Source organism: Colius striatus, chromosome 9 (assembly GCF_028858725.1).
Source record: "Colius striatus isolate bColStr4 chromosome 9, bColStr4.1.hap1, whole genome shotgun sequence".
NCBI lineage: Eukaryota > Metazoa > Chordata > Aves > Coliiformes > Coliidae > Colius > Colius striatus.
In genome coordinates, this window is record NC_084767.1 from 15,685,074 (window position 1) to 16,261,789 (window position 576,716).

General features: G+C 39.0%; 2 protein-coding genes across 5 annotated transcripts; one reads left to right on the forward strand and one right to left on the reverse strand.

Moving 5' to 3' along the window:
* Nucleotides 1-3,727: 3,727 nt before the first annotated feature.
* On the forward strand, nt 3,728-52,585 carry KLHL3 (kelch like family member 3). 4 transcript variants are annotated; one of them, XM_062002476.1, is made up of 15 exons: nt 3,728-3,839; nt 11,375-11,491; nt 14,378-14,484; nt 19,793-19,914; nt 27,577-27,739; nt 30,661-30,770; nt 35,894-36,010; nt 36,990-37,139; nt 40,200-40,317; nt 41,040-41,237; nt 42,037-42,138; nt 44,730-44,858; nt 46,663-46,803; nt 47,025-47,168; nt 47,428-52,585. In XM_062002476.1, the coding sequence occupies exons 1-15, from the start codon at nt 3,826-3,828 to the stop codon at nt 47,454-47,456; spliced, it is 1,761 nt and encodes a 586-aa protein (XP_061858460.1). In that variant the 5' UTR covers nt 3,728-3,825; the 3' UTR covers nt 47,457-52,585. The 4 variants fall into 4 exon arrangements, with proteins under 4 accessions (XP_061858460.1, XP_061858461.1, XP_061858462.1 ...); XM_062002477.1 differs by lacking the exon at nt 42,037-42,138; XM_062002478.1 differs by lacking the exon at nt 35,894-36,010.
* Nucleotides 52,586-129,496: 76,911 nt separating this feature from the next.
* On the reverse strand, nt 129,497-445,434 carry SPOCK1 (SPARC (osteonectin), cwcv and kazal like domains proteoglycan 1). The gene is made up of 11 exons (XM_062002468.1): nt 445,353-445,434; nt 444,827-444,994; nt 337,531-337,576; nt 255,311-255,425; nt 225,048-225,180; nt 189,460-189,574; nt 143,650-143,766; nt 136,640-136,861; nt 135,992-136,054; nt 130,710-130,847; nt 129,497-129,696 (listed from the first exon to the last, which is right to left on the reverse strand). Exons 2-11 carry the CDS (start codon nt 444,992-444,994, stop codon nt 129,506-129,508), a joined length of 1,308 nt encoding a protein of 435 aa, XP_061858452.1. The 5' UTR covers nt 445,353-445,434; the 3' UTR covers nt 129,497-129,505.
* Nucleotides 445,435-576,716: the final 131,282 nt, after the last annotated feature.

Below are 576,716 nucleotides of genomic sequence, written 5' to 3' on the forward strand. Positions count from 1 at the left end.
ATGGCAGATAAGAGTATGAAAGGGGATATTTACCAGTAGAGGGCAGTGGTCCCAGAGGCCGTGAATGATCCTGAACCGTGCTATGAGTTAAGCTTCAGCAGCATCTCCACCTGGGGAGCAGGGTACTGAGGTGCATGTGCAGCCCCCTCTCCTCTACAGATCTCATGCTTCAGGGGGGATTTCTTACCTCTTGAGTCTCAGCTGCCAAAACATCACTGATTCCAGCGCTGAGAAGGTCCCTGCCTAGAAGGTCTCCTAGGGCTTCTTTTTGAGACTTGTGGTAAATTGGATCCCTGTGAGTTGCTGTAGTAGCTGAATTTTAGCAGCTGTTTGGGCTTGTATGTGAAAGCAATGTGGTGTGCTCTAAAGCTAGCAGTACTTGGGCAACAGCTACCTTCAGGACTTCTCTGCTGTCATGCCTTGTGCTCCAGGCCCATTGAGAGCCAGTGCAGTACTCAGATACTACCTCCAAGTGACTTCAGTTGGCCACTAAGATACCAAGACACCGGCTTCAATACATATCTTTCACTGGTTTTCTTTATATTAACTTCCCTCGTGGCCCTTTTCCCACAAAAGTATGGTTGAAGTACAGATCTACCCACTTAATTTGAATTGCAGAATAGGTTTAGTTGGAAGGCACTTCTGGAGGTGATCTGGTTCAAACACCCCTCAAAGCAGGACCAGCTCCAGGGTTAGATCAAGTTGGTCACTCAGACAAGGATAAATACATAGACTTAATGATACATTTAGAAAAACATATGTGTCTCTAGGACTAGGAATATTTATCTTATATATATTTTTAATGCAAAATAATTTAGGCTGAGGACATGCAGCTTTAGAACCTTCAGTGAATGCAGCATTGTATGTACACCTTTCACAGCAATTCAAAGCAGAAGCCATGTTTTTTTTTAAGGAAGTTGATAAATAATTTGGTGGAGGGGATTATAATCCCCTGAAAAGGAGAGCTGCTAAAGACAGCAAGTTGTTTATGATAGACATCTGGAATCTGCATATTGGTATATACCTGGAAACAGGTATATCCAAGGAGTGAAGGGGTCCTGAATCATTGTTTACACTGTATGTAAGCTGCATGATGCTGTGATTTCGGGCTCTTGCAGTTGTCTTTGCAGAGCCAGGAAGAGTTTCCCCCACGTCGACGCAGTTTGCTTTCTGCTGGGTTTCAGGGAGGTGGCTCTTTATGACTTCTGCTGGAGCTGTGGAGATAAACAGTGTTATCCATGTGTATTGGCGCTTTTCACAGAATTCAATTCTTCGAAGCACTTGTGCTTTACGTACAACCTTAGGGTTAAACCAGCTGCCAGACTTTGGGCCAGGAGAGAGTTTTGTATCAGTTTGGCAGGGATTGTTTTTATTCCCTCCCTTCCTGTTTTTTTTTTTATTGAAGAAATTCCTTGCTGTCCCCAGCACACTGTCACTGATCTCTTCTCTCTCTATGGCTCGTTGGAGACAGGGCATTTGGTCTTTGACTGTGGATCTGAAGCTTGTTTCAGGAATCTGGAAAGGTTTTGGTGGGCCATGGACTGGTGATTCTGTCTGGAGCAGGGGTTCCGTGGACCTTTCTGCTCTGAGCATCGCTTGTATGGTTGTGAGCGATTGAAGGCAGATTAGATGTAGGGAGGGATTTAAGACTACTCAGGACTGGGAATTTTTGAAAGAGGCTGGAAAAACTGCCCCCATCAGGTATTTCTAATTCTTTTTAACGGAATGCTTTTCAAGATACCAATCTTTGCACTTAAAAACAAGCAAGAATTTTTTGTATTGGGGCTGTTCCCCAGTCACAATTATTTTGCAAAGCTGCTATAAAGATAATCCCTGATTACTGGAATGTGGTTTTGTCCCATTTCAACAAGGACTATTCACTGGCTTGCTCTTGTCTGTTGTTGGGATTTACCTTTCCGTGGTTGCTATCGGCATTTGTAGAGTCCAGTGGTATATACTGGTGGAGCAAAGCGTATCAGAAGGGCTTGTTGGTTTGGTTCTCTCTCAGCACCTAGTTCCCAGGTTGACTGAAGCAAGATGTAGATTTTTGTGCTTAAAACCTAATATTTTGTTATTTAAAAACTATGTGTTAATAAAAATAAACAGGTACTTCAGAACAACTTCAGGACCTGCTCTTGTATCTGTACTTTTTATGATTACTGAGAGGTTTACTCAACAGAAACAAGCTCTACCCCTCATTTTCTGGGTAACTACACGATTTTCAGTGTAGTTATTTTTTCTGTGGTTTGAACTCTGTGTCTTGCAGTTTTGCACATTGTGCATCGAGAGTGTAACATGGAATGGACATTGAGGATCTGTATATCTTAAACTGATAGTTTAACAGGATTCTCAGAGGGCAAATGCAGGATTTTTGTCCGGATCCTGTGTGAGGTTTGACTTCATGGCTTTATCTGTATTTCTGCTGTTTATGGGGAAGCTACCAAATGGTGTTTAAACAGCACGATTCTTGACTTTCCACCCCCATGGGCCTTTGATGAAAAGTTCTTTAACTTCCAGGTGTGTTAAATTTTCTTATCTGAGGAATGGGAGAGATGAAGATTTCAAAAGCTTGTTGAGAAACTTAACAAGTCACGTGGAAGATGCAATTGCATCTGTTCAATGATCTTTGCTGATATGTTTTAAAAGATATGAGTCTTAGGCTGAGGACATGGTTTGAGGAGAAATGTAGAAGAATGAGGTAATTTAATTTACAAAAGAGATGAAATTGCAACTTGCAGGAGAAATCTCTTGATACTTCTACTTCTTTCGTTTGCACAAGAATAGTTTGTGAATGGAAGAGTAATGAAATAAGCAAATGTTTCTTGGCTTAAGTATAATTAACCTCTAGGGCCTCATTGTTGCAAAATCAGATTGAGAAAATCTCTTGACATGGGAAAAAAAGATAGGTTTATGTACAAGTCCCAATGTTTGTATCAATTGAAATAAAAATGATCTTGTCCAGTGCTTTAGGCTAAATAGCACCTGCAGTTTAGCACCTGCTTGACAGGCTGTAGAAGAACAAGAGTTTTATAAATTGGGCAACTAGATCCTGCTTTCTGTGGAGACAGCAGGGGACTGGGACTCTGTCCTGTGCCAGCAAGTCTGAGCATCACCTGTCCTCTCCTGCTGGTGCTCTGTGCATGAGCTTGACTGGTGGTTCAGTCTGCTACAACTTTTCTGTAGTCTATAGATTGCAGGGAATACGGGAGTTTGGGGCCATTCGGCTCATCCGCCGTCTCCCAGAGGCCAAGTGTCGAGGTGTGGAGACAACGGCACTGCTAGTAGGATTAAGATCAGCAACCGGCAGGGGGACGGCTGGATAGTGGGCAGACAAGAGCCGCTCCTCGCGGCTGCCAGCTCTCTCCCATCTCGCTGCCCGGTGCATTCCCGCTCGCCACCACCGCTAGGACGGCCCGGGGCGGGCCATTGACCTATTTTGTTCCTGGCTGCCGTGGTCGGAGGTCGTGCCCGCGGCGCGAACCGCAGCCCGGGCGGGCGGGCGCGCTGGGGGGCGGTGGCAGCGGGGGCCGGGCCGGGGCGGCTCGGCGCGGCGGGTCCTCCCCCGGCCCTCCCTCTCTCCCGCCCTTCACAGCTGCCGTTGCCCAGCGACGGTCGCAAGCTCGGTGGGGGCGGAGGCTGCGAGGAGGCGGAGGCAGCGGAGGCGGGGGGCGGCTCCGCGGGCGGCGGCGGCGGTAGTGGCTGCGGCGGGGCGCGCCGGGCCGGGGACGCAGCGCTCTGCTCCCGCAGGAAGCGGCCCGGGGCGGCCGCTCGCAGCCATGCCGGGCCCGGGCCGCTGAGCCCGCCCCGGCCCCGCCGTACCGCACCATGGAGGAAGAGAGGTGGGTACGGCCGCCGAGCCTTTGTGTCCGACCCGGCTTGGGGGGAACCGCGGTGTCTGCCCGGAGGGATGCGGAGCGGGGATGCGGTTCCCCGGCGATGAGGTCTGCGTGCCCCGGCAGCTCCCCATGGCCGTGCGCAGGCATGCGGGACGCGGCTGGAGGGACCTCCCCCCCATCCCCGTTCCTGCCCGCTTGCAGAAACACCTGCGATGGGCGCCTGCCGGGTTGTTACTGCATGTTGCAGTGTCATGGTGACAGCCTGTTTCGCCCCGTATACCGAAGCCGAAGGAACAGTGTGGGTTGGTTGGGTTTTTTTCAGTAGCATGTGTTTTAGATATGGATAACGAGGTGAGGGAGGCTGCTCCAGTGTGTGTTTTCTAAAATGGCCCGTGGGGCAGCAAAAGGAGCCTGGGGCTGCTGTGCTGCAGGGTTACTCCGTCGACAAGATGTGCCTTGCAAAACGCCGGGCTTGTATGTGCTTTGCTTACCACTTGGACCTCCGGCAGCGACTTCATCATTCGGTTGAAGACATACCTACTGATATCTGCTGCGTTTTTTGAGTCATGAATGAAAACCTGTAACGTCTGTGGCGCCTTTGGGGTCTATTTACCTGTCTGTGTATGTGGAAGCTGTACACTGCACGAGTGTTAGGGCAGGCAGCAGGGATCCCTTGTATTGCAAGCACGATGGCTGAGCTATATATACTTTATTTCCTGCAGGGCAGCTGTTTTGCTCAAAAACCTGTATACAGAAGCGGTCATGGAGTCGTCCTGAATGCATAAAAGAGGCTGTTGCTGCACAGGGACTTTTTAGATGCCAGATGATGTTCAGTGTTTCTGCTCTGCCTTCAGTCTTTCTCCCCTCTGTCAGGGTGCCTTTTGCACACCAGAAGCTTGCTCGTACAGCATCAAACTACACATTAAGATAGGTCAGGGTTTTTGTGGTTTTGTTTTTGGGTTTTTTTGTGTTTTTTTTTAACAGGATGTGCTGATCACTTCCTTTTGTGTTGGTGACCTTGCAGGGGATGGGGGGAATAGAGAGGGGGCTTGTCCTGCTGGTAGGACTAATCGTCAAGGCTTGACATAAGTTTTGTTTAAATATGGTACATTGGAAAATTAAGGTGAGATGAACCCCCAAATTCTGGAGATTTTCCCTCTGTCCAGAGAAGACACTCGAAGCAGCCTGTGGGAGTTGCTTTGCAAGCTATGAAAGGCAGCTTTCTACCCTCATGCAGCTCAATGGTTGCAGTTGTTTGGGTATTTCATGTGTATGTAAGACTTCCAGCTTGGTACATATCTTTAAACTACATTGTAAGGCTTCTCATAGAAGTATGAACGACCACCTCTGGGTATTAATCCAAAGATTAATAGTTTCAAGTGCCTCGAACTCAAGTGAAGCAGAGCTGTTTTGGTACCCTGGACTGTGATCATCCTTGGCACTGTTATTTGTTACCTTTTTTTATGGTTACCAGTGGTGGTCTCATTTTGACTGGAGGCTTTTTGCTGAGGATACAATGGGTGAAAAAGTCACTGGACTGTTTTGCCTCATTTTTTTCCAGACCATCTGTTTGTAGGGTGTAAAATGCCTGTCCCCATCAACATGTCCCCTGCCTATGTAAGTAAGGAATGATTACCCAAATTGCTGCTTGTATTTCTGGTTTTCGGGAAGAGGAAGGCGGTTCTGAACTGGTCGTGGGCAGTAATAATGTGGGGTTTGACTCTTGGCAAGGAAAGCTGGAAATATTCGCCTGCTTTCTGGTTCAAAAGGGCACGTTGTGTCGGACTGTGCTGAGCCTGCTTTGCTTGCTTTGAGCAGGTTCTGTGAGGTGTTAAAAAATGACCTTGGTGGGCAAGACTGTGGGCTGGTTCTGTTCCCATTTTTGTACCTTTGCCCTGCATTTCAACTCACATCTGTGTCATGCCTCAAATTTTACACTCTGTGACTTTCATGACAACAGAATTCCCCCTACTTCTTCACAGTGCTGCTTTTTCCATTTTTGTAGTCAGTGAGGAGCGTGTTCTTGGTGCTCACTTCACCTCTGACTCTGGTCCCAAGCCTGCCCGGACTCAAATATCCTGGTAACTTGCACATCCGAGTTGTTTGGTGGTATCATGTGCCCATGTCGTTGCATGTGGGCAGGAGCAGCCAGAGGCAAGGGGAATTTAACTGCAAACATTCACATTTGCCAATAAATCATTTTAGTGCCCTCATTTTCTGTTAGTATGCTGATAAGGACTTTAATTTTATGGAGAAGTTATATAAGGCTTCATGATTTGGCATGGTACTATGGTTCTGAATGTGCAAGATGGGTTTGAGTTTGGGTAGGAAAAAATAAAAACCCTGGAATGAGTGGTTGGTTTTTTTTTGGTTAAAGAATTAGAAGGTCTTTTATTAGAAAGTCTTTGATGTTTTGAGTGGAGTTGGTCTCTTCATAGTATTTGTTGGAGAAGTACAATATTTGCCTTTGAAAGCAAATGGTATTGTCATATTCGAGTTATTTTGTGCTGCTTCCATTACTGTCAGTAAAGACTTTTCTTCTCAGTAGTTCCTGAAGTCTGCTTTTCCCCTGAGGTCTCCTTTGATACAAATACCCTTTTGGGGATCTGTTCTATATGAATAGTGTGTTTTATTTTCTAAGCTAATGTCTCCATGTTGATGTAGGCACTGAAAAAATGCAACAAAATAGGAAAATAATACTGATATTAGGAAAAAACCCATTTCTTTCCATTGTGTCGTTGTCTGTGTGTTTAAATGATGTGTCTCTGAAATCCTCTCAAAATCCATCTTGGTATTTAGATTCCTTCAGTCACATTTTTTTTTTTAGCTGTCTTTTTATATAGCTAAAGACAAATTCAGAAATGGAATTTTTGTAAATATGCCACTACACTGACATCCTTTCCTTACTGTGTGTGCCTAACCTGAGGAATAAACCTGTTGGGCATGGTGTATTTGTGCCATGTTTTTGGCTGTTGATTCCAAACAGAAAGTTATGCCGGTTAAGTAAAATGATTTTTAATTTTGCTAAGACTAGATTAATGCTCTTGGTCTTCATGTATATTAGGAGAGGTCAAAACCTTAGTTTTGAACACTGGTAGCTGCTGTTAAGCATCTATCAAGTTTCTAGAGGAGAGCTGTGACAAATCTCTGGGAGACTGAAGATTAACATTTTACAGTGATGGTTGTAATGTATCTCCCAAAGAAGCTCCATAGACTTTGACAGAATACAGTTAGTGTGTCACTTGTAAATTTCTCTGAAGGGCTGTGGAGGTGTTGGGTTGCTGGCACTGTGGAAGGGCAGGTCACCCAGCCCTGTTGACTCTTTGGCCAAGCTTGGGGGGCTGAAGCTCAGTAGTGTTATGGGTCAAACCGAGAGAGCAGACCTCAGCCTGCAGTATGCAGAAACCCTTCCAATACTGCAGAGGGGTGAGGCTGGGCTGGACTGGACTGGCTGTGTCTGGTGTCTCATCATCTCTCCAGTGTGAGAGCTCGATGTTAAGGGACCTTTGTGGTAGCCACATGTGGGCTAAGAGCTGAGCCCAGGGGCTATTCTGCCAGAAATGTGAGCAGACATTCATTCTTCTCTGCTCCAAAGGAGAGTACATTTGAGATCTGCCTCTGCTTTAGAATAAACTCTTGGATCCAGTAAAGCCAGTGGTAGAATTGGTTTTGGCAGAGCCAAGATTTTTGTTCCTGGGGTTTACCAGCTTTCTGCACAGCAATAGTCTTGCCAGGGGACTGTTTAGCTCTAAGGAAGGCTTTATTCTTCCATGTAATCTACAAAGACATCTGTAATTACTGCTGGTAACTAAGGCAACACAACTTTATAGTTGATAGATGCATGCAACAGAGCTATGGGTTGTGGGTTTTTAACATATCTTTCTGTTGGCTGTTTTGTGGCCGTGCTCGGGCAGGAGCTGTGCTGTGAGCCCACGGGTGGCTCGAGCTGAGCCCTGCTAGTGGGAAAGGAGGAGCATGGTGTAAACAGGGTTGTGATTAGCTTCGCTGGCTTAGTTGGGGATGCTTAAATCAGGGCTCACTTGTTCTTGGGGACAGCATTGAAAGGCCATACAGGAGGTTGTGGTGGTGTTGCTGCTCTCTGAAAGTAAAAGCCTCATTGCTTATTTTAGGAGAATCCTGCTGTGTCCCTAATGAGGATGTTCATCTGGCCCAGGGAAATTAAATCGTTTGTCCATTCGCTTGGTGCATGGTCTCAGACAGCCCAGGAATAGAACAAATTGCTTCTGGCAGCCAGCTTGCGAGTGCTGCTGGTGTGGTAGGATGTCAGCTAGGCAAAAGTGGAGGTGCTGGGGGGAAAGTTTCTGTGAACATGGGATGCAGCGGTTCCAGCACATCCAGGTGGTCTTGCCCAGTGCCTTTGATCAGGGGATCCTTTTCCTTACTTGGCTCCATTAATATAGTGACGACAACACTGTAATAATTCTTAGTATTGCAGGGAAAAAAGCCCTCAGAAAATGCCTGTGCAGTTCACTGTTTTGGTGTTTTCAGGATAGCGTTTGCTTTGTGGCAGGTTGCATTTACTTGGAGCATTTAGGTTCTTGCATTTTTATTGGAAAAAAATGTTGGAAATGTGTTGCTGATCTTTGAGAGCTCGTGCCTTGGGGTGTGAAGTTTTTCTCCTAGATAAAATCATCCTCTGTCCATTACTGGAACACAGTTCTGTGGAAGCTGAGTCAGTCTCAAAGATGAGTTAAAGGCTCTTGGCCATTAATTTTTCAAATGTGTTTTTTGTATGAGTCATTTGGAAAAACTTTAGCAGATCTTGATTTTTCTGAGACGAGTTTTTTGACAAGCCAGTCTTCAGTATTCTCGTACAGTTAGCCTTTGGCAAAATATGAAATCCACCCCTGCTAGGAAAGCAGAGGATGTCTTCTAGGATGCTTTTAAAAAAGTTACCTTTTGTGCTTTTTTAAGAAGAACAAATTGACCTTTTTCAGAAATTCTGATGCAAGGTTTTTGCTTTTCAAATAGAGAGGCAGACATTGGTGGAGTTGAGGCTTTATGAAGGCTTGTTGATACGACATTTGCTTTGGTGTTCATTGAAACTTGCCACGTCCCTTGAACTGTGTCTTTCACGAGTGAAGAAGTTTGAATGTGACTGATCTTTATTCTTTGGCACTGGAGTGCTAATAAATAAATCTCAGTGTTATGCTTTCTCCTGGTAAAGCAGCCCTGTGATTTTTGTGTCCATCACTGGATATGGATCCTTAGAGGTCCATCTGTGACAATGACTGTGTCCCATGGGGGTCTGGCTGTCCTGTCCCAGTAGTCCAGCTGTCCCTGACATCACCTTTTGATTTCACTTTCTCTTTTCTTTTACTATTTTGTTTGTTTTCTTTGCTTCCTGTACGTGTTTTGGTTCTGGAGACTGAAAGCTCAGTGAGGTCACTTGTACTTGCAGAGCCTCATTTTTGACTCCTTGGCTCTGGTGTGTTGCAAGGACAGGTTTAGCTGCCTAAAAAGCAATGCTTATAAAAATGGGATGTTTAAAGCTGTGGTCAAACTGCACTTGGCCTAAGATTTCAACCAAGGCCTTTTGATATGTGCAGCACTGAGGCTTAGCTGAATTTGACCATGTCCCTGGGGCAAGTAGACTCCCTGGCTAGGGTGTGCCAACGTGGGGAGGAGCCGAGAGCCACTGCTGCCCCGTGCCCGTGAGTGCTGCTGGCAATATGTGTGGGCACAGAGTCAGGGACAGATAGACTTGTGGTGTTGTTGTCTGGTACCTGTTGCTTGAATACCAAACATTTAACAAGATATACTCTTCTTTCTGATATGTTTTTCCTTTAATCTAGCTTTTAATACTAAGCTAATTGGATAGCGACTGTAACGCACCCTGGGAAGTTGTCTCCCTCACTGGGGCACATGCTGAGAGATGTGGTGCTCAGCCTTGGAGCTTCTCTTATGACTGAAAATATTTCACTTGCTCACTAAAATGAAAGAATTGGACTTGGCTGTTCTTTGGCATTAACCTTTGTCTCGGGCACAAAGCTGGAGGCCTCTCAGTATGCAGACGTGTATTTGAGCTACACGCAGCTTGGCTGCTGTTCAGCATCTTGTTTCTAGAAGGAGGCCAATGCAACCCAGCGAGGACAGCTTGGGGCTACAGAGTGTATTGTGATCTCAGGGACATGTGCTGGTAACAGCCACTGGTCAGGAGCAGACAACAGGGAGGGTGTAAAGTTCAGCAAGGGCTTCACACTGTCAAGGGGTTGTCAATTGTGAATAACTGTGGTTTTACAGAGGACAGGTCCCTGTATGTGAGTATGCATGTATACAGAGGTGTATTTGCATGCATACACACCTCAGCAGGGGCTGGCAGGCTGTTCTGGGGAAGGATCCTTCCATGCTTCCCTGGCTTTGCACTCTTCAGACGTCATCCCCTGGACACTAGTAGAGTCAGGATGCTGGCCTGCCCGGAGTGTTGGTTTAACCCAATTCAGCCCTTTTTATTGTGCTACAAGAGCAGCTAAGAAAGGTGGCAGGGAAGAGGGGACAACAGTGAAGCTGAGGAAGACCGTCCTTAGAAGGAAAAGTCTTGAGAAGATGCCCACTTGGGTGGCCCTGATGAGGTTACCCCCTGAGGTCTGCCCTTTACCTGGGGTTCACTTTTGACTTGACAGCCTTGCCTTGTCTCATTTGCCTTTACCTGCTGGCAGATTTGAGGGATAAGCAGTGGATTGTAAGGACCTGGCTCTAGGTGCAGCTTGTTTTCATGGGTGGAAACCTTTAGCTCTGAGTGATTTCACACACTTTTGGATCAGGGAGGTGGAGATATTGACCAGATGTCAATTCTCTGTAAAGAGCCAATGCTCCCAACAAAGTAATGAGGACGTGTATGTGCCTGAGGCACCTGTTGGCCTGATTAAATGCAGCACATAACTGGGGGGATCTGGTTTGATATTACCTATACGGCTGGTGGTTCTGGTGGGAAAGTATGGTTTATAATTCTTTTTATGCATATCAGTAGCACTAAATAACCCTGTTTCTAAAATGGAAATGGGATGTGGCCTCTGTAAAGCTGGTCCTTTGGAAGCTGTGCAGAGAGTTTTAATAACTCTCTCCTCCTTTCATCTGTAGAAGAAGATACAAGTCATGTATTATATGCCTGTGTTTTTCAGATGACTCTTTCTCTGTATGGGTGTTAAAGTATCCATGGTGCTCATGTAGTTCCCAGTGCTGCACTCTATTTCTATTCAGTGAGGCAATTATGTTCTGGCTTGAGTTTCAACTTATACTGCTTTCCTGAAGCCTATAAGGCTAGGCTTTGTCCTCAAGGGCTTGGCACTTTTTCCTTTTCATCCTGCTGACTGAAATGTGGGCTGGATTGGCTTTCAACATCCATGCAGAAGTAGCTGCATTTTGTGATGCTCTTCATGTGGTGAACCTGAGCTGACTAACAAACATGCCAGTAACTGTGCATAATATCCTGTGCTGCAGTTTTACGAGGCTTTTTTTTTTCTAAGTGTCATTGAATCAAACTTTCTGCTTTCTTTTTTTTTGGTCCCTGTTTTTAGCATGAAGCAGAGTTCCCGATCCTCTGAGGCAGCTGAAGATGAAAAGGACCAGCGCACAGTGACAGTCAACCCCTCTCACATGAGAAAAGCATTCAAGGTCATGAATGAATTACGGAGGTACACTTTTGACTTTATAGGCATCCTCTCTGGTTTGGCAAAACTGTGATGATGGGAACAGAAGGGCTCCTGGGAAATTTAGGAAAAAATCTGCACTGTCTTTGCCATGGTTAATGATGGCACATAGGGAATTAATCAACAAGTACCAAGAGACAGAAGAAGTATAGCCCTTTTGAAGAGGGTTGGTCTTCCCAGTCTCAGATTTCTCTGTCTTCCCAGGAGAGGGGAGCCATCTATGTCTCAGAAACATTTCCTGAGCAATAGCCTTCATTTATAGATGATAATACACTTAGTCTTTTCCATTACTTACAGCAAATTCATCTGTAAACTACATTCTTAACTGAGCTAATGGTCTGAAAACCAATAATAGAACATTACAGATATTAAGACACCTACACATAATTACACACCAAAGATTGTTAATGTACTTTTCTTATTCTCTTTAACTACCAGGGTTGCTCCATCTGGGCTTATCACTCCAAAGTAGGGGGTGAAAAAAGGCAACAACCCCAGGAAGAATGTCAGTTTTCTACTTGCAAATTTAAAATCCTGATATTGGTTAAAAGACAACACGTTGGTCTTTACACAGTTGTGTGGGTACAGTGCAAATGGAGACTGAAAAAATAGCAGTGAACGCTGTCCTCAAGAACCACTGTCATCACATCAGCAATGCAGTGGCAGTGGTTAAACCCCAGTTGTTTCTTGGTGGTTGTTAACCCCCCCTAACCAGAGAGAAGTTCAGTAGGCATTTCTTCAGCAAGTTCACTCGAGTCCTTTACCATTCAAATAGAGATTAGAGGTTTGGTTTTTAAAAGAATTCCTCTGGAAAGTACATGTGTCATACACATGAACATATGTGTTCCCTGACTATCCAGATGGTATGATAAAAGCAGATAATACCCTTTACTCTTCCTGCCTGCTCAAAACTCTCAAGAGCTGCTGCAATAGCTACCTCTCTTTGTGAATTGTTTCCCAATATATACCCTCTCTGGTGTGGAGAACCATTAGAAATGTCCTTCCACAGATGTCTGACAGCAATTCTCAGTTGCATTGGAACAGAAAACGGAAATATCCTTTCCTTATAGCAATTACACGAAACAGAGGGTACGTTGGTCTCTTTTTTTATAAATTATTATTGGCATCTCTCAAGTCTTTTCTTTGTACTGAAAGCAAAGGATCTGAAAATAGAGGTTTGTGCAGAAATCTATTGTGCTACTATTATTCCTTTGTTAATTGAAGCATAGTGGGAGTAGCTGGAGATGGACAGTGTTTTAGTGCATGTAGTTAGCTGTATCCTGTGCAGTACTGAAGTGATAAAACATAGAAGACTGAAAGCTACCCTTAAGAACCCATTTGATATTTTCTTCTTCTGGGTGCTTTTTTGCCAGCTTCTGTTCTGGAATATATTGTTCTTATGTCTATTTTATGTGCATTTGAGCTTGTGATCCATTAAGCTGTCAACTATCAGTGTTAACAGCTGCCTTGAGTGGTGGTGCCTCCGTTCAGATACATCCAGAACTCTCATACAGAGTGTCTGGAAAAATCTTGGCTAAGCCTTTAACCTATTTGCTGTATGTTTCTCACTTGACATTTTGTAGATTAAATTAACTTCATGAGTGGTTCGTTAGGAAACTATAGTACAAAGAGGACTTGAACAGAGCACCTATTATACAAGCTGGAGGAAATGAGGAAGCCTTCATTAAGAGGCAGTTAAAGAACTCCTCTCATTGCCATCATCCCTTCCAAACTGGAGTGAACACAGAGCACAGACTACCAGTTCCTACTTTATTTCAGTTTTCCAACTATAACCCTCCATTTCGGAGATGTTTTGTTCGCTTACTCCAATATATGGAGGGGACTCACCTAGTCTATTAGAAACTTTGTGTTTCCTGAAGAGGAAGTGCAGGGTGATGATAAGCATTTCTGAAGGGGACATCTAGGTTTACAGACACGGATCCTTTTTCAGGCTTGACACTTGAAAAGAACACCCTTGTTTTGCATTTATGTACTCGAACATCTTAAACCAACTTACAGGGAGGCTGACCACTTGTAGCTGTTGGCATCTTGGAAGCCTGGTGTAAATGTTAACTATTGAACCCTCAAAGGACATACGTGAGGCTGGTAGAAGAGGTCGCTAGTTAATGAAATGACTTTTCCAAAGTTGTACAATGAATCAGTGTGAGAGCTCAGAAGCTTTTTGCTCTCTGTTTGGAAGCCTATGCTTTATCCCAGTGACTCTTAATCCCAAACTGGTTCATGTGGTAAACAAGGTCCTCAGGCCCACAGATAAACTCCAGTGATTGACATCTCCTCACTGGGAGATGGCCGTGAGGCAGCCTCTTTGCTGGTCAGTGCCAGGAGATGTTTTGCTGGTCATGTTCTTTAAAGCTAAACAGGGAAGGAAGCACAGAAGTAACTTCATTTTTCCACTCTTCCTTTTCCCTGTAGAAGACAAAAGCACTGCTGGTGTTCCCTTGCACAGAGATTTCTTGTCTTACAGATCTACTAGAGCTTGGCTCCAGGTAGTGCCCGAATTTGTGCCTTCTCCAAGACCTACTTGTTTGAGAGATGGAAGGAACCTCTTACCCATCTGTTCTTTAGGCAGCATGTATGCCTAGTCTGGCTTCCAGATTTTTGTTTTGGGGAGAAGCAGAACCATAGGCAGGGGCTGCAGCACTGGGGGGATTCAGGCTTTGCTTTGTAGGCAAACGCTGACTGGAGCTGGTAGCTGAAAGATTACAGGACCTTCCACTGGGATTTGGCAGAAGCTCAGTTGTCTTGTTGGTACTGTGGGTCTTCTGCTTACTTTTTCAGGCTATGCCATTGTAGCTTTTTGCCTGACTGGGAGTTCTGAAATGATCTTTGCCTTTTCTGGTGTTTTGGCAGCAAGAGGCTCCTCTGTGACGTGGTGATTGTGGCCGAAGCTGTGGAGATGGAAGCGCACCGCGTGGTCCTGGCAGCCTGCAGCCCATACTTTTGTGCGATGTTTACAGGTACTTCTTGACACCAGGCACTGTGCTGGGGTTGAACAGACCATTGCAAACCCAGAGGCTTCTGGCCATGCCTTTGGCAGGAGAAGCAGCATAGGCAATATGGATGGCCTGCCAGGGAAGGGTTTCCTTGAGAGACAGGTAGCAGGGTTAGGTCTGCAGTTTGCTACACTTGATGGATGACACTGGTCATTCTTGACTAATTCCTTGAGGCATGATGTATGGGTGTGAGGATGGTTATATGGGGATGAGGTGAGTGGGTAGCATATGACTCGCGGGAAGATTACTATGAGATTTGGCTCACTGCTTTTTGGGTTGTTTTTTTTCACCCCTTAACATGACCTCGGGTCATGAAAACACATCATTAAGATCAAGCACGTGTGTAGTGCCCTAAATGTCTGTGGTACATGTCAAAGAAGTTGCTGGCACAGGAGTTGTAGTTTCAAGGCTCAGCCCTGCTGATGCTGATTTGCAGTCATGGATGTTTAATCTCTCATGGCACTTCTTGCTGCTGCCCAAAATAACACCGTTGTTCTCTTGATCCCAGTGTGTTTTAGCAGCCCTGCCTTTTTGCAGGGTGCAGTTGCATTTTGGTAATAGCAGATGCAACTTCAGTGTGAAGGAGAGAGCAATATTCTTGCTCTGATTGCCTGATCTCTATAGCAGGTGCCCTTCAGAGGCTGTTTCCAGGTAGGGAAGCAAAAAAAACAGTGACAGTGTGAGATGATGTGAGGTTCACCATGGTGGCTTTACCAGTGTGGTGAGCTAAGGTGGGGAGAGCACTTGTACTCTTGGGGCACTGGTGCTGCACTGTGGAAGTGGGTATTAGCTGTGGTGGTGAGGCAGAAGAGTGAATGCTGCTCAGAGGCAACTGTTGGCAGAGGGCACCTGGAGGAGGGCTAGTGCTTCTGGTGCTTGTGCCCGATGAAAGGTTTAAAGAAAAAATGCTGGAAAAACCCTCTGATCCTTAGAGGTCATCTGAGCTGGAAGGTGGTGGTGTGGGGCTGCTCATGTTTCCATGCAGGAATTCTCCAGGCTGTGTAATCCCTCATGCTGGGAGTTAAACAGTAATCAGCTAACCGCTGTCATGTGCCCGGCTCGGCAGCTCCCCTGGGCTGGGGGAGCTCGGTGGCTGCCAATCCCCTGCCCCGACACGTCTCAGCAGCAGCGTGTCAGACAAAGAACAGTTCTCCCTTCGCTTTTGGTCTAGCTAGTCCCAAATTTTTAAGGTCTGGATCCCCCCTCTTGCAGCAACTGGGTGGATGATCTTCTTGTAGCTGTCTGGTGATTCAGTCTGGAACCACACAGCTGGAACATTGGTGGTTGTGGCTTGGTTTGAGTTGTTTTGTTGTTGCATATCAGTGATGCAACCAGATGTTTTGGGGGCAGTCGTGCTGCTGGGTGCTTGCAGGACCCGGCAGGAGCTGCTGCTGCTCACTGTCCCCATGTGGGAAGGGCTGCTCTGGGGGTGCAGGGAGGTGCGGTGTCCCTGGCAGTTCCAGCAGCCACGTGGTACTGAAGGGTCGGTGCAAAGGTATGAGCGGTGGAACCAAATTGAAACCCGCAGGTCATCTACCCTCGCTCTGCAGGCTCTGTCCACCTAGTCTGGGCCTGACTTTGGACTCGGGAATAACCTTACAATGACCTTGGGGGTCTTTGCTGAACCATCTAGTGTCCTCTGGTTCACTATTCCTCTTTGAACTAGCCTTGGGAATCCTGAAAAGAAGCAGGAATGTCTTCCATTTGTATTTTTCCACTGCTGAAGGAGAGATGGGGCCCTGCAATGGGTGTCCCTTCCTGTAATGGCTTTCTAGAGCGTTTTGGATGGTGGCTGGTCCTTGTCCACTCCATTCTGTGGCAATGATTTTGGTCAGGAATTTCTGTCTGTCAAGAAGAAAACCCAGTCATTTCAGACAGGATAACGGATACTTCAGTGATGCTGCTAGGACTGCTCTTGTGAGATACCTGGGGGAACTTCACAAGTGCTGAAGGAGGAAGCAGGAATGCAGAAGCCTCCCTTAATAGTTCTCCCTTGTGTGCTGCTTCAAAGTGCTTGTCCATGCATGAGAGACTGTGGTGGTTCTGTTCAGTGCACTCCTTCCAGTGCACTTTCCTACATCAGACTTAGGAAACCACAAAAAGTATAGCTGTGCACTGGGAAGCCTGTCTGGAGTGCCGTATGTAGGAGACAGGGCAAGCTGCTGTGCTGGGTAAACAAGGCACCGTGAACTACTGCTGTTTTCACTATGGTTTATCTTGTGACAAAGCAGAAGAGCTCTGTTCTCTCCCTGCTGTCATGAGCAGAGGGGAATGGAGAAAGCACTACTAGGTATTGAGCATGATGCATGAAGGGCTTGCTTTCACAAGGGGCTGGTGTCTACAAAGTCTGTCCTCTGAAGAGGATCTGCTTGGAGCCATTCCACCTATTTTACCTGCCTTAGCTCCCTCATCCCCTGTCCCTGGTGTCTGCCCAGCTGCAGTGATATGGGGATGGGATCTGTGCTGTGCCTCATGCAGGGCAGCCCTTGCTCAGCACAGCCCATGTGTGTGAGAGATGATGCTAGTGCTCTGAATTATTCTATAATTAAGATATCAGATAAAGCTTGAGTTTGACTTAAGACATTCTAGGGGTTGAATTTTGTGGGCTTTTAGGTGTGTGAATTTCTGAGGGAACGTGGGATGAGATGCCTTAATTGACCTGCTGTTCATTCGCCTGCTCGCAGCTGTGCTTCAGATGTGCCGCTGCCCCGGGTCTGTGCTTGAAGGGGATGCAGTTTGCTGCCTACTCCCAGTCTGCACCAACCCCTGCCTTGGTTTGCTTGTGGCATCTTCAGGTTCTTCCTTGCTCCGTGGTGTTAGAGACACGTCCAGAGCAGAACTCTCTGGGAGGTGACAGACACTCAGTCACACCAGCAGGGGTGGAGCTGCCAGGTCCCATCCGACTGTGGGCTGCAGCACACCAGGCTCTCCTTTCTCCTCGTGCGTCCTCATCTGGGCTGTTGGCAGAGCAGAGGCAGCGGAGGCTGTTAGTATGCAGGGCTGGCAGCTTGCTGGTGGGTGTGGAAGCCCACACAGCCTTTATTTTTGTTGCCTGTGTCACATGAACGCTACAAAGACAGATGATGTTATCGGATCGGTCCCTCCAAGCTATTTTTGCCTCAGTCTGTGTGTGTGTATCTGAACCTCCTCGGTGCCCCATGGCTCCCAGCAAGTACCACAGGGCTCTGGCTGCTCTGCCTGCCCCTCGCTGTGCAGGTGGGCTTTGACTAGGGACTCCTTACAGGCACCTCCAGCTCCACATAGGCTGATGGGCACTGGCCTGTTCTCAGATGCCCTCTCGCGTCTCTGGAGATGGGTTTTTTTTGGGGGTGGAGGACGTGTGAGAAGATGACATTTATTTTGTCAATTAAAATGTCCTTCTGGTCGCAAATGTAGGTCACATCCCTTTGTGCTTGTCTGTTTGTATTTATGTGCTTCTCTGAACAACTTTTTATTACTTAATTTTAAAAACTGAATTTGGGGCAAATATTATTTTGGTCTGTGCTTCCCTTGGGTGGTGGTTGGCTTTTCTAAGGCTAATAGTCTGACTGCTCTGATGTTGTTTACCTCCTTATTGGCATAACTGAGGCCCACAAAGTTCAATTTCCAGGATGCAGATTTTGCTCAAGCTTGGACCCCTTTCAGCATCTGTCTCTGTGCTGTGCAGTTAATGTGCCCGGCCACGTCGCACACTGTACAGAGGTGTAGGCTGTAATTACTTCTCTCACAGGCTGCAGGAACTATTTTTCCTCTTAATTCCACAGCAGTACTGAGTCACCAGATTTCTTAAAGTAGTGATTATTCATACCCAGGCTTTAAGGATTGACATTTATTCACACTCTCCTTTGTTTAGCTTTGCTTTTTCACTCTCTTTCTGCTTGGGAGTTTGTTCTTTCTTGTCTGTGGTTCTTCAAGCTTGGTGATTAAAAGCTGGGTGAAGTCACTGTGTGTTGATGCCCCATGGAGTCCTTTCCTTTCCCTGCAGCATACTTCTGTTGTATGACGTGATCCTGTTAGGCAGGGGGTATATGGTGTGGTACCTGTGCAGCACTGGCCACGGGAGCCATGGGAAGGTGCACATAAAGCACCAGTTCACACAGACAGGAGTTTTACTTGTATATCCATAGGGGAAACTATTGCTATAGCACACAGAACCACAGAATGGTTTGGTTTGGAAGGGACCTTAAAGACCATATTATTCCAACCCCTTTGCCATGGGCAGGGGTACCTTCCACCAGTCCAGATTGCTCCAAGCTCCACCCAACCTGCCTTTGAACACTTCCAGGATGAGGCAGCCACAGCCTCTCTGGGAAGCCTGTGGCTTCCCTCACAGGGAATTCCCTCACAGAGAATAACTTCTTCCTAATATTTCATCTAAATCTCTTATCTTTCAGTTTAGAGCCATTACCCCTTGTCCTATCACTACATGCCCTCAGTTACTCACTCTCCCTTGTAAGGTTTTCCCAGAACCTTCTCTTCTCCAGGCTGAACAACTCCAACTCTCTTACCCTGTCTGCATAGGAGAGGTTCTGCATAGATGCATAGTTCTGCATGTTTGATTTTGTTTCTAAGGCTGCCTTGTCTCTGAGGTGTGATGCTGGGAAGGGAGAGATGAGAAATGCACCTTTTTGCACAGATGTTTTGTTTAAGATATAGTTGTGTGCACAGGTTACAGGAGGGTAATTTAGGAGAGAAGCTTGTAGTGCACTGGATGTAACTGCTGGCATGTGTGCTTGTTTTGCTCATCAGGTTTCAGGCTCTTTCTAAAGCAAGAGGGTAATGCTGCCTTACTTTTATACCACAAGGCACCCTAACTTAGCTGTTTTAACTTGCTCATCTACCCACATGTGCATATATATATATATAAATTTAAAGAAATATGTACATATATCAAAGATGTGTTTTTAAACAAAGTCCCTGTTAAGACTTGGCCACAGTATCTTTGTCACTGTGCTGAGACGTGATTAAGAGTCATACTAGGGAGGTTTTTTAGCCCCTGTATGTGTTTGAATGCAGCTGAACCATGACAGGTTCTATTCTTGTTGCTTTTCTTGGCTTCTTTTGTTTTACACTAGGGTATTCAAATGTTGAGATGCTTTTTAGGTGGCATTAGAAGGCTTCTGTGACTCTCACTGGTTGCCCTTTGATGGGTAGTGCCAGGGCAGTCTTTTAGTCAGATACCAGGAGGATGCACTGGATGTATGGGGAGCAAGAGCCTACAGTGAGGCCCTGCAAAGCAAATTATTAACTGTCTTTTTGAAATTCATTTTAGGAGACATGTCTGAAAGTAAAGCCAAGAAGATTGAGATAAAAGACGTCGATGGGCAAACTCTGAGGAAGCTGATTGATTACATCTACACTGCTGAGATCGAAGTCACAGAGGAGAACGTGCAGGTAGGTCTGGTTCAGCGGCTCATGTGGAGGCCTGTGTAAAAAGCTTGAAACTCCAAGGCTCACGTCCTTTGGGGGGTGAGTTGATCTCTTCAGACTGCAGAAAGTAAAAGGTTGAGCCTGAAAAGAGCTACTTCCAGACTCTCTTTAGTCTTGAGGCACTTTGCTGCTTTCCCTGCACTTAAGTCATGTTGCATTTAGCTTTTGTGTTGAGCTTTTATAACGAGAGCAGGCATTTGCCTTCCAAGAAGCTGTGCTGACTTGTGGGTCAGTCTGTCGAAGGTCAAAATAGACTCAAACAAGCAGTGAGTAAAATGTTGTTTTAAGGTCATGGCAGAGGAATCTGCCTGTTAGTTTTTAAATTCTTCTGGGTAGTTTGAGTTGTTTGGCAGAGCTTTGAGTAGAATACATTGCTCAAATGAGGACATTCTTCCTTTTATTTGTGTGTGTGTGTGTGTTATGTGTATGTGTGTGTGCTCTGTCTTGAGTTTCTTTGAGGTAAATATTTGTCCAGAAGTGGAAAGAGTAATTGAAAGGCAGCCTACAGATAACGCAGGATGCTCAGGAGGAGAGTGTTTTGCTATGTCATATGGCTGTGGCTTCTGGCAAAGCTTTTTCTTTGACTCTATTTGTATTTGTGGTAAGAAAATGGATGTGCACTTAGCCACTAATTTCTGGAAGCGACACTGGCAGGTCGTGTGGATGTGGTTTTTTTGGTTGGTCTCTTGTTTTTGTTTGCAAATGGTAGTTTAAGTCTGTTGTCTTCCCCTCTGGGACTTGGATGTTGTTCAGGGTAGCAAGACTGTGTTTGTGATGCTGGGGAGCGAGCAGCAATGTTGCTATGTGTATTATGTTGACCTAATTAAGATGGCAAAATTAAACTGGTTTTGCTTGAAATGAGATTCATGCTGTGCATGGAACATATTCTTCTGCTTCAGTCCCTCAGGGAGGGTGCAGGTTCTTGCTGACTTGTTGTTCCTCCTGCAAGAATTTGGACAAAACCCTGAGCTATGTCACTTTGCAGTCTAAGTTCTGTGCAGTCCTTCATGAAGCTGATGCTGAAACCCAACTGTGGGTTGCTGGGACTAGTTGTCTGCTGCATAGCTCACACTTAGTTACAGTGTATAGTCAGGGTCATCAGGAGCTGACATGCAGCATTAGTTCAGTGGGAAGCTGAGGTGAAGTTCCTTGGACCTCTGGGTTTTTCCATTGCTGGAGGAAAAGTGATGTTTACATGTTCTCAGGCTGGCCCCTTTTCCTATAGGAAATGTGGAGACTATATGCACGTACTTTCTAAGATGTATGCTTTCCTGCCATGTGCTGGTTGTTAGGTGGCTCAGAAGCACCCACTCAGCATGTGAGCTGTGCTGAGCTCAGGTTACCATCTGCTGTGCTGGCCCCAGTCAGCCTGCCTTGGAGGGAGCTTGTGTGAAGTGACCTACACATGCTCTGGCTTCTTTCCCCTGGGGAAGCTGCTTTCCCATCTGAGTGCTGGAGCTACCTGGGTGTGAGCAGCATTGTGGGAGCTGGAGTGGGCTGGAGGAACAATCCTGTTCTGCCTTGGCAGTGCAGGCCTGCCCAAAAGGCCTCTGGAGAAGTCCAGATATTACCTTTTCTGAGCTGCAGAAAGCAATCTCTTCTAGTAAGTCCTAACCAAAGCTTGCCTTCTGTGGCCTAGGAGCTGCAAAGAGGTTTTTTTTCCAGAGCTAGGAAAGTGGATCCTTTTACTACAGGATTTATTTAAATAACCACTCTGAGTAACTCTTCAAGCTGGAGGTAAATTAATTTATGGGAGCTAAGAAATGAAGCTGACCTAATGCGAGCTTAACTGACTAGGTTAAATGTTACTATGTGTTAAAAATGGCCATGCTGAAAGTGTTTTATGGAATTGAATAAAGTTTTGCCATTAAACCTGTAGAAAATGTAAAGGGAAATTTCCATCCTGTCTCTGGGTGTTTTACTCTGAATAGAATGCCATAAATAGGTTAATATTCACTTGTAGCCACAGGAAGAAAAGTCTGTAGAAGAGAGTGTTCTGTGATTCATTCATAGAATCATAGAATGGTAGGGGTTGGAAGGGACCTTTAGAGATCATCTAGTCCAACACCGCTGCAGAAGCAGGTTCACCTAGATCAGGTGGCATAGGAACCTGTCCAGGCAGGTCTTGAAGACCTCCAAGGAAGGAGACTCCACAACCCCTCTGGGCAGCCTGTGCCAGGGCTCCCTCACTCTCACGGTGAAATAGTTTTTTCTTATGTTTAAGTGGAACTTTCATTGGAAAGTGGAACCTTTCATTGGAAAGGTTCATATCAGTGAAGGCAAACAACGTGAGCAACAAAATGTGAAGCTCCTCACAGTTTCGTGTTTGGATTAGCAATGTCAGTCTCGGGAAGCAGCGAGCAGGTTTGGTCCCTTGCATTGTCACACCCTCCTGCTGCACAGTTTTGTGTTGGCCATCCAGCTGGAAGGATCCTTCAGCAGTGCCTATCTGCATTTTTTCAGCAATGTTCCTTCACAATCTTGCTTGAGCATGGTGAGACTCACTTTTCCCCTGGGTATCTCCTGAGGTCTCCTATTGCAGTATCCTGGGCTCTGATTTTCTAGTAGAGCAAGGGTACATTTTTAAAGATGGGGTTTTTTGGTTTTAATTTTTTTTTTTTTTTTAGACTACTTCAGCAACTGGAAGAAGCAATTTCTGGGTATAGGTGCCAGAAACTACATAGAAACTACAAGTAAAGAGATTGTTAAATGATATTAACTGAACAGATGCAGCCAAGCTACCAAAACACATGAATAAATGAAAAGCAGTATTTTGTCAGTGAGCAAAGTAAAATTAGAGCAGAATTGAAATGAGAAGATGAGCAGTAAAGGTAACATGGAGTGCAGGAATGTTCTCAAGTGTGCTCGAATGCTGAGTAGTGCCCAGCAATTCACAATAAAAGCCTTTTTACAGTATTTTTGTTGTTTATTTCCTAACAAAAACCTGTAGTTTTTTGCTTTGATAGGCCTGGAAGTGAGGCTCTTTTTTCTGGTTTTTTTTTTCCTAAGCACATATTTTTGTAGCTGATTGTCATTTCATTACACAAAGTGTTTCTATGTAGTTGTTTGGGTTTTTTTAAGTACAGAAGAATGTGTGGTACAAAGGGCCAAGCCTCATCGTCTGTGTAGTGAATTAGTGGCGGAGCTCATGCAGTTTCTCCTTCATATATCTCCCAAGTGTGCAGGAAAGGAGATTTTCAGTCCACTCTAGCTCCATGAAGGAGAGCACTGAGCTCCTTTGGGAGCAAATACTCTCTCTTAACTCAGTTGAGGATACGTGGGCATAGAGCAGAGGAAGGATTTCTGTCTTCATTGCAATCATGTTGCAGTCTCAGGAAAATGCACCCTGGGATTTCTGTCCTCACTGCATCCTGTTGTTCTTCTGTTGCATCCCACTTCAAGGTTGGTTGTAAAGATTTATACACATGACAAAAAGACTCATTCATTCTAAGGTGGAGCTTGATAAATCTATTTGGAAGGAAGTTACTTTCTGTAAAAGAGAGGAAGACTGAAGTGAGTGATTTGGGGAAGTTCACAGATGCTTATGGACAGCCTTGGTTGGCTTCAGTGGAAACCACATGCACATGTGAGAGCACCCGACCTGCTGTTAAGCTGGCTGTTAAGACATAGCAGTTCCTTATGTTTTTCTGTTAGGTCTTGGTTTTGCAGCTGAGCTGGCTGCATTGCTCCTTTCTTTCCAGTGCTCATCAAACCTGCCCGCTCAGTGAAGAGTGGTGGGAGCAAAATCCAGCGATGGCAAAGAGGCTCAACATAATATCCTTGAGCAGGGCTGAGTGAAGAGAGGACGCTTCTCGTTCTCCTGGACAGTCCTGTGAAGACATCTGTGCCTCTGCTGTAGATAGTGAATATAGTCTCTTCAGTGTATGTCTTACTGATGACACTTTAATTACTTGTAGGAAGCCTGAGACTTACTCTCCCAATTAAGAAAGTCATTACCATTAAGATTGTCGTGATTTCCTGAGAAAAGTCCTGATTAACCTGATTTCACAATTAAATTCTTAGGAAAGGGGTACAGTGTAACCACATGTGTGGTGTGTCCTTGTGTACTGCCACAGTTTGAGACAGGGCTCATACAGAAAGAAAGAAATACGAAATCAGCTGTCTGGAGGAAATAAATAATGAAACTGTCAGCTTTGCAGACATAGTAATTGAAATAAAAAATGGCTTGAGGAAGGAGGGGAAAAAAAAAGCTTTGCTAGAAGCTGTAGCATTTCCCTTTCAGAAGTGTGCCTCTGCCACCTCAGCTCTCCCTAGGGGCACAGGACTTCACAACAAGAGTATCTGTGGCAGATGCAGCTTTGATGATAAGGGGGTGATAAGTGGGTCAGTTCATCTCCCTTCCTGCTGTTAACTCCAAAAGCTGCAACTATAGTAGGTGCAAGCTCAGGATGGGGCAGAACTCAGCTTTAGGAGGTGTAGTAAATCAAGGCTGTCTTCTTCTTAGGAGCAAAAGCTCCTTACTATGCATTGCCATCCTGGAGAACCTTGGTCAACAACAGGCCTGACTTCTCTGGAGTGTTACAGCAATTGAGTTGGGAGCCCATCCTAGGCCTGCAGAAAGTCTCTTGAGTTGGCTTAGTAGATAGAAAAGGATGTGGATGTGGCACCAAAGGACTGTGCTTTGTCTGATGGATGTGTCTCTGTATTTGTATCCCACTGTTTAATCAAGGCCTGGTATATCTGCTCTGTGTGGTGAAGCTGTAGAAGGTAGATCAAAAAGGAAGTTGCCAAGTGCTCCCCTGTTTTGTCTCTCCCCTCTATCCCTTGTCCTCATACCTGCTTCTGGAGAGGCACTGTGGCTCCCTGATCCTCTGCCTGGGCTACTTCACCCCAGGTGGAACATTTAAGTGTAAGTGCCATTGTTCACCCTCTGCACTGTCTGGTAGGAGTTGGGGAGTGATAAAGCCTAATTGCCTTCTTTGCACTGAAAAGCCTGAATATTCATTTAAAAGTGAATATTTAACCTGTCTTGCAAAGGCTGAATCTGCTTATTCCTCTGGTCATGAATTCCCCTGGGAGGGTGCTTGGGAAGCTGCCTCCCTGTTTGGGCAGGTGTGCAGTCCCAGCTGGGGCCTTGGATGTGCTGCTGAGGATTACAGCTGGTACTCTTCTTTGGCTTTCAATTTGACTAAATTGTCAAAGCTGCTTATAAGCTTTAATACATCCCCTGCCTTGGGGAAATGCTCCTCTTACAGTTTGGCAGAGGAGAAATGATGTAGGTTAACTTTTGGCCAAGGTTATCTGGGAGGCTGTGTCAGAGCAGGGAACTAACCCCAGTCTCAAGTCCAGCATTGATGCTCTGACTATCCAATGAACTTTATAGCAACAGAGAGCACTTTTGGCTGAAAGATATTTCTAGTTCAGAGGCATCAAAGGTTTATGAAAATATTTAATTGCACAAGCAGTTTTGTGTAAAGCTTGAGATTGGTACAGAGTCTGCAGAGCAGGAGAGAACATCTGGTGAACTAGATAGCTATGTCTAAAAATGTATGTGTACACAACCCATAGATGAGGTTCTGGACATGACTTTATAGAAATCAGTCATAATAACAGGTAATTTTGACATGGTTTCAAAAGATGATTGGGTTTTGGTATGGAGGCTGATCTAGTAGAGAAGCCAGTTCTTTGTCAATCCTTCACAGTGGTTGCAGTTTAAATATTAAGAGCCAAATCCAAACTTAAGTAAGTAACTTGCCTGGATGTTAATGCAGTTGCAGTTTGGTCCTGTTACATGTTTAGGCAGGGCATTTCCTCTTGTTATTTCTAAAGGAAACAGACTTTGTGCTAGCGGATATCCCTTGCTTGCTTTTCGCCTTCCCTGGTAAAAACAAGATGAGTGGTGAGACGTTAATCTGGGAAATAAGAAAGAGAAAATCCACTCATCTCTGGATAGGCTATTTATATTCTACTTCTGAGAAGCATTATGTGATGTAATTCTGTGGTTCTGTGATAGTGCCCCTTTCCTGATAACTGCAGTGGTGTAAGGCTCCTTCTATGCTGCCCTTTCAAGCTGGCATGAGGCTGTAATAACAGTACTGGGACATTCAGAAGAGTGTAGCAAGTGGATATTGGTAGTGAGTACCTTCTGTTTTAGAGGCAGTATCCCAAAAAAACTTGAGGTAAGCAGCCTATCTGCATGCACACCGTTTAGATGGGGGATGCATGGAGGAAGCTCTGGCTGGTGTATGGCCAGAGTTGGTTTGCAGGGAGTCTGACTTCTTTGCCCACAGCCCTTATGCAGATCAGGTGCTTGCCTTTCTGCTGATATATGGAGATGGTTCAGCTAGATAGAAAGTGCCAGTTCACAGCTAGGTTTCAAAAATGTAAGAGCATTGTTACCTTGATTTAATCAAGACCACAAACTAATCTTGACCTGGCATCAAGAAGCTTGAGCCAAAACTGGCTCCTGACTTAACTGATGGAATTTTTTATTGTTGCCTGTTGGGGCAGCTGCTGGGCAGCAGTCAGACACTCCACAGCTGGGCTGGAGCTGGAATGCAGCAGGGCTTAGAAAAGACAGTTTGTGAGTGTCCTGCCCTGATGCAGAACAGGACTGTGGGAGTAGGTGGGCAGGCACAGGGAAGGTGCATTTTTTTCCCCTTCTCTGCCATTGAGATCCAGGAAGGTGAATGCTGTTAACCTATTTGTTTTGTTAACAGCTCTTTGGGGGTTTTCTTGGTCGGAAATCCATGCTCAGATGGTGAGCACAGATGCCAGGTTGGAAGGATGTGTGAAGCTGCCAGAACTATGGAAGAGCTGGGATAAGACAAGTCTGCAGTTGCTGTAGGACATAAGCAAGGAAATAGCTGATGTCACAGGCTGCAACATCCCAACTCGTTTCATTTTGTACTTCCTGTCCCACTCATTGGCCTCAAAGGTGTTTTTTTTTTTTCCCCATCAAATGTCACATTCCCAATCTACTTCAGTCTTGCTTTTCTGCACTCATTTGTGTAGGTACAAAGTGGTACCTCATTTTCAGGTGCAATCGTGAACCACAAGTGTCCACAGCATTTTTGTGTGAGTGAAAATAAGGGCTGTTGATTTGAATAGTTGGCCTTGTGTTTCCTGAGAGCCTTGCTCTCACCAAAACCTTCTTGAGCCTCTATGAACACCCTCTCTTATGCAGCAGTTGGGGCACCCTTCTCACAAGCCAATATGGCTTTTGCTGGAATAAGGAAGTTGAATATATCATGAGTAGTGCTGGGCTGCTATGGGCTTTGAATGTGATGATAATGTGTTTAAATCATATAAAGCTCTCAGGGGTGATGGCAAGTAGAAATCTTTGTGCAGGACTTTCTTACAGCAAATCCAAAAATTCAGATGCATCTGTGGTGGTTTGCATTTTGTCCTCCCTTTACCTGTCTTGAGATCTTATGTGGAGAAGATATGAGGAGAATAACTCTATCAGCCCAGGTTGGGATAGTTGTTTCCATCTCTCAGAGCATGGATGGAATCGTCTGTGTATGGATGGTGTTAAAACCTCAACATTCTCACACCCCACAGGGATGTGTCCTCATCTGAAGGAGGAATTGCATCTAATTTTTGCAAGCTGTGAATCAAACTTGCTTTATTGCTATTTCCAATTCCCCTTTCTTGCTTTTGCAGGTTTTGTTGCCAGCTGCTAGTTTATTGCAATTGATGGATGTTAGAAAAAACTGCTGTGACTTCCTTCAGTCCCAGCTGCATCCCACGAACTGCCTTGGGATCCGAGCTTTTGCCGACGTGCACGCTTGTACGGAGCTGCTGCAGCAGGCAAATGCCTACGCAGGTGAGGGAAGGCCTGTCTGTCTATTGAAGTAAACTTGCCTCCAGGTACAGCAACTCATAAGTTGAGCAAGATCAGCACGTCCTGGTTGGTCTCTTCATGCTTCTAGTATTAGAGCAGGGAAGGGAATACTTGGCTGGGTTTTAGGCTTTCTGTGATGCTGCAAATTGCAAACTGAGGTTTGGTTGCAAGGGAACACCTAAGGGGGTAAAAATACCTAACCCTTTGGATCCCAGCCTGTGAAATGGTTTCTTAGTATGTTCCTGGTAAACCCTGTGGCTGCCTGTTCAACAGCAGAGAGTTGGTATGCTAGTGTCCTCTCTGTGCACGCTGCCCAGTGAAAGAAGTAGGCAATGCTGGGATTTGTACGTTCTAGCAATAAATGGCACAGAGCAAAATGAAATCTTGTGGATGGGAGAGAGAACACTCAGCTAAAGCTGTCATGCAGGTTGAGCCTCTGATCTGTAGAGCAGTGGCCACTTACCCCAAGGGTGGATAGATTCCTGTTTCCTTGAGAGTTTTGTTGTAAGCGCAAAGCTGTTCCAAGCAGTCTCCTGCTCTTCACCCCCCAGCGCTTTCTAGTCTCCTCCAGCAAAGTTGCCCTTGACCTCTGCTTGGGAGAAGTGGGTCCTTTACTCAGTTTGTTTTTCTGCTCTTCTGCCTATTTGTGTAGGGAGAAAAATACACCTGCTATCTCCCAGAGCACCTGCTCTGTCCTGCAGTGTTTTCCTTGGTATGATTTTGTCCTTAATTGGGACCATAAGCAGGCTCAGTGGAATAAAACTGTGCCCACCAAGTCCTCCCCTATTATCCTGCAAATAAAAGTAAAACCTTTTCAGCTGCTGTGGCTTGTATTATCCCCTGGAGGAAAAGGTACCCTGGAAGGAATGGTTAATTGTATAAAGGCTTGCTTGTAATATCTCATTATCCTTGCTTCCAGGCCCTGTTTAATCTTTAACCCAACAAGCAGTGCATTCACTGTATATTTATTTGGTTGTTCGGCAATTAGAAAGTCTGCTTTGTTGTTTTATTGGCCTTCGTAAGTCCCAGTTAGTACAACAGCCCATGTAATGTTAATGGAACTCCATTAATAAAGACGCCATTAAAATTCTTTTCACTATGTTGTTTATGTAACAGTGTTAAACCAAGACCGAAGTCCCCAAGCTCAAGAGTTTGTGTGCATGAGCTCAGTTACTTGAGAAATGCTTAGTTCTGGCCAATGGATAACTTTAGTAGTTGGAGAAGCCTTCTTGATGCAGGCACAAGTCACTTTATTAAAATCAGTACATGTTTTTACTTGCTTCTAAGTAATAACAAGAGATCAAATACCTTCCTGCTGCCAGATGCCAGTCCAGAATGAATAGGAGATTGTGTCCAGAAGTCAGAATGCATTCAGTTTATTGTGTGGGGAGTGTTTCCTGCCTCTCGAGTATTTAAGACCAGAGAGAGTTCATTGGATCTTGATTGTGATTTCCAGCATAACAGAGTATTAAACTTTATCCAGATACTGCTATTTTTAGTCAGAGCCTTTAGCTTAGCTGTGGTGGTTTGGTCCTTGTTTCAACCAAGTAACGCTAGTGGTTGGTAAGTGCCCTCTGCAGCACCAGCATTAGTGAAGAGTTTTTCAGGTGTGATCTCCAAGGAACTCCTCTCTGGAAATTATGCCATTTTATGTCCCTGTGGTGCTGCTTTTTGGCAGACAAAACTCTTTGCACTTGTGAAAACTAGAGGCAGATCTTGCTGTGGAGGGAGCTCTTGGGATATGTGTGGGTTTACAAGCTCTAATCTTTTAGCTTTGAGAAAGTGCTATCTCAGATAAAGTATCTGAGATTAATGTTGCTGTATTTCAACCAAAGATAAATGGGACTGGGGAACTGGTAGGTGAGATTAAAGTGGCATGTATATGTAACAAATGCATGCAAAACTGAAATTGTCTGCAACTAACTAACATGGTTTTGACCTAGAAATAATTTTTTAGCAAGTAATTCTTTCCTTGTGCTCTTTGGCTAGATGTCAAGCCTGACAGATTTGATGATCCTATTTGGATCTGTACTGCATCAGTCTCATAATTCCTTCAGTTTGGGATTATAAGCCATGATGTCTATTTTGTCTTCAGGAGGTTCCCAAAATTGCAACATGAGGGATTTGGAGGCAAAAAGGGAGACAAAATAATTTGTTCAATTGCAGACTTCAGTGGAAAGGGGCAAAGCTGCTGGGAAACATGGGTGCTGAGTGTTTGGAGCAGGGGAAAGGTTAATGTACACATTTTGGGGAAAAATGTAAAAGGTGGAAGGAGAGGAGACCTGATCCCCTGTGTGTGCATGGGATGAGGATCCCCCTTGTCCATCTGTCCATGTTCCCCCTCGTACAGATCCGGCTAGATGTTCTGAGATCCCTCACTATTTGCTGCTGAGCATATGCAACAAAATGATTGGCTGATTCATGTTAAAGATGGGCTTTCCTTTGGATGTCTACAAATACCAAGGTCTCTTTCTGGAGTCTCTCATCCAGATATGAAGCAGATCTGATTCTGTCTAGTTGTTGAAGTGGGTAAGAACTGAGTCTCGAGGTGGCCAGGCTATTTACTATTTTAGAAAGGCATTGGCACTTTTCTCAATTGCCACTTCTAATCATACTTGCCACTGGAAGGTACTTTGGGGCTTTGCAGAAAGTTAAGTTCCCATTTAGTGTCATTTCTGAAAGTGTCTAGTGGGGCTTGTTTTACTTGAAATAACACCAAATTCCCTTAGCCTGCTCCAAGACCGTTTTCTGTTTCTGTTCTGTCATGCAGCTGCAGTGTGTTGTTTGTCTTGTGTGCTCAGAGCTGTAATGAAAGCAGCTCTCTGAGTGCTGTAGTCTTTCCATTGACTTGAAGCATGGATTTCATTCTAATTTTCTGTTCCCCCTTTTTGTTTGTTGAACAGAGCAGCACTTTCCTGAGGTGATGCTAGGAGAAGAATTTCTTAGCCTTAGTCTGGACCAGGTTTGCAGTTTAATATCAAGTGACAAGCTCACAGTCTCCTCTGAAGAAAAGGTATAGTAAATTGTATAGCAACAGTGAATGTAAGAATGCTGGAATGTTTCTAGACCTTACATCAGGAACTTCTCATGTTGTGTTCTTAAAGGACCGTTCCAACAGTGATCATGTGGAAAAGAAAATGAAAAATAATGCGAATCCTGAAAACACATGAAAATGACCTTCACTTGGTTGTTCTTTGCAGGAAGTAGTGATCCTCAGATCCCTATCACTTCCAAGAGCCCTGGGGGCCAGAGCTGAATACCTTACCTCTCTGGAAAACTAGGAACCTTGTATCAGCTGTTGCATAAAACTCTTATTGCCTGCTGTAAAACCTCAAAAAAAGGTGAACTTCACTAGGCCAGGGAGGAGAATTGGCTTCTGTTGCATGTCAGACTGAACAACTAAAGGAAGCTTGCAACCAAAAGAAGGAAGAAAATGCTTCTAATGGAGGAGGAGGGAAAAAGGCACTGGTTGATGTTGTTTTGTGGTTGAAATATTCAGCACGTCTTTTGTAGTCTGTAGTCCTGGGAAGGAAAGTGACTGATAGTTACAATATTTGGTGAACACCAAGTCTGGTCTCTTTCTCTGGTGTGGGCTTCTTGGATCACCCACAACAGGTTTCTGGGGAGAGATCTGTTCCTCGAGTCCTTCAGCTCACCTGTGAATTGTCACTGTGGGGAGACAGACACTTGGGGGAGGGTAGAGGAGAGAGCTTGAGGGTGATGTGGCTCGTGACTTCAGGACCCTTTTTGAATGGCTGTGTTTTGGCAGCTCGCAGCACAATCACTTTGCAAGAGCTGAGCAGCCTGCAAAGCGAAGTGCAAGTTTAGTAAGTTAGTTTTTTTGTTCCAGTCCTATGCAGCATTGTGAAAAAGCTCTTATTGGCTTTGTGCCCAGAGAAATCAAAGTGTTCCCTCCATCCTTCTCCTGTCTCAGCTTTATTCAATCAAAACTAGTATTTCTGTAGCTGATTGTAAAACCTGAGAATGCAAGGCAGTGGAAGGAAATGTAAGCATAAGCTGCATGTTGAAAACAACAGACATGAATAAAAGGAGAAAGGCAGAGAATGGGATTGGAACATAAACACAAAATATGTGTATCTCGAGTCCAAAGAAATGCTGAAAATTAAGGACAGACTCATAGGCTGCTGTTTTATGATAGCTTTGTGACAGACAAGCAGTTTTCCTGACCTTTATTCTTTTTATCTGCTAATGTATGAGATATAAATATGCAATAGGTATGTATGTCTATATATACACACATATATCTGTGCATATGTGTGTGCACATAGAATCACAGAATGGTAGGGGTTGGAAGGGACCTTTAGAGATCATCTAGTCCAACCTCCCTGCAGAAGCAGGTTCACCTAGATCAGGTCACATAGGAATGTGTCCAGGTGGGTCTTGAAGACCTCCAAGGAAGGAGACTACACCCTCCCTGGGCAGCCTGTGCCAGGGCTCCCTCACCTGAACAGTGAAATAGTTTTATCTTATGTTTAAATGGAACCTTTTGTGTTCCAGCTTCATCCTGTTAACCCTTATTTCCATCTTGGGCTTATTGGGAAGTGTTACAGCTGAGTCCTGCCAGAGCTGGGAGATTACAAGGGCAGGAAGGGGAGTATTGTCCTTACAGTGCTTCAAGGCACGTGTGCCCAAGCACTTGTGTGTTCCCTGCTTCCTTTGCCACCACACAACTAATATCAACTGGCCTAAGAAAGTATATTCTTATCTCCACAAATTTTGGCATACTTTTATCCCAAGGCCATCAGGACTAAAACAAATTGTCTGCTACCACAAAAATCGATTTTAATTGTAAAATGATGACAGTGTTTCCCTGTTACTCCAAGATTATCCTCCTTTCTCTCCCTCTCCCTCATTCTTTTGCTGGCTGCTGCTTTTGCTCAGGCCCTTTCGGCCTAGGGCAAAGGTTTATTTTGGTCTCTGCCTGCTCTTTTTGCTATAACTGAGTACTCTAAAGGCAGTTGTACCAATGCTTTCTGTACCTGACCTAGTTATAACAGTGTATGAAAACAAGAAAGAAGTATTAAAAAATCATGTTTATTAATATTTACTAATGATGTGTGAAAGGGAGGGGTTTCCAGCCCTTGGGAAAGGGCTCTTGCCAGCTCAGAACAGTGACATTTCAAAAAAGATTAGGATTTTTGGATTGGGACTTTGCCTCAGATTCCAGAAACTAATTCATCGTCTCGTGCTGTTAACATGCAATAGAAGCTGGTGCACGGTTTGGTTCTTGCTCCTGGGAGTATCTAACAACTGAATTTTTGGCTGAAGAGACAGGGAAAGTGTCTGGGCTTGCTCTTTGCCTAGGTCGTGTGCAGAAAAGAGGATATTCCAGGCTCTTATCCTTCTGCTCCAGACTGGGAAATCTGCTTCTCCCAAGCTGGGGATTGCTCCTACAGCCATGCAGGTGCCAGCCGCTGACTCAGCCCGTGCCTCTGCTCTAAATAAAGCTGTGTGGGTAACAGCTTGGTTTCATCATGCCCCGGCAGCAGGTCGCGCGTGGCTGGAAAAACCCTTCTCCCGGGGCAGCTGCCACTCGGCTCTGCAGCGGGCACGGCAGCAGTGGAAACAGATGTGGCCTTTAAATAGAGATATTGCTGTCTTGGATTAAGGTTTTTTTCTCCTTCTCATAAAATGAGGAATTGGAGCCAACAGAAGGTGCCAGAATCTGATTGTTTTAAAAAAAAATCTGTTCTTTTTAGAGTAGGCACAGGAGGGTGGCATCAGTGTATGCCGACCTCAGGAGCATTGTCCAGCACTGAGGAAGCAGGTTATTCCTTGTGCACATTTGTTTTACCTTCCTTCGAGACTTGTTCACTGCCATCTTGATCTGTAGCTGGGTATGTCTTGGTCTTGTGACCTGCTCCGTAGCTCAGCATTTGTGCAGAAGAGGTTAATGAAAAGCATGTTTGGCTAAACATTTGCTTTATACTTCTTCCACGCTCATTTGCAATGAAAAATACCACAACCTAGTTTCTGCTTCAAAGGCTTTGTAGCCTAAGTGAAATAGTTTCATAGAAGCACAGAATGGTAGGGTGGGAAGGGACCTTTAGAGATCATCTAGTCCAACCTCCCTGCAGAAGCAGGTTCACCTAGATCAGGTTGCATAGGAACATGTCCAGGTGGGTCTTGAAGACCTCCAAGGAAGGAGACTCCACAACCCCTCTGGGCAGCCTGTGCCAGTGTGTTAGTTTTTATATTAAAATACCTCAGGGTCCTGCAGTGGTTGTTTTCCTCTGCGTTTGCTGGGGTTTGATTACATGGCTCCTTGTTGCGATGCTTAAATGCTCAACGCAGTGTCCTGAATTCCAAATGGGTCAGCAGGAGCGTTTGTTGGCAGCTGCTTTACTGCTTTTTTTTTTAAATAGAATAATTTCATTTGGAAAATACCTTTGAGATAGAGTCCAACCGCACCCCTCACGCTGCCAAGCTCACCACTAGCCCCTGTCCCTCAGCACCTCATGTATCTTTTCAATATCTCCAGGGATGGTGACTCCATCACCTCCCTGGGCCAGGGTCTTAACAACTTTCTCAATGAAAAAGTTCTTCCTAATATGCAATCTGTACCTCCCCTGGCACAACCCAAGGCCTCTTGTCCTATCATTCATTACTTGAGAGACCAACCCCCACAGTTATGCTTCAGTGTATAGTTTAACTTAAGATGAAGAAAGTACTTTCTGTTCTACCTTTGCTTTGTGGGAGGACACATCTGCCAGTCCCTGCTGCAAATGCATTTTTCATCAACAATTGGGGACTGAGGGATGGTGCCCTCTGTCCTAGTTGATTTTGTCAAATTAGTGACCTTGGACCAAACGAAATGGTTTTTTGGGGTGTGATGGAGAGAGAGAAAGACAGAGAGAGAGAGAGAGAGAGAGAGAGAGAGAGTGAGAGGGAAAGAGAGAAAGAGAGAGGGAAGGAGAGAAAGAATCTCTACTAATTGGCCTGACCATTTATTCAGCGGCCCTGGAGGGGCACTGCAACCAAGGGCACTTGCTGAGTGGGCTGGGGTCAAGGGCCTGTGATGCTTTTTGTGGGGGGAAGCACAGGATGACTGGAGTGGGTGGGAGAGGGCTATGCTCAGCCTCCCGTGAGTAACCAGGTAGCCAGAGCACCTGAGGAATTTTTCCTGTAGATGTGAGTTAAAGGTCAGCATTTAATTCCAACGCTGTTAGGAAACTTGGCTGCAAGGACCCAGATCCTGCTGTGCATCATCTGAGACTGCACCAGCCACTCTCCGTGCCTTTACCCAAGGTTTCAGGAAGCCTTTCCCTTTTCTGCTGACACATTTAGGCTTTTCTTCTGGGAGGAGTGAGGCTTGCAGTTATATAAGCACATGCATATTCATGCAGGAGCCCACATAGTAGGACGCTTCTGCCGTGTCTGTTTGTCACACAGAGCTCTGCGTGGCTCCTGCTGCATGGGGTTGTTTATGAGCAGTTTGTCACGGAGCCCAGGTTTGGATGCTTATCTGAACCGGTTGGATCTGGGAGTAAAACTAGATTTTAGTTCAGATCAGAAGTCTATTGTGCCCTTTGTTTCCTAGCTGGAGTATGTGAGTGTTTTCAGCAGGGAAATGCAGGCAGTGCAGAGGCTCTGTGCCCGCAGACAGGGCTTTTTCTGCATGTGGGGTGAACTTCCCGCGAAGATTTGTTTTTTTTTGGTGGGGGGCAGACACAGATCTGGTGCAGTGATTAAATATGATGGTGAGTGCAGTGACTTACACTATGGCCAGACTCCTTTAGGAGGGGAGATCTCTGTTATCAGGAGTAATCTTTGTGGCTCATTTCATGGATAATGATCAGTGCAAATGCCAGCAGGCTACTTAAGTTTCCTGGCTGCTTTCCAGTACTAATGGTCAATAGGTGTATGATGGTCCTGGACACACTTAGCTTTGAGACTGATACAGCACATGTAGATGTAAAGTTGTTTATTAGTATGCATGGTCAGCTCACCTCTTTGCTGCCATGGTGCTTGTGCTTTGTGCATAGTCACTTTAATTGGATTGATAGAAATCTTGCACCTCCTTTCTTCAAGGCTGTAAAAATTGTAATGATTTTGGGTAGGTGACTGTGCAAACCAGCTCTCTCTTCTCTGTTTAATTGTACTTTATCTGTGTAGGTCTTTGAAGCAGTTATTTCTTGGATAAATTATGAGAAGGAATCTCGCTTAGAGCACATGGCTAAACTGATGGAACATGTTCGCCTACCCCTTTTGCCCAGAGATTATCTTGTACAGGTTAGTCTGCATATAAATAATTCATACTTACACTTAAGCTGCTGGTGGCTCCTTAACCAATGGCTTGACTGTTTGTGTCTGAAATGTCACTGAGTCTGTAAAGAGAGAAATAAAAGATAAAACTGGGTAGATTCTGAAATCCATGTGTGTGTGCAGAAACCTTCCTGTAAATGTGACCCGGGCTCTGGGAGGATGGTGTTCCTGCCCCTCTTGACGGAAGTTTTTAGAAGTTAATGTCCTGGGGTGTGGTGTTACAAGCTTCTGCATTTTTTTCACCTAACATACATGTAAATTTAGCTTGGTGAAAACACATTGTGTGTGATAATTTTGGCTTAAGATGTGTTGTGTGCAAAGATATGGGTCTGGGTGACTGGCAGGTGAGATGCTCTCTGACATAGAAGTTGTTTTTGATGAGTTAATTCCTGGGACCTGAGCCTTAGTAACGAATGAGAATCCTCAAAGAAGGGGTTGGTGTATGGTCCCTTTGACTACTATGCTTTTATCCTGGGTCTAAAAAATATAAATACAATGGAAATGAAATTGATATTCACAAGATGAACCCATCAGGTATTTTTTCTTTCAACTATATCTTCTGATTAAGATGTTGCCTTGCCTTAAATACTGACTCAAATAAAAGAAATTACTTTTGTACCCAAACTCCTGGTGAATTTTCCTCTGCTAAGTGTCTGGCAGAGAGTGGCAAAATAAAGGGAGCACTGCTGCTTGTGAGTGGCACTGGTAAACAGTGAGGAGTTTGGATGTTGCTGCATGTGTTTGGGAAGAGCTAGAAGAAGCCTGTGCTTGTCTTCTGCTTTCTTATTTTGTTTTGTTTTTGTTTTTTGTTTGTTTTTGTTTTCTTTTAAGTGTTGTTGGTACTTTGGGAGAGAAATTCTAGGTTTCATGTTCTTTCCACAAAGCCCTTGTGACTTGTGCCACCAAGTACTTCAGTTTAAATGATCTTTCATGTGTGTATTTTCAGACAGTCGAAGAAGAAGCTTTAATCAAGAATAACAACACCTGTAAAGACTTCCTTATCGAGGCCATGAAGTATCATTTGCTTCCTCTGGACCAAAGGCAACTGATAAAGAATCCCAGAACAAAGCCGAGAACTCCTGTTAGCCTGCCAAAGGTAAGCAGAGTTCCTCACTTTGTGTCACCTCAGACTGCATTATTGGTGGCATTTTCTGTCCTTGAAAGGAGCTAGCCTACTTGCCACATTGCTTCTCACTAATTCAGTGCTCATCTTTTGAAGTGTTTTACTCCCTCTTCTGGTATTGCCTGTGCCCACCAAGGACAAACTTGGCCAAACCGTTAAGAGAAGCAACAGCTCTGCTCCCAGGGACAAGGGTCTGCTCCTGAAACAGTTTTGGTTTTTGTCAGCGCTGAGTGGTAATGCTGCTCCCGGAGCTGCTCCTTGTGTGGAACACTAGCTGCAGGCAGCTGCCTTGTCCTGCTTGGAGAAGGAGGTTGGCTGAGGCTTCCACTGGCTTGTGGCACTCCCCTGGAGCCCTGGTGAGGAGGGTGGCACTGGGTGTCTTTCATTTTCCTGTATCCATAATGAGAAATCACAAAACCAGGAAACAGTGTCACTCAGACCCATGAGCAGGAAGTCTGAAGCAGATTTCAATAGACTCAAAGCAGTTACTGAACAAATAATCCTTGTTACTCCCTGCATTTGTCCTACAGGCATGTGATGCTCTGGCCACTGCTTTATTAGTGAAGAAAAAAATGACAGCAATTATTTTCCGTGTGCCCTGGAGATAAATGCAGTTTGGCACTATGTCTCTCAACAGACTGTTACTGAAGTTATTAACAAACATTTTGCAGACTTCAAGACATCGAAACTGCAGTGTATTATTTTTCTAAGCACAAATTGTAGGGAGCTTAGCTTGTGGGATAGTGTAGGAGATCTGTGCTATGAGAGACTGTTCTGACGTTTAGACACTGAACTGTCCATTGAGAAATTGTGTGGTTCTCCAGAGTGTGTTGGTGTGTTGTGTCCTTTCTGCCTGTTGGTGCTAAGATGAAGCTGGTAGAACATAGCTTTGGGGGTATCACGAAGGGCTGATAAGACCCTTGTGTTCAAGGACTAAGGTAGTTAAGGATAAAATGAACAGCAAACCAGCATTTTCTGAGTTTCTCAGCATCATCTATAGCACGACCTATGAGAACAAACCCAAAATCTTCTTCAGGTTTCTCCTTCCTTCTTTTTAACTATTAAAAAAAAAGGACAGAAGGTGATGATCTTCCAGCAATCCTGTTACTGAGAAACTTTCATCTGGTCTGTTGTTCCCACTGATGAGGGATTACTGTCTGCTGTGAAACCTCTTAATTCCATAATCATGTGAAGCTCTACATCTCTCAATGGAAGACTGTTACACAACTAAACAGTCAGGCTGCTAATTTAGACACAATTTGCTTTCTAATGTCAGCTTCTTGTCTTTGTAGATTAAGCAGTCTGGTATTTTCATACTCTTTCAAATTCTTTAAATTTCTGTGTAGCTCTGTACTTTTAAAGTAGCTGTGACTAGAGCTGAGATCATTACCTGAGTGACCTCAAGTGATGATCTTGTCTCCTCAGCTACTCACAGCTGTCTTGCAGAGGCCGTAGGCAGATTCCCATTTACTCTTTGACTACATTTGAAGCCCTGTTATCTTGCTCTTAGCTCCTTGGCCTTGTAAAAATCAGTTTGCCTTGGGCAGCGTTTGCTCTTGCCGATTTGATGTGATGAAGGGAGCAAATTCTTCCTCTTGATAGCTGTGGAGGGTTGAAGGAAATACGTTCAGAGCAAAGTACAAGTTAAGCTGTATGTAGGTGCTGGTGGTTTGGACACTGCCTGTGCAGGTGTTGGTTTGCAGTGATGGAATCCTGAGCTGCAGGCTCCTGGGACCACTGCTCCTGGCCAAGTCTATGAGTCTGTCGGGAGTTTGTCTTCTGCTGGCAAACAGGGCAGATTTGGGAAGGACCACACCACATGCTGTCCAAGCCTTCTCACTTTTGCACCAGTGTCCACTACTTGCCATTGCTGGGATTTGTTAAGGAACTTCTGGAGAGAGTCCAGCAGAGCACGACAAGGATGATGAGGGGACTGTAACATCCCTTTGATGAGAAAAAGTTGCAAGATCTGGGGCTGTTTAGCCTGGAGAAGACAGAGGGGACATTATCAGCCCTTAGAAATACCTAAAGAGCCAATGTGGAGAGGATGGTGCAAGTATTTTTTCTGTGATGCCCAGTGACAGAACAAGGGGTAACAGACACAAGCTGGAACACAGGAAGTTCCATTGGAACACAAGGAGAAACCTCTTTGCTGTTAAGGTGAGGGAGCCCTGGCACAGGCTGCCCAGGGAGGATGTGGAGTCTTCTTCTCTAGAGATTTTGAAACCTTCCTGGATGTGTTCCTGTGCAACCTGATTGAGGTGAACCCACTTTAGCAGGGGGCTAGACTGGGTCTCTGGAGGACTCTTTCAACGCCCAACAGTCTGGGATTCTGTGGAGTATGAGCTGGATAGACCTTTAGCCTTACCCAGCAGAGCAGGTCTCACACTGCTAAGATTGCCCTTGATCACTTTCACATAGATCCTTCCCTATCTGTAAGGAACTTAGGCTTTAATTACTGGATTTGCACCAATGCATGTTGCAGCCAAAAGCCTGAATGAAGCTGACAAATCACTTCCTTTGGCAGCCCAGCACCTGGGGTCTTCATAGTCCTGGTGATTTCCCTGAGTGTTGCCTTCCCTGCAGGTGGCAAAACAGCTGTCAGGTTTTATTTGCTAAGTGGCATCAATTATTTTTAGCACCACCATGGAGATAATGACTAAACAGTGGGCTGGCTGTGGAAATTATTATGCTGGGATCATCTTCACATTAAAGTACTTCTGCAAGAAGTCTTACGTGTGCTTTGCAGCCAAGTGGTTTTGTGTTCCCTGGGGAAATAGGGCAGATTGCCCACCTTGGAAGCAGTTAACAGGAAGGGTTAACAGGGCTGCCATATCCAGTGTGCAATAAATTGGAGAAACTTTTTGCCTCATTGAACAGAGTTGACTTAAGTGTTGGTGCCAGGGCTTCTAGTGGGCCTACAGCATGTTTTTGACAGCTACTCTTGACCAGGTTGTGGTGATGGTTTCTTTGCAGAGGGCAGCTGCCTGGGCTGGTGTCTGAGGTTTTCTAGCTCTTGTCTTCCCTTCCCAGGTGATGATCGTGGTGGGTGGGCAAGCACCCAAAGCCATTCGCAGTGTGGAATGCTATGATTTTGAGGAGGAGCGGTGGGATCAGGTTGCTGAGCTTCCCTCCCGGAGATGCAGAGCAGGTAACAGGAATTTTGGCTGTAACCTTCTTTGCTTTCCTAGTGCAGCTTTTCAGCATTGGATGGATGTCCTCAGTCTTCCTTTCAGCCTTCCTCTGTGCCTTGGTCTCAAGCAGCTCTTTCTTTTTGCCATTCCTTCCTCTTCTTGCCCTACAGACTTGTATCCTTCCCATTCAGGTAGATGCCCTGCTTTCTAGAGGTGTTGCTTCTGCCTCTCTGTCCTCTATAGTCCCCGTCTGTCCTTCATGATCTCTCTCCTGATTGCTTCTCCTCCTCCTCCTGTCTCGTTGTCCTGTCAGCACAGAGGGATCCAATTTTCCTTACTGATTTCCTAGGGAAAATCAAAGGAGCTGAGTCAGTCCCTCACAGTGCTGAGGAGTGGTGGAGAGGAGATCTGTAAGTTGTGAGCATTCCTCTGAAAACATCTGCCAGGGTTGTGAATGTGGATCAACATTTGGTGTTATCTCTGGCTCAGAAATTACTCATTCAGATGTGAAATCCATCTGTGTCTTATGTTGCCATGTATTTTTGTGCATTTCATTTTGCACACACACGTATGTTCTATCATAGTTAGCTCCAGTGCTCTTAACCTGCAGAAAATGCCAAAGACTTGGCTAACATTCTGCTCTTCCCTGCTTTTTCCCACGCCCTGACGGATGTCTGGTGGTACTGTCTCCCCAAACTGTTTGTAAAACCTCCATAAGATCTCTCTTCTCTTTTATCAGGTGTGGTATTCATGGCTGGCAACGTTTATGCTGTCGGGGGCTTTAACGGGTCTCTAAGGGTACGGACGGTGGACGTGTACGACGGCGTGAAGGACCAGTGGACATCCATAGCCAGCATGCAGGAGAGACGAAGCACCTTGGGTGCTGCTGTGCTCAATGATCTCCTGTATGCGGTGGGCGGCTTTGATGGCAGCACTGGTAGGTGACTGAACAACAACCAGGCAGTGCTTGACCTGAAAAAGTCTTTTGAGAGACCCTCGCAATGACTGAAGAGCTTTAGTGAGGTTCCTGTGCCCACCCTCTATGATTTTACAGAGAAGGAGCCAGAGGTTGGACTTAGTGCATGTTGTAACTAACCACATGCCTGTTCTGACCCATGAGTAATTAAGAGAATCTAACCCTAGTATTTTTTTCTTCAGTGATACAGTTCTTTCAGTCTCATTCTCTGGACTGAAAAGGGTTTTTTTCCTTGTTTTAGCTAAATTTTCATAACAACATAAAATACCAGCAAGGCATCTTATGGGGTATGTATGTTGGGCATTTATCTTGCAATAACTGCATTTTTACATTCACACCTCTGCTGTAGAGCTTTGCCACTTGGTTAAGCCCTAAACTAACTATTTCAGCTGGTGATGAGTACAATGCAACAGGGTCTGGGGAATTTTTCAACCTTTGCAGGGACACTTTGTAATGCTTGAAAGGACAGGAGACTTTTGGGTTAGGAATCTGGACTCTGCTCTTGGTGTCCCCAGCACATTGGAGGAGCAGCAGTTCCGCGGCAGGGGCAAGGGGGTATCAGTCTTTGCAGCTGCTGAAGAAGTGGCATTGACAGGCTGGTCCCAGACTGAGAGGCAAGAGGCTAGAAAATTGGGATACAGGAGTGTGGCGGGAATTACGGGCTTGGGAGGAGGTGGAAGGCAGATGAAAGTGCAACACCAATCTTTTTTTCTTCTCTTTTTTTTTAATTAGAAAACCTGTGTATCCCCTTTTTAACTAGGTCTGGCATCAGTTGAGGCCTATAGCTATAAAACCAATGAGTGGTTTTTTGTGGCTCCCATGAACACAAGAAGAAGCAGTGTTGGAGTTGGAGTTGTGGAGGGTAAGAACATCAGCAGCCGTTTCCACAAGCAAATGTTACTGTGTCAAACACAAGCCTGAATGGTCAAATGCAGTAGGAGGGAACTGCAGGAACTGCTCTAGATTAGTTGGTGGAGATTTATTTTATATGATGTAATTGCTGCAGCTTTTTCCATTCTCCTCTTTATCTTAGTGAAAAGTCATGTGTAGCTTTCCAAGAGCCTCAGACCTGTATTGAACTAGTCCACACATCCCATGAATGCCATTATGTGTGTACAGGTTTTTTGAAGTCTTGTTCTTCCTGGGCTGCCTCTGGCCAGCGAAAGCAAACGTTTTTTTTTTGCTGGATACGCTGCTGCTGTCAGTAGACACTGTGTGGATGGAGTACCCATCCCAGGAGACCTGCTCAGTGAGAAACATGAGCATAGTTCATGCCACAGCACCGGGGTGGTGGTTTGGCAGGAATACTAAAACCTGTGTTTAATGACATGAGACACGCATGAAACGCTTTGCTCTGGTTTGTAACTGAGCAGGGAGTGGGGATGGCAAACACAAGGTGGGTGGAGAAGCTGCATGGAGGGATTGTGGCAGCTGTTGGCATCAATGTGTCAGCACCAAACTTGAGTGAGCTGGAACCGAGCAGCTTGGTTTGGATCCAGGAGAAAAAGCAGTTTAAGTAGGAGCATTTTCTTCCTTTGGCAAAATCAGTTCTGAAGCAAGTGAAGGGTTTTATTTGATCTGTCTTCAGTGTGGCATAGCTGTTTCCAATTAGTGCAGAGCAGATGCAGGGACAAGCCTCACTGTAAACTGTGCTTTGAAGGGGTTTGATTTGACCTGTGTGAATGGGAAAGATATGTAATGTGTTTATGTACATGAAATGTGTTTGTGAGAGAAGAGGAAGGGAGATAAAATTAGAAGAAATAGCGGTGGTTGTCTTAAATTTGCATATGTGCTTAAGAAGCATCTCCTTCAAAACTGGCCCACGCTTGGGAAGTGCTGGGCTGCTGATGGTTGTTGGGATTCGCTGCAGTGATTTGAATGCAGAACAAACACTAAGTATGTACCTGAGAGATGCATTTCTGTGGACAGGTTTTCCACAGGAGGTCTAGGAAATCCTTTTCATTTGCTTTGTTTGAAAGTGTGGGTAAGTTGCACATTTTGGAGTCCATAATTAAAAAAAACGAGGGAAGAAGATCTGATCAAATTGATGCAGCAATGCAGCAATAACTGCAGCCTGCAGTTCATCTACAGTGTTCACCTGAGTATGGTGAAGATTGACCCAATGTCTGTGGGTACTGAAAATATCTAACGATTGATGCAGGGGAACTTTATCTTGTCTTGCTTGGCCTGGCACTCTTGCCTGGATTCACTGACTTGGGTGGGTTGAATCAACAGCACAAACAAAAGTTTGAAAGGTGTATAGAGACAGGAAGATGCAGAAGGAGCACAGTGGTAAACCTGATCCTTGCAGACCTCTCGTAATGATCACAGCCTGAGGAGGCCATGAGTGGAACAGAGGGAGAAAGAAAAGAGCTGGCCTGTTCTTGGAGCCTTGCAAACATCAAGACAACAAAAGTGTGGCTGTAGATGATGTTGCTGATGGGAGTCTCATGTGCATGCAAAGAATTGTATAGTTCACTTGTGGCCAGGCTCAGCTGTTCAGATTTGAAAACTGGCCTTATTCATGGATTAGAATTTCCCTATGTATTTGTTGAATTTTATTAGTGATTGGTTGGTGTAGTGCCTTAAGATGCTTGGTCTTGAACCAGAATGCCTTTATGCTGGGTTGTCTAGTAAAGAACACAAAGAAACCCTCTCTGCCCAGAGAGTTTACTGCTGAAATGCAAAAGAAGCTAACAGATGATGCAGGGAGACAAAGAGAAGCTATTGGTCAGGCCTGTGAAGAGGGGACATGGTGGAGCATCATCCTTGTTCATTTATGGTGTAGTCCCATGACAGCTGATTGTCTTTTCCTTTCTCGTTAGGTGTGTGTTAATCAGTTCTTACTGAGTTGGGGTTGGGAGGGACAGGTATACCGTGCTGTCACGGGCTCCTGTAGTATATCTTGTGTTGTGATCACTTGGCACAAGTGAACAGGCCAGCTTCACCTGGGCTGCCAACATTGGTTGGTTTTGATTTTTCCCAGCTTCTTCAAAATGAGGTCTAGGTTTCCATGCAGGTCTTATGAACATAAGAGGCTATTGCCTATTTGTTGTTCATGTGCTGGTGTAATTCGTGCACTGTACTGACCTTTGACAGCACACCTTGCCTTGTGGCACCTGAGCAGAAGGAATGCTCCCTCAGCAGGACATGCTTGGATGTTATCTCCTCTCCTGGGCCAACAAGCCATTTGGGAAACCTTCTGGGCTTTTGGCTTCTCATTAAGCCATTGTGTCGTGTTGTTTCCTTAACAGCTTTAAAAACAGTCCTGCTTGACTGTGAGTCTACTGTAGATCCTTTCACCAGGATTCTCCTCAAACATCCCAGCAGGTTTAGGCATGTATCCCAGGGCCTCCCTCAGCCAGCATCTGTCCTCACCTGGGGCTGTCAGGCGTGGTGGTAACGTACATCCATGATGGCTGTTACGCTGATGGCAACGTGTGTCTCCTGCAGGGAAGCTGTACGCCGTGGGGGGTTACGACGGAGCGTCCCGTCAGTGCCTTAGTACGGTGGAGCAGTACAACCCGGCCACCAACGAATGGACCTACGTAGCTGACATGAGCACGCGGCGCAGCGGAGCAGGTACTGCCTCCTGGTCACTGCCTTCTCCTCTGCTCACGGAAGGGAAGGAAGAGGCTGTTTGGCATCGCTGGGCTGGCAAGTGCAACCTGTTATTTCCCTCCTCCTCTTCCCATGAGGGGAAAAACCATAATGGCTTGGAAGCTCTCAGCAGTTCTCCCAACTTCATTAAAATCTGGCAATTTAAAACTTAATTTCTGGATTAATGAAATAATGTTCAGTGTTTCCAAGTAGCCTTGCTAACAGATGCATCTCACTTGTCAGCAAAGAGTTACCTTTCCAAATCACCAGCTGCAGGCTCAGCTGGGGACTGGAAAGCTAAACTGCACCTCCTTCTCTCTTATCATTTGGAGGCAGTCAGATGGATTTTCCTTTTATGTCTTCTTTGCAAGCATCCAGTGGGTACTTGGCAGAACAAAGCACATGTGGACTGGGTGATGTGCAGACCAAGTAGAGGCAACAAAATTCATCTTGGACTGCTCCTGCTAAAATGTTTTTTAGTGTACAGTTTGCTAGCAAGAATGGGTCATCTTGGAGAATTAAAAGACATGTTAAAAAAGGATTATATTCTAGTCTTTATGGTTTTCAACTTAGTATATGATGTTAGGCCAGGTAGGCACTTGTCCTCTCTGTGGATGTTGTTCTCTGAAAGGATAAAAACTCTTAGCTATTGCATTTTAAATCGGGTTTAGATGAAAGAGACTATATCAATGTTGGTGCTATCTCTCAGTGTGTGCAGCAGGTCCTCCCTGGTGTCAAATTGTGCAGTTTTTGTTGTACAACAGCCAAAGTGGCCGTTACCTAGAGGCAATCAAGCCTGGAGGCTGCCCTTTGTCTGGGAGCTGAAATTACCCTGCAAGTTAAGCTGTCATGGGAATTTCCTTCTGAGCTGAGCAACTGGAAGGCTGCTCTCTACACGCTGTCTTTCTGTTCTCATTCTAATACCTTTTCTGTAACTCGAGGTGAGGTAGATATGACCACACATTGTTGGTTTGAATTCAACTGAAAAGGATCTTAGCGTCTGTTTGATGCTGAAACCTAGCCCAATACAACCTTATGGAACAGAACAAGTGTCTCATGATGTTGACAGCATGTTGAAACACAGGAAAACAGTTTGTACCTGTTATGAGATGGATTTTAGTGAATTTTCTTTGAAACACTTTCAGTGCTGCTTTGCAAGCAAGTACATCTCCACACAGCCAGTCCAGTATTAGGAATACTCTTAGGTGCCTGCCAAATACCCTTGCAATTTTCTGTTCCCAGCCTGCAACCTGAGGCCCTCAAGTTCTGGTTGTCTCCCAGATGCCCCTCCAGCAGACACTGGGGAGGGAACTGTCCAGTGCCACTCATCAGCAGCAAGGCTGCAGCACGGTCTGCCGTACAGTTCCATAAATGAAACTGTGCTCAGAGCCACAGCATCGCCATCTCCCTACTGACCTCTGACGGGTGTCCACAAGTCCCTGGGATGACCCCAGTCCAGGCTGGGGGTTGTATGGATGTGTGGGTGCTGCCCAGGTTTGCTGGACTTGCTGGGGGTTCCCTTTCCTTTCCTGGCAGGGATGTCTTGTCCATCTACCTGAGAAAGGGGCACAACCCGAAAAGAACATCTGCAGAGTGTTACTGCTCAGGCCTACTGTAGGCCACGTTGAGTGGAGAGTTGACCATCTGTCAGACAGTCTTGAGGCACATGTGGCCCGTGTTTTGGAATTGCCTTGGAGAGAGCAAGGCAATAGCCAGTAGGAGAACCAGGGACATGGAGCCCTTCCTTTGCCCTGGATGTTTAGCTGACACTGGGCTCTGTTGGCAGGTGTTGGTGTTCTCAGTGGGCTGCTGTATGCGACTGGGGGGCATGACGGTCCCTTAGTAAGGAAGAGTGTGGAAGTCTATGACCCAGGAACAAACACCTGGAAGCAAGTTGCAGACATGAATATGTGTAGAAGAAATGCAGGTAACCATAAGAAGTCTTTCTGTGATGTCTGGTTGCAGTTGTCTGTGTGTTGTTTTTTTAATGTGGCCAGCATGGTAGTGATGTGAGTGATCAGTATTGTAAGAAAGCGATAAAAGTGGACGATGAGGGAATGACTGCTTGGGAATGACTCAGACCATGACAGGGGACATGCCATGATGGATGAGGTAGCTTGTGTCTAACCATCTGTGCTCTGCTTTGAGGTGTGTGTGCGGTGAATGGCCTCCTTTACGTGGTGGGAGGAGATGATGGTTCCTGCAATTTGGCCTCAGTGGAATACTACAACCCCATCACCGACAAGTGGACATTATTACCAACCAGCATGAGCACAGGGAGAAGTTATGCAGGTAAATCGTTGGTGGGAGAGCTGGCAACAGCTGGAGCCATTCATAAACTTTGAGCTTCAGGAGGCACAGCCCTTAATTATTTTTTTTTTTTTAATGTTTCATGTTGCCTTCCAGAGAGGAAACTTTCATGAAAGCAGTAGACACCTCTCTCTGTGTTAACCCATTGCTAGTCTTTGACTTTGTAGGATGATCTTAGCCACACTGCAACCCAGGAGCTGCTTCTACAATAACTATGTCTGTTTGTCCATTTCTACAACAGGTGTGGCTGTGATTCACAAACCTTTGTGACACATGATCAAGCCAGTGTGAGGAGCAGAAGTGAAATGGATCCAGCTAGGTGGTTGTCATGGGTTAGCCCCAGCAACTGAGCACCACACAGCCACTTGCTCATTCCCTCACTGTGGGATGGAGAAATGGAAGGGCAAAAGTGAGAAAACTATGGACAGAGATAAAAACAGTTCAATGAATAAAGCAAAAGAAGGCATTCCTTTCCTACTTCCCATCTCAGACAGAGGTATTCAGCCATCTCTAGGACAGCAGGGCTCCAGCATGCCTAACGGTGACTTGGGAATACAAATGCCATCACTCTGAATGTCCCCCTTCCTCCTTCCCCAGCTTTATCTGCGGAGCATGACATCGTATGGTCTGGGATGTCCCTGAGGTCAGTTGGGGTCAGCTGTCCCAGCTATGTCCCCTCTCAACTCCTTGTGCACCCCAGCTCCCTCGCTGGTGGAGTGGGCTGAGGAGCAAAAAAGGCCTTGACTCTGTGTAAGCCCTGCTCAGCTGTAACTAAAACAACCCTGTGCTATCAACACTGTTTCCAGCACAAATCCAAAACATAGCTCCATACCAGCTACTGTGAAGAGAATTAACTCTACCCCAGCCAAACCAGCACAGCGATATTGGGAAGATGACTGACCTCCGACTTGACCCATCTCATTGCTGTTAACATCTTAGCATGACGATTGATATGTTGCAAACATCATCTGTCTGCTCTGCGGTGGATCATGTGGCAAAGTGGATATACCTCTGGGGTCATGTGCCATCCTAGATGGGAGGTATTGCTTGTTACCTGTGGTGCAATCAACCGTTCTTCTCAATGGCTAGTGTCCTGAGATAGACGCTGTGCTTGAACTGCAGGCACTGAATTTCTTGTGTGAAACAAAACTGCTATGTTTGGGCATGTGAGTAAAAACAAACACTTCTGGATTTCTTCACTACTGATGCTTTGTGCACGTTATTGGTTGAACTACTTAACTGTGCCTGGAGGGTCGACTTTACTACTGGTAGTGGAAACTTCCGAGTACCAACTGAGAAAAGCAGTCAGCAGAAATGGACTGGAACAGGGTGCTCTGGCTTGAGTGTGACGCTCTCTTAGTCATACATTTGTAAATGCCACTGGACTACTGTATGTATCCCCAAAATGCTTGTTGTATGGTGGAAATAAATACTGTGTGATTTTTTTTGTTTTCTACTTGCCATGAATGCTGTTTGCTGTATGTGGTGGGACCTGCTGGGCAGTGCCTTCCCTGGGGCTGGACTCTCAGCACCTGGACCACACAAAACTTCACAACCCTCTAAAACGTGTGCTGCTCTGATGGGTTTATGGCTCCTGTGAAGTAAATGTTGCTTGACTAGAAACTATTCCTGACCTCTGCATTTCAGCTGTGCTGAAAGCCCCAGTTCTAGCTCTGTCCAGCATCTCAATGCCATTTCATAATAGAGCATTTAGATGTTTAAAAATACCTTATGGTGCCATTAGTGTGGAGACATTACATACAGTGAGAACCCTCTGTCACCCAAGCAGGGATTAATGAGCAAAGTAAAATACTTGGAGGGTTTTAATGCTTCCAGAGCATGGAGATTAATCACTGTCACTGTAATTGCTATTTTAATCTTGCCTGTACTGAACACGTTCCTCTCTTAGTGTGACAAATTCATAAGATGATTCAAAGCAGACAAATATAGGTCCAGCGGTGTCAGGTAGCTGTCTTGCTTACATCCCAGAATCTGAACACTTTCCGTTTAAGATATATGACTTTAAAATACCTTTTTGTGTCTCCCTTTGAGCTTTGGCATGCCTCTGCTTACAAGGGTGGACTCCCAAAGGACTCCTGAGCTAAAAGGAACTACTGAAGAAAGATATTTTCCCTCTTCTTCTTGTTTGTTGTTTGTTTGTCCCAGTAGATCAGCTGCAGGACCAAATCTGCCCATGTTACTGTTGAGCTACAGCACTTAACCAGTGTTATTGTGCCATTTTTTTTAGCCCCACACATCTCCTATCAAAAGGACTTCACGTGACCTTCTACAGTAGCAAAGAAAAATACTCCAAAATTTATTTCAGAGGGATCTAAGGCCACATCACCTTGTGCAGCTTTTGTAGAGGAATGGGTTTTCTTTTGTAAATGGGTAGGTTTGTAGTGTTTGATTTGATATGGTCCTAGTAAGAGAGATGCCTGTTCACTGTGGGGGAAATAGCACCTACTTTTGCTGTGTCCCCTCCCACAAAAGGGCTGACCTTCATGGGGAATAGGAGCACCCACTCCTCTTTGAATGTTCTTCTTTTTACAAACAAAAGCAAACTGTCCAGAGCAATAGCAGTATTGTTCTTGATAGCTACCCTTCCATTCTATGTCAGCTCAGAGATGTTGAAAATAAAAAGTAGTCTTCTTCTGTAATACCATTTAAACCTTTTGCTTTTGGTTCTACAGTCTGCAGTGAAGTGTGCCAAAATAGTAGTATGACATGCTGCTCTTTTCAGAGGTGTTGCTTACACGAATAGTGATAGAGGCTGGTAGGAATGTATCCCATGACTGCAGCTGCCTTCAGGTCAGAGGCCCGAGATGCATCTTTACAGTGACTTAGGCAAGATGATGCCTTGGCTTGGACTGACTCAAATCACTGCCCCAAAAGGAAACACCAAAAGGTGTTTCCCTTTCACATAGGTTGTGAGAACAGAGGATAGAATGGGACAGGCAAAGCATTTCAGTCAGAGTTAGCATCTGTTGTTGGACTGAGATGACAGGACAAGGACAGAGGAGCTTTTGGGCACATGTGGCCCTTGTATAGATGTGGGCAAATGTTAAATAGCTACTGTATAGCCCAGTTACATACAGGTCAACAGTTTGGAACAGTTGCCAGCTAACCTCACACTGGCATCACTGGAACAAAGGTGAATATTATCCAGAGACTAAAAGTTTATGTAGGTTAGAGATTAGAAGTTAGTGCTGGAGAGATACAAGGCTGAAATTTGCTCTGTTTGTCAGATGTGAAAGGTGGATATACCTGAAGGTTGGATATTTTTTTGCCACCTGGACATCTCTTTATAAACCTTCCTACTTGTAAGGAAAAACAGTTTTTGGTGTTTTTCTGCTGTTGTAAAATGGCATTTCAGCCCACTGCTGGCCTGGACCTGCGGCTGGACAGGGCTGGGACTTGCAGCCCGTTGCAGGGGTGGGATGATGCCATTCCTGGCTGCAGCCAATTTTCCTCGATGGCAAATGACACGTTTCTTTTTCTTTCCTTCTCAAACGTTGCAGTGTTATGCAAGTCAAGTGACCTCGTTTTCCAGCTATGCAATATGACCAACCGTAACGTGTGACGAACCAGCTGTCTCCCCCCTTGAAATGCTTTCTGAATTTGTCTGTCTTTGCCGTGTGGTTTCCTGTTTGTATTTTTAATTCTGAGCACCTGAGCCAGCTCCTTTAAAGATTGCCTTTTTCTAGGACTGAAAACGTAGCATTAGTGCTAACAAATTTTACTGTAAATATTTTTCTAAGAGACGATTTTAAATGATTTTTTTGATTGCTTTTTATGGTTGTCAATGACACCTCTGTTAAATTCTGGATCTAATTCTTACACTCCAGTGCAGTTTTTGCTGGCTGTGATGTAGATGTGGATCTGTATGCTTTCTGCACAAGAAATTCCATGTTCTGACTAAGATCTGGGATAGCTCCTATGTTCATTCTAACATATTAGGAGGACAGCATTGGGCTGAACATTATGAAGAATGAAAATCCATTACCTCAGTCACCAGTACGCTCTTAGATTATTAGTTATTTTACAACAATTTCAGTGCTCTGATTTAATTTTCCTGTGCCATGGGTTTGCTTCCCAGTCATCTTGGTGGACAAGCTGTCTCTCAGCAGTTTTGTTTCTTGGCTCTCCTGCGTGAGCACAGCGCTGCTGGAAGATGAAGGATGCCATGCACAAAACAGCACAGGCATGCAAACCCCTTGGGCTGCCAAAACCAGTGAAATTATTGCAAGAGGTTTGGTAGAAGCTTTACAAACCAAACTCAAGCTGCTTCCTCACAGTGGTCCTTTGTGAATATGAAGGCTTTCCTCATCTTTCTCGTGTTGGCTCTCTCCGGGGGTCACCATGTGCTGACCCCCTGAGGATTCCGGCCTTGGGTTTCCCAAAGGTGTCTTAGCTCTTTCAGAGAGCGCATCCCTGGGGATGGGCACCCAGAAAACCCAACTGCATCACCTGTGGGTGCACATGCTGCTCAGTATGCAACAGGGAAGCCTATGTAAAGCAGGAAAGATTTGTCTCTAGTAATTTGTTGAAGTGAGTTTGAATCAAGTCCATCTTTTCCATTTGTGCCTAATAGATAAATTGGGGGTGATTAAACCCAATTTTAAGTTCATTCAGTTATCCAAATACTTTTTTTGTACAGATGTGTACAGCACTGTAATTACCATAAATATACTTGGCAGCATTTGCATGACACCACCATGAAAGCTTAATACTGTTCTCTTGCAGTGTTTGGAGACTAAAATCCTTAATATCCAGCGATGTGCGATGCCTATTCATCAAGCTAACATGACGGCTCGATAGATAAATGCAGATCATTTTTAACCTTTGGGATTCATTAGTAATAAAATGTAGTATCAAAGCTGCTGCTCCCTTGGCTTAACATCATGCCCATAAATCACATTCACGTGAGCATCATTTGTTGCTCAAAGCTGCAGTGTTTGGGCGTGTGTTTGACATTGTAGTCTGGAGTCACTTTTTTCCTCTGCCCTTATCTTTGTTTATGCTTTTATAAATTATTTTCTTCTACAGTGAACACAATAAATAAATATCGAGAATTTTAATTTGTATATTTTATGTATAACCTCCCCACCCCTCCCTAAGAGTAATGGATGATTGTGAAAATAATCTACCTGGGTGTGAAACTCTTTGTTTTTGTAAAACAGACTTTGTTGGTTCAGTAGCTGACAGCATACCATAATGAGCTGGTTGACTGTTTAAGCTCATTTTTTTAATTAAAGATTTTTTGCATGAGTGTGAAGGACCAAGGACTTTGCAAAGTAATTCTCTTGACAGCTGTCTTGTCAGGTGTGACAAATGACTCAAGAAACTTTCTTCACTGACATATTTATATTATGAAAGAAAATCATACTGTAGTTCCCTGTCCTTTAATTTGAATAAAAACTGGACTAATGAAACTCTTCCGGGTCTGTTTTGATTTTGGTGCCATCTGACAGTGAGGAATTATCTTATTGCTCTACGGGGCTTCCCTGCCCCGCCTTTAATTACAGCAAATAGCACTCCTGGGTTTACTTTGTGCCCTTTGGAGTGGGTCAGTGGCCCTCACACGTGCTGATGCTGAGATCCGCATTCTGAAGGAGGTGCCGCACTGATGCCCAGCTCTGAGGCTGTCCTGGAGTCTGTGCTTCTCCTTTTCCAAGAGAAGTTTAAAGCTGTTTGGCTGCTGGGATGCAGGAGAAGAGTGTTTCTCTTGAGGATGGGAAAGCCCTGTGTTAGGGGCACCAACGGCAGAAAGAACTTTTTAGTGAATGTGACTGGGAAGAAAGAAAATGGAGCATTTACCTTGTGGGCTCAATATTTCTTAATAACACCATAAAGTAACACATTTCCTACATCCCTGGAAAGATCAACACATTCAACAACTAGCACAACTCATTGTGTCGTCTGCTTACGCTGTCTTTCTGAGCTGTTTGCATTTCCAGAAACACTCCTCATGCCTCATCTGTTAATGTGTGATAGCAAATGTACCATGTGGGATCCTGAAACTTAATTACGTGACGATCAGTCAATGACGTATTGGGGGTTGCTCTAGGCAGCTGGGGAACTTTGCAGCTATTCTTTCATTCATTTCAAAATAACCTTTCTCCTGCACAGTTGGCCCCTTTTTATTCATGTTTAAATTGGTCAATCTATGAAGCTTTGGATGAACAAAATCCTTTGCAATACAGGAAGAAATCTCACTCCGTTGATTTTGCTGTTGGATTTTTTTTCTGTTATTACTATTGTTTCTTTTGCATAATTTCCATCTTTTGGCATGTGTTGCACCCCACATTTCACCCTTGGCAGGTCAAGGACCATGTAACAGTAGCCCCCACCTTGCCTCATCCACCTCAGAAGGGCAAATACTTTTGCAGTGAGGAAAGCAAAAGGAAATTTGGGGAAAACTCCCCCAGGGGGGGTTATACAGCAGAACAGCTTTGATTCCTGACCAAATTGGGCATTTCCCCATGCTGCTGCACTGGGCAGCATGCATGAACCCAGCAAGTGCAGGTTCTGCTTCATCTCTGGCTTGCAGCAGGGCTATTTCCAGGGAGCATCACTGATGCGAGTAGTGTTGAGACTCTTACCTGCTGAAAGACACTTTCTATGTTCCCCCCAGATGCCCTCTCTGATAAGCAAGCTGATGGCCTAAAGTTCTCTTCACAGGTGATGCTCACTCCTGTTTCTCTCCTGCAGACCCTCTTACACCCACATGTTTCTCAGGCTGGGTGGCCATTGTTATTACAATAAAAACGTCTCCCTTTTGTTGCTGTGTATCACTCAGTGAGAGATGTCTCTTCTGCAACAGCAATGCAGTGTAATTTAGTACAAGTCATCCATAAACAGAATCAAAGGTAGGGCAGAAAACAACCTTAGCTACAGAAGCTGCAAACATCTGATAAAAGATGAACCATTTAATTGTAAGCTCAAAGGAATGCATATAGCCCAAGAGGGCTTCCCTGCCTTCCCGTGCTCTGAACTGCAGTGGGAAGTTTGCACACGATTCCGAGCAATGAGGATGTGGCCTGACAATAGGACGGGGACGTGGTGGCTTCGGAAGGTAAAATTGTTTCTCTCCTGGCTGATGACTTGTTCTTTGGCCATGTTGAGGGTGCTGTGTGATGGCAAGGAATAACTGCAATTTCAAAAAGTTAAAAAAATCTATTGTCTGTTTCTGAAGAAAAGCCTGTAGGAAGCACAGGAGCACTACAGAAACAGTGTCATGGACCACACACGACTCCCTAGAACAACCTGCCGTTGCGCAGTGACTAATGGTATCACTTCATGTAATGATATTCTGCACTGTAAACAAGCTCAAAATCACTTATCTACTTACTGACACAAAATATTCTAAGAAATTTGGCAAAGTGATGAATGTTAATGTTCTTGTTCAGCAAATAGAATGAGATTTAATTAGCACAGCTGCTGAAGCTCAGTGCATTTGATTTGGCCCCGATACACAAACTGTATTATCTTGAGCCTTCTTTTCCTTTCCCTGTCAACCTCCACAGTCTCTGCTAAGCATATTGCTCAGTAAATTACAGGTCTTAACGTCAGAGTCCCTTCTTTCAATCAGTGTAACTTCCAAGTTGGTCATTAAAAGGAAGTGTGATGCCTTTCCCAAAGTTTCTCTTCTTCTCTGAAGCATAAGAGATTTAAATGTTATTTTGGAACACCCTTCTCATGCTTCTTTACGTTATACTCCTTCTAAAGCATTTTCTCACCCAATCATGTGCTCATCCCACTGGACAAGTGCTGAAGTATAATTTAAATTGTGCTTCAAGTCAGAGTTCATTTGATATCAAGTATTTTTAAGCACAAGCCATTTCTGTTGGTTAGTCCCAGCTGCCAGTCCTGTGCAGACAACATCAGAAAAACTGCATTTGTTTTTAAGACATTTTGAATTGGATTAGAGCCTGGAATATATGCTGGCTGCTGCTTCTTTCTTTTTGTGTTTTGGACTTTTTATGCCTGGTTAGAGGCATCTCCTTCCCTGCATTTGCTCCACACAGCTCAGCTTTCCTGAATCTACCTAAAGAAATTACTGGTCTCTGTTTTTCTACCAAAGGAGGAAGGGAAGTCACATGAATCTGAGCCGCATGCAGAAGGTAAGTTTTGGTTTACTTTGTGTTTTACTTAAGACCAAATTTCTTCCTGGTGCCCCATTCTACTTCCGTGAAACTTTCCTACCTGGAACCTTTTGCCTACTGCATGCATTGTAAAATGCCACACAGCTCAGGTGTGGATGACACGAAACTCCCACCTTTGCAGGACTCCCGTGCTTGCAAAGTCACCTTGTTTTTGTGTCAGGGGAGCACAGCCAGACACCCTTCCAGCTGGAACTACAAGCACCTCAGCCAAATTAGAGTCCAGATCTTAATGACCAGGAAACATTGCACACAATCCCTTCTCCTCCAAGGCTGGAACCCTTGCCAAGTTACTATGGGTTTTGGTGTTGAGGTTTTTTATTTCATGACAGAATTTTCTGCGATGGAAACTACAGTATTTATTGAGCTACAGCCTTCCAGACAGCTCTAATTTCATTCAGAACTGGATGATATTTCTTGCCTGTGTAAGGAAAGTTTAACAAGCCATCAATTTGAATGTTATCAGTGTAGTTTTAAATGCAATGTTATACATGTAGTATGCAAACCCACGTGCTTTAATGCACTGTTGTAGCTGTTGCAACCATGGGGCACATGTCGTGTGCCAGAGTGTTCAAGGTTTGACCCAGTGCCCAGAGATCCCTGAGGCAGCTGCACAGACGTGAGATGATAACAGACCTGTTAGTTAGTGGAAATATGCTGTTGATAAGTTGCAGCCAATTTGTGAACTAATGGAAAACAGCCTGGGACACTTAATTTGTGTTAGATTTTGTCTAAATTGACCTTCCAAGTTCAGACTAGGGCTGCACGTTGAAATGGCCAAGGGGGTTTACATTAAATTAGTTTCTAAGATTTTAGAACCTATCTCTCCACCCAACCTGATGTTAGGAAACCACTTGACTCACTTTGTCTTCTCCTCTGTGGTTCTTAAAACCTTGAGCTCAGGCTTTGTGAAGAGCAAAGGCTGCAGGCCGCATCTTGGCCTGTACCCGCTGTGGTACACTCTGGTCCAGCTTAACCCCATGAATGGAGCATAAGCAAAAGTAGGTTTAAAGGCCTGTGGCTTACAAGAGCTCAGGATGTGAATGGTTTTGTGGACTGCATGTCTTAATGAACTGCTATGTCTCAAAAATCAATCCAGTTGCCAGTTCCATATGTTCTCTTTAACAGCTACATCTTGAATGTAAAATGTGCTTCCTTTTTGAAAGAAGATGTTGTGAATAGTTTGGCTCATCTGAAAATAAATTAAACTGAAGCTTTTATACTCTTAGTTAAACCTCATGTTTCTTAATATAGAGATTGATACATTTTAAGAACAGAATATCAGGTTATCTCTGTGAGATAACTCATTCAGCATGATGTAAAGACTGAGGCTTGCAGCTTGAGCAATTTAACTGTTAAAATGGCTCCAGCCATAATTGATGCCCGGCATTGTTTGAGAATAAGCAGCAACTGCAGCTGCTTTGTTAGGGAGCTACCTTAAAAAAAAAGGGGAAAAAAAAGTAGGAAACCAGCTGGAAGCAAGTTATTTAAAGCAGGAACACACCTGCTTGATGATATGCACCTTAATTGTGATCAATTAATTCAAGTTGTAGGTATTGATTACTTCACTTGCATGTAATCCTTCTTTCCTTGGCTTCTCTATCCAGTGGAAGTTTAATGACTTTTCTGGATTTCTTTCTGCTTTTTCATCATGAGAAGCAACTTGTTCTACCCGGTAAGTCGGAAGAGTAGCGTCTGTGAAAGCTGCTGGGTTAGAAGTCATAGAAAGTGGTGTTAACAGAGTAGGGGGAGGAGGTTTGAGGAGATGTTGTACCCACTGGACCAGAGGCAAGCGGATGCTGAGTGAAGATGAAGCTGCAGGAGAAATGGTATGTACAAAAGTGGTGGAAAATCTTAATACTGGGTGTTGCATATTGCATGGGTGGCTTGTTACTTGGAGAGACATAGATGCAAGCCCCTCTTGCTGCAAATAAGCCTAGTCAGGCAGTTTGGTGGTGGTATTTGTGTAAGGTTACAGTGAAGATTTATGTTTTCTCTGTTATGCCTCTCTTTATGTCCCTAATAACTTGGAAGGAGAATGAGTGCCAGGATCCCTTCCTTAAGCACAGAGAGTATTTTCCTACAAGAAGGAAATTGAGGATACAGTCTCACAGATTTTTTTCTTGACTTAATCTGTCCTTGGAGCTGGCTATTTTCCTGAATAGTTTTACATGTAACTAGTTCCAGTTAATATCCTGTTTATGTCAAAATACTTCAGCCTCTGGTGCTGGACAGAGGAGTGTGGGACACTGTGCAATAACCTTGCTGGTGGTGGGATGCTTGGAGGCACTGGCTGCAGCCAAGGCTGTGCTGCTGGGGTCTGGCTCCTTTGCAGGAGGGAGGCCTGGCTCTAGCTCCCATCAGGCTGTCCCAGCATGGGTGATGTATCAGAACTATAGCAGCCTGTTTGCTGATAAAGGGTTTCTGAGTAGTTCACATTCCTGAATAATACATCAGGCAATGCTGCTCTCCTGGTTTGTTTCCAGGACAGTATTTATTATTACTTTTTTTCTTTCTTTTCTCCTGGTTCAGCACAGTGTGCACACAGTGTTGATAACAACTGGCCCTGTAGCTGGGGAGTATGTTTTGTGTCTCCAACCAGGTGTCCAGCATGATGGTGATGAAGTAGGATTTGGGGTGGTATCCTTATACACAGGATCCTTGAGCTACATCAGCAGCTGAGGAGACACATGTTGTTTGGAAAGGCGGTGCAGAAAAAGGTGGATGTTGGGAAGCACAGCCAAGAATGAAGATCTTATCTTCACAGGAGGGTATATAGCGATTATAAAAGATTTATCAGGTTGTCATTTGTGTAGGGGGAAGATAATTCCCGTCTGGGTTGTGAAAAAAAAGGCCTCTTACCTGAATACAAACTTCAATTTTCACTTTTTTTTTCCTAGGCTGAAGGTGGCATTGAGCTTTAAAAGTTAAGGTAGTATGTAGGTATATTAAACTTGCAGGGAAAATAAGCCTTACACTCTTATCCCCAAGTAGATCTAAATTTGGGTAAGGAGAACTTTATGTTCTCTTTAGTGCTATGTGGTTGGACTCTATCTCTAAGGTCTTTTCCAACCACAATGATTCTATGTGCAAGAGAAAGACACTTCAGTTAATTCCTAGATCAAAGGAGGACACATAAGGCAAGAATCTGATGCTAACAGATAGCAAAATGTCCTTCTCTTCCCCAAAGTACAGAGTCAAGACAATACTGTAAAGTTTCCAATCTGGTAGACTTTTTTTCTTCTGTTCTGTATTTGCGTGTATCCACAGTTTTCAGAAGTGCTGTGAACCAAGCCCACACCAGGAATAAATGTTTGCAGAAAATATGGATTACAGTGAAGAAACCTGCTCCCATGATGGGTTATTCTCCCAGGGTGATGTATAGGGAATGCACAGCAAATGGAGGCTGCAAGGTGTGCACCTGGTTAGTGCATGTGGGGAGCGCTAGTCCTGGCACTCAGTAGTCTGCCTTAATTTTCTAACTTTCCCAATATTAATGCTTAGTTCTCTGAATTTTCAGTAAAATGATCATGTAATTGATGTTTAAATACAGTAAGGGTTCAGCATAAAGGGCGAGAGAAGGCTCGGGGAAGTGCTAAAGCAAAGGCACTGGAGCCAAGTTTTCATGTAGCCCACCTCTTCCCATGTAATTTTATTTTGCTTCAAGAATCTTGACTGATTTGGAGATTTGTTTTCAACCATTCTCTTATCTTTTTTTTTTTTTCTTTTTATTTCCCCTACTCCCTGCCCTCCAGACTGTGAACACCACTGAGGAATGGCTCGTTTGGTTTTTAAATAAGTAGCTCACTTCGTGCTGTATCAATTTTTACTCCCTTCCCAAAGACTGTGAGACAGCATTGCTTGTTGACAGTTTTGCTGCACTCTGGAATGCCATCTACTGTTCACTGGCAATTTCTTATGATTGCATCTCCAATTCATGATAAAGCTATTAGATAAATATGGGCAGAAGGTCTTAAGATGCATTGACCTGTGCATGGAGTAGGTTGAGGCATCTTCAGCTACCGAGCAGCCTGAGTGTTGAGCAGTAACAAAATACCTCTGAGAAAAGGGAGACAGAAGTGTGAATTGTGGTGATAACTTTGCAAGGAAGTAAAGCCAAGTGGTTTTGCCCAACTTTACTCTGATAGTCTCAAGGTTTTAATGTGTATGCAATACCACAGAGGCATGGAGTTCCTGTCATAAGTAGTGTTGAAGTCCTCTGAAAAGAAGTAGCCTACAAAGGATGCTGGCAGAAGTGGGGGGTGCGTGTGTGTGTGTTTCCTGGTGAGATCTTGACACGCTTCCATTGCCCTTTCCAAATGTCAGGCCTGTCCTAGGACAGGCAAGGAGGGAGGGTGGGGGCAGTGAGTTAAAACAAAAATCCAAAGCAAAAAAGTTGATTCACAACCATACCACCAGCTGGAGTTTGCTGTATCTTTTGGTCACGTTTGCTTTTGGGGGCTTTTGAGCTTTAATGTGTATGCTTTATTGTCTTCAGTTCTGAAATTGAGAAAGATTTCAGAGGAGTCACTCTTCTTCCAGTGTCCCCCCGTGCTGGAGTTGTTTTGGCCCCGGTACAGTGTTTTTAACATAGCAATAGTGCTCTTAAAAAATTTCTCTTGCTCAGCAACCATTGAAGAATGATTAACCAGTGTAATCCAGCCCTGTTTTCTCTATGTTTAGTGATGGGTGGTTAGTATATTTGATAGCTGTTCATATGGAAAAAAAAATCAGAAGAATGGAAATGAAATCCTAAAATTGCACAATAGAAAATAGTATTAGCTTCCTCCTGCCTCAAGTAGCAGAAATAAAGGATTCCTTCTGCCATAGTTGGTGCTTACCTAGTGATAATCTGAGTTTTGCCAGGTGTGTGGAGATATTAGCTATAATCAGACAGCTTAATATATAATGAGATATCATATATAAAGTGAGATATAATCAGACAGCTTCCCCAAGAGTTCTTCTGTCTACCTCTATTGTAATGCCTGGGTTTGTCTTTTCCCCCTTATCTAGTTGATTCTGCAGTTTCTTATTCATGCAGCGATTTCAGTCGAGGTGAGGTAAATGTCTGCTTTCCCCCACGCTGTCAGGGTGCCATCAGCCCCAGTTTGTGGGAGCATTCGTTTCAGCAAAACCTCTCGGAATCAGTGGCAGTGAGTGCAAGGCTCGTCAGGGACACATGATGGGTTTTGGCGTTCGGATGTGCCGTACAGGGTGCTGGGCTCTGGGGGTCAGCACAGCCAAATAAATGAGCACAAGCTTGCCTAGCAAGAGTCGTTTGCAATGCAGGGTGTCTTCCTGAAAACAGAACTTGGGATGGGGGGAGAAAACCCTGAACATTTTCTTCTCAAACAGCGCAACTTCATAATACAGATACCTGTGCTGTATTTTGCATATAGATTGGGATCAAAAGTACTGTAATACAAATCTTTTCTGCTGTGTTTTCCAGGTTCAGTCATATCTAAGCCCTTCTCAATGGCACAAGCTACAAATAACTTGTGGACTTCTTATGATGTGGGTTTTTTATGCTATGTGGTTTTTAATCTCTCTTCTAGCATGAGGTACCCAAAGGGGCTGTTAGCTGAGCCACAGCTGATTCGGAAGGGACAGAGTGGGCTTTAAAATGATCTTAGGGGCAAACCCTGTGCACTGTGGGATTGCAGCCTTAATTAAGCTAATATTGACTACCTGTGAACTCTTAGTGGTGTCATTTACTTCACAGTTTGATTCTGTAATTGTTATCCCCCTCAGGAAACACCAAAGCAGAAGTTACCCCTCACTAATGGAAGTAATAAAGCAGAGGCTGAGGCTGTGTCTCCATCTGGGGCATGCCAAGGATTTCTGTGAGCAATCTGGCCTTTTTGCCTCTTGTACACAGGACTGAATCCTGCCAAAGCTTATGCTGCTTCTCAGGTGCAGGTGATGAGGACCTGCCCAGGGAGTGGTGGCGGTGATTCATGGCATAATGTGCTGGAACAGCATGTCTTTGTTCATGCAGCAAAATGCTAATAAACCCATCTGGAAATGAGCTTAGAAAAAAACACAAGATAAAAGCCACCACATCTCACCCCTACCCTAGCACTGGGTGAAAGCTGATGCTGGGGCAGAGAAAGGGATACCTGGGTGGGAAATAAGAACGTGGGAGTAAGGACTGGACCACTTTGTTTGGGAGCAATGCATTCTTTTAGGATGGCTTCAGTGCTGTGTGGTCCAACATCTTGGATCCATACTTTGGGGCAACCTAAACCAAACAGCTGATCTCAACCTCTTCTTGCCCTCAGCTCTTCCCATTTAACCAGAAAAATGGTTATTTTTCTGCTGAAACATGGACTCTGAAACATGTCTGAGGTGTGATGTGTGAGCAGGGAGGGAAGGAGAAGTAGAGGAGCTGGATCAGCATGGGATGCTGTGATTCACTGTTTGTGTGTATGGGTGAATAAACAAAGGAATTATTTCAATTACATTAAGGTTCTTAAGTTCTAGAGGCATGTTGGGCATGCCATAGGTGTCAGGCAGTCCCACTGGACTCCTGCTTGTGGGGAAAAAATATGGACATTGGGAAGCCTCAGCCACAGGGACCTGCAAGGAACCTGCTGGTCTGGATAGATTTTGGCAGGGCAATTTCCTCCTGTAATGTATTTTACCTGCTCAAAGCTTTACCATGCACATAACTGCTATGTGTATATATAGATAGGAGTATAAAAATATATGAAATGTATATATAATGTTGTTTATTTTTTTAGATATCACTTTGTCAAAATACGCTGGAAAAGCTGAGGAAAGGTATCATGAAGCTCAGTAGCTGGTGAAACACTAATTTACACCAGGATATGATGACTCCCAGCTAGGCCATGGTGATTTTCTAAACTCCTTTTCTGGCTGTTTATGTCCCATAGAACTGTATTAGTTCAATGTTTAACTGATTAGATCTTCATTCATGTGGGTTTTCTTGGTTGTCTGGCTGCTGTACTACTACAAGACCTTCTTGAAGTTCCCTTTTATTCCAATAGCAACTGAGATTTACCCTATCAGCACTGCCCAAAAGTCATCTTAACAGTAAGACATACTGTGCTTGAAGTCCTTCATTGCAAATTTAAACTGAAGGACTCTGTCTTTTGGAAGAAGTGAACGTTTTGATGTGCCATTGGAGGAAAAGTGAGATGGATGCTCTCCAGCTGCTGAGTTCTGGTATTCAAATCTAAGGAAAACATAACTTGAAACTTAAGTCTCATTATCTAAAAGCTGTAAATAACATTTAGAAATTTCTGGAGGTGAAAGAGAATGATTTTGTTGAGCATATACAGGCAACTGCAAGGCAAATAATTATTCTTGAAATTAGAGCCCCTTACTTGTTCCAATTCCAGTCTGTTTTGGTGGGTTTTCTTTTGAAACTGAAGAAACAAGGCCCAAGAGATAATCAGCATCTCACTGTATCATAACACAGAAGCAGGCATTGCCAAGGCAAAGGACTAGTGCTGTCACTGGCTTGTTGATGAACCAGAAAAGCTTCTGTTAGTTCATGGAGATGAGATTTAGATTTACACCATGCCATGTTGGGTTTTTTTAAAGGTACATGAGATGAGACATGCACACGTGACTGGTTCTTAATGTGACTTAAGAAGGTGGTCTTTGGTTCTGAAATCCATATCTTGTTGCAGTTACAATTTATAATTGCCATTTAAAGAAATCGGGGCATATTCCTTTACCTTTGCTCTTTTTAGAAAACACCTTTGTTCTTCAGCTGGCCTCTTGCTTACAATGAGAGACTGTCTGGATTTGATGCCCAAGTAAAAGCAATAGGTAAAATGAAGATCAGGTACTTGATCAAGTTTACTCTCACATAGTTTTAGACTTCATGGAGCCCTTTCAATATTTTTCCTTGACTTTTTTAATCTTGAAGCTACAACTGATTCCTCAAATATCATGATTAATGGATGGGATTATTAGTGGAACATGGTTTTGTTGTGGCTTCTTGAGGGAATTAGTAACTTTTTGAAGCCTCTTTTTCTTTTGTGGAAGGCAAGTAGCTTTGCAAAGGCAAGTCAATGTGAAAAAAGGTAATTGGCTCTGTCCTTAAAATATCCTCTAAACTGTTTAGGGCATTTCTGTGTCAGATTTTGACAGATTAACAGATGGCAATTTGTCTCAAATTTTGGTAAATCCAGCTTTAATTAAGTGATGTTTTAATGGTTCCTGAGTGGCTACGGGCTTCAATATAACTTAATTTAATTTGGGTCTGACTCTGCATGCATGAGGCCCATAGCCAAGTCCATGTTCTCATCCCTGCTGTAGCTGTGCCAGTCTACCATCAGTCACTCACGAGTGTCATTAAGAGATAGTCCCAAGACCAGATGAAAGCAATATAAAGATAGTAGGAGGCTTCACATGATCTCCATGCAACTGCAAGATTTATGTCTGGTATAGATGACATCTGAGAGGTGTCTTGCTGTGGAGCTGAGTGATCTCACACACATCAGTACAGCTCACTCCTCCCTAGCTCAGTCTAGTATCATGACTGACCAGCTGTGAGAAAGTACTGGTTTGTAACTCTGCTGGTCTCTGAGGTTAGCTTTCTAAAGTGAAATAGAGGAAAACCCCATAGCCCCAGTGCTGAGGCATCCTTGAATTGCTGAATCCATGCTATGTTGAGGGGATCTGTTTTCTGCCAAAATAAATATTTGAATTTTTTTTTTTTTCCTCCAAAACAGGTGTTATAAACTTAACTATAACCCTCCCTTTCATTAAATATATTTTTGGGTCTCCTTTTGGTCTTGGATCTGGGCTCCAACCCTGGAACACAGGCCAGAGAAATACTTCCACCTGCTTTTTCTAATGCAAATTGTGTTTGTCCTTTTGAATGAAGCTGTAGCTTATAAGCACACAAGAGATGTGCAGAGCATAAGCTGTACAAATGTTAGCACTTGAGTTTGAAGGCCTCTATTAAATTGGTCTACTTATATTTGCATGTGTATTTACTTAATTCCTTCTTTTTTTTTTTTTCCAAATACATTCAGTATATCAGGGGAATATTTCTCTGGTTTCCATGCTGGCCTGTCAGGTGTATAATTTCTCACCTATAAGTGGTGTTACATCAATCTCTACATGTTGCCAAAGATGCTGATTTACTAGGAAGCTAAAATACTGTGTTTATAACGTAAAGTCTAATTTGGTGTTCTAGAAAAAGTACCCCTGTACTTGTTACCTTTAGCTATCCTGGTCACTGCATCTCTTGCTGGAACATGTACAGCTATTTTTATGAGCTGTATGCTTGTTATTCTTCTATACTTCTTCTACAGAACTGGTCTCTGCTGTGAAATGGTTTGATAATGTTGTGTTCCTACAGTATCTTTTTGTTCCAATGATGCTGTGTGGAAGTTTTTACAAGCTGATACAGATGTATTTAGACTATTTATTGTTACATATCTACCTCAAATCATTTTTGAAGGGCACGTTTACCATCTGGAAGGTGTTTACCTTTGTTGTGGAGAAATCTTGGCAAAACCATGCTTTGCAAGCAAGTACTAGTCAATGATTTAAAGACAAAAGGTGTGACATCCTGTTTTACTCTGTCATAGCTCTAATGGACAATAATTTGATGAGCTTACCCTGGGAGACTTGGAAAGACTTTGCCAACCTTGATGTGTTGACTTTGCTGTGTCTGGATTCATCACCTCTGTCACCTAGAGACAGACTGTCTTGAGCTTGTAACCTTGATGCTAGTTTCCATCCTTTGCTGCTCTGCTGCGTGATCTCTCAGCCTCCTTTCAAAGGGGTTAGTTTAAAACAGTAATAATGGAATTGGATTGTGTACAACCTGGCAGAGTAAGGCACAGCCAAGAACAACTATAGAGTAAAAGAGACAAGTCTGCTTACGAAGCCTTAGCTAATAGGAGGATTAACAAACTCAGCTGATGACAGGCAGTTATCCAGCAAGTGAAACTCTTACCACAGGGACCAAATACCCACTCTGGTGGCAAATCAAGCTTCCCTGTTCCTGCAGGCAGGAGGAGGATGTCCATCCAGTCGTGCTTTGGCAAAACCCTTCAAAACCCACCTCAAGGCTATTCATTATGCTCAGTATGCACTAAAACTACAATTAAATAATTAACCACCAATATTTTTTAATTATTACCTCAATGCATCCAGGATTTAAAGGAAAAATTAACTTCTTGATCCTCTTGGTGTAATATTGCTTCTACAAACTCTTCAGTAGAGACCGAGAAACCTTGCAATAAGCCGAATATTGCTAAATGTTGCTTTTAACTATGCAATGTTTTAGCACACAGAGGATGAAATTAATGAGTCTGATGATAATGAAGGTATAACTGAATAAGATGAACGTTAGGCCTGAGGCTAATCATCAAGTAATTCAAGTGAGGCTGCAATTATAAGATTAAGATTTGTGTGATAACACTGCTTACCTTTATATAAAGCCGAAATCCAATATTTAATAAAGGAACAGCAAATTAAGTTAGAGGAAAAGAAAATATAAACAGATTCCCTCCACTCCTTATCTTTCACAAAGCAGGTATAGTTAGGTAGCTGTATTTCTTGTTCAGAAAAGTGGTGTATCTGTGACCTGAAACACAGATGAATTTGCTCGAGACTGTTGGGGAAGGTGGAGATCTCATCAAGGCAGGTGAAAGCACAATCCTCATGGGCTGTATCATCCGTTGTGCAGGGTACAACAGGCAGTCCTGGTGGAGAGCCCAGGCAGGAGCCCTCAGTCAGTAGCTACATGTGAGTTTTAGTAAAGCCTGCAAGGTTCCCACTGACGGTGACAACTCCAGGGCTCTGGCATGAAGCACTGCAATACTGTCCTGCTTTTTGTATTCTCTACTCAGGAGCTTCATTAAGAAGCAAGACTTGGAACTGAAGAACTGCTCTCTTTCTAATGGTCACTTGGCCAACATATTTGCTCAGACACATGAGAAGGTTTTTATTCCTGGTGTTACTTGGCCTTTGCTGGTTGATAGGCTCGTCTGGCCTGTACTGGGACAGTAAAATGTGTCTCATATGAGGTAAATCCAGAGGCTTTTTAAAGACTTTGAGGTCAGCAGATCTGATTATCTCAAGCTTTTCTTTGGTAACTTGCCTGTTAAAAAAGGCAAAGTTCAAGAAGTAAATCACCAGCTGTGCACTGGCTCTTGTTCCTTAGCTTTGTAGTCAGTGATATTCTGAGCTGTGCTTGGTGCCATTCTCCAGTCCCACCAGCTGAAGTGTCAGGAGTGCTCTTTCTGCCTGGAGAGAGTTAGGGTGGCCTGGGGACTCCTGGCCATGCACCTCTGGGGGAGGGGTGGTTGCCCTGTTTGTAGCTGTGTTGTAAGCATCAAAGCCCAGCTTGCTGCTGTGATGCTCAGGGTGATGCTCTTAACTTGTGCACCTGCTGCTATGTGGCCTGGAGCAGTAGAGAAAGGGGGTATTGGCAGGAGGGCTGCAAATCGCCCCTCATGGAGGCTGAGGAGAAGTAGGTCTGAGCACCCATGAATGCTTTAGGGTGGATGGTGAGCAGGGCCATGTCCCTAGGTAGAGGTCTGATATACCTAAAGAAAAGTGGTTTGCAGTGATAAGACAGCAGGAAATGGGCTCAACTTGTAACAGAGGAGGTTTAGATTGGGTATTAAGAAGAACTTTTTCACTGAGAGGATTAAATACTGGCACAGGCTGCCCAGGGAGGTGATGGAGTCCCCATTCCTGAAGATACTTAAAAGCTGTGTAGCTGAGGGATGTGGTTTAGTGGTTGGCTTGGCAGTGTAAGGTGAGAGGTTGGACTTGATGACTTAAAGCTCTCTTTCAACTGCAATGTCATTGTATATAACTAATGGCACAATAGTAATTACAATAGAGGGAAGAGTTTGAGCAAGGGAGATGGATCTGTGTGTGCCTCTCCTGGTCATTCTGTCCACTAGCATACTTTCACAGCAGATCATCCAAAATACACCAGGTGCTGTTAATGCTTCAGAGCACCAGTCACCCTGGAGAAGGGGACAGGGATGATGTGGTGAGACAGAAGGACCAGCTTGTTTTGTCTGTACTTAGGGTATGTTCACATTGGGAAGGAGGGAAGACTGGACTTCTATGAAACAGATGAGATCAGTCTACAGAAAACATAGTTGAAGGAAAAAAAGTGAGTAGAACATCTAGGAGTATGTGAAACGTCTCCAGAGGGTAGAAAAGAGCAAAGGGAGGAATGTGCAGAGTGGTGCAAGCAATATATTGGCTTTCTTTGAAAGAAAGCAAAAGTAGGACAAGAATGGAAATGTCTGGAAGTTATGCATTTGTGAGAGACTCGGCAAGAGAGGAAATTGAGTTGTTTAACATAAAAGCCGGTGGCTCTGGAAACAGCTACCACAGCGAGGACTGTCCCTGGAAGCACCATGGATGCAGGTTTAGAGCCTCAGTTATGAATAAGGAAGAAATCTGCATGTGGTTTCAACTTCTAAAAGCTCCTGCTCCAGCTAATTTCACAGTGTTAGAATAACCATTTAGAGTTTAGTGGAGATACAGTTCTGAAGGCTGAGAGACTGGAGACGAGACATAGGTTTGGAATATGGTCACTGTGCCTGTTAACACTGAGTTAGTCAAGGATTACTTTGGATAAAAAGGGAAACTGACTGACTTTTTCCACCACAAGATGGCATCAATTATGCAGTGAGGAAAGGGCAGTGACCACTGCAAAAGAACCTCAAGAACGGAAACGGTGTAATTAAAATAAAACCAGCATTTTAAAATTAATAGCAGACTGGTATGAAGCAAGTATTTGTCACACAAGCGTCTCTTAGAAAATTGTATTACCTAAGAGCTTGTTTTGGATGCATAAAATGAAATTACTACTCATCAGATTAGCCAGTGCAGCTGCTGATATGGGTACTACTGGCATGAACACAATTTTGCTTGCAAATGCTTTTCTGCTGTTTGTGCATAGCAGGTCTAAGCGGGTTTATTTTCCCTCATAGACTTCCTAAAGGCTATCAGTTGTTGGCTGTAAGCTCACAACAATATTTACCCTTGTCTAATACTCATCTAATGTGTTCTAAAGGTCTTTATTGCAGTTTGTTTTATGGAAGTCCGTATTTAGATGCTTCATGTATATTTGTGTTTTTCCAGTCTCTTTTTCAGGGCTCCCTTTTGACTCTGTGTGGCCTCAAAGTTTGTTTAAAGTAAAAATCCACCTAAATGCTCATTCTGTCTCATAAATCTCTGCCAACAACCACCAGCTGGTCTGATGAGATTTATATTAATTCAGTAATAGAATCTACTTGGTCTTTTCAGAGATGTCAGAGTTGTGGGTTTTTTATGAGTTGTGTTGTTTGTTTTTTCTCCCCCTTTCAGTTAAAGATTTTTGAAATCCTGTTTTGTATCCCATGTCTGTGGTATTTTCAAAGAAGAGAAAGAGGTTCTTTATAGCACTCTGGTATTGCTACACTCCTATACAAAGAGCTGAAAAAAATCTCATTCCCTCTTCCCTTAATGATTTAACATCCCTTTTTTCTGATTTGGTTTTAGAAGCAACTGTTATCAAAATGTCACGTTTAGAGACTGTAACTCACAGTGCCCCAAATTTACGGCAAGGCATTTGGAGATGTATCAAGGGGCAGCCATAGGTTCTCCTTTGTTGTGTTTTACAACTTAGAGTTGCCAAAGGCTTATTTCTTCCAACTGTTGTGTGTGTTGCTTCAACTGTCATAGAATTCATGCTTCATTTTCTTTTCTTTTAATAGAAAAAGTCATGGCCTTTAATGTGTTTACTATATCTTTATGGTAGAATAGGAGCAGAAGATAGTCAGTTGTCTTAGTACCCCTTACAGTCTACCCAGCCACCCTGTACAGCCCAAGTAATATCTAGAGCAATACTGAGCCTTCAGTCAGTTGCACAATTATGTGCATGCTCTTTTGTTCCTCCTGCAGCTACTGATTATTTCTGAAGCATAAAATGCTTTTGTAAGGGATATTGTAACAATGGTGGTTGTGCTTGGTCTGACATCTAGCTCACACATGGAAACTCCACCAAAGTCAATGGGTATTTGAGCCAGCAGGCTTCCAAGCCTGGCCTGCAATTGCTACTTGTGGCAATATTCAGTCCCTTAAAAAGCAAACCAAAAAGATGCTGCTTGACTTGATATATCCTTTTCAGCATGGTTGATACTGGAGAGTTAAACACAATTAGACTGACATAGAGATGAGGAAGATTTTTTTTTTGAGACATAGCCACTCTCTGTAACAGTTACATCCTGACTCCTCAATTAACTTTATCTAGATGGTCTCTGACAAAGTTGCCAGATTAGCACTTCAAGTAACCAGGAGGTGTTTGCCTCCACAAAGCATCCCCAATGGCCTGCTAATGGAGGAGGTAATTGAATCTGCACTGTGAGAAGCACTCCAGGGCTGAGGGGACATTTCATAGTATTCTCACAATATTTTAACTCTTCTTCCCTATTTTGTACTGAAATCATCAAAGCAGCAATTATGTCTGCACCTTGAAAATTGCCTGCAGTAACCCTCACCAGTTCCCCACCAGGATTTGCTTAGTGGTCCCACAACAGACATCACGGAGCAAAGGTGTCATCAGCATTTCCCTGCCATGAACTATAAAGACTATGAATTATGAAAACAACTTACTCCTGGTTATACTGGGTTGTTCCCAAATAGCATTGGCTTTGCCTCTGAAAATGGCAGGATGGGATTGTGCCATGCTAAAGAAAACCAATTTTATTCTAATCCAGGCTTGCCTCTGTCAGTACAATGTGGTTGGGGTGTTACTGTCTGTTTTTTCCTTCTGTGCAGAATTTGAAGGGGGAATTCAGCTGTGTTGGCTTTCTGTTAATCTGCAGTTGTGAATCCCCCATGGTCTCTTCTGGATTTAAATATGCTGGCCAGTAGTATTTTCCTGAGAGAAGAAAATGTTAATTTGTAGTGTCTGTTACCCTCCCTTCTGCAAGCAGAAATGTTTCATGTTTCTCTCTTTTTTTTTTTTAAATGCCCCAGGAGGGAGATTTTTGTGTTTTGGTCTCAGAAATGTTTGACAGCTCATGTTACTAGAATATGTGTGAAAGGTGCTGGAAACAGGCCTGTTATTTTGCCTTCACTACTACATTTGTTTCATAGTCCATTTTAACTTCTTAATCGTGTAGATGTCATGTCATTGTATAGTTTTCCCTCTCCATGTCCACTTAATGGCTTTTTACTGTTCTTAGTTGAAGACGTTTTTTAAATCAGTTTTTCAACTTATTTTAAACATTTCTCTTCTCTATTTTTTTAGGAAAAGGAATAAGAAAATAAAAAGGCAAGTGATATAATTGCAAACTTGGGGTTTTTTTTGGCATCAAAGCTCGATTGTCTTTGACAGAGAACCTGCAAGGATTCCAAAGCCTATTGCATGACACACAAAGCTACTGAAGGAATTACTATGTTTTAGACCCAGTTTGGGTGAGATTTTTGCTTTATTTTTATGGGAGCACTGTCCTGCCCCTTAGACAGCTATTGCACAACCTTGTGTTTCATGGCATGACAACTCACTTTGGTTTTAGTGTAGTTCTTTACTAGTAGCTGTAGTGAAGACATAGTGCAAAGGCTCCTGACTCTGTGTGTGGCTGTACATGTCCCTCATAGTTAAAAAGCACCCGATAGAGAATGTATTTCAAAATGTACCACTTGTTTTCTGACAGTATAGAACATATATTGCCACCTGCCAATCCCCTATGCCATGAAATACACATTCATGTTAATGTTGTTAAATTCCTCTATTGAGACTGAGCCTAGTGTGAAGCAGGGCAAGTAGTTTGGTTCTTCCCTCTTTTGACATTCAGATTTCTTCCTTTAGCTCCACTTGTATAGATATATCTTCATATATAACATATTCCTAAAAGTGTATTCAGGTTGAAGCTGCCTGAAGGTGGTCTCCTGAGTTAGAATCAATGCTATTTATAACCTAATAATCTAATGGGTTAGTCTCCCTGTGTAGGGGTATGAGAATGAATCTCTTCCAGTCTTGAGGGAAGTGAATCAGTACTTCCAAAGTAGTGGGAGGATCTTTCAAGTGTTTGTGGCCTTCAGAGAAGGAAGAGTGTTGTCAAGCTTGAACAATGCACTCTTTTCAGCACTGTTATGTGCAGAAAAAAGGCAGAAGCTTCTGGATGATGAGGGAGAGGATCCAGGTACACAGTCCAAACAGGGTAGAAATTCAGGTTTGAAACAGAAACTGCTTTGAGTTGCTTATCTAGAAATGAAAGTAATACTAAATTACCTGCAATTCCAAGGATCTGAAGTCAAATGTATTTAGAAGTTCAGCTGGTTTCGGGTAGAAGTTTCTGAGCTGTTTGTGTTAAAATCAGTGACTATCATCTGCAGTCATTATAATATGTGCAGTTCTTAGCTATTTGTTAATGAAAAAAAGCCATAGCTCTCCTTTAAATCCTCTGCAGGCAGAGGTTTTGCAACATGTGATTTTGTACTCTGCTGCTGCTCTTGAGAGAGCAATGTGCTGGGTGTGATGAGGATGGCACGGATGGTACTGGCACCAAGAAGCTCACCCAGAGTCACCTCCAGAAACTGTAGAAGGTCTGTCAGATTCCCCTTTGCTGATCCTTCCAGAGAACAGTGTTGCTCTGGTAGAATTGCTGTGATGTTTTTCTCTGCTGGAATTGGGAAAGGAAAGGTTTTTCGTTTAACAAGAGGATGTTTCCTTGCTAGTCAGCAAGGGGCTTGGGCAGCTTCAAAATTCTTGGAACTGACTTGAAAGTGAGAGATAGGCATATGTTTGTGATTAGTTTATGCCAGTGTTATTTTATAATGGGATTGTTGGCAGTAGCTCTTATTGGGAATTTTCTCTATTAATTTAAACTGAGAGTCATCAAATTAAATTCAGCTAAAGGATGAGGCACTCTGAGTTCAATACTCTTCCTCTCCTCCTTCCTCTGCCTCTGCTCTCAGTCCCACATATAACACGAGTCTCTGAGGCCTTTGGCCAGCAGCCCTGCTCCAGGCTTGGCAAAGTTTTCTCTATTTGTGAGAACAAAAGCTGTAGTGAGCCTGGAGCAGTCCCTTCAGACTCGCAGTGTGCACAGAACAGGCAACAGATGCTGGTATTTTTTGTAAACCCAAAACCTAATTATACTTGGAGCAGTCCCTCAGGTCTGAAAAAAGCCCCAACCTGATTTACAGATTCCAGTCATCACTGCTGGGTTTTAAAACAGCAGAAAATGTTTTTCAGTGATGCTCTCCCTCCTTGACCTCAGGAAAGCAGGCAGGAGTCTTACCTGAGTGTGGAGAGTGATACATTTTGTGCCTTCCCAATGCAGGGTTGCATATGAGGGCTTTCCACTTCACCAGTGGGAAGCTGAATCTTCACTGGGGCATGAAGCAGAAGCTGATGTTCAGTAGACATGCAAGTTTGGACCCAATAGGTTCATTTATTAAGTGTTTTTGTCTGAAATACCTGCTTCTGAAGTGCTTTTAAGGGTGTCATATTACAAAGTAAAAATCCAGTGTCAATCTGCACTAGTTATTATTTTTTCTGTTTCTTAATGAATGTGTCTTGTTTTGATTTATCTTGAACAGATACTTTTTTTTTATCACAGTATCTTGCTCTGTAAGCTTGGATGGCTGGAGAGCCTTGATCCCTTTCTAATACAGGCTTCCAGAGTCTCAGAGCCAAAAATATGAAAACTGCCTTTTGATAAAAAATAAATTACAAAGTGAATAACAGTTTTTCCCCATCAGGATATACTTTATGTACGCCTGAAGCAGGTGAAAAGCTACACAGAGGAGAGCAAGGCATTTCCCAGTGCCTTGAGAGGGCTTACTGGCTCTCAGAAGCTTCCAGTTCAGCTGGACTAATAGCCCATGGCAACTCTTGGACATCTCTTTTGTCTCTGAGGATCTTGCTTTATGTGCAAAAGACTACTAATAGATTTTGTTTTGCACATAGAGGCTAAAGGACTCAACATTCTGTGTTCTCTACTTGTGGATGACAGAGAGACTTTACAGACGGTAGAAAAGTTCATTTGACTTGTAGTTGCAAAACACAGTAGCAATATGTAGACAGTAAAATAGTCCCCTTTGAGTGGAGGTGAGGTACAGGAGTGTGGAAATAGGGACCCCTGGGATAGCTAGGAGGTGTCCCTGTGTGCTGGGGAGGTGTGCAAGCCACCCAAATGACATGAGCAACTCCTCCAGCACAGAGTGGACCTAGAGACCTGAAAGCAGCTTTTGACAAAAAGTGTTTTGCAGAAGCATCCTCTCCTCTCCTTTTGGAAGGGCTCACTAGAAGATGTAACTGAGGCAGGGCTTGTATTTCAGAGGGCAACAGCAGTTTGTAGAGGGGTTTGGCTGGAGTTAACAGGCATTCTATGCTGATTGTGAATCTGCTTGTTAGGTGCATGATTGCCCCAGACAGCTGTGTGCATGTTGCTATGTCCGTGTTAGTGCTGTGGTTGTGATGAAGTGAAGTGAAACCCCCGAATGTCTCCCCTTCCTGTGCCACAGTTTGCTTTGGAGAGATATCTCTGAGTGCACAGAGCAGATTCCCTTCCAGTGAACCCAACTGATGCACATTGCTGGACTGTGCTCCAGTGCTAATGTGTACTTGGGCAAGAGCTGGTCTGAAGCAGCCCTCTATAACACCTGCAGTTTGGCCACTGGCCTCCAGCAGCAGCTGTCCCATGCAGCACATCCCCTCCCAGAGCCCTGTGTTAGGTATAGTCTTGACATGGCTGTGGGAGAACTGATCCTGAGACAACACTTGGACAAAAGCAGTCTGTTTAGTACCCTGGCATGACTTGTTACAACTGATTCCTTCCAGCAAATCCTTAAGATTTTCATCAGCTATAAGCTTTTTATAGCAAATCAGATTTTTGCACCCATCTGATTGACTGGTTATAAACACACACCTCTCAAGTTGGCTTGTTAGGTTTTGTTGATATTAAAAAGAAAACCTGTAATGTGCAGTGGTGTATTCACTTGTATCTGCTTTTTGATGACTTTATGCTTCTTGCAAATGAACACAAATAACTGAGAAAATTGGTTTGTACGTGAAACCTCAAAGGGAAAAGATTCAAGCATGACAAAGTAACAGGTTGGCATGTTGAAAAAAAGCAGGCTGACCATGATTGCTGCTCTGAGTCAAGCATTAGGGTGTGATAAGGGCCTATGAGATTGGTGGTGAGCTGTCTGTTTTTTAGGGGTGCCAGCCATCCACTGGTCTTGTCAGGGTAATGTACCTGACTTTCAGGGTCTGTATTCCAAAGTGTCCACCTGGGCCTTCAAGTGTGATCCTTTACTGAGGGATAAGCAATGCTAATTAATCTTCCTCCTTTCCTCTGAATCTAGCTAATTTAAGAAATGTCTTATTGGTTGTGATTTTTGGCAAGCTGAATTTGTGGTTTGTGTTCTGTGAACATAAGGAGAGTGCTTTGCCATTAAAGGCTGCAGTCAGAGGTAGTGTGTTGCAACTTGCTCGGCATGAGGAAAGAGGAATGCTCTACTTACTGCTCCCTCTTGCTCAGATACTGAGACTTTTATTGCTTTAGTGCCTCGTTGTAGGCACTTTGGATAAATTCAACGATGATAACCACAAAAGTTCTGAAGCTTTTTAGTTAGTCTGGCAGCATAGTTGCAGTACAGTCACAGCAGGTTTAGGAGATCTCAGCACTCGTCAAAGATATAGCCCAGATGTAGACATTTGGTGTAGATGTATCCTAGAACAGATTTGCAGTCAAGTGCTACCATGTTCCATAAAGCTACAATTTTTTCCAGTTTAAGGTACAGGCAGGATGCATTTGCCTTTGTAACTGGTGCAGTGCAACAGGGAAGAGCTTGGGTTCAATTTGCTGTGACTTGGTTAGTCTACAAGGCCTAATCTTATGTGATTAGCTGATATTAACCTCTCCTCTGGCATGTGTATGATTTTAGAGCATGTGAAGTAGAGAATCTGTGATGCTCCAATACTGTTTATTATAAGAACATAATTTTGATGATTTAATGAAATCAAGTGAATGAGCCACTGCTGTTAAACTCTCTGTTCTCCCACTCCAGCCCCTTCCATGTAAGAGGGAAATCTGGAGGAATTCAAGACAAATGTGGTCTGGAAGTGTATGGCTTCTGGCTGGCTGCCAGTAGCTTTGCTTTAAGGCTCATCACCTGTAGGAAGTAAAATGCCAAAGAGAGAGACAGCCACATGTGAATAATGTGAAATCTTTGAAGGGGGAATACTCTTTGCAGTATAGATGAGACTTTCCATGGAGCCTTTCAGACTGCTTGGCAGTTATGAGCTTTTTATAGCAAGTCAAATTTCTTCACCCATCTGCTTGTCTGCTTATGAAAATGTATCCCTCTGGTGCACTTGTTACATTCCATTACTGTTAAATAAAATAAAAAGTCAACATACCTTGCCCACTGGTTTAGTCATCTGTATTTGCTTTTGATGAACTGCATCTCCTATAATATGAACACAGATGCGCTGGACGAAAATATCACCCCCTGTTACAGCTTCCAGGACTCTAATAACAAAATCAACTTCATTAATGATGAGTATAAAGGTAGTATACACCAAACAGAAGAGCTGCACTGGGAAACTTTCCAAGTGGAAATATGATGGATACATGATGCAGATGTTATCTTTCATGAACAATTACATTTCCCTCGATTATATGTTCTTGAGAAGGAAAAACAGAAAAGGAAGCAATATCATTAATATTCAGCTTCATTTCTGAATGCTTAAATGCCTTTACTAAGACAAGATTAAAAGAAAAATCAGTTAAAACATTTGAACAGAAATGTTAGAAATTTACTTAGGCCTCAGACATTCCGTATACAAAATCATCCATAGCAATCATCTGTACTCTCTCTGCAGTATTGTTATGTAGGTCCTCTTCTTCCAGGGGAACAAGGAGCACAAAGACACTGATCTCTAGGGACAGCCTCAATAGGTTGCTCTAATTTTGTGGGATTGTTTTCAAGGTCTTAAAAATTAGGAATGTATTTTATTGTGCTGTGTATGAACAGTAAACCCTCAGTGGGAAAGTTAATTAAAATGGCCAATGCATCATCTTCCCAATCATCAGAGTAATGCTCAGGGCTCTCTGATCTACAGGCTCTTGAACGTAATCCAGGTAGTACAGATGCAGGCGCATACAGACAGTGAGACTTGTAAAATGTTTGTAGTCATAGGTTTATCATGTGTTAAAATACAAATATTATTTGTTGTAAAGGCAAAAATTTCAGCTAATGAAACTGTGTTTTAGATTAAATACAAATCCCTCTCCTCTACTTTTTCCTCTCTTTCCTTCTAATTATTTTCAAGTTTCCAGGCCTACTTGCTTGAGGTTAAAAGGGCTCAATTTCATTCTGCTTTTCTTTCTGTACCTTTCCATCATCTTAATGTTTTTTCTCTTTTTTTTTTTCTTTTTTTTTCCTTTTTTTTTTTTTGACACTTCTGTAGCTGGTTGGTGACTGAAGTGGATTTTTAAGAGGAGATTTTACAGGCACTAATACTCACTTGCACTGGCTTCAAATCCCACTTTAGGCGAATGTGTTCTGCCTCCCTACACCACTTCTTATTTAGGAGCAGTGTCCTCTTCACCCTGAGATGGTCTGCAGCTTATCAGCTGCCACATATCTGTGGCTGGTAAAGTGATTCCTATGGGTATTTAATTTGAAAAGCATAGTGATTTCCCTTCAGTATGACATGTAAGTGGAGTGGATACCGTATGAATGCAAGATGATACAGTATATTCTCCATCTCCTAAGGAAGAGTCTCTGAACATGATCACTTAGGTGCTGCTCACGGGATGCCAAGTTTTATTTAGCTAGTTTTGTAATAAAGTTCTTACCCAAGGCTGCAGGCAGCTACTCGTAACTTAAAACCAGATAGTACTAAAAGTCAGTACTACAGAACATAAACTCACCCACTCTCCCCTCCAAAAACCCCATTTTTCCTTTAAATAACCCTCCCATTATAAAGTAATAATCAAAGCCGTGGTCTCTTCAAAAGCAGCCACTGCTGCAGTCCTGCTCTGTGATGTATTCTGGTACAGCAACTCTCTGCAGGGGGTATCTTAGAGGGCTGTGACTGTGCTCTGCCTGTTTATTTATAGGATCAAGATTAATGTAGTGTGGATGAAAAACTTGTTTATTTATAGGATTGTGACTAATGTAGTGTGTGCATTCTACATCAGTAAACACTAATGAAGATTCCTCTGCGTGAGGCTGAATAAGCGACTTGAATGTTGCATTGTTCCCGCATGAGGAAGCTGGTGATTCTGGCTTCATCTCAGGACCTCATGTTCCATACCCATTACAGAGGCCAGAAGCCACGGTTTCCATCTTGAATAATGACTCGGGGTACTGAAATGTTTCTTGAGATTAGCCAAGGGTGATATTAAACCTGTGGGACAGCACTGATAGTACAGAATCAATTTTTTTTCCATGTAGCACACTTTAGGTTTAAGGTATTTTTAAATGTTTGACAAAGAATTGCAATCACGAGTGTTTGGGGATTATGATAGCAATTATCTCAGTGAAATGGAAAGCAGTGTAAGAAACCTCATAACAATGATGACACAGCACCACCACCACCAAGATGTAATCCAGTCACTCTGCCTCAACCCAGCCCTTGCTGTATTTGCCTGAATGCAGAAGATGATGGGGATCCTTGGTGGTCTGTGTGCAATGCCCAAAGGGATAGCTGAGACCAAGAATTTACCATGCTCTTTAGGCACAAAAAAGGGGCTACTTACCTCTGAGGACATGGAAGCATTTGCCCAAGAGTGACTGTAACTCTTTGGCAGAGTAAGTTGAACTATGAACTGAAAGACTAAAGTCAGGATCATGGGGTTCTTGTTTAATGACTTGCTCCTTTCATTGTGATCTTCCTGCCTCTACCTTGGGAAATGCTTGGGAGGAATCAAGAGACTAGTCACCTCCTTCAGAGACTTACGTATTTATCTTTCTCCTCTTCAAGAAGTAGTGAGTTACCTCTCTGGATCTGAATCTGGCCTGGAAAAGTTATATTTGTTAGTGCAATAACTCAAAATGAGAGAAAGCAGTAATGTTTGTTTTAAAGGTCTTTATGATACACTGAACTTCTTAGTCTTTCCTGAGGAGAGTGAATGGAACCACCAGCTTTTGGGGGGGGGGGGCGGGGTGTATTTTTATTTCAGTGCAAATGAGCAAGGCATGACTTGCCACAGCCTTATGTAATGTCACCGTTAGCTGAGCTAGGTCCTGCCTGTGGGGCTGCTTGTGTCAAGCATTTCAGAGTCCTCATTTTATACAAAAATCTGGCAATGCAGAAAAAAGAAATTACAGAAGGTCCAGAGAGCTGCATGGAGACTTGAATAAAATACACAGTTGTATTCTTTAACTTGCATCAGAGCTAGACAGCCACGATAAGGCTTCAGAAAAGTTATCTGAAGCTATGTCCCCCTACAGCTCAGCACCTACTGTCCTGATTTCAACTAGGATAGGGTTAATTTTCTTCTTTCTAGCTGGTACAGTGCTGTGCCTTGGATTTAATGTGGGCATAATATTGACAACACATTGATGCGTTAGCTGTTGCTAAGAAGCGCTTATCTTAAGTAGAGGACTTTTTCAGTTTCTCATGCTCTGCCAGTGAGGAGGGACACAGGAAGCTGGGAGGGATCATAGCTAGAACACCTGATTTCAACTAGTAAAGATGTATTCCCTACCATAGGGCACCATGGCCAGTACAGAAACTGGGGAGCATTGTGGGGAGGGGTGAGTCCCTGCTTGGCATTAGTCAGTAGGTGGTGAGCAATTGCATTGGGCATCACTTGTTTTTTCTTGGGTTTTGTTTCTATCTCTTTTTATTATATTCATTTTCAACACAAATATTATAATTATTATGTTTTATTTTAGTTATCACACTGCTTTTCTCTAAATCCACAAGTTTTGGGGTTTTCTTATTCTCCTCCCCATCCCACTGTTTGGGGAGAGGAGTGAGTAAGCAGGTGCATTGGTGCTTAGTTGCTGGTCGAGGTTAAACTATGGCATCCTCTCTTGCACTGTGCAATGCAAATCCCTGTGCAGAACTGGCACCTGAGAGCTTCCAGCCTCTGAACAAGAACTGCTGTTGGAACTCTTCTGCAGCTTTCTTTTACCCTGACAACTTCCCTTACAGCTTTCCAGCCACCCTGCATGTTTAAATTCCTCAAGCAGTTTTGTGAGCAGCTCCTGCCAATTCATCTAAATGCAGGAGCACCCCTGCACACCTTCTCTGTCTGCTTCAGGCTGTCATGCACAGACTCCGTGCCACTACAAAGTGCAGTAATAGCACAAAATATGCTGACAGTCCTTCTTCCCAACCACATCAGGCAGGTGATTAACAGTCCTTCCCAGTTACACTTTACAGTGCTTGCTGGTCTGTCTGCACAGGCACAGGGGGGAAAAAGAGGGAGCAACAGGGGCTGATGCTGACAATATGGAGCAGGGTCACATGCTGTGCTTGACACATACTAAGCTGACATATTTGTGCACCAAATATTGGTTGAGGGAACTCTGTCAGGACCTTTCTGGCTGAGAGGGAGAAGTGTCTTTGGCTCTAGCTTGTGTGTGACCTTGGAGTGTTGTTATATGTTAAAGTGTCTGGCTGGCAGATGCATCCTTTGGGATGTTGAATGCATCCTTTGGATTGCCATTTGAGGAGGCTTTAAGGCATGCCCTGTTCCTGCCTCTTCCTTTCTCCCTCCCAACTTGTTGCATCGTTGCTAACCCCTCCCTCTCCATCCTGGGATGAAATGGCATAAGGAGCTCACTCTGCAGCTGGTTCTCCTGGCACAATCTTGCTTGGGAGCTTTGGGGCTATAAAATAAGAGACTGTTCTGGGAAAGTAGTTTTGGTCCTTGGCCACGATTTTGGAAATAAGAGCGCTTCCTGCAGGCAACTTGATTAGATAACGTGGCAAGAGCTACCAGCCAGGGAGTGTGCTGCTTTGGGGCCCTAAAAGATCTTCTTCCTGGGGTTCTGTGGAATGTCACAACACTTCGTTATTCCTCATTAATATTTTATCATGCAGAAGAAGAAAGTATCCCTTTGAAGTTATACACGAGTAAATCATCTTCTTATTATACCATTAAAATAGTGACAGTTTTGCTTGGGGGAAAGGGAGACAGGCAACCCAGCTATAAATACTGTCTTGGAGCTGTTGATAACTTCAGGAATAAGCAAGTACTACAAACTAGAAATTTACTTTCTGTGGCCCCTAAAGCTGAACCTGCAACAGCTCTGATCTTGTTAGTTCATTCTTTCATCCTCTCTGAGCCTAATGCAAGCCCTTGAGGGAACACTTCAGGGCTAGATGGTACCAAGTACTAAGGTACTGTAAAAAAGAACATTTTCAGGATGATGTGCTGGCCTAGCTGGGAACAGAGACAGAAACATCCTGGGCTTAGATGTAACTTTTTCAATCAATTACTGCAATATGGGAAAATGTGTATACATCTTTATTGTATAGTTACAGCTGGCTGGGCTAAAAGCTTGTCTGGGAAAAACATCTCTTTCCTAGTGGATGCTAAGGAAAGCACTTTGTCTGGTAAGTATAATAAAAACTGACCAGTGCAGAGTGTTGTAAAGATGAAAAGTGCTGTAAAGGTGTCACTACCTGTTATATGGTTTATATGAGAGATTTGTAGCCATTGAGACAAGCTGCCCATAGAGAGTACATTGGGAATTTGGGAAAGGGGATTGTATTTACAAGAGGATTGGTCATACAGACCCTGGTCTAATCCTTCCCATGAAGCACTTTCTTGAGATCTTTGTTATCAATGTCAAAACACTACGATCTAAATACAGACCTTTTTGATCTACAGGGTGATCTCTACTTCCAGGATAAATATAGGTCTCAGCAGGATGGTTCATCTGTAATCTCAGCGAGGGAGTCGGGGAAATCCCATTGCTCTGCAGATTAGTGCAAACACTGTTACTGACTGAGCACAAGTTTTACTTATTTGCTTGAGTACGCAGGAAAAAAACCTTAGAAACTTTTTATTAAAATTAGTTGTCCAAGCAGTGTTTTGCAATGAAATCTCTTTTGATGGGTTTTGCTGAAAAGTAAACTTCATACCAATCATCTGATGGCAAGTTCAATTTAATCTCATTTTCCCTCAGGAGGTTTTGTCTGACCCATTTCATTATCTCTTTGCAATTTGTTCACTTGAGAAGGACTTTGTTGTTGTTTTTTAACTCCATGTTGTGCATAGCAACTGACATAACCTCAAGTGGATCTGTCAATAATGTCTGTCTCAAACTGCTAACGAAGATGTGTCCTGTGCAAGCATGGGAAAGTGCTTGGGTGTTTCAGACCCGATGCTGTTCCCTGCCAAAGCTCCTGCCTCTTTCCTCAGACTGGGTGAGACCTCTGCTCTTAGCTGGTTGTCCCCAGCATCATTCTGGGGAGTAAAAACAATGTCATTATGCAGACTTCACGTGTATCTTGAAAAGCCTCTGATGTTTACAGCTAAAAGCTTGGCTTGTCTTATCCTACATTACATTTAGCTAATGTTTTATCCTTAATATAAATGAACAATGTAATTATTAAGCTAATAAGGAATCAAAAATTACAGATGCCATGACTGGCTTTCTGCTTTCAAATTTGGTTTAGCAAACTTATACCTTCAGCTCCTCTGCTAGGAAATGGCCAGAAGATCCCCTTTGAAGTGATGGGCTCTTTATGGCTTTTTATCTGTTAATAGTATTTATAATCTAATGCAGAACAACTTTCAAAATCTGTTTGAAATATTTCCAAACTGCTTATCATGATGTAGCATTATAATCCAGCACTAATTCCCATTAGCTAAGGGCTGGATTTCAATTAATGGCGACAATACTTCAGTTTATTTAGCTAAACCATTGCATTGATGTGGTGTTCATAAAATCAACATGCAGTTGTATAGCTTTCTTTTTTTCCCTTTCCTCTTGTAACTTGAGACCAACTTTGTAAATTATGTATAAAAATGACAGAATTTCTTTCTTTATTTTCTTTATTTTTTCTTAGTTTTTATATCTAGGGTGCTCTCAAGAAAAACAAGCCACATTTTTCTTTGGTACCAAATCTTCCTCTACTGCCTTTTCAAACCCTGACAGAAAGAAATAGCATGAAATCCAAGTCCCAGCACTGCCTTGCGTGTGGTAGTGGTTTTATCTGGGCCAGGTTTTGGTAGCAGGGGAGCTACCGGGGTGGCTTCTCTAAACAAAGATCTGTCAGAAACTTAATCTGTAGCTGATAGGGCCAATGCCAGTCAATTCTAAGACAGACTTTGCAGCTGACCCAGGCCTGGCCAATTAGTGACTGAGGTAACGTCTCAGTGAATAACATATTTGAGAAGGGGAAAAAGTTGCTGCATAGTTCCTAAACTGCAGCAGCAACAGGGAGTGAGAGTGTAACAACTCCACAGACACCAAGATCAGTGGAGTAGGAGGGGGAGGAGGTTCTTAGGCATTGGAAGAGAAATTCCTCTGTGATCTGTGATGCAGCCCATGGTGAGGCAAGTTGTCCCCTCGCAGTCTGTGGAGGCCATGAGATCCACTCACAGCCCGTGGAGGAGCCCACGTCGGAGCTGGTGGATGCCTGAAGGAGTCTTTGACTCCTTGGGAAGCCCATGTTGGAGCAAGTTCCTGGCAGGACCTGGGAGCCGGTGGGGAGAGAGGAGCCCACGGCAGAGCAGATTTGCTGTCAGGACTTGTGATCCTGTGAGGGACTCAGGCTGGAGCAGTCAGTACCTGAAGGACTGTTCTAGTGGATGACTCACCTTGGGGCAGGGTGTGAGGAGCTGCCCCCATGGCAGGCCCCATGCTGGAGCAGTTTCTGAGGAACTATAGCCCATGGGAAGGACCCACACTGGAGAAGTTTGTGATGGACTGTCTCCTGTGGGAGGGACCCCACAGTGTAGCAGTGGGAAGTGTGAGGAGGCCTCTCCCCGAGATGATGCAGCAGCAAAGTCCCTCTGGAATGAACTGACCACAACCCCCATCCCCTGCACCACTGTGGGGGGGAAAGAAGGGGAGTCCCAGGGAGATGGAGGGGTGGGGGCAGATTTGGTTTTACTTCTCATTTCCCTCCTCTGTTCTGATCATTAATAAATCAAACCATTTCTCTTCAAGTAGAGTCTGTTTTGCCCATGACGCTAATTGCTGAGTGATCTCCCTGTCCTTATCTCGACTCACAAACTGGCTGTTATTTCTCTCTATCCTGCCCAGTTTAGGAGGGGAAGCGACCAAATGTCTTGTGGTGAGTATCTGCCACCCAGCCAGGGCTAAACCACCACACGTGTTTATGGCCAGGCTTGTCTGGGTGGTAACAATCCCAAGCTAGGAAAAAAGTGACAATGTGAAGATCAGAAAGTGCATTTCACAACATACCAGCGGGCTGAGTTCAAAGCGGTTCCTTTTACCATGTCATCCTTTAAATTGCTTGAACAGGATTCACTCATTCTCCTGGCATTTCTGTGCATATTACACAAGTGCCCTGCAGTACAAAACACAAATAAACATCAAAGCAGGGAAAATAATTTGACTTCCTCATCTTTTTGGATATGTCTTTTGTGTGTGTGTGTGTGTATATATGATTCCTGAAGTATCCTGTGGCTTATATTAAATTGCAATCATTTGAAATAAAGTGACAGAGGTTTATCTTCCTGGAGGAAAAAAAAAAAAAGGAAACTTCTAAAGTGATGTGATCTGTTCCTGAAGTTTTGAAATAATAAAAGAGAGTGGAGGCCTCCCTTCAAGGGAACAAGTCTGGGTTAAAAGTGAAAATTTTCCTAGTGTTGCTATTTTTCTTCAGCTCTCTGCAATGGAGCAGGACTTTAACAGTTTTGCTGGAGAGTAGATGAATGAGAGGGAGCAGAAGTGCCTGTAGCTCTTCTCCATTTCTTGACCTTTTCATACCTCTGTCCTTTCCCTGTCTCTCTCGCTCTACTCTTGGGTGGTATCTGTCCCACCAGTAGCTGCTGCAGGACCTGGGTAGTGTTGATTATTTCAGGGTGTTCATGGTTTGGCAACTGGCAGCAATGGAGTAAGAGGAAGTGTTTCATTGGCAAGCAGTATTTTTATAGAAACAGCTTCACCTAGACTCAGATTTATTTGGTGCTTTTAAAACAAATCATAAAGGGAAACAAAAAAAGAAAGTCCTCCTGTGCTGAGAGGATGTGACGGTTGGGACTAGGGGTGAGCAGGGTGGGGGTTGTTCGTTCCCTCTCCCTATGTTTGTTACCGATTAACCTGTCTGCTCTTGCTCCTGGTATTATTACCTAGAGGGGCTGAAATGCATAGGGGTGATTATTGTGCATTTCCACACTGCAGGAGAAATGGAGGGCATTAGGCACTGTGCTGCACTCCAGGGTGCCTAAACCAGCTACAGGGGAATTACTGAAAAGAACATACTTCTAAAACTTTCTCCTGGGTGGAGGAGCTTGCAGAGCTGCTTTTTGTACCTCTATGAAGCTGCCAATCAGTCAGCTGCTGAGGTTGTTTCTCACATTTGGGCACATTTGGTCTGTGTTTGCAATTCTCATTACAATTCAATTTCATATATTTCATGGTGTTTTCTTTGTTGTGAGCTTGCAAGAAATCCCAAGTGTCTGGGAAACCTTTGTGTCCCTTTGCCTGGTGCCCGTCAAGCAATGTGCACCCTTCTCACTGGCACCGTGCACCTCTTGATTCTCACTACTTCTTGTGAGTTCCTGCAGCCCATTTTTAACCTTGCAGAATGCAGAAAAAAAAGAGCTTGGAACTGAGCCTGAGGCAGTCTGGATGTGTCACCGTGTCTGTTCCTCACCTGCCCTGGGGTGATCCAGGCTGGCTGCAGCAGGGTGCTGAGGCAATGGTTTAGTGGCACTGCTGCTGCCTCAGCGTGGGCATAGATCCCCTCTCTGAAGAGCTGTCACATTTGCTGCTCCAGGGGCATGTGTTTCCTTGCCTATCACTTTTGATCATGAGCAAAATGACACGTTGAAAGCATGCAGCCCTCCCACAAGGGCACCTTCAGAAGCTGAGAGCCTTTGGGCACTCAGTTGGCCATTGTGCTCCTCACAATCTCGTTTTTACTTGCTTACCTCCTGCAGCAGTTTGGGCTGTGTCCTTTTGTAGCTGGGCACAGACCTGGCCCTAGGCTTTACATCTCTGCTGGCTCACACAAATTGTCCCCTTCAATTCATGCACAGTTCCCAAGTAGCAGCAGCTTTGATATTTTTTGGCTAGAGTAGCACAGAGTTATCTAAGTCTAGGTGTTTCATTACTTGAATTGCACTGGGGAAATACAATGCTTAATGACTTTGCATCACTTGATCTAACAGCTTCCTCTTGGGCCACGTAACATGACCTATAGAAATGGTGTGAATTTGCTGCCTACTAAAATTTTCTGCTATCCTGTTGGGATGTGCACTCTCCTGTTACCCACCAGTTTTCAGGAAGCAGAATGTTGCTGCTCTGGTGAGGAGTTTGGAGCCATTCTGGAAATACAAGTTACTAGCTCTGTCCTCCTCCTTCCTTCTGACTGTCTTATAAGACAGAGGAGAAAATTACACGTCTGCTCTCCACAAACAACTGCAAGTCATTGAAATGGAACAACTCCAGTAAAGAACAGCTTGTGACACTCTTCAGCTCGGCATATTTGCATGTCTACTCGGTAATTTTTTTTTAGCTTCAGCAACTTCCAATGAAATCTCGGTTATTAGCAGGAATTAGCGGGATTTGAATACTTGACTCTCTAGAATTAGCTTGTTTGTTTTTGTATGGGCCATATGCAAATAGATACAGAATCTTGAACTCAACCAAAAGTTCACAACAAATATGGGCAGCATAATATATGCTGTATTGTCAGTCTAAAATCTGCATATATTTTCCTGCAAACTCAACAAGATCAGTCTCTGATTTGAGCAGAGGGTTGACCTCCAGAGGTTACTTCTAGCCTAGCTTGTTAGATTATAAGGATGAGGGATCTCTTCCTGTCAGCATTTCCCCTCTGTTCCTCTCCAATGAACAGAGGGTTAATCTTTCTCCTCTAGTATTCCCATGAACCCTAATGTATTTTTTTTTAATCTGTTACTTCATTTCCCACTCCTGAAAGTCTTTTTTTTGGGTTTTTTTAATGTTTTCTAGAGTCCCATGAGGCCTATTTTCATTGTTCTTTCCCTTACACCATCAGGTACTCCAGAACCACTTCTCATTCCAAATATCTGGGATTAATTTACTGTTCTTGCTCTAGAGGTTATTTGCTCCCTGTAGTTAGTAGATCTTTCAGTCCCTAATGTTTGCAGGGAAATTGTCAGAATGTGCTGACTGACACGTCCTAAATACCCAGTTCATTCTCAGTGTCCTTTATACCTGTAAAAGGCACTAATTACAACTTGAGACCAACACCTGTAGGCATGAGCAGAGCTGAGAAGGATGATTCATCTGGAGTAAGTAAGGATGAAGAACTTCATACTCATCTTTACCTGGGTGCTAACAAAAGCTGATGACTAACGTCTGTGACAGAGGTTAGTGCCTACCTGGGGAAGGTTCTTGCGCAGAATGGTGCTGGGGCTTGGCCCTTAGTCCTGTAGCATCCTCCTTTTCCCTACATAAATGTGTCCTATTGTGTACCCTTTGAATATGATGTGTGGGATTACTCTAGTTTGACAATACAGGATTATGGATTCTGCTTCCATCTTCACCTCGCTTATAGCACAGTCACCTTGCCATACTCTCTAATTTCCATTTTATACTAGTGGGAACACGCTTTTCTGGTCAATTTATTTTTCCAGATATACTCCAGAAACAATGGTTCCTGAGAATCCAGAAAACTTCATGGATATGCTAATCCTCACACAGTGCAGAATGCTGGTGGGTTTCAATTAGGAAGATTAGGAAAACTGCAAAGAATGGCTCAGGTAAAATAAAGGAGTTCTCTTGGTAGTGTTAGGTTCTTCTTAGCTTTGTATGCTGTTACAGGAATATATTTGGCAATGCAAATTGAACACATTGTCCTTGCAAGATTCAGATTTGGAGATAGAAAAACCAGGGTATCTGAGTGTCTGTGTGCAGCTGCACATTAAATGCTGCGATTGCGTTTGTGTGTGGGTTTCTCAATTTCTTTCTTTCTTATTTTTTTTTTTTTTAGGGAAAATTTTCTTGTTGACTTTGTGTATTTCAAAATTCTCATTGGTTTCTGACCTTGCAGTTTGACAAGAGAGGCTTTCATCTCTTATTTGATTGCTTCTATGGTGGCTTTGGGACCCCCTTTTGTTCTTTCTTCAGCTTCACTTGCCTGCTGGGCATGGCAGCCCCTCTCCCAGAGGTGTTTTTAGCTGAACCGTGGGCAAGCAAAGGCAGTTTGCTGCTGACTGAGGCTAATGTTGCTCTGGGAGTGACTTTCTTTGCATTCAGTGTTGCTATGATATTTTCCGAAGGCTACAGCCACACTCCTTCTGCTGCCTCTAGTCCTAATGGATATCCAGGGGGATGGAGATAGGGATGGGGGCCTGAGTTGTAAATTAGTGGGGCATCCTGTGGGCTATCATCTTGGGCTTACAGTGTGTGTGAGGAGCAGTGGGCATGTTCTTTACCCAGACTCACTGTTGGGGTTTATTTTACTCTGGTTTGATTTAGCCTGAAAATGTTGCAAAGGGATTCATGGGCTTAAAGGGTGGGAGGATGATGTTAGATCATGGTGCTGTTTTGTGCTGAGCTGGGTATTTTTAATAGCCAGAACCAAAATGCCTATCTCAATGGACTTTATGAGAAGCAAAGATTAAAGATTTCGTAACTACCCAGGAGCACAGTTGCCATCAAAAGCCAAAGGGAGTCATGGTCCTGAGTAATTTAGAAGTGTAGAAAAATTCCACCCTGAATATAGATGTTTTTTTTTTTAAGCCTGTGAGCAAGCCATAAATAAAAATGAAAACCTATGGGAGATCAAAATGGAAAGAGACTGTGCCAGCATCTGCCAAACAGATCTATGTGAAAGACAAGACAGTGTCTTTTGTCTATCTTGCATCTCTTACATAAAATTCCTACAGAATTTCTGCTTTAGTAATAATAAACCATTTACCCAAGAGATTTCTTAAGTCTCTAATCTAGTTACCAGCTTCAGACTTTCATGAGGTTCCAACCTGGTACTGGGCTTCTCATCGTAAACCATCAGTCTGTTGTCAGCCATCACTCAAACCTCTGATTTCTCCCTTGACTCAAAAAAAGGTTTCCCCCTCCACATTTCTTTTAGCATGCTCTGCACTTTTTCTCTCATTTTCTGTCTCTCTTGAGCATTGAGAGTATTCTGGGAAATAATAAGAGAAAAGATAAAGAGTTGATTTAGTGCTTAGCAAATATTGGAAGGAGATTTGTGCATGTGATTAGAATTTGTTTGTTCTTATGTAGCAGAGGAGAGTTTGATGTAATAGCTAGGAACATATGTGGCAGAAGTTGCTGAAGAAGGCTTTTCAGTGTTGACAGACTATGAATTTAAAATTAGAAACTGCAAGTCATAGGTAAAGAATCTTTTATGGGATGAAGAAGGATTTCTTACCAGTGTAGATATGGCTACAGTCAGTAGGCTCAAATCCATGGCTTGCAATTGCAAGGAATTTGAGGTGTGCCAGGAACATCCCAAGAAATACAATGGGAAGAGGTTTTTGGAAAAAGAGGGGATTTTCCAGAAATTTAAAGTTTCCTTCCTGTCCTGTTTGGCATTAAACCCTTATTCAAGTCCTGTTTGGCTTGGGCTGGGGAGCTACAGCCCCATAAAGCTGAATTCTAGCATGGAAACATCTTTAGATTGCTGTATGAGAGAGGGAGGCTGGAAAAGGTGAGATACTTTGATGCCCAAACTGCAATGTGTGGATGTTGTTAGTATCTTGTGAACGAAGGACCTCGTTAGCCTATGATGAATGAAATGTGAAGGCCCGGAAGAAAGGAAAGGAGTCAAGGGTGATGGGAATTAAAAAGAATAAGAAGCCTGGGTGTTTAGACAAGGAGAGATCCCTGTTTGATCAGAAAGTCTTGTAAGAAAGTAATATAAAAATAAACTTAATTTGCTTCCTAACATGACATTGCAGCAACATACAGTTGAAATACATCTCAAAGTGGCTTTTTGGAGAGAATATGGAGTAAAGCTTGATCAAATTGTTTGTGTATAAGGAATGAAAGAATATGGAGGAAAATGGAGTTGTATTGAAGAAAAAATATGTTACAGAAGGAAAACAGACGTGTGGTTCCAGTTCAGCAAAACCTGTAAATGATGCTTTCATCTCTTTCACCGCAGAACATGATGGGACTTTGTAATAAGCTAGCAGGAAAGGCGGTGCAGAGTCAGACCTCAGGCCAGCTGGAAACCGAGGAACTGGATTAATCAAAGGGACTGGGGATGCCCAAGGGACACTGCCATTTCTCACTGTCCTCAGTGGTAACAAAGCAGTTGTGGCTCACGTGCCAATTCCAGGCACATGAGCCACAATCTTCTAGGATTTGCTCCTGAGTAAGCACTTAGTGATGCTGAAAGAGAGATGAGAGCAAGTAATACGTCACTGGTCTACAGGTTAAAATATTGAAAACGTACCTAAACTGACTATCAAATTAGAACCTTGAAAGCATTTTAAAATGTTTTGCTGATTCTTGTTTCTGATGGTAATGAGAGCAACAGAATCTGAGAAATTAATGAATCACATTTGAAGACAGATATTGTTAACAAGGTATAGTGGTTTTTGTCAAGATTTATGTATGGTAGGGAAAAAGCAAAGAGAGTATAGCAAGCCAGATGAAGTGTCAGACCTCTAAAGTGTCGTCATTCTGGAGGCAGCTGAAAAATGTCAATATAATACAATTGACTTTAGATAAATGGTCAAAAAAATGTCAGCACTTGAGGTTCAGAGAAAGGTCTCTTGACAACGGAAACCTCTGGTTTTCCTTGATAAAAGTCTGTTAAGATTATTAGTAATACACTGATAGAAAGTTTGTGGAGCAGCTTTGAAAACAAATGATGAAAGGAAAATGACAAAGAGCAGCTCTGCCAGAGTAGGAGAGATACTGTTCTGTAGCAAAATGACCCGTGATAGGAAGGTAAAAATAGAAAGCAAGTAAATGAAATACTTTCTCTTTACTTCTACATTTTTATGATCACAAAATGATATGATATGGAATGCAAAAGAAATGAATATAAATATGTAATTCCTAAACCAGAGGAACCACTATGAAAGTCGATGTATACAAATGACTAGTCTGGTAACAATAGTACTTGTACGTCCAAAGACTCATTTTATGATCTTTGCTTACAATGGAGGTTTTTTATTCATGTGACTTATCCATTTGCTATTTTCCATGTTCTATAAAAGGAGTGTGAAGACAGAGTTTTAAATATTTTCATTCAGTAAACCTGGGATGCTGAAGTACACTACTGAAATCCAGTAGCAGCATACAGAAATCCCAGGAAGCCCAAGTTTGTGAGTGAGGTTGTGAGGGGTGACCCGTGCCAAATCAGAGCTCTCTTTAACCATTCAGAAACTGATGTTGGGGAAATGTCCTGCCTGGCCCAGCAGTGCTGAAAGCAAGGCATTAAAGTTTTTAAAATGGTCTGGATGTTTTTGCACATTCTGTGAATATGTTGGGCTGGGGGAGGAAGGATTTAAACAATTGTTGTTCTTTAAAATGAAAGTCAAGAGTAATGGAAGTGGTATAAATACTCTTACCCCAGATCCTGAGATTTAACAGCAGTGGGAAAGCTCCTGACAGACAGAATCATAGAATCATATAATGGTAGGGGTTGCAAGGGACCTTTAGAGATCATCTAGTCCAACCCCACTGCAGAAGCAGGTTCATGTGCCTTCCTCTGAAACAGTAATACTCACAGAGAAGGGATGCTAACCTGAGTGGACTGCCTGTGTCCATCAACGTGCTGATTCCTGGGATCCACATTTTCATGGGTTCAAGCTCCTTGAAGCTAATAAAGTGGGATATGGATCCATTTGAAAATGATCTGCATGCAGAGCAAATGTGATGCTTGAAGGACTCTATCTTTACATGATTTATTGGAGTCATGAAATATGTAAGAAGATTGAATTATACTGGCACCATAGATCATACTGCTGGGTGAAAAATTAAGATATATAAGTGGAATTTAAGTGACTAGTTTCTCACTGGATTTGCATTATGATTAGCCCAACTGTCTCTGCAATGTGCTCTGCCCTGAGCATGACCAAGAAAACAGCAGACAGTTTGTCTAAGAGCTTTAGGAACTCCAGACTAAAATAAAACATGTAAAGGTGTGTGGTGGTTGGTGAGTCACATCTTGTCTGCATTTTGCTGAAATCCAACTTGATATAGCAGCAGGAAAAAATTAAGAGGGAGGAGAGCATACGTGAAATTTAAAGCGTTTTGCTCTAGTCTCAGGAAAAAAGGTGAGGCAAATCACAGGACAAAAGGAAATGTATGTTCTCTGAAATATTGTAATTTGTCAGTAACAGCAGAAGCGGAGAGAAAATTCCAGTAATCAGCAAAAGAAGAAGAATTATAGAGAAAACATTGAGTCCTATTCATGCAAAGGTTTTTTTGCTCATTGATAAAAATCAGAGAAGAAAACTAAAGCAGTTAATAAACATTGTATTTAGGGTTATTTTCTAATCTTAATTACATACTTTTTCTCTTTTTCTAGATACTTCCATGTCCATCTTCTAAAGGACAATAATCTTGAATAAAACTAATTTGAGTTTATAGCAATCTCATTCCAGGATTTTTCAACCAATTTTTCTCGATTTTTCGTGAAACCTGTTTTAATTCTCAATCCCAGTCTTCAAAACCAAACCAAATTTGTAATTTAATAGCTTTGTTCACTAGCCTTAAAATACCTACCTTTGAGTCACACCCCTTGTGCCACATTTTCCTTGGTGGTTGCAATTTCAGGTTTCTATGCGTGGTGACATCGTGTCTGAACGAGGTAATTCTGAGAAAGCACGGCTGGATGGTCCTGTGCTTGCTTTCCCTGGATTTTTCTCCCCTGATGCTCACTCACCGCATGCTCACACTGTGCAGCATCAAGGCCAGTTTTTAAAGGACTTCTTGAAAATGTCATGTGAGACACAGCTGCACAAATTGCCAATTCAAAGGTTATAGATAGAAAAAGGCTGTCCAAGGCAAAACTACATCATGTTTGAAATCTAGACTAAGTGGCTTAAGAGGGCAAAATTTAATTAAACGCCTGGAGCCAACCTGAACTGTCAGGAATAAATCTAAATTAAATATGATTACAAAATGATCTAATAGAATGAGATAAGTTATACATAAATTCGACATTGCTTGTACGACAGAAACAAATCAACAGAAAGACCTTGGGTGTATATCAGTCCTGGTACATTTTTATGACACAGATCAAAATAGGATGAGAATTCCTGACTGTGTGGCAGAAAGAAGCCTATAAATATGATTGACAAATCTGCCAACAAAAGTTGAGTCTGTGCAGGGCGGAGATAGATCGTGCACCAGTTTCTGTATAACATGCTCTGAGTTGCTGAGAGGTTATAAATTTTTACAAAAAGACTGGGATGCTACTCTGGTCCTTTTAGCGGTAGAAATGGGGGTAGAATTAGATGGAGAGCACTTGATACAGAAATTAGATGTCATTCCCAAAGCACACTTTGTGGTTTAACCTTACTCTTTGCCAGGGAAATATGGCTTGCATCTGCAAAGCTGGAGAAATTGTCTGCTAAATTGCAATATTCTTCATGATTAAGCCAGGTCACAATTAACAGAGTAATCCAAGGATTTGATCACTGATAAAAACATTTTACAGCATGTTTTTGTGTTGCAAAAAGCAAACTGTAATTAATGTGTAGCCATTGCTTGAGTAGAGACAATAAATAAATTAAGATGAGGTTGACCGCTTAGCAAATTTTATCAGTAGAAAGATAAACCAAATCAAAAGACAACTCTTCACTGATGAACATCAGTGTTATTACAGCTTTAAAGAGAAATTGGGTACTTCTATTATGAGGCTAATAACCTTAAGAAAAGGGCACATGTAAATACACAGCAATTCTTGATTTTCAGCCTATTGCCCTTTGAATATTTGTGCATTAATTGTTATTTCTCTTAGCACAGTGACACACTCTACGACTGGGGGAGAGGAGCATGTAAAGAGCAGACATGAGAGTAAAAGGGTTGGTAAAATCAAATGTTTGAAATTTAACTTTATAAATGCATTTTTTTAAGAAGGAAAACTTGGCCAGAGGAAATGGCAGGAGCGTCAAAAGGCAGGTGAAGCTCCCTGCAGAAATATAGCCCTGTGGGCAACAGTGTATGACTGACTGATTCTGGATGGCAAAAAAGAAGGGTTTCGTAGTATCATACCACTTATTCCTGAACAGATGTCAGCCTTAAAATTTTGCAGTGTTTTTGCTAAAATCCTCTTGGTAGTCTTTGAAGGAAGCCCAGAGGCAAGGTAGCCTGGAGTACTGTGTGCTTCAAAATGATCCTTTGATGTCAGGAACTGGGGGTGTTACGGGTCTGCAACTTTCCCTTTGGTGATACCACATGTGCTGTGCAATGGGAGAGAGGATGTTCTCCATTTGCAAAACGAAGCAGTCTAAGAGAAAGATGGCATCTGTTTCAAAGCTAGAAGAAATAAAAAATCCCATTTTTCTGGTCTGGAAGTATCACATTGCTCATAGAAATCTGTATTGTGGTCCTTGGGGCAGTGTAGAGGTGCCTGTCATATTCTCAACACCTCTGATATCCACATTTGGGTGGTTTTCTCAGCCTGAGCAGTATAGCACAGATATTCAGCAATTCACTGTGATGAACTGGGATGGTGATGAGGAAAACTAGACCCCATGTTTATCTCTCAATTTCAATGTGAGAGAAGTCAGATTTCTTATGAAATCATGGTTCTTACAGACTGCATTTCATTAATTGGTTGCAGAGCCCATTGCAGAGACTGATGATCAGAAAAATAAGACTGTTAAGTTCCCTTAAGCTGTCTCTTTCTTTTGGATAGAAGCATAATGTTGCCTTTTATTTACTAGTCCTTATCTTGCTTTTTTAGTACCATGTGAAATGAGGCTGGCATGGAAAAACATGACAGTTCCCTGAATCAGCAATCAGAGGTTTAAGAATGAGTAGAGCTTCTGTGGGAAAATTTATTAGGCTTAGAAATAGAATTACTGTGTTGGTGGGTAAATTATAGAGGAATATAACCTTGTGCAGGGAAAACGAAGCAGTCATCTTCCAGTCCTCTGCCTACTTTTCAAAGTTGACTCTGCAGAATCTCAAACTACTGTCTCCCAGACACCCTTATAATTATTATTATTTAAGATCTTTCTCTATATTGCTCTGCCCCTGCCTCTCTCATGTCCTCAGGAAGTGGGTGTGCTTGTGGCAATGTTCCGGGAATAACTGACTTTAGTGATAGAGGTGAGAATGAGCATTTTAAGTGAGGATTGTAGCTTTGTGTCCTCTCCAGGAGGAGCAGAGGGGAGGAGATCCAGGCCAGCCGGAATATAGTTTCCCTTTCTTGGGCAGTATGAGACTAGCTGATGCTTTGATCTGAGCAGGGAAAAATGTCTCTTGGGAAAAGGCTTCACAAATCATATCCCTATAACATTAAGTGGGTTGTAGCCTTAGGACTTGAATTTGTCTGGTAAGTGTGACTTCATTTGTTCTTTCCTTGCACAGCCTCTCTTATTCTCATGTACTGCCAGGCTCAGTTCTGAGTAGGTCATTACCACTTAGTTGGGGTTTATCCTCAAGCCATGTGGCTGAGCACAACGGGTGAAGCGTCCTGCAGGAGATGTGGGTGAAAGTGCCTCTGCGCAGTGGGACCTGGGAGGCTATGTGATATCTGCTTCACAGGTGCAGTTGCTTATTCAGATGCAAATTAGAGAGCTGAGCTCAGCAAATACTTTCTAATTGCTCATTTATTTGACAAGTGTAGCCTTTATCTCTGTATGAGTGTCCCTAAGTCAGCTGCAATTTGAATTTACACTGTTGCTGGCTGTTTGATGGGTAAAATTTGAAATTGGAGCTGTGGTTTGGTGATTGCTGGCAGAAGGACAGCCTCTGCTGCTCAGCTGCGACAGTTCACTTGCTACCATGGGGCTGCTGATTTAGAGCTTGCTTTAGGAGCTGGGTGAGTGCATTTTCAGGAATATTTGATTAAATCTCAGTTACATGAACACCTGAGGACAGAAAGTACAGAACTGACACAAATGCAGCCAATATGAGCTCATTCAAACAAACGTTTGCCAAGCTACTACAGGGACCTTTTTTATTGCTGTTGTATTGGAATCCCTTTCCTGAGACAGCCTTATTTGTTAAGGATATCCATACATGAAAAAAACCAGCACAAATACTCTGGGTTAGATTTACAGCTGACGTTGATGCCCTGCTTCATCTGGGGATTTGTCCTTCTGTACTAAGGTAGAGGGGAACTGTTCATGGTCAAAATGCAGCAAAACACTTCCATAGATTAGATATAAAATGAATTTACTTGCAGGGCATTAGTCATTCTCACCATTTCTAGTAACTAATGTCACTGGTGAAGTTAACTATCTGTAATTCACACCCAGAGAAAAGCCAGGATAAGTAATTGTTTCTTGTTGGCATCTTAATTTTGGAACTCGGCTCAATCCATTTGGTTGCTTGTCTCATGGATCTAATTACTTTATTTGATATCCCTATCCAAGTCTGTAATCATTCTGTAGTTTCATTAAAGAGAACAGGATATCAAGATAAATCAGTCAGCCTTTTCTCTTCATCGTGGGGCAAGCTCTTCATCACTTACTACACTTTGGCATCCTTTAGTTGCTGGTTTCATTACATCTTAGGTTTTTGCTGAACTATTAACACATGAATTCTCTCAGAGGGAGAAGCTGGTGGGCATGGCAGTGTTAGGTTTATGTTTGGACTTGATGATCTTAAAGGTCTTTTCCAATCTAAATGACTCTATGATTCTAAGAAGCTGCTGCACATGTTTTCAGAAGAAGCTGTACCTGCTACCTCCCCTAAAAACAATGACATTGTGTGCTGGTGGTGCATCTGACCCTTCAGAAATGCAAGTGGACAGGTAAAGACTTGCATGCCCTGCTCTTACCAGCACTGGAAGGGAGAATACTCACTACTGCTGTTGTCCATCTGTGACAGGCAGGTTTAGGGCTTAGGCAGCAATGGGCACCCTGCCAACATCAGCTGTGGCTGCTGGCACCACTTGGCGCTGGCCAAGTCTTGGCAACAACTCTAGTTTTAGACTCAATTTCCATTTTTATTACTGGTGCACTTAAAAAAAATGAAAGAGTTAGTTATATCTGTGTTCACATTCGCGTCTCCATTGTTAGCCATGACCTAACATGCCACATTTTGCTGTTGCAGCACCCAAGTGAAATTACATTTCTTAATAAGGAAAGTCGGCTGCGCAGAGTTTGGAAGGTGCTCTACAGAAATGAAATAACTGCTTGTTCACCTGTCAAAGTGGAAAGGAAGTTTGGTTGTTGCTTCGAGCACAATTTTTGCTGCTTCTGTGCCATATTAGACTCGGATTTAATATTAAATAAATCAGAATTCATGAAAAAGGCTGCTTCTTTTTATAGCATTAAATGGATTTTGAATACTGCACTGAACTGACAAAAATGGCACTGAAGGCAATGATTGCACACACTGCAGACCTTTAGACTGTGTTTGAAAAGGATTTAAATACATTCTAAAGTTGGCTTTCAAATATTTGTATATTTTTTTACCTTTTCTTGCCCCACTCTCCCACTCCCCCCAAAATCACAAATATAATTTCAAATATCTCAGGAAAGTTTTGACATAAAGAGATGTAAATTTTAAAACTGTTTAAAGTTCTATTGTCAAATACTTTTAACTAGCTTCCAGCATTCTTTTTTTTTTAACTTCTCATACTTGTATAGTTTGCACAATCTTCCTTGACCCATTAAAGCATTTTCCAGTTTATCAAACATTGTTTTTTGCATGTTTGTAATAGAGCTTGAAATTAAAAGAACTGTGCTGATATATAAAAATCATAGCAGTAGCCTTCTCATATGTAGAACACTTCATATAAACATCTAGATAGCTATCTGTAGCTGTTACATATCATTTGTATTTACACATAAAAATGGAAGGAAACTCGCTTAATCCAATTAAATGTTTCTTTATTGCTTAAAGGAAAAAACCCAATCTATAAAAAAATGTATTCATCAGTGAGACAAAGTACATGAGTGTTTTTTTGCCGTTGGAGTTATTGGTCTGTTGCTGGTGACCCTCTTGGTAGCGGGTTTGGCTTCTTCGGTGAGGTGAGGATAGGTAGCACATCTCTCCTGCTGCCAGTATTGGGTCAGGCAGAAATATGGAGAGCTGGTTGTTTCCAATGGCACGGGCTGTCAGCAGCTCAGATACTCCATGGAAAGGCTTCATGGCATTGGGGTGGTGGAGAACAGAAGCAAAATCAAAAAACTCTCCTGGCAAGTGATGCAGAGAACCAGGGGAACTGTACACTTTGTGAGCACAGGTCCACTGTCAGAAATGGAGGAATAAAACACATCCTTTCCTTCCCTGCAAGCAATTGCACTGGCACTAGAAGTGTGGAGATGTATTGCTAATTCACTGATAAGTGGTGTTGGCAGGCTGAGAAATGAGGGATGGAAGAGCTGACAGGATGGCAGCTGTGCGGGGCAGGGCAGAATTTGTCCCATTGTTCCCATCTATGACGCAGATGAGGCACAGGAGCTGTGACTAGATCTAGGTGTTTGCTTTGTGAAAACCCACATCTTGTCTGCCCAGAGAGAGACAAAGTTCCTCCTGGGATGGCTGGACTGTGATTGTCAGCAGTTTGATGCTGTATCTCCTGAACTCTGTTGGTGCTGTCACTTCATGGCCTTTCTGCTTTGTGTAGAACAGGAAAACATTTATTTTTCCAATGTGAACATTCATACCTGCCTTGCTGCCCTCCTGCTCTCTGTCAGCAGGAGAGACTGCCCTGGCCAGGCAAGAAAACTTCTGCTGGTTTCTAAGGCAACCATCACTGGCACATCCATTCAGACACACTTTGAGAGGCAGAAAGAGATTAAACCCACACCCCAACTCCTCCTGCTTTTCCCGATCTGGGCAGTAGAAAATCATGCAACAGTGTGCACACACACACACATCTCAGTCACCTGTGACAGAGGTGAAAGTCAGTATACTGAAAATAGACATTATCCATTAAAAAGCAAACCAAAATAAGTTCTCAGGCATATGAACAGACAGATTGTCACAATCTACTGAGTCACTCCTAAGGTGTCAGTATGAACAGAGAGCGTCACCCTTTCTGTAATGAGGAAAACTCCTTGGTAGGTGTGAGGGTAGAAAGCTGAAGTTTGCTGTTTTTTGACAGGAAACTCCATATCATATCATATCATATCATATCATATAATATAATATCATATCATATCATATCATATCATATCATATCAATCATATCATATCATATCATATCATATCATATCATATTGCAGTATATTACTACTAACTGCTGCTAGTATCTTGCATTGGCCCAGTCTACATGTGGAGATATGCACTTGCATGCAGTCGGTGTGGGGTGTCTGCATTGTGTCTGGGTTACAGCACTGAAGGTCATATGAGATTATAAATTGTGAGATTGCACACTTTGAGATTAGTAGATTGAAACGTTGAGAGTAAAGGTTAAACAACAATTGTTCTTATGCTTGGACAGTAGACAGTTTTGGATGAATTTAGGCTGCAGAGGTGTGCTTCCTTGATCAGTTACTTGAAACCTGACATTAAAGGAGCAAATAATTTCTTGGTACGTGTGCCAAGACGATCCAGATATGCAGCAGACGCATGAATCACAAAAAGGTGCAGATGGCATTGCTTTGTAGGATTCCTGCCAGAGATTTTAGATCTGAGTCAGGTTGAGGATGATGTTCACTCTGCTTTGCCAGTTGACTGCAATGAGAAGCATTTAATTTTTATGCATAAAAGCTGAAAAGACTCAATGACTCCATTAAACACAAAAGGAAAAGAATTCAGTTTAACAAAATAATCTTTATTCAGAATAAGTGAGCTAAGGTGACCTTCTGTCCTGTTATTTTACTTCATTACTTTAGGAATAAAATACTTGTCTGTTTTTTACAGTGGGAGGTGATAATGCCTAAAACTTCCCAAAGACTATCTTAGAACAACAAATTTTTGGGGGGAAAAAGAAAAAACCCTATTGGACTGTGAGTGCCCTGTTGCTTTCTTAGGCAAGCAGTGAGTTTCTTGGGTGGCTGTAAAGGATCAGCTTTTATGCTTTTTCATGGTCACCTTGTTCTGCGTTTTTTGGCCTGATGACAAGAGGAACACTTGCAGGATGGATGTGTGAGAACCCGGCGGCTCAGGCACAGTTGCCTCCCAGAGTCACTGGCCAAGGGGTGAGTGTGGGCATGCTGCTTGTCTGGAGAGAGAAGTGGGGACTCTGGCAGGGTTGGCTTTGATGAGGGGCTGGATCTGCAGAGTGCTGGTGGGGCTTGCTGCTCACTGCGTCTCTGCGTGCCGCGGGGGAAGGTCGTCGGGACTGACACCTGGGATTGATTGTGCTCTTGTACCTTGAATAAAGGTTAAAGAAAAAGTTTTGTACCCTATGAAGAGAATATTGATTTACTGAAGCGACTGGGAATTGCACTATGGCTACACTTTCTTCTACTAAGATAGTGTCACTTTATTTTCCTTTTTGTTTGTTTTTTAAAGGGCCATGTTGTTTCTTTAGGCAATCACTTTGCAGTCTTTAGTAGTTAAGTGGTTAGCTTTCCCGTTTTATGAGTGACTGAATTGAGAATATGATTTTAGCATTCCCTGTTGCACCACCCACCAGTTCTGTGTCTGTGAGATTTCATTAACTTTAATGATACAATAAAAAAACCCCTCTAAGTGTAATAATGCAGTGATCATAGAAAAGGGAGTAACTCAAAGCAACTTGGAGTGCTCCTGTTGTTAATGCACTCTATATGAGATCTTGTCTTTAAATAATTCAGCAAGCAAAGTTGCAAGATTAATTTGATTCATTTTGTAACCTCAAAGGCCAGTGTTCCAGGATTGTGCATGCAAACTTCTGTATGGGGATAATTTTGTCTTTCACTTGCTACACTCATATGTACCGACATAATAGATACATATGCCAATAAGCAGATACATGACTGTGATTGAGCTCTTGCAGAAAATTCTAGGATAAATAGCATGGCTATATATCTTGATAAAGACAGGAGAAGATCAGAGGTATAGGCAGTGGTAAAAATGAATAGCTGTAGAGCCATGGCTTAACCCCAAACTTTTAACCAGCAGTGATGCTTCTGATTCATAACATCAACTTAGCAGGGCACAAATGCTGACTTCTTCTTTTTCAATATATGGTTTATTCAGCAGTTCAAGGTGACTATGAAGTTATTGCATGTTCTCAAATATTTCTTGTAGGCAAGATTTTGTCATTACTGAAATTTAACACTTAATATAGCCTTGCCTTGAAATTGTCAAGCCCTGTCAGAAAACCATCATAGCTGTCCTTTTATTGTGACCGTTCTGTAAAGAAGATGATGATTTGTAATTTATTTTTGCAGCAGAATTACTCACTGGCTGTGAGTGGGGAGCACAATTTTGCAAGGCTGATTTAACTTGTTTTCTTGTTTCAAGGACAGATATAATCCTATATTTACAAAGTAATTACATGGTCCTTCATGTATAATACTTAGTCTGTTTGTGGAAGCTATTCATCATATAATTAAATGAATGGTTGCCCTTTATAACATCTTGTAACAGGTAAAGAGTCCTCTAGAATTGTGCAGTACTAAATAGAGCTTTACCCAAACTGCAAATGCTGGTTAAAGTGACCAACAGTTTTACTACATTATAATTATGTATTCTTTCCGTTGTTTTTCTCTGAAATTAATTCAGTTGCATGGGTATTTAACTAGACTTTGGGCTTTTTTTTCATTAACTGCTCTGCTGAGGAGGGTTGTGTCTGAAACCAAGGAGGAGAAAATTATAATTTTGCAGCCTCCTGAAGTGCCCACGTCACTCAGTCTGTCCTATAATGCCCAAAGCCAACTGTTAACAGCATTCAAAATAATGATAACGATTTTTTATTCATTTCCTAAAAGAGAAGGAGAAAATGGAGGAGAGAAACTGAAGTGACCTTTTGTGGTAAGCAGAAATGTGCCAATATTGAAACACAATTATCTGAAGTGCCTGTGGGTACCAGCTTCCTGTTGATAACCTGTGGTGCTAATTACCTGCAAGAATTCAGGGCAGATATTTGTGACTTGAATTAATTGGCTCTGGGGAAAGACAGCACTTGCAGAGGCTATCAAGAGAAAGCAATACAGAGTAGCAAGATGCAAAAGATGCCTGTGATGATGGTGAGGCCTTTTGATTCTGGTTTCCACTGTTCTTCTCTACCTGTGTGGATGTGTCACAACCCAAGTGCCTCAGCCCATCTGTAAGATACTGAGTTTTATCACACTCTTTCAACCATCCCAGTGATTAGAAATGTGATTTGGTAGCTTTTGCACCTCTTTATCCCTCTATAGCCTTGCAGACCTGTGGGGCAGAAGCAAGGTGGCCAGCTAATCAAAATACAATGTACTGAAAAGGTCAAAATGGTAGAGCAGACTCAATATATTTTTCCAGAATGGGAGACATTAATATTCTGTGTCTTCATAGACCGTGGCGTAATGTCAAGGACTGCAACATCCGAGCAGAAAATAGAAAAAAGGCAATAGGTTCCCTTGACAAAGATTTTAATTACAGTGAATAATGGTACAAAGCTAACTAGTGGAGATTTTGCGTGTCTTGTTTTGGAAGATACATGGAGTTCTCCGGAGTGGTGTGGAGGATACTTTGTTTTGCAAAGACCTGAGTAATTTGCACAGTGCATAAAATCAGGGACTCTTTTTTTTTTTTTTTGAGAAAAAAGTGCCCAAATACCCCTAGATTTTAGTAGACGTAGGACTGCACTGCTTCAGTGGCGTGAGATGCCCATGGCAACTCTGTGCCTAAGTCTTCCTTGCTTGTTTTCGATAGCTGAGCCAATTTGCACATATGCCAGTGAAGACGCAAGCTGCCGTTACACTTTAAAAGAGATTAGATGGGATCAGGTTTTTCAAAGGGCTTGGTGCCTACCGGGGTGTATTTTGCAAAGCTAATCTTTAACTGTCATGCCGAAAAAGCAACTTGGTTTGCTTCCACATAGCTGCTGAGCCAGTGTAGGTATGCTTTAAGCTTCAGAAATGCTCTGCTACCTACAGCTCAGCCCCTGTGAGGACAGCTAATAGCCGTACACAGTGAAAGCAGAATGAGGGCACCTAATTAGGTGCTTCCGTCTGTTTAGTTAGTGCAACCTGACCATGTCCAAAGCGGTATTTCCAAGGTCACTCAACTGGCCAAAGCCAGGACCAGGTGGAAGGTGTGATGATACAGTCTTTCTGACCCCTTGACTCTTCTAACAACATGTATTTTGGCTGGTGCTTCTCTGGTGAGACTCCTCTCCCCTCACAGGGATGCAGCTAGGTGAGCCGTGCTCAGGCAGACAGACTGACCTTTCCTTCTGCCCTGGTGACAGATGTTCCTCGCAGACATGTCAAAATGTGTTCTTTCTACTCCTTCACTTCTTTTCAGGGTGTCTTTTTATTGATTAGTCCGGGCAGGTAAATCTGAGCCTAAAGTAATTACCTTGTCTTTGTTTCATAAGGTCCCCCGGCCCAATATATTTTAATGACTTTCCTCCCCTTTAATGGATATCAAATGACTCCTCATGATGTCCATCATTTCTCCTCAGTGACACTGGTGGCTGGTTACAGCTGGTTCAGACAATTCTGGGCAAATAGGCCCTTTAAAGATAATTAACATTCAGAAAAGGTCAGTTATCCATGCAGGTCTGCATGCTGATGTTCAACTGCGAGTAGGAGAGTTTAGCTACCCTTTATTATAAACACCGAATTGAAAACCCTAGGCACAGCCAAATCCATTTGTAATAGTCCCACATAGGTATGGCTTTCGCTGAACAGAGTATGAATATTGAGCTTTTATTTTTTTCCCTGCTACCAGCAAGCTGCTCAGCTATTTCAATTCCTGTAATAAATTTACAAATACTGTCTTCTCCTGCTGCCTCCTGCCTGCCTGCCCGCCCAAGCGCTTGCCTCCTCAGTGTAATATTTGCATTTCTTTGTCCCCCAACAGCGTTGATGAACATTTAATTAGGACTTTTGGAGCCCTAACATATGAATCTACTCCCTTGTTCATCCTGGCTTACCTCCACGCTCCATTCTCTATGAAGAGTGCCCGTTCCCGTGCTGCACATTTATCAGTCCTGGTTTAGCTCCTTCCAGCTGTGATTTATGGGAAACCTGTGCCCAAAGGAAATGTCTTTGAAGGTCAGATGGGAAGAGCTGTTGCAGCTTGTCAGGTTAAGCAATAGTTAATGCAATACTTTTACATGCTTTCATGTATGTGCATATATGTATATACACACAGATACATATGGATATATAGACATGAGAACATGCATTACTCCAGCAAGATGTGTAAGATGCATGGCTGCTTTTCTGAACTTGAGCTGTTGCGAGGAGAGTCTTGTGATATAGTTTCTTAAGCAGAATGCATGTAAGGAATTGCAACGCCTGAAGATGGTGATTAGATGGTGTGGTAGTTTTGCAGATACTGTATTTCTATTTTGGCTGAAGAAAATGGCTTGTTCTTTTTTTTTTATTGCATTTTTAAATGAGATTGAGACAGATAAAGATTTAAACCAAATTGCTGAGGTGAAAGAGTCCCAGGGCTGATTGTATGGACAAAGCAGCTTTCACAGAGAATGACTGCTTATACAGTTATGCATCTGACCCAAATAAAAGTGCCCATTAGAAACCGCAGATGGAAGCACTTTCTGAATGCATGTCCTCCTACAAACTGAACCTGAATTGGAATTTTTCTTACTTGAGGGAGCTGTGTCTGAAAACAAATGTGGTTAGTTTTTTGTCCCTCTTGCTGCAAGGGTAGTTCATAAACATTGAGCTTCTGTGCTTTATTATTCCAGTGTTTACCTGCTAGGTATTTGTCAAAGTAGGCTTCTCCATGGACAAGAAAACCAAAAGGGAAATCTAATTGTCAGCAAGGGTCATGGGTTCTGGCCAGCAATTAAGCATCGCCATGTCTGCGATATCTGATTTCTCTTACTTTTTACCCTGTGCTTTGCACAAAACTTCTTGGTTCTCATGTTTTTGCATGCATAAATTACATGTTGTGCAGACAACTGCAGTGGCTTCCATAGAGGCATCTTAGGAACAAGGAAACCTTGTAGAGGTAATATGGGTATATAAGGCCTGAGCAATTTGGTAATAGTCAAATGGCAATTATCAGGATGGTTCATACATAAGTTTCTGAGTTCAGTGGTTAACGTGAGAGCTTACAGATACACAAATGATAAAATGAGAGATAAGGTGGCTTCTCACTCAAACATACCATTTATTTCTCCTATTTCTATCCCTTCTGAGAAGACAAAGTCCAGGTCCTGGGCCCTGACACCCACAGCCCTGAGGTCAGTTCCTAGCCTACTGCTCAGTATGGCTTTGGCAACTTTTCTAGTGGGGCTATAAAGAAAGGCAGCCTTTGCAGGAGCTATATGTCCTGCCAGATCACAGCAGAGTACCCAAGGGGATTTGATTTTGGGGCATCCAGATGGTTCTAACTATTGTGAGCAGCACAGTGAGGGATGGTCATTTGAGAAACAGATGTGGAATTTGTTTTCTTTCACAAGACTAAACAAATCCATGAAAACATGCAGTCTCAGCCCATTTATACATGCTGTCTTTATTTAAACTACTGCTAGAGGTAATCATTCAAAGCTGCTCAAATTACACTGGGGGCTTTGGGAAAGTCACTGCTGGCACCAGCCTGGACTCTGTTGAACAATATGTAACAGCAGGAGTAGGTGTCAGTTCTCCAGTTTCATTACTGCTGATGGCTATTACTGTCTTCTGGATACCTCCCTCCCACTGATGGCTAATCAATGAGCTTGGCATCGCTCTGAACATAGTTGTAGGTCAGTAGTAAAACTGCAACAATTAGCAAGTTTGCCTTTTGCGCCAAATATTGCAGCATATTTGCCCACCTCCTCTCCAAATAGTCTGCTTATTGAATTGTTACTTTTTTGACACTAACAGATGGTTCCTAGTGGCTGGCATCTGCAAAATTTGGGAACAGATTGATGAAATTGATAATGACCGGTTTCTGCAACAGATGGCTTATAGACAGATTTCTGTGTAAACTGACAATGTTGCATTTAAAGAGAAGTTTCCAATGAACCCACACATTACAGCTATGATTACAACATTATTTAGACCCTGAAAAATGGGTCTAAGCTTAGCAGAAGCGCTGTGTAGTGTGTAAGACAAAGGTTAAGAAAGATTGATTAGATAATTAGCATCACTTTATTAGCCTTTCATCACATCTGCACCATGTTCTTACATAAACATTCCCTGCCTAAAATTGCAGTGATGATGTTTTAATATTTATTATGCAGACAGGAGAGAACTCTATTTATTTTATAAATTATATTTGTCTCAGATTTGTAACTTTATCTAACAGAAAATTATACACAGCAAAATCATAAAAGAGTAAGAGTGAGCCCCATGCCGTGGTGGGATGGAAGCATGTGGGCAGCAGCTCTGGCTTTTAGAGCCTGCTCTCACTTACCTGAGTGGAACACTATCTCATTTTGCACTCTAGACAGGTCTAGAGTATTGCTGTGGCTGCATAATTGCTCTTGTGTGTTAGTCCACAGCTCCCCAGCAACGTTCTCCACAGCTTTTCAAAACAGGTGTGCCCTCCTTCTTTTTTTGGATAGCAAATATAAGAACATCCTTGTGATGTCGTTGGTGTTGTCGCTTTCACAAGGGATTTTGTGGCTTTGATGGCATGAGAGGAGTCCAGGTTTGCAGCACCTTGGCAGCTACAGGCATCTAAGATGTGGCCACTGGTCCTTGTTGAGCCCTCTGATATCTCCATGTGGTGCAATGCCAGACTGGGGTTGCTCCAGTGTTTGATGGCATCTTTGCATGTCTTGTGTCAGAGCGAATGCTCTTTTGCATTGATCACCCATGCCTTGGGTGAAAATGGAAAATTTATTCCAACTGTGCCTGTGTCTTGCTGGTCTAGTCTATCACTCATGTTTTAGCTGGTCACAGAAAACGGCGTTGGGCAATCTGTTGGCTAAGGTAAGTGCCAAAGTCCCAAAGCAGGGTCACTGGGCCAGAGGGAGTGCTGCTGTGGGGCTGAGAAGTGTTCCATGGCTGTGGTGCTCAGACTCCTGTCTTGCCACTTAATAAGAGTGAATTTGTAAGGGCAGCACCTACAATGCTTCAGGTGTGACATGCAGGAGATCAGTAATGCCCAGGACACCTTTACTTGTGTTGGATATATTATTCACTTCTGACACATGGCTTTATTCTCCCCAAAACTGCCTAGGCTGTTGCTATCTTCCCCATGCCTTGTCAACAGCCACTGCAACAGCTCATGTGCACACCTCTGCCAGCATGCACCACGTCCTTGAGATGTTTTCTAGCAGAGAGACAGATGCCTCTCTTGCCTTTCTTCAGGAGCTAAGGCTGAAGCACTTTGTGCTGTAATCAAAGCACTAATAGGCTACAGTCCCTTCCTGGTAAGACACAGGGCAGGGATCCAGTGCACTGGGGACCTTTGAGTTAGCAGAGTATCTCTTGACTAAAGGCTGAAAACTCTGCCATTGATAAAGCAGCGAATACAGCTTTATCCATCACAGGCTCTCAACCCAACAGAAACCCCCGCAGTGCAAAGGAGGTTAAGTAAGTGTTGTGTGAGGACTTGGCCTTGCTTGGCACTGTTTTTTTGCTGCCTCAATGAAGGACTCTTAATGCTGTGAAACAAATTATTCAAAACTTGCCTGGAGACCTTAATTTGTACTAAAGCTCTCAGAGGTCAACAGTGCAGGAGCTGGGAGGCCAGTCAATGAAGATGTATACAATGTGCAGTCCTCATAAATTCACTTGCCTAAAAACATCTCATCAGAGTTGCCTTGAGTAGGTGGGGATAGAGACTGTACAGGAGTGTATTTGCCTCTTTATTGGTAAAGCTGTTGATTGCTACCTTGGCATTATTTTTTCTAGCAATGAGAGAAGTGAGATAACATAGAGGGTTCCGCCGTACAAGGGATTCAGCTTCTTGTTGGTACAATTGGTATCGTGGGATAGTTTTGTTTGTTTCCTGCAACTGTATTTTTAAATCCAGTGGACAAAATTGAAATAGTTTCACATAAATGAATGTAAACCCAAATATAACTGGTGAAAAATCCCTTAGGGAATGGCAGTTTATCTACACTCAGTTCCTCTGGCTGAATTGGACAAACACTTTAAAACTGGTCTGCATTAATTTAACAAAGTATTCCTGGAAATACACATTTTGTTGGTGTCTTAGAATGCAGAAGTGCAGCTAGTTAAAAACCTCTGAACTCTCTGCCCTGCAGAGATGCACATCTATACTGTGTCTCCCAAGAGGCTTTGTAGAAAATATGTTCCTTCTTCTTTTGCTTACTTTTTAAATGAAAAAATGTTGTAATTTTTTTTTAAGCAGCTGCACAGGTATGGGTGGCTAGGGATGGTGTTAGGGTCTCACCGGAGTATCAGCTTCAAAAGTACCTTTTTTCTGAGTTGCAATTTCTCAGAGCTTTTTCTAAAGTATTCTCAGCTCTCATTCTGTTACAGATATTGTGATTGATGTGCAATTTTCATCGGGTTTGAGTAAATCTGATGATTTGATATCAACTTGACATTGCATTGATAAATACAGAATTGAATTTGGCTGCAAGTATTTGCATTTAGGATCAGATTGTGGAAAACAGTTGTCCACCAAAGAAAGTAAAATATTAAAATTCATCAAGCCCTTTAATCCTTTTTGGTCTTATTTTCTTTCTCTCTTATATGAGGTTCCTCCAGTGTAGAAAAACAAAACTCTCGTGCAATACAATTGTGTCAAAAAAAGCTAAGATTAGTTTATTTACATAAATGCTGCTTTCACCGTCTTCCGTAGATTATGTTCACTGCAAATCACTGTTGCTTGAATGTGCAATGCTTATCATGATTCAAAAGTGATTATGGCTTCTGCTCTGAGGGATCATCTACTTCTGTAGCAATGCCTAGAGAAACGTTCTGCTTTCTAATTGTTGCTCAAAGGCAACTAACTTCCATTTTTTTCCTGGTGTAAGGAAAAATGAGGCATGCTTGCTTTATTTTTTTTTTATATATCTGGATTATGTGGGCTGGGCGAAGTGAGGGAAGTAGGAGTGGTTGGTATGAGTTCAGCAGTGTTCTCCTGGCACCTCTGCATGGCCAGTGGGGACATTTGGGGGTCTCCTCCAGAGAAAGAAAGGCTAGGAGCATTTGTGTCCTTGCAAGACAGCTCAGGTGCCAGCCTGGCTTGGAGCTTGGATGCATGTTCAGGTCTAGGTTCATCCTCCCCAGCATGAGAAGGCTCCATCCTGGGACTGTTTGAGTTTCTTTTTCTTATTTTGCTTTCTCTTGAGTTCTGCCTTCCCAGGAGCTCAGGAAGGCATTTTCAGTGCTTGTCTAGCCCCAGAGGCAATGGGAAACTTGGATTGGTATTCAGGAAGAATAAGGGAGCTTCTGACAGTAATCACCTCCTGCTGTACAAATAAAGCAAACAAAGGTCTGCCATGGAGCATCCGTGATGGCTGTGATGATGTTGCACACTTGGGCTTTTAAAGGAAAACATAGAGAGCAAAAAAAGCCACAGGTAGAACCATTTCAGGAAATTTTCACAACTAAGATGTTGGCTGCAAGCTGTGTCTTATGCACAGGGTTGCTGGATACTTCATGGGCTGTTTGATGACTACAGAGCTACAAGCAGCAACACATGCTATCCCTCACCCATGCATTTAGGTGAAGTTTTGTGTGGGTGCTCCCTCTCTTGCATGCTCACACTCATGTGCATGCTCACACAATCTCTACTACAAAAAGGGGGTTTGAATCACAGTAAAATACCAAGAAGAAAGCCCATAAACTCTACAGCATAAGAAATCTGGGCTTCAATAAAAACCTTGAGGCATGCTGCTGTAATGAATATTGAACTGCATTCTGGGATCCTAATAGACACCTTAAAAGGGGGCATATTAAAAGGGCAGCCAGTTCCTATTACTTTTAGCAGATTTCAGGGACTGCTTTCTGGCTATTGCAATGAGTAACAAAAATAAAATATTCATTCTCTTTTCCTATTTGCTTTTTCTAACCTACTGAGTCCCTAGAGCACTGTGGAATTGAAGTGCATCTCTGATTGATAGCAGCAAGAAAGCGACTGAAAGTAATTTTTAAATTGCTCTAAGTAAGTGTAAGATTTATAATTGAAAAAAATAAACCAAGTAAGGAGCATTGTTTCTTGTTAGTAAAGGAATTTATGGTTTTAATATGTAAATGGTAAGTAGCAGTCCAGCAAAACAGAGCAGGTCTCAATCGGAGGCTTGCCTAGATTTGGCTGCAGGCTGAGGTCCCAGGCAGATTTTGTTCAGGCTGAGTGATGCCACCTTGGAAGAACTCACATGACCAAGGGTTTTAAGGACAGATCTCTTTTTGGGAAAAGGCAGCATTGTACACTACCTTTCAATGGAACGGCTGTTCCAGGAAAAGTTCAAGAGCCACTGAATGGGAGCCAGCTTTTCAGTGTTGGTTAGCATCACACTGGTTTCTTTGCTCCTCTGTCATGGACTGGGTAGATACCAGACATCTCCTGGGATGTTTATTCCAATAGAAAACATGTTTACATCTGGAGTCAAAAGGCTTTAGGTAATAACAAATTATTCTAGTAATTCTGATTTCTGTTTTTCAGATAATGCTGGCATACAGCTTCTGAAGGGTCAGGAAAAAAGGCTCCTTTTCCTCTCTGGTGCCTGTGACATGCATAATCAATAAATGCTATTGGCTGCACTTCTAGTGTCTCGAAAAGAGATTTGCTTTACATCTATTAGGGCAGTGGTACTTAATTAACAATTGATTATTAAGTGAGTTTACTGATGCATTACTTCATATATATATAAAATGTGATTCACAAGCATTGAAATCTCTTTTTAAAGCCCTCACTGGAGTATGACACATTTTGTTTCAAGCAGCAGACGCAGGGTCACGCCAAGGCACACAGCAGGTGTCACTGGATGCTGTTTGCCACTGGCTATTGGAAGATCTCCCACGAGGGTGAGAGGGATCTTTCAAGGACAAATCCTGGCTACAAGCACCATAGCAGGGCTCTGAACCTGTGTGGTGGAACTTGCACGTGGGCCTCTGGGGGAGTTAGCAAGCTGTCATATAAAAACTGCCTTTCAGATTTCAAAAAATGCAGCTGCTGATTTTGGGACATGTAAGGCTTCTCTGGATGCAGCTTGGCAATGACTGCAGTCTGATGTTGCTCCACAAACCTTAGTAACTCCCACTACTCCTCCCTCCTTGAAAACAAGGGCAAGTACCTCAGAAACAACACCCTGGTGCTCAGCCCCAACCCTTCGTGATCACTTTAGCTTTTTTTCCCTTCACCCTCTTCTGCTCCCCATGTCCTATTTGTTCCTCAGGCAGAGCTGCTCTGCCCACCCGTCTCATTCTATGTGTGTCATGGGTTTATTTGCTTTATGTATATATCTATATCTTTTACTATTTTGGCTCTATCATTTTGTCTCTCAGGACTGCATTTAGTACCATCTTGCTTCTTTCCTTTTATGTTCCCTACATCTTGAATTGCTCAATATATCAGTGAACATCGTCCTGTCAGTCTTTACCCTACCCATTTACTGCTGAAGCAGCGGCTCCACCTAAACAAGAAGGTGGGTAAATTACCTGGAGGGTCGGCATCACTTCTCTGCGATCCACGGGTTGTGCAGCAAGGTACGTTCTCCCCGGACATGAAATGAGCTTTTTCCACTGTGGACTGTGGGATAATAAAGCTAGTGTTTACAATAGGGTGGACTTAAGGTGACAGAAAACCAGGAGTGATTTACCCAGTCTACCTACTTTTATTTATAACTTGTGACTTCTCTTATGGGAGGAAGGGGGGAAAAAAAGCTGTTTTGACTTTCTATTTTTGTGCTACGAAGTGGAGGGTCAAAACTGAGTTTTGACTTGATGATGCCATGACCTGAAATAACGTGACAAGAGGAAAATGACAAATTACCCTTTAAAATATGTGCAGATGTCACTGAGAGCAAATTGGGCACACAAATTGATTTCATGGTATTTTCCTCCTATGTCAAGATAACAGCCTAAGCAACTTACTCAGATTGTCAATAATTTGGGGCACCTATGTCTCTCTCCAGACTTTCAGAATTCCAAGTGTATTTTTGTATGCAACAGCCCTACCATCCTCAGTTCTTGGGAACTAATGTACAGTTGCTGTCCACAACCAGCAGCATTATTAAACTAGGACAAAAATGAGTACCATTCATTCAATTTGTATCACTGTGCCCATTTTCAAAGGAACTGAAAATTTGTGAAAAAACCCTAATTTTTCACAAAAAATTTCACAAATTGTCAGGTGGAAGCAGTAATTTTTATACTGTTACATTCAAGAGTTCAGAACTGACATCCAGGTGGTGGGCTGCATCTCCCCAGCCCCAGGGTAGCTTTCATAACTCTCGCATGTGCTTGGGAGAGCCCCCAGCAAGGGGTTATGCTGGGGCAGAGTAGATTAATTTGTTTCTGCTTGCCACTGGGCTGAAGGCATTGCTTAATTGTCAGTGTAACTCCTTGCTTTGAGTTCAATGGAAATGTTTAGAAAATGAATCTTTAGAAAATGAATGGGAATCTCATTAACATTTATAAATATCTAAAGGGTGGGTGTCAGGAGGTTGGGACATCCCTTTTTTCTATTGTATCTAGAAACAGGACAAGGGGTAATGGGATGAAGCTGGAACACAAAAAGTTCCACTTAAATATAAGAAAAAACTATTTTACTGTGAGGGTGAGGGAGCCCTGGCACAGGCTGCCCAGAGGGGTTGTGGAGTGTCCTTCCTTGGAGGTCTTCAAGATCCACCTGGACATGTTCCTATGCAACCTGATCTAGGTGGACCTGCTTCTGCAGGGGGGTTGGACTAAATGATCTCTAAAGGTCCTTTCCAACCCCTACCATTCTATGATTCTATGAATATGTTTGATCAACACTTTGAACTTTTGTACTGACAGGAGAGAAGTCAGGTTTTTCAGCTCTGGAAAGTTATCTCCCATATTTTATTCCAATTTGGACTGTCTTTATTAGCAAGTTTTTTCCCTATATGGATACTATTTACCATATTACCATACTAAATAATGCACCAAAGCCTTCTAAAGGAATTAGTAGCAAAATAAGGCATATAGTATCAGTGAGCTCCCTGTTATGGGATGATGGAGTTGTACCTTCCTGAATGATGTCTCTTTTTCACGGTTCAGGGCATGCTCTGCTCACTAAAACCTCTTGGATTGGTTATAGATGTGCCTGCAGTCAGAGCAGAGTTCCTGGGTATGGGCTGCTGGTTGCTGTTCCTTGATTTCCTTGAGAGAGATTTTGCATTTCCATGTCCTTGTGGGCAGAGCCAAATGGCTTTCCCAATGAGGCTGTGTTGAAAAGTTAACTGTGTTTCTATATCCAAAATAGTTGCGTGTGTAGGATAGGAAATAGCCTGGACTTGTGTCCCAGCGTGGACTTATGTGGTGGGGAGCAGGATGAGGAGGGAGTGGAGACAAAAAAAACAGCTGCATTACCACAGGGGCTGCTAATCTCTATGAGTCTTAAATATGCACCTCCTAATACCTTAATTTCCAAAACTGGGTATTTTCATGTCTTGATCTCAAAAACATAAATAATTTAATTGACTCTGAGATTCTGGAAAACAGAAGTAATCATCATCAGTCATACACTTTAATTGTCAGGCTATCTATGAAATGCAGCACAACTCCCTTTGCAGAATTCGATACCTTAGCAGATTGTCTAGTGAATAGATTTTCTTAAGTAGATAAAATAGGTCATATATTTTTAAATGGTTAAGGGTGTTTTCATTTGTTAAATGATGTTACCTCTTTTAAGTAATTTAAGAGGATTTTCATCATAGTAACTGGATTCTGTCCCCGCTCCTTCTGTATGAATTTATCTCTGAAACCGTCATAAACTTGAGCAAAAATGAAGATTTTAACACAGCAGGTTTAAATAGCTCTTTATCATGACAAGGATAAATCCGTGTCTGGTATTCACAAAATAGGTCAAATGTATTAAACCCCCCCCTGCTTTCATGTCACTTAATCATCAAGTACTAACTTTGCTATACTAAATACCCAGGGAGAACAGCTTAGAAGTGAAAAGTTTTACAAAAGTGCTGCCTCACCTGTGATACCCAGAGTGGTTAGTATAGTTGACTGCAGGCACTTGCATATTTGTCCTTCCTACAGGACCCACAGAAGCTCTCTTATCTTCTACAATAAAATACAGATGTGATATCATTTGAGGTTTAAACCTGTGGCTCTTGCCATATGTAGAGATTTCCTCATTGCAATGATGCAGCCAAGAGCTGTCGTTGCCAGGGTGTTGCACCACTGTCCTATGGCCACATCCAGGGATGTGCTTTAGGCAGGTCTTGAATTCAAATCATGCAAAACATCTCTGACTCCATATAGAGCTGAAAAGCATTAATGCAATAAAGTACATCATGCTGTTGGCTCAAACACCAAGAGCTCATGGCTGACTCTGAGAGGCATGGAAGTCACAAGCAGCTGAACTAGTTGTACCACAACAGTTTCATCTGAATGTTTATGATATTGCTATTTTAAAAGTAACTTTAGTTGTAGTATGCTAATTTTGGAAATAAACTGTGTGTACTGGGAGTCTTCCTAAAATTGTACCTTTGTCTGAAATGCAGTGAAGGACTGTCACTGTTCGCTGAATAGTTTAAAGAACTTCTACCTAGACTTGAATTTTGTGGATGTGGTGATTTCCCCTGCACCCACAGCACAGCCTCACTGTCCCATACCTCAGCCATAGTAACTTACTGCAGCTATTAGTACTTGTTACCCAGGGAATTTGGATTGCTCTGATGTCTGACCAAGGATGTGAGTAGAAGGTTTAGGCTCATCTGGGAAGAGAGGACCATAACCAACCATAGTGCCAAGAGCACAGGGAATGGGAGGTACAATGTCCTTTCCTGATGGCTCCTACTACTTACCTCAGGACAGGTGGACTCCTCAGCAGTCCTCCCTGCTCCAGCATGGGGTACCTCACAGCAGGTAGTCCTGTGCAGAACACTCAGATGTGCATTCATCCCAAAGGCTGCAGTTCCTCTCTGCTTCCTCTGGGTCAGGGTCTGCAACCCTCACCTCCTCAGGCATGGGTTCCTCCTTGAGCTGCTGGCAGCTATCAGTCCAGCCATTGCCCTCCATGGGTCACTGGGAGACAGATGCACTCTCACTGTGGGCTGCAGATGGGGTGTCTGATCTGGTGCTCCTCCTCCTCCTTTCTTCTTTCTCTGACTGCAGGGTCTGCATGGTCACCTCCATCTTGCTCTACCCTTCCACCTCCTCCTATGCACTACAAATTTCTGTTCTTAAATAGTGATGGCAGAGGCAACAGATTGGCCCAGTAGGGATGGAGGTGGATCCAAACTCAGAGCTGGGGGAAGTTTTCAGGAACGATTTGAGGGGACAGTACTGCAGCTCACTTTCCCTGATACCAAGTGAAAGTGGCTCCACACAACAGGTCTTCATTCCTCAACATGAGAGCAGCTTGCAAGACAACATACAGCAAAACCAAACAAAGCTCGTGCAAAGAGAAAGTGGCATTTCTTCTGGAGCAAAATCCCATGCCATAGTGTCTGGGGCAGCCATGGATTTCCTCCATCCCATCCCTCTGCCCACAGGTGTGCTTGAGCCTGCTTCAACATGATGGAATTAATATTAGAGAAAATTTCTTCACTGAAAGGGTTGTCCCCAGGAAGGTGGTAGAGTCATCATCCTTGGAGATATTGAAAAGCCATGTAGCTGAGGTGCTGAGGGACATGGGATAGTGGTGGTCTTGTCAGGGTGAGGTGAGTGGTTCGACTTGATGATCTTAAATGTCTTTTCCAACCAAAATGTTTCTGTAGTTATAACCAACAGCTGTCCCTCTAATGTATTATTACATCATTATTACCCTGCAATGCAGTGACCAAAATGGCACAGACCAGTTTGGCACTTCTTGTCTGTGGGTTGTGCTTAGGATAAGGTGCTGTGAAGTCACAGGGGTGTGCTGAGATAAATGGGTGTGAATTTGGCAGTTAAATTTGCAGCTGCCTTCAGAGTTGTGGACATGCACAAATGGAACTGATGGAGTTTCCTTTGCCTGCTAAGGAAAGCATGAAACAAATTATTTTGTGTCCAAAGTTTGTAGTAGAGCCACAAGGGACTTCTAATTAGGGAGCTAATGAGCACTTTCCCAGTGATTAGGTAAACAAAATTTTTTGTTATTTTTAATAGTTTCCATCACATGGATTCAACTAATTACAAAAACGTCCCTTGTAGAAACCATTTACAATTTTAATTCCAATTATTTTTTGATAATACAGAAACATTTTTCCTACTATTCATCAGACAGCAGAAAGTTAATCCATTCATTACCACACTGAATGGCTGATTTGCAGCCAACCATGGATTACAAAGTCGGGCTGAAGGTGAAGAACAGGATTTTGCTGTGTGGAAAGTTGGTGGCGGGAGGAGGGAGTAACTATAAATTCCCCCCAATAACACGTTGCTGAAAAGAATGAATCATTTGCAGAGATGAAGAAATGTAGTGATACATTTGCAGCATGAATGCTCCCATGCCAAATGAGAATTTTTGTAATGGCAGTAGCAGAAAGTCAGGGACAGAAATTTGCCTAAAATATCGTTTCTGAAATTTCTGCGGCTTAAGGAAATCTGTTCAGTGGGCATGAATCAGCTCCTGGTAATGTCAGGACCCCGTTGACTCATGTAGGGGGTAAATGAACCTGGATACAAAGAAAAGCTATGGCTTGTATTTGAAAACACTGGGTACAGTTGAAGTAGAAGCTTTTGCCTACTGGTCTGTTTTGCTCTTTCCGTACTCAGCCACGTGCCAAGGCTGCTGTTTCACAGCCTGTGGCTGTCTGGGTGCCTTGAGCTCCTGTGAAGTGCCAGCTCGGGACATGCAGGACAGGAGATAGCTCTGTCTGTTTCCCTGCCAGAACAGAAATGCTTTTGATTGAGCTAGTTTTGTAGAAATCTGAAGGAAAGCAGCCATGGTGGGAGAGAGCCCTAAGGATGCTGAAGGATGAGGCTTGTTGCCATTGCATCCCAGAGACATACTCCAACTACCATGTCACAGTTGAAAGTTGTAGGTATGTGTCATGTGATCGCTTTGGCTTTAAAAATATTGTAACTCAAAGCATAGTAGGACCAAAAGTTCAAAGTACCTTCAAAAGTGCTGCAGGGTGACAGTGAACCTCCTCTGATTCCTTCTGATCCAAAAATTACAGGTCAGGTCCTCCCTGACCTGAGCAAATATTTATTTATTTTAAAAATACTTAAAAAATGTATATAATCTAAGAGTAAAACATCCCAGCTGATGTCCCATTTGTAATTTTACTATAAAAAGCTGTAAGACATACATAGCTTTTTTCTCTGAAAAGTGATTATGCTTTGTGTTAGTCATATAAAATTCTACAAAATTTGCTTCTGACTTCCAATTTTGTGTACCAAACTCCAGATTTACAGCCCTATAAGGTTAGTTTATTGAATTGTGTGAAAAGCTTTGTTTTGTTATATAAATACTTTAAGAAATATGTTCTTACTATCTCTTACCTGCAAATATTTATTTAAATGCTTTTTTGAAAGACAATTTCAACCTTCAGAAATGAATTACTGCCTAAAATGGATTTGACAAGCCATGAATGCAGCATTTAGGTCAGAAAATACAAAATGTCATAGTTTTGAAATACATCTTGCAAGGCAGCTACATAACTTTAGAAGGTCCATCTCAGCCTGAATTTTTAGCTGGACAAAGCTGACAAATGATGTTTGGGAACCATCTGTCCTGACACCACGAGACTGAGACACCTTGGAAAACGCTTTGCATGGAGAAAGGCAGAGGCAGAGAGGAAGAGGAGGGATGTGAAGGATGTCACATTTGAATACTGTGAGGTGGATTTGGCCCTTCTATCCTTAAACTCGACTGTGCTTTTAATCACAACCACTGTTACCAACACTACTGATGTGCTCCAAAGATATGTGCAGAAAAGAAAAATGAGACGACACCAAAGTGTGAGGTCTCAGTCCTTTTTCTGAGGGCACCAAACTCATCCAGCAGACTTCACCTTTCCTGGACATAAAAACTGGTCTAATGGACATCTGTTGTCCACCCTCTCTGAACACTTTTAAATACCCTCACTCTTCTAGATGGCTTTTGCCCAATTAACTGGGGCTTTTGCTGAGGCAGAGCCTGATTTCTTTCAACAACTAACAGTCAGGCACAATTGCTTCAGGCCTTGTTAACATGAATCCTCCCTTGCAGCTTTGCTGGACAGAATAAATCGGGTCATGGGAGCGAAATGCTTTAAGGCTGTAGTGGTTTGATGACAGAAACCATGGAGGAAAATGGGTCTAGAGACTGTAGCTGAATATTCTACTGAATATTTAATGTCAGAACCCAAGGGTGAAAAGGTGTCCTCTAGAATCTAGCCACTTCTGAGTGGACATGTACAGAGTGTTCCATGTCCCAGCAGACTGCTTGTTTCCTTCTAATGTGCCATGTCTCTGAAAATGAGCCTCTGACCCAAAGCAATCCTTGCTTCTTCCTGGTGGTGGGATGAGACTAAAACTGGGAGAATGGTTAGCTGTGTCACAGCTTGGAGCTGCAGACTGCTAAATTTAGGTAGAAGTACTTCTTGGGGGATGCTGGATGCAAGAGACTTCATGCTAGAGAAATAGAATTCAAACTGACTCATTCTTGGCAGCTAACAAGCATTGAGAGGAGGCAAAATGATGGGTCAACACAGCTGAAGTGTTTTCCAGCGTGCATTCTGCATTCAGCTGTTTAATGGAGATATATAAAGCAGTGGATGTGTTGAAGTATTGCAATGGCTTATAAAGGCATGGGTGGCAGCCTGTCTGCACTTGCCAAGCTCTGGACCTGGGATAGAGATCACTAAGAGAGCAAATACCACCACCTGTGTTTGTCCTCTCTTCAGGTTTTTGGAGAGCCACCATCTGTAGGAAAGGCCAGATGCTTCAGCAAATGAATGAACACAGGTAACGAGTCCTAGAGCAAAGCACGTTGGATGATTTCCTTGCAGGATGGTGGGAGGATTTGTGCTTTTTGGCACTCCTCTCTAAAGAGCTGTTCCTCCTGCCTTGCCAGCCTGAGCATGGCAGGCTGTAAAGCTCCAAAAGCAAAAGCCAGGAAGCAGGAAAACAAAACCCTTGCTGATGTTAATAAGCAAAAGGACCAATGAGGCCCAGGATTAGGGAGTGCACTGAACAGCCTCTCCTGAACAGGGAGTCTTTTTGTGACAGCACTTTGCTAGAAAGGATTCATTTGCTTCACAACCAAGCCCAGCAATGGGCAGGCAGGGCTCTTTCATCCTTGTCTTGAAAGATGATTACTGCAAAGACAATGCCAGGTCTGAGGTCTGCCAGAGCCAGCAATACTCAGTGACCCTGTCAGCCCACTGAAGTTGCTTCATGAGCCTCCAAAGTGACCCAGCAATACTGTCAGGTAAGACAATAGCATGGAGTCAGCACATATCATTTCTAAGAGTTTCTAACACTCCCTTGGGAAGAGAGAAACCACACCAAGTGCGGAACCAATGTGGACTTGATAAAAAGGTCAGCAAATGCTGACAATGCAATGTGCATATTGCATATGCCAAGAGTACGAGTCTCCATAGGAAGAAGCTTCACAACTTTTAATTCTCTGTTGTAGAGTCACTGTCATCTTAAAATTCTCTCCAAACATGAAAACAAATCATGCTGTCAAAAAATCATGCATTAGAAACAAATTATGCTCTCTAAATGCATCTTGGCAATATAATTGATAAACTGTGAGTATGCGAAATAATTGAAAAAGTAGGGGGGGACATGCAGGATAAATGACTAAAATAGGAAAGTAATGAACACATGTAAATAAGAGCCACAAACAATAAATATAAATTACAGTGTGACAAACTGTAAATAATCAGAGCGTTTCAGGGCTGAAATGTGATCCCTCTTCAGGGAAAACTTGTGCTAGTAAATCTGCAAAAGCCTTAGAGAAGAAAACAAGAAGAGACGAGGTTATCAGGGCTCTTTGAAATGGCAGGCACGATGGATTAGCCTCTAGATTCATTACTCAAAAATTTCACCAGGAGTGTGGAAGAAAGACACGTTTCCAGCCCACTTCCTACCTCCACACCAGGGTACAAACGATCCTGGTAAGAGTGATGCCTCCAGCCTTTCTCACACCACTACAGATAGAGTAAAAATTTTAAAAAAGAATGGCATTTATCTTCCTTAATTTAGCTGTTTAGAAGGGACTTCTGATGGTTAATTCTTGTCTCTTGATTCACTCCACTTTTCTCCTCCCTTCTCACAGTCTCAGGAATCCGTGTGATACTCAGAAATAAACGGCCACTGTCCCTAGCTGCTTCTGCAGCTGCACATATCATATCCATTGTGTAGGATTTTAACTCATGTCTTCATTTCCAGGTCCTAAATCTTTCCCTGATCCTCGGGATTAAATTGTCATCAACACCAAGATGTGCCAAGACCCTTCAGCACGAGTGGGACTGCAGCCTGAATGAAGGATGAGGCTCAGCCACGGCTGCAGAGGTTATAGAGCAGCCGGAGCTCTGTACTGAGGATGGACCAAGTGGTATGGGATGGTAATTGGGATGGATGAGGTCTGGAAGATTTCTATCCTGGTCTCTTGGGTGACCCTTGACTTATGAAAATGAAGGTGAGGGATGACACTTAGATCTTCATTTGCTTTTTCAGGACATGATTGCTTTGTCTTAAGATTTCTTCAACTCATTGCCCAGAGCACAGCAGGACAATCCTTACTCACCTGCCCTCCGTGGGTGGACTAAACCCTGAGAATTTGATGAAATACTGTAGGTTTATGTCTAGGTAGATGCAAGTGGGTTAGGGCTGAGGAAACATTTTCTTACTGGACAGATTTGAAGGAAAATATTTGCTGCTCACTGACTGAAGCTCATTTGGAAAGCACCCTTAGGAGCAATGCTTAAGGCAAAGATTGTACCCCTCCACTTTGCAGCTGGCTTGTAGACGATATCACATGGTAGAAATACATTGTGCTCCATGTCTAGGGGTAGTAAGAAGAAAATAAATTACATTAAAATGCAAACTGTTGTCGGTGGTTATTTGCAGGGATAGTCCTCTCCCATTTATAGCACAGAATCCATCATGTTATGCCTTATTTCAGCTGAGATTGCTCCCGAGAAAAGATGTAGGTCACATCATGTCGAATGCAGTGCCTTTGAGAAGAGCTCACAGTGCAGTTTTCAGGCAGCACAGGGGGAAGAGTTGCTTTGCAACTTTATTTTCTAGCCGTGCCAGCACTCACACTTGGCCAAAAGTGGTAGAAAATGTCACTAATTGTAATTGGCCATAGGGCTGTACCATTGTAGGATGCAAGCAGTGGCTGGTGGTGTAAAGCTTGAGATAGGTAGCCCTGGAGTCTGCAAATGCAAGGAGCTGCTGTTAGGTGTGCAGGATGAAAAAAGGATGAGAAGTTTTGAAGTTTTTGGGTACGGTTGAAAACCAGGCTCGTCTACTGAATCAGGCATCTCTACAGCAGCCCAGGAGCCCCATTAAGTTGATGTAGTGCCATGACTTGCACCATAGAGCCTGGGGGAGATGGAGCAGCCACAATGTCCTGATTGTAATGTAACCCTGTGAGCAATGGTTTGGAGCAATGGCCTTCCTCCAGTTTAACAGAGGATTTCATGAGACTCAATTAGCAAGGTTATTAATTAATCAATTATGTAAAACAGATGAGCAATCAGATACCCTATTCTACAGCGATACAGCTCATTGTTAAAACTTAATTAACTTGTAGGCTTGGGGACAAAATAAAAAAAAACAACATCAAAAGCCCTACAGAAGAATTAGTTAGGAGAGAATTATCTCAACTGAGGATGGAAACTGGGCTTGAGACCAGCCAGGACAACAGCCCTGTCTGGTCTGAGAGGATATCAGAGTTATTTTGGGTCATTTAACAACCAGCCTGATGTTTGTGTGTACCACTACAGCCAGCTGAGCCAAATTGTGCTCTCCTGCTTGCCAAAAAAGAGAAAAAAAATCTATAGTAATTGCTTCTGTGTAACTGAATAGTGACCACCTTTCATAGCTGGCTGCTGTGGTTCATGGCAAGGGAGGAGTTTAGCAGATGGATTTATTTGCGCTCTGTCTCTTTTCACTGTAGCAGCAGCAGCTATTGTAGCAGGAGGGGAAGTGAGATGCAGCATTAGTGTCACTAACAGCCACCAAAGCTCATTGTAGGTGTTGGGTTCTTACGTGACTTGTACCAAAAGCAATGGGAATATTGATCTTCTGTAATAGCCCTTTGTAACCCAAAGTATTTCAATAGCCTACATTAATCTGTGAAAACCTACATCTTGTTATAGTCTCAGTTTTATATAATTTTTCTCTAGGCTAGTAGTGGTTTAGGTCAATTCCTTGGCAGCTGTGATAAATTGATAATGCCAGCTGTGATGGGGCAAAGCTGTGTCTGTATGCTTCTGCTTGTACAGACCAGAATAGATGTACATTGACTGGGTTTGTGATATTCAACACAGAAAAATCAGTCAAAACCTGCAAGATTCTCAAAACCTGCAAAGAATTTCAGAGGTAATATGTTTTCATAGCATAAACCAACGTGCTTCTGGACCTTTCCTCTAACAATATGCTCTAGGGTCAATTTTCCCTTGTTTAAAAGGCCAGATTGCAAATGTATTGGCTGGGAATGGAAGCAGAGCCATGCTCCAGCAATGATTTTTATTGAGTAACTAGAGATGAGAAAAGGCAGTTATCACCTGGCAAAGACCCTGCATTTTAAGTTTTCTTTATAAACTCTCTCTGTCCAAGACTTTAGTGTGGAATTGCAGGAACTTACAGTGATATGTGAGAGAAGCTGATACTCAAGATCAGTAGCTGCCAGACACAGTATTTCTTTCTAAATCTGTTGTCATCAGAGAGGTTTCTTGCACAGCTACAGCTGGGAGGGTGGCTTCAATAGCCATTAAATGCACACATTAGAGTGTTTTACCTACCTCTGCCTCATCACTGGGCTGATAAAGTGCTACAAAAATCTGAATTTGCTTCTGCCCTTGCTCTTCCTTCCCTCTCAGACTGCCCCTGTGTCGTTTGTGGGTTTTCTTAATCCTAGTTTTCAGGAATTCATTTCAAGCAGTTACTAGATATAACACACAACAGACAGGCCTAACCCTGTAGCAGGAACCTGCCTCTGCAATTTGTGGGTTGTGATAGGCTGGTCCTGAAGTCCTCCAGTCAGTGGGAACTTTACACTGAAGTATCATAGAATCATAAGAATGGTAGGCTCTCTCCTGAAAGCAGTGGGTAGGACCTCTGTGTGGGTCTGTCCCTTGCATTCACAGCTTACGTGTTTCAACATTTTTTTCCTTTTCTAAGACAGCATAAAAGCCAGTCTGCTTTCTGAGATGGGAGTGCTCAGAAAGTCAAAAACTTATTAATAGCTCCCTGCCTCTTTTTAATCTATTAGGAAAGCTGTACAGTGTGCAAAGCTGTTGTGACGTGATTTTTTCTTTTTAATATCTCACCCTTTGACTGTCAGTATTTAAGGAAAAATGAAGTTAATCATCAGTGAGGGCTGTAATGCTGCTGTTTTATAGCTGGTGTGGATCTCAATAGAAAGTTTTGCAAGAGAGAAACCAAAAGACTTTGTGTGTGTGTATAAGGTTCACTGAACAAACGAAGAACAGCATAGTCATTATCAAAGTACTATCATCAAGACAAGGAAAATATTTATGTATTGGAAGATTGGGGAAAAGATGGCTATATCTTTGTAAATAGTTAACACTGTATCTTTTTTCATGTGTGCACAGGTACCAGCCACTCCCCAGTGCAGTACTGCCCAGTCTGGTAGATTTTACTGAGGATGCAAAGTACAACGTTTGGTTGTGGATGGACTCCACCGTCCTCCAGGTAAGAGCCATCCATGCTCATCATTTTACTTTAAGCCCAAACTGTCCTTTTGCCATTGCTGGAGCAACGTATCAGCTGCAGACACTTCAGTAGCACTAGGGAGGCAAAGGCTGCATCCTCTGGCAGGCAGCTTACGGAAATTAGGCCAAGATCCTTGTCCAAAGAGGAAGACAGAATCATGGAAAAGCCAAATATAAGTCATCATAGCTTATCAGGACAAGACAGGTGGGACGTAATAATTTACTATAAACATTTCAATGTATGAAACCAAAGTACAAATTCATAGCATTTATCCCAGCACGAGTTCTTACAGAAGATCAGCAAAGTGTGTGTGATAAAACACCAACTCAACCTTATAAATCACAAAAATCTAAAGTCAGCAGTGGCCAAAGCAGGAAGGTGGTAACGGGAGAGACCTGTCTGCTTTCTGCACAGCAGCTCCTTGGAAATGGCAGCCATGTGGCTCGCTGGCTGGGGATTCAGTCCCCATGTACACTGTGAGCTCTCCCTTACTTCCCTAAAATATTCTGGTGCTTTTCAGCCTTGACCAACAGTTCTCAGGGCATGTGATCATGTGCATACATATGGATACACACACATATAGTGCATACATTTGTATGCACATATCTTGTGATCATATATATATATATATTTACACATCTGTATACAGAAGGGGAGGGAGTGTGTGTGCCTGTGTAAATACAAAACAAAGCTTGCAAGACACCCGCAATTTTGAAGCTAGAAGAGATATTTAAAAACCCTGGACTCCAATCATTAACTCTTCCTGCCAACTAAAATCTCACTTCCAACTCTCACACTTGTAAGCTTTGTTTGCCTTCCAGCCCTTAGTGCCATGGTCTCTGACATCTGCTGCAGCTGGATCACTTAAATATGAAAGATCAAAGAGCCTCAGAGTAGTCTGGAAAGGGAAAACTCATTTGTTCTCACAGTCAGGTAAGGCAACGTACTGGAAGTAATGTATGGTATCCACAGTAAGAACAAAGTAATGATTGCAGTGAATTTAAGAAGATATGTAAGGCAGGTTCTGACCCTGGATGACACATCTCAGCCAGAGGTGTATGGACAAAGTTGTAAATGTATTACTGGATGATATGATAATTGCTCAAATGTTTAAAAATACGTTTAATGCTTTCGTGTGGTACTTCAATATTGCACGTACAGAGGAAAGTTGATGGAATAACATTTTAAACTCTGTAATTAGCACTGTAATAATGTTGGCTGATTAAATGAGTTTATAATGTTAAAGAGGAGCTCTGATTTAATAACAGAGACATAAACCCAGGTCTGTGTAAGTGAAGGTGGCTTCCTCCCAGTTGTATTCAGTATAATGTTGTTGTCATTTATACTATAGATGATGGCCACTGTAGAATGTAGCTATGTTTTTGGAATCGCCCTGGATATCTTCAGAAGAGATGGAAAAAATCCTTTGCCAATTGGGGAAGAAATAAAATGAAAAACTCTCTCCTGCCCCTTCTTCCTTAAAAAGCAATTTTAATGTAACTTGAAAAGTTTTGATTTTGGTACAGTTATTACTTTCGGCTTGGTTTAATTTCTGCTTTTAAAATATAGCTTTCTAGAGACCTTACATTGACTTCAGAGATTAGAGCTGGCATTGAGCAGAGATATAAGATATAACCTAAATATGAAAGACCATCCATTTCCATGCATGATTAAATGCTGACTCACGGTACTGCAGTACTTTTGATCCCCAAAGTTTAATAAAATTCAGGAGAGACCATAAGGAGTCGCAGACAAATTAAAATTTATTGAGACAGACAAAAATGCAACTATATCAGACTACAGTTAAGCATTTACAGTTAACCAAAGATAGCAAAATGCTCACATTCCACTTAAGTCCTTATGGAAAAAGCATTCAGAATTTACTATGCAATTCTACTTACTATGATACTCTACATCCATCTACAGTAGGGACATCAAACTGAAACACGTAATAATTGGATCTCTCCTTACAGATCTACACGTTTAACAGTAACAGACATCAACAGCATTGAGAAAAGTATAAAAAGACCAAAACCCACCTACTGTAGAAAGGGCTTTTTGATGTATAGTAACTGTACAAAGCAGTCTATGTATTAAAGGAACCTGAATGGCATACAGAAGGGACTGCAATAAAAGCCAACAAACGTAGGAAGCGAAGCTTGAGCGAGCTGGTGGTCTGTACCAAGTGGTGACCTTAGATCTATGTCAGTTGCTGCTTCAGGGGAAAAATGCTACAAAATTCCTAATATCAAAATATTCCCATGCCAGAAATGTACACTGAGACTAACAGACTAGGCTGGAGAGGCAAAGATAAGCATTCACTAACAAACAGTGTTGTTTTAAATATAAACTTTACATTTTCAATATAAACTGTAGAATAAATATTAAATAAACGCTTCAAATGGTTTAAAATAATAGCTTAAAAGAATAGCTTAAAAACAAGGCAAAGAAAAGGAAAAAAGATTCTTTGTGTTCACAGCAAAGGCCAGTAATGACCCAAAAAACCCAACTGTGCTGAAATCTGAACTCAAGGAGATTTTGATTTAACCACAGTAGTTAAAAGGACACCTTGAAACATAAAGCAATGCCTAACAGTATTTCATAGTCTCTAATATGAAAAGAAAAATGAGATTAAAAATTAGTTTGTGTCTCTAAAAGAATGGGGCAACTCTGATTCAATTTTTTGCAATGAGAAAATATTTGGAAGGTCAATGGCATGATGCAGATGGAAAGAAAGAAAAGAAAAAGGAAGGAATTAAAATAAGCTGGAAGGAAATGAAATGCTTTACAAAGCATGCAGAATGGATGGGGTTTGATCTGGAATAGAATTGTGGGGGGTTTTTTGGTAGAATCGCTGGTTTCATTTAAAGATAACAAACATGTTCTCAGTGCATCTTCCCAAATCAGACACACACACAAATGTATACACATGTATATGTACAGACACACAGTGGCTGCAGATCCCCCAGCCACTGGAGGATGCCAGTGGATCACAAAAAGGTGTTGCTAAATAGCTTTGTAACATTTGGGAACTTGCTGTGGAAGCAATCCATAGCCTGAGCTGCCCTTCCAAGTACACCAGCCTGTCTGCTGCTCCTGACCAGGCTGTGATGCCTGGGATTCAACACTGCACTCTTAAAACTCTTGCAGTTGTACTCAACTGAACTATTCAATAAAATAGCATTTTCCAATGCTGGCCCTGATTCTGAAGAGCAATTTGAACTGCTGAAGCAGGTGACTGAAGGATCACCTGGCTAAGGGTGGCTTCCCGAGTCCAAGTGAGTGGACTTAAAACAGGGATGTGGGGGGTTGTATGTGAGTCGGTGCATCTGGGAGACAGTAAATGTTTTACAGTTTAACAGAAAGATCTAAAACCGGCCAGCTCTGATTTGGAATAATTGCATGTGAGAGAATACAGCTAGGAAAGTATCAATGGTGTTGAGAAATGGATGGTGGTGGCACATCTGCTCATGTAAGCTGAAGGATGTTCACATCCACTTTTAAAGGCTTGTTTAACAATTATGGTTTCATGTGACTGCAACAGGGCTACAACCTTGGACTTGAGCTGCCTGCCAGGGCTTGGTTAGACAGGCTTTACCCTGCTGAGGTGCTGGGCAAGAGAAGGAATTTACTGTGTGGCCTCTGAAGTAAGGCCTTAGTTCTAGGATAAGCTGTTTTAAAGGGATACGGGACTGCAGAAAAAAACTAGTTTTGTGTGGAGTATGACTTCAGTCAGGAGCGTAAGCATAACTCCACTGATTGTGGACCTCAGGTTTAAGTCAGTGAAATGTCATCTCTGTGCCTTAGGCAGGTCCTGTACAGGACAGCAGAGCTAGACCCAGAGAGTATGGGTTTAATTAATAAAATATCAGAAGGAAACCAGCCACAATGTTTGAGAAGCAAGTTACTGATGGTGTTGTGTTGCTCCTTACAAAATCATACTGTTTAGGGAAACAGAAATGCTGATTGTACCTGCTCCTCTTGCAAATCAGCAATATTTTCTATGAAAGGCAAGTAGAAAAAGCACATGTGTGGGCTGTGCAGCTCATGGACAATGACTTTTAAATATATTTTCAAAAGCTGTAGGAAAAGGAAATGTAGGAAAGGTATGAGACATGGTGGATTGCAGGCCTTTTTCAAATGACTGTGACAGCAGATTTTGGGAGGATGTGGAGGCGTGAAACAACACATAACAAATTCCTTATGATTTTACACATCCTGCTGCATTAATAACAATTATGCAGGCTTGCTCTTTGTTCTCAGGTCATTGATCTAGATAAATAGGAAATCAAAGAGGAGGAAAAAACTGAGCCACTGCAACACGTGGTGTTTGAAAGAAGCTCCTCTACTGTATTGCTCTTTGGATCATGTTTGAAAGCAGACGACTTATACAGTGGGTGAGAGGGGCTACAGGGCACTGGCAGTGTCCCTAAAAAATTTGACTTCTGCCAACCAGCATGGTGTTCTCCTGCTTTTGAGTGAATATGTAACCAGTTCTGTTTTTAGTTCATACCGTTTCTACCTCTCACTAACTTAGAAGAAAAAAAAAAAATCAATCTAATTAGTTTTCTGTGTAATAAGCACATTTTTCATTCTGCAAAATAATTTACAGGCAGTGCTAAAATACCTCTACCTGCATCCTAATGCAAGAATGGGGTTAAGGTAGCTTCTGCTATTCTTGAAAACAGCAAAAATAATAAAAGGTCAAAGAAGTACATAGCCATGTCAGAGAACTGCAGTGGGAAATGACAAGGCAATTAACTTAATGTCAATATGCTGTGGTACAACTAAAGACCTCTGAGTATATGAGAAATGATGAGGGAATCACAGATTGTATTTTAATACTATTCTCTTGTACTTGTGTGGATTATGAGTGTGCAGCTTGTCACACTGAGCAAAGGGGTGACGTTTTTAAAACAGTCACCTAAAGTTGCTTTTTCAAACAGGCCAAATAAATATTGAACTATATAAAGAAAATTACAACTCATTACTTGTGCCTTTGACAGTTTTGTAACTTCAGAATGAGGGGTTGCTAAGAGTGAATGAAGAACAGGCAGATCCAAAGGGCACAAGCATGAAGCAGAGGCTGCCTTTGCGATGTTAGTGCAATGCTTAGTGCAAGCAAGTTCAGAGGGAAGCTGAGGAACAGCTATGGAGGTGGTTATGATATTACAAATTCACAAAACACTCTCTCCTTAAACATTTTGAAAGGCAGATTGAATTCTGTTCCCTGCCTGTAGGGCTTGGTCTGTGATAGCTGCAGGTTCTCAGCATCCACTAAGATTGAGATTCCTTAAGTGAATTCACTCTCATGGGAGCTTTGCATTCAGTGTGTATGGACTAAGCCTGTTGGACTCAGAGAATGTGAGGAACAGAAAATTGCACTCGTAGGTTTCTTTCTGAATTAAACTCTGATGCTGGGCAGCCAGAAGTCACTACCCAAAGAGACTTATTCTTTACTGGAACATAACAAATACAGACTAGAAAATGCGGCGTCTACTTTTCCTTCTTCATGACAGAGAAGGATCAGTTTCTGATATGATCAAGGTGACAATGTATGACAAAATTCTCTAACATAAGGGCTTCTAAGCCTTGTATTGGTTTGTTGAGCCCCTTCTGCAATTCTTCTTTCACAGGATATATTTCATAATCTGTGCAAGTGAGGATTAAGACATGAAATGTTTTTGGAACAAAACTCATTGCCCCTGTGGATAGAACAAAAATCCCCCAAACCAACTGAACAAGAGTTGTATTTTAAACAGTCCTTGCTGAAAGAAAGTGTTGTCTTCCAAATTATATAGACTATACAAAATTAAACTCAGTAGAGAGGGAATATTTGTGCCAGATACTCTCAGATACAATTGCAGAGATATGATGTGACTTGCAATATTGTGCAAAACGTGAGTCCTCATAATGATGGGCACTACCATATATAACCAATTTCATCATCCTTGTCATCATCTTCATCTTCATCATCTTCATTAGCTGCTCTTACGTGAATCTTCAGTTTCCCTTCTTTGTCTTTTTTTGCTGCTTCAGGTTCGTCTTCCAAATCATCCAACAATACAACAGATCCACCACTGCCAAAATCCCCTGATGTTTCTTGCTCTTCTTCTGAAACAGGTGAGAGGGAAAGGTCATTCCCTCATGTGACACCAAACCCCTTGTTCAGCACTACCCTTGTCATTCAAGTCACCGTTATTTGCAATGTTACTTTTAAAATTCATTGGTTCAGCTATTCATGAAATGACCTCTAAATTCCAATTTTCATTCTGAACTGGGAAAAATATATATACATTTACTCTGCAAAATTTCCTTGCATAAAAAAAACCCCCCTATCTATCACCCTCCTCCTAGGGACTAGACTGAAGAGTCTCAGTTCACGTGCATGCAGGCCAGAAAATCATTAATCGTTTGTAAATACTTTCATCTCATCACAACCCTGTAAATCAGGCTAAAAATACTCCACAAATTGATTTTGAGTACATAAACCAAACCACGCTCTGCAAATGCAGATATCGAGCCTAACATCTGTGATGTGATTCTGGGCATCACAAGGTATCTTGTTTTTTTCTGTTCTTTCTTGAAGAAGAAAGCAGTATCCACAACCATTGCTGAAGCTCTCTGAAGAAATACAGCTGAAATCTTTGCCTAGATGTAACAGCTAATCAGTGACTTTACAGATCTACACAATATTGTCCTATCAGGAATTTTATTTAGCTTGGTTACTAAGCTGATAGAATTTTACACATTTATGCCTGCTTTCATCTGGAAAGACATTGTTCATGAAGTCCCAGCAAATGTGCATTCCAGAGCATCCAGAACAATATATTCATTAACCATGCATAGCAATCCCACAGCCTTAATTTTAATATCAAATACTACATTTCCCAGGCTGGTGGCAAAAATATCTTATCAGTGGCTACTGCTTCTTAACTTCTACCATGCTCCTGCAGTACAAAGGACCAGAATGTATTATATGGGCCCACTTTGTAGTCTGAATAGGAAAATACAGGAGCACTTTGAACATGTCTTACTTTTGTTATCGTACTCCATCGTACAGCAATGGCAGGGCTTACAACAGTGTTAATTCTTTTGTTGTCTGAGGAAAGCACATCATTACTCACCACAACTAACTGTCCCTTGCTTTCTTGAGCCGGCTATCTCATTCCCGTACTTATCAACACACCAGCACTGCCCTGTGCTGCCATGGCACTGAGTGGCTTTGTAATAACCTTCTTCGTTGCACCGTGGGACGAAAGCACCTGAATAAAAGATAATGTATAATCAGTAATGCAAGGCTCTGTAGCAGCAAGCAGGCATAAAGAGTATTGTGAGCTTATCACATAGCTACGTGAAGATCTTTACGACGTTAGCAAGAAAACACATGTGATTATCTGGTGCCTATAAGGGAGCAGAAATTATATATGATTAACTATATTCAGCCAGCCTGGTCATTGTGCAGTGCATAAATGTTTGTGTATACCTAGTACATGGAGAGTGATGGCATATGGTACTAGAGATAGGTTCAGCCTGTCCCTGAATGATTAATATTCCCACAGAGCCCCTTTCCAGTTTAACTCCCTGTTTTAAACTTTGCTTCCCAACTGGATTATTACCCCGAGTTCATTAATTCTGTATTTCCCTTCCACTTGCACTCCTTCAGTGTTTATCATGTAAGTCTTTCCACAACACTATAATTATCCCTGGAAGGTATCTGCCATCTGCTTGCTATTCATACTTATCTCAAGCACAACTTCTGACTTACTGAGAGTCTCCATGTACGAAAGGAGAAGCAATGCATAATCTCGACAAAGAGGGACAACAGGATTTGAAGTCAGTAAGTCTTTGTATTTGAAGTCCAAGATTTTTCTCACAACAAAACCAATATAGTTCAGCCTTGTAGAGTGTGGTTCATTCTGGCTTCTGCAGACAGGGAAGATCTCACAAGAAACCCATTTTATTGTTCCCACCATTTTCAGCAAATATGGCAAATGTACCTCAATATGATAAGCGCTCTTGTCCTTCTAGATGAGTTACCTTTATTCTCAAGAGAGGTCAGTACAGTAATTTTCCCTTCTTTGCTGTTTGCTTCAATTTGAACCATGGCAGAAACCCACCCTTGCCCCCAAATGTCTTATCTCAAATGATTCTGAGAAAGTATTTTTCTTCTTTGTCAAAGATACCAGTGATTTACTGGTCATGCAGCAAGTTTTTTAACTATTTCCATGTGTATAGCATCCCTTCAGGCAGTTTGTGTCAAAGGGGCTATTTCCAGTACATTTCTCTCAGAAAAAAAGACCGAGAAAGCACTGCTCAAATGTCATGAAATTTCCTATAGAAAAGACATAAAAGTGGAATTCATTCAGTCTCACACTCACACACACACACTCCCCTATATAAAGTGAATCCTCAAATTTCCAAACTCATCACACTGCAGACCTTGTCTAACGTCTGAGTGACACTAACGCAGGTCTGGAAGATGAGAACAGAAACCTTTGAACATCTGCAGAAATCTAGGTATATTGGATCAGTTCTGGAGACTTCTTCACATCCACTAGTGAGAGTATTTTAAGTAACTTCAAAGCACGATCTTATAGCAGGTTTTCTTATATGTACCACCATTATGTTCATGTACAAATGTAAGCATGCTGACGACTACTAAAGACTCATTTTCACTATTTATATATAAAAAAAAGGGTTCTAATAACCCTGTGCATATATTTGCCTTTGCCAGTTTTTCTAAGTTTATGCTTCAATCCTTTACTTCAATATTGACTAAGACAGGGTTGGTTTTTTTAAAATATTTATGCTCATATCCTCTCTCTGTGAAGCACTCCAGGTGTTTATCTGACTATACATAACCTTGGGAAAAGCAGGCAGGTGCTGATTTTGAGCAGGTGCAAATCATCGTAGCTGTACCTGTGTCACTAGAGCTCCACTGTGATAGTTTAAAACGCAGAGGCCATTCTCTGCTGTCTCATACTTTCTCTTTTCCTTGGGAAATGCAACCTTTCCCTTCTTTGAAAGATAGTTTCCCTTTTTCTTTTTGCATAGCTTCACTGTGTTGCTTGGAAAGTATTAAAATGTTCCACACTGCCTCTCAAAGCCACAGATTTAAAAATAAATTATGGCCCAGGCTCACTGCCAACATAACTATGTATGGAGAGGATTCACACTTTGGGTCACAGTGAAGAGTAGAAGGTACTTTTCCTTCTGCATGGGAAATTGGTGACAATTTATATGTAACACTGGAGCTTTAAATATTTAGCGACGCATACTAATGTCACAGTGTTTGCCAATGGGAGAGAAGATCACAGCATGTCCTCTCCAAAGTGTCAGGTGTGGGTGATAATCCAGTGAGGACAGAGAGTCACTGCGAGCAAGTGGTGTACAGTGGGATGATTCATCCTGAAAATCCTACATAAACTGGGCTCTCTGTTCATTAGAAGTAAGGTCTGGCTACAAGCTGAGCATGGCATTCATGGCAATATTTCACCCTGCAATTCCGTTTGGCATCAGAGAACATCTGCAGACCTTGGAAAGTGAAAGAAGTTTTCCTTTCCAGAGGTTCTTGCACAGATAGTGCTTCCCCACAAATGTGGAGAGGATGTCTGGTAGACCAGTTTTATTATTAAGCACTAGAAAATATTCATCACTTCCACTGAACTGCCTCAGGCTAGTGAATCCTTCTTCCCTCATCTCTCTTTGTCCCATGGAGTATTTAATTATTCCACGCAAACTTGAACAGCAGTGTTGCATCTATATCCTCTTTATGGATCCAGACTTACGTAATTTTTTTTGCATCATTTCCTTATCTATATAATACTTATCTATATAATACGGAGAAAATAATTATAAGCTAAAGATAGTGAAGCACACAGGTAAAAGCTTGGCAGAATTAAGTGCTAGTCGGCACACAGCTCCTTGTATTAGCTATTATATTAGCTGAATTCACAGGGCTGATACAGAAGAAAATAATGACAGGAGCAGAAATTTATTACCTTAGTGATGTGGGAGAAGCATTATCAGTCTGTGCAGTTGTATGCTCTAAAAGTACACTCTCTGCAGTTAATTGTACTCTAGATAAATCTGGTAGGGAAAGATGAATAGTGCTGTTTACTTTTTAATTCATTCCCCTGGGATGCTAGGCTCTATTTGAAAACCTCCAAATTCAACATATCTAATGGCAATGGCTTTGAAGTACTTTACTTTGTTGCAACTGTCATGTGTTTTGAAAAATATAGAGAGAACAAAAATATCAAAAGTTATCACTTTTTATCAATGGATGCAAGTTAACAGAAATCCTCGTGTCTGCTGCCCAAACTGTAAATGCTGTGCTCTACATGTCAAGAAAGGGAATAATTAAAGGCTAGTTTCTCTGAAAATATTCATCTCTCTTTTCAATCTTTATTGTTGCTACAAGCATGCTTTTTGTCATGCGTATACTTTGGTTTCCATGTGCATGATTTTTCACTCAGTGAAGAGAAAAGACAAAGTTTTCTGCCTTATAAAGAGCTATGAGATCAGATTAAAATCTCACAGACAGATGCCATTATGCAGGCTGACATTCAAGGTAGGTGAAGCAAAGAGTTTCTCTCTATATTATAATTTTCTAGCTTGTGGAACAACCCGTGTCTGACACTTCTTGATTTGTTGAGCTTAACCACTTTAATCCTTTTTTTTTCTTTCTTTTTAAATACAGTTGACTAGAAGTTATTTTTGGTAAGGGACCCTTCTTACTGCTTTTATTTTGTCATTTTACTCCTGCTATTGCAATGAGATCCCAGTGACATGTGTGACTACTGCCTGCATGTTGTACCACCTGCACTACAGTCGTCATTTTTCCCCATACACCGGAACAAACCACTTATGTTTCAACCTAGATAACATTTCTTGCATACAGCAAGTAACAGTAAAGCATAAAATAAGTACAGCCAGTGCTATCTATTAGGAACTGGGCTTCTTATTCTTTTAGATGGCTTTGAAAGTCATGACACCAGTGAGACAGAGTGCTGTGACTTCCTCTCCCACAACACGCATTCAAACACAAACACAAAACATTCACTGAATGAAGCACACATACAACTGAACAATCAATACTCCCTTCACTCCCACAGCTATGAACAGCAGGACCTGTAACTCTGAAACATATTAGTCTTCATGTGAACTTGCTATGAAAGGAATGATGGAACTAAACTGTAGTCCCTGTGGCCTTTGGGGATGTTTATTCTTATTTTAAACCAATGAATCTAGGTTGTGATTGTTCATAGGGTACCCGAACCTGGAGTCCAAAAAGCAATGGCACCTGGGAATGGCAAGGTTTGACAAAGATGAGCTTTGCAGAAGCTCTGTTTGCAGGGTCTGCTAATGAGTATCTTTAAACATCAACTAAAATCTGAGAACAACTTGAGCAGCCGACTGCAGTCTGAGAAGCACTGTGGTGGACCACTGACATGCTCTGTGCTGCAGCTAGCGACGCCGTACGAACCTGACATAGGTTCTTGATGATAGGCCTGACAACCTGGGTCTGACGTAAGCCAGACTCTTTGAAGATGAAATGCAGTGCTTTCTGTAAGCAGAGACTTTAATGTGTACAGGTATGCTTTTTGTGACTGGAGTCTATGTACACAAACACACTAGGACAGCAGTTTCAGTAAGACACTACCACATAAATGCAAGGTTACTAACACTGTGAATTCAGAGTGTGGAATTAGTTACCTTAAATTTACTCAGTTCAACAGTCTCATTTTTTAGCAGTTAAATGAGAAAATGTCATATGAGGATTTATTTAATCTAATTTTAGATATCCATCAGAGCAGTGTAAGTCATGAATCAATTCAGGCTCCCAACAGTCCCTAGAGAGAGGGGGGCAGGCATTATCACATCTTACAGCATGGGGCATCCTGCAGGGCTGCCTAAAATGAGATTATATCAATACCTGTTTTTATATACATGGAATATACTGAAATTTTTTTAAGAATGATTAGGCAAAACTGAACCCCAAGGAATGCATGCATTACACCATAAGTGGAAGATGACGTTAACCCATTGGCTATGCACTGTGGCACCTTCAGTCACCCTTCAAAAATGGAAGGCTTGAGTTTCAAGCAGCCTCTGTACTTACCCTGACCTCTGAGGTGATGAAGGCAGTAATAAGCACTGTGCAGGCAAGGCTTTGCATTTCTGGAGAGCTCTAAATTAGTTCTGAACCCGTTGCCATGCTGACACCTGTTCTGTATGTTACTATCTCATTATTTGTTTAATTTCATAGTGTCAGGCCTACACTGACATATTCCTGACTCAAAACATTAGTCTCTAATTGAAAAACCATTACTGCATATAAAGTTACAATAATCACAGAAGCTTTAATTAGTTGAGTAAATGAATAGCAAGTAATCAAACTTACCCAACAGACTCTTCCCTCTGCTTAGCTTTTGAATTCTATTCATTTCATTCTGGCAAGGAAGACCTAAAATATAATGTTTGAGAATCAGTTTCCAGATGGTCCGGGACACACACTGTAATGACTGGCTTCACTACTGACATGAAATGTAGACTGCTGTACACCTGGGAACCAAAGAAGCCCATATGCTGGTACTGTACTGAAAAACAAATTTATGTCATTAGCTACACTAATTAAAAAAAGAAAAAAAAGCAACACAATGTGGTTGAGAATGGTGTTTAGGGGCCATTTTCATTGTTAAACCACTTTTCCTCTTTCCACCAAACTGACATAATGCCATCTCTACAATTTATGATTTGCTAATTGACTAATTAATACATTAATAAAAAAGTAGGTTCTTGAGCCTTCTATAAGCAATAGAGTTTACTTCGATACTATATGCACTGGCCCTTTCTACTTCTTCATTTTAATGATCATGGGATGTTAATACAGTTTCTCTGTGACATTAAACTTTGTTACATGATGCCCTTTCACACTAGTGCTGAAGCAAAGAACTTTTAACTGCAGCTGACTGCTGATTACCAGGTCAAACAAACCTGAAACAGGGAGACTCAAACAACTTTTCTTTGTACTGCAAATCACCCAACTCACCACCTGGCTTCTGGAAGCAGTAGCACCACTCGTTATTTGAAAGCTTTCCATCCTTGAAGGAGTCACAAGAGTTGAAGAGAGGCTTGACACATGGCTCATACTTATCCAGATAAATGGCACTGATCTCCGAGGGATCCAGCAGCAGGTCATAGTTCATGTCAAGTTTGTTGAACATCCAGCCTAAGGAATCCTTACAGATTGGTAGTATGCTGGTGTCAAATCCTGTAAAAAAAAGACAGGCACATATCCCCAGCTGAACCCCAGCATGCTCACTGCACAGGAATCATTGCTAAGCTGCAGCCTTGCTAATTTTTTTGGTGGGATTCTCAACCTTAACCTGCCTTGCCTAAAGCAGAACAAAATTCCAAGACCAAACTGATCATGTAAAGCTTGAAACCCAAGCACTGCTACAGACTACAGCACTACTCACACTCTTCAAGAGATGTGGCCTGAGGAGGGTTGAGATTCATAGATGATCACTGTAATTCAAAGTTACTTCTCCTCACAAAAATATCACTTTCTTCCTGTTCTCCAAGCAAGTGGGTTGGCCATGTTCCAAGAAACTGAAATATCATGAGAAAAGGCTGTATCCCCCATATTTTCAAACTAGACTGTCTGAATACAACTTAAATTCTGTTTTCTAGACCTGTTTCTATGTCCCTGAACAAATTCTTTCCTACTGTGCTCCCACCTTCCACCTCTCATCCTAGCTTTTCACTTTTCAAAATCCTGCCTCCTGTGGTGGACAACAAGATGCTTTGATCTGGACTGCAAGTTGCCTGTGGGAAGAAGGGGAAGAGAAGAGGGATCTCTTTTGCTTACACCACTCTGAAGAACAGCGCTGCTTCAGTTGGGAGCTCCAGAGAGCTGCAAAACTCCTGTATGCCACATCAGCACTATTCCTTTTTGTGGCCTCCAGGATTGTGCAGCAATACAGGATTCCGCTCTTCCAGCACTTTGGAAATCATCATCATCGTTCATTTTAACAGCTTAGATCCTTAAAAGACTGCAGCAGTGGTTACCACAGAAAGACCGAGTCATTCATGTATATGAAAGACATGTTCCAGTATTCCAGAGTCTCCACAAAAACAGTGGCATTGCTGCCCTTTACAAACATTACTGGACATTATAAATCTAAACTGTCACTGTATTTTTCAGTGCTTAGTACAAACATAGACTTCCAAGTTATCTATGGTGTAAGGAAGTATATTTCTTATACAGACCTAATAAATCTGATTAAGATATCAGTTTCAACAAGGCTCAGAAACATGCATGTCCAGGGATGTATAGGCACAGAGAGCTCCTGAACCATGCACCCTGAGCATCTTGTGCTCATCCATTTCAGCTGTGAGTGATGATCTGCCTGTGCATCACTCATTCTGCTGTGGGACACATGGAAAAGCCTGATGGGTTTTTTGCTTTTGCTGCATCTTTCATTGCAACAGGTCAAGCTTAGCCTTATTTTCTGTACGTGTCAAGTCTCGTTTTAGGATGCTGTTTTGTTAAAGTGAAACTGAAGATATTGCTGAAATCACACTGACACTTTGCGAAGCTCTGCAGCCTACCTGCTATTTTAAGCATTAATCCAAAAGAAGGCAGGGCTTTATGCTAGAGGCTGTGCTTTTTGTAAGCAGCCACAGGTGAAGGTTGTCAGGGACATGGAGGAGCAATCAGAAGGGTTAAATAATGGAAAGGTTTATGTAATTCATAATACATGCTTCTTGGAGGAAGAAGGTAACACCATTTCTTCAGCCTCTTCCAGGGCTAGAGGCAGCTCAGGCAGAGAAGAGAGAAATCATGCTGAACATTTAATCACATTTTTTGTGCTGTTATCTGTTCTAGCATTATCTAATTGAGTTTGAGCACAGTGAAAAATAAAAAGGCCATGTGAATAGAAGTAGGGAGGAAGCCTGCTTGGCTTGCTAAAGCAATTAGGACTATTGACTTCAATTATTTTATTCATCTGAAGAAGACAAGCAGAGTTTGGTCACTGTGCAATCTCTTGTTGAGTGAAAACATTTAAGAATCCTTGACTTTGTCTTTACAAAGCCCTGAGGACCAAGGCACACAGTCCTGCCTTATGCCTCCTGCCTGCATGCCATACCTGATTCCCTAATGTGGGGCAGGTTAAAAGTGATCAAATGGGTAGGGGTGGATCATTCAGTTGCACAGTGAAACTGGGATCAGTACATGCTTCAGCTATCCCTATTTAACAGCTTCCTGGGGGAAAACAGCTGGGTTCTGTTGGCTGCTCATTTCTTGCACACACTGGGGTTAGACTGGATGATCTCCAGAGGTCCCATCCAACCTCCACCATTCTATGATTCTATCACCTCTCTGGTGATAGTCTTTATGCCTTGTCATGGCACTTAATGCTGCTAAGGTGGATAACAAGGTCTGTTGTACAACCAGTTGAATACAGGATGTGTTGCTCAGCCCTGTGGGTCTCTAAAGCCCACCTGCTAACAGGCAAGGATCAACATAGCACGGAGGGGATCATGGCATGAACTTGCCCATGGCAGTGCCCGTGGATTATTTCTGAGTCTTGTTTTCCTCCCTGCTGGGAAGTCTTTATCAGTGTGTACAACATGCACTCAGGGACACAACAGCAGTGTGTCCTTAGTACTGATCTGTCTGAGCAGATCACAAGATAATGTCTGACATGAATACTGAAGCTGCTCTGTGACATACCATCGAGGGCTTGCATGCAAGATACAGTCATGAAAGACCACTTACCAAGACAGTTAATTACATTAGTTGAAGAGGTTTTGATTGTAATTTCTTATAAACAAGGGAGTTCTCACTGTTGTGCCCAGAGTTCCAGATTAGGTTTATTAAGAGGCTGTATTATTTAGCAGTGCTGAATTATTACATAGCGTAGTCTGCAAGTCTTTAAATATTACAGTGGTAAGTATGATGGAAAGCCCTTGGTTATTACCACTGAAAAGGTTAATTCTTTCATTGTCCCTCAATATGTGGTTGAAGATGAATAGTAGTATCTACTTCCATTTCCTGTTTTCTCCTGGTCAAAGATACTGCCTGTAAATCATATTTTGCTACGTTGCATCTGCAGTCCAAAAGCAGCAATCTTGGATGCTCTCAGCACCTAGCAAAGTGTGTCCTGAGCGTACAAGGCAGGCTCTGACTTACTATGTAATTAGGGCAGCTGATGGAAAATGGTTCTTGGAAGTCACTTACCTTCACTGGGACATCACTATGCTCTCATCAACCCAGTGAGGCCAAGTGATGTTGAATGAATTATCTCCTTTTTGGAGTCTTTAGATATACTTGTTTATACATATGATGCAATGTGCTAGATGAAATAAACCACATTTTGTAGTTCTGTAATGAGTTAAGTGCTTGGTTAACAGTCTGAGCTTTTAGCACAACAGACCCAATGTAACAATAACCTCAGCGAGAACATATCTGCATCTTTCTGCACATCAGCTCAGCGCCGCAGTGCTCATAGTGAGAAGCAAGAGAATGCTACAGGCTCCATATCCCTCCTGCTCTTGGCTCCTTGGCAGAGGCTGCCCAAGCAGATGCCAATTAATGTCAGTTGTGGTGGTACTTGCTTTCATTTGGACACCTGCTCACAAGGACCTGGATTGAGACCATCTTCTTTCTCATTCTGACTGACAGGTGTTCAGCATCCTAACAATTTCATTCACTACAGATCCAGAAGGAAATCAAACTGGTGACCTACATGTAAAAATCTCATATCCCATTAATAAGTAGAATAGTCCACCCTCCTCTGAATTAAAATGGAATTAAATTTTAAAAAGTCTTTAAGTGCAAATCCTAATTAAAAATAAACACATCTTCTGGCACATAAAATTATTTTACCCCTTCAAAGGTTGACTTATATGAGCCAGTTTTATTTTACAATTAAATTAACTGGGGAATAATTAACCTAATTTCCCCTATCACTTAAAATAAAGGAAGGAGGAGAGGAAATGTTCCCCAGAAAAATTCCGCTATATTGCATAGATCTCTAGTAAAAGAAATGCAACTCCCACTCCAACCAAAGAGACTATCTAGGTACAATATGGGAATGTTATGAATTATCAACAGGCTCAGGAGCAATTTGAATTTCATCTTCTTGCCTAATTAGTTTCATTATTTCCTTATGTCAAAGCACGTCCCTGAGTTGCTTATGTTATTTATCAAGGAGTTTAAGATTGTACAGAGCCTGAAGAAGACAAAGTTTCTGGCCTATGGTGCTTTGCTGGGATCTGAGAGACAGCTCGTTGAGTAAAGGTCTGAGGTCTCAAACACAATGACTTGTCCTCATCCTTTTCTGTTCAAGAGAATTAAACAAAATGAAAAGAGTATACTTTTTTTTTTCCCTTCACCTGGGGGTGAATTTAATACACTCAAAAAGCTTATTTACACTCACAGTAACATCTTGAAAATTTAATGTAGCAGAGAGAAATCTCTGCTGGAACACCTTCTCTAGACAGCTGATATGTCCGAGGCATTGTAGTCATTGCATCCCACCATCTGTTCCTTTTACTGCTACTGGGGCGTACCCAAAATGGATTACTTTGAGGATGTGCAGACCTTTTAAGACTCTATGGGCATAACCAAACCAGTTCAGGTTAATGAACTGATCATCCTGGTGAGGAGGACAACACATGCACAGCAATAGAAAAACAGGGCAATGTGTACATCAGAGCTTACTGCCAGAGCTGCAGGTGTCCCATTTGCCAGTATTCACACAAATTCTCTTTTTTTCCAGCTCAGGTAGGTGAACTTCGCTTTGAATTCTGAGCTCTGCTTAAGATGTCTTTCATTTTCACAAATGTTTGAAGATGAAGTCAGAGGAAGACAAATACTGCTGTCCTTACTCTGTGTGTATTTTCAGTGCTACGAGAGCTGCAGAATTTGGCACATGCAGATTAATTCATGAATACTGTTGGGAACTTTTGAAAAGAAAAGCAAGATGAAATTTTGTGGCATTCAAAACTGATTTAGGCACCTTAACTCATAGTTTCCTTTTACTTAAAACATTTTTTTTTTAAATGACATGTAAGAAAATAAAATGTGCCAGACTAAGTCAACAATCTAAAAATGAACATTGTTGAGATCAAGTGTTTAAGATCATCAAGGCAGCCTTTCACATAAAAGTTTCCAGGAATCAAACTAAACTAAAAAGAGATAACAGCTCCTCTGTGAATCAGAGCAAACATTGCAGAATTACCAAGAATGTTTTTCTTACTGAAATTGCTTCAGAAAAAAAACCCCAAACAAACCAAAAGACCCAACACCTTTAGGAACTAATTTGGTGTCTGGCCTTTCCTAAGGTCCTCATGAGCAGCTCATAGGTCATTTGCTTGAAACTCATCATTTGGACAATCTGATAAAAAGATTTCATGTGTTTCTGAGTATAAGGAACTTTAAACTTTGAAGTCTCTGGTGTTTTCTGTCACAGGGCCTGAAATGAATTCATATCATGAAGCCATGATCAGCTGTACACCCAGTTGTCTTTTTGCACGATGGTTCAGTTTCCACTGCATGATAATATCCTCTTCTGGAGTGCAGTTTAAGAAATAAGACATATGGTTTAATAGATACTGGCTTTGTTGTAAATACTATGGAAAATAAGTGTCATGTGAAAAAGATAATTTATGCAGAACATGGCTTGTTTCACCATATAGATTTAAGACACAATTACTTGGTGTTAATGAGGTTTGACTATAGTTTTGACCGATACAGCCTGTGGTATATTCTGTCCCTTTAGGAAGAGGCAATCTATCGGTACTCAAGCTCAGCAGTAGCACAAAAGGAAAGTAGCTGTGAAGACATGAACCAACAGTAAATGCCCATCCTGATGTGATGGGTCTGCTCTACTGCACTTTTAGCCTCTCCAGTCTCACACAACAGAGGAACTAGGCACTAGGCTCAAAGGAACCGTAAAAGGGAGCAGTTGACTGAGCTCTTTAAATTCTCTGTGTGTGTGGACACCTGGCTTTAGACAGCTTGTACCAGAGAATCAGGGCAGAGAAGTGAAGGTGAGTCATACACCTAGATAAAACTTCTGCATCCTACTTTGCAACCCAAGGGTCTATGTGTTTTGGGACGTACTATTTAAAAGGATTAATGAGTCCTTGCAGAAAATAAATTCACAACTGCTCTCTGATGAACATGACCTCTTTTGATGCTGTTACTTGAATCTTTCCCTTCCCTGGTGGGTAAATGACATCAAAATCAGTCATGTTGGCTTAACCCACAAGAGAGTAAATGTCCTCCAAGCTGTTCATTTTCTTCCTTTCTTTAAAAAACAAAAGCATCAAAGGAAGCAAAGATGGTGTTATTAAATACCTGGGCCACAATAGATTCCAGCGTTCCACATCATTTAACTATTCCAGCTCCTTGGCTGCAATGTACATGCTTTTATTAGTCTTTCTCTTATATAGGGCCTTAGCAGGATTTGCGACATAAAATCAAAGTGAGTCTTTTCCAATGTTAGCATCATTTTCCCTATGCTTTTATGCTATGTTTTTGGCTCCTGACACTGACACTAGATCAGAAAATGTTTGGCCAGAAACTGGGGGATAAGCATATGCCACAGTCCATTCCTAAGAAGTGATTTGGATGCAGTCATGCTGATTTAGAGGGTCATAGAGTTTAACTGTACAGACATGAACTATGTCATGCTAATTAACCTCAAGCTTGAGAAAAGTCTCTGAGCAGTTTCATTTACTAGTAGAAATGTGACCTCCATAGCCTTTGGACACAGTTATTTGCCCGATTAACTTGTAGAGGTACCTATGTCTCTGCCAGTTTTAGATCAGTTTGGGCCAGGAAGAGTACAGAACAACTGCGGCTCCTTTAGAAAACAGTGCAGCTATTTATTTGCAGGATCAGATCTCCTGTGTACCTGCTTGCTTGCTGACACCTGCTTGACATGACATGGCAGCACTAACAGCTGTGCTCAGCTGAATGCTCTCTCAGGCTGGGAAATTGTCTACAACACTCAACATTCAAGAGGAAAGGTGTTTTCTTACTGCCTTGTGCTGTCTCCGAGCTCGTTGGTTTGATGACACGATTTGCATCCTCATGAAGAGCACCAAACCAGTCTTTTAGTCGTGAAGCAAGGTTCCTCAGCTCTTTGTCTGTGCAAGCTAGAAAAAGAACAAAGCACCAGGCTGAGTCAAGAGCATCATCAAAAAACCTTTCTTCGAGTAGTTTATTAGCAAAATACTGTTTATGGCTGTAAAGTCCTTCTCATTAGGAGCTCTGAAGTAAAAGAGAAGGTTAAGGAAAAGGATGCAAGTGAAAAAGAAAATGTAAGTCATTATGAATGATAAGTTGTGCTCAAGTGCTTCGATAGCTGACATGATTTGTGATGGAACAAGTGACACAGAGCTGCCTGCAGCTTCTCAATCAGAGCTAGGTGACTATTGAACTTAAATATTTTTCACCTTTTAAGATTTACAGAGAAAAATATCAGTCAAACAGATGGGGAGGAGGGACTTATTGCCTAGACACACTACTCGAACGAGACGCTAGGAATAATTTATAACCACATTTGGCTTCGTATAGGCTATTATCACAGTAATAGGAAATATATATACTTATTTCTGTACATAAAAAGGAAAATTGTTATGTTGTTCTACTGCAAATGAGACTTTGTCATCTCTGAAGGTTGTCAATTCCATTTTGTTAGCTAGGTAAACATTTCTTTTTTTATACATTTTTACTGAGAAATGTCTATTTTTTTACAGAAATTTCTGCCAAGAGAATAGTGTCCACCTGAAGCAAATACTTTTAAGGAAGAAAGCTGCATTAGTCACTAGCTTCTGTCAGAAAAAATTATTCCTGTTTCGGTATCATATCTGGTGCTTAAAATCCACATGCTTAGACAATTTTATTATTCCTGCTGTGTACTCATTCTATGTTTTAAATTAAATTTCTTGGAATACAGAGAAAGATTTTACGCCACAGAGGCAGACATCCTTCACAGAGCAAGCCACAATATGACTTCTCCAACTCACTGCACTTTATAATATTCCTCCTTCCACCTTATTGAAGAACAATTGTGTCCCACAGCTTGTCTTCCCAAATCAAAGTCACTACTCCAATGACTACAATGAACTCGCTGATATCTCATGGCTGTGGTATTTGTTTGCTCTCATAGGGTTTTTTTTGTGGTAACAGAAATAACTCTGAAGTTAAAAATAGGACATTATACCTTTTTCTAAATGGAAAGATTTCTAGCATGGGGGGGTGTAGGAGGAAAGATTTTCCTATTTTCCTGTAATGCTGAAAGATTTTGAAAGATTTTCCTATTAAAGACAAAAATATGAAGCTCACTATCCTACTAAGGCTGAGTCCATGTAAGAAAAAAATAGGCATTAAAGAAAAAAAAAAACCCAACAATTAATGCAGAATAAATGGAAGACAATGCAGTATGAACTGTAAAGTGGCTTACATTCCTGAAAGAGGTTATTACTTTATTTTCTCACTTAAATTAACAGCATTATATTTTACCCATTGTAAACTATCTTATCTTTGCAAGTTAAGACAACAATCATAGACTGATAGGATTTTTGAGTCCAATATGCAATCTTTTCTATAGGGAACACCTCATGCTGCTGTTGTTCCTTGGCTGTTATTCACAAACAAAGCCTTTTATCAGAATAAAATCACAACAGAAGCAACAGCAGAACAAATTCCATCATCCTGCCTGTAACAAGCCCCCATCAGGAGACGTTGCCTGAAGGAGTGAAGGGGAAAGAAGAAAACTAATTTTATAGGTAATAAATATTCAGCAATGAACTAGCTGTAGACAGGCATGAATGGTTTCTTATTTTGTGAATTTGCATCCATAAAGATAAAGGAATTTCCATCATGCACTAATTTCAACAGGACCTGGGCACCTAAATGGATCATTGAAGTAACAGAGAAACTTCTTTTACATGGGATGGGAGATACATCCCCTACTGAATTGTCATCAGCTGATTTACATCAGTCATAATTTTTACTGCAACGTAGCAACCTCCTTTCCAATAGCCTGTCGTCACAAATGGTTTTCTGAGAAGGAATGTATTGGCAATCATGTAATCTTTAAGGATTAAAAGTATCTTTTCTTCCCTTCTGCCAAGTAGCTGTGTTATCCTTTGAAAGTCAGTTTTAAAAAGGAAAAAGGAAGAAAATATAGTGCATAACAAATGTTGTTTAGCCAATACTTCATACATGACAGGTTATCCATATGGTCAGAGTATTTCACAAATGTATCTCCAGTCAAAACTACACATATAAAGACCATTTTGACTACTGATTATACCAAGTGGGTGGAAAAAAGAGAATTCAGATGTCCAAGAAATGAGTTTTATTGTCCAAACCTGATACTTATTGTGTCACAGAACATCTCTAGGAAGCCATTTATGCACCATCCTGACACATTTCATGATGCCTCCTGTATAGATACACCGAGCTTTTACAGACTTTTAAGTCAACAAGTCACAGGGAAAACATAATAAATTAAATATATTACTTCTAGGGCTGTTTTCCTTTTCAGAGTTGCATCTTTCTAAATACAAAGACAACTCTAGACATCACAGGAACCTAAGTTAACACAAATGCTCTGAGGCTTATTGTATTCGCCCTGAAATTTGCAATGCCATCCTGCCAGTGCAAAGTCCAGGGCAGGAGCTAGGAGCATGCTTACTTCCTCTTCAGCACCATGCATAACAGCATTCCCAGTGAAAAACTATCATCTTTAAAACAGGCTTTGCAAAGTGGTCATTTGGTTTAGACTGAATTGATTGAAGTAATTTGAGTCCATGCTTCTAAATTGCAACCGAAAACAGAATTGAATGCATAGTGTAGGTGGAACAGAATTAGATTAATTAATGGTAATTCAGACTTGAAATGATGTCTGTATAGTCCAACCTGTCAGATATGTCAGGATCTGTGAAATGCCATTCATATTGAAGTCATCATATTTTTTTTTTGCCTGTCTCTAATGCTAAATGAGTTGAGAAACAGTTTTTATCACACACATGTACATTCCTAATTACACCAGGTCTCTGCCACTACCCAAGTGCTGCAATCCCTGACCTATGTCAGCTCAGTTATACCCTATAGCTGTTCAGACAAACATAGGACCCTTGTATCCTCCTGAAATTCCTGAACGACATTTCTCTTGATTTTCAAGGAGCAGAAATGGGCTTTAAGCCTCTTCTATGCTGTAGCTTCCTCAAAGATTGCCTCAATCACTCACTCTGGGGGCAGTCTTTAAAGCTGCACCCTGGGTGATGCTTTCTCTTTTCACCAACAGGTCTGCAGAATGCCACAAACCCTATAGACTTCCTCTGGAATCTTGTCTGTGCATGACTTGACAGTAAGCCCAGAACTGGAGTTCTTGGCATTCTGGTGATTTTTTGGGGGGAATAACTGAGATATTCCTTAAGTATGTTGCTTAACGATGATTCAAAGGTGGATGTTATGTTGAGGGTCTCTAGCACTGCAGTGTTATTCACAAGAATAACTACTGTTTAATGAGTAAAGCAGGAACCAACCATGCTGTTAATATATAGTGACTAATACATTCTTTCACGAGGCTTCAAATATGTAATGCCAAGTTCAGTTAAACTTCTATTCAAGTATTTCATGCCCCCAATCTTACTTTCTCTTGCACATTAAAATAGAGGAAGGATTATTTTACATTTTTTTAATTAAATTTTATTTTAATGCTACTATGCATGCTTAAAAAGATTCTGACTCTCTACCTAATGTAACTGCATTCTATTTTATTTATCTTGAACATTTTCAGAAGTCTCTAATCCTTTTGAATTTGTCTTAGGACATGTTATTGTAGACACTGTGAAGCTGGTTGACTTTCAGAGGGTATGAGTTCAGTACACACAAAATAAGGGCCAGCTTCCACCTGGGTATCCATGAACCAGAGCACTTAATAATTCTTTTCTGGTACTAGAGCCTATTATTTACATACCAAACAATTAGGGAGCATAGCTCTGAGGAACCTCAGATGTAAGATCCTCATATATAAATTTGCATTTGTGTAAGTTATAAAGCATTTTTAAGAACCCTCTTCATGAAAAATACAGTGCAAACGTGCTCTTTTACTATTAATAGAAGTTTCAAGTTACATTTCTCAGAAGAGAAGAATAGGGCTGTAGGAGGAATAGATGTGATAATAGGTCTCTTGCTATTTGAAGATCTATAAGGAGAGAAAACCTATGCTGCAAACAATATGGATATTGACAGGACTTGAAGCACTGATTAAAAAATCTGTGATGAAGAGAAACACCGAAGGAGGAAATTCTCCATAGCCCCTCTTTAGCAACTGAAATTTGTCCAAGTCAACTGTCAACAATCATTTAAATCACTAGCTCTGTGAAAAAGACAAAAGAGCAAACATAGGTAAATAGACATCTTCACTTCTGTCTGTATTTTCTTCAAGATAAGATCATCTGATTTCCATTAATTTCCTATACCTTGTAAAAGATGAAAAAAAAAAGACTTTATCCTTGTTATTTTATCGATGTCACTGACACTTCTGCCTTAGCAGCCCCCTGATGGTCCCCACATGACATCACTTCCTGGATCCCTTACTGCTGACGTGTTTCAATGATGTCTGTTCATTGCCCATGAATTCCCTGTGTGCAGCAGGTTGGTATTGCTGCTGTACACGTGGGAATGGCGATGCAGGCTGGTAAACAGCCAGCTCATCAGCTTGATCAGAGTGCGCAGTGCCCCGTGTCCAAAGTGGCAGCGGGATCACGAGCAGTGGCAGAATCTGTCACTTCTCTGAATCATGGCAACACCAATGTAAGAGGAGAATCCATTTGCTGCTGGATTCAACTGACGTCCTGAGATCTGAATCTGTAGATGTTAAGAATCATCCTAGAGAACTGATTTAATAGCAAGCACTCACAGTGCAGATTTATTCCCAAGGGTGAAGCAATTGGTCCAGCAGTTATTTATTCCTAACAAACTGAAAGCACTGTTGCTAAATACCTATTTTCACCAAGCAGAAAACATTAATCTGACCTGACGGAAAGCCATTAGCATGCTGTAACGGCTCAGGTTTTTATAGGCATGCTTCCATTACAGACTTTTTCAGATCAACAGATAATAGCCTATATGCATTGGTGCTGAAAATTATATGTATATGTTCTGGTTTTGGTTGAGATGGGGTAAATTTTCTTCCTAGTAGCTAGTATAAGGCTATGTTTTGGATTTGTACTGAAAACAAGTGTTGATAGCACAGGGACATTTTCACTACTATGAGCAGGGCTTACAGAGAAACAAGGCCTTTTCTGCTCCTCATCCCACCAGCAAATGGGCTGGGAATGCACAAGGAGCTGAGAGGAGACACAGTCAGGACAGCTGGCCCCAACCGACTCCAGTGACCACATGGTGTCATGCTCAGCAGATAAAGCTAGGGAAGGAGAAAGAGGAGATGTTCAGAGTGATGGCATTTGTCTTTCCGAGTCCCCATTACGTGTGCGGGAGCCCTGCTGTCCTGGGGATGGCTAAACATCTGCCTGAGGTGGGAAGTGGGGAATGAACGCCTTCTTTTGCTGTGCTTGTGTGTGTGGCTTTTGCTTTACCCATTAAGCTGTCTTTATCTCAACCCACAAATTTTCTAACTTTTGCTCTTCTGATTCTCTTCCCCATCCCACTGGGGGTGGTGAGTGAACACATTTAGTTACTGAAAGTAGCATCCTTTCCATGAGAAGTAAATCTGCCATTACAGAATTCAGCTTAGGAACACGTCACTAATTTTGGTTCATCTGCTTAAAAAGATGCAAATGTCCTGCCATCAAGCGGAACCGATGTGTTGTGATCAAGGTGATCACCCATATAATGTAACTAAGAAATGGAAAACACTGCAAGAGAGTCCATCGCAATCCGTAGTCTGAAATGTCACACTTGGAGTTCCCTAAGCAGTAAGAGGGAGTGGATGCATTAATAGAAACCAGCCCTGCTTGCTGCTTGGCTCACAAGCAGAAAACCAGCAGTATTTATAAGACATATTAGTTGTAACCAGCAGTTCAGTCATTTGTCCTGTGAGCCCAGAGGACAAGTCTATTTAGTTTTGATTAAAATGTGATATAACACAAACCTACATGACATTGCCCAGTAGTGAGATTACATTCATCCAGTTAGAAATAGGACAGGCTTAGTTTCAGCAATTCTGAAGGAAAAGTCATTCTGAAGTGTCATTTTTGTATTTGGAAGACTAACACAACAAAGTTATATGGTAAAACACATATTTAAAAATGCTGTAATAACACTATTTAAAAACATTTGATGTAAATGTATTATAGCATGGAAGTTAGCAGGAGATAATATTAATATTTTGTACTCTCTTTTTCATTATTCTTTGTATTAAAAAAGTGGCAATTTTAACCACACTTTCTCTGACAAATGTTACTACATTTTCTCTATTATAGGCAAGTCAACAACTTATTTCACTCTGGTATTATTGTTTCCATATGTGTGTGGATTACCACAATAGGCTTTAAAACTAAAGTAAAAAAAAAAATGGTATTAGCTTTCAGGTTTCAAGGAGCAGTTCTGTTCCTAGTCACGCAAAATACAAAGTGTGTTCTAAAAACTGCTGCTGTAGGAGTTGATTTAGAAGTAAATATCAACATAAATTTGGTGCTGTGCTAACCCTCAACTTCATATGCAACCACACACATGCATATAAACATACACACGTGTGACTTGTAGATGACTCCAGTATTTTGTCTGTGCTATTCTGGTGATGCAATTGTGGCAATAATTGCCTTGACAAATATTTCACCATTCTTGGTTGGAAGAGGCAATGCTCTAACTTGTTCTTTTCGTTGAGGCCTCAGGCAACTTCTTACAAAAATGTAAAACGAAGCACTATGCCAATAACTTTATAAAGTAGAAGGGAAAGGATAGTTTACATTTACTATTACTATAAGGAAAAGTATTGCATTCCAAATGTGCCTTTGTGGTTTGATAAATGATTGTCTTTCATTTAAAACAAATGCCACAGTTACCAACATTTCACAGCACAGTTCTACGTGGGTATATTTGTCGTACTGCCTTTTTCGCATTCACTGGCTATTCTTTCACAAGGTTGGCACCTATGCTGATAACCACCTCTGACCCTTCTGTCACTTGTTTTGCCTTGTCTTACAAATACTGCAGCAGATGCCAAGATCCTGCAGTTCAGACTATGAGACATTACAGGAACAGCTGAGTTCTCAGGAAGACAGAATCAGCTTTGATCTGAAGCTTCCTGAAAATTGTACATTTAAAACACAAAGCTGAGCTGGACACTGCAAATAAGTTCATTTTTGCCAGGTGCTTAAGAAGCCTAGAGGTTTATTTTAAATACATCCAAACTATAACAGTGCTGGGGGTCTGTCAGAACTGGGCAGGATAGCTTGTGGGAGTAACATTCCTCGTGACATTTTGGCCATGTCAGGTACTAATTAACACTACCTCCTGCACAGTTCTTAGCCTCTCAAGATTCATTTGCCACCTCACCCTACCGTTCTTATTCAAATTCTGTCATATCTCCTGAAAGGAGGAACAAACAGAGTTATATTAACTGAAAACTAAAACAGAGCAAATAAAAATGTCTAACTGAATGGCAGCAGCCAAGAAGATAATGAAAGATTATACAGAGAGAAAAGAGTGAAAAAATGATTTCACAGAATGACTATGTTAGAGCATGAGCACATGCAATGCTTCTAAAAGTATAGGTTGAAGATACGGGTATATATGAGATGAAATGTAAGAGACTTCTAATTTTTACAGGTCCTAGTGCAATCACAGACTGATCTAAACTGAATTAGGAAAAAAATCCCCAATGGCAGTAGATAATTTTTTTCCAAATGTCAGAGTAAACAGTGATATTCATTATTATTTGATACAATTGTTTTAAAATGCATGAATTTCTGAGCAGTTCATAGCATAAAGTTGCTTCTTTTACACAGTACTCTTCTGACACTACTTCATTTCTGGAAGTTTATTAAAATTCATGAGGTCCCAGATGGTTATTGGGGTTTTTGTTTGTCTTAAGAAGAATAGATATTATATTTATGACTAGCAAGATAAATGCCAGTAGGTGCTGGACTCATAGATGCCTATATTGACAGTAAAGTTTGGGCTACACATCCTTGCAGTAATGATCATTGATGCTATCTGAAGAAACTAAGTGTAATATATATTGTACAGAAATGCAAAAGCAGCATTCTTACCATCCAGCCTATGCATTTCCAGAAGGCCAGTGAGCACAATGACTGATCTCCTTTCCCATAGGAAAAAAAATCCTTCTCAAAGTCCCTGCTGTGACTGAGGATAGTGCCTAGAGGGATCCAGGAATTTATTAGAACAACTCATTTTTTTTTTTTTGGTCAGAAAGTGGTACTCTATCATACAAAAAAAGGGGGAAGGAATCGAGTAGATTCACTTCATTTTTATCAGTCCACCATCTTTATTCGCTTCCTCAGGGACTCTTGAAAAGAGACAGATAAATCCAATTTGCCCATGCTTGAGCACGATGGAGAGAGAGAGAGAGAGATACTTGTGAGTCAGCATATGCTAGCAGAAACTATTTTTCCCCCTCATTAACTTTTTTGCACATCAGCTGATTTTCGGTTTATACTGTGTATATCCCTACACTTATTTTCTGTGTTCCCTACTGAGTGTTGTCACATCTGATACCACCAGGGCTTCATTAATGTAAAACGTTGTCATGTGGTGAATTATTCTTAAATGAGAAAACACAGACAACTCTAGAAGAGAAAATGAGGAGCTGTTGGACAGCATGGGGCTAGGAGCATTTGAAGATGTCCTGTGGGAATTCCTTCAGTAAAGTGTTAGAAAAACTGATTGAAATTCAATAACAAAGCACAAATGAGTCAACATAGCTCCACAGTGGATTGCAAAGATCCCCTGGAAGGAAATCAGAACTACCTCTGCACTACTGCACCTTCTGAAATCGAGAAATGACAAATACCACCAGGAAATACAGTACAGTAACGCTGTGTTCAGGGCAATATGAAACAATCAAGTGAAGGAATAATTTCAGTAAGGAAATACAGCATTTTGAGAACCAAATTTGAATGGATTTAAGATCTGAATAGGACTTCTTCAGAACCAGTTTTACACCAGTGCAGTGCCTTTAAATTCATAGGAGAGAACAGCAATCTGTACACCAGAAAACGCACTGGTCTGGGTTGGTTCATAAATGCTCAATGCCTCATATTAACAAAGGCCTTTAGAAATATACTTCTCACTGGGGAAGAGATTTAAAATGAAGGAGGTGCATCACAAGCAGGGGTTTGGCTTCTGCTTATACAACTATCTCCTGTGATGTGAGCAACAGAGACTGCGTAAACGCCCCAGATGATCGGACCTCAGCTGCATGTGAAAGAGAAAGAACCTTCTGCCTCACAGAACTGGTACTCAGGATCTTGCTTGGATTTATAGTATCAAAGTGGTAGATCAGCTTAGTTTTTAACAAGCTTTGGTGCTTTTGGATGAGGTAGTCACTGATGCTTCAGCTGTTATGGGCTGTGCTTCTGGATAGAAGAGCTGGGGTGCTGCTAAAGCACAAAGGAAACTTCTCTGTGATTAAAAAGAGGATAGCTAAGCTGAGCTGAGTGTCATGGAAGACTGTAGATTAAAAAAAGCCTAAAAAAAACCCACTGTCTGTTTACCTACTGTGACATGAACCTCTGATTGCTACAAAACTTCATTTTACAGTACAAAGAAAAGCATGAAATGAATATACTTATGAGCACCTGGCCACTTAGATGCTGTGGGGATCAAAAACTTCAAAAAGTATGGAACAGAGTTGCAGAAATCTCCTACTAATACATACTTTGAAGAATCACTTAAAGAAATGTCAATTCTCTTCTCAGACCTTTGGGCATATTTGTGTATTTTTAAAATCTTTTAGAGGGAGGATTAAGTTTTGTGTATTCAAGGATACGATTTATTGAAAATGTTCTGATTCTTTAAAGAATATTTGCACTATCAAAATATTTAACATCAAAAAAAAAAGGCAGCAAGTGAGGTCAAATCTGTCCTGTGGCATTATGAAAACCATAAGCTGAGCGTTTCTGAAAAGAACAAAAATGACTTGTGTGAAAGGAATTTGTTGTGTTTTTTTTTTTTTTTTTTTAAATAAAATGACACATTTAGAGCTGTGGCTGAAAGAGCTTTGAAAGTGGTTAGGCTGACAGGGTGTATTGTAGGGTAGTTGTAAGTCTTTGTAGAAGCAATTATTATCATCTCCCCAAAGCGCAGACGAGTCTGTGAGCGAAAAAGCAAAGAAAAGGAGAAAAGGTTGGCTGGGAAGGCCAGCTTTCCAAGGCCTAGATACTTATTTGCTGATGACTTAAGCCAAAAGCAAAACAATCTGAATCTAATTTAAACTTTAGTCATTCTGCAGAAAATGAAATAGCTGGACCTGTACCTGCTGAAATACTGAATGAGGAAAGAACCAAGCCATGCTCTGGGAGGGGGCCAGTGGCACTCATCTGAATGTAGATCTACTGCGGTTCTTTCAGACCCATTGCCTGTCAGCCTTCATAAGTGTTCTTCAGAATAATTTCTTAATCAGAAAAACCATGGAGCAATGCTCTCAAAGTGTTCACAATTAACAATTTGGTAAAAGGTCCAGCAAGGCATCTTGTAGAACTGAGGATTCAGAGCTCCAGATAAAGAATTATGTTGTGCGAACATTACCAGCTTTCCAGTGGCAGGTTTTTTATTGGGAATGCTGGAGCCATGCTTCTGACAGGTTTCTCTTACAGAGGTATCTACATTCTTGAGTTAAAGCAATATTTTGCCAAGTATTTTTCATTTATCAGGCTGTGCAGTTCACACCCCACAGGTCAGTACATTTAGACCACACTACTAAAATTTGACTTTGGGTCTGATTCTGCTTTTTCAAGGTTCTGAATGTACTTGGATAAAACTGAAAGTTAAGATTGATTTCACCAGGTGCAGTACACTGGAAGATTTTTTCAAGACATTATTATTTTAATTATTACATTAATTAATATATCCCTCTAAAAGTAGCCTTGTGCAATTTAGATTTCATTGTTCCTTTGATGATGCTTAAAGATGCAAGGATATCTTTTCACATTCTGGCCTTTTAATTTTTATTATTGTTTTTAATTCACCTCAGAGCTGGAACATACTTTTCTAATTTCACCACAAGTTCTTGGACATTAAAATACTTGTAGACTCAGAGGCCTTTAGTACAGTATTTGCTATCCCTCTCATTTTCAGAAAAAGCAGTCATTACATTAAAGAAAAAAGGTCCCATTTTTTTGCTATAAGCAGGCTGGTTTGCATGTGTCTCATTGCAAAGGACTAAAAATAATTTCCTACTACATGTGCTATGGCTGATCGTAGCTGGTATCCACAAATCTACACACTAAGTATAATTCTGCTTTTCTAATGGAAAGAGTCAGACACTACACCCATAATTATCCTTCCAGACAATAATTTCCCAAATTTCAATCCTCTGCAAGCCAGTGTAGTCACAGGATAGCCGATGGCAGAATTGAGTGGTTTGAATTTTGTATGGGTAATAGAGGATTGCAGTTTGGTTGATACATTCAGTCCCAAAAGGATTCAGTAAATTCGATAATCAACTCTTGCTCAAAAAGTAATCTGTGGAATTGCTTAAAGTATTGATGTTAAATTTGGATGAGAACATCCAATGTATGAGTAATACTAATTGAAGATAAAATCTATATGTGAAGCTGGATAAATTTACCTATTAGGCTAATTAAGATTATTCTGAGTAATTTGATTTGAGGAAGCTTTAATGTTTCCCTTGATTCTAGTGATAGTCTTTCCTGAGGAAAAGAAACACTTGAGCAGGTACACAGCACCTGGAATGAGCATTAATGGAATAGCATTTTGCAGAGCAATCTGAAGGGCTGAAGCCACTAACTGGCATAAACATTTTTACAGTGATGCCAAACTATCCATTTTGTTTCTGAAAACTGCCTAAGCAAAACATGACAGTTATGTCCTGTTGTGAATAACAAAGACTGCTTTCTTCATCTTGTGTCATTTCCTTCTGCCTAACAAAAGGCAGGGCTTCAGCACTCATGAAATCAAGTTCTTGTTTTCAAGTGTGTGCTTACAAATGGCTTGGGCACAAGGGATGCTATTTATCTAGGGAGGAAAAAGTATTTTTATTTCTGGTTTCTAGTAAAACAATGGTGAGCAATAATGAGCATGCAGAAGATTTGAACAAATATGTTTAGAAGGGTTAATGGAAACATTTACAGTAATGGAGTTTGAGAGAGTGCTTTTTGCAGTTTAGAAAAGCAGTCATATTGAAAGACTAATGTACCAAATTTAATTTTCCTCCCCAAGAAATAGGTGTGGAAGTGCTTTGAAGGAGTTTAGGGGTAATCTGTTGACTTGTCAATAACAATGGAAATTGGCTCACTTCGGTGGGGAGGGAGGAAAGCAGAGAAAACCAAGGTACTAAGTTGCAGACTTGTGAAGGAGGTTTCAGGGTGTCTCTCCTGTCCCAGGTCTGTAAACTACAGCCCAATCCATCAGATTAAAAACTACCTACAGTCATATAGACCTGTATTAGATATTCCCTTTTGACACAAATACTGATGTAAATTTCAAACACCAAACGCAACACAAGCCAACCAAGGATTTGAGAAAAAAAAATCTGCTGATATGCTTCAATGGTTCAAACACAACTATTTAAATATCAACATTGTTTCCAAGTGTAAGCTTTTGCTTTAAACTTGTCTAAACTCTGTGGAAGAAAGCAGACATGAATGCTCTGCTGGCACTTCACACAGATAGTTTGATGACTGCTTTATCAGGACTGTTCTGTAAAACACAGCATTTCTTTTATTCCATGGTGAAATTGAAATGTATAGAAAGAATTACATGATATATAGACCAATTGGACTAGTTGAGGTTTACACTCACATAAATTGGAATGGAATAGAATTCAGCTCACTGCATAGTATTTTCTTAGCTAATTGGTTGTAAAATGGATTTGGAAGTCAACTCGACATTTTCAAACTGAGCTACTGCAGTCAAGGCAGTGGGGTTGTTCTCTTGCAATGGACATTCTCTACCCTCTTCCCACATAAGGACAGTACAAAGCCTTTTAGTGTGAGAAATGAAAAGGTACACTTTTTTCAAGGGTAAAGTTGTCAAATATTTCTACAATCATCCATTTTTGAAAATGTTTTGTTCATCTGCTGTAGCTCTAAGTAACTAAATACAAGAGAAATGCACTTGTGATGTTAAGAAAATCTTAGAGAAGTCACTGGGAAATTTTTTCTTTTTAATTCTTTCTGAAACCTTCACTGACAGCAACAGGAGGTTGGATTTAAGTATTTATGTAACAATAGATGAAGCGCACACACACATTCACTCTTTTGCACAGCAAGCAGAATCACAGAGCTACCCCCATACAAAATAATACACAAGAAGCCTCCTTCAGTTGTGAAGGCAGGCAGTACAGAGGAAAAAAAAAATCACCTTTAGATTCCTAATCACTTTTCTGTAAAGAGCACAGCTGAAAGCCCAACTATTTTGATGGATACCAAGGCAAGACAAAAAGTGACTTATGTAAATTACAATGAAAGAACTCAATGTATTTGTAAAAGTATCTCAGGAATTTACTGTAAACAATGCCTTCAAAGGAAATGGTAATCATTATGTATTGAAAGCTTCTGATTATACCATCTTTACTTCAGATCATATTAGTACTGTGCATCATTACAAGACTGTGTTCTTTGAAGCATGTGTACTCTATCTTCCTTCTATTCATCATATATACCCTCTCTGTGAAAGTACGCTTCACCACTATGCACACATTATTCCTTCTAAAATTTAATTCATTTCCTAAATAAACATCAGGCAGAAATCAAGCCTGCTAGTGAAAGTTCACAAGGCCTGATTCATTGACAAGCGTGAGACAGAAAATAATGGAATGTTGTTATTGACAGCAATGTTACAGATTTCTAACAGTGTATATAGAGAGGGTATATACAGAGGATGTTAATATTCTTTCATGAAGAAATGATGTATGGTGAAAAGAGCTTGCCATGGTTAATGTCTGGCTTCCAGTTTCTATTCCAGCTCCCTCTTTCTACTCACAGCTAATGTTATTGCATAAATCTTGACCTGAATCTTGACCTTTGCTGTTGTTGGTTTCATTGAAGAACAATAGTTTGTAGAAAAAGAGACAGGAAAACAAATAATCAGTACTTTAGAGAAAACATGAAAGTTCAACCAAAACTGCATATGTAGCAAAAGACCACAAGTGAGCGTAGTTAGTTATTGGTTTGAGAGCTAATTTATCTAAGTATTTATCTATGAAGTATTTATCTAAGTGGTGTCACACATGGGGACTAAATACTCCTCCTCTCTTCCCTTCCTGTCCTTTTTTCACCCATTGCCAAAGAAAGCAGTGTTGGCAGCTCTCCAGGCTGAATACACATTGGATTTCTTTCATATGGTGTAGATATAGATCCTTTTATTGTCTACTAAACAAGACATGGAGAAAAGAACCAATTCCCTGTACTACACATTTATCTATACATTCCACAAATATGGTGGGATCTTAGAGTGTCTCATAAAAATAAAGATTTCCCTCGAGATACCTTCTCTCAAATCCATCACGACTAGAGCAATTGAATGTAGCCTTCAGTGTGATAAGTACTTTGGAGTTCCTAAGTCAGATGTTGAACCATCCAAATTTCAGTTCAAGCCCTCATGTCATATGCACACATTCCACAAAGTACCTTCACACACCATGGGCAGAGTGCACCTCATCCTAGCCAAAGGCAAAGAAATCTAGTTTTGAAATGTAGCTTGCCCCTGAGGACTGAGGAGCTGGGGCTGAGCTGGCAAGGAAATGGTCTGTGTGCTCCGGACCCAAAGCCAGACCTGAACCCCTCCATTGCTCCGAGAAAGCAGCAATGAAACATCATCACGTTGAATTAGAAAACAAGCAGTCCTGAGTGCAGTCTGTCCCACCAGACTGGTCCTCCAGAGATTCTGACCCTTTGCGAGATTTCTAAGTCCCAACATTGCATAGCTGAGAAGTCGTTACTTCTGGTTAACCCATCGTGTTAGAACACAGGTTCCTATATAAACATAGGAAAAACCAGCTCATGCATGAAAGATTCATGCTCAGATTTTCTTTTGGAAAAGTAAAACAAGTCCACAGTCCTCCTTTGTATTCCTGAAGAAATGATCAAATAAAGAGCAGGGAGGTATATTTGACTTGCTGCATTAAACATGAATGAAAATATAAAACATTTTGAAACGTTGTTGAACAGAATATACGACTTCCACAGGGCTACAAACAAACACACACACAAAAAAGGAAAGATTACAATCAGTTTCCAGAAATATAATTTTAATTCAAGTAATAAATTCCTTCCCTAGTAATCAGTCTGCAAGTAGCATGACTTAACTGAGACCCTCAGAATCTCCAAAGCAGAAAAGCAGGAAAATCTGATGAATTCAACTGTACTATTTTGCACTGTTGAAAGCATAAAATGAAAATGTTAACTCAACGTATAAGGCCTTCTTACTGACTAACAGAATTTCAGAGGTAATTAAAAAAATAGCCTCAAGTACCTGTATTTCATGAAAACAAGTCTATATATTCCCCTATGTCAGAGGTATGCTGAATGGGAAACCCAGGAGATGTGATCTCAGGCACTGGTGTATTTACAGCAACCAGTCACAAGATAGCAGCACAAAGCATTACTCTAAAGAATTTCTTGAAGGTACTACAGAGGTGGAGGTGATGTGTCATCAGTCACCAGGACACAGCTCTTAAGTATGGAGGACACGTAACTTACTGCAATTAAGTATTTATCAGGAACTAAGTTCAATACCGGGGTAGCCTGTGCTAACCTTTGTGAGTCAACGAGCAAAAGCCTGATGACTTTAGTATTTTTATTTACTGCAGACATGAGAGATGTGTTATATGAGCCAACATCAGGGCACAATAAGACCAGGGAACAGAGAGCATCTGGTAGGGTCACAGAGGGGAACCTTACCTCTGGCAGTGTCTCACAGCTTACAAATTGGTTGCTCAGTTCCTGAGCTGACCTGCTTTTGAACAAGAAATGATTGTTTTCCCCTTTCAGTAACCTCTATATGTGCTCTTTAAGAGAAGCAAAAGGAAAAATGATATGTATCAATTCTCTACACGTTACATCATATGTACAGTATGATAGGATATGTACACATGTACAGTAACTTGGAATTCTCCAAAATAAGTAAATCTATATTCGAGGAAAAAAAGTAAAGGTCAAGAAAGACTAATAAAGTCATTCTTGAGCTCCTATGAGGGGAAGAAGCCCTCACAGAAACTGAAATCTGCAGAATAGTTGCAGCTGAACATTCACAGATCTTTCAAGAGCTGCTGGATTTTTTGCTATTGATCTGCCAATCACTTTTTCCGTGAAAGGAAATTCAGTTATTCACATTTCAGTGAGCCTTTTTTGCCTAGTTGCTTTTGTGGGAGTTGTGTTTGTTGTATGTCGACATCTTTTATGGTGTCTCAGAATAACAAATTCAATAGCTGCTGTGTTGAATTCTAAAGATCATTATTCTACTTGTTTAGAAAATGAAAATGATATCCACTTTTCTCTCCCCTTGCTCTCACCATCAGTTCACTTTCAAATAGTTTGGTATGTTTTATTCAATTTAAAAAATGTATCTTTTGTTAACTTGTGTTACCTGGGCAAATGCTACAGATGTTCCCGATTATGTCATCACCCCTGTCACCACAATAAATTTGTAAAACTCTGTTGAATAAAAGCTCCCTAGTACAAGAATCATTATAACTTCTCTAATCTAAAATGTGAAATAATTTTTCTTTACTTACTACAGGTCTACTATAAACCCCAGTGACTTCTACATTGTCTGGAAACTTACTGAACTCCTTTGTTTGGTGCCTTGGGTCCAATCCAAAGCACCATCAGGATTTCCTGTCCAACTCAGCATCCACTTTCTGCACATCAGTAAAGCCAGGTTCATTAATTTCAAATGGCCCATGTCTCACTAATGATGCCAACTACTCTTTCTTCAACTCTCAGCTACCTTCAGTGCAGTTTTCTTGAGAACCTTATTCTCCCATGGCTCTGCCTCCCATGTTTTCCTGCCTGCCCCACTGCATGTGCCATTTATGCTCTCTGCACCAATCTTGGAGAGGTCCTCTGTCTCCACCTTCCTTTTATCCTCCATAAACACAGACTCAGTCTGGTTTCCAACACATGCACGTGAAAGATTGATAGATTGATTTTTTCCCTTAAAACTGAAATTTTTGTCCATGTTTCATACATCTCACAAAAGCCAACTTGCCAGCTTAAATATTCCCACCGGCAGAACTGATTACTCTCAAGTGTTCAAACCCTTTCCTTCGTCATGTCCTCCCACCCTCTTTCTGTTAACTTTAAGTGGGGCTGTAGCCTCTTCTGGGACTTACCTCAAACTTCAGCTCTGCTTACATTTTTTGCAAATTATGGTTTTGTAAATTGTGGTTTAAAACATAACTTTTCCAACCCATTCTCACATGTATGCAGCTTTGATCAGCTTTCCTTCTGACTATTTTCATGTACTTTCCTCTGACTTGACTCCAAGCATCTCCTCTTCATAATGTTTCAAAAAGCTTCTGCAAAGGTAATTTTGTAAGATAACACAGCCCAGCTTCTCATGCTGACCATGCCATCCTCTGCTGCCTACATTTTTCCACCAGCTTCCTAGTCTCCACTATATCACACATAAGCTGTAAGTCCATGTTTCAGGACCCTTTACAGTTCCTATTTTACTTCTGTTCATACTTATACAAATTCATCATTGACTTCTGTTAACAATGACAGCCTTTATTATCCAGTTACTAAATTTTGAAACAAATATCTTCAGCTTTTTTTTGTCATACCTGTCAGAAACTCTGTAAACACCTGCAAAGTCATGTTCAGAATACTTTTTAAGTCACAGCTTTAATATAACACCTACACAAATCCAGATAAATGCATGATAATTAGGCTCCGAGGCACTGACTGTATGATTGCCCATACTGCTGACCTGCATTATCACATTTTTAACTAGCATTCCCAGTATTGTTTCTTCTCTTTGCTAGGTTGTAAACTTTTTGCTTAGAAACCATCTTTTTATTCCACTTACGTGAAATAAGCATAGCAAAATATGTGGCTCTGTTTTTGTTCTAAGCAAATAATTGTTAAAAGAAAGCTATCTTAAAATAGAAAACCATGTAACTCCTTCCAGATGTACAAAAGATATTTTACAAAGGATAATAAAATGAATATAAGAACTTGGCACAATGTCAGAAAGTAAACCTATTAATTGGGATGGATGATGAGAAAATCAAAAATTCACAGCATGATTTACTTTGCTGCAAATATGGAAAAGACCTAGCAGTACCAGTGAAATTATTCCATATTTGTTTAACTGAGAGGCTCTACAGGATGCAATTCAGCCATCTGTGCTTGGCCTATCTGTACTTAGAGAAGTACTGTACTACTGTTCTGTGCTGCTTCTGCTTTCAAATTTTGGAGATGTTAGAAGATATGCCAAGGAATGCAGAATGGTAGATGGCAGCACATTGATTAAGATCTCTGTCTCAGATTGTCTTCTCTCCAGTCAGTTACAGATGCACCTTAAATCAAAATCACTAGCCAAATCTTCGTAAGAAGTCCTTGAAATTACCTCCTTATTCCTATATTGTAAATGCTTTTCTACTTTTCTAAGGAAAAGAAAAACTACTAACATCAGTCAAAAGTTATATAGAAAGATAAGGAAATAAATATTGCTCTAAGTAACAGAGCTAACAAAGCCTGATTTGCTTCAGATTTGCTTCCTATGTCCCAACAGCTTAAGCCCATATAACTCTCCAATTGCCATACATTCCAAAGCCATTCCCGATTTCCCTTTGAAATATTTCCATTCCCACAAAACTAAATCTTGAAGAAGCAGCTGTGGGGACTTCGCTGCTGTGTGACTAGTAACAGGTCAAGGATCCTAGCGAACAGCTGAGACTTTCCCTTGGGTCTCCCCTTTCAGTCATTTACCATTTTTTTCCCAAACCAGGTAGGAGTTATGACCTCTACTACTCAAATGAGTTGACTCATAGGCTCAAAAGGTAGAAAAGGGAGTTGTATAGCTTTTGTTAAAAGCACCTCAAATATACCTCAATGCAATAAAGGAAAACACCTCTTGATACAGACAATTCCGCTCTCTAGGTTGGTTTATTTTGGGAAAAACTGTGTTGAAGCCATTATAGATGTTGAAGCCTTTCCCTCTTCTCTGTGACTGCTGTGAAGAAACAGGACTTCTGTATTTAACATGGCACAGAGACATCACATGCAGAAGCACTTGCAGGCCTTTGTCATTGGATGTGACCTCATTTCACTTGTTTCCTCACCTCTTAGATACATTAATAAAGGCAGCTGCAGTAAATTTATTTCTCCATATTCAGAAAATGCTTCATTTAAGTATGAGTGGGTCCATACAAAGCCTTACTACCAGAGAACTAGATCTGCACTGCAAAGAAAGTAGTAAAACCCACTTAGCCATGAATTACTACCTAATGAACAACTGACAATAATGATTTCAATAGTGTTCCTGACCTGCTTCAACACTTCCTTCCTTTTTCTCTAAGCATACTTTTTAGAAGGTTTTGCACATGATTTCTTAACCACAGAGGCACTTAGCAGTTTGTCTTTTACATTCACTCTCTACATAATAGTAAGTATCACTTTCCTCTGAGACAGAAGTGTAAATGATTTGCTCTTTTATTTTTAATGATAGGAATGCAAACCTTGTGACTTAAGGCTCAGTAGAGCTCAACAGATCTCATGGACCTTTACTCTGATAAGATTTTGTAACAGAATGAGAGAATTTAGTGAAGTGTGGTAGGTGTAATTAAAATTGTGCTGTGCTGCTGATCCACAGGCAGATAAATTCTATAAGCATTAAATTGCATTGGTTTGTTAAAAAATTCTGTTCATTTCCTTGTAAAAAAAACCCCAACATCCATTTAAAGACAGTGAAACTATAAATCTGAAATGTATTACAGTAGTTCACAAGTGTCTCAGAATAAGCAGAGGTCTATGTATTCCCCTATCAAGAGACTTAACACTTTATGCAGAGTGCAGTGAACTAGTTTAATAACAATTACAAGTCAAAGGGATCTCCATGCACAGATTGTTGACTGGTGGCATATTAATCCATTTTCTTCCATCCAGAGCATAAACTTAATGGAAATTACAGAGATTTTCTGGGAACAAAGGTCACTGGTTTAAATCAAAATGTTACATTGATATTTTTTAATTTGTCATTCATTGAAACAAATTTGCTTAAATGAAAATAAGCCTGGCATCAAATGTCATGATGTGGGCAGATCTTCTGTTTACTCTGATTGGAAATAAAAATTTCTGGCTATTTTCCCTGAATATCAATGACAATATTTCATATATATCTTTTTTAGGAGCCTAATCACAATATGTTCCACATGGAATATTATAAATCGAGAACCCTATTTACTTGCCACATAACCCTATTTACTTGCCACATGGACTTGCATGTTTAAAGGGACTGGTCTTTTTGGAAAAGTTACCCTTTATCACATTTATCACAGTGTAAAAAGTCATCTGTTACAATCTTGTCTACCAAAATATTAATATATATTCTTTCACAAACAGTAGCAATTATTCACAGGGCTGTTGGGAAAAAAAAAATAATTGAAATGACTTAACACAGGAAAGCAAATTCTTGAATTAAAATCAGATTAAAGTAAGATGAAGTTACACCAGGTTTTAAGTTAAAGCCTTACCGTAAGTTTTTACTTAATGGACATATCTTCCTTCTGAAAAGAACAATAGCTCATACTGCAGAGTATTCTTTGCAAAGGTAAATACCTATCAAATGATCTTTTCCTCAAGTAATTTATGTAGCTGATGAACAATATAAAATGAAGATTATATAAACAGGATGAAAGATCAGGGCTGAAGAGCTAGAGTAACTCATATATAGAAGAGAAGTAGATGGATGTTTCTAGAGAGAATCTGTTTGTTAAGTCTTGTGCCCATGAGAAAAGAGTTACGATCAAACAAATGGGTGTGGGGAGAGGAAAGAGACAATCTGTATGTGCTCAGGTAGTTTGCTGGTTATATTGATGTTTTTGGTGGCACATGACAGACTCTGAGTTTTGGAGACTAGGTGGCTCTACAGCTGAGATAACAGAGTATGAGCTGGGTAGATAGGACAGAGCAACATGCTGTGTGTCAACCAGGTGAGGTGTGACAGAGAGGGCTGAAGAAGAGGAGCACAACTTAGGAAGGAGAATATAATAAGAGGGATGAAGAGACACAGACTTTCCTTCTGTTTCTGTTTCATTCCCACGACACACGTTGCTTTCAGTCTTCTCATTATCATCGATTTTCCAACTAAAACAATCGGCTACATATTTATGTATGATGCCAAAAGTTCCTGAAAGACTCAACCAAAGTCCCCTTTAATTCACACTACCAAAGTTCCAGTAGGTAACAGTAAGGCAAAAAATAGACATGGGACTTTCAATTTAGTAATATCAATCAATTTCACTCTTCACTTCCAAAGTTATAATTCTGGCAACTTCTTATTCCTTTCACAAAAATGAGAACATAAATTGGTACTTAATATAAAAACCTGAATGTCTATTTGACCTTTTTTTTTTACCGTGAGTTTTTCCTCATATAAGTTGCAAATCTTAGAGGAAGCTTCAATTCACTGTTATCTGTTGTTCCCATTTATTTGTCTTCTGGCAGATATCTGTCAGTTCCTTAAGTATGTCATTTATTACTTGGCTTTTAAAAACCTTTTCTGCAAATCTCTGTTGTTATTTCACTATGTCTTCCCAGAACTCTTTTACAGTATCAGTAAGAATTTCTTTACATATCAAGTTTTTTATGGACAGGAAAAATCACATCTGCTTCCTCAAGAATGATTCCACGTGTAGATAAACCCAAGGCTATACTACATTCTCAAGAAATTCACAGAAAGTTTGTAGAATAAGTGATTATAAAGCGCTTTGGGGAAAAGTATATTGATATCTTGTTTAGAATTAGGCTACAGTGATATTAATCTTTTCCTTCTTATCTATGTACCTATGAGACATCTGAAACACTAGTGAGCAAAATATCTTTCCGTATCCTTCTGAGGTGAATATAAAAGGGCAAAATCCAGATCACAGGCAGTTTTAAGAGAATAACTAGTTGCTTTGAACTCCACCCTACTGTTTTTCACTACAAAAATATCACAGGGCTACTCATGAAAGTGTTTTTTGTGGTTATTCCACTGAAGTTCACACCTTCTAGAGACGGAGGAAAGTTGTCACTGCAATAGTTGCCTGACTTGAAAGTCAGTTCTACTGGGTCAATTAAGTCCTTTTGGATCATCCACACTACTGTGTACATTTTATTCTCATCCTCAGAATAATGTAAGGAGAATCATAGAATCGTAATGGCTGGAAAAGATCTTTAAGATCATTGAATCCAATCACTTACCTCACACTGCCAAGCCATCAGAATTCTAAATAAGCAAAGCAGATAGTAAGATAATGTGAGTAATGTAGGGCTGAACACAGATTACATACATTTACATTTTATTCCAAAGCATGTTCCAAGCTAGACTCAAAGGTGTTATGTTTTGTTTAACTAGAAGACTGCGGGGATACCAACATACAGAATCCCTCAACAGAGGAAGTGGTAATTGATATTAAAATCACCCAGGGAAGCCCACCAGGGAGGGAAATTTGGTTTGCTTTGCATGCACTTAACCTCCAAGTCCAATTAGGAGAAGCTGTGCTGGTGATACTGGTCAGGCTCAAAGTGATGAAGAGAGCTTCCTTAAGTGTACACACCTGTAATTGCAGGTGTGCCAGGTAAGATGAGTGCCAGTTCCTTCATGGTGAGGGTTCAGTCTCCACCCTGAGTGCAAATATGCCATGAATGCTGAAAATATGAAGCAGCACAACACCGCAATGTCGCAACAGTAGCTTTGGTGGAAAAAGTAATATTTGAATCTTTCCCACTCCTCTACAATCATTAACATAAAATCAATTTATGTTGTGACATTTTCAGTTCTCGTTATGATCTCTATCACAAGAGGGAGGTGTTTAATCCCCCATAAAATCTTTAAGAGACAGCAGAATAATATACACTAAATGCATTATACGTTTTCTAATATGACCTTTTCACAATTCTTCAGTTTGACTGTCTGGTCACTCCCGTTCTTTGGCTGCCTTGGCAATCTGAGAGGAACAGGTGGAATGGTAAATAATCAAAATACTGAATCTTTAAAAGGTTAAGTTCATACTGCAAGTGACTCTTTCACAGGTTATATATACTGTGTGTTCATATTCTGTAGTGAGGAAGAAAAGTAAATGGCAGACTATGACTGTTCTCATGACAGTGATAACAATTATTCAGGAAAGGAGTAAGATGGCTGTGTGATAGGTACTAATTTTATTCTGCAAATAGTTCAGCTGTATTTATGCCATGTGAAAAAATCTACTATTCATGGAGGAGATATAGAGAGCTTTTGTCATCCTTAAAAGGTCTGAAAGCCTCAAACAGAGAATGATTTCAAAATGGAAGGTATATTATGACCCAATGCTAATCCTCTTGCTGCTGTTGTGGTTTTGAGTATTTTCTTTTTTTTGAATAAAACTTAAAAGGTAATCAAAAGTGAACCTAGTATTGAGTACTTTGTAAAATAAGTGGCAGGTAATTCTCGTCTCATGTTATTGTTTTACACTGTGCCATTTACTGCAAGGAGACTCAAGGTCAGGTAGGAGAGGAGGGAATTACAAGTGCTGAGCAAAACAGGGAGAAGCCAATATATCCGCTCAAGGAGGGCACAGAGTGCATCACATTAAAACTAGAGAATCTCCTTTTGGCTCTTTGGTGCTGCCCTGCCATAACTTTCCGACAGATAAGCACAAGAATTCTCACAGGAAAAAGAATAGGGAGACAGGCCAAGAAAGGAAGTCAGTTCCTGAAACATCTTCTGTATCAGTAGCAGAAAGTTATTTTTCCAAGAGCTGGACAGGGAGTATAAAATGTCATGGAGTAATAATGCACTCCCAGGTACACAGAAATACAGGAATGGCACTACAGGTGTTAAATGAATTAAAAAATATGAAGATCTCTATATCACAAAGATGTAAAACTTTACTACACCGTGCCTTCCTTACCGGAAAAATCTTAGCAATGAACAAGAACAACAACAACAACAAAATAAATCAAAAAGGAGAATGAGAATCTCCTTAATGGGATTTTAGAAACGATCCCGTTATAGAGACGTGCAGCTCTGGCTGAAGGGGGTCTTTTTAGAAACCAAGATCTTATTCCCCAGTTTAAAGGCATTTAGGCCCTTATACAGGTATCTGCAGACCATTCAGTGGAGACAGCCGGGCTCCTTTTTTCATTCATTACTTTTCCTACCTTTGTCATAAAACTTTTGAGACTTTAATAATGTATGGTCCAAGTACAAATATTTTGGATGTGCAGTATAACAGGTTCATATGTGATGATTTTATTCTTTGTGTGGGCTGGAAAGAAGTAAACTAATGAGGCACTGTTGACTTTGTCAGAGAATTTGGCTTCAGGGTTTCTATCAAGCTCTAATCCTATATCCTAGTTATTCACACTAAAACAGGGGGAACAGGGTTTTCAGTTAGTTGAAACTCATAAGCAAGTTAACTTTCTGCTCCTGTGTGTAGGAAGACTTTTAGAATGGGTTAAAAACCACAGCCAATACTCAGAGAAGCTCTTGCTATTCCCTATTAAAATGGCAATAATCTCTATTTCTTTGTAGCCTACAAAGCAATAAAGAGCTGCTAAGATTAATTAAACTCTGAAGGAACGCTGAAGCATTTAATCAATCACCAATGCTGATTGTTGCCACTGCACCATTCATGGAGATTATTATACAGCAATTCAAATAACAAAGTAAGGCATTTGTAATATAAGAAGGGCAGTGCTAGTCAATTTTTGGTTATCTACTTCCAGGTATTGAGGATCTGCTTTTTCAAAGTATCTGAATGCTGTTAAGTTTACTTCACACTGACCATTCACTTGAGTTGTGGGTACTCAGCACTTCTACAAATAAGTCCGCAGAGTTTCAAACCAAAAACCTGGAAAATTAGAAGACACAGCTAGCTACCCCTCATGAAAAACGTGGCTTAGTGAGATGGGCAGCATTACAAGGGGAATCGGTGCCAGGAGCTGCACAAGAATTAATTTCTCCAGGGCAGCACACATCAATTGCTTTGCCTATGTGACTTCCTCCACTCCCCCTATTTATTTTCGTCACCCTTTGCAATTTGCTACCTCTTGTGCTCTGCAGCTTTGGAGAAATACAACGTAACTGTTGTTTCTTCTACTATGCAACCTGACATAAGGCCAAACCAGGAACATTCTGTACTGAATGAGAAAATGATGCTACAGACTAAATGGTAGACAAACATGTAATTGAAAACCGACCATCTCACCCACAGAAAACGGTTGAATTAATCCTGCCTGAAAGACGGATTCAGCTACCTCACTGAGATCCAAGTGTACTTTGAAAACCAAATAATAATCTGAGAATGATTTCAATTATCAAAGTTTTTAAGCCCACATTCAGGAAGCTTCAAAATATACTCTTCTAGAAAAAAATGAAATCATGATCTTGCATAATTCCCAGGTTGGTGACATTCAGGTGTGAAATGAGAAGAGAAACACAGTCATAAACCTTTGAATTCATGCATGGAATCCTGCATCCTAATAGCTTGTTTACTCTTGCCTTCCATCCTAAAGTATCTTTAGGGCAGCTAAGGGAACATACCACCAAATTATACATAATTCTAATTTTCTATGAAGGCCACTTACAGAATCTTAAATATATATAACAGCAATGTGAAAGGTCACACTTTCTGTGAATTGGTGTGAGCTGAAGTGCGTTAAACTCCTGTTCTTTCAGAATTGGCTTAATTTCTGTCAAAACAAGGCAGCCATCAAGCTCGGATTACTCCAAGACAGGTCCTCCACTGATATAAATCAGTACCGACTTTAATGGAGATATGTGGATTTACAGCAGGCAGAAATATTGGCTGGCTGATTTTTCAGGGTGTTGAAGCATCTGACAACTCTACCATTTGGAGAACTCCACTGAGAATAGTTGTATTCCCTACAACTTTTGATTTTTGGTATCCGTCTGACCTATGTGTACAGTACGAGTAACTCATACTAAAAGATTTAAAGTCTACTTGAAATAGATCAATCATGACAAGAAAAGATGGAAAAAAGCTTTGAATAATGAAAATACTACTTTTTGTATGCTAAGTACTCAATACACTTTAACAACAAATTGTGAATTTCATAATATGGTCATGTGTGATATCTAACAAACAGAATCATCACTGCAGTTTTTTGGAACAGATGATCATGTACTTCATCAAAAGCAGTTAATGCTATTTCAGGAGCAATTTGAATTACCGGTGTGGTCTATGCAGAAGTTGGTTACACCTCCTTGATATGGAAGGATAATCTGTCACACACTGACAATGTGCAGAGCAACTATAAAGTATTCTTAGATCACCCCAGTGCAGAAGAGGAGAAATGGAGGTTTGCTTTCATGTCCTTTTGCTGGAGATGGCTCTATTTCAGCCTAGTGTCAAGGATATTTGAAGTTGCATTCAAAGGGCAGGTATGGAAAGGAATAATCTCCATCTTCTGAGACCTAGGGAGACACAGACTTGCTTAAGGGACAGGAAGCTAAAGAATAAAAGGGATGGTCATATCAGGCTCATTTAACCTAATGCTCTGTAATGATGGCCAATGCCCCTTGTTATTTAGGAGAATGTACACTTGTAACTCTCCTGAATGTTCTTCCAAATTCCCATGATTTTTTTGCTCTTTGGAGCAGAGACAGATTAAAAATGTGAACAGAAGGCTAAAATACAGATGCAATGATAAAGTGTCTCTGAAGTATGACAAAATCCTTCACAAACAAGTAGAGTTACATACAAGAAAAATCATTGCTAACAGAAAATAACTAATATTGTGGGAAGTTATTGCACTCCTGGGGAGAGAAGGATGACTACTATAATTATTGTTATTATTATCATTTGGCATACAGTTTCTGTGCTGGCAAATGGAGCTTTGAGACAATCAAAATAATTTACAAATTGAGATTGACAAGCTGAAGCATCGAAATGCTGAAATTAAGCACATTCATTTCAAAGTGATATCTCTGCTACAAAAACTGTCAGATTTCATTTTTAAAGATTTTTTTTTAAAGGTCTTCCACTTTACCATGAAGAATTGCCTCCTCGCATCCCGACTTTCCAGTCCAGTCAGTAAACTGAAAAATCAATTATTTGCACAATACTGGTTTTAGGTGAAAAAGGCCAGAAGAGAAGACAAGCATATATGAAAGTCAGTAGGGAATCAAATAGAGAGTGAGAGAGGATAAGCACAAAATGTATCCATAGGACTGACAGAGCCTTACAAAAACCTGACTGCTGTTTGTAATTTATATTTAGACATGTATGGGAAAAAAGAGAAAAAACTTTACTGGAAGTGGAAAAGCTGCCAAGTGTCACAGTCATGTACAGAACCCAAGTACTCCAACTTGGCAAGAGGGCAGATGGTCTCTGCAAGTGATATTAACACCTCTCAGTAGAAGACATTCATTTTAAAAAGTGAGGGAGAAGCTGGTCTCCAAAATCTGAAAAGAAATTAAAAGCATGTGCATGACACAAGGGTCCCTGAAGCAAGGTAAGCATCTACACAAGAAAGGCCTGAACAGAAATTGGCAAAGAGCCTTCTGGCAGTTCAACTGAAACATCTTTCTGTGGAGGACAGTAATTACTGGTTTGGAAGGAAGCTGAGTCCAGCAATTAAAACAAGGGCTTTAAACCTCTGCTAGCAGTTTCCTGGAGTATGTTATATGAATCATAGAAACTGTGTGTGCATTTGTTTACCTAGGTACAAAAATGGATCCCTTAGGCAATGCAAGGTTGAATCCATTAACATTAGCAAAGTGCTTAAAGAACTCAAATAAAGGGTTTGGATGGCACAAAGTGTTAAAATGCCAACAACAGGCATATTGGTTAGTATTTAATGTCAGCAAGAGGAGATAGATTAAGAACATATTCCAACACCTAGACACTTCTTACTTACATTAGGATTATACAGGTTATCTGAGAAGAGTAATGTGAGGGAACAGGCACTGCACAATAAATGTAAACTGTAAAGAACCTTCTGTAGCTAGGACACATGGCATCCTTCCAACCCAATTTCTTTGTGTAAAACAAATTATTTTGAATAGATTTGCATGTTGCTAACATGAGAAGAGACTTATTAACAACACAAATTACATCTCACTTAGATTTCACTTATTATCCTGAATTAGTGGGTGAGTGACTATCCTCATGCCTAACCTCTCCGAGTAGGCATTCACAGGGCACTTTTCATTTTGGCATCAATGTCCCTCTTCATCCTTGCTATAATGCCTAGAATATGTATTCAAAACAGTCATCTATGAAATAAAGCAAGTTAAGGAAGAGAAGTCATTTGCAGAAGCCTAGAACATTCTGTTCTATTAGAACAAATTTCCTGCAAGTATCTAATACTGCTTTGCCCTACAGCATTAGGACTAGTATTTTCAGTAGAATGTGTACACCTAGCTCCTTTGTAAGTGCCAGTCTAAATTTGAAACTAGTCCTTTACAGCTAGTCTAACAACCTACCCATAAAACTAGCTGACTGGCTGGATCTCTTTTGGCTACTTCCTTCTCCTGTTATTCATTGCGACCTACAGCAAAGGACATTTTTCACACTGAAGAACCACGGAAAAGACTCTCATAATCTTGTTAAAGGCTGGCATACTTCACTTGCAATACAGAATCCTGCATTTGTCTCCTTAGGGAAATAAACACTGTTAAAGACTATTTGGACTTCTAAAATGACTTAAACAAATACAATGGTCACACTAGCAATAAGTGAATCCATTTTATCCTTCTCACAAAAACGTCTACAGCGAGGACTTTGGATTTTATGTGCCCTTACACAAACTCATCTACAGCTTTACTTTTTTATTGCTCACATGTTCTCAAGGGAAGCCAATTTCTCTTTCAAACAGCAGTGACTTTAGTAAGTCAAAGCATCCAATTGCTGGAGGAGGATTTACTTTACCTCTCATCACTGAAACCCTGCTGTGGAACACAATCTGTTTTCAGAAGAGCAAAGAGGTGAAGGACAAAAACAAACGCCAATTACTCAAAGACTGTGAAGAGGTTGGAGACTGGTATTCTCTTGCATCTGAATTAGGGTAAGAAAATATACTGGTCAAAATACTTCCAAGGAAAATGCTCTATCACTGAGCATGCTGAAATCTGTCTTACTGTCATCTACAATATGAAGCTGTAGTATAATAGTATATAATATCTACATTTATGGCTGCTTTTTAGAAGGATTGCACCGATTTGTTAACTCATCTTTAGGATAGACAATGGACAAGTGCTTAATAATATATTCACAATTTGCACCAATAATTACAACTCCATTATTTCATGACTAAAAAACTTTCTTGCTACTCTTAATCCCTTGCATACCAGTCAAATAAGCTACTGAACTTCCCCCTTGACTACCTACTTGAAAGACAACAGCTTTTTGATCTAAATTAATGCAACACCTTTCCACTGATGGCAGTCCAAAATAAAACACATTTAATCCATATTCATGTATTTGAAGCATCAAGAGAAATAAAACAGTATTTTTCACTGTCGTTGCCAGAGAAACACTGTCTTTAGCATTAGCAAGAGTTGGTCATACAATACTTTCATAATACACAGCAACTCTACCACAAAGAAACGGTCATTTACCGAGACACTTTTCAGGTTTTCCAGTAAGTATGTCATAACACTTTCTAAGGTTACTCAATAATCAGAGCAGGCCCTAAAATAAACATTTAGATCATGTGTAGCAAAATCTTGTGAAAACTACAAAGAAAGGAAAAACCACACGAACCCTCATGTCACACTGTAAACATACAGTGAGCAACGTCACATTCTTCGTTTTTTGTGGGTTTTTTCAGATTTCCAGTTACAGAAATTGGAAATTCAATAATAATTGAAACATTATGGGGGATTATTTTCCAACCTAAGGTGTAAATATTTACAACTATGATCACTTCTTGAGACATATGTGGATAAAAATTATCCCCCATCAACCAATCAACTATAAATGTGTTTGGAACCTAGCAGCTTTTTGCTGTAAAATAAGACAATAATCTCACTTTATACTAAGCTAAATACAGGAACTACTCTGTGGCCTTCACTAGTTCTTAGAGCATGACACACAAGTCCAGGCTTACTTACAACAGAATGTGCTTTAATGTAATTCAGTTTCCCAAGGTCAGGAAAAGGAGTTTATTTCTGAACCCTTGCTCTTAACAGCAGTGTTGAGCAACATGAAATAGCACCACTACATATCATCATGTTCTGAATTTCTTTTGAAATGCAAAGACTTGCCAATGAATTGGCTTCTCAGAAACATAATATATGGTTTTCACTTGCATCTTCTTTATTGTCACTCTTTTATATCGGTCCTTCAATTGCACACAGCATATTTCCTTTATTGAGGGCTGTAGTTAATCAGCTGGTTCTATAAAGCACCACATAAATTTTGTTTTATGAATTCTTTGTCACAAGAATGTAGCCAGATGCTTTGTGCCCCAAGACTCAGCAGTAACACATCACCTTTGTACAGCCTTGCAAAACTGTGATGGAAATTATGGCAGTCCAAGAACAGAAGCTCCTCAATCACCTTTACTACAGTAGTACTAGTAATGAAAAAAGCAGAACTTAGTGATGTTTAACAGACAAGTCTTAAAAAAGACTGAGAAAAAGAGAATCAGCCTGGTACATGAGTGGATAGATGTTTGCAAAGTTGCCTTTGCAACAGAAGAACCTTGACAGTGTGAAAGGCTGCCATGAGTTTTCATTTTCCAAACCTCTTACAACTAGCAGAAGTCTTTCCCCTTCCTCATATTCCTAGTTCATTTTATACCCGAAACTATATAACAAAAAAACCCCAAATCTATAAAATTATGTGTGAAAATATACTTTAAAAAAATCAATGCATACTGAAAAAATTGCCTTAAAGCTATATTTATACTATAGTTTAAATACCTATACCAGGTTAATGTCTTCACTAAAGTCACTGTAATATACCTTTTCAGTAGGGCTGTAGCATTATATTTTAGAAGATGGGACTTTTCACTTTGTTTTTCTACCAAGTACAAAGAAGTCAGGGACTGGAGTGGCTCAGTCCTAGACTGAGATAAAGAAAAACTCACACTCTCTCTTACTTTGTCTTGAAATCATCTGTGATAAACAAAGATGATCCAAACTTACAAAAGACTCCAGACAAGATTTTACCAATGTCCTGCAACATATTACCAGTATTTCTGGGAAATGTCTCTCCTGACATACCTGAGAATTATTTAAGCCTTTTTCACAGCTCCTAGTTGCTCAGTTATTCTGTGACCAGCCAGCACACTAAGGTCATTTTCTCCTTTAGACGTTTCTAAGCGAAGAGCTCTTAGATTAAAGCAGATGTTCATATTATTAGACCCCAAGTGTATAATTAGACACTTTGTGCTAATGAACTCCTTCCCATTTCTATTGCTCCAGTTCTCAAGGACATTCAATTGAAAATACAAAAGGAAGTTTAAGAATTGTGAAATGCTGTCCAGTATTTTTGCAACCATCTTGACTATTTTTTCATAAAAATGTAAACAGCACAGATAACACTTCCTCCCACCTGCTTCTTTATTGAAAAATCTATTTTAATTATTCACTGCCGTCTGGGTAACAGCGTTCTCAAGCACAGTTACTGTATATGCTACACAATAGTCACCATATGTCTTTCCTCTTCATGCACTCAGAAAAATCAAAACAGTTAAAAATTATATTCACTAATAAAAACAAATGATGCTTTAAAATTTTTGATCTGTTTTTTTGGTTGAGAATGTTTGCTTATGGGATTTTACTAAACTAAGGGAAATTATTAATAGTTAAGCTTCATTTAATATTCTTAAATGTACAAGCTAAAAATTGGTATGAAAGATTTTTTTTATTTAAAATGTTCAGAATGATGGCATTAATGTATAAAATGGAAAGGAAGCATGACGTGTACTTCATACCACTGGTTAGTTTTTTTGGTTTTGGCAACTTCCCTAAAACTAATTCTGCATTAGCCACCATCAACATAATTTATATATAAGGTGCTTCACCTATGAGACACTTCTTCCAATGCTGCTCCAGCTCATCAGGCTCAAAAGAAAGGACTGCAAACAAGGGAAGGCTTTCTAACACTACACAGGCCAATCACACTTCACTTTGAAACTGTAGGTTCTCACTTTTTCTGAATGGGATCAGTTAGAAATAAACATAGGGTTTCATGCCAGGAAAACTCAAGGTCTGCAAAGCTTCCCGGTGACTTCAGTGCTTTTCAGACCCCTAAGCTCTTATTAGGAAAAGCATTATACTGGTACTTCAGTACTGGGATATCTGGAGACAAAACATTTTTTGTTTTTTCCTGGGTTTCATTTCAACTTAACACACCTCAAGCAGAAGCTAATTAGTCCCTTTGTGAAAACCACAAAAAAGAATACAGAACTGTCTATGGATAACTGTTTTCTTAACCACACCTTGATATTATACCAAAAGATGTCTTATACCTAAGAAATGTTTAGACATTCATTTTTCACAGAGAGGTATTACAGAGACCAACAACCATGCACCATGACTGTATGGAAAAACACGTTGCAGACATAGAGAAATATTTTTTTTTCTCCCTTTACAGTCCCAAATGAAACCTAATTTTGGTTGTCTCCACAAAATATCCAGGGAACTGTGTTTTTCAAAAGATCATATCCCTTTACTTTTTTTTTTGCATCTTAGGCTCTCCAAGAATACTTGCAATGTTTTCAAGAACAGAAAGCCTAAACCTGCATTTCAATCCTGAAGGATCAATGAAGCATTTGTAACATGTAACTCGCTGCCTGAAATGACTATGACATGATTTTATTTTACCCAGTTTTCATTTTTCCTGTTCACAGGGATTGCCTGATAAGTAAGTACTTGCTAGTATAGACCATACTTACAACTTAGTAAGACGATTTTCCTGTTTTCTGTACCTGATAACTCCTAGACTCTGACTATCACTGTAAAGAAATTGAGAAACAGGACATGATGATATATAAAATTACCTTCAGACAAGCAAGATGGAGCCAAGACCATCATTTCTTAAATCCAAGGATATAGTGATATCATAGTGCAAAGCATATTCTTATAAAGGAAACTAAACTGTTTGTCCATAAATATACCCTTCTAAACAATTAGTTATGAAATTCTGTCTCAGTGGGACACACTATTAGAAAATTGCAATTAAAACTAAGTTGGAAAATCATCATCTAGTAAACAGATTGCTTGAACACAATCTTAGTCACTTTCTATGTTACTATTAGTTAGAAATATTATAAAGACATATCTGAATGTTAGTAGGGGACTAAGGCTTTGTAATTCAGCTCCAAGTACAAATCCGGCTGTCCAAGCTAGTCCCGAGGAAATCTCCAGAGAGGCTGGACACCTGCTGAGAAGGTTAAACTGTAATTTTGAGTGACCCAAACCAGTCTTTAGAGTTTGAGCCCTGTATCTGAAACAAATCACTAAATAAATATATGTTTGGTTCAACATTTAGGACATAAAAATCCTATGCTAGTTGCCTAGAAACTTCTCTAACATTGACATTTACTTTTTGTGTTTCAGGCTAATTTAGAGTTTTCTCTGTGGATGATGGAGTCTTGTCTGACAGAGATGGACTTAAGCCAAATTGTTCAGATTTTAATAACACACAAATGCACATGCTCGTTCTCATTCTAGTCCATCTCTAAGAGGAGACATCTGCATTACAAGAAGCATATACATGTTCTATTTATTTATTTATTTATAGAGTCCGTTAAACTGAATTATAAAATTGCAGCTCTTCAGAGCAAAATAAATGCAGAAATATCCCTGCCGGGACAGTGAACGCTCTAAAACATGTAAGCACAAATATTCGTAATAAGGTGGTGATATCTGAAACACTATCTCCCTTCTGCAATAATAAATAGGGAATGAGAAACAGGAAAAATCAGAAAATTTTTGACACAATGCTGCACAAAAAGTAAAACCTCTCTGGAATGATCAGTCTCTAGTCTATATTCATTTATACTATTACAAGTCTCAGAATAACTTTACCAAAGGTAACTAGCTCAACATTTTTGATGGAACTATTCCAGATTTATATTGGAGCAACCAAAGATGGAATTTAGTCCTTAAGATACCAGAGTTAAAAAAGAAGAAAAAACCCAAAAGAATAATTTGAAATTTCAAAAGTCATTTTTTCTCCTGTATATTATTGAAAAGGTTTGAGTTTGACTTTCCTTACACTAGAGATGTTTCAGCTTAACACTGTAGTGGCGAGCACTATCATTTATTTCACTGTCAGGCTTCTAGAGATTTTTACAAACTTTTTCTTGTATTAAATGTTAGGAAATATACACCAAAAATGGAGAAATCAATATCCATGAGAAAAAAAAAAAAGTACTATATGAAACCAGTCTAATTTATTTGGCTTTGTTTATGATGAGAGAGATTTTAGTGCTCTAATTATCATTATCAGCACACAAACATCTGCTGTTATTAGACAGTGTTTCTATTAACTCAGTGAGCCACTTCAATAGTTTTCTATTGGCAATCCAAAAATCAAATTGCTTCTTGTCTGAAAATTGTTGTTACTTGCTGGTGCTAAGTATTTACTATGTCTGTCATTTTCTAACCTTTTCTTTATGGTTAAAAAAAAAAATCGATAACCATTTTAACATTTTGTTTAATAACTGTGTATATGAAACTCCAATTACCCTCAAGCTGTCTAAGAATGGCTCTTACTGTGTTTTGTGGGTTTGTACATCCCAGTGACATTTGTATCCATTGCATATCAAAGTGGGAAGCTATCTGCAGGGTCAATGACACTGGTTACATCCACACTGCTCTTGGGACTCATGCCAAGTCCCAGTTTGGGTTTGCTGAGTCAGGTCTCAACTGGGTTGTGCATGCTAGAAATATCACCTCCTCCTAGCTCACAGAAGTCACTGTGTGACTTCTGGGCTTTAAGCTCACCAGCCAGCCCATGCTGCTCAGCAAGGACCCTTTGTATTGAGTTCAAAGTAATCCACAGCTACTAGTTACATAGATGAGATCCACCAAATCAATTTGTTTACAATGCTCCCATTTTAGGTGGTGACCACTCCTAGGCAAGGGGTGAAACCCATATCCACTGATCAGCCTGGGGTAACAACACAGCTATGAATGCCTGAAAACATAAGGACTTGCCTCGGCCACAGAGAGCTGCCAGAGAAGTAGCACAGCCTTAAAAGTTTTCTTCAATAAGATTTCAAAAGGATTTAAAAAAATAATTCTACTGTTTTTAATATAATGACACCACGATGCAGTTATTTTTATGCACTTCCTGTCTTCCGCTGCCGTCTGGGATTAATCTTACTTTAGCAATGATGAAGAGTTATGCTTTGTGTCCTGGTTTAACCTCAAGAAATTATGACAGGAATTCTGGCTCAATGTTATTCCATAAGCATGTTACCTTGTTGAAGAGATGCATTTACTAAAAGTGCAAATCCTGACAACAGTGATATTGCTACGACAGTTAATGTCATTTCAGTAAGTACCTGAAAGTACTGTGCACAGTATGCTGCTTCTAGTGCTGCCTTTTCCTTCCTTCTGTCACTTTTACCTCTAAAGCAGAAGTTGTCTGTTATATTTTGGAGCCTGTTGGAATCTGATCAAATACAAGGAAGATCATGCCGAAGAAGTGACAGGTTGTCAATGGATGGTATCATCCCTAACTTGTTATCTGTCGGGTCTGCTATGATCAGTGCTATCTTCTGTGCTGAGTACCAAAACCTTAGAGCCAGACCAAACTGCAAAACAAATTCTACAGGGGACAATACTTTCTTCTTTTCAAGTTCATGCTGAAGCAGGCTTCAAATACATACCTGAGTGCTTTCAGTGTCTAATTTTTGAAAATATAGAAAATATTTTAATTTTTACTTTTTAGCAAAAACAGCATTTGGGTATTGGAGGTTCAAACTTAAATTTATTCTTCAAGCCTAACAAAGTCTTTTAGCCAGGCAATTCTTCTGTACAGCACAGCTATGATGGAAAACGCGGCAGTCTGAAAATATGCATTTCATTTCTGTTGCATAAATACTTTGCACACATAATTCAAAACCTGAGTATGTGCAGAATGAATAGTGGGGAGAAATCCAATAGTACTTGCTCAAACTGGAAAGTGCTTTTTGATACATGTTTGCAATCTCTTTACATTAATTCTTTGCGAAGGCTTGAGCCCTTCAACTACACCACATTATGGCTGTTGACACCTATATCCTAATACACGATGCTCATGCCTTTGTGAGAAAGAAATGCAGAATTGTTTTATATTAAATTACAAAGTTTAAAATTTACATTATGTGTTGGCTAATGATACAGTCACGGTTAGTTGTATTTAGGAACAGGAAAAATACCACAGAAATTCTACATATAGCTGAAGGTCTTGTACATCCTTAAATGTAATCAAATTTCCTAATTCACCAAAGACAATGAACCTACTTAGGCAGCAACTGCTGAGTACAAGTGTTTGCACTGACAAGACTCAGCTCACGGCACAAGTTGTTTTTTCAATTGATAATCAAGTCCATAACTTTTGTTTTTTAATTTTTAATTTGGCCTGTGGCCAGTGGAGTTCCAAAGGGATCGATTCTGAGGCCAATCTTGCTCAATATCTTCATCAATGACCCAGATGAGGGGACAGAGTGTACCTCAGCAAATTGGCTGATGACACCAAACTGGGAGGACTGGCTGATTCCCCAGAAGGCTGTGCTGCCATTCAGCTGGATCTCAACCGGCTTGACAGTTGGGCAGAGAGGAATCTCCTGAGGTTCAACAAGGACAAGTGCAGAGACAAGTGCAACAATCCTCTGCACCAGTACAGGCTGGGAGTCGAACTGCTGGGGAGCAGCTCTGCAGAGAGAGACCTGGGAGCCCTGATTGATAATAAACTAAACACGAGCCAGCAATGTGCCCTTGTGGCCAAGAAGGCCAATGGCATCCTGGGATGCATCAAGAAGAGTGTGGCCAGCAGGTCAAGGGAGGTTCTTCTCCCCCTCTACTCTGCCCTGGTGAGGCCTCATCTGGAGTCCTGTGTCCAGTTCGGGGCTCCTCAGCTCAAGAGGGACAGGGAAGTGCTGGAGAGAGTCCAGCGCAGGGCGACCAAGATGATCAGGGGTATGGAACATCTTTCATATGAGGAAAGGCTGCAGGAACTGGGGCTGTTTAGTCTGGAGGAGACTGAGGGGGGATCTTATTAACATTATTAAATATCTAAAGAGTGGGTGTCAGGAGGTTGTAACATCCCTTTTTTCTATGGTAGCTAGTAACAGGACAAGGGGTAATGGGATGAAGCTGGAACACAAAAAGTTCCACTTAAACATAAGAAAAATCTATTTCACTGTGAGGGTGATGGAGCAGTGGCACAGGCTGCCCAGAGGGGTTGTGGAGTCTCCTTCCTTGGAGGTCTTCAAGACCCATCTGGACATGTTCCTATGAGACCTGATCTAGGTGGACCTGCTTCTGCAGGGGGGTTGGACTAGATGATCTCTAAAGGTATCTTTCAACCCCTACCATAAAAAAAAAACAAACAAAAAACCATGAAAACATCCAAGAAATGCATAATTTCAGCTATAATATAGGAAAAAGTACAGGTTCTCAAAACAAAATTATTGGCAATTATTTGCTAGGACTTAAAAAATTCATAGGTTCAAAAGAATAGTTTTATGTTTACTTTAAATCCAGCTATATGTAGTACCTTTCTCTTATTTCTCTTCCTGCTATAACTACTATTTTTTGATTATTGATGGTCACATTCTTTACTTTCTTTTTTCCCATTGTTTTTTTTTTTTTGCTAACTTTGGAAGGTAGATACCAAACCTTTCCTCAAGAAAAAAAGAATATTAAAAGCTGCATAATCTGAGAGGGAAGAGCATTGCCTGAGGTCTTCACAGTGAATCCTAATGCATGCAAACCTTATAGAAGCTGGTGATTCTTTCCACTTCAAAGTAGATATGTCAGTAAATGGGATAATACTTTGCATACAAGGTTATACTATACCTTTTCCTTCTGCATTCTTGTTGCTTTCATGAAAATGTTTAAAAGGAAGCCTTACAAAATTACCTGGTTTCTGAGTTGATCTACATGATTCAAGATACCTCCTTGCCTAATTCAGGGAAGTACCATACTTTGAAGATGTGATAGCTACTTATCATAAGGTCTGCCCTAATTTGCTAACAAAAACCTAGAAGATTCTGTCAGTGATTTACCTGCAAAGGTTTTGCAGTATCTGAAGCTGTTTTGCATGATGACTTCTTAATTATATACCACGAAAATTCCTTCCACTTCCCATCTGCTACACAGCAAAGTCATTAAGAAAATTTTGGATGTTTTTGAGGTTAAATTACATTGATTAATGATGTTACACTGCATTTGAAGGGGAGCAGTAACTACTATTGATCACCTCATTATACGAAGGTAGTCCAGAAATCAATGCAAAGAAGATGATTTGATGGGAATGTAAGTGATATAATTTCAGAGTGGTATAAATAGTAGTAGTTTCAACATTTCCAATTCAGCAACATCTATTGCTCTGCTTTGAGATGTTCAGATTGTCAAAATGGATCAGAAAAAGCCTTACATGTACTGAGTGCACATGTACTATCCAGGTAGTGAGTTACAAACACAAAGTTTTGCTAAGGAATCCTCTGCAGTTTGTGGACGTGGTTAAGTATCGATCACACAATCACACCAACGTTTCCTTCAGCATGGTGTTGGGCCCAAGGTCCTCTCAATCAAATTTCCTGTAAGGGCATCACCATCCTTTTGAGCTACAGTAAAAGGACTTGCATTTAATGGTCCATCCAGAGCTATTCCAAGGCCAGCTCTGCATGAGTTATGACAAAACACATCTCCTTTGTAGACACAGAAGAAGGTATCAGAATGATGTGATGTAGGAATATAAAAGACATCAGGAAAAACTAGCATTTGTATACGAATCAGTTAACATGTTCTCAATTCAGATTACTAACTTTCTTGCTCTATTCCTTTTCAGCATGTGAATATTTTATTTATTTGTCTCCCAGATTACATATTCTATTTAATATAACATTCCTATGAAAAAAATGCAAGTTTTCCTATGAAATATGCATATTCAGAATGTGTAGCCTTTCCCTCATAAGCTCTTAGTTTTGTCTGGTGCACAAGATGCTTGTGAGAGGAAGCAGCAGAACAAAACTTCCCCAGACACCGTTACTGTGTTCTTTCTTCTCACCCTGTCAGGAACTTGATTTTCCTGCTTCAGTCTTGAAGCTATTTGCTTTTGCTTCTCTTAGAAGTGGGCAATGATAATAGCCACCCATGAAGAGCAAATGAATTTGTTCTTGCCCACTTCTCACTTTCTTTTAATCAAATATTAACTGGGTGCAGCCACTCTACTACTCACAGACGATATCTAACAGAAATGAAGAAAGTTAATCTTTCAGGAAGGGAACAATAAAGACTGATGCACCCGTGTGAAAGCTTGCAAGCAAAATAATAGTAGTAATCATTATTTACATTACTGCATAACTCAGATTTAGTTAGGTAAGGTCATTTCACAGTGTAACAAATTAAAAATAATGAACCGCAGCATTCATACAGAAAATTATGGAGAAAATACGTCAATTCCTGCATAGTTTAAAGATAATAATGCTACATTTTAAGAAGTCTACAGAAGGATCATGTCAGTGTTTGTGACACATCACTGTGTTACATTTCCTTCTGCCATGTGCTTCAAGTTATTCTGGTTTGAATAAACATAATTTCTCTTCTTTAAAAAAGTGAAAAAAACCCCCAAACCCTCCTAGTTTTAATGTCATACACTGAAGCTTTGAAGCTCTCGATGCTAACTTTAGAATGTTGGGTTTTGTAACAATTCCCAGAGTATGAGACTCAAGCAGGTCATTTAAAAGTCTACCTAGAAATTCACCGTCTGAAGAAGTCTTTTTTCAAAGCTAAAGCCAAAAAAGGAAAAAAAATCCTGGCAAATCAAGTCCAGGAACCAATTTCAGCTCACCATGTTTGTGACTCATACTTCATAAACTTTAAAATGATGTACTCTGCAGTCATGAAAACTCGTGAATAGCAATTTGAAACTGAAATATTTGCTGAAAGTGGATTTCAAAGAAAGACTTAGTTCTAAGACTTTAAATTCTTTTAGTTGTCAGTCATTCAGGCACAAGGAATGATACAACTCATTTGGGAAACAAGACTGTGATTTCTTCAAATCAACTTCATGCACTGAGTGCTCTTTTTATAAAGGAATGGAACATTAAATCACCTCATCCATCACATGGAATAGGGCTGGTAGTTAAATGTTACAATTCATATCCTAAACTATACCCTAAGCAAGGTAGATTCTTGATCAAGCTTGCCAAGACCTATTCCTGTAACTTAAAAATGTTCTCTTTAGAAATTTAAACAACACTCAATATAACAATCTATTTGCTTCTGCCTATTGACCTTACATTTCCCTTATCAAAATAACAGCATTTTCTTAGAAGTTGCCTCGAGTGTTTCTGCAAGGTCAAAAAGACACAATACATAGATTGGGATAAATCTACTTTGCATTACTGCATCCATTCATGCTCCAGTGGCTCTGCAAGCCTGACAGCAACAAATGAAGAGTATAGCACTTGACCTCTTACAAAACAAGAGGTCAGAAAGAGCCTCAACATGCTGTTAAACATTTACCACCCTGCCCAAGCTACTGCATCTCTGATGCATGTAAAAAATAAGAGTTACACAGGTATGGGGGATCCAGACAGAACCATATTATCACAATTACAAACTCATATTTGCCAAGAGATGTCCCAATCATTGCACAATGTTGCCTTTTTGATAGAATGAACTGCACATTCAAGTGTAGGACAGGGGCAGGAATGAGCTCTTCCTTTGCCAGTAGGTTCTGAAGAACTAAACCTGCTTATTTTTTGTCTGAAGCCCTTTATTTATGGAGAATTTTAGAAGCTTCAGCTTGTGTCAAAACAAGTTAAACTTGAGAACTCCAGTTAATATTGCAGAGCAATATTCTGGAAAGAATTTTGGAAAGAATATTCTTGGAAAGAATATTCTGGAAAGAATATTCTGGAAAGAATTACCTGAAAACCACCAACAGGCAGCACTTTGTCTGAAATAACTTCTGCCACTTGGGTATCACTAAGAGTCGATCAGTCCTTTTCCTCTGTTGAAATCATAGCTGTATTAATTTTATGGTATCAGATAAAAGGGTGCATACACTCAGAAAGGGCAACTAACCTTGGGACAAACTACAGATTAACCTTTGTCTCAGGGTATCCAAGTGGCTATCATGGAAGCATATTGTAAAGATGGGACAAGGCTGTGAGTAATGAAGCATATCAAGTACTTTCATAAACCAAAAGAATCTAAATGGGCTTCAAAAAGAAAAGAGAAAAAGCATTAAGGTTTGTCTTCTTTTCAAAAATATTCCATTAGTGCCCTCAGAGAGTCCTGTTTTCTACCTCTTAGTCTCTGACTCAAAATTCCATTTAAGAAACTGGAGAACATGATCTTGCCATCTCTTAAAAGATTTAACAATATGCTACAAAGATTCTATTGTTGTTATTTGCCATTCAAGGTAATAATTCTGGTGTAGTTTTCTTTTGCTAGCATTTGGGCTATTTTATTAATGTCTCCATAGTACCAGTTAGCACATTAAAAGGAATTCGAATTTTTAACACGATTATTAGCCTTGATTTTCATCCTCAAAGCAGAAATGTTTTTGAAGGTGCCCAGGGAGGAGGAAGGAATACGATGCAGACAATGCAGTCAATTGTTACCTCCAAGCACATACACTTAGATTGCTTTTCTTTGATGCTGCTGCCAATTTTATTCACAAGCGTATAAAAAAAGGTCATGACATTTAGAATTACAGTACTCTGGAAATTAAATGTTCCTTTACATTTTTAATTTCTGAAAGTAATTTATTATGGAATAATATTTGAATATGATTGAACGAATGTGTAAAGATTAATGCAAGCTGTCTTCAAATTGGAAGTTCACAACCACATACATTTAACCTTGTTGTAGAAAAGGCATAAAAAAGTTTATGCAGTAGCTCTCAGAGCTGCATTTCCATTTTGCTGGAAGCATTTGCACTGTAATTCTCCTTAGTAATTTTTCTACTGACATGTCTGTACAAGGCATGACGGTTAGCTCTCTATCATTTTCTATTTAAGATTACACTGTATATAAATGGATTTCACAAACCTGGGAACTAAATGAAGACCAGAAACCAAATCCTAACTATCTACACAATTATTTTACACAAATTTTAATGAGAAATCAAACTACTGATTTTTGTACCAATTCAGTAATATGAATGATACTATCATAGCATACAAGGAAAATAAAATAATTTGAAGACTAGAGAAAACACCATGGTACCAAGTAACCAAAATGTTAGTCAGAAGCTCCAGACTGAGCATTCTGGGAATATGACGAACAGGAGGTCAGTCAAACACAGCTGTTATCCGGCTTCAGGTGACTGCCATGCTCTACCTTTTGATTGCCATGTATGTACCACACATGTCACCTGAGATTCTGTCAAGGCTTGTTTCTCCAAAGCCAGGTGACACTACTTGTTGAGCAAATAAAGGAATCTTACAAAAGGCAGTGCAATGGAAATTTTTTGTGATCATCAATAAGAATTCATAATTCTCCCATGAATCTAAGGAAAACTGTCTGGCTTCCAGGTTGTAAAGGGCAAATACACACCAAAATCCTCTTCAGATGCAGCTAAAATTTAATCTGGGTAAAATTCATACTAGTATATAGAATTTACTCATGTTTTCCCATGAAACTCCTAGGAGCTCTTTGTTAAAACACTCTGACAGACTCGGAAATATTCAGTCAGAGAATCCATTACATTCAGTGGGCCAACTGAAGATACAGTCTAAAGAGAGTAGACTGAGGAAGTAGGTTAAAGGAAGCCCTTAACTGGCACATTACTGGCATATTAAAAGGAGAAAATTTAAGACTAAGCAAGTTAGAAACCTCCTTTACTACTGTTTATTTGATTCTCAGTACCAAACCCTTTTGTGGGCATTTCAGCACCTAGCACTAGAAAGACAAAGTCTGTGATAAAGCAATGTATTATATTGCTATTATTTTTTTCAATATACATATACAGGCACACACATGTGATCACTACCATACCTGTGCAAGTATTTTGCTTGTAACACTACAAATAGGTTCATGAACATCTTCTTTGCAAACACTCAGTGCAGGAGATGACTAGTATTTTCAGTGTTCTGAATGTTTCTGTACACATGTGGCAATGATTTCCCCTATATCTCAAGTCACTGTGCTCCTCCAAGAGTGCAGAGGGCTCTTCATGCTACACTGAAGACTGCAGAATTGAGGCATTTCATATTCTTGTCACCAAGACAATGGCAGAACTACTGTTAGCTCAAGTTTGCCCTCTTGAAAAAGTGCTCAAGGAAAGTTGCTCTGCAGATCACCCAATCTATTAAATTAATGCCTTCTAGGCTGGAGTTAAAGCTTGAAGTCATGCAAAACAAAAACCTGGGTTTCAGAATACATATACCTTGGCAAATTGCTTTTGTCAAGATAAAGGTTATGTGCTGGTTTAGGCTGGAGTGGAGTTAATTTTATTCACAGTAGCTGATATGGGGCTAAGCTCTGGATTTGTCTTGAAAACAATGTTCATAACACAGGGATGTTTTCATCGCTGCTGAGCAGGACTTGCACAGAGTCAAGGCCTTTTCTGCTTCTCACCTCACCCCACCAGTGAGTAGGCTGGGAGTGCACAAGGAGTTGGGAGGGGACACAGCTGGGACAGTTGACTCCAACTGACCCCAGGGATATCGCAGACCACATGGTCTCATGCTCAGCAGATAAATGCGGAAGAAGGAAGAAGGGGGATGTTTAGAGTGATGGTGTTTGTCTTCCCAAGTCACTATTACATGTGCTAGAGCCCTGCTGTCCTGGGGATGGCTGAACACCTGCCAGAGATGAGAAGGAGAAAATAAATGCCTTCTTTTGCTGTGCTTGTGTGTGTAGCTTTTACTTTACCTACTAAACTGTCTTTATTTCAACCCATGAGTTTTGAGTTTTCTCAGTTTTACTTTTCTGATTCTCTTCCCCATCCCACCAGGGGTGGTGAGGGACCAGCTGGGTGATGTTCAGTTCCCATCTGGAGTTAAACCACAATAGTTATTGGAATCTTTTTTCTTTTATATGAATGAAACTGTAAGTTTAAAATGTCACTGAAGATTTATTAATATGATACTCTTTCTGATAAGGGCAAAGAAAAGAAATATTTCCTGTAGGCTGATAAGGGCTACAAGAAATAGAAAATATGAATAAGCCAATTTATCAGTGGGTATACTGTAACCAAAAGATTCATGCCACAGTTACAGTTATACATTGATTTCAGAACCTTGTCATCTAAAATACTTCATCTAAATTTGATAGCTATGCAGAAAAACATCAGTGATTTGCAAAAAATGGGATAAACCTGAACTTTCAAAATTTAGTCTGGAGAATCACGTCTTGTTCTAGAAAGTGGACGGAGGCTTAATGGGAGGACTGGTGCTGTGCTTTCAGCTGGAGTGACAGGGCCTGAATTAACCAGATTAACTGTTGTTTAAACTTTATTTTTCTGTTTTTGTGCCTACTACTGTTGGAACATCTTTTTTATCCTCCATGTGGTGCACAAGGTAAACACACATATTTCACTGCTTAGCATGATAGAGCAAACCCTTAGAGTGGAAACCCTTAGACAGAACCTGGCTGTGGCACTTGTATCACCGGTGCATTTCTGCTTTTGGGCAGTCTCTTTTGCAAGAACTAATTCCCTTTGGATGAGGTCACTCCCACACAGATTGTATTTACTTCCTTGGGAAAGACCTAGAAGAGTGAATTAGCTCACCAGGCTTTCAAATCTAACTAGAGAAACTCACTGGAGAGCTGGCAGGGAAAAAAAGCCATTTGTGCTGAGACTCACATGACCTTCAGTTTTATATAACATCATTTGCAATGAGTTTGTTGCTTAAACAATTTCATATATGAATACAGATAAGTATATCTATTTATTATATATTTGATTTCTAATAACAACAATAACAATAATGCTTAAAATGATAATTCAGATCCCATGTAGTATGTATATGTGACTTTAAATGTCTTTTTGGTTAACACAAGGGATGATTTTGTAAAAAACTTATACAGTAATGAACCATCAAGCAGTGGGGTTTTTTTTCTAGCTTCTTTTACAATGTTTCAATATTTTGACTCAAAATATTTTCATTCACAGATGAGAGTCATTAGCCAAAACTCAGTTTTCCTGTGAGACTCTATTAAGTGGGTGTTAGTTTTGCAGCAGTTAAGGTGTTCCAAAGCACTTAAAGTTCAGGGAAGTTGTACCTTAGCTTTTTCTCAGAAAGTGTTACCTATAAAAACTACTAGTTAAGAAATGTCTTACATTTTTTAAAGAATAGAGCAGAAACCAAACTCACCACTCTTCTCCATCTTGTGTTTAGAACTTTCAGGCCCTGGAAGGCAGGGGCAAGGCCCTTCACATCGAGCTGTGATGGTTTTGCCAGAAGTACATGCATGAAACTCCAACTTGCACTAGGATCATAAAAAAACCAGAAAGAATATGTTTTGAATTAGGACAAGATACAAAAGCAGCAGCTGTGGATTAAATGAGAAATTGAGTTTAGCAGTAATAGCATTAGACAGATTGCAAAACTTCACTCTCTACTGAAAACACCATTGCTTTTATTATTACAGATAACAACAATAGTAGCTACTTCCTATGCAGAGTTTTGCATGCCAGTTCTAAATGTACCTTGTAAAATGTTATTATTGTTCCTGCTTAAACACATGGAATCTGCAGCATAGAAAGAGGAAACAATGTCTTTCAGGTCACTTAAAAGATCAGTGGCAAAACTGGGAAGAAAATACAAACCTCCTATGTGGAAAGAAATGAAAAAACCCATGTTCTTCCTATGCTGCATTACCATGTTTTGGGTGTGAAATGACACCATCTCTTACATGTTACCACTACTGACTTAATCGTTTGGTCTTCTGAGGAGGTTGGAGCTCTCACCTTACAATGCAAACAATAGGCTTGGTCTGAATAACATCCTCACAATTAGTGAGAAATCAGTTCATGAGCTGATGCATTTGGTCCTTCAACACATCAGTTTCTCTGAACAAGGAAGAAATTCTAAATTGCTTCTACCAATATTTATAAATTTTCTTAATGGTTAATAGCATCATCCCTAAAATTAGCCATCCATAATACAATCAACTCCAGAAAGACAACAGAACTGTAAAACTGAAGAGTGAAGTTTAAACAATAAGTAATACAGCATTGTTCCCTACAGCTGTATATATTGTTACTTGTTCCTTTCTCTTCCCTAAAACCTCAGCAGATGAGATTTACAACACCTCTTGACAGCCACCACATTAAAACCATTTAGGATTGCAAGATGTGCAGTATTGGAAGAAGGAGACAAGTCAGGAGAATTAATATTGCAAAAGGGTGCTGGTTAAAAAGCCTTGATTTATAACATATTGACTACTCATAGCCTTTGTTGTTTGCATTACATACTGGCCCATAGTTACTGGCCCAAGGATATTTCCCCAGACTGTGCCCAACAACACGGTTGCTGCAGACTAATGTACTAATAAAACTAGTGAAAGAAAAGAACACACAGAAACAGAAACAAGAACATGCAAGGTGTTCTCTTTGGCTCAATCCCCAATGAATAGAACACAATTTGGGGGTTTTTTTTGCTTCCTTCAAGCCCTGAAGATCAGAATCTGAGGGCTTCTAATGCAAAGGGCAGTTTTGCCTACAGCACTGAGACTGGTGACATTCCCTGCAGACTGGCTCCTGTCAGGCGATACTGGACTTCTTATGCTGTAAAAAACCTTTGATAAGCCTGAGTTTTAGAACAGATAAATTCTTCTTCATTTAAAAGTAGGTCAGCATGCTTATGAAGCATGATATAATGTGTTTTGAAACATGCAGCTTTTTTGAAGGCTGAAGGACACAGTCTAAGACCATGGCATTATCAATGAGGATGCTGTAGGCAACTGGAGCTCATCTAGCAAAGGCTACTGACGAAAATCACAGCATTGTCTTCTGTTATGTTGGTACAGCGGAAGCCAAGAGAATGAACAGGATGTTGTTACAAGATAAATGCCTCTTGCTTTGAAAGTACTGCAAACACCTTGGCTTTGCCTTTGCTTGTTTTTGTTAAAAGTGCTCATCTTTGCCCAGGCTTTAATCTAGCAGCAGGAGTCCATTATCCTGTGCCTACATCTCTTTCTGCTGCCATTATCTCCCTGCCCTTCTGAACTTCCGTATGCCCTGGTGGTTGCCTGCTCTGTGTGATGTTTTACGTTTTTGATTGAGAACATGTATGGCCAAACACAAACTTGTACTTTACACTAATTTCTTTCAAGAATGAAGGGAATATAAGTTCTTATTTTTTGATTGCTTCTCTGTAAATTCACTTGCATAATCCATGATGTTTGGACAGAACAGAAACACAAGAGAAAGCACATCAAAAAAGAGAAGACAATAAAGGAGAATGCACCACACAGTCCTGAAGGCTATGACTCTTTCTGTAGCATATTCTTATAGTCCATATGTTATTGAGAATGCAGGCATAAATCTTTCTGCAGCTGGAGCTGATCATTTAATCCCTTACAGAACATCAGTTAGTTACATATTTTATTATGCATAATAAATGTAAATTATGTATCTAAGTATTAGCAATTATATTTCAAATACCACCTTTAAGATGGTAAGGCCTATTTCAAGCCTGTTATTACATGTAGTTAAGAGAAAGGGTGCTTTATGCTGGGAAACAGCAAGGCAAGTTTTTCCTCAGCTTTTTTTAATGATTCATAAAAATGGCAACCAAAAAGCTCAAAGTAAACCAAAAAAAGAAACTGCCTAAAAGACTACCCTCTATCATCTGAGTGTGCAGGGCAAGGAAGAGAGCTCAGCTGGAAGACTACAGTTCACATGTGATTAAATTTATACCCATGATTAAGTACTTGTTGGGAATGTTCGTTTGTACTCATATAGAACTGGGGTGGCAGCTTGGGGTTGGAGAAGGAAGTTTTTTGACTATTCTGCCACTGGATTTACAGTCTGGAAGGAGTCTGTTGATTTTCCCCAAACTATTGTATTTCTATTTTTGTAGAGAAAAAAACCCCCTCAAATATACTCTTTCCTTTTGCCATTTTAATCTCCTTCTCATATGAAAATAAAAAGATAAGTGCTACAGGACAAAACATTAAATGACAGAACAATGTGTTCTACCAGTCTTTAAGATCAAAAGGACATTACGATTTTTACAGACACGAGCCATAAATCTCCTTGCAATGATTCTAGGCAGGTGGGATCAGTCATCTGATTTCAGGAAACATATCTCACTGGTGGTATGACTGAATACACCTTGACTCTATGCTGAGCTCTTCTCGTATAGCTCCTTGGGTTCTGTCAAGCTTCACATTTCTCTGCTACCTCCCTGGTGTTTGAACTGCATCTGTTTCCTACTAACCCCAAGGCCCACATAAACATCTCTAAACTATTTTCTTGCAAATGGAAAAGCAGCTCTGTTATTTGTTGCTAAATGTATATTGAGATCAATAAAATATATGAGGGGAGAAATGGTTGAATGTATTCATGGAAAATTCAGAAATTAATTTATTCAACAAAGAATGTGGGAAAGTATTGCAGAGTGTGTTTTGGCTAAAATGTTCCCCTGAGAATCCACTACTCATATAATGATTCCCTCTTTATTGTCAGTGAGTCTACAGCAATGTGTTTTGCATAAGCATTCACATTTGAGGGAGAAAGAAAATAGCTGCATAAAATTTATTCCCAGCTATTTTCTTCTTGTCTGTCAGTCTCCAGCCTGTAGTCCCTGCTAGAGTAGAATCTAGATTTTTTAATGATGTAATAAAACAGCATACCTCTGTCTTTATAGTCGCGTTCAACTTTTGACAGTCAGATTTTGACCTAACCTGCACATAAGTAACATTGTCAGATAAGTTACTGCGATCTTTTAAACAAGGCTGTAGGTTTAACAAATGAATGTCTCTGTGGACAGCTTAGTACAGCCTCCAGGTCACATTAAGGACTTGAAGAGCTTTGCATCCTGACACAGGGAACATGTATTGGCTTGAAATGCAGCTCAGGCAGGCAGAAGTGATCCTAGCACAGACAGCACCTTTCCATGGGAATGCAGATGTCATTGAGAATCTGCTGCAGGTGCCCCAGGTGGCCTGGGACATGCTATATGCCTAACACTGCTCCTGTTTGTAGGGTCACAGAAGGACGGACAATCAGAGCACTTGGCACAGGCTCAGCATCCTGGATGATCTCACAGCCTCAACAACAAACACCAGGGAAGGCGAAATGAGGAGAGAGGATGCTTTATCCAGGGCTCAGCAGAGGGGAGGCTCTCTGAGATCCTCATGTGGTCTTAATACATGAAATTCATAATATTAAATCCATAATGTACAATTTATTGTAGTTATGCTAATAAAGGAGAAAATGTTAGCTTCCAAAATTATACTACTTTTTTCATTGAAATGTGAGCTAAAAAGGAAAGGAGCATTTTTTTTTTGTTGGTGGAAGTATGCAGGAAATAGCAGACAATATACATGATGAACTACCATGAAGTCACTTTCCCAAAAGACTGAATATTCAAATAGGAGGTTAAATTTTATAGTATACTAATTAAAATGTATGTTGAAAACCTGAAATATTACGTCTTTCTAACAGCAGTAGCTCTAAAACTCTGTTGTTGAACCGCACTCTTGCCTGGAAGACACTGCATCTTCCTCAGTGCCCTGCAGCTTTTTACATTTCCACTAAGAATTATTTTCAGTGCAGTGTTTGTCTTATGGTGCATCTTTTGTTCACCCACAATATATCCCTTCTAAACTCCTGATACAAATAACCAAGGCTCATTATTTTCTGTCTTATCTTTTACTCAGTTCCTACCACTGGTAGAAGCTTAAAACTTCCTGAAATTACAGCATATATGTTTTTTTAGTCCAGAGTTTCTTTATATCAGCAGGTTTTTGTACCTATCTGTCTTACCAGATAATTAGAATCCATTGGAATTCAGACACTCATTTGAGAAGGGTTGTTTGTTTACAAGCTTTAGTGCAGTATTTGCCATTGCTTCCTTAGCTAGGATTGTTATCAGTATTTTCTTTATAGGTCTCTTTCCAGTTTTCAACAAATGGAAAAAAAAAATACTGTATTTGGAACAGTCAGAAAAAGAGACTTTTTTTTCCAAAACTTGGCACAGTAAAAAAAACCAAAACGAAAACCACACCAAAAAATGTTCAGTATCTTGTCTTCAAATCCCCAAAGAAATGTCATACAAATGCAGTGCATTCCCATTGCAACCTGCTGAACGTGCATATTAAAAAGTTTCATCGGGAATCCTGCAAACTTTTTATGCTCTGTAAGACCTGAAAACAACTGCCCACTTGGGCAGCTGAGAGACAGCAGTCAACCACATGAATTCGTGTTTGTAAAAAGTCAGACAATAATGCAAAGTCCTGACACAAATCTCAAATTTGGGGCTATGTGACAGGGTTCTGCAGTCTCTTAGCACTTTTCCTTCCTGCGGTGCAGTCTTGCTGCCTCTTTGCTGCTCTGCAAACCAGAGCCTTGCCTCAGCCTCCCTGCCTGGGGTCTGGGGAATGGCTGCACTGGGACAGGGCAACATTGCTCCATGCCTCAGAGTAGGCACTGAAAAGACAGACCAAGCTTTATCCCCTAGGACTGACCACTGGAAAGGCTTTCTGCTGCTAAAAGGGGCTATTCTGTGTTCAGACTAGCATTTTTCCTAGCTAATATAGTCGTTTCTCTGGACACACATTTGCTGTTCCTTCCTGCTTGGAGGGTAAGCTTTTTGCAGCAAGGCTTTCTGCCCTGTGCATGATCTACTCCTAAGTGGGACTGGGTCACGTTATTGCAATTAAAATGAAGGAGAGTCTGGGAAGAAGAAAAAAAGGAAAATTAATTGTTTTCTATCAGATTAGCTACCAGGAGAACATACAGCACTTTATCTTTGCAATAAAAGCTGTACAAAGATATCTTAAAAACTTGGAGCTCTAATTAGGAGCTCTTTCCTCCTTATGAGGATACAGAGCTGCTGATGATATTAATGGGAGCATACCAGTGGTGGAATAAACTCTAATTAGCACAAACAATCTATTATATAAATACATATTGAGCCATTTGTAAAATATGTGCTAGCTATAGCTTTGAAGCAGATGTTAGAGCTGATTGGCTCAGAAATTCTCCCTTTTGCAAGAGAAAACATGAAGGACCCTCTCTCTGTGGCAAACAACAAATATTTGAGAAAGTCTCTCATCGCACACTTAGCTGACTTAGCTGACAGGCTAGAGGTTCATAATCTGCTAGAAAAAGAGAACACATTCCAGGTGTGGGGTCAAGAAGAAAGAGACTCAGGTTCCAAGGCACCAATATGAAATGAATCCAACAGAATTATGCAGCTGAATGCAGTAATGCCAACAGGTCTCAGGCAGCAAAGCTCTGAGGACCACAAATTGCTCGGTACTCCATAGTCCTGACCTCTGCAATCTTGCAGCTCTAATGAAGGAGAGCTGCAGGTCTTTGCCCTCAAGGTAAAATTAACCATGAAGCAGAGGGAAAGTATGAAACCTCGGTAATCTTTAAATGACACTCTTTAAGTCATGAGGTCACATCATTAATATTGCCAACCACAGGTGCTTCAAGCACATGGCACAGGTCCTTAAAATTAAGTTTGTCAATTTTGAGAATTTAAAATGCACCACTTTTTTTACTCTATATTTTTTTTTCAGCTACTTCATTTTTGTTAGGTTCTAGCCATAGTTAATCTCTAAGAGTCAAAAATATGCAAGTTTAAACAACTGACTACCAACTCCAGAACAATTGGAAAGAGAGAAGATTCATCTTCCAGGAAGAGACAATCAGTTCATGGCCTGAGCTTCAGAAAAAAAGCAAGCTGAGTTACAAGAGGCAGCTATCATGCAATTCAGGATGGCATTAATTGCATATTTGGTGGCTCCACAGTATAATTAGAAATGTGTACGCCTCTCTAAAAATCCATTTCAACTTCACCGGAGGAGAAAAGTAGAAGCAGCTCACTGTTCACCAGTTAAAGTCAGAAAGTTGTTTTGGCAAACAAAGAACCTTACTGCTCAAGAGAGGGTCAACTCTGTTCCTAAAAATTCATGCCTCTTCCTTACCTTCAAAGTGGTGCATGAGATACCTTTAAAAGAGCATTAGTGACCTTGGGGTACAAGTCCCACACCCCATTGGCAGAAGAGGGAGGAAAGGCTAAAGCAAAGACTCTGGAGCAAAGTATCTGACCACGCTGGAATCGGAATACGTATTGCTAAGAATTCTGCCTTTCATTTGTTTCTAAAGGATGACTTTGTTTTTCTTTCATATATGTGATTGCAGTCAAAGTAGCCAAAAGCTTTGCAGTTTTAAATGTTACTCTGTTAGTTAAAGTTATCTGAAGAAGAACTACACACTTAAAACGAAAGGTAAAAAAGAGACATTTCCCAAACTGACTGAGAGCTGAAGGGTAACTGCTTATAGGCACATTGAACCATTTCAGTGTTTGAATGGCAGGATTGCAAACCAAAGAAATTATCGTGTACTTACACTACTGCAAACTGCCCTTACGGACAGAGCAACATCAGCTAATCTGGGGACTTCTGGACAGACCATTAAAGGACAAAAATCCTTTAAAAAAATCCTTTGTATTCAAACAAACTAAATTGCCCTAAGAAATAACTGTCAATCAGCTCAATGTGAATCAGGATTTTCCTAAAAATGCAGTTAATTGCACCAGCTAGATGAGATGATAAATAAGGTCACAGCCTATAAAGTTCCTTGGGCACAAATGCATAAGTTGAGGTGTTGAGGAGATGATGCAAAGTTCCCCATTCCCAAGTGGCAGCTCCCCACCTGAGCCTCTTCCCACACACAGGCACTGGCTGCTGCAGGTTGGCACTAACTAGGGGATTTCTGCAGGATGCTTCATTGTGTGGCATAATCACGAGCTATGCCTCATAATTACTGTTAGGTACTGTCTTTGGAGATGCTAATTCTCTAGTTAGGAATATTTACAAGATTGAAATCCAAATGCAAATATAGACAGCATTAAAAAAAGTATCTTACAGCCTACATTCTATATTCACATCCCAAAGCATTTCCTGTTGCTAAATGTCTATTCCTTTTTCTTCCTGCAGGATTTGCATTATATGTCACTAATGATGACCATTTTCTAGCTGCACACAGGAGTTTTTGCTTTCCAGTACACTGGTCTGCCACATTCCAAGATGTGAACTTTAAAAGTCACTTTCCTACTGCATTTGTTTCTTTCATTTTTTAAAATATATATATTATAATGCTTTTGTTGCTATGAAATCAATCTCTATTCTAAGTGTTCATGATTATGAGCTGGGATTTCACAGCTAATAGTGTAATTCAAAATGGAAAGGATGTACTAAACTTCTTTTTTTTTCCCCTTTAAATAGACCAAAGCCATCTTAGTTTAAAAGTAAAGAAAATCACAGGAAAAACAATTGGAGATTTGGAATGATCAATGCTGCTTGAAATGCACTTGCCTTGTAATTGAGATGCATTCTCGTTCTGTAGCCATTAACTGATCACATGAGAATGATGATTTGTCATTTTTACTTGCTTCAAATTACTAAAGGCAATTTAATTTCTCTCATGGAGACAACACATCCGATAACGTGAACGTAATCAAGAGGTAACGATCTGTGGCTCTATACATACAGATACTCCAGTTATCCGCTAAACAACCGCCTACATATGGCAGAGGGAAGGCAATGCAAGTCATTCAGATCCCTCAAGCACAGGGTTTCCACCCTGACAATGACATTTTAAATGTAGCAATTCAGCTACGCCATGCAACTGTAGCAATCTAGATATCAGATGAGGCAATGCTCAACCTACTCAGTCATTCTCATATGCATCTGTCCATACCTGGGCAAAAAGCAGCATCTGGTGACCACAATAAAGGGCAGGTATGTTCCCTTCAGGTTTTTATGCAATTGGTGTGATGGCAATATTTTAGCATCTCAAAAACCTCTCAAAAAACTCTCCCCATCAATCAGTAGTAGCAGAGTCACATGCTGTCTGTAGGAGAACTACAATACATAAAGTGTCTAAAGCAAGGAACTGGGTATTGGCACTAGGTGAGGATCCTGTATTTAGTACTGAATTTGCAGTTTCTTCAAGGTACCTGATGTATCTAATAATATATTATTAGGGACAAGATTCTGACTGCTGTGGCTGCACAGGATGAGGCCAGTTCAGAAGCAGTTTCACCCTCTCCCTAAAGCACGTATTTTTACAAATGAAAATAAAATCGTGTTGACTGATCCTAATGACTCTCTTGTCCTTTATATGCCTGGAGAAAGCACGCAGGATAAGTTATTCCATCACATTTCCAGGGATGGACATGAGGCTGACCAGTCTGTAGTTACCTGGCTCCTCTCTCTTACTCTTTTTGAAGACTGGAGTGACATTTGCTTTCTTCCCATCCTCAGGCACCTCTCCTGTTCTCCACAACTTACTGAAGATGATGAAGAGTGGTTTAGCAATGACTTCCAGCAGCTCCCTTAGCATCCACCAGGTACATCCAATTGGGGCCCATGGATTTATGTACATCCAGACTGCTCAACTAATCCCAACCCAATCCTTATCAACCAAACAAAACTCCTCTTTTAACTTGACTTCCTCTGGACTCTGGGGCTCCTTAGGGACAATCTACAGCAGAATAGACAAAGGCAAAGAAGGCATTCGGTAACTTTGCCTTCTCTGTATCCTCTGTCACCAGGGCAGCTGCCTCATTCAACACTGGCCTTACATTGCCTCTAGTGTTAGTTTTGTCTGCAATGTATTTGATGAAGCCCTTCTTGTCCTTGACCTCCCTTGCAAGGCACAACTCCAACAAGGCTTTAGTTTTCATAGTTGCCTCCCTACACCCTCTGACAAGAGTCTCATATTCATCCTAAGCGGCCATCCCATCTTTCCATGATCTATACACTCTCTTCTTCCACTTTGCCCAACAGTTCCCTGTTTAACCATGTGGGTTTCGTGGCCTTTCTCGACTCTTACCTGTTGGGATGCTCTGATCCTGAGCCTAAAAAAAATGATCTTTGAATGGAGACCAACTATCTTGGGTCCCTTTATCTTTTAATACCCTGTCCCATGAGATGTCCCCTTAGTAATTGCTTTTTTCAGGCCCTGCTACAGTCCAGGATTGTGATCCTGCTTGGTATTCTGTTGCTATCTCACAAGATCCTGAGCTCCACCATCTCATGGCTGCTGCAGCCAAGGCTGTCCTCAGCCTTCACCACTTCAACCAGATCCTGCTTGTTCATGAGTACAAGATCCTGTAGAGCTCCTCTCCTAGTTGGCACATCCACCATTTGCATCAAGAAGTTATCATTGATGCACTGAAGGAACCTCCTGGACTGTGACTAGTCATGTAGGCCTTCCAGTCAATGTCTGGGTAATTGAAATGCCCCATGAGAATCAGGGCCTCTGTTTTTGAGGCTGTTGCTTGGAGAAGGCCTCATCAACTTCCCCAGCCTGATTAGGTGGTCTGTAATAGACATCCACAACAGTGTCACACATGCTAGCCTGCCCTTTCATTCTAATCCACAAACTCTCAATTCTAATCCTCATCCTCAATTGGACAGAATTCAGTACGTTCCAGTTGCTCTCTCACATAAAGAGCAACTTCACCACCTCTCCTTGCTGGTCTATCTTTCTTAAAGAGAATGTAGCCATCCGTGACCACATTCCAGTGGCACTGCTTTGTGAAAACCCACTGCATTTTTGTTTCTATAATCAGTAAAGAATCATAGGAGGAAAAGTATATAGATACACTAAAAGACCACTCTGGCATGTTTGACAGCTTATCAATGAAGTGAGCAGCTAAAGTGTATTCCTCCTTATTACCCATCTCAGTAGTTTACTTGTGTTACCAGTCATATGCCAAATATATGACTAAGTCCTGAAGTGCATCTGTAAAAGTGGAAATGGGAGCTTCCTTTCCATGTGAAAGGAAGGTTAGTCTGAGTTTTTCTTTTCCCAAACGAGATCACTTTGATAGTAAATGATAATAAACTTCAGGAGGCCAATCCTCTTCTCCAGAATAGTTATCTCCTTCTTTCTCACCAAACCTATTAGATTACCTATTTCACAATAGGTTTGTCCCTGTTTCACTGACCATGATGTGGCCCTAGCAGAGTTCTTTCCTTGTTACCGATGTATGAAATGTACAGAATCAAGTAAACTTTTAGATTTCAGGGAGAGTTTTCATCTGCTGTGTATGGCGAGACCAAATGTGAAGACTAAATACTAATAAACAGCATTCCACAGCACCACTGCTCTGATTGTTAAGAATGCCAACCTGATTTTTAATTGACTTTGCAGAATTTTTATGTTGTGCAGAATAACCCCTCCCCCCCCCCCAAAAAAAAAAAAGCCAACTGAAAGCCCCAATGATAAGAAGCACTGAAACAAAACATTTGGCAGCTCCTAGCAAAGAAGCTTCAGGAATGTATTTTGAAGCATAGCAACCAAGGAAGAGTAAGCTGGCTTAGACTTTGAAGTTAAAGCTTTCAGCAATCCTTCTCATTTCTAAAGATGACAATAGAAACAACAAAAATTAAAAAAGGAAAAAACCAAACCCCAGGCCTAGTTCAATGCTCAGTGAATGGACTTGCTGTAAAAGACGCCCATACAAAGAAAGCACAATTAGTCTGTTTGCTCAGAAATCAAGTAACCACAGCTAATCCTTTTGCAGTATTATCTTGCTTTGGCCTTTAATAAATCTGCTTTAAATTAAAGATGTACCCAAGCCAAGAAACACCTCCTTTGATGTTTTAAGTGGCTCTAATAAGCTTTTTGCTGGTAAAAGCTCAAAATACAAATTCTGAAAATAAAAATTTTAAAAAGTAATTTTTCTATGCTATGAGGCTGGCAGCTTTCAGGAAGCTCAGCATTTAGAGTCACAACTTCAAGCACCTCGAGCATTGGTGCATCCTCTGGCCACGCAGAAAGGGAAAAGTTCCTGGAATAAATCTCTTACAAGCCAGTTACCCAAACCCAGACAATCCTCTTATTTTACAGTCTGGATACTGAAAAAAGGAATTTTACACTTTAACTTCATGCAGACATGGAGCCTGGGACAAGGTAACTAAATTAGTGCATATTACATCTTTTGTTATGCTTGTGTAATTAGCTATAAGTTGGCATAATAAACTCTAAGACTTTATTGTTTCCTCTTCTTGTCAAGAGCACAACTCTCAGTGAACTTTGTCAGATGATTCATAATGTAAATAGTAGTTTTGTCCCATTTTGTCTCTGGCTGCAGAAAAGATTTTAAAAATAATGTTGTAGATTTTATGTGTAAAGCCAACAGGCAAGCTAAACCAACAATAGAAGTAATGGTTGTCCTTAGTGCAAAGGTACCTGTAGACAGAGGAGTGTATGTAATTGATGGATTTTTAAGTTCTGGCTGTTACATGCCAATTCGTGTGATTTGGCAGTCACAATTGTGACTGTAATCAGGTTAGAAAAAGAGCCCTGTAACTACCATCATTAAGGTTGGTAGCTTTCCCAAAAAGAACAAATACTGTATTTGCAATCCTTACTTATTGCTGACTTCTCTTCAAAGGGTGTTTTTTTTTCCTCAATGCAACAAGCATAGGGCAAATCATCAACCAGCCACAGAAAGCACAAGAACAGAAAGCTACTCAAACTTAGTTGCTTCATGCTTTGATCATTCCCTTCAATAGAAATTATTGCAGCTTTAAAGGGAGGCCTGAGAGCCTCTTGGAATTTTCCACAAACATGCAGAAGTTCACAGGTGTTACAGTTAAGCACAAGGAAGTCACATGCCTCACTGTCCCTATGGACCCTTCTCAGTCCTTTGGAGTGGATCAACAAGGCTAACAACAGGAGAAAGCAGCGTAGCCATAGAACACAGCACCCAATCTCATCAGGATGTGACCATGACATTTGTGTTCATTTCCACTTTTCCTTCTGCACTTCTAAGCCTTGATCCTAAGAAGTCTGAACCAGCCAGAGGCACAAATCCTTTCCCCTTCAAAGTATGCAGGGCAGAAGACTCATCTCAAACATAATTTTGGCAAAAATAATTCATCCCAGTGGGCACTCACCTTCTATGTCCTACAGCAGTAGGAACTGACAGTAGTGAATATTACTGAAGGAGGGAATTGCTTAAAACATTTTAAATTACATTCACTGTAGAACAAATAAATCCTTCTTTTTAAGAGAAACTGAATTACAACTTATTCAGGTTCCTTGTAGTTTTCACCTGGAGCAGTACATATTATTTCCCTCCTTTATGCCTCCTGAATTCTCATTAACCTTTCTGTCAAGATTATATTAAACATGTCTTGTTAATTCACCATGTTCTTTCAGAAATTTGACATAGAGATGACAAATGCTTATCTAAAAAAGCTCCTCTGGTTTAATGAAGTGCCTAACAAGAAACAGAAAAAATTCCAGTTTATATCACAGGTTTGATTTCAGCTTTGCTACTTCAGCAAGTTCAAAAGCAAGACTATCTGAATAGCTTCAGTATCTGTCCTTAAGGGAGTAGAAGAAAAGGTCATGGACTCTGAAGAAATCTAAAGGCTTCAAGAACCTCCCCCAAAGCTGAAGCAGTTTTAGTATTCTAATATCATATTCCACAGCATGCATGCCTCCTAAATAAAAAACCTTTACAATGAATATACACTGCTCTTACTCTCACACCATAGGTCAAGGCACTAAATTTCTCAATAATGTTTATAACCTTGTGGGCATTTGTAGTGAGAAGTCATTGCAAACTTCATGTAACACAAGGAAAGACACGAACATTTATATGCAGGTAGTTTTTGTGAGAGAAATATTGTATACTCTATAAACACTAGGCAGCTAACAGAGCGTTTGTTAACCCTCAAAAGAGATCTCAAAGCAGTTAAATTGACTAGGATTGATGTAGTACATCTACTAAATATTTAAAAAAAATATTCAGTAAGACAATTGTACAATAGAATTACCATTTATATGGCTCCTTTTGTCTACAAAGGAGTCAAAGTCTTAAGTATTTATAAGGGTATAAATACATTCGACTGCTCAAATGCGGCCAATTCTGCAGCAGGAAATATCAAATGCTCTGTACCAGCACACAATGTAACAGGTTGCATGAAGGGAGAGAGAACATTTAAATCCAAAGAGGACAACACCCAATTAAACAGGTTAAAGTACTAAACATACACTCTAATACATGAAGCTTGCAGACTTTTGCATATTTGCATGCTTCAAAAGTCCATGAAAAAAATTTGGAGAATACATTTATACTTTTGAAGTGGATTCAGTCCACTAGGCTAAAATTTTTTTCCCCCAAAATATACATAGCTCAAGATTGGCTAGTTAATGAGTATTTTTTACACAGTATGAAATAGCCAGGTACATACCACTGATATTTAAACTGTTTTAATCAGCAAGATTTATTTTTGTATTTTTTGCAACTCCCTTTGAAAAAGCTAATTCCTAGAATAACACAGGAAAGCTTTTATGTCTAATACTTTACATTTTGTTGATCAGTTAGCTATCCATCTATTGCTATGTGCACTTATTCCCCATTTACACAAATGTCATACTTGTTCCAAACTGCTGAGCTTGAGGCCAGTCGCAGCAGTTCATGCTGCTGTGAATCTCCAGACAAAATCTCCCTTTTCCCCCCTCATAGGTTGGAGACATTCCTGCATGTCCTCAAAAGAACTCAGACATTACCCTTCCAAATGGCAATACATCACCCTTCCTGCACACTAGAATAATAATTTTATAAATTACTGTTGAAACTTCACTGAATTAGAAGTCAAACTTGACTGCTTTTTTGGAATCAGTTTTGGGAATGCTTCAGTATTAAGCCTTGAAACCATTTCATGCACTTGAAAAAGATCTGCACGTGGTTTCTGCCACAGTACCTGAATTGTCCAGAGGATGTCACCTTTGAAATGCAAGGAAATGTGGCATTTTTGGCAAAGTTCTGCTTTTGCAAATGAAAGCCTAAGCAGAGTTAACCCCTGCTTTGGAGGGGAGGCTGGAATTGAGTCCTAGAGGCAGTATTGGTTGAACATAACATGCCTTGGACAGATACTACAACTTTGGTTTTTCTCATCTGGGTTTGAAAACAGGTCTAACTCTTTGCAGAACCAATGAGAGTGAGGTTAATCCAACTGATAACTATAGTTTGCCACATAATTAATGCCTACCCTGACTGATAACAGGCATTCATAGAGCTGTCATTCAAGTGAGATTTGATCTGCTCAATCTGCAGAAATGTAATGCCCTAGTGAGTTGTCAGGCTGGTAACTAGATGTTTGCCACACACTTCACAGACTTGTCCTCTTGGTCTTGCAGCACTGCTATCTATCCTTTGATCTGGTACTGGAAGGACTATCTTTAGCATTTGAAGGTTAAAATGTTGTTTTAGCTGCAGTATTTTTCTCTTGCACATTATGGAGACTGAATATTTTGATATGCGAACATTGTTGAAGATAGAAGAATGAAGTGACTTATTTTAGTTGTTCATTATCTTACAAAATCAATGGCATGTGTACATAGACATTGAAAAGTTATTACAATGCTAAAAATAATGCAAATATTTTAATTGATGCTATTTGGTATGCTGTTTGAAGGTACTATCAAAAGACACTGAAATAAATAGTTGTTGCATTGATTTAAAAAGCAAAAAAGTTAAGAGCCTTTAGAGTTCATAGAATCATAGAATGGTAGGAGTTGGAAGGGACCTTTAGAGATTACCTAGTCCAACCCCCCTGCAGAAGCAGGTCCACCTAGATCAGGTCACACAGAAACATGTCCAGGCAAGTCTTGAAGACCTGCAAGGAAGGAGACGCTACAACTCCTCTGGGCAGCCTGTGCCAGGGCTCCCTCACCTGAACACTGAAATAGTTTTTTCTTATATTTAAGTGGAACTTTTTGTGTTCCAGCTTCATCCCATTACCCCTTGTCCTGTTGCTAGCTCCTTCGCCCTGGATAGCATGGTTAGAGTGCCTGAGCTCTCAGTTCCATGGGAGACATTTAGTAACTCAGGAAGTCCTCCATTCCTCAGGAAAGGCTTGAGTCCCTTCTCATTCTAACCGCGGCCTGACCAGTCTGATAAATAAAATTTTGCTGCCCCTAAGCATTCTCCTGTGTTTTGTTTCATTAGTCTTATCTCAGCAGGGAAAGTTCTCCTCATCATGGTGCTGAGGAGGGGACATGATCTGCATAATTTGGTTTAAAAGTGAAAACAGAATATGTGAACTGTGCTGTCCAAGTGATGCTGAAGGACGACAACAGTGTGCAGAAGTCAACTGCAGCCCTGTGCATGTGATTCCCTAAGCAGCGCATAGGCTGACAGTTGGAAACTGAGAGAACATGACTGATTTACACAACTCCCTGAATAGAAAAACATTTAATTTAAGGAAGATTACATTGTCACAATTGCCCCTGAGAAGAGTGCCTGTCTAGTGAGGCCTTGAGCGTGCATTTTGGGTTAGCACTGTGCTTTAGCCAAGACCTTAAAAATCTTTGCAATACAAGCTGTCACCAGTGCTACATTTCCTTGTCACTCTCTAAGTGTGACTGATGTTCCAAGATCAAGACTAAATTCATGATCAGCAGCAAGGGCACCTAACATGAATTATACAACTGGCTTTCCTTCCTAGTCTCCTGGATATACTAAAGAAAATACTTTCTCTGCATACATTGTTCCTTTTTACATCCACACCATATTTTCTGTGTAACAATGCATGACTGTTCAGTTCATCTCACTGTCTTCCTTCTTGCCCTCAAAACAAAGATGACATTGAATAACAAGGAGGCATTTGGCTACTAAACATGTATTGGAAAATGTATTGATATCATGGCAGAGTGTCTTCCATTTCTCTTTACTTTTCCAAATGAGTCTCCTTCTCTGGAGACGTTCAAAACCCACCTGGACCAGCTCCTGTGTGACCTACTCTAGGTGGTCCTGCTCTGGCAGGGAGGTTGGACTAGATCTTTCGAGGTCGTTTCCAGCCCTTGAGATTCTGTGTGTGATACAGAGATGAAACTAAAGTCCTTAAACAGACAAACTGTGCATCCAGGAAGAGCCTGTGAAGTCGAAAGGTCAATCGACACTTAAAATTTCTAACAGTGGTATCTCAGAGCTGACAAGAAGCAGGGAAATGACTGTTGATAGAGAGGAAGCACAAAGCTTAGAGAATATCAGATTGTGGGAGGTGAAAAATGATTCTCTTCCCAAACTCAGGATACAGCCCAAAGCCAAAAGGTGTAAAGTGAGAGAGTCAGAGATGAATAATGAACAGAAAAATCCAGACAGTGCTCTCAGCTCTTGCAGTAGTGAAAGATGATGTCTTGAGCATATTAACAAAGCAATAAATCCCACAGAGTAATCTGCCACCCTTAAAGCACAGTGTATGCTTAGGCTTGAGAGTTTTTGCCCAAGGGAAGAAGATACTGGAGTTTTGGTGTCAGCTCACAGCTCAGATTCTCTTCTAAAGGTATATTTAAGTGGGTCACTCAATTTTCTGGTTAACTGCAAGATTGGATACTGAAGTTGCGCTGTGTCTTCTCTTCAGAAGAATTAGACGATAAAGTTTTAAACACCAATGGATTGGGTTTCACCCATCATATCAACATACAGATAATCAGTGATAATGAAGAAAGCTTTTTTCTAAGCCATTTCTACAGGATTTTATAAGCTTCACTGCAGACAGTTATTTGGAAATGACCAGGCTTACTCAAAGCTTTCACATACTGTGCTGTGTGGAGTCTCATTCTTGCACTGCCGACATTGAAAAGTTTATGATAGTGCATCAAAAGACAAATATTCATTAAGAAGGCTTCTGATTAATGAAAATGGAGATAATGACAAAAAATACACTGGAGTGAGCTCTGGCCAGGGAGGGTTTGGAGTCTCCTTCATTGGAGGTTTTCAAAACCCACCTGGATGTGTTCCTGTGTGATTTGATCCAGATGGACCTATTTTTAGCAGGGGAGTTGGACTAGATGATCTCTAAAGGTCCCTTCCATTCTATGATTCTATGAAATAGATTTTAAACAATTTTTTAAGTTAGATACAAGAAGAAAAAAAGCAACTTTCCAGTAACTGTCTACTTGTGGAAAAGAAATGCTGTAAATTAAATAGAATACCACAAGAAATAAGATGATTTAAGGTTGAAATACCAGGAAGCTATTGCTAGCTATCATTCAAACACTCTGTTGTATCAATCTGTGGGGCTGTTTCATGTGGCAGTAAGTGAATATTTCTTCTCATTTGATTTTTCCAACTGATACAATTACTGTTCCTTAGTCACAGATTAACCAGGTTGCTGCTGAAAATGACCTCCTACTACTTTACAGTTCCGATTTAGGTCCAAAAACTACTCTAATAAAAGTATATGGAATCAACAAAGAGGAAAAAGGAACTGAAATTCAGATAACAATAATGCCAAATTTATCACCACAGTAGAACTATGATTCACTCTCACCTGTAAATCAACAGGAGTTTTTCACCCTTCATTCGTGAATTACAGCTATCACAACATCTAAACCCATGTATTATTCATACTTTTCTATTATTGTAGTAATCTGAGAAAGCTGGCTGAAAAATCTTAACAAACTTCTTATCAAGAATTAGGGTATATTTCAACTTCAGAGAAATCCAAGGCAAATAACTCTGGGATCACAGCATACTCCTCAGAATATTAGAGAATTCTGGAGCCTTAGTTTTTGGCCTCAACCACTGTGGTCCAGAAATCTTGACCGCCTTTCCTGCTAATTCCATGAGGATAATTAAAAACCAGCAAGGAACATGATCTGTTGTGGTTTTTTTATCCTATGAGTCTTTAGCACAGATGAAAGCTGTTTGCTGCAGATTGAATTCAGATATGTCTTCTGATTAATACTAACTTGTATTCACAGTCATCAATTTATATATTATTCATCTAATATTTATCTAATATTTTACTGTATTTGACAGCAAAAGCAATCTTTGTGTATGACCATGAGCTCATAACATTTTTGCTTCATAAATGCATTCTGAATTAATCTTTACATGCCCTATTTCCCATTTCCATTTCCCAAGGAACAGCTTCTTTTTATAGACTCTATATGGTCTTAAGAAATAGATAAGTGAACACAATAACAGTTAACTGCCCTCAACCTGCAGCCCATATCTTTTGGCATCACTAGGAACACTTAGAGCTGCAAGACTGGATTTAGTATCTCCTATAAGTAAAATTCCTGCTGAAAAGAAAGTAGACACACATCTTAGGAGACTGAAGTGTCCCCAAATAACCCCCGTGTTAAGCACCAGCATCTACAGAACAGTTTTATCAAAAGCACTGACATCCCATCAAAGCTGAACAAAATTTGCATAGGAAAACCCCAAAGACTGATGGAGTCTTTCCCTCATGGACAGGTGCAGAGTCTCATCCCACCTCTGGTGCGCAGCTGAAACGGCAATCTCCTTGTCTGGCAAGAGGAACTGGTTAAAGCTTGTTGCATTGGTAATACTGGCAGCTTATGGCAGGTAAAATTAACTTCCCGTTGAAAGTACACTGCCTGCAGACACTCCCATGGAGACATCTGCACACAGTGGTGCATCCTATAGGAGTAAAAGCCTCCAATCCATTTTCTGTTTAGCCCGTATTCATGAGGCTGACCTCATTCTTTGCCCCCCATTGCCCTCCCCTAGACAAGAAGCCTCATGATAGGCAAAAGGTAAGTCAGAGTGACCCACAGTTTGGAAATAAAGGAACAGGCATATCAGATAAGCCTTCAAACTAAATACAACAAGATTTAGAACATGTTTTTAAGAGTTAAGGAAAAATGTAGTCTTTAAACTACTGCTCTAAAATTTACTGGCTTGAAATGAAAGACCTTATGGCATCCAATCAAAGAGTTATATAACTCAAAAGGGTGTTCTTTGCTCATTGTAGCCTGTACAAGATATATTTAAGTAATAAAACACACTTCCAATACTAACCCTCCTATGGGCTCAATGATGACAATTTCAGTTTTGAAAATACAGAGAAGTCTCTGTACAAGCTAGCATTCCTCTTTCATTTTCTTTAGAAGCTTTTGCTGATTATTTTCTACTGTTTTTTTGTTTGAACTGAAAGGCTTTTGATACCAACCTCAGCAGAATTTGCTCACGGTGTACATCCTACAGTTTCAGGTTTGGCATTCAGCACAAACCAGACCCTACTCCAGACATTCAAGCTTCACACTATATCTTACAGCATTTAGCCCCCTTTTGGTGGCAGGTGCCTCTATGACATTCATGTCTTGAAAACTTTAAGTACAGACTTTAAAATTGTAATTTCTAGCAAGTAGCTTTCATTTGTGTGAACAGTAAGATACTCTTGTAATAACTTGAAAATCTGAAGTTAAGGTGGAAAAAGACCATTAACAAGTTGAAGCCTTGATCTACAGGAGGCTTTTAGCACTTTACCTAATCTAATTTGTATTTAATAAGACAGGTTTTTTCAAACAGTGCATTCACAATCCCCAGTAAGAACACCTGTGAATGAAATTAATTATTTTGTACTTTCTGCAGAGTTCAATTTTCTATCTTTAGATATTCTACTTAAAATATATAGATAGTCCTGGTGTTGCTTTTGCCTTGTAATGATGTAATTTCCACAGATAATCAACCCCATTGATTAATTCTATTTGTTACTCTAAGGAGGCACCTAAGAGAAGTAATAACAATTTATGCAGCTTTTATTTGTGAACTGCCATTTGCAGCTCTACTATATTTAGGTCAAAATAAAAAAGTTGCCCACAAAAGCAAGACCAGGCTGTTGATTAGGACCTGAGTCAAGAAGACTTGCAAGTTGCTATTTATACACTAAATCTTAAACAAAGAATGGAAGTAAAGTATGCTTTAAGTCATATCCAGACATGACTAAAGGTTTGAGGATCCCATTGGTTTGACAGGCAAAATAAGTGATTATACATTTATTTTAGGTTTAAAATATCCGGGGACACAGATAGAGTCTACAAAAAAGCGTGAAAACTAATTATTTTACTGGAGGTTCACCTCCCATGTCTTACTGCTGGCTATAAATATGCAAAGATCACCTCTATCCTCAGATTTACCCTCACCTTTTATCACAACTACACTCTGAATAACATAAAAAGACAAAACGTCACACATGTGACACCAGATGGTAAGAGTCTCTTTCTAAACATCAGAGGAGCATGTAGAAACTATATGACGGGTCATACTGATCCTCCTCTTTACCTATTATGTACTGGTGAAAGTAATGGAGCAAAAATAATGGAAATAGGAATTACAGGAGCCAGTATCCATAGGGGAGTTAACTCTACCATCACCTATAGCATTGTCTTTTTTAAAACAAAACACACCACACATTGATAAGTAGCACTGTGCATATCTAGATATATAGCCTTGCCAGTGCCTCCATTCAAGAGCAGTTTTCCTTTCCATTGTCTGTCTGAAAACATCATCAGTTTTACTTTTAGCTTAGGTTAATATTAAAACTCAAGCGTTGCAGTAAGTTTCTGTTTGGCAGGGTTAACAGTGTTGATCCATGCAGATATAAATCTTAGAGGTTAAGGTATTGTCTTTTTGTTGATAACTTGAATTATAAGTTTAGGAGCAGGACTAGTTCCAGCCTCAAGACATGTTAGAAAAAGGGAGAATAGTCTCACCCCTGTGAAACAATACTGGAAACATTCCCTGCCTTTGTCTATTTTTCACCTGTGCCCAACATTCCTTCGAGTTGACATTTTAAAATGAAAATCTTCTATTCACTGTTTAGTCTTGTGAGCAACAGTGAAACCACGAAATTTACAAACAAACCACATTATATATGTTATAATAACACTGAACTAACTGTAAGACTAAGTGTCCACAGATTCTTTATTTGTCATGGGCCTGGCCTGTGTGCCAAGTGAGTGAGAGCAAGCTCAGATGCAAAGACACTGCTCACACATGCATTACTTGTGTAGTATGTAATCACAGATGTTACACAAACTTGGTCTTCATTTGAGGCAATACTCCAGTACTTTCTGCAAGTCTTCAGTTCACCCAGCAGTGTACTTCATGGCAAAGCACTTGGGATCTGCTTCTGCTCAAGTTTAAGATGCTAAGCATTCCCCTCAATCTCTACAGGAAGCTGTACTGCCAAGTGAGTGCATCCTACACTCCATCAGAGTGCTGCTTCAAAGAGGTAACTTTTTTTAAGAGCTGGTATTGGAAATACTGCTATGGACTTCAAATCTGTTCTGTACTTCAAGCACAACGGAAGAAGAGAGCTGATTCAAAGCATTTACAGCCATAACAGAAACAGGTTTTTACAGACTGTGTCATCCTAATGCCAAGGAGGTGTAAGAAAGCTGTGCAAAAGATGCACCTTATCACATGAGATGAAGACACAGCTACTGATCAACTTAAAGTCATATTTCATCTCTCCAGTTAGCTGGACCAATCTAATGCCTCAGTTAGCCCTTAACTGAAACTAGAAACAGCCCAAATGTAATACAGAAAATAAACCCCAAAGATTCACCTAAAGCCGAAACAGACAAAATACATTACATTACGTGATTACATGTCTGTAAGAAAAGAATTCTATGCCTCAACACAAAATATGAAGACTGTAGGCCAATTTTCAAGAGCCACATGGTGCATGGCTACAGCCAGACATGCAAGAATAGGACAAAAATATTCCCCTGTTGATAGTCCCACCGGCAGTTCCAGTTCACCAACCCAGAGCTTATGTGGGAGTGAGGTAACCTACAGAAGACAGTCAAATAGGAAGGATTTGCATGATGCTGACATGTATTGCTCCAGGACACAAAGTCTATTTGCAGAGGTCCTGCAGGCTGAACTCTGCAAAGCTGGGCAGAACCCCAGATTAGTACTGCATCCTACAAGATTTTCCTATCTTTTCTATCCTACATAGGAATTGGAAGAGACAGCTTGAATAACAGTGGCATTTCCCCTCTGAAGGCCTCTGCTTTTCTATTAATAATTCCTTGCATTTTTGAACTCACTCTCATAATGAAATGTCATATAGTGCTAAGTCTACACCCCTGACTGAAGAAAGTCATCACCATCCTCATTCAACTGCTGAAGTTTTTCAAGGCTCTTTACTGTGTCCATGCTACCTGAGGAAACTTTTCTTTAAAAGCCATTTTGTCGCTCTCTCCCCAGTCACATCACTCCTTGAAAAAGTCTTTTTTGACCTGACAATGCAGGTTACTAAAAATCCTTTGAAATGTCTGCTCTGTCAATCTGCAGAAATTAATACCAAGATGACACAACAAGTATTACTGAAAGTTAAACTAGGAAACTTAGCTTTCTCCCTTAAGTCCCTACCTATTCAGGATCTCCTGCAAGAAAAAGGAGGTACAGCTGGATAGACCTAAAGTGACCCACTTCACATTCTCTTCTCAACTTGAACAGGTAACAACAATGGAAGACAAAACTTGCATTAACAAGAAAATATCCTTCACTGTCATAGACGTGGATCAAAATACAATTCATTTTCTTCTGTATGCAAATGTGTATATGCAGCAGAAACATTTTTTACTAGGATTACACTACAGCTACCTAGAAGAATGTTGTATTTTTGATCATGATCCTTTCTCCCTACGTGTTTATTTCTAGATGTAACACATTAAAATGCACAACAGTATACACCACTGGAGGACAATCCAAAGCATATGGAAACAAAAATTAATGGATATAACTACATAGATTTAAATGTTTTTAAACTCTCTTTGCCTTCCTCTATTAATGATGACAATATCCCAAATGAGAGTAAAGCAATTAATTGAGCTCTCCACTTGTGTTGTGTGCAGCATTACCTCTGGAGAAAAAAAATAAATCTTTATGGAATGAAAGAATTTCACTTGTGCCATTTAATTGCCTGTGACTGGAGCACAGGCCCAGTTTGTTCTGCAAACAGTGAAATTAAGTCCTATTTTTCTATTAATTCACATTCCCTACACCTTCCCACCCCACTATAATATTATCAGCATTCTTCTTTCTTCTTCCCATAGACTCTATCCCAAGACCATCAGTTCCAAACCATCTTCTACACCCTCTGCAGTTGATCATTCCAGTACTCCCAGGTTCTTTCCACAACCCAAATGCTCTCCTGTAATTTCCTTTGGTTGGATGGAGCAAAGCCCTTTATACAAAGTATGTAAAGGTATAGGTAGTGGGGGATGGAGAAGAATATATCAATATCATATGAAGGTGAAAGATAAAGTCATCTAGAAATAGCCTAATCGTTACACTACCAGCAAAAACTAATCTGGGTAACTCCACAGAAAACTCTGTCTCACCTCTGCCACTTCACATTTAATTTTTTTTTAATTTAAAAAACCCCAAACAATAAAGGACATGACACTCTCTATGTCCTCAGAAGGAACTCTCAACCTCCAAGTTCTCATTGAGCAGGTTCTCGGCTGATTTCCAGCCCCAAGTATGGGAATTTTGAGGGCCCAAATAAATTCCTCACTGAGCTTTGCCTTGGATTCAATGAAAGTTCAGTGCAGTGATTTTGATGAAAACTTCTTGAGTTCAGACTGATATTTCTATGAAATGCTTTCACTGGAAAATATTTGTATACTTCTACCTGCAACAGAAATCTCAATATCTTCTAAATATGAAATGTATGTCACCAATGTGATTTCTTCATAAACACATTTAATATGATGCAATCCTTTTAAGCATGACTATTTGAAACCTAATCTAGTTGTGCATTTATATATTTTTTTTTCCAAATATGAGAAAATGTGTTCACCTACGTACTTCGTGACACAGACAACTCATTGGGTAATGTCAACCTCAAGATGCATTTTCTAGTCCAGTGATACTAGAAGGTCACATTTGAGCATGATGCATAGTATCAAGAAGATAAAAATAATGAGATTTATGTATGTAATGGAAACTATGTGCACATCCCACACAGTTTAAAAACTATGCCCAACAGAATCACTTGAAATAACAGGTTCATATTGTATAGAATTGGGGTTATCTAAAAACTATTCCTTTGCCTGCTCTATTATAAAGGGACAAGAAACACTTTACAAAGAACAAGCCTTAAGGCTTCAGTCCCTTTGAATTTCTAGCCTTTTCTTTTGAATGCTAAATATGTAAAGTGGTCTGTATCATTCAAATAATCTAATTTTCCAATCCACCTTCATTAACATTGCTGGCTGAAGCCAATTACAAATGCCTTAAGGCTTATAGCCTCACAAGCATAGTATGACAGGTCAAATTTTATTGTTTGCTCCATCCATCATTACTGACACAGTAATTCAAAGTACACAAGGCACAGTCTACTCACTGTGGCTTCTTTCTCCCCATGCACCTGCTGTAATTTTAATGTAGAAGCTTATTAAATAAAGTATATCATCTTCTGTCATTCAATGCTGGCTTCTTCCACACATGTGAAAGAAAAAGCCTCAAATTACATTTTTCTTCCAGAAGTATCTAGCATTCTTTCTTTTGGGGTAACATGTCCAAGCAAGTCACTGCTGGTGATGCATTTCATCAACAAATACTTTTTATAAAATCTAATGCAATGCAGTAATGATAATTATGATAGTAATAATAATAATGCAGTAACTAAAAAAAACAGCCAAAGAATAACCTACAACAGAAAAATTTCTAAAAAACTTCTGGAGTGGTTTAGAAAACTAACAAAGATATTAATTTACTGTGTAAAACATAGCTGATAGGCCAACATCTTTCACTCTAAAAGGTGGCACAGAACTTCGTATTTCAAGTTGCTAATCAGACATAGCCTCATTTAATTCAGTAAGACTTCACCACATTTATTTAAACATACTTCGTAGAAACAGGTTGTTTTTCTGAGTTTTTTTGAATACTGAGCTGTTAACAATGGGAATGTTACATATTCAGTTTTCTAATTATTGGCAGTAGTTACCTGGGTGTCTAAATGAAAACATTGCCTTCAACACTGCAGAAGCTTGTACACGGGAAGGAGATAAATCAGTGACAGTCTAAACAGTAATTCAGTCCTCCAAAAAAGGGCCTATCTGGGCACATCAAAAAGGCATAGGGGGAATTTTTTTCCTGCAATGAGCTGCCCTTCTTCAGCATCAGTCTTTGCTATGTACTAAATATCGACCTCTTGCCCTCCTGACCCTGCTTTAAAAACACCCAAAACACCCACAGAAAATCAAAACCAGAGTGAACATGAAGCTGGATTAAAATTATTTTAGCATGCTACAAATTGCCTTAACAAAATACCCATGTATTCTTTGCTAAGGTATTGACAAAAACAATGAATATTTTAGATATATATGACTCACCTGCACCCATCATACTCCATCCCTGCTTCATAGGGATTTATTGAGTAATCTGGTTACAACTGACATGTAAACATGAGGAGCTGCATGATCACACAGCAGGTCTAGTTATTAAGGGTTCTAGAGACTTAATGGGTAAATATGAAATGAATATATACTATAAAGGAAGATATATTTAAACAAACTCTATCAGTTGAATTTGAGTCAATTTAAATAAATGCATTTAAAAAAATCCCATAAAAAACTCACAACAAACAATGTGCTTCTTTTGTTTGACTTTAAGTTTCACCAGTGCTCTCATGGGGTAATAAAGACACCCCCACAAAAATCTGCACTTCTGCAGTACCAAAAAGATGAGCTCCTCTAGTTGCTTTACAGAGCTGTTAGGAGTATTAGCAGAGCCATTTGAGAAAACTGGTTTGTAAAGAATTTAAGCAAGTTGGATGCGAGAGAAGCAACCTTACACTGCCTGAAACTTCACGTCTTCCTGTCACTCAGTGATGGTGCATGTTTGTTGCAAATCTGAAGGTTATTTTATTCTGCACAGATTCTTCTACTGCAGTATTGTATTACACACCACTACTGGAGCTATATAGTGAGAAGGGTTTTTCTGGTAGCTTAAATCAGTACTTTCTCTACAGTCAAGTTACCAAAATAATATAAAGAATTAATTACTACTTGCAGCAACATAACTAATATAGACATTTTATTGCAGTTTCCCCCAGATTCTGTGGGCTCAAATTCATAATTAAAGCATTCAACTCTGACAAGCCTTAACTAGGGTAAAATAACAGATTCAGGAATAAATTTAAAAAATTAGATTCAGAAACTGATGAAATGTTAAATCTCAAAGAACTCAGTCTGTGCAAAACCACATTGTTTTGGACTGAGAAATGTTAGAATATGGAGAAACAAGCTAAAAATATCTTTTCTCTGCTAGGCAAGGTTAGAGAAAGGAGATAAACATTCCCCAATTAGACCAACTTGCTTGACCCATAGTTCTTAAAACTTAAGAGGTAAAACTGTGGGTTAATTTTGCTTTCTGTCAGGGGCTTTTGTTCACTGGCCCCAGTAGCAATGAAAGCAGTAAGAATTTTAACTATTCTCTCAAAAGAAATTATATCAAGGCAAGAACAAAACCAGGTTGTGATCCATCTAACTCTTTCCTGAGAACACTTCCAATATTTCTCTGTCCTACTTCTACGCAAGATACAAGAGATCATCAGTCTGTGTCGGAATCAAAGCAAGCCTCTTTTTTTCCAACACTGACCAGTGAATTCCTCAGAGTTTTAAGTAGCCAGTTTCCCACCAAAACCATCAGTAGTCTCTGTATAAGAGGGCTTTTCACAGGATTAAAGAGATTGGTCTTTTGGTTTTTTTTTTTTTTTTGACAAGCTGTGTTTATAGATTTGTGTTAATGAAGACTCATTCTCCAAAGACTAAAGGGATAGCAACAAGCAGTCTCCAAAAGAACATCATGTCTTGGGCCACAGTAATTTCTTGTTAATTTATAGCATCTCAAGCCTGGCAAAATGACAAAGCAGCCCTTACTCTGCAAAAATTTCCCAGAGCTCTTCAGTTTTATCTCTACCTGTTGATTCTCTGCAGAAGCCCATTTCAACTGCTCTCATAATTCATACCATGCCAGGTGAAAAATCATGTAAACATATATATATATATATATATATATATATGTATATTCATGGAGTGTAGCTGGGAAGCTGTCACTGATGTAAATGCAATGCACAGATCAGTTACACAAGTCTAGGTTTTCACAGCTAGGATATAAAATTGGTAGAAGATTGTTTGGGATTTTCAATTTATTGTCTGACGCTACTGTAAAGACAAGGCTTCTCCACTTCAACATAAAACTAAGCAGGACTTGAAAGGAAGCTCAGGAATTTGCTGAATTGCATAGTTATTTGAGCCAAACTCCTACATTGTGTTTCCAAGCTTCCTAAGAGTTTAATCAAGGTTGTACTAAACAGGGGAAAGCACAGATCTTGGTCCTCAGTTGTTTATCTGTAGCCCAAACATCCCTAAGAGGTAGCACAAGAAAGAACATAGGAAACAAAGACATTTTTTGAGTACATTAGTTGCAAAAAAGATAAATTTCATTCTTTGAGCATATGCAAAAATATTGCTTAGACACACATATTTTCAGAGGTTGGCATGGATTACAAGGTACGTAAGAATTGAGATCTACCTTATTCCTGATTCTCTTCTCATTCCTTGAGACCATGCAGAGAAATAAAAATCATATAAACAACAGGATGTCTTTAGGATAAACAGCACTTCATCAAATAAAATTGCTCACCTCATGCTTCAAGCCAAATAAACTGTGCAACTGCAGTAGGCACAGTACGGAGTCTTATGTGTTTTGCCTTCTGAGAGACAGTTTATTATTTAGGTATTTTATTATGCAATAACTGCTTCACACAGCATGTGGACTATATGACTCAAGTCTCACTGGTCCAGACTACAGGCTGGGAGAACAGCTATCTTGTTGGGAATACAGTAGCCACATGTCAAAGGAACAATCTACAAATGTACTCTGTATTAGGCAAATTCTGGCCCTCCCACAGTCCTCTGGAGATTCTCTGTTGTTATTTGTGAGAATAAAGTCAGTAATGCTGAAAGTCTCATGCCACGTGTACTGCTACGGTTAGGAAACCCCTGCCATGAAATGAATCAAATAATGAAACAGGAATTAGTATTGAAAACCTTATACTGGAATAAGGAAGTAGTAACGATGCCATAAAACATATTTTTCCTAAAGAAAACTCAATCACAACAGTCACATCCCATGAAACCTAGAGATTTCCACAAAAGGATAGTTGAATACTCAATTAAAAATCCTTATCAGCTTGATCTGAAGACTCCAGGAAATTCAAATTACCCAACTTCAAAATATAAGTCAGTAGAAGAACTGGGTAATGTATCAGAACTACCATGTAGAAGTTCAAGCCACAACAGATTATGTAAGGCCTAGACTCTGAACCAGAGCTGAGTTCATAGATTAAAAATAAGAAGATGAAGCAAAAGAGGAGGGGAAGAGGCAAGCATAATTTATTTTGCACTTCTCACCAACAATCCTTAAACTTTGTATAGAGAGCAGATGCATAAGGTTGACTTAATTTTTGTCTCCATGGACTTCTTTAACCATACTTTACCTTGTCTTATACTCTCTGTCTTGTCTCCATGTCCTGTTTTGCCCACTTCCCCCCCATCTCTATTTCCTTAATTTTACTTTAACAAACCAAAGCTAAAATTAACACAGTATTTAATCAAACTCCTCACACAACTATGGGCAGGACAGGTCTTAATGCTTGCTAAGCCTATGCCAAGTACCTTGTTTTCCATCAGGAAAGGCCAAGTCATCCCTTAGACAAAGCATAGTCGGGGACAGCTGTGCACAATCACACACAGGTAACAGCACCCCACATCTAGTGCACAGGTAATCCAATAGCTGGATTATGAAAAACCAAACCACATTGCACTGAGTACTCAACACTTGGACACTTTAATAAATATTTGTTTATTGTGCTTCTGAGTAAAGACTCCTCAATTAAAGTTGGCAGCTGTCACATTGCACATATTTAACTAACAGTGTCTTGCCATTTTGGTCATTATTTTTCCCCCTTTTCAAGATTGTTGGAAAATTATTTCTTTTGCATATCCCTTCATATCAAATTTGTTACCTAATGTTACGACAACAGGAGGTAATTTTTACATTTTCAAACAAAGAGACATGATCATGGACTTAATTAGTTTGCAATGATTTAATTAAAGTTTGCAGAACAACAATGTACCTAATTAGAAGCATAATAATTATATCAATGCACCTTTTCATCTTTGAAGGGACCATTAGTCATTGAGGTGGTATGTTTTGTGATTTAAGATGATCCTTATTTTCATTTTCTGATTAGTTAAGTGCAGTCATTGTGATGTTCACGTAATTGCTTTATTAACTAGCTTAATTAAACTTCCTGCAAAACTGACAGCTACAGAGTTGTTATTCTTAATGTGTTTCTGACAAAAACATTAACTAATTACATAGTGCTCTTTACAGGGCTTACTTACCTCATAAGCTTAATTCACTAGTACTTTAAAGAGCTTTGAAAAGTCTGGCTGCAATATACTTGGGAAGTGCTTTGTATTGTCAGAGTTTTAAACAGAGCTGTTATATTCAGGAAACAGCAATTTCTCTTTACAAAGTTTGATGATGTGATAGAGAGCGTGCACATTTTAAAACATTTGCATTTCAAGCAGTAACTAGAGACTTGCATACTTTTATCAGAGAGTCACACTGCCTCAGTGCTCATCTGTCCATCCACTGGCAATTTTGTTGTTTTGAGGCAGATACTCAGTGGCAGTTCATCATCAAGTGGAGTATCCGTTATGATGAAAGGCTGAGGGAGCTGGGGCTCTTTAGCATGGAGGAGACTGAGGGGTGACCTCATTAATGTTTACAAATATATAAAAGGTGGGTGTCAGGAGAATGATGTCCAATGATAGGACAAGGGGAAAATGGGTACAAGCTGGAACATAAGAAGTTCCAAAGAAACACAAGGAAGAGGTTTTTCACTGTGAGGGTGAGGAAGCTCTGGCACAGGCTGCCCAGATGGGTTGTGGAGTCTCCTTCTCTGGAGACATTCAAAGTCCCCCGGATGAGTTCCTGTGTGACCCATTCTAGGTGGTCCTGCTCTGGCAGGTGAGTTGGACTAGATAATCTTTCGAGGTGCCTTCCAACCACTTAGATTCTGTGATTCAGTGACTCAGTGAAATTTTTGACAAACCTAAGGCCCATGGAGTTAAAAGTTAACAGGAAAGGGTGGCAGGAGTTTCTAGAGCTTCCAGAAATAAAACATGCAAGTCCAAAAAAATGCTAGAAACAGTTGCTGGAAAGAAGGCATGAGAACTAAATAGATATAGGCCACATTTATGTTCAAATTTTGTCACACACAAGCACTGAATTATTGTTGCAACTACACAAACCCACTGCTCAGAATTAGTTTGTTGTTTGGAAAACTAAACAGGAACTAGAAACTCACTACCGCATACAACAACCAAACATCTTCATCCCTATGAAACAGGTGAGATAACCCAGAACAACAATGGAGACAAATTTTGAAGACATTTCAGAAAAACAGACAGAAAGGTTTAATGCCTAAAGGGAATACGAGTTACTGAGCATGTCTAGAGACATCCAGGCACGACACCACCACATTGCAATAATGGTCTTCAAGAATATGTCACCACAGTCCCGTATTTCTGCTGGGCCAGTAACATTTCCTCTGCTGCTCTGCAAATGGCTGTGTTCAGAGAATCCTAATCCCTTATAATCAAGGTGAATGGGCACAGTCAGTTCCCAAAATCCCCAGTGCTATAATTAACATAAGCAAAATGCTTCCTTTCAAAATGCTGTCTCCTCAAAAAGCATTAAAACAAACAGCATATCACTGAGGATTATCACACAGTGGAAATTGGCAAGATGATAATGCTTTTGCTATTTTGTCATATAGGCTTTATGAATGGAAGATTTTATTATCCAGTCAAGGATGACTAAGACATCGTTTAAAAGAACAACAAAAAAGTACATTTTATGTTACTTTCCTGGAATTGAATCCTTAAAGATTTCTTGAAGTTTTCATAAAAAGAGAACAAATCAAAGTCCTCCACATTCCTCAAGCTCTGTTGAGCATCGTTCCAGGTAAAATTCTGCAATCCTAATTTTGCTTTAAGGTCTGAAACTAAACTTTGAAGGAGTAGAACTAAAAATGTCAAGCAATGATTTAAGGAAGATTCAGGATCTGTTTAAAAAGAAATTTCAACTGAAGTCAAAGTTGAAATAGAAAAAGAACATGCTCTCTCAAAAAGTAGTATTTTGATGAAGAGGAGTATGTCAGCTCCATTAGCAGATTGCCTTATCTAAAAATATGCAGTTTTGCATAGAAATTCAAGAATCAGATCAATTCAGCCCTTCAATGCCTCTGCTCAAGTAGCAGGCCCTTAAAAGCAAGAAAACAACAAAGGTGTAAATGAAATAGTAGATTAGAAACAGAACAAATCTGTCCAACTGAACTACACCAATTATCACAGCTTCCGATCATCACTGGCTCAGAGACTCTGTGTGCTAGAGGTTTATCAGCCTGCAGTGGATTCATCCTCTGTGGATTTACAGAAGTCCTATTTATATCTCTGGCCTGCACAATACTGTGCCATAGTAAATTTCTCCATTTGATTTTGAGCTGAAAAAACAAAAATATTTTCTACATGAGTGTTTTCAAAACAAAATTTCATTGGCTATTGTATTATAAAGTACAACAATCCTTTTTAAAATATTACTTATGATTTAATGCAAAAATCATGCTGAAATAATGCAGATAATTCTGTGCTTCCTTTCAAGTTCCTTGCCTCTGACAGCCATTACTGCCCTTTGCGGAGCATTTCCTAGTTCTACCACGTCACTGTTGAGATGAAGTAGTGATAACGAAAGGTAATAAGAAGTCCAGGAATTTACAGAGAAACATACTAACGTTTTGTGTTTGTTCTCAATTCCCTCTTTAATACTTTATTTGCATTTTTGCTTGGCAGTGATCATTATGATATCTTCCGAGAAACAGTCAGAATCATTCCGAGATCATGTGGCTAAATGAGAGCCTGTGATATGTATATTTGGTTATTTTCTCTTAATGTAAGTTACTGCGCATTATTGACACCCAAGTTTCATCTGCATTTTATCAGTCAGTCATACTTGTGTTCTTTCCTTTTCATTCATTTTTACCTCAGCTAACAGTTCTAAGTATGGAAAGAGCAATCCCCAGAACAAATGCTACTGGTAAGTTAAAATAGTAGCTTGCAGTCATTAGTGAAATGCTTTGATGCTACTCTGCAAGGCCATGAACTATAAGCCCAAATCTCATCTCCTGCCTAACTCCCCATTGTGCTAGGAGGAAAAGGCAAAACTGAAACCTAGCCAAGATGGATCAAAATGCTGGTATGTACACACACATATACTGCCTATATGGTTAAATACCTAATACCCAGTTTCAGAAGACTTTTTCCCCCACCTTAAATGCAGTAGCTACTCTCCATCTTTTGTTTACAAGCTTAGCAAGAATAATTTCATTTTCCCAGCATATCATTACATGTTCACCGAACAGCTAATGTAGAGCCAGATACAAATACATACACACAAATGCAATGCAGTATTTGCCCACGCTAAAATGTCCACCTTTTTGTGGACACGGTCAATACTAGGACAAGTCAGAGCTGGCGCCAGAAATATTACTTGCCAAGAGCACTACACGTGAAAGAAAATTACCAAAGAGAAGCTTTGCTTTTAGCAACTTAAAGACAAGAAAGAAGGATTGCATTATCTGGTGAAAACTACTGGTGAATTCAAGGGGAAGCAGTTGTATTCTCTTCATAAACGATACCAGAAATCCATGATCATTACTGACCATAAAAGTGTTATATGTTAGGCTATTAAAATATACCATTTAGTTTTAATGCTCTGCCTAAAGTATTTTCAGCTCATTTACCAAAAATTCGACTTTTGAAAATAAATAAATAAAGCAGAGCTTTTAGAAGAATTTGTAGAGAGACAATGATATTCTACAAGTTGCTCTAATAACACATTCACAAATTTACAATGTGCCATATACAGCAAAGAAGAACAGCATTGTCATAAGCAGCTCCTTGATATTGCATAAAGGCTGCTCAGATGTGTATCCTCTCACCAGGACTGGATGTTACAGAAAGATTACCAGTCAGCATGACATTGAAGAACCCTTCAATAAAACACAAAAGAAAAAAAGCAACTACAAATATGCAGCATGACAAACAATCACTCCTGTGGAACAGTACTCAAAAAGCAATGAAACCCTACTTTCCCCAGGCAGAGGTGGAGAACGTGGCCAAAATTTATGGAAAAGAAGTAGCTGCATTTGAAAGACCAACAGGATGTCAGAACTTTCAGTTGCTAAGACAGGAGCAACTGATAGCTAAACACAGAAGAAATGAAGCTAAGACACAGTTTCTTCAGAATAAATCTTTAAAAATCTCTTAAAAAAATTACACAGTCAGTTACTGGGAGGTGTGTCTTTGATAGCCAAGTATGTCAGCAACAGGAATTGTTTCATGTCTTCATTCTAGCTGCCAGGCTTATATCATTGTCACAACAGTTTGTTAAGTTTATGACACTAGTAGAATTTCTGATGAAAATCATTTCGATCTTACAGTAAGAAATAGTTAAAAAAGGAGCCAGAGCTAACGGAGATGCAGCTAAAATGCACAGAATTGAGTCTGATAGGATGACAGAATATGCAATGAGAGCTATTTACTACAGATTCTCTTACATGCTCCCAAGAGTTCAGATAGAAAAAAGTTGTTTTCAAAATGAGCCCAGTTTTTATCCTGAACACCAATGCTACCTTACTGCATTATGTACCCATAGATAGTGTTAAAGTGCAGCTTAACAGATAACTTGGCATGCTTTTTCTGTGCTCTGTGTGTGCAAGGATGAGAGAGTTTCTGCTGATTTGCTCGTTTGGCCACATAAATCCTTTATCCAGAGTAGAAGAGAGGTTTAAATGAATTAGCCATGGTAGCATTTTAATATTTGTGCCCATTAACGGATGAAGAATTCAAGCTGCCGAGCCAAGAAGAAAATGTACCTGCAATGTCATCACTGTTACATCCCAGCAGAGAATTTCTGCCCCCCTGCCCTCAAACCACTTTGTTGTCCTGCACTCCAGCTCCTACCATTCTATCACTCTATGAACTTCAGCAAGGGCTATTTTTTTTAATTTTATTTTAAAGGGTAGTTTTACTGGCGGTCAAACAGCATATAAGAAAACTTTAGGGATAATCCCCAAACACAACTTTTAGTGCCTGAAGTGCTGTTTATGGAACACACATTTGAGATGTGGAAGACTTTATTTAATCATGAGAGATCTGGACTGCTGAATGGCTGTAAGGCCAGTTCCTTTTACTGAGTCAAGCCCTAAGGTGGCCATATTTTCAATATAACAATGAGACAGTTTATCCCCAGTGGGTTATAGGAATTTATTTTTTTCTTAATGATACCACATATGCTGCATTTGTCACACAAGCCTATTAAAATAGTGGTTTAAATGAAATGTAATGTGTCACCCATGTTGCCTGGGAAAAAAAAATGAAAAGAACTTAAAAAACCCCCCCACCTCTCACAGAAGAACGACATTGCCAAGTTTTTATCATTTGAAGATCAAATCTTAAAAGCAAGAGCTACCTCAAAATTCTCTTCTCTGAACAAGCTGATCTGATCAAATGACTCTTTTGTTGCATCATCAATATTGAAAGTATTCTACTTCATTAGCAAGAATGAGCTATTTAGAGAAACATGAATCACAAAAGTCATAAGATTCTGATTTGCTGTTTGTCAAATATGTAAAAAACTACATTTATCAGCACTTTTTACATAAAATATTCCAAACCTAAAGTAGACTGTAAATAAATACTGCCTATCAATGTCAGCTATTTATTCTTCATACTGCAGCTGGGATGTCAGGATTTGAAGTCGCAAGCAGACTTTACCTTGGTAGTATATGTATGTCCATCAGATCCACAGACAGCATTGGCATGTGTCACAGGGCAAGGCTTGCATTTTACTATGTTAGCTGGTCCAGTCCAGTGCTTCTGGGCCAAGTTTCCTTTCTTCTGTCGAAGGCTGTAGAATAAGAGACGACAGGATTTTTTGAGCATGCTTGTTTAACAGAAGAATGGAGGCTTTTGTGAATAAGGCAAGGCTGGATTTACAACACAGTATTAACTTAAAGCAAGTAAATTAAATATAGCTCCTAACAACAGTTCTATAATATGGCACGTTACAGCACATGATCTAAAAAGTCATGAACTAGTAGACAGTTCTAGATTTACAATACTTGGAAGCTTCATTTTGATTTATAACTACATGATGTGTTTGCTATGCTGTTCCTCATCATTTTTGAACAATCATGGAGGACAGGCGATGTGCCTGAGGACTGAAGAAAGGCCAATGTTACGCCAGTCTTCAAAAACGGCAAGAAGGAAGACCCAGGAAACTCCAGGCTGGTCAGCTTCACCTCCATCCCTGGAAAGGGGATGGAACAACTCATCCTGAACGTTGTCACTAAACATATGAAGGAAAAGATGGTTATCAGGGGGAGTCAACATGGGTTCACCAAGGGGAAATCCTGATAATCTTCTATAACTGGCTGGAGAGAATAGCAGATGTCATCTACCTTGACTTCAGCAAGGCTTTTGACACTGTCTCCCAAAACATCCTCATCATAAAGCTCAGACAGTGTGGATTGGATGAGTGGACAGTGAGGTGGATCAAGCGCTGGCTGAATGACAGAGCCCAGAGGATGGTGATCAATGGCATAGAATTGAGTTGGAGGCCTGTGGCCAGTGGAGTTCCACAGGGATCAGTTCTGAGGCCAGTCTTGTTCAACATCTTCATCAATGACCTGGATGAGGGGACAGAGTGTACCCTCAGCAAGTTCCCTGATGACACCAAGCTGGGAGGACTGGCTGATTCCCCAGAAGGCTGTGCTGCCTTTCAGCGGGATCTCAACTGGCAGAGAGAAACCTCACGAGGTTCAACAAGGACAAGTGCAGAGTCCTGCATCTTGGAAGGAACAACCCCCTGCACCAGTACAGGCTGGGGATTGACCTGCTGGGGAGCAGCTCTGTGACGAGACACCTGGGAGTCCTGGTTGATAATAAACTAACCATGAGCCATCAATGTGCCTTTCCAATTCCTACTGTTTTATGATTCTGTGACTTCTCTTAAGAATATGCTATTTTGTTGAACTTCACAGCATTTCTGGTGAAGCAGGCAAGTAACAGAGACACCTTCATCAGGCCTTCTCTGAGTGGCGAAGTTAATGTAGCAACACTTTTAAAACAAAATCCTTTAAAAAACATTGCAGTTTATATTGTGCGTATAAAAACTTATAAAACCACCAGACAACTTTGTCATTGTAGGTGCACTCTCTACATGCCAACTACCAAACAGCTGCCATTCTCAGATCAATCATAGTTTCCCCAGGAATGCTATAAAGGGCCACAGCATCTCAAAATCTAGAAACACATTTGTGCCGTGGGAGTGACTGCAGTTGTCCTCAAGTCACGGACTACTCAATTATTGCATTAAAAACGTCTACAAAAAGACATCTGCTCCAATAACAACTTTTTTTTTTTTAAAAAACATGAACAATAGATTTTGATTAATAGCTATTTTTTCTGTCATAATTAACTCCTTGACTGATATAACATTAACTGATTATCACTGTTGTAAGCTAATTAAAAGTTTGCTTTAGAAACCACAAGCCAATACTACAATGCAGATTCATTTTGGCCATGAGTACTTGTCTTTCACTTGAAAGCATTTACAAGGGAAGGCAAGGCATCATGTCAATATTGCTGGAGCCTGTTAAGAAAAATAACTGCCATCTGTTCTCACACCACAGTAAAAAAAAGGATACGATAAACCAGTTCATCTAGAAATACATTTCAATGTGCTGCTGAATGACTTTATCGCAGTTTTAGAAAAATATATACAGATTTTTTTTAAAGCAATTTCACCACAGCTTGCAATTTGCTACACAATACTGACTCTGACGTAATAACACATTCAACTGCTGAAATACCAAAAATTCTATTCTTTCATCTCAGTTCTAGTTTTCCTCAAGTCTAACCTTTGTCACAGTGGTGAATAGTACTATTAAGAAGCCTGTGTTCACAGAAGGAATCCAACCACGATATCACAAACTATGAAAATAGAAGCCTAGTATTTAAGACTAAATTCCCTTGTTATTTTGAAGAACTTTTCTTAATGTACAGAGCAGCTTTCCCTCTTTCAGGTGAATTCTGCCTTGCAGAATTACTATTTTATCAGATGCTAAATGCTGCAGACATGTAGTTGCTTGTCTCTGAACTCCCAAATACAACTGCAGACATGCTCTCTTATGCTGGGGCTGTACAAACCATTTATTTAAGTTTTGCAGAGTAACTGACTTTTCTGCAGCCTCTTTGCCCCCAACAATGCTTTGTTACCAAAATGTAATGATTATCTCATTTTCTCAAATTGCGTCTATTACAGGCATTTCTTCTGTCTTTTCAGTTTGACAGAAAAAAGTCTTCATTCATTTTACTTACAGCCCTGCACTTCCAGAAATGCACAAACTCAGAGTCAAATATGTTTAGATGAAGTAGTGCAAGTACTGAAAACAGACTGGTGCTGTGCTTCTTCTTTGGAGGCTGCGGAAGGATGGATCATGGCACAAAGCAGACTTTTTAACCTTTGATTTTTACCTTTGACTTTGATTTCCACAATCTCAAAAGACAGACCCTTGTCCATACATAAAAAAATTGTTAAGAAGAATGTTTCCGGATTAGTTATAGAAAAACAGCTCAGAAATGCTAAACACAAAGTGTATGATTTAGTGCCATCATCATCAAAGCTGTTAGCCACAAATCATGCAGGATGGAGATGGAGTGACTGAACTAATGAGCATCCCATCAAAACTAAATGTAGATGGAAGTTCTTAGCTAGACTGATGCTTAGCAAAACACAAGTTCTTGAGGTTTTGAGTGGCGAGTATAAAATACATTACACATCATTTGTGGACCAAACTACATTCAAGCATTTCACATTATAACCTTAAAAGTCCATTTCAGAAAATGGCTGCTTCTCCCTCTCTGTATAGCCTTACACTCCCTAGCTCTCAATTTCTTTAATCCTATCTTGGTCCCTTCAAGAGTCATTTTGCAAACCCAGTTTGTATTGGAGGATTCTTCTAGAGCTAATTAAGTTTTCCACTCTCTTATACTTGCTAGAAAAAAAGCAAAACAAAAAAAATTTGCTCTTTTGAAGTTATTTCAACAGCTCATGTGCTATTGGAAGATAGCAGATTGAAGATTCTTCTGGAGCTAATTACGTTTCTATTGGAAGATTCAATTTCTGTTAGAAGATTGTTCTGGAGCTAATTATATTTTCCACTCTCCTATCCTAACTTGGAAAAAAAAAAAAAGTAATTTGTCCATTTCAAGTTATTTCAGCAGCTCATCAAGCTTGTTGGCCTTTCCATCACTTTACTGAGAGTAAAAGGAACATGTACAGCCTTAGGCCTAAGCTCAGTTCTCACTGCAGCTGCCTGGAAGCCAGCAGCAAGCTACATGCGTAAAAGCCGAGCTGCCTCTTTAACAAGGTGCTATAATGGTTTCACTTGAGCTTGATTTGCAGTATTTCACTTACAGATGCTGAAGGAAACTTTATTCTCTTTCTCTTCCCCAAACTAGTCTTCAGGATCTTCTTTTGACAATAAAAGGAAATTTATTCTCTTAAAAGAGCGCTAGTTAATAGCAAGAAGGATTCACGGTGGAATACATCTCAAAGCATTTTATTCTTTTAAAAGATAAAAGGTTAGTAATTTTAGCAGTACTTCATATAATATGCATAAAAAGGCAAGGGATTGCTGCAAAAAATTCACAGCAGTCCCAAGTTCTACATGTGCGATGTGATTAGCAACATGACACAGCAGCCATTTTGGTTGCAAGAAACAATTTGTGTTTCCAAAACAAATATGTTATTTTCAAGCTATGGTTTTGTCAGAAACAATAGCACAAAATGTCACTGCATTTGAAGCAAGTAAAATATAATTTGTCAGCTTGGCCAAGTGAGCAATAGCTCAAAGTTTTAACTGGATACCCAGATTCCACACCCCTACCAAAAATATGGATACTGCCTATTTCCTAAAGGGAGCATCTGTTTTCCAAAAGTAAACACATATTTTTCTGGAGTGATATTTTTGAGAAGCTAGACAAGATTCATTGGAAGCTTTTCAATCCTATAACCCCTAACAACACATCAAACATCCAAACAAACAAATTAAAACCTAGACAAGAATATTGGCTGCCACAAGCAGCCAGCCAGCAAATCCCTTCTCAATGGAAGTGCACATTCACATACTCTGGGAACATGTTTTGCTATGCTAATCATCTGGTTTTAGAATAAATATGTCAGGAGCAAGCCAGGCCAAAGCAAATGAGGCTTTTTATTTTTTTCTCCTCTCTGACAACTTGACTTCAATCCTGCTTTAAGACTCAAAAGTTGAAGGGATCTCTTACAAATCATTAGAAAATAACAACTGTGCAGAAAGAACAAACCAGTAACTCCTCACTGGGGTAAAAGTCTGCCACATTTATAAGGACAAGAGAGCTAAGTATTTTCAATATTCTAGAAGCAAACAGACATTAATGTCTTGCTCATGTATTGAGACCGACAGGCAAGTACTGTAAGTTTTTGCCTGTTTTTGCTTTTCAGACTGGTGATGCAATGCACTGAAAGCCACAGGATTTAAGAAACAGTTAAGCTTTATAGAATATAGCTCCTTAACATTTTAATGCATAAAGAAATTTTAGTGGTTTAAAATATTTACACTTCACCACAGCGAGAATGTACTCAACTTCATTACTTATTACATGGACATACTACTTACCACATACTGTGAAAATACAAGGAGACTACATCTGTTTTGCTTGCACCAGGATAACACAACAGCGTTTCCAGATGCCATCAGCCAGATGCCAAGACCACACATGACAGCTCAGGCCAGTCATATAGCCTGCCCCAAATCCCTGCACCTCAACACAGGTCTTCCAAGCTGGGAAAGTTTCCTCCATGCAAGAATTTAAGGCTTCCAGGTATGCCCTGAGGAGCCAGAAGCTTAGCTCCAGTGAGAGCTGATGGGTGCAGCTGCCAGCATTGCCCCAACTGGCAGCCCCAGGTATTTGAATCATGAGCCTATTCCCACCTGGCTGGTAACTCAGGGATGCTCCTGGCTGGGAGCACTAGTGCTTGGCACTCATGCAGCCTGCTAGGGTGGTTTGGACTTTGATTCAGTAAAAGTTTATCAAATCAAATATCTCACACTGTCATATTTTTTTCCAAAAAATCCTCAGCCTTATTTCTTCACCAACATTCTGAGTGGGTGATGTTGTTTACAGATCGCTTAGAACAATTCTCTCCAGCATGGTAGTATGCACAGAAATAACCTCTGGCAAAGCTGGAAGCCAGAATAAAGTCACTTTCACAAAATTTATGTGCTGTTTATTTAAAATATCTTTTAGTTATATTTGTTTTTAAATTTTACACAGATCTTATGAATAATTTCATTTTTATATGCCTCTAAATACTCTTGGAAAAGTTGATTTAAAGAAATATTTTAAAGCAGCATTTTTAAAAAGGAATAATTTATCTTTTAGAGTGAAACCTGGAGGGCATCTCCAAAGAGCATCACAACCACAACATTGGAAGTCAGAGTGGATATGAAATGGTTAAACTTAACCTGACTCATTACTTAATTCCAAATTATTGCATAAAGTTCATTTTTTTTTACCATTTAATGAATCAATAGATCAAATTTAGTTAATTTAATTATTGAGAAGACAACAATCTCTTAGTCTCTGCTCTGCCGCTGATTTCTGTTGTTGATGGAGTCTCTAGGTGAAGCTCCGGTGAATATTGCGTGATATGTTTAGGTGGTTTATAAAGACATGAAATTAAAAGTAAGATCTTGTAAATTCAATGCAGAATGTATCAGTGTTCAGTTTTGAGACATCAACTTCTCAGAAAACATGGGCATATTTAATAAGCTGTATAATATTTTTATGAATAATGACTGCAACTCAGAAAAACAATTGAGGAATTAGAATAGAATTTAAACTGGCAAATTATATTAACAGGTTTTTGTTTCAATTAATATTTACCTTATCATTGGCAGCTAGAAACAGCCAAAATATGAAGTTTTTATAAGCAAAAGCAATTCTGTGCTTTTATGCAGTTATATTTGATTGTCCAACAGCAAATTCAATTGAAGCTGGAAATTAACTTTAGTATTAATAAAGCTATAAAATGCACTAGAATTCAGACTTTTCTTTCAGAAAACATTAAGAATACCCTACTCCCTTTCAAGACTAGTTATTCCCAAATCCACAGACAGTAACTTAGCAGAGTAGGCATTGATGGTTTCAGAGCTATTAGAAATCAGGCTTCCTTGAATACAAGTTGACAGGTTATTATTTTGAAAGTCTTGTAAAATTTTTGAGAGGAAGGAGACAGCAAATAGAAGTTCCTCCTTAGGAGTTTAGAACCTATTTAGTACTTTTATTAGGCAAGAAAAAGACAGTTCTTTACCCAAATAAGCATTTGTTAGATGCCAGTCTATCTAAGTTTGCAAGTGACCTTGACATCCCAAAGCTGGTGCTTTGCAGATGCCTTGACAAGTCTGTGTTACAGGAACAGAAACTCTTGTTTCTATTTCCTCTGCTCTAAAGTCAGAAGTCTGAAAGCCCTCAGAGCTCTGGTCCTAGTTGGGCCGATGATACGGAAGACCTTTTCTTCCATCTAGCAAAAGCAACCTCACAATCCTCAAGGTTTGCAGGTTTTTTGGAAGACAGGTGGAAGTTAGACATACAGATGGGCCCACTGACTGCAAGGATTCTCCATACAACCTTGTCTTCAGGTGACTGTGAGTTGTGTGCATTAGTTTCCAATTACAGCTCACGTGGAGACATTCCTCAAGATTTGAATTAACTTCTTTCTTTCTAGATCTTGTATCAAATCCTGTTGAAATAAAAAGTTTAGTGTACCAAAGCAGGTACTAAGTATTTGTGCTTCCTGAGAAGCTGTGACAGAGCAAACTTACATGGTTTCCTGAAACTGTAATAATTGACTATGGAAGGAGTTCAAAATGTACTGCCTGTACCTTTTCTATGCCTTGTGCATAGTTTGTTCTCATCTCCCTGAAGGAAGCTTATCACAATACAGATAAACCCAGCAATGCCTGGCTGTTTCTATCTTTTCTCTGCATAAACTGTTTCTCTTATTCTTGAGGAAAAGAGTGACAGAGCTGAAATTTGCCAATATAAATGGCAATGCTCTTTGTATCATCTTTGTATTCTGTTTATTAGAGCTGAGTTTTGACATATTTTTACAACGTTTCCTATTTTTCACAAGAGCTGTATATACTTTGAGCTACTACCAGTCAAGCTATGTGAACAGTCTACACATATTACCTTGAAAAGAAAAAAAAAGAATACCGTTTTTGAATTAGAATCAGGCTCTTCTTTAATATAAACACTGTAAAATGAGGGCAGACATATGATAATTTTTTTTAGCTGAAATTTACATGTTCACATAGAAAGAATAATAACATACAGAGCTGCCTTGCATTTCAGCATCATCCCATTGGGCTTCTATGCTACCACTTTCTTTGATTTCATTATTCAAAAAAATAATTTCAACTATCTGATTGTAATAAAGCTGTTGATTTCTTTCTCTTCCTGCCTTCCTCTCTGCTTTCCAACAGATCTGTCTTAAAAGAGTCATAAGAAATAAAAAGCCTCTACCCACTGTACTTTGGTAGATGTGCAAAGATTCTTAATGCAGTATGGTGATGACGAGGGACCTTTCTGGCAGAATGAGGCTTGTTCAAGACTTTCTCCAACAGTAAATGGATACTCTTGGATACTCTGCTTGCTTTCTGTTTTTTCAAACAAATGGCACCGATGAGATCACATGGGGAACTAAATCTGTCCATTGCTGGAGAACACCAGTAGCCACAGGACTATTCTCAGAAAGCAGGCTACACTCAGAAGATAGAGTTAGACACAAAAAATTTAGGGAGGAATGAAAACATAAATCTTGACTGTTGAGGTGAAAGTCTATCATTTGTCATTTCAGTGAAAGAGGTATTTCCAAGGGAAGAGTCAAGCCTCTATTTCATACCAACAGTAATAAGGCAGTATAAAAATAAGCAGGGAGGAAGTAATGTATGAGGAAAAACTTGTCAGCCAGATATAGGGAAGGCAGAAGGTTTTGGTTTTGCAAGAAAATATCCTGACACTTATCACTCGGAAAATGCCTTGAAGATTTTTCCATGGATCCTTTTAGTTCCACCTAGCAACCATCTCTTGAAAGACAATAAAAGGTCTTGCATCCCAGGGTGCTCAAGGCTATTGATTCTGCAAGATGAAGGAATCTTTTCACTTTTTATTTTCTTATGGGTTTTAAAGGTAAAGTGGATTCAGAAAAGTTGACAGAGATTCCAAGGACTTAGAGGGTCAGAAATACTGTAATCAGTTAGACTGACTTATTTGATACAACTGCTGCAGATTATTTCTGAGATGCACCAACACTGCTTATGAGTCGGAGAGAATGACCCAAAAGCATCTTCTTGAGTGAGGCTTCTGAAACAACAGCAAGATCTATGTCTAAAGAGCTATAATATAGCAGTCATAGAAACTGTTAAACTGCCAAGACAACTCATTCTGCACAATATCAGGATCTCTCAGTACAAGCGTGCTTCTGAGATGTTAGTACCTGGCCTTGCTTATTCCAGGACTAAAAATGATATTGTTTATTAAAGTCATTAGAGAAGTACATAGATTTGTGTCTTTGGTCACTTTAACACATAGAAATGGAGTTTGAAAGATCCTCCTACATTCTTAGCTTACAGATTATTGTGCTTATAGGCAATTTCTTTTTGAATCATAATTTTTATTGATTTGCAATTTTTCACCTAATACACTGCTGCTCCACAGCAGCACAGATATGAAAACTGGCAAGGTACATAAAGGAAAAGAACCAAAACAAAAAATCCACATCGACATACAATCCTGGTGTTTTTATGCTCTCTTGAATAAATAACACAGCTTCTAAACTCTGTCTGTTCTCATGAATTTTCATAAGAGAATTATTTTCCTTTTCATCGTTATTTTTATACCAACATAAAAAGGAATCTTAGACACCAAACTATGTGAAAATAAAATGAAGCGCCTTGAATTTCAAAGGAGAAGGAGAGATAGCAGGAAGTTCATAATTAAAGCTCAAATCCTCTCTTCCACTCCTCAGTTTGGAGTAATCTTCAGCAGCCACGTCTGAACCCTGGATTTTTCAGGCTATGTGAGATGCTGTAACTTGGCACAAAGTGTTTAAAGGTGAAGTGTGAAGCAAATTTAATACTTTTGTTGGCACTGGTTTTCTTTCCTTCTTTCTAAGACAGCCTATGTGGATTTTTTTTTTTTCTGTTACCAGAGAAGAATACATTTTAAAAGGATGAAGTTGGCCAGGATCTGATTATTTTGATATTAAAATATTGGATTGATCAGGTCTGCCTCCTCCTGCTGGCAGAGCTTGCAAAGATCTCTGAATAAGATGAATTGCTGATGGTATGTGTGATTAATATGGGTTGTCACATTTGTTTGGGAAGGAAAGCTGCAACTCACTCACTATGCCCTGTTTCATGCAATTAGAGAGCTTCAAAACTGTTTTCACTAAATCTGGCAGAGCAGTCATTTCCCACCATTTTCCTGCTGCAGCCCTTATACCTGGTACAGCGTTGAACTCTGTGTAGCTGAGTAGCTGTGAAAACAGAATGGTGCAAGTTACTTAGGCTAAAAATCATGGCAGGTTTCTTGGCAGGTTTTAAGAACACCAGAAAGTGCCAACCTGACCAATGAATCTCCTGGAAGCTAGGGATATATAAGCTTTAAAATAGTCCTCATTGTCGGCCCGATGCAGGGGTCTGGCAGCTTTAACACCATCAAAATCCCAATGTCTCATGTCTTTGCAGACGCTCAGTCGCTTGGCAGAGTGAAACTGTTGGGACAGACTCATAGGCTGAAATAGGTGGCAGACCCATGCTGGGATCTTCACCATTTCTGTGTCCTTCAGTATAGATTATAGTCTGTCTTTATTTATTTCAGCAATGGCGATAGTTCAGTCACACGCAATACATTTCTTATTCTACACTCCAAAAAACCCTAGTGCTCAAAAAGTGTAAGTCTGTTGTTTTTTTTTTTTTCTGAAGCAAGAAGGTTCAGAAATCTTATTGTCACTTTGCAACTGCAGGGGAAAAATCAACAACCCCCACAAACCAAGCATCCTTAGACAGCTCAGCTACATTCTGCTTCATTAAGTTGATTTGGCTTTTCCTAAGGCAAACAACATGCAACCCTCACAAAAATTGACATACTGCTGGTAGGGATGAGAAAGTAAATGCATTTTTGAAAAAATATAGTAATAATTCTTGCCCTTAAGGCACTAAACCAAATGTTTCTTTTAAAAATGACTGCACAGTACTTCTGTTGTGTGAATGCTTGCTACCGTGGTACAAACAATCAGTTACAAGCTGTGCTAGCAAAATATTTGCCCCTTCCGACACATTTTATTATGAGAGAGGCTTATTAAATTATCAAGAAGGCTACAGCAGATTAAGCTGTTGAGAATTTTTACAATTAGCATCCATTGCCTAAGAATTCATATATGGTTTCTAAATAGAATTGGCTTGTCAAACAACAGATAATTAAAAAAAAAATCGATCCCAAAACTCCCTCCAGAGTGTAGTCAAAATCCACTATTTCAGGTTGGTTCGAAAAAAATAATCAGAATGCAGTTTCCTATGTCAGAATAAAATGAATGCTAGTGAAATGCATGCTAACCAAACCAGTTATAAATATTATAAGGAGCTGGGTAATTTTAAAATCCCATCCTTTTTAGCATCTAAATAGGCTAATGCTCCTGTTGCTTATTCAGCACTGCTGATTTACAGAGCTCAATATTATGAATGTCTAAACATTCTGCTCAATTTCTCAACATATTCAATGCTGTCTCTGTAGTTACTTGATGCTAGAGATGGAGCTCATAGTGTCTGTACTGTTCCCAGCTTCTCAAATGAGGGCATCAGGAGCATTACACATCTTATATCAGGCTATCTCTTAATGAAAGGTGACTAGAGCTTCAGGAAGGTCCCAAAACAATAGACATAATTTACATAATCACATTAATTTATGATACTAACTGAATGCACGTGATTCAGTCTAGAGACAGCACATGGTGAAACACACCTTTAGGTAAAATTTGAAGATGAATGCAATCGACATACTTGCAGAAACTGCAAGATACACATTTCATGAGTTACTTCCACTCAGTTGTTAAAATTTCACTTTGCTATGACCTTGAATCATGAAGCCTAGAAATGATACATTATAAGCCATCCATTCTTCCCATATTCTTCAAATACGAAGCTCCATAGACTTCCCTATCTTGGAAGCCCAAGTTGCCATTAAAATGCAATGTAGCTAGGCATTTACACTATTCGAAATTTCAGCATTTTATAGCAGCTTTCTCAAATGCATATTTTACTATGTGAAGAAGTGAGATTCAACCACTGACATATTTAGATATATAGCAGAACATTACCCGTGACTTTTACAGTTTTTGTAGCAAAATAGATTTAAATACTCTGCTGCTAAGTTATTTAATGGGAATCAGTTTAGTGTAGATAATGCTGTTGACTTAATATGCGTCACCTTACTTGAAACTTACTCCTTCCCACCTGAATTTCACTTCAGCATATATTTCCCTTTGTTTCTCTTCCTGCAATCAACCACACCACCTCGTCCTCACCACCCTGATTTTGTCCCCATTCATCCTTTGTGACTAACAGACTGAACAAGGATCAACATTTCATCATCTCTATCAACTCATTTGGACTACCCCTGAATTAGCCACCTCACTCAAAAGGGATGGCGACTCTTTTGACTATGGTTTTCTTGTGTATGGAGCTCTATTCCTGTGAGCTACCAGGTGGCATTTTCAACAGTTTGTCTTTTAATTTCCTTCTTTCCACTGTCCTCCATCTACTCACTATTGATTCCTTGTACCCTACTCCTTTCTTTCTACCATTTCACTGCTGCTGCGGTGAAAATCGAGGGACTAAGCTTTTTTTTTTTCCCCCATTGCAAATTAATCCTATTATTTTCTCCCCAATGTTGTTGCATTTCTTCATAAATTACTTTTCTTCTCCCAAAACCTACAGTCTGTAGTGTGCCTTCTGCCTGACTGGCATCTCTGACTCTCCTCCAGCCCTGCTTTCTCCAGATCTCATCAGCTTGTTTAAGGACAATTTTATAAAATTCAGAAAAAAAAAAAATAAAAAAAAATTGCAGGACCCATTCCTACTTATTGTTCTATTTGATTCCAATCTTTCAGTCTGATCGCTCTGCTCTGACTTTCTCTCAGATAAACTACTTTTCCTCTCGCTTTTCCCCACCTGCCCCTGAAACTTTCTCCTGCTTCATCCAGCCTCAAAAATGAGGTCTGTCAAGAAGCAGGTATTTCTTCGTCTATTCTTCTTTTCATTTCTGCTAGGAAGTATCGTATTAAGTACTATATTGTCTCCAGATGCTCTCACAAATTCATTTTATCTGTAATAGTCTAGACTTACCTTTCTACACTTGAATCCTTGGACATCTGAGAAACTTTAGAGGTGTACCCTCTAGTTTATGATTCAATCTCTTTCTACTATTATTTTGATATCTTCCCAGGAACATCTTGTCCACATTAGAAGCCCTCTACATCAATATCAAGCAAACAGTATTTAACACATCGTTTTCTCTATTTTTCAGTCACTGTTTCCCTAACATGACATTTATCATCTGGACATCTTTCTTAACTTTATCTTTCCTTTCACAGATGCAAGCCATAGCACACTATCTTTCTGTTTTTCACTATGTCCAAGAGGAAAATATCATTAATGTAGCTATGTCCTATGTCTTTTCCCTAAATTCTTTCAGATCACTTGAACAATTATTCTTACATTTAGCTTGTTTGCCAGGTATTCTTCTCTTATTTTCAGTCTATATACTGTTTAGGATACAAAATATACTTGTACCTTTGCACCTATCAGAATTCTGGGTCAATAGTAACTAATACTTTTGGTGAGAGAGGAGGAATTTGCAAAGGTAAAACAAAACATATGAGTTTGTTTCTACTCAGAGTTGGAAAGTCATTTACATGCATGAGCCACATAGAAAGGAAGCCAAAGGCTGATTAAGTCTTACTCTGAAGGCTGCAGTATAGAAGCTGTAAGTGTGCTTTATCTATTGACAACTGTGTTTGGATTCACACTCTAATGATCCTCATTTCTTTCCTACCTTTTAGAATTTAGCAGAGACCTATAAAAAGGTGAATGGAAGTAACGACTAATAGGCACATTGCAAATTTAGCTTGTGTTTTCTGAATACCAATCTACAGACAATTTCTGTTATCTTGATCATGATCCTAAGGTGTCAGTGGTGGAGCTCTTCTCTACTTAGATGTGAAGAGGGCAGGGCTTCCATTTCAGCATTCAACATATTGCTGGTGTGCTGCCAAGGGCTGTGTGAAACTCGTTATCAAATGAATAGCTCTCGCTGTGTTTCACCAAAAAAAATGGAACAAGAGTTTCTGAAAGGACTATGAACCTCAGTTATACAGGCAGCTGATTCAAATTGAAGCAAAAATTTCTGAACTAACAAAGGAACTAATTAAAAAATGCCTCAGACTTCTGAGCTCTTCCTTTGCTAAGCTAAAATATTGTTGCAAATGAAAAATTTATACATGGATAAAACAGAGGAGCTCAAGAAATTAACTATGGATGAGGCACTAAGCAGGAATGACCGCAGTGTAATTCAATTTGGCAGTCTTAGGCTTCAGGTAAACTGGATTAGCTAAGACTAGAAAAATCTGTCAAAGGACTTGAAAGAGATTTAAAGCTAGATCACTGACTAGAATAATGGCACACAGCATTACAATGTATGGCAATGAAGAATGGACAGACTAATTTATACATTGAAACTACTAAATGTCCTTTCTGTTCAACATGGACCATCAATTTAAATGCCAATAAGGTACAAAGAAAGAATTGCTAAAGAAGAGGAAAGAAATAGCAGAGGACATGTAAGTTTCCCATATTTCTATCTGTTGAATCATCTTCTGAGCAAGGCAAGACACTGGATGCTAGACTAGAGGAGCATGTTTGGTTCTTTATAAATGTTTTCTACTCTTTTAAACTAACCTTATTCTCTTGACTTCTTAAATCACCAAACAAATGAACAAAAAACCCCCCTATGCTTGACTACTGATGTTAATTAGTCTACTGTTGATGATCACTGATTGTAACAACCAACTAATTAGAATGGTTTGTTTTCTTTCATAAAAGAAGATGAGTTGCATGGTGATCAAAGCTAGAGAACAGCTAAATCACAGACACAAAATTCCCAACTGTCTCTCCCCATACATATTAAATAACAATTTTCTAGATATTGTTGTAATAAAGCTATGATGGAGTTACATTAACAAAACTAGCACATCCCAGACCATATTGGCACCTATTAAACTTTATATAGTATGAATGTGGATTATATAAAGACAATTGTCTTTAGTAGCTGCATAAATACAGATAAATATAAGAAATGCAGTATAGCTATAAGCCACAACAAAGCGTGCACTAACAGCACACTGGAGTAGACCAGGTGGATTGGGAGACATATGGCATACAGCCATCCAAGAATCTCAGCAACAGAGATCTCGGCAACAGCCTTCTAGCAGAGTATGGATAGCCCGGTTTGCTCCTATCAAGCAATCACTTGTTTGAAAGAGCTGTTTCCCCACTTCTTTTTTTCTTTTTAGCAAATTCCATCAAACTTCTGCAATTAAAAGGATATAGTCTTATAAATACCTCTCATTCAGCTCTTTCGACCTCATTTTCTACAATCATTTCCAATCTACTACTTCATCTCCTGTGTGTCAGGATAAGTAGGTGGTGCCTCAGTGGCCTTTGTCTTGAAATTGAGAATATGGAAAGTTTAGAAACAAACTTAACATTTCTTTCTCAGAGAAGCAAATGATGACTAGTTGAAACCAAAATCATCCACGAGAAAACAGATTTTTGTATCTGTAAAAATGCTTAAGGAGAAAAGAGCAAACCTTGTCAAAATGTTTTACCTACCCAAATTCAGACTTATAGGATAGTTTACATTAAATGCCTTTTTCTGTTAAAACTTAAACTGGAAGTTGATAAAAAAGAAACATCAAAATAAAACTGAAATATTTCAAGATTAGAAAAAGAAATGCTAGGAGTAATTTGACTGAACCTTATTGGTATCTGAACATGATTTATTTTTAAGATATTGTTTTGTTGAGATGGAAGAAAACTAAAACTCTGAATTTGTAAAGAGACAAGAAAACTGTTTCTCACCAATTCCAACAAAGAATACTAATAAACTGGTACTGGAGGGACAGTTTGATGCTGCATGAGCAGATCTTTGTTTAAAGAAGCCACCCCTGTAGCTCTCCCCAAAAACCTGGCTCAGGCAAAACCATTACAAGTGGTTTAATGAGAGTGAATACATCACATTTGTCCTCTGTGTTTTATGAAGACTCTTGAGTTTAGTACAACTGGAAGGCTCAAAATAATTACTGTTATTGAAAGGAGAAAGAAAAAGGAGAAACAGAAGAAAAGTTGACAAAATTACAACATAATCTGAAGTCTTAAGGCTGCATTCTCCATCAGTGGTAGTTTAAATATAGCATCAGAACAAAACTTCAATTTTGTATCTTTAAGGTAAATTGTAAACATCTTAAATTTGAACCACGTTGTAAATAAAAAGTTTGCAAAGATTTATTTGCAAAAAATGAAATAACTTAGTTAAAATATCTTCTGAAAAACTTTCACAAAACTATTCCTTTCTAGTACAATGGGCTACATGAAAAATTAACAAGTGATTGACTCAGCCTGGGTCAAAACTGGGGCTGTGGTAGAAAGCTCCTCTAATCCCAATCACAACTGTTGGGAGAGGCCTATTCCTCCAAAGTACAGTGCTTAAACAAAGATGAGAAAAATCTGAAGATGAGGCCAGAGGACAAATAAAAATACATTAAAATAAACAGGAGATAAAAGAGATCAGTGAAAATAATTGGGATTCAAATGAAGTGCACAACATGCTTTAGCCCTTGGATATATTTTCCTTTTTTTGAGAAGTAACATAATTTTGAAATTTAACAGGGTTGTAAAAGAGCCTGAAGGTACAATAAATTGTTCTTTATTTTAAAACTGTTATGTTGTATAGCAGCATGCTTATTCAGATGTGTGAGATTACATAAGCCCTCCTTAAAGGACAAAGTAATTTCTTTTTAAAGTGTAGATCTTCTAGGCAGGAGACATCTACAGAGACTGTCAGAGAATATTTATTTCATGACAAGCATTGCTGCTAGAGTTAAAAAGTAATATAAGCAAAATACTGCTGTAGTTAGAGTGATCATATCACTAAGAGTTCATGAGATTTGTGAGATTTTTTTCCCTGAATCCTGCAGGTCTAGCAGCAAGTCCTCAGAAAACTCTGAAGCATTTGCTTTTCCTGGAAAAGTATGAAGAGAGATAATGATATAAATTGCCTATTCTTCAGTATGCAAAGAGAATTTTATGAAGAAAGGCTAGTTGAGGGCTATTGGGAAAGTCTACTGTGCAATATCCACTTATCGAAGATATTGTCTAAGAAAATGGAAAGTAAAGGAGACTAGGACTTTTTTTTTTTTAATAGATGGCATTCATCAGAAACCAGTAAAGATCCAGACAAAGGATTTTGTCTTTCAGAAATTGTAATATGTTTCACCTCTACCACTGTAGAAATAAAATATGAACACAGCAATTGTAGATCACTTCCAAATATGAAAAGAGGACATTAAACATTCCTGGACAATTTTCCAGGAGCAAAGCCATACTCTGTCACTTGACATAATAAAGGAATAAAATAATGTGTTTTTTTTTTCTAGGTACAAATGATATACGCATATAATTTGGGGATAACTATACACTGTAGACTCTCTTCACAACCTTAATATAAAATAAATTTGTTGTACCATCAAGACAGGAGGTGGTGATTACATCAGTCTGACTTTATTGACTTTTCAAAGGTGGTGAACTGGCCAGTCATGGGACTGGATTTTATTTACTCTTCTGCTAACAACAGTACTACAGGCTCTGTAGAGTTTGCGCCCCAGTTGAGTGCCATAACCATCAGGCTAGGTAAATTTTGCATAATTGATGAAATATTCATTGAGTCAGACACGGATAGATACCAATTTGACATCCCAGTGACTATGTTGCTCACCTAGGCTGATGAGACCAAATTCCTTCTGCAATTAACATGAGAAAGAAATGAAAACTACAGACTTTTAAGGAAAGCCAATAGAAAAAGAAAAACCAATAACCACTTATCAGAAGATCCACCTGAGTGACAAGGCTTGAACCTCTCTTTTTCACATTCTACATTCCAGGTCTCTTTACCATCCTACTTACATTTCTGAGATGAGAGATTTTTTTGTAAAGAACTATTCTTCACAATCCTGGAAAATGTTTTCTTGAATTGTCAGGAAAACCATTTTGTCAGAAGACCTCATAACATGTCTACTCAATACTTAAAGTTGAAACCTTGTTTTCATTCTGAGGTCATTTCTTATTTTCACTTTCTCAAAATGTTCTAGTGTGAAAAAAATATCAGCAGGGAACTGAGTGCAAACTGGTACTGCAGATAATACATAGATAACTCTACAAAGAGATAATCCAACAATATTAACACATTCCTCCTCTCCCCTCCCCCTCCCAGTTTTAAATATTTTATCTAATTGCTGTATTTGATTTCATAGAGGTGGCAGTTTTACACTGGCTGCAATACAAGTTTTCTTGGTTTCCCCTTTTTTTTTTAAATATACTAATTAGAGTAGGAAAGAACTTTGTGGAATCTGTTACAAATTTTGACTTTTTAATATGCAACCACTGAACATTCTGTATTTACTTGCAATAGTTCTTTTAGGATTTCATTGTTAAAGTAGAGAACATATAGAAAATAACTGATAGCAAATAAAGGTTCGACAATTCTCTAATTAATTTGAAAATGTGTTAATCTTCCTGCCCTCGCTATTCCACAAAGATTTAATAGCACAGCTCTGTAGAAATGTTTTCTGGTAATTACGCTTCATTAATGAAATAGAAATGATTGTGATATCTTTGGCATTTATTTATTTATTTATTTATTTATTTATTTTGGAAAGCTCTATGTTGTAGCCAGTTAAGTGGCTTAGAATGAACATACGGTCCTTGATAAAAGATACACCATGGAAAATGCAGATGAGAAAGATGAATATGGATCCTCCAAACATAAAATTATTCCATAGGCTTCCAAATCTATAGGAATGTAAGTATGATATTGGCTTTAATGTACCAATAGTTTCCTGTTTGGGAAAGTGAATGCTGAAGTTCAACATCACTTCATGGACTACCTGAGCACAGCCTCCAGACCATCATATCTACTAGGCCAAACACTGGGAGCTAGGGGACTCTGAAAAAATGACTCTCTACAGTTTTAAGGAGCCATGAAGTGGCTTGGTATGAGATAAAAGTTGATCTTTTGACTACTGGCACTGATAATTTAGTGTTGACTTTCACAGCAGATTCAAGGCATAAAGATTGAGGTGAAGAGCTCAAATCACAAAAAAGAATTTTCTTCTTTTCTTTATTAGTTTTTGAAGTTCAAACATCTCATCACCACTTTCAATTATTAAAGAGATCACATAAGGCTTTGTATTGGTGATACAGACTGTAATTACAATACACGTTGACATGGTGTTTCCTCCCTGACTCCTTTAAAAAGACGGCTGCACAATAAGAAGTGTAAAGTGTTACACAGAAATATCAAGATTTTTCGCTCCCTACTTTTTAAGATACAGAATATGCTCATGGGAATGATTTTATCATATATCATAAGATTGGTTCAAATCTAGAGATACAAGCAGTATGTCTTTCAAAAGCGTGCTAAGCTATTAGCCTTTTTTGCCTAAAAAGTAAATGACACAGCATTGTTTTCCTACAGTTAATTTTTAAGTGGGACAATGATACCTAAACAGACATATTTAAGGAAGCAAAACATTTTGAGTTGATTTCTAATCACCATTAGTACTCCCTATGTACAGACCTTTAAACAGACTGTACTTTGGTGGCTCAAGTCCATAAATAATATCATTTCTGGTTCATTGGTTGAATTAATATGACATAAAATCACTAAATTGAAAATCCGTAGGTTGAGTTCTTGATGAGTTCTGGCAGAGCACTAAGCAGGCAATCATAACCTTATTAATGAGAAGAGAATGATAGAAAATGAAATATTAAAGAAGCAGAAAGTAACAGATTAAAAGTTAATTTTGATAACATAATTTGCACCAAATAATGAAATGATTGATGCAAGAAGCTCCTTTTTATTGTTTTCATAAGCTATTTCTTTTGAAAGAGTACCATTAGATGGAATCACATGGCTGTGAAAGGGGTAAAGCACCTAAGTACTTTTTCAACTTCTTATATTAGCTGTCATTCACATCTCTGTTGTTAATCAAGTTTGGAGCTGTCAAACCTCTGTGGAAAAAGTTTTCGCACTGCAAGATTTTTGCAACCTTCAACTTAAAAATGAAAGTCAAGATATTTGCTCTCAAATTACTCAGAGTGGTCTTAGATATGACTTTACTATTTTTCTAAGTGAAGTTTTGTGCCTGAATCAATGAAGGATGTTGAATGAAATATGACATTCAGCAGAAATCTGCAGAAAACCACTTCCACCTTTAGAGGAGCCAAAGTTTCCTACCCAAGAAAGCCATACACACAGAGTAGAAAGCTAGGAACTATGCAAGGCAAGAGGTGTGAAAAAAGAGGCTGGCCCAACTCATTAGAATTTTAGTCTGTTAGAAACAATAACTGGAAAATCTCAACAGTATAATGGTAAAATATAGAACCATTTAATGAATGAAAAAGACCCATCTTTGGTAGGTTTAAAAGTTATATACTTGAGGCTGCATCGTATTGAAGACACAAAACTGTAATGAGCAGCAAAGTGACCAGGATCAAACGAAATGCAATATTTTTAAGGACTTATTTTCAAATTTCATGCAAAATATATTGTTTGTAATATTCACTGCAATTGGAATGTAAAATACTATTCATCAAGAGGCAGATTTTTAAATGGTGCACATTTAATACTTTTTCCAATATAATGGGATGTTGGAAATTGAAGAAAAGCTTTAATAAAATTCCTTCACTGTAAACATCCGTCCCAATCTTACAAAGGCATGCCTTTTATTAACACTAAAAAGACTTTTCCACTGAACACATTCATGTCCTGGGGCTTCTACAGCAAAAACCAGCAATAAATTTAGAATCTCCAGTAAACAGATTATTGTATAAATACAGCATAATTTTCAGAGCATTGGAGGTCATTTGTAAACATTAAATAATAATGTGTTGCTGACTGGATTACTCAACAGATTTAAGATAGGGATAAACAGCAAAAATACTATTACAAATTTCCCTCCAGGAATTCCATGGTTAAGATTGTTAGCAGATAGAAAGCATAAAGAGGTTATATTGGGAAATACACTTTTAATCTACCGGTCTGTGGTAAACCCAGAAAGACTGCAGATTCCAAGTCATGTGAGGATTAACACAGTCATCCAAGAAAGTCATCCAAGTGCTCAAGACAAAAACACATGCATGTGACCTACAAGGTCAATCGTCAAATGTAGCACTGCTGACACGTATATATAGAGCCTGTAGAACTGCCCTCTTGGATTCCACATCTTAATATACCTACCTGTTTGTATTTTACCTACTTGTTTGTATTTCAATAATACTGACAATGGTGATGTCTTAAAGTTGTTTGGAAAAGCATTGAAAATCCAAGAATTACCAAGCTACTCCATATGCAAAGCCTAACATCTTCTTACAAGATGAGGACACAAAGAGAGACTCTCATCCAACTTTATTCATTTGTTCATTATTCATTTGTTGGCAAATCTATTGACATTTCCCAGGAGATGACATTTATACCAATTACTGTGTTCATTTCTCGCTCACTTTAGAGTGAGCAACAGGAGCTTTACAAACAACAAAAAGTCAACATTCCTTATGCTATAAACAGCTCAAAACTGAGGTCAGGAATAGATAAATGCCATGGGGGAGGTGATGAAACTTTTAACTTAGTCATCTTCCAAATACCTCAAGGGAAACAAGAGCTTCTGGATGCCAACTTAGCTTTAGGTACTAGTTCTTGACAAGTTGATAAGAGGGATATGAAGAGGTTTGTATATGACCAATTCTGCAGTCAACAAAGGAAATCACTGACATAGTATAACACCAAAGAACAAAGACTGTTGCCCTTATTCTGCCTTTCATGTATTTAAGTTTTCTTGATGGCTTATGTTCCCTATCAATTTGCTGTACAAAGTTATTTTCACACATCAACTTCCAGACATGCATTTTCCACCATCATACATCGAAATTTCACATTAGAGCTCAGAGCTCTAAACATTGGATTTTATATAGAGTTTATATGTAATGCTCAATTAAGTGTGAGTTGTATTTATTTCAAACTACCTCCTCTTCTTCCATTTGTTATCATTTTAGTAAAAAATGTTTTGTTCAGAGAAGAGTAATTTTGGCAATTGTGTGTTTCTAGTGAGAATGAAACAAATGCAGAATGCGACATAGAAATCTATGACAGAGCAAACTGCACATATATCCACCATATAGATTAATCCAGGTAGGCAGAACATCAAAGCCTGAACTGCTCTCTAGAAAGTTCAGTTGAAAGCCCACCTAGAATATGGAACTCTGAATTGCAGATATTCTACTGGTGCACACAGGACCATGGGTTTAAAGCAGGTGTGGATTGGACAGACTTTTAAAAGAGGGGATAAATTTAAGAAATAGATTAAAATCTTAATACACAATGATGCTGAAGGAATAGAATATATAAAGACATGTAAAGCGTTTAAATAACAAGAAGACAAAGTGATGATTTTGAGTTTCATTTCCTTACTGATCTCAGTGTCTGATCCCAGTAAGTTCTGCTACAAAAGAAAACAGAAATAGTCAAGAGGAATGCCTTTTAAAAAGAGCTTTTTCATAAGAAAAGAGTAAGAGCATTTGCTAAGACTAGCAAAACCATAGAAAGTCACAATTTCCAACAAATGCTGAGGAACCATTTAGCAAAATTCCAGAAGTTTTAGCTGGATTTGGATGAACTTGTGCTACACGTTAGCGGGTTTCTAACCAGAAAGGTTGAGATGCTAAGGATTCTTCCAAGCTGAGTAGAGGGGCAATAATCCTTATTATCTTTAAGACAGAACTTGGTAGGCTAGTGAAAAAGCTTATGTGATACTGTTGCAGAGGTATTGGACATAATAAAACAAGAAGTCACTTCCAGTGCATTTTTATATCGTGCTAAAAGCATACAACTAGAGGTGTTAAGAGCAGGAACATTACAAAGCATTTTCAACTTACCTAATAATACTATCTTTAAATGCATGAACTATTTATAAATGTTAATTAAAGTGTTGAAGATAATATTTTCTTATTGTTATTTTCTTATTGTATTCAACATAATAACTTTCTGATGATAACAAAGATATCAAGAGGTATTGAGGTGGTTTTCATTGAGTGTTCTGACACTGGCCTGAAAGGAGTTATGCAGCAGGAGAATGGCTCAATAACCATTGTACTTCATTTTGTGCTTGTAGCATCCTCCTGGTAAAGTAGAGCGCAGTAAGACAGGAGCTGCAGAGTAAAAGACAGTCACCTTAGCAGTAAGATGTTCACCGCAGCAGCCAGGTGCTTGATGACTGTGAATAAAATACAGTAAATCCCCTGTTGATGGCAAGAACAAGTTCATCTATTGCTATTGCCAAAGCAGACAGACATGAGAACTACACACTCTAAAAAGCATTACAAAAGGGGTATGCACTATACTATATCTCAGAAATTACTCATGTCCAATCAGAGACAGTCACCTTGCAATACTCTAATGAGCTTTAAAGCTGATGAAGCATGACTAGTAATGAGTTTCCAGTCTGGGGAGAGAAGTGCAGAGTGGCTGATTGGCCTTGGATTGCAGAAAGTTTCACATCTAGGCTCTTGGTGACAATCTTATGCAATTTCCATAAGAGACATCTGTGCTCTGCCTGACCACTCTTCAGCATGTCTACATTTTTCTGTGGAAGTCTGAAAACAAATTGAAACAACAAAATGCATGGTGCAAAACTTGGGCACTTTTTGCTTTGAGTCAGGAACCATATTTGAATTCAGCTTTAAAGATGACCATGGTAGATAAAGCCGAGGAAAATGGATCTTTCCTTCTATATGTTTGCTGATGTTCTGTTACCTCCGAGTTGTGAAATACACCAGTCAACAGCTTATCTATAGCTTAGAAAAGCCAGAAAATGGCCTAAAAGGTACATTGAAGCCTTGTCTCTTAAGGGGAAACAGCATACCCAGCTTCCTCCAGAAAATAATAAACTGGAGGATTTTAGTACAGAAACTCCTGACAGCAAGTAGGTCATTCTCCTGACTCATACCAGAACTAGCTCTTATCATCTTGACTGATGAAAGCTGCTTCCTCCACAGACTCTCTGACTTTCCCTATGGTCTCTTTAATTAAAAGTAATTTACCTTAGGCAGAGCTGAAACTGAGAAATGGACCACTTGGAGAATGAGATCTACAGTTTCCAGATTACCCTGTTCAGTGGAGTAATATCTATTTTTAAAACCAGTGAGTGCTGTTTCAGTATTTAAGCATCCCTGGACTGAATCCCAGGCTGTTAAAGATGGACACCGTCTTGGAGGAAAAGCTATTGACCTTTAGGAGTCCACGTGTGGATCGTAATTCTCATAATCAAAATTTTTAAAATAACTGTAAAGGGGAATAAAGGACAGTGCCATACTCTTCTAATCTTCTCAATATTCATTGGTTCCCCTGAGCACTCGTAGATTGATGGCACATCATACAGTGTGCTCTCTGTTCCAGTAAAAGGAAACTTAGCACACATAAGGAAAACAAACATTCCTGATTTTTACATGTCTGTTACTTGTCTGCTGCAAAATGTGAAGCTTTTGCACTGTAGCAGAGGCATGCTTTTGTTGTCAGGCAGTCCAGAGATGAAATGTTTTTAAAAGCTTTCAAGTTTTCTCTAGGGACTTGCACACATAACTTGCACACCACTTGCATATCATATTATGTGCTATACTTGGCTGTGACCTCAAAGGACCTTTTCTCTTTGATTTTCCTGGATTCTCATTTATTTTTCTGGACAAACAGCATGAGCTACAGTTGAAGTGTGCAATGTACCATGAGTGATTAGATATTAGAAAGAATAATAGATTTTACAGAGCAATGCATTATAGCTTAGAAATTACAAGAAAAAAAAAGTCATTTACTCCTTCCTGTTCATGTCTAGAACTTTAATTCATAGAGAATTAAAATAACAATCCAAGATCCTGTCAGAGGTACCCTTGGGAATAATAAGCCTAAATTTTGGCAATTTCCCCAGTATAGTATATTAGTTTGAAAAAACCTTAATGCAATCTGTTGTTTTTGTCAGTGTGTGTTTAATCAAATATTTCAGTGCTCTTTCTTCTGAAGCAAAAATCTATGCAAGTAGATGAGAGAAATCAATGCTCACCATTAGAGGTGGATAAAATGTTTTGCATGAAAACACTATTTTTTTTAATGGAAAATCAGATTTTGTGACTCCAGAACAGTTTGCAAAGAGATGCAAATATCATTGCATTGTTATTTGGCAAAAAAAAACCCCACCAAACCCTAACAAATTTGAAATTACTTTATTTTTTTCTAAAGCAACATTTGAAAGATTTTGTGCTGAACTAGGTAGTTTCTTCCCTTAATTCTGAAAATGTTCATCAGCAAAAGAATTCACTGGATTCATATGAACATATTAGTAGTAAAAATTAATTCATAACTGTGAATTCATCCCAGAACTCAAAAAAAAAAACTCTGGAGCTGTGAAAAAATAATTTTGATATTTATCTTTTCTGCATCCAGAAACTTTTTATTGGAGAGCTACATTATCCTAAATTATTGAGTGGAGTCTCATATTTCAACGTTAAAGTTATGGAGGTCTGTCACTCTACAATGGCCTCAGTGTCCCAGAACACATTTTTTAGCATGTTGCCTACCCAAGATGGATGAATTAATGAATTGTGTTCCACCATTGAAAATAACTGCACTTTGCCCCAGTTAAAATTAAATAATAGTTGAAGGAACAGTATTTTTATGGCAGATTTTCCACATTTACTGCATAATTTTGCCTGTCTTGTATCTGCCACCTTACAAAAAAGCATCACGTCTTTCCTCTTCACTTTAGCAGAAACTGAAAGAAAAGTAGGGATTTGCAGAGAAGTTGGAAATACTGACACTGTGCTTTGGAAACATTTTGAAGTATGAAAATCTTACTAGAAAAACTAGTTGGATAGTCTCTGTGGAGAAAGACAAAAAACCCTATAAACTACATAGATGTCTTGACCTATTATTGTCTGGGTTCTCCCATCTCAGTGCTTTTGGTAGCTCTTCCAAGAAAAGACATACAAGCAAACCACATACAATTAACGCTGATAAATACACCATCAGGAAGCTAAACACTGTTATTTTGTAAAGTTCCTTTTGGGATATGATTTTTTTTCCTCTTAATACACAAATGAACAACAATTATTTTCTGTATCAATATGAAAATGAACAACAGAATAGAAATACAGTTATGAACACAGCAAGGCTTATTGAGAAACAAACTGATATTATTAGTGGGTACAGAGATAATGAATCATCTCTCAGACTTATTTCTGTTACAACACCTCATATAGATTGCTCACGTATTCAGGCTTTGATAAACATTACCAACATAAATCATGTAGAATTAAACATCACGAGCTTAGGAACAAGCCCTCCCTCACATTGGTCAGGGCACTGGGAATGTGGGAGTAAGGTTTTTATCACTGGAAGATATCACCCCCAAAGGAGCCCTTGGTGGTGTGCGTTGGCACATTAGCATTTAGCAGCAAAGCAAACATGAGAAAACAGAGATATGAACAAGTCAGAGCAAAACAACAGAGAAAGGTTTTATAGGCTCTATATTTAGTGTATTTAAAAGGTAAATGCTGATCTAATACACAGACCTTGAAAAATACCACTGTTGAAAATCCTTGCTAGTGTTCAAAACTTTTCAATAAATCCCTAAAGTGCATTTTCTGTGGTCAAAAATTTTCTGCAGTGTTCCTAAACAGTTCTCGAAAGCAGATGGGTCACTGTCATTCTTGCAATTAGTAATTTTCTTCATTTGTACATTCTCTTTTGGATACAATTTCAAGCACATAAGTTGCACACAGAATAGCAGCGGTACTGAAATGCTCAGTTTCACATACGGGGATTGTTTTACTGGACTTATTTTCAACAATGTCTTTCCTAAACAGAAATGGTGTTATCTGCTGTAGGATTGTCAAGAAAAAGAGATTTGTCTGCCTATTGTAGATCAGTGTAGCTGCCAACAGTGCCCACATTGGTCAGACCAAGCTTTTGATGAGTAATTTAGAACAACAGATGTTTTCTCTGGGAACTTGTCCAAATCTTAAAAAAAAAAAAAAAATCATGAGGAACTCAGTAGTGGCCTCTTTTGTCATCAGCAGTAGCCTCAAAAGTACTGAAGACATACTGCATAAATAGCTAGATTTCTTAGTCAGAGCAGAGAAGGCAGACATTGCATGATTACCTTTGTGAGTGACATACACTGCAGTGATGAACTAATTGGTGATTGCCAGTGAAATGGACTGAACAAAGCTGTAAAACCTGGACATGTTAATATGCCCATTATTTTTTCATCAATCCCCCTTTCTCATTCTGTTCTTTTCAAAAAAGCCCAAGAGTGACATCTTTCCTTCCCATCAACTGCACTAGCAACACCAGCAGAGACAAATGGCATGAAACTTTACAGGACTGCAAATGTATGAGAAATATTTGAGGGATATTAACTAGTGCATTTCATGCAAAACTGAACTAATAAAGACTCTTCCTCATATATCATGTCCAAATTGAAAGCAGTTTTAATCCACACAAAAGATTTCATACAGCTCTATCATTAGCCCAAGGACTATTAAGCATATAAGAAGGTACCTTCAAATACATCTTTTACACATCTTCAATCACTACCCAGTCTTGCCTTTCCTGTTAATGCTCAGTCCAATTTGTACTGTAAACGCCTTAGAGGATGTGCTGACAAAACACTATTATCTGTTGGAAACACCTCTCAGACATCTTCTCCCTTATCTTCAAGAGCCCCAGGGCTGCTCACCAGGTGACTGTGGAGGGGATGAAGAGGCTGCACAGGAGGGGCCAGGCTGTCCCTGGGGCATGGGACTTCTAGCAGACTCCTTTTGCATTCCTGGAGTATCACCTAACCAAACCTACTGGCATCGTGAGCTGCTGTCCCACAGACCTGCCCCAGGTACCTTGCCAGCTGGGCCAGGGGATCCCACATGCAACAGGGCCACTTTGGGCAGATCAAACTCACACCACTGTGAAATATATGACAGCCATACTGTTACGCAGGAGAATCTTACTCTAAAGGCATGAGACAGAAAGCTTTACAGGGTGAGTCAGACGTCAGAGTGCCAAGGTCTGAGTAAATGTAAAATAGTGTTTCCATTTAACTCAATTTTATACACTGTTATTGTACTCCTGCAGTGATTTGAAAAGTGTGCATTCCAGCACAAAGAAACTGAAACAGCTATGGTATCATGTTGTCACTGTTGATTTCAAAGTTAGCTACACTATGCCTGGAAAAATACAGCTTCCTCGTGCTGCAACTCTTCATAGGGCCAGTTGATCAGGTGATGCAAATCCATGCAGCTCTGTCTGGAAGGCTCAGCAATAACACAAGATGTTGCTCTCCTGATTACTTTTTGCTGAGCTTACATGCTTTGTAAAGCAACTGCAGCAAGTTGATAATGGTGCATGAAATGGAAAATCCTTCTGAGCTCATCCAAAAGCACTGTGGATGTGCAAAATAATCACAACATCGCTGTGTTATTTGATGGATCTTACTACACACATGCCCACACTAATATATTCAGACTTTCATTGGTTTTAAATAGCTGCAATTCCACTTCTTGTAAATACATTTACTCCTGATTAACACAGCCTTAAATACAAGTGGAGTCAGACATACAGCAGTATTCAGGTCAGGAACAGAAAAAAGAACAGAATATTGTGAGACTAAAGATGAAAATGCTTAGTGGTGTTACTCCATTGGTTCAAATCAGCAGAAACTTTGGTCTAGTTATTTTCCTCGTTGATATGTCTACCCTCTGAGGCAAGGGTAGCTGGATATTTTGAGAATAAAAACACTTTGGGGACATATGTGCCACTATCACACATCAGCAGTAGTTCTTTCAGCATTATAAAACTTGCTGAAAATTGTTTGGGAGAATTTTCAAAGTAAGTTTTCGATACTTTCAGTTTCTATTTATCTCCAGAGGAATAGTTTCATCTCCATAGTCACAGTGCTACTCAAAGGTTAGCTGAAATAGCTTCTGGCAGTGTGAGAATCAGAGAGATCTCACATGAAACACAGCCTGGTTTCTGGAAAAAAAATGATACTCGGCTCCTCCTCTATACCATTATTCTCTACCATTCTGACCACTTCTGGGACATTAAATACTGGAAATAGCTCAGAAAGCATTTGGCTCAACAACTATGTCTATATATCATAAGGACTACTATATAATGTAAGCACTTTAAATCTTTCCTAACCAGAAAATGTGAGATACATAATGCCAAGAATTTCATTAGAATGTGGTCATTGCACATCGCCATACTCCTAAGATCCTTCCAGGGATCATTCCATATTTAAAACCAAAGATTAAGCATACTGCCTCATGGACATGACACCATTAACTTTGTGTTATAAATCAAAGATTTTTAAATGATTTTTTTTAACTGTGTTACGTTAGCTTCCTCATCCAGGTAGCAGTGACATAACATTGAGACGTAGTACTAGGACTTGGGAATTAGATCATACTGAATTTAGTTTGGCTTAAACAATTGTGGAACTGCCATCTCAGCTGACAATGTCATTTAAGGAACTGAGTTGTTACAGGCAAATTTTTGCTTCCCTACTAAATAGAGCAACTGGAGACCAGTCCCCAGATTTATCACTCAAATGTAATGAAAGGCACAGACAAACCATTCAGAGTTGCCCAATACAGCCACACAGGTTTTATTCAGACACGTTGGCAAGGGGAGGGGCTTATTTCTTCAGTTTTATTCTGGTTCTTGACTCAGAGAGACTCTGGAGGTACTCAAGTCCAGCTGCCTTACTTATTCTACTTGTTCTGCTTCCAATATAGGGCAATGAAAGTTTGTTTTCTCTAAAATTATTTATGAATTTTTCCATTTTTGATTGTCCATAGTGTATTTCAAACTATGCTCAGTCGGCTTTTCTTTAGTTATTTATAGAGTCTCTCAGTGAAGTTCCGTGGTCTAATTTGAACATCACAGACAAAGCTTTTCACATATTAGCTTTTTCATTTGCTCTTACCTCAGTCATTCAACAATCAGATGTGGAGCTTTCTGTAATCATGTGACTCCCCAGGGAGATGGTCTACAAAGTTCCACCAACATTTCTCAGTTCTTTATGAAATTTAAACAGAGGTTTGACATTTGTTTGGGTTTTTTTAAAAATTCTTTATTAATCTCTTTTTTATTCGTTTCTAATTATGTTACTGGAACTGTAGATGTCTCTGACACAATGTGTTCGTATTCCAGGTTGTTAGATTTTAAAATATCAATCGTTACTGCTCTCTGGGAGAAAACCACTCCCACAACTGGGAGAGTATTCTGCACTCCACACTACATGGTGCATCATGTTGGAGATAGCCTTAGATATAAAGAATAAGACTTCTGTTCGCTTTTGGGTAAAAAAATAAAAGGAATGCTTTAAAATTATGGTTTTTAATGTTCATTTTAGGCTTCTCTCATTTTACTTCTTCTCATCACGCTGGATCTATGAGGACACAAAAACCTCAAACAACATGAAGTTCCCTTACCTGTGTACCAGCTGCTTGCGGCTCACACAAATAGCAGTTTCATAATCATGAGTGACACACACTTTATGTGGGCTGCACTTCACCTTCAAACACGGATCTTTGGATGGATCAAGTGCTATAAAAAAACCAGACATATTAAAAAAGAAAGTGAGAAACACATAATTATCTCTTGCTTGACAGATGACAACTATTTAGAATGAACATTCCCACATCCGAGTGAATAAATATTTTGCCTTTTTATAGCATGTGCTGTTGTTTTCAGACTGCATGTTATAAAGAGATGCTTAAATAGAAAGATAGATGCAGAGCTTAAAGACTCTGATTATTGAATGGTAACCTAACTCAGTATCCCATTATTATTAGGGAAGATCCTTTGGGATGAGGTTCTGGTGCAAAAATCTATATGCTGCTCTATTTCATAGAAGTTATGATGGAATAGAATACACTTGCATGTAACAAAATTACTTCTCTTTTAGAAGCTTTATAATAACTGATATTTTGTGGATACTGTATAACAGGCATATTATTTTGTAGCAATTATTTTAAATTTTTACAGATAAGAATCTCCTGTGCTTAGAATGCTTGAGTAGAAGAGCAGTAATAACAATTATATAATCCTGGGCTTATATACAGCTTGCATCACCTGCAGTACTATTGGAAGTAGGATTAGAGAGCATGATCAGTTGCTGTCTCAGAGCAAATATTCCAAGCTGTTGTCCCTGCTGATGCTCCCCAGGGAAAGTTCTTCCCCTAAAGTCAGTCCTTACACTCTTTATTCTCCTTCTGACACTATTCCATGTTCCCCCTCTTGGCATTAGCATCTCTGCTTTGGTCTGAGGCTATGGTTTCCCAGAAGTGATCACTGCTGCTTTGTCCTTCTCTTCAGTAGTCTAACAGAATCTGGAGACAAACAGGGACACAGAGCCCAGAAATGTATCTTCAGTACTTCAGCCAGTCCCAAGCTTCAATATAGCCAATCTTTCTCTCAACAGTTCTAAAGTTGCTGGAGAACCTTCTCTCCCTCTGATGGATGGATTTGAGGAACCGCAGCTAGTCAGGAATCTGCAAAATGTGCAAAAGCAACCTGCAATCCTGCATTGGAAAGTGTGGGGTACTAAGGTTTACCCTCTGGTGCCCTCTTTACAGTTTTGATTAGGAAAGAACCTACAAAACTTGCTACTGAACATACCCCTTTACCAATCCTCTCATTAAAATCTCCCTCTCTGTGACTGTACTGCAAGGCAGTACAACAGTGGATTGGAAGGGGTGACTAATACTGCATCCTAATGATGATCCAAATGGACCTAAAGGCCTGTAGATAGCAAGTACGCACCAAAATTGGTATTTAGCCAGGATACAAGGATTAACACACATGTGCAGATGCACACACACACATGCCCTGCTTATCTGAAATGGATACTTGAAGGCTGAAATGGCCCAGTGATACACTGACAATATTCTGACAGGAGACTCCTGCAAAGATACTAATTTAGCTTGTGACAAATTGTTTTCCCCAGATGCAACAAACACCCTCAGAAATGAAGCAGTGAGAGTCTGAAGAGCCTCTGCTTTCTTTCTTTTTTTTCTTTTGTATATACAAAAATGTCTCCTAACACTAAACAAAGAAATTGGCACATGGCATATTACACTAGGTTTTAATAGAACTGCCTGTACCTTTCGCTTCTCCTCAAAAAAAACCTGAAGATATTAAGTATGTATCAGAAGCATAATGTGTTAGTTTTCAGATTTGTTTTGGACCATCCTATTTAGCACTGAAAGTGAATGAGAGGATCTGATTTCAGTGGAGGGAGGAGCTGCTCATTCACAGAGACAAGAAGATGCTGGTGCATTAGGCACTGGAGCAGCCTCCTGGTCCCTACAGCAGCTCAACAGAGGCAGCCAATATCTGCTGTCCTGCCCATGTGCAAGTCTGTCTGTCTGTGCCTGAAAAACTTCTACAGACTATTTCCTTAAATGAGTGGTGATTTCATAATATTTGAAAAGAATAAAGACAAGCAATACAGTGCTGTACTGGATACCACTCCAATTACGAGCCCTGATCCCACCTGGGAAAATCTTTTACAAATACTTTTCTGCAATCAAGTCCCATTTGAAAGGCTATCTATCTAAATTCATTCTCTCATAAAAGGATGCTTTTAAAGATCAGCAATAAGATGTACCTGCCAGGATGAATTTCAAATACTCAAAAACTGGTTATGTGAATACTGCAGACAAAAGGAAGTCACAGCCGTATGAAGAAATTTGTTTAAGAAGTGATTTTTTGATAAGCTGGTGGTTTTGGGTTTTTGGTGGTTTTTTTTTGACATTATTTGGCCATAGATTTGACTTTTTGTTCCTCTTCAATGCGCCCTCAAATCCCATTTACCTCTCCCCTCTCTTTTCACTTAATGGGCCTCTTTTAGAAATGGTCAACTTTTAGATCCATTTTTGGGATTGTATAAAGCTCTTATTGCACATTATGGTAACTGAGTTTCCCACTTTGACTGAACAATCAAAGAAACTTTTAAAGGATACTATTTGAAGTGTGATAAGTTTCAGTTTGCTATGTTCCAAATTTCTCTATATGACAGCAAATGTACTTCCAACAAGCAGAAGATTCTTCTGTTTCCCTGCAGTGTTGAAGTGCTGCAGCTGTTCTGTGTTGGTTTAAGTAGCCATAGCTACAAGCTCTTACCACATTAACAGCCATTACACATTCGTGATGGGCAATTGAGCTTCACTAATGCTCATGTATTTAGTGGAATGCCTTTGGTGCAAGGCACTTGGAAAGAGTGAAAACAGACCAAAAGTGTTAAAAGCTTTTTCTTTTAGAGCCATTCAAATTGATAGGAAAGGTGAAGGGAACAAGGAAGGAGACAAGACCATCTGTTTCCTACTAGAAACAACAAGGCATCAGCATCCAAGGAGATGCCATTAAGAAATACATAGGAAGAGTTTGAGGGATCAGGGTCAGTCCCACTGAAAAGACCAAAGGTGTTATGCTGTTACTTTTTCGTGTCTTTTCTAAGTCAGACTAATAAGACACGTGAGAAGTAGCCCATCCCCTGCTCTTTACATTCCTAGAACACAGTGGGTGAGATATACATCCTTAATCCTCTTACTTCGCTCTCACTGAAGACTGAGTTAAAGATATTTGACAGGAATTGAAATGGCAAGCCACCATTTCCTTACCTAGCTGTCTACCTCGATATTCTTAAGCTGCAAACCACAATGAGATATCTTCCTTCTGCAAAGCCTTTAATAAGTAAGCGCCACTTGGAGCGTGAAAGGTCACTAGATCATAGGTTCAGTGGGCTGATGTAATTCAAAGGTCACATTCATACAAAAAAAAATAATGACCAGAACTTTTGCTTGCTTGCAGCTGGCCTTGCTCTTTTACTAGAGCACATGTACATTGTCTTCTTTTGCTAGTGACACATCTTTGATGCAAAATGCTGCATCATCAGAAACCATTGTGCAAATTGGCTGGGAGCCTATGGCTAATAGCTGCCAACATTGCTGGGCTGCTGCAAAGCACTGGCTGGTCATGCGTTCAGAGTTTTCCATCAGCCAGAACCTGCGTAAGTGGGGAAGTGGGTTTAGCCTTGAAAGTCAATACTAGTTTGGCATGAATAAGAGAAACAAAATATAAGCCAGTGTGATCTATGTGACACCATGCACAGTTTCAATACTTAGCACTTTTCATAACAAAATTTACTCTAATTGAAGGATTATATCTATTTCAGGAAATCCTTGAGTCTTCTAAGACAATAAAAATGCATGCACTTCTGAAGTACCTATGTTCTGAAATGGCATCACACCGTACATTATTGCTAAAAGCAATACAAATGTCTAATTAATTAATTAATTAGGCATTTAAAAATTGTCAGTTGAAAAAGAAAATTCTTGCTGAATAGTCACTAGTTTGAAACAGAGGAATGAGAAGAAATGGTGTGAGAAACCCTGGACTCTATTTTCTTTTAAATCAGGCCTCAACTTCTCTTTACCTCATTGTAGCGTTTCACAAAATCTGAAAAGAATAATAACCCTGGCAATAATAATAAATAAAGCTTTTCCCAACCTGTGTGCTGGATGAATTATTTCATTCACGGTGCAAAAAGCTCAAGAAGATCCATGAATGGAACACACTATAGAAGCATCATTTATTATTCATTACAAACAACCCTTACATACAGTTCAAAACATTAGAAGAAAGTTTATGAAATACAAGCACAACTGTGGGCTGTATCAGAAGACAGCAAAAAACACTGCAATGTGGATTATTATTTCCTGACATGTTTTTCCACTTATGCAGAATGCATGATCCATATGAACTTAAAAGGCCAAAACAGGGATTTTTATGCCTGCAAAGTTTCTCAACATATTAAATAAGTTTGGAAGGTTGTTCTACAGCTAAGCGACACAAGCCCTAAGGAGAGCTTATAATAAGAAACAATTTCTGAAATATGCTAATCAAAGATCATGCTTTGTTAATCAGATTTCTAGATGACTAGGAGCAGATGCTCATCATCTGCAGAAGAAAAGACCCTCGGGAATAAGATGAAACATAACAACCATATTTGTCACCACAGTTCTTTTTGTCCTAAAGCAAGGGGTATGAAATCTTTGAAAATGAAGAGCCAAAAGTACAAATATATAAATGAAAGTGGGAAGACTGAGAAAAGAAAAATTAAGTTCTTTATCATAAAGATGATATTTTATCAGCTTGAAAAGAAAACCACAGCCATTCCTTTTCTGTGTCAAAGAGCCTGCACAGAGTTACTCAGGTCTGTCTGCACAGTAATAGCAAAAGTACCGTAAGCCTGGCTTTCATATATGGACATTTTCCCACTTTTTCTTTAGGCTGAGACTGAAGGAGAAATTGATACAGATAGTTAATCTGACCGGAGAGTGGTTGAGAGTTGGTTTAAAATTTTTGGAGGAGATACGTTTCCAGCCAGAATTGGAAATAAAGGTTTCACATGAACATAAATTCTTTGATGAAAAACTACATGAGACACCTTGACTATTATTTTACGTGTTCAGGCTTCACAGTTCCCTGTCCTCAGCTTTTTCCATATTATGAAAATCCTTGCGGATTTGTCTTCAAGGGAAATATCCATCGCAGGAGGCAGCTGTCTTGATCTACAAGGAAATACGGTACTGCACATCTCTCAGTACAACAATTTCCAGAAGAGTTTTATCCTGGGAAGATTTATAATTTCTGGCTTTTTTTCTTGGCTCATTACTCTTCCCCACTTAACACCTAGATGTTTCTGTCACTGACATTTGTTTTCTGGCCAGCTGTCCTGGTACCCTGAGCTGTAGTCTCTTCCTGTCTGGCAGATCACAAGTGAAGAAGATTTTACATGGGCTACAGTTTCTGCTCATTGGCCACAACAGTTTTGTAGGAAAAATGTAGGTCTGCTGCTTGCACTAGGAAGCAGAAAGGCTTTCATATGTAAGCAATAACCCAAAACCTGTGCTAGGTCCATTTTTATAAAATAGAGTGGCAGAATCAGAATTCCTGTCATTAAGAGACAAAAGACTTGCATTCCTTTTTTTGGTCAAGTTCTTACTGTGTATAGCAACCTCTTAAAACTCCAAATGTTGCCTGGTTATCTCATAGAGATACTAGAATAATTGGTAAACAAAAAATATCCAAGGATTGTATCAGACCATTAACAACCTCCTAATGGCATGCTGACTTCTCTTTCCAACACCAAAATGATTATAAACACTGGATCTCATCCCATATCTCTTTCCCTCCCAGCTCCACAAAGCAGATCAGAGGAGGTTAGCTTATGACCTTTCCTCTCTCCTCCCTGTATCATCCACCAGAGACTGTGAGTTTGCAACATAAATCAGTATTGGACAAATATCTAACAACAGTGTTTGAGGTACTTTTCTATTACATTTCATGTTCTTATATATTGCCACTATAAAAGAGGACTTATGACCTGCAGGAAACTCCTTAGTTCAGACAACGACAGTACAGGGAGAAGTTGCTCTGTAAGATTGTAGCTGTATGGGCTGCAGGTGTAGGTCATTGTGTTAATCATGAGAAAAAAAAATATTTTTACCACATATGACTCTAAAAGGGTGATAACAAATAAATACTTTCTATGTCTTGCAGCAATGGATGTGTAATCCTGCAGAAACCATACGACTAATTCACCGCAAGATTTATGAGCTTGATTCTTTTTTTATGACCATTCGTTTGGGAGAAGAGAGTAATTTCAACCTCATAGGTGTTTAGTGGAGCTGAAACAAACTACACAATCAAAAAGAAATGGCATTATGTAAATATTGGGGTTTTTTGTTTTCAAAATTGCCTGACAATAAGCACTATGATCACTCAAAGACAAAAATACTTCTGTATAATGAAATGTCAAGAGCAGTTGCCTTTATGCAGTCCCCTTGGAACTGTTCTGACTATATGAGAAAAGATGAACATCTGTTGAGAAAGGTATGATGAACTGGAAAATGGGACCTGCTGTCTTCACTGCAGAGATCCTAATGCATATTTTAAGACAAAAGAGATTGATAATAAAACAGTCTCTCAATTAAATGATGCGTGACATTATAGGTGTGCATTTCAATATTACTATGTATTGTGTGATTCCAGCAATACTCTACAAGCAAGCGCAAAAAGCACAGCCCCGGGCGTGGGACTGGAAACACTGATAAGGCAAGCTGGTCTGGGCAGGCAATGTGAAGGTTGACTCCTGTCTGGCTTCCTCCTCACCCAGCAAGAAGCTCAAATGGCAGCTCATGTCTAACCTTAGATCTAAGAGGCAACGTTTCAAACCAGCGTCTTGTCTATCTCACAGCATGGTGACAGCTAAAGAGAAAGTGGGATCAAAGCAGCCAAGTTGTGGCTTGGAGGCGTTTTACTGTATACTTCCATGGATACTATCATGTAGCAAATGTGTAAGGAGCCATGCAGCCAGCTTAAACGTATTACAGAAAATCTGTACAAACTTTGCCCTTGATTTTCTCTCGGAGAAGGCATTTTCAACATATGATGGCAAAAAACAGTTTTGGTTTTAAAATGTCAGTTGTTTGAAGTAAATCATAGACTTCCATCTGATTTAGAGCTTCTACTCAGCTTTAAAGTAGATGATGAATTTATGTGTTTTTTTTTCTTAAGGTGATTGTGGCCAAATAGATGAACTTAAAGAGCACTCAGGTGAATGTTGCTCTGTTTCTCTGGGAAAACATGAGTTTTCAATGCTCCAGTGGCACACATCAGCCAATCCATGTGATGAGATTACACGTATGAACAAGACACTCCAGGAAGCCTGTGATGGACTTCCAGGAATTTATAACCATTCAGAAGGTTTCTGCCCTTAACCCTTCCCCAGATTTTCTTCTTTTACAGGTTGGGAAGTTGTCATTTTGAGTGTCTAAGATGATGTTGCTTTTGGAGTTTCTTGCAATGTTTCTTCTCAGAGCTAGTATTGTTAACAATTCTAGTTTTAAAACATATTATTTAATAATAGTTTAACACTTACACATCAATTGCAAATAATTACCAATGGTTTTTATTTTGCTTCTGCAAATCTTGGCATAAATCATTCTGCTTCATTAGGAAGAAAATTGGTGTTAGCCCTCCCCCAAGTCTAGAGGAGAACATGTCTTCGATTAACAAGCTCAGATATTTAAATCTCTCTCTTGCATGCTCCCTCTCTGCATAATTACTCAGAGCAATTTGCATACAGAATAAAATTCAGCTGAAAATTAATTACCATAGGCCTGAATGTTTCAAACATATATGTGAATTATTTTCAGTAAATGGAATTTCCCACAGTAGCTAAACAGTAACATCTCAAACTGTCAGCGTTTATTCCATCGCCACATAGGATTTTTGCATAGTTGTTTTTTTTTGTAGCACTCTAACATTTGAGTGGCTGAAGACGTTGGTATAGTGCACAGAGACATCTATTTTAATTTTTACAAGTACTTTCATAACTCACTTCTCATAACTGACATATAATTGCTTTTGATGTTGCTGAGGGCCATCCAAGGCAAAAGTTGCTTCAAAGGATTCTGCAGATTTCCTCTCCAAAGCAAAGAACCAAAGTATGTGAATTAATTTCTTTGACAAATGGACAAAGATACTATGCAGTGAAAATAAGTGAAGAAAAGAAAAGGAAAAAAAAGACAGGACTCTAGGTCAGGAAATGTGCTTCCACTGCCAGATGTGATATTCAATCACAACCATCCATGTAGGTGTTTGTCTAGCAACTAGTAAAGGGCCATATAGAAGAACAAAGTTGATTCACTGAAGAGTAATAAAACATATGCTCCTGATTTGATTTGCAACAATGAATTGTTATGATTTATATATCAATATACTGCAAATGTATCTCAAATACTTCCCTATGCTGGGACAGGTTTTAAATATTTTATATGCTTCATATGTTTAGGTAATACAGTAATCTTTTTAACACTTTCTTTTGAATCTGAAGAAAACAAAAATCCATTGGAAAAAAGCAACTGTCAAATACAGCTGGGTATCTGCTTTATTTTTCAGCACAAACAACTCTCCTGCCTACAAAGGCAAAGCTTCAGTGCTTGTAGGGAGCACATGCAGCAGCTCCCTGAAGTGTGATCTGGCACTAATGCCATAACACTTCATTAAATTCCACACTCTTCCACTGTGTGATAATTTGTACTTAGATGTGTCATATCTGAAGGTGAGTTTCTGCATATCCTGGTCAGCTGAAGGGAAAACAGTCTAAAAAACCCACAGACAGAAGGACATTGGTGAGATGTTCCACTTAACGATATAATCCCAGGAACTACTGAGGTTACGAACTCTGTTCTCTGAGACTCACAGGGCTTTGGCTTATGTTTAGTGACATCAGCTCTAGAGTTTCTGGTTTAGGGTCCCAAAAATCTCTGGGATAATCTAGCTTCCAGGAATGGAAGTGGAAACCTTCAAATGACTGCTCTAATCTTTAGTTGGTGGAACATGTTATGGATTTACAGGCATTTATAACCATTCAGAAGGTTTCTGCCTTGAACCTTTCCTCAGATTTTCTTATTTTACAGGTTGGAAAGAGTGCCTAAGATTCATAGTCTTAGACATCCTCATAGTTGCTCCAAACAACCTCCACTCTCTCAGCTCTTCACTCACCTGCCCAAGGTGGGGTGGCCTTTTCTGCAGGAGAGTCATTACTGAGCTCCCTGCCTCGAGTGCTTCCAAACCTGGCCCAATCTCTTCCAGAATGAAATAGGCACCCTGAGATATTCAGGCTCAATTTTCTAGCTAATGAGCACGAGGAAAAGAGAGAAAAAGTACCTGGATCTTCACACTGGTAGCACTAGCTAACTGATAACGTCTTGTAAAATAACTGTGAGTTTTGCTTTTGTAAGAAGCTGAGGTTGTGTTTTCCATTTCTGTGATTGAACTTGAGTCCTGTGATGCAGGCTGATTCTCTTAAATCTCCAGATCCTAGTGCCAGAACAGAGCTTTGTTTTGACTTTATTCTCATTGCTTCTGGAGAAGTGCTGAAAATATTAACTACAAAGTTTTTTAAACAGTAAAGCCATACAGAAGACTCCCAATCATTATTTTGAAAAATTAAAAAGAGAAAGATAACTTTGAGATTTCTGAATGCTTGGACTTGCAAATCTTATTGTAATTTTGAAATGCTGGATATAATTTTTCCTGCGAACTGACCTAGACTGTTTCTGCTTTCTGTTACACGGGAGTGAATTATCATTTATTTAGTAGGATTTGATTCAGTACTAATTATTTTATTCCAAGGCTGAAGAAAATAAAGCAGGTTATATCTTCTTCAGAAAATAATATTTTTAATTATTAATGCATAATTAAAGATACATCTTGGCCATTTCAGATGAATACAAACATACATTTGGATTTGCTTTGAGAGAAGTTGCCTCATAAGTCATGAAAGACTTCTGTAATACTTCTGAAGCTGCTGTAAGTTATATTTTAACCGAAGCAATAATATAATAGGGAAAAAAAGAATGACCACAATTTAATCTTGAGAGCTAGTTCTTGAGATGCTGAACCCTTTTCTAACTTTGAATAAAAACTATAATGAAGTCTAATACTGTGGAACATGAGTAGAAAAAAAAATGAAATAGTATAGAACTCCTCTGTTTTTTTAATAGGTAAAAATATCTTACCAATCAAATTTTGCTGTCTTCAATAGATATTTTATGTCATTGTATCTCATTTGAAACCATGAATAACAAACATATCTTTTAATGTCTATTTGTCTATTTTTAGAGGTAATACAGAAGCAAAAGTACATCAGTGTTATTACTTATTCCATCAGCACATAGTAAAAAAATAAGGACCAACCGACTGCTTTTACAAATCAGTATTTCAGCATAATTACAATTCTTCTGTAACACAGGATTGTAGAGAGCAAGGCAAGCAATAAAAATTCGGGATATGAATTTTCTGAAAGGCTGACAAGTTTTCTCTATTTGTCGACAGACTAAATGTCAACTTTGTTACAATTCCAGCAATTCCCAGCCAGGCACCCTGCATATCTCTACATACTTGTATTTAAATGTTAAACTAGATAAGAGTTTCAGCCTTGGAAATGAGAAAACCTCTACCTTTTTCCATTAAGTTCCTTTGCTTATCTGCTAGGATAAATGAAACAGAATTTGGCTCCAAATACTATCAGCTATTCAGTATAAAATATAAGAGCTTGTTTTATGCTTAATTAGTAAGGTACAATATGGGTAGCATTCTTTGAAACAGTACGCCATGGAAGAATTACCAACTTCACACTTGTCCTTAGCATTCTTAGCATATGGGCTGCGGCTGTCCTAGTCAATGGGGCACTCTTTTTTGTGACATGTTATGAATTAGTTAGTGACTCTATGCCCCCCTCTCTCACAGCACTTAAAATTGATCTAGTAATACTTACTGCCTAGAAATCACACTGAGACTCTTGGAAGGCATCATAGAACACAAGTAAAAGGCGCTTATGAGTGACTTGTAATGATTTCAAAACAGATAAATTCTGGAGAGCTCAGAGACTCTTCATGTTCATTTATGGCAGTCTGATTGTCTCCATGGAAACATGGGCAAAACACTTCATTTTCTACATCAACAGTGAAAGATTTGTTTCCGTATTACATTAGTTTTAGTGTGCACTGAGCAAAATAAACACAAAAACAAAGAATTTTCCATGACTGATTTCATGATCAGTCCTATCACATGAAAGCAGTTACTGTCAAACTGATACCCCTGGGAAACCTGGCAAGATAGGTAGCATTCTGTAGAACACTGCTGGACTGGGGTTAAATAGAAAAACCCACAGATCTGTAAATTTACAAGTAAAGCATTTATTGCCAGAAGAATGCGCTAGAATTACCTTACAGAGATTTTAGCTATGAGACATGATCAAAAAACTCCCTAGCAGAATGAGTACTGCTGCTACCACACATGGCTTGTACATGTAGAAATCTGCATAAACAGTGGAAATAGCCTGGGGGCTGGCTAGCTTAATAGATTGTTTCTTAATGCAATTTTTATTGCTTTTGAAAGGAATTATCTAAGCAGGAAAAGACGAAGCTCCTCTATGGATAATCAATTAGTCATATAATTGATATCTGGAAGAGACTTAAATGGGAAATAAATGAGAGGGCAAACACTTGTCATGCCTGGTTCCAAAGTATAGTAAACATAAATACAGCAAAGAGAATTCCTTCTTCTAGTGTGAGTTTAACAGAAACGAGTGATGTGAAAATCTGAGAGTATCAAGTACCATTTCTCATTCCACAGGGCAAGAGAGAATCAAAGTGAAACAAATATAGATGAAAATTCATAAACTACAAAATAATTTTGTTAAAAATTAGCTCTTCTCTGCTGGAATTGACTAGCAATTGCTGAAATTGTGCCAAAGTCAGAAATTATGAAACACGAAGCTTCTAAACAGTAGGAGACTAGTGACCTTTCTGCACAGAATGAAATGAAAGAGTAAAAGAAGTCGCTAACCTCAGAAGAGGAAAAAGCAGATAGTCAAATAGGCTGGAAGACAGAAAGTGGTTACAAGGAAGAGTATTGGTATTTCAATTTGGAAATGTCTAGTGGTATGATGGCAAGGAAAATATGAAGTCACAGGACTTGTACAGCCCTGCAGAACAACATATATAGAAAGAAAAACCCCAAACATTGTCTTCTTTCTACACATTTTTTCTTGTTACACTGTAGTTGCTACAGAAGTGTAGAAACCGATGATTAACTTTTAATTCACAGAGCCTACAATTCCGCTCTTGCTTTGAGACCTAAGAATTATTTTATGACAGAAAAAGGCCACCTCTACAGAGACAATGCTAAATCAATACACTATGAAGTTGTCTTTTAATAGTTCCCTGACAAATGCTAAAATTCTAGTCTCATGAATGCATTCAAGGGCATCTCAATATGTCTTTTGATAAGTGATTGATAGTAATTTTTAAACACACAAAAACAACCTTTAGAAGGCTTTAAGTGGATTCATGCTTTAATTAAAATGCTGTACATTTTTCTATAAAATCGTACATTGATGAAGATGTCATCTGACAGGAGATAAATGCTATTTCTCTTGCCAATACTTAGCTAAAATAATTCTGAAGGAAGATCCTTTTTAAAGAGCTGAAGTTTGAACGGTACCTTGTGGATAGCTGGTAACTGTCTGGAATAACTAAAATGTTGTTTTGTCCTTTTCCCAAAGAGAAAGAGCTGAGGTCGCCTCAGGCAATACAACAGCAAATTCTGTAACTTTACACTCAGCATGGTAGCTGAAATCCGCTTCTACAACAGAGGAACAACTGTTCATAAGAGAATTGCTTGATTTCTAGAACACCTAGGCAAGAAATGCCTTGGAAAAGAGTAAGCTTCCTGAGTTATGAAGTAATGCTGAATTATTCAGGGTTCCTGATGTACATGTTACTTTTTATCAGGAAAAAAAAAAGATAAACCAGAGAGTTCTAATAAAAAAGAACCATGTGCATCACTAATGCTGAGTAACTCAAACATAAAGTAACAGTGGAATTGGAAACTTGGCTTTACACTCTTTCAGGGAATATATATTATATTTCCAGAGTAAACTTGTCTGATCTATCTCTAGACATTTCTGGAGGCACTGTCCCAAATTTGAGACAAGAATAATGCGAAGAGCAAGGAAGAGTGTTACAGTGGTTTTGAGACAGGAGATGGAAAAAAGGGAGGACACTAGCAGAAAGTACTACTATAATTTTAAAGGAATTAACTCGATTCAGTTTTGTTCTGAAAAGCTGTAAATGTTACATGTAAGTGCTATTCCCTTCTGGACTCCACCATTTCCTGTAAATATAGAAAACTCAGGAGGATAAGTAGTGGATGTCAGACTGGAGAAAATACCAAATAACACCACATGCTTCTCCAATTTCAAACAAGATCCTTGTTGAGAAATGACAGTCAGAAGACAGAAACAGTACAACTATGACCTTAACATTAAGGAGAAAAAGCATTTCCATTTATACAAATGTGCTGTGATGTTAAGGGAACAGAAATGATATTTCAGCATGATTTATCCATCTCATTGCTTCTCCTGCAGAATATATTTCTATTTGCTTTTAATCAATACACTGACATTTTAATAAGGGCGCATCACTTCAAAGAGGTCTTCTCAACTGCCTAAGAGGGCAGAGCAAGCTGTACACTAAGATGGACTGACAATGAGGGAGTTTCTGCTCCTTTCTGATTCCTCTTCCCTCCCCTGTGGGGTTTGCAATACTCCCCTGTGTTACTTGAGCTGACACTGAACTGGAAAATGAGTTTAGCTTGATTTTACCATAGTCAAACATTAAAACTGTTCAGAGAAAATGTGTTTGTCTGACATGATGACTGAATTTGCATTTATAATTTGAAAGATAATTTTTCCAGCTGATTTCATGGCACTTGCTGGGATAGAGTCACTGCCAGAAAACCGTAGTCAAAAAAAGGAGAAAAATTATCCACTCACGAGAGAGCAAAGACTGTAGACAACCTCAATGTGGTAGGTGTGCAAGAGAGAAAAATCTAACCAAGAGCTTCATGTTCTGTGTGCTGACATTTTTTTACCACTTGGATATTAAAGTAACTTTCTTTACTAAGATATAGAGGTGAGGAACAGCTGTACAAACTAGTAAACCTTTGTAGCAGTTAAGTTACAGTCCAATCAACTATATCACAAGCTTTGCAGAGAAACATTTTCAAATTAGCTTCTACTGTTGTCACTAAGGCAGTTCAGTACCATTAAGTTCATCAACAACAGAGTTAAAATGTAATTCTGCACATAATGCTTGAGAACTATTATGTTATACATCACAATTTGGAGGCAGGGAATCAGCATTTCAGTTCAGGGTACTTAATTTAGCTACTTATCTAGTTGTCCTTTGCTCTTTCATACACAATACATATGCATACAAAAAAAGGGAAGACATAAAAAAATGTAATTATAACAAATAACAATATTTTAATATATTATTCCATCTGCATGTCTGGTATAAATGAGCTATGAGGATATATCACAAGAACTCATATTACACTACAGCAACAGCCTTTGTACTAATGTGCAAGATCTAATGAGGGAATTTCACTGTCTCTTTCTCACATAGTATCAATTTCATGCCCTATAGGTTTTAAATGGCCCACAAATCTTCATGATTTGTTTTTTTCTCTAAAGGAAGACTACCATGTCAGGTCTTTTAATGTGAGCTGAATATTCAGTAACAGTCAAGATATTTATTAGGCATAATAGGCTCTCTAAACATGGAAGAATCTATATGGGATGTGACCATTAGTTTGCGTGTAGCCTTTACTACTAGCTCTCAGTATTTGCTGAAGGTGGATGGTGGTACACACCAATGTCAATACACAGATAGGTTTTTTTAAGGGCTTGGCAAACACTTCAGAATAGTGAGTGTCCAAATGCCAATGTCATTTGTTTCTGAAGAAAGATTCATCTTTCCTCCTTTCAGCAGATTGTCTCAGTAGCTCCTCCTTGAAGTTTTCTATCAAGCTAATTAATTCAGCAGTCTCTCAGGCTGCAGGATTATTTGAAACTCAGCATGTTCTGCTACTGAAAATTTGTTAGTGTATTTAAATTTCACACCACTTAACTACATTTTCAGATGGATTTCTGGATCATTTGGTTTTACAAAGCCAAAAGGCCAAGGCCAGAGGGCTTTTTCTGGCCCTTGTTATTTACTTGCAGCCTAATAAAGCAAACAGATGAGGAGGGAGCTCGGCAGGCTCATGATTACAAATATTTGGGCCTCTTCTAGTGATGTGTATGTTTGTTGGCAATGGACTGTCATGTTTTTGTAGTGAAATAATCATATAGTCTCTCTTTTTGGTGAATAACCTCAAATAAGTTTTCCATCATGCTTAAAATCCCAGAGTGGTATAGTTGGAGTGCTGATTCTGTAAAATGCTGCTCATCCACAGCTTCCTCTGATTCTCTTAACTGATAGCCTTAAAAACCGCCATAGAAACATCTACATCCATGAAGAACCACTACCTATATGGGAACCACTAAGTGCCTACAAAAGAGAAGATGTAAATTTAAAAATGGCCATATTTTTACAGATACTTTTTTTTTTTTTAACGATGAGTATTATCATAGACCAGTGGAAACTTTGGTTTCTTTGTGAAAAGGATTCCACTTTATGCTTTTAACCAAGGTGTGTTAAATGGTTCATAGATACAACAAATAGGAAGGCAGTGAAATTCAAGGCTTATCTAAACAATAGCTTTGGTCACTTGGAGGATTAAAATACTTCTACTGCAATGTTGACATATTTGAGAAAAAAATGCACAAACTAAAAGGAAACAAATGGAAATACAACAATAACAGTCAGAAACATATTGCTTACTAATACATATTACTGCTCATATTATGTTCTAAAAGAGAAAACGGACTACAAAGACTAGGGACAGCTTGGGTTAATGACCTTATCTCTGCATGCAGTTTCAGTTCCTTTACCTTTGTTGCTCATACTTGATAGAGCTATCAGAAAGAGGAGACTGGAATGGCTAGAAACTTTCATTCTTACCCATTGTCATGTAATGAATAATTCATATCTATGTTATTTACTTGAACTGCTGAACACTGGGACTCACAATCAGATAATTAGCTAATAAAGAACAGTGGATTTGTTGCATGTTTCACTTACTAGTTTCTCCAAATTAACGTAAAGAAGTCAATGTGTTTCCATACAGAACATATACACAAGCAATGTGGAAAGAAGTCTTAAAAGTATCACATAAATGTTAACATGTAGATAATGCACATAGCTTTAAAATGATGTTAAAATTTATCCAACACTACTACTGTACATGTGGATTAGCCACATAACACATACCATTATGTCAATCTGAAATTATCTCATATCTTCCTGAAACTGAAATCAGAGATTGAGCAATCCACATGGATCATGCTGTCTTTCAGAATGGAAGCTTTTGGCCCTCCCCAAGAAAAAAATCAACTAGAAGTTACTTTATTAATTACACATTTGATTAGAGTTATATTATCCATCGACATTTAAAAGCTTCTAGCCTCCTTTTATTATTTACTTGAAATTAAGTGTGCCTGTTATCACCCTCTTAGGTCATACCTTCAGAATATGCAACAGCACACCAGTACAGGGTCAGACTTAGTGGGAACAGAGAGAAACTCCTTAGGTGACTGTTGCTGCTCATTAATGACATCTCAACCTGTGCCTATAGCCCCAAGTCTAGTTGCTTCCTCTCCAGGACAATGAGTTTTCCAAATCTGGTTTAAAAGAAAATGGTAACATTTGTCACTTTATTAGAAAGAGAGGAGTGCAGTCAGTATTTGGTGGTAACATTTGAAAGAAGTATTTAAGACATGCTTTGTACATCACAGAAAGGGAGAGAATAAGGCCTGAGGCCATATGTCTCCTGACTGAAACTGATAAAGGCTTTAATGGTGTTACGCTGGGGATCTGTCTTAAGCGGGTTGGCAAGGAAAAGAAATGCGGAACAGTTAATGAAGCAGAATGTGAGTGAACATCAACCAGAGCGATGATAGCCTATGATGACTCTGAAATAAAGGTAAGTGTTCTTCATGAAGGAATTGCAGACTCCTGAGGCAAATCTTTAGCAGATAACATCTACTTGAACAGCTCCAAAGGAATACTTAATGTTATGTGGAGCACAGAAGGCTCCATGTACTGGTAAATGTACACCTTTCAGTGAAAAAATGCAAACTTAAAGTATACCAATCCACTAATGACCTTGGAAATACACAAGAGAGGAACGAGAGAGAAGTACTAAGAGACAGAAGTACCAGAGATTCTTCTGAAGTGTTGCATCTGATGGCCCACTGACCCCATCTTACCTCTAGCAAATACATTACTTGAGAGCTTGCAAATGTACCTGAAGTACTACAGAAATGCTGTATTTCAGCATGCCAGTATTTTTTTAGTACTTTAATCACAGCTTGTCTACTTGTTGACATAAAATAATCCTAATCTGCCTCGCTGAAGTTTTGCCGAGCTCTCATTTGCCAATGCAGCTTGCAGACAGTGTTTCATTTGTCTCGGGTCTACATCCTCATCCCTGAGGAAAGACTTGCTCATCTCACTGGAAATGACTCAGAGGATTCAATATCCAATTAACTTTGTGAAAATCTAGTTGTTCCATAATTTTGCCAGTTAGAATGAGTATGTGTTCAATCTACTTACCAACACGATCTTCTTTTATTAGAACCTGACATCTTATCTCATCAGCACTGCCTTGAAATATCGAGGAACATAACTGTTGTTTAACTGGGGAGGGTATTGTGTGAGTGAGGGGTGGAATTTTGTTATTTAGCCACCTACCAAATTACCCTGCCAAGAGGGAACAAGTGTAACTGATATTACATTTCCTAGATGAGTCTTTTAACAGCACAAAGCCAAGAAATAGCATCTATAGCCCAATATGATGTTAAGTCTCAGGCTGTAGGAAAAGAATTAAATTCTGGTAAAACTAGACAATTAAATCTGAAACCTTCAGTACCTCTTACTAGTCACTTAGGAATCAAAAGCCTCATCTGCCTGGTACCCAGATGAAGTGTAAGTTGTCCTTGCTGCTCCTTGTGAGATCAATGAATCCTTTTGCACTATACAAGACTACAAGCAGCACACTATCCTTTATGCTGTTTCAGCTCAGATCTGGTAAATTTAGCTACAAATAGTAACTTTAAATGGATTAATCAGCTATCTGAAGACATGTGAACATATCCAGAGATTTCTACGTAGCTCAAGTGATGGGATTTTGACTCTACAGACAAATCATATTCTTATTTTGGTACCATATGTATAAAACAGCACTGACAATGCCTTGCTTAGTCTTGAACTTATTATTCTGAAAATTGATCAAATGTATCAAAATCAATTGGTCAACTGAATAGACCACTGAAAATCCAAGTGATCCAGATCAAAAGGTTGCCTAGAAAATCAGGAGGAAATGAAAGGAATAAGCTGCATTTACTGATGGGATATCCATTACAGTATGCCTAGAAGAGTCACTGATGAAGTGGAGGGGAGTCATCCAGCAGGCAGAACTCCAATTAGAGGATATGGTCACACCAACTCTTGGGAAAGGAGCATGGGCTTGGTGAGGCATTACAAAACTGGATTTTAGCTGTGGCAGGCAAAGCCAGATTGCTATTTTGAGAGCATTCATTATGGCCTACCTGTAGTCTACTCAATGAATACACATTTTATCATCTTGATGTACAGCATAAAGAATGATTTCCCTCATTAATACAAATTGAACTTTCAGTTTCAAGTAACTCAGATTATAAGAGGCTCTAAGAATGTGTTACTAGCCCTGTCCAATTACTCAGGATATGGCCCTAATTAACATTCTTGTGGTTAGTTTTCTAATTTTATGTGTTTCAGAGTTTTGCATTTCAAATGCAACAGGACGTTTCAAATGTTTAGAACATTCATTAGCTAAAAAAATAGAAAAATGTATTGATCAGATGTTCTTATTTTAAGTACTAGCTTGTAAGCAATATGCTATTGCTGTAATGCCTGTGTATAATTAAAGCTTAGATTTTAAGAATAAAAAAACACAAGCTTGGATTCTATGACACTGCACTTGCGTGTGACAGTGACACAAAAGGAAGTTTCATCTCAGCAGCTTCTGTTATGTATGGTCTCCTCTTTTTAGCTCCCCGTGATTGATGAGCTCTACACATTAAAATATGGTCTTGGGCAGCAACTGCAAGATTCCAGAATTTGGCATTCAAGGTTCTAAACTATGATAGTGATGATACATGTTATTAAAAGGCAGTAATAGCAAGGACAGTATTTTAAGTGATGATGAACACATACTGAATTTACTGCAAAACTGGGACTAGTTAACTATAGATCCAATTTAAACTCTCATCCAAGGTGGCTGGCTGAACACCTACTTCAAGAAATCAGTTGTATAAAAAGGTATTACACACAGCTTTTCTGTGCAGGGGCTGCTAATGGTGATGGGAACTGCCATTTCAAGAATACACTCAAACAAAACCATTTTTTTCTAAAAGCTGAGGCAATTTGAAGCACTTTACGTTTATTTCATGGAAGAGAGTGCAATCCTTTAATACATTCTGTTCCACATTTCCGTGCAGCCCATGTAATTCAAATGGACAAAAGTATAAGATTTTCCATTTAAATGAGAAATGAAAACATTTGTATTACTTAAATCAGATTCACTCACACTTCCTTTTAAATGTTAAAAAATCTAAAATTCTCTAGTGTTTGACAACTACCAGTTGGGAAATTATGTTGATGTAAAAATGTCAAGACACAAACTTACCAGGTGGAAAACCATCTCATTTAACATTAGATTCTGACACTGTAGGCATCTAAAACCTAATCACTCGTTTTTTTGACAGCTGTCTGATGAATTGCACCCCAGAGTATTTATTTGCTTGTACCAATGTAAAACAGAACCCAGACAATTAGATCCATAGTAACACATACCTAAATGTAGTTAGATGAATCCCTGTTGCTCTGATGATGCACCCTACTGATTATTGCAATAATCCGTAGAGGGAAAATACAAGACAGCTGTGGCTGGCTCCTCTATTACTGAAGAAATGCTATTAAAAATATTTAATGACTATCAATGCTACCAACTAGAGACAGTCTCACACAAGTCACATGTGAAGAATTCTCAAATTCCGTCCTTCAGCCATTTCATTTGGACAATTTTTAAAGTGGTTTCCTTAGACAGGGTGAAATAGAGGGATGTGTTATTTTCAATTATTCATCTATGATTTCAATTACCATTCTATGATTCTATGATCTAGATAGGCTGGATCAATGGGCCAAGTCCAGTTCCATGAGTTTCAATAAAGCCAAGTGGTGGGTCCTGCACTTGGGCCACAGCAACCCCCAGCAGTGCTACAGGCCTAGGGAGGAGTGGCTGGAAAGCTGTCAGGCAGAGAGGGACCTGGGAGTGTTGCTTGACAGCGGCTGAACATGAGCCAGCAGTGTGCCCAGGTGGCCAAGAAGGCCAAAGGCATCCTGACCTGTATCATTAACAGTGTTGTCGGCAGGAGGAGAGAGGATATCGTTCCCCTGTACTTGGCTTTGGTGAGGCCACACCTCAAATACTGTGTCCAGTTTTGGGCCCCTCTCTACAAGAAGAACATTGAGGTGCTGGAGAGGATCCAGAGGCGGGCTACCAAGGTTGTAAAGGATTTGGAACACCTGTCATATGAGAAACAGCTGAGGGATTAGGAGCTGTTTAGCCAGGAGAAAAGAAGGCTCAGGGGAGACCTTATCACTGTCTACAACTACCTGAAAAGAAGTTGTAGCAAGGTGGGGGTTGGTCTGCTGCCCCTAGTAACAAGCAATAGAATAAGAGGAAATGGCCTCAAGTTGCACCAGGGGAGGTTCAGGCTGGATACGAGGAGGAATTTCTTTACTGAAAGGGTTGTCATTGGAATGGGCTGCCCAGGGAGCTGGTGGAGTCACCGTACATGGAGGTGTTTAAGAGACAGTTGGATGTTGCATTTAGGGAAATGGTCTAGTGGTTGATAGGTCTGGGACAAAGGCTGGATTTGATGATCTTAAAGGTCTCTTCCAGCCGAAATGACTCTATCATTCTGTGACCTGTCTCTGTATATCTTTTGAGCGGGAAGCCTGGTATCCAGCACTATGGATTCCCTGTTTAGACTAACTCTATCTAAGTTAGAGTTACTCAACCTGAGCTTTTTTTACTTCAGTTATCTATCAGAGCTAGTAGCTTGTTGTGATAGATAAAGCTTAATGTTATGTACTGGTTTTGGTTAGGGTTAATTCTCTTCATAGTAGCTAGTATGGGGCTATGCTTTGGATTTGTGCTGGAAACGGCATTTGTTGATAGCACAGAGATGTTTTTGTCACTTCTGAGCAAGGCTTACAAAGAGTCAAGGCCTTTTCTGCTCCTCACTCTAGCAGTGAATGGGCTGGGGATGCACAAGGAATTGGTAGGGTACACAGCCAGTACAGCTGACCTGACCTTGTCTGACTCCAGGGATATACCAAACCATAAGATGTCAAACTCAGCAGATAAACCTGGGGAAGCAGGAGGAAGGAGGATGTTTGTAGTGATAGTATTTATCTTTCCAAGTCACTTTTAGGCATGCTGGAGCCCTGCTGTCCTGGGGATGGCTGAACACCCACCTGCAATGGGAAGTGCATTCCTTGTTTTGCTTTCCTGGTGTGTGCAGCTTTTGCTTTAACCATTAGACTCTCTTTATCTCAGCCTACAAGTTTTTTCACCTTTACCCTTCTGATTCTCTTTCCCATCCCAGCACCAGGAGTGAGTGAGTGCCTGGGAGGGCTTAGCTGCTGGCTGAGGTTAAACCATGACACATTATTATCACCTTACTAAGATTTTAGATTTCTTTAGTAATCCTTCAAGCACCTTCTAAAAGCTGCACTTTAGCCTCTGGGAAAATGAAAGCAAGAGGTTCATCAGTCTTAGGCAAGGAAATACAGAGAATGAAAGGCAAGGCAGAGCTAGACAGAGAATTCTAGTTTCTTTGGCTGCTAGCTCTGCACCAGTTCACTGAAAAGGGCTTCTCTGTCATCATGAACTAGCCGAATGGTATGCTACACCCTATATTTGCAGAATTTGTAAACTTCTGGATGCAATTGCCCATGAGAAAGCCTTCAGTTACTAAGTGAGTGGTCTGTGCTGGCTACTTGAAGGACTGGTATTGACAGGATTAAAGAGAGGATTATTTTATTTGTGCTGTAGACAAGAAAAATCCCTGTATATTCACAGAAATGTGAATAGAGCCCTGAATACGACACGGTAAATCTTAGAGGAGATGCAGGCTACACTCCTCATCTCAGAGCTCCCTGCTGATCTATTGCAGAGATGTACTGTGAAGCAATTTCAGAGCGTACTATGTCTTGCGCTGCCAGCCAAGCGATGAGTAGTAAGGTGCCTGCCAGACTGCACTGGGGCTTGGGAGTTAAAAAAAACAGGGCATGAAAATTCTCTGCAACTGCAAAGTTTGGTGGATTTGGGAGAATTCAAAAAAAAGGAGGGAGATAACGCACATCCATTCTACATTCCCTACGAGATACAAGTGAAAGAATCAGTACCAAGAGGTGAAAGAAATAGAATTAATAGGCAAACTAGGATTCACATGGCATTAAGAAATCATAGCCAGGTTGAATATAATTAGTTTAACAGCCAAGAGCTACAGCAAGCAATAGAAAGTGAGTTGTGTTGCTGAAGCCATAAAAAGGCTATTTATATTCTTAGAAGTACTGTGATGGCACGTGTATTTTGTATTTGGAGTGTTCAATTACTTTGCAAATAGAAGTTGCAAACTTTGGCAAATGATTTTTTCCAGATCTCAATCCCAAATCAAATCCCAAACTTCCTTCTCCCTATGTCGTGAAATGCTGGGTTTTTTATGTAATGATCCCTTCCAAGTATGCTAAACAGAGAAATATGCCTTCTGACAATGACTCTTGAAGTCTGAATTGGATCAGAAGATTTTAAGAGTGGCAGGAGCATCCCGATATCCGCAAGCCTAGTGGCAGACTATATCCCTAAGAATGCCTCCTCAATACCAAAGTTCATTTTTCGTTGTTTATTTCAATTTTACACAGGAAAAAAAGAACAAAAAGGTCCCATAATGCTCTGAATGCAGACAGTATCGATATCACTCTTTCTCCTGTTCTCCTTTAATTCATGTACTTCACATACAAAGTTTTTAATGGCATAAAAAGTCTCCTTTGGGAAAGCAAATGGTCTAAGGAAAATGCAAAATTATTTTTAGTTTGTTATACTAATAGCATCAAAATTGTCACTGATGGTGACTTGTGTCTCTCCAAATCCTTTTGATACTTATGCAGATACTCAAAAAGGCTGTGTTTTTCCCCTCTGTGGAGGAAAACTGTCATACCACAGTATAAATGCAGAGTCTATTTTCCTACTGAGCAGGCTAAAGAGCTTGTCAAGTATAGTGTTAAAGCAGGGCATCTCAAGGAACACAACATACACAAAAGGCCGATGTAAGCAATCTGAAGGCCACTTGAACATCCCAAAAGCAGCAAGGGGCACATGTGTATTTATTTCCCTAGGCACAGGCTAGAAGAGAACTGTAACAGGGCTACCTGGTGTGCTTAATAGTTCCAGAGCTACATGATGTGCCCATAGAAAATATCAATTAGCAGGATGAACACTAGGATTTTTCTGGAGTGATTGATGGCTGCCCCATGGATTCTGGGAGGCACTCAGTGCTTCTAAATCCTCAACTCCTCTGCCAAACTTTCCTACAGACTTACAGAAAAAGACGTATATGACTTGCCATAAAACAGTTTCACACTCTGTGTAAAGTTCCCTGCTGTTTTATTTGCCTTACCAGGCACTGTTCTCCCTCCTCCTTCCTTGCACTGCTGTATAGTTCCATTACATCTGCACAGTAATCTGTAACAATTGAGTCTGCAGTGAGGCTATTAAGAAAAGACAAAAGCATCTTGCTTCAGAACTCTATAAATGAAAAACATATTCCTAATTTTGTATTGGTATTTCATTTATTTTAGGTTTATGAAAGGCTCTTATTCTCTAATCATACAAATGGGTAATATATTTCCGATTCCATTAAGCTTCTGATGTCAAATTTTTCTTTGGTATTGGAGTAATGGAATTTCTTATTATTTTCTCATGCATTCCACTGAGGATATTTCATCTTTATTTGTAAATAAATAGAACAATAAGTGAGGAGCTAATAAAAGTTTGTACAGAGAAAAAGTCTGCCTAACTGTAAGGTTGTCTCTTTAAGTATTCTGGATTCTACCAAAGTAAACTTTGAAAGGTTGTAATTGAAAGCCACTACAACCTGACAGACTTTAAACTGATAAAAAGGGCACGATAATTAATCACTTGCCTTATTAGAAAGATATGATTCTTCACAATGATTAAAAATGACTACAAGAGCTGATAACCTGTTAACTTCTCAGGAAGGTTGCTTTGACAATGTAAGACACAATAACTGCACGTTATGGCAGCAACAGAATACAGATGAATTGCAAGGGAAATGGTAAGGACAGTGTTAGCATCAGGGAAGAGATTATTCAAATACAATGTACTCTAAAACCATCTTCTGCTGAATTAAAGGAAGACATTAATAGCATATGCAAGTAGCTGGAAAGAAAACAGAAAGCTGAGGCCAAACCCTTTCCTAATTTTGTCTTTCCAATATCATCACATTTTTGTTCTTTAACAGTGGACCTACAAGGCTTACTTCTAGACTATTATCTGCTTAATTCATGTATCTTTGGTTTCATGATACACCACAGTTTCCTCATAATCACCTCTGCTTTATCTCTATGAACGAAGTTATGCACAGGATCTAAGCAAAATACAAGACAACTGAAAATGACTGTCTGCCTTGAAACTCTATATAAAGCAAAAAAATCTTCAGCAACATTTAGGGGAAAAAAAACCCAACACCAAAACCAACAGAGAGCATTTTTTTACCTTAAATAAAAGCAACAGAATTTTGCTGTAACCTGGTGATACCTGTCCTGGTGGGTCATGACTGGTGTGGAAATACTGGGTTGTTAAACAATAAATACTTTTAAGCAATTCTTGCCTTCTCTTGATGAAGCAATAGATAACAGGAAAGGGGCTGAAGAGACCAAAGTGCAGAATTCATTTGGAGGATGCAGAGGCATTATATATGTTTAAACTTATGACGAAGCTCAGTACCATCCCCAGCACAAACATGAAGTCTGACAGAAGTCTGAAAATAGACTCAGATCAGCATTGTAATGAAGCTCAGCATCTAAACATTGACTGTACTACCCTTAAACAAGAAACTCTTTTGAGTCTGTTTAAACCATTGCTTATTTTGGAATCAATCTGAATTTTATGACGAGATTTTCAGAAATCAAGGCAATGAGATTCAGCAATTATACTGATAACTGTCTGACAGACCAGTGACTAGAATCCACTTCTGTTTCTCAGTGTCTCCCTCTCATATCTGGGGAAGAAATGCAATAGGAATATGCTTGGGATATTTATTAATGACAGCAAACTACTTCAGTTCACAGTTTCTGCTGAATGTGAGTCATTAGCCTTGTTGGCCCACCCATGCTTTATCACCTCATAATTTCTTACTAATTATCTTCTACATCAAAGCTTTTGGGTGGCTATAATACTATAAATTCTTCTAATGAAGTACCATACTTCAAATTACATTTTATGTAATAGCAAGTTCTCAGATGGATAAAATATAGCAGGAATAATGCCCAAGTGTTAAACCACTGGAACTTGCTGTGATGCTCAGGGCCCTGGCAATAATGACTCTGAAATATTTAAGAACCCAAATGTCGGCATTTCCTATGAGGGAATGCAAAGTATGCAAGTGTGAAGGGTTCCTAGCACAAGTTAGAGTGTTAAGACTCAATTCAAGGCAGTGTGTGAGCAGGTAACACCACTGCAAAGCTGTCTCTTAGATTCTCTTTTCAATTCTGTACCCAAAAGCTTTGGTGTCTTTGTCAAGACAGTGTCAAAACAAATGTGAAGAAATCATGAAAGCAATGGTTTATCAAAGCTGCTCATTCTCTGTAGCCTTTAATATCAGGCTTAGTAACCTCAAACAGACCTGAAACAGGTGGGCATGTTGCCACCTCTCCTGTTATTGAAGCTATTCTTCTGTCAGCAGCAAACCACCTGCCCAAACACGGGATCCTACTGTCTGACAGCATGGCTGGCTCTGTGGAGCCAGTCAGGCACAGGAAAAGACTGAGATGACATTAAAGCAGCATCTCTGTTGCCACTGAAAAAAACCACCACATTTGCTGTTTCATCTCTTGAGGAAGGTGGTAAACAAACACCACAGAGAGCTTTCTCAGCATGACAGGGCACTGTCAATGCAACAGATTTTTGCATGACTCTATATTGGCTTTCATAAGAAAGGTTTAGGATTAGGGCTGGCATCAAGATTTCCTGCTTTCCAGGCAAAATCATAGGTAAGTCTTATTGGTACAGAAAGTGGAATTTCCTCCTGGGATGTTTGAATAAGCTTTCCAGGAGTGAAGAAATATCAGACTACTTAATAGCTCTGTGTGCAAGATGCTCTTCTTCAAACTTGACATTTGTGAACATAAACACAAGCTTCAATATCAGGAAAACAGTATTTCTTAGCTCAGTTTCTCAAAATTTGAAACTTTGGCTGCTGTATGGAAATCAACAGGCAAAAGTACAAACTGAGTACTTTAATTCCATGCTGATCCTATCCTGAACAGAACTGCAGAATCACTGCCAAAGGAAAGTGATCAAGCTAATAACTTAATGAGGTCTCCAAAGAACTGGACATTTATGTAGATAGCAAAAATACCGAGAGCTATCATAATCAACCATGCAAAGGATTTTAAAGCTTAAATATTTCAAGACCTAAGCCTATATTTATGAAAGATCAGAAGACCTAATGGGAAGATCCACGGAGCTGTGATGGATGACTGTGACGGTAGCTGTGCATGGCTTGCTTTCTGTTCCTCTTGCTTTCTAGATGTGCTGCCTACTGGTATCCCAAAGCACTTACTGACATATTAAGAATCCAGGTGTGCTCTGGCTACAAAAGGTCCTCTTTTCTTTGTAGCATTCCTCTGGTCCTGCTGCCTGCAGCTGTAGGGAATTGCTCTGCTTTTGAAGGTGGGTCTGAGGTGTCCTTCAAAGGACAACATGGTGTATGTCACAAATTCCTGCCTATTTGATTACTGCACAACTTTAACGTATTTTTTTTCCTGATGCATCTGCCTTAAGCCACTGTGAGAAATGGGACATTGGACCGTGTCATTTAGAAAAGAAATTCCTAATTTCCTGTGTTGTTTTTATCCAGCCAGACATGTGATAGGCCTCTGCTGTCTTAAAGAACAAGTAAGTTGTGCCAGATGGCTGCCTTAGTCAAAGGATGAAGGTAGACCTTGCAGAGACAGTAAAACAACAAAAATCCCCCAGTAAGAGGTCAACAGTCCACTCAGGTGTTAAACATAAATAAAAATGGAAAAAGAATCCTTCTCTTGCAATGTTCAGACCAGACCAGTAACTATTGCCTCCTGTCTGGACCTAAGACTAAGTCAATACTACAGATAGACTGGTGCACCAGGATCTCTTTAGGTTTGTACGCCACAACTGTAGGTCAGTCCATTCCCATAAACCAGTCACCCAACAAGTCAAAACCCAAGACATGTGCATCGGTTATTTGCAGCCGTATGCGTGCTGCAGTCAATCCATCTGTAGCCTGTTCTGGTGTTCTGCCAGTTATTTTTGAAAGTCTGGGCTGGAAGTGAAGCCCATTAGATATCCAAAGTTAATTAATAACATTCTCTTTGCCTTTTATCTTCTCTGCCTTTCATCTGTGGATGTTATACTACAACTGACGCTGAGGTACCTTTAGACATAAGTAGTGTTACAATGGCTTAAATATAATCCCCAAATAGTTTTAAAACATACTGGCATGTGGGAGGTTTTTGCCTATTCACTGAAGTTAATATTGGTAGACAGAGTATTTAAACAAAATAGCTTCTTTTGATGTGCAGATTGGCAGATCAAGGAAACATAATCACTGAACTAATCTCTCTGAAAAGCACTACAGCATACATATGCTCATTAGTGTACAATATTGCTACTTATCTAGCCTCTGAGTAATATTTACAGAAGGAATAAATACAGTTAATGTGAACAGTTCAATGACTCGAATGCCTGAGTAATGCATTTGATGTATTTTAAACGTGAATAAGATAAACCTTAACTTTAATTCATCTCAATATAACTGAAACCTGACAACCTGAGCAACTACTACAGATCATGGTCAAAACCAGGCTATTGGATTACTTGTTTGCCCTTAGTAGTTTATGTGATATATTCAATATTTCCCAAGTGAAAAAAAAAAGTAAAAAAAAAGTAATTGAATCTGTGTGAAGACCAACTACAGCTCAATAATGTAAATTAGCATAGAGTTTGCTAACCAGTAAATCATGCCAAGAAACAAACCTCAAATATATTACTCCCTCCTCTTAGGCTGCTGGGATCTTTAATATAAGATACTGCTATAATACTTTTTTGTTGTTTTACACTGCTGCTTCTGATTCACTTGTTCATGACATGAGAAAAAACTATTTCCTTCCCAGTAATTTATCCATGTTATTCCCAAACCTTTAAAGAATATCTAAATAGAAAACCAACCAAACAAAACAACACCCCCCAAAGCCCCTCAAAACCCAAATCAAGACAGTGATAAATGGCAAAGAAAACATGATTTTAACACCTGGCAGAAAGGGAGTAGACAAATACAGGCAGCACTATTGTAACCTTGCAAAGCATCTGCTAAACAAAGCCACCATTTACTCAACAAAAAGTGAAGAAGAAACTTGGGAGCTTTAAACATAATCTCCCAATACTCAGCAAAACTCACATGCAAATACAGACTCTGTAGTCTCCTGGCAATCGAATGAGTTCTCACAGCTACAAATAATGTATGATAATATAAACCTGTTAAGGCTGGGTAGCTGCCTGCTTCACTCCTTGGAGATGAAGGAGAGAGCTCAAAAGTTTTTTGCAAGTGATGTGTCTAGCCGGAAGACCATTTCTCCAATCTTGACTGCAACAGGAGCACAAAAGGGATATATTTCTTGCATTTCTGAGACACTGGGAAGAATGAGAAATGAGTTGATGCTGCAGCGTTCTTAAAATGCCAGTTGCTGTCTCCCACAAGCTGCTTACGTGTTTGTGCACAGATTATACTAGAGGCTCAGGGTGAAGGCTTTGTTTTGGTAAATCCACAGTACACCTGAAAGGCTGGTACCTGATGTCAATTTCATATAAATGAGGAAAGGAACCTACTACTAATATAATGAAATTAAGTAATGTTCTCATGGCCCTAAGACTATTTCATTTCTGTCATCACCACTTGACCTCTTGTTTCCCTATACTGTAGGTGCATAGTTATGACTCTTCATCCACCACACATGGCAAGTACCATCAATTTACTGGACGCATGATTAACCCTCTTCCCAAATTGGTTTCTTGGGAAGAGAAGCAATGACAGTAATTTTGCAGTTTTAAAGCATTATAAGGGCCCAAAGCTGCCAACCACCATGTAGATATAAAGAAAGGTTAAATTTCTTGACAAACAGCTAGCACAGCTTCATAAAGTACTACTGAGAAATTCAGCAATAATTGGTGCCCAAGATGACATTTCTTTCTTCATTTATGAAACTAAGGAAGTGTAAAGATTAAAAGCACTGAGAGATTTCAAAGAAAAATAACTGTAAATACATATTTCTAGATACTAACACATGCCCATGATAACCTCTTCTTCTGGTGACTTACACCACCTTTTGCTCCTCATGCCTTTCTGTAGTAGAATAAATTACACAGTTCCACTCCAAAGCTGTGTTAAATGTTCTTGCTCCACATTGCTGGAGAATGGTCTCTCTCCTCTGTGACGTGACAAACCAGCTCTAGAAAGATGTAATGTTTGACAGTACAATATTATTCAAGTACCTACAGCAAAGGACACAGACTTTACCCTATTGAAAGCTCATGAAATGATGGTCTCAATTACTTTAATTGACTGAATCTCCCTTTTTAATTCATGAAATTGAAGTAGGTGGATAAATGCCATTTCAGGAACAAGAAGAAAAGATATCTACAACAAACGAATATTACAGTAATTGACACTTGCAAAAACAGAGGCAGTGCTTGAGACCCATTCTGTAAAGCCAGCAGACACCTGGGTTTAATCACACTGGTGAATATAAAAATGCCTCAACTAGATGGCTTGACTGAGAGTAGCAACAAAGGAATTCTAAAGGCTCTTGTGAAGGGAGAAGAGGGGTAAACAAGACTCAACACTCTACTAGCATCAGTGGCAAATAAGGGCATTTCACATGCCCAAGGACATACATAGCACATTTGCAGAATCAGAGCCTATAACAATGTATTCATTACCGTAACTTACAAATTGGCCTAGCTGCTACTACTGCAGCTATGGCCCTTTCACCTTTGCATGCTACTGCAAATGACAATGTCTAAAAGCCTGGAAATTACATTGACAATTTACAGAGTGGAGCTCAAGGACCTGTCCCAACAGATCATTCCCAAGCTCTTCTGTCTCCACATGTAGTGCAGCACTGTGCTATGTTATTGGCACGACTACTCATCATATCAAACTCGCTTAGCTACAATATGTTTCACAAATAACCAAGGGTTGTGGCTCACGTTTGTTGTCATTTTTTAAAAAGCTCACTGAATTTCATTAAATGTCGTAGTAGAAGCTATTTCTGAGTGTAGTTGTAAAAGGAGATGTCTGGAGAGTAGCATATTACAAACCTTGAGTGAATCACAAATCAATCTTTTTTACAGAGATTTCTGGGGATATAGAAAACATGACCCCATGCCAGGAAAGCAGTGATGGCTGCCCAATCAGGACTGAAAAAGGATACAGCAGATCATTCCTACTATATGCATAGAGAACCATCCCTGCCCTTGTCCTTCACTCACACAGAGGACCCCATGTCAGGTGAGCAGGTGTAGTTCTTCTGCAAGGACAGGACAATATAGGAGAGTTCTGCCTGGAACTGTACTGCCTGCATGGTACTCAGATCAGCTTCAAAACAGTGCACATGCACAATCCAAGTTGAAGCACAGTGGGAGCCATTGCATTAATAAAACATGTGAAGAGGAAGATCCTAAAACTGTTTTCCAACCCCTGCTGCTGTTGATGCTGAAACACAGTGATAACATAACATTATCCAGGAAATGGTGGTGTTCAACACCATACATGTACTGTTCAGATGAAAAGGAGAAAGGGAGAGAAGGTGGGAGGGAAGGAGAAGGAAAAAGGGACTGTGAAAGGTAGAATATGGTAAAAGACTTTAAGGAAAGTTTTTACTAAGAGAAGTTATCATAACTAACAATGCAGTAAAGGATGTAATTGGTTTTTGGCTTACAGAATCCCATTCCTTCACAAATGTTTACAAATTTGTGTAAACATTAAGTAAAAATTTGCCTTCAGAGATTACCCACATATGTAACAGCTACTTGTGGAATATTCCTAATAAACATAACACTCTTCAAAGCAGACGAATCTTGTCCTAATTCGTAGACCTTAGTCCTGCCAAGAATTTCTGTATACAATATATGTAAACTCTTGCAACTGAAACAATTACCAAATATACTGGTATTTAAATCAGAGCAGGTTTGGGTATTTTTGGTTTTTTTTTGTTTTAAATATTGTTTGAAATATGCCCAGTCTTGCATTTTTAATTCATGAACAGCTTCTACTAAACTCAAAATGTCACGTAAGGCCCACTGTGAACTATACACTTATACTACAGATGCGTGTGGTCTGGAGACTACACTCATGAAAATACTGCAAAATTGACCCCAAAAGGATCTTGCCAACACAGCTGTTTAAGCAGTAAATGTAAAATCTGCTCATATTCAGCAGAGAATGAAAAAAACCCCAAATGGTAACTAGGAAACAAAGACACTTCAATAAGACGAGGTACAACAAGTAAAATCACAAGGTCTTTCATCCACCTCCCAAACTTATGCATATTTTCTTGATTGATTATTGACGGTGCACATAGTATAGAACAGTAAGGTAACTCAAGTGTCACTAACAGAATAAAATTGCAATGGAGAGTAGCTCAAACACCCTGTAGAAATGAAATAATATTCAATAAAAATAACATGTTTTCAATTTCTACAGGTGATGTTTTGTTTTGTTTTTCTTCTTCAAAACAGCAATAAACTGTTGTGCAAAAGCTAGTAAGGGAAGGATGGTGGGCACTGGACTATATCTCATGAAATCTGGGTTCTGTCCTGAGGAAGCTTCAGTCCTATAGATATGGTAATGAAACCTCACTTCTGCACAGGTAACATTGCCATTCTTGTCAACTTCAAAAATATTTAATGAAAAAGTACGATAGACTGTAAAGTATTCATATTAAAGTGACAGACACCCTACAATGATCATACTTTGATAAGCTGCAAGAGTTAGGAGCCAAAATTTGAGTTGTTACAGGTTTCTCTGTTAGGAGAAGAGGATAGTAAGGTGTGGCTTTGAAAAAAAATTCAAACAGACTTATTTTCTTGAAAACCAAAAGAAATCGAACAACAGATGATAGCTTCCTTGACAAAAATTGTCAAAACTTCTTTCTCAGTCAACTCTCTATTCTAAAAGCTGTCTTCTACTTCTAGACACCACTGTATTTCTTCTTGTTGATCATCTTCTGCTGTGCTTCACGTTGTATGTACATCTCAGACATTTTTGACTCCACATGTGCATTCTTCCATCAAAACAAATAACTGAAGCCTCTGCATTTGGACCCATCTGGTTGTACAGGTAAGTTCCTGAACAGGTTTGCACATAGGCTGCAATTTCAGGCAATGGTTTCCAAACTCAATCCCAAATAAGTACGTTTCTCATTTTAGGCAAAATGAGAGGCAGATGCTAAATCTATTAATTTCTCTTACATTTGACCCTTGGTTTCTCATTAAAACTGATGTGTCTGTCTGTTTCAGTCATGGATGGAAACACAATTTCTCTGAGAGCTACAAAAAACCCACACTAAGAAGGCTTTGTAATTAAAACTAATTAAAAAGTATCAATGAGGAGTTTAATTTCTTTCAAATAGGAACATTCTGCAGAAACAAGATCTCAGCGGTACTCAACACAAATGTGTTTCAATGTATAACAAAGAAAATTAATTTACAAATAAATTGATTACAAACATAATATTTAATATAATTGCATTTTACACTATTCTATAACATATTCTTTACATTAAAATAAAAACAAATGAAAAGCTATCAAAACAATGAATTTTTCCTAAGTACACATATTATACAATGTCTTGACTTTTTCTGACTCATGTTGTTTTGTTTTGGTTTTTTTTACAAATACTTCTAATTTCCACAGTAACTCACTTATATGTCCTCCAAAATCCAACTTACACTTCCAGTTATGACCACATAGCAGAATCACAAAATGTCTGTAAAAGACAGGCATTGATTTGTATCTGATAGGACAAATTAATTCTGTTCTACGGGAATAAGGAAATCATTACACAGGTCTTGAGAAGTCTGCTGCCTTGCAAATGATCACACATTTTCCTCTCCATCAGCATTCTAATTCCCTGAAGATAGCTTCATTTTATCAGTAACACATTGGAAGTCCACAATTGAAATCTGCCTCTGAGATTTCTGCTTTACTTTCAGTTGTTTTTATTGTTATTTTTTTCATACTAATTAACTGTTAGATGAATCATGGTCTGGATGAACTGATATCTCTGAAATCATCAACACTAATGTGCAGTCAACACTGGGCTGGTAGGCTGTGCTGAAATCCTGTATGAACCCATTTCCGTTCAGCCTCTAGTGATGGCATTCTGCTTTGCAAATGCCTAGTGAAGCAAATGAACTTCCTTGTAGAAATTAATGGTATGTTCTGTATCCAACAGAATAGCACAAAATACACGTAAAACAAAATTGATTTGTATGAGCTGCTTGAGAAGTTCTGTTCTTATACAGTTATGCCTGGCCAACACTGAATGGGTGGATAAATATGTAAACTGAAACTATACTGGGTCATCAATGAATGCACATATTTTTAAAATGTATATTCACTTGCCTGAGCACCTTAATATCATTTGAATACAACTCTGGAACAAGCACAGATATTGCTTTCTTCTTGTCATGACCACAGAACAACGTCAAATGCACAAAGCACAAGCCCCCAGGGATTCTTCTGCATTATATTGATCTTATGGGGCTCTTCTTTATTCCAGTTTCCTAGCTCCTGCAACACCTGCTCTCCTCTCTCTGGGCTCTGCTCAATGGGCCCAACTGGTTTAATTTTCCATCTCTGGAGAGAGCAAACGAACTGTGATACTGCTTGCACTTGGCATTATGACTCATATTCTTCCCTAAACCAAATCTCTGCTTTTGATTAGATGCTACGATAACTTAAAATACCATAAGAGGCTAAACAGGAGGCAGCAGAATGCCAACCCTGATGGAGGAATTATTTCTAATTCAAAGATTAAAGGAAGTTGAACACCAGAATGTCTCTGAACTTTCTGTTTTGAGCTTCCCTGCTTTGTAGGTCTTTTTGACTAAGTGCCTGTGTTCAGAGATAAATATCTGAGCTCCACATATGTATGAATTTTGTAGCTGAAACAAATGCCATGAATCACAGTTACATGACAGTGCACTAGGAAAAAAAAGGTTCAATTCAGTCTGTGTGACATTTGGAATAAATATTTATCATTTAAACATTATTTTTTTAAATATAAAATTTATTAAATTGCCACTTTATAATGTTTATTCACCTAGTTGTACCAAAATTTGCCCCAAATCTTTTTTCTTTTAGCAAGCAAAACTAACACAACTTATTTCTTTCCTCGGGTATACATTCAAATTAATTAATTTTAATAGTTAATCAGACACTGTTACTACCCAGTCAATAGGTTAGAGAAAAACTCTGATTCCAAATTAGTCTGACACAATTCAGTAAAAACAACAAAACTTTTTCACTAAATTATCTAATCTCTTGTATGTATGCTTTTGTTATTGTGATGGTTTAGCCCTGGCTGGGTGCCAGGTGCCCCCCAAGTTCTAATATCACTCCCTCTCCTAAACTGGACAGGAGAGAGAGAAAACGAGAGGTTTGTGAGTTGAGATAAGGACAGAGAGATTGCTCAGCAATTAGCGTCATGGGCAAAACAGACTCTACTTGGGGAGAAAAAGGTTTGATTTATTAAAGAATAATCAGAACAGGGCAGAGAGTTAAGAAATAAAACTGAATCTTAAATCATCTACTCCTACCCCTCCCTCTTCCCAGGACTCTCCTTCCTTCCCCCCCAGTGGAATAGGGGATGGGGGTTGTGGTCAGTTCATTATAGATGGACTTTGCCACTGCTTCTTCTCAGGGGGAGGCCTCCTCACACTTCCCACTGCTACACTGTGGGGTCCACGAGAGACAGTCCCTCATGAACTTCTCCAGCATGGGGCCTGTCATGGGGGCAGCTCCTAACACCCTGCCCCAACGTGGGTCATCCACCGGGAGCAACAGTCCTTCAAGTACCGACTGCTCCAGCCTGAGTCCTCACAGGATCACAAATCCTGACGGCAAACCTGCTCTGGCATGGGCTCCTCTCACCCCACAGGCTCCCAAGTCCTGCCAGGAACTTGCTCCAGGGTGAGCTTCCCATGGAGTCCCCTCCTTCACGACTCATCTTGGTGTCTGCAGAGATGTTTTCACTGCACAGTAACCTTTTTTCCCCTTCTAAAATACATTAATCACAGAGGTGTTACCTCAGTCACTAACTGGTCAGGCCTTGGTCAGCTGCGGGGTCCATCTTATAATGGACTAGCATTGGCCCTATGAGCTACAGGGGAAGCTTCTGGCAGATCTTTGTTTAAAGAAGCCACTCCTGTAGCACCCTTGCTACCAAAAAACCTGGCCCAGGCTAAACCACTACAGTTATGCTGGGCACTTTCACAGCAAATTCAAATTCTACTTATCAAAATTTCCCTTTTAATGTTCCGTTGTTTCAAATGCCCTGCCACATGCTCCTTTTACCCTCATGTGGCAAAGTTAAACTCCCTATTGAATTTTACAGATGTCTTTCTCCCTGTGGCTACTCTTTTCTTTCTGTAATGTAGTTCGTGTTGATGTCCCCTCTAGCAGAAAAAAAAAAAAGAAGAAGAAAAAAAGAAGTTTTCCCAGGTTCTGTTTTGCTTGCTATAAATGTCAGAAAAACATTTTGTAAAATGTGTATGGAACCAACTGCCTGTAAGATCTTATATTGCAGTCACTGCCTACTATAAAATAAAAGAAGTAATCTATATAATACATGCACTTGCTGTTTTTTCAACCTACAAATAAAAACCAATTCAGAAAAGAATTGAATCTACTGTAAAGCAAATTACAGAGATGGTGTTACACCTTATTAGTCCGTTCAAGGATGGGTCCCCCGATTTTCTCATGAGGTTGCAGAAGACATTCAGTGCTGTTTGACATGACAGCCTTTTCTGGTAAGGGGGAAGGGGTTGTAAAGATGGCTCCTGTAAGAAGTTGCTCACAACTCTCACCAGCTCTGAGTCAGACCCACTTCTAGGGCTGAGTCAATTAGACACCTCCACAATCACTTTTAAAGAAGCTTGAAGAGGAGGAGGAGGCTGCCTGTTTCTTCTTTCTTCTGTCTGTTCTTCTTTTCTGGCTAGTGGTGGTGCAAGGAGCGGGAAAAGAGAGACAGAGAAGTAACCAGGTCAGTGAGGAAAGAGAAGAGGAGGTGTGCTGGAGCAGAGACTCCCCTGCATTCTATGGAGAAGACTGGTGAAGTTGAGAGTTGTTTGCATTTTGCTAAAGACCCCGCATTAAGAGTATATACTCATTTTGCTAAAGGAGATCCTGTGCCAGGGGCAGTGACTCACTGTTACAGACCCCGAGCTGTGCGCAGTGATTCTCTTCATTAAAGACCCCGTGCTACGGGCAGTGACTATGGCTGGAGCAGGCCGTGTCTGGAGGGAGGGACCCAATATTCACAGAAGCTGTAACTGTGGGGAAGAATCCACACCAAAGCAGCTCATTAAAATTATGCCCAGAAGAGGCCATGTCCCTAGGGAGGGAACCTGTATCTGCAGAAGCTGCAACCGTGGAGAAGAATCCACACCAGAGATATTCACTAAGGACTGTGTCCCATGTGAGGGACCCTGTATTGGCAGAAGCTGCAGCTGCTGGGCACAACCCACACCAGAGAAGTTTCTTAAGGACTGTGTCCCAGGGGAGGGACCTCGTGTTGGAGCAGGGGAAGAATGCCAGGAGTCATCCTCATCTGAGAAGACAGAAGTGGCAAAGCCCATCTGTGAGAGACTGACCACATCCCCCATTCCCTGCCTCCCCTGAGATTTTTGTGGGGGGAGGAGGTAGAGATATCAGGAGCAGTGAGCTGGGCCCAGGAAGAAAGGAGGGATGGGGGAGGGAAATCTTAAAGTGTTGGTTGTAATTTTCTCAATCATCTACTCCCGTTTTGCTTTTATTCCATTCTGTTTCTTGTAGGTAGTAGAATAAACTTCCCTACTTTCCTCTCCAAGTCGAGTACTGGAGTCTGTAATTGGCAGTGAGTCCTCCCTGCCCTTGTCTTAATCCACAACAACCTTGCTTATCTTTTTACTCCCATTTTGCTGGGGCCTCTGCCATCCTAACCAGGGTGGGGGTGAATGGGGGGCACCGAGCGAGACACTGTCATGGTGCTTCTGTGCTAGCTGGGCCAAACCACAAGAGGAGTTTATCGACAGAGACTCTACTGCAAGTCATCAAAGCTCTCCTCAAAGCATGAGAAAAGAATCTAAGGAATGATGACAAACATCATTTATTCCTCAAACATTAAAGAGGGCATAGATACGTGACTTCAGTTGGAAACTTCTAAGTATTTTTTACAAGGAAAAGCAAGATGTACAGGACTACATAGTGGTATTATCTTCATGAGTCTTTTGTTCACCCTTAACTAATTCAGTAAACTGAGAATTTGGTAATCAAAACTGCTACTGTAATGAGCCATGTAGACCGTAATACTGTTCTTTTTCAAAAGCAGCTCATTAATCCACCAATCCTGTGAGTAGCTATCACTAACTAAATTATTTCAGAATAAATTGAAAAATACAACATAACCAGAGATTTTGTTTGTTCCCAAATGTTACTGTTCTTTCAGGATGCAGTTTTTGTTGGTTGTTATTGTTTATTATGTCACTATTGCTTTTATATATATATATATATATTTAAAAACCCCATTTATTATTACATAATAGGGTTGGTACAGAGTGGAAAACAATGTTTCAAATAAACAAATGGAACACTTAATTTTTTAAAATGTCCTAATAAAACATTCTGTCTTTATGAAGTATCTCCTGCATATAAAATGACAAAACCCAACAACTTTAAGACACAACTGTCAATTTGCCTCTCTTTTCAATGAAAAATGTATTTCCTCCTTGACAAATCTTGCTGTCAAATGAGGCTCTTGTCAAATTGGCTTCTTTGGTAAATCTCAAAATCTTTGCAATCTCACTGGCCTTGTATCTATTACAATTTCTGTTTGGGACTGTTTTTTTTTTTTTACACTCCTCTGAGGTTTTTTTGCATTGCAGTCAGGACTTAAATCATCATGTAACGCTTTTGTTAGCTTGTCACTTACGTGTACAAAGGGCAGTTCTGCTTGACAAGTGTGTTATAGGTGTTTAAAATTCAATGAACAAGACAATAAAATAGGAACCAATAGAATACTAAGAATTGCATGGAAGCTAATAATGGTAATGAATATTTGCAGCTAAAAATTGAAACATCGCTAACAGTCTCATAAATGCACCCAAAAGAAAAGAAGTTTGCTGTTAAGTCAGACATACTTATCTGCATTATATAACATTAATGAGGTCCCCTGCTGTTTCTGAATTAACTTCAAGTACTCTCATTCTAATATTTGTTTAGAAAAATGTAATGTTATAGTATTTCAGTTTCCTTCTATAGGGATTTTAATATTTCCCTTGTTAATATACTTATCTTTATTGAAAAAAATCTCCCAGACAGCTGTATCAGTCTTATCCAAAACCTGCTGCCAGTTTCAGATTTTATTATTTGAAATTAATCTTTGTTAAAATTTGACGCTGATAGCTACACAATGTTATACATTGTTATCCCTCAAAACCCCAACGTATTGATTGTAGTACTATAAAGTCTCAGCTAGATTAGATGACTGAAGGGAGGACTAGAAGGTTTAATTCATTCAGATACAGTTAGAATCCGTATGATGGATGCAGAAGCAAGGGCTTACCATGACATAGTGACAGAGCTTGAACTTAAGGAGTAATTTATGTTTCTGAAGTGCAGTAGAACACATTAAAACTTTTCTAACTTTGCTATATGGAAGATATAATTAATCTTATTTTATAGATGAAGAAAGTGCACCACAAAGAAGTGCCTTGGTAAGTACTAGACAGCTCTTCCATTCAATATCAGACAAATAATCCTCAAGGTCAACTATTTCAAAAGGCTGTCACAATTAGGCTTCTTAGAGTTTAGACTGGATTGCAACACATTTCCTGATGTTGGGAGATTTCAGAAGAGTTAGCTGCTTTTGTTGTGAGGGCAAACATTTTGGGTGAGAGAGTAGCAGGGAAAAGGAGAAGAGGGAAAGGTAAACGACTGGGCAACATCCCAACTCCCATTGCTTGCTGTGCGTTTTCACACACCACAGCTGTGCCACTTCACACTCATGCACGGCAGAACTGAATGTGGTTAGAACCAATTATTTGAATGTTCTAGCTGTTTTCAGCCAAAAAACACAGAGCTGGGTTGATACTCTTCCCTTAACCTACATTTTGAGGAAGAGTTCTGACACCACCAAGCTGTCACTGAACTATACAAATCATGCAGAAGGCATAAACCATGACATAAATTTCTGCATTCCACATATCCAAGGCTGTTTTGCTTTTAAAGAAAAATGTAAGTACCCATGAAGACACTATCTTGGATAACGTTCAAGATCTTTTCCTCAATCTGAGTTCCTGTTTAGGTACAGCTCTAATTAAAAAGAGATTGTAAAAACCTCACAGATTAAAATGATTGTAGTGGAACCTGTTAGAGATAAGAAAGGGAAACAAAAACTCCAACTAAATCACACACTGTTATCACAGACTGACTGGCTAGTTGCAACCTCCTACTTAAGGACCAAGGAACAGAACTGGTGATTTTTTTTACAAATACATGCATAAAATGAATATTCATTAATTGTAAAACCATTCAAACTTGCTGGACAAGTGATTTCAGGAAGAAATTCATCTACTGATCTGAGGATGTTGATTGAGAAATCTCATACATATTCACTCCCTAGATGTTTCTTAATCAAAACACTTGACTAAATGAAAGGTGATTGCTTTCTGAAGTAAGGTGAATGTCAGCTCTTCCAGTCCTGCTTGGTGTTATTCCCAGAACTGCTTATAGCTCGTTGTTATAGCTGACTTCTTCTTAATTCCATTATCTCTAATGAAAATTCATTCTATTCTACTTATTACCTAAGTTGGAAGAGAGTTTGACTGTTGCTATCAGATTTCCTTCTAGTTGTCTTAGGAATGTTTGATAGACTTCACACAAGTTTATGTACCTTTAAAAGTCACCAGACAGATTACTATGTGGGCTCTAGTCAGAACATTTTGCCGAAAGCCTTGATATATCACCATCAGGTGATCCATTGGGACCTGATAATGCAATTCATTTTCAGGAAAAACTGCTGCTGATGCCAGGCTAAGCTTTCTGTTGAAATTGTATTCAAAACCAAGAGAAAAAATCCAGGCCCTATTCTGTGTCATACTCTTGCAACATGAGGGCTTTTCTTAACTCAAGGATTTTTTCTTCATAGCTTTCCCAAACATTACTTTGAATGCTATTGATTTCCTGTTATAGTAGAAATAATTTTTAAACAGTGTTTGAAAAGGAAATTACTTTTTTTAATTTCCGTGCATAATATATATGAAAACATTTGAATTAACATTAATGTTTTTTATAAAGCTTTAATGTCAACAGTGAAATTGAAGGGAAAGATTCAATTTCAACAAATACATTAAAAAAGAGAATCCATTTCATATGGTTCCAAGGAATCATTTTTATTGCTATATTCTTCCTAAATTATATAATCAAAGCGACAGGTTGAGGGAAGAACACTGGAGAGAAATATATGAAAATGCCTAAAGATATGGACTAATGATAGGTTTAAAAATTCAAATAAAGTTATTGAAGTATTCTTCAGGTAATACTGAAAGTGAGGGGTGAAATGGGAGGCTGTTACTTGTTGCTTTCCAATTCCATTTCCCTAGGAGTATTGCTGTTAGATTCTAGAAAGGAATTAAAGGCTACTGTCACTTGGCAGCAAATGAGCTTCCTCATGGAACTTGCTTTTACTGTTTTAGTGAGATTTAAGATCCATAAAAATGATCAATTGGTCCTCATAGCCCTGAAAACTGAGATGATTTGAGGATGCAGACAACTGAACTTACAAATTTAAAGCAAAGAAACTTAATATGTCTTGACATTACTATCATTCAGCCTCCCTAACTTAAAGGGCAATATGGGCATCTATAGCCATTTAAACACAAGTCGAGAGATTTCCAAAAGTCATAAGCACAGAAGAAAAATTTTCTAATGGAAATATTCATCCACTGAAACCAGAATGTTGTGGGGTGTTTTTTGATATATGGCTTATGTTTTCAAAGGGGGTACATATGAAAAAAGCAACATTAATCATTGCACAAGACAGTTAATATTTGCTCAAGTCAAATACCAAAATCTTCTGTCATACATATATACCAAAATCTTGCAAGAAAACTGTTCCCCTACAGAGAATCTAGACACATTTGAAGATAAATGCTACCTTTCAAAGTTTCAAAACTAAAATAAAACAACAACAAAAAAATCTATTTTAAAAGTAGTGCATTTGCCTATAAAGAACTGGAGAATCATGCAGTCATTTTGACAGTGCAATAAATGTACTAAATACAGAAAATGGGAGTTCACAAGAAATCAGCCTGAAGCAAAAAAGGAAAATATTAATTTCTTCAAGAAGTTGCTTACAATTTGGAGAGAACGTTCTTCTAAGTAAGTCCTTTACAATGTGAGAATCTAGCCACACACTCTTTTCTGTGGCTAACCCTGCAGAGCTGGCAGCATAACTTGCTACTACTCTTGGATTGTAGCCTTACTATTATATAAGATTTTAAGGCCAGCTTTTTTATTTCTCCTTTACTTTTACTGTAAGAGCCAGAACTCTTTCTCATTCTCAGTTATTTCAGTGTAGATTGAAAGCAAAGCTGTGAAACTCTGTAGCATTACTGTGGATTTACAGTTTTATAACTGAAAGTGAAAAAGTGCCCCTAAATATTCTAGGTTATTGTGGAATGGTTTGGTAGGGGAGAAAGATATTACTTTAAGGATAAAATAGGGAAATTAATCAAAAAGGATTAAAGTCAGAAAGATCTGACATTTCCAATCACTTAAACAGCACGAGAATTAAATCAACTTGTATTACCACAGCTATGTTACACTAATCCATTTATTTTTTTTCCAGGAGAAAAAAGGTGTAAAGTAATTGCAGAACTAGCTAGATCCCAAGAGTACATTGCTGCATAAGAAAAAATAATCCACTGAGAATTTTTCCAAGGCTAATTTTTCAAAAAAAACCCAAACCCTTACTACTAGACAAAACTTGCTCTTTTGCAACAACTTGACATCTGCTTTCTGTATGGGACATGCATTTAGTAAAGCGTAGTGAGACTGGTGAGCATGTGCTTGTTCCCGAGCCTTTCTGCAAAGACGGTCAACAGTAACCTCAACAGCTTTGTGTGATAATGGGAAGAAGCTTGCAGCAGAATGAAGAATACTCTGGTACCACAAAGATCAGAGGAAGAGCACAGCCTGAGTTGAATACAGTGAGGTAACTGGCCATCATCATTGTTGCTAGTGGGAGTAGGTAAGGAAAAGTTATCAAGACTCACAATTTTTCTCACTTCTGCAAACAGAAAACCAACACAGCAGCAAGTCAAACACTGAACAAAGCAGTGCCAGGAAAGAAACAAAGGCCAAACACTGCGATTAAAGCAAACTTTCCAAATTTTTCAAAGACATTTTTATCATGCCAGCAAAACCCAAGAACACAGTCAGAAACTAGTCATGTATTTCATGACGATTTATATAATGTTCACAACAACCAACAGTTGAACCACTGACCTCAGTATTTATGGGTTTTAGGTCTGGAAGGAAAAAAACAAAAGGCTGAAAGAACCTAGTTTTTAAAAAGAGGGCAAGAACACAAATATTCAGTATTTCAAAATAACTTTGTAGGTATTTCCAGATTAATGGACTTTATTGCTGACAGACATAGCCCCCGAAATCGGTGTATTGACACCTTAACTCTAGGAAAGTATGTCGGAGAAGTAACTATTATCAGAGCATACTAACAAAGAAAACATGCTTCACAATACTAAAATACTTCTTTTTTCAAATGTAGATTTGTTCTACATTTCATTTTTTTAAGCCAATGCCGCCAAATCATCAAAGAAAAAAATCTAAGTAGTGTAAGATGAGAGAGAGTAGTTTGAGATGTAAGAAAATTTCTTCTCTTTTGCATTTACTCAAACTGATAGAGGCATTCTAAATTTACTTAATAGAAGTAGCAAAAGAAGAACATTACCACAGGCAGGTGATACAGAATGATTTTCCTAAAAATTTGTTTAGCCAAGTATCAGGAGACTCTTTATTCCTACCTAGTAAAAAAGACTACAAAATGCTGGGTTTAACTGAACCTGACTAAATGTATATTACTTTATATAGAATGTCTTTTAAAAAAATTAATGTTGAAGTCAGTTAAAGGAGGTGCAAAAATAAGTATTTCCAGAGATCAGCATAATTATGGAAGTGACAAAATATAAATAGACAATGAATTTTCACTGATTTTCAATTTTCTTGACTTTTCAGACTAATACAAAAGTTTAGCAGGGGAGGAAAGCAAATTTAACTCTTTTAGCAGCAGGTTAACTCTCTATGGTTCTCCTTTCCAAGCTCCTTAAAGCAGTCCATAAAGTCCTGAGGGGGTTTGTGGGCTATCTAGCTGAAAGCTACTGTATTACAGAAGGCAGATCAAGATAGGAAAAAAAAAAAACATTCTGAAGGAGTAAAAATACAAAAATACTAATGGCAGAATTAAAACATGTTATACCCTTGATTTAGTGCTTACGTATTATGATTCCTGATTTCTCATTACTGAAATGTTTGACTTTCATCTATTCCCCCCTGTAATTTGCCTGCAAAATTTCCATGGGAAAATTGATTTGACACATATTTTTCATTTTAGAACTTGTATCTGTAATATCATCAGTCTAAACGTATTATTATCTATAGTGACACAATTTTCATGTTTCATTTTTCCTCTTTTGTGATGTACTTAGGGAAGAACTACTTTATATAAATGTGTAATAGGGCAAGGAGAAAGGTTTAATTATCCTTTCCCTCAGAGTGGGACAAGAAAAAACTGGTTGACCACAAATATGTCACACATTAATTTTTACTAGTAGACTCTGTAAAACCAATAACAAACAAATCCAAGGACCTGTAAGAACTGTTAAAATTATTTGAAGCTAGGTATTTTGATGGTGCTTACATACAAAAAGACATGTAATTCTGTCTTCTTTCTGCTCCATGCCCAGTAAACACTTTACTCAATTTTGCATGCCCCATATTCCTACTTATTATTTGTTACATAAGGACATTAACATATAATACATTACTGGGAAGCTATCACAAAAACAAAACACTTTCTGTCATTTTATCTACAAAAGCAATATTAAGCATGATTTTCATACCTGGTTTACTGGCATTTTATCATGCTCTCCTAAAATCTTACTTCCATAAAACAAGTCAAAGTGTAGATTATGATAAAGAAGTTTGTCACTCATTTTAGATTTAAGTCTCTTTCTACTGGGTTTTTTTGGGTCCTATTCTCAAGCCATCACATTACACAAAATCTTGTGTATAATTTGCAGGTAATTTAATGCAATAATCTGGGAAAATCTTCTTTCTGAGGATAAGAGAATGTGTTATATTTGTCACACAGTTGTTATAATTTGGTGGTGGTGTTTGGAGAGTCTGATATCTTTACCGTGGCTTGCCTTTGTATCATGATTAAATCTCACTAGAGTGCCTGATTCAGCAGTTAATTTTGTTTTCTATTTGTAGTCACTGAATCTATTAATGGTTTTATGAAAAATGTATCTGCTTGTAGATATGTTATATAAAAAAAGATTTATTTGCTCATGTGGCTTGTAGTTGCTTCCAAGTAACTGATATGTCCAGTGGAAATGCTTTGATCTTGATTTCTGTGTTGTAGTTTGTGGGAGACTCTGACCTTGCTGACTGGCTTGTGTGCTGCCTACTGCCTCCATGCCTCCTGCTGCTTGCAGGGATACTTCAGGCAGAGATATACCCTAGATGTATAGCTTGACAAGAAGCGCTGTCACTAGATAGCAACTGAGGCCATCTATGGAATTCTTATGCATGCAGTAATTGAATGCCAAGAGATTTGTTTGATTCTTACAGCTTTTTCTAAATGAAATTATTTGGCATCTTCAAGTGCCTGGCCACTATACACTTAAGCTCTGCAAGAAAATTTGGAATCCACTATTTTTCCACATCTCTACAAAGTTATATAATCAGTTCTACATAGACTCTGGCATCCTATTAGTATTTTTTGCTTGTGACATTGATATTTGTCCACCTGCTAGACTGATCCCAAATGACATTCTCCAGCATCTGTATCTGTTGGATGATGTCCAGTATGTGGTAAACCAAATTGCAAAAAGGCAAGAAGAAAGACCTGGGTAACTACAGACTGGTCAGCCTCAACTCCATCCCTGGAAAAGTGATGGAAAAAACTCATTCCAGGTGCTGGCTCCAGGCATATAAAGGACAAGGAGCAGTCAACACGGTTTTCCCAAAGGGAAGCAATGTTTAACCAACCTGATAGTCTTTTCTGAAGATGTAATCAGGTGGATAGACAGTGGTAGTGCAGTGGATGCGGTTTATCTTGATTTCACTAAAGCATTTGACACTGTCTCCCATAGCATCCTCATGGTAAAACTGAGAAAACATGAGCTGGATGATCGGGTTGTGAGGGAAGAAGGCAGAGAGTTGTAATCAATGGGGCAGGGTCCAGTTGGAGGCCTGTGTCTAGTGGAGTCCCTCAGAGGCACAATATATTCATTAATGACCTTGATGAGAGAACAGAGGCACTGTCAGCAAGTTTGCTGATGATACTAAACTGGGGGAGTGCCTGACACCAGAAGGCTGTGCTGCCATTCAATGAGATCTGGACAGGCTGGAGGGTTGGGCAGAGAGAAATCTAATGAAATTCAACAAGGGCAAGTGTAGAGTCTTGCATCTGGGAAAGAATAACCCCATGTACCAGTACAGGCTGGTGAATGAACTCTTAGAGAGTAGTACAGGGGAAAGAGACATGGAGGTCTTGGTGGAGAGCACAATGACCACGAGCCAGCAATGTGCCCTCATGGCCAAGAAGGCCAATGGCATCCTGGGGTATATTAGAAGGGGTATGGGCAGTAGGTTGAGAGAGGTTCTCCTCCCCCTCTACTCTGCCCTGTGAGGTTGCATCTGGAGTATTGTGTTCAGTTCTAGGCCCCCCAGTTCAAGAAGGACAGGTAGTTGCTGGAGAGAGTTCAATACAGGGCCACAAAGATGATGGAGTGGAGCATCTCCATTCTGATGAAAGGCTGAGGGAGCTGGGGCTCATTAGTGTCGAGAAGACTGAAGGGTGATCTCATTAATGTTTACAAGTATGTAAAGGGTGGGTGTCAGGAGGATGGAGCCAGGCTGTTCTCAGTGATGTCCAAAAACAGGACAAAGGATGATGGGTGTAAGCTGGAACATAAGAGGATCCAAAGAAGCATAAGGAAAAGCTTCTTCACTGTGAGGGTGAGGGAGCACTGGTACAGGCTGCCCAGATGGGTTGTGGAGTCTCCTTCTCTGGAGACATTCAAAATCCACCTGGATGAGTTCCTGCATGACCTACTCTAGGTGGTTCTGCTCTGGCAGGAGGGTTGGACTAGATGATCTTTCAAGGTCCCTTCCAGCCCTTGAGATTCTGTGATTTTCCTTTCCATTTTCCCTTTGTGAGTTTGATTTCTTTTGCTGCCATTACAGCTAGAGTTCCTATGCTGGTTATTTTCCATTATCATGTTATTTTCCACGCTACCCACAGGCATTCTATTGTGTTTTATCTACTAATTGCATGCTTCTATTTTTACATTAGTTTTGTTTCAATTCTTCTGCCTGTTTTCATGAATTCTCTAACTTAATGAATTACTCCTTTTTGCTCCTTTTATTCTCTGTTTTCAGTATGAGTCTGCTCACTGTAGTTTTTAAAGTGTCTGGAGATTTTGATAGACTTTGGATAGCTGCTCTGAATGCTCATTTGATCTCCTTTTTTGTTCTTATTACTAATCTATCAGGAATTACCTCATCTTTTAAGATTTGATAATTGCACAAGCAAACCATTTAGTACAGCTTAGCTAAATAGTTCTTTAATGTTTACTCAGGTTCTTGATTGAACAGGTTGAGTGTCTTTCTTGTGACATTTCTCTGGTTTGCAAATATTCCCAGGGTGCTCTTAGTGCTTTGTGCGGATCCATTTGTCTACAGCTAACTAATTACTGGTGGTCTGTGTAATAGTACTTCTGCTCATGTTTTGTTTGCCTTTTCATACAGCACCCACTGTGATCTGAAGAATTTTCAACAGTAAACACTTTCCATTTTAGTCCATCTGCTCAAAGACCAGAGTTGGACCAAAGCAATTTTTCCATTGATAGTGTTTAATCTTTCTGTGCTTATATGTACCTGTTGGACTAGCCTCACTTTTAACATCATATTCTCAGTATGAGTAGAAGGGAACAAAATTGTGCAACATTTAGGCTTTGTCTTTTACCCACATTGAGATTTTTTCCTATCAACTTTAGCAGGCACGTTATCATACTCCCTATTGATTACATCTAATATAATTCTCCCTGTTGAAAGAAGTAAATTGCTGCTAGAGGAAACCTTTTTTCCAACCTCCAGCAAGCTTCCTGTGGTCCACAGAGCCCAGATATTATGCCATGTTTTTAACCACCATCTGCTGGTTCTTTATCTGTTAATTAACTATTTACTCCTTACAGCTCTCCCATAATGCTTTGAATGAATGAGTATTTCTCTGAATGTAGGGTTAGCTGAAAATGACAGAAAATATACATTGTGAAAAAAGTCCATACGCTTCGTGTGTCATTGTCATTGTCACAAAAGCAGTCAATTGAAAATGATCTGTCAAGGTAACTTTAGCCTAAGCACTTTTTTTTTTCTTGTCATCAATTTGTTAGATCAAAACCATACAGCTATAGAAAAGAGTTCACTTCCAAAGTGAAATCAGGAAAAAGAAGTAGCTAATAAAACTTTCAAAAAATCCTTGGAAGCTACTAATGCATATTTATACCTTTGTCTCTCAAAATGTTGCAGCCTGATGTGAGACTGACAGATTTCACGGGATTTGCTGATTGCTTATTTCTCAGTATATAACAAAAGAAAATCTTGACTTCAGGGTATAAAGCCTGTCAGGCAACTTGACTGCATTAACTGGCGATCAATGCTAGAAATATGGATATTATTACAAAGGCATATGGAACTGTCCAGAGAGAACCAGAGCTACCCATTCCCAGTCCTAAACTCAGAAACAATCTAGATTGGCTAACATATAACTTGCATTGGATTGGGACTGGATTTGGTACAATTTGCAACAAGCACTGCCAGGTGGCATTGATTCAGTGCATGTAGATAAACTGAGCAGATCATTAGAAGTGCAGACAATGTTTCAGATTGTACCAAAACAGACATTCAGCATTGCACCAGTGGCAGAATAGTCCAGTTAAAAGAGGAAATTGCAGCTAACTCTGAAGTTAAAATTTTGGTTGGTTTGCATTAACAAACTTTAGGAAAATTTTCTTCCTCTGCTCCTACTTGCTCCTTAGGCTCCTGTCTGTCCACCTGCACACAGGGCTCTGCAGGATTCTCAAGTTCACACAGTCATTGCCAGGGTCTAGACTGTTGGCAGGGGTTTTCACTTTGCTTGAGATTTGTCCTGCAAGACCCCCATAATCCTCCCTCCATGCTCAACTATATCTGAGGGCTGTTTGCTACAGTCTGACTACAAATGCTTCATGTTAACTGGCCACAATCTTTTGCCTTTCCCCATTAAAATTCTGTGCAATATTCTTCAAACATTCATTAATTCATTCATTGAAAATTGAATCTTGCAGTGACAATGACTTAGCCCTGACAAAATAAAGGAGTCAAAGTTGGCTAATAATTCTCTTAATAACTCTGGACTATGGGTACATTTTCACAACTGTGATTGCTCATTTCCAAAATTCATCTTGAGGACCATGGAAGTCAGAAGGCAGAGGTATATATATACATTAAGATCCATATGTAGTATGTACAAGAATCATCATAATAATATATTTAAACTCATATTTAAAACCAGTTTGCTTCCCAGTGCAATTCTAGAGATGCTATCACTTGAGAGGCTATCTTCTAGATATGATAATTCCTAGAGATGACATTACTAGATCTGTCCTTAAGAGCCTAAGTACCACTGGTTTCAAAACTATCAAGTGGCAGATCACATCTGAAAATTGGACACAGTCTCCTAAGTCACTTTAACAAAATTTTATAGGGAAATCTTTCAGCTTAGGTCATGCATTCACTGGAATGTAATTCCTACAACCTGCTCTGTATTCCTGGGGCAATCATTAGACATAAACTCAAAGAGCTGAGCCTGTTTGTTGCAAAGCTTTCTATTGCCTTATACTACTAAATCCTAAAAAAAATTAAGATAAGCAACAAACATGCCTACAGGAAAAACTTTCATCATCTAAACAGTTTGTCCAACAAACTGCTTACATAAAATATGGGGTTTTTTAATAGGACCAAGACTAGTAATGTTCAAGCTGGAAAATCATTCATTCCAAATGACGTGCACAGTGGTAGGTATTAAGATCTTTTGCAATACAAATCTGCAAAGCATGTTTCATGAATATTAACAGAAATCTGTAAGAGCAGATTCAATGATGTATGATGTTGGAATAGAAGATATCTCCAAAATCCCACTGATAGTTGCAAGGGGAGACTGGGGCTGATCTCATTGGTCCAGATGGTTACACAGATGTTCGATGGTTCCTTTTCAGTGTTTGGCTCTTGATAGCAATTATTTCACTACTTGAATATAGTAGTCATCTGATTCTAATCACTTGATCTCTCAATAAATTCTGCTTTTAGCCAAAGAACAACAATAAACAAATTTTACATATTATTGAAACTGAAAGTCTTCCTCTAAAAATATTAAGTTATTGGCACTTGTAGATGGTCAAAGTAGGTATAAAAACACTGTTGCTAACAAAGCCAAATCTCCTATATCCGTTTTGTACAGACAGAGAGAACAGACATTTCCAAGGAAGTGGAAATAAGACCTATTGCTTGTTCGTTTATCTCCACCACAATGACAGAAGGAGCTATCCAGAAACAGTAAAATCTTCATCATCCTAAGTCAAGTTTCATTTAGGAGAGCAAAAAAATCCAGTATAGAATATTTTGTCTCCTCCTATTGACATTTCTGTTGATTTCGGTGAGAATAGTTATCATTACAGACTACAGATCACAGTATCTGTTGAAATCAAGCACCTAAGTAACAATTTCCCCCCAAGAATTCATTTATGCTCTCAGGGCTGTACTGAGAAGATATAAAGAGTGAAGGCCCCACTGTTTTGAGCTTAGCTAATATATGTGCATATGTTGAAATCTTTTATTGCACATCAAATACACTTATTACTTTCTATAAGACTTAAAAGAATAGTTTGAGGATTTGCCAGCAATAGCTTTTAAAGAAAGGTTTAGAAGAAAACCAGAAGAAATCACAGGTCTTCCGAACTACTTAGTACATAAGACTAAAAAGTGCTAGCTGAGAACAGCTGCTGTGCTGCAGTAACAACTTCCATGAAAAATTTTACTTAAGAAATGAGAAAAATTGTGTAGCTTACCTTACAATTAAAAATTAATACAGAGTATCCTTATTCTGGGTGGACTTCTGGGGAAAACCTTCTAACTTCTCTTGAAAATGAGTAGGGTCCTACATGCACCTAAACCTACATGTATGAGCTTGCTAATGAACAAGGTAAAGAAAAATCTAAACAGCATTTGAAACAGCTAATCTTTCACCTGTCCAAATAGCTGACCTTGTGATTCTCTAACCTCTGTTGGGCAAAATTTTGCTCCTAGGTAAAAAGTACACACTGGTCCTAGTTCCAGTAAATATTACCGTAACTTCCATCTTGAGGAGCTCAATCTCTACTGTAGTATGACCTCTGTGACCAATCCAGTCTTTAGTCATTCTCAAATTCTTCTCCAATGTAAGAGTTAACTTGTGCAAGTATGCTGAGGGATACCAAAACAAAGCACTGACCCCAGGTAATGGCAATATATGGAGTGTTCACACAGTAGACTACTACTGATAGCAAAAGTGATATCAGTTAAACAAAATAATTTCTATTCTACTCATCTGAGTGTCCTCAAGTAATTTTAAATTCACTAACTGCAAATGAATAAAATGGAATTAAAAAATATATTGATTTGCAATGTATTACATCTTCACCTCTAATGAAATTTTACATCTCTGTCATCATGATTTTACAACTCATTAACAACTACTTCAATGTTGCTCATGCTTCCACTACTTTTTCCGAGTGCCAAAAAACAACCACTATAATTTTGCTCCATGAAACAGTTTTGGACTGAGCAGCCAAAATGCAGATGCCAGATAACTCATATAATCTTTTTTTTCCCCAAAGTTATTATCGTGGCTTCACAATGTTACTGCCTCCCTGCTTAAATATTTGGTGTGCACTTCTTTTTTTTCATGCACCTGAAAGAACAGTTCCAGCAACACAGAAGGTAATAGAATGTTGAACAGATATCTTACTCCTGTTTTGATAACTTGCTTATGCAGTCATCTTAGGTCATTCCTTATCTATTTACAAACAACTTGAAGTTATCCATAAATCTTTTCCTTCTCAATATTGATTGCATTTATTTTTTTCCCTGTTTTTAATTAATTTAATCAGATCTGAGGAGACTGAAATGATCAGGAACTTGATTAACTTTGTCACTTAAGCAATGTTTTTCTGGTAGTTTTGGAACTCATCTTCCATCATGCAAAATGTATTATGGGCATTACGGCTTTCATTCAATAATCAGCTGCTGCCAGAGCTCAAATACAAATAAAACTTTAAAAAAATCAACGGCGCTATTATATCACTCATTTCACTGGCTGCTCTCCAGGCCAACAGCCATTTTTTATGAATAATAAAAAATTCTTTTCACTGTATCACACAGTTTTGAAGACGGAGCTTGTTAACGTCTATGGAATAAGCAACAAAGAAAGCAAAACTCTTTCATTTCAGTGGAAAGGTTTGGATTTTGAAAGAATTGTAAAATAATGATGTGCCTATCTTGCAGTAAATTTCAGTTAGAACATCAGCAGCTCTTTTCCATAAGATACCCTTAAAAATTTCCAGACTAAATCATTGGCAACAGATGATTTTCCTGCTATGTGAACATAATCCATCTAATTATTACCACAGTAAATTTGGAACTGTTTTCTTTCCAGTCCTCAAGACTATACCTCTCAGATCTTCCAATGACAGATTAGTATATCCTCATTCTACAAATCAAGGAAACATTTTTTACATACTCAGAACTAGATAACTTTCAATATAAAGTGAATTTCTATATTTAAGACAACTACAGAGCCATTGTTACCCTTGTTGTTCATGCTATTCAATCATTTAAACGGATTGCAATTGAATTTTAAGAGATCATCACATCAGCTACCAACCACCAGTTTTTACCCTAGGTCATTCCCTATCTGAAAATTCCTGAAATGAAGAAGCAAGGAAATTTATTCTAGAACAGTTTTTCTAGTGTAGTGGAAACCTACAAGTGAATCTCGCACAGACAACTGCAGCCTACAGAAATGCTACCAAAAAGTTGCTATCTGCTCCATTCACCCAGTCGTGGGACAGGTTACACGCTGCAGAGGAAGGAGATGAAATAGGGAGAGAAGCAACTCAAGATAATTCTACTGAATTCCATAATAAGTAAGTTCCAAGACCCTCACTTTCAACAGTACCAAGTGCCTGATATTCACATCTGTTCATTTGAAGTTCTGAATGTACATTAGTTCTTGAATTTCCAAGCACTGAAAAAACAATTCACAATGAAAAATATTTTTTTTTCTTGTTCTTTCCATTTCACTCATCTCCAGGAAGTTCAGGGACATGACTTTATCTTCCTTATGATGAAAGGCTGCAGGAACTGGGGCTGTTTAGTCTAGAGAACAGGAGACTGAGGGAGGATCTCATTAATATTTACAAATTTATAAATAGTGGGTGTCAGGAGGTTGGGACATCCCTTTTTTTTAATGGTATCTAGCAACAGGACAAGGGGTAATGGGATGAAGCTGGAACAAAGTTCCATGTAAACGTAAGAAAAAACTATTTCACTGTTCAGGTGACGGAGCCCTGGCACAGGCTGCCCAGAGGGGTTGTGGAGTCTCCTTCCTTGGAGGTCTTCAAGACTCACCTGGACACACTCCTATGAAACCTGATCTAGGGGGACTTGCTTCTGCAGGTGAGTTGGACAAGATGATCTCTAAAGGTCCCTTCCAAGCCCTCCCATTCTATGATTCTAAGATTCTATGACATCCTGTACAAAACATTTACAAGTGAAGAATCATGGAAGCCTGTGGTTTGAGGTGTTTAAGCACAATCCAAAACACAAATTGTATTTGTGCAAAATGCAGAAGAGGAGCAAGCGTCACAAGTGTTTTGCACTGATTACAATGATGAATTTTCAGTAAATTTTCACCTGTTACAAAGGCAAAACAAAAAAGAGTATCTTTTATGGGCTTAGTAGATACATCCAAACCCAACACCCTATCATACCTCAATTGGGCTTTTTTCTGAAGTCTCATCCAAGAAATTTCTCTCTAATTTTGTCCTGAGTCCATTCTAAAGCATTTGAATTTGATAATTGGTCCCCAAGTTAGAAGAAAAGCAAATACTGTTTCCCTGAGTGCCTTTTATTTATTTATTTTACCTGAAATTTTAAGAGCAATAAAATATTTTCAAACTCCAAATTTTGCCATACTTTGGCTGCCCTTTTTATACAGCAAGAAAATGATCTGACACTAAAGAATTAAAAGGTTATCTTCCTACAGCTCATTGCTGAAGCTTTGGTTGCTAGAGGACACCAGGAAATATCCTTTGAGATGCCAACTTTTCTGGCACACATCTGTTTAGACTTAGGTTTTTATTGTGTGGTATCTTAACAATGGGTCCAACATATACCAATGAACTAGCCTTCCTGAGAATCACTAGAAAAAAATCCTGAATTCCTCAGTTTCTATTATGAAAAAAAAAACAAAGTCAGATCTATACTTATTCAACACAGATATGTAAAAAGTAAGCCATCTTTACAGCAAAGCAATATGACTTGAGCTATGAATGAATTATATGCCATTTCAGGTGAGAGAAATCACCAAAAGTTATATTTGGAAGGATTAAAAGGTATTTCAGTTCACAAAACAAAGTTGTCTATAATTCAAATCCACAGTTTACCGCAGGAGTGGTTTATTTAAAAATTGAGAATAAGTCCAACTTATAGAAAAAATGCTGTTTATCGAAATTAAAACTATAATTTTTAACTAAAGAAAGACAGAAAGAACACAACTTATATACAAGAACATGGAGAATGTCCATGGAGAATTAGAGCTACGTGACTAGGAATTATTTCTTCTAATGTAATTTCATAATAAATGAGCCACATATCTCATACAAATACCTTGTAATGCCTTTGCATATCACTCACTACATAGCCCCAAATGTTACAATGCATATGAAGCTCCTCAGTTTGAGCCAGAAAAAGTATTATGCAGTTGTTCCTGCAAAATCCTCTATAAAAATATGCATGTCTCAATACTGCACCTATTTAATTGATGTCACCAAACTTTCATTAATTCTAATGAAATCTTTCTGTCTTCTCTCCAGTTTCTTTTTTTTTCCCATTCCTTGCTGTTTGTTGAATTTAATTCTGGGCTCATGCTGAACATATCTGAGGGGGAAACAGTTTTCTACTGTTACTTATCACACTCAGTAGTAGCTTGTGTGAGTAACCTCTGCTGGACTTTTGAGTGGAAAACAAAATAGACAGAAGAGAAGGAAAACATGAATCAAGATATGATGGATATCGTCCAAGTGAGCTGAAGGAATGCACAGCTAGGGCTGGGAAAGAGAACAGGGTTACATAAATCAGAAATTACAAAGGCTTAAACTGCTGCATGTCCAAAGTCTGAGTTACATGATGAATTTTGGCAACCTGACTTAGAAGGACTAGAGCAAAGTCACATGAGCTGCAACAAATGAAAAGATGGCTTTTTGCTTTTATCAAGCTTAGAAGACAGCAATGATGGATTAAGAAGCCCATAACGAGGATTTAGAAAGAAAACATCAAGACACACAAACATCCTTGATGAACACTGAAGCATTTACCTGGCTTAAAAATCTTGGTACACTGGGATCAAGCAAACAAAAAATAGGCTTTCTTGTCTGTAATAACAATGTAAAATTTGATTCTTAAATTAAATTAAGAGAAGAGAGAAGGATGTCTCTTTAATAATCCAGAGAACTCTCCTGTGAGGGATCAGAGACTCTAGATATCTGGATGGTTACTTGCGCATATCATCAAACTGAAGCATTTCACAAAAGCAATTAGCAATCTCTTCACTATATTCCCTGTTGGAATATAGTAAAGAGATACAGAACTGAGGTGGTCAGAGCATTGCTTTATTTAGGGTCCTGAACCCAATAACAAAGAATTCTACAAAGTGCCATATAAAGCTGATGGAGTGAGCTGATGCAACAGACAACTGAGTATTACTAACGTTATATGTCTCTGGGGTATCTCAACTAAAGAGCCAGAAGAAAAAAAACACTCTGGATTTAACAATCAACAGTTTCAAGTGCTGCATTTCTAATGATATGATAGCAAAAAAAATTAATGGCCTTTTGTCCATTTTTCCTCTTTCATAGCTCAGTGGCTTCTGAAGAAATCAACTGCAAGTTACTGTAGTCCAGCACAAAGATATTGAAAACCTGTTGAGTTTAAATATCATTAGGACACTTCTCAACCAGTGTAGATTTTTTTCTGCAGAGGACGCAGTTGCAGCAAATCATGCTTAGGTAGTAATGTATAAATTTTAACACAGCTCCTTCATTTTGTAGTTAAAGATGCTTTCTCCGTTTTTTTCAGAGGAAGGGAAAGACTTCCAGAGACTGAGGCCACTTATTCTTTTGGACTATATGAAGGACTGGACAGATTTTAAAGTAAATTAAGAATGTTAAACTCCCGAAAAACTCTGTCTTGAAATCACTGATCTGCTCCAGCAACTCATTCCAACTTCAATGTTGTGGATTTCAGCTAAAGAGCTACAGGCCTGCAGAACTTGTGAGAGATTGCAAGGAGGTAAAAATTGAATGGCTGTTAGCTAACACTAGCTAATAGCAATTTGGCTGCAGATACAGAATTGGTAAAAACATTTTGACTCAAAAGTGGAGAACCTATAGGAAAGCCTGTAAAATGACATCTTAGAAGCAACAGAAAAAATTTAATTCTTATTTCATGTCAGTTGTAATTAATGACTGAAAAGTCACCAAACTTGTGTATTTCACTCTGAGTGAAGAAACCTAAGAAGATCATTTCTTTCTCACTCACCTTTCTAAGGCTGACTCCACTGTGTCTCCATTCATGAAACTCCTATTGCAGGCAATAGGAGCGCTGCATGGAAAGGAACAATGATACTGATGCATGAGGCATTCCTGAATCTAACTAACAGCTTTAAATGTCAAGCAACTGAGTGAAGGTAAGTTAATTTTTTAAGAACTTGAATGTGTCTCAATGTGACTTTTATGATCACACACATATAGAATCTGAACTCAAGACCACAGAAATCAATGGGAATCTCTTTTATTTCTATGCTTGTCTGATTAGACTCACAGCAGTTCATTTAATACAACATATGAAAGCATCTACAAGGTTAATTTATGTCCATTTTATTCCAAAGTGTACATGCTGTGCACTATATAATGCTATAAAATAGAATGTGTTCATAATAGTCAGGCCAATTTATAACAGATTCTCAGAATCTTTTTGCAGAGGTAATATCAATTCCAGTGATACTCTTCACATCTAAAATGTTGCATATTTCAGCTACTAGTAAGGCTTCAAAAATTGGAATGAACTTTTAAAGTGCATCTACTGTAACATTTATCTTCTGCTATCAATATAGGATGCTGTGAACTATTTTGCTAGACAGTGCTAGTAACAGCCAGCTGAACAAGAAGTGACTTTGCAGCATATAGGTGATAGAATGTACCTTCCTATGTGCACTTTATCTGATTTCAGGTCAGTCAGTTGGTTTTGATGGGTAGGAAACACAGTTTATTCTGCAAAGCTTCTCAAAATAAAATATTTGGTATTGTCCACAGGCCGAGGCATGATAACAAAAAAATGGCAAGCTAGAATTACTATTGTGCTCGAAAACTAGCAAAGCTAAGGATTTCCCAAAATAAACCTATCAGTTGCTGCACACATTTCTGTTCAATTATACTGCTTTTACTTCAGAGTTAATAAAATTCTACTACATAATCCTTCCTTATGGAGATTGATGGACATGTTTCATGCTAATTCCTTCTGGAGTTAGTAAGCCTTTATTTGCCATGTCAAGGCAAAAATGATGGCAGGCAGCCTAGCAGAAATGCCAGTACATACTTTAAAATGTCATTAAGTTGCAGACCAAATTAAACTATTGACCAAATTAAACTGTTTACCACACATACCATCTACGCCTTGCTATCATTAAAGGCTAAAGTGATACCACATGGGTATCGAAATGCATTTTACATAAGTGATGCTCAGACTTCCCAGCAGAGACCTTATGATAATGTGCTTGTGTGAGGAGCATTGACATGGTCTCCCCATGCACCAAAGCAGCGAAAAGAAAACTGTGAAATGCAAAGAAAAGCATGAAACATTACTGTAAATGAGATTCACTTCAGGATATTTGCATTCAATTTTATTTGCCTTACTATCCTGATTTGGAAATCTGCTGACATGGAAAAGCCCTAAAGCTGGACAGATTGGCCACAGAGAATATTCTGGTTCCTGATGGTATAGAAACTGCAGGATCCAGTGTGCAGTTGCCTACCACAGCAAAACCATAGGATGGTACTTACTCCAAGGTTCACATACTACTTGCTTGTAGCTCCAGCCACAACATTTGTCCCCCAGGCAGAACAGACACAGAGACAGTGCACAAAGGATGGACACACTCAAATTTCTTTTAGGGTCTGAAATATGTGACTTCAATTTCTTGTTCTATACTTGTTGCAGCTATCAGCCTCCAGCATGAAATATCTCTGTTCTTATTAGAAGTTTAACACTTTGGTGTCTGATTCAGAAAAAAAGAACTTGCAAAACCACCTTGACCCACTGTCACTTTGCCAGTACTTAGGAACTACTGTTTTTCTTCTTATGGCCTTCATATATGTTCAGGAGCTATCAGCAGGAAAGATGTTCAGTTCTAAACACTGAGAACCAGGCTCCTGGGTTGTGATCAGTTTGATAATCACCTTGCCAAATCGAACAGACAATATGCTAGATCAGTACCCTGTTCCCAGGAATCCATGAAGCTGGTATATTTGTACTTTTCCTATGGACCAGGAGGCAGGCTCATAGCTTCTGGAAGCTCAATCCTCTGAGGATGCAGATAACACCAGAATAACTCAGAGTAATTGCTAAATAGACAGTGTCTCTCCCTAGCCCTCAAATGCCAGCAAGCAAAACCATCCAGACAGCATAAAATCTATACATAAGTAAAATATAGATAGCTAAAATGAACACAGGGATCTGAGGAGTTTTATTTCATTTTTTACATTAGTCTGCCTTCACATGAGGGACTTCCTGAAAATTGGCATGATTCAGTTAAATGAGGAGGCATTTTGAGATTAAAAAAACATGTATCAACTGTTTGGATAATGGAATAGGAAGCAGGCTTATAAACCACAGAAATGAGGAAAGGAGCTGTCATGCTTTGGAGAGTGCTGTGAAAAAAGATCTTAGGAAATTGAAGGAACTAATAAGGCAACACTCAGTATACACAAACACAAAGCAGCATCATTACAAAGCAGAAATCAAAGGAATAAACACAAAATGGGGATTGACTAGGCAGAAATAATACAAAATAGGATCCCAGAGTGTCAACGGACTGCAGGCTGACTAGGAATCAAAACTGCCGAGCTGCTGCAAAACAGCAAACTCTTTTTACTGGAACATGTTAGTAGGAAAGTCTTAACTAAAACATGTGAGATAATTATTCTGCTCTGTTAAGCATTGTTGATACTCTCAGTTGGAATATGGCTCTGTCTGGGTAAAAGTATAATCAAGATATACAGGATAAGAGGAGGATGAGAGTTCAAGGGGGAACAGTAAAATTGATAAAATTTTGAATACAACTTGTAAGGAAATGAAAAAAGGAAATAGACTGAACTAGTCGAGAAAGGAAAGACTCGACAAGGGAGCCATGATATGTCTTGAAATGAGCAAATGCTTGTCATAAAGCAAGCAGTTATCCTTGAAGATTGTTATCCATATGAATGAGGACAGAACAAGGAACAACAAATTACAGCACAGGGGTTTTGGTGACGTATTGCAGAAATCTTTATGAGGAATCAGACTACCTTCTTCAGAAGATTATGATTGGTCTGGGTAAAAAAATGTTAGCGATATATGACCTGTGAGACCTCTATTGGGGTTAAATCCAGCAGAGGGATAGGAAGAGAAGATGAAAGCATTCCTTGCTGCCTTCTGGCCCTGAAAGATCAGAGGTTCTGCTACTGAACAGCAGAACCTGTTTCTCTTTGGGAAAGCAATGAGAAAGACCATTCCCCAACACACTGGGAAAGAACATGAAAAGCAGGAAGCCAAGTAAAGGCTTTGCGTCTGGTGAGCTGGTTTCATCGGGTAGGAGACTTTATAATTGGAAATAATGAGTTTCTGGGAGCCTGAGTCCTCAAGAGACATCTGGGTTATAAATTTTCAATATAAAAGCACAATGAGGAATGCAATGATTATCTTTGAGGAATGTGATCCTACCCAATTTCAATATCAACATGACACATCCCCATGTTTCTGGTCATCTCTACATATTTTAACTCTAAATGTGAGCTATAGAAGCTCTGAGGAATACATGAGGGCTATTTATGTGTATTTACATGCAATCAGTGCATGATAGTCATATTAGAAGGAATTTTTCTATGACTGACTCCATCTACAAAAAACTCAAACCTTTCTAGAAATATTTTACTTCTCTAATTATCTAGTTTTATTGAAATTGGTTATAATGCCATTGCAGAGGCACATTAAAGGAAAAACACTAACATATCCTAATATGATGAATTAATGAGAATATAGCCAATGTCACTATATCCACCTACAGAAAGTAGTACACTGTTAAGTCTAGTTAAAAGCAAATAAAGACAGACAATCTTCATTTTGAATTATGTTTGGAGTGACAGCTATGGTGTGGAAGAAAGGAAAAAAAATTGAGAGAAACCGTAAATGCTATATCTTGCAACAGAAGAACATATAAAAATAGCTTCTTTCGGACACTTTTCTCTTTCTCTATGAGTAAATCAGGCAGATTGGAAAAATGATCATTCCCATCAGGAGGTTCTGAAAAGACATAAAATAGATTAAACTGCTCTTGTCTTTGTGCTTGAATACAGAAACAACAAAAAGTAATTTCAGTTAAGAGAAGCTGAAGGTAAACAACAGTAATCTTCAGTTTCATTTGCATTCTGGCAGGTCTCCTCGCTGATGGTTTCACCTTAATTGCTTTTCTAGTTACCTAGTTGAGCATAACTGTGTGAGATCACATTTAAACAAATTCACTTTGTTTTCTTAACTCCTGCAGGACCAACGTTATTTTTTGGCCTTGGAATGTGCAGTTCTGACTTCTGGAATTAAAAGGCCCACTTTTAGCTCTTTTACCTCTCCTCAGTCTTACCTTTCCCTTTTCTTCTGATGACTTTAAATTTTAGAGAAAATACTGACTGTTATGCCTACAACATGAGGGCTGATCTGTTCTGCCTGATGACATACCTGCTTCTACAACAAGATACTGGCAAAACATAAAGGGAGTAATCAGCCCCGCTAACGTGGTACATTTGAGACTAAAAGGTTTTGCATAAAGAAGAAGAAAGAAAAGAGGAACACACAAGCAAACTAATCAGAAAGAAAATTGAGACACTTTTATGGGAAACATTTGTCACAGAAGTAAATGGAATACATTCAACAAACAAGAGTTATTATTTTTAAAATAGTAATAAAAAATAAACTAAACAGGAGTTTGCTATGCATTGGGGATTTGTGCTATGTATTAGTGACCCTGTCCCACAAAACTAACAGTTTTGGGGTACCTGAAGGCAGTGGTTAACTGGATCAGGTATTCTACCACTCTTCTACCAGCACCCTTTCCATTCAGCTTATGCTCACAGGTTGCAGTTACTGGAGTGAGGATATTGTTAGGCAGTCTCTGGCTGAATTCAGACTAATACAACAATGGGCAATGTATCCATCTGTTTACTTGCCCCTTGCACGTGGAAGGCCTCCATCAAGATGACCATTGACCAAACTTGACTTACTTTCCCATCCAGCTTTGTGAATTTACGTTTTATGCTGGAAAAACTGAAACTGTGCTTACCTTATGTAGTTTATAGAAAGCTTTTGGCACTGAGAATGTCTGATGGGTGTGAAATTATACCTTTGTGCAAATTGTTAAGAGGAAATGCTATAAGGGATGTACAGAAAAGTGTGGCATTACATGCACAGTCAGTCTTCTACTGAAGTGCACTATCCCTGACAGTCAGTATCTGAACTGGACTCTTCAGACAAGAGTGGCTTGGCATAGCAATCTCCATCACAGTCTTGTTAATCAGAGTCAGGTTTAAGTAACAGTTATTCTTTGTCACATCAACGATTCATTTGTTTCTAGTGCAAAAAAAGTCTGCCCTCCATATAGCAAAGAATTTTTGTCGTCTTTTATTTTATTTGATCCAGGACACCATTCTATCTCAAACTGTGCAAATCAAAGCATATAAGCTAAATCATCACCAGCATCTAGTGATTCAGAGAGAGAGGCGTGCATGCAGAACACACATAAACCATGTAGGAGTGATACACTGCAGACAAAAAGAATGATTTTGGGCATGCATGACACTTAAATTCTAAAATGGAATTTAAAGATGCTAAACCTTTCCTGGTAATCCTTATGGTTTGTTTTCCTTTTTTTTTTTTCCCCTTCTATCTATATCTACTATTATATTCTAAAGGAAGGCTTCTCTAATAAAATGCTAACATTTAATACACTGATAGTAATTCTGATTCAATTTTCTGCCTGCATAAATATCTCCTAAATCCATATTATTTAAAAAAAAAATCACTGGCCCTAGGTGTAAAAATCTGTACTTCTAATCATCTATGTAGTCAGAATTAATGGTCTGGTAATAACTGTCATTTGATAAACAGATCAATCATGCTTTATCTGCACCGCCATAGCATATTACAGCAATCCACTAGGAAAAAACATTAAAAAACAAAAGACCTGTTGGTTCTGCTCATGGATTAAAGGATTATTTAACCAGATGAAAGCAAGAAGGGTGAAATTATTTCAAGCAATGTGGAAACATCAAGCGTTTCAAACTGAAAAATGGAGATTCTGGTGAATAACACAAGGAATACAATCATGGAGTTGCATTATTTATGAAGAAATTCAAAGTACAGGAAAGAAATGCCCAAGTTCTCTTTGATTCTACATGCAGAAAAGTTTATATTGAAGAAAGATGTATTTTGTTCAAATGCATGTCTGGGACAATCATATGAATGGAAATCACTACAAGCAATCAAATAAAACACCAACAGTCATATACAACAATAGGAATGTACCACTGGTCTCTTCATTCCATTAGATTGATATTCTTTATTTGTCTGAGTAATTAGTCCACTTTAGGAAAACCTTCTCAGATTTCATGTCTGGAGCTTTACAGCAGAATACATGTATGAAATCATCTCTCAGCTCTCTGCATATTAAAGCAGCTAAAACAAAGTGGAACTATTGAAGGGAAATAGCAAATGAACAGTACATGTCCATGCTTGCAGCCAGAAGAGTAAGGTTTGGCATCACAGACCTTTGGAGAGGTGCTTATACAATTAGGTGCATGCCAACTCTTGGTTCTGTCAAGGCTGCCAACTGCATATGCCAGCAGTCAATAATCCAAGGGACTGCAAGAGTTTACAACCCTCTTTAGATCCATAACACCTTGAGTAACACACGAAGTGAAAAAGTTGGACAAGAGGAATGTTACATATGTAGTTTATCTGCCCAGATACTTATTACAGTCTCAGTTACATGTCTAAGTTTTATCACTAGACTGCATAATTAAGAACTTGACGACACACACATAGAGACACACACATACATGCTCCAATGTCCAGATGCCCTAGCACTAAGGAACTGGGATGACGAAGAATCTGTCATGGTCTCTGGAAAACATATCAGTAACTCTTCCTGATAAAAACTGTGTTATCACTTTTATACCTTGGGAGGGTGTGATAAAAATCTCTAACTATCTAGCTTAACTGGAAAGAACAGAATGTGAAAGTGCCACTTCAAATCCTACTGCACATTGTTCTTGCAACTCTAATCCTGCCTGTTTGCAAGACCAGCACCAAATGTATTCACCTCTGTGGCCACATATGCATAGATTGTTCTACCCAAACATAGAAACTCCCATGCATATTCACAGGAATTCCCATGCATCACACACAGAAGATAACCTTCTAGTTGCTAAACACTTGGTTTCTTGGTATCTGCTGTCACAAGTTTGAAATGCCTCATTGTAATCAGCTTGAGAGAGGCTAATAAGGCTATTACAAGATCTGTGAAGTAGAACTAACAGATCTGTGGTTAAGATGACAGCATTGAATGGAAATGTAACAGTAAGCTTTCATACAAAGAAAAGGTCAGTAAATTTAAGATGGCACCCAATTGTTTGACACATCAATAGCACATAGCTCAGAAGTTTTCAATTCAAAGGTCTGAACTGCAAAAAGGGAAGCTCAGGCTACAAATTTCTAATGGTTAAGAGTTACCAGAATAAATTGCTGGGGAGACTATGGAGTGTCCTGCACTGAAGGTCTTTAAGAACATGGTGATTGTCAGGAAAGACTGAGATACAGTTGATGCTGCCTTGGGGGACGGTTGGATTAGCTAACTCCTTGAGAGTCTCTTGAAATAACATGACCCATGTCAAAACTTTCAAGTTCAGCAGATCGAGGAAGGGATGAACTAATTATTTATGTGAAGATATTCTGATAGGATGATATATCTACTAAACTAGGATTTTGTTGGATTTATAGTTTGTTCTTTACCATTTTCATCCCTAGCAGATGAGGTGTGAAATTGCTTTAGTAGAGGGACGCAGCACATAACAGCATTAGACAGCATTTAGAAGAACAGAACTAAGACTGTCAAACTTTGGGATCATGCTGAGCTTGTCACTACTTCTGGATATACAGGCTGCTTTTTACAACATATTTGTATAAGAAATTATGGAAGTCAGAGAACTGGTCATGTGCTCATTTTTTAATGGTTGGACTACTGATATTTTTTCAGTCTCTCCTAGGAAGTCATCCCCTAGAAGACAGCACTGAATAGTGAAACCACAAAATAGAATACATGTATAATCCTTCTGCTTTGTGAGCCCTATTCACTTTGAAACTTATGTCAAATCCATGGCCTTGTAACTCATAAGCAATTGAAGAATGAGGCAAGATACCTCTGACATCATATTATTTTCCCCAGCTTAGTCTAATTATGCTAAAATAAATATGGACATGCACATACATGAGAGACAACAAGGACGCCATGGTACTGGTCACTACTCAGAAGAACATCTCCAGCAGAACTGAGGAAGAGATTTGGGGCACTGTTGCGTTAAGGGAAGGCAAAAGATAAGAAGGTGGCTTCTTAACCCTCCAAATGTTTTACACGTTTCTACCAACATAATCAACACTTGTTTTGCACCTTTGTACTTTTATCCACCAGAGGAGAAATGGAGTAAATCTACAACTCAAGAGAAGCAATTCATCTAGCTCTAAAAAGAGAAGCTAATTTGGCCCAGTTTTACTCAATTGTTCTCATAATACATGATGGCTAAATGGACAAGAAAATATATGTAATACAAATGCCCAATAGTCAGGTTTATATTAGAATGACTGAAAAAGAGAAATAACCAATGAGTATATATTTTCCGTCCCAACTAATGCAAGTCTAAGCTAAACTTAAATCACCGTAACTTCACCAAGGAGCCTGCACATAACTGAGAGCAGAATTTGACACTGATTTAATTCTGCCTTTGTGTTCTACCTCTTAGTAATCCGTTTTAAATCTATTTGTCATACTTGTCTTCCAGCTTTACAAGCTTAAAGGAATTTTTAGTACTATCCTGCTCTTCCCAAAGGAAAAAAAAAAGGATGCAAAGTAATTAATGAATTAAGATTTAATGTCCAACTTTAATTGCCAAGACAGGGCAATTATATTATAATTCATTAAAATAAAATCCTTTCACCACACATATTCACACCCTAGGCTCTTCATGCGTCAGACATGTCACGTAAATTCACACCACTCAATGGAAAATAAATGCTGCTACTAATTTTTATTAAAGTACTAGTTAATTCACATCTACCATAATTGAAATACAAGAAAAAACATTGTTATTAGCTTCCTACTGTAGACCATACAAATATTTTAATGAATTTTTTTATTCAGTCAGCATGGTGAAAATTAATTTCTCAAACTAAGAGGTCTTATTGTTGAGGAAATTGCCTACATATAAGAATGCTACAATTATTCAGTACTTTAAAAATAAGCATGCTTGTATACCAAAATAGAATTTAAAGCAGATATCCCAAAAATTAATAAAATTCTTCTCATTAAAAAACTCCATTGCTCCATACATATCCTTAAATCTTCCCTTTTGGTCTCTCCATCTCAAAGCAAGCAGTATTTCCACCTTGTACTACCTTGCTCCAGCAATCTCCTGAAACTTCATCCCTTCTTTCCCTGAATACTAAGTAGAAGTGAGATAAAAACTACATATCTTAAGGTCTGGAGAGTCTGGTTTCAGCAGTTTAATTCAAAACAATAATTTTTAATTTAAAAGCTGCATAGAGATCACATAATTCCAACTCTTTTAGAAAAGCAAGCAAGAGACTCTTTCTGCTTTGCTAGATTGACAAAACAGACAGCATACTAATGGACAGGTAGAAATCAGGTATGCCAAAGGACTGTCACACAGAAAATCCATTATTAAACTACCCAATTCTTTTTCAAAGTGTTAAACATGATCTACTGCATACTTCATTTCCACTTCTCTCAGCTTTCTCTTTCTTCCTTATCTCTTCACATTCAAACAGTAGAAGTGACACTATCATAAATTTCCAGCTCCTGTAGCCTTCACCTCAACACACTTCCCACTGACTGTTGGGTGCTTTGCCATACTCTTATCTGAGGAATCTTCAAATACTGAGGCCTTCACAAAGATGATAAAAATGCTTAGAAGGCGTGTTCTGGGACAATCCTGCTGGTAAGGGACATCTGTCATTGTTATTTAATGTCATACATTTCCTCCGAGTTCCTTGCTTCATTTGAAAACCTGGCAGAATTGGTGTAACTGTGTGAATCTTAGCTGACTCTATTTTAGCATAAGGTATGACCCATCTCTTTTCCCAGACAACAGAATGAATTTTGAACAGTATTTTGTGCACTGGGAAACTATGCAAATGATCTGTTGATCATCAAGCCATGTAAACATGTTCAGAAGTGTCCTGATTGAGCACACGGTGGGCACTAACAATGGCAGCAGCAAATCACAAAGTAGACCAGTCACTAAGGCGGTATTGTCTATCCCATCCTACAACTAAGGGAGCTAAAGAATTTTTGGAGAGATTCAGAGGGAAGAGAGTCTTGAAAGAAGACAAATAGTGTAGTGGTTTTGGCCTGGGCCAGGTTTTTTGGTAGTGGGGGGGCTACAGGGGCGGCTTCTTTAAACAAAAAGTTGCCAGAAGCTTCCCCTGTAGCTCATAGGGTTAGGGCCAGTCAATTCTAAGCTTGACCCTGTACCTGACCCAGGCCTGGTCAATTAGTGATGGAGGTAATGCCTCTGTGAATAACATATTTGAGGAGAAGAAGTTGTTGGGCAGTTGCTAAACTGCAGCAGCAACAGGGAGTGAGAATGTGAAAATATCTCTAAAGACACCAAGGTCTGCAAGACCCACTTGCAGCCCATGGAGGACCCCACGATGGAGCAGGTGGATGCCTGAAGGAGTCTGTGACTCCATGGGAAGTCCACTCTGGAGCAAGTTCCTGGCAGGACTTGGGAGCCTGTGGGGTGAGAGGAGCCCACACCAGAGCAAGTTTGCTGTCAGGACTTTTGACCCAGTGAGGGACTCAGGCTGGAGCAGTCTGTCCCTGAAGGACTGTTCTCCTGGTGGATGATCCACATTGGGGCAGGGTGTGAGGAGCTGCCTCTGTGGGTGGCCCCATGCTGGAGCAGTTCGTGAGGAACTGTAGCCCATGGAAGGACCCATGCTGGAGAAATTCATGAGGGACTGTCTCCCGTGGGGAGGGATCTCACAATGCAGCAGTGGGAAGTGTGAGGAGGCGTCCCCCTGAGATGAAGCAGCAGCAAAGTCCATCTGTAATGAACTGACCACAACCTCCATCCCCTGCACTGCTAGGGCAGAAGGAAGGGGAGTCCCAGGAAGAGGTGTTTTTAAGATGGTTTTATTTCTCATCTCCCTGATTTTATTGTTCCTTTAATATATCAAACCTTTTTCTCCCTAAGTTGAGTCTGTTTTGCACGTGATGCTAATTGCTGAGTGATCTCTCCGTCCTTATCAACTCACAAGTTGTTTGTTATATTTCTCTCTCTCTCCTGTCCAGTTTGGGAGGAGGAGTGATTTTATGACTTGGTGGGCATTGGGCTAAACCACCACAAAGAGGAATGCCAGAAACTGAAAGGACTTGAACTTTGCACCAAGACGATTGCACCACACAGTTGATAACACTACATTAATCCACCTGACTCTTCTAGACAGCAGCATCCCTCTTGGAAAACAGGGAGGTCATGTAATGAACTACAACAACAATCTGCACAACTTCTCTCCTGGATTGTACCATCTCTTCCACAAAACATAGAAGTTAATTCCAAGCATAAGAATTACTCAGTTTGAGATTTAAAACCTCATAAAAGTAACAACCATTGTGCTTTTGACCTCTTCTCTAGGGAAGTTGAGATCACAGGGTCTAGAAGAGGTCCCCATACCCATCTTGCTTTCCTGGACAGGATCAATGCAATGCCTAATTCCACCTAACTTTTCTTTCTGGAAGTTAATTTGTGTTAGCTAGACCTAAAAGTGACTTCCTAATCTGAAACAGTTCAGTGACAATTACCTCAGGCTAGGCATCTGGCTTTTGGATGACTGTGCAGATGAGATGAAATTAAGCAACTATGCTCTGTTTAAAAGTGCAGTGTAAAAAGGAATTTATTTGTTACACCTTTACAAAACCAACAGATATAGCTCTCGAATGCACTCTTCCTTTAGACTCAATCTCCCTGTTCCCACTAGATGGGTGGCTCCTCTTAAACTTTTTCTTTTTTTCCCCATTTTGAAAAATACACTACGTGACTGACTGATACAAACAAGCCCATTTCCAAATCACATCAACGGCTCCATCTGTCAAAAAGTTCATCTTTGATGCCATTTCAAAAGCAGAGCTATCCACCCTAGGTGTTTGCAGCAGTTTCATACATCAAGCATGCTTTCCACAAAGACACTACATGACACTTAGAGGGAATGCAACTTCCTATACAAAGTCAAGGGAGAGCAGAGTAACAGAAACTGAAAGAAGATAAATGTTTTGTAGGTAGGTGGAACACCAGTGGATAGCAATTTCTCTTTCAAGGCACAGTATACCTAATTTATTTATAGGCATTGGGAAAATGCTATTGACACAGTCCTGTGTAGGAAAATACACTAGAAGTGCCACTTTATGAAAAAGCAGCTCAGAAGGAGAAACAAAAGTAACTGAAAAATGTTTGCCTGTATATCAAGTCACATTTCTTGCAACAGAATAATGATCAAGCTGGGAGCAAAGTTAGGAAATTAGAAGTGAGAACAAACAATATCCAGTACATAGCAATGGCATACTCAGGAGTTCTAATGATTAAGTATCTAAAGATGACAAGTAATAACTCATGAACTTCAGGCTCTAAACTATCAAGACCAATATATTTATGTTTCTGATAGTGGGATGTATCATCTACATTAAGGTCATGCTGGTATTTTTCAAACAGACTTTTGCTTTTCATGTCTGGAATGCAACATGGCTTTTTAGAGTTTTCCTTGGATATTTAAAATAGTTTGACCTGTGTAAAAGTTCTCAACCCAAGGAGACATTCAGATAAATCAGATGTTTCCCTCCCACGCTAGTAAGAAAACAAAAAAAAGAAAGAAAAAAGAAAAACAAACAAACAAACCAAAAGATAGGTGTGATTGCTGAAAAGTTTTCAGGCTCTATCGTGAATGTTTTAGCAGACACTCATGCTAATTTGAAGGGTTAGAAGAAGTAATTTTCCCCTTGATGTATGGTGCACGCAGAAGGACTAAGCAGTCTATGGATTTTTAGAGATATTAATATTTTTCCTTGCCTTTTTATGACAGCAACCTGAGAATTTCTCAAGAGTTAAGAAAATTCTCACATAATTAAGCACAGGTTTTGAAACACATAAGGCTATCTAAGTAACTAAAACTTACTGAGGTAAGCAATTGTGGAAGAGAAATAGCTAACGAAGACCTGATCTAGGTGAACCTGCTTCTGCAGGGGAGTTGGACTAGATGATCTCTAAAAGTCCCTTCCAACCCCTATCATTTTATGATTCTATGAACAGGAGCCTTTGGCTTTTGATTGTATAAATGGCTATCAGTTGGATATTCATTGTGAAAGGGTGCTGAGAAGCTTTAATATAAAAAGAGCACTGCTTCTTGATAAAGATAAAGACATAATGATAAAGACATAATGCCTTTCTAAGGGCATAGTAGTCCTTAGAGAGGGAGAGAAACAAATGCACTGTCAGTTGAAGAAGAATGGACATTTTGCAGTTCTGCAAATATCAAGGATGCAAGGGGGTGATGACTGATATAATCAAAGATCGGAATGTTGCTTACACAAGTAGTACACAATTATTGCACCATGATCTCCTTTGAGATAGCTAAAAATAATCTGAATTTTGAGGTCAAATAGGTCCTGAGGGTTAGAATGAATTTACCACAACTGCAAAAACCATTAGTGCTAGAGTTCAGAACAGTTAACAAATCATGGCTTCTTTCAGCTAACACATGCCTTAGGTAGCGTTATGGTCCACTGAGAGAAGTGGGCACATTTTTTTCATAGATGTCTGTATTTAACACTGTGAAAAGCAGGAGTTCTTCCCTTTCTTAGTTTTGAAAACTTCTGCAGTCTACGTCAGCAACTTCTGATTGCTTGGTTTTGAATATGAAAGGTCACTACAAAGGTCCCCACTGAACAGAAAAAAAGGTTACATGCCGGAGCCTTCACAGCAAAGATACATTTGCTCTTTGAGACTGTTAAGTGCATTTTTCTCATTTTTTTTTTTAACCCTCATCAATTGAAAGAAAGGAGAAACTCCATGAACACACTGATGTATCACACTAAAATAATTACAATAATGCTCACTTACATTGCATTACAGATTGCTATAATGTGCAATGATCCCTGTTCATCTGTTGTTAAAGATAACATGGCAAGTGAGGGACTAAGTGATTCAGTTGCTCAGCTTACAAATTAAAGCTATCCCAGGAATACAAACTATTTATATTATAGATTTGACCCTACTGTCTTGCCTTGTGGTTAAACCAAAGATGGTTCCATATTTTGGGGCAGAACTTCATCTATACGCATCCCTCTCACATGGATAAAGAGGCACCGTAAGAATGCGCATGTAAGAGACAATAACACTGCTTTTACTAATCTCTCCTAGATAAAATAGATCGAATCCTCAAACAGAGGCTTCAGGAAGGACAGTGGAAGTCAAATTCCTACCACTACACTTTAAAGACAACGTAAAGTTGACAATGTAAAGACAATAAAGTCAACAAGATCTTGAAAGAAAGCTGCTGGGCAATAACTGAAAACACAGACACACACCAATGTATGGCAAAGTCCATTCATATATTGCACTCAAAGGATACAGAGAGAAAAGACAAAACACAATTAAATGACTAAACAATGCTTACCAAACTGATACTAAATTTTAACATGCAATGATTCAGGGACTTTTTGATGCAGAAAACCACCAGAATATATCTGAAAACTTTTGTTACTCATCTTACTGTTAACTGCTTAGCGTCATTTTTAGCTTAAAGTAGCTGTCCAAATGACCAAGGATTGTAAAGATTCCATGCAAGCAATCAGATTAGAGTAGAAATAGCATTAGTTTATGCAAATATCTTTAATGTAGCAGTGGGAAGAAAAATAACTGTGATTCAATCAATGTTTTGATGACACTGGCATTTAAGTTTATAGCAGAAGATTTAGTTCCTAAATATATATGTATTGTCATGTTTTATCTAATGAATTGAAAGAGAATAGTTAACTGATTTTCATCCAAATCTTTATCATTGGGGCTAGACCTTTATCCCTGCCTGGACAAAAATCCAGAATCATCCATAGGAAGGTCTCCCGATTCTACGTTAGAAAGCAAGGGAGAAGCAGTTAGTAAAACAGGCTGCCTTTTGCCAATCCCTTTTTACAGCCATGGAGGTTTGCAAGTCTATGACTACCATGGTTATCTACCTTGAAATTTTTACACATTACTCCCATCTAATGAGAATCTGTATTTTTTCAGGTGCCAAAATCTCTGTCAATTATACCGATTCATTTATTTTCCCTTTGTCACTTTGACTGGAAATCTATTTTAAGAAATACTTTCTTCATCATTTCCTCTGTGCTTTCAATGAAATTAGCTGGTTCCATTAATCAAAATACACTCACAGAATCAGAGTGCTAGAATGGCAATTCTGGGAATGATGCTGATTCCATTTCCCTTCACTGCAGCTCAATCAACTATCAATGTGTCATTAGCTGCAAGGCATTTGACTAACATAGAATCATTCAGAACACCTTCAAAGGCAGTCTCTACGTCCTCTTCAAAATATTTCTCCCAATGCTTAAGTATTATTGTCATTACAATGGCTTAAATTAATCTTTGCAGCAATGTAAACATATTGCTCCTTCTTGTATCCACAAAGGACAGAGAATAATTCCTCTACTTTGCAATTAATTTTACATATTTGAAAATAGGATTTGTGGGTTGTTTTGCTTTGCTTGTTTGTTTTCTCTCTGGTGCACCTCTCTTTCACTCTTTGTAGAGTATATTTTCTACAACTCTGGTTACATCTGTTACTTCTCTCTGGGTACTTTTCCAGTTGATTCATACTACTCTAGAAGCCTGGTACTCAAATCTGGATAAGGTATTCCAGCCAAGGTCTTACTGGCACTGACTAAAGCCATAGGATTACTCATAGTTACACATGCCAGTGCAACATTTGCCTTTTTTTTGCAATAGAATGACATTGTTGACTCATATTCTATTTGTAATCCATTATAATCCCTACCCTTTTCCTCTGAATTTATTACTATCCAACTGGTTTTCACTCTGTTTGGTGCAGATGATTATTCATAGCTAATAACTTTGCACTTGCCCAGACTGAGCTTTATCATTTGTTTTCAGACCATTTCTTTAATTTCTTAAAGTGACTGTGAATTTTATTGACATGTTACACTTAATAAGCACACTAATGTCAAGACCTACAATTTAATGAAAATGGTGAATAATGCTAAACCCAAATGGAGGAATCTTACTCAATTTACCTTTCCAAGCCTGATATTGACAGCTACTATCAGAACATTGTTTTCCAATTGATTTTGTATCCACTTCATAATTATTTCTTTTAGACAGTATTTCTTTAACTTGCTTATAAGACAGTCAAGTAAGCCAATGTCAAAATCCATATTAAAGTCAAGATATGTGATACTGCAAGCTTATCCTTGAGTGTCCAGTCCTGTAAATGTCATAGAAAATTAGAGTAGTTTGACATCCATACTCTTATCTTCTTCATGCTAACAAATATTTGCTTTATATTTATTCCAGTACTTTTTCTTTTTTTTTCAGGATTTCAGGTTCAACTCACAAGATATAATTTTCTATCTTCTTCCTTTCTCTAACTTTGAAAACACACACGGTGCTTGTCCTTTCCCAGTCTTCTACAATTTCATAAATTTTTAAAGACAATTTTCAGTATCTTTAGATTTTTTTCAGTCAATTCACTTAATTCCAGCTGATTTGCAAATATCTAATTTACTTGAGCCTGTCCCTGTCCTAATCCAGAATCTTACACTTTGACACAAGTCAAAGCAAAGATAAGTAACCTTGCTTTGCCCTTCTCAGCACTGCTGTTATCTAAGCCTCTCTCTCCACTTAGCAGTGAGCCCTCTAGATTTTCCTCTTCCAATACACTTGTAAAAAATTGTTATTCTTAAATCTCTGCCCAAACATCTTATTTTCTACATGGCTTTCTAAGTTTAGGGCTACTGTTTTGCGCTCCCTTAAGAGTTCAATCTAGTTGCACTTTCTTCATGTAACTCCTTGCCACTGCAGTCACAAAGAGCCTTGTCATTAACTAAGCTCTTAGCTTTTGGATAATTTGTGTTTGTGCTCTCCATGTTGAGGAAATGCCAATTATTCTAAAGTTTCTTCCTCTAATTTCTGCCTTAACAACTCTCAGTTTAATGAAAATCTGATTTTCAAACAATTTATCTTTATTTGGATATGCTTCTCTTCATAAAAGTTCTACATTCTACCATTTTTGTTTATGGCCATTGTCACTCTGCCTTCTACTTTTAGTCTCTACAGGAGTTCCTGTTTTTTAATTAGAATCAAATGACAGTAATCATCTATTAACTCATAAACACATAAACATGTTTAAATATTGTGCAAATTACTCTGACTGGCTAGTGATTTAAAACTCACTCTGACATGCAGTATAAGTCTACTGCTGTACCATCTAATATTTAAGTCAAATACTATTTCAGAGCTGGAGACTTTCCCCTGATTGGTTTGGAGCTGTTAAATCAGGATAGAAACTGAAGCAGATAGTTTGAAGAATACACTGGAGTCTCTCTTACAGCAAATAAGGAAGCAAGCTTTGCAGGTATAGATTTTCCAAACTCACTTAAGTTTTAAATGAAGGTTTCCAAAAATGAACTCCTGTATACTGAACTGAAGCAAAGAGCAGGAGACTCCTGCTTGCTACGTGATGTAAATGAGTGCAGGGCTAGGCCTTGTGATATTCTCAAAAATGTATGTACTTCAATGAGTGTCAGATGAGCATGGGGAGGCATGAATTTTCCATTAAAAAAAAAATCATGGCTGCTTCATAGTCAATAAAGTAAGAGATACTAAACAAAGATAGGACCTTTATTGACAAAACTAACAAGTGCTCCCCAAGTGTGAATAAAATTCTAGACAAGCAACCTATCGATCACTCTCTCAGTTCAAAGCACATCAGCAATAATGCAATCACAGACAGGGACCCCATCTCTGTCACTTCTGATGCCATATTTAATGACAAAATTGGTCCCTTACAAGCTTATAAGGAATGGGATACTATGCTTCTAGTACACAGAGAACCAAGTACACTTTCCATATTTACTCAAACTACACTTTATGGGAGACATGTATTTCATGTGCTGCATCTCAGCTATTGTTTTCTGTTGATTCAGTTAGCATGTTTTAAAGTTGTACTGATTTACTGAAGATTTACAAACATAATTCATGTGCAGTCGTCCTATGAATAAGACTCTAAAACTAATTCAGCCACAGTCAAAAAATAAATTGCAAAATAAGTTATTCAATTGAAATCTGCCATCTGAGGCACAGTAATAGAAAACATTTATTATGAAACTAACATATATTTGTAGCTAGAGATGTGTACAGTACTAAACAACTCTCTAAAAGGAATTTATTCAGGCTTTTCTGAAAGAACATCTTAACTGGGGTAACCGAAAATTACATGTAAAAAAATAATTGCAGGTTCTATGATTTTCATGCTGCATCAGAGACTTCCCATTATCATTCTTTTTGTTTTGGATGGCTTGTGAATTTTAGGTAAACTTTATTCTGCACAGCTGCAGCAGGCCATTTCTGGAGTCTGTATTTGTCAGGTAGACACTGGAAAGGCACAGGTACGAGTCAATGCAGAGGAAGGACACATGAATACCAGTATATCCATCTCCAGATAGAAAGCTCTCAAGTTGACAAATTCACTTCCATGGTGTTGCTGGACTGTGAAAGTCACAGGCTATACTACACTGGCAGCCGTGATGCACTCAAAAGCAGTGTTTCCTTTTCAAAAATGAGAGTATGTTGCCAGTTCAGACATTTAGTAGTGCTCAAGGGGAATTCTTTGAAATAATAGACAGTTCACATCTGTAATTAACAATGGTAGTTGACTTTACGTGTGTCTGATATTAGAGTTAGTATTTGATAGGTCTGATTTGGGCAGATGAAGATTTTCACAAAGTACAGTGAAAGAATGATTTTGGAATTTTTTTATCTTCCCCCCTGCCCAGGGCAGATAATAAAAGCCTTGAGAAGTAACGTCCCTGTCCAGATTTCTTAGTTACTGGGGAAGAGGACTGAGAATAAAAACAGCGAAAATAAAAACTGAGGCTGGAAGATGACAAGGGAAGTTCAGACCATTTCTAATAAGAGCTTCTTTTCCTGAGAAGTCCAGTAGCTTGGAACACTTGGGATTTCTATTAGCAGTGATGGATAACATTATACTATGTCTCTAATCGGTGGTGTAGGAGGCAAGGTTGATGTAGGAGGCTCAGGCCAGATCAGTCCACTGCAATCATCTGAAAGTGGCACAGCCACACTAGAAAGGATGAGACTTGTACCTATTTGAACAGACAGTTCCTCAGTTCAGTGAATAGTTTTAGTCATAGACATGGGAAAAAGCTCAAGACTACAAAAGAATCAAGTTTTTCCACCCTCTTAAAGTATCTTTCTACACTCTTACTGTTAATAATAATGGCAGATCAATGGTCTAAGCAGTTTTGGATTCAGAGCTTATGTGTCTGCAATATAAAGTTCACCCCATTACTTCCACAGTTCCTACGTTCTGGGTAATGATGCTTTTAAAAAAGTCATATGGCAAGCAAATTGGACATCATTCCAAACTGTTTCCAGCAACTTTAAACCTAACAAAATGTACTCTTATTTGTGCATTTTATCAGAATATTAGAATATCACATCTATATGTTTTTAGAAGAATTTACTACACCTATTGAGAGGTGGCTTTTAGCAGGAATCTTCAATAACTCAATTACTTTTTTATTTAACATTTTTCACTTAAAATCCTACATTAAGTTGTAATGAGTTAATTTTCGCAAGTCTGAATAGGTGCAGAACATCAGATACATTTAATTACCATACCAAAATCTCTGACTTGAGAATGTTAATGCTAAACTTTTTCCCTGATCAGCTCTTCTCTTTCTCCAACGTAAACGGAGAAGACTAGGAAAGTCTGTCAAGTTAGCTGTCAAGCTCCTTAAGAACTCTCAAATGACCTTGTCAGAAAAAAACCCCAACCCTTTGATTCATATTTTAAATTCCTGACTAACCTGTTCCTTCCAGCCTTACGCAACTCTGACAGAACCGAGTTCAATATTAATGACTAGCAATCATTTTCAGGCTGTACGCTCTCCTGCCTTCTGCAGTCCAGATGCCCTGTTAGCTTGGCTGAGTTGGTAAGATGTTCATCTTCGTATTGGTTTCTCCTGGGTTCAAGATGAATAAAGAGCTGAGCTGGAAGTTAGGCTAAAAATAAAGTCTGACCACTCAAGTACCCTCTGAGACACAGCTGAATCATTCAAGTTGACTTCCCTTGAACAGGCATGTTATGCAAAGATACCTTGTGTGACTCTCTAGGGATTGTTTCAGTGAAAATCACGTATGTTTTTTCAAAAAACAAGGTATTGCTTTTCTTGAAACATATATGCAGTGATTTCTCTCAGCATTGTAAGTAGAAAGCAGATAGCCTGATTGAATTATTTAATTAGGCATTTAAAAACAGTAGCAACACAATCTGCTGAATAAAGCTAGATTCTTCTACAAAAGAATATAGAGTTGGTTGGAGCCAGCAGACTATTCTTTAAAAGATGCAAATGAAGAATAAACCTGGAAGCAGAACTCTGCTGATTTTCAAAACTTCTGACTACTGCTGGTTTTTTAAACTGTTAAACATACTGAATCCTCCAGTGGCCTTGCAATATCACTCCTGGCAGCTACCAGCCACCTTCAGTTACTTCTAAATCCTTCCCTCCCATGGTGCTTCTACAGTCTGGCTTCCGTACAAAGATTTCACAATTATAATATCTTAGGTTTAGAATGTAGAAATAGATTTCAAACAAAGAAAAAAAGTAGACTTGTCCCAAAGAGGGGATATTCACACAAGTTCACTTTAGCTTAGTGATGGTAGACTTAGGTTTCCCCACATAACCCAGGTAGAGAGGCAGCTGGCTGTTTTTGCTGTCCCACTGGAGAAGTTTCTGCTCTTCAGTCACTATAGGAAGAAACTTGGTGTTGTGAAGTTAAACTGCCTTCAAGACATCTCTCAAAATAACAATTGTGTGGTGAGAACATAAAGCTCCTACTGACTTCTCTGGAGCAAAGTAGGGCTCCATACTGCAGGATCTGAACCTGCTCTCTAGATAAAAGAACCCCAAAGAACACAAAATAAAACCTTTTTTAATCTCCAAAATAAGACAAAAGCATAGGAACAACATGGAAAAAAAATGTCAGAGCAGAGAGGATGGAGAAATAAAGTCTAAAGATAGATTAAACTATTTCCTTTCTGCTTGCACCATGTGAAAGATCTAGAACTGTTTTTCTTCAAACTATTCATTTTTCTCTGCATGGAAAATGACAAAAACTCAATCTCAGAAAGAAAGAAGCATTCCTTCCTTCTCTTGTCTTAGCACTTCCTATTTAAATGGTACACATACATCCAGTATATATACAGTTATATACATATGTATACCTATATGTATGTAAGTGAAGATTAGTTTGTCAGTATCTGATTCATAGGGCTCAAATCAGCAACATGATATAATTTCTCTTAAGTTTTTGGGTGACAACAATATAAGGGTTGGCATCTAAAGAGTCATATGTTCCATGTGTATGTAACTAAACTAAGCAACAGTTTTCTATTTTCCAAGGTAATTTCTTTTTTGTGTGTGTAAGAAATCTCTTTAGAATAGTATGGGTGGCTATTTTAATGTTCTAGTCAGGGTGAATTTTGCTATGGCCAAGTGTAGTGACCTCTTTGTCAAAAGAATTACGTATTGGCCAAATAAAATCCATTTGTAAGATTTAAATGAGACAAAAGCAGTGCACAGCTTTCTGCACAAAGCAGAGTATCACACTCAGACTGCATCATCTTGTCCGCATTCTGTCTTCTGAAGACAAGCTATCCAGAGTCTAGGAGAAAATTTACACTAAAAGAGAAATGATCTTTCTCTTTGCAAAGAGACAGGAATCTTTAACAGATGTACATCTGTTTGTATTGCTTCAAGATGTCCACGTGTGATTTTAGATTCTCTAAAATTTGTAGTTTTGCCCAGAGTCAGACATCTCAGTAACACAATGAACAAGATAGTTTTAAAGCACGTCAGTTCAAAATCTTCTAACAGTATTTTGCCAGGATTTACCTTTTTGCTTTTCCTTCTGGGAAGGCAGAGGGTCACAAGGCCTTTGAAAGTGGTAGGAGTAAAAGTTCCATTTCAAGTAAATAGGATTTGTAAACCTAAATCCCTCAAATGCCTTCGAAACAAAATGTCTTGACAAAAACATCACCTTTCCTTTTCCTTTGACACTGAAGTTCCATTTCCATAAACACAGTGAAAACATGCTCTTCAGGTCTAACATGTATAAGCCCCCAATAATATTCCTAGGAGCTACCTACAGACAGTACCTGGAACATGTTTGGCAATGAAATACAGAAACAGGTGTAAAGTGATATTTTTAAAAGCACTCTCAGAGACTTCCAGTAGGTATTTTCCTCCAAAATACTTCAGTAATTTAGAGGGTTCCATGGTGGTTTAACCCCAACCAGCAACTAAGCATCATGCAGGTGCTTGCTCACTCTGCTCCATCCCTCAGCCATCAGCAAAGCTGTCCTCTTTTATAACTCCCATTTGTATAACAAATGACTGTCACAGCTCAAATGGAAAGCAAATAAAGCAAGCATTGTGCTTTCATCTCCTCAACTGGCCTTCATTTATTTGGCTACCCCTTCATTCATTTGTTCAAGCCTTTCCTTCTCCTTCTTAACTGGTTCACTCTTTCTTCTTATTTATGGTATGATTCACAAGTACAATTGCATACTATTTGATTTCCAAGGACATAAAAATGTTTTTTTCTGTAACATGACTTGCCTTTTCTTTTATTTTTTTTTAACTAAACCATTGGCCACCTCCTGCAATTCTGCAGCAAAATATCTAGTACTCTTTAACAGTTACCCACCGGTTAAATCCCAGTGGCACCAGACCCTAGTTGTGCTTGGAGACAGCCATGTATGCTTTGATTTGTTGTTTCCTTCTGGTATCACACTGTGATTGTTTCATTATGAACTCTTTTTTATAATTAAAAGAAATCCCACAATAAAATGCTACCGACATGCTCAGTAATTTGCCCAAGCTAAGCACTTGCAGGAATATCTTTTCTGAAAGTATAATCACAACAACTATACATCCAGGTAGCCACTTCACATTTTGAAGGGCAAAGGAAGTCTCACACTCTACTTGAATGACACTTAACTTTGAACACAGGATCCAAAAGATAGGACTGTTCACTGATGTTCAACATCATCAGGCATGATGTTGAATGAACTAAAGCCAGTCAAAGAAATCCAGGATTCTAAAAATGTGTCAAGCAATGTAATATGTCTACCATCCACCTGTGATTTTACAGCTGCAATATTCTCACCTCATATGCAGGAGTTATATGAGCTTCACTGAACATTACAAACAGGAAAAATGAACAACTGTCAAAAGGCAAACAGAGAAGCCAACTGACTTATGCTTTATAGCGTGCGTTGTTATCCTCCACAAATCAAACAACTGGTAAGTGGCTCTACCAAATGAAACAAGGCTGTGCAAAAATGTAATTTTTAACATTTGACCTGAAAAAAAAAAATCTAGAAAGTTTTAAGAAATAATGAAATATAAGACCTAAGTGGTACGATACTACATTTTTGGAGGATGGACTGTTACAGTACCTTAGTGTCAGTGACAAATATAAACAATAGCAAAGTTAAAGATCAATGTTCTGATTGTAAGGACAAAATTGTGGCACACTATCAGCTTACATCATTTTTGTATCTCTTAGAGGATAAACTGCTGAGGTTTCTTTGCATACAGTGTTTTCTACTAATGTGAGATTCAATTTCCAGTGATGTTCATCTATATTTTTTAGAGTGAATGTTTCTTACCATCCCCTTTGCACAGTTTTTTTTGCTAGCTATGAACACCAAGCAGAGAATGCTAGATGTGGAATTGCTACCTCAAATCTCTTCTACGTTGTCAGTTTGAAGTTCTTTTTCCTGGCATGCTATCCTGGATACAATTAGAATGTTTTTTCCTAACCTTTGATGGCTGATCCAGAAGTTATTGAAGTACAGTTTTGGGGTCCCCAGTTCAAGAATGCTAGAAAACTTCTGGACAGTCCAGCAGAGGGCTACAAAGATAAGGAAAGGACTGGAAGATCTCGACAAAATGTTTCAGGAACTGGAGAAGACTGAGAGGAAACCTTATCAACCCTTAGAAATACCTGAAGGGTGGGTGTTAATAGGATGGAGACAGTCTGTGATGGCCAGTGATGGGACAAGGGGTAAGAACACAAGGGGCACAAGCCAGAACACAGGAAGTTCCACTTGAACACAAGGGAAAATCTCTTTGCTCTGAGGGAAAACAGGCCCTGGCACTGGCTGGCCAGAGAGGGTGTGGAGTCTCCTTCTCTGGAGGTTTCCAAACTCACCTGGATGCATTCCTATGCACCTTAATTGAGGTGAATCTGCTTTAGCAGGGGCTTGGACTGGATCATCTCTAGATGTCCCTTCCAACCCCCACCATTCTGGGATTCTGTGATACTGCCATAACTTACAAAGTGCAAAATGCCATTTACAGAATCTGTATGTGAATCATCAGCATATACACCAAACTCTTTTCTTTCGAAAAACAGCACTGAAATTTACATATCACAACTAGCTTCAAAGAACTGGTCCCTTGAAAGTTAGGAAATGTAATTACATTTATGACATCACTTAGTAAAGTTTTTAACATGAAAGAAAATTAAGTGAACATACCTGTTCTAAATTTTATGTTATACTGACATTTATGCTTATCAAGAATCTAAGCATATATATCATCACTGAATATAAACTGGAATAGATGGGGACAGCAAAACATGGCTGAAAAATACAGAGATGAGTCAAACCATTATACATAAACCACCTCAAGCTGTGACTAAATTGGGAATGAGATTTATGTATGAATATAGCTCTTCACTGATGCATAGGACAGAAGGAGGAGGAAAGGCATAAAATATATAAAGTATATCACAAAATAGCAGATGACAACCACAAAACATGTACTAACTTTACCTTGATCAAAAGGCTTGTTTGGATTCCAGTTTCTGAAATAATCATCCTAAATGGGGAGAAAAAACAAAAGGCAACTCAGGAAAAATATGGAAAATTGTACTGAAAAGACTGATTATAACTAAACCACAAATAAATCCACTTATCCTTTCAACCTAACATATTTAGCCAAAATCAGATAAAACTATCAACAGGCTGTGTCTAGTAAATGGAGGTTAGAAATGAAAGAATAAAAAATTCATTGAATTCAGCACCTTGAATTTTTCTTCTGAATTGTTTTTCAAACACTGCCCATTATTAAATGCTTTCTGATAATTCTATATTATTTCATATCTAGTCTACAACTCTTGATACCAAAGATAAGAGTATATATTTAAGATAATGTAACATGATCCACACCACTCTGGTGTGGCAAAAGGTCAGCAAAGTAAAACCAAAACCACTTTTACTAACTTGGACAGATATAAATCACACCATCGTGAATGTAGAGAAATACAGCAATAATGTCATAGGCATGATATTTAAAGTATAATAACATCCAAGAGCATTTTCAGAGAATACTTTGGTCAGTGTTTCCATTATTAACTTTTAAAAATTTTCTTAAGTCTATGGAAAGACTTGATTTTCCTGTGTCTTGTGGTTCTGTTTTACATAATTCTGACTGGACTTTAACACGGAGATAGTAGGAATCAAAGGATTACTCTGTTGCAAATGGATGTCTCTGCAGAAAGAATGGGAAACTCCTCTGTGTGTTGGATCAGTTTGTATTCTATATACTTAGGACGTATGTACCTGAAGGTGAAGCTTCCACCACTTCAGAGGGCCACCAGCCCTAGTCCTGAAAAACTGTTGTATTTAGTTTCATCATGTTCTGTTTATCTCACTCGTGTCCTCTTTGAGAGAATGTGATAACAACAGAATAATGTATTTGAAGCGAGGAAGCATAGAAGATTTCTGTATCACTGTGATGTTTTTCTGCATATTAATCTTTATTTCCTTTTAACTATATCCAGTATTCTATATTAATTTCTTGAAGGCTGTCAATCTAATAAGTTGTCCAAAATGATACTAGGTTTCCTTTTCCTGACAAGAAGGGTAACTGAAAATCCATCAAGGTGACTAAGACACCTAAATTGTTTCTTCCATTGGGCTTTGTTTACCATTTAGTTTCAGTACACCGAATTTCACGTGCTCTCATGCTATCCAGTCATCCTAACTTGGAATATTTTTGAGACTTGGAAGCCAGCATGTCTTACTTTCTGGGTTCAGAACAGCACACAGGGCCGTTCCCGGAATGGGGACTTCCCATGTCCCCACTGAACACCAGGAGATGCACTTCATGGCAGCACATGCCTTTCTGAATCCCATGGCCCACACCAGAAGCAGAAAGCACTAATGTTCACAGCATGGAGAGCTGCAGACTGCTATCCTGCTCTTCCCTGCCTGCTCAAGGGACAGTCAAGGATGGGCAAATGCTCCCTGTAATGAAAGAGGGAGAATGTAATTCTGCATGACTATCATAAGGAAATGTAGTTTCTTTCTCCAAGTATATTCGTGCTGGGTGTCTATACTGACTTCATGGACAGCGACACTGTTACACAATTATAATGAAGATTATTATTCATTATTTATTTCAGATACATCAAAAGTATCTATATTTTTCCTTCAGAAGTATAGGGCTTTGCACTAGAAATAGAATCACAAACTTGCCTTTGAATTCCACAGCTTTGTTAATTCAAAACACTCCTCATGGTTATACAATGCTTTGTAATTGATTATGATGTACTGCTAAATTCACCAAGCATTAATCACTTTTCAGAATGTGTTGTATTTTAAGCTTTTTGAGCAGAATAATTTTTTTCCCAGAAAAAAAACCAACCCACAACTATTCTCTTTTTGCCTCCTTACATTTTTTCTTAGCCTTTGGTTTGCTGCTGGGTTTTCAGCATGAGAAACTGCTAAATAATTCATATCCCAAGAAAGATTTCTTACATCCTTGGCATATGGAACCAGTTTTGAAATAAGGATTGGAAAGGGAGTTTATCTCAATTTCAGTGTCAAAGGAATATTTTACAGAAAATGCACCTTCCTCACCAAAAAAAAAAAAACCCAAACCCTAGAAAACACTCATCTCTTCAGTAAACTCATTCTTTCTCCTTTTTGCAGACTTTTTTAGTATTCCTTTTCAAAAACTTAAACTATATTTATTTTAGAAGATGCCTAAACCTACAGTATGGAAACATACTGAAAACACAAAAGATATGGAAAAAACCCTAAATGGTAAAATGGAGAGAACCTTTGAGATTTTCAATATATAAATTTATTACTTACATGAGTAAATAATGACTACACACATCAGAGCAATATGGTCAATAGCAGTTCAAATTTACTAATGCCAGTTGGACAACAGGAAATCCAGCACTAGAGGCTCAGCATTGAAATCGGCAATAGCCGTAACTGAATGGTTATGGCACAGTAAAGGAGAAATTCACCCTGTAGATGTGGTTAAGCAGAAAATCTATCTGTTGTTTAAACATTACCTAAAGTTTGGACTCGAACAATGGATAGGGCTTTGTGCTAGTACTCCGCAAAGAGCTGAGATTTGCACATTAACCTGAAATAGCTCTTGTAAGGAGGAGGATCTCTTAGCATCTCTGAATATATACCATAATTTCACTGTAACTTCCTACAACAGAAAGCTCAAATGTTGATATAGTCATATAAAGTGCCTAAATATGACACCAATTTTCATTCTCTCGTTATATATAAAATACGATCAACTTGATTATGGAGATTTAACATTCCCATTCAACAAAACACCTTCAGGACAAAAATGGCTTTACAGCAATCTATGTGTTTCTGAGCTTTCTACTAGTACAGATACTAATGTGCTTAAAATACCTTATGCCTGGTGTAACATAAGAAACTATTATGTAATTTTAATACTGACATGTTAATAAATTAATTTAACATGGCTTGATACATTTCATTCATAACAGTTGATCACCAGAGTTTAAAGTATAATATGAATTATGATATATTGTAAATACTTATATTCACTGTACAGATATTTACAAGTTAAAAGTGAAAAACCTACCTCAACTTCCTGAATACGCAAGCATTACAAATGAGAAAAGAAAAAAGAATGAAATAAAACAATATAGAAACATGTTAACATTTATCAGTTTTCTCCTTAGTGGTCTTTTAAATGTGAAATGACTTATTTCAGGTGACCTCCACCTCCAAACAAAATAATTTTCTCTTTCTTTTCTGACCTTTCCACCTTTTCTGTCATGGTCCAGTTTTCATCTGCTGCACTGTTACCCAAATGCCGTTCTATTACCATGTCTCTCTCTCTTAGAACACCAAAAAAGGGCAGTCTCATTTCCTTTTGGCTGACAAAAACACCAGAAAGTGTTTTCCCCCGTACTCATCTGTTACATACTTGATATGAGAGAATTATTTTTCCCCCTAGCTGACTTTGAAGTCCATCAAATAAACAATCTTTAAAAGGAAGGCAAAACCAGGCATGGATCCACTCCAATATAACAGGTGACAGAAAATGAGAAATATTTCTGATGAACAAATATTTAAAAATACCTTTCTCCTTACACAGAATTATCACTTTGAAGGTTTTGTCTATGGTTCAGTAGCTGCATATGACTAAGTCAATCTTTTAATTAACTGAAGGGACACTGCACACCTAAAATCATGCATGAAAACAGATTTGATACTGCAAACCAAAAATGGATCTGACTCAACCCAGTGCAATATAAATGTGACATATTGGTTTGGCCTCTGCACAGAGCCAGGAATAAATGTTAACTCAGACTGTGGGAAGTTGCCTGTCCTTCTCACAGAGCACAAACACAATGAAGGGAACGGTACCGCGCTTTACTGTAAGTCCTGTGACTCCAGGTTCCTGACGGAATCGGAGTTATCACATCATAGATAAATACTCCGCTTACAGGAAAAGTAGTAAGTCTGACTCCTGTCAAACTGCTCCACCTGGGACGGCAAGGCAGATAACTTAAGCAGGTTCCTCCCATGGAGAACAGTTCACTTCTGACACCTGACCTAATTCAATTGAAAGACTTGGGACAGGAACTGTCTTTTCAGTTCTGTATCTGTTCATCACTTGGCACCATGGAATCCTCAGGAAATGTAACTGAGAAGTAATTCATAACAAACAATAACATTTTAGAAAAGCAAATATACATTGCTAGACTTGGGCCTGAGTTTATTATTGTATTTTTATTATTTTGATTTGAGCAATCAAGAGATGAGACAAAAACCATTTTGAAGTGATTTAAATCCATTTTGCTAGATCATGCATAATAAATTGTTTCTTAACAAGAGTAAAATATGATTTTACCATTCAGTACACAGGTGTCAAATGTAGCCAACTTAAACTTATGTGCCATGAACAAAGTCAATCAAGATAACAATCATATGTAAAACCAAATATGCAAAGAGACTATGAAAAAATGCTGGTTTAAAAACTCAGAAAAGCTTTCTTACAGGCAGAACTGTGAAAAAAAATCTGATTCATCAGAACTCATAGATTCATCAGAATTCCTAGTCTGATTCCAATTTGCAAAAAATCAAACCTTGAATTAGACCTAGATCTGACACAATTTCCTGTTAGTTGTATCAGAAAAGTCATCTAACAGAAATCAGCCTTGAGACCAGTACAGTAATGCATGACTGCTCTTCTCTCCTACTACCCTTCATATCACTAAAATAACAATAGAGTTAAACCCCTGAAACTAATGGTTAAAGACACCAAACAGATTTCTCCTCTTTTTCTCCACCAACTAAGAAAGTAAACAACAGCTTCTTGCTCTCCTGAAGTTTAAATATATGATGTAAGTATTTATTTATTTATTTGTTATTCCCACCAAATGTACTCAATTGCCATTTTTTGGTTTAGTTATTACCTAAGACTCAAAATTTTGGAAAGGTTAATGAAGCATAGTTAAGTTAGCACATAAGCACTTTCTATATTTCATTTGCTTGTCAAAAAGAAGCTCTTTCAAGATTCTCTTGCTTATAAACAGAGCTCAACATAAATATTTATATTTTGTTGCATTAATTGAGCTTATAAGTTATTTGCATGAGTCAAGCAGAAATGAGATACTGACTGAAAAATTCCACAGAAAAACCTCCTTATTTCATACCTGTCAGAAGCTCAGTTCAGCTTCCTTCCTCAAGGCCTGGGGTTCACACTGACCACAGGGTACCAAGCCATCATAAACCCCTCATCACAGATCCTTCTGGAGGAAACTCATATACAGAGGCCACAACCCCAAGGACTGGTGGGTAATCTTTGGACTAACTTCTTCATTCCCAGCTCCTCCCAGCCAACAAGAGCTTAAATTTCTAAGTATCTCCAGGAGGGAGGTTTATTAACACTGTTTTGCAGCCTGCTTAGTATTTTCCTCTCCCACCCTTGATCTATGATTAAACCTTTACCCTCATAAAGACCAGCTGGGAAAAGTAGTAATTCCCAGCTCATTGCTTTTTCAAAATTAGCTCCAGAAAGATGCAGCTGCATTTTCTGCCTCTCTACCTTGCAGTACAGAAGATCATCCTGATGCCGAGCAGTGTTAAAACGCCAGCTGCTGCTTGCTAAAGTCAACCTAGCCTGTATCATAAATATCTCCCCAAGGCCTGTTGCTTGTTTTAAGCAAATAGTTTGTGTCAGCAAATTAGATATTATTTATTTATTTAAGAGGAAGAGAAAATATTTTACCCACAAAGTACTCCACTGAATAAAGACTTCCCAATGGTAGCTAGTGCCTAGTCTGCATTAGTTTTAAGAACTAAGTTCAAACTTCTAGGCACATTAAGACATCTCTAACCACCTCTGAGCTTGCTATCCTAGGAATCAGAGAATATGCATCCAAACAGGACCCTTTTGCTTAGTCAATCAGTAGTGCTTGTGCTATGGACATTTTTTTTTAAATTTGCTAGGGAAAACCTTTGAAAAGTTTAACGGTAAATTTCTTAGAAAGGCCAAGAATGTGGAGTTTAAAGAGCTAGAAACACTAAGTGGTGAAATTGAAAGAAACTGCTCCAGACTGCAGTAGTAGCATATGTAATGAAAGGTCCGAGGACATTAGGAAGAGTCTGGAATACTGTAGCTAAATCATTAAAGAAAAAATAATGAAATGGCATAAAGTATTCACATTGGACTTACATATAACACCAAATACATTAATATCTGTTTTTTAATAACAGTCCAAAAATACACAAATCTTAACCAAAAAAGTCCTTAGATACGTATGGCATAGAATACATCCTTGCCCATGTATTACAATCTCAGATGCCACCTAAGACTCAAATTCTCAGCACAAATACTTTTTGTTCAGCTACCACTAACTTGCAAAAAAAAATTGTTCTGCTTAATACAGCACAGAATGATACTTTCCCCCCTTATTTTCATAAACTAAAAGGGTTTTTTTGTGCTAAAGCGGGAAACAAGATTTGCCACTCCTGTTTCACGGGAAGACTTCCAGAAGTTTCCATAGGGAATACTAAGACATTGGTAAGCAGGACTTTTAGCATAGACTTTCTTTACCTATAGTCACAATGATATAAGTTGGCAAAAATGTTAGAAATTAAGTTTTTAAAATTGAAAGAGAAATGAAAAATAAGTTACCACTGAGCCCATGTCAGCCAGAAAGAACTCCCAACCTTTAGAACTCATCATATGGCTTTTTACACAGAAATCCTCCAGCTGCTCTATTGGGTTTTTTGTGTTTTGGTTTTTGGGTTTTTTTCCCAAGAAGACAAATATAGTAAGAATTAAAAATATTTCCTAAAAAACCCCAAGCCACTCTTTGTTTATCCATAAGAATGAAGCCAGAGGGTATGTCTACCGTGTCAAGGGCAAACAGATGCTCATTTACTCTGCTTGTGCTTCAAGCAGGATGAATGAGGGCCAGCTGGGAGCCAGAAGCTGTACAACTGCTTTAGCAGAGCACTGTGCCAGCATACACAGCTGATGTATTTGGGTGCCTGGAACAATTACACAGCCATCTATGCTAGCTTGTGCTGAAACACCTAAAACTGAAAAAAAAAATCCACTTTGGTTTGATGATTCTTTGCTGGCCCTTTTAGTAGACTAACTTTAGGAAGACATTAACACTTCTGCCTGAACTCTGCCTCTCATTAGCTTGTGCTAAAAAGCCTGTCATCCTTGCCTGGAGTAAAATAATTCTTTCTAACTTTACTTTCATCAAATTCTTCACACTTCAGCATGTCCCATCAGCCACACCAGATTATGCTGCAAGCTGTAAATCTATCACATGGGCAGAAAGGTAAACCTCAGGAGAGGAGTTTCATCCTTCCTATGAGGCATGTGCAGTACCATCACAGATGCTACAACTCCAAGACCAGACTGAAAACCAAAACCATTATGTGGTTGCTTACATTGCTGTAAATTAACAACACATTCTCACTAGCTAGAGTCCCTCACCCACTCTGGCTTGTCTTAGAGACACTGCAGTCACAGTTGATTCAAGTCTTTTCTCCAGTCCAGTTCACCTTCCCTGACCTTTGCAAAGAGCCTCCACTGTGGCTATCAGAGAGGCAGCAAAGGGAGGAGGAATTAGGATGGAGAGAAGACTGTCAGTGGAATACTCCTAACAAGGCCTGAGGATGAGAGGCTGTGCAGTGTAGTGATGAATCTCAGCTGAAACGATTTCTTCAGGCAATGAGATCCTGGGGCAATCTGCAGGGAAGCTCAATAGTCCCTGACCCCTAAACAACTTGTAAGGCCTACTGTCTCCAGAATTTAGTCCCAACAATTTACAGTTTCTGATTTCTTTGGTTATCGCCATTTATACACTGATGCTTATAGCATGTTTATTCACATCTCTACTTAACCAGAAATCCCCATTCATCCCCACAACAAACACAGTTGATTCAGCTTCTGAACTTCAGTCACAGCTCCCAGTGACAGAGAGCAAATTAAATTTAAAATCACTTATTCTGAAAGAGGACTGTTTTTGGAGGGAAGGTGCAGCTGGTAAACTGGTGACAAACAAAGGAATGATAATGGCAGCAGAATTCTGGGAGAAGGAGGACTCAGTTCAAGAGGCCCAGATTGCAGCAGCCGCTTGTGGGTTAAATATTAAGGAGTTCCTAGCCCAGGAGCCAAGCCCAAGCAGGGCAGTACAGTATAGCAAAGCTGAGTGCCGACATTGGAGGCTAAAGAGCAAATACATTTCAGTAAAATGAGCTTCAGAGATCTTGGCACTTGTACTCTCTGCCTTTTATATATTTATATAAATGTATCTATATAAATTTATATAGATATAAAAATATACATATTTATATAACCCAGTTGGAAAACACAAGTCTGCCACGGAACATCCTCAAATCCATGGAATGTTTTCAGATGACTGGGATAATACAGTCAAAACCAATGGATTTTTTACTTCTAGCAAGAAAACACACATGCCCTCTTCCCTGTGAGTTTTTTGATGGTCCTCAGTTTGACCTGTGAAGATCTACTTAAAATGTGCAACAGCTTCAGCACAGAGCATAGATAGAAAAAGCCCTGGGAGTTGCTAACTCTCACTATCACAAACTGAGTAGCCCCTAGTCGAACAGAAGGCAAGAAGCAGAGACAGAGATTGTAGAAATACATTCCCCCTCCTTCCAGGTGGAATTTCTTAAAGCAGCATTATTTCTGACCTCTGAACTAACGCTATGTGTGAATCAGTAACTGGACAGATAGGCTGACTGAATCTAGGAATAAATGTAAGGTCCAAACTAACACACAAAAATAACATGAGTGCCTGCTCTGCAAATTGGAGATTCACAAGTTGAGAATGTGGCCCAGTATTGTTTTCTCACATGATCATTTGCTTGTTTTGCTCTTATCTAAACCATTGTGCCTAATTACTGTGAATACTGGTGAAGAACAGCCCTTTGCAGGTTGTCTCTATATAGAGAATAGTACTGTTAATAAATCATATTCTGATTAGGTCTAACCTTTAAAACATACCTTGAGAGATAAACTAAACTCTTTCCACATTTAGTTTTTCATTCAAAGACTGAAATTACATATTTAGAATGCAATTGTTTTTAGGCAGCTTGAAAGACAAACACATTAAGCTTGAAGGTTATAAAGCCATTGGCAATGTTACTTCTCTGTCAGTATCCCTGTTGCTTTGAGAGTACATTTGCAGTAGCTGTTTTTGACAGATTCACTGGCCCTTTTCAGCTGAACATTTGGGGTTTGTATCTGGAGAACAACATCCACATAAAAGAATCTAACCTTATCACTGCTTTCACATGAGATCTGCTTTACAGTGAATAACAATTTGCATAATGATAAAATATATAGAGGGGTTTATTTTTTATGAGAAATCTTTCGTAATCTGTTGTGAGCATGAGATATTTCTTTTAAATTTACCACTGTAGGAATAATCTCATTATGAGATAAAGCAATAGTTATCTTAATATAAAAGTTATCAAATAAAAACCATGAATAAAATTGTACTGATATTCCACTTAGATATACAAATCACAGTGATTCAAATATACAAGAGAACGAAAAGCAGTTGAATAAAATCAACTTATCTAACTCTCATATTTAATGACACAATTTCCTGAGATCTATAGAGACAAATAAAGTAGTTGCTATGTCCTAAGTCTTTCAAATTACTTCTTTAAATGAATAACTAATGACTGAAAATAGATTGTATGAATTATATTGAATCACGAGTAAGGAACTGTCCCCAGGAGCACACATGCGTTTGTTTGTATTTAATTTGTAGTGTCAAAGAAAACCTAGCTCCAAGCATTGTTGAGAAAAACCTTTGCAAAAGGTGAAATCAAACTAGCCATGCTGCTGTTGAAAAACTTCAGCCAGTTTTAACCAGTATCTGATATGTCTTGGAACTGCATCAGGAAAAAGCAGCCATGTTCATCTAGTCTATAAAATAACCAGTTGCTTCTGTGTGAGACAGTTGTACACATTTTCAGATCAGAAACCCTGTAAGCCATTATAAATGTGTGGTTTCCATTCCTATGTATAATACAATTTTGTTAATTGTCTCTGGTGCTTTAACCATTGAAAAAAAAAAAAAACCAGAAGACAACATCCAAGATCATTACACAGAACTGACAGCAAGCTTAATGGAAACAAATCGGCTGAATAATTGCAGAAGTTGTTGCAAACAGAAATCCTGTGCACCTTCAAGAAAGGGTTCCTTACTCTATCACCAACAAGTTGAACATATAATAGGTTATTTTAAATACTCCAATCAATTTATAAAAGTTATCTCATGATGAGGTTTTCCATAACAGTTGAGGCTTGTTGATTCATGTGAAGTCCCTCACGACTCTGTCTCATTACTGACAGACTTGTGTTTACTAATTTCATGAAAAAATATAGGAGGTGCAAGAACAGAACATTTTACTGATGATACCTCATTTATCTATTAAACTTATGGAACTTCATTTATCTCTTAAGCTGATGAAACGAAACACATTATTCTAGAAAGCTTATTTCTTGTGTCAGCTGTAAAATAACAATAACAAAAAGTTACCTTTCATAAATGATTGCTACTTGCTATCTGGTTGAAGTATCAGTATTTTGGAGAAGAAACAGTTTTTGTTGCAAGAATATTTCAAAAGTAGCTTAAATAATCAATAAAAAGAAGAAAAAAATGGAAGATAAAAAGGCCAAAGAAACAAAATATTCTGGTTCAGGCAAAGGATAGCTAAACTTCAGTAATGGCTCCAGTGGGATTTAAATGCTAAGGCTGTTAGCGTCCACAGTACAAAGATTTCCATATGCATTGATCCTATTTTACTTTAGCAGAAGACAGCACCTGACTGCCCAATTTGTGCATAATTTGTTCTCAAGTAGTCATGGAACATTGTCCAAAGGCAACTTCAGATATCCATGCTGAACATTTTAAGTCACAAAGGTCAATCTAGAGTTCCACTTGCCTTTGCATCTTGGAAAAGACGATCTAATAGTTTAATTTGCACACCTCTATTTGCTAACAAAAATCCTAGCTAGCAGAGGCAACATCATTTTTTCTGGATAAAGACTACTCCATTTGACCACTGCAACCAGCTTAGTATTTTCCCCTCAAGGAAGGGGACAATGACTTCCTCATACATCAGGCCCAGAACTACTCACCTCAGAACTACTCTCTCAGATACGTCACATTATGTTACAAGTCAATATACGATCATCATTATGCCAGCTATACTGAGACAACATTTCCATTTTGCTTCAAAATCACGACACATGAGTAAGCAGAAAAATTCAAACATGATACACTGGTGTTGTATGTTTTCAGAAACTTTGAACATTTTATTTATGGTTTCATTGGCTCTTGAGCCATCATTTAAAACTCTTCATTATGTACATAGTGAATTTCACAGAGTACACACTCCAGAAACAATGTTCGGTTTGAACACTGTCAATTACTGGCACATGTTTGGAGCTGATCAAAAAAGGATAAATTAAAAATATGAAATTATATTGTATGAAGTTTCTGTAGCTGTGATTATGGTGCAGAAGCAATATTCAACCGAAGTTCTTCTGACCAAATTGAGATAACTAAGTGACCTTTCATTTTTCACAGTAACATGCTTCTTGGATCAAGGACAGACATCTGAAAGAGTCTCCTGTAGAGAAATATAATGCACTCTTGAACTCGCCAGAACATGCACCTACGCGTCAGTGATAAAAGGTCAGCATGTAGTGTGGCACAGCATGGAATGAGCAATGACACGAGAAAGTAAGATGTAGCAAAACTTTATCTTACAGTCTCAAGAATCTTCTAACCAAGTGCCAATGGCTCAAGAGAGTATATAGCTTCCAGATCTCAAAAAGGCATTTTTGAACTTTTACGCTGTAAATAGAAGTATGTTCCTCATCTCTAGATTCACTCTTAAAAGGATTAAATCATGAACTGTGTCTAAAGCAAATCAAAACGGCATTTTAAAAAAGAACAGAACCTAAAAAAACAGCACTGAGAGACATCTGAAGAATACTGAAGGTCATAAAGACATCTTTAGGCACAAGAGAACATATGAATTTTGATCAGCTGTAATTTTACACCTGAGGTCTAGTACAACTGGCGATTTAATTTTAACAATTGAGAAAATAGTTTAAACATGCAGTGTAACTAATCCCCAAACCTTTGAGATGTAAAATCAGATAAAATATATATCTTAGACAGTAGCTGCATCTGCAGAATATAGAATTAAGTAAGTGTGCTGAGGATCTCCAGTAACTTCCTCTGATTGAACCCTTTTTCCAACACAGACACACATACACACATTCACTATGAATTCCACATATGTTTTAAGATTACAGTGAGTAAAGCTCAACATTAATCTCTCATCCCTAAGATACTCTTCTGTTTTCTGTTTAATACAATACACATTTTAAACTAACGTCTTTCTTGATTCTGTGGACTGTAGTTTGAAAAGTTTGAGGCAGATGCTTTACAACTAATCTATCCAGGTGTGGGGGAAAAACAAAAAAAAATTGTTTTTCTGTCTTTAGTGACCTAATTAATGAACAAACACCTTAAGTGCTCTTCATAAACAATTTTTTATGCTGCTAAACCAAAGCCTCAACTTTATTCATCAGTGACCTAAGCAGTGAAAAGCTCTGAGAATCTCCAGCAAAATATCTTACTTGCAAAATAATAATGCAGATTTCTTTAACCAAAACTGGTATTGACCCAAGCTAAGAGCTGAGATTTAGAGTCACACTTCTATTGTTTTCAATATATACAAGAACTGGCTTAGAGAGTTCATCCTAAGAGACTTTAGCAAGATGGGACTTTACTCACTGAACCATTTCAGAACACTTTTCTCAATCTCATCGTTATTAAGTATTTGATGCGGAGACAAACACAGATTTGATATTATCTTCATATCACCTAAGCATCATCTTTTCCTCAACTTTTAGCTCCCTTCTACTGCAGGCAACATTCCCTGCTGCAGTGTCCTAGGAAGGCAATTTCCTCAAGCGCAGAATTAATTGTGAAAGCAGGTGGTGTTTTTTTCTCTTGGTTACATTAAGCAGAATGACAATGGGATTTGGATGATGTTGAGGGACTTACAGAAACATTCTGAAACATCCCCATAAGTAAGAACACCTTAAAAATATACCCACAAAAATATGAGTATAGACAGTGCAAATGCTACAAGATTTAAAATACTAAATTGCCTGTCAATATAGTGACATGACAATTGTGCATGGAATTAAAACATGGGTTTTAGTAAGGCAGAGGATTTTTTTAAATATTAAAATTATTATGCCTATTTGTAGGTCCTCTAAAATAGATTTAATTCCTAAGAAAGCTCGAATTGGAAAATATACTTAAAACCCAGTAATATTACAAAATCCACAAGATACACCTCCATCTCCACAAACAATAAGAAATTGCTAATCCATATATTTTTGAGATTTCTGAAGAACTAAGTAACAGCAGCTCTTGTTCATTTTTTAGGAGATCCAATGGAGTTTGAACAGTTAATTAAAACAAAGCATTTCCTGCACTGAAGCTACTTCTTAGTAGTTGTACATTAGGGTCATTCCCATTGTTCATCCTATTATTTAAGGAACAATTTGAAATGTCTTAAATTTGTTATCAGCTAACCATGAAGCATGAATTATAATCAAGTATTAATAATGAAACATAAACCGGGAACATTTACAATTACTAAGAAACAAACAACTGGGGACTTGCTTGGTTCTAATTGAATTAAAGGCAGGCAGGAATGTGAATGCTTAGCTGCAGCAGCATTCATTTAGATTATTAACTTGCTTGGCATTGTCATTTCTGAACCTGTCAAGCCATTTGTCATCTCAGTCAAACATAATATGAGCTGGTAGAATATTTCAACAGAGTGAACTCATGTTCACAAAAGTATACTGAGAAGTGTTTGAGAGGGAAGCTGCAACCTGAAATCAAGAGATGAATATCCAGCCAAATGGAAAATATCCCACAGAATTTTAATATTAGCTCGAGGACTGGAAATAAACCTGCCCTATACGAGACTCTCCCAAACCTCTCAATTTGTCTGCTCCTCAGAAAATTGCAGTTTAACCACACTGACACATGAAGGTTGTCACACACTGACACACAAAGGTTGTCACAGCTTTACAGTGGATACTTAAAAGGAAACTGAGTCCTTGGCACCAGTCTGGAGGCTGCACGCACTTGTTTTCATGTTAGAACCCTGTAATCAGTTAATACAATTCAAATAACAGTTTATTGTTTCTGAGCAGTGGGTTGAGAAGATCTGATAGCTGAAAAGCACTTTGTTGTGTGACAGGGGAAGGACTAGACCTTTCACTAGGTCCAAGCTGCATGAGCAGGTTTGCAGACATATGCTATGGAAGGAAAGAAGATGCAGAATAAGCCTCTTCCAGCAGAGATTCCAACATCTACATCAACAAGCTGCATGGTGTCTGAGATGTGGGTTTGCAGAATGGAGTAATTTGTGCTGAGGATCCAACACCTGCTTTGTATATGAAGACTATGCTTGGCTTTAGACTAACTTGATCCCAGTTCACTGAAGTGATCCCTTGGTTATTAGATGCACAAATCTCCAAGCATGCCTGTTTTTTCCTTTTATCAATAAAGAATCCATTTCACATGCAAACAACCTTACGTTAACTGGAGACAACTGGAAGAGTTGCTTCCAAGGCATACTGTGGTGTAAACTAAAATGTTAATGAAGAAATGCCCTGTGCCCACTGCACACAACTTTTAAGATCTTCAAAGACAAAAATAGATTCTGATTAAATACTGGGGGATTAAGAGATCTAGATCACGTGACCTAGATTGTTGTGGGCTGAGCAATAGAATAGAAAGTGATGGGAAAGCCCTACTGTGAGATTAGCCCAAAAAGTGAAGTATAACATACTAGCAAGAGGGCAAGCTGGGACCTCAAGAACCATCAGACAATCAACCATGTTGTGTATTTTTATATGATTCTTTTCCTTATAGCAGCCCCTCCTTATTTCTATAGTTCACCTCTGAGAAAAACTGGTAGATCCTGAAATTTGCTGGAAGGCATCGTTCTACATCTGTAACTACAAAAAATCAAGTGCTGTTAATCATGACAAGAGTTGGGAGTCTCACATCTGCTCAGAAGGATGAATAAACCTACACCCCACATCAACATTGCTGCAAGATCCAGTACTGCAGTATTTGGCTGTTATACTCAGTACTATCCCCTTTTTTCCTATAACTACAAATAGGGTACAAAAATGGAGCCTTTCGGTTTTGAAAAACCCATGCTAAGACAATATCTATCTCAAATAATAACATTCAATATACTGTGTGATTCTCTGACACTCTAAGATACGACCTTGTAGCATCCTTACCATAACTGTACAATTACATTAACTGCAGCCTCTTGCCTTCATTCAAAACTCTCTCCACTTAATGGTTTACAGCTTATTGTATCTAATTCTGCATGGATAATAGAAAAATCCTGCCTCAAAAACTCATCAAAATCTCAAAATAAGGTGTGGAGGCAAAGAGTCATTAATCATAAATCTTCATAATGACAGATTTTGAAACTTTCAGAATCTTCTGAGTGCCTCCATTTTCACAGCTTTTTTTTTTTTCCTCCTGAAGGTTTGTATTAACAATAAAGAGAACTGCACAATTACCTGTATGTCTTTTCTTTCTTTCTGCAAGGTTCAGTGGTTCTACATTTTACAAACAGTGTAAAGATTTCTCTGTGATTACTGACAACTCCAGCAGCAGAATGAGTGTGTACTGAATATTGTTAGCAGCTGGTTTTGTTCTGTGTCTATTGCTTCCACTTTAGTATGCAGCTCCCTAAAAGACTTCTCATTACCTATGTTTCTTCAACTCAGCTCCAATTTTCTTGGTTTTGCATGCAATCAGGCTGAAAAAACCTTTGCTCTCACTGATCTGTTACATTTCTCTCAGCTTCACAGGAGTTTTCAGATACTCACATTATTTTTTTTTATTAGAATCATAGAATTATAGAATGGTAGGGGTTGGAAGGGACCTTTAAAGATCATCTAGTCCAACCTCCTTGCACAAGCAGGTTCACCTAGATCAGGTGGCATAAGAACATATCGAGGGGGTCTTGAAGACCTCTAAGGAAGGAGACTGCACAACCCCTCTGGGCAGCCTGTGCCAGGGCTCCCTCACCTGAACAGTGAAATAGTTTTTTCTTATGTTTAAGTGGAACTTTTTGCGTTCCAGCTTCATCCCATTACCCCTTGTCCTGTTGCTAGCTACAATAGAAAAAAGGGATGTCCCAACCTCCTGACACCCACCCTTTAGATATTTATAAATGTTAATAAGATTCCCCCTTGGTCTCCTCTTCTCCAGACTAAACAGCCCCAGTTCCCACATCCTTTCCTCGTATGAAAGATGTTCCAGTCCCCTGATCATCTTGGTGGCCCTGTGCTGGACTCTCTCCAGAAGTTCTCTGTCCCTCTTGAGCCGAGGAGCCCAGAACTGGACACAGGACTCCAGATGGGGCCTCACCAGGGCAGAGTAGAGGGAGAGAAGAACCTCCCTTGACCCGCTGGCCACACTCTTCTTGATGCATTCCAGGATGCCATTGGCCTTCTTGGCCACGAGGGCACATTGCTGGCTCATATTTAGTTTACTATCAATCAGGACTCCCAGGTCTCTCTCTGCAGAGCTGCTCTTAAGCTGTTCTGAAGGTCCCTTCCAACCCCTACCATTCTATGATTCTATTAAAATGTTGTAGAAAAAAAACTTCTAGTCTGCTTTCTCTTCACTTCTGGCTTTCATCTAGATACCATGATTTTTTACAGTCTGTCCTGACACATACGATGGATTCTCATTAGAGTTTCTGTCTCCTGTATGTCCTTGAGATCTTTAATTACCTATTTCTCTTTGTTTGCTTTGCATTCACCGGGACAGATTATATTCTCAGCTTGGTCAGTATAAATCAGGAGTACGTGAACTGAAGTTAGCAGATTTGTGTGGACATAAAAGTGACAGAAATGAGAGCAGAATATGGACTAAAGAATTAATGCCTAATTTATTTCTATACAAATAACAGAAAATCATGGCTGTGAATTTACAAAGTTTCCTCGCAAGCTTAACAGGTTCCTTTCTGAATACATTGGTTATCTGTAGCAACAATATTGGCCAAAACACTGGTTCATGATTTGCTGATGCTATAGGGAAAAAACCATAGAATGTTACATGGCCATTATGTGTCTGTTAATAGGAAAAAATTGAAGGAATTTCCTGAAAATTCAATTTATTATTTAGGGGTTACTTACAGAAACTTCCAATTTCTTAATATATTTTTTGCCATTTTGATAGATATTTATTATTTAGACCTGTGTACCCACAATCTAGACAATAGATTGCTTCCTACTTTCTTTTTTTTTTTTTAAATCAGAATTTGTTTGCTTTTAGGGAAATCTAACCCAGACTGAAATTTATTTATCTGAAGATTTAATCATCCAGCAGTTCTATAAAAACTGAGACAAAGAATTTATCTTTAGAAAGTTGCACAGGTGCTCCAATGCAGTGCTATGGACATACCTCAACAACTTAACTGCCAGTAAGCTCAAAACACATTAATGGTCTCAGTTTACGGCAATTCCCATATTCCCATACTGGATATATCAGAATCTAGTTTCAGTTCATTTTAGACAGGCAATAACATATTTTTTCATTCAATAGATTAAAATTTCCAGTTCACTAGGATGAAATCCTCCAAGTGCTTCTAATCCATGATTACTTCTCAAGTGTTATTTAAACTGTCAGATCTCCTTTTATGCTGAAGGTTTGCAAAACACCTTTGCTCCATTGCTGCTTTTTCAGGGTTTATTTTACCACTAGTTCATAAACAGAGAGACATACTGCTGGTCAACCTGTGATTTACCAGCATGAAGCAGCAGCCGCCTGCATGCAGACACATTTCTCCTTTTTGCAACAAGACAAACCATCTAAGGAGAGAAGCAAGCAGAGCACAGACTGTGCAGCTGTGCCAATACTGTAAGACATCTTCGACACCAGTGGATGGCAAAGGAGTTCTGGCAGGAAGTTGAGCATCAGTTTGTCAGTGAACTGCATGAGGTTGGGAATACGGTGTGAGGCAGGAGCAGATGAGTAGAGGCCTTGGGTGTAAAAAGCTACAGATAAAACTTGCAATGTTGGGGGTTAAGGGCTGTAGAGATGTGAAATTTATCAGGGGATATCTTAGGGCTTCCAAAGCAAGAATCGCTCAATACTGGATGCCTTATATATAAATATCATCAGTCAAAATTAGGTGATTTCAGAAAGAATCTGGGGGATGGTCTGGAAACTTCTCATCTTCTGGGTCCAAGTCATATAAACCCACAAAATAACCAGTTCTACTTAAATCAATTTTCTCCTTTTTAAAGTGTGATGACCTGTACTCCTGTATAGTAAGGAAGCTTCTATCTCCTTGGCAATTGGAGTAATGTACCCACCACAGTGGAGTGGCATGATGACTGATTCTACAATTGAAAGTGATTTGGAGATGAAAAAGCATGTTGTTATATATTCAGTTGCAGTCATGTAAAGAAAGTCTGATTACATTAAGTACAGTCTGCAAATTTTTTAATGTCTACCTAATTTTTGCCATGAGCAATTTTTGCCCTTAAATTCACAAGAAAAAACCAAAAACTAGGAAAGTACATTTAGTTTCATTATTAAACCTCCAAGGGTTTTAATATGCCTGTTTGGTGAGGATAGTTGCTCATGTAATGGGGATGGTTGCTCTGACTGCTCAAGTTCCAAAGAGCCTTCTTGCTGCAGCAGCAAAATGCTGCAGAGTGGCTGATGGATACACACAGGCTGAGAATGAAGACAACCTCTGCAGCCGTCCATAAACTAAACTCATCTAAATTGCTAGCTGTCTACTACCTCAAAGGAGCACTGGGAAAAAGGAGAGAAAAAGGCTCTATGTTTTAATTTTTTCAAAGATATTCATTCGGCTTTATCATCTGGTATGGTAAAGTGAATGACCAGATCCTAATGCAATCCTGAATATCACATCTAGATGATCTCTAAAAGTCCCTTCCAACCCTGTCAGTCTATGATTCTATGATATATTTCCCAAAAAACCAAAAATAATGTGACAGCATCAAGTTGCCTTTCTTCTGGAGCACATGGTCTTGATCAGCAAACATCAGAGCTAATTTTCTCACGGTGATTAACCTGCCATGAGTATTTGTTTAAAATAAATAATTCAGAACAGTGCATATATTGCACTACAGTGTGCAAAAGGAAGCTAAATGTTACTGCAGAAGAGAATTGCTGAAATTCAGAGAGCCAGATGAGGCATGGACCAAACCTTGAAAGCATGTGAATTGGGGCTGCTTCTACAAACAAAAAGTATGACTCTGAGGTGTCCAAGTTCACCGTGAAGTGGTACAACAATATGTCTCAGGGACACATCTTTTCCTTTAGTAGAAAAAAGAAAAAGACAAAAAAAAAAAGAGATTAAAAAAATCCAGACCCAAACCCTCCTTCCCCAAATATTTCACCTAGCTCTTCCTTCCTTTTTTAAAAAAAAATTATGCATCAAAACCAGAGGAATTCTTTCAATAAATTTACTATTTTCTCACACAGAGCTACACACACTCTAAGAAAACAGGGCTTCGTTGAATATTTTACTATGATTGTAAGAAATGCCAGCGAACAGACTGCAGCACTGCTTACCTCTCTTAGACACTCACACAGACAAGATAGAAATGATATACTGTGATACACAGGTTAGTCACCGACTAAGGCACCCCTAATTAAAAAAACAAAGCAGAAAGGTAAAATATGCCACAATCTGCCAATGGAACATTGTGGAAAAATAGACATATAGCTTTGTGCACTTCTGTGAAAGACTATGAAGACAGTTGCACTTGATTACTTTATTATTAACAGTAGATACAAAAATTATTTATCTTTCAGATTTCGGAAGTTAATGAAACAAAGGCAATGAATGGAGAAAAGAATAACTTCTATTCTGAAAGAAAAATAAAAGAAAAAAAGCAGGAGTAGCACTATATTTCTAAAAATACAGGAAAATGAAGCAAGCCACAAAGTCATAAACTTCAAACAGAGTTAAAGGTAGACTTCAGCTACTGTGATGACTGGAAGTAACAGTCAAATGACAAGCAATGAAAAATCAGGGTCATTTCAATCAGATTTTGACTATCCTACTTTAAAAGAATGGAGGCAATTTGAAATAAACTAACTCAAACTCAAAAGCAAACACACTTTGAACTACAAGGAGATATCTTGAAAACCAGAGTATGATATCGGGAAACAAAAAAATAACAGCAGTTGTGTGAGCCATGATAAAAAGCCATAGGGTTGAAATCAAAACACTGACTGATCATTCAACAGAAAAAAGTAATTATCATACTAGAAAGAGGGACTTATATGAAGTCTTGTGGATTCTGGCTGTTCCCCCTCCCCCCCCCCCAGCATGGAGAGACTCCACTTCTGACTGAAGATCTCTCATAAAGTTGCGATATAAATAAACAGCAAAATAATGACAGCAGGAAAAATGTTGAAGAATTCAGCTCCTCCTGTCAAAGGGTAATGAGGGAAATCAGACTCAAGTATTATAACAGACCACTATGACTGTGAACTCTATGAATCTGTGAGTACTGAAAAAGCTGGCACATTTCCCACACACAAAAATGGAAAAATGACCTTTAAAAAATATTTTTAAAACGATTGTCTGCCTCATTATGCAGGAACTCCACAGTCTGTGACTTCTAAATAACGATTACATTATCGTTATGAGGTTCTGTTATGACACTGATATCTTGCATGTGTAAAAAGTAGAGGTAATAGTTGCCTTGCTAGTAGAATCTTGACTTATAGATGACGTTAAATTTCAGTATTATCAGTGTTAAACTCAGAATCTGTATACCTACTGCAGCCTAAAGTTTTACAAAGATATTCAAGTCCAATTTGAATATCTCACAGAAACCAGAGATCCCAGGCTAAAAATGCAGACTCAACCTTTTCTACATGAAACTTGGCTGCTTGGTATAATCATGCATACATAAAGAATATGATAGCAAATCTCATTCTTTGTGAGGAAATAGTTAAGCTTTGATGTTGTACCGTGTATTATTGGCATTTATTTATACTGCATAGGTGCTAATTTTCAGGTTTATATTAACAAAATGCCAACAGATTACATCTCCCAGAGATTTACCTCTGATGATTTTGCATTTGTCTTAACTTTCTTCCTTGAAACACTATATTTAATTGTTTGAATAAAAGTAGGCATGTAAAACAAAACATAAAAAAATTGAAGGGGAGGGAGAGGTGCTGGGGTTGGGTTTTTTAAAAAATGCAACAAAAAGGACATCTTTGGTTAAAATGAAAAATTCCATGGTTTTCATCCAACATACAAATGATCCCTGAAAATGAAATTCCTTCCCGTCACCCCCTAAAATATATTGGTCAAGGAAAGTGTCTTTGTTTTGTAGAAAATATTTGAGAGACACAAACAATCCTCCCTCACAATCTTTCCACTGAGCTCTGGCACTTGCACTGTATTCAATATTAGCTGATTCAACTGGCACAAAACTGTGACATACAGTGTATTTTGGAATGGACAGCACAATCAATATTGATGTTGGCAGCCTCTCTTGAGCACAGACACGAATACACAGCACAGAAGCTCTAGAGGTTCTCTGCTTTGCTGTAGCCTGGCTGCTAACTGGGCTTGAATGTGTGAGGAAGCGAGCTGTTTGCAAATAGCTCTTCCAAATGGGTTCTCTAATCTCTTTGCAATGGTTTTCAAGTTGAGCCCACTCCAGTTCTCCTTGTACTTCAGTTCTATTATGCTTCATACACAACTTTATTTTATTTTAGGCTTTTGCTCATCCCCGATTCAAGCTGGGTACAGGGTGTGGGATCATTACTAACAGAGGGAAAATCATCCTCAAGAGGTAGTGACTGACTGTGATGGGTTTGTGAGGAGCTGCTTGTACTTGGTAACATGGGAAGGGGCTGCAGTGCCACCCCCATACAGTTCCCAAAACTTCCCCTGGCTCCGAGTTTGGACCCATCCATTGGCTGCACCAATCTGGTGCCTCAGCCATCATTATATAAGAAGGGGAATTTGTAGTGTGTAGGAGGAGGTGGAAGAATAGGGCAAGATGGAGGTGACCACATGGACCCCACAGTCAGAGAATGAGGAAGGGAGGAGCAGCACCAGACCAGAGAGCCGCCTGCATCCCATGGTGAGGGAGTTGCTGTTTACTTGTGACTCACAGAGGACAATGGCAGGACTAACAGTTGCCAGCAGCTCCAGGATGACCCTGTGCCTGAGGGGGTGAGTGTTGGACACCCTGTGCAAGAGGAAGCAAGTGTTTTGGACCCTGTCCCAGACGAGGCAGTGAGGAGCTGCAGCCCTTGGGATGAATGGACATTGTAATGGCCTGTACAGGGATGTCTGGCCTGTGAGGGACCCTGCACTGGAGCAGGGAAGGATTGGCAAGGAGTCCTCCTCCTCAGAGGTGAGACAAGTGTCAGGAGCCATTGGGAAAGGACTGACTACACCCCTCTATTCCCTGCCTCCCTGAACCGCTTAGGTGGAGGAGGTAAGGACACCGGGATCAGGTGCCTGAGTCCAGAAGGAGGGGAGAGGTGGAGGAAAGGGGATCTTAAAGAGGCTGGTCATGCTTTTTGTCATTCACCCTACTCTGTATTGCTTCCAGTTGGGTATTTCTGATTGTTACATTTTTGGTTGTTATGTTTTTGGATGGATTAAATTAATATTTTGTTTTCTTCTCCAAGCTGAGTAGTCTTAGCTGTTTTGCCCGGGACTGCAAGTGGCAATTGAGCCCTCCCAGTTCTTAGGAGTTTCCAAAGGCCCTTGGCACTTGTCATGGTCCCTTGTCCTCAGATGAGTCTAAACCACAACACTGACCTATGCTCTAAACCATTCCAAGAAACCCATGCAACTAATGACCATCTAGGCAGCCTAATGAATCTTGGCTTGAGAAAAAAAACTTGGGTGTCTTCTAATATTTCCAAAGATACATTAAAGTTTTGACTGTCAAATGAATTGAAGTCGTGTCTACATACAATGCAACTAATTCCTGAGGAAAACCTATCTAGCTCTTCTTACCAGAATAATTTACCTTATAAGTTTTGTGAGAACAAAGAGTATATTCCCAGAATAACCTGTTAGTCATTCTCATGCAACCTTACAGTACATTAAATTCCACTGTAAACAACTACTTGTTAGAAGAAAAAAACAAAGGAACACAACAAGAAAATGAAGTCTCTGCTGTAGAAGGACTGCCACACAGGTGCTAAAACATTTCCAATTCTCCCAGTCCAGGTATATCCTGAAGGGAAACATGTTGATTTAGAAGTAAAAAGCTATTTCTTCTTCAAAGTACAGGCTATCTAAACAATTTCTTATGGAAAATGATGCCACAATACACCCAAGACAGCTAGAGAGAGAGATCGTGAATTGAAGTGTGGAAAAAAAACAGAAAACAGTCTCTTTGTCCCAATTACAACCTGTTTAATTCTCATAATTTCCTCTTAATAACGTTGTGTTCTATACACCCAATGAAACAGATACTGAGAAAGGTTACTCAGTTGCACTCACGGTGCCTACCTAACACTAGAGTGATATCACCAAAGTAGAATTTGATCCATTTTTCTTAGATAATAGTTGGGTTTAGATCAAATACAAATTGCAGAGGTTTAGCCTTTCCATTATGTAATTTAATTATCATCCTCTCCCTCCTTTACACAGAATAAAGATAAATGTCTTTTTGGCTTCTTATTCTATATCCTTCAGACAGACAAAGCATGGATGAACATACTAAACACTAGAGCTGTTGTGTCCTGGTGAGAGTGAGTGGATCATTTTCTTTGCTTCTTCTGACCTGCTATAGAAATCTATAGAACATTAATCATTTCTGAGCTCAGTCCCAGTGTGAGGTGGGAGCAGAGTAATTTGCTGTGTCTGCATTAGGTTTTTCTCTCATCAGACTTTTATACAGCTCAGTGGAAGAAAAGAATACCTATAAATATAACAGGAATATATTTCTGTTGAGGCTACGTTACTCTTACCCAAATGTAGAAATGTGTAATTAAGTCTCTCTTAAATAAGCATCCATCGTAAAATAAATCCTAAACTCATTCATGCCATAAATTGAACTAATTAAATCAGAGATGTTTATTCCCTAATATACAGCAGACATGTAAGCACTGAGACAGCACGGTGATGTTCATAATACAAATGCCTATGGAGATTAGCCAAACCAGACAAACAGATTCATGGATATCATCAGTGGTGAAATGGATTAGCCACGTGTTGTAACTTTTACAATAAATCCTCCATTTTCTTTATTTACTTCTCAAAGCTGTATTTGTAGAACAACCATGACTGTAATATAGTAAGAGCATTTACTTGCTTCAGAGTTGGTGGTTCATTCTCACATCCAAGGAACACGTTTGAAAACACTGCAAGACAGCATTGCATTGGGGAGTGAATGGCAACACATGCTTTCTTACTGGCAAGGCTGGGCCACATTGCCATAGCTGCTTCAACCTGTCATAGGCTGAGAAAAAGTCAGCCCCCTCTTCTTTGACAGTTTTTTTTCCCTTATTATCTCTTCACTGCCTCAGCACAAGCACTCAATGCAGCCAGCTATTTGGAAACCTGGATCAGGGACTGTACTCATTAAAATTTTGGGTGGGATCTCTCTCTGCTCTCCACTTCCTATTCCTATTCATCTTTCCCTCCCCATCTGGGTCATTTGACAGTGGCAGAAGAGCAGTAGCTACCCACTGTAGGTACTTCTCAGGACACAGAGGCATTCCTGGAATTTCTGTAAAGCAGACCCAATAGGTGATCTCAGAGCCTTCTGAAAAACCACTGAGGAGGGGAAGAGGAGCCAAGAGAGGAATTCAGCTCCTTCTCCATCTAGGCAGAATGAAATCACACCGCCTGCTTCTTAGGAAAATGTGTCCACTTTTGCCTGAAGGGAAGAGTGGCAGGAAGAGGTTTCCACCGCTCTTGGGTTTTGTAACAGAAGATTCCTAAACTCAGAGTAGGCATTCATACTCTTAGTCATTATGGATAAAGTATTTTCTTTGCTTAAAACTATGTCTTGACTTAAAATGAATCATAATTCATTAGCACATAGGAAAATGTGTCTGCCTCTTCAAGTCTCACAAAGTATATGCAAACAGCAGACACTGGTCTATGAACATAAGTAAACAGCAGTGCTCTTTTTATTGGGAACTGGACAAAATATGCAAAAGACACCAGAGAAACTGCTCCTCTCTATTTCTTTGTAATTCCCCTTAATGCATCATGAATTCACACACTGCCTAAGACCATACATATGTATTACTCTTCTGCACATTCAGTTTTACTCATGTCTTGGTGCTGTAGAGAACTTACTGAACTGAACATCCAGACTCTGGAAGGTGTTACTGAGCAGGAACCTTTGGTTCTCATTTTGCTGCATTTTGTGGGTAGGAAACTCTGATAGTGCTTGCTAGGTAAGAAATAAAGATGGCAACCTTTCTAAGCAATACCTTCAAATGCCTCAGCCTGGTTTCAGGTCAGTTCTGGCTTTGATATCTTCTTTTTCACAGAAGTTTCAAGGCTGTTTCCTTCAGATTTTAGAAAAGGGGAAAAAATTCACAAAACCAACAAATCCTTCAGTTAAAGAACCACGCTCAAGAATTTCAAGTGGAAAGGAGGTCAACAGCAGCCAACTTTTATTGCCCTGTAAATCAGACATTAAAAGGTTTTGTAACACGCTGGGCCAAGGTATATTATATCCTGTACCTCTCTAAGAACAGTGGAAATGGTGTGCTTGATACCCACAGCACTGCATTATCCATGCAACAGGTCTGGCTAAAAATGTAGCTAGGTCTGAAAACTGATCAGAATGATAGTAGCAGATGGACCAACTAATATTAGGAAAAACTCAAGTTTTGCTTTTGCAAACAAAGGTTAGATTCATGTGTACTAAGATGAGATTTGGATCTTTGCCCTTACCCATACAGCATCTTTGTTTCTTTTTGAGGCATATACTGACTGTTGCAGTTTACGATATCTATGGGGTCATTGGTGTTGAGCAATTTGTCCTTACAAATGTTCACCGGATCATAAGCAAATCCTCCAGTATATATTGCTTCGATTTTCCAATTCTGTGAATTCCCTGAACCCTTCTCATCTTAACCACACTTTCCTACCAACAGGTGGCAGTAAGTTCTCTCTCAGTTTGGTTATTAGCAGGTACCTAGCGGCATATATTGGAATATCAATATATTCACAACAGAGAGACAGAATATCAATGTTTTACCCGAACCTGCAAGGTTAATGTCGTGTGCATAAAATTCTATGGAATGTGGCATTCCTTGAGCCCCTGCCACTTTCCCTACTCACAGTATTTTATTTTTCTCTGTGCTCATGCATGGTTTGTTCAGTACTTGCTGAGAGAAAGCATGTAATAATGCTGTAAAGGGTCAAGTCCTCATTAAACTCTTCTAAAATTATTTAAGATTCCAACCAGTAACACTGGAAAGGGATGTCACAAGTGTCTACTGGTACCTTCTCTTCTCCCAAGCCATGCAGACAATTTTAACTCAGTAATGTTCTGGTCAAATAAATGCTTAGAGTATTTCCAGAGGAGAAACTCTGAATATTTTACCTTATCCTACAAATCAGAACCAGATATCCTGGGGAGAGGGGGAAGTTGGGCAGAGACCAAGCATAAAAATAGTTCAGTATAATTTAACATATAAAACTATGAAGGTAGAGAAGTGGGCTGAACTGGAAACAGATCACAACTTTAACTACAGTCACTCTCTTTGATACACATTTATTTCTTGTAGTTCAAGCTTTCATAAACAAGCAGGACAATTATTTACATACTTATATGAATGTTGTCTCACTCACTGTTACCTTTTCAAATCAGAAAGCACCAGTGATTTCAGCATTAGTACGTCAATATTCCATCATTGACGCTGGTACAGAAAAAGAACAGCATGCAGCTTCTGGAACACCATGGAAATAATTGAGCTTTCTTATGGTAGCCATACTTATTGCACATAACTTAGAGTGTAACAGACTCATGTGACAATCACCAGCTCTGAACATATTTTTTAACTGCTGCTTCCCTCCTTGCTTTAGCAGTTTTGTTATTTAAAATGCTGAACGCAAGTGAGAAAAAAATTCATGCATGAGAGAAAACAAACAATGCCACTTCCAGACATCAATACACACTGGCAAATACAAAACTGTAATAATGGGCACATTATATATTCCTAATGTTTCTTATTAATCAAGTCTTGTTTGTATTAGGAGGAGGAAATAACTGCATAGAAATTAACTTGCCAATATGATAGTCATTAATAATAATGTAGAGTGAAGACTCATGGAATGCAATTATGTTACCAAAGTAATAGTAGTGCAAAAATAAAACATGAGGTAGTTGATACAAAGAGTGAAACAATGTGCACTCTCATCTGAATATATAAAGGTTTCTTTTCAGGTGCCTGACCGTCCAGCCAGTTTTTTACCCAGCAAAGAGTACACTCGTCCAGGCCACGTGCAGCCAGTTTCTCCAGGAGGAGAACTATCGTTCAGGAAAGCAAAATCCACAGCCTTTCTCTTGTCCACTAAGTGGGTCACCTTGTAATAGAAAGAGATCAGGTGAGTCAAACAGGACCTGCCTTTCATTACCTGATGCTGACATGGCCTGGTTTTCCTCTATATGTCTCATGATAACACTCAAGAAGATCTACTCCATAACCTTCCTGGCATTGTGGTCAGGCTGACAGGCCTGTAGTTCCTTCCTCCCTCCAGCCCTTCAGGACTACCTCCCAGAGGGCTCTGTCAACTAGACTCCTAAACATGCTCTCCAGAAGTCTTCCCTCCAAAAGTCCAAGTGCATAGTTCTGCTGACATCCCTCCTTCTCCAAAAATCAAAACCTTCATCACTTCGTGGTCACTCTGCCTAAGACATCCTTCAACCATCACATCACCTAAAAGTCCTTCCCTGTTTGCCAACAGGTCCAGTGGGGTACCTTTTCCCATTGGCTCCCTTACCTTCTGTGTCAGAAAGTTACCTTCCACACACTCCAGGAACCTCTTGGACTATTTTCTCTCTGCTGTTATGTATTTCCAGCAGACATACAATAAACTGAAGTCACCGAGGTGAACAAAGACTAGCGATTGTGGGACTTCTCCCAGCTGCACATAAAATACTTCATCTGCTTCTTCATCCTGCTTGAGTGATATGTAATAGACTCCTATCATGATATCCACCTTGCTGGTCTTTCCCCCGATCCTTACTCATAAACACCATTAAGATCTAGATAATCAAAACACTCCTTAACACACAGGACTACCCCACCACCTCTCTTTCCTTGCCTATCCCTTCTGAAGAGTTTATAGTCATCCATGGCAGCACCCCAGTTGTGTTAGTCACCATATTTCCACGATTGGAACAACTATCCTAGTTTCTCTGCTGCACAATGGCTTCCAGCTCCTCCTGTTTGTTGCTCATGCTTTGGTGTAGATGCACTTCAGTTGGGCTATTGATTCCACCACCTTTTTGGGGGAAGAAGCCCTAATTCCTGCATGATCATTCTCAGATGCTTCTGTAGTTTCTAATACATCAACAACCCTTGTGTAGGAGACAATTTTCATAGCAAATCCTTCCAACACAGGATACATAGTAGCAGATAAACCAGACATTTACCTTCTGTAATTGAATTAAGAGCAGAAATAGACCCATCAGGTATAAAAGCAATAATCATTTTTTATAGCTACACTAAATTTTTAGTCTAGTTTCCTTAGGATACACTGCTATACATTCTTTCTGTCTTGTGTACAAGACTATAAAATCCCTCTTGCTACCAAATTCTGAATACATTGACTGATATTAAATCAGTGTGCTAGAAGGGTAAGTGGTCTCAAAGATAACTACATCCCAATATGAGAGATGGATGAGAAGACAGCATTTCTAACTGCCTCTAATAGAATACTAAGGGAGCGGCTGTGGTATGAACACATATATTATTCATGTGCCTGAGGCTCCATGAAAGCTGGGAAAGCTTTCACATGGCACAAATCCGTAGGAAAACAAGCCTCATTAGTCTGCTTCTCAAAGAATATTTGCTCATTGCAACTTATCAGTAGAGACACTGCAGACTTATCTATATTTTCCAATTCCACATGTGAGATTCTAAGATTTTGGCATTTGGTCTACAGTTGACAGGGGATGCAAGCAACACATGAACAAGCCTGATACAGTTATAGGACTGTTCACTCTGTGACCAATTAGCCCACATGCTATGATTGTTAAAAGCAAACAAACAAAGAGTGGTTAGCTTCTAGCAAGCTTCATTTTCTTTGAAAATACTTAGAATTTTATGAAGCACTTTAGAACTTCAATCACACGACTCACATGGCACTCATTGTGGGTAACACAGCATTTTCATAACACTTTAGAAACAGAAGACAATTAACACTGTAGATAATCTCTGAAGAAAACATGATTAACTCAGCCGGCAAAAAGTAAACAGAAGTCTCCTGTGCTACCTTGACACATGGTAATAAATGACTCGTACTCATATGAAAAAGCATACCAAAAGTCAATACTCAAAATGCATTGTCAGTGAAGAACCTCGAACAACTCAAGCTATGATTTCACAGGAGGCATAGGTATCACTTGATAGACCTAAGATTGATTGTCCATTTTTCATTCATACTGCCATTGTAGCAAGTGAGGAACAACTGTGACGGTACACAAATACAGTATCAGTTCTAGACGCTACCCATGGGCTGCTGCAGGTAGCTGATGACATCAAAGACAAGTAATATCAAAACAGGTCAGAAAAATAATTTCTTTACAGGAATCAAAGATGTGATTCAAAAACTGTCTTACTTTGGGTACATGAGCTCAATTCTTGTTATCGATCCATCAAGAAGCCATGTTGCTTAGGAATTCTTTAAGGTGGAAGAAATTATAAACATGCTTTGGTTTCTTGGTTTTGTTTTGGGATTTTTTTGGTGGGGTTTTGGTTGTTTGTTTGTGTTGTTTTAAAAACACAAAATTTGAGGAAGAGACAACATTTCAAAATAGTCACTAAAGGATGGATTTTGCCACCTTTCCAGATCCCAGAACTATTCACAAACACGATTCATTAATAAGACAAAGAAAGAAACTAGCAGAGAAAAAATGAAGTAAAAAATAAGTACTACATTATGATGTTTATGCCTGTAACTAAGACTGCAGGAGGCTTTTCTAGTTTGTTGTCTCAGTAGCTAAAGCAAAGATGTCAGAAGTACTCAGTGTCAGCATACAATAGCAGGTTTATTCCCACTTGTGGTTAAAATCATTCTCTTACAGGCTGCAGACTCCTACTTTTCCTTGGAACTAAAAGTTTATTTCCCTGTTGAAAATTTTCCAATTTGCATAAGATACTTAAATATTAATTAATCTAAAAGGCCAGACAGAAATTTTTTCTGTTGCCAGCTGGATAGAAAGGCTGGAAGACAGGCTCTCATTAATATTTAGGCATTTTTTTAAGGACATGTAACAATATTAACCAAGAAGTCAGAGAACATGAAGCAGAAAATGCTGCAAGACATCCCCTCGCTGTCTAGGGATATGAAGGTTAAACTTCTATAGCTAGGAGAAAGATTTTAGCAGGACATGCCAAGTCTTTGCTTAGATGTATTCTTAGTTTGTAAAGACTAGCTCAGAAAATATTTCATTTCCTTCTGAAATAGTTCAGTTTTTACTAAAAGCAATGAAAACATATCCTCCCCAAACAAAACACTTGCCCAAAACATAGCGCAGAAACATGCAGGTCTGCAATCACCAGAGCTGAGAAATATCATAGTTTGCTATTCAGCTGTATAGCTTGCAGAGAACAGGAATAAGAACTGGATGTAAGATGGGAGTCCAGGTTATGTCTGGACACATACACCTCCATTAAACCTCCAGGACAGAGTATATGTTAAGTACCTAACATGCCTATCTGTCCAATGGAGATATATCTGTTAGATGGAAACTGCTCTCAGACCTGGCACAGATCAGTTAACTAATAATGATGCCAGGGAAGACAACTAACCTAAGCCCAAGTCCTGAACTTGTATGATGGATGCCTGCTGGGGACTCAGAGTATTACTTAGTATACGGCATCAAACAATACTCCAACGTATTTAAGCAAGGGCAATTTCTGTCTTTAAAATTTACTTCCTTCACACATATCTGCATGTACAGACTCCCATGGAGGACATCTGATGAAAATTAATAGGGTCATCCAGTAATGAGAAATATGAAGAATTGCTGCAAGTTATTGTTATCCCAGTTAATGTATTTTAATATATTAAATAATGTATTAAATACATTAATAACACATTTAATATATAAATAATGCATTAATGTATGTGCTAAAGTTAATATTTTATTATGTTAGATCATTGACATTTACAAAGTAGTCTTCATCTTTCAATATATAAGCATACCCTACACTGCTGTAACTCATGGGTACAATGTATAATGCAAATTACTGCATGACTCTGGAGTAGCTTTTCAGTTAGCAGTGGAAATGTTAAATCAAAGGGTCAAACATTGTTGAAAGTCCCAAGAATTTCTTTTTTTTTTTAAATACTGACACTATTCCTGCCAAGAGACTAACAGAGGGCTGGTTGTAAACATCAAAGTTTCAGTGGTAACCTGAGTTTTATTTCAATTGGCCATTACATCATTATGGTCTATTTATGAGTAGCAAATGGTTTGTTTGCTCTGAAAAGAATTCATCTATCTTGCTCAGCTGCTGTGCTTCTGGGACCAAAATGTGAGACTGGAGTAGAAAAAAGTTTTCTCATATTTTTAGTCACGTAAATAAAAACTGCTTAGAAATCATAGAATCATAGGATTTTGATAGTAAAGTGGAATCATTTAGATATTTGTTGTTACAGAGACCTCATCTCCAGTAACAGCAAGACTGCTCAGGTCATTTCAAGTTGTACACCATTATTTTAATGTGGAGGATCTTCTGGTCAAAGCTCAGTGCATACCCTTGAACCCTAGATATAATATGAACAAGTTAATAGCAATGTTGTCTGAAAATCCTGAAATGAAGACTGCCTATAAATGTCACTTGGTGTTGTGCATTTATACAAAATAACCAGAAACTGTACTGGGCCATGTAAGGATGTTTACTACTATGCTCTTGTTTGGTCAGGAACCTGGTGGCTGAAGATCTTCAGAACTTTGCTTCAGGATATGTAATTTCACCTGTTAACACTTCTAAATCACAACCTTTTCCCAAAACACCGAGCACGTGGACAGGGGCTCCACACATCAAGTCACATAACAACCGACCCAAACAGCATATCTGCCATCCTATATTCTGCACAGGGTTATGTGTGTAGGAGTACTCCTCCACCAACAGTGGCACGTCAGGCCACACTCTCTACATTTTCTTGACCTTCTTTCTGAAAAAATACGGTTGTGTTTTTCAACAGAGAGTTGAGATTTATGGCCTCTCCTGGCCTCTATTTTTGCTTCGATCAATTTTGAGTTATAGAGTAAGAAAGTTTGAAGAGAAGAACAACTTACAACAAAAGAGTCAGACAGTAACTGCAGTCAAGAAGGGTTTGAGGCCCTTCTATAGCTAAGCACAGAACATTTCATCATCTTCCTGGCTGACTCTAGAATTCAAACACTGTTAAAGAGGCCCTTACTCATCTTTGCTGCTAAGGTTTCTTTTGAAGAGCTTTAAAATTAAATGTAAATTTAAATGATTCAAAATAATGACCTTTAATTCCGTGAAACAGGATTAAACTGTAGAACAGATTTTCCCCATCAGGAGTTACACCTGGGGACCTCAGGCCTTCTCTACTGCTCTGATTGCAGCAGGATTTGCCTCGTGTTCTTCCTGAGTGCTTGCCTTTCAGCTGTCTCTTGGTAGCTGTAGGCTGAAATTATCTACACAGTATATTTGTTGCCTACTTTGGATTGCCTCTTGGACTAAATCTGAAGATCAGCTCCAACACAGCACCATTTGAGGGAGCAGCCTTTTAGATTTTATGTTAAATTTAGATTTTATGTTTAGATTTTATGCCCTTTATCTGGAATCCCACAAGACCAAAACCTAATACATTTATTTAAGTGAGGTTTTTTTTGTTTTGTTTTTTAAATAAAAGGCGTTTCTAGTAGGAAAAGTGCAAACCAAAAAGTCTCACTACCTTGCACTGCTTTCCAAAAGTATGTTCTATTATGTGTTTGGTATATTCCCTGGGGTATAGCCATCCTGCAGAGGATACAAATATTAGACAGAAGTAATACCTCACCAGAACCTTCCTCAGAATTTCATCCTGTGTTTTTCCTTCTCTAAGATTTTACTGTGAAAAGTTATTTTGCAGCTCAAAGACCAATGCTTCTGGTTTTAAATCCAGTTCTGTTGATTAACCTCTTTTCTCCCAGAAAACAAAACTCAGTCCTACACATGACTTCATGTAAATTAACTTAGATTTCCACTGAATGATTTATTATCCTTGAACAGAAGGCAATACCAATCTTATCAGCACAGTTTGGGTGCCAAGAGTTCAATTAGAATAGTTTATAGCAGGTTGCCTTGTTGAAACTAGGTGACCCAAGGTCAGTATTGACTATATATTTATTGAGGTGAATCTTTTCTTGACAGTTGTTTAGAGAAGCATAAAAAAACCCCAAACAAACAGATAAAGCTAGATATACAAAACACAGCTTCAGAGAAAAACCCAAAATAGTGTTGCAAAATGAGCATTTGTGTGTTATATCTCATCCCCGCTAATGAATGACTTTGCTATTGGGTGTTAGAATATTGCCCACAAACAGTGTCTGATGACCAGATTTTACATATAGCCCAGATTAGGCTGTACTAACAAATTTTAATCAGTAGATTCCAGTAGTGGAGGAATTGCTTTAACATTGCAGTAACATAACAGTAACAACACTGCAAAACTAACCTTGAGAAACTTCATTCAACAGTTTTCTTGAATCTGTCTGATGTGTTTCTTATATATAAGAGCCAAAAATATGCTTACAGTTCTTCTGAATTTCAGGATCAGCCATCTATTCAGAAATCTAAGCATGACAATACAACACAGATTACAAATGTGCTTCTAAAGCAATTCTAAATTTAAGGAAAAATGCAAAATCTTATTCGTGGAAAAAAAAAAAGTCCTATGAAAAGGAAACAATTTTTTTTGGTCTAAAAGAATCGTTTAGTAAAAGGCAATATTTTTACCCAGATATCTCTTGAAATAAAGGGAACAACTATATAGAGTAAAGCTACAGATTTATTTTAAGACATCCTATCTGAAATTTTGGGTTCATCTTTGACCTAAATGAGGTCAAATCACATTCACAACCCCAGTGTCTGAGTTCTTCTGGTGGATTTTTTTCTTCATTTTAATGGATACTTGGAAACTATAACATCTTTAGCTTTAAATGATTTGGGTGAACAATTAATTGTCTGTTGCTCCCACAATATGAGAATGCAACAGCAGATAATATCAATGTTTTGTGAAGGACAATAGGGAAGATAATGTTTAAATTGTTCTTAAGAGCAAGTAATTCTGACTTGGTTAATTCTTAAGACCAGTGATTTCAATATAATTGAACGGAAATACAGCTGTCCAGCATTTAAGACTTCAATAACCTTCCTAAAAATCAATGTTTCTTTTAAACTACCCACTCAGCCAGACCCCAGGTTTCACAGCTTTAAAGAAAAAAAATCATGACACTGCATATTTGTTCCCTCCACATAGGATCCATATAAAATACCTGTGGGTTGAAATATTGTTTAAAAAAGATCATATTTGGAAAACTCTCGAAAGAAAGTTAAAAAAATAAAATCAATACCTTGTTGGAGAACAGAGTGCATGATATGATTACTGCTTGCATGCATGGCTGTCAAAGAATGACTGATTGTTTGGATGTCTGATGGTAAAGATCAATAGCTTCTTTAAAAGCAGATAGATTCATGGAAGCTATTGGATCCAAATAGTTTATTGGTTTGTGCTCATCCTTTTGTTTAATGGCAGCTCCCTGAGTCACCTAGGCAATTACTTTTAAGTTGACTTTCAACTGACTTACTTGTTGATCAGATGGCCTTTTAAAAATATTGTTCAAAAGCACTATCTCCCTCTCCCAAAGTGTTTAAAATATGGGTGATGTTACATACTTCAGTATCAGAAGATGGCACTTAATAAGAATTACGCTATAAGGAAACATCACAATTTGCTCTCAGCCTCTGGAGCAATCCTTTATCCCTGGACTTAAATACTTGTTGGAAATGTGTTAGATTTTTGACATTCAAAAGTTAGCAACACAAATGTTAGTAACCCATTGCAGTTCAGATAAACATTCAAATGTCTGTGAGCACACCTCATGGTAACTGACCTACACAGACCTGAGTTTACTATAGAGGTCTGGAAATCCATATTCTACTATTATTATTTGATCAAAATTCAAATTGTCATCAGTAGGGAGTTTAATTTCTCCATATTTTGTGTGGTATCAAAATATAGATTTGCTTATTTTATAACTACACCATAGCCACATTGTCTACCTCTTGGCCAATTCACTTATTCACTTCACAACATTTTCAGTGTCTGTCCATGTCCCCACCCCTCTCTAGTTTTGTAGGGAAAAAAAAATTGAATAAAACATTAAATTCTGAGAAATATCCAGAAAAGAAACAAAGAAAACCACAACAAATCAACAAAACCAAAGCCAACAGTGCCTCTCAAAACCCCAAAACAATCACACAACCTTTCATCCAAAAATGTAGGAAAAAGAATCTGGTCACTCAGGTTACTGAAAGCCAGCTTGTTTTCTTCCCTCACTATCTGATGCTGTAACAAGATGACAGGCTATACCTATGTCAGCTGGTTTCGCTATACTAGACTGGACTGAATTCTGGTCTCAGTTACTCTGGTGTCACAGAGTACAGCCCCTTGGGCCTATCAAATGAACACACACACATAAGGGAAGACGTCAGCTCTTATTTGAGGGTCTCTTGCAGTGGCAACACCGGTATGGGACTCAGCTGATGATGCCAGAGCACTCCGTGAACTTACATACAGAACGTTGTGCTCCTCACTGCAAAGGTTTGTGGTTTTTTGTGTATTGGTTGCCAAAAGCTGTGAAGCCTCGAAGTGACTACTTGACAAGCTTACTACACATTTATAGTCATGTCTCAGAAATACAGAATCCATAGTCATGATTAAAACAAAGCCAGGATTAAATATAGCGTCAGAGGCTTGTCAAGGATTTTTAGCTGTGAGAATTCAGGAACATAACTTGAAACCATGGTGACTGAATGATAGACAAGCTTGTATTCTCTTGGTGGGAGAGAAATGGGTAAGGCAGATCCAAGACACACAGTACCTTACTTCAGTTTATGTTTATTCATTAGTTGTGCAAACAGTCACAAGAAAAGTAGAGAATATCTTGCAACTAAAAAAAAAAAACAACCTTGAGAAAAAGCAGCAGCAATTCACAGACAGACTTTCCTTCTTCTTAAGTGCTTAGGAACCATGCATACATCCTGTTGGCACCATGTTACATTCTTTGCATCAATCACTGCTCTGAAACTGTCACCTTCTCCACCCAGTTATTTGTTTTACACATCACTAAAAGCTGGTGAGGACTTATCACTAGGTCAGAAAAGTGAAATGCCCACTTTTCTGATCACTGTTTTACAAGCCAAGAAGCAAATACCATTATGGGAAGCTGCAGTGAGCAGACAAGCTATATGCACTGCTCTAGGGAAGGGAGACAGATAACAGATCAAATTTGCTGCCAGCTATTTAGATAATACCTGCGGCTTTTCTACACTGTCTGCAGAGAAATACAGAGTATACATACCATACAGTACTTGAAATGGTAATATCAAAGTCCCAACTTTCTGCAAAAATCCCCTCTTACCCAGTATATCCCAATGTGATCATTCCCCAGTATCTCTGTATCTCTGCTTTTTCACTGACCTATTCCAGTCCTGCTCTCTTCAGCATTTGACCACTTAAGTTATTTTTCTCAACTCTTCTTAACCATGGGTCTCCAGGTTCTCCAGAACAAGCTTAGCTCTGTAGATGCTGGATATTGTGACAGTGTCTATTTGCACTTCTTCAAAAGATTTAGAATCTGACTCTACACTAAACCCCAAGTAAAGTCATCAAATGTAACGCTATGTGTTATTACATGGGTATAACAGAGATCAGAATGCTGGCTTTGACCTGCTTATGTCATCAGGATATCAGCTATTTTCTTATGCCAAGTAAATACCACAGATTAGACTAAAGTCCTTGCTTAAGCTATGTTTACTTAGTAACTTTAATTTGACATGAATCTCTGTTCCTACAGAAATAGAAAACAGGGACTTTTATATCTGTATCAGACTGAAAACTCTCTCTTTCAGTCATGTTGGTTCTCAGACAAAGCAGTTCTTGGATCTGACTTCCTACATCGCAACACAAAAGCTGGAGCAGCACAGGGTTGAAACGAATATTTTCAGTGCCAAGGAGAGAGGGCTTTTTTTTCTTTTTTAGAATAAAATAACCAGGTAACCATGGCCGCAGTTCCACTGCTGTGAATTATCAATCTGTTAACATCCAAGTGGAAATATCATTTCCACTGTGGGCACACTCTAACAATCAGAAGCAAATGAGTTAGCACTTCTTAAGGTAGGTATCACCTCCAGATGAATAATGGATAACTAGACTACTTGTGGATTCCTACTGTATACCCAGAAGCAATGTAGGATTCCTTCATCTGGCTTCTGTTGCTGAGCTGGGCACTGGTGGGGCTAGGGCACAGTATCTGCATAAAAAATAAACAGACATATCTTATTTTGCCATAGCTTGTGTTTCTATAACCTCGGCATATTATTGACACTAGTAGCAAAAGTCAAATAAATTACCATTCATGCAAATACTTAGCAAAAGCATTTTCCTTGTGTGAATTTCAAAGAGTTTTGTTGATATAGAAGCATATGGATCTATGTAAATTAATTAGGGCACATAGTAACACACAAAATAAAGGACATGTGACTTCTGGGAGGGTAGATTTAAAGATGAGAACTTGACTCAGTGTTATTCGCCTTCTTTTATTCACATTCTCCTTGGCAAGAAAGCCATGATAATTTATGTAGTTTTCTTTTGTATCTTCCTTTTCAAAATCCTGAGAGAAATTTAACAAAAAAGTTGGTATACTAATTTCTTCACTTTTTTTTTTGCTTTGCTATTTTGTTCATACTTCATCAATATGAATAAACAGCCAGTCCTTGGAGAAATAAGTGCTTTAGCTTCTTCAAAGTGAGTCAGACTAGCTTAGCAGTCCATCATTATGTTACTCTAAGTGGCATATTGGCACCACTGTCAGGTGCCCTTCCTGTGTCTGGAACAAATCTCTCTCTCATCAGATAAAAGCAGTCCACTTCAACACAGGGGAAATATGCAATGTTTATTAAAATAGTGTCAAGTATGCTCAATCAACTGCCAGTGAACAGCTTTATCATCAGAGTGACAAATATTGCTAACAGCTGCAAGGGAAAACTATTCAGATATTCCCTAAGGAATGCACGTTCTATCCGTCTGTTCACTCTTGTTATAAAAATTGTCCCAGATATTTATATACAGGACCTGGATTCTTCCAAAGGAAAAGGCAAAGAAAAGAGTAGGCAAATAGTGGAAAGGAAGACAAAGGGTTCTGCAATCCATCTACTATCTACTTCTTCGATGGTTTTGAAGTACAATTTTTCAGAAACACGTTAAATATGTATTTTTATACCATTTCTTTTTGTACTTTTTTGTGGCCTCAGATGCTTTGTTGTCTGTTCTGTCCCCTCAATTTCTTGCCCCTAATTTCCTTCCTACTTTGCCCCACTCTCCCCCAAAAGGGTAAGTGTGGGTGGGAGAAATTAAAGCTATCTTTACTCCTACCCTTATTTATTGAAGAGTAGGATTTTGTGATAATTATACTCTTAGTGAATTTCTACCACGAGAAGAATCAAGAGAAGTGCAAAAGATCAAACATCATAGATGTTGAGGATATATCTAAGGAGCATATTTCCTGAACATGCAACTTAGTCCCTCTGAATTAGGAACATGGTCTAGAGACATTCATTACTAGAACTAGAATCAGCCCAAACTATGAGTGAGGCATTTGCTTCTACTAGGAAAACTGCATGTAAGAAGAAACCAGATTAAAAACCTGTTTTTAACTCCTATTCCACATCTTTCAGTATTTAAGAAATGTAAATCACAAGAACGGCAATTAGACAGGAGGAAAACTTATGGCAAGAGGAAGAAGACATCTCTCTCGGGGCACAGAAATATGTTGTTTCATGTGTACCTACGCAGACCAAAGTTCTCTGTGGCTTTTCTGCACCTGGATCTTTGCTTCTTATCCAGACATGCAGGTAAGTGTATGGGATAGCCCTGCATCCTTCTGCTTGGTCTTTAAATAAGTAAAAATCTCTCATAACTACAGGTAAGAGGAGGTTTAATCCCAACAGGTTTTCTCAAAAAGACTGGAGGAAATAATGGCTTTCAATAAGAACAAGACTTAAAAATCTTCCCCCAAGTAATTAAGATTGATGAATTCTAAAACAGATAAAGAGCTAAGTAATCTGATATCATAATATCTATCAGTTCTAGCTCCTTTCAATTTAATCTCATTTCAATACAGCAACAAGTAACAGCTGAAATCAGTGCAGGCAATCAATAATAATTTCATGTCTGAATTACATCCTGTAACAGCAAAAAGTCTTCCTATTTCATATTTAATTGAAGCAGATATGTTGACTGATTATTTTGTTTGTCAAATGTTTTTTTTCAAACTCCTAAAGCACTTGGATATACACAACTATTGCATCAGAAACCTGTTTTCACTGGACCAGATTTTTAAGATGAATTTTTGGTGTTAAGAGATGCATACATTTAATATAGTAGTTCAAAACCAGAACATCATTCCTAAATTTGCATCAAGTTTTTAAATAAAGTTGAATTCAAGAACTTGAGTTAATAAATGGGAAGGGAACTGGACACAGATCGAGAAAGCTTCTGGGATAATTTTGAAATATAAGGTGTTGTATCAGGAGTTTTGAAATCCTGGTAGGTGATTGTGTACTTTGGCACTTAAGTGTCAGACCCAGAACTTTCCTAAAAATAAGCAGTGACTGTCCCCTTGCAAATTTGGACACATCTAGCATGATTTGTGTTTATAAATAGATACCTGATTTCCAGATATCTTTTCCTCATCAGCAACTGCTTGACATAGAAAATGCTAACAGAAGACAGCATATCAAGAACCAGCAAAACTCAGATGATTGTAGCTGCAGCAGTACCATGTATTCCAACCCTATATAGAAACTGAAGACCAAATGCTGTGGTTACAGCTAGACAGATAAGGAAACTGATGTACCAAGTTGGGAATGTATTTCACACGGTCATCCAGCCAGCCAAGTACACAGCTGAGGAAACCACCCACATACCCTAGTCCTGTGTTCCCATTAGGCTGTCTACGCAGAATATGCATCTCACATGAAAGCATTCTCCTACACATCCTTCCTCCTATAATTTTATTTAACAGCCTGCAGAAGTTACAGCATATGCAATTCTCTCTAATATTTACAGCCTCTGGTTAAAACAATTGCAGCCTATTAAACTGTGCTATATTGTCACAAAAAATTAACCTTGTACAAAAATCCTCCACAGCTTAGTATCTCTAAAGCTAAACAAGGTAATTGTAATCACTAGTTTTCCATCTCTTCAAAGCATAAAAGAGCCAAACATCAGACAACTATATTTCATAATGTAGCCAGACCAAGATAGGGTAGCATTCATGTACACAACTGCACCATGAATAAGATAAGGGTCAGGGACCCCAGACATGGTTTTGTAGCAGAAATATAAATTCCAGAAGCCAGCAGCAGAACAGAGACAAAGAATCAGACAAAGGTGGCAATTGGAAGGAAACCCTAGAAATCATACAGACCAACCCATGCTACAGCAAGTTCACCTCCATCAGGGTGTACAGGAACAGGTTCAGGCAGGTTTGGAAACCTCCAGAGAACAAGACTCCACACCCTCCCTGGGCAGCCTGTGCCAGGGCTCTCTTACTTGAACAGTAAAGTTTTTGCTTGTGTTCAAGTGGAACTTCCTGTGTTCCAATTTGTGCTCATTACCCCTAGTTCTGTCACTGGGTACTACAAAAAAAGACTGGCCCAATCCTCTAGACACCTGCCCTTTAGGTATTTGTAAGTGTTGATAAGGTCCCCTCTTAGTCTTCTCTTTTTCAGGTTAAACAGCTCCAGGGCTCACAGCCTTTCCTTGCCAGAGAGACGTTCCAGTCCTCAAACCATCTTGGTAGCCTTCACACATAGTACCTAATGAGATGCATCAGCCTAGCAAGCATTCAATTAATGTAAGTAGTAGTCTTACTACATAGCACAAATTCAGTGTGAAACTAAACATTGTGAACATACTTTTTGTTCATAACCGTGAGAAAAAGCTAAAATATCAAGGACCTTAAAAGTTAACAATTCAATCTTCTTGCAAATTAATATATGTAAGAACTGCAGAAATAATGCAAAAAGTGTGACAGTAACACTCACTTTTTGTTTTAAGTGAACAAGGTTGTTTATACTAGCCTCTTTTCAGACTACAGCAGCACAGACAAAGCAAGACAGTTATTTGAAGAGTTACGTTCCAAGACAGCTAGGTCTTTACAAGTTAAAAACACACCATTCTTGACCACTGTGAACAACTAGTGCAGAGATGCTGAGAACTGTTCTGACATGTTGACTGGCCAATCCATCATTGCAGAAGTGGGCAGATACATTAAAAGTCTGCAGCATTTCAAAGGATGGCATCAGGTCATATGTACTATGAGAGTTTAGGAATGGCCAGAACACTCTATCTTGAGGAAAAAATAAAACCTGCAGTTTGCTGGGAATACAGTACATGCACAAGAAAGGGTAAGATCTATCTCCAGGAGAAAAAAAGAATTTCTCTTGTCTTCACAAAGTCATGTGGTTAACACCCCAGCAGCATCTGCTTTTTTACTCCTTCAGAAACTTGTCATCATTAGTTTTTAGCCATAAAGATTTGATTCCGATTACTTTGAAAATCCTGAAGGACAATGCACTGCGTGGTTCAGTGCACACAATTCAAAGAAGGACCATTTAACATGCCCTTAGATGTGAAAATGTTTAAGCAGCAGAACTTAATTCACTGCAGAAGACAGGTAAACCAGAAACCATGTTAGTTAGAGCAGCCCCACTTACACTGCAATTATGGAGATATAACTAACCTTGAAATTCTAAATCTGTTATTCTGCATTTTTTCTACTTCACTTGCTTCCCACAACCACTACTGTGTTTTATCTAAAAATCTGACTATATTTTTTGACTGCTGTGGTAGTTTGAGCCTGGCTGGATGCCAGGTGCCCACCACACCGCTTTACCCCCCACCTCCTCAGCAAGCCAGGGAAGGGGAGAAAATAAGATGGGAATCTCGTGGGTTGAGATAAAAGCAGTTTAATAAATAAGCAGCAAAGCCGCGCGCGCGGGAAGCAAAGCAGAAGCAGATAAGCTGTTACTCTCTACTTCCCATCAGCAGCGATGTCCGGCCACCTCCCGAGAAGCAGGGCTTCAGTACGCGTAGCGGTTGCTTTGGGAAGGCCAGAAATGAATCTCGCCTCCCCTTCCTGCTCCTTTCCCCCAGTTTATATTCCTGAGCTGACGTCATATGGTATGGAATATCTCCTTGGTCAGCCTGGGTCAGCTGTCCTGGCCATAGTCCCTCCCAAGATCATGCCCACTCACAGCTATTGGTGAAGGTGGGGGAAGGAATGCTGGAGGGACAGCCCCGATGTTGTGCAAGCGGTAGTCATAATATTGATATCAACAGTAAGCACAGCACTGCAGGAGCTGCTGTGGAAAATCACTACCGTCCCAGACCCACTACAACTGCTTTTTCTTATACGTTGGTTGGATGTATTACAGATGGCTCTCCATTTTGTTATTTTCTCTAAGGTTTTTACCTCCTCAGTCCCTGCTCGTTAAGTTCACAGCTTTAGCTGCTCATGCAGTTTCTCATGCTCAGTGTTGTCTGTACAATTCATTAATTTGCTCTTTACTCATTTGCTGGCCTTTTACTAATCTGGGTAATTTAGTCCCATTGTCTGAAGCTCCCCACATTACCTTCTCAATTTCACCTTCAGGAAACCTGTGTCCTGATTTAATAGATTTTTCCAATGAGAGATGACAAATTATTTGTCTGCCAAATGATGACTTCCCAATGTATTTATCATGTACTTTTTGGGTTCCTATGACAAGGATGAGAAAAAACAACTTCACTGTCCTTTCAGGGCTCTGTCCTGGTTACAAGTTGCATGTACATAAGCCTAGTCAGAAATTTGATTACACCTGGAAAGAAACTTCACTTTGCTATTTTATAACCTCTCTTCTTGCAGGAAGGTCAGTGTATGAAGATGAGCCTCCCACTGTGCTCTTAACTTAATTACAGAGAGTGAAGAATAAGTTGATGAATGACCTTCTCATGAGATCACTCATCCCTTGGCCTCCATAAGCTTCATAAAGGGTCTGGAAAAATTGTAGCAAGTCAGAAGCAGAGGGAGGTAAGACTTTTGTGAAAACAAATACCAGTTATAAACTGCAAAACCTTGTGACAACACTTGAGAACTTTCAAAGCTGTTTTTACCCTTAAAAGTCCAAAGTTGATGTATTTTTTAATCACTTTGTGATTTTCTTCCTTCTATATTTCTAGTTAACAACTAACTTTTTTCCCCCCTCCAATGGCCCACTTAAAATAGCACTTTGACAAAAAGGTTAAAAAAAAAAAAAGCTCTGAAACACGTTTACAGAAAAGATTTCTACATTCACATTAAAATTCACATTGATAGGAAAAGAATATATTTTTACACTGATGAAAATCCATCAATTCATCTCCGATAGCCACTATTGCTTGAGAAACTCAGAAACAAGGGGGACCAAGATTATGAAGTTATTTGTTACTGCACAGGACAACAGTGTTGGATTCTGTTCCTTACAAGAAGAAATGTGTTTGGATCTTAAGGTCCAACTTCACAAAGATCTCTTTATCAGGCAATGTAGCCCTGCTTCTCTAGCCCTCCCTGTTCTTCCCCACAAACTAAATACAACCATTTGTGGGGCAAATACAACAATTTTGAATGGACCGTCACACCGTTGTGAGATGCAGGGAGGCACGTGTACATATGCAAAGAAGTCTGCATCTGCCTGGACTAGTACTTCTACTGAAAAGCTACTTGTAAAACTGCACACATCCTTCACCCCAACATGTCAGAGCAAGGACTTCGCGTAGACATACTATATCTAGGCTGATACCTTAATTGCTGACCTGCTCTTGCCTGTCTCAATACAGTTTAGATATGAAATCCCATTCTGTTCTGATAATAGTTCTATGAAAACAGACACCTTCCTGCAAAAAGATTTTGGTTTGAATTAACTGGTTTTCAAAAGGAAAATGTAAAAAACTACTCAGGTAAGGGTTAGAAATGCTGTTACTCATAAAAGGAGCTAACTCCTGTTTTTTTCTCCTTACTTAGCCCTTAGCTTATTCCATTATTAGAAAAAAGCAACACATTTTTTCATTTAATCACTTAGAGTCATTCTTCCATATAAGCTTTTTCTATTTATATATGCAGTAAACTTTGAGGGCAAAAATTTTACAATATGAGGAGTTAGCAAAACAAGAAATAATTCTGTATGTTGACTTAAATTAAAAGTTGTCCTTTTTCTTTCTATCCAACAGTAAAAATTGACTATAAAATGTTTCACTTAATACACCCATACATAATATACAGATAAAAGAAATTAAATATGTAACCTAATGGGTGAAACCTTTGGAAAACTGTCTTTCCCATGTACAAACGTTGTTCTTTAGTTTAGAATGACTCTTTTTTTCCCCTTAATAGTCTTTCAGCTTCTCAATATATATTCTCTTTTTTCCCTTTGCAGTATATTTTCATGTTGCAGCTAAATTTATCTGCAAGTGATGAAAAGAGTTTCCTTCCATTTGTTTTCTACATACGCCCACCAATCAGAACGGGATACGCTTCTGCACATCCATTTCAAGACACTCTGCTAGGGTAGATGAAGCACTTAAATCAGATTTTTCCTGCATCTCCTGCCTCATATCCAGCTACCTTGAACTCTAATTTGACAGGCACTCAGTGATACCACAGAAAGAACTAAATGACCACAAAGCCCATAGTACAGGAAAATACAGGACTGTGTTTTCAGATATTGTTTCTGGAATGGAAGTCTGAAAAAAATTCTCTGGCAAGCCAGTTTGTCTCAAAGGAAGGTTACTGAAACTCAACTCACTAGGGAGCTTTCAGAGTCTTGTTGGGGAAATTGTGTTGAAAATTAATACTTTTATTCATTAGGTGCATAATTCTATAGTAAAATGGCACATGAGGTCAGAAAGATGTACTTTCCATTTTCTTTTTTTCAGCCACATGAGGACTTGAGTAGCAAAGGAGTACATATGAGATTACATGCCCTGTAGCTCTTAAAAAATGTTGGAGGAGTAGGAGAAAAGTAAGAATTAAAAAGACCAAAATAAGTGCACGTAGGTGGGTTACATTAACACTTTTTGACATATCAATAGCATCTATTTTTGGTGGTGGTGGCTGCATTTTTTTAGATTCTATAAAAACACTGAAGAGCACGACTTTTGTAGGCCTAAAGGTTTAAACAGCTGGAACAGGATGTGAAAAGCAAGTAGGGTATTCACAATTGCCAGAGGGAACTATTTTGTAGAAAATGCTGGGCCTCTCCCTCCCTCCTCACTTTTATTTTTCAGAGGACATTTCCACAAGAACTGATATTCTCAAGAGCAATATCACACCCAAACTTGCATTGAAATGTTAATGGAAAACAAAAAAAACCCAAACCACCACACAAACACCTGTTTACTCTTTAGTAAATTTAAATTATATGTAACAGTAAGCAGTAACCCACTACACAGGATAGCACAAGATGCACTCGATCTTCACAGTCCCTTCTTCGCTGTCTGCAATTCTTTATAACGTTCGTTACTTTGAAAATGCAACTTCTCCTCCCTACCCTCCAAGGAAAAAAGATAAAGAAAATAGCATCTGCCAGTTTATCATTGATTCTCTTTAAGAAACTCTGCACTTTATTAATCTCTGTCAAGCATTTGGAAGCAGACATTCATACATCCCAACAATTGAATCCAACTCCACAGGCAGGGCCAATTCTTCTCCAACGCAAGGGTGACATGCTATACTGCTCATGGGTCATCTAATCAGCAGTGAAATAAAGAACTGCCAGACCTAATAAAATTTAAGCTATCCACCTGAATGAAGTGCACTGCACATACTACTGGGAATTAGTGTATTAAACATGTACTGCAACATTTAGAAGCTTGTGTTGAAATGTTCCAACTTAAAGGTTTCCACTTTAATGTACTTGTTTCTGTTTACACAGAAGCATTTTACACACCACGGCATGGAAAACAACAGCAGGCTAAGCAAAGAAAGATTTGTAATCATGTGATTCAATGGAGTAATATAGAAAATAATATACAGAGCTCTAATTTGCCCTTAGATGTATGCACGTAACTTTTAGTGGATTTTTTTGTTTGGTTTATTTTCTCGGGTTTTTTAAGTCAATGGATTTTTTGAACTCAGCAAAGGGCAGAAAATGGGTCAGTCATAACTGGATAAACATAAACATCCAGGAGTGAACTTGGATCTCCTCATTCTTTACACAGCATGCAGGGCAGACACAGCTGTGCTAAGAGAGAGCAGAAGAGGCCTTTAGCAAGAGAACCCAGGACCTGAAGAACAGCTGACACCATCTGAAACATATGTAGATCATAAAGATCCCAAGAGTAATCTGCATGGCTCTGAGAAACCTGTTAGCAGCTATGGCCTGCAGTGATGAAGGAAAGAGGCCTAAAAATGAAGGCAAACTAATTTCCAATTTGCATTTTTCTTTGCAGCCATCTTCCTCAGCACAGCTAAAGGTCAATCCCTTCAGCAGGCAATGATTAAAAGCAGAAGCTTCTGTCTTTTCAATAGCCCTAGTGAATGATTTTGTTTGAGAGCAATCTATGATGTAAAGAAAGGATGTCACTGCAACTGTGCTAGCAGCTACTGACTCTCTCTTTAACTCGATTTTTTTTATTACTAGTTCTTCTTTATGTGTTTATTGGCCCAGAGAGTAGATGGTTGGATTGAATAAGAAACCCAAGGGAATTTCAGTATCAGTCAATGAAATCTTCATCTCTTTAGAGGCTAAGCACAGAGCCAATTGCTCTCCAGAGTTCCTTAAGTTCTCATCCAACTATGAAACCACATTCATCATCTTCATCCCTACATTCTTCTCAGCTAACACATTAGTTCTTCAGGTCCTTTCCACTAAAACTTAATGAAACTTGAGAAATTTCATCACTTTTTAAAATGCAGCAAAACATGCAGAAAGAGCTTTTACATACATGAATGTCACATTTAATGTGCATATCAAAAGGATTTAGGGAATACAATTAACAGGCAATTAAGCAGTTATAAGTGGAAGGAAATTTAAGTGAACCAGAAACCATATTAACTTGTTCATGGGCACTGAATTCTTCAACAAGCCTTTGGTATTGTTCCAGAACTGAAAGCTGAGGAGTGTAAAAGGATCATGGAAACAGTAAATTAACAGCAGTAAAGGTAACTCATACTGACTTTGGAAAAGGAGAAAAATTGGTACATGCCCTCTCAAGCAACCCATATCACATGCAGTCTGTAGATAAGAAACAATCTCCAAAAGATTTGTTCAGAGAGAAGTATCTAATCTTTACATTCATGTAAGCAGGAGAAGAAACAATGTGCAAGTTGTGGAGCAACATACAGTCGGAATATTCAGTGTGGGAACAGGCTTGATAAATATTTGTCAGGAAAAGCACAGGTACTGGAGCAAAAGGATGAGCCAAATAAATTGGAGTCCCTGACAGCCCTATTTTACTAAGACTTAGAATAGTTACCATATGTTGGTTGTCCAACGATCTAATAAGCCTGAAGTTCCTGGGTCAGAATAAAGCAAAGCATGTAACTGCAGGTGCATCTTCAAGAAGATATGCTCACATTTAAATTGTTTCAAGAAAAAAACTCAAAAGGGTTCTCATTGATACAGACAAAAAAATAACACAAAAATAATTGATATAGACAAAAGAAATAATAGAATTCTCATTAGTATAATGGACAGACAGGTGCTTGCACAATTGCAACTGGTAGAAACAGGACAAGAATCAGTAGATAGTTTTACAACCATTGGCTTTGCAGGATTCCTCACAACAGTTAATGTTGCTTGCTTACACATTTCACAGGATCACAGAATGTTAAGGGTTGGAAGGGACCTTGAAAGATCATCTAATCCAACCCCCCTACCAGAGCAGGACCACCTAAAGTAGGTCACACAGGAACTCATCCAGGTGGGTTTTGAATGTCCTCAGAGGAGATCCCACACCACATCTGGCCAGCCTGTATCTGACTTTTTTTTTTTTAAAGCAACTACAAAAATTCTCATGATTCCCATGAACCTCTTCTTATTTCAGGTATGCAGATCTACCTTGAGTCATAGATAAGTAAAGCAGTTGGGTTTTTGCTAGAACTAATGCTTATTTTCCAGCACATGACATTTCCACTCACTTCTCATAGGTTCTCTGATTCCAGCTCTCCATGTTTCTGTTTTCACCTGACATTTAGCTGACCCGATGCCTGAAATAAAGAATTCTTCACATGTGCTCTTATCTTCACTGATACTGCAAAGAGCAAAGAATAAGGGATGAGCACATTGCCTAGAATCACCTTGCTGTGGAAGACACCTCTTAATAATATCCTTTATTTAAGTACCACCTATACTTTAGTTTCACAAACCCCATGCATCCTAGTCTGTGTTGTCATCTCAGGTTAGTATTTCCATGTCTCAGCTGATTGAGTTCAAACAAACTGCAGGGTAATCAATGGACATATTCTAAACAAGCTCTAGGCATTTGCTAGGACAAGCATACTATGTTTTAACTACTCTAAGCAAAAATGAAGCCTCTAAAATCACTTTGATATTTGAGCCAGATTACAGGTAGTACCATTGGCTCTTCTGATAAATGGCAGCTTTTAGTTGGCCATTTTTTTCCCACCACATTTTGACTTCAGATGTAATTATGGATGTAGCTTTATATCATTCCCAAATTTGTCAGGTCGCCAAGCCTGCTCCTGCAGAGATATAGTGTGATTGCCTAGAACATATGCGGCGATGCAAACAACATAGGATTTGGTTCTGTGACATTCGTAACCACCTTTTCTTCAGCAACTGAGTATTCCTTCCTCACTCTTCAAATGCCTACTTAATCAGAACACTCAGTCAAAATATATAAGATTTTAAGTTTATTAATGTAAAAAAGTCTCTAGAGCTCAATTTATATCACATTATAATTTACTGCATTTTAAATATGTGCAGCAACTATTATTCATGCAATCAGAAATGTTTTCCTGATTGCATTTATGCAGTTTTCAAACATGTATTATAACTGACCTTATTAAATATGCTGAAGCACCACTTACACAAAATCACACAAAAGCACAGTTCCTCTACTGAACCTTCAAGTAGCACTTGCAAGCATGAATCAGGGCTAATTGCTTCACATTTATCATCTCTGAAATCACAGTATGGGCAAGAGTTCTCAAATAGCCAGCTGTGTAGGTCACACCTAGTCAACAAATTGCTAAGTAAGTTATTTGATTTCCACAGCAACTCTATTTTTAAAAAGAAAAAAAAAAATCTTCAGCCAAATAATGAAGTTGCAGAGAACATGTGTTTTTTCATCTTTCTCATCATCTGCATGCCCACTCTGAATTTATAAATACCCTGTCAAAATACAGTAAAATAAAATCATCACTTCAGGATCTAGAACCCTGAATTTCAGGTTCTAAACATTGCCATGTACTTCATACACAGACATTTTGAGACTGCATAGAGTCTTGTTGAGTCACTTTGAGCCAAATGGTCTGATGTAGTGCTTTTATGCATGTTCATTCCAAAACAAAACAATTTAAAGTTAATATGTTAAATAAAAAACCGAAAGGAGTTAAAATCAACAAATTATTTAGAAATGTAAGCCCTTTGTCTTCAGTAGGCAGCAATAAATTACAGAATTTGATTGCTTACAAATTTCACCCTTGTACTGTCAGTGACCCTTTCAAAAGAGTTACCACAAACATATTCAAATTGTCTTGGGGAGTGTTTTAAAACTGTTTTTACAAAAGTGTAAAGGGGTTCCATGTAATTGTGTCTTCCAACATCTAGCTATTTAAGGTCACATACGCAGAAACAGTCTGAATTATTTGTTTTCTGAGTGACATCAGTTTACACCAGGAAAGGATCTGGGCCACATTTGTAGTTTGTTTTGTTGAGTTTTTTAAAAAATACATCAGCATTCATATAGCACTTGAATATTACTTACAAAGTATATGCCTGAGAACTACATCTGGGGACATTTACTTGAGAATATAATCAACAGTTGGGCTTTGGGAATCAAGATATGCAGAAACACTTCAGTGTTAACAGCTGGAAAGAACACAGAAATAAAAAAAAAAAAAACAAACATCCTAGAAATAACCTTTCAGAACAGACAGGACAGTAGAGACATGCTATTTTTGCCTGGAGGCTGTACCCAAGCCTGAAGAGCCCAATATGTGGATGTCAGTCTGATGTACAAAGACCTTGAATTGAGAGAGATGGAGCATCTGCTGCTCCCTTTCTCATTAAATGGCACACAGGAGCCTAAGCAGTTCTAGTAATCATATCCCCACAGGGCAACTGTCCTCCTCATTTTCCTTACCAAGCAGGACAATCATGAAGACAACCTATTAAGTTTGGACAAAGGTGAAGGACTTCTATAAGAACAGTGCTTGGCCAGTGTAGAGGTGATATGTCTAAGGTACTGCCCTTTGTTTTGTCAAGGGGCTATGAAAAAAAACATTAAAAGCTACACCTCAAATGGCTATTGTGGTGGCTGAGTACAGCCACTCTCCATATAAATCTTTCCAGGTTTTATAGAGCACAATGTATAGAGAGAAAGACAGATTGGGAGCATGTTTATGCAATGAATTTTAACTGTCTCCCTTGTACCAATCACATACACTGGCGCTGAACTTAGCACCAAAATCATTATAGACAAGTGAAGACAGTGCTAGAGGCAGGATTAAGTAGCCTGTGTTGCTGCATTTGGTGGTACTGAGCCAGACTGCTTCCTGCTTCTAAGCAGCTTAGTTCCTCTTTATGCTGCAGTGTTGACTGAAACTTTCATCTGTTTGAGGGCTGAAACTACAGGGTGGTGATTAGCATAGCATGTCTATCTGGGATACTTAACCCAGTTATTAGTCCCTATAAAAATCCATCCCAGCCTCAGCTGTTCCTAAAAGAGGTATTATTTACTTTCACCTGAAAAAAAAATAACTCCCTTCTTTTGTTTGCTGCCAAACCCAGTAGAGCTAGTACATGTCACAGCTGCCATCAGCATCCCTGCAAGCTCCTGTGAAGATGTTAAAAGTCTTCCTTACTTTCACAGAGCACCTTTAAGATACCATCTTTCTTCCCAAAAACTTTGACAATTTAGGAGCAAGGCCAGAAAGGCTTCTGAAATTACTTCAGACTAAAGTTGCTTTAAGAGTTGAATAAGACCCTTTGTATATATTTAGGAGTTCTCTGACTCATTTATGATAGTCAAGAAAAAAGCAACTTATCTTCTCTGCTGTCAAAAAGGACAGAATGAGAAAAGATGACTGTGATTGTGGTGTGAGTCCAAGAGAAGATGACTATCTTAATTAATACACTTTAAATAAAGAGCTATAATCACAAGTATAATGGTGGCAAGGGGCAAGCTGAATGATGATCAGAAAGCTAATTTTACTTTTGCTTCCCATTTTGCTTCAGTGCTTCCTGATTTATAAAATGAGAATAATATAGCGAAAGGCACTTTGGAATGAACTGGTGAGCAGTAATGTTTTAAAACTGGGGATTACTATTCTGCTTTAAGATTAGAAGTAAAATGTGGTTTAAAATGAAGAAACATTAAGTTGATTGACAGTTATTAATGTTCTCACTCTTATTTGACATATAATGTGATATGTAGCCCTTCTTGCAAATTAGGAGAATGATGCACATCTGAGTGATCTTCATAAATAATTTTATATTTTAAAGCAAACTATCTAAGTGGAAGAAAACCAAGCCCCAATTCTCACATCTGAGACAATCTGATAATAAGATGCAAGTCTTAATGTTTTCCCAGAGTTGTTTAAATGGCAATGAACATCACTTAACTAATGCTAAAAAAGCTATAAAAGGAATGAGAAAACAAAAAGTGAGAAGTAGGAAGACCAAATTCAAAGCAGGAAGGAGTTGAAAAGGAATGAACCAAACAGCAAGAAAATGTCAAAAAAAAGAAAGAGAGAGAATAATTCTAGTCTGAAATGTTGGCTGTGCTCAGTGGCACTTAAAAAAGAATATGCCAGGACAATACGCTGCAGAAATAAAGATACCAGGGTTCATAATATGCATCTTTTTTGTCATTTTGCTCAAATGGTGAAGTCACTGGTGCATTAAGAGAGGCTTTGAATGAGTGATACCATCTTTCTCCATCATATACAAACTCATTATATTCTTTTCAGCACTAATGAAATTCCGCTTATAATGATTTTTCCTGAAGAAGCAAAGCCAAAACAAAGCTCTGCTTTAGTTACCTTTGTCAGTTCAGAACCATAAACAGTTGTGAAATGTATTCAGTTTTCAGAAAATATGGAGAGAATACAATAAACTGCTTCAAAGATTGGGGATGCTTTTTCCCCTTCAAATTCAAACTACAGTCAGTAATATGCTTGAAGTGATGCACAGTTAGATGGGTTGAAAACCTGCTATAAAAACCACACTTTGATTGAAAAGTAACATTTTTTATAATATGCCATCTCTTAAAGACGACATCTGCTGTCCTTAAAAAATGTGAATGTTTTGATTTGACAGAACATTTGGAAAAAAACTTTCTATTCACAGTTAGAGAAGACTTCATTAAGAAAAAACTTTTAGTCTTTCCACAACAAAAATGTTCCATTTGGTTCTATAAATTAATGAAAAAAAAAAAGATTTAATGGTTGGAAAATAATAAGGTGACAACTCTACTGAGAATTTACTGAAATCAGATGTCCTTATAAGGAAAACATGTCCAAGTATATCACTTCTTACAGGTTAAAGAAGAGATTCTACTGCTACGGTGAATCAACAAGGAATGTTTCCAGAATGTCTAAGAAACATTTTAGGAAATCTTCTGACCTATTTTGTTCCAGTTCTTAAGTAAGGCTAAAGGCAGAAAAAATGATTCATTGACAAATATTTTTTAAGGTCAATGATGCTATGAAGATTGGGTATACTTAGACTAAGTTCTTTTGAGTTGAATCTCTCTACTATTCCATATTTATGAAGTTTCTTCCACAGCAGAGACCTACTTACTGCCTGTTAGCCCTAACCCCTTCTGTAATACATGCACACACAGGTAACACAGGGGTAAACTAATTCAAAGTGTTTTAAAAGAGTGTTTTTGTAAGTATGCCTACAAAGTTTTTATAGAAGATTTGTTTTCAGAGGCTCTTCTCTATAAGCTTTCTTCTGAATTGTGTTGGCCCCTACCCTGGATTCTACAGAGTGAAAAAATTTGCCCACCTTTTTGTCTGAGGTACTTGAGGATTTTGCATAAAGTTAGTCACAAAAAGTATCAGAATGCCTTCAATACTAAAAATACATTTAAAATGAGGGGCAAGGGCTGATTTAGACATATGGCATCATCTCACAAGCATTCTGCAAGGCACTAAAAATGGACACAAAACAGCTGCCTATTTACTTTATTAAAATAGAAGTTGGCTTGCTGAGCTAAAATTCAGCTGTGGACTAGGCATATAAACAAATGCTTTTGATGACAGAGATGAAGTAATAGTGAATGAAGACAAGTCTTATAACCATGGCCCAATTTGAAATGCAGCCTGATGAGCGTGGCACAAGGAGGTCATGTTGCTTTCTGCTAAGTATCATAGTTAAGAATTTTAAAAAGGTGAAGTCCCGCTTCTTCCTCCTGCCTTTAAGTTCTGTAATTGCCTGTAAGAAAATGTTCCATACATATATTAATGAATTATGTAGGTTTACACATTTACCCAAAATTTAATAGATCTAATTTTCAGCTCTATTAAGTAGTGCCACTATTGTTCAAAAATCAAGGTATTTTATGAGTCTGCATTTTCCAAATTTCATTAAAATATACTGTTAGAGCTCTTGAGAGAGTAAGCATGCTCTGGAAGGTAAGCTTTAGTTGTGAAAAGTCTACAGGCCCTGATCTGTCAACAAACTTTATAATTGTATATCTAAATTGTAGGTAACAGTTATAATTGCTATATTTCTATAATTTCTATTTCAATTGTAACAACACACCAATATGGTGGTTGTACATCAGTGATTCACAATATGTCTATAATGAAAAAATTGTGACAATTTTAATTAAAAACCTTCAGCACATCCACAGCAGTTGAGTCTGACAGCTTTGTTGATTTCAAGGTTTTAAGTGAACATCTGAGCAGAGTAAACCACAGAGGAGGGTTGATAATTAATTTGTTATCCTACCAATAATCAAATGAGAAAAGAAAGAGGTAGGATGAAACTCCAAGAATTTGATTGTTCCTTCAACGCAATTTATGCCACTGACTCTGGTTTTCAATCTTCTGACTGTCTTGATGGTCTTCCTCAAAACACACCTTACCAGTGGCCAAATCAGTTCACCAGTTCCCTTGGCCAATCAAAGTTCTACACTGCCTTGGCACAACTGGTTCCCAGAGTGATGTGCAGTGAGAAAAGGCTGGCGTCTCAAACTGTCTAGGGAGGAGTGTCAGAGCAGAGGGTACACTCAAGCCAAGCCACCACTGCCTGCAACACAGCATGCTGGAAACCCCAAATGATTTATGTCCTTCCTAAGGCAGCTTAAGACAATTACCTTAAGACAATCCCCCCCACAATTTCAGAGACTCACAGTAACTAAATGAGCTACTTCAATTCCTTTTTTTAACTTTTTTTTTTTATGAACTTGACAACTGGCAAAACATTTAATAATTCTAGCATGAAAGTCCTGTATATTCACACTAATACCTTCAGTGTTTTCCTGATCACTTCCTATAAACATTAAGCTATGCACTGTCACACAGGAATGAGACTCACAAGCATCCCATGAAGCTTTTCCTTCCTGGAAGCTGGTATCATGAAAAGGAGATTCATGTAGAAAAAGAGTCATGAACACCTGAAAAAAAAAAACCCTAACAATTCTTAAGTTAGACACACAGATACTCTACAGGAACATTTTAAAGAATTTTTTAAAAACAACAAAAAAAGACAATTCCTCCCTGTTCCATTTTCCCTCATGTGAATACATGAGGATCTGAAGGCAGATATCTGAAGCCAGAACTAAGAACTGCAACTTGTCTGTAATTTAAGATATATTCAGAGATCTGAATACAAAACTCTTTAAGTAACTGTACAGGAGAAGGAGAAAGAAAAACAAAAACTCCAGCAGCTCTGCCAGTGCTTGAATATGTCTTGAAAACAAATAACCATTAAGAGGATGGCACAGGACCTTGACCTTGCAGCTTTACAATCTCTATCACAAAATTTAACCTTTGAGTCCCTGTATAGCAGGAAAAAAAAATGGAGGAATTATACCTAAGTAAAAAACAAACATAAAATCAACCCCAAATCCAACAAAACCCAACACTTCTCCTCCACTCCAAAAATCAAACAAACCAAAAAACAACAAAAATGCTGCAATGCAACATGGCAAGGAAGAGACTTCTTAACGCACAATGGTAGTCCAGAAGTATGTCTCTGAGCTCTGTTGAATCCAAGAACTCTGGTTTTGCAGATCTCAGCAGGAAGCTAATATCAGCCTTTCATCACAAAAAAGATGCACTGTGCATTTGAAATGGTTTTCATTATCCGGAATATTTGTTAATATTAATATAAAATTGATCAAACACACAGAGATTCATCCTCACATCTCAAACACAGAAAATTCCCAGACTATAAGGGAAAGAGTTTTTGCGGCTTTAATGTACGAGAAGAGAGACTAAATGTTCAAAAGATGCTGCTAAAACGGCAATGTCTTTTTATGCTTACTTTTCATGAAGCTGTTTGCAGGGCAAAAAGCTTTCTTTGCAATGATTTCTAACAGCTGTAGGATGTCTCAGAATTTTTCAACTCTGTAATAACACAAGGGAAGGAAATTATTTTGTGATTTTTTTTTCAGCTCCTCATTTTCCTCATTCTATTAATCATCTCTTACGTATGACACTGCTGCAAAAACCTCATTTAGAAAGTCCAATGAAGCCAAATAATTTTGGCAGACAGACATATCAGTCATTTGTACTTGACACATTTCAAATGGCATGGTTCCTTTCAAGTTTTTCTCCCTCTTAGGATTCGGCAAATGAGTATGTTTTCAAAAACTATTCAGATCTTATTAACAACACTTTAATAAGCAGAAATAATGATGTTAATAAAGAGGACAATTCCTTCCTTTTTTTTGTAAAATGAGCCAAAACAAATCCTCTCACCTTACCACTTAGTGTTGAGTATCATTTTAGTTTGTTTTTTTCATAAATTGTATACATCTTTGATATTGATACCAGGTTTGAAGTCATGTCAAATCACTTTTAATAGACATGAATTATTACTGCTAAAAACACACATTATCATCATATGGTTGAGTCAATTGTGCTTCCAAGACTCCCACACAAATCCAGGAAGATTTTGCAATGATCAGCACCTAGCACCTATGTAAATACTGAATTTATTTTTGGTTTTGCCAAAAGGAAATTTAAAAGTTTCACAGCTGCCCCGAAGAGACTGAGGCAGTGTCCAACTTCTCCTGCATGAGGTTATGGTTCAGAAAAACAGTCTGTTGTCCAAGTACGAAAACATAAATGCTATGCTTTCTTCATTAGGAAAAAAAAAATTCTTGCTGACTGAGGGAGATTCTTTCTTGAAGGCTGATGAAACCATAGATTAAAAATGTGTCTCCACAGGAGTACAGGTAGCAAATTTAGGTAGGAAAGCATCTTAAATTCATTGAGAGCTATGGTAGTAAGCTTAACAGCAAAGTACCCTGAAATGGCATATGGAGGACATGGAGACTGCTTTCCTTTGTTGATCAATTTGTGTATGTGCACATAAAAGAGAAATCAGTTTTATTGGTTGTCTGGCAGTTTTCTGAGTGAAATAGTATACAGCAAAGAAAGTTTTCAACATTGAAAGAAAGAAATTTCAAAAGCCTTTACGAGTGTTAAGAGTAGAAACACTAACTTCTGATGACAAAAGGTGGTAGCCTGCTCTGTATTTCTGCAGTGTCCTCAGATTTCCTTTTCTGCCCTATTATGGGAATACTGTACATCCTGTGGTGCTTACAGAAATATGCTTCTACTCAGCTAGCAGTTTTCTAAATTGCCCACTGAAAACACACAGCAAGGTTCTTTTATACTTTTCATGTAGCTCAAGATGCAACTACATCAACATTTCAAGTTTAATTACAAGCAAGATAAATATGGTTTTAGAAACACTGTATAGAAGTTACCTGACATATTCTACAGAAAAAACATGCAAATTAATTGATCTTTCTTGCTGGGCTCTAACAAGATTCTATTTTTAAAAAGTTAGTATGTGTAGGTATACAAACACACACACACACACAGAGCTCACTTAAGTATTTTTACAAGAATTTCATCATTCAGCTGCACCTTCTAGTCTCAGTTCCATCACAGGAAGATTTAAGAGGGGCTGTAATGATGACCTGTAGGAATGAGACTGGTAAGTCAGTTTTCAATAGCTGGCACTGAATTCTGGAAATTAGTTGAGAACAGATCTCTGAATTGCCTCCATAGAAATATATACAATGAGATTGAAGCTTGTCCATTTTACTGCATCAGCTAAATTCTGTGCTCAATATACTCATTGAAGGAAAAACAAAATCAAATTTGACTTATAAATGGCAGCAGGCCACTTACAAACATAGTAAAAATGCAGTTAATTATATTACTTTATAATTCTATGTTAATATTCTTCATCTTTATCAATGATGTTTTTATTTAGACAAATGATCTAACATTGTTTTTTATTCACATACCGTTCTAACAGACTGTCTAGGTACAGAAACATTAATCTTCAGTCTGCAGCCAGGTTATCAAGAATATTATGCACTGAATTTGCTATCTATCTCTTGTGTTTTCCTAACATTAATTTTGTAAGTTACTTTAATACACTTTGCCTCATACAGCTTTAACATCAGATAAACCAGTCCTATTTCATACCATTTTAAAGAAATCACAAACACACAAAAAAATTTCATCCAAGCTTTATGCTCTTAGTAAGATAATATTCCAGTTGTTTCAGGCAGAATTTCTGTTCAGATATGATTAATTTTTTAAAAGTACAACCCAAAGAAAGGTGTTGCACTTATTGTGATATGATCAGCATGCAATAAGGAATAAATAAAAATAAAGTTGTTGTCTTATTTTATATCCTACTAGGCAAATGCAGGCTAGAAGCATCGAATGCAGAAAAAAAAATAGAAAAGAAAAGGAGAGATTAAATTGGAATAGTCCAAGGTTTATTATTTCTCAATTTCAGAGGCAGCAATTCTTCTAAGGAGACCATTTAGCAGCCTAGTTGTAAATGTAAGAATCGCCATACCAACTGGTTTTGCCTTTACCAAAATTCAACCACTGGAAAACACAAAGTCTCCATTCTAAGGGTCTTTAGAGAATACATTTCTGTGATGCTGATCTGAAACTGCAGAAGATCAAAGTCCTCACAGTCATTACTTTTAATGGAATACAGTAGAAAATTTGTATCCCTGGCATTTAATTCTCTCCTTCCTTCTCACATGCTGTAAAACTTAGCAGAACATAACTTGTAACAGACATAACACTATGTTCATCAACTAGATTGTGATGGACACAACACTAAACAATCCTTCTGTTCCTAGAGCAACCACTACATCACTGGAAAAAGTGCAAAAGTTTAGATAAAAGGCTAAAGCAAAACATCAAAAATAAATTTAAACATCTTTCCATAGAACAAAATTTTATGAATACAAACATTTAACCAGACATTTACATAAAATTATTTTGCAATTCTGCCAGTATAGGTTTTTCATATATGGTATGTATAGACTATTTAAAAAATAAAACAATGCTTCCTATCCAAGTTTTGGTTTCACTGAAGCTGATTTCTTTTCTACCCTCTTAAATTGAACAAAAAAAAAAAATCACCTCTGCTGCTTAAGCTGACTCTGAGAAATACTCAGCTTCCTTGACTGCAAAATTTAACAAGATTTACAATAATTCTGCTTTTCTAGATTAAATTTATTGAAACCTAGTGCAACAGCAAATGATCCATGGAGAAGTCATTATGGAAACTCTAAGGACAATAAACCAAAGAAACTGAAGAAAGCAGACCGAAGTTACTGGCTAAATCTACTGTTCTGAACAATACTTGAATAAATCTATAGGCTGTCTAGTGTCTGTAACCTCAAGTTATGAATGAGGTTTAATGATTCCACAACAGAAAAAAAATCTTGCAACACTGAAATCCATTACTTATAGTTGCTCATGAGATACAACTAAAGAAGTCTTCTAAAATCTTCACTCCAGTGCTATCAACCACTAGAAAACAGATCATTCCTTTCTTATTTTCATTATGTCCAAATCTGATGACTAACCTATTCATTCTGTTCAGCTCTCCAGTAAATCTGGGATTTCTGGCTGTAATATGCTCAAAACTATAAGGTTTCAAAACCTTGTTCTAAAACTGTCCTTTCAAAGACATCACTCTCGTCCTGCTGAACCTTATATTATTATCACATTACCATGGCAAGCAGTAGCGTTGCTAAGAGCTGACTAAGCACAGAGCACAACATATCTGCTCTTTTATAAAGCTTCTCTTTGATCTCCACATTGCTTTAAAGTAAACTACTTAAACTATTGATTTTATTTCCCACAATCAAATGTTACTTAAACTGAGAATTTAAGAGAGCCAAATAACTCTTCCTATTGAGCATCTAAAGGTTTGCTGGAAAAAAGGCTGGGTGACAGTGGGCAACCCTCAATGTTAATAATTCACTTGTCAATATACATAGCATTTTTTAAAAAATTAAGCTGATATAATTGCAATAGGCAAGAAACTAGGAAACTGAACACAGCTTTTAGACATGTTCAAAGGCTATTCAAGATGTTGAAGATTATCACAGAAACATTTTGAATGACTAAGTACTTTCTGTTTTTTTCATTCATTACATTCAAAAGTAAGTAGCTATCAGCTTTTGTAAGACTGCTCACAGAAGTTGGGATGCTACTTTTGTGACTTAAAAGTGTTTATACAGGCACATCTCTTGAATGTAGACAGGAGAAAATAATCCAAAGGAATACTTCAGTGTATAATGATGCAGGAAAAATACAAGTCAAAATGCAGAATAAATGCTGTGATTAAGTTATTGTTTCTAACATACTTTAAAAACAGTGCTTTAAAAATAAATCTTTACCAAAAATCAAAATTCTGAGAACAAGATCCACATATATCTTCTGTTTGATTTACGCTAACTATCATATATTAGTCCAAGTGTTGGAACACATATAGAATAGTCATCGCAAGCAAAGACAACTCAAAGTAGCACAAGGAGCTTCACACTCAACCAGATGGCTCCCTAAGAAGGAAAGCCTCCCTCTCAGTTTTTTCTCCAGGTTATTCTGTCTGTTAAGAATGAGGTTTCCCTGTCAAAATAACAAAGTTTGAAAAGAGGTATGATGAGATCAATAAAAAACTGGAGATACAACAAGAAGTCCACTATCTTCAGGGAATTCAGAAACATTTCTTTCAGATTATGTGACTCAGCTCTTCTTCAAAGGTTGTGGGTTGGTGTTGGGTGATTCTGAATTGTTCAATGTTTTATGACATTACTTTGCATCTATATTCTTCTATATTTGGAAAAGGAAAAAATATGACACTTCTTCACAGTAGTCTTGCCCCAAAAAAGTTGCTTCTATTATCATTACAAGGACCACCAACTAAAACTATTGCAAGACGTACAAAATCTTAACCCCTTTGCTTCCAGATACTATAAGCACTATAACAGATACAGCAATCTCACCACCTCATAAAAATGTTGTATCAGCAGACAGTACTTTCAGTGTTATTAACTTCAAACATAAAGAGTTGAAAAACATAAAAGGTAAGATTCAGGTATAACCAAATGACTCTAGGAACAGAACATTAAAAAGAAATTACCTTCTGCAGGAATCTGGTGTTGTTACATACCATAGTGTGTTTTCAGGCACTCAAATTGGCTCTGTGCAACTGATTTATCTCTAGAAGCACTGAAAACACTTTTAGGTAGTTACACTACCTCTGAGCTATAGCATAAATTTGAAAGGCAAACCAGATGACCTATACACCCACTGTTTTGGTATGATTTAAACTTGGAATCTCTGAATTGTCCTTGGTTGGATGATGGAAACCGTTCAATTGTGCATTTTCATTTCAGTGAACTCTTTTCTGGCTTTCTCTGTAAGAAAAACTTCAGAATAGCTGTTTCTGATTGATTGTTTAATGTAATTTACATTGGAACACTATCAAATCAATTTTGCATTTAAAATTAATTTCATGAATTCAAACATATAACCAGACATTTACATAAACTTTGGAATACACTAGAATAAAGATCTTTGATAAAAATACTCCAAACTTGTTACTGCTAAAATGTGTTGATCTTCCCAGGGGCAATTTGAAAGACTAAAATAATTTGTTAAAGCGCACGTGCTGTCCTAATAAGAAGTAAACTGCTCTTTCAACATAATTCTCCATATTAGAAAATCTAATATCTGAAATTCTCTGCAGCAATGGCATATACTGGATTACGGAACTCTACTTATTAGACAAAAAAAGGGACTCGGTCTGTAAAAACTTACCTTCAAGATCATTATGTCAGAAAATTGGCATTCCTGAACCATTTAAAGGAAACTTCTGACACATTAATGAAAATAAGGAAAAAAAAATTGCTTTGAAATATTTCTACACCAACTGGGAGTAAGTATGGAACATAACCATCAAATTACATGTTTAAAAAGCACATGAACGGGGAGATTGTAACATTAATAAATTATACTTTTCACTATCATATCTTTTTTTTTTTAAATGTATTTTTCTAACCCAGTTTCTCATTTCTGACCCATTCTTTTAATTCTTCAAAAATCCACTACAATGCTGAAATTTGTCTGTTTGGGTTTTTTTTCCAAATGGCATTACCATATAAATGAGGAAAAGCCAGCAGGTATAGTCTTTGATTTTAGAGCCACTTTGCTTTTAGAATGTAATGAAGCATTATCTGAACAAAGTTGCTACCTAACACATTCCGTAAGTAACCTGATCACAGATAAAACCTTCAAATTAACAGTGTCTCAAATAACAAAATAGCAAAGGATGAAAACTGACAGTGAAAAAATGGTGTAGTCCAGATGTTTCATACTTCGATCCCAATTGAATAATCTTCACCCTTTAGGCTAAGTCTGTGTCTTGCCCTCCAAACCTGTATTCTCCTTAAAGTTGCTCTGTCCCTTTGCCCTGCCATGTCAAGTCTGTAATTCAATATGCATAGAGCCTTACAGAGAACTTAATATTGTCTTTGCCTTCTCTGCATCTGCAGCCTTTTAAAACTCAGTATTTCTGGGCACGCTCATGTTCCAGTCTAGATATGGAAATGGTGAATCCAGCATCTCTGAGCTATGGATAAGGTTATCAGATGGCAATACTCTCCTTAGCTCATTAGTATCTGAACCCCACGCCTGGTATAATGACATTTCCCTCTGTGCTGCAGAGTGGAAAAAATTAAGTACATTTTTACATATCAAGTTCCTGTATAGATTTCCTATCAGAAAACTCAAGGGTCACCAGAGCATGTCAGGGAAGAGAATAATCTACTCCTACCCTTCTCCCAAAATATTTCCTTCTGTGGCCTGCTTCTTAAGGATATCTCACTACCAGAGAGGGGAGGCCACATTCTCTCACATTTCCCAGTGAGGATCATAAGGTTAAAACATCTCGTTTCTAAAGGTACAGAAAAGAAGCAACTCTAATCAAGTCAGCAGAGTTTTATGGTGGTAGGGGGAAATGATAATCCTCTCCTCTCATGTCCAAAGTGCCATAGAAGCCACCTGCTTCATTAAAAAAAACAATCACTTCTCAAATCAATTCAGGACAGTGAGACAACTATGGTGTAGAAATTATTCAGTTACAGCTTGGTTTCAGTTGGCTTTGTGCATCTTAAGAATCTTTATTCAACTGTATACCAAAAAAAAAAAACCCAAGCAAAAATTCAATCACAAATTTGAAATGTTACTTTTTTAGCAATAAACACTTTGACAAGTATGAGGTTAACTTTATACTATTCTTTGGAGTTCAGCATTGTCATTCGTCACTGCAAGTTTTTCTGCGATTACCATAAAACGATCCTGTAATCTTTATCCACTGAATGGAAATGAAATGCTATGAGTGTTACAGCAGGAACCCTAAGGGTTACTGAATTGCTTTTAGAAACAGCCTATTAGTATCATTGCTACAATAAATACCGAAGAACTTTTCATTAAAATGAAAAGAAAAAAAAAAAATCTAGGACACCTCTAAATCCTGTAATGTATTGATTTTTATCACTCTACAAATGTATTTTTCTGTATCACATTGTCATGGTTTAAACCCAGCTGGCAACAAAGCAGCACAGAGCTAATGGCTCGCTCCTCGCCATGGTGGGATGGGGAAGAAAAAATCTAACAAATGGGGTAGTGGGTTGAGACAAGGACAGGGAGGTCTTGCTCACCAGCTGTGGTCACAGGCAAAACAGACTTGGGGAAAAAAACCTCAAATCAATTTAATCCACTACCAATCAAAACCAGAGTAAGATGATAAACACAACCAGATCTTAAAAACATCTTCTCTCACTCTTCCCCTCTTCTCAGACTCAGACTCATGCTCCAGATTTCTCTGCCTCCCCTCCATCAGCAGTGCAGTGGGGCAGGGAATGGGGGTTGCAGTCAGTTTCTAACACATTGTTCTCTGTTGCTTCTTCCTCCCCAGGGGAGGAAGGACCCCTCACATTCTTCTCTCCTCCCTCCCACAAGAAACGGTCCTCCATTAACCTCTCCGACATGAATCCTTTGCATGGGCTGCAGCTCCTCATGAACTGCTGCAGCGTGGGTTCCTTCCATGGGCTGCAGTCCTTCAGGAACAGACTGCTCCACTGCAGTCTTCCCACAGAGTCATGGCCTTCTTTAGGCACAGCCACCTGCTCCATTGTGGGGTCCTCCATGTGCTGGAGGCAGATCTCAGCCCTACCATTAACCGTAATATTGCAGTATTTAAAGAACTGTAGTCTGCCATAGAAAAGTTACAACTCTGCAACCCAAAGACACTGACTTGGTAACATTTGGTGCCATTTTAATAAGAAAACTCTTGTTCCATTCAGGACTATATGTTGCTTGAACTTCAAGTATAGAAAGATCATGTATCAGAAGATATCTGAAAATTGACATGAATGACAGGATTCATCTAAGTTAGTTGTCTAGGTTTCCTTCAGTCAGTAGGCAGAAGCAGGCATCATTCATCTCATTCTAACCGAGCTATCCAAATTAGGTTAGATGAACCGCATCTTAGAGTTAATTGCCTGCTTCACTCCAGTGCTGCAAAACAAGTCTAACTAGTTGGCTCAAATACAACTATAGTGTAGCTAGCTCAAATTAGATGAGATGAATCACATTTAAAGTGTATCTTTTGCTCCGTTAAAGCCTGAAAGATCACCAGCCTGGCAGAATTCTGTAATGGAAAATCAACACTGAAATATCACTGCACTGCTTACCTAGCCAGTTCACTTGGAGATGGATTTTCACTACCTCTTCGCACAAGTTCCTCCCTGAACGTAATATCTGTACTCCCCTTCAAAAAATTGTAATAGTTTATAGGTGACTTTGCCCTACTGAGCCAACATATGGTACTTCAGTTTAATCACTGCAGGTGTTCCTGCTGGAACCTTGATTATTTCAGCTATCTATGGAATGATGAACAGGGAACAGAAGAATAATGAGGAACAAGTATGGAAAGGAAAGGTCAGGGAAAAGTTCTAGCACTTTGAGCACATGAGATTTTAGTTTAGCTTATGGAAAATCTGTGTTGTCTAGAGAATTAGAGTCATTCACAACATGAGGAAAACATTTCCTACAGTTCATTTAAGGTACTTGTGGAGCAACAGCATGGTGATCTTTGCAAGCCTCACAAGTGCCAGTATATTATCTGTACAGTCCCTATGGGCATGGTAGGTAACATTGTTCCCCATTCAAAAGTATTTGGGCAGTAAGCTGGGGTATACAGTAATTTAAGGGTGCTGGCCATACAAGAAACCTGAAGAGATGTGAAGCAAAAGGCAGCTTTGTAAATCTCAGACTTGCACCTTCTTGATGGAACCACACTTCCTCTGTGATATGGTCACAGTCAGCGTCACAATTGAAATGCCTGCACATTTGTCTTCTTTGTGAAATGGCCCCCATAATAGCTCCAAAAAGGCCAAGACGGTGAGATAAAGGCTTGTATCTATGCAGATGTGATGGATGGCTCTAACACAGTACAAGTGACACTTAAAACCTGCAGTTGCTACTCCAGCCCTTGGATGAAAACTAAGCCACTGTCATGTGCTCTGTCATATTCTTCAGTCCAGTCATGGGTAAGGATGGTAGATTTTAGTTACAGGCTGGTTTCAATTTTGTGCACAGACCGATTAATCAGGCTGTACGTGGGAGAAATTGATTTCACTTCGATTGAAAACTTAGTAACACAGTAGCAGCTGTGTTGTACATAAAACAGCATGACTAGGCATGCATCTGTGGGTACATAAGAGCCAAATAACACCCTTTAGCTTGCACTATATAAATCAAACTAAGTCACCAGATGATATGACTAATATTATAATGAGGTATTTGTATTTATTTGTTATTTCAAATGCTACAATAAGGTATTCTGAACTAAAAGCAGAGCACTGTAACATGAGACAGAAAACAATTGAAAATCCAGAATTATTTTTTCTCATTTAAATTAAAACCCTTACTGTTTATTTTTAACACATTTCCCGTCATCAGATGTGTTGTAAGTGATACAAAAACAGTCTAGAGAACCTACCTGTTGAGATAGTGTGCAGTTTCAAGTTCAGTACTTAAATATGAAAGCAGATGAGGCCTCATGTCTCCATACATATGAGAGAAGCAGTATCACAGTAATGGGGCAACTTATTCCTCCGTCTTTTTCTAGTCTCTGTCTTGCCTATCTGAAATTTTAAAGCTGCTTCATCTTCCTGATTTGCAGCAACATTTAGCAATTCTCACACTCCTAATCTGGGATTTGAGAAAGACATCCTTAATTGGACCACTTATTTAACTGTAACTACATATAAGAGAATCTGTGCTCCTTTAAGGAGCCCGTGATCAGTTTAAAGTGACAGGTATTTTCTTAAACAGTTGCATTTACCATGAAATAGAACAAAACACTATAGAACATTATTTAAAAATAACCCAACTCAGCTCTTCTAATCATGCTTCTCTGCTACCCAGCAAAGCTATAAGAACAGGTTTAATTTATAGCCTTTTAGGAAATCCAGTGCTCTCGTGACTATGACTTGTCTCAGAAGGCAAATCTCTCACCATGCCTGGCAGTGTTCACATCATTACCTTTGCGCAATGAAGCATGCTGTAAAGCACTCATTTTGCCGTACTCTCCTTCAACCCCATCAGTCACTCAAATAGCCACATGTCTCTTCCATGAAAGTGCCACCATTTGGCATCATTGTTTCCTCAACATTTGAACAGTTTCACACTTGTTCCCTTAGTTTCCAGTGGAATAAAATTCCTAAATATTTGAAAACTTTTGTAAAAGTAGAAGTTTACCATACTGTCTGTTTTCCATCTGGAAAAAAAAAAAACAAACAAAAAGACTGAACATTTTCAGTGCTCCTCTCTCACTTACCGGTGCCAAGAGTTCCAGAGCTTGGAAAACATTCACACTTGAAAATGGGACATTTAAAATGTACCCATGAAACATTTTGTGGTTCAAAAGAAATGCTGATTTTGACCAAATACTCCAAACATTTCTTTTCATGACAGAGAGGAATCTATGAAAATGATGTTGGGAGGAGAATAGGGTCTATTGTGTGTTTGCCACTTAGCAATGTTTTTGTGTTCAGGCAAGTTTTTAATTGCTAAAGAAATAACTTAAATTAAGCCATTAAAAAAAAATACAGAAAAGAGACTTGGAAACCTAGGGAAAAGCATATTAAAGGTGTTGAAGAAAGAAGGGAGCTGCTTCCTGCTTGAAAGCACTAGGCAGTTGATTGTGGAGCACAGATCCAAAAATATATTGGAATCTGAGAAAATAAAGCAAGTATTTGCGGCTTTTTGAATCCACATTGAGAATTCATTAGTTATTCAATACAAATGATTATGGCAGGTTTCCCCTCTTCCCTTCACTGTGGCCCAATTCTCATTTATACTACTTGCATCCCAATATCACTCTGCATTGCTATGGCAGCCAAAAAGGGCTTTCAAGTAGGTGACAATCAGGCAATATGGCTATGTAATTTTCAGTTCCTTGTTTTACTTCAGTTGTCTTCAAGTCTCGATTTTGAAAACCTTACTGCCTACATAGGTCTTCAACTTTTTATCCCCTTATTGTCATGCTCAGAATGTTCTGACTGTCTGACAGACAGTCAGAATGACTATAGTTTAAAATAACCACCAATCAGTTGTTACATGCTTTTTGAGATTGCAGAGTGCAACAACCACTTCTTCTGATATTTGCAGCTCTCTTCTACACATATCCTACTTCCTTTCTGAGAGCATGCCGTTTTAAAGGATGAACTCTGGGATGCCAGAGCAAGTTTTCAAAAGATTTCAAATGCCAGTTGCCCTTGAAATAAAATCTTTTTCTAGCAGTTCTGAGCAACCAGTGGAAAACGAGGGCAATGGGAAAATACGAATTCCAGACTCAATTGCATGTAGACTTTTTTGGCATTGCCTTCTGTTTCTGTAATGTTTGCTTTATTCAACATGGCTGCTATGAAAGCAGACACATAGAGAAAGTGATCCTGTTCATAAATACTACTGCTGAAACTCCCCTTTAGAAGAGGATTGCCAAAACTGTCCCAATATCCAGTTAAGAATATTAGAATCTATTAAAACATAGAAATTTATAAAAGTGAAAGAATAAGATCAGTAAGCAGGATATATTTATTTCCCCCCTCTTTGGCTATTAATATCAAAAGAATAATGAAATAAAAACAACTGACCAAATGGCATTTGAGGAGAGCTCCTCCAAAAGAAGCTTTCTTCTCTTTTTATTTTTGACACACTATTTATTGAGATCAGCTCTAAGAATATAGAGTAGGCATATTATTTTCAAAGTCTACTTATAATCCTTTGAATAGTTCCCCCAAAAGAATAACTAGAAATAAAACCTCAAGGCTTAGAGGTTGAAGAGAATCTTTTCTTCTTTGCTTCGTTTGTTGAACCAGGTTGAAATGGTTACATAAAGATGATGCACCATAAATCTGGAAAAAAATGCACTACTATCCATAAAGAGAAAAAAAAAACAAACAAAAAACCCCACTGTAGTGCTTAAAAGCCATATTTTACATAAGCATCAAGCTTAGAAAATGACAGCCACATCTACTGAAAAAGAACACTGTGTCTCGACTCCCACAGAGCACAGCTCAGCAGGAGTCACATGCATCACAACTGCTCCTGCTATGACTCAGTAAGAGCAACAAATTTCATCTATAAGGGACTATCAATAGTTTAGGAAGCTTCTGTTGCTTCTCTTTCCCTCATCCCACCAGAAATGGGAAGAAATGCTGCTTATGGGTCCTCTAGGTCTCTGTGTTTTCTAGAGGCATCTTCTGCCACAGAAAACAGGTTTTCATCGGTCATGACTATCTGTACTTAAACACTGAAGTAGTCAATGTCACCTGATTTTGATTCAGCAGTTATAAACATAGTACAAAGAGAAAAAGCAAACCACTCCATTTTGGTTGAACATATCTGTATCAGGACATGAATCACAGAATCACATCATTCGAGTGGGAAAGGACCTCAAGAGGTCTCTCATCCAACCTCCCGGTCAGAGCACTAACACACAACTATTTTCATATATGTGTAACTGAACACCCAATATGTACAGAAAGAGACAATTTTTTAGATGAGCCTGATGTGCAACAGAATTTTGAGACTGCCCTCATAGTCCGTTACTTTCAAGAATATGCCTTGCAGCCATTTGGTCTAAAGTTGGTTACGGACATCTGCGCTCAATCATCTCGGTACCTGTTCCTTATAGGAGTCAGGAACTGCCACTTATTTCTCTGAGAGGTGTTTGTCCCCATTCCAACAAACAGATCTTCTCAATCCTTCTACCCACAAAGATATTCTTTCTGAACCACATATAAACTAGTACATTCTGAAGTACATAGTAAAATGGCTCTGACTGGTCTGAAGACAGGACTGTGTTTATACAATGCTTTTGAGAATTTCCATATCACAAGCTTCTCTTCTACATAAATCAGTTCATGGAATTGACTTTGATGTATTTCACAAAACAAAATTTTCTGCTGCAGAAGACAGGATATTTGGGCCAACTCTATCAACTGGCCCATCATGCTTTCTCATGAACAACATTGCAACTATATGTTTTGTTCATGTGCAACAAAATATATTACTTCACCCAAGAGAATAACATTTCTAATGATTTTATTGATCTTAATTTTTCTTATTTGCCTGAATGCTGCTAAAACTCCGTTCTAAGCAAACCAGTCTACTGCTTAAAACCATGCCAAAAGTCTTAATATATTACATTACATCAACCACACTGATCAATATATTCCTTTTAGTCGCTGCTGGAAAAACATGCAGTTACCTTTCAGAAACTTCTGTAACAACTCATTAGGATTAAAGGATATAGTCAAGCCTATTATGGATGTTCTTTTCATGCCAGTGAACATCAGCTTTTTCCATGCTTTCAAAAGCTTTCAAATTATCACTCGAGTGATGCCACTTGCCAGCTGACATACATATGAATTTTGATGATGCTCTTTTTCTATGCAAACAGAGAATCCATATTAATCACAAAAAATCTATATAATCACAGAAAAACCACAAAGATGCAACAATAATAAAGCACACTACAATTTTAGGAAGCTATAGTCTCTGGGGTTTTTGAATCCCTGAAAAACATCTAGTTTACTTAATTTTGCAGATGCAGAATTTGTGGAGTTACATCAGCAGATTTTTGGCGAACAGCCAAACCTGAGTAATTTTAACAGTATTCCAGTATGATGCTTCGTGATTCTATTAATTTCATAATTTCAGCAAAACACACTGGCTTAAAAACAATGATAGTCACACTGAGATTATTTTAATTCCTTCTGTAGACTGGCTTATATAGATTTGTGTGGGATAGAAAAAGAGAAGGCTAGAATTTGATTTATTTATATGAAGAACAAAATGCAATACTAAAAAAATTAAAAAGTAAATCTGTAAATCATTAAGAAAATGAAACAAGAAGAAAAAATTGCACTTCTTGAGAACTACCCTAAAACATAATAGTTTATTTCCAACAGAAGCTACTACTCAATAGATATGCAAACACACTCATAAAATCATGGAATCGTTTCAGCTGGAAGAGACTTTTTAAGATCATCGAGTCCAGCCTTTGTCCCAGCCCTATCAACCACTAGACCATTTCCCTAATTGCAACATCCAGCCGTCTCTTAAACACCTGCAGATGGTGGGCAGCCCATTCCAATGCCTGACAACCCTTTCAGTACAGAAATTCCTCCTTATATCCAGCCTGAACCTCCCCTGGCACAACTTAAGGCCATTTCCTCTTGTTCTATTGTTCGTTACTAGGGAGAATAGACTGACTCCTGCCTCACTACAACTTCCTTTCAGGTAGTTGTAGAGAGTGATATCATCTCCCCCAAGCCTTCTTTTCTCCAGGCTAAACAGCCCCAGATCCCTCAGCTGTTCCTCATGAGAGACGTGCTCTTTTCTGGCTTGGTAGCCCACCCCTCTATTCTCTCTAGCACCTTGTTATCCTTGTAGAGAAGGGCCCAAAACTGGACAGCGTATTTGAGCCAAGTACAGGGCAATGATCACCTCCCTACTCCTGCTGACAACACTATTCCTGATATAGGCCAGGATGCCTTTGGCCTTCTTGGCCACCTGGGCACACTGCTGGCTCATGTTCAGCTGCCGTCAACCAACACTCCCAGGTCCCTCTCTGCCTGACAGCTTTCCAGCCACTCCTCCCTAGGCCTGTAGCACTGCTGGGGGTTGCTGTGGCCCAAGTGCAGGACCCACCACTTGGCCTTATTGAAACTCATGGAACTGACCTTGGCCCAGCCATCCAACCTAACTAGATCTCTCTGTAAAGCTTCTGTACCCTCAAGCAGATCGACACTTCCACCCAGCTTGGTGTCATCTGTACACTTAGTAAGGGTGCACTCTATCCCCTCATCCAGATCATTAATAAAGATGTTAAACAGGAGTGGCCCCAGCACTGAGCCCTGGGGACACCACTCATGATCGGCCACCAACTGGATTTGACTCCATTGACCGCTACTCGTTGTACCTGACCATCTAACCAGTTTTTCACCCAGGAAAGTATATGCCCATACAGGCCAAGAACAGCCAATTTCCCTAAGAGAACACAGTGGGAAACAGTGTCAAATGCCTTACTAAAGTCAAGGTAGACAACATCCACTCACTGTACTCCCAATGATCCAGTCTATGTCAGGTCCATAAATCACATGCAACATATTTAAAATGAAACCCCAAAGAATTAAACGACCCTTTGAAAGACAAATAATCACTAGTTTAGAAATGGTTTGGAAACTGGTAACTTGTATAAATGTACATTTTTTAATTATACTTGTTTTCACTGAATTCCTGGTGGTAATACCAAATTAATGCTTAATTAATTAATCACTAAAAAAGACAGTAGTGTCACAAAAGAAATGTGTTGGGGCTGCTGCATTAATGTTTGCCATGGTGTGAGATTAATGTGTGGTCAACACAATAAGCGCCTAGCCAGTGACATTGCCATTTATAAAAATGAACCTTCTTTCTGTCTTAACCTTTTTACTCAACAGCCTGCCCTGGAAATCAAAGCCAAAGAGCGTGCTGCTTTTTCTGATCCCACAGCATCTTTGGTTTGCTCACAAGTCACAAAGCCACAGAGTCACGATGCTAACTTTCTGTTTTAAGCAGTATCTTGCCAAGGTACCAGTGTAATGTTAGCTTTGATAAGTCAGACATTCAGTCAGTCTCCCTAAAAGACACTTGAACTGCCTCTGAGTGTTTCAGCGGCAATTCTCAAGAGGAGGTCAGCATCACTATTTCCATATCTACAGCATTTCTTAACTTGTTCCAATTCCTTCTTTAATACCTATTCTACATGCTCCTCATGCTGCTTAATTTTCCATTAAAGAAAGTGTAATAAACACTCAATAAATGCAACATTTCCCACAGGCATCACTGCAAATCCTCCATTGCTTGACAGAATTACCAGATAAATGGTAAGATGCAAGTGCAGTGACTTTCAACAACTGAAAGAAAAGTCATTAATTGCAGTTGAATGAAGAATGTATACAATTAACATAAAATTTATCTGTTCCCAAATTTGCTTGCAGCTAGGTCAGCAAAGCCTCTAGTTGCATCAGGCTGAAAGAACTAGGCAGGTCAGCTAGAACAGGATCACACTGCAGAGACCCGAATTCTATTCTTGGCTCTGTCCTTCACCTAGCAGAGTGTCAAAACCACTAGTTACATCATCTCTCTGCTTCAGTTTCTGGAGTTGAAACAACTTTGTGACTGCAGAAAAAGTAGGTGTAAGGGTAATGGTTTCCCATTACTCCAAACTCATTAAGACTGTTGAGAATATTTTCACTTTTGTGGACAGGTTAAAACACCTTCACATCAAGAAAAATGAGAAGACAGCTTTGATGTCTGATTGAAGTGTCTGATTTCCACAGGCTTGGATTCATTTGGATAATGGCAAGGGAGTGCAACACCTGGTCCTAGTTCTTACATTTTATGTGGTATCTTCACTGAAAAGATCAGTCTTGATTTTAAATAATCCATAGTCTCAAACATCATTGTTTGACCAGATAATTTACATCATCAACTGATGTTTTCCACAGATTTCTGGGCTTTAATCTTGATGCTTTCAATGATAAAAATTTAAACATCATAAGCCTAGAAGTCATAGAAATCTGAGGATAAATTTGTCAGACAAGGGATATAAAGAAGATAAGTAGATTTTATGTTGAAGGGGTTTGTTTGCCTTTCAGCTTTACAATGTTTATAGTACATCTCACTTACATTTTTAATTTTTCTCTAAATTTTGACGGTAGAAACAAAAATCTAGGTGAGCTCATCTGACCCCAAGAGCTAGTTTACAATCAAACCCAAATATCTTCACATATTTGCTAAAACATACAAGACTGATTTTAAGGTATATTTCTCTTTCATGTTCAGGTGCCAAGGGTCAGTTAAGGTCTGCTTCATTCAGCATCCAAATTCTAAGTCATCATGCTGTGTAACAGGACCCTCCATTCAATTAAATGACCCCAAGACTTCTGCAAGGAACTGTCTTCCTTTCTACCTCACATAACAGCAGCGATTAACCTTATCATCATACAGAAATTTGAAAATATAATGAACAGTCTTCTAATTAACTGTGGTAAATCGGTCTCTGAAGCCCCCTTGCCCTGTGAGGTAGTGCTGCGCTCCCCGAGGCAGTGATACCAGCACTGTTGGGCTGTTAGCCTTGGCTGGACACAAACTGCTTGCCCCACGCAGACAGGAGCTGACAAGGAATCAGGCAACTGTATTAGCACAATGACAGAAGCAAGCTGATAAAGCTAACCTCTCAGAGCAGAGTTAACCTACATCTCGTGGCTTAGAGCTGATTTGAAATAACAGCTAAACAGACATAGTATTGGACCCGAATATACCATATGAGAGTTCTTTCTTCCAGGCACCAGAGCTGAGATGTCTTAGGCAGCAACTACGATACAGTGAAGCCTCCATGTCACATTTGAATCTCTACACAAAAGACATCATAACTACTCAAAAATATTGAAAACTATAGAAACAACCCTTGAACTGAAATGCAAGTATCACCCTTCCAGGTATTATCTGTGTTGATGCTTGGATTTCTTTCTTTCTTTCTTATTTAAAGGAAACAGAGACTGTCATCTAGTGACATGCATTTAGAAACCTGAGTTTTGGCACAAGCATGTAATGCTTTTGGATGAATCCAACGCAGCTTACATCTGGGTCACAGTCGTTCTATTCTCCCTCTGACAGACCACAGTTCTTTCAGCTCCTTTGATAAAGGAATAATAAGAGTTTTTAGGGAAAACAAAAAAAAAATAACTGAAGAGAAAAATAAGAGACATCAGAAAAAGATATGCCAAATGTGAACCTATAGCAAAAAGTAATTAAAACTGAATCCAATTATATAAAATTATTTTCAAAGTTCTAATAGCCATAAATGAGGAAACAATCCATGACAGAAATTCCAATTACAAAAAGGAATTATCTGCTCTGCAGCAACTAGTTTTGTGACATTTATAAGACAAAAGAAATTTACCAGTGAAACAGATACTGCACTAAAATCTAATTAAATAGATCCAGTAAGACTTACAGACAGTAGACTACAAATGGGGAATTTGCTGATCCATGTATTGTTTTAGAAGGAATTTATAATGACCTCTAAATAAAAAGGGAATCAAACCTTTATTTTAATGTATTACATTGTGAAATAACATTACAAATTAAGATAATATTTTCACCTTGATTTAATGTCCTTAAATCTATCAGGATAAAAAAAGGAGTATTTTCCTTGGTCTCAGAATATCTTTGTAGATTCACAGAATCATTTAGGTTGCAAAAAGGTCTTTAAGATCATGGAGCTCAACTGTTAACCCAGGACTGTCATGTGCACCACTAAACCATGTCCCTCAGCACCACAGCTACGTATCCCACAAGTGAGGTTCATTACCTGCTGTGCAATGAGCCAATCTAACACACAGAACTGATATATTTATTCATATTTGCACAAAGATGGGTGCTAGGTGGTAATTTCACAAAGCTAACACACCAACACTATCTCTAGTGCTATATTTATATACAAAACATTTGCATAATCCATATTCTAATACATATGTGGTGTTGTTCTGTATAGTGATTGCTTAGTAGTTCTTTGCCTAGCATGTAAATGAGTACATATGCTTAGTTCACTTCCTCTAACCTCTTCTTTTGGGTTTCGAATATGAATTGGGTAGGTAGTATCCGCTGGTGGTCCCATCTCCCCCTGCCACTCTTACTCACCCAGTTACTGCTTCTTGTGCAATCATTTGGCCTCTCTCACCTTGTGAGGCAGGAGGTTCCATCCTTATAAGTATCTAGTTCTTCAAGAACACACTAGGATTAGCAAGGCATGTATTACCCATACAAAATAATCTGTCTCACTCCACCTGCTGTTTATCAATGACCATCCTAACCTAAACAGTATCACTATAGCCTAGGCATTAACCCCTTCTTCTATCTGCCATAGGCTGTTTCCCAAGACCCTCATCTCCTTGTCCATGCTTAAAGGAAAATTCCATTTGATAATGTCTTCATCATACGTGTCTTTTGAATATCTCTAGGGACAGTGAGTCCACTAATCCCCCAGGCAGCTGGTGCCAGGGCTCGTCAATCCTTTTGGTGAAAAATGTTTTTAGGAACACTATCTCTTCTGTGTTGCATTTTTAAAAAACTTAGCTACAAAGGCATATCTCTTGCACAGATTTTTTCCCAGAAATAAAACAGGGAAGGTCCTCTTTATAACGAACTTCCCTCTTCCCTTTCCACTCTGCTCTTCCCACTATGTTCTCAAATAATCCAGTACATGTGATGCCACAGGTTCTAGAGAAATTCATAGGTTCCTCTGTGGCTTCCTCTGCCTTTTGAGCTTCTCAAATACATTTTTTTCCCCACTGTTGTTCTGAATTAACACAAATTCACAGTGACTTTGCAAAGTCATTACTGTGATGAAAGAACCCTTTACACAGAAGTGAAAAGGTATAGTTGCTGCATTCTTGGTAGACTTCTAAAATTGGCATGGTTTCTCTGAAAAACATGGCAGGAGGGGAAAAAAAAACCCCAAACCAAACAAAAACCATCTTACTCTGTTTCCCAGAATCACATTCTATTAAATTCACAGTCCATCAGAATTTTTGGAGAGGTTCTTATATGTATGGACAGATTGAATTAATAGAGCCCCTATAATCTTCCAAATACTTGCACTCAGTATGCTCTATAGTAGGTGCAAATGAACTTCCCATCTTCCATTAGTGACATCCAACATTAATGAATGTCACTTAAGACAACAGTTCCATGTGATGTTATTTTTGTCACTCTCTCAACAAAATTGCATTAAAAACGGAGGCCTCAAAACAGAACAAACCTCAAAAAAATGCAAAACTCAAATCAACAAAAGATCCCCCACCAATAAAAAAACCCAAACCTAACAAAAAAGCCACAATGCAAAACAAAAATAACAAAGCCAAAAACAAGAGAGAGGAAAAAAAAAAAGGCTGGCACTGATGGCTCAAAGATTTTAGCCCTTGAATAACAGGGGTCATTGCCTGAACAATTCCAAACACCATTAGAGCACTCAGGGTTGAATGCAAACTGAATATTCATTCTCTCCTGAATACATTTAAAATGCTGACACTTACCCCAAATCCTTTTAAAATGAAAGGAACTTTGTGGGTAGTTTCATTTATTGAGCCCTTGGGCTCAGAGTTGTGTCTTGCCAATCTGTGTCCAATGAAAAAAAAATTAATATATGGTGTCACAAACAGTCTCTTAGTAGCAGTTTATATCTGTCTAGTGATACCTAGACAGTATTTTCATTTAGATTAACTAACTACATTTATGCTATATTTATATTAACTGATCTACTAATTTATTCCTTTGGTGCCTCTAATATGAACACACTTGCCTTTAGTATGGCAAGATTTTTATCTAGACAAAAATTTGTTGCTCAGAACCAAATCTCTTGAATAAATTCTTTTGCCATCCCAGATGCTTCAGACAGACAAATACTCAAAAGAATAAATACAATTAGATTATCCTTACATAGTACATATGATGCAATACTCTGCAGGACTAGAACTGTCCATGATAGGGTACAGCAATCATGTCCTTGCTGACCCTTCACAGAATAGCCTCAGAATCAAGATCTTGTAAAAGACATTTTTGGGCCTTTATCCTCTACCTTACACTAAGAAACACTTGGATCTTGCTTCTGCTCCATTTATTGCTGTTCCTTTCATTATCTTCATTAAATGATAGCTCTAATTAAGTGGCCAGTATATCTTCCTAGCTGAATGGTAAAGGCTAAATATGATTCTAGATCAATTATTTGGGACATGATACTGTGTACTGCAAAACTAGAAAATATATAGCATATGAATGGCTCCAACTGAAAGAGGAGACATATTAGACAAGACATTAGGAACGTTCTTCCCTATGAAGGTGGTGAGGCCCTGGCACAGGTTGCTCAGATGCCCAGGCTGTAGAAATGTCGTAGGCTAGGCTCGATGGGCCTTGGAAAAAGTTGGTCTACTGGAAAGTGTCTCTGCCCATGGCTGGGGGGCTGGAATGACATGAGCTTTAAGTTCCATTCAAATGGAAACTACTCTATGACAGTAAAAAGCATTAAGATTCCTATGCATTAGAAAACGTTAGGGAAATGGGTCTGAATGCTTTGACACAAAGTACCTCTAGTGTTTCCTGTGAGTCAAAGTTAAAATTCATTATGCTATAGACAGTAAGAGTTGAATTTTACTGCATGTCTCATTTTCTGTTGCAGGATGCTCAGTGACTACCACAAGGACAGACATGAAAGGGCATCTCTTCTGAGCCTTGACAATGACACAATCAACAAGCAAAGGTAGCATCATCCACACATCATGTCACAGATCAGGCTCAAAGCAGAAGCAAAGCGAAGATGAAAAATGCCTCCCAGGGAAGTTTTTTCACTAGGAACCTCTGTAAAATAAAGAATGCTGCTGTTTCCTCTGAAGGTCAGCAAGTACTGCATCTGTCAGACTACAAGCAACAAACTTTCCAATGAACTCTCACCGACTAGTCAGCTAGATATCCCATCTCCTTTTCCACTGAGAACCCTTTCCATGCCAAGTCCAGCAGCATTTAGTTTCTCAGGTAACCAGTCTTGCAGTAATTTAAGTCAGAAGTACTTAAGTCAGACAGCAACTTCCACTCTGGCTTCCTAGTCACATACCACAAAATGCTACCTCCAGCAGCAATAACTACAACAGGGAAACTTGCTGGGAGAGTTATTGTACCCTGGAAGTACCCAGCAAACACTGATGACTTTTGAAAGACAGTGGTTTAGCTCCAGTTCTTCTGGACTCTCCACAGATGGATGCTATTTCCTGTCTGCCTGTACTTGCTCTTCAAGAGACTGGGAGAAAGATGGTATCCTTCTGAAAAATAAAGGGATTCTTCCTGAGGTCTGGGGAAAAAAAACAGTTCTGATCAGAGTTCAACTTTTGCATCACCCTATTCTCGAACTGTCTGCTATACCTGTCAATTCACATCAAGAGCATTTTCATCTGAAGTGGATGTCCCCTTTGAGTGCGAACTTTGCATCACTCATGACATGTTTCTAGATAGTGTGAGAACACATTCACCAACCCACTCTTACTGCTGGATTTAGTTGCAGAATTCTGGACTGACCTAGTTATTGGCTTATGAGGTTCTTCAAGTGTGCAGTATCTGAAGAGGCTGCCACAGCAAACAGATCTTTATACTGCATCACACTAGAGAAACACTACAAGTCAGCTCAAGCAAATAACATATGCTAGAGAAAAATAAGTATTATAGGTGACAATACCTGTAATATTCTTGTTAACTTCTCGAAATGCATAGAAGTTCTTTAGCATCACTTAAAGGCACCATATGTAAACATAAAGCTAGTTAAAAATCCCTTTGTAATAAACTACCTGACTTTAAGCTGTACTCAAACCATGTACAGTTAAGCAGCTACGTTTATAGAAAGGCTATTGTTGGCACATAATAATTTTGGACAAAAAGTTATTTTGAGTATCATCCAGAATATATCAACGAATACCACAAAATAGTCTCCATGACTAGTCTCCTTTCAAATGCAAGAAATGTTTCCTGGTAACTGACAGCACTACACTGTATAAAAGGAAGTGTCATTCGTTCCCTCTTATCTGATACTTAGCGGTTATCTATTTATGTCAAGAAACCACACAGCACAATGACCAAGGGCAAATGTATAACAAATCAATAGCAATCTTAAATCAAAGAGTAATTACATGAAGAGTAAGGGGAAAAGCTGTGTCTGGGGGAGTGTAAGGTAGGGTGTTTCAAAATACCATAGCATCATTCATTAATGTCAATGCATAAGACAAATGGAAAATAAAAATCTCCTTTTGTAACACACTAAGTAGCAATACTACTTTGGAACAGGAAAACAAACTGGAGCAAGTATAGTATAACCTATGGAGGGAAGATCTAATGAAGAGCAATAAGTGAGAACAGCCGTTTCTGTCCATTCTCTCAACACAATCCTTTTCTTTCCCTAGGGCTGCCAGTTTCTCGATAAAATCCATGTGTGGCCACTTTGGAGGCTTTTTCCAGATTGTGTTACACAGCCTAAAACTTGAAGTTCATTGAATAAACAGAAGCTAGTTTACCACCTTGGGACAGAATAAAATGTGTTTATTTCTTTTTTTACCATCCTCCCTTGCTCATTTACTCGTATTATTTACTTTACTTGTCCAGTAAAGTATGAGTGAATTAATGTTGTCTGGTCATAAATATCTCATCACATCATTTTACTCCAATGTTGAAGTTAAATATAGCAACATTGGTCAAATGGAGCCATTTCAGTCCCACTGGCAAGCTCCTGTTGGTGCCAACATCTTGTTACTGTGGATAAGAGCACATTAAAAAGAAAAGCTGGGCAAGGGATTTTGTTTTAAGCCCTTACACACGAACTAAACACATTACAGGCTTTTCCAGAAGATACAAGAATAATGAAAACGTAGGAGGGTTGCTCAGCATTTTGTCTTTTAGCTATTTTTCTATGTTATTTTTCTGTCATAAGTCTAACAAGATAAAAACATAACAGTATGTTTGTACATTTTTCACAAGAAAAGTTAATAAGAGTTATTATTTACATGACTCACTGTCATTATAAAATTATTGTTTAGGAACATATGCAGTTTTATTTTTAAGAAGAATATCAGGATACATGTCTACTGTATATATCTGAGTATAATGCAACTTAAGGAAAAGCTTCAAATTTGCCATACAAACGTCCTCCAAGGAAAACTTGGGAGCTCACTGTGAATACCAATAGATCAATCAAACTCTGGCTTTAATATTCTCATCCAGTTGGTATGCAAACTGAAGCAGTACAAAGTACTATATATGAGGCACTTTAGGTAGGTTGTTATATGAAATGCTAACAGTAAAAATTGCCATATCAAATGCAATATCACGGGGAAAAAAAAATCAATAGAAAACACTGCCTGTACCTGAAATTACTCTGAACTACAGTATCACAAAAGACACACAGATTGCTTGAGTAGAAATACAAAAAATCCTTTAGATTAGAGCTGCATATTTCAACTGATAATTGATCAATCATAATCCTGCCACCACCTTATGCAGTTAGCACACATTATAAACAAATCAAGACCTCAATGTAATTCATTATTTGAGGGAGGGTTTTTTCCTCTCTTTTTCCCCCTCCCCTTGTATTTAGAAAGTGTTACTATTTCTGTGAAGTTTTAGTTCATTCTGTAAGAGTATTGGACGTGACAGATATGAGTACATGCATTGGGACTTTTCTATTAAGGTGCAGAAAAGAATCCAAGAACTAAGTAGTGTCCAGGATGCCTTCTTGCATGGGTAGATGGTTCATGCAACTACCTTGCCATAATGCCACAGACATTCATGCCGACACTGCTATAAAACACGGTAAATATTTTTTCTTGTTAAATCATCTAAAAAACAATTCTGTCATCTGCACCTAACACAAGAGTTGGAGTAAAAATTTTAAGAAACCAGATGCAACATTGTCAGTATCAATAGCATGGATAAAAAGACTTATATGGAGTTCTTTTTATGAAGGTTAATGTAATCTTCAAAGGCAGTAGATGCTGTTTCCTGCAAGTGATTAATTCCTGCATTTTTACTTATTCACTGGAGAAGGACAAGAAAACAAGCTCAATGCTACTCATTTCAATGACACATCGCAGTAAGCCAATCAACAGCTCTTCCACTGAGGCACTGTGACCAGTAACAAAGCTAGGAGTCTGGAAACATGTATATTGTTCTTCTATCTTTTGTGCATCATCTGTATTCTAACAAAGATATTTCACATGCAAGTCATAATGCAGAATAATTTAGATTTTGCCCAACACGCTGAGTTGAAAAAAAACCACCCCTCTAACAGTGAAGATTGGGTTTAAACAAAAAAGTAAATTAGCCCTTTGATAAATTTGTTTCAATAATTTCTTGAAGGCTGACCACAGCTCAATTGCCAAGAAAATAATTTAGATTCTAGTTGGTGTTTCACTCTGACCTGCTGTAGGTCCTTCGTAAAAGGAAATGCTCTGAAGTGCTATATATTGAAAGTGTTTTAGAATGGCACTTCCAATGAGATCATGTGAAAATTGACCATTGCACCTAACAATGTTTTGAATAATTTCATCTGGTGTGGGAACTAACAGAAGAGATTAAAGAATAAAGAAAAACAAAACAGGAAATCAAAAGAGAAAGGTATTGAAAGTTGAGTATACAGAAAAACACACACAAACAGTTAAAAGGAGGGACAAAGTAAGGTCAATGAAGAAACATATTTAAAGAAGACTTACATACATATAGACAATGATAATTCAGAACGAACCACTTTATACATCTGAAGAAAAGAACTGAAAGACATAAGGCTGACACTGTGAGAGGAAGGAAGTGAAGCTACAAGAAGAGAGAAATTGAAGCTTATTATTATGTGAGAAGCTCAATTTGTTATTATGAAATTAAATCTGTTGCATTCTTGGTCAAGCTTCATATTAAGAAAACCAAGACAATACTGTTATGGGATTTATTTTAAAAAAGACAAAAGAAAGGTAAAAGTAAAAAATTAACAACATAATTCTTGGGATAGCAGTGCAAAATAAATATTTGAACATCCCAGAACCAGAGAAAATGTTACATGTCAGTTGCCCTTACCCAGAACTGCTATCCAGCTCCATAAGGTAGGCAAATGAACATTCATAAGAATGTGCATTTTTGATTCATGCAGGCACCTACATAGAGAGCTTTCTGCAGTAACAGCATATCTAACAGGAAAAAGATATTGATGGTTGAATATAATCTGGGTGTGATTAAATGACAAATGCTCATTTTGCTATACTTGTTCAAGACTGAAAAAACAAATATTGACATAGTACTAAACTGCTCATCTTCTCTGAAAGGTACCAATATTCATAGAATGGTAGGGGTTGAAAAGGACCTTTAGAGATCATGTAGTCCAACCCCTTCATTCTCCCTCTGTCCCCTGAAGCAAAGAAATTCATGCTCCTACACTGCTGCCTGAGAAGGTCCCTGTCCTCAGTTCTGGCTGCTTTGTAACACTTCTGAGGAATGGTTCCGAGCCCTACAGTGACAACTGCCATTAACAGAAGAAACAGCAACTCTGGATGAAAAAATAACCTGAGTTTATCTGATACGTTATAATTGAAGGGAAGGGGAGTATTGATCTTCACATCTATTTAGAGTCATGACATTAAAAACAGTAAAAACCAAAAAATAAAGCAGCTTATTCTATCAAGTGACAGCTTCAAATCGACCTTTTGCTAAAATCCAATTTTAAAACTTTTGTTCCAAAAGGAAGAAAGAAAGAAAGAAAAAAATCACCAATATCCAAAACTGAGAAACATCTGCCTCTTGATAACATTTTGACCATGGAAGACAACTAAAAATTACCAGTAATAGCTCAAGGGGAAGACAACAGTCACAAGGCACGTGATGAATATGAATTCTGGTACTGATCAACTTTTAAAGGCCACTTGCAATAGTTTTCCCGTGCTCTAACTTGAAATTATATTTTTGTACCTACATCTCTAAGTTTTTACTTAAGGCTATTGACATATAGCAAAATTCAGACATCTTTAAGAAAATCAGGCTTATTTTGATAGGATTATTTTCTTGTCTTTGGACGGGAAGAAGCTTTAAATTGATTTATGAGGCTTAACATTTTCATGGGGAAAATACAAGTTAATGGTAAATTTGACTGACTTCAGTAGGACCACAATTTTATCCTTAAACACCAGGCCATTGAAAATTGTAAATAACTAATGTCTATAAGTGGTTAAAAATTGGAAAACACTGGCAGAGGTTCAAGTCCAGGAATAAGCATTTAATTTTATTTTTATCAGTAACAGAGGGAAGAGAGCTGCACATCAGATATAGAAGCATTCAACCACAAAACAAAAGCTAATACAACCATTAAGGTTGGTTTAGTTTTGTTTAAAGTGTAATCTTCAAAGCACCAATATTTCACCAGACTTCAAAAAAATAATGGCAATTCCTTCTCAATGACTAACCTTTCAGCTCTGTCAGCAATCAAAATTTAACAACACTGAAATGGGGAAAAAAACTACCATCACATTGACATTCTGAACTGGACCTATAATCAAAACTATGGAAGTGGGTTCATAGAGAAGCATTGACCTCACTAAAACAGAAAGCAAGCTCAACTTCAAAAAGGAGTTAAGCTTCAAAATACATCTGATCTGAAAAAAAAAAAAATACATCTCATACATTTTGTGATCTCACAAAGTAAAACACAACATGGCACATTCCATATCTCCTACGACACTTTGTCATTTATTTGGAATTGTCAGTAGTTCATACTGCTTATTTCCATGTCTGCCTGCAGCCTTACAGCCTCCCACTGTGACTCTGTCAGATACCAAGCCTTGCACAGTCAGGTGAAGTTAACTCTTGTGGGTAAGACCAGCTGCTACATTTTACCCTCAATATAGCTCCAGTTCAAAGCCAGATAAAGCACTTCACAATTGTATGAAATCTTAGGAATAAGTCATTCCCTAGAAGATTTTCCTAAATACTGTTTGCATTCAGTAACGTATTTCTGACTTTATGGCATCAGCATATGGTCACCACAAAATTTATCATTGTTTATAATTAAAGTCTATAAAGTTTGACTGATTAAATTACTTTTGTAAAATAAAGAGCTTTCCAGTGAAAGCAGAGATTTTGAAACTTGCAACCATGCAAATACATATTGGTGCTCAAACTTCAAGCACTAACTAATCAAATGCATCACTGAACATAAAACCTGCAAAGGACTATGGAAGACCTTAATTGGGAGCATTTGAGCAAGCCCACTGAGGTCTTGATCATTACTCTTCCAAAGCTGAATACATACTTAAACATTTGCAAATTTGCAAACTCTAAGCGTTCTGTCTACATGTTCTACAACTCATTTGGAGTACTGTGTCCAACTCTGGGCTCCAAGCTCAAGAGGGACAAGGAACTTCTAGAGAGAGTCCAGCACAAAGCCACCAAGATGATCAGATCATCTTTATTATGAGGAAAAGGTACGGGAACTGAGATTGTTCAGCCTCGAGAAGACTGAAGGAGGACCTCATTAATACAACTATTTAAAAGGTGTATGTCGAGAGGATGGGCTAGCACTTTTTTCTGTTGTCTCAAGTGACGGGACAAGGAGTAATGGATAAAAGCAGGAATACAAAAAAGTTCAACTTTAAAATAAGCAAAGACTTCTTTATTGTGAGGTTGATGGAGCACTGGAACAAGCTGCCCAGGGAGGTTGTGGAGTCTCCTTCTCTGGAGGTTTTCAAAACCCATTTGGATGTGTTCCTGTGTGACCTGATCTAGGTGGACCTGCTTTAGCAGGGGGGTTGCACTAGATGATCTCTAAAGGTCCATTTCAACTCCTGCCATTCTGTGATTCTTTAATTGTTAACACATTTGTTACAGTTACCAAAATTCACAATGAATTTATGAACTACAAAATTTATTTGGTTTAATTTTTTGTTTTAGATTTCCCATTTACTCACATGAGAAACAGCACTGTGCAGAAGCAAATGTGGAGAAGTAGAGACAGATTTGAAGAATCTCCTGCAAGCTGGTTATAAATCTTCCGTTAATGTTACAGATTGCTTTACCTTATTGTATCATACACAAGACACGAATCATAAGAAAAATTATCAGAAGGCAACTGAATAGAAAGATAACTTGTACGCAGTTGGCTGATAAATCTAGTAGAAAAAGAGAAAGGTTACCTTTTTTTTTTGTCTTTTACTTTGCTTGAACAGATTACTGGGATCTACAAAAAGTCTCCTGGCTGTACTGGGGTTAAACACAAATGTAGAAATAAGGACACATTAAAACATGGACAATCAGAACTCCCTTGGGGAAAATGGAAGTCTGACCAACTTCTGTCCCTGTGATTATACAGTGTGTATACAGATGAAGTGGAATGATACCAACAACTCAGCAGATTTTCTTTCATAAAAATAAAGTGAGACTTAAAGAGGCAGTGATACACTTCATACAATTTTCTCAAGCTCTCATGGAAACTGTTTTGACAGGTAAGTGACTGGGTAAGTAGAAACTATGGTTTTCCATGAAAAAGATAAGAGAACCTGGGGGGGCTATTGTGAATTTCTGAAATATGCTGAAACAGTATCTGCAATCTAAACATGATAAAGCTTTATCAGAATGAGCACTTCACAACTTCATTACAAACAGCAATTTGTCTGAAGCTTCAGGCATGATATTGAAAACATAACATACCCATGCTGTCTGCTTAGTACTTCCGGCTACAGAAATTAGTTAACATAATATTGATTTAATCAAAAGAATGCATTTTAATTCAATGGTATTTTGCATAATAATGGTATGGCTACTGTTTTCCAGAAATAGAGTATGACATTTACAAATTAAATTACTTTTTGTAGCACCTATAAAATGCTGAATACTTAGTACAAAGCGTTAACCTCAGGTTTCAAATGGATGTTTTACATGATGCAACTTGCTTTATACAATACCTTTATTTCCTGCTCTAAATTAGCATAGCTCCTTTATGCTAGTGTCTATCCTTTGTGCAGTGTTCCAGGAGGCTCTGTTCAATTTCTTCTTAGGGCAGACAAAATTACACTTGTTAACGATCTACTGTCTAAGAGAAAAATTAATGTCCTTAGCGAGGCTTTAAACTTGCTGCAAAGACTTTACTGATGTGGTGTCTATATCTCACTCCCATAGAATGGTAGGGTCAGAAGGGACCTTTAGAGATAATCTAGTCCAATGTCCCTCCAGTAGCAGGTCAACCTATCTCTCGTAGGAGTTCAAATTCTTATGGACAAATGTTATGCCAAAACATTTATTTAGCACTACAAATTCATAGACTTACCCAATCCTAACAAACCAGAAGATTTCACTCATAAAAAGGATACAATGCTAGGAATTAATAATTACAGCATACAGAAGGGAAACAAAACTCCACAAACCAACAACAAGAAAAAAAAAAACGAAACACAAGAACACCAAAAACCAATCACAGAAATGAGTTTAGGGTTAGTGACTGTTCATACAGGAAGAGGAGGAAGAGAAGTAAGGAACAAAAGCAGTAGTTCAGGCAATTAACCAGAAGCGACACAGGCATGAGACAGCAGAGGTGGTGCTGCACTAGACCACACTGAACCTGCAGCTCTGCCAGATTCCACAGCTTGGTTTGCAGAAAGCAGGAAATGCTTGATATCATTCATAGGATCTAGGTGAACCTGCTTCTGCAGGGGAGTTGGACTAGATGATCTCTAAAAGTCCCTTCCAACCCCTACCATTCTATGATTCTATGATGACTAGGAGCTAGAAGGAGTAGTCATCGTCTATCCAGCAATTGCATCTTTTGCTTGCTGAGTTGTCTCCAGGTATTTAGAAAGAAAAGAATACAAACAATTCCTAAACAAGGAAAGCATTCAAAAACACACCAACAAAATTTAGCATGATACATCTTAGAAAAGAACCTTGCCCTGTTGATTATGGATAAATGAGGAAAAAATGACAGTGCCACTGTGGACAGACAGTGTGGTGCTTCGGCTTAGCCTCAAAGCTATCTTACAAGGCAAAAATTCCATCTTCTAGATTACAAATGAATGTTCCGGTAGGATTATAGAACAGGAATATAATTCTTCCCTTCTTTTAATATTTTGAGATCAACTATAATAGATTTCAAAATTACTACCCTTAAAAGAGAGTATGGCACTTGGCTTCGATGTAGCTCCTAGAAATAAATTTTAAATGCTCAAGAACTGGACTGATCAGCCTTTCAATTCATGATGAGATTTGTATTATTAGATTTCTTAAGTCAGAACAGTATTTAAAATGTGACTTGTTTCAGAGATATAGCACTAACAGTCAATTAAGACAGTGATTTTAAGCTTTATTATAGACATAGCAATAAAGAGTAGTTGCATCTTCTTCCCACTCGAGCAGGAAGTAGAGAATTTCTTTTATGTTACAAGATAGACAGTTTTTCAAAACTACTACTCTTTTTATTTCTTTTGTGAAGATGTGGTTAGGGAGTTTAAACAAAGACTCAAAATTATAAATTGGACGTATTACTAGAGAAATTAGGACTTTACAGAGTTTCTCGACTTCTGTCTTTTACTAAATTCGTGCCATTTTGCAGCTCTGGCTCACTCTTCAAGTGCTGCTAACCTGTGGTGCAGAGTGTAGGAATATACACCAGCTTTCAGTGAGGCAGGTTTAAGATCAAAACCTGAGTGATCACATCATCATGAGTTTGGACAAAATAGGTCCATGATGCTGCAACTTACTGGCTAGCAACATTTGGTAGCAAACTCTCAGGACTTGGCTAATGGGGGAAGACATGAAAGATATCTATCAAAAAGGAGGGGAGAAAGATGAACACTTGAAAAATTCAGGAAAGAAAGAGGACAGACAACAGAGATAACATGGAAAGGGAAAGAAAAAGAGAAGTGCAAAGTAAAGAAGGCACTGCAGTCAGCTACAAGAAATACAGAAATGTAAGCCAAGAGACAATAAGAAAAGAGATGGAGAAGGGCAAGGAAAAAAAACCCCTGAATCTCAGGCGTAAGTGTTAGATATCAGGGTGAGAGTGTGGTCTATATTTACAGTCCAGATGCAGGAGTTAATTATTTCAGGTAGCACACAGTTGGAGAGGAGGAGGTATTTGCACAGTCCCAGGCATTTTGAGAGAAGGGCTGCCTGGAAGTCTGCACAAGGCCTCATAGAGCTTGTGCACAAGTGCCAAAAAAACCTAAAAAAAGAGGAAAAACATTTTCAGGATGATAGATGCTCTGAGGTGGAAGATTGCTGTAAAGCTTTTTCAGTAGTAGAGTTTATAGCTATTACCACACCACAAGGTTTCATTGTATTTTTCCATGCAAAAAGATCCAAAAACAAACAAAAAAAAACCCCCCAAAAAAACACCCACCAAAACAAACCCTCTGCTCTTCACTGGGCAAGTGAGTAAAGTATAAAAATACTCCAAAGCAAATGACAGCTTTTTAGTTCATCTTTATATCTAACAATGACAGCTGTTTGCATGACTCAAATGGATGATTCAACTGGTGTTGTGCTCTCAGCTCTAGGAAGGAGGCAAGGAGAGGAGCAGTTTATTTTTAAGTATGTCTTGCTAACAACATTTTGATCAGAAATCCTTTAAAATGCTATATTTCCTTGAGAGCTGAGGTCTTGCTTCATGTCAGCTTCAGAGATAAAAGTAGATAGCTTCCAGGGAACCTGGAGACAAAGGAAACCTTCAACAGACAGAACATGAGAACACTGTGTGACATGGTAGGTGCTCAGTCAAGCCTTAAGTGAAGACCAAGAGTCAAGTCACTGTTTGGAAAGGGCTGTAGAGACTATAATTTTGATAGTCATAAAACAGCATTAACTAGTAACTTGGAGAATCTAGACTTTCAGCGGATTCTCTGTTATTCCTTCACAGTAGCCAGTGCAGCTTCAAAGGCTGTTTGAATTAGTCAAGAGACTAGATGGACAGGCACAGAATTCAAGAAGACACTTTCTCACATCAAGAGCTTTCAGAGATATTTTGTCTATTCCCCTGTCATTTAAAATAGATCCCGAGTTAGATGCTGTAATCCAAGATGGTTTAATTCTACTAATATCTCCAAATCTAGGGCACAAACCGAATTATTTTATGAATTAAATTTCTCTCAAGAAGCACATCACCTATCCCTGTATTGCTGATGTCTATTTCAAAGAAAGAATTTTAAATGTACAGTTTAAATGTACAGTAATTTTAAATGTACAGTACAGTTTACAAAGACAGAGAATATTTGCCTGAAGGATGATCTATACTAATAACAGTCATTTCAGAAATACTAACTTAACCTTGCATGGAACATGAAGATACTCTGTTTTTCAGAGACACTTAGCTTGAGTATATAATGGTCACCAACTGGGAAAAAGTCAGAGAACTGATCAACAGAAAGTAAAATAAAGGGTAGTTAATTGTTTTTACTTTGTCTACGACTCACTGCAAGATAGAGATAGAAAACATCCATTTTCCATTCTCAAAGACTCTTTTCAGCTTTAGTATCACATTAAAAACCCTAGCTCCAGAAATCATGAAAGTCTGGCCTCTGTTATCACACTCCATTATTCCCATAGAAGAGTTCAACATGCTACAAGGGATTTCCTCACAGCCTAGCACACAACAAAGGAACACATGGAATCCTACTTATTTCTGAGATGAAACTAAAACAGTATCATTGAATTATAGAATACACCTACTTTAGTTGATAGCAAGGACAACAGTAACAAAATCAGCTTGTTGTGCTGCCGAATGTATCTTTGATGACAAAGAAGCTCTTAGAGAAGGTGAATTCATTCTACAGATGACATCTTTATAAAATGTGCATGCAGACTCCTGAAAGATTGTTGATGAAAAATACTACGTTTTTTTAATGAGAATAAGGAGTAAAACCTCCCCAACCAGGTTTATAACTCTGCATCTTAGACAGTGGTTTGAATTAATTGCCTCTGAGTGTGAATAATTTTCATGTAAACAATTTGCCAGAGCCAGTTCTAAACTGGGTCGGTTGGTTGTTTTAACTTCGGGGTTTTTTTACCCTCAGAATCTCAGTAATACAGACACCAGTGTTTCAAAGTGACAGAAGTTCTAAAATACTCAAAAATGCCACTTGATCATTTCTAATCAGGTCTCAAGCACATTAGGATTCCTCTCTCAGCGCAGCCATACTACTCAATGGAGAGAAGCAGATATCCCAGGAGAGCGCTGGGATAAAAATGTCAGAAGCACCAAACAATTTTGTGGTCTAGTCCACTTATGCAGTCACACCAGACCAGGTACCGACGCTCTCTCAGGCACTGCTCTAGTAGCCTTCACAACTGTACAGGGATAAAAGAAGCATCAGCTGGATATACTTTTGGATGCTTGCTAGTAGTTTGCCAATTCATTTGTTAAGTGAGGATGGCCTTGACTTTTAGTCTGGCATTTTCTTACTGTTTTTATCATCCAAATTACAGCAATTCTCTCACTGCATGACTGCTGGGAATTTACTATGGATTTTTGAAGCATGATCTAAGGTCTATCTCTGGAAAACAGCCTTCTTTTTCTTATATTCAGTAGGACACAAACAAGTCTCTAGAGATGAAAAATCCATATATTTTGCTTTGTTTTTGAGAAAGCGAAAGGTGAAAATAAAAATAAACCCATTTAAGTAACACAAATGATGAGGCTAAAATGGAGGAGCTATTCCTGTAGTGCTTTAGCTTTTCTTATTTGTATACATGTGAAAGCAAAAGATAATAGCAGTGCCCTGACTAAGCACAGAGTGGAAGTCAGTGTTAGATTCACAAGAAGTGATGAACTGGAAGATATGGATGAAAAGCTGTATAGGAATATAAAGGAAGTCATTATCCATCTGTATAGGAATACAAAGGAGGTCATTATCCATTCCCATAACTGTGGTCTCTGTGTATAGGTCCAGTAAAAAGGATTTGTGGTGCTCAGAGATGGTAAGCAGGCAAAGGCCTAGTATTGCTGCTGGGACATGTAAAGGAGCTGGAAGGAGAAAGAGTTGTGTGATCACAGCAGGGTGAAAATGTTTACATGGTTAAAGTTAACATTGCATTTGCCTTGCTAGAAAGCTCAGGAAGGTAGGTATTCCTCAAAATCAGGAATTCACTCAATGAAGAGTGTTTTGGAACAAAAGTAAGCAGCAACATGAAAGTTTCCTTTACAAAATTCCTTTTTATTTTTCCTCCTGTCATTCCTCAAAATTGTTAACAATCTGTTTACTCCCTATCTGTAGTACCATACACATATTTTTTTATGCCCTACTGCTGAGTAGAGTAACTTAATGATCCCTTAAAAAAGAACAAGTCAAGTATCCAACTCTATACCTTCCTGTTGTACGTCTCCTAAGCTTTCTCAGAATACCCGCAGACAGCCAATAAGCAGACCTAAGCACTACTCTGCCTGTACAATTGCGAGAATAATTTAGGTGGTCTTCATTTCTTCCTCAATTTTTTTGCACAGTCACATTAGTGCAAGTTATGATCTAACTTGAAAGGAACAATTCCGCAGCTCAGCAGGCAGTGGTAAGTCCTATCGTTATAGGGACTGCTATGTAATTCTTCAGCCTTTCAAGGCAGTTAAAGTTGCAAGGAGCACAGCAGCAATAACTTCAGATTGTGGCTGATAAGTCATTTTGTCTTGCAATTCCACACTTTCAACAATTAAGAAATATCATCTTCTGATGCCATAAACATCCAACTAAGAGCCACTGATGTGCTGTTAAGGAATCACTATGAGAAAAGACATCTTAAAAATTGTCAGACTTAGCTTTAAATACAAGGGAGAGACTGGAACTCTTCTGTGCATAGTTCCATGACTCATGAACCTGTTGGTTCAAGTGGCTGTAATAAGCTAAATAACTTCTGAACACTCTTGCTCAAGGAAGTGTTTCTAACTAAAGTTTGAAACATCCCAGGCTTAGTTCAGTTATGGGGCAACTGAAATTATATCTATATATCTATCTATCTTTTCTAGCTCTTGCAGATGAATACTAAGATGACTAGAATGTTCCTACCTAAGAACATGATGGTTGTGACTGTCTTGATAATCTCCAAATTGAAAATACTTTGTTCAATACTTTAAAAATACTTAATCTAACTTTGAAACCTGAACTGGTGTTATGAGGCCCACAAGAGGAAAGGGAAAGCTCACAGGGCCCAGGAGAAGTCAAACTTTGTGCAAGTGCTTGTCTTTCAATAAACTTAGCTGAAGTTTGTTTCTAGTATGACCAAACACTCTTATCAAGAGTAGCATCCTGAGAAAGCACTGATATTGTCAACAAAAAAGACCCCACAGATGTTTTTAGTTCTACTACTGACCATATCAGTTGGTGACAAAGATTAATTATTTGTATTCTAAAGTTTGTATTGGTCAGTAACCCTCGCAAAGATGATAGTCCCCAATGAGCTGCCTTCTGCATGATTAAACATATAGAAGTGTTTGATAGAATCATAGAATGGTAGGGGTTGGAAGGGACCTTTACAGATCATCTAGTCCAACCCCCCTGCAGAAGCAGGTTCACCTAGATCAGGTCACATTACTATCTAAATACATTCAAGAGGATAAAATCCCTTGTCAATTGAACTGGATAAGCACAAACAACTCAATCTTAATGAAAAAACTGGCACAGTTGGAAACTCTTAATTTTCATACTGAAAAAAAAAATTGAGTCGGTTTTACAGGACAATTGGTGATTAGAAAGATGTCTAATAAAACATAAAACTACATGTTTATTCGTGAATTACATATTGTGAGGAACACAGGGAGTTACATGATGGAAAAAGAAAACACAACTCACAATGTATTTAAATTTATAGCGGCACATGGAGAAAAATAGGAGCTATCAAAGATTATTTCATTGGCTATTACAGACACTGCCCAAAATATTCCATACACAGAAGGAATAGCATCAGTGTTTTCATAGAAATATTTTATATCTGTATTCATAGAGTCTGCAGAGAGAGAGAGAGAGAGAGAGAGGGAGAGAGAGAGAGAGATATAAAATACTTTCACAGACTAAGAGAATATCCAATTCACTGTGACTTGAAGGTAAATACAGGTCATCGCACAGAGATAAACATCCCAATGTGGGTTCATTTATCTTTTAAGAAAAAAGAAATAAGAAAATGTGATCTTGACTAGGTTGGATGGTTGCTATAATCCATACAGCTCCTTTGGGATAGAAAATACCATAGTTTTACTTTATTGATGAAAAACATAGAGTATTTTTCTCTTCAGCAACCTTCTGTTCTTCTTGCTCCTGCCTCTCCTTAAAGTCAAGCATTTTTAAGCTTTTAATTTGGAGAACAGAATCATGTAACTAATCAATCAACCTTTACATCTGAGATATCATCATTCTGAACATTACTTCATATGAATCTTGGTGATTGCGCCTGTAGGGCTACCACCGCTTTCTAAAAAGATTACATGGACCAAAAGAAACCACTTTGTTTTGCCCTCTGGCTTTCTATGTGAAACAAGTGTCATAGTGAAATGCTGACAAAATCCTCTCATGTTTTCTAGCTTTGAAAAATTGCAGCACAATGCTCATGCTGGAAGCACACAAGCAAAATATATATAGGGGTTTTTTTGATCTGTTTTGTTGAGGTTTTTAAAGGAAGCTACAGTACAATACCTGCCAAGATTTCAGTCGATAACAGAATTGTTTCTTCTGTGCAGAAATAAGAACAGATCAAAGGAGAAATCTTACAGACATTTTGTTATATTTACCCTACATATCAATGCACATATAACGTGTCTCAGCTATACGGGACAATAAAGGTTGAAATTCATCCTCATGCAGCATGAGACACTAGCACCCAGGATATATTTTCAAAGTTTAGATGTTCTCCATGCTTTACATGTGTCCTGTACACCAAATTACACCAACTGTTACAAATTCCTTTCCTGTGTTACTCCTGCACTACTGTATTACAGCACCAGAGAACAGACAAAACTGCTTCCCAAAGAAGCTTGCAGCAGCACAAGATCACTCAGTGGATGCTCCATTTTAAACCAAGCTTTTGCCATCTGTTCCTTTGCTACTTATGAATGCTACAGATATCCAGAACCGCATTGCAAGGAAGAAAGTTATTAAAGCACATGTGCTTTTTCTACAGCACATCTTTGTTGTTTATCTCAAATTAAAAGCAATACCACCCACCATAACACACAAGCGACACAGTAGGAAGACTCTGTAAGGGCAGATGTTTATAGCTTCTCATCTGGCAGTAAGCCCACAGTGATTGCATGAAGTCCAAAATGTATTGTGTATACTCAGCAAGACAATCTTTGCAGCTGTGTCCAGAATTAGACACATTTTCTGTGGGGTTTACCAGAAGCTTTTCTCACAGGAACACTTGCTGCCCAGATCAGCATCATGGAGGATACTGACAACCAACTAACTCTCAGTGGTACACTCTTTATATCCCTTCCTGCTTTCCTCTTCCTCTGATCCTAATGTCATTACCACCCTACCATGTTTTTTTCTTGTCAATCTCCTTCCGATTCTGCCTATATTTATAAATTCATTACCTAGGTACACACATAGGCACATGTCATGTTCTTAATCTCCTCCTTCTGCTAGGTATTTTCCATGAGAAGAGATCTCTGGGCTTTAGAAAAGACCATTCTAACTGTGATTTCTCACCTAACAGACCATGCCTCCACATCAGCTTTGACTCTTTTGGCTGATCCACTAAATTATCCAGCGTTCATTTTTCTATGGCACAGACTGTATGTTTTGGGGAGGTCTGAGGTTTGGGTTTTTTTCCATTTGCTTGCACGTGTAGTTTCTCTTTTTAAGGAATGACTGAGAAAAACCACACATATCCTATCCTAATTTCAAGAAGCTTTGGCTTTAAAATCAGTCATGCCCTAAGGCTTCAGCTTAGTATCTTATATCTACATATCTCCTTATTGAATTTAAATTTTATAGACAATCTTCCATCATTCTGTATGGAACACATCAACAGCATCATCCCTGATATATTAGTAATGGTTTTGCAATGATAGAGGTAGATTTCAAAGTTGTCTTCTGTTTGCAGCTTCTTTCATAGCTAGTGAAAGCTACAGCTATACTGAGCACATGCCCCTTCTATCTTTATTGTACTTTGACTTGCTTAACAGAATATTGCTCATTCTGGCTTACACAAGGCCATACTCTGCTGTTAAACCATGAAGTTCCTCAACAGAAACAAATACTAGGTTTTGTGGTTACTTTAAAAAATACTGATAACAGAATATAGCCAATAAGAAGTTGTTTAGACTTTTTTTCCTTTACATATAGAGATAGGGCTATTTATAATGGCAGATGTTGCTTTATAAGTAGAAGTTTCAATATAATTCTAAATGGTCCTAAAATTCTTTATATCATTTTTTTATGAATGCTCAAAAAATTGCTCACTTATATCCATTAAAGTTTCTTCTACTGGTGTTCAGTCTTCTTTTCCTTTTGCAAGGCATTGCACCTGGATACAAAATGCTTACTCACAATCTCCAATAGCACTGTCTCTGAGGGATAAAGCTTACCTTTCATCTGAATTTACAAGTTCATAACAAAACACAAAATCTTTGCTCTGTCAATCATTTTAATATTTATCAAGATAAGACACATGAATAAGACACAAAGCCCCTCTTCATGAGAGAAGCCAAAGAATAGATATAAAAATAGACATGTCACATAATGATCATTTCAGTCCATCTTGCCTCATATTCCAATGAAAATAAACCATTAATGGTCTGGTTATACCCTACTGAACATTTTTATATAAGCTTGAAGAGACTAATAAATCTGTGGCCAGTAATCTGAATTACTATGTACTTCCTTATGAGCAAATATATCTTGTCAACCAGTTTCCATCCTGAAGAACTGCAGTTATATGCCTAAATGACAGCTGTGTGATATTTTTTGAGTTTACATTTATTCTTACTAGATGTGACATGCTTTATTTTTGGATGCTGTTGTTCTGAGCGAACTATAATGTGGAGATTCATAATTGTGTATGAAGAATATGGCAGGTAATTCTGTATTTAAATCACTAATTATCCTGTGCCTATAGATACCATTACTGAATGCAGCACTCTGATGCTCTTTCATGTGATGCGGTCTCTTTTTTAGCCATATAAAACAAGTTTTAGAAAGATCAGTAGATTTTTAGATGCTAGGACTCATCAGTTTCACCAGATGTATTTTAACATTAAAATAAATCCAGATTTGTAAAATCTACTTTGCATAATATTTCTGCTTCAGAAGTAAATACCTACTCCCCCTTTCATATGATCTCAAACCAGAGGCATTAAATAAATAAATAAAGCCGAGCTAGTATTACCCTGGCTTCACTTAGAAAAAAAAGTGAAAAAAATTTATCCCTTTTATACCTTGAGAGGAGCTTATGTTATCAAACAAGAAATGAATTTGACCCAATAAACACTGCTGTCAAGATACTGGCACATATATCCAAGGGAAGAATAGAGACCTGTTAAGCTTTGTCTTTCTGTATTCCAGCACAGTATATAGCTCAGTAGAAAAGCACTGTTCTGAGACTTAGACGACATAAATTTTGTGGTTAGATCTGGCATTAGCTTGACGGATAACTCTGAACTGGTTTCATCCTCTGCTTCTTCATCTGTCTAATCTAGACATCCATCTCCGTACGCCTAACGACATCGGAAAAGCGCTTCGAGACGTAGCCAAGGACGTCACGAAGGGCTCACGGTCCCCCCACCGAGGTGGAGGCGCCTCCTCCCGCCCCGCGCGTCCCGGGGGCCGGTTCAGCACTGGACAGCTCCACTAGGCGGAGGCGGACACGGCCGCGAAGGGGTGCTACGAAAGGCCGCCGCGCACACACGCGGCAACGCTGCGGCTGGGCAAGGGGCCGGGCAACAGAGCCGTCCTGGGACCAGCGTCCGCCGCACAACAGACCCACCTGCCTTAGCACACAGGAGACGTCAGGAATTTCTCAGCTCCCGAACATGGATTTTTATTACTATTTACCAATTGCAAACAAATTCTGCCAAGAACCTCAACATCTCAGGTGGCTTGTGGAGTCTCTTTCTCTGGGGACACTCAAAACGCACCTGGACAAGTTCCTGTGTGGCCTGCTCCAGTAGATCCTGCACTGTCAGAGGGAGTTGGACTAGATGATATCTAGAGGCCCCTTCCAGTGCTTAAGATTTTGTGATTCTGTGATCATAGAATCATAAAACCGTTTTGGTTGGAAAAGACCTTTAAGATCAAGTCCAACCCCTCACCCTCACACTGCCAATCCCACCACTAACCCATGTCCCTCAGCACCTCAGCTACATGGCTCTGCAATATCTCCAGGGATGGGGACTTCGCCACCTCCCTGGGCAGCCCATTCTAATACTTAACAAAGCTGTCAGTAAAAAAATTCTTCCAAATATCCAATCTAAACCTTCCCTGGCACAACTTGAGGCCATTTCAGACCTAGTAAATACAGCACATCCCTAGTACACAGGAAAACACTACTCTAGAAACAATGTTTTCCACTCAACAAGCAACTTGTCCTCATTTCTTCTAAATCTTGCAATTATAATTTTTGCCTCCCTCCCGTTCCATTCTCTAACATTTAGGCATCATCCCCCTACCCTCTCAATCCCCAGTGATCACAGTTGCCTCTACCTCAATCTTTTATTTGGGTTCAAGTTTCTCACTGCTACAACTTCAAGAGAAAGGCAGAGAGGACAAGATACAAACACTAGAAGACAATGCTGAAATAAAACATCTGAACAGCCAACAGAACCCAAGGAAGGCCGGGCAAAGACAGATCTCCAAGCTAAAAAGCACATAAAGAGTATTCACAGAATATACTGTGAAATGTCAAATAAAATAGTACACATAGCTGAATTTCCTGATGAGGCAGTGTCAAAATAACCTGTTTAGGCAGACAAGTATCACTACCTCAATGAATCCCGGTGTTAGTCAGACTGCAAGTCATGATAGATTGAAACCTCTTTCAAAAACCAATCTGAATATAGCTATTCTAACAGTTTTTAATAAAAATATTTTCTGTCTGCCTGGGAGAAAGCAATCAGTGAAGTGGATTTATGACAGTAAGTTCATTAAGAGGACAGCTAAGACCACAGAATTAATTGATGCCCCCTTGCACCTATTTAATGAGAATGATTTTCTGTTGCCCTGGATTACAAACCAAGCTGTAGAAGTGACAGATAAAGACCAATATACTCCCTGCCAAACCCTGTATTCAGTAGCTTAGCAATTTATCTGTAAAATTAATTTTTAATCATATCCTAGCCTTGAAACTCATTAGGTAATAGATGTTCAGTCCAAATGTGTAATTTTATTTTAGCTGTCAATGTGCAACAGCAAATCCAACAATGCTAACTGACAACCTACCCAATGATAGACTACTAACGTGGAGTTCAGACTTGGTAATGTCACAGCAGTAAGGCCCTGTGCACAGCTGAAACAGAGTTAAGTGTTGAAAGTACAGAAAATCATACTGGAGGCAGAGTATTGCCTTAACTTTGCTCTATTTCAACTCCACTTTCTTGTTGTGGTTGGAATCTATAAAAATTGTACTTTGTAGACTGTGGATGTTTGATTTTCAGATAGCTTGATTCCTCCTGGGACTTCGAGAGAACTTCTTCTATTTATGCTGGCCAGACACATGATCTTTCAGCCTTTTTCAATTTCTCAGTGTTCTGAAAAAGTCAAAAAGAACTGTTTGATCTTATCTGGTCTTTCATGTACAGTTTTTCTTTGTCTAAGGGAACAGGAAGATGAGGATATGAGAATCAAACTTGGGCCTCACTAGTCTCAGGGAATTTGGTCATCAGCTTCAACATAAACAAGACTTCACTACAGCTCTTTCGGACGAATCTCATTTTTGGTTACACAAGGAAAGAAATAATAAAGTGGCCCTTGAATAAACAGATGTTATCTAAAAGAAAAAGAGTTTTCATACTCTAGACATAGTATTTGAACTCCATTTCCCTCATGAAGTCCTGCCTCTTATAAAAGCAGCTCAGCTGCCTCACCCCAAACTCAGACAGTTTCATATTCATCAAAAAATGCACACGTCGTTAAAGACGCATTGACTGAAATCACATATTTCTAGCCTCCAGGTTAAAACCATAAATATAGAGCAAACAGTTAAAATATTTGAGACATAAAAAGGTAATAATCTCCCTGATGTTCAAAACATAGTATCACAACTAAGCTTCAACTTTTGGCAATGGAGAATAATGAGTCTTATTTTCTTAACCCTAATCCTGGACAATTTACCGAAATAAAACTAGTATTATTTAGCCATGGATACTTGAACTTGATAACAGTTGTTACACTAACAGACATCAGAACTCAGCTTCATATGATCGTTTTTAGTCTACCCATTTTATATTAAGCTGACATAGTTTGATACGACACATGGCTCATTTGTGTGAGGTTTTTTTCCCCCTCTCATTTTTCCTTTTACAAGAGTGAGTTTTGTCATATATATAGATAAAACCTATCCCACAGTTGTGTACGGGGTTTTGATTTGCTGTTCTTCTGGGTTCCCCCACAAGGTGCTAACATTGCGATACATCAGAACCGGCTCTTCCACTTCATACTTCCTTTTAACCTCATGCTCACCAAGAAACAAGATTTCTCGTTTGTCCTTAACAAAGGTGCAGTATGCTCTTCATATGATTATATTTTCTATAGCTCCCATTGCAGCTCTTAAAACATACAATCTACATCCAGAAATGTAACAGAAGGCTCACCTCCCAGGAATCTGACAAAATTAAGCCTGGACTTGTAATAAAACGAGACTCTATGGACAAGAAATCCTGAGGGTTTTAAGTAGCAGACCTTAAAAAAAAAAGTGTAAAATGGCAAATCTACAGAATTCCACAGCAGGGATATGATTTGACACCGAGGTCTACAGAACATTTCTGTAAGTGAGGAAACTATTCAAGTTCGAATTTGAAACCTAACACAGAAACTAACACTCTAGTTTTCTACTGACCTATTTAGCTTTGGAGTCTTAGGTAATTCCTAGGGAAACTGGATAAGTGTCAGTTAATTACAAAAAGATGGTTCTTTGTACATTCCAACTTAATTATTCTCACACAAATGCCATTATTTTTCCCCTTGTCCATTGTAGAAGGAAAGTGGCAGGCTTGAGAAAGGCATATCTCATCTGTTTGTAAGAAGCTAATTGAATTACATTTGCACAGATCGAGTCTCATGTTTTGCTTTTCTTCTGATCTTGATGCAGTTTTGGAAAGTACATTTCAGAGGCACTTTTCCATCATATATACATTGCAGCCTTGTCCCTCTGCTGAGTAAGAACTGTCCTAAAGAGACAACCTATGCTAAGAGTGTCTGGGTAGATACATTTCAACTCTATTGCACTTCAGTCCAGATTCACTGGAGTCCATACACACAATCTTCAACTTTGGTTAAACCTCATGGTGGGCTTGGGATGATAATCTCTGAGGAAGCAAGCCTGAAGTGCTATGTCCCATCACATAACTTAGTGACTTTACTGCCTCTGTGCATCTATTACCTAGCAAGCATGTATTCTTCAAGTGCACTGTACCTTCCTTATGACTATCTTCACTATGATGTAATTAGCAGAGCCTGAATAGGTTCCCTGGGAATATCTGTATTGAATAGATCAATCACTGAAAATGTGCTTATATTTGGCGTGAAAAAAAAAATAGTAAATGGGCAGAAAAATACTTCATTCTGCCTCTAGACCTAAACACAACATAGAAAAACAAAATGCAATCTCACACCAATTAGCTTCCCCTTTGTATCTAGTGTATCAAAAGCAGTAGCTTGAAATTATTTGAGTCCTTGGTAGTGAGATCACATTGAAGACAAATATATGCAAGGGAAGAGATGGCAAAAAGAACCCAGTCCCCACAAATGAACTGTAAGCTCAAAAATCCCAAAGTATGAGGTGGTACTTAAGTATTGCAGATCAGGTTCCACCACATGAGAAGCTGTATGGATAGGAAGCAAGACAACCACCTACAAGGGGCTTTAAACCTAATCAACAGTCATATGTGACATAAAACTCCAAAGCCTCTAAAATCCCCAAACCCAGATTTATTTATTATGTTTTATTACATCCTCTTTTTTTTTTGTTAACATACAAGCTACATATTGAAATTGCTCATTAAGATAACTCTTTAAAACATAATGAAGTATTAACCTTATTCATAAATTCAGGAATAAGGGTATTTTTATCACCAATTATTTTTTTACCACAATTTCACGCAAGGCAGTTTTTGCTGTTTCCGTCTCAAGAAATGTTCTGAAGCAAAGCTACCCCTCTACAATTGGTTTTGTGTAACTTATATATACATACTAGTTTTAAACAGACTGTTTTCTTCTATGATGCTAGAAGGCCTTTGGCTCACCAACTCCATAAAAATTTTTCTGTCTTGAATTTCAGAAGTGCTCACAATATTCATCATTAAGTATTCTCTCCTATACATTGTACAGTTGTATTTCTTCAACAGAACCAGAAATCTTTCATTTTATGCATTCCTACAATATATTTGCTCTCCTCAGAGTAGCATTACTTTCATTACTTAGAAAATTCAACAAATCAATAAAAGTACACAGGTTTTCCCTATCATCTACTTCAAGCTGAGCTGCCAGGACCCAGAATAAATTCGTGTTAGCTCTCAACTCCATGACCTTCTACTTTGTACTTTTAAATTTCATTTCATTTCTATTAGTTGAGTTCCCAAGGTCTTCGAATTCTACCTGTTTGGTATTCCAATCCTCAGTATTGGTTGTGTTTTCCAACTCTCTGCTCTCGAGCTTCACTGCCACACTTCTAATTTTAGACTAAACAAGTCAGAGAAAGAAAGTGTCACAAGAGAAAAAGCACTGAAGAAATGTAAAGAGCCAGCCCAAATCCAACAATCCACCAGTGACAAAGCTGGATTGATACAGGCTCCCCAGTTCCTAGTCCTGTATTTTCTTTATCACCTAACACTATGTTTCTGATCAGGTGTGAGGAGGAACTCATAGGCTCAGAAAGGTGATGTACATGAGTTACTGACAAACGAGTCTCCTCAGTGGATTGTACCAGGGGATGATAGTCCATGACCAACCTGGGAAATCTGATAGCTAATCTACTTTTATATAACTATTTGTACTGATGATCATTATATGTAACTATTTATCCACAGTAAGTGTGAGAAATATATACACACAGATGATGACATTTCATGCCCTGGTTCTTAGGCATGCACAGTCTCAAAGCGTCTCCGGGCATATAATGCATAGAGGTTTTAACATGATAGCTTGAACTGAAACTCTGTAAGCAATAAAATTTAGAGAAACAGCTTAGTTAATGCTCAGAACGTGGTCTGGCAGTCTGCCATGCATAAACATGCACTGAAACCAGAGTTCATGCCAAGATTCTTAGCTTTCAACTTCATAGAAATTCCTTGTATGGTTTATACTAGATCCTCCAAGTTTTAACTTTTCTTCTTCCTTTTTGTAGTTTAATCCATAGCTAGTTGAACTTATTACCTTTTTATATATAAGCATTAATAATGTAATAGACAACTCCAATAAGAAACTAACAGAATTAGTCTATTCATATTATTTTTATTAAAGACAAGCCTAACACTAAGAGGACACTTTTTCTATCCCTTCTGTGCCAAGTCTCTCTGACCACAATGAGATGATACAGTGTGACCTATCACAGTAATATGTATGGCAATTCACATAATAAATGCTTCCTATGACTCATAAGAATTCACTTGGCATTCAAGTGTCAAATTTGCACTGAAATTCCTCTTAAACCAAAGTATCTCTCCCAACAGATTTTATTGAAAGATCGAGGCCTTAATATTTGTGCTCATAACATCAAAAGGTCTAAGTTGACCCTTGTATCCCTGGTGTCTGCTTTTCCAAGCCTCAGATCTGTACAAAGCAAATAGCTGCAGGTCCTTCCTACAGACTTGACTTTGCTTAGGTTTTTTTCTTTTTCTAGTAATGATTACATTGATTTAGTTTTTATTTTTTAAATACTTAAGTAACTGACTAGGTCTAGTTTGAAAGTACATATCAAGATAGATTCAATATATGGATTAGTTGAACAATACATTTCATATTACCAGAGATCCTGAGGTCCATCCTTTGTTTTTCACAGCTTCGACATATAGTTATGATGAAGAGAAATACTATTAAGTCCTATTTTATAGCTGTAGATAAGACAGGGCTAAGATTTTGTCACTGGTCACATAGAAAGCCCATGGCAGACAAAGAAAAATGGATGGAAGACAGACAGGAATATCAAGTTCAGATCATGCCGAAAGATTAATACATCAGATATTGCACCATTATTGATACTGGACAATATGCAAGATTTTCAACAGTATGTGCTTCACAACAGATCAGTCATATTGGCCTTACTAGTCATTTACAGGTTCTGCCTATTTTTAAAAGTGGAGCACTTGAATATTCTACAAATTGTGTTCAAATCATAAAAATGTATTGTAAAGTATTGTTCTAAACAGATCCCGTGAGTCCTTTTGAAAATGTTGACAGGTCATCATTTCACACTATTAACTTCAGACTTAAAAATTTAGCTTGATTGTGTGGATGTATTGCAGACTTCAGATGAAGTGTGCTTCTGGGCTCTCTTTTCACAGAAGAAAATTAACGACCGCTGGGCCATTAAGTGCAACTACTGTGCTGTCTTTGCCCAAAAGAAATATGGGTCATACTAAAAAAAAGATCAATAGCTGTCTTCGCAAATCAGGCCATATTAGACTGTAGCTCAATAAGGCTTACTGACCAATTGATTTTTAAAAGAATAACTGAAAAAGTTGAGAGAAGCCCAATTTAAATCTTTACATTCAATTATATATCATCTGTAAAAAAAAACCCCACCCAGTACTGCAGCACTATGACAGATTCACACATACATGTGTGAGCACAGATGTTTGTGCTGCAAGCATGTGCAGAGTTTTGAAGTGGCTACACCCCAAACAATCAAATCTTGGCTCCATACATGCAGAGTTCCTCCTACTCTACATAAATATTTGTGTGATTTTATTTATATAGCATGACATAAAATTCTGAAAGCTACTAAAAGTAATTATGATATTTGCTGCAACCCTGCTTCCACAGATTTACAAGGCATGAACTAGGTTTTCTTCTCCGTAGCAGCTGTAGAACAGACCAAAGGTTTTAAGTGAAACACCATTATCCTGTGCAAAGCCCACATCAAGAACTGCATCTAATAATGTTGTATATACAGTTACAGTTTAAGAACAAAGGGAGATGAGAAGACAGTTTCCATACATATCAACAATTATGAATTAAATGCTAGTCTACTCCATATATAACAGCTAATACTGCTATGCTGCTTTTCACCAAGTTTGTTTTAACACAGATGTTTTAACACTATCCCCAACAACACAGCCACGAAGCAAGGACCAGATTTCTCCTAATGACATCTCTGTATGCAAGCACGCCATGTCTACCATACCTACTGTGTTGGCAGCAACTCTACCTATGCACATATTCATATGTGGACACAGAATATCTCACAGAAGATGATGCAGTAAAACACTTTGGCTGAAGACAAGTTAGTTGCAACCATAAGCTTTTAATATTTTCTTTTTGGAGAAAGCTTGGCAGGAAATTATTAGTAATCTCTGTTAATTTGCCACATAAAAGGTTTCATGGGTCATCATATGCATTTGTAACATGCTAGTTTTGATGAAATTAACTAGAAACATTAACACATCTGGGTAGAAAGATACTTCGAATTAACTTTATACAATTTGCTTTTGCTCGGCAGAGGACTGGTTAAGAGGTCTGGAGTTTTCTTCCATAAAATTATGCTTCCTACAGAAAAGAGTTTTGAGCTTTATGGTTCTGTTAGTAATTTTGGGAAGTCTAAAAAACCATTTTCAGTTGTGATGCCTTAAAATGTGAAAGAGGTAATCTTCCCAAACACCTTCTGTAGGAAGAGGAAAAATTTCTCTTACAGTTGCAGTTATGAGATAAGGGAAAGGAGACGAGAAGTGTCAAGGAGTCCAGGCTCCAACCCCAACCACCACCTCAAAAAAAACCCAAACCCCTCAAACAATAAAACCCCACATCACAAAAATCTGCATAAAATGAAATAAAAACTTTAAGCTCAAGGAGTGTGATTAATATAAGACCTTAATTTGGTTGAAAGATGTACCTTACTATAAACTTGTGCCCTGCTATAATCCTATCCCTAGTTAAAAGTGATTTTGGATTACTGTATCAGTCCTTTATTCAATGTACCATGTTCAAATGCTGCTAAGCTCTTGACATCAAGTTGGATGTAGAAATTAGCAAGTGAAATCCTTAACCTACATTCCCCAGGAGACTAACCAGATATTAACAAAGATTCCCTTAGAGCCTGGTAATCTATGAATCCTTATTAACTGTAGAATCTCCTTAATAAAACAGTAGTTACTGTACACCTATTACAGAACTTCAACAGTCCCAGTAGGTGGATGTCATCACACAAATATACATTTCAATGCATCTTAAGGCCATACTTTGTTACACTGAGATTTAGAGCAGCATGATCTCTCAGACATAGATACAACCACAACCACAATTACAAAAAAAAAACCCAAAAAGGCAGAGAGAATAAGCTAGGCAGAGCTAGGCAGGAACAGGTCACATTTCAGGGTAATATTTTAGCTTCCTCTTTGCCAAGAAAGATACAATGTTAAGACCAGAGGCAAACACAAGTTTAACTTGTCTGTATATTACAAAGCACCAGAGCTTCCTAAACAAATAAACAAACAAAATTCTGACAGATTACTACTAGCAGAACTGTTGGCCAGCTCTACCCTTCCCTTTCCTAGAGGGGCTGTGCACCCAGAGTGCGCAAATCCCAGGCAATAAGGAACGCTCAACCTCAATGTGCTGGTGATCAACACTAACAGTCATGTTTCCCTTAACCAGTCTTGGGCAGACTGAAGCAGGGTTTCTTCTGCGTGCTCCAGGAAAGCTTCTTCAGCACATAGACAATAGAAGCAAAAGGAGCTGTTTGCTATGAATATTTAATTTCCCTTTCTCTAGTCATTGACTCAATACATGCAATTGTATTCAAACTAAGGGAATTCACGAATTAAACTTAAGAAAGTGATTTGTTCTGTACAGACATAGGTCATAACACATCTTGAAATTACCCCTCTTTTGTAGGCTAAAAAAAACTGAGTCAAAACACTGCTTCCTCTAACCCTATACCAGCATCAAAGATCTCCATGAGCAGAATTGACAATACAATGTTTTCCACCAAATCTGCAAGCAAAACAACCCTTCACCGTTTACCACCTTGTAGCTTGAACTGGTAAATATTCCCTTCTTACACACACCCTGTTTCATCTTTTTACAGTTAACTAGCCTCTTAAGCAGCAGGCACAGAAACTTCATTCAAACTTCCTCCCCAAAGGAAAATTGAAGACCATATGTTTTCTGTGAGACTGACACCTAGCTCAAGCTGCCTTGATCGATGGGGTAATCAAGAACGCCAGCACTGTCTGTCCAGCTTCCAAACAGCTCTGAACATCCTTCATGCAAGCAGCAACCAGTTGCCCAAGCTGCATCTCTCTTATGCCCACGGCTTCTACAAGCCAGCACCACCCACTGAGAAGATGCTATGGTCAAATGGAAGAAACAAGAAGTATACTGTAAACATGGAAGTACTTACATCCCTGAATTTGTTCCAGTACTTGTCTTTATCATACTGCGAAACAGTGCTCAGCCATTTATCGTTGTCCAGGAAATTGCCATGATTGCTATTACTCGTGATGATTTCAGGATGCCGGCTCTCCACTTGCAGGAAGCACCAGGCTGCAATTACCAGCACCCCCGACATCTGCAAGGAGAGGAGAGTAGCGGAAAAGAGCGGGGCTGCCGCGGAGGGCTGCGGGGGTGGCTTTCTCGGGCGGGGAAGTTTGAGAGGACCCAAGTTCGGGCTCGTCTCCCCTCACGCCCCTCGCCAACTTCTGGCTGCCGAGCTGCCAGGTCCGCCGAGACCCACCCCACTCGCCCTGCCTGAAGAGGCGTGGAAAAACAGCAATGAGAATAAGAAAAATCAAACAGGTCACCTGGGGCCAGGCAGAGAGCAGCCGGGGGAAAACGCGGCGTTATGATACCCCCATAAAGCCTCCCACTGGGGCAGCCAGCGCCGTCCCCACGAAGTTTGGCTTCCAGAGCGCAGAGGAAGCCCCTACCTCCAGGCAGTGCAGCTGGCCAGGGTTCCGAGCACCGTGCGCGCCGCCGCGTCCTCCGCCGCGTCCTCTCCTTTGTGCGCTGCCGCTGCTCGCGCGGCGGGTCGGGGCGGCGCGGGCCCCGCGTGGGCGCCGTCAGCGGCTCCGGGCGTGTGTGTGCGCGGCGGCGGGCGCGCGGCCGGCAGCGGCCGGGCTCTGGCGCCATCTACCCGCCGGGCCGCGGCGGCGCGGGGCGGGGCGGCGAGCGGCGGACGGGAAAGGCGCGGCCGGGCTCTCGGGCACCTGCTGGAAAATAGACTGTCGAGCCAACGGCGGGCACAGGGCACAACAGGCGGCTGGGGACGGCGCCGGCGGGGAACAAGTCCGTGGGGAGAACTAGGGAGGATGTCCCTGAGGAAGGCTGGGGAGGATGTCCATGGGGAAAGCTGAGGAGGATATCCATGGGGAAAGCTGGGGAAGATGTCCATGGGGAAAGCTGAAGAGAATGTCTGTGAGGAAAGCTGGGGAAGATGTCCGTGGGGAAAGCTGAGGAAGATGCCTGTGGGGAAGACGGGAAAGGATGTCCATGGGGAAGGCTGGGGAGGATATCCCCGAGGAAAGCTGGGGAGGATGTCCATGGGGGAAGCTGGGGAAGATGTCTGTGGGGAAAGCTGGGGAACCTCTTTAGAGAGGTTGACAACAAAGTTTTCACAACTGCTGCACTATGAAGAGTTACAGAGACATAAAACTGGCCTTACACTCATAGAAACCCCAACAAACATGAGCTTTTATGAGCCACAGGTGGGATATGACTGTCCTCAGTCAATGATTTTACAATTTACCATGCAAGTCATCCCAGATTTCTTAATTTATTTTGACAAGAAGCTCCACTCCCTTGGTCACACATCCCACACCATGTACAGCTTTCTGCTCCCACACTGGATAATGAAGTAGGGGACTGCCCTGGCCATCAGAAGAGTGTAGAGGAAAATCATCTTCCATTTTTAAGAAGGAAACAGATGAGGGGAGCTACACAGTGGTCTGGAAACTAGGGTGAAGGGAGGAGACCTCCTCCATGAAGAAAGGAGAAAGATCTCCACTGTCAACTGAGGAGGTTGTAAAGAGGGATGTTGGAATTTGGGTGATTGCTGCTGTATCCATCCCCAAAGTCAATGAGGAAGGAGGTCGTCCTCCTCTTCTGAGCATTTAAAGATATAGAAAAGAAGGAATTTTCACATCCATGATTATTTTTTAAACTATTGAGGGGAGGCTCTCAGTGATGGTGTCATTCTCTGCACCTGAGTGGAAGAGAGAACTCATCCCCTGCTAATTAATACAATGCCAAAAAATGAGGACATATATTTTAGCTATCATTTTAAATACAACTCTGAGTAGTATTCCATATGATATTTTTCCAATATGGTTCATTAAACTGTGTTGTAAATACTGCTTTTTCTCTCCAAGCAAACTATCAACAGGGTTAATTCAATTTTTTCTAGACAGACACATAGTTTCTTTAGTAGCATAGAAAAAGGTAGCATTTATTTGTTTTTTTACTGCTATACCTGAGCACTGAACTCAGTGTACACTCTATTCCTAGATCTGATTTTAAATACAGTTCTGTAACACCATGTAACCACAATAAAAGCCTCTGGGATTGAAGAAAAGGAAAAAAAAAAAAAAAAAGGAGGTTTTATTAATTTTAACAGCAAAGACCAAGCACATAGACACATAAGTACCCCACACTGCATTCTCCTCTTGGTGCACAGACTCTAATGAAAGCTATGTGCCCATGGGAGGGCAAAATATAACCCAATAAAAGCAACAAATAGAAGAAATCCAAAACAAAGCCCTTCAGATTTGGATGTAAATCCATATCCAAACACCTTGTTTCTCCTTCCTATATTGAACTACACCATTCTTCTGACTGTGGTCAAGGGTAAGTATTCCTCTCAAATGTGTCTCTGTTGTGCACAGACTTTCCTATAAAATGGTTAATTTCAGTCAACAGTTAAGGGTTATATAACTTCTACCTGACAGGGTGAACAGAAGCTTTCTCTTTTCTTACTTAGATTAAGAGAGTATGGTGCAGTTTATTCTGTATGGGCCTTTTCTGTAAGGCTTTTAAAAACAGATAATTTGTCTTCTCTGCACAGACATTAGAGATCTTGAGCCATCTTAAATCTCACTGGTAAGAGATTTCCCAAGTGAGCTTACAAAAGTCTGTTGTCATTCAGCTACATACAGTTCCATTTGACTCAGGTGTTTCACCCCATTGTTGCATTTCAGCACCATGGTACACAAACCACATTTACTACTATGTATTTGAGGATTTTTATGCACAAGTAGATACATTGTTGCTTACCAGTTTTGCATAGTTACTACTTTCTTCATGCCACTGGAGGTCAGACCAATTGAATATTCCAATGGCCGTTTCTTCAACTCATAAATTAATTGCCAGGCCAGGCTGGTTGAAAGCAGAACAACATTGTTTGCCCTAAAACTTGTAGGTGTTCTACTCGTTATGTATTTGTAGCAGCTGCTAGTTCATCCCTGTAAAACACACTTATTAGCACAGTAAACCAGGCTCTTTTGTGGCTTCAGTATGGTTGACTTCACTTAGCATGAAGCAGGCTGATATGCTTGCCAGTCAAAGACCTGAATGATAAATTACAGAAACATTGTCTAAAAGGTAATTACATTTGTACTGTAGCATTTGTGTCAGAAATGTGTCTTCATTTATTTAATTACTTCATAATCCCATATTCAAAACATGACTAATCTTTCTTGATCCAGTAAAACACAGGCTTCCTGTTTAATCCTGATATCAATCTCTACCACTCTGCAGCTGCAGCATTTCACCTCCTCACTGCTCATCATCCATGACTAGAATTGAAACACCCTTGTCTGCTGGTTTTTATCTCTAGACAGTGCTATTACTGCCTCTAATTCTGATCCAACTATATAATATTACATGTCTCTCTACAGTGGATGGTTCAGCTCTTTGGTATCCAGGATGTAAAAAATCTATTTTGTTCCAGATTACAAGAACTACTGAAAATTTACAAAACATTTTTACCATTCTTGCAGCTGTATGAAGTGTCACAGTATTGATTTTGTGTATTACTTGATAATTCACTTGAGCCGTGTAAATAATTTGATCAGAAATTGTAATTACTACCACGCTCTGCCAGCTTCTCCATCCTTGTCTGGGTCATCCTTGAAGCAGAAACCTTCTGGTGCAGAAAGTCTTTCACATGCACAAGAATCAAGGGCTAGACTTCAGCTCCAGCTAAGTCTCCCATGCAGAGGAATGTTATAACTGCCTTAATAGGGCACTTTGGGGCTTTTGGATAAGAGAAAAATCCTCCAGCACTACTCTTTTAGGCAACATATCTGGAGCACATTTACATCCCCCAGACAAAAACAAGGATGTCTGGAGAACCGAGTCAGCCACTCCTGGTTTCTCTAAAGCTACACTGAACTTGTCCCACATCACAGCCAGTGGTCAGCAGCTGTGTACCCAGAGGGGTAAAGTCGGCAGCAATAGCACATAAGTATTGTCATGTGACACATTTTACTTCCTCCAGTTATGCTTGGCAGCAAGACTCACTTTTTCACTTTCTTGCTTGCTCCCATAGTTCTTGTGGCTGCAGCCTTTGTTGTAGAGCCTTGAAAATCTTCTGTGGACTTTTATTGATGTCTTTTCCTCTCCTCTTGTGAGGCACAGTTCCACTAACTTCATTTTTTAAAAACATTCATTTAGGAAAGAAAATCCTTACAGTAACAAACATTTAAAGTGCTTTTCTGTATTTTGCTCTGTACCAGAGTCCTTCACTACTGGATTAGGAAAACTCAATTCCTCAGATTTAACTAGATTTAAGAATATGATGCTAAGAAGAGATATGTGGTGGGCCAGACCTTTATTTAACATCCCTTTGTATTTGCCATATACTGTTGTATCCTTTTATTAGATGGGGCTTTTATTTCCTCCAGTGATTCTCAGAACTGCAGATTCAGCTTTGTTAGCTCTGCTGGGCAACTGCAGAAAAAAATAGTTTAACCTGTGCAATAAGTGACTGCTGGCTTATACAAAGTTCCTGAGGCATTTGTCCATTTTACAACAGACTATAATTCTTCTTGTTTAAAAATATCACAAATACAGGTTCTGATTTGACCTCTTTATTCACCTCTGCTCCTGGCCTCTGTATAAGACAGCCATGTTTTATTGCCACTGTGCCTGGAATTTTGCAAGGATTTGCTAAATGCCTGCAACCAGAAATCCTGCAAGTATGTCACACAGCAGGAAATATATGGATTTCTTGCAGGCAAAGTGGCACCAGCTACATTGGAGATATTGCAGTTGGTACAGTCCCCTGTGTTCTCACCCTTCTGGAGCTTTTGACCCTTATGTCAGTGATATCAATGTAAGAGGAAACATTCATTGACCTGTAAAGATCCTACAACATGTTCTGCAATTTATTTGCTAACATGTATTAGTTGTACTATCCCAGATTAAAGTGCGTAGAAATACTGTCAAGTCTCAAGCAAAGTAAAAGCTGAACACAGTTTATGGTATAGAGGTATAAGAAACAAAACAATTCAAGCAAAAGAACAGTAAAAATAATGAATAAATAAAGTGACTTATCACCTACAGAAGTTGGAGGTGGATTTCAGGACGAAGTTTTTAACACCTCGTAAATCTGTCTTGCCCACAGGTGTCTAGAAGAGAAAAGAGAAAAACACATTTAAAATTGAAGAGCCTTGTGTTCACATAAAATATATAATCAAGTACAAGATTACATTTAAACAGAAAGGTGAGATTGAAGCAGGTATTCACAATGTTTAACTTTTCCCATCTGAGGCCAATCCTCACTTTCCTTGGTCACAAGGAAAAAGAAACAAGTCCTTTCTGAATGATGCCTCAAAACAGAAGTCTGTCCTAGCCACTGTGTTTTCTGAAAGATGTTATTGACTCCAGAAAGAGCCTAAAAAACCAGAGGCACAGTCGGTAAAACCTAAGCCTTGTGATTACTGTCCTAAGGACCTGCAGACTAACATAACATTCCTTTACCCACTGAATATATGAGGGTCATATCAGAACATTTATCAATTTAAAGACTATATGTTTAATAGGAAGATAATCCCTGAATATTTGACAAATGGTTTCACTTTCCTATCTGTCTAGTGGGTATGCAGATCATGACAAAAGTAATTTTATGGTATTTCATGAAGAATCTTGTAAAATGGCAACCTTGCTTTATAGTGGCTTTTATTACTACTGGAATTTTTACTAGGAATTGCATGACAAAAATTGGTTAACATAAATATTGCAGTGAAGAGCTCTCACCATTTAATGCCAGAGTTAAGTCTGCCAATGCAGCCTTCATTTTCAGATGGAAAAGGTCATTAGAAATAAATTTGTCTTCAGACTTCATACTTAGCTGGGATGAAGCACTGGTATGAAGTTTTGTAGCTCTGTTCAGCCTGGAAAGTGTCATCCCCAGATTTGCCACTGTCAAGCACTCTTAAAGCTGCCTTAAGTGCTCTCTATGCTATATGAACAGAAACAGAGATTTGGAGATTAACTTGTGGAATACCAAATGGATTTGCTCAATACTTACTGCAGTAAGATCCTGTTTTGAAGATCCATGAGACACCACAGCACCAAACAATAATAAATAACACCATTTGCATTAATAGTCAGAAATTTCAGAAATTAATGTTGTGTGGGAGATGGAGCATCATTAATGGCTGAACTCCAAAAATTAAATTTGCATTCATATAAATGTATGCTCATTCTTTCCCTGTGTTACCCTCTTGAAACTTTTTCAATTTTCCCCATTTTTGCTACTTTTTCTCATTTCCTTTCTAATGCAATCTTACATAACTTTTGCATTTTGAGCTCTTTATGGTTCTTTACGATCACTTCTTCCTTTCTTCTGTTTCTCCTTTCATTTCCTTCACTCCTCCCATCTCCTTTTCTATTGGTCATCTACACAGATAGTAATATTTTTATGAAGCAGCAGCTTTCTTGGAAGTTATGAAGCCAATCTGGAATCAGTGCTGTCTCACAGACAGAGTCCCAAAACACCATGTAGCTTCAAAGGCTGGACTTGGCATCAGCCCCACTACATATGGTTAACATCAGATTGGAATTTGCTGAGTAGCATTAAAACAATAAGAACTGAGGATTTATTGTACCAAAGAATCTTCTGGCTCTCTCTAAACCCTCTTTTCATTAAAGAAAATAAAACAAAAGTGTTGATGGCTATAGATGAGGACAATAAAGATGAGCCACAGAGGAGCTGTAATGGTTTGCATACTCATAAACCCTTCTCAGTCTTTGCAGCTTCAGTGTTTTCCTATGGGGAATAATGTTAAGAATGTACTAGAAAGCAACTGTGCCTCAGATAATGCAGAGAAAGAGTTTTCTTTATCCCTGCTGCAATATCTTAGGCAAGAAACTCTCTAGGGAAGATGATTCTCTTTGCCAAATATTTGAACCCTTATGGAAAACCAAATGCTATTTTACACAATCACCAAATCCCTGGAAGTCAGTGTGTTTAAGATGAAGAGTTGAGTAGGGAGGGAAGAGAGGCATTAGGTGTGTGAAAGAGAGAAAAAAAGTGCAAGATAAGGTCAGAATCAGTGTCTGCTAGCATCCAGGCTGGTTATGATAAATTTGAGGAATATGGACCATGTACTCCAGATGTGGCACAAGGGTTTTGAAAACCTGATTCTCAGAGTCAACTTCAGACCCTGGAATACTGAAGGTGATTGACAAAAATGTGGCCACTGGCTCAGATCTTCTACATGTCTACATCACTGTATCTACCCCAGCACAGTCATTGCTCAAGCATGGCAGGGACAGATCTTGATCCAGCTGAACAGTCCTGTTTCTATGAACAATTGGTTCATTAATATGTACTTTAAGTAGGTGCTTGCATCAGGGTCAGCAGTCTGCAAAGGACCATGTGGTGGTCAGAAAATGGACAAAAGTTTAAAAAGAATTCCAAACAAGTTCCTCTGCTTTAAGCAATTACAGAACTGTCTATGATGACAAGATTATACAAAGAAAAGTAACCCCCAAGTTCTGACAGTACTCCTAGAAGAAGGAATTCTAAAGGAGGAAAATGCCTTATCCACAGTAACAGTCTCTAGAAATATGGAGGATGCAAATCTTCACCTTGTGTCAGCAAGCCCAGAGACTGGCAGAAAGGGAGACAGACAGCAGCCTTATTTCTCACAGTAAGCGATTCTGAAGTGCTTGATGTGTTTTGAGTTAACTGGCTAGATTTGAAACTGTATTACAGAGGAGTCTAAGTAGTACTTTGTTCTGCATAGAAATTAAAGTGACAAATTTTTAAATGCAGAATACCAAAAGAATAGAAGAATTTGCCTACATTCTAATGCAGCTCAAGGTCTTGCATTTCCAAGGTGTGTGGAAGGAAATAAATCTACCAAGAGAGGGGGAGACCACCTCACAAATGGGAACAAAGATCTGGCAGAGAAACTGCAGAAGACCCCGAATTCACCCTAGACAGAGTAGTCAGGATCTGCCAAGCAAAAATTCATGCTACAGTGATATTTATGGAAGGTGGGCAGTGCTTTAATTCCATAGAGAGTAGAAATAATCTGCTAATATTTCCAGAAAATATACTTGGGGCTAGGAACATATACAGAACTCCATGTCAAAGGCCACACAATATATAGTACATGGGGTGGCACTCTGTGCCATATGTTTGAGCCAAATATCTACCAATGCCTGGAAAGAAATGCAATACTGGCAAAGGCTTACATAATTTCACATGCCCCAGAAGAGCAAGTGCTGCATCAAAAACTGTGACAGTGTCATTAGCAGCTCTGAAACATTCTTCATAGGAGCAGTGCATAACACTGCGGTAGAAGATGAACTATCTGTCTGACAGAAACTGAGATGTATTAATTTTAGATTGTTTTTTGGTGCACGAACAAGTGAAATGCCCAAAATAGTACTCTTAGGAGAAAAAGGAAAAGAAAAACAAATGTAATAAGCTAAGTGACTGTAGCTCAAGGCATTTTAGTGGGGAGCTCACACATTGTCCTAAGAGGGTTAATCACATCTGCAGGGACATGAATTTGAGAAAAGCTGCAGATTACATTTCCCTCGAGAAAATCAGCCTATTGTTTGATTCCTGCTCTTGGTGATGCCTGGTCACTGGAAAAGCAAGGAATCCAGAACAACTGAGAAGCATATGTGAGTGTCTTCCAAGGGATAGAGGAGCTATTTCAAAACAGAGAAAAAAAGCCAAGGAAAGTTCCTCTCATTTTAAGGTAGAGATTTAAAAAAAAAAAAGATGATAAGATGAAAATCAACAAGATGCAGTGCTCATTGCTTTATCCCAAAGGAAGTGTTCCCTTGAGATGAGAAAAAGTAGAACCTTTTCCTTACAATTAGATTCAAAGGAACTAACTGCATAAACTGGAGATGTTCTTCACCAAGGGACAGAACTCCTTGAAACAGTACACCTTTCTTCTTTGTGCATCATCAGGCTCTAAAAAGGGTCTGTAGGAAGGGAAATAAAATGTAAGCAGACTTAACTTCTGAGCCTCTCTGCAAATTGATTAGATGGCTTCTTGAAGTCTTCCTGGCCCTACACTTTTGATTCCTCATTCTTGTACATTCTTGTACATCTCTTCTAGGAAAGATACCTCTTTTTCCATCCTTCTTGAGGTTTTTTTTGTTTGTTTGTTTGGGTTTTTTTTGTAGAAAAAGTAACTGGGGTTTTTTTTGCTAACATAAAAGATATTAATATTCTCATCCAGAGCAAAACCCCAGTATCTATATACAATTTCCAGCTTTGGAAGTGGCAAGAGTTACTGAACTAAGGGATCCTGCAAATACTATTAAGTAAATTCCATCCCTTATAAACAATAAATGAGACAATGAGAGAAGCTAATACAGGCAGGAAGATCATCCACTGGCACCATAAATGTATTCCTCCAACACACAAAAAAAGGTATGAGGAGTTCTTGAATTAATTAACTGCAAAAGGATATTTTTGTTTAATATAACTTCTGAAACCTGAAAGTTGTGGCAGAGATGGAATTTGACTTTTCAAGTTTCACAGTCTAACCTGGCCAGTTCTGGTTTCAGGTAAGAGAGCTGTATTACACAGAAGTACAAATTAGCGTAGTTGAAAACCAGATAGTCTGTCTCACATCATACAGGCTCTCCACACCAACATCTATGGGGTTAATGAAATAGGAATAGCATTGCTCTCTCTGGACTCGGTTTTGCAAATCTATCCTGACTTGCCAATCATGTCACATGGTAACCAATTTTAAAGTCTGTGAAATTGTGATAGAGTAAAAAAAGTGGGTTTTTAAAAATTTTAAAGATTTTTTTTTTTTATGTAGTCAGTTCATTTACTCTGGAGACCATTATGTCTGCAAAACCCTAACAGCAATATGCTCAGATAGAAAAGCAATTTTTCACCTCAGTCAAAGGTTTAACATTTTTCTTAAGTAATTTGGAATCCTAAAGTTAGCTTAAACTGAGTACAGACAAGTTATTGCTGTAGGTTCTGGCAAATAACCTGTTGAGAAGATAATTTTTCCTCATCTACAAGCACAAGATTGTTGGTAGCATGCACATGCTCTGGAACATTTGACAGAAGTGCAACTGAGCAAAATGCAGAGCTTGATTATATACATGTTTTTTATAAATTCAGCTCACAAAACCAGCCCATCTGACCTCAGATTAAGTAAAAACTGCAAGTTCCAAAGCTACAGCTGAAATCCCTGGAAGAAAGAAATTAATACTATTAGTGTAAGACAAATGTGCATATTTCTGGCCAATAAGATTTAAAAATGAGATTATTACATTGTTAAAGAAGCAAAGATAGTGATCCTCCAAGGCTTCATAGGAAAATGTGTGAAGATATACACAAAGGTGACTTTAGACATTGAAAAGGCTAAGAAAAGGTCTGAAGCCTGGCCTCAAATGAAGCATGAGCTATTAAATACTGTCACCTAGGCCAGCAATAGAGACTACATTGAGTGAAACAGCATATTAGGAGACAATCACCATCACATTGATGCTACATAAAAAGAATTGCCTGTCCTTTGCTGTCCTCTCCAATAGAAGGATTTAACAATAATGACTAGAAACAACTGTATAATAGTTACATTATTCTCTGTCCCCCACAGAAGCTTTCTTGCCAGATGCAACAATTAAATAGACAATCCTATGTCTCAGTTAATTTTTCTAGATACATAAATACTGCCAAGCTCAATAAGCTGCTTAGTATGTGTACTTTCAAGCCATTGATTTGAAATGTGGCTTCAGACTCCTGACCAATATTTCTGATCATTCATAGTCCAAAGGATTTCTGGAAGAAATTGTCAAAAGAACAAAGAACTTACTCAGACCAACTGGAGTTGTTTCCAGACTTCATACTGAAATTAAAAAAAACAGTTATAGGAAATCAACGTCTTTCCCTTGCTGACATTTTATTCAACAGAGAATTGAAAACCTGTTGTTAAAAAATTAAAGCTGAACTCATTAGAGACACACAGCTAAAAAAGTAATAAGTAGAAAGTGTAAAACCAGACTGGTTCTCAGATTTATCCCATAGCTCTCACTTGAGGCTTCTCTGTCTCTAAATCCTAGGTATAAGGAAGTAAGGGCACAAAAACCTGACTCTTTCTGATTTACTAAGATAATTCTGTTTTCCTGTATTAGGGATGAATGCAAACTGTTATGTTCCCTGCAAAATATAAAGAGTGTGTAATTAAGACCAAATGTTTACATCTTGGTTTATGCCTCATAGATACACAGCAACAGGAAAGCACAGGAAGTAGAATTCAGTAAAAGCAAAATATTATTCAAGGTCATATGGGAAAGTACTGAGTACTGGATTTTTCTCAACTGGATAGGAAAAAAATACAGCTCCTCCCCTCTTCAAATTGTGAGATATTTGCAACAGAGATACACTGCCATCATGGCATTGGACCATTGTTCTCACAGAAAAATCGTAACTTTCAGCCTTTATAAATAAGGACAAGGAATAAAATGAGGTAAAAATATAAGGAATGAACAAAATATCTGGTGAGATAAAGGTGTTAAGACTCAGATTCCTTTAAAAAATCAAGTTCAGTTTTATCATGGGCCCAAATGTCTCCTCACTGAACATTTAAAGTTTACGATCATGGTTTTAATTTCAATATGCATTTTTATTAGTAAAGATTGCATATTTTCTTTCTCTCACAGAAACTGTATAGGAATTTCAGAGAAATTGATGACAATGTGATGAAAAAAGGCTTTGGAAATTTATGCTGAGTTAAACAGTAAGATTCTTTTGGCAGTTTTGCATTCATTGGCCTGAACAAGTCTGGTTTTACTTATCTCTCTTCTGATAAGATTCAAGATAATTATTCAAAAACACTGAGAACTTTATTTTAACACAGAATGTCTAGAAGGGCAACTAGACCAAGGCCAAAGGTTGGCCTTGGAAAGGTTGACCTATCTGGAAAGGGTATTCTTAATGTATCCCTGTCAGGCAAAAATAGAAAGTATTTGTTAAATTGGGACTGAATGCAGTGGCAGTGCCAGGTGAGAAGCAGGCATCTTTGCAGAGCAGCGCTATAGGGGACACTAATACGTGACTGGATGTTCTTCCTGCTCTGTTTGGCATGAGACATAGATGGGTTATGTCTGTAGTAGACTTACCAGACTTGCCAGATGGAAGTGAATGGTTGAAGAAAGACCAGTAAATATGTTAGTCAAGTGTTTGAGACACTGGCTGGTGTGAAATAAGTAGTAAGTAAGCAAGTAAAGTATGAATGGTAGGACTGTCTTATTTAACACAGTCATCAATTACCTGGTAAAAGGAATATGCACCTCAGTACTGAAATTTGCATAGGACATTAAACATGGAAAGGTCAGGATAATGAAATAGAGAAGTCACAACGTGAAGTTTTACACCGATGAAAACAAATAGGACAAAAACCCAACCCTCAAGACAAGAATGTGGTGTATTTTGGTTAATTAAAAAAAAAAAAAAGTCCCATGGGAAAATGATACATAGCTTAAAATCTACACTCATTTAAACAATTCATACACTTCCTAAATGCAAAGTACACATTCTTGGGAGAGCCTTTGATTAAAGTTCCTCACATCAGCCATAGGTGCTACAGCATGGATACTAGATTCTTTGATGGAGACTAACAGAGCATAAGGAAAAATAATTAATTCAAGATGTCAACAAATTAACGCCTTGTCTGGATCCTGTTAGGAATTTTGAATTAAAATTGTATTTCAGATTTAGTGTAGAAAACTGTCTTATGGAATGAAGTGTGAGATAATGAAAATGGATCAATTCACATTCTCTAGGGCCCAATTTTTAGAGTTTTAAGACATCTAATGATTCCATGGAACTGAAAAAGGGCTTGACACTGGTAGCATACATAATTATCCCAAGACCTAGACCTTCAGTAGTCACAGGGAAACCACCTTCTGCATTCTCTCTTGCAGTGGTGTAGCAGGGGCTGGGAAAGGATACAGACAGGAAGGACTCTGACTTAAGAAATATAGTATGAATATAAATAGGTATTGTCTAGCACTAAGATCTAATAGACTGTGCAGTGAACTCCCAATGGAGACATTGCTTGAGACTCTTAAGAAGAGGATGATTAAGGCATTGGTGAATATGCTCAGGGGAGCTATCCTGCAGTGGCAGAGAAACAGGCTACAAGGCAAACCAGGTAATTTCTAGCAGCTTCAAGGCATGGAATTCCATCCCCAGCAGCCATTCAGAAAACTCCAGAGGGGCAAGGTTATTTCCTATGTACATAAAATTCGTGTTTGGGAATCAGAAACTTCTGTATTCAGCATATAAATGCACACAGTTGTGTGATCTTAATACAGAATATAAATAAATAGTGATAGAGATGCTTAAGATATATACAGAGTAGCTGACAAGGTATTGCCCTCAATGTATCTGAATACAAAATGGTGTATGGTTGCTCTGTATTACATGTCTTTCAGTTTTAAAGTTTTCCCACATTCTTCAAGGGTTGAACAATTTTTGCAATTTGTTTACTCTTGGCATTAAACAGTAGCAAGGGTGAATTTACATCTGATCCTTAATCCAAATGGACTTTCTCAGCAATTAAAATCTGTGTTTAAAATAAAAAGTTTTAATACTGTGACATTCAAAAGGCAACCAAAGGTTTTCACTGATTATAAGTAGAAAGAGGAAATAATGTATTATTCAAGCTCCAGAGCTTGCTTAATGCAAGATCAATTTTGTTAAGTGTTGCTTAGCAATGGATTATAAGTGCAGATCCTGAATATTAATGCAGGATGGGTATGGCAGCAATTCCTGTGAAAGTATACTTTAAAAATGAAAGGATTTTCCTGGTGAACCACAGACAAATAAATACTTTCAGAGTTCCATAAACAAAGAGAACTCTCATCTTCATCTCTTGCATCACTTGTAGTTTACCAAGCCACATTGCAGGAACTTGTAGATTATCTTGTTTTCCAGATGTGTACACACAATGCCAAAAGTCTGCTCCCAACTCTGAGGCAAGCAGAAAACATTACAGTGGCACAATATTAAGTCAAAGCAACAGGATCAAGTTTTGGCAATAGGTTTCTGAAGGATGTGAAATTCTCATGTGATATTTTGTATCTGCAATCCAATATATATAATTGTTTATATTCATTACTTATCTAAGAATTTTCTTAGTTTTCCCTTATAATGAGAGCAAAGATCTTTCTGCTTGCCAGTTAGCTGTTTTTGTTGTTGCTATAAAGTAGCTGATCACCTCATGCAGAAAAATCCTATATCCTAGTTAATCCTGTGTTTTATTTTCATTCATTCCGTAGAAGGGAAGACAAATGGGACAGGCTATGCACTGAGAATGATCACAGAATCACAGAATCACGGAATAGCAGGGGTTGGAAGGGACCTCTACAGATCATCTAGTCCAACTCCACTGCTAAATGGTGGACTACTGGAGAGAAACAGAAGTGCAGGAGCCACAGAACCATGGAAGATTTGCATCTGAAATGAAAGTTCCAAGGCGGGTTTGCTTTGATTGAGATTCTTTCCACAATCTGAATCTGCCTTATGCATCTGGAAACAGTCTGCTCTGACAACACTTTAACAAAGCACTAACAATGCTGCTTTGTTCTAAATATAGATCTCTCTATATTTAAGGTTGCAATACAGTTTGTAATGTAGACTGCAATTTTTAACTACAGCTTTGACAAACTCTAAATATGGTAGAATGTCAGCTTGACCTTTTACAAGAGACATGTTTTTGTAGTACTTCATTACTTACATTTCTTGGAGTTTTTGTACGAAATGAACAATATAAAGGTTTTTGTGTTATATCATCATTAAAAACTCCTGGATATTTATTCTAAACCCTGATTTTATTAACTAACATTTTTCTGTCTCTTCACAGGCTTGATTATATAGGATGAAGTGCACTATGATCATTGTTCTGGATGCCATCAAATGTACATGACTCTTTCAGGACTCTAGTGTTATTTTTCTAAGTCTGTCTTTGCTAAAGATGTAAATTGATAAGAAAGTACTTAATGGAATCTCATTGATTGTTGTTCAACTTGTATGAAGAGGTTCTGCCTAATAAAATAATAGTTTTTCAAGTATATTTCTTCCTAATCCTCTACTTTCCATGCAACTTGGGAAATCCTACTGGCATGATTTTCTCCCCTCAGACCCAGCTTTATTTATGACATCTCATTTTCTTTAAATGTGGCTTTAAATGAAGTACAGATATGGTTTTGTGTGTCTCTTTGAGGAACAGAGGAGAAAAAGATATGTATATGTATATATGTGACTGTTGTTCCTCAGGCAGCTTTTGGTTAATAATGTGACTGTAAACTTTTTAGGACAAAGACAGTTTCATAGTCTGCATTTGTTAGAGCAATGAGATCCAGTAGCTGACTGCTGTCTTCAACCATTAACAATAAAAAAATATTAATGTTTATACTATAATATCAACCAGAGACTTGAGAGTTGATATATAAAATAGGAGACAGTTCTTGCCAGAAACCTAATAGCAGAAGTTACTCCAGCAAAGTGCTTAAACATAGATACGACCTTGTAAGTAAACTTAGAGACAACTTCTTTTTCTACTATGTCTTTTTATTTCTTTTTGCCTGTTTGGTTTCTTGGAGTTTTGTTTGGGTTTTTTTTGTTTTTTTTTTTTTTTCTTAGACTTGGCAGGGTGCTGAAGAACCCAAAAGAGAAGCACAGCAGTAAAAGAAACTAAGAAAGCATAATCATCTGTGTAGTTCCTTTGTTCCTTGCTTTTTTTTGCAGAATTTTTACTAAGGTTGAATATCAGAGAAGTGTTAGTGACTTCCTTCTTCCAATTTCTGCTGCACAGGTAAAATGTTAAGTAACTTATACTAGGAAATTCAATAAAAAAACTTCAGACAAAACTTCAGAGAAAACTTATTCCTTGAGATCAGGATGGTCTGATAACTCAGGTTTCAGATAAGCAGCAAAAAACCTGCCAACCCTGTTTTTTCATGAACTTTTCTTGATCGGTAAATCCTAGATAGCATTATTTTCTCTTCCACTCTCATGAGTTTTCATATAGGCTTTGTTTGTTTGTTTTCTGTTACTTTAGACATTTGTCTTCCATTGGAGTTCTTCCTTAGATTACATTTTCCTTTTGTCTCCTATCACGGGAAGAAAGTGGAATGCTGTGACAGTTCGTAATATAATGGTATGTAATATAAGGGATTATGTTTGAAGCCTCCTATTAAATGAATTATCTATGTCCAAGCCTTGCAAAGGTAGGCACTTAATTCTGTTATGAAAGGTTCTTCTGGCTCAGGACACATGGTCTGCATAACCACTGCTGCCTGCAATAACAAACGTGAGCCCAGATGTCACAATTTTGTATTCTCTCTACCACGTTTAAGGAACAGGAGTTTTCACAACTCAAAGTGTCCCTTGACTTTTTTCACCATATTTCGTGGTTTAGGCCTGGCCAGAAACAAAGAACACGGGTAGCAGCATTGGGAAGAGAAAATAACTCATGGCCTTTGGAACTCCCTCAGGAGAGAGAGAGCTTACTCACCCCTTACAGTAATGGGCAAAACAAACCAGACTACTCAACTTAGGGGAAGAAAACAAACCTTAATTTGATCTGGCATCAACCAAAAACATACCCAACCAAAAGCAATTCAGGGTAAGACCATGATGAGGGGTATGACCAGCCCCTTAAGATGCCCCTCCCTTCATCTCTCCTCTCTTCCTGGGCTCAGAGCCTGGATCTTTATCTCCTCCCGCCATGAACAGCTCCGGTGGGCAGGGAATGGGGGTTCCAGTCAGTTCTTTCCCAATGGCTCCTGCCACTTGGCTCACCTCCATGCATGTGGATTCCTTGTCAGTCCTCCCTGCTCCAGTGCGGGGTCCCTCACACACTGGGCAGCCCTGCACAGGCCGCTCAGATAGGCATTCAACCGGAGGGCAGCAGCTCCTCTCTGCCTCCTGTGGTATAGAATACTCAGCAATTACCCCCTCTGGCACAGAGTCTTCCTGGAGCTGCTGGCCTTCTGTGTCTTGCAGGGGGACAGCTGCTCTGTCACCATGGGCTGCAGGGGGGCTCTGATTCAGTGATCCTCTTCTCTTCCTCCCTTGCTGGCTGTAGGGTTGATGTGGTTGCCTCCATCTTGTCCCACTCTTCCACCTCCTCCTATGCACTTCAAATTTCTGTTCTTAAATATGGATCACAGAGGCACCAGATTGGCCCAGCCAGGGTGGAGGTGAGTCCACCTCAGAGCTGGGAGGGGGTTGCCACTGCAGCCCCCTCCCCATTACCAGGCAAAAGCAGCTCGACACAAACACATCATACCATAGCATCCCTGCATTCATTCAGCACACAACTATATGTTCATTCAGCATTGGCATGCATCTTCCATATCCACTCGGCCTCACGTGCACTCCCTACTTGTACACTAACTCACAGCATGACAAATCTTTTCTGTGAAAGAAACATCTACCTAAAACACAGTTTCTATCTTCAAAATTCAATCTTACTTATGAAAACAGCCTCCCTGAAGCCACTGCCTATACTCTTTTTAGGGAATATGGCTCACTAAATTTTAATCTGAAAAGTAGTTTTAAAAATGACACTGTATCTAAGTAGCTGAGAAAGGATGAATATAATCCGTCTCTGAAACTACGAAATGCTGCCATGACCTTTAATTATATGTGTCAAATTAAAACTGTGTCACATTGAATTTGCACATAATCACACTAGACTGCAGAATCTAGTCCCTTATTCAGTCTATAGTCTATAACGATTATGTTTAGAATATGATCCCACTATATGTGATACATACATTTCTTGGCATGCATTGACTAGAGAGAACAGGAACACAACTTTCACTTCATTATAGAGAGAAGAAAATCTAAGTATTATAGAATCATAGAATGATGGAGGTTTTAAAGGACCTCTAGAGATCATCTAGTCCATACCCCATGCTAAAGCAGGTTCACTTCGATCAAGTCACACAAGAAAACATCCAGGTAGGTTTAGAAAACCTCCAGAGAAAGAGACTCCACAACCTGCTTGGGCAGCCCTAAGTATTCCTTCATTGCACAAAATCTTTTGATCACTTTTCAGTCACTGCTGTAACCCAGCGTGTATAAACAGTTTTAGGAACTGACTTAAGGCATTGACAATTCAACTGTTATTTACTTGCATGGGAAGGAGAGAAAATTATCTTTACTGCATTCTTTCTATAAACTGTCTTTGAAGAAAAAAGCTTTATTTACATTTGTATATACTTATTTTTAAAATTAAGACTGCAAGTTGTTTGTAATCCTTAAACCCATCTTCTAATTTAGCTGATGGATTTTATTGTCACCTATGTTACTGTATCAGATATCATTCCTCTACCATGTAAGGCCTATACCTAAATTTCTTGTCATGCTTTTCTCTTCTATGTCTTCTCAGATGGATGTGGTAATCAATTGTTTTAAAATTTCTGCAGTTCATATGCTTTTGAGAGTCAGTTTCCATATGTATACGTGTGGTTTAGCAGCTAAAACAGGTGCATTTTGCACAGAAATTGAGGGCTTTTGTCTCTTTTCTGGAGAAGACAGTTTCAGTCTCAGACTGGCTAATGAGAAAATGTGTCTAATTAGCACACAAGTCACTGAAAAGACTGGCACACTTACTTTATGTCAGAGCAGGGATTCAGAACCAACTTTGCATCCAATCATGACCAAATGGTTCTTTAACACTAAGAAGTAAGTATGAAATAATTCTTCATCAAGTCATCATGTCTTCATCAAGGCTTGAAGAGAAGGGACCAAGCTAAATCCCAGTGACACTGGTTAGTGAACAGGCTCTGAACTAAATCAGAGCCACTGCCATGTGAATACAGGTTTTATGGTTTACAACTGTATCTTGAAGTAGCAAAGGCTGATTCAGGAAGAAACTCTCCTGTACCATAAGAACACTTCTCTGTTAAAGGATAAGCTATCAGAGAATCTTATTACCCCTGTCCAATGCTGTTGCATCAAGAAGGCTGGTTGTTTCCAGTGAGAAAAAAGTGCTTTCTTTCCTGAAACGCACAGGTCATCTATTACACTATTCTTCCAGGCTAGATCATCAGCTAGTATAAGAAGACACCATACATAATTAAAATCAATAGTGATATGTTGATTTACATCTGCTCAGGATGTAGTTCTCTACTTCAAAAACCCAAACCCCAGGTGGAACTGGGAAGCAATTTAGATAAGAAACACCAGCTTCACTAAGAGCTGACATAACTGATTTCTGAGAAAAGATATGCAGGGCTTTCCTAAAGGATGCCTCCCAGCATATCAAGGTATGAGATGATAGGAAGGCTCTATTGCATATAAGAATTTCTTTCCTTAGAAAGGGAGTCAAGAGGCAAAAATGGAAGAAACTTAGCAATAGGCAAAATTCAGAAGGGTAAAATTGAAAGGAGTAAGTATTTTCTGTGGCTATAGTAAATGAACATAGAACATTTTTGTGAAGGATAATGACAGAGATATGCAGCTATGATACCATGAAACTGGATGCAGATGAGTCTGAAAATATTCCATATACACTCAATGTTAATGAGATTTTTCTGTATTCCTTTTATCATATGGGAGTTTTATGTGATACATAATTTTACTTATATTGTGTTATCTTAACCAGTAAGAGTAGATAATCATCTGTTGGAAGGGCATTTATCTGTTTTCAATTTGATTCTTTTGTAGACCCACTCTGTGGTTAACTTATGTGGACCCAGAACCGACACAGGGACAAATATAACCTGATACCCATTAATCTCTCTTTGTATAGATACTTCATTGCTATTGTTAAACAAAAATGTATTATCAGAAGGTGAGCAGGGCACATTGTACTGCACAAAATGAAAGAATGTAAGCCCACTAACAGGATTCCCTCAGCATTCATCCAAGATGCTGAATTGCATTTGTTAGAAAGCTTGAGCAAAAAACCAATAGTCTGATTTTTGCTGGAGGGTGCAGATGCTGAGGAAAGAGAAGGAAAAGTCAAAACATTTGTGCACTTCCAACAGTGCCTTACCTTTAAAAGCCAGAAGAGAGGAAGTGTGAAATCTCACCGCAAGTCTGTGCTTCCCTGCTGATACTTCTCCTCAGAATGAAATCTGGTTTAGAGTGATAAAGAGTAAGATATAAAGTTGGAGAAGAATTGTACTTAAACAGTTGAAATGAAAAAATCTGAACAGCTGTGGCAACTGCATTTTTGTGATTTCAACATGGAGTTAAACAGAAAAGACCAATTATAAAGAGAGATGGGCAAAAGTCAGAGGGAAAAAAAAAAACCCATAAATTAAGACTATACTAGAGGGGGTGAGATAAAAGCCAGATGAGCACCTGGCTATATAAATGTAGTAGCTATTTGAAACAGAATGCCTCAAAGTGTTTTATTAAAATTAGGCTTTTATTATAAAAGCGGGAGCTTATTAATAAGTATTCTTCCTAAAGACTTAAAGTGTCCTCTGTCCATGCAGCCCACATTCCAAGGTTATCAGAAGAACTGTTGCTATGGGCTGAACTCAATTTAGCACATGCTTTTTGTGTGATGAGTGGATGTGAAAAGGATTCAGCAACACAAATCTGTCTGTGTTCTGAATGTGAAATGAACTTTTGTTAAAGATGTTGCAAACCTCAACTACAGCTGCACAATACTGATACAGCCAGGCAAGAGAGAATGACCTATTTGCGTCTATCTGAACTTTGTATTCATCTTTTGATCACAAGCAATGAAACCTGCAGCAATACACCAAGCAGGAAGATGTAAAAAAAAGTGAGACCCTCTATATTTAATTATCTTTATATGCTGTTTAACTTAAGATTTTATGTTAAGATTTTTCTCTTATAAAATCTTTTAAGGAAATACTGTATGCTCGGGAGATTTTTAATCATTAAGATGATCAAGGCAAGTTTGAACACTGGAGGCAGAAGGTTAGAAAGGCCATACATTGTAATGCAAATTTCATTGTTAGGATCCACAGAAATAGACATCATTTCTCTAAAGAGGAAAAAAAATCAAATCCCATCATTATCTGGATACATGGCACAACACAGGATCATGAATAAGACAGTTTACAAAAAGACCTATCATCTGCCTGCCCTGAGTATTTGTGCCCTACAGTGTTTCTGCATGATTTTTTGACAAGAGATAAAACTGTTCTCTTGGTTTATGCGCAGATTGTTCAAGAATCAGAGGTCTAAAGAGAAAGTTGACTGAAATGCTACAATATGGTCACCATAATCTAAGAGTCCAATGATATTCTTGCTCCAGTTCAAATCTCTTCCCCATGGAGAAGATCTGAGACCCATCATAAATGGCACCGTTTCAACCAACTGAGAAATCACAGCAGAAGAGAATGAGCAGAATCTTTTGTATGGACCCAATGTGCAAGACACATTTTAACAGGCGCTCTGGGGTTTAAAAGATGCTCCTATCTTCATGCAATCTGTCATTAGCAAAGCAAAGACCAGATTTGATATTGCCTAGAAATCCTTGTTAAAAAAAAAAGAAAAGTGAAAACTGAGTTATGTAAATGGTTTTGCCAATCACTCAGATTTAACATTTATACATCCAGGCATTGTCATCGCTGTTTGCCTCTCTCCTCCCCTACAGGAACTCTCAGAACATATATCATATCTTTCTTTATGTAAAAAGTACATAAAAAAAGGTAAGTACATAAAAAAAAGAAAGTACAAGGTAAAAGATGGTAACAGTTCACCTAAAAAAACCAACAAAACCGTCTGAGGCTTTTAGCTCATCTCATAGTTCTGGTCATTATTTACTTAGTTCAGGAGCATCTAGAGCTTATTGAAATTGCAGTCTCTTGCTCACCTCAAGCACACATTCTAATCAACTCTCGTCATGGTCAAATAAGTGGCTGGAGGCAGTTACCCCACAAATTCACTGGTTTTAGATCAATTTCTATATAATCAGAGTTCCTGCATCAGCACTCACAGGAAGATTGTTTCAACAGCTAAGTTGTTACAGAACTGTTATATGATTCCTGATCAAGTGTCACAAACTCAGAATTACCCCAGCAGGCAAGAGTGTCCAGGTAGGAAAATGAGAACACAGCAGAGCTTGCTTAGCTTCCTTCTTCTTTGCCACCCTTGAACTGATGCTAGCACACTTGCACTGATGCTAGCAGGTAATTTTCTCTAGCCTTTACCTTGAACAAATGGTCCTGTCTAATTAGACACACCATTTATGAGATGTCCCATATGAAACGAGCCCTTAAGAGTACAATGTAACACGCTACCTAGAGTCAACAAGGATCAACATAAACAAGCTAAAACATGTATATGTTGCATCAACTGTGGAAAGAATCAGTTATTTTCCTTTCTCCCCAGAGGGGTGTAGAGGTCCTTTCCCCTGTGGGTTTTCTAGCTTGGTCTTTTAATACCTTTCCTGTGCCAAGTCCTACAAAATACAATCCAGATTCACATGCAGAGCGTGAGGCAAATTGTGTACATAAGTCACCTGTCAGCTCATAAGAATTTTTGTTAGCTATGTAGAGAGTGTCATGTAATTCCAAGGTAGTCACATTCATGAACATTAAAACAGAGTTCTATGCAATAGGCAGATTATGTTGTGATAATCATTTACACTTCTGAGCATGCACTCATCTCAGAGTTAGCATGCCTGAAGACATTTTCTGTAAGGCAGGTACATCTCAATGTTTAGATCAATAAAAAGACTCTTAAATTTGGTACTTGTGTCTTTTTATGCATGAAATTGCACTGAGTTTCTCATATACACTTAACAGAGAGAGGACTCATTCACTGGAATTTTAAGTACTGCATTCACTAAAGTTAAGTTATGGAAATCAAAACTACACAGCAATGGGGGGAAAAAAATCAAATTCTGAGAATTTAAAATCAAAAGACTGTCCTTGTATTAGGATTCTGCTGGAGAATTCAGTTGTGACAACAGAACAAAGAAGCTCCTGCCTGAGAAAAAAAAGTGGCACAAAATAATAGGAGTATTTAGTAAGATAATTCTTTCACCCAGGACAGGCTGTTACCAGAATCAGGAGGGTTCACTGCATATATTAAGGCACAGCCTAGATGCCAACACACAAACATCCACATTAAGTTGAATTAAAGGGCATGAAATAACGAAGTGAAGGTGAACAAGCTGAATCCCTAAGAAGCAGGCAGGAGATGGCAATGAATTACCACAAAAGTAAATGGAACAGCAGAGTGAGATGAGTGGAGAAGTCTGACTTGGACCCTCCCAACAATAGGGAGAACATAAAAGAGAGGAAATAAACCTTCTAAGTGTCATGCAGGGAAAGCATTGATTCAAAGCATCATTTGCTTTTCACATAAATCAATGCACAAGTAAGCAAGATTATTTGAATGAGAAGGTGGTGTGGTTAGCGGGTATGACCATCAGGGAAAAAGTAGACAGTTTTTACATCAGCTTTGTATTTATATTCACAATAATGATTTGGCTTTCATAGCTCTCCTGACTCACCTTTCTTGAGTTCAACAATTTCAGACAGCCAGCTGTAGATTTTAGGCTTGCCTCCCAACTAAGATTGGTGTAACACTGTAGAACTGTTCTTGTCTTTGAGCTCAGAGCAAACCCAGGAACCTTAAATCACCCTTTATTTAAGCAGCCCTTTCTAACTTCAGATTATTAGCAGCCATACAGACAGTCTTGAGTGAGAAGTAGCAGAAAGAGACAGTTTACAGGACTGCTATACAGACACCAGTCCACCACTCAAACACTCTGGCCTCCACTGACTCTAGAAGCCACAAACTGAAAAGATACAATAAGACATCCTTTCCCACAGCATCCTCCTGGAGACACTGGCTGCTCATGGCTTGGACTGACATACTCTTCCTTGAGTGGAACACTGGCTGGCTGGCTGGGCCCAGAGAGCAGTGGGGAACTGAGTTACATCCAGTTGGGGGCTAGTCACCAACGTTGTTCTCCAGGGCTCAGTGCTGGAGCCTGTTCTGTTTGATATCTTTATTAATGATCTGGATGAGGGAATCAAGTGCACCCTCAGTAAGTTTGTGGATACTACAAAGCTGACCAGGTGTGTAGACCTGCTTGAGAGCAGAAAGGCTCTTCAGAGGGACCTGGACAGGCTGGAGTGATGGGCCAAGGCCAATTGTGTGAGGTTTAACAAGCCCAAGTGCCAGGTCTTGCACTTGGGACACAACAACTCCACGCCACAATACAGGCTTGGCAGTGTTAGGGTAGTGATTGGAGTTCATGATCTTAAAAGTCTTTTCTAGTAAAAACAATTCTATATGGACTACATAAATCTAAACTAAAATTTACATGAAAGCTGTATCTTTTAATCTCTCAGCTTTGTTTTGTCTGTGAGTAGCATGAAAATAATCACGTCAATGACAGATAAAACTGGTGACAGATAATGCTGCACATTCTGTTCCATGGCAACTTTCAAGATTAGACAGTTTTATTTCACACAAAGCAAGAACAGGACCAAAGCCCTGTGAAAGCTATAATGAACAGTGCAATCTCAGTGCATTCAGATACTGATCAAAACATGAACATCTCATTCCTGGACAGTATATAAATGCAGTCTTGCAGTAGGGTTTGTCTTTCCTGAAGGAGACTGAGTATGAAGTTCATGGCCTCTTCCTGCACCCTCCCCCAGCCCCCACTCTGTGAGTACACAATAATCTGTCAGAAGAGGAACCCAAATCTTTTTTTTTTTGACATGCCATCGTGACCTAACCAGTTCTTCTTAGAGCTGTTTTCTAATCCCATAGCACATTTCTCCCTCCCTCTGTACTATTCAGGGTTTCTGTCATGTTTAGATGTTGCTGTTTGCATAGGGTGTCTTAACAGACAAAGGATTGCCACACCAGGACAAAGTTACAGCCTAGAGAACCGGTACATTTACCTACCGATTCTGTACATGTCTGCGTGGTTTGGCACGGTAGGTGGTCTATTCCTATCCTTGGAGGAGCAAAGATGTTTTGAAAGAGGAGCTGCACCTACAGGATCACAATGTGAATTGACCTGTTACCTGATGGAAAACTTGAAGTCTTTTCTGTGTCTGCTTTGGAGCAAAGCAAAGAATTGCAAAGTCTCAGTAGTGTGAGCAACCCAGCTATTTTCTCAGAAATGTTCAAATCTTGATAAAGAAATGAAAAAGTTCAGACAATGCACCCACAGTTAATAGGCCTGGGCTATTTGGAAAGTTATAAATATTCTTGGAGAGTCGTCAGCATTTTTCAAAAGCACAAAAAGTTTTGCTTTGTTAGGATTACTCTTCCACATATATTGCAAAGGCATCAAAAAGACAAAAAGAAAGTTGCCTGGCGTGGGTTCTTAGAGCTGAGTTATTTACATGAAAGACTTGTGAAATTAGATCCTTACTCCATAATCAAAAGACCCTTTACAATGGCACGAAACAAAATGCTTTCACGGAGTGTGTAAGTCATTCCTGTATTTTATCTTTATACCCCGTTTCCTTTAATCTCATAGCATGATGTAGACATCAGTTGAATCTACAAGCCTTTTAGCTCTGCAGAGGTACTGCATGGAAAAAAAATATATCTGTGATGACGTGCATATCTGAAGAAGAAAGAACTACACTGATGTAGAACTCCTCACTCCCTTTGACCTTTTCTTTCTTTCACAACTATTTTGGCTCCATTTCTAAGCAGTGGTGGAACGTGGAACAGAAATCCAAAATGAATCTTTGTTAGTCGAATTAACAAGATTAATTCATTAACTAGTATTCCATGGCATACTTCTCGAAAGTATAGCACACACTAGATGTACAGTTGAAGGCTGCTGGTCGTCATTAGAGCAGCATTGTTTTAATCATCATTTGACATAGACCAAATCTCTCACAGATAGGTGGCAAACATTCCTATTTGCAATCTAGAGTGTTTGGCTTTTGACTAATATGATCAAGAATCAGAGAAATGTTCAGACCGCAAATTTTCTTGTAAGATGTGACCCAAATCTGTAGGACTTTAGATCATCTTGGTTTTAATTTTACAGTATTTTACTACTCCTCAATCGACTTTGTAAGCTTTCCTCTTATTTTGTAATATACACAGTATGGCATAGCTCACAGGCAAACTGAATGGGAGCAAATTCAAATAATAAACTACAAGAAGGAATTGTTCAAAGCCATCAAAACACTTGACCTCCTGAAATGAAATCTCTTCAGCTGGAGTATTGGAAGTCCCGTTTTCAAGGCACAGCTTATAGTGTCTCTACATAGAGTCTATATGCAGATGTAGGGATTCAGTCTTCAGGCAGAAACGTTCCTGAACTCTCATGTGATACACTGTATTTTAGAAAACCTTCCCTGTTGTGCAGTGTCTGAAAGTTTATTGTATGGCTAGTCAGAATCTGTTAGTAAAATCCTTCATACTTGGTCAAACTAAACATTTTAGGCACAATAGCTAAGATCTGTAGTGGGATTACTCAGAAGTTTTTCTTGTATTTTAGTATTTAGTCAGAAGATCTGGCAATTTACTATAGAACACTTACCTGAGAATTTAACAGATACATTTGTTGTGATCGACGGTTTATGAAAGCTTTTTGCTACACTGGGACATCCCTATGTTGGAGTGTTGTGTTTTGGGAGATTTTAAAGCTTTCTGAATAGCATGAAAGTCTGCTTTGTTCATCTTCTGCATTCATCACAGCTGCATATCTAGTTTGCACATTTGTCATCTTAAATATACCAGCTTTAAACATTTTTTTTTTTAACATTTAATGAATCATATAGTGAGTGATGGCTCTGGTAAGTTACCAGGAAGGCATATCTCTGAATATATAATGAAACAGGATGGAATGTTTTCTGTCTTATATGTTTCCAAGGGCAATTGCTCATTATCTGTTTTCAGGTTTTTGTCTGTAGGTATTTACATTTTAAGAAAGTGAGTGGTCTTTTCAATGGACCCTCGTCAGTCATCATGTCAGCTATAGCAAGCAATATTTTCATGCATTGTTTCATGGTGATAACTAAAGGAAACATTAGGGTTTACATTTATTTAGAATTATATTGTTTCTGAAAGAATGATGACAACTGGCTTGGAAGCAGCCTGCCTAACTTTATAGTGCTCAGAATGCTATAAATTTCACTCACTTTGCAATAATGGATACTGCTCTCTATAACAGAAGGAAGGTGTTATATTCTCTGTCAGCAAAGGTGAAGGCACTAAGAAAATTTCCTTAGTCTACAAGACAGTTAGGGGTGTTCAGCCTAAGACAATTAAAAACTTTCCCTCAAAAGTAGCGCTTCTGATGTTGAGATGGTTTTGCCTCCTCTTTTTACAGTGGATGAAATGGCTGCTTTCTATGTAGCAGAACTGTTGACTGGCTACTAACCAGGGAAAGTAGTTTTCACATCCTAGCCCTTTCACAGGTATAAGAAGTAGTTTCTTAACATTTCTATTCATCTTACATTTAATTTTCTCCTGTCAGAAGCTCAACATGGCTTGAAATTTTAATGTTTAATTCAACCTGTTTTGAAAAGCTGTTATCACCAGTTTAGTGGGTTTTGCTATAAAAGGTCTCTAAAACGGGCAAAGAGACACTATTAAGACTGGGCATAAAGACTGTTTTTCATTCCCCCAATAGTAAGATTCATTTCAACCTCATGTTTGTGACTCCCTGATACAGCATTTCGTAAGTTGATTTATCTTCTAGGAATAAAAACTACTTAATTGTTAAAAAGCTGCCCTTCAACGAGAATAAAAGAATTAATTGGGACTGAGCTAAAATATAAAGACATTTGGATTTTTAAAGTCCAATTTAGTCTTAAATTCTTAAGATCCAGTAGTGACTAATAAATCCCCAGTTAGAGCCAATTGTTAACAATGATTTTTTTCCTACATTATCCAAAAAAATGAAAACTTTCCCTTCATTATTTAGATAAGGATAAAGAACTCTTCTGCTCCAAAATCATGAGATTTTGCAAAACTCCATGAAATTTTGCTTCCGGTTCTCAGAAAATTCTAGGGTTACTGCAGAAGGAGAAGCATGATCAGAGAGTGGTAGTTTGGATACTGAGTGATGAGAGTCTTAGGACCAGGGTCTAGGGGAAGGGGCTTTAAGTCAGTAACTAAGGCCTGAGGTTAAATGTCTTCAGAGAATAATCCAAGTGCCATTAACTCCCTGTTAAATGCAGTGAAAGATCTGGGCCCCAGGGCAGCAAACAAGTAAGCAACAGAAACAATAATATCTGCATCAACACATAATCTGTAGTATCAGTGGGGGAATCAATGTTAAGTGTGAAGAGGAAAGGATGCCATCATCATCTTCAGTAACCCAATGTGCTGAGAGAGAAGAGTTGAACAGCTGAGGACTTATTCTTGCAGAATCTCAGCCTCTCTCCACATTTGAAAACTACCTTTTCCTTGAAATAAGTGCAGCCTCTGCCTTGTCTCATCTGAACCCTAGACAGTGTCTTTGCATTTACAAAACAAGATGAGCTTATGGGAGACTTTGTGGATTTAAGGTAGGCTTCTTGTAGTGGTCAGCTGGAATCAGGTAGCAGTTGCCTACTTGAGGAGTTGTCCCTTACACAGGTTTGAGTTCAGTGTTTACTTTCCTCAATGCATATGATGTCATAACAGTAATGGAAAGAGAGGGCTATAGATTTGATTTTCTAGAAATTCCTTTTCATACTCTTTGTAAATCTGATCTCCAAAAGCAGAGTAATTCCAAACACTACAGCATGGACAGCAGGTGGACATCTTATACAGATCAAAAGCTTGCAACTGTGATGCCTGTGGAAGTCAGGCACATTCTTGACAGAAATGCTAGCTCTTCATTCTTTTCTCTATTACAATAAAGATATTATAACCTCAGCAATTTATACATATCAAGAGATGAAACTCAGATTCCCATGTTTGCTTGAGATATCTCACTGAATTACTCATCTCACTCAGTTAGCTATGCTTAGCTCCATTAAATAACTATGTTGTTTCTGTCCATCCATGGAATGAAGGCTATTTGCTACTCATTTGAGTACAAAGAATCATGCAATGACTCCTCAGAGGTATTTTATGAGAGGGACTGGGGAAGAGCTTAATCTCATCAAGGTGAACTGTATTGGACTCTTTACCATTGTTAATTTCAGTGTCAATAAAACAAAGTAAAGAATTGTGAGTTTGGACTCAGATTGGGAAAGCAAAGAACTGAATCTGCTTTTTACCTTGAAGCATTTGTTGCCTTTAAATAGGCAAAAAGTTTGAGCCCAGCTTAGTGAGACTCAGATGCTATTGGTGAACTCTTTTGTCTCAGCAACATTTGCAAAAACTAAGTAGTGAAATATTGCCCTTCCTTCCCTGTCCAGTTCCTTCTTACAAACAGATATAATTCATCACATATCAGCCTTTTTTTTCACACAGAACCCATTATCATCCTTAGGAGTAATTGCTCCTCTAGAAGTGATTTTGCAAACAGTAAAACATGTCACTTGGCAAAGAGAAGCCCTGTTTCAGAAAATTTATTCCAAGAAACAGTGACCCAAGAAAGCACTGTAGGTATCAATTAGTCAGCCAAGAAGGACAAGTGAAAAATACGTAAATGACAAATATTAACTACAGCATGTGTTAATACACCGTCATTGCTTAATCTGAAAGCCTGCTAAATTTCATGTAGAATATTTGAATTTCAAAATACAGTAAGAAGTTTGTATTAGGTACTAGGTGTCTTATCAGGTAAGAATCAAACAAGTATAGCTGTTTCCTTTTTAAGTACACAGACTTAGACAAAGTAAGTGCTCAAGTCCACACGCTTTGAAGGAGCTTTCCAGAGAGCATATTTGGGTGCAAGCTGAGGAAGATTCATCATTTTACATCTTCAGCAGGTCAGAGATTGGAATACCAGGAGAAGTCGGGTTTCATAATGTAAATTTCTGCAAGCTGTTGTAGTATCTCTGTCCCTCTAAAAATGAGAAAACAACCCCTGCTGTTAATTGTAAGACTTATTATTCTCAAAGACAACATTGATCACAGCATCAATAGGAATGAGCAGAATCCTGATTAAGTCTGGAATTTGATGGCATCTTTCTCTTTGAGAAGAAGCCATGGGATTTCAATACAAATATTATTTTGCACCTTTCCACCCTTTCAAGGTAGGCCTCACTGCTGTTGAATATCTGTGTCGAAGATTTCCGAGTTTAGGTTTTGTTCCATTTCATGTGGCTCGAAAGACTCTTAGCTAATTATTTTTGAAAGAAGCTTTTCTGCTTCAACTCTTTTAAATAGACTTTTTAGCAAAAAAAGGCATGTAAAAATAAAGAGAGCAAATAGTAGGGATACAATCTAGTTCCTATTTCTCTGCAATCTGTCTCATTTGTATAAGAGGTCAGAAAAGACAATAATACTGAAATCTATACCCATTCCTCCCCTGCAAAAGCACCTGGAAACCACTACAAAAGAAGGAAGAAAAAAACAAACTACCAAATGATTGGTGGGAAATCCATTAATCTATTTTAAGAGAGGAAGAGACTGGGTAACATTGAATAGTCAACAAAACAAAAGTCAAATTGAAAGGATTCTCTTAAAGTTCTATTGAAAAGTTTGCTCCGTATAATCCTCCTGCAAAGACTCATTTCATTCTGTAAATACAAGAACATTTAATCTCTTCCTGTGTCGGTGGGATGCATGTCTTAGCTGTCATGGCTGTGGCTGCGATATAACTTATTTAGTCCCACAGTGGGTTAATGCCAACTAGCTCAGGTGCTTGTAGTAATCCAGCACCTGAGAGAAGAGGGCTAGATACTCAGTTCCTGACTTGTATTACAGCTGTTAGAGACTCTCACAATGCTGTACTAAAGCTACAGTTAAAGTCAATTTGTCTACACTGTGGCACAGACTTCACACATTTGGTAAATCTATAGGGGAGAGGGACATACACAAGAATCCAGTCTAGCTGTGGTATGTGAGGACACCATGTTTGTGTGGCTTGTAGAGTTGTGGTTGTCTGTTAGTCTCCCTTATGCCAGTTATTTTAGCTTTGATACAGTTCTTACTGAAAAATTGGAGGGCTTATTGCCAATTGTAATCAGAAAAAGTAAAAAAAAAAAAAAAAAGTTATACAAGGTCCAATATTTTAAAGAAATATTTTACTTAACAATCTGTTTACCGTGTTCACAGTGTAGGGGCACTAGTACAGTTGTCTCTGTGGCCCTCAGGTGGGATCGTTTATGAAGCTGATGGGACATGAAAGCCTATTCGGACAACTCTTCATGGGGAAGAGGTATCACTCCTCTCCAAAGTTGAAAAGACGTGTGAAAGTCCAGGCTCAATGACATATTAATTAATATCCTTCTATTAATAACAGTCTGCAAAAAAAAGATTCAGGCAAAGCAAAGACAGGAAGTCTGAATATTTTGTACCATCCAGAACAGGAGATATTAAAGCTTTATGTAACACAACTTTACATTTCTATACTGAGGTGACAACAAGGTTTCAATAAACTAGGAGACTTGTTAGCACCATGATACTTACCTTGCATGTCAGGAGACAAGCTTAAAGTAAGGATTATTTGGCACTAGTTGTAATTGAGCTGAAATAGTGTCTTTTTTATTACCTCTACAACGGGACTTCCTGTTCTGAACAGACAGCTTTGTCAGTCCCAGTCAGCAGAGCTCTTCTTCCAACTCTGCAGCAACCCATCTGCCAGGATTATTATTCTTTTGTCACTAAGGAAATAATGTTTCTTTCCCAGGCAGAGCAATAGATAACTGTTTTTTAAAGCTCATTTTTAATTACAATATATTTCCTAACCTAACACCCTAGAAAGGCTGCAAGAGTAATGAAAGATAATGCAGCTTTATAAGCGTGAATGTAAATACACATTATTCATTCAGTCTTAAGAAGCAAACAAAAGTCCAAAACATTACCTTGAAAAGAAAACAATAGCTCTTTTTAAAAAAATATATGTCTTCTTCAGCAAGGAATATTACATATATTAGAAAATCACAGTTCTCAAGTAAAAAAGGACATCTCCAGCAATCCTTTTCATTCCACAATTTGCCTGTATTATAGCTTCATAAGGAAACAGTTGAATAATTTAATGGGATTTTTTTTTTTTTGCATTATGTACTTAGTTTTCAAAAAGAGCATAAAACAGTATAATGGTAAAGTCAAAATAACATCATACACCACCACCTCGAATATCAAATTACAATATTTGAAAGCTTTGAGTAAAACTATTTACTACCTGCTGCAATCTGTAGAAAACACCACAAAAAATGATTCAGTTGCAAAGGTCAACACACAGGCCTCACTCCAGGATGAGCCCACTGCAGTTTAGAAAGGCACATCTCTGTTTCTTCCTGAAAAAAGGTATCCCATTGAGAATCTAGAGAAAGATAAAACAGCAACAGCCATTTGTTTGAACAAGCTTGAATTGGCAAGCTATATAAAGCATATATTTGCTCAACCACCATATAGTGTGCAAGGGAAACCACATCAAGTCCTTTCCCCCTCTGGTTGTTTGTTCATATGCAACCTGCCCTGCAAGGGTGCCTTAGAGGTTCAAAGCTACCTTTTGCAAAGAACAGTATTGAACTGTCTGCAGCAATGCCTTCATGACAAGGCAAACTTTGAGTCCTTCACAAATACTTATCTTGTACATTTAAGGCTTTGTCCTGATTAAAATCATGGTCATGCACTAGAGTTTGTAGAGCTGTATAGTCCCAAATCTTATCTTTTGTTCCTTTTACTTCCAGGACATTATTTTCCTTTTCTGCCAGCAATAAGAAATAGTGTCACATTCCAGTGGGATCCAGCCTGGGGATGCAAAAGTCTCCCTTCATTGCTTTCCAACAGCCACAACTTCAAATTCTTTCAACAAATGATTGTATGGCCTTACTGCCAGCTTTTCCACCTCTTCCTGGATAGCTATTTTAGACACTGCTTCTAATTGTCTCCTTGAACATTAATAAAAAGTGTAATGAGATGTTTGTCCCCAAGCTGTAGCAGTGCAAGCTGTGTGCATTGCAGCATATATCCTGGCAGGAATGGTCTCTCCCAAATGTTCTCCATTATTAGCCAAATTATGAGTCCTTGCTATCTCCTGGTTACTACAGAGGCTATGTAATGTATAGAGAATATGATCCAAACATCTACATTGATTAACTCCCTAAAGCAAGAACGCAAAGAAAAAAAAAACCCTCATAATACACTTGGAAGAAAGAAAACCCCAGGCTACACAAAACATGTATCTTTAAGTTTAGTACTCCAATAAGTAAATACGACATTCCAACTACATTTCCAGTTGTTTGAATTTGCCATAAAAAACCTTTTAAGTCACAGCAACAAATTAATAAACTTTCTAACTTCAAAAATCTCAGCTGAGACACTTTGTTTGGGCAGGATGAGAGAATCACTGTGATCTAATATTTTCTGCGGAAAGTAATTCTGCCTGGTGTTATGTGCTGCTCAAGCACTGTCCTCATTAGAGAAGTGGAAATACAAGTTCTTATTCCAGCTGTACACCGATGACCCGAGAGGGAAGATTTTTCAGTTTGATGAAAAATGACTAGTGACCTCAAAACCTATCTTCCACTGATTGTCCTCTGTAACAACAGCCTCAAAGCAGAGAGTCATATAGGTACTCCAGTGCTGGCAAAGAAAGTTAGAACATATATTTCACTTGAAAATGAAAGCATTGTCAGTCATCTTTAGCAGGCAGTTTACAAACTAGCTTGACGTAACAGATAAAATATTGATCTCAAATGTCTTACATTTTCAGTGTACCTGGATCAACCAGGATAAGTCTTGATGAGAGAAAAAATAGAGGCCATCCTTACTGAAACTAGTATTTCTATTTCATCCCTCATACCATGGTGGTCAAGAATGGCACAACTGATTCACCTTCAGTTGGTTCAGTTCATTTGATCTGTCTTCCTAGAAACAACTACATGCACTTAAATATCCCTGTTTACGTGAGCAAGTACACTGTTTGGAGCCTTGTGTAATGTTAGGATATCTACTGTATGTGAAAGCTGTATGACTTCATATACTGCTCCTGAATATTATATTGCAATTCAGAATTCTATTTGAAACGGAGCTTAATTAGGCTATAATATTTGTTTGTGTATGCTTTCCCTTATTAACTCCTGTGCTGCAATCCTTGGTTTATTACTTTGTCTGAGCTAATTTTTTAATATACTTAAGACAGGACTTTTTGACTTTAAAGGCAAACTTAGACTGAGAGAGTGAGACACTAGGAATTAGATTGCTAAAATGTTTACATTTGCAAAGAGAAGACCCTAGTGGGGATTTTCACAAGTACTTAAGAAACTTTTCAAATTCCTGGTGGACTTAAATCCATTTCTCTGAGGACATCTCTGCAGGGACTGATCTGAGCTCTTTCTTCCCTCAGGACAGTAAGATGTGAGGCTGCTGGAGGTCAGAAGCCAGGCAGCTACTTTAAGCACTGTACTTTTCACTAGCTGAGAGACAGGATTTATCTACTCAGTCTCAGCTTCAAGTAGAGCTCTGCCGAACAGCTCATTCTGTCAGCTTGGAGCATAGTGAGTATTTGGGTCTATCTGAACCCTTTGGGTAAATACACTTTAAATCCTTGTCACTGAGATGTCCTCGTATACCAAACTCTGCAAGGGAATCTGCCACTGCCAACAACTCAGAGAAATTTCTCTAGATTGCAACGTGTGGAGAATAACTTGGTCCTTTGGTCTTCCACCTCTAACTAGTTGCAAGACCTTAATGTACCACAGGGTTTTAATGTAAGGTTTTAGTAATCTATTAAATAAACAGAGATGCATTCTGTAAAATTGAAATTAGCATTCAGGTACAATGACTCCTGACTTGGGTGAAGACCTCTCCTGCTAACCAAGTCATTGATTCAGCACAGATGACTGCAGGAAACGAGCACAGCCTAATGTCTTTCTTTAGCTCTGAGTAATTGAGAGTAAGACTTGTTTTGTTTTGGTTTTAAATCTGCACAGTTTTTGCTGCTGAAGTCTTCCCATGGACAATGTGATCTCTGTTCTCTGACATTATGATACAACCTAATGAACTTGCTTGCTCAGCCCTTTCTTTTCTCACATTGGAAATATCTACAGATAAACGACCGAGAACCCTTAAGAACTGGGTTACCCTTCAATTGGCTGGTGGCACTGCAGATTCCAAATGCAGAGATCCTTTCTCCTTGGGGAGTTTATTATGTGAAAGAAAGGTTATGCCTGGTAAACTCGACAGAAAAGAGCCCCACGCACACACAAAAAAGGGCCGTCTTTGACAATGTATTGCTCCATTTAAAAATAATATTTTAAAAGCTTTTATAGATATTGAGCACTCTGTGTGTAGAGATAAAGGTATTAACTTTCTGGACCATTTTTTGACAAAGGAGGACTTTTGCTTTTGTCTTTGCAGAGGCACTCTATCCCTCAGACTGTCATGTAGAAAATACACGACAAGCAGTGGAACTTTTTTTTTTGTGCTGATGAAGTCTTCAGGGATTCAAAATGCAGAATCAAATTAAAAGTGCTGAGAGCTTTCTGTGAGATGAACAAAGAGAAAACAGTGAGGCTTCTCAGCATTTTGCTGCTTCCCAGGAACTTTTCTCTCTACAGTTCACCACATTGCTTTGCTAAAAGGCCATACTATTAAGTGGAGGGGTTGTACACGCACACATATTCTGCCCTGGTGAGGCCTCATCTGGAGTCCTGTGTCCAGTTCTGGGCTCCTCAGTTCAAGAGGGAGAGAACTTCTGGAGAGAGTCCAGCACAGGGCCACCAAGATGATCAGGGGACTGGAACACCTTTCACATGAGGAAAGGCTGCGGGAACTGGGGCTGTTTAGTCTGGAGGAGACTGAGGGGGAATCTTATTAATATTTACAAATATCCAAATGGTGGGTGTCAGGAGGTTGGGACATCCCTTTTTACTATTGTAGCTAGCAACAGGACAAGGGGTAATGGGATGAAGCTGGAACACAAAAAGTTCCATTTAAACACAAGGAATAACTATTTTACTGTTCAGGTGAGGGAGCCCTGGCACAGGCTGCCCAGGGAAGGTGTGGAGTCTCCTTCCTTGGAGGTCTTCAAGACCCACCTGGACATGTTCTTATGCCACCTGATCTAGGTTGACCTACTTCTGAAGGGGGGGTGGACTAGATGATCTCTAAAGGTCTCTTCCAACCCTACCATTCTTTGATTCTATGCTATGTGTTCAGATCCTTCTGCATTGAGTGGGGAGGCTGAGGAATTTTCTTGAATTTGAAAGAACTGCACAAAGCCAAATTAACATCCATAACTGGTGGTATGCCACTCTTGTTTATGTTACATCCTAAAGAATAATGTGGTCTTTGAGCCTTCACAGTGACCCAGTTTTCAAGAAAAGGAAATAAATTTAAAGCCATCATCAACCACCCTTGGCAAATCTGGGACTCTGATGCCTCATCAAAACCACTGATGCCATCCACCAAAGATGGATATGAAACTACAGAAACCTTTCTGTATTTACTATTTACCTATGGGCTGACTGAAGCCACAAAGCTATATTTTAGTATTTAATTTATCTGGAGCTGTTAAAGTCCTTTTTTTGTTTGCATGATACTCATCTTTTCTCCCTCTTTCCTGGCACATATGAATACTTACGACACTTTACTTACTTGTTGCTACTTACAGATGAAACCCAACTCAATTTTAAACAGAACAATGTGTGAAGTTATTTTGTCTCAACATGGGACAGCTTCTGTAGCTGTCTATTCAGCACTGATATTTTTCAATTCCTTACTGTTATTGAAAAGAAGAGACCACATCCAAATGATCACAGGTTGGTCCCTTTTCAAGGAATTTGATGTTTTCATGTCTTGAAAACAGATTGATGTTGACTCTGGGCTTCCACAGTCATATATGTGCCTATGAAAGGGATGTCACAGAGAGAGATGAGTCAATACGGCTCACTGCTGACCTGCAGTTGATTTCTATGAGATCAAGGCCTTTCTAAAACTTTTGGCTAACGACTTCAGAGTTCTATAAAGCCCACCTGGAAAACAAAGCAGAATAAAAGCCCAGCAGACTTCTCAGTGGGAAGGGAGCTTTGGGAGTGTGAGAAACCTTTAGTGGAAATTATCAGTTTAAGCAGTCACTGGTTGCTAAGGCTGCAGTTTGGCCTTAGGCTGATTTAAACATTTATCTGCTGCTGAACAGGGTGGCCTTGAGCTAAATGACTCACCTCCAACCTCACAAGTGATGGTGGTGGTGGATGGAAAACATGGAGGAGGTAGAAAAGGACTTCCCATTTGTAACTAGCTGTTTAGGAAGACTCGGTGTGCTAAGGCACACTTTTAGTCCCTGAGAGGAAGAGCACAATGAAGACACAAAAAAGTCTTCAGAAAAGAAATAGAAAGCTTGCAGTGTCTTGGAAAAACAGTGTAGTTTTTGAACTGTTAGTTCTTGCAACATTTCTTAGGCTTCTAAAAATGTCATACTTTCCTTCAAATTCTGGATTCTCTAACCCTCCTCAGAATCTTAGCTGTCATTATTTTTAAATGCAAATTTCTATCTTGTACATTGTTTATGTTCCCTGAAATCCATGCCGGCAAATTCTAATAGCTCAGAAAACTGAAAGGCAATTCGATTGAATCTGAGTGGTTTTTTAATCTTGAAACATCTTGCATTTCTGTGGAGCTTGATGCTGAAATTTAGAAATTATTCTTTGTATGACTAAACTTATAACAAGGACAAGGAGAGAGAGCAAAATTCAGAATAAAAGAAGCAGATACTGGACCGAAAGAAGGAGTATCCCCAGGCAGTCTGGATGAGGAAGCAGGGACGGTGAACTGAAATGGCCTTTCTATCATGCAAGAGACTGATGTGAACCTTGTTAATAGAATTCCTAATTCTAGTGCCCTTTCTCATCATCCATGCTGCCTCCTCTAGAGTACACGGTACAGAAAAATATTCCAATAGCACTCAAGGTCTTGCAGGATAAAAATCTTTTCTCTTGAACTCTGCTACTCAGTATTAATCTTCAGTGGAAAACAAGTGATTAGAATAACTTCATGATAACTCTGTTATTACAAATCAAAGGGTAGTGGTAGAGAGATAACCCACATATTTATTTTCTTCTCACATCAGTTTCCAATTCATGCAGGTGTATTAACACTAATAGAGCTACTCCTTGTATGCTCGAATACAGCTGAGCAGGAACTAGCTCTGTATCTTTTTTTTATACCTGTAATACCATTTTTTTGGATCTTAGCTGTAGAGCCTCTGGATGGAAAGAGCCTTTGGTCATTATAACGTCATGAGATAAAACTTGAGGCAGCCTAGTGATGCCATCAGCCGACCACTCTTCAGATTCTGTTTAGTTTAAAGCTGTTGAGGAGTTTGTATTGTCAAAAATCAACAATAAAAAAACTTTTAAAAAAACTTCTAAAAAAAACTTCTGGGGGAGGTGATGGATGTATTTTCATTTCATTTCACAGCAACTTTCTCTGGGATCTGTATTTTATTCGAGACAAATAGATTTGAAATTTTTCAGCTTTCAAGGAAGACCTGGCTGCAGGACAGCTTTCCACATAGGGGATCTATCTCAACAGAACTTGTTTCGGAAAAGGATTTGGGGGATTAAGGCTAGGAATCCCAAGGCTTACTTATACATTTGAAATAAATAACCAGTTTTCTTACTAGCATGCTGAATCAGAAGACTGCTGCATGTCTGGTTTCTGTGAGCAGGCACATTGGCATTACAGTACATAATAAATAGGAATTGGTTATTAGAAGCAGTCAGAAACAGAGCTTGTCAGTGAAATTTTCTATTTCTTTTCACACAAAATTATAAAAGGCAGTGTTTCAGTGGTTAGAATTAGCTTCTTTAGAAAAAGTTATTATATAAATCCTACCTAATGGAAGAGTTGTGTTGAGCAAGTATCCTACAACTTTTGAAATCCCTTTTGGACACAGACTAAAATGTCAGGCATCATTCATAAAGAGCTTTGGTGAGATGCCTGCTTACAGAAAAGACAGCACATAACTGCAGAGCCTCAACATACACAAGCTGACTAATTTTTAGCATCCATGACTTTTGCTAAAGAAATAATTAGTTTTCAGGCTAAGAGAGTATAACTCAGCAAGACATTATAAGTCTGCACAATAACAGCAGCAACCTTTAAATCACTAAATATTTGCAGAACTTCTGGCAAATATACTCTTCTGGCTATAGTGATTACCTGCCTACTGAATTGTTTGCATACTTGCCTGTTTTTAGTATCACTCTTTGTCTTCTCAGTGTAATACAATGTTAAATCATTTTTCAGTGTAATCTCAAAAGGACAATTGCTGTTTGAGCTACAGTGGCTAAAACCAAGCTTAGTTACAGAGAGGAGAAAAAATGGAAGGGCAGCCCAAGGCTGAAGAAGAAATAACTTCATGTGAATGTTTGCCATTATAGTGACTGTCACATTGGTAACTTAGAAGGGCTTCAAGGTTGGCTTCAAGGTGAGATCCTCAACGCTTCTCAAGGAGAAAATGTGTGAGGTGAGTCCTGCTTGTAGCTGGACTGTGCCCTGTGAATTATTGTGTTGTCTGCACCATCACACAAGTGAAATGGCAGACACGGGTGGAAGCAAAGAATATCTGCATGCATGGCTTCTCTACAAGGCTTCTTTCCTGAGCAATTCAAGTGTTGATTTGTATTTATTTTCCCAAATCTAGCTTCAACTTAATGCTTATTCTCCTCCACACACATTACACCAAGTAGCAGAACCCCTTGCATCCTTCAACAACAGACAGGGCTGTTGCAAAAACGGAGAGGACCTCTATGATGCTTTCTTCAATATATTTTCTGTGATATCAGCTGTATGTATGCTTTGAAATGTGGATTAAATGACAAAGTCTCACTTCTCAAAACTTATTTACTTGACAGGCATTGATTAAAAAAATTTGGATTTTTCCTTTCTGAATACAGTTCTGATTATGCCTTTTGGGATAGTGGCAAAGAGATTGATTTTGACATTCCTGGAGCATGGTTTGCTGTGAAAATTACTGCACTATAACGTATTAGGCCAGATAAAATAAATAGACCATACTTCCCTTTTTATTTTGGGACTTGTACAGTTGTTAATACTTATGCAAAGTGGATTTTAACTGCTACTTTGTTTTGGCACCCAGATCACTTCATAAAGTTGAAATGCAGAGATTTCTGCCTTCAGAATGGATGCATTAGGAGTTTTCATGCACATTTATTCTGCTGAAACATTTTTGCATGCTTCTTACATGTTCAAGATCCTTTCACTCTTCAGTCTACCTCTCTCATTACCGCTGCTGACACGCATTTTTCTTTAGCTTGTCAATTGCTATCTCTGAACATACGATTCTTTATCTGTTATACCATGCAGATAGGAAACTGGAGATTAATAATGATATACCAGTTGGAGGTTTTTTGATTCATAATTCAGCATAGCTTTTGGCTCACAACCACATGCATGTTCTAAAACATTACACATTTATAAAATGCTTGGGAGCTAATGTTAATGTAAAGGGTTGGAGCTGTGAAATAAACGTGGGCTGAATTCCCATCAAGTGATCCTATTGCATTGTAGAAGTAACACCAATAAACGTGGGCTGAATTCCCATCAAGTGATCCTATTGCATTGTAGAAGTAACACCATTTTACCTTCCTTTAAAAACATGTCTTTATCTAAAACCTGCACATAGAGGACTTAAGTGTTATTACACTTAGAGAACCTCTCCTTGATGCTGCTTTTCTGTCCATGATTTATAGCAGCCTACATCATAGATGTCTTATTCAGGAGAAAGATATGACAGAAAAACAGGAGCAAACAAGTTTCGAAGCAGGGATGAAATATACTCTCTGATGATGCGTAATCTACATAAAAATAAACAACTTAATAAGTAACAAAACAGCCCTGAATTCTGAATATTTTAAAGAAATTGAATATATGGCTTGGCAGAAAGGCAGCAAAGGGACATTTTTATCAGTGAGAACAGATATAGGGTACATTACAGAGAAATTACATAGTTAATATTTAATTATTGTAATTTCCCCTTATATGTTACTTTCAAATCAAATGTTTACCAAAACAGAGACTTAGCTAAAGTACCACAGCAGAGATATCATCAGTTGCTTTCTCACTCTTCCCTTTTGTTTCCCTGTATCACAGCGTAGTGTCTTTCTGTGCAGTGAAACATCTTGTCACATAAGGGAGTCTTAGAGGAACAACACAACCTTTCCACGGTGCCTTCAAACATACACACTGAGTGGTGTGCTGATTGTTCTCAGGGTTTGCAATGATGCTGATAATGTACTCAGTCCTCTCATGTTACCTTTGTTCTGAGAATACTTCAAACCCAAATTTGTTCTGAGAATTAAATTGGCCTTGAGATGAAACAGCTGTCTGAGTTTTCTTGGAAGGAGGCCAACTGACTGTTAAGGAAGGCACTGGATATCCTTAGCAATGTTCCTGATCTTGTCCTTTCATCTAGTGTCCCATGACACAAAATGGTCTCTTTCTGGAAGCTATCTTGCAGTTTGTGAATGTATTAGGCATGCTGCTTCCACAGCTTCTCCTCTTTCCCCAAGCTCAATAGCTTTTATTCCTATTTTTAAGGGAGTTTAAAAAGCCACTCAATAACATCAACCTTAAATAAAAGCTTTAACTTCTGACTTTTAACTTTTGATTGTGCAAATATCACATTCTTAGAGTACTCCAAATGAGCTCAACACTACTGTTACACAAATAAATGGGCAAAAAGCCTGAGGTAATTTAGAACCAGGTATATGACAGTAGCTCTTTGCTGTCAGAATCAGCTGGTAAAGTGAGCTTTGATACTTCCATGGCACGCGATGACAGATGACAGCATCATTTCCCACACGCACCACTCAGAACTCCCACCACAAATGGGCCATTTACAGAGTCACAGAATGGTAGGCGTTGGAAGAGACCTCTACAGATCATCCAATCCACCCCTGCCTGCTCAAGCAAGTTGGCCTAGATCAGGTCACATAGGAACGTGTCCAGGCAGGTTTGAAAACCTCCAGAGGAGGAGACTCCACACCCTCCCTGGGCAGCCTGTGCCAGGGCTCCCTCACATAAAAAGTTCCACTTAAGAAAAAACTTCTTACTGTAAGAATAAGAAGTTTTTCCTTAAGTTTAAGTGGAACTTTTTGTGTTCCAGCTTTTGTCCATTACCTCTAGTCCCATCACTGGACAGAAAAGTGTTGCCCCATCCCCTTGACATACACCTTTCAAATACTTGTAAGTATTAATGATGGCCCCCCCTTAGTCTCCTCCAAGCTGAACACTCCCAGTTCCTGCAGCCTTTTCTAATAAGGAAGATGCTCCAGCCCCTTGATCATATTGGTGACCCTGCACTGGACTCTCTCCAGCAGTTCCTCGTCCCTCTTGAGGTGTGGAGCCCAAAACTGGACACAGTACTCCACACAAGGCCTCACCAGGGCAGAGTAGAGAGGGGGCGGAATCTCCCACAACCTGCTGGCCACACTCTTGATGCATCCCAGGATGCCACTGGCCTTCTTGGCCATGAGAGCACATTGCTGGCTCATGTTTAGTTTATTACCAACCAGAACTCCCTGGTATCTCTGATTTAGTCTGGATATTTTTAATATTAAAATCCAGAATTAGAAAACAAAGTCATAAATTCAAACATTTCCTCTTTGATGGGGCAAAATGTCCAAATACATGAGTCTTTGTACAGAAATTTTGACCTTTTCTACTTTTTTTCAGGTTCAGAGTAAAATCCCATTTCAAATGATTGAGATGTATAATGAGACAGAACTACTGTCCTCTTCACAGCTCCTCACAGCTGATTCAACAAGTCATTATGCACGATGGCAACATTTATGCAAAAGTGAGGTTGAAACACTGTGATGCTTCTCTCATCATGTTACAATCATTCATGATTAGAAAACATTCTTCCTGCAAGCTCAGGAATTTAGTGTTCATTAAAATCTAGAGATCAATGATTTTCCTTAATACGTAATGCCTCTGTGTATCATATACCATCATAAAATAGAAGAATTCCTATAAGCTGTGTACTTGACAGAGATGAAAATTTTAACCTTTCTGAAGAAAAAAACTATCCCAGTTCCCTGCTCCCCCAGCTTCCCTCAAGAATCCACATAATCGTATTTTGAAATCTGCTAGGTTTTAGGAACTTTAATAGTACTCTAGGTTGCAGCAACAGAAAGAAATAGATTATTCTAACCTTTAACAAGAGTGAATATGAAGGGTGATTAATTTGTGAAGTTTTCTGAGGTTGGAGATGAAATCCTAGCTCCCTTGAAGTCGATAGTTTCAGATTCTATTGAGGTTGAACAGCAAGAATTGCACTCCAGCTCCTGTTTCACTTCTTACAATAAGCAGCTTGGATTACAGTATCACCAAATAATTGGTTCCCAGACAGGGAAAATAATTTAATACTTGCATGATACATCGTGAATAAGAGGAAAGAGTTTTACACAGAAACAGGGTAAGGTTTCTGTCCTGAGTTTTGCAACAGATCAGAGAAGATTATCACCATGGTTCTTCTGGTTTTAGACGTAACTCAGGAACAGAGGTATCTACTCATATAAGAGACCCTGGAGGATTAGAATTCGAGTGCTATTGACCTCCTGTGACAGCAGAACAAATAATATGCAAATCGAAAACTTTGTTCCAATACGTATTTTCATTCCCACCAAAGCACACTTCTTAATAGAGGCTTTGATGACGCAAGCTGTGGCGATAACTTGGATTATTCTTTTTCTTGGTAAATTGATCTGTTCTTGGCAGTAACCTGAAATTGCCTGCATTCACCTGGCTGTAAAGTTTGCATCAGTTCAGGGTAAGCATTACAGAACATCTATAATGGGACGTGGGAAGAAAGATAGGGAAAGACTAGTGAGGATCTAGTGTGGAGCAGAGGGATGGCTTGACATTGTGTTGCTTTTTTCTGGGCTTGGGAGTCAGAGACAGAGGAAGGTGCTGAGTCACAGAGAAGTCACTTGTACGCTATTCACTATGTCCAACAACAGATTTATTTTTCATCTTAAGAAGTGGTTTGTTTCTTCTTCTTTACGTAGCACAATTATACAATAAGGTTAATATATTTTTCTTATTCAAGTCACTAGAAATTTATGACTGACTTAAAAAGCAATAAGACTAAGCCCTTGATTATATATATACACAAATCTTTCACCTACTGTACCTACTGAGATAGCTCCCGGAATAACTCTGTCTCCCTCTGTTTCAGATATATCTTTAACCTTCACGTCTCATTTTTATCTCTCTATGATGTCTGGGTTGAAGCACTGCTGCACCTACTTGGAATGCAATTCTTTACAACCCAGAATTGTCAGAATTTTTGAGTTGAGAAGACAGGAAGAAGATATAGCAAATTGATTTAAAAAGCCTGGAAACATTTTCAAAAATGTCTAATGCAAGGGAAGGTAGCCTGCAAGAAAACGCTGTGATGCATATGGCAGAAATGCAAGTGATAGACAGTATTAAATCAACATAGATAAATCTGCTCATTAAAGCACACACGTGACATCATAATCACTTTGTACACATTTTACTAGCAACCAAGGCATCAGAGCAACCTGTCCATCAGTTGTACCCATGTAAACAAGCCTACGTTCATTGCTTTTGGAGATGCAAAATTATTTTAAATTATATTAAACTTTTTGATGATATGAAAAATTTCAATATAAAATGTCAGAACAGATTGAAATGGCTTCATGACTTCCTTTTTCCTTTGCAAACAGTAATAACCATCAGAGAGCCACAGGATAAGAGGATGCAAATACGCCAAATACCCATCTTGCTTGATATCACCCATTTATCTGGATTTTTGCTTGAATTGACTCAGCTCAAGGTCTCATCTGGGAAGCATCAGACATCAGGACTGTGAAATTTGTCTTCCAAGCATCCACTGTAGGAATGACCTAACACATTACCCATGAAGTACTCTCTCTCATGGTTTTAATGTAGATTTTCAAAATGATTCTGCATCAGGAGGAGATGAGGTGTGGTGAGGGGGAGAGCACTAGAGGCAATCCACACACATTATGCATTGCTGATGCAGACTGAGGAAAGCACTGTTGGCTCATTAATTCTTAGCTGTGTTGTTAATCTTAGCTATTCACTTGTTCTGTGATCCTGCTAGGTTTCCATTTAACACCACCCACTCTAGCATTCTTTCTTTGCATCTGGCTTTTGCTGGAACACTGCTGCTCTCTAGCTTTCTTGTATCCTCCACCTTTCTCTCATCAGTGCTTTCTTTTAACACTTCACTGATTTTCCATCTAAATTAAAATGGAAATGTACTATCCATGTCCAAACCAAAGATGCCACATTTCTGTTGCATGCTTTTAAAATGCAGCAGCAGAAATTATCTACCTCTGAAAGATGATCAAAAGCAATCTATCTCCCAGGCGCAAAGAGCACATATTTTACAGAAGATAGGAATCACATAACATTTATGGACAATGTGGTCTGCACTGAGAAGTCAAAACTAGGAAGTGTATATTCAGGCAAAATTTATAGATCAAGTCACAGAATTGAAGTAGGAGTTTGAAGGGAACTCTAGAGATCATCTAGTCTACTGTTCTGCAAAAGCAAGTCTCAGTGCATGAAGTCTCACAGGAATGTGTCCAGGCAGGTTTTGAAAACCTCCAGAGAAGGAGACTCCATGCCCTCCCTGGGCAGCCTGTGCCAGGGCTCCCTCACCCTTACAGTAAAGAAGTTTTTCCTTAAGTGGAACTTTTTGTGTTCCAGCTTTTGTCCATTACCCCTAGTCCTATCACTGAACACTACAGAAATAAGTGTTGCCGCATTCCCCTTGACATACATCTTTCAAATACTTATAACTATTAATGTAAGTATTAGTCTCCTCTTCTCCAAGTGGAACTTTCACTGTTTTTCGTGCTCACTGGAATCATAATAAATATAATCTGAACTGAAAACGGCTCCCTGCACACCTCAGTGACTCATTTGCCCACCAGCAGTGTGAAATCTGTTTGCAAATTGCTTCACGAGTATCTGTAAGGCTTCAAACTTCAGATGTCCTCGAAAGTGTGCCCTCGCCTGGCTACACAGACGCTTTGCAACTTTCATCAGTAGCATGATCGATCCGTTCTGCACAGCTTCTGTTGCCGCTGAACAACAGATCTGAAAACAGACGTTCCTGTATCGCTTTGGCATTTCAGAGGATATAAAGGTCCTTTACCAGTCAAATATTCACACAGTATTGTCAGTGGGCAACAGAAGGGCTGATCAGAGTTGTGAGTGGCGACTTGTTCTTACAGTTCATCTGCTCTCTATGTAGACAGAAAAGAAAGAAGAAACAGAAGGGAAAAAAAGAGCTAAGGGCATTTATGCTGGTTATGAAGATGCTGCCATACAGAACTGCTCTGATGTATCTGGATGGCCTTGGGAGGGAGTATGCAACTGCATATGGGAGGCATCAGGTACTGCAGGGGGACCCCAAAGAGCCCTGAGACTGCAGTAGCCCTGTGGCAGTCTGCACACAGATGTTTCCTGGTCTGTTGAGGATGTTTGTGTCCTTCACACCAAGAGCTGATGGTGAAAAATACACTAGCATAAGGAAAGTCAGTGATTTCAGAACAAGTGAGGTTTGTAGGAGAAAATTGCCATAGTGAAAACGTCTCCAGAGCAGGGATTGGAGTTTTAACCTCAAGATAAAGGTACAACGTCTGATAAATCACCTTTTTAATATAACATTTGTGTAAGAAAGGTCTGAGGCTTGGCCAGGTCATAAAAGGAATATTTAAAAATTGAGTGCAGGGCTCTGGTCATGACACTTACTGCGTTACCAGAAAGGATGCACTTCTCTTCCCTTTACAATACTTCCCCTTGCAACCTCAAGTGCTCAAAGTTATGGTGCTGACTTGGAAGCCAGTGGGATCTAAAGGCATTTGATCAATGAACTGACTTTCATTTCACAGATCTAAAGACAACTTCAGAAGTCTGAACTTTGGCGAGAGGAGTTGTCCTTTATGCAATCAGATTTGTCAGCAAGGGAGAGCTCTTTGATCTAGATCACTTTGCAAAGGCTTCTACTGACCTTTCCTCCCACACACGGGCATCCCCTGAGACATGGATCCAGCATAGGCTTTGAGTTCAGTTCATATTTTTGGACCTCTCTTGTGAGTTCATCCTCTGTTTAAATGATTAACCAGAGAGCAAAATTCAGCTTTGCTTATAAATGTCTTGTGAGAAAAGAGCAGTTTTGTAGTTGGTGTCTGACTGTTGATTCCTTTAGACTGAGAGAAATTTTTAATTAGAGTTTGCAAGTGCAGAAACTGCAGCTCTCAATTTACCCGTGTTTGACAGCATCCACCTGTACAATCCAGGGCAGCTCTGGATAACTCCTTGATAAGGAGGGAGAAAGGTCCTGGGTGAGCTCTCTCTCAGTAAACAGGAGACTATCAACATCCATCCTTGGCTGACTTTTGGAGCACAAAACATGTTAGGAAAAGGCACATGAATCTGTTACCAAGTGCTTACACAGATGGGGAACCCCTGCATTATTAATTTGAGATAGCCAGAGCATTAGCTCTTCTTATAGGCAACAGATTTGGGCAAAGACAAATAGAAAAATCTGTCATCAACTTGAAGTCTTAAGCCAGTCAGCAGTGCCCTCTTCTGGGTTCCTGCTGAATGTCTTCCAGCAAAATGCACTTAAAACCCGGTGGCTGGAAGCTCTGTATGTTTTGTTATTACTTTATCACTCTCCATATGCTTAAAAAGAATGATGTGTACAACACCAAACAGTAGTTGGGCAAGAAAACCATTCTAAAATTGCTTTTCCAAATGTTACTTTCAATATTAGGTACTGGAAATGAGGTACACTACCTGGATTTCTAGACCATAGTCCAGTACATTTATACTTATTTGTAGCATATCATACAACAGAGGAAAATTCCTAAAGAAAATAAGTTACATGGTGAACTATCTAGATGTTGATTTAGATGCTAAAATACTTAGGACTTGAATCCAGATTCAGTATCAAAAACCAGAAATTTTCCAGACTTGTTTAAAAGCCTGAATGTTTCACTCTGCATCCTATTTAGCCAAGCAACATCACTGACACAAGACTCACTGTATGCAATGACTTCACCCCACTGGAACCCACCTCTGAGAAGCTCCCACTCCACCATCACCTAGAAAAGTATCTCAGAAGCCCTTCTTGAATTTGCACCTTTGCCACTTGAGTTTCTCCTGCCCCTGTTACTTTTTGCATTGGGAAATCATGAGAATTTTTCTATATCTTCCAGAGCAACTCTACAAAAGTAAAAGGCTGAACTCCAGCTATATTAAAACCACTATTAATGCTCAAACATTAATACATTTAACACCTTCAGGGTTAAACTTCAGCTATATTAAAACCACTATTAAAGCTCAAGCTTGTAAATCAGACCTCAGCTCAGTTTTCAAATCTTAATTAATCACAACAGCAATAGATAGCCTTTTCACAAATTGTTAAGAAACTGCATCTATCTTACCTGTGTACTGTATATAATTGAAAGACCAGCAAAACAACTTGTGGACAGTAACAGAACAGCTGCTAACACCAGTTAATAATCAGAAACAAACAAGTAATGCACAGTTATGAAATATAAAGTTCCATGGGTACAACTGAAATTTAGGGAGAAATAATCACAAATCCTGGCACCTGTTTCAAATACATCCTCCTTGTAGCAATAACATTAGTTCTAGTCCATGACTATAGACAACCTTGCAAAAAACAATCTGAGGAAGGACAGAAGGCTCATAAGAGGAAAGGGAAAAAATTAGAAAACATCTGAGTCGGTAAAATTGCTCAAGTTAAAAGGATTTGGGGCATGATTTTTCAAACTGGAACAGAAACTCAGGATTTCTGCCTTTGTAGAAAGAAAAAAAAAATCAACTCAGAAGCACTGCAGCATCAAGGCTTACTGACTGGTCTGCAATAAAGCATTTTAGTGATGATGCTTAGCTGTTCTAAAAGTCACAGAAATATTGTGAAACACAGGTGGAGTATTTGACCTATGCAGAATAAGAATAAAGGCATTTTTATTTTAAATACTCTGATGCTGTAGCTCAAATAAGTTGGATACAAGAGCATTAGCACAGCTGGCTGTAGTAGCTTCAGCACTTACAGACACAAGGTCACCATCTAAGTGTCAGAGAAGGTGTAATAAATACCTTTGGGACACCTGCTGCTCTGCATTAGCTGTTCAGTTGTGCTCTGACTTGTCTTTTCTTCAGCATTACAAAGATCTCCCTGAATGTCCTGCTTCAAGCAGGAGAGTTAATTGCCTCTTTCTTTCCCTCAAGGCTGCCTGTGCAGATACACCATGACTGGGAGCTGGGGTATAACTGCCGAGGCTACCAAGGAGGTTGACAGGCAATTAGCTGGAGGCTCGTCTGCTGGCAGAGGCAGTGATCTGTGCTAGTAACGTGTTCAGATTCTTTTTTCCTGTAGCTTTGTGAAAAAACACAAGTTACTGTTCTCACAGAACAGTTGTTCATTGTCGAGTGCAAATAAAGCATGCTTTTGGCAAAACTGCATCATCTGTTTGCACTCTCACAATAAAAGCAAGGGCTACAGCCAGATCAAATTACAGATTATAGAGATTTCTTGAAGCTGCCTTTGATTTTGAAAAGCAAATCCAATCCCTCTTTAAAGAACGAGAGGTCAGCCAGATCCATGGTGCACATTCAACTCCCTTGAAGCCCACTCTTTCTCCCAAACAACACTTAGACTCCAATATGGCCTCAGAAAGAAAACAAAGTTCAGTAATAAGGAAGTTTTATAACCACACATGCTTCTGGAATTTTCAGTAATGTGTAAATCTTTTTCAGCTTCATCACGGAGTGAGAAATCTGTCCAACTGCAAATATATCCAAAGTACTCCTAGCACTGACCAGATAGAAGGAAAAAAAACCCCAGTTTAACTTAAGTCTGACCAAAAGTATTTCCTGCACTAACACTTTAACATGACACAGCTCATCCTTTGTTTTTCTACTGTTTTTAATATAATTGTTACCTTCCAAAAGAATTACACTACATCTAAGCACTGTTTTCCTCCATATAAACTCCCGGTCTATAATAGAGGTTAGATAACAAAGTCATTTAAAAAGTCTCTCTATATATATTTTCATAAGTTTTGAACTGTTGTAGAGAACTAAAAGGCTGAAACATCCATCAAAGTCAGCAGTGCCTACAGTGGACAACATAGTGAGTCTCCTGATCACCACTGGGGAGTAGCTTGTGGCACGGAATCCTAGTGACAGACCTGACATTCAACATTACATCTAGTGGTTATAAAACTTAGAACGTGCTGATGCTTCTGCACTAAGCGGCTTTCACGCTGCAAGTAAGATGAGAGGGTATTTTTAGATCCAGGTTTTATACAGAGACATTAAATGCTGATGTTAGAAGGGACAGCACATGATTAGCTGAAAGCCAGACACGGGTGTTCTTGTAATGACAGCTATCGTACTATGTGTCACTTCCAAATGGAAGTGTGGCTAAAAATACACAGCAATAGGTTAAAAATATACTGTGCAAAAATTACAGAGCTAATGGAAACACTAAAAAAAATATGGCGAGACACTGTCGTGCTTCTACATCAGCACAGAATTACCCTAATCAGACAATACAGAATCATTCCCTTTAACAGAGTTCTCAGAGGCGGCTTTCGGCCTTTGCAACAAGCACTGTCTACCACGTATAGTAAGGCTGCAGAGTGGCTTCACAGGTCCAGGACATTTCTTAGGAACCAGGTGGTTGTAACTTGCCTGCATCTTACAGTTTTCCTTGTGATCCATTGCAATGAGCATAACCAGGACAGAGCTTGAAACAACCAAATGGAGACTCACTTGCACGCTGATCCTGTGAGACAGCAGAGCTATTGAGGCAGACATACTTTGATATATAGAGTCATAGAATGGTTTTAGTTGGAAAAGACCCTTAAGATCATAGAGTCCAACCAGTAACCTCTCACTGCCAAGCCCACCACTAAACCATGTCACTCAGCATCTCATCTACAGAACTCTTAAGAATCTCCAGGTATGCGGACTCCACCACCTCCCTGGGCAGCCTGTGCCAGTGTTTAACCTTCTCGGTGAAACAGTTCTTCCTAAAATTCAATCTAAACCTTCCTTGGTGCAACTTGAAGCCATTTCCTCTTGTGCTATCACTCATTACTTGGGAGAAGGGACCAATCCTCGCCTCGCTACAAATTTGTTTCAGGTAGCTGTAGAGAGTGACCGTCTCCCCTCAGCCTCCTCTTCTCCAGACTGATGTAGTGGTTTTATCAGTACATTAGCGACCATAGGAACCTGGCCAGGTAGTTATCCCATGTATCTGGGTACATCAGACAGTAACACAATAGTATTTTATTTAATGGGGATTCTTTTTTTCCCCCCAAAGAGAAACTCAGAAATGTTATATTTTCTTCAACCCCCTGCCCGCCCAGTGACTAAGGACATATTCTTTGCCAGGATAGTGTGTATCTATCCCGGGGAATTTAGGCAGAGAGCTGCCTCCTGACAGACCTGCCTTCAGGCTCGGTGATGGTGGGCAGAGCAGCAGAGGGCACCAGCACCTCACGATCGGCAGCAGCCTTCCCTACCTCCCAAGGTGGCTTCAGGAGGCAGAGGGAAGAATATGGCAAAGAGAACAGTAATATGAAAAACAAAACATAACACCAAAACAAAATCAAAGTCCAGTTTATCTGGCACGAAAACCTCTTGTTTTTCACGTGCCTGGTGTATAGTGGTCAGAATTCTGAAAAGCCTTTATAATAAACACATAACACAGTTAGAACAGGAACAGGTACAGCAATGTATGTTTAACAATCAAACTAGTCTTTTAGCACCTGAAGTATGAAATTGCAGGGGCTTTGTCACTACTTGTTTCCATTCATTACTTGATGTAGCAAGCATTGGGAAATGCTGTGCTTGTCTTCCAGGGTGATTTTTTGTTCATGACGCAAACCCCCTGTTTTGCCATATCCTAAGGTTCCTGCATGCAAAAAAAATCCCAAATCCTTCAAAGGATCTGACCATGTCCTGTAACAGAGATGAGCTAACAAGCATAGCAGTTGTGCTGTTGAGTACTTTGCACTTCCATGCTTGGACCCATTTGCTCTCTGCCTCTGGTTGTACAGCTCTTGGTAAAATGACTGTCCCCTTGTTGTGTGCTCATGTCACACCTGAGGAGGCTTTCAAGTATTTTTGTGTACCAGAGAAAGCAATGACTCTCTTACACTGAATCAAGTAACATGCAGGAGAAAACTGGGCAAATCCTGTGAGAGCAGAGTCATGCACTGGGCTACTAACCATGTCACAGTGGGAGTGACCTTATTAGCTAGCGACCTTTTGGAGCAGAGCATTATCTGGAGATGCAAAACAATCGGTCTCTGCCCTTTGCTCCTCTAATAAGGCCCTGTTGTGCCTTGGGAGGACACTGCATTGCTGGTCAGCTGTGGCAGTTGCTGAGTGATCCTCCCCAGGGCTCACATCCACCTCTTTGAAGCCCTTGCTCCGGGGACCAGTGACTAGTCATAAATTTTGGAGCATGGCAGATTTCAGAGCAGAATGTTGTAATGGTATTTCTGCTGCTTTCGAAATATTCAGTTCACTCAGTGAGCTTTTATAGTCTAAAGTGCAGTAATTGTCTCAGGTGAAGATGTTGCACAGTTAATCATTACTGAGCCATGCACCTTTTGTATCATCTTTCTATAGGCAAGAGCTTCCTAAATCCTCCTTTTCTGCCAGTGAGACCAAGAATATGTTCCTTAAGCAGGAGACAATGCAGAAGTGCTTGGCATATTACATTTTAAATGATTATGCCACATTATGGAGAAAAAAAATAGGTGTATTAATTACATCTGGAAACATACATAGGTAGATAAGTCACACACTGATTTCAGCTATTTGATTAGGAATCAAATAAATCAATGAATTCCCATTAATATACTTTGAACACGTTTAATTCAACAACTTGGTGGCTTACACAGAAACTGCTGAAACCAGATGATGCTGCTACCTGGAAGATAGGGCAGAGAGAGTGACCTTTACCTAATTATTTGAATTACTTTGAAATATATGAAAGTAAATGGTAAGAAATTCCATTATAATCAAGTGTTCTGGTTCCTTCCACTCAATTCCACTTTCAGCACCAAAAACAATTAATATTCTCCTTTTGAATTAGAGGATTTTTAATACCACATTAAATTATTCCTTGGGTTCAATAAAAACTTGTAGCACGTACAATGGTTTTCTTCAATGCACATTTACACAAAACAGCATGTTGGTTGCCCAGGCAGTGTCTGACCAACACTTTACAGCTTTACAAATGATAATCTTTCAATTAATAGTCAACAGGTACCTTGTGATCTTAATTGCAGTGGTTAATAGCAGTTTGGAGCCTCTTCATTCAATTAAATGAAGACGGATATGTGTTTGGAAAATTAATTCCTTATTGCAAATAATATATCCATCTAACATGCTCTCGCTTTCCTTTTACACAGGAACTAGAAGATTGGTGATGCAATCTCATGTAGGCACTAAGCACCCCTGGATTACACTGTTACCTTGTTGTCTGACCTAAACTTCACGGAGAAGAATTTCTCTTCATGACATACAAAAACTATTGTTGAAGAACAAAAAAACCTCTTCAAGTCCCTATGACTGTACTGCAGCTAAGAAAAAACCCCTGTGAATATATATAAAACATTGATAATTTTATTTTCCCCAGTTATGCTTCAGGCTAAAGTTTTAAAAGCTTCTGAACCTGGGATAAGTGTGTTCTTGGCAGAATATTCCTGAATCAGTTTTGCTGTATCTCAGCATTTTTGACACACACTAATGCTGCTAGCAAGTGAATCTTTCAATTTCTGGACATGATTGTTATTCCTGTCTCAGGCCTCGTAGTGGCAGTAACAAAATGGTGTGAGATACTTTAGCTAATTCTTTCCTCTTGCCAGTGAATATGGAAATGGTGGTCCCACAGTTATTAAGGGATATTATTGAGTCAAGACAACACATGTCTGCTTGGCTTTTATTCCCCTCTCTTGTCCTGTTTTCAGGTGGAAACTCGACTCTAGTGGGTTTTGGATTTCTGCCTCTTCTAGATCACACAGTAACAGAATGTCCTCTCTCATATTCTGTATAGGACCTTCTATTCAGGAAATTAAGCCTTTTTGGTTTTGGATCCAGAGCAGATCAATAGTACTTGGGTTCTTGAATTCTGCTGTATGAAGTCAGAATTGATTTGAGACCTTTTTATTCATGTTAGAGGCAAATTTATTACAGCAGCATGCTGCAATCAGCAGAGCTCAGGGCTAAAAGACTTCGAAGGTTAAACTGCAACAGTTTGGGAACAGCAATTTCTGCAGCACAGATGAACTCTGGAGCTCCCTTTGGTTCAGGTCCTTGAGACAGGGACAAGGATCAACTATAAAGGTTTATCACTTGCCAGGGGCTCTTCCAAGCTTTCTAGGACAGAGCTACTTAAGAGATAGGGACTGTGAGGTAAGGGAACTTCCTATTAAGTAAAGGAGCAATATTGCCTTGAGAGACGCAGGTCTGGCATCCTACAAGTCTCTGAGTGCTGCCCTTGGATGTGTATGTGAGTCTTAGGATCTAAAATCCATGCCAGCCTGGAAGTCTACAATTCTACTTTATTTCTGCAATATTTTAGCTGGAAGTGTTACATAGAAATATTGCCATCTTCACAGATGTGCTAGAGCTGGCAATAAGCGAAAGCTATAGCTGTACCTTTCCTTGGATTTCTTGAAAGGCACACAGCAAAGCTATTTATATCCCAGCTTTAAGCCTGCCTATATACCTTTTCAAAATCTCTCAAATTTCATTCCAGCTTTGAGCTACCTTTTAGTTCCTTTTCTTTCATCCCTATGTGATTTCTCAGATTTACTGAACTGTCATGGCTATTTGCTTTTGCTCAGTCGCAATTACTGCCTTTTCTAGGTTTTTAGCATAAATGAGTCTCTATTGAATGACAGCTACACTGAAAAGAAGCAAGCACATTGTTTGTAACTCACACTGTTGGGATGTGACAAAGGTGAATTTTAGGTTTAACAGCAGTGCTAGATATTAACCTTGTAACAAAATATTGGTTGTACCAGCTTGCACTGGAGATCTGGCAAAGAAGAGCAATTCTTCCAAAGGGATAATCTCTATTAAAGTGAGAACGTACAGCCACTTGCATAGGCAAGATTAAGATTTTAAATGCATAACCTTCAACCAGCCTTTTCTTGGGTTCTAGGAAGTTACACATGATTCTAGACAGACATTACCATACTCTTTATATTATCATGCTTTATAGTATGGGTATTAAATCAGAAACCTCTCAATTTTTATATTTGTTGTTTACTTCTTGATGAGCTTTTGCTTCTCCAGGAGTCCCAAGGCTCATGCAAGCTTTGAATACGAAAATCTTTTCAGAAACATCATGCAACATTTCACTTTTCTCGGTAACTTTTGAGGACAGTGCTTCCTTTTGTGAAATAAGAAGGTTAAAGCTGCCTAGGTTTTGAGGAACAGGCTATTTAAGGGAGAGGAGAACCAAGAAAAAGGTGAAAAATTGAGCTACTTATTTTTTCTTATTCTCCTCTAAGAATGAGACCTAGAGACTACAATTAATCTTTAAGTCTATCCCGATTTCTCTGCCTATCATTTATTGAAAAGAGAGCCTTTCCTTCTATTAATAAAGGTGAAGGTCTATATTCTTAGAAAACTAATCTATAATTTCTGTCATTGTGATGCTTGGACCAATTTTTGTTGTTGCTGGCATTAATTAGCCAGGTATATATAAGCATTTGTTTAAAAAACAAAAAAAAAACCCAAATACTTGTCGTGTCACAAAATGAAATCATGCTTGCAGTTCAGTTTTTATGCCTTGTAGCCTTTATGCTTTGCTTTCTTCTCCCTCAGATGAATCATGTGTGACAAAGATGTTGCTATCCCAGAGATAACAAGTTTCTGCAAGTTTTGTGAAAATGGACAGCCAAGAAGAGAAGAGACTTGTTAACGCCTCCATGAGTGAAAGAGCGCAGCAGCAACACGTCTTGGGGATCAGAAAGCCCAAATGAGAGGCTTTCAAACACCCAAATGGTGAGACAAACAGCAATCACTGTTGGAGTTTATATTAGAGAACTCACTCCTCAGACATGGGTGGTTTTATTTTTTTTCTGGATAATGTCTTTGATGTCTAAAGAGGGGTTAAAATCATACTGGAGCTTTGGTTAAATTCTGGTAAGAAGAAAAGACTTGCTCTGCCCAGGTCAGGCTGCCAGGGGGCTGGAACATTCACTACACAGCAATCAATAGCTCACGTTATGAAAAGTTCCTTAACACTGGCTTTCTTTAGACTCCTGTTATCCAGGATTGTCCTGTTGGCATGACTATAACATCTACTATAATTAGAGAAAGGAAGTGTCCTCTTCTGAGCTTCAGAAAAGACATTACAGTTTTTCAAATTGGAGCAATCCATTCAGGGCTCCCCTCTGCTCCTCCCTCTTTGCTGAGAATGCTGCTCAAAACTCTGCCCATCTGCACAAGTGAGATCCCAACTGACACATTTTCTGAACGTACCTGGACAGAGCTGAGAAGCAATTAAAAATCTTCCCTTTTATGAGGTGCTTCAAGGCAAGCAGTCATGGGAGGTTATTCCACACATCTCAGGTTTAAATTCTATAGGCAGTCATCTGGCCTGCAGAGACAAAGAACTAGTTTTGGAGGAGCTCAGTCTCTAACTGATTTGCAGAGGGATAGGATGGTCTAGGAGTCCCATTCTCATCTGTAGTGGTGGTAGCTCTCCTTTAAGAAGAGTTCTGCAATGCTGATCATTTCTGCGTTTCACTACCTGAAATGACTTACAAGTGCAGCCCCTTCCTTGAAAGAAGTGTGGAACAGCACACTTTCACTTCTCTGGAAACCCTGAGTTATACCTCAAACTTGTATCTGTCAGGGAACATTGTCTGAGGTAAGGTGTCAGAAAGAGAGGATCAGAGGCCAAAAAGTGAAGGAATTTGATACACATGCCCTAGGGAACAAATACACTTGGCTTATTCATGTCTGCCTTATATCAACCTTAGTGCAAAAAGAGCTTCCAAACCAGTCTTGTCTTTTATTAGGTTTGACAGCATTAAGCAGTCAATTTTCATAGCTGATTTCAGATCCCAAGGGATATTTTAATTCCTGAGAAAAAAAATCATGTCACCTATCACAAGGAGCAGAGGACATATCAAATAGCTCGATTTACCTAGGTACGAGAAAGTCATAATGATATCCAAGGCTTTTCTCCTGTGGCAGGCTCAAAGGTGTCTGTAGACATGCTCACTGCTCTTTGTTCAGTAGATACCTTTCCACTCTGAATCTTTGAACAGCATCTACATTTTTTCTGATAGGATGCCAGACACTCATTAACCAATCCAGAGACACAGTTGTACACTGCTTACGTGAGTGTGAGCAAGCAGAGAACAAGGAAGCAAAGATGAGAAACCTTGCCAATGCTTGTAACTACTCTTTCATCAAATTTCTGGTCTGGAGAACTGCCAGAAACTTTCCTGTTTTGAAAGAAAAACAGGAGAGACATGCAAAGAGTGAGGGGGAAAAAGGAAATTAACACAAAGCTAACTGTATTGTACTTTCACAAGAAGAAGCCCTGCCTGCTTTAGTAGACACACTGGCAAAATTTGCACCAAGAGAAACTGCTGACTTGACCTCACATTTCACCCGCACCCCAGGACAGTGTGACTGTTTCTAGCAGAATGAAGTAGCTGCTTTTCCTTTGAAAAGCCAAGTTCTTCATAAAATCACAGAAAATAAGGAGTAAAAGTGTCTTTGGAAACATCTTATCCAATCCTCCACTGCAAGGCAGGATTATGTCTCCTGCATTGCTACTGGGATAGGCTTGGGTGATAGAGGGTAGTCTACAGCCCCTCAAGGTAGGGGATCTCAGCACTTAGCCCTGCTTGGCCATGAAATACTTTCTATGACCAGAATTGCACTTGCCATAGCTCAAACATCTTCTTTCCATACCTGGAAAATTCATGCCTCAGCAGAAGTCCCTATAAGATGGATTTTGACTTGTGGCTATAACTGCTTAAAATCAGACATCTGCTGAAGTACCATGCTGAGTCTGGGTTCAAATTAATTCCTGCCTCTCCAGTCTTCAGTCTCTACTTGCTACTTCCCTTCTCAGTACACACTGTAGTGTATGACATTTTGAGGAAATATAAAGCCTGCTGGTCAAGTAGTACAAATTAAATTAATTTCATTCATGGATTTTAATTTACTTCCTACAGAGTGATTTTTTGCATCCCAGCAAGTTAATGCCAAAGTCAATAATGATTGTCATCATCATTTCAACCTTTCAATTCAGTTTCCTGAGTCACATCTGTAAATCAAATAGATTATTGTGGTAAAATGAATGTGCTGGGTTTTTTATTATTTGCCTGTAAAGGCATTGTCAATCCCTGCTGCAAAAGTAATTGCAACTGTAGCTTGATAAACCAAAACTTGACTTTATGAGCCCCTAATGCTAGAGGCTGCACTGCTTTCTGCTGCATTCCTACCCATCCTGTGGCTCAGCTGGTCATTTTAGCACTCCTCACAAAGTACTTACGGGTGCCTAAGGACAGCATCTCCCATAGTTATTTCTATTTAAGACCACTCCTAGCTGGTTTATGAGCTACTGTAACTGGTAAAATACACATTTCTATTAGAAAGCAGATCCTCAGGCACCAGGTTCTGAGTGCTGAACATGCTGCTCAGAGAGTCTGTGCCAGAAAGGGAAATGAGGTGTTCTAGCAGCATCTTTGTGCTTTTTGTTGGGCTTTCTTTGCCTCTCCATGGTGAATGCCATCTAGCTAGGCCCCAAATGCAAGGCTGCAACATGTGCTGTTTATCCTAGCATATGCTCAAGGTAAGGGGCAATGTTCTCAACAAAAATGATGACGTAGAAAAAAAATGAAGACATAGAAAAAAAATGAAGCACTTTCAAAGGAATCGTCTTTTTCAAATGATAATTAAAGTTAATAAAGATGTTGCTGATGATTTTCCTGCAGATTACATGTACAGCTGTCAGTCAGTGAAACAAAATCCAATTTTATCACTTCTAGAAGTGTTCAGAATATCTTTTCCCACTTGATATACTCTGGCAAAAGAAGCACAGTTGGAATCCTTCAATTTGAATCGTCCTGACTAACTTCAGTCTTCTGACATCTCTAGGTCTCGTGGTAAATATAAATTATATTCAAGGTCTGTACATTTTGTTCTCTGGTACAGTCAAAGACACATTTGCTGGCATGGAAACCTCTCCTCTCTTCCTCTGCATTCTTTACCGTTCTTTACACACCATTACTGTGTATCAATTCACAAAATGTTTCAGCACTTAAAATTGATTTCTGTTCAAGTTTCCTTAAAACCCAAGAAAGTACATTGCCAGGTTGTAATGGACACATTTCAGATTCCCAGCTCTGGCTGCCAGTTGGTTTGCAAGCCTTTGGAGTAGTTTAAATAGGACAGTAGCAAATAAAATTGTCCTTTGCACCAAACCAGGATAATTTTCACAAGAGAGCGTGTATTAAAGGTTAATCAGGGCATGACTAGAGGGATTTAATTTGTAGTTTAGTGATAACATCTGATGCTTTGTAAAATGTAACCTGCATTTTCATATGGTAGACCTTTGTCTTGATACACTAACATAAACAAGCAATGTAACTGTCCATTTTTTCCTATATCATAAAAAGCAGAAAAAACAGCCAGAAAACACTGGAGCACATTCATGCTGCAAGGTAGGATCCCAGCTGCCTTGCCTTTTAATATCAGAACAGAAAATAATACAATCTTGAATTGCAAATAGGTAATATGTTATTAGTTAAGGGGTATTGCACCTTTTCTACTTTCCTGTGTAATATAAAGTACACAGTACATGTAAAAACTCTACAATTGGGATAAAAAAATCCTCCAAACCATGACAAATACCTACTGTCCATGATTTTTTTTCTTAATCTTAGAAGGAATGCCTACAAATTGCAGCTGTTACAACACTGCTTCTTTGAGCATGCATTCACCTTAGTGAACCTTACAGCTATATCTACAAAGAAGACAAACAGAAAGAACATCATGGGTTTTTACTTTTCTTTTTGGCAGGTACAATGTTCTGCTTTGGGGGAGATTCTTAAATAAATTCATTACATTGCTCATTTCCAGAGCTCGATGCCTAAGAACACAAATCACAAAACTCAGCTGCATTTAGCTGAAACATTTTCTAAGGCTCTTGAACTTTTCGAGTAATCCAGGCCTGATTTACAGTTTCCTATAAAAGTCAAGCAGCATTTCAAGGTTTCATGTGCATGTGTCATGGGCGAAATGATTCCATTTTGACTGCAGTTTGCTTCCTTGTTGTCGCCTTTGAACTCAGATCATAAAAATATCCATTTGTGTTAACTAGTCTTATGTGATGAGAATTAAATGAAACCTTCACCCAAATCTCTCTGCATCATTCACTTTCGGGTACCTTTTAATATTCTTTAACTTACAGCACGTGTATCACAGAGCCCTTCTCCTGTGACCCCTTAATGTAAGACAGACACAAGACACCCACTCTACCAATGAAAATCCTGAGCTCCTCACCCTCTCCCCAGGGCCAGATCTCCTTGGCATTTATGCAAACCAGGTTAACACTGCTGACTCCACTAGAGCTGCTTGCAGATTACACTGATATTGTTTCTGATTCTGGTCTTTGCAACGTTTATTTGTAGACTTATGGACTAAGGTTTAAAGGAATAAGAAAATAACATTTTGCCAAAACACTAATGACAATCACATAACTCAAAAAGTGAGATTAATAATTTTTTGGTATCTCCTCATTTGTTTCTCCCAAATACTTCCTGGATTTTATATCCCTTTCACAAAATATTTAGCACCCTTCAAAACTGATAAGTGAAGGCTTTTATGTCCTTTCACTTTGGTCTCAGTCGATGGCTAACTTGCAAAATATTATCCTATTGTAATATAATGAAAATCTGGATCAAGCTCATGGTCTAGTAAAGAACTGAAATGGTGTGGGAAAAAAAACCTTCCCAAAAATATTTCCCCCCAAGAACTTCTGTTGAATTTGGTTATAGTTTTGCAATTTTATTTTTTTAAATGAAAAGTATTTTTTGCAACAAAACATCTCTAACAAACTCAAGATGTGAGCTGTTATGCATCAGAAATTATGTCCTCTGCATTTGAATTCCAATATCAAATAGTTCCAGGTACAGTAGTAAATTGAAAAAATAAATCATACTAATAAAACTCTCTGTTCGACTGGTTTTTTTTCCAGCTTTACTATCTTCTAATTGAGTATTCTATAGGAAAATATCTCCTGAAAGAAACTAAAACATGTAATATACAGAAAATGCAATCTGCCTTATCACACATTTCTTAATATAGAAGAAAATCATGACTGTGTGACATATGCAAGAGGTTAAGGAACAGAAATCAAGCAAAGTGGCACTTAGGATAGGAAGCAAATGATAAACACTGCGGGCTACTCCTTTTCTACTTTCATTTGAGTAGACCAATAATTTTTAAGTAATACTTATTTACTTGTGTTAGATTTTTTTTTTTTTTAAATTTGATAACTGGATGCTGAATAAATGGAGTGAGTGTTTAGGTCTGTGATTATTTTGCTTAGCTAATTCCATGATGTGGAAATAACTATATACGTGTCCTCTTGAGACTTCACTGGCTGAAATAATCGTTTTACACATTTATCCTTAAACAGTCCCAATACCATATTCAAAGTAGTATTTTAGAATGCCAGCATAGGAATAGGGAATATTTCACCTGATGCCACTCCTGAAGGAAGAGCTGGATGGAGAAGATACACTGCTTGCTGTGCTCACTGATACCTAACCTGAGCTCAGGTGCTGATAGAGTCTTTTGATCAATTCATATTGCTCATGGCCACCTGATGACCTCATTTAAAACACATTTGTATTGTAAACTAGTATATTTACCAGCAACAAGTAACTTGAGTTTTCACTAAAGCACAAATTTCAGAAAGAATTCTAAACTTGATGACAAGACCCCAATTAAAAAGAAATTAAAATTATTATCCTCAGCACATCGTTCCAATAATGAATCATGCACACTGATAAAAGCATCTATCACATTTCTAAACTGGATTTGTTTGGTTTCAGGTTCCAGTCACTAGCTCTTCTCATCTCTTACTCTTATATTAAAGAGTACTGGTGAGAGGATATGGTGACCATATCCTCTCTCATCTTACTGTGTTAAATGGGAAAAATCTTTGTAGAGGTTTTCGTCCAACATCAAAATGATCTTGCAGCTCTCTCCTGCAATCACTTCAGGTTTTGAACATCTTGTTTACAACATGTACTACAGGTTTTAATATGCAGCAGTCAAAATCTGCCTTTATTAATACAGTTTTTACACTATGAGTCTTAATTTTCATTTATATCTAAACGTTTTGTCCTAATCAAAGGCATCTATGATTTTCCACAGTGCCTTAGAAACCAATACCTGTGAAATTTTGAAAATGCTTTCAATTATTAAGATTTGTGTTAATTTTTCCCTCTTGATTATAAACATACATTTCTATGTTTTCATCATTACCACCAGTTTCTTTTCCTGTGGACTGTTCATCTTCACTTATCACAACAAGGAAGTCTAAGCTCTATTTCTTTATCACAATAGAAAATGTTCAGATTTTACCTTTAGAATAGCAATGTCATGAATCATATTTTACTAGTGAATGCAGGTGATTTCCACTATATTTCATGGGAACCAAAATCCCTTACAGTAACTGTGTATTTCCACATTGAAAACAGAAAACCAATATTCTTCTCTGACTGTTACAGAGGGACTGCCTGCAGTGTGGTTGGAAGTGCTGAGCAACCATTAACGTCCAATTGTTTTATGAGATTTAAATTGAGAAGCAGCAATAATAAACCCTTTAGAAAATTTGCAATGAAAATTAACATTTGGAGACTTCTTACAGAGATTATCAGCAGTTGTATGGTTTAATTAGTGAAGAGTCTGGCAGAGAGATACAGATGTCCTGTTGCCCAGTAGTTTGATTCCTCAATTCTGGTTTGGTTAAATACTGTACTACACTTGCAAGAGTTATAAGATTCCACTTGGCAATAGCATCTGATAAAAAGCTGACACCTTTTCAGTACCAAAATCAGGGAGAGAAGAGGAGCAAATACAGGCAAAGCAATCACTGGAGTAAGCCTGGCTCTGCAGTGGATTTTCCTCAGAGGTCCAGAAATGCAAACACAGAGCAGGGAACAATGAGACCCACTTTGTTATCTGGAAATACAATGGGCCAAATTCTGTGGAAGGTCAGAGAGACCTTCGAATTATCCTCCAGAGTGTAGTTACAATTATTCTCTGATTTTACCCCAATACATCTAATGCTCGGGACCCAAACTTCAAAACAAACTATCCAAATTATGATGATACACTCTTAATAAATACATTACTAAGTGCACATAGTAGTTAGGTTATAGGGTAGATTTCAATGCAACAGAGGCAAAAATTTCTACGTGTTGCTTTGGTAAGGTCTTTTAAATCTTTCTTTTCCAAAAAGTCCTTTCAGAGAGGCAGAAAATTGATTCTTGACACTAACTGGAAGCTGTCCTGGCATGTTACAGGGATTGTACAAATAACTGCTGTGTAAATATTCAGCATATGCTTAAGAACAAGTAAGACTGCCAAACGTATTAACAGATCTTGAGTGCAATAGTACACTGTGGTGAGATTAATGGTCTGTAACATAATAATATCTTCCTGAGGAAGTGAAGAAGCACTGAAGTATGAATGCAAAAGAAACACAGCATTTGCATAAGCCCTACTCAGGCTCTAAATCATCTTGGGTCAAGGTTTCAGTAGTTTGCAAGCACCTACAGATGCAAATCCTCTATTCCTCCTCCTTTCATCTTGGCAAGGTCAGACCTCAGTCAGCCTTTCATTTAACGTGTGCTGAACCATTCTTTAAATGACTGCAACATATATACAAACAAGCTCAACAGAATTGTTGTAACTACTGTTTAAAACCTGATTCTGGCCCCCATAATATAATCCTTACATTCATGTTTTCCAGCTCAGAACATTAAAAAGACAAGTACCCACACTTAATTTAGCTATAAATGGCTTTTAGTAAAGTTATTATAACATTTATGCTAGGAGATGGCAACTCAGCAACCATCTGTGAATGCCTGGAGGTAATTGAATGTCCAAATACTTATGGCTCACACTAAATTTAATAATAATACTCACGAACCCTTTTCTCATCATATATTATGGCAAGGCAGCTGCCTTTAGCAGCAAAACTCAAATTGATGCAGCCAAAAGCAAAGCAAGAGATGGGAACATGGTCCTTTTCAGTCCCAGCAGGTTGCTCTGTGAAATGTGCCATATGAAATCCAAATGATGCATAGGAACCACATGCATCACAAACTGAGGGCAATTTGGTGTTGCTTATGACATATGGATTGTTAATTCCTCTATAATATAACTTGGAGTGATCACAGTTTAATACTGGAAAGCATTAACAACCAACATCGGGGAGATCCTGTTGTAAACACAGCCTGTCCATGCCAGCTACTCAGGTAGAATACTGCTGCCAGTAGAACACTAATTGATTTTTTCAGCTAAGACAAATCAAAAAGTTACGAAATCCCAAGAAACAGTGGTGCATATAACAAGATGTAGTATATTTCTATATTTTTTCTGATACAAGGGAACCAGAAAGAATATAAATCCTTTCCCAAAATTGCCCAGAGGTCAGGATGAATGAGAGAGTTTTTTCATGTGCTTTATCCTACAGCTATTTCTGTTCACCATCTTCAGCTGAAGCTGCTCTGCATCTCAACTCCTTGGCCTTTCAACTTTGTGGAAAGGCTTGAGCATATAAATAGCTACAGCCAAGTTAATATTGTGCTTTTTGCAGTGACAGAAGGATCCTTGGAAGGGCTGGTCCTGAAAACTTTCTGGTTCTAAGTAGTATCTCAATGAAGCCACACAACTAGGGACAGATGAAATTAGAACACTGATTCTTCCCTAGACGCTTCAGTCCAGAGAAAAACTAAATTTACTTCTCACTAGCTGGCTCAGCACTGACTAGTGAGCCGGTCAGTTGAAGACACATGCAGTTTCAAGATAACTGGTATAACAGGAAGGGTCATACCTGGTATTTTTATTGGTGCAGATTTAAGTAGACAGCAGATAGCCCTTGAGTACCAAGCCCTGCCTATGCTGGCAGAGCTGCTACCCTGAGCAGCTCTGCATTTCCAGCCTGACATCTCCACGCATACCTCTAGGCTCTACTGTATGTGGGATGCCCTGAGCATGTACATTTGTGGGAAGAGGAAGGTGGATTGAACAGGTATGGCACACTTAGAATGCATCAGAGTAGCAATCCTAGACTTTCTCAACTGTCTATTCTAGTTATCTGCTGTGCTTATGGCTGAGAGACAGTTCCCTAAAGGGATCAAGGTCTGACTCTAAATATGCAGCACCCATACTACAGGGACTACAAGGAAGAATTTCCCCTTTATTTTCTAGCATATTCTCAAGCTTTTCCTGACTGTCTTTTTCTTTGGATTGAGATTTCTGGTTTTGTTCCACCACTGTAGTGGGAACAGATGTGGGATAAAAACAGTAACCCAAATATTTCCCCAAATATCAAGAAAATTCAAGACTGGATTGAATTTTGCTATCTCGGGCACTTTATTAAATGCAAATTATTCTTATTAAAAGTAGTATACTGAGAACTGATCCCCAGACATACTACTGACTTGATCAAGCCTCCTGCTGAACAAAGCTATAAATATTACTATAAATATTCATGAAGTTCATGTAAATAACATCTCCCACAGTGCTGCTGCAGCTACACAGGTAGAGCATGTAATAAATTTATTTATTTATTTATTTTGTAGGGAAGTGGTCCACTTCACTATAATGGGAAAAGAGTCATGAAATAGAAAGAGTACCCTAGAGAAAAGGAGGAGTCACCAGCAAGGCCAAAACACTGGTGTGGTTCTGTACACACAACTTGGTTCTGTACAGCATATATGGGCTAGTTTCCAGAAGCAAAAGATTGCCACCTTACCCACAGCAGGTCTGGTTTGAAGGCTGCTTCATGTGATTAATTTAGTACCAGAAACCCCCTTTCAAGCAATGAATTATTTATTTTGCAGTGGTACCTGTGCAGCTGTACAAATCAGGATTTCTACCCGTGAAGGATGGTGCTGTCTCAGCAGAGGATGTCTGTAGCTGAGCCAGATGGGACTGGCAGACTGCAGCATTAAATGAGCTGGTACTCAGGCCACATAGTGCCATGATGCTATGGGACGAGGACAAGGTGGCTTTTAGCTACCGACTCAGCTCTGCCTAAAAATAAGTGAGACACTCTTGTCTCTTTTCTTCTGTACCAAAACCACATTTACTCACTCCCCTGCCCACCTCTCCATGCCTCTCAAAAATAATTTATGACACAAACTACTACAAAGCTGGGTAGATGGTAAAGAGTATTCTCCCCTTCCAATCCAGCCAGTCCTTTCTGTTGCCCCATGATGATACAAAAGTCAGAGAGGGCAACAAGTTTCTGCCCCAAGGTTTGTTACTGTAGCTGTTCCATGACAGGACAGCGTTAGCAGGCAGCTGGCAGAGTCCCAGGGTCATCTCATGAAATCGTAGTGGGGCTGCAGATCAAGGAAGTCATATAACTCAGTGACAAGAAACTTAATGCAGAGTGAAAGGTGCCTAGAGGTTTTCCAGAACACTGAATTCAGCACAATTAAGACCTCTAAAAGGGAAGATACAGGCTAGAGAGCTCTTACTCTATCTCTTGTTCTTTAAGCAGATGATTGCTGCTGGGAAGCTTTTCATATCATCTTTCTGATCTGCTCCACAATGAAGGAGCAACCACCCACGTGCCTCCAACCCAGATACTGCTCAAGAGGTCACTGAAGTCACACTGCAACTGCCTGTAAGAGTTTTGCCACATGACTGAAGCAGTTCCTGGGTTATTAAAGCTGTAATTTTTATCTTTTATTAGAAATTTTATTTTGTCTCATTTTATAGGGTTTGGGGTAAGAGAATAAGGTCTTCCCAGGAAAGGAGAAAGAGGGAATTCGAAGAGACACTCATTAATAGCTCATACTGTTAAAGCTGCTCTGAACCACTATCCCAAAGGGAAAATAGTGCCTACAGAAGCTTCACCCTTCCCTCTTTTATTCTCCAATCAGAAAAGTTTGAAACTAAAAAGAAATCTCAGCAGTAGGAGGAAGAATGTTAGGGGTCTTTTTTGTATATAAAAGATTTTGCCTTCTTTGCTGCTAAGAAATAAACAAAGATGATTAAAATTACCTTTCTTATTTACATTCCAGTTTTGTTCTTTGTTCTTATTTACATTCCAGTTTTGTTCTGCAGGGTGGTAGATATTTACATCTATAGTTCTTCTGATCTTCTCTGCACGTGACAAATTTTCTTAGTGGTCAACCGACAGAATATATATCCATGAGTGACTTGCAAATATTGGGCTATAACTCATTAGTGAGCTACTTTTTTTTTCTTTAAATTATTTTCTCAGTATTCAGGCACCTGATGAAGAATAGAACTTAACTACATGCTTCCTATTCACATCACTGAGCTATCTTATTTGTGAACTTTAGAAATGTGTATCTACACAGGAAAGAAATAATTAGCATGATGATTACCAAGAAATCAGAAGCTAGGCTCATGAATGTTAGCAGAGGTACACAAAGACCTGAAGTATCATCACAAATCATAGACAAGTAACAACAATCACAATTCATTCACATGAGCTCAGCTTTCCACAGCCTCTTGGTCAGGATACCCCTGCTAGAAGAGACTGAGAAAAGAGAGTCTGTCCAACTGGAATATCTTTGGGTTCCATTTTTCTCACTCAAGATGCCTTGACCCAGAATTTAATTGTTACTCCTTGCAAGATGCAGCTTGCAAGAGGACTGCTCAGGTACTGTCCCATTTGGCATGAGCTCTTCATCCCTGTGTCACCTACAGATTCCTCCATGTTCCAGTCTTTGCCCATCTGTCTCAGCAAAAAGACAAACCTCTCCAACCCACATCCTTTGTACACAGTGGACCAGCACAGAATCAGAAGAGTTTGCCTTCAGTATGACATTTCTTCCACATTTTTATATTAGTTGAGATGCAGCTTTTTTTTCCTTCTCCTTGCTATGAACAGGGTGTGGTTTCTGTTGTCCTGTGTGCCATGGTATGGTGTCATAACATAGACTCTACTGTTGGTGTCTATTAGTAGAGTTTGAATTTATTTCCTGGAATTTTGAGAGAGCAAATATAGGTGGCAGACAGGATTGATTTTTGAAACATCCTTTTCTTCCTCTTAATCAGAACTGCAAATGTGACTATGCTTGATTATCTCCAGCTCAGACACCTGGAGCAGCAGCCAGCCTGATGAATGTGACTGCTCCACTCACCTCTTTGGCTCAGCTCTATCTCCCTACAACCCTGTCAGATGAATCTGTCTTCATATTTTTGCAATAGCATGGGGGTACTTTGCTGGATGCTCTTGAGACCACTTGCCATAAACTGCCAAACCTATTTTCTATCTCCCTAGATGGATTCTTTGAGTGAAAAGCGGGCATTTCTTTCAGGGAGAGAGGTCCTGTGCTGTGTGAAAGACTGATGCTGTACCAGTATAAAAATAAAGTGTTTCAAAGGAGAAGTAAAGAGATTTGCAAAATCTAGAGTGAATCTTACTGATAAATTGGAACTAGCTGAACTATTTAAAGTGTTTGAATTCCGAAAGTAAATCAAAGAAAATAAAATGTAGAAAGAGCTATAAAAACTATTGCAGGAGAGTTACCAAAAAAGTACTGATGACATTCATCGCAAGTTAAAAGAATTTTAATAACTATGAACAGGAATAAAAATAAATCAGACTCTTTCAGATACATTGTTCTGGTACAACTCTGAAAGAAATGTGTCTGGACAGAAATACAGCAGTGGCAGAAAGCTGCAGTGGTGTTAGTTCTGCACAGATCTGCAGTTGGTGATTTATTCTAGTATGATATATGTAAAATGGACTATATAAAAGCTAAAAATATCAGTTATAGGCATAATGTGCCTATAACAAATGACAAGCAAATAATCACATGAACTGAAGTGTGAATGATTGCAGACGTAGATGGCAATACAAGACTATACTAAACATGTATTCTGACAATGTCATGACATAACACATCTGTAAGCACCTTGCATATGTCCTCAGCTGCAGATTTATGACACAAACTCAAAAATATTTTAACCCAGCTCATCTTCTTCCCGTATTCTTCACATATTGAAGACTATGCCAGATTTGGCAAATGTTACTGAAGTGGAATTGAGTATTTTTTAGCACAAAACCACCAGCAACTGAGTGACTTGCAGGAGGCTTTCTTGGTTTTAGAGTTTGGGATTTTTTTTGGTAACAAATATCTGTTACGAAAAATAATTACTCCATGTCTGTCTCTCATTGGAAATATCTAAACAGATAGGAGTCATCTTGGCATTCAGTGACATTTCACAGCTTAACACTTATTCTTGCAAGGGAAGACAGTGAATTCAATCCATTTTCTACTGACTCCTGAAAAGCCTTGCTAGAAATACAGTTTTTTTCTGAAATTAATGGAATTGTGACAGATGGGGAAAGAAAGGACTTTGAAAAGATGTCTCGTCTATTCCTCTATCCCAAGACAGAGTCAAATCTACAATGCCATTCCTTGAAAGTCTTTTAACATTCAGGTTAAGCAAGAAAGAGGGCACTGAGAAAATTTCCCAGGGAAAAATTAGAGACAAGATTACAATAGTGAACAGACAGGCTGTTAAAGAAAGAAGGGGAGACATATAGGTAAATAAATAATCCAAGGTCAGCTCTCACCAGTAGCAAATCAACCTTGCCTCTACAAGCCTGTGGTATCAAAATCATGCAGTATCTCTCATGGCTGACACGTTTCTTGTCACCACAAATACTAAGTGTACCAAAACTAAGTTGCTTTTGTCAAGATATTTATGGTATGGCCAATATGCCAGGCATGAGAGTGCCTATCACCAGTACCATGTTAACAAGGGTGATCAAGTTTTTGAGGCATAAGAGTTTTTCCTTAAAAATCTTAAGTGGTGTAACATCATAGAATGATTTGAGCCGGAAGGGACCTTTCAAAGATCATCTTGTCATAGAATCATAGAATGGTAGGGCTTGGAAGGGACTTTTAGAGATCATCTAGTTCAACCCCCCTGCAGAAGCAGGTCCACCTAGATCGAGTCACACAAGAACGTGTCCAGGCAGGTCTTGAAGACTTCCAAGGAAGGAGACTCCACACTCTCCCTGGGTAGCCTGGGCCAGGGCTCTGAACTGTGAAATAGTTCTTATGTTTAGAGGGAACTTTTTGTGTTCCAGCTTCATCCCATTACCCCTGTCATTGTCCTGTCATTAGATACAATAGAAAAAAAGAGATGTACCAGCCTCCTGACATCCACCATTTAGATATTAGTAAATATTAATGAGATCCCCTCTGAGTCTCCTCTCATCTAGCCTAAAGCCTCCTATGATGTGCAGGGACATCTTTCACTAGATCAGGTTACTCAAAGTTCTGTTCAGCTCAGCTTTAAGCAATTTCAGTGATGGGATACTGAGTTGAGTTGAGGTATTGGCAAGGTTGTTTGTAGGGAGAAATGTCCAGTGGCAGAAAAAATGGAAAAAAAGAGCAGATGTGAACAAAATCCAGGTTGAAGTTGAACAGACAAGATTGTATTGCTCTATTAGCATCTAGCCAGTTGTGTGGACCTGCTGGTTCTTTTGTCCCTCAGTGCAAGAGTTAAATCTCAATGCGGCTCAGCATTTAAATATCCAATTAGCTTGAAACATCTAATACTTCAAATGTATTCACCAAAATCACACCCAATTCCTGAACAAATCAATCAAATGTACTACTCCTTTTAAATTTTCTATGTACAAAGAAATTGCAGCTATTAGCCCAGAGGGAATAATCCCAGTAAATCCATCAATCAGAAGGGAAGATAGAGGGATAAAACACCTTATATGAAAGGCACATCAGCAATATCACTGCTGAGTAGGACTGAAGAGCTTTCTCACTAGTGTCAGTTGAAGATAATACTTCACAACGATAGTCAGAGCCAGCATCCTTTTAAGGCATTACTCATTAAAAAAGAGCACAAAATAGCTAGGTATAATGATGACACTTTTACATGGGGGAAGATATGGAGGCCTTTTCTTCTGAATGGCTAGTGTCCCTGAAGTGAAAACTAAGGCATAAAGAAGAAAGTGAATTGCATTTTATTTAAGGACAGTTACTCAGGATGCATATTGAAGGATGCAGATGCAGTCTTCCCAGAGAACAGGCTAACATGAAATGGAAAGTGAGTGATCAAACTTAGCTATGACCTACTAAATCACCTCTTTATTTGCTGAGCTGTGGGGATAAGGCCAAAAATTGCATTATTGTTAGGAGATTTTTGATTTTTTATTGTTGTTGATGATTTGGTTTGTTTTTCTAGGGTTTTTTTTTGGGGTAGAGTGGAGTGGGAATTGGTTGATTATTTTTTAACTGCTCAAGATGGCATACACTTGTCTTTCAGTACCCAGGCAGAGAGAAATTTCTTTCCCTGGCTCTACTGCACAGTTCTTCCAAAGGCAATTCCTTCCAACTTCTTAAAGCATTGGACTCATTTATTTCCTCCGCTGTCTGATGCAGGAAAATTTGTATTGGACAACATGTTCTTCTACCCAGGGAAATCAGCCTGGATGTATCACTCTGCTGGCACTAGTTTTTTTAGGCCAACAGAAGACTGGGAAGACTCAGACAAATACCCAGTGTTACTCTTTGCTGTGTGCCCTGGTCCTCAGGTGGGAAATGGGATCTCTTGTGTGTTGGCAGGCAGGTTGTGTCAACATATTTCAGTAAGTCCTGGGGCTGGAACATGTATGGTATTTGCATCAAGGTGTGCTTATCTCAAGGCTGATAACCACCTGAGCAACCAGCTGCCAAAGCTCACACACCTCTTACTGAGGACATAATCACTGCAAAGTGCAGACCCTTCTTTCACATTGATCAGTATTGGTAATATGCAGGATTCCATTAGTATCAGCAAGTGGTTGGCAGCATACCAAAGCAGAGTAGACAGTCTGCTGAGCCTTTAGGTGTCTTGCTTTTATCTCATTCCACCAAGAAAATCCAAACCAATCATTCTTACCACCAGCAAGAGACTACAGATTTGCACTCTGTGATGCTTTGTATCTTCAGAGCTAAAAATCTCATGTTAGAGGGAAAGAAATACGTAATAGGATTTGAATGGTTTAATCTGTTTCAGAGAAGCTTTTATCTTTTATGACTGTGGACATTGTCAGCAGGAGAAAACCAAGCTAGTCAGGGATTCTACAAGCTCATGCAAGGAAGGGGGAACTACGCTGAAATGAAATAATAGCAGATATTTCCTAATTTTCCATCACACCTCAAAAGGGGTGCAAATGCAAAGTGATCTGCTTCATAACACCCAGCTCCTCAGGGCACTGTAGGTATTGCTGGTTACAGCTTGCTCTGTGAAAGAGAAGCTACTGAAGTCTTCAAACACAGGATTGACTTAGCAGAATTGCAAAGGTGTCCCTCACTAAGATGAAGACTTGCATCATTCCTCCAGTCTCTGCTTTCCTGAAAATGTGAACATGTTATTTCAGGGGAATAACAGAGTCCCATAGCCATGAAGGAGAAAGAATAAAGCCAAAGGAGCATTGCTGAGCATTTTGTGAAAACCGGAACAGAACATCTCATACAATGTTTATGCAGCCAATATAACTGTTTCATAACTGATTTCTGACCAAAGTAGATGACAAACCTTTACAATAAGATGCCTGAAAGCTTTATGATACCTCCTCTTCTCACCTCATTTATCCTATTCTCTGCATCTTATCACGGGCAGAGTAAGAAAGGAGAGTTTTTCTGGCTCAGCTAGTTTCTTATTTTGTAAGGTTGGCACGGGTAATAAATACACAGCAATTCACTTGTCCAAAAGTGTTTTCACAAGATCTGATAAAGATATTTTTGGTATTGGAAGTCCAGATCTCCAATCTGTACATTAACAATTGTCTTCTGAAAGCATAGAGGGCTCTTCAGCTTTTACAAGAGGCTGATGGAGTTCAACGTATCACATTCACAACCTTATCTTTAGAATTGGGGCTAAGATGATGTTACAACACAATCCTATTTAAATTAATTATTAGATCCACTTTATAATGATAGTGTTATTCTTTGAGCAACTATCAAGATCATTTAGTCTGATGTGGGCCATCTTAGACTGTCTTCATTCCTTAGTGTCATATATACCAACAAATGAGACTTTTGCAAGGAAAGTATACACCAGTGTAGGTGTGGCAGAGTCTATATGAACATTCTGTTACAAGTAGTATTCTATAACGTAGTTCAAGGCAGGGTTTATAGTTTGAACTTTATGTCTTGTTTTCCCCATGTACATATTAAAACATTTTCTTTTGTTAACTTTTTTGAGTCATAGATGAAAGAAATATTATATAGTAAATAATATTTCTGAATATAAGACGTCTGCAACAGTACTTCCCTCCTCTTCCTGACGCCTCTATTGTCTCACCCCCATGTGTTTTTTCACAGTCTTTAGTTCTAGAATCATGTTACATTGTTTCAGTGGCTCATTTGTTGTTAACACTAAAATTTATATGCCGCTAAGATAAAATTGTTAGTGTTAATACTGCACAGAAAAGTTTTCATATCTTTGGATGTCTGTACTAATTGTTTGCACACTGTAGTTCAAAGTACTAAGTCCTTTGACTCTATATTTAGCTGAAGGATGTTGAAGCACTTATTTTACTTATCCTCTCTTTTACCTGCTTTTCCCAGTAGAAATCACTAGGGGTAATGGCTCATTAGCATCATTAGTTAAAACTTGATCACCAGAATGTGTCGCTTTCTACAGAAACATGCAGAGCTCAGCCTTTTACAAGACCAGAAAGAACATTAATTTCAACACTGCAGAAAGAAGTGGCAAATATATTATTTTTGCAATAGCTTTTTTTTAAAACTTTGTATCAATTTCCATACGTAAAATACTACACAGGACTGAAAGACACTCATCTTGCAGAAAAATTCTTCTTAGTTGACAGGTGGATTAGGAATTCGGATTGCCAACAGCATTTGGTACTCAAAGAGATTTTATTCCTTTCAGAGTTGGAGTTTATAACAGACAGACACACATAAAAAATCATTTTGCAAGTGAAAAGCTTTGTTTCCAAGGAAGGTCATCTCGTTGCAGCAGCCAGGATTTGGGGATGGACACTGAAGTAAGGATATATGGGAACTATCCTTCCTTGTGTATAGCAGAAGTGCATTACTGTTCCAGTATGGATTCTGTAACCTCATAGCTCTGGAGTTATCTCTTTTGGGTGGATTAAAGGGTTCTGTTCCTTTCCTAATCCATCAATGCTCTCTTATTTTCCTGCTTAAAAAGCACTAAACTACAGGAAAGAATCCAATCCAAAATTCATCTGTTCTGTTGTTTCAAGCTACTTTAGATCTCTGAGTTCAAGCATGAGCTCTACTACTTGGCTATACAACAAAGATTTGCTCATACCAGTGATCACCAGGCAATACTTCTCTCTTTCCTAGTATCCAATTCTCAGTCCTGGCCCTGTACTTGAAGCGCAAATGCAGCCCATTAACCTTTGTGTACCCTAGAAGAAAATACTAGGGAAGAGGGTACTTCTGAGCTGACCCAGATTGTCATCTCTCAGGCCATGGAATGTCTTGACATTAGCCAGTTCTCCAGAATGCCAGATTAAAAGAAAAAACAAATTAAAAATATTTAAATAAAATGCCTAAGAGTTTGTAGAGGCACAGAGGACAAGTGAAACCAAACCACGTCAGTCTTCTGTCCTAAAGTGTTTCATTTCCCTCTCTGTAACTTGTTAATAAGCTTTACCAGTGTAGTGAGAAATATCATGTCACAGGTAGCTCACTCTCCTTTCATACTCTTTATTTAGTGTTGACAGAGGCTCATGCTCCACTTCTGTAGAGACCCACTGTTCGTCATGTCAAGCAGGAAGAGGAGGCTCTTCCCTCCTCCTTTGAAGACATTAGTGCCTCCTAAACTCAGTCCACACTGATACCATTGCAATGACAAGTGTACTGCCTGTCTGCCTTCCAAAGATACTAAGTCCTTGTGAAGCATAACCACCCTTCCAACCAAGCTGGCAATGTAGCCAAGCAATTTTTAAGTGACAAACACATAAGCAGTTCATGCATCCATACATCTGTGGAAACAGCACTAGGGAAAACAATGAGGTGAGTAGCTGCTAACACCAGTCTAAACACCACTCACATGAAGCCTCCTTGCATATCAAACCTCATACTTCTTCCAGACAAAATGTTATCAAATGCACTTTGCATGCATATAGAAACGTGATTAATGCATGCAGCTGACTGCAGAATTTTGATTAAGTTCAAGCAAAACAGCAATCAATTTGGATCAGAATGAGTGAACTAGCATTCCAATCTGGTTTTGAAGGGATACCTTGACACTAGTTTAATAGGACATTAATGAATTTCTTGCAGTCTTTAGAGAACAAACTTCCCAATGGTGTCTGTAGGAGCTAAAGTGCTTGCTAGAGTAACTTCTTTCTCTTAAATGAACTGCAAAGTCCATTACTATGAGAAAGTAAATAGCACAAAATCACCAGTCCAGTTGATTAGCTTTTCAATTTATGCTAAATAAATTTCTTAACCATGATGTGCAAAATATCCTGCAAGGTGCTCAGAGGGCATTGCTAAATTTCAAACTTGAATTCACCCATCTGAGATAAGCAGATTGTCTCATTTGACACCGATTAACGTGTAAAAGAATCCACAATGCTGAAAATCAGACTTGGAAATGAAAATGGAGAAAAATGTAGTTTTGAGTTTTATGGACATCTGAGCTTATTGTACATTTGTGTGCATTTTTCTTCAAGTTCAATCCTGAATCATCCTCTACAGATAACTTTTCCTGCTTTGATCCACAGGTCATGAGTCTAGGGGGAATCTGCAAGGTTGGAGTGGTTGGCTGAGGCATAGCAGCAAGGGCAATTCAAACCATGAAGCCTTTTGTCAGCAAAATTCACAAGAACGTTAGAGCAATGGATGTTCACAGTAAATTCTCAAGCCAGTGGCAGACACATAGGAATAAATCCAACTTCATTATTATTATTACCTTTAACAAGAAAGAACTTGGGGTCCTATACTGTACTTAGGAACACACAATCCACAGCAAGAAAACTAGTTCCCTAAAGATCTTTAAAAATAAGGAAGGAGAGAGGAGGACACAAGCACTCCAGAAAAGGATATTGGGACTACAGGTAACAGCAAGAGGTAGTTTCAGCACACTGCTACAGATTTTCTATATACACATATGTACATGCACAGACCTTAAGGAAAATAATTATATGAATTATGATTCCTTCATATTTTTCTATTAAAATAAAATGTGGAACTGAGCCTTCTTTCAAAGTAGCCTGGATTTCTCTTCCTGTGGCCATACACAGTACAGTGGGAGAAAATACAAGGGCTCTTGGTAGAACGAGAAAAAAAAATTTAGTAGTTGAAAATAAGTCTTTGCAGTAGGCTGCAAGCTTTCTGCCCAGAAAAATTCCCAAACCAGACAACCATAGTTTGTACTAAAACCCCATTGTGGGCTTCTAGGGCTCAGAGATGTTTAACATAGGTCTTTGGTTTCAGGTTAGAATTCTGCTTTAGTTTATAATTTCCAAGTGAAAAATACCACTATCTTAACCAAGTAAAAACTCTTGCTGTTCTTCACTCCACTGGAAATTACAATAATAAACATTGTATTAATTTTTTCAGTATTTCTCTGCAATAGGATTCTGCAAATGCACTTGTTTCTTCAGAGAAAAACACCTCTTGCCAGGGTTATCACACAAAGCATAAATTTTGCTCTCCTGTTCTAATATGCCTAGGCACAGTCTGATTCACTGAGGATGTATTTTTACCACTGAAAATCTTTAGCAACTGTCAAAGCTTGTTTCAGTAAAATGTACTCAAAAGGAGCTCATAAAAATTCAGCCTGTGAAACAAGCCTGAACTAATACAATGTGTGTTTTGTTTGTAAGAGTAAGAGGAATGCAAACTGTAACAGTTTACTTCACAGCTTGGAAAATTAGGTTCTGTTTTATTCCATGGAGTAGCCGTTGCAGAAGTGGATTGATTTTAACTAGTGAAATAACCTAGTCTAAGGACACTTCTCAGTTCCACGTTCAGAGCAGTCTTATGATCACTGACTGCACTAAAACAAGACAGCACAAGTGAGACCTCAACCTTTAATAGCTGCTAGGCACTCGGCATGCTGCACGTCTCACCTCGTACCTCCTGAACACAGATGCCAAATTCTTAAAACTTCCATTCCACCCTGTGCAGGCCCAGGAAATTATGTATTTTTTTTATTTTACTTTCAAGTGAAGGAACCTATTAGCCATGGCACAGAACTGCCAGAGTGCTGCCTGGGGGACCCTCATACAATGAGAAGAGAAATTAAGTTGTATGCTGTCAGAGAAGCAAGTAATGACTTGTTGGCATAGCCATACTATTAGGTAGTGAAGTCATCATAAATAATTAAAAGTCCATAAGAATTATGATGCTTTGAGTACATTTTAAATACTATTCTTCCAGTCCAACATCTTAACCTGTCCTTTGTTTAACCAGCTAGAACAGGACTGCAAAGGCTTAGTTCTGCTGCAGTGGTTTATGTAGTGTAATTTGTTATCGGTGTAAATGATTGCTCTGTTAGTGTGTTACAATTGATGGCATAAAGCTAAGGAAAGATTCTGAAGTCCTGCTAGACTATTGTTCTAGTGAGAAGTGTTTACAAAAGTGGAACTCATATGTGTAATTGGCATCATTATCACTTTAGAGGGTAGATGCAAAATTTAATGTGTCTATAATAGCTCTCTCAGATCTCGCTTATCACCACAGATAATTAAACACAAATATTCAATCATATTAAGGGAAAAATGCCAGCAAGATATTCTGACAAAAAGTTTGTCTCTAGCCAAGGAAATTTATTATGCTCTTAGAATATTCTTACTGTTCAAGTTTGTTGTATTTTCCTTTTTATTTTAACATACATTTTTATGGCTTTTCAACGGTTCTGATAAATTAACACGCTTACATTGAACCATTTTGTACAGGAAGAGTAGAACAACTAATCCACTGAAAATACTCTGAATCATTATCCTAAAAATTAATACCTTGCTTAGCATTACAAACTGCACTCCCCTCTTCCTCTAATTTTAGCTCAGATGTCAAAGGAACCAGCTGGAACAGATGAGAATTTGATAGCCCTGAATGCTGGCAGCTGGGAGCTGGAGGTGTCAGCCTCCCTGGCAGTACAGGTGGCAAGGACAAGCACAGCCACTGCATTTTTATGTCCTCAGGACACATGGCCATTTGTTACATCTGTCTCCCGGCCATAGGCAGCTAACACTGAGAATCTTTGAGACAGGGAGCAGCTGAATGGCTCTCCAGGATGAAAGAAAAGCAAAAAATTTTCTTGAAGTCATCTTATCTAACCCCTACTGAGCTCCTCAAGCACTAAGTGCCTTTTCTTCAGGAAGATGCATTGCAGAGTTGAAAACCATAAGAGAAGACCTCCTGTTTCTCATTCTAGACTTAAAACTGTGAAGTTACCTTTACTATGATGATGTGATGAGAGAGAAGGGACTGTATTATAAAAATGTATAATCGACTATGTCTATTGCAGACAATAATGCATACAGTGCTTTCAACATTCATAAGTATAGATTTATAAATATTCTTCAGAATGATGAACACTGATAATAATTTTAATTACTGAGTGAGAGAAAAAATTACTTGGGGAGGGTTCTCAAATATTCTTTTGGCTTGCTGAAATTTGAATTACATCAAGAGGGCAAATTTTACATCAAAACTGTTCTTGGTATGAGGTGCTTCAAAGTCCTAGTTTTTTTTTTGTAGACAGAGAGCAAAGAATTATACATCTCTTCTAAGTCTTCTTCAGAATTGTATTGCCTGTTGTCATGACAGGAAACTACTGTGAATAACTCTTGGAGTATCAGCAGTGTATGTTTCCCAGGAATAGCCAGTAGCTGAAATAGGCTCCTTTCCCCTCAAAGAAGTAGACATACAGTTTTCCTGAATGGTAACCGGAGCAGAGTTGTAGAACACTTTTCCCTCATTTCCCTCCAAGAGTTGATTGTGGTGGTTCAGAGTTCCTTTTTAACTATTTGATCTATATTTATTTTTATGAACAGAAATGAAACATTAAAGCCTTAGAAATTATCAATGGGAACCAACATGGATTCACCATGGGGAAATCCTGTTTGACCAACTTGATAGCCTCCTATGAAGGCATAGCTGGCTGGCTGGAGAGGGGAGAGCAGCAGATGTCATCTACCTTGACTTCAGCAAGGCTTTTGACACTGTCTCCCATTCATCCTCATCAGAAAGCTCAGGCAGTGTGGCTTGGATGAGTGCACAGTGAGGTGGATCAAGAGCTGGCTGAATGACAGAGCCCAGAGGGTGGTGATCAAAGGCACAGAGTCGAGTGGGAGGCCTGTGGCCAGTGGAGTTCCACAGGGATCCGTTCTGGGGCCAGTCTTGTTCAACATCTTCATCAATGACCTGGAGCAGGGAACAGAGTGTACCCTCAGCAAGTTCTCTGATGACACCAAATTGGGAGGACTGACTGATTCAACAGAAGGCTGTGCTGCCATTCAGCGGGATCTTGACCGGCTTGAGAGTTGGGCAGAGGAACCTCATGGAGGTCAACAAGGACAAGTGCAGAGTCCTGCATCTGGGAAGGAACAACCCCATGCACCAGTACAGGCTGGGGATCGACCTGCTGGAGAGCAGCTCTGCCAGCAAGTCAAGAGAGATTCTCCCCCACTACCGTACTCTGCACTGTTGAGGCCTCATCTGGGGTTTTGTGTCCAGTTCTGGGCTCCGCAGCTCAAGAGGGACAGAGAACTTCTGGAGAGAGTCCAGTGCAGGGCCACCAAGATGATCAGGGGACTGGAACATCTTTCATATGAGGAAAGGCTGCGGGACCTGGGGCTGTTTAGTCTGGAGAAGAGGAGACTGAGGGGGAATCTCATTAATATTTAATTTAAGTATCTAAATGATGGATGTCAGGAGGTTGAGGCATCACTTTTTTGCTGTTTTATCTAGTGACAGGAGAAGAGGTAATGGAGAGAAGATGGAACACAAAAAGTTCCATTTAAACACAAGGAAAAACTATTTCACTGTGAGAATGAGGGAACCCTGGCACAGGCTGCCCAGGGAGGGTGTGGAGTCTCCTTCTCTGGAGGTCTTCAAGGCCCACTTGGACATCTTCCTATGTGACCTGTTCTAGGTGGACCTCCTTTTGGAGGGTGGTTGGACTAGATGATCTCTAAAGGTCCTTTCCAACCCCTACCATTCTGTGATTCTATGAAATCACACAATTTTTTTTGTGCTAACTACAGCCATTTGGGAACATGACCACACAGGTATGGGTTGCAGTCTATCAGAGACTTTCGCTAGAGGAGACAGGATACTCTGGGTTGGAATAAAATCATAGCATCACAACTTATGCTTTGCCAGTCCTCTCTCTGACACCTTCTCCATCATTTATCTTTCTTTCCTCCCTCACTGCCTCCTACTTCATTAATTTTGGTTCTGCAATGGAGATTTTCCCCCTCAGTGTGTCCAGAGTGAGCAGGATGAGTAGTGTCTGTGACATGCAGAAATAGCAGACCTTCCTGCCTATCTGCCTCTGAGAGCTCTGAGGCATCACTGGTGCCAGTATAAGGTGAAAACACAACACCAGCAGGGGCAGTTTCAGGCCACTGAGCTAAATTTTAGTCATGTATCTCCCATTAATGTCAGAAGAAATTACATGGCTAAAACCCTGCAAGCTGTTTTGAATATCTGAAAGTTAATTTTACAGTTATTGCTAGGGCAAAGAAATAGGACTGCCTACTGGCACACACAGTGTCTAACAGAGACTGGCAGGATAGAGAAAGATTAGTGGCTGAAAAACACATCCCACTCCATTATTCCACCCTGAAGGCTAATGATGCTTTTGGTATGTGATATGTTACAGTCACTCCCAGTACACAGAAGCCTACACAGTACATGTACTTCAGCCCTGCTTCCCTCTAGGGAAGGACACAGATGCAGGATGGCTGCAAGGATTTCTGTATATGAGCACTTCATTGCCTCTTGGCAATGGACAGCTTGTTGTAAGGCCAAGTAGCTGCCTTTAACAGCAGCCTCTGACTTACAGAGCTAATTGCCAGTGAGAGAAGCCTTACCATACCTTTTAGCGTTCACAGGAAGGGCTCAATACAGCACTCTCATGCACTCCATCATCCAAAATAGCTCCCCTGTCTCGCTGAATTCCTAAGACACCTTTTATGTGGAGGACTGTGCACTCCTCCATTTCTGGAAAGAGCAAGGAATGGAAGTGCTTGCACATGATCTGGCAGGTACACCCTGCAGGCACTTGTGTAGGTGAGCCAGACTCTTTTACAATTGCCAATGTTTTCTTTTCTCTCCCAGATAACACTTCTAGGGTTGATTTTGTGGTTTGGTTTTTTTTTTTTCACTAAACTTTAGGAAACTATGCCATTCTAGTTCTGAAACTGTCTAAAGTCACTGCTGTGCTCCTGTCACTGTCACTACTGGAAGAGGATCCTAACATCCAGGAAACTCAAAAAAAAGATGATGGTGTGCAGGTAGATGATTGAACAGAGATGGCTTTCAAAGGCTTTGTGTTTTAAAATGACCGGGTATGACTAGATAAAAAAAAGAAATCAAGACAGGCTGGCCTACCAAATTATAATATACTACTCACAACGTCCCATATAGCATCAGGAAGCACTGAGCATTTTACCCTCTCACTTTACCTTCTGCTTACTTCATTCAGCAGTTGCAGATTTAATATCACCACAGCTGGGAAATACTTGACACTGACCATGAGTAGGAAACCAGGTCACTCAGAGCCTCCCTGGAAGGAATTTTTTGACCATTCAAGAGAAGAAGTTTCATGGGCTGATACCATTTTTCATCACTATAATAAGCATTAGCTTCATTAAATGGTATCTCTTTTAGCAACTGTGAGGCCAGCTGAAGTTATGCCAGTCAGACCACATCTGATGAAATGAGACACTGATTATTTGGAAAAATCTCAAGATTCTCGTGGAATGAATTCATACTGGCAGTCAACTGTTTGTGCATTAGCTCAGGTTACACTGATTAAAAAAAGAAGTTATAGAATGGGCAGATATTAAAGTAGAAGGAAGTCTAGATTCAGGATATATAATAAACAACTGAAACATCCATGTTCTGTATATTAGTATGTTTTTTTTAAAAATGGATTTATTTATTAATAAAAATAGAAGCCTCTGTGACATGAATGCAAACTGAACCATCTCTTCCATTTATCATAGAATTTATTGCATTTCTGAGAATCTCTACAATTCCATCACTCTCAGTGTTATAACACTGAACACACTGATACTGGAGTCATTGCTTGAAATTCAGGTCTTGACACGTTTATTTATGATCACTGTAAATCTGAACTGGATCTTTCTGAGGTAGCACTGAAGTTTTACGCTAGATACTACAATTTTCTTTGCCTAGAAAGAAACAATGACTGTATCTGGACATATTACTGCCCTAGTGTGATGTATATTGGCACAGAGCTAGATGACAAGGACATGCTATCACATAAAGGAATCATGTCCATAAATTCCACCTGCAATGGGCTTCATCAGTATAAAAGTTACACTTGGATGCTGCCTCTGTTTTTCAAAAACAGCTTGAAAACAGAGACTTGTTTGCATTGACTCTTCCCTAAAATTTCAGCAGGCTCTCCTAGAAGGGAGCCAAAATCCTTTCCACTTAAACCCGAAGAACAACAAAAAGCATTCAAACATGAAAACACATTGCCTTAAGGAAATTCAGACACAAAGCTGGTGATGTTCAGAGGAGGAAGGAGTGGGAAAAAGCCTTGAAAAACCAAGTATTTAACATTAATGGACAGGAAAAGCAAATTAGATTCTTGGAAGTGCCTTCAGTGAATTAGCTTTCATTTGGAAATTGTATATTTAACAAAACACTAATAAAATGCTGAAGCAGTGACACATCTACTATATGGCTAACACTACAAAGCAACTACTTTTGATCTCTGAGAGATGAGAAGTCTAAGGAAGACATTAGAGACTTAAATTGTCCTCTGTAAGCAGACAAGGAAGCTTAATACTTCCAAGCTTCATGCTTATGGAAAAACATTACCTTATTTTGCAAAGTATTTATTTGTTTTCTTGAAGTCCCAGTTCTGCAGTGGCTAAAGAATGAGCATAATTTTATGCCATGTTAAGTGGGCAACTTACGGAATTTATACATAATAAGTGGGCATTTACAGAATCAAATCACAAGATAAAAAATGAAATAAATGGAATGATTGTTTTTCTGCTCATAGAATAAATAGACAAAGCTACTATAATCAGGAACACTCTCACTCCTTCCTGTCAATGCTAGCAATGATGTAAGTGGTTTTACACATGACAGAAGTGAATCTGGCTCTGGACAGGAATTTTAAAATCCTCCCCAGAAAAAAAATCAACAATGGAGGAAACCTGAGCAGAGCTTTTCACACATTTTTAAGTTGAGACACATATGGTGAAGATAACAATATTGATTTTCTTTTCTTTATACTGATTAGATCAAACATAGAACAAAGATAAATCCATTGTAAATAATGTTTTTCAACACTCAAGTCTGAAAACAAGTAATTGCTCTCTTAGGGTCAATATCAAACTATGTTAATAAGCAATTGAGATTGTCCAGAACTGATAGCTAGAGCTGTTTGTTTGATCTGACACTTTATCTTTTGGCTCTTGTTGTAGACTTTAAGAGTACCTCAGTAACTTCATTGTTAAGTTTAGAGAAGAACTGCCCCCCTGGCAGTTGAAAACTAGCATTGTTCTTGTATTAAACAGTGGTGGAGTTCCCTTTACAGAAAAAGGATCTGATGAAAAAAAAGAACACCTTAGAAGAGTCAGAGTTTTGGTTTTCTAGCTGAAGATGACCCACAAACTTTGTCTTCTTCTTCACAAAGAGATATTCTGAAAGGAGGTGAGTTTTTTTCTGCTTTTAGAGTTATAAATCCCTTTCAGAAATCAGAAGAGAACTTCAAGAAAAAAAACCTAAAATTGCCTCTTTATAAATTTGTAGTGAGTTTGTATGGTCATTTTTTGGTAACAGGAGAGTACATGGGTAACTTATTTGACAAAAATCTTCAAGAAGCTTCCCCTGTATCTGATAGGGCTAGTGCCAGTCAACTCTAGATCCACCACTGACCAGAGCCGAACCAGTTAGTGACGGAGGTAGCAGTTCTGTAATTAACATAGCCGAGAACGGGAAGAAGTTGCTGCGCAGATGCTAAACTGTGACAGCAGAAGTGAGCGAGAATGTGAGAACGATAACGGCCTTGAGGTTATTTTGAAGATGTGGCCCCATTATCTGATTCAATTTTTTCTGGAGTACTATGTTGCCATAAAACTTGCTTTTCAAGGCCTAAGATGATGTTTCAGGTAGTAGTGTTGTTTAGAGGGTATGTTTCTAGCCAACTGGTAGTTGCTTCTGCCATGGTTTAACCATCACTAGGTTGATTATCTGTCAACAGGCCTAGCATAAAATAAAAAAACCCTGAATTAAAATATAAGATCTTGGCATTTGACATATCTCATTCAAGAATGAGTCTTCTTTTATCTTCTGGTGCCTATTTTTTTTCTCCTCAGACAACAGACAGTATTGCACCTCATAAACACACCTCATACCACACAGATGTTTTCTGGTAAGGCATTGTGAAGTCAAGCTTGGTTTAAAGCTAATATAAATTGACCACATCAAATGCTCCAGTGTGGAACTAATCCAATGAACTAAAGTTTTAAGAATCATTTCACAGAAGGGATTATTTCCTGTTCTTAGAGATTCGCACACACAGTGGGAAGTTCAGGTTACACCAATTAGTCCATAGTTGCTACCGCTTTGATTTTCTAATCTTCCTTTTGAAAACAAGAAACAAAGGAGATGAAAATATGAAGATTTGGTATGCACTAGAATAACTTTTAGTGCTAGAAGAACATAGCAAATAGTCATTTTAAATACATTCCACACCAAGCCTACTCTTTGATGTGTTCAGATAATTTCTCCTCTATGTCCACTGTGGAAGAACCGAATGCTTAATTCTAGATCTCAGGAACAAGGAAAAGATGAATGAATGCACTAGATAACATGAAAGTATGAAGGAAAGCTGAAGGTTATATGTGTGCGCCATGATAAAACAATCACAAGGCTTCTGCTCTGATTTTTACTTAACCAGCATTGCAAGCAAGAATGAATAGTTCTGGGATAAATTAACTTCTCACTTGATGTCTCTTTCCTGGTATTTGTGGCCTAGTATAATTTTGGCATAGAATATCGCTTTTTCAAGTTAAGGATAACAAGATCACCTGCCTTCATCAAATAGTCTGTGTCTTCCTAAGGGAGGTACCCACCTTCAATTCCCCAACCATTCCCATCATGGCAGGTGTTACTAGTCTGGAATCTATTGCAGAAGGGATTGCAAAAAGTAGCAGAAAGAGCAGAATTTTCCAAATATCCTGGTATTCTTTCAGTATGAGCAAAGATCTTTTTAATAGGAGATGTCAGGCACCAAAATCAGGTGATTACTAGTTATAAAACTATTAGCCTGGAAAAGTGTCCAGCCTTTGTTTAGTTTGTTGTTAAATGAGCCACTTTGAGTACATCGTTCATCATCATACAGAAACAGTCTTTGTTACTTAAAACAAAGCTTAGACTTTTAATATTCATCAAGGATAAAACCATCCTATACAAGTAAGAGCATTTTAATTTGAGGCACTTGATTATATGGCTTTTGCTTTTCAAGCATATCACACAATGTGTTTGAAAACCCTGTATCTGGGGGCGTTTTTCCATTAACATACAATAACCTCTTAATAAGAGGGAAGATGAATCTCTCTCCTCTGATATATTAACATCTCGCTATATTGAACTGAAAAGACTTATAGGACAGACACCTTCTGTCAATACCATGAATTATTTAGCTGCTGGTGTGTAACACATTTATTAGATTGTAATTGGTTTCTTTTGCCAAAAGGAAGCTGTTTGTCGTTACCACCTCTTCATTAGCACAAAGTTTATAGCACTGGAGTACTTAAAAGAACCCTACATCTGTTTTGAATTGCTTCTCCTCTGCTTTCATCTGATGGTTCTTGAAGCAGTAAGAACTGGAGAGTCCCATCAACTGCTAGTGTCTACAGAAATGATAAATACTGCATAGATTTCTGTTAAAGAACACTAAATATTCAATGTGACAACAGAATTACTGTGCAGCATCCAGACAGATTTACACTTTGAAAATTGAAACCAAAGTTAACAACAGTCAATCAGATCATTTTCTGTTGAGAATTCACTTCTAGTCCCAAGTAAATGAGTTCAGCTACAAATCAGGTTCCTAATGAACTGAGTATTTACTGAGGATCACAAAAGCAGGCAGTTCATACTAAGTGAGAATGAAAACAAGTGATACTCAGGAAGTCCACTGGTTAAAGAAGTCATGTTTCCTGTGCTATGTAGCTTAGAGAGCAAGCAGGGCAATTCCCATTTTGTCTTCATTTTTTCATGATGGTTGTGTATTTACTGTCATACAGTTGTTTACATCATGTATACAGTTATGTATTTACTACATGCTGGGCCTCTTAATTAGAAAATAAACAAAAAAGCTGTTCAGAACCCTCAATTTTCTTTTTCTACTGCATCATTTTAAATTGTAAAGTGACTAGACTGTTCCAACAGATACACCATGTTGCTTGTTCGTTTTCCAGAAGGTTCGTTTTCTTTCCACCTTTAATATACTGAAATATATGCACAATCATGCTGAGCAGGGTAATTGAAAATTAAACAGACGAAATTACTCACAACAGCAATATTTAAAATTCAAATTAGTTTCATAACACATGGCATTTATGACCTAGTCTAACAAAACATTTTGTAGTTGCTTAGATGAAGCAGGTGCTTTCTTTTTGTACCGCTGAATCTGCACCTGTATTGTCTGAGGCATGACTCAAGCCTACTGCTGCATCAACAACAGGCCTGGCCAAAGAGGTTTCATCTCAAAATACATCATCACTAGCCTTCTCCCCTTGATAGGCTCTACAGTGCTGAATAAAATTAAATTGTCCTTTTTCAGAAAAGCTGACATCTCCAGAACAAATTGTTATCTGGATTTATAGAGCAACAGCAGCAAAGTTCTTTATACATCTACTTACGTATTAGGTCAAAGAGGAGGAAGGCTGGTATCCCTCAAGAAGAAGTGATGAGAGCCGCACTGTCAGACCAAATTTCCTTTGTTCTTGCAGGGTATTGTACGTCTTGGCCAGCTCTGAGTGCAAGAACTACTGTTATCAGACAGCTTAAGAGTCATCTCTAAATACCAAGCAGATGAAATACTGCCACAGTCCAATGTTAGAGTTTGGAGAAGTGAGTTCTTCCGTACTGCAGAGTTTCTTGAGGTGGTTCAGATCAACTCTTTCCAGTTTCCAGTGCAGTGACCCTGCTCAGATACTGCAAATATCTCAACTTGCACACACTATTAAAAGAAGGATGCTGAGACATCCCAGTCATCTTCAGTAACTACAAAACTGATTTCTCAGCTTTGGTATGAGATGGAAGTGAACTCTAAGAGCGACCCAAAAGATGGAGTTGCTCTTGTTATGGACTCCTCAAATGAGAAATTTAAAGAAACAAACCTTTGACAACTCCCTATTTCATGACTTTTCTTGCAATATTTGAATCAGAAACATCTATATAAGAAGCAGAAGGATTTTGTCTTCCCATGTTTGTATCCTTTAACATATATCTGCAATACAATTTGCCCATTCTAGAGATTATTGAAACAGAATTCTTGTAATTAAGATGCTGTGCACACATGTATATACACACCTTTTATATTTTAAAGAAGGTGTAGTAAAAGAAATATCTACTTCATGTGTATAGCTAAAGATTACTTAAGAATGTATCGGAGTAGACAGGTTATTATATTGTCCAATGCTTTGGACTATTAGAGATTGAGTTATCAAATAATTTGCTGTATTGCCCACTGTTTGGGCACATTGCTCTCAGGTCATCAATTTCACTCTGCATACACAGTAACACAGCCAAGATGGCTGGTGAAAAAGATATAATTTTAGGTTCCTTGATTTCATGGGCATGTGGAAATTGAGCTAAAGAGCATTGATTACTTTCCCCTTTAATGACAGGTAGCATTCCTCTGTCATTTGTTGCTCTCTTGTTCCAATGTTGTTTAATGTATTTGTGAGAAACTCTTTAACAGAAATTCTCCTTGGCTGGGAAACAATGAAATGTAGAGTAGAAAACTGATTCTCTTCATTACAGTAATTTTCAACCTGTCTGACAGCAATAGGAATTCAATTACAGTCCTCCAGTGGCAATAAGCTCTGTGCACTAGATCTTAATTGTTCAACCATTAGTTTGCAATTTGCATTTGTACTGTAGTGACAGCTGACTATTTCCATCAGTAATAGACATTTATTTTCACAAGAAAACAAATGTATCGGTACATCTAGCTCAGCAAGGAAACTTTCTGTAATGATAAAACCAGCTTATTTACTTAAATTATTGCTATAATTCGCAGCTCTGAAGTCTGATATACAGCTTTTCTGCACTATTACAAACCAGAGGCACAACTGTGCATTCTGAGAGGTAGTTATATTTAGTATCTGTTGCTCACACTTTGATTTCCTCCTCCTCTGATGAAGTGCAAAAGAAGAAAGGGGTTTCTGTATAAAGCGGTGTCTGAACACTATGCTTTTGAAGCATGCATGTTATACATTCAAACATGTATAAACAAAGACAAAGTTATTTGTGAGGGTACAAATCAACTCTTTATCTTGGGTACATCTATGATTATAGCCTGTGTAAACAAGTCAGATGGGCACAGGTGTGTGTACAATTTCTCCTAGCACAAAGACTTGCTTAGACATCTGAGGTTGGTCTCTTTTTTTTGTACATATTTGAAGATTCACAAGTTTGATTTTGTAACTGATACTCCCCTACAGCAGTATAAAGTCCATACATTTCTTCAGAAGCAAAAAGAAACTCAAGGCAGAGGTGAAGGCAGACAGAGAGAAGCCTTTCTGCAACCTGGTCAGAGGGAACAAGCATAAGGCATGTCTGCAGGGCAGATCAAGACCCCTTTTTGCTGGTGCATCTAATTGGAGGCCTTTTCTGGCAGATGCAGCACATCTTCTTGCTAGTATTTAACAGTAACATCCACTACCCAAGCCACTACACAAAGTTTTGCCTACACAGTTAGTATGGGGTAAGCAATCCCCTCCAAGAAGATTATAGAAATGGCTCAGTAGGGCAGTTTTGGAGTGTCCAAAAGTCTTGTCAAATTCCAACAGGTGCAGCACCAGTAATATGCCACCTACTTGATATTTACCCATTACTGACCACAGCCAGGTGTTGGTGGCTGAGTCAGAAACTCCTCCTGTATCCAGAGAAGTTTGACAAGGCCTTGGCAATAATGTATTAACTCAACAGCTCATGGCCTTCATCCCCCCAGGTAGTTATTAACACTAATTTACAGTCATTGCCAAAAAAATGTGAAGTGAGAAAGTGTGACTGCGTTACTGGGGCATGCAAAGCAGACATCAGTCCAGCACAGGTACGAGCTGGCAGTATCAAAGAACTACATGACTGCAATAATGAGAATTCAAGACTAAGCACAAGGTCAGGACTAAAATTCAGTAACAAGGGAATTAGGCAAAATACCTGCTCATACATCACCTTGATTTGGCAACTTGCATCAATCTTCAGCACTGTTTTTTTTTTTTTTTTAAACATGTTATTAAGAGCTGGGGAAAAACAATGACAACTTGATGTTGTGTCCTGCAGGCAGCTGCCTCAAACTGATGAATTACTGCTGCCTTTCCACAAATCACTTCCAGGCATGGTGAACAAGAGGACCAGTTTTGTTGGAGTAAATATCAGAGATTTCTGTCAAGGGGTAAAAATCTTTTTCCTTCCATACAAATAACATAGCCTGAGACTAGCAGTCTTGGGATGTCTTCTAGCACGAAGCTCAGTCTAAAGATGCAACATGCTTTACCAGTCTCTAAGGAGTAATTCTGATGGTATCTACATTAATATGCCCAGATTGAACCTTGCTCATGACAGCCCTTCAGAAGAAAGTTTCTGTCTCCACTAATTTTCCCCTGTTATGGACCCTGTTTACTTTCCCTGTATTTAGAAACAGTAATTTGTTACCAATATTTTATATGGAAAATTTTGTACCTAAAATAGTAGGAAAAGACATCAGATTTTTTTTTTCTTACTTTTCACTCTTAGAACACATAAACCCTCCATTTTTTTAATTGACAGCAGGCTGAAACAACCTGCTTTAGTTGTCTAAGCCAAATCACATCATCTAAGCTTTGATCAGTACAAACAGGAGTTACAGCCATGCTTCACAAGTGTTAGAGTTTAGATATTTCATGTGCCTGTTTTCCTTTAAAGGCTACATAACTCAAAACACCAAGACAGCATTGATTTCTAAGGCCCAGCCCTTGTTTTGCTTTATGGGATCATCCCCATCTTAACTGAAATTTTCCGTTTAATTAAGTTACAAGAATTCAGTTAAATTGGCACACTGAATGGGTGAACTAAACTAGTAGCTACATTCTCAGGGAAACTTTTTTCTTACAAAAGAAAGGAGCTTCAACTCATAAATTCTGACTAGATTATAGTTCAGATCCTGTTGTTGTAGATACATAAGTCAACCACTAGTACTCTGTCCAGAAGAAAAACATCAACTAACCAGTATTTTTCTGGGTGCAGGATAAATAAACATCCATGTAAATGGTTTAGGTTGCAGACTATACCAGTGAAATATTCTTGACAGTACTAATAATATATTATCAGAGTCCCCGTAATTCATTCCTTATAAAAGTAACCCAGATGGGAATCTCTGACTGCAACAAAGAGTCTTTGAGACGAGCAAAAAGGTACCGTATAAACATTATATGAGAGCAATACAGGAGAATTCAAAATGGTAAAGGTGCTGTATTGAGGTACATAATAACTTTGAAAAGGGTAACTCTCTCTATCCACACAAAGATATGCTCCATGTCAGATGTTATTGTCAGCTCTCAGCTGCCTCCTCTGAGCCTGATAATAGCAAGGAGTTGCAACAAGTGTTGTGGCAGAAATATTATAAGCAATAAGCTCTGAAAAATGATGTAGCATGTACCCTTCAAACTAGTTTGGTAAACATTGTGTTATATCAGGTATTATTACAGCTTTGTATGCAACATTTATTCAGACTGATTTTTTAAGACAAGCTTTTGAAACACTTGTACCCAACACCAAAATATGCAATCAGTGTTGTTATTGAACACAGACACAAAGCTTGTTAGGATTTGTTTTATTTTCCATAAAAATCATAACTCCTGTTATAAAAAAACCACAACAAAAAAATCCAGAATTGTCTAAGCTCAGGGTTACTGTTTAAGACAGAAGACCTTGTATCTGTATTTTCTCTTTTGCATAAACATAACTCTGCTAGACTATGCATCAAATATTTATCCCAGTGAGCTCTGACTGCAGAAGACACTATCATGATTCATCATGCATATATATTTACTAAGTTTTGTAAATAGTAGGAAATAAATTGTACTTTATGTTTAAATCACTGTTTTGTTTGGCAAAAATGTTTCTAGAGTAATAGTGGTAGAAATTCAAATGGTGAAAAATTAAATAGGCATGTACTTTCCCTTTATACAGCAAACTTATATTGATGGGACACTAAATCTCTAAAGTGATGTGGGTACAGTAGAGAACAAGATGATCCAAACTGCAGGAAAAGAGACAGATTTCAGAGACTTTATCCTGAGCTGAGCTCTGCTATGCAGAGCAGTGCTCAAAAGCACATGATCTGCCTTTCCCAAACTATCAGGAGAAAGAAAAGATCAGCTAGACTTTGTCTTATTTAAATGAACTACAATTCAACAGTAAAATGTTGCTTTTTAAAAAAAATCCCATGAATTCTGCTTCAGCTGCTGCATTGCAATGCCAAAGTGAGGCATTATTTGCCACAGCAGCTGGGATTTTGCTCCAGGCATGGCCCCTGCCCAGCATGGAGGCTGCAAGAAGCATCGACAGGCAGCGCTTGCTTCTTTCAGGCAGCTCTCCAATCCATCAGGGCTATGCTAATGCAGGAGCAGACAACACCAGCATGTGACAAGATACTCATGTTAGAATTCTTCTTTCCCCCTCCTCTATTTATAAATATACATTTGGACCATTTCCCAGAACTTCAATGAGAACCTGGGGAGTTCAGAGGATGATGTCAGGAGTTTTCAACATCCAGTTAGATTTATTTTTCCTTTGTTTACTCCCCTCTTCCCCCAGCATTGGCCTGCAGAGCACTCTTGACAGGGTATGTCCAGCATGTTGAGGGAGGTTCTCCTCCTCCTTGTCCTGGTGAGTACTGCATCCAGTTTCGTGCTCCCCAGCTCAAGAGGAACAGGGAACTTCTAGGGAGAGTCCAGTACAGGGCCAAGATGATCAGGGGACCGGAGCATCTTCCCTATGAGGAAAGGCTGCAGGAACTGGGACTGTTCCACCTGGAGAAGAGGACACTGAGGGGGGAATCTCATTAGTAGTTACAAGTATTTAAAAGATGTATGTCAAGAGAATGGGACACTTTCTTTTCTGTAGTGTCCAGTGATAGGACTAGGGGTAATGGATAAAAGCCAGAACACAAGAAGTTCCACTTAAACTTAAGGAAAAACTATTTTACTGTAAGGATGAGGAGCCCCTGGCACAGGCTGCCCAGGGAGAGTGTGGAGTCTCCTTCTCTGGTGGTTTTCAAAACCTACCTGGGTACATTCCTGTGTGACCTCATCTAGGTAGTTCTGCTTTAGCAAGGAGGTTGGGCTAGATGATCTCCAAAGGTCCTTTCCAGCCCCTCCCATTCAGTGAATCTGTGATATCCAGAGAAGGCAGCAGCTGATGGACCCACCACAATGTGGACACACAGCATATACCATGACAGTGAACTCTGACCACCAGCCACAAACTGTCTGAGCACAATAGAATTGGCTCAGTTAAATGCCACTAAACCAGAACCAGCCAAGAGTCATTGCACATTTAAGTGTAATCATGTCGTACCCTTCAAAGCTCAAAAGCCTTCATGGAAAGGGCCAAATCCAAATGCTCATCAGGAGGTTCCTCCACATTTTGCATTTTGCTGAGGTCCTCTGCTTCAGTCTGGAAGGGAAAATGAGGTTTGTCTCCATGGAGGAAGGGAATTCCTTCCTCAGATTGGATCATCTCCAAGACAAGAGAATCATGGTTAAAAGCCTTCAGGTTGGCTTTTGTGTCTGGAAACCACATTTTTGCTTGTTTCCTTCCTTAGAGCACCTTTCACATGAGGAACACATGGTGAAGACTTTCCATGATAGACACTGGTATTTAAGCACCTGGTGTGAGGTGGAAAGAGCTTCAGTGATAATGTAAGGAACATGTCTGCTAGAAGATAGTAGAGAGGGTTACAAGTTCTATCTATCCTTTGCAGCAAGGAGATAATATACTCTGGGTGTTTGACTCAGGACTGCACATGTTAGATGCACCACAGTTCTCTGTATATTGGACCAGCTAAACTTGTTTTTTTGTAAGGCACAATATTCACAACACTTGCAGGTTAGATTCCAACCTTTAACAGTCAAGAACTCCGAAACTGAATTATTAAAACAATTTGGGATTAAATCTTGAGATCAGTTTTAAAAGCCTGTAATATTTAGTCATGTATTAATATTCCAGAAAGAGCTGTTGTAACTACAATAGAATATGCAATAATTTGCTCCTAAAGATTATAAAAGGACTGTTACAAAAGCTGCCATCTTTTTCCTAGATGGCAGAGCTTTGTTGTCAGTGTGTACATTTACATCACTAAACAGCATCCAGAAATTCCTGTCTGACTAGATGAGATGTTAAAATAAGTAAATAGGCTACGTATGAATCTCAAGAGAAAAAAAGGAATCTTGAATTGCCTTTAACTGTGGCTTACATGAAAACATTAACTAAGATCCCAGAACTGCAAAGTTTCATATTCTTTTGTATCTTTTCTTTCCAACAATAAACATCAGAAGAGAGCGAGGGATGTGTTTACATGCACAAACTCCCATAGTCTTCACTAATGGAGTAGCAAAGCTACAGGAGATGGGGCAAAGTAGGATGAAAATCAACAAACGCTTAAAAGATGGAAGACTCATGAGGAAGCATGTGGAAAACTGAATAATGTCAAGACAGCATTTCTTTCACAATAGGCTGAAACTGATGACTGCTGTTTGGTTATGCAGACAAAAAGCTAACAGAGATGGTTCTGTTACAAATACTTCCTTTATATCCACTGCAGCCTTCAGCGATTTTAATTATCAATTTTGTGTCTTATTGGTTTCTAAATGTCAGATTATTTCTGCATGCAAGGTTTCTTTGTTATTGAAGTCACTTGTGTCTTGAGAAAAACATGATATGGTGAGTACAATGAAGACTAATACATAAAAAAGAAAAGAGGATCCTTTAATGAACTGCTGGATATTATACAGTTACTAGTTTGCCAAACTCCAAGTATCAAAAGAAAGAGGAAGTGGTATGAAGTGGTATAACTAAAATTTTACCAGCAGCAAATAGAAAGCCATCTCTCTTCTGTTAAAAAGTCTTCCTAGAGAAGGAAAACAAACACAGTATTTCTGTAAGCTCAGGCAGTATCAAATATCTCCTCAGCACCAAGGACTTCATCAACCCGGCTTTCCTTCATGGCCATTACCTCATTCAATTATCAAGTTAAATTCCATATCTCAATCCTTATATTGCAGATGACTCTAGGACCTGAGTCTACAGCACATTAAAAAAAAAAAAAAAAGAGACTGCCTAATGCTCCAGGAGGGATCTGCCTCTCTGCCACAGCAGTTTCAGGCAAAAGAGCAAAACTCATCTCTGAAGAGCACAGCTTTTGTAGGAATCATCTACAGGCAGCAGAGCAATTTCCACAGGGCCAAAGGGCCACTGGACATCTTCCTCACCATCTCCAAAAAAAACCAAACCATGGAGCATGCTGGTCATTTTAAGAGTATATAGCACTTTGCTACATATCAAATTCCTCTCTGTGAGAACAGACTGTGACAGAGAGATTGGTCCATATCAGCATATCTAAGTGAGGCAGTTACAGGAAAGAATAGCACTCTGACAAAGTGCACATAGAAGAAGGAGCCAGAGGCGCAGTGGGGAAACAATCAGCTGCTGAGTGAAGAGTATAACTTGGTGGGTGTTGTCAAATTCAGATCAGGAGAAGGACCAAAAATGAAAATCTGATATGAATAATGAGTTCTCCTATCCCTGACTTACTGCAACTAGTTAACATTTGTCTCTCTAAAAGCTTCTTCAGAACACATATCACAAAGGATCATGTCAGCAGTCAAGGAAGAATTAGTCTAATTCCCAAGAGCTTTAGTGGTAGTTCACCTCATTAGCAGAAGGTGGACAAACTGGAGGTGGTTCAGAGAGCAACAAAAATTGAGGCAGATGGAACGGGACTGACTTATTACGGAAGATTAAAAGAGCTAAATCTGTGTAGCTTGGTTCAGTGACAGTGTCAAGGGACCACAGACACTAACTATAAAGATTTTTAGGGCATAAAAATGAAAAATAGACTTTAGATTGTAAGAAGAATGTGAGTAACTAGAGGAAGTGAAAGCAAAAAACAGTCAAGAAACTGCTCTATCAATTCAAAACTAGTTTGTAAACAAGGTTTACATTTAATGCAGATATATTTACCAATTACAGAACAGTACACTGATGAATTTGGCCTTCACAAAAGCTACAATGAAGAAGAATTTTAACACTGCATAAAATACGTGGGTTTATGTCATGTATTAAAGCAGTAGCTGAACATGGAAAAACAGATCTCTTTTTCCAAGTAAAGAAAATAGCACAGGATATATGTTGTTGGACATACTACCTAAAAGAATTTCTGGCTTCTTGACAGACGCAACTTTTTACACCTCACCTGTAGTTTGGCTTACTGTCTTCCTGTCTGCTTCTCTTTTTTATTTCAGTGGTTTCAGCTGACCATCCAAAATAAAAAATGACCAGCTCCATTCCAAGAATTTATTGTGCAGTTTACAAGGATTTGGATCAAAGTCCTTTTAAATAAAAGGACAACTCCATTTTTGACCTTAGAGTCTCAAACAAATGATTCTGAAGCAACTACAAGAATCCAGCCTTTGGAAAATATCTCAAATTCATGTCAAGTCTGTATAACCAAGAATTCCTTTTTAGTGCATCTTTTCTGATTAAGAACACTGCCATGCTTCCAGTTTATTGGTCTTTTCCACAGACAGGTTGCCTGCGTTGCTTTTTCATTTATAAATTGAGACCCTTTATTGAGCTTTCAGCAGATTTCAGCATTAAAACACTGCAGCACGTATCATAAAATGTGTGATCAAAGGAGACTAGCTCCTACTAAAGTTATTCTTCTAATCGTCCCTCCTCAGGCAAAAACCTGGATGAATAGATAAGTTAGTCCCACAAGATGCATGAAACTTTGATAACAAAGCTTATGTTACTTACACTGATACTCATTCATATTTCTAAAATCCATTTATACAAACACAGAATCACAGAATGGTAGAGGTTGCAAGAAACCTCTAGAGATCATCTAGCCCAAGCCCCCTGATAAAGCAGGTTCACCTAGATCAGGTCACACAGGAACACGTCCAGGTGGTTTTTGATAACCTCCAAAGAAGGAGATTCCACATCCTCCCTGAGCAGCCTGTGCCAGGGCTCCCTCACCTGAACAGTGAAATAGTTTTTACTTAAGTGGAACTTTGTGTTCCAGCTTTTGTTCATAACCACTTGTCCTGTCACTAGGTAAAACAGAAAAAAGTGATGTCCCAACCTCCTGATGTCCACCATTTAGATCTTTGTAAATATTAATGAGATCTCCCTGCAGTGTCCTCTTCTCTAGACTAAACAACCCCAGTTCCTGCAGCCTTTCCTCATAAGGAAGATGTTCCAGTCCCCTGATCATCTTGGTGGCCCTGTGCTGGATTCTTTCCATCAATTCCCTGTCTCTCTTGAGCTGAGGAGCCCAGAATTGGACACAGGACTCCAGATGAGGCCTCACCAGGGCAGTGTAGAGGGGGAGCAGAATCTCCCTCAACCTGCTGGCCACACTCTTTTTGGTGCATCCGGGGATGCCATTGGCCTTCTTGGCCATAAGGGCATAATGCAATTAAAGAAACACAAGACTTGACTTACAACATTCAAATATATATTTCCCCCCACAAAATAAAGGTAAGATTATATCCCACATGTTTGTTTTGGTATTGTTTTGGAAAATTATGGAAAACATTGACACTAATTCCTGTAATAGTTTACAAGGAAAATAATGAAGCAGTAGAAAAAGAAAGGAGTCTTATTTCAGACTGTGTACAAAGATAAGCCAGAAATGCAGTCCCGGATGGTAATTTTAATATATTTGAATATGTAGTGGAAAATCAATGAAATGTGTCCACAAAGAACATTTGATGTACTTGAATAACACATCTGCAAGGTGGCCTTGTCGCAGTTTCCTAGGGGAAGATTTTAGGTAACTCTTTGCATCCCTCTGATCTTAAGAGACCTAAAAAACTGTTATGACTTATTTTTAAGAAACAGCTGGAAGATTTAATGCTCTTTTAAATACAGACGCACAAGGGACAGAATCATTGGACTTTAAATCCCTGCCAGCAGTTTTAATGAATAAATAAATACATGCCTTTTTGCCGTTACCATACCAACCTGAGCCAAGGGTGCTATCCTTTTATTCTTCATACAGACGTGCAGAAAACCTCTGTCTACTGAAAACAATTCACTTTTCACTAAGTGAAAAGCTAACCATTTGTCTCATGAGTTGCACAAAGTTTTGCTTGAGGATGAAAGCCATGAAGGGTTTTTTTTGGGGTGGATTTTTTTTCGTTTTTGTTTGTTTGTTTTGTAGCGTGTGTGTTTTTGTCTTTTTTCTTTTAAAGGAAATTGTCTAAATAAGCAAAATGGAAAAGGCTAGGAAGACTTTTTGGTCAGCCTGTTTTCTGACACTGGGGCACTTGAGAGGCCAGGAATGAGTCTTATATGCCCTTCACAATGACTCTCAAGTGGTTCATGCCCAGTCTCCAGACTGAAACCACCATCCAAAGCAAAACAAATAGAAAGATAAAATAGCTCCAGTATGTGCCAGAACATCCAATTCCACATTTAACACAGGAACAGTTCAAAGCCAACCTGACTAATTCCAGTACTCTCAGGGCTGTTGGATTACATCAGACCATTTAAACTACCAGGAGGTGTATTCAAGAGTTGCATTTATTTGTAATTACAAATATCCTTTTTTGTATGTGCCTATAGATTATCTTTTTATATGTATATACACATGCATATACCCTAATTGAATTGCCTAAACAGCTCCTTGAACAAAATAGCCTCTATTGGCCTCTCTGCATACTACAAACTCCACAAGCGCACTCTGATCTGTTTAGAGAGGGTAGATTTCTGCCAATGTTTTCAATAGATTTTTGGCTCTGAAGGTTTCTTCTTTGAAGTCACATCTGTATTATTTCAATATTCTCTGCTGCACATCACCAGGCAGAGATGACTTGCTAGTGTGAAAGATTCAGCTTTACCACAAATCCTGCAACTTTGTGCTTTTTACAGTGGCAGACCTGACTCTTGACACAAGCTGCAGGAAAACCAGGTCTAGTCAACTATTGCAAATCCTGGTTGGATGATAAAGTAAAACAGTCTCATCAGAAAGCTCAGACAGTGTGGCTTGGATGTGTGGACAGTGAGGTGGATCGAGAGCTGGCTGAATGAGGGTGGTGATCAATGGCAGGGAATCGAGTTGGAGGCCTGTGGCCGGCAGAGTTCCACAGGGATTCATTCTGGGGCCAGTCTTGTTCAACATCGTCATCAATGACCTGGAGCAGGGAACAGAGTGTACCCTCAGCAAGTTCCCTGATGACACCAAATTGGGAGGACTGACTGATTCACCAGAAGGCTGTGCTGCCATTCAGCAGGTTCTAAACCGGCTTGAGAGTTGGGCAGAGGAACCTCATGAGGTTCAACAAGGACAAGTGCAGAGTCCTGCATCTTGGGGGAACAAGCCCCTGCACCAATACAGACTGAGGATTGACCTACTGAAGAGCAGCTCTGCAGAGAAAGATCTGGGAGAGCTGGTTGATAATAAACTGAACATGAGCCAGCAATGTGCCCTCATGGCCAAGAAGGCCAATGGCATCCTGGGATGCATCAAGAAGACTGTGGCCAGCAGGTCGAGGGAGGTTCTGCTCCTCCTCAACTCTGCCATGTTAACGCCTCATCTGGAGTCCTGTGTCCAGTTCTAAGCACCTCAGCTCAAAAGGGTCAGAGAACTTCTGGAGACAGTTCAGCACAGGGCCATCAAGATGATCAGGGGACTGGAACATCTTCCTTATGAGAAAAGGTTGCAGGAACTAGGGCTGTTTAGTCTAGAGAAGAGGAGACTGAGGGTGGAACTTATTAATATTTACAAGTATCTAAATGGTGGGTGTCAGGAGGTTATGTTTGTTGATGGTATCTAGCAACAGGACAAGGGGTGATGGGATGAAACTGGAAGTTCCACTTAACGAAAAACTATTTTACTGTTCAGTTGAGGGAGCCCTGGCACAGGCTGCCCAGGAAGGGTGTGGAGTCTCCTTCCTTGGAGGTCTTCAAGACTCACCTGAACATGTTCCTATGCTACCTGATCTAGGTGAACCTGCTTCTGCAGAGGGGTTGGACTGGATGATCTCTAAAGGTCCCTTCCAACCCCTACCATTTTATGATTTTATGAAAATAGTTCTGAGAAAAAAAAGAAAGTGCAGCCCCTGGGGATGCACCTGAGGGATATTAATCAACTGCCAGATACTATTAGCTTCAACTGAATCTGAATCCAGCAGTTTCTTCATCCTGGGGATAGTGTTTTAGGACAAGAAGAAGAAATTTGCTTTTTCCAGACTCAGATTATCAGGTTGCAAGGAGAGTTGCCTTGTAAGAGGATTTGCACTAATTACATAAAATAGCATATAAAACTGTATTCAGAAAAGAATAGATTTTAAAGCCACAAGGTTAATATGCACTCTGATTATGAGCCTCTCGCTATCCTGAATTCCCATGTAGAAAACTGCAGTCAGAGTGCCTAGTAAGAGATACAAGCCACAATTACTTTATGGAAACGATTACTTGCAATGAAATGCTTAAGAGCTCCCTTCCACACTCGTTTAAATGACTCACAAATAGTAAGATCGATAACCACGAAACTCTGTCTTATTTTTGTAATTAAACTGAGACAGAATCCATCCATAATTGGTTCCTAGCAATCACAAGGTGATTGCAGTCTGACTGCCTTATTGGGGCAACCATCTCATTCCTATGCAGCAGGTGTAAAGGAACATTTCCTACATATATTCCCTTTAAACTGTTGTAGTAGATACTCTGCAAACCCCGTCTATCCATATACAGTTTACAGACCCATACATTTTTGATCTTGCTGAACACACATTAAATACTGAAACTCGAAGTGTGCTTGGTTTAAGCAAAGGGTATGATTTAGTAGAAATTGGACTTGGCCGGATTCACATGAGTGCATCCCACAGTGGAAACACTCGTTGCTCTGGTAGCAGAGTTTTGCCATATGTGATTTAATAACTCTGTTTAACAGAGATATCTATGAGAAAAAAACTGCATCCCCGTGGAAAAGCACAGGGTCAAGAGGAAATGTGAGAAAAGCCTGGTCCTTTTACAGCAGGCTGAGAAAAGCCATTTTAGTCACCACATCAAAGGATAAAAAAAAATATATTCCCTTTTCCAGCAGCAGGATATGAGTACACAGAGACAGGCCTGATGGCACCAAATCTACAAGTTTCCCCCTCAGTCCCAGGAGCAAAAGCAGCAAAATTAGTTTAAATAACCCATGCAAGAGAGTCTCAAGTTTTGTTGGTTTTTTTAATTTTTTTTTTAAATGCATACAAATATTGAAATAGCAGAAAGAAGTAAAAATCTCTAATTTCCAGTAACACAAAACTTATTGAACTTCTAAAATGTTAAAATAATACACCCTCAGATTTACTTAGCTTGTGGTCCTGCACATCTCGAAAAATATTAGAATTCACCTGTTTTGATAAAGTCAAATGTGCAACAAAATTAGAAAGTTCCTGCAAAACCTCCTGTTTTCACCAAGACTGTACTTTTGGAAATAAGAAGATTCTCATCGAACATTTTAAATCAATTTGACAAGTATCACCCATACTTTGTGTGTATATATATCCTTGGATGACCATCCTGCTTCCCTCTCACAGGAATATTTTTCCTTCCTTCTCAGTCTATGGAGAAACAGGAGCAGTTATTGAAATATTGGTCCTACTGAGAACAATGAGAGTTTTGTCATCTGATCCTGCTGCAGTCAGTTTCCCCCTTTGCTTCAAAATTTACTATGATTACAGAGAGCTGATTTTCCTAATGGGTCCTTCCTACAGGCAAGACTTGCAAAATGATACTTCTGTTTTTGCAGGAATCCATGCCATTAGCAACACTGAGGAAAACCAAGGTAACTCACAGCCACGTATGTTATTTCACTGGGGCACAGATGAAGACCCATGCAATTTGGGGAGGCACTGAGGAAGTTTTTCCTTCTTCCCCTTTTTAATTTTGTCTCCAAGTCATACATGAGTAATTACATAGTGGAATAAAACCTACTTGGAGAATATTTGTTAATGATTGTGAAAGCGGAGGAGGAAAATCAGTACAAAAGGTGCTCAGCTGTTTTCCCCATATGGCTGTTATTGCAGGTTTATTGCTTCAAGTATAAACAAAACTACAGTAGAAAACACATTGTATTATGACAAAAGAAACTGCATCCCGCCTTGAGTTCTGCGTTGACTCATGTTACTCTGAAGCTACAATCTCAGTCTGAAGGGATCTCCTTCTGCTGGACATGTCTACATGAGGATTTCTTATACCAAGACTGGATCTGAAATCCAGGGAAAGACACAAATCAAAGCAGAGTCAGTACCCTTGAGCAACAGTGGAAAGCAACTATTTTTAAGATGAAGTCCAAGAGGTACTGCCATTTTTATCTAGTTTAAAAACATGCTCCATGTCATACAATTTAACCCAAGATATCATGCAAACATAAAGCTAGCTGTGATGGCAGAGAAACGAGACTCAAGACAGATGTTTTATGAGGCCAGTCAAGCCCACATTTGCAGTGAAAATCTACCAGATGCCTCAGGGAAAAGAGTCCCTGCGTGAAAATGCTGATTTCAGACTTACAGAGCGTAACATTTATTTCACAGGAAGATAGGAAATGAAAGGCCTGTGAAAAACCATAGCCCTACTACAGTAAAACCCAAACATACCTGCTTGCCATGGCACTCTACTAAAAGCATGGAACAATACGCAGTTTTACAAATCTGTCCTCCATGCCATAAACTCCTATTTTGAATCTCTTCACACAGAATGTCCATCCTTGATAAAGAGCCCATTTCCAGAAGTACATGGGGAGAAAAAAAAACCAAACCAAACCAAAAACCCTGTGACCATTATCAACTGCTCTCTTCAGTTCAGTTTTATTCACAAACTTAAGAGTGTTGCACTCATCTCTTCTTAGGGGGTCACTAATAAAGATATTAAACAGGACAAGGAGCTGGTCCCAACTGATTTTGTCTGTCTTTGACTGGTTCTGAGCAGCTATAACAGGTTTTCCCACCTGCTTTGACCTTCTACTTGACACCCTGCTCACATAAAGTGATATAGGATCAGAGTTTTAGCCCCTTTAGTAATATATTTGTATTATACAAGTGATTCTGCACAATTTACCTTGTCATTTAATAAGAATTGGTGTTTGAACAACTGGCAAGGAAATTTGAATGATTCAAGTATGGGAACTTTTCGTCAACATCAGAAAAACTTCTTAGGAAGAGCAGCACACCATACAGGCAAGCAATTAAAAGCATTTTGCTTACAGATACTTAATAACATTTTACAGTGGCTGTCAGCAGTTTTGGAGAGCATGGCTTTGAATATCAGAGCCAATAACAAGGGAAACGTGAAAGGAAAACAGAATCTGTCTTATCATAAAGGAAAACACAGGACAGACAGAATAAAGGACAGATGCACAGAAGAGATCAGTTTGTTGATAGCTTTTGAATAACAAGTAACCTGCCTTGCTTGACTGCAGGAAATAAATCAGTATATAAATACTAAGTGAGAAAAAGACTGCAAGACAACATTTTAAGAGTTATGGTATATCCTGCATGGATGTGCCTCTATTGGACTTGATGGCACTTAAGTAGTAAAATTCTTTATTTGATAGAACAGCCACAGGGAAACCTATATTACCCACCGGGTACTGAGTGTATAATCAGAAAAATCTGCAAAAGAAAAGGAGAAAAATAATTACACCAGTGTATACTTTATAATGCTAGCCTGCCAACTGACGAAGAGGTGACAGCTGTGGCTCTTAAGGCTGTTCTGCATAAAACAGGAAAACAAGGCATGAAAATAACCCACACCAGTGTCAGAAGAGAGGCATTCCTCAACCAACATAGCCTATAATCATCCCTACTTATTTTTCTTGTCCCGACTATGAAAGATTTACAATGTGTTTCTGGAAAAGTATATAATCAGTGATTGCATTAAAACTTTATTTTATACTTAGATGTAAGAGTCCTGTTCAATCATAAAAGTAAGTTTTCTCGCATTTTCTTTTCTAGACACAGACAAGCCCCTGCACTTGTAATGAATGAGTGTTTTTGTTCAAAGTGTACTTTATTGATTAGCCACTTTATTCAAGAACACCATCAGAAACTCATCTACTTATTAATTTCAGCTTTATAAGTTATCTTAACATTCTCCCCTAGACACTAGTTCTTCCTCAGGCATATCTGTCATTTCTGTCAAGAGTACTTCCAATTAATTGGCAAGAGAACCTAGGAAGCACTGACTTTGTGGAAAAATGAGATTGGCATGAATTGCAGTAAAGATATATAAAATAATGAACAGCAAAACAGAAGTAAATTCATGCTCCTTACATCATGCTGTGCCAACATGGACACAGTCTACAAGAAATGAAATGCAACATAGAAAGAAAACATTGAAATGAAACAGTGCGTTACATAATGCAAAGTTGGACTGGAGGACTCATGCATATCATGACAGTGAGAGCAGAAGTTCAGACAGATGAAAAATGTTAGGTAGCATCAATTAACTGGAGGAAAAGCATCAGATTTTGTCTATTCTGAGAACAGACAATCTATTTTGTTTCATCTGTTTTACACAGTTGTAATGAGCAGAATGAACCACTTATTAAACATTGGTTTGGAAAACACATACAAGACCATAGAGATTTGTTCTAATACCATTCCCAAGAGAACCACATGCACTGCACGTGCAGTCAAGTCAATACTATTACACTCAGGAATATTTACTATAGTCCTTAGGACTGAAGTCAAGTCGAAGACCCAACCAGAAGCCAAAGTTCAACGCTTATCTCTGTATACCAGCTCCGGTGGACATAAGGCAGATCTACATAAAATACTGGGTATAGCCCCTGAGCATGCACAACATCATCTTGATGAGTCACAGATGGAGATGGAACCAGAACCAGCCTCCTGTTCTTCTTCCTTGCAACAGTTCCACTAAACATCACAGCAGCAGAGACCCAGAAAATCACAGAAAAGCAACAATAGAAAGGCAAGGAGGGCAGTAGCAAAGGCCTTTAACAGTAGCTTTCACTGCAGACTTATTTTCAGTTCAACTTAGGCTCCTGCAGCTAATTCTTGTTTGAAAATGCCACTCAGAATCGTGGCAATAGAATAAAGATACCAGAACAAATATCAACCTTGCTCCCACTACCTCAGCTCTGTTCCATCACTTCACTTAGAAAGGGGCAGAGAACAACTCAACACAGTTTTGCAGACAAGACAACATTCTACTTTTGATAGTAATTTTCATCCTAAAACATGAATGCAATTTGTCACTACTTCATGAATATTTACTATCAAGGAATTCAGCAAGTTTAATGAATATTTGGCAGGTCATAGTCAGACATTATGGCTGTTATGCTTCACATGTTAAAACATCCAAATACTTAAATACAACTAAAAACACTGGCAAGAGTCCTTGAAGAGTGGTTTGGGACTATATTCACTGATTCATACTGAAGCAGATGCAGATTGACTAAACATCATTTGAGTCTTTAGAGTGAGATTTGTTCAGATTTCTAGATTTATGTTTAAACATGAAAGATTTTAAATATAAACGTCTATTTTCAATAAAAAGTATGCCTTTCAGACGCAAGCTCTAAGAAAATATCGAGACTTTCAATGGCAGCAGCATTTGAGAAAAGCATTCTTCATATGTATTCCTATTCTTAACTATAAATAATCTAGTATTGACTATTGGAATAGCTGGAAAAGAGGAAGCAACCAGTGTATCTGTGGAACTATTACTGCACACATACACATGATCTATTGCAAGAACTGTGATTAAAATCATAAAAAACAAAAGCAAGACACAAAACTATATTTTTTGCTAAAAGAATGTTAAATATTGACTACTGAGGGGAACTTTTAACCCAGGAAATGCTCTCTGATATCCTTCTGTGTATTTTGATTTGAAATACCTACTGAATTTTTAAGTTTTCAAGATCACAGCAAGGGGGATCAAGACTTTTTTTTTTGTCACACAGACAATTTATATTTGCATAAAATGGACCTAGGATGTCACAGCTATGAAGCCCAAAATTATGGTAGCGTAGGAAGGTGGCCCGCAAAAACACTTGATGGATGAAAACAGGTAAGACAGTTGACAGTTGGATAGCAATCTTTTTCTTGTACAGCATCATTGTATCTCACCAGCTGCTTTGTGAAGTAGCTTTTAAAACTGGCTATGCATTGCAAATATGGTAACACTTCTCAGGCTGTTACCCCTCCAGTTATTTCTCTGAGCATCATTAGTGAATACCACAACATTTTTCTTTGAGAATTTAATAAGCCTGTCTATGATTATGAATAATTTCCCTCAGTGAATCCAGAAAGTTTGTAAAAAAGCAAACAAAAAAAAGCTTTTTGCTACACTAGTTTTACAGGAATCTTTTAATATATGCAATTATAGGAGTGTTATTGTATCTAATTTTATGCCAGTTTTATCCTGGCTCCAGCAGGATACACTTTCCTTGCACCTAAGAGATGTAATTTTGGAGCACAGGACTGAGAAGTGTTTCCCATGCCCTGGAGTCCAGGCCTCTGTAGGCAACTTCTATCAGTTAGGCTTACATTAAAATTCCTGTTGGAGAGCCTTTTTCCAGAACCTCATTCTTCAAAACCTATTTCTTCTTTCAAAAACTCAAAGTTACATTTAACTGATAAACAAGATGTGTGGCTGCCACAGCTTGATGTTGCTTTACTAACACAATTCTTTGATTTTTTTTTTTAACAGGGCATTTTTATCAAAGACAACAATTAAAGTCTGGAACTAAGGTGACTTCTAACGTCTTCATACATTTCCTTGAGAAACCCAAATATTCATGCAGACTAAATCTAACAGTTAAGCACTTCATAAACCTCCTTTTTCATCACTACCCAGTGTTCCTTGTTATTGTTAGACACATGCTCCAACCACAGAAAGACACAAGTTCCTAGCAATTTTCAGCAACATTAGCATTTCCGAACAGCAGGCAAAAGAGTAACTCATTGACCAAGCAAAAGAGGAAAGCATTTCTTTCTTCCTGTGAAAAATACTTTTATGCTCCTGCTGGCACTTGCAATAATTCAGGAAAGTTTAAGGTCTGCAACATACAGTACATTACCATCCATGAGAACCTGCAGAGACAAGAAAATTTTGCATCTACTTCAAAAATTTTTCAAATTACAGTATCACACTACTTAACTGTCTTCTCACAAGATCTTATATCAAATCTGGTAAAGCTTTTGTCTAAAAGCAGCACTCATTCAGCCATTTCTTCCTAGTGGGAGAGGACTGCAGGCCAGCACTTTAAAACAGGCATTTCTTTCTCTGCAGCAAGCTCCCTGCAAAGATCCAAATTCCTTCAGACTGAACTGAGGCTTTACTAGAATACAAATTGGGACAATTCACTTTTTAAATAGAGAAAACTCAGGAGCATCTAGATGAGAAGAAAAAGAGCTCGCAACCAACATCAGCCTCCTTACCTGGTCCATGCAAGTAGGTCAGTGTCTCAACGCCTGGTGACGTGCTGAACATCTAAAGGACTGCAGAGCCCAGCCCATCCTACATCACCTAAAAGTAAGCTCTTCCAGAGAGCCTACTGACATTGCTTTTGAAGCAACATCACACACCTACCAACACTTAGAAAAAATTACACACAAGCCTGCTCCAGGACACCTGCTTTACCAGCATTAATCATATGTATCTTCTCCACACCTGAAGGACATTATATAGGCTTTATTTGTGTTCTCCCCTCCCCATTTAACACCTCTGATTCACAAAATCAATATTTTGTTTTCTGCAATATATATAGATATGTTGGTTTGTTGTGTTTTGTTGGTTTTGGTTTTTTTCTTTTTTTCCTGAGGATGAGTTGAGATGTTGTAGATTTGTTTCTTGCTAGGTGGAGTTAATGGAAATCCTTAAAAGCTATGTGTCCTCTAAGCATTGGTGTACTCAAAGAAGTGTTGAAAAGTAGCTTGAGAACTGTTATTGAAACAATGTTGTGGCAATATTTATGCTGTATGTGAAGCATATATCTCGTCTTCTTAGCCACTGAGGCTTCAAAAGGCTTGTCAAGCAGAAGGATAGAGAGATTTGGTTGTTTTGAAAAGGAAATGTGCTCTTCCAAGGGAAAAAGAAACTCCCAAATCAATGAGCATCAGATAGTTTAGTCCATTCTTGAGTACAGGAGCTGCAATGTGCTTAAGGAACCCCAGACCACCTATGGTGCAACCTGTTTAGAAACCCACTGATCTGCGGAACTGATGGTACTTTGAGGGAAACTTTACAAAAACAGTGTTAGAGCATGTAAGTTTATGACAGAAATTGCACAATTTTACTCGAGAAACTCCATGGCATTCAACAGAGCAGTGTACCATAGCATTGCAAATGCCTACTACTAATCTTAAATGCTAGATGTTATTCCTACAGTTCCTTATAACTGATAGACTAAAAAAAATAGCCTAATGCTGAGCCACTGTAATTTTACATTTATTAGTGGGAAGAGGGCCCTGGAGCAGGAAAAACTATTTAGAAGTTGGCATGTGAGTCAAAGACATTTTCTGAGCTGCAGCAGCCTGTGCAGTAGCTGCAGCTGGCAGGTAATCAAGTCCTGATGTGCTTTAAGTAACCAGTATAGCAGCTTGGTTGGAGGCTGCTCATGTAGCTGTAGAAAAGAAAATGATAGTTGAAAATTAAACTGGAAAGTGACGTTCTGCTTTACAGCCTAATTCAGTAAAGCATTTAAAGGTATATTTAACTCCTGACACTTAATCTTTTAATTAAGCATGTGCTTAAATGTTCTGTTGTCTCATTTGGGACAGTAAACTCTACTCCTTTTAATTAAATATCATATCTAAAAAGGAATGTGATGAGAAGGATTTTGTTACAGGTTTGGTGGTTGTTTTTTCTGGGGCAGGAGGAAATTTGATGGAGAGACTGGGAGAAGAATGATAAGCTGCAATAAAAGCATATAAGTGAATAACTGAATTAAGCTTTCCATATCTCACGGGAAATCATCAGAAATGTTTTCCCACTAAGTTTACTGCATGTTTAGAGACAGTAATACTGCCTTCCCTTTCCTGACCTATTGAAGCAAAGCAGGATATTCAGTTCTGGGCTTTTTCACATTGTGTCCTTTCCACTATTGCTAAAACACTAATGCTCAATGGGACATAGAGTACACAAAGCCCAAGCCTACTCTATCTCTGGCTGACTGACAGGCACAGGCTGACAGGCTTGTAGAGTTGTGGTTTTCCTGGTGTACAATTAGAGTCAGTGAGTGGGAAACAGATGGTTATGCCATGGTAAAATTACTAGAATAAGATGTAAAAGTTTTTTCATCCATGATACATTTTGATTCTGTGTGCAGAAGCTAAATGAAAAACAAATACAGCCTGAATTAGGCTTGTTCACAGTGTTTTCAAGGATTTTCTCCATTATGATTGCACTCAGGCTATTGTCCTGTGCAAATCTTACAAGAAGGCAAAATGTAGGATTTACCCAGAGGCAACTGTGAATAATGAAACCAGTCCTGTTTCTGGAGAGGGTAGTAATCCTTGCTCCTAAATTAGAAACTATTAAAGCTGAGAGTGAAGCCAGCTTTGCTTTTCACACACTGCCTTTATGATGAACTCAACCAGATTTATGGTTTTAGTACCAAAACTGTCAAATTATTACCAGAAAAGGTAGAATGTGGAGAAATTTGATTCTAGTTTATTTTCTTGACTGAAGTTTACAATAACAATAAATATGTCTAACTTCTAATGGAGTATAAAGTAAATTACCCTAAGGTGCAAGTTTAATACATTTCCTTGACTGATCAAACAGGACCTATAGCAAGAAAGAAAACATGAAATACACCAGCACACAGGAATGTCATCTCTCACAAACATGACTGTTTGCATTTTGAAAAGCTTTCAACTTGGTTATCTTCTGATTGCTGCTTCTTTAATTGCCTTAATTGGGCTCTCTCCTCTGGTGTATATTGGTGTCTTTCCTAGCTGCTAAGGAAAGTAAAGCTTGTCATCTTCCTGTGAACAAATGTTTATCTTGTGCTGCCCCAGAGCACATTGCTTTTGTCTAGTTTTCTTTTTATTTTTCCTTCTGATGATTCTCCATATGCTTGATAATTTTATGTTTTCAGTTTCTACACAAGGTACAGTGGATGGTAACAAGCCGGTATTTTAGATCTTAGTAATGCAGATATGGAAGAAAATCAACTACAGTTGAAGCTAAAGGTCCAAAATGCCCTTCAGAAAAGTATCTTTTTGAGTATTTTTTTCTTTTTCTGAACACAGATCTTGAACATGAGAGAAATATAGAAGGAAACTAACATGGTAGCTACTACAGTTAAAATTTTCTCAAATTAAATCCTACTGTTTTTTATATATAATCAATTGGGTTTTAGCTATAGAAAAATACAGAATTTCCAGTATAAGGAAGATAAATTTATTTCTTCAAACCCTCTACATACCAGAATGGTTTCTTAACCCTTTGAAAAGAAGTTCCCTGAGCATAGTAATAGAATTGACTGCCCAGACCTGTTCTATGGTCTAATCCTGCAGGTTTCCATCCAATTTCACTTGTCTGGTGGCTGAAAATGTGAACAGCAGAGCCAAGACTGTCTGCAAGTCTAGTTACACAATTCACCTTTTTTCTGAAAGAAAATAAATAATCTTTTAAAAGACCAATTCCTACAGAAATTGTATGGAATTCAGAGTCAGATACAGGACTGTAGTTCCCAAAGAATTAAAACTTCATAGTTTTTTGCCCACTCATTCTAATGGATACCACTGAAATGCAAGGGACTCTGCCTGGAAAATACAACTTTTGAGGTTTGAAACCATAGTGGTGTGCCTGTAAGTCAAAGACATCCTCCTTCCTCCTTTTTATGCTGTTTATAAAGGTATAGAATCAAAAGATAGTGTAATGTTTTACTTGTTTAGGATATTGGTTTAATATTAATTTACAAGAATCATCTCATCTTTTTACAATGGGCTGGATAGACAAATGAATAATTAGTCTTTTCTACTCTAATCTACTATATTTTGCTGAATTCTGCTAGAGGCTTCAAATCCCTAGAAATTCTTTTCTGGGACATCTTCAAATGTATAAGCATGTGGAGATACTAATTAATGTAAAAGCCTTACTTGTAAAGCCAGAAATACTAAAGATTTGTAACAATATTCTTTCCTATTCAGGTTCTCCAACATTATTAAGTTACAGATTTTCTATTTTATTAGGCACTGAGATATTTGGCTCCATTTCATATAGCAGAAGGAAACCTAAAAGGCAATTTTCAATAAAATAACTTTTATTAAGTAGGGTTTATTTCTTAGTTTTATTGTACAAAAAATCTGCAATAATCTCTAGACTTTCTCCAAGTTCAGGTATTTCAAAATCCTGATGGTAAAAACTTCAGCTCTGATTATTATTAAGAATAAATAATCAGAAAGACTCAGAGAAAAAAAAAAAGTAATTTCTCCATGACATTAAAAATGAGCCTGTAGGACTGGAAAGATCTCAATAAGTTGAAGATCAATGCCTGGCTTCATTCTTTTTTTACACAAAATTATCTGAGTGTTTTTCTGCTCTCCATGTTTTGGTACCTTTTTCTGTTATAAAACATGGGTTTTTTTCCTGGATAAAAATTTTCCTCATCTAGTCTGCACACATTCAAAGGAAGGTTTGTGCTCTACCTGGGGACCTGTTGATCTTCAAGAGACAGACTATACTACTGCTCAGTATATGGTGGTGTGTTGGGAGTTACAGATGCCACCATTCCCTTGGAAGCACAAAGCCTGAATAAAGGTTAAAAATGCAGTGGTTTCAAGAAGTGAAGGGGATGTTTCACTCTTGCAGAAACCCCTGAAGATCTGTACAGGTCTTGAGCCCACCAGTCCCGTTCTCATCTCTATTCATACCACCTCAGACTCACCTGCTGCACCTTTTGTTGACTCCTTTTCTCATCCTGATCAGTTGCTAGTGAGAACTCCTGGTAAACTTGAACCACCAAAGGATGCTCTGACCAAGACTAGATACCAGTGTTCAATTACAGACCAAACTGGGCAGCTGAGGACTCTGGATCTTTTACTCATCCCTTGCACCTACAGCAAATTTCTCAGCAACCCAGGCCCTTGATTTGATGTCATCTCTTGAAGGAAATATATGTTTGAAGCAGTCATTTCTTTTTCTATTCTTTCAAAAGCAAACTGTCTTTCCCAGAAATAGACTATTCTCCTCCATAGACTTTTTTCTTTTTTTTTTTTTAAATATGAATTTGAGACCAATCTTTACAGTTTTCCTCAGTTTCATCGACACTGTTTAATCAGCTGTGCTAGATTTGAATTAGTCAGTTGTTACTCAACATTATGCTTTTTTTCTCATTTTGAGAAGCTGTTAGAACGTTATTTTTACATAAATATTTATTGTGTTTAATGGTCGTTTAAAAAAGAAAAGGATGCTTGCTGAATATTTCTATTTTTTACTTCTTATTTTTGTCTGGTGCTTACCCAACCAAGTCATTCAAGAAGCAGAGCTCTGGGAATCAGTCCCTGTGATGAATCATCCTGTCTTACAATGCTCGAGAGTCCTTCTATACCATTAAATCAGGCTGATGATCCAGATTTTCTGATATATAGTTCCGTGCTTCAGCTGAAAATAGGTGAAGTCAATGAAGTTATCCAAGTCCAACAGCAAAAGTGAAGGTGACGTGCTGGAGATGAAACCAAAGTGCTTGATGATGTACTCTTTCAGTATCTGGGATATAAGAAGTTTTCTTCTGTGGTTCTCATTCTACAGAGGGTAATAAAAGTATGAAGAATGTACCTTAGCAATTAGGAATCCCAATGGTAACAAATATACATGTCGTCTCTTACAGACAAGAGAACTCTTGGAGGAGATAGAGATTAAATTGCTCATACTCATGGCTCTGCAACACAAATCTGGAATGTTTCTGATCTTTATTTTACAAGTTGTGTGAATGTGCACAATACCAGACTACCCTGACCATCTGCTTTCAGTATGACAGTGATTGTAGTTGATTTGGTGTGTAAGTTTACTCTTCTTGTACCTGAAATTCCAGAAGAATAGTAAAGTCTTGTTCAGGTTCAGCGATACTGCCAGTGAGACAAATTAAAGCACTGCTGAGAAAAAAGAGCCAAACTTCTGTATGAAGGGGGAAATAAAATATGTGTTTTTAAATAGAACAGAGACTCTTGAAGTTCACATAAAAATAATCTTTGAGCAGCAATAGACCAGGCAGCATATTGTATATAAATAAGAAATCGGTTGATTTCTCATTTTAAGTCTTTCAACAAAATAATCTACAAAACAGTTTAAAAGATGAATATGTACTTTTCTCTAAGCATTTTCTTTCTTCTTCTACACCATATTTTCAAAGAAGAATCTGTGTTTACTTGAACACTATGTATGTTTGTGTGTAAAAACTGGTTGGAGCTTTGGACTATTCTGCTTGTAGATTTGAAGCACACTGAAGAGTGGTTGGGAGATCTTCAGTACTAAACTGGAATGATTATACAAGACAAATTATTAATATTGCTCTAATTTAATTTTCTAAAGTTTCCTAGACAATAATTAAGAATGACAGGTTTACACCTGTGAAAGTAGACAGAGTTCTAGTAAGCATACAGGCACTTTAATGATCTTGGAAAGGTCACAAGCTATTTGCAAGGAGACAGCCAAGTTTTCTCATGGGGCCTGGTAAGGAAGGAGGAGAGATGTTTGTTTGCAACACTGGAAAGAGAGAGCAATTAGTTATAAAAAAAACAGAGTGACCTGAAAACCCCATCAATCTGTGGTGGAAGCTGCTCCTCAAAAGCAAGTGACTGCTGGAATACTTAGTGCCTTCTACTGCTTCCTAAGGCCATGCAAGGCCACGTTGCAAGGAAATATTACCTCTATTCTTTTTTGTTTGCATTCAACAAAGTAAAATCAGGCCTAACAAGTATCTGAGACTTATTCTATATCCACTCTAAAATTAATCTCTGAGCTGGTCAGTTTTATTACTTCTTTTATGATACATCTTTAACTGTCATCACGCAAAACATGTCATTGCTGGCTGCTGAGAGGATTGTTTTCAAGAATTAAGACAGATGGGTGGGTGAAGGAATTAGCTATTAAAAGACATGTCCCGAAGAGGAATGTACTAATTAAAACTCTTAGGAATTACTTCAGTTGAAGTGGTTTTCTTTCCAGAGAAACAAGTATTCTCTTAAGGAACCTGATGATGAGTTGTTAAAAAGAAATAGAGCTCATCTTGTTTTGTGATATCACTTCTAATATGATCACCTTCCAAGCAATTTTCAGAAGCTTTTACATTTTATGGAACAAAGGTGTAATTTTGAAATGGGCAGAATCATAGGACATGGAAAAAAGACTAGAATAGAGTTACTTTATGGGTTTTTTTTTGTATACATGAAATACAGACAACAAATACTCCACATTCTTGAGAATGCTGTGCTCTTCAAAAGGGCATACCATCCTATTAATCCATACTCTTTCTCACAGACAGGAATTTGCACACACGGAATGTGGCTAAAACAGGAATTTGCACACACAGAATGTGGCTAAAAAAAATTACATCAAATCAACAGTCTTTCCAGTTTTTTGCTATTTAAACAACTGAATTTAATCAAGTTCTATTTTGTACACATGGGAAAATGAACAGCAAGAATGTGCAAAAGAGGAAAGGAGGAGTCCTAAGTGGACAAAACCATCAGGAACAGCTTTTCTTCATACCTGCCATGCAAGCACTCAAGGTGAGAGAGATGTACGGGAGATGTACCCTGCCTTGACGCAGGGCTGAACATCATCAGATATTTAGTTTCTAAGAGCTCTCACTTCACATTGTGAGGCTGAAGATGCACCAAGAATGCCTTTTGGGAACTATGGGAGGTTGCTGTTATTGCAGCTCATGGGTTGAAATAGCACACACACCTGCTGGGGAATGACTACAAGAGCACTAAGGTAACAGGTCTTTGTAGATGTAATTTCTTCCCTCACCAGTTTATGCTATGGTCCCTCAGTAAATACTATGGAGTGACATGGGTTTTCCTTAGGCTATCCTAAAGTGGACAACTTTCTGTGCGGTTTATTGCATCTAGCAAGGAGAACTTGATGACTAAAGGTCTATAACAGAGGGTCGTTCAAAAATCATATTAGTGATGTTCTGAATTTCAGGATTGAAGGTCCTTATCTAGGGCAGAAAAAGACATACATGAAAATATCGCTGAATGTGAGCAAATTCTTCTGGAAGAACATCCTGTGCTGCACAAAAGGCTAAAGAGTAGCAAAGGAGAAAGAGTGAAAATATTCTTCTTTTCCCTCATCATATTTTGTCTGCTAGTATGGGACATTTGCTGCATATGGCACCTTTGATCATCTTCCTTGGTAGTTTCAAACTGATAGGGTCAAAAAAAATCTGATATAGAAAGACTTGATGGTGAGAAACTAATTGAAGTTTTGTCTTATCCACAGCTGCTGAATACTTGTGAGATTTAACAAACTTTTTTTTCAATATATGACACAACTAAAGATGAAATAATATCCTTTCTCCTTTCAGACTGATCATAGGCAATAACGAGAAAAGTGCAGCTTCTGACATACTTTTGCGGGAGCTTGAGACCAGTTGATTGACAGGACTAGTCACCGGAAACAGAAATTATATACAGTAAATGAGGATTTTGCCTGGCTTCACATAACACCAAGGCAATTAGTCACTGAATTAAAAAAAAAAGGTACATTGTACGGGTATTGAGATAAAGAAGAAATTGAAAATAAAAATCTTTTAGAAACATAAGCAGAAAGACAAATAACCTTCAAAATAAATTGATAAAATCCATTACACTTTTTCCAATTGAGATCTGCATATCTTCCTTAAAGTAATGATATACAAGCCAACATAACACCAACAAAAATAGTTACAATAGCAATACTTCTCCAGTGTAGCTTAAAGGAGGAAGGTTAGGGTTTTAGAAAAACATAGTAAAACAAGATTACAGTAGTAAACATTTTTTATGTCCAAGTGGAGTAACAATTAAAAAAAACCCAAAACATTACATTCCTAACAAGAGTTAAGGGTAGAGAAGAGACTGAAAAACTCAAGCTTAGTTGGTGGATGAGCAGGTGACTGGGAATAGGAACTGAAGGTCTCATATTTGTTCTGAGTTTCTCTGACATAGAGGGTATTCACAGGAGGTTCTACTGTTTCACAGCAAAGTTAATACTTTTAAAAAAACCCCAAGGTATTACACAGCACTATTTCTAATTTATAGCCTCTTTAGAAGGTGAAAATACTACTTGGCAAGAAAAATCAGTGATGAGCAATATGCAACATTTTGTTTGGCCGTGTATGGGCATATACACAGTAGCTTCACAGTTTTCAAAGCAAAAAATACCAAGGTTATTTCTTCTACTTCTGAAATATACTAGTGGGGAAATAAATTCTAGTAGGAAAAATAAAAATATCTTTATATCTTTTTATTATTTATGTATTTATTTTGCTGAAGGACTATCATACAACCTTTATAGGCAATAGGTTGTTGTGTGTGGATGTATAGGCATGTTTTGTTTCTTTTCCTTCTCCCTGTATTTCTCACAAAGAGTAAAAAACTGTGCTTTCAACTTTAACATATGTATGGTAAAATTTAGGGATTTTGCTTTTCTAAGGTTTTTCCTTTGGTTTGATGAGAATTTTAGAAGCCATTAGTCAGTGGCTAATACATATCCACAAGTGTTGGTCACTAGAGGCAAACTATTGTGTTCTCTGATTCTTAAAGGAAAAAACTCATGTGTTGAGTATTGCACACATAAGTCTTAGAGTTCATTTTGAATCTTGCAAATTTCTTGGATTTTATTTGTCAGGAATGGGTAAATTAACAGAAAAAAATACTGCTGGTAAGCTGCAAATATAGACTCTCTAGTTATAGATATTGGAGTATGATCTGTTTGAGACTTAGGGTAACTCAGCCTGCAGCTTTTTGGAAGGCATTGTGAGACGCTGATACTGATACCAGTAGTGGGGAAATAGCATTGCCAAAGGGAAGTCATGTTTGACCAACCTGATAGCCTTTTATGAAGATATAACCAGGTGGATAGATGGTGGTAGTACAGTGAATGTGGTTTATCTTGATTTCAGTAAAGCATTTGACACAGTCTCCCACAGCATCCTTATGACAAAACTGAGAAAGTGTGGGATGGATGATCAGGTAGTGAGGTGGATTGTTAACTGGTTGAAGGGAAGAAGGCAGAGAGTTGTGATCGATGGGATGGGGTCTAGTTGGAGGCCTGTGTCTAGTGGAGTCCCTCAGGCGTCAGTGTTGGGATCAATACTATTCAATATATTTATTAATAATCTTTATGAGGGATTAGAGGACACTATCAGCAAGTTTGCTGATTATACTAAACTGGGGGAGTGCCTGACACACCAGAGGGCTGTGAGGCCATTCAAAGAGACCTGGACAGGCTGGGGAGTTGGGCAGGGAGAGGTCTAATGAAATTCAACAAGGGTAAGAGTAGAGTCTTGCATCTGGGAAAGAATAACCCCATGTACCAGTACAGGTTGGGGAGTGAACTCTTAGAGAGTTGTGTAGGGGAAATGGACCTGAAGGTCTTGGTGGGCAGCAGGGTGACCATGAGCCAGCAATGTGCCCTCATGGCCAAGAAGGCCAATGGCATCCTGGGGTGTATTAGAAGGGCTGTGGGCAGTAGATCAAGAGAGATCTTGATCTCTCTCTCCCTCTACTCTTCCCTCGGGAGACCACATCTTGAATACTGTGTCCAGTTCTGGGCCCCTCAGCTCAAGGACAGGCTGATGCGGGACAGAGTTCAGCACAGGACCACAAAGATGATTAAGGCAGTGGAGCATCTCCCTTCTGATGAAAGGCTGAGGGAGCTGGGGCTCTTTAGCTTCGAGAAGACTGAGGGATGGTCTCATTAATGTTTACAAATATGTAAAGGATGGGTATCAGGAGGATGGATACTCTTCTCAACAATGGCCAATGATAGACAAGGGGCAATAGGTATAAACTGGAGCACAAGAGGTTCTAAAGAAACACAAGAAAGAATTTCTTCACTGTGAGGGTGAAAGGGCACTGGAACAGGCTGCCCAGATGGGTTGTGGAGTCTCCTCTGGGGACATTCAAAACCCACCTGTGTGAGTTCCTATGTGACCTACTCTAGGTAGTCCTGCTCTGGCAGGGAGATTGGACTGGATGATCTTTCGAGGTCCCTTCCAACCCTTAAGATTCTGTGATTCTGTGGAATCCCAATGGGTGCTCAGTTTTGCAGACCTTTAATCTGAAAACTATGACTTAGTGGTTGAATGGTGGGTTTAAGTGACTGAATGAGATCTCAACTATGGCTCTACTGATACAGGTATGATGGGTATTCATCAATTCAGCTCAGGATAAAGATTGCTCCTTTAAAAATATACTACTATTTTGTCAGTGAGATACTGCTCTGATTATCTCTGTTCTTTACCTGCATTAGTGACTTAATCAGAGGCCTTTCTTGCTCATGAATTAACTTTCTGTGACTCTTGCTCACTTCTCACTGCCTTTCATTCCTGTTATTCCTTCTTTTGTACTACTTGGCCACTTACTTTCCATGCTCTCTGAAACTTCTGGGCACATTTTTCCTTTATCTCCCTCTTTTTCTTTTTCTCAGAGTCCTTATTCATTTTGTGATACGGACTGTTCTTCATTAATAAACATTCCACACTATGTCCTCCTATCTGGCCTCTTCCCACAATATAAAATTACTATTAATCAGTCTGTCTGAGATACTCATTATTCATAAACTGATACATGCCAAAGAACTGAAAACAGACTATCTATCTTACTTAAGACCATCCTAGATCTTAAATGAAAGAGAGATAACAGTGTAACACAGCCAGGGCTTTGACAAACAAGAAAAAGAGAGGAAAAATGTACCATCATATGAGCTAAGAATTTTCCATTCAGAAGCCTTGTCCCAGTGCTGTCAGCCAAGAACATGCATAGTTAGTGGATAGGGGGGGAAATACTCTATTTCTACTTTTTAAAATGATCTGATGTTACAATATTTAGAATCATTTGGGTCTGGTTTTTACTTTCCATGATTTCAGCTGTCTTGAAGCACAGTTGAGATAAAAACTGTCCCATAGTTGTGCAGAATGTGATACAGTGGGAGGAAAGCAGAGGAAAACGAGACACAACTATTGTACCCATACAAAATTAAAAGGAAATGAAGGCTGCCTGTAGGCTTTGCTACAGCAGCTTTTTTTCTCCATCTTGCATTTGTTTTCTCAGTCTTACTTTACTACATCTCTATTCATGTAAATAAGTATATAACTTATATAGACACATTTTATATATCTCATTGTATAACAGTTATGCTTCAGAACTGTTAATACTTTAATTCTATAGAAGTAACTGGAGTAGAGTTATTCACTCAGAAATAGACTCTCACAATCAGAGAAAGATAGTTTCTTATAGATAACTTCAAGGTTATAAAAAAGGTTATAAACATATACATTTTTCTGGATTATGATTTTTTTAAATTCCCTTTTAATAAAAGGACTACCCCTGAGCTTAACACTATTTCTTATCAAGGATCTAGCAAGAATCCACAGCTCAAGAGAGACAGGGTACTTCTGGAGAGTGTCCAGCACAGGGTGACAGAGATGCTCAGGGGGCTGGAGCATCTTCCTTATGAGGAAAGGCTCCTGGAACTGGGGCTGTTTAGTCTGGAAAAAAGGAGATTGAGGGGGAATTTCATTAATATTTACTAATATCTAAGTGGTGGATGTCAGGATGCTGGAATGTCTCTTTTTCTATTGTATCTAGTGACAGGACAAGGGGTAATGGGATGAAGCTGGGACACAAAGTGTTCCATTTAAACATAAGAAAAAGCTATTGGACTGTTCAGGTGAGGGAACCCTGGCACAGGCTGCCCAGGGAGATTGTGGAGTCTCCTTCCTTAGAGATCTTCAAGATCTGCCTGGACACATTCCTGTGTGACCTGGTCTAGGTGGATCTGCTTTAGCAGGGGGTTTGGGCTAGATGATCTCTAAAGGTCCTTTCCAGCCCCCACCATTCAGTGAATCTGTGATATCTAGAGAAAACAGCAGCTGATAAACCCACCACAATGTGGGCTCCCAGCATGTGCCATAACAGTGAACTCTGTGACTGAGATCCCTTCCAACCCCTACCATTCTGTGATTCGGTGAAGACCCCTAATTTTTGAGGCAAGCTTTTCTATTTTAAGGCTTCAAGTAGTCATGGGGGGTGCGGGTGGGGGAAGGTGGATGCCAAGGACTAGGTTGTGTGTATCCTGTTTCTTGTAGTCTGCTTCTTTTCAGAGCCACCAAGTGAGGAGCTACTGTGTTGCTCATTCACACAAGGATAATACATACAGATACAGAAAGAAATTGTGCTATCTCAGGTAATGATCTGATCTTCAAATCTTTGATTTTGTGAGTTATAGAAGGATTTGACCATTGTCTGAGAAAAGATGAGAGTGTTGACTATTGAAGGGTGATATGTAGGATTTCATGAACAGTGCTATTTGGTCCCATGTTGTTTATCACTAAATGTGAATAAAGACTGAGTGCCAGTAACTGAATTAACTTGTCTGTTTCAAATGCATTTGTTTTACTTTAAAGAGGTGGACTATGTAAGGATTCTCATTTTACTGAAGTGATGGATGAAAAGAGGAAAATCTTACAGTAAGGTGGATTAGTCTGAAATTCTAATCTTCACACATGTGTAGACACTAATTGAATAACTGGAGAGAAATTATATACATATATATGTAACAGATATACACATATCACAGTGAGTTGCATGATCTCTTTAGTAGGGAAAAAAGTGCTTGGTAGTGAAAGCACTGCATAATCAATGCTGAAAATCGAATAAACCTTATGACCCAATTAATCTTCTTTATTACCTGTCTGTCTTTGCTTAGTTACTTTAAAACAGTTCATTAAGAATTCTGCTTGACTGAAGTAATACCAAATAAAGACAAGATCCTGCTAGAACACTCTAAGGGACTTAATATTACACGATTTTCCATTTTTGGTTATAATCTGTAACTTCACAGAGAGCATCATACTTTATATATGCAAACATTTCTGACTTTGCAGTGTCCTTACTACTCATCTTGTAAGCAATGACTGTTCTTCATTCATTAGTTATGAAGTTTGCATGCCATTGTTCTGCAAGACAACTTGATGATTGGATTAATTTGTGATGGTTAATGTTTAATTATTGTACCTCACAAATTCTTAACATCTGCAAACAAGGAAATATCCCTGGCCATCCTTGGAGCAATTTGTTCTGGTAAACTCAATGAGTTTTCAGAAATTGTATTTGTGGTGAGCTATTTCTTGTAAAATGTTCAGATGTTTTCATCTCCATTTCCTTGTTCCTAGTCAATTTTCATTTGGATTTTCTCCACATCAATCCACATTGTTTTGTTATATTGATCTCCTGTTGAAAAAAAAAAAACTCCAATGTTTATAATAAAATCTCAGGGTGTGATGTAACCTTTATCATTTTTCTAGCAACATATTTTTTTTCAAAGTCTTCAGAATTTAAAACTAGCTTTCTTTTCCATAAAAGTATGCTATTTGGCTTTGTGGTACTTGACTCAACCTTTCTTAATGTAAAAAAATGTACAGCATAATGATATAGGTTGTCTTGATGGGTAAAGTTACAGATCCTTTACTCTTCACGGTATGTTATCCATGTTATCTGTTCAAATAAACTTTTGCAACATCTCTCTGTCACTTCCAATAATCTTTCCTCTCCAAAAATCTTGTTAGAAAATACTGTTCAGGTATTGATCTATATTCCTAACCTTGTTTCTGCTACAAGATTTCATCTACCCATGAGATTAAAGAGTTCTCTCTTTTTCTTGTAAAGATAACCAAGTTCCTTCAGTATCTAAAAATAGAAAGCAAATTTTAAGTTTTCAATACTGAATTTAATTAATGTTACAAGTCACATTTTTTTATAATGGCATTTTTAGGAGCATGGCTCTACAGGAAATCACAGAATTTCTATCCCCGGTAACTCCACACCCATTTCTTACCCCGCTTCAACCAGATTGTAGTCTTCAAAGTCAAAAAGGTATACTAGAAACACCTTTGATCTTCAGGGACAGGAAAAGGAAAACTCAATTAAATGGATCTCGGAGAGGATTTTCTGGGGTTTTTTCTTGGTTCAGGAAAACATGGCAGCCAGACTCTGTGGCTTGATAAAGCATTAACTATATATCTAATTAAAATTAAGAAACATAGTTCATCCAGTTTAAGACCTAATAATATAAGGGAAAAAAAAAAGAGTAAATAGGAATGTTCTCCTGTCTGAAACAGAGGAATTAGCTAGATTTTGTGCTGAAAACACATTTTCTCAGTAATTCTCACACACAGATTACTAAGCATTGAACACACTCTACAGATATATTTGAAGAAAAGCAAGTAGACTCAGGCAAAATGTTGAACTGTTCCCTTGAAATATCTTCTGAGCTGTCTTTGGTTCTGCACTGATGTCCTTAATGCCTCCCATGGAGTGCATTGCTAGGGAACTGAGAAGCAGTCTAGCGAGCAGAGGGAGCAGTAACCAAAGCTCTCCTTGCACAATTCCAGAGCTAACCTGCTTAACATGGAGAGCCAAAAAAGACTTGTGAACTGAGAAGTTGATTGAAATGTCAAAGTACTTGGAGCCCCACAGAGCTTCCACAGAAGAGATTTTTGTAGCAGAGGATTGTTTTGACAAAAGAGTCCTGCTGTGTGAAAATTGCAGCTTTACCTTGTGATGAGTAACCACATATTAGATTCAGCAAAATTCGTCTCACTTCTCAGATCTTGAAACATTAACAGGGAATATTGCTCTAAATCCAAATTGTTCTTCCTAACTACAAGTGTGCTTTTAAAATAAATCCATTTTTATGAAAGTATTGGCCTATTTCATGAGCCTTGAAATCCACTCAGGAAAGACAGACAGATTTCTGAACTCAAAAGAAGAAATCCATATGAAGAATGAAGTAGCATATACAGCAGAAGCCAGGGACATTAGATGCAGTAGAATGAAAAACAGTATGAGCTGAGATCTCTTTGGGACCTAATAAAGCTAATGATCCGGTAATATACTGTGCCTAGTTTCTAAAAAAGTAACTAAAACAATTGATTGCCTGAATTTGCTGTGGCGACCCTGAATAATGAAATCTATTGTGAGTTTGATCTTCTAGCTGAATCTACTCTTTGCATTGAATTAAAAAAACATGTTTTCTTAGTTTCTTTTGAAATAAGAAGTGGAAGAAATTTTGACATTGCTCAAATGAGAAGTACAAGCATGCATATGTATTTTCTTGCATGGTGGTTGATTGAGATTTGGAGCCAGGAAATAGTTTGTTATATTTGCACTGAGAAGTTGGAATCACACTTAGCATTCATCTTTTCTGTGATTTACAGAAAATGATGAACTCAGTACTTCATGGAGACAAGGGTAAATGAATGTATTCAGCTTGTTATTTGTCTGAGGCTTTTTTTTTTCCCATTTATTGAGGCACTAGCTATAGCAGGCACTTCTGCTTCCACCAGGAACATGCAGAAAAATCTGTACTAGACATATGTTTTCCATTTGGAAAGAAGACATCTTCCCTGAGGAAAGCAAGCAGTCTTGGAGTTCAGGAGAATAGGGCACATCATATTGAGACATCAGGTATTTTAGGGATTTGAGGAGAAGCTGCAGGCTATGCATTCCTGCCAGGTCTCTGCATACCCCCAAGCCAGGCAGTAGAGTGAGCAATGATACAAAGCTGTTGGTGGCTCTTCTCCAGCAGTGACCCTTTAACCTTTCTAATGGACTTTATCAGAATGTGCTGCTGAGAGTAGCCTAAGTGACAATGTCCATGTCAAGTATGTGTGTCCTCATCCTTGATGTCTCATGGCTCTTGCTTGGCTGAGCCATGGAATGGGGGAAGCGCTAAATCAGGTGTTTAGGCTCTCCACAAAGGCTCATTGTCCAACCCATGCAGTAGAGCTAAATCAGAAACTGATCATTTGGCTGTACAGGAGTAGATGCTGAGCAACATCTTGAATTTTTCCTCTTTATGACAAGAGCAGCTGCAGTGAATCCTCTGGGTCAGTGCTTCTACTGAGAAAACAGTGCTGGAGGGCAGTGCAAGGTCTTTTGGTGGAAGGGTAACTAACTCGTATTCTCTCCCCCAAACATATTACTGCTGTTTGGGGTTGTTTCTAGCAGCACTACCATGAGCCTTTAAAATGATTAAATGCATGAGGAAGTGGTAGGGTAAGCTTGGTCAGGAGGTGTAAATAAAGCAGGTATGTGTGCAGCAGGAGAGAGTACAAAAAGAGCACTTTTCTATATTTGTCTCTGGTCGACAAGGAGACAACTGGAGCTCTAAATTGCTTAGAGCAAAACATATGCATGGCTTCACAGTAACTAAAGTTAGGGTGAACTTGAAGTTTTCTACAAACTCATCTCGTGGGTGAGGTTATGGACTTTTCCAATATCATTTGAACTCCAGGAAAATTCATTACTTACCTGACTGCTCAAGCTGCAAGCTATGGCTGTAACAAATTTCTCTTAACTTGGTACCTCAGCTACAAATGTTCAGGAGGAATGAACTATTATTTTTTTATGGTTTCAATTTGGAACTCAAGGAAAACTTGATAACAAGCTAATATCCAACTTGCTGAAGGAAAGGTTCTGTCATAGGGATGAATATGTGAATTACAGGTGCAAAGTCTGACTGTAGAGTTTCAGCTTTGCTCTCACTAGTGTAAGGGTGGAAAAGTCTCTGCCACTGCAAATTATATTGGCATCTTCTCAGGAACTTAGAGCCCACCTTTACCTTGGACAAAATGGGGAAAACAGCCATTGTTCCTCTCTCACATATAGAGACATATCCAATGTAGAATGGAGATTTCAGCACACCGTTCTCTTTAAATTACCAAAATTTATTTCACCCAAGTGAATGCTTTTGTGTGTCAGGAGAGTTGGATTTTAGTAAAGTTTGAAAACCTGAATTGGAAAACAATGAGTTCATCTTAAATTTCTGGATACCTCTTTTTAATAGATCTACTCCATCAGGCTTTAAATGCTTCTGTCAAACCCTAGAAAATATTTGCCTTCTGCTGCCTTCCTCAAATCACATCTTGTTGCAGACAGACTTCTCTAGGGTTTGGGCTCAGCTTGGCTATGAGATATGCTCCCGTTTGGATGTTTTTCTGAAGTCATCAAAACATCCAGGATCGGCCAAATTTGCTTGAGAGCTCTTGAAAACAGCCTGTCTCATGTGCTTTCTAACATTTCTGGCTTCCAGTCAGACTGGAAATACCATGGAAACAACAGTTGTGGCAGTCCAGCTCCCAGCTGCTACCAGAACTCATCATTTGGGAGGTAAGAAAGAGTCACAAATTGAAAACAAACTGTTCAAAGCTCAGAAAAGGTTAAAGTGTGGATTTAGGTAAATTCCTGTAGTTCTGCATTTAGTCAGACCTGTTTTGCCTGTGTCTTTTTCAGCTAGGAAGTGGTGCCCACACACTTCTACTTCAGATTTGGATTTTTGAGAGTATTCAGTGCCGACCTAAATCCGTTTTCTTTAAAGCTAGTGGGTAGAGCTTGGTTTTCAGTGGGAGTTGAGTATTTTGAAAATCATACCCTGACTACATTTTTGATCAAAGACACTTCCATCTAGTGTTCCTAAAGCAATGTGCACAAGTGATAATCAAGTTTCACTGAACTGCTTGTGAGGTAGGCACATTAGTGAGGTACATGCTTCAGAAATCAAGTAGTTATGTCTACTTAAATCTGTTAAGGATTTTGTCTATTATTGCCATCAGAGAGGGAATCAGGGCATTGAGAATTCATCAAAGCTCTTGAGAATCTTCAAGCCAAGATGAAATTCTTCCATCTGTAGGTTTCTTTCCCAGAACTTGAGAAAGAAATAAAGACACAAATCCAGACTGTGAAAGGATTTTTTAAGGGGTCTAGGTTTTCAGGGAAAAGCAAAGTGATAAACAGTCTATTTGACAAGTATTGTGAAATTCTTTAAATCAATATGAAAGCTGCACATTTCTCCACTGGATCTTGCTGCTTCCCACACACCTTGCACTGCTTTTGGTAGCATGGAATTGGCATAAACTTTAAGCAGATCAATGCAGTTTACACCTAGTTGAGAAATTTTTAATCTCTTCTGGCAAGAGGAAGGTGGATTTTAAACAGGAACATTTTTAAAAAGAAGACAGAGAATACTTCAGATGTGGGGCAGCCCTTAATTAGAAGCAGGATAGTCCTCAATGAAGGCTCTCCCAGGAACATTGACACCAGTAGAGAGGTAGCACAAGTTCATGGATCTCCTCTGATTTCACTGCCATTGCTCTGGTGTGCAACAGCTGCAAACCTATTAGACTAAAGTTGCCTTTTTCTTCTACAAAGCCTAAAAATATTATGCTTTCAAGCACTGTGACCTACCAGAAAGTGGTTTATAACAAGGATATTTTTTGGGGGATACTGTGAAGCTGTCACTCTTGTAAAGCAAATACTTGGTGGTATGAATGATGCCAGTGGTACTTGGGAAAGAGTTGGATGCTGTAAAGGAGAATCTTTGGTGGGTTTGATAGAAGTTACACACACAGATACTGCAGCTCTGCTGGCCCAGGGTAACTTGTTTGACAGACTGAGCCTCCAAGCAGGAACCTCAGATTAGACCCTACAGTGGTGTCTGTAGCTCTGTGCTACTTGCTTTGAGGCCTTTAGCCAACCATCCTAAATATCATGACCCAAAGACGTAATTCTCTCTTTATACCAATTTGGCTTAAATATTACTGTTCCAACCTGAACATTCAACTCACTACTACTTCAAGATGTTGTGTTAAAAGAAATGTTTTGTAGCAATGACAGAAAAATTTTTACAAGTGATTGAGGTTTCGATAGTTGAAATAGCTTAAATTAACATAAACATGGGTTGAAAGAAAACCCAAGGAGTCAAGGCAAAAAATATCACAATATTAAATGCTCTCTGATTTGCTAAAAGCATTTAAGTTTTCTGAAGAACAGATCAGATTGGGGCTGAATACCTTTTGCCTCACCACTTTTCCACTATTTCTCTCTGAGGATAGATTTGTGTAATATTTGCTTGCTCACAGGATATGTGGATTTGCTTCATTCAGAACTCAGGATATCTTAATAAAGACCTTTGCTGTACACCAGATTTATACCTTTTGTCTTGTTGCTTACATTGTTGTGACATATAAAACCTGACTTTTAGATAGAGTTAACTATAGAAATGAAACTGCATTCCAAAAGTAGTTTTGATTATATAATTTTAACAGTGGGTTTTTTTTCCTTTCTTTGGAGTCATTTCTTTCCACAAAGGTTATATTTAAATGCTTATTCATTTTCTTAATTGAATAAAAAAAAGTCTTGTAAATATTTGTATGTACATTTCAGTGGGAAAGGTCATGACAGTATGTCAAAATACACAGCTCTCTACTCGCATTTCTTCTCCTTTTATTTTTCTTTTTAAGCAGATAAGGAGAAAGGAGAGAAATGAAGCATTCATGGTATGATATAACAGATCATTAATTTATGATGTGATGTTATCCTAAATTTTTGAATTGGATTTGTTCTTCTCTTAAAGTAGTATTTTTCAGTCTTCAAAAATGAAGTATGCCGTAACAGGCAAAATTTTGCTTGGCAACATTGCAAGCATAATCTGTCTTGCACACTTGTGCCCATATGCCATTGAAGACTTGATAAATTATTTTAATAAAACAGTTGTCAATAATTTAGAAATTTCAATAAACATAGAAATTAATGATAATTGAAGCAATTCTGAGGTGTCCAAGCTGTATAATGATTCACGTTATATGCTAGAAAGATTAGGACAAGTTTTTGCTATCCTAAAGATAAGAACTGCTAAAAACACGATCACTGCTTCATCCTTTTTTTAACAATAATTTGAGCTGATGCTGTTGAATTACATAATGATCTTGTAATCTCATTTCGATCCACCCCAACTCCTGAGTGTGTGCTTAGTGTTAGGGGATGTGAAACTGACTTTCTGTGACTGCTTATCTGCTGAGCCCTGAGGCTATGAAAATGCTAAATTATAACCAGAGTGCTCAGAACCTTGAGGGACCAAGTCCTTCATCCCAGAGATATCTACAGCACAGAATTGCAATCATTCTGTAACTATAGTTTTGTGGTTTGGTTTGTGTATTTTTTCTTTTTTAAGACCACATTTGGTATTCTCAAAGTGTCTAGTTTTGAAGCTTTTCCAATATTTTCAGGTTCTCTTTTGCAGTTTTGCAGGAAGGTGATTAGTTTTAGCAACTGGAAAGGGCATGGAGATTTATTCAGGCATAGACTCAAGAAGTGCAAATGTCAAAAAAGAAGTTGAAGAAAGTAAATGTAAGAACAATCCAAAAGAGAGCAACCGTGGTAACAAGTTTACAGTACTATGTATTTTGCGAACAGCATCCTGTGTAATGATACCTCCTGGAACTTGATATGGTTCCATAAGCTCCGTTCTCTCTAATTGTATTGCAGGTAAATTATAATGCACAATGTATTTAGGGAAATGTCTTGGCCCCATATGTGATGGCTGATGCCTGAGATGGAACCTAACTTGATTAATTTCTAAAAGTTACATATTTAGGAGATTTACACGTAGGTGATGGACAGAATAAAAAAACAACATGTCCATTGTATTTGAAATCTCCCACATTTCAGGTTGCTACCAACAGAAATATGAGACTGTGTGACCTACTCTAGATGGTCCCGCTCTGGCAGGGAAGTTGGACTGGATGGTGTTTCAAAGTCCCTTCCAGACCTTGAGATTCTGTGATTCTGTGATTATTCAACCTTGATAAGCATCTTTGAAAAGAATATTACATTCTGAGAGTGACTGTGAGAACAACATTTTGCTGTTAAGTCTTAAACACAGCTTTCATATAATAGGTCCTTGCAAGGCATAGGTCATGTTGTCTTAAAAAAAATGTGTATGATATGTGGGAAAAAAATAATGCTTTTTAGTCTGCATTTTTTTCATTTAATTTTTTTTTCCTTAAAACATACTTCATTATTTTACAGACAGATTGACTGGTTAATTGTTGGCAAACTCAGTGTGTGCTATGTGGGTGGATGTGTTTCTGAAAAGAGAGATCTTGCTTTAAACATCAAATTCCAAAGCAATTTTCACAGGAGGAAGACAAATATTGCTATAAGGAGATTAACTCATTACTTCATTAAATGGCCTCAGCTGAATTAGCCATTGTGCATCTATGGAAGCTGAACTACTAACAAACACATTTCTTACGTCTTTCTTATGTATTGTATTATGCCTTTAGGAGATGAAAAAGCCAGTCTTGATGGTCACGGCCCATGAATCCTGTTTTATTGGTCTATCTTTCGGTGTGAGCTAGAGGTGCCTCTCTCTACCTCCTTCTTCTCATCTAGACCATATTATCTAATTCCATCTGACAAAGCTGCACACTGTCTAATTCTCACTCTGAACTCAGATTGCCTACCTCAAACCCCAACTGTTGGTAATCTGGACACTGTCTTCAACTCCAAGATCAGTAAATGTCTTTAGTGTATCTCCAAGAACTGGCCTTCCTACCTCTAATTCCCTTTTCTGCCCTCTGCAGTTCTACAGTTCTTTTCTCCCAATGTCCTTCTGGTCTGTGTAGAATAGTCACCTTTCCTGATTTACAACTATGAAGCAGTGCTGCTGTTCTCTTTGTAAACTCACACTCATTCCCTCTTCAATATCATATTGAATGTAACATACAGGTTGCATTAAAACTATTTCTGAAGTCTTTCTAAACTATCTCCACTTATTTTTTACTGCTAAGATCTGTACTGGAAACAGAAATAGTTTGATGCCCTTTAGAGCAAGAACAGGTTGAGCTTTAAGGAAAAAAATCCAGCTAATTGTGCCTCTTATTAGTCCCATCACTATTCACAGCTGTATAGCATGACAATTTGGCTAGCAAATCAGGAGGTAGGTGTTTTTCAACATTAATTTAACATAAGAGTTTAAGGAATGTTCCTTGCTTCCATTTACCAAGTTTTGCTGAATGGATGCTGAAATCTCAGGCTGTCTCAGCTAGTCATTCCTTATGCTGGTGTTTCCTCTTTATGCAATTTATTCCACTTGCCACCATTTGGGCTTACAAACTTCTTCAGCATTTGCAGTTATGAAGACAGGTAAGAACCTGAGGTTTCTTTCTTGCTTGCTTGTTTATCTCTCTCAAGGTGCCTGAGGCATGTAGATTTTTTAATCATTTACTCAATCTTTGTCAAACTGGACTGGAATACTTTTAGTCTGTGTGTTGGACCCTGGCATCTGAAGTGTCACTCAAGTAGAACTGGAAGCATAGGTGTGGAATAAGATTTGCCTAAAGAGAAAAAAGAGAAACATAGACCACTAATATCTCTTACACACATGCAGTGATGAGAATTTTTAGCCTAAAATTAGAATTTAATTTTCTATTGTGATGTTATTGAATCTATGATTTGATAGTTGTCTGGCTATACTTAAGTGAATACAATATTGCAACAACTGAGTAGAAAAAAAATATCTGAATGACAAGTACAGATTTGGGGTTCAAAAAACTACTCTGGAGTGAGTGGGAACATCTGCAACCTGTGAAAGTCATAACCACAGAAAAGAAACTCCAGACAAGAAAATGTTTGTTTGTACTGTTAGTCATGCCTCATTATGTTTCATTAAATATATCTATAGTGAAAATCAGAGGATAAACTCTTACTGCTTATTTCAATGCAGTATTTATGCAACAAGCACAGCTGAAGCAACTGAAGCATGAAAATATCTGGATTTTTTAACTTACAGGATGCTTAACTCTAATGTGAGGTTTTCTTAGAGACTAAAAGATATTTCCATATTTCATTGTTAGCATTAAGCAGTTCTGACAATCAATCCAATGGAATGATATTTGAATCCTTGATATGGAATTTCAATATTTCAGTTAGCATGAGGCAGAAGATTGTTTCTGAGCACGATTGTTCTTGTAGTGGCCATTTCCAGGATATTTACGTCTCTGAAATCCAATCTGTTGTTTAAGAGGTGCTAGAATGTAATTCCTTAGGAGGTTTGGGTGAAGTCTTGCATGGGATTTAACACTGAAACTCCAGATCTATGCTGTATTGAATCATAGCTTTATGCAGATTAAACGTGTAGAAGAATAATTAATTTTTGTTCTGCTGGCACAACAAATGGCTAACTCATTAATGAGATGTGAATGGAGAATCCTCCATGTAGCACCATTTTCATGTTACTCACCTTTCCATGAACCTTCTCTTTGAGTTTTTAAGACTTCAGACTTTATGACTGTGAGAACATCATGGAGAGTCCTGACAATATCCTTTTAAAGTGTAGTTGAAAATAGCATTTCAGGCTGAAACAGAAAATCATTTCAAATATGCTGATAGATGCAGTTTGGGATTATTTTTTTCCATGAACAAAGCATCTTTGGTGTCTTTAGTTACTGACAAAGTGCAAGTTAAGCTCAAGTGACAGGAAGTGTCTTTTAATCTTTTCAGCAGTGTTCTAGTTGCAGTAATGCTTGAGTTAGTCAGAGAGAGGCAGATCACATGGGTTCTTCTGCAGTCCCAGGATAAGAAGGGTCTCAAAAACTTGTCTTTCATCTTCTGTTCAGGATTGTGGTAAAAGATGAAATTGTCAGCTTTCGATTTCATGAGGCAAAATTT

Excerpts from the sequence above, each read along its gene's own strand:
- KLHL3 (XM_062002476.1), top strand. Across the intron at positions 30,771-35,893 it reads CAGTCTCCTCTGAAGAAAAG|GTCTTTGAAGCAGTTATTTC; the intron begins GTATAGTAAATT and ends TTATCTGTGTAG. Across the intron at positions 46,804-47,024 it reads TATGTGTAGAAGAAATGCAG|GTGTGTGTGCGGTGAATGGC; the intron begins GTAACCATAAGA and ends CTCTGCTTTGAG.
- SPOCK1 (XM_062002468.1), bottom strand. The coding sequence starts at position 444,994 with ATGTCGGGGGTGCTGGTAATTGCAGCCTGGTGCTTCCTGCAAGTGGAG. Across the intron at positions 225,181-255,310 it reads CGCAAGCAGCTGGTACACAG|CCTTCGACAGAAGAAAGGAA; the intron begins GTAAGGGAACTT and ends CTTATTCTACAG. Across the intron at positions 136,055-136,639 it reads CTGCTTCCAGAAGCCAGGTG|GTCTTCCTTGCCAGAATGAA; the intron begins GTGAGTTGGGTG and ends ATTATATTTTAG.